This window comes from Python bivittatus, unplaced genomic scaffold (genome assembly GCF_059951505.1).
Source record: "Python bivittatus isolate LINGU-HERP-01145 unplaced genomic scaffold, Pbiv_v1 ctg000560_np1212, whole genome shotgun sequence".
Lineage (NCBI taxonomy): Eukaryota > Metazoa > Chordata > Lepidosauria > Squamata > Pythonidae > Python > Python bivittatus.
The window spans coordinates 8,710,995-9,220,870 of NW_028277083.1; the positions used below are offsets into that span (position 1 = coordinate 8,710,995).

Below are 509,876 nucleotides of genomic sequence, written 5' to 3' on the forward strand. Positions count from 1 at the left end.
TGATCAAAGATTCTTAAAGGAGCTAAGCCCATCGATCAAAAGTTTACCTGTAAAAACAAAGTAAACATTGCCAGGTAAGCTCCAAGGTGCACCCTCTGAAGGCCAATCTCTACATGCGAAGCTGAACCGAACACTCACTCGGGATCTGGAGTGCTGCTCTCAAAAACATGGATTGCACAATTGCGAAGTTTAATAGGAACACAGGTTTCACTGACCTCCATAGACAATTCCTGGTTGTAGTTCAGTTGGCTGTCTCTTTCATCAGATTGAATGAGAACTGGTTAGAAACAAATTAATGTTTTTTTTCTTCCTGGCACTAATCTGAGCTATGAGAGCTGTGGTTACCTTAACACTGTGGTTTTTCAGCTACTCAGATAGCTGAAAATCTGGCTTTGGTCCCAGGTCTGGGGTTGATGTTCATTACTTGTTTAATCACCCCTGTTTTGTTGATTTTATTGTTTATTAGATCATTAGTCTGGCTTTCTGTTTGATTTAATGTTTTTAGCTGTTTTTAGGTTTTTCTAGTTTTACAGTATACACCTCCTAGAGTCCACTGGAGTTGGGTGGCCAATAAATGCAAATAAATAAACAAAATATTGAACTCCTATCTGGATCTGGACAGGGTGTCCAGCCAGTTTTTAATCCTAAACTGTACTTAAAGTGAGCAAAATTTTCCATTGTTAGACATAATTGGGATTAAGGGCTAGTTCGTAGCAGAGGACGGGAAGAGAAGAGATAAACTATAATTTACCCAAGATACTATAGTTTTGTCTGTTATGTCCAAACTGACTCTTTGGCTGGGTCTTCATGTTACAGCAAGCCATGATTTGCTATGATGCATGAACGCATCAAGCCATCGCCAAGGTGTGAGTCACACTTAACATTAAGCCAAAGAAACAGCACTATAGCTTAAAGCTATTATCCATCCAGCTATTCACTTACTCACATAGATACTTCATCATGGTTTGCTGCAACTGCAGTTTGTTGAAGACCTAACGATCTGTTTCACACATAATGCTAAGCTATAATGGATGAATTCACATATCATGGTAAGCTAAAACAAGCAACAGTAAGTGTTAGCCTTCACACAGCATGTCAAGTATGTTCTATAATTTGATTTCTCAATCCAGGTCAGTATTCCCAAAAATCTACCATAGGCTTCTTGAAAGTGAAATTTATAGATTGTGTCGTCACTCAGGAAACTCAAAGGGTAGGCGAGAGAAAGAATATGTATTAGGTGGTAATTGTGGCATCCATTTTTTGCATGAACTTATTTAAATACCAAAGCAATAGAAGATTCCGGTGTTGTCACAAAGCATATCTAAATACAGTAATTTCATCAAATTATAAGTAATTTTCCCTTGAAAAGAAAGTCTTCTGCTGTTTGGGAAAAATAGAAAGGGAAAACAAGTACAGTTATTAGCACCCATTTTAGGAATATAATCCCACACAGACTCAGAACTCAAGTGTTGTCATTAAGAAGAAATGATTTAATCACAGATATGTCTGCTTCTAAAGTCACAATCCCGGATTCTGCAGCCTGCTTATTATTCTGTTTCCAAAATGTACATTTTGGAAATACATTTCGCATCTCAGTGGGGACTGATCAGGGAATTAAGGCTCTTTTCCACGTAGGTGTATTTCATAAATATATCACCGTAGCACTTACATCTCTTTCTTCAAAGGAGGGTGTTGGAAGGAGAAGAGGAAGGGCACCTGATTGGCACTTGGAAAAGAACCAGCCTCTGAACTAGAAAGAATTTATTACATGCATTTATGGAAACAAAGGAGAACATCCTCTGGTTATCTCTAAATGACTCCCATGCTTGCTTTCATACAGAGATGGCACATGGCTTTTAGTACAAGTGGGCACATTAGTAGCTTCCTGATCTCATTGGATATTATGGCTTCCATCATCAGTCCTAGCTGAGCAGATAAATATTTGCAGCAGCTTCCCCACCAAGACACTCTCCAGATCCGTGGAGTTCAATTCCCAGAATTCTCAGCATCGGGCCTGTTGGTTAGGGCATTCTACAGTTTGATATCCACTCATCTAGAGCCCCTCCAGGTCATGGAAGGCTGATCTGGGTTATCTATCCATTGAACCTGAGTATGTCTGCACCACATATTAAATGATGGCTTATGACAATTTGGTATTTGAATCCAGTCAGGGAGAGTAAGCGTGCAAGAGCAATATCCTATTCTCATCAGCTTTATTATTTTGATAACAATTTCTGATAGCACTGGTTCTGCCAGAGCTCCCATAATCAATGGAGCAAAGGGAAATTCAACAGAAAAACACAATTGCTTGCAGATAGTTGAACATTTACCACAAGACTTTTTTTTTCATGGACACATGCCTTGTAAAAAGAAAAAGCTAATATTTTATGATGGCCTTTTTCTTCACTACCCCAATGCCAACTGGTAAAAGGAAGATAAGAAATACTGAAATTAAATTCAATTTAGTTTTCTAAATAGAAACTAAACTAAAAGCTATTTAGTTTTGTATTCTAAATTCTGGGTTGTCTATTTGATTTTATGTTTTTAGCTATTTTTTTTTCTAGTTTTGGATACCACCCAGAGTCCACTGGAGTTGGGCGGCCAATAAAAATCAATCAATCAATCAATCAATCAATAAAATTAATAATAATGTAGGATTCCACCCTGCATAAACCACTTCCCAAAAGAAAGAAGAGAACTGAAAGCAAGAACAATCTGACCGAGCATCTGATGAAGACTGTTCTCATTCCTTTTGGGTGGCCATCCAAGCTATTTATGGCTATGTTAGATTACAAATCCCATCTTCCCGACAGTGTACTCGTTGACCTGTAAATGATGGATGTTGCCATTCAGTGCATCTAGAAGTAGCCAGAGTAGAAAGAGGTATTTATGGAGAAAGAGTGCCAGGGTGGTATAGTGGTGAAGATGCTGGAAAAGAAACTAGGAGATGGTGAGTTCTAGTCCTGCCTTAGATATGAAAGCCAGCTGGGTGACTTTGGGCCAGTCCCTCTCTCTCAGCCCAACCCACTTCCCAAAGTTACTGTTGTGAGGAAAACGGGAGGCAACAATTATGCCTGTGACTTGGATATTCAGTTGGACAGGGCCAAGATCTCCCATCTTTACTATAATAGAGAATCACCTCCTGCTCTTGGACTCTACCTAGTTAATTCTTTAAATCATAGCAATTTTTTCCTTCTGGCCTGAGTTGACGTGCTACCCATCAGGGCAACAATTAGAAGATACTTCAAGCTTTCAAATGAAAATCTTATGTGTATATGTTCAAATGCAGAGGTTGAATGTATGTCCCGTAGTCTATTCAAGTATCCACTGTATGCACCATGGCAATCATTACTCCAATTATCAGAAATTTTAATCTCCTTCCCAAAAACGAGATCACTGCTTTCCTTATCAGTGATTAGCTTTTAGATGTATCAAGGCGGTGGCAAAATTTCTCTCCATAGCTTTGGCTTATAAAAATCAACCGTTTTGATTGTTTTTGCCTTTCATGTAATTTTTATGCGTGAATTTTAATTGTATATGCTTTACTGTTTGTTGGTTGGGTCATAAATTAAATCATCGTCATCCATGAAAGTTAGTTTCCTTGGCAGCAATATAGGGGTGGTTTGCTATTTATTTTATTTATATAGCCACTCATCTCACATATGTGGCCCTAGACAGCTTACAATCAAATAAGAAATAAAATAAAACAATAAAACACAGAGCAGCTGGCCACCATCTAAATAATTATCACACAGCCAGGGCCCTGGGCTCAGGCACAAAACCAAGTTTTTTGACATCCCAGTCTAGTCTAGGTTTGGCCCTGGGCCACATTTGCCTGAGTGCAAATCCCACAAAACGTGGTTGGCATTTATCTTAGAGGATGGGATCGTCTTGTCACTGGCCTGTACTTTGAATAAGAAGATTATCCTGTCAACAGAACGAGCAGATAACAACCTTTATTAAAATAAGAGTTTCTTTTCATGCAGCATTAACGGAAGCTGTCGTTTGAAAATGGTTAATGTGTGTTTGAAACAGAAAATGGAAATCATTAAAAAGAGTCATGTTCCACTGAACAGAATTTTGCCAGTCACCTTAGACGTTTTTTCTGCTGCCCTATGTCACCCCAAACATCTTTTCCGGTGAAAATGATCTGTGTGAGGGAGCAACCTTTCTCCCCCAAACAGATCATGTTCTGAGCAACCCCAAATTTCTGCCTCTTCCATAATAATATCTGGGGGGCAATTCTGGCTATTTTTCTCTGGTAATTGTGCATTAAGGGGCCATGTATTATCATTCAGTCTTGACATTTGAAGTGACTAAGAAGAGGCCACTTCCACTTAATAATAAAGCAGTGAAATGGGGAGCCAAAATTTAAAACTGTGTCAAGTACACTTCTTGTGGAATACGCTTGTTTGCCCCAGCAAATGGCTCAACAGCTCAAGAAAATGAGAAGGAATTAAATTTGCCTTCCACTTTCCAATTGTTCTAGAAAACTCTCTGTATAGACAATCAAGAGCAACCATCTGAGAGCTTCCATTTTTTTAAATGCCATCACTCATCATTCTAATCACGCAAATACATTTTCTCTTAATAGTTCACATACACTAGAGATGGGTCACAAATGGTCTTTTTATTTTCCGACAAAATTGCGGTCAGAGAAATTGGGCAGACAAATTCTCCAAATTTCTCGGGGGGGGGGAGGAGATATTCTCCAGCTGTTTCTCCAGGACAGGACTTCCTTTTAGTACTGATATTTTATCATCCCAGCAAGAGATATCGGACACTACCCAAATTCTGGAAGTTGCTGGTAACTTTTCAGAAGAATGTGAAAGGTATTGGCAATCATGATCATTCCTGGGGTCTGAGAAGGTCGTTGACCTGATTAACATATATTTGCCCACGGTTCCATCATTAGGGGAATGTCACTTACAATCCTGCCCCAGCAATGCAATATTCAAGTTTAAAACTGTTCAGACACTGATCACAAATAAAACATGTTTCCCACTGACCTGTCTAAGGGGTACAGTTTGGGTCTACTTGTTGCAGGATTAGTAAAATAAAAAATAAAAAAGTCCACAATTAACTTTATTTCCAAAAGTATATTCTTCTCCCTTCTCTTTTCTTTTAGAAAAATAGAAAGGCTGGGATGTCGCCATGAAATTTTTAATGTAATGTTTTCCCCTCTGTTGCAGGGTGTTGGGGAATATGTTCAGCTCATTCTGAGGCTTTTAGAGAAGCCTAGCTGACAGGACATCTCCTCTGCCACAGGTATTTGTGTGTAGATGTGCATGTATTGGTGTGCATTTGTGAAACTGTAAAATGCATTTGATTATGTTGCCTGCTTTATGCTGGCATACATTCAGAGTTGAAAACCTCACATTGAAATAAATGTCCAGGTCATTCTGACCTGTTTTACTTACAATTTTTACCTTCAGATACACGTGACCCTGTTACTCTAAGCACAATTACATTTTGTTTTGTCATATGCAAATGCGTAGATGATTGATTGATCCATTCATTTAATGTTATGATTTGCACTTATTCATATACATGTAATTTGTTTTTACATTGCTGAGTTTTATATGTACTAGGTTTTGATTGCAATACAGTTTTAATATATCTACTATATGTAGTTGTATGTATGTGTATGTATGTGTGTATTTATGTCTGTATATATATATATGTATGTATATGTATACACACACACACACACACTTTCAATATTTCAAAAGCAGATCTCCAGGCTAATTGGAATATCTTACCTCCTTCTGACCTGGTTCAATTAATATGTCTGACTTTCTGCTTTGATTTAAAAGCTTCCAAACATTATCCCGCTACAGAAAAGAAAAACTTAGAGCATTACCCTTTTTAAAGAAAAGGAGAAACCAATTAAATCATTTTTAAGCAGAGCACATATTTAACCTTCTGTTGAAGATGCAGGAATTGCTCCACCTTGATCCCATTGGTCCTCTGCTACGTGTCCCAGTCCGTAATTGCATCCAGTCCTTCAGAGAATAAGAAGATGCTGTGCCCTGAGTGCATATTCAAGGTCAAATGAAGCACAACATTGCCCACACAATAAGCATGGCATGAATAGCTCCTTGAAATAATTAAAAAGCAAAGAACAGGTGTGGGGTTGATGTTCTGAGTTGACTTGCTGCCACAATGTAAGGGGCTTTGGATGTCTCTCCCCAAGTCCAAATCACCCCTCTTCCCCATGCCTGCCATTTCATTTGGGGGCAAAGACTCCACCCACAAAGCCAGGCCTCTCAGGTGGTGGTTCCCAGGATCCAAAGCGTTTTCATTTCAATTCCCTTCTCAGTGCAGAAATCCAAACTAAAGCATCCGTGGAAAGTAGACATATAGTCTGCCAACATCCAGCTAAAGAGAGCTCAGTGCTACTTCAAGTCAATGGGTTCCCCTGTCAACTTGCTCTTGTCATCCGAAAGCTTTTCCTAATCTTCATGAGAATCTGCTTTCTTGAAACCTAAGGCTGTTATTTCATTTTCTGTGATGGACGTCAGTGGCATTTTGAAATCCTTCACCCAAAGTGGAGGCAGAGAACTTGAGTAAATGATTGCTCCAAATTTCTCTCAAAGAAGAGAAGAGTTTTCCGACATGTTCTCAAAGATCTCCCTTTTAAGGGTGATAGTCGCCATTAGTCACGCCAGATCATCGCTCTGTCTGGAATTACAGAACCTTCCTGGCTGATAAAATAATATATTCATTTGCAATCAGAAAAAGAGGGGCGTGCTTGCTTTAGCAGAACATTCATTCGGGGACAGAACAATTCATGAGTAGAGAGGAAAAAGCAAAAAATGCCCCATGCAGGTGACATTTCCAACCAGTTCTGCAAATAAATCACATACGCCCTTCCTTCCCTGAAAGCCTTCCATGTTGGAGTTCTAATAAACTTCGACAGAGAAATCTGGAAAGAAACATTCTTGATTAATACACGAATCTCTGTGTCAGCTCCCACTTCAACTGCCCTTTCGGTCTGCCCTTTTGCAGTTGGAAAAAAATGATGGGCCATCTACTCTCAAACAAACTAACAACAAAAAAGGGATGTCTGACTGAAAATAAAATCTGCAGGCGGGGTCCGGAGGCGGAAGGGAAAAAGCCTAAAGTTTACAGCAACTATTCAATAATACCCAAGGTATCTATATTTCAAAAGTCAAAAAACAGCTGACCACAATCCAGCTAATGATACCATTCTGCTCGTACAGAATCCAAATTATCATTCTTCTCAGTTGCCTGGCCAGAAATACAGTTTTGGGATCAATTTTTAAAAAAAAAACCCTAAAACAACCCTCATGATCACAATAAAAAAGCTCCGTTTCCCTTCTTAAAACTTTGCCCAAAGAAGATTTATTGGCTCATCGTAAATTTATTTCTTGAAAGTATTTTAGTCTTTGAAAAACTCAGCCAAGTCTCGTGTAGAAATGAAAGGTCTGTTATTCAAGGAGTCCATGCACTTTCCTTCAGTTTTCCTCATAAGAACAGCCTTGGGAGGTAGTGTGGTCTGAGAGAGAGTGACTGACCCAAAGTCACCTGGGGAGCTTCCATGGCTAAAGGCAGACATGAAGAGAGGTCTTCCTGCTTCTGGTCCAGCACCTTCACCACTACAGCACACTAGTTTTTCAAGGTAATTAGTCTTTCTATTATATTTATATGGATGTATATATAATACCTTCTACAGGTTTTCCTTACAATGACTCTGGATTGTAGCTTGGGTTCAGAGACAGCAATTGGCCCAAAGATCACCTTGTGACCTTCCCTGGCTGAGGGTGGATTTGAACCAGGCTCTCCATGCTCCTAGTCCCATAACGTAATCACACTGGCTCTCAGGAAATTTGTCTGAGAATTCACCAATGCATATAAGAGTCCTGGGAATGAGTATTATTCCTAACATGTTTGTAAGCTCCAGGCCTTTGTAGCTGGAAAAGGGACCTGCAAATTAAGAAAATAACAAATTTATAAAAAAATTAAACAGGTGTGTGTGTGTTTGTGTGTGTGTGTGTATTTGCATGCTCCAGTTATTCTTCAGAAACTGCAGGTTGAATCCAGATTGTTAGTTGATTAGATTAGTTTCTTCTGAAATGAATAGAATGGGCTTCTTCTGAGCTACCCCCCTTGAGAACAAATTCACTTCATCTGATTCCATGCCAAGCTTCACTTCCCAGGCAGGAATGAATAACTTAGGCAACCAGAATCCAAGAACTTCAGCAGAGTAGGATTTATTGAAGAAAGTAAGAAGTCATACCCAAGGAATTTCCGAAAACACCATGAGTCAAGAACAACCCCTATAGAAAGAGACAAACAAAGCTTTAAAAAGTGGGTATTGTTTTTCCTTTCTTGCTAGTTAATGAACCCCTTGCCTCCATATTTTGGGTTGGTGGTCTGCCTCCATCTCTCCTTTGTCTTTGCAACCATCTAATTAGTTAGGCTGTTTCTCACGGTAGGTGGGAGAATGAGCCACCACACTTCAGCCTCTTGGACTTCCTTTCTTGCTATTTGATCTCCGCGAACAAGAAATGTGCAATGAAAATCAAGGCGTTGGTGCCCGGTAAAGTTGGTTGTATGACATTCGCGGGAGCAAACACGTCCAACTTCTGAGAGTGTTATCTGCCCAGAGCATCACCAAACAAGGTTGCCTTCAATGGTTTGTGGGAAACCCCCATCCGTTTGGGTAGGTCATGGAAACTGTTCGTGTTCAAGCTGTCTTGTGAAGTATGAATTCAATCTGATTGCTCCAATTTTAAGCATCTTCTACTCCTTCATGGTCTCCCAAAAACACTCCCTGCCATATGGGCACAAAAACTAGGAAATTAGCAACAGGGCTCCTCAACCAAACTAAAACTAAAGATTTAATTTTATATTTCCCAATTTTAAATAAAACATATATTCTCACAATAAATTATTATTATTGCTGTTTTGTTTCTCATGCCCAACATTAGCATGCAACTTTCCACACATGGTAAATAATATTTCTCAAAGCTGTGTCCTAAAATAAATGTTGCTTGATAATGAGCTGTACTTTGCACTGAAACAATAGAATTCAATAAAGGGAGGAGTGGGCAGAGCGTATGTATAATAGATTGCTACAGAATAAATAACGAGGAAGATTTTTTTTAAAAATGAAACACATTGTCAGGATATATAATATTCACAAAGACAAGACTAAGCCTTTGAATGCAGCAAACATTGTGTAATAATATGAACAAGCAGAAGGCAAAGTTTGCCACGCACCCAATGCTATGTAATAATATTAACGAAGATAGGATCAAGCTTTGTATGCACCAAATCCGATCTGATCTTAAATGCAAAAATAGTCACAACTGCAAGAGTTGAAGACAGTTAGGAAGGTAGATATTGATAGGAATTCCCTATCCCATCTTGTTTTCCAAGGCCCTTTGAATTTATATCAAAGAAGAATCTCTCTCTCTCTCTCTTTCTCGTGTTTGTGTATGAATGAAAATTGAAGAAAAATATATTGGAAAATTTATCAAAACAAGGGTGCCACTAGAAGCAAGCTGTTGTGCAATCTGAGCCAAAGAGAACTCTCAGCTTAAGGTGAAGGTGATAAGAAGAGCTATAATGTGTGATCAACATGGGGAGGAGCAAGTATACAACTTGGTTTTTTGAATTGTACAATAAGCTATACATCACTTACTCATAGGGTTCTAGGTGGCTCACAATGAAATCAACCCTATAAACAATCAGAAACCGTCATAATTAAAATAATCAGAACAGCAAAAGCTATCAAGTGGTACTAACCCTTAGCCTATATGATAGATAGATAGATAGATAGATAGATAGATAGATAGATAGATAGATAGATAGATAGATAGATAGATAGATAGATAATGGATGGATGGATGGATGGATGGATGGATGGATGGATGGATGGATGGACGGACGGACAGACAGACAGACAGACTCCATATGGATTCAAGGCAGCGTAGTACCCCTGGGTTGACTGCATCCAATCAAGTTGCACCTTCTTCCCCAACGAACTGTTGGAAAACCTGGGTCTTGGATGCTTTCCAAAAGAACCACAGCCATCATCTCCTTGGGGGCAGATTCTTCCATAGAGGGTATGACTTCACACAAGGAAAGGATTCTCAGTCACTCTGCTGGTCTGTGTGGAGTAGATGGGCTGGGCAGACTCTACCTGAGTCAGGTAACAAGGTAGCTAAGTTAAATGTTTTAGATAGCATCACTGAAGCACTGAAGCAATGAGCATGAAACTGAGCAAACTCAGGGAGGCAGTGAAGGACAGGAAGGCCTGGCACAATATGGTTCATGGGGTCACGAAGAGTCGGACACGACTTAACGACTAAACAAACAACAAAGTTAAATGTTACCAGGCAATTACATGTAGTTGTTTACACACCCGATTCTGCAAACGCAGCCATGCTCTGTTGGTATGCATGTATGCATTTATTGATTCACATTTATCAGACTGCCTGAATCAGAGAGGCTTTAGAAAAATATATTGGAACTTAAACACACAGAGTTTAAGTCTTAAAAGCAGAATGAAAAACAAAAACAGTTAAAACAATTACTAAAAATGCAAACGTAAGCATTATAAAATTGGAGAACAGGAATTGCTGAATAACAATTAATCCCCAAAGGCCCTCTGTATCTGGAAAGCCATGAGGGTGGGGGCCATATGCGCTTCAGGGGCCAAGGCTGGCAGATTCAGGAAAGAAGAATCACTTGGATTTCTGGAAAGGTAATGTAACAGAATCTTGAAAGCCTGCCAAAGTAATTCTCCAGATCAACTTATACCTAGCATAATTGAGGAAGAGTTGTTCTGACTTTCTTTCTCACGCTTCCCCCATCCTCTGGGCTACGCTATCTTTTTTACAACAGTCTTTTTCCCTTTTCCACTTTCCCAGGGTCTGTTACACATTCCACCATAGAAGACTGCCTGTTCCAGAGGAGGGGAGCTGCTATAGAGAACACCTGCTGAAGGTCCTCTTCATGTCATACCACCTGGTAGATGAGGATCCTCGATAGGTGCTTCCTAGTTATCCAGGTAGGATGGACAGAAACTACTGGGGAAAGGAAGTCCCTAAGCTGTACAGGGCTCTCAAGGTAATAACCAGCATCTTGAATTGTACTTGGATAGCTACTGGCAACCAACTTGCACAAGAGAGGTATCACATGGCAGAACCACAACCAACCACTGAGCACACGCACCACTATATTCAATGTGCAGTACCTTGTCAAGTAAGGATTTACAGTCATGCAATTCACATTCCTTTGTAAGCAACTGTTAATGACATTTTTAAACAAACCTCCCTGAGCTTTTTCCAACAATAGCACCAAAACATCTCCATATGTTCCTAAAGCCAACCCATTGCTTTAAGATGAAGCATCACTGAAAACCACTGTTGTCATAGAGATGGTGGAACACCCTTCAGCACTTGGTTGAAAAAACATATCAGCTTACTAAAAGTACCAGGCTTAAAGCAAAGGCATGAAAACTTTAAATACAGAGAATAAGAAATGGTACTTACCCCATAAAATTAATAGTTGTTGCAGAAAAGGGTTTCCGCAATTCATCGTTCCATTCCATATACAGTATATGTGTGTGTGTGTGTTTGGGGAAAGGCTTCCTTTCTTCCTCCCTTGTTGCTCCTTAAAAAGTAGGAATAAAGCAGAATGGGTCTTAATTCAAAATCAAAACTCTCTTGCATGGATCACATCAGTTCAATGCAGTGCAATCAATCTCTAACTAAAAGTGCAGGTATTTTCCCCTGCATCCATTTCTCTCACTTTGGGCTCAATCCAGATCGATTTGTATTCTGTTTTCCAGACACTGGAGCTCTCTATTCCATGGGCTTCCTCTCTTCCTTCTCTCGCAAAGCCTCAAGTTTTGCTCTTCATTTTCCAGGTCCACACCATCATTGTTCCTGCTGCACCGCTACAGATTAAAATAGCTGCAAGCCACGTGGCAACAAAGTTCTTAAGAAAACTTCAGCACTCCTGCTCAAAGCAGAGGGTCTTCAACATACTTCCCAACAGAGTAGAAGGGAATGATCAAGCTGCTCTGACTTCCAGATGTGGAATTTTAAAGGCATCTGCAGCCCAGAAAGAGTGCACTCACCTGTTTATGTGTGTGCTGTTTATTATTTTGCCCAGCTAAATAATAAATAAATCAGATCTTTGTGTCTGGGTATGCTTTGACATACGTAAGCACGCACATACAGTACATATGCAGATCGTAATATAAAAATCTGGGAGGGACATTAAATCATGCTAAAGGAAAAAGGTAGAAGAAAGAAGGAGGTCAGAAAAGAGAAGGAAAGAAAGTGGAAAATAATAATGTGAAAAGACAATCAGTGGCAAATCCATTTGAGTCAGCAATAGCCTGCATATAGAAATCTCTCCTCATAGAAGTTCGTAAGATGATACTACTCCTTCATTGGGAGGAACTAAGCAAATAAAAAAACAACCTAGTTTGCATGCAATCATGTTCTTCAGCTGCTTTTATTTGTACTGCAGGGAGAACAAAAATTCTCGAAGCACACACCCAGGTACAGGAATTCCACCCCCCCACCACCAAAAATCACAGATTTGAAAGGGGGCACCAAGCCTATTCAGTCTGATCCCTATTCCATGCATACATACAAATGAAAGCCTCCTTGATAGATGGTAGTTTATCCATCCTCTGCTTGAATACATAGAGCAAAGGAGAAGTTGCCCTTGTTGGTCGTTAGTTCCACCATCCAACTGCCTTTTCTATTAGGACATTTTTCCTAACATTTTGCCAGAATCAACCATTCCGGTAAAACGTTAGAAAACAAGCCTTGTGCTGTGGAATGATGCAGAAGATGTTTGGGTCTTCTTCTCTGAAATGTGGCTTCAGCTGCTAACTATTCTGTTGCTTTCCACCATCTTTTCTCAAGGGGAAACACACTCAATGCCCCTGTTCCTGAAGGACACTTCCAGTCTCCTGTCTGTCCTTATTCTCCTTCATGGCATCTGCTCCAGTTGGAACAGGACACAGTGCCCCAAATCATCCAGGAATCACACATTCTCTGCCCTGTCCTGTACCAATTAACACAATTTCATGGAAGTTTCCATTCCATCTATGCCATTAGTAAGGAGTCAAAGCAAGGGAACGCTTGAAGATACGGAGCAAGAGGATGTCTCTCTTCGCTGTCCCCTCTCAATGGCCACATAAATCATCATCAGACAACAATATCTCCTCCAGCCCATCATCTTCCCCTTAACCCTTTGCCCTAACGTCAACTTGCATTGGGCTGGAGTCAGTGCTTCAATTCATTCCTTTCGGCTTTTGTGGGAAACAGACGTCTCCCAATGGGCAGGTCCAAACCCTTCGTCTGCATTGCAGATGCTTTTGGCCATCCAGCTCGTTGGTGATTTGCGGCTGGTTGTCCACCATGCCAAGAGAGGATCACCCATCACAAGACGTGGCAGAAAGCCATGGCATTTAAGCAGGGGAGACGGCTCTGGAGTGACAGGTTGACAACTTCACCAGGCTGGCAGATAAGCAGCTGAAATGAACCACTTTTAACTATCACTCTGCTGCTGTTCCTTCCCAGCGGGTGGGACTGACACTGATCTGCATAGGCAGCTAATTACAGATCAGGTTGCATGCCCAAATTCAAGCTCACCTTGCCCATCCAGGTATTGTCCCATCATCCCCAGCCAGCAGTGCAAGCAGAGACTAATGGATTGTCATCTAACATATTTAGAAGGCCGTCTGTTTATCAAAGGGTGGGCAACCTGCAGCCTACACCAGACCCCCTCATCTGTTATTACACTTCCAACCATTTCTCCCCTCAGATTACAACCTCAAATCTAGCAGTATATTTTAGTGAGATATTTTGGTTGGGTTTCTTTTCTTCTTCTTGCAAATAGAAATAACATTCAGAAATAGACACATTAAGTCTCTGGCAAGGTTAACGACTTATTTTAGGGGTCAGAAACGTACTCCAAAAAATTAAGCAGGGGGCACAAACACAGCCCACAGCTGCTCCAGTAACATCAGTGCCACGTGCCTCAGAGGCTAGAAAATAAAGTGTAGCCCAAAAGAAAAAGGTTGCCTGGCCGCAATTTATCAAGTTCATCCAGCATGAAGTCAAGATAATTTGCGCCAGCTTAGCTATCAATTGCACAATCTGTCACTGGTGCAATAAATGTATACCAAGATTCTCCTCTTCTGCAGAAAGAAATGTGTATTATTTCACGTGTCTTCAAACTCAGCAAAGCTCAGTCCATTGCAGAGGGCCCTGGAAATTTGTTCCCATATTTGCCACTGGTTTGCTCATCTCTAGGGAACAATATGGCTGAATGAGTAAGTTGTATATACTCATTCCTCCCTCCATCAAGGCTGGGTTCACCCCCTTGTATTAAATCATAACAGGGTTGGTTTTATTAAGGTCTTAGACTACGATGGCTTTACAGCTTTATCAGATGATTGAACCCAGTCAATGGTAGCTTATTCAACCAAACATTATCAGCATAAAGCAAGGTTTAGAGTGATGTGTGAAAAGCCACAGCAATGAAGCCTGATTAAACAAGTTATATTGTAGATTCCTTCTCACGACGGCTCTCCACTCGTTCTCAAGTCAGCAGAGAGCAATACTGACATGAAAGTTGTTCTCCTCATTGTCAATCTCTATTCTCTGTTCTTCCATACTATCTAAACCTAGATATATTTCACTTTCATTCCAGTGCCTGTTCTGCCATTTTTCATCAGCACTGTGTATTTTCTGGTTTCAGCAAACTTCCATTTGGTAAATGGATGGACTGGATCAACATTTGTTTTAAAAAAAGTAAACATCAGAATTATAATTGTGTCAGTGGCATTACATTCCAGTTTAATTACAGCTAAGTCCAAGTTTGCAGACCTGTAAATTAACACTACAAAAGTTGTAGAACAAGCCTAACAACAACAGCATCTAATTAAGGTTTGCTAAGCTTCTCACCAAAGTCAAGCAAGACAAAAGCTTCAATTCTTGATCGGCACTGCGATCTGACCTCCATCATGTAATTATGTTTTAAAAAAAAAAAATCAGGAAAAGTATTTTCATTGAGAAGACCATGCCATATAAATGCCCTGATATACCATATGCAAAACCACTAAGAAAGAAGTCGGTTACTTAGGTATCAGACTTGGACATGGCTCAGAGATAGACAAATCCAAGCACAATGATCAGGATTGGCCCAAAATCCTTTACCTCTTGAAGCAACACACACAGTGGTGAGTCACCTTCCCATTCTATGCTTAAAACATACAGTCTGGATTAGTACTTGAACCTACACTGTTGATGAGACAATCTACTCAAAGCACTGGGAAGGCAGATCCGCAAATTCCACAAGACACACAGACAAGAGCACCCACAAGTGGAGCAAGCAGGGTCAAGCTGATGAAAACAGTGCCACAATGTTGCGTGCACCCAGCCATTAGGATCTGCAAACCATGGTCTTCGTATGATGCAGACCCAGTCAACCATGGTTCAATGAACCACAACAAATTGAGAACTAGATCAGGACTAGAACTCAGCTGACAAGATAGCTGTGGTGGGATAATGCTGAAAGAAGAAGAGAAGGAAACTTTAGGCTCTGGAATAAAGTCAGGACAAAGTCTAACAAAGAAATAAATTAGGAGATTAACAATAAAAACTAAGTTCTTCAGGAAGCTTTCTATAGAAACAGCAACCTTATAAAAATGATTTCAGTGGGGAGGGGGGTCCTCAGCTTTACAGATCCAGGGACTGAATTTGCATCTTTCTCTGATTAGGTGATAATTGTGTTTGAATACTAAATGTGCAGCTGCACAAGAAATAATTTAATACTTATGGTTTCTAATATAATTTTAAAAGAATTTCAAGGCTTAAATATAGATACACTCTCAAGGAAGGTGCACATTTGGACTGAGTCTAAATGCTGCACTGAACCATAAATCATCTGAAACCAGTCACTGGGATTTTTAAACCATTATTCATGGCTTATTGTGATACTGGAATGCAGAAATTATGGTTTAGTCAACATGCTGTGGTTAAAGAAACATAAAATTAATGCAATGTGTGAGCCAGACCTTGCCATCATGGCTGGGCATCCCACTGATTTACTTAATTAAAGTCTATTAAACAAGCCACAATTGGATGGATTCACACAGGACACTAGGCAACAAAACCATGGTTGATAGACCACAATGGCTTGGTTTATAAGCCTACATCAAATAAACTACACTAGGACTTTATGGATATATGGTCCCCACCAGTAAGTTATGCAATTATATGTATAATGGTATAAAAAAGTACAAAAACTAAGTGAAAGTTAAGGATGGAGAAATGTGTCCACTTCATTTTCTCCTTTTTTCCAGATAAGGAATCTATCTTTGATGTAAAAGCCTGGCTGAAATTTGTCTAGGCTTGCTTTATTTTTGCTAACTTTTTGATTAAGCACAAATCCTTCTCAACCTGTCATTATTAATGGTTTCTAACCCAGTCTAGTTTGCTGCACTCTGTCATTATTTCTTTCTGCTTATAGTTTTGTTTTCAAACAATTGTCACAAGCCCTCTTGGGACACCCAGTGAAGCTGAAAATAAGGATGAATATATCTCAATGAAGACTTAACTAATCTGATGACATAGCTAGTTCAGGCAGTTCAACAGAGATGAGAGTCAAGAGTGAGACGTAGATATGGGATTGCAGACACTCCAGTAATCAACAAGCAGAGATTTACTTCATTATTTTTACCCATTACACTTATTTCTCTAAGGCCTTCAAGGCTGCATACACGAGGTAACCCTTTGCTTCAGCCTCACAACAATCCAAAAAATTGCCACTGAGTGAGTTTTGTGAACAAGTGATCACGTTTTGTGATCCTGGCCCTCCTTAGTCCAGCCCAAGCTCTACATCAGTGTTGTTCAAACTTGGCAACTTTAAGATGTGTGGACGTGCTGGCTGGGGAATTCTGGGATTTGAAGTCCACACATCTTAACATTGCCTCGTTTGAAAAACACTGCTCTATATCCTACTAGTAAACTTTTTCTGCATGAAAATCAGCTAGTTAACCTTTTAGATAGTGGTACCTCCACTTACGAACGCCCCTACTTACGAAATTTTCGAGATACGATCAGCTCCAGCCCCAAAAATTTACCTCTACTTATGAATTCGCCTCGACTTACGAGCCATTTTCCGCCTGTTCCACGTGGTCCGCGGCCATTTTTCCGCCCATTCCACGTGGTCTGCGGACGCCGGAATGGATTAACGGTAATTACATTGAACCTTATGGGAAAATTTACTTCGACTTGCGACCAACTCGACTTGCGATCAGAGTCACAGAACGGATTAAGTTCGTAAGTAGAGGTACCACTGTACTTCCATAGTTAAAAAGGCCTGGTGTGCATTCAGCAAAGGTATGCATTAGAGACCCCCTTTTAAAAAAAAAAAGCATCCATTTTTGTGGTGTCAAAATAAAGGAACGAAGGCACCAAGACATATGCATAAGCTCATGAAAATGCCTGCAGCTGGAGCGTTATTTAAATAGCTTCCTTTTCTGTTCTTTATGGATTACAACCACTTAGGAGTCTGATTATAATTTCCTTCTAGGGGCTCATTTTGTAACTAAGGCCAATTTTATTTATTATCTCTCTGTCAGCATTGGGAGATTCAAAATTGGCTCTCATTATTATCTCCCTTCCATTGGAGAGAATGGGAAGGGAAGGGAAGGGAAGGGAAGGGAAGGGAAGGGAAGGGAAGGGAAGGGAAGGGAGAAGCCCAGGGGATCATTTTATGTATTACCAATTTGTGAATTTCATTTGAATTTGTGCAGAGTGGAAGGTACCCATTTTGATGGACATGGATGTCTGACAAGAATAGAAACTTATGAATACTATCACCAATAAAATATAAAGTCAAATCTCCTTCAAGTCAAAGGAGACTACATGTGATTTCATGGACACATCCATATGGTTTGCTACTGTCTTTTTCCAAGTTCTTTGTTCAGTTTCCCAATCTAACCTACAACTCTGGGATTCCCTGAAGGAATCCCATCTAAATACTAATCTGGCCCAGTCCTACTAACCTTTCAATCCCAGACAGAATCATCCAAGTGCTGCCACCGGCTGAGATAACAGCTCTCACCAGTATGAACACTTCCTACAATCATCTATCTATCAAAGCACTCAGGCTACAGTTGACTTATTCCCTTTGTTTTCTTAGCAACTTGGACATCAGTGGTTCCTTATCAGCCATTTTTCCATTCCTAAATCTCCTTGGGCCCCTCCAAAACCTGAATTGCCAAATCTCAGTGTGCCTGCGTACTAGCTGTCCTAGAAATGAAAGAGGTAATCAGACATAGTTGTAATGTCCTGTAATTCAGTGAATGGAGCTACTTCTACGGTAATTTCTTGGGTAATTACATGTGCAAATGATGCTTTTCTGTAATTGAAATTGAACAGCCTATGGTAATCCATAATTTATTATGCTGCTTTCCATCATACATTGGTGATTCTTGGGGAGGGCTCTTTGAGTGTCCTACATTTAGAACATGTAGAAGTTCATCTGCAGCCATTGAAGCATTTGAGACACTGAGAAGGAAACACAACTCAGTAGCCAAGGACACGTTTGACTTGCGAGAGTCATAGAAGCACAGAGTTTGAAAGTATCTTAAAGTCTTCTAGTCCAACCCCTGGTCAGTACAGGAGCCACTAGAACATTTCGGGCAGAAGACCATCCAGCCTTTGTTTGAAGAAATAAATAAAAAAAAGATCACCACTTCACGGGGGAGCTTGTTCCACTTGCTGACCGTTCGTTCAGTCATTCTCTGAATCAGATCACAAGCATTGCAATAAACAAGCCCACATTTTAACATTATCAGAAAGCAAGAAAAGATCCTCCCTGACCATGTTTCCATCATGTGTGTGATTCTATACTCTATCATATTTCTCCTTCCCTACCTTTGGGGAAGTCCCAATGCCATTTTTTTTCTTGACAGGAGAGCTATTCTAGGGAGCTAATTCCCCAACTCCATCTTAAAACCCCACATGCAGAAGATCTCATATGTAATCCTATTATAGAAACATAGAAAGAAATGGTTGAAAGATATCTTGGAGATCACAGAACTGTTGGAACGGACCCCAAGAATAATCTAGCCCAGCCCTCTACAATGTGCAGGAAAACCAATTATACTAACCACAAGAGGTGGCCGTCCAGATTATCTATCCTCTTTCTTTACCTAAGATTCGAGATATCTGTTGTTACAAGTCCAAGGAAACCTTATTGGAGTTAATGGGACAATTTCCTGAGCTGATATAAATCAGCTTCTGATGTACAGGGTGTTCTATCAGAATGGAAAGTTGGTTCGGTGGCTGGACATTGGGAGAATGTCACACTAGTTCATTTTAATAGAGCTACCGTCTCTCAGCTCAATCTATTTCACAGTGTCGTTTCCAAGATAATGGAGCTGGTGGGGGGGGGGAGAGGAAGAGAGAGCTACAGACACCAGCTTGAGCTCCTAGCACAAGGGTATGGTATTTTTCAAGGAGAGGGATATATTTAGCCTATGAATGCCATGCAATGCTGAACAGTAGAGGCCAACAATCTGACTTAACGAAAGGCTTTCAGCTTTCCAAAAACTCGACCAAGAGACTTGTCCATAGTGCTGAACACTCACCTCTACCATGGGTTTTTCACATTCTGGATTTTGGTTACTTGGCTATTCTTTTCACCATCCATCCTGGATGCTGGAATATTTATTTCTCTGATCATTTCCTCCTTTTACCAGGCTGTCAATAATGTCTATACAAGGCAAGGAAGTCCAGGGCAAGGATGGGCCACCCAAACATCTCTAGCACAACTCCTAACTTGCTGGGATGGCTGGGACAAACTCTTATTTTATGGGCCTACTTCAGAATTTGACAGGGGCTTCCAGCAAGGAACACCTCTGATTTTATGGGGAACTTCAGACGTTCTCCAAAGTGGAGGCCAGATTGGAACCCAAGATACTTTCAAATGCATTCCACAAATGTGTATCCCTCTCTTTGGAGGAGAAATGTTGAAAATAGCTCCACTTCCAGTATAAGCCAAGTCGTGTAGATCAGGCAGCTTGGGGTGGAAAAGTCATAAAGAGTGAAACTCCTCAAGCACCTGTAAAATCGATTAATTGAATTGATTTGTATACCCCCTTGGAGGTTAAACAGTCCTCTCAAGATCTTTGTTTTTCATCACCCCACCAGAGAAGCAGCTTCCATATGATAAATATCATCTCCAAAACAATTTTTCCATCCATTTACTAGCTGAGGTGTGATTCATCTTGTAACGAATGCGCACATTTGGAGAAGTGGGTTTTTTAATAGTTCCACTTCTCCACTGCCAACCCAAGAGCAACAGATGCTTGCAGAAATATCCTGTGTCCCAGGAAATGTCAAGAGCACTTGTCCCCACCAGATCCATATCCTTTTCAGAAGTGTTTGGTGTCCCTTAACAGGGAGACATTTTAACATAAACTCAGTTTCTACGCTGATCACATAAGCATGCTTCTCACCTAGAAATGCTGCAAAAACTTCAAAAAGTTATACAATATGTAGTGGGGTAACAGGTAAGATCTGATTCAGTTGCAGCTTCAACTTTTCATCTAGAGGCCTGCACTTTGAATAGCTTCTTAGAAACTTCCCTCCCCAACCCCAGGAAAAGCCTATATTGTGGAATTCTGCTGCGATCCACAATAATTGGAATTAAACACCATTCCTTAATGCAGTATTTTATATTATATATATTAATTATATTAATACATTCTGCCATGGACATTTGTGCTCTTCCTGCAGAACGTAACTAGGTTGTCCCTAAGCTATTCCTTCTTCAAATTCTGGCATAAATCCATCTGCTTTCTCTATATCAGTGTTTCTATTCTTGAAGTTGTTGGGAATAAAACAGACCTACATCAGCAAACCATGGTTTAAAACTCTTAGCTTAGTACAACGTGCAAAGCTTTTTAAGATAAAAAAGGAGTGCTTTCTTAGGGAATGACAAACGTTACGTTCCATATTCCTTACATATGTTTTAAAATATTATATTTATCAGTCTTATGAGTCGCCTCATTTTGTTAGACTGTGTATCAAAGTAAACGAACAGCAGTTTTCAACACTCATTACATGATCTCATTAAAGCGTGACTATTATTCCTCTCTGAATAATCCCAAAACAAATTGTGACTTTATGCTTTGGTTACTTTCAATTAAGATATTTACAAGAGAACGTGCTTGCCAGTTTAACAAAGCCACCAATGTAGCCAATCAACAAAGACAATTTATATAGATTTTACAATTTAACCCACTTTTGATTATCCTAATCTTTTTAAGAGAGAATGAAATGAGCCAGTGTAGTCACACACACACACACTTTTCCTTTCCTCTTCTCTCTCAACCCTTCCCCACCACTTAGCAATTCAGACAAGGAAGGAAAAAATAGCATGAACAAGTTTTAAAGGAACTATACATTCCTCATTCGGCAATGAAACACCATAGGTTACCGGTGTGTTATTTTAGGCAAGCAAAGCAATTCAAAAAAATATATTTTTCAATCCAGAAAGGCTGCCAGTCAAATAGAAGAAAGTGAGACAGAGAGAAAAAGATCTTTTTTTCTCTCTGCCTTGATTTTTCACTTCTCTGATCTATTTCTATTCTGTTCTTCAAATGGCACCCACCCCCCTAAAAAACGAGAACAAATTACGAACAGTAAAACCACCAAGACAATAAATACTTTTTAACAGGGAAAGCTGTCTGTATCACAACCTTTTCTGGGCCGAGGGCCATATTTCACTTCTGAGTGACATAACTAGACTTTGCTTTCAAAAATAGCGAGTGGGGTCAGGACAAAAATCTAATTTTGTTTCATTCCCATTTAAATGTCAATTAAAATTCAATAGAGTTGATATCATCACGCCTTAATCATGGACATAATCATTTTCCCTTCTCTCCCATTAAAATAATAATATGATAGCAACTTCTGAAGTCCCTGGAGGCATAACCTATAACTTTCTGGGGTTATTAGCAAGTCTGGCTTCAACTGTATAGCTATACATTCAGATGGACAATGCAACTGATGTGTGTACTCATAAATAAATCTGAGTTAGGTGCGTGTAATCTGCTTTCTATTCATTGAATTCCATAATGGAGAACTTCTGCATCTCATTACCTTCCTTTCATGTCAAAATGTGTGATTCACCCAATTCAGATTAATGACTTAGCCTATGAGAACAAATGCAATGAGAGCCAATTTAGTGTAATGTTGAAGGTGCTAGACTAGGAGTGGGGAGATCCAGGTTCAGTTCCTTCCTCAGTCACAAAAACCCACTGGGTGACATTGTGCCAATCTCTATCTCTAACCCTAGCTAGAGGGTACTATTGTGTAATGGGGTATGAACCTGCCCAATATCCTAATCAATTTGCAGATCTGATCAGTTGAATAGATATAATTAGATGCACCCAATCAGTCTGAAGAGATGAACTGATTTAATCTGAACCATCCAACTGGGCAATTGCAAATCATACCATCGATTTGATTCAATAAAAATTGTGCATGTACATACACACAGCCAAACTGATCCAAATTCTCTATCTATCCATCCATCCATCCATCCATCCATCCATCCATCCATCCATCCGTATTCTGCTGTACTCCAAAAACTTGAAATGGCCAATCTCAGATAATTTCAAAAAACTGACAATAACAATAAACATTTTAAAATAACATTACAGGTAGTCCTCAACTTACGACAATTGGGATTGGAACTGCCATCACTAAGTGATGCAGTGAGTCATGCCTGATTTTATGATCTTTTTTTGCCATGGTCATTAAGCAAATCACACATTCATTAAGCAAATCCAGCTTCCCCCCACTGATTTTGCTTGTCACAAGCCCCCTGGGAAGATTGCAAATGGCGATCATGTGACCCCAGAACACTGAACCATCATAAATACATACTGGTTGCCAAGCACCTGAATATTGATCATGTGACTGCAGGGACACTGTGACAATCATAACTGCAAAGACTGGTCATAAGTAACTTTTTTCAGCGCCATTGTAACATTGAATGGTTGTTAAACAAATGGTCGTAAGTCGAGGATTACCTCACATACTTAAGGGTTTAAAAGGAAATTCCATATGTTGTTCTTAATCTCTCTTAAAGAGCCAGGATCATAGACATTTAATAAAATTACCAGAATTTGGGGACTGTATGGATCTCCAGAGGTAACACATGACAGAGGGATGGGGACAGTGACACAAAAGGCCTGCTTTTGGGATCAATACGCCTTAATCTGCCAAGTGCAGGGAAATCCCAAATCTTCCCTCATGGGGGGGAAATTCTCTCTCTCTCTTTCTGGAGTTAGTGGTCCTGCAAGTTACCAGATCTACATCATAGGTGCAATTGTTACACAAGCATCCTTTACCTTTGGAGAGGAAACAGAGTCATCCTCTGGGTACCAAAAGCCTTTGAAACAGGGTTTGTTTTAGGGCACCAGAACAGAGCATTCAGTCTGAGGGATATAAATGAATGGGATATTGATCTTGAGATCAATGCAAGCAGAGTCAGGAGACTAAAAATACCAAAATAATTATAAAACATCAGCTTTGGCCGTGTGTGTGTGTGTGTGTGTGTCCCTTTAGCCATTCCCCAGTAAGGGACTTTATTGCAGTCAGGCTGCTCCTGGTATTCCGTGTGGTTCTTAATGAATTTTGGCAAGTTTTGACACTTCCCAAGTACATCCATGTGACTCAGACTTCTAAACTATTTGTCTTTTGGGGTAATGTTTCAGGAAGGGGGATTCTCTTTCAGAAATGGAAATATCCTGTGTTCTTCTTTTGCCAAGAGTGCTCTAGAGAGATGTAGCAAAGAGCCATGTATATTCTTGAAGCCTTTCTTGTGGAATTAATGCCAGCTTCGCTTCCCGTGGCACCTCTATGAATAAATGAACAGAGTTCATACAAACGTGCATGTACCACTCACCGGCAGTAATGGAATGCCTTGCTTGGGTGGGGAGAGGGACATTTATTATATAGTAGACTTTATAAGGAGGGCAACACCACCCATTGAAAACCTAGTCACTTAGAACAGGTTAAGCTCAAAACGAGATTATTTGTTCATTGTTGATCTTTATTTACTGGAAAATAAGGAGGTGGGGGGAATGGTGTTAGGAAAGTAATATATTTTTTATTATTGGAAATGTCTGAATGCTTTTTGAGGGAAGATCTCCATCAGGGAACTGAAAATGCAAATAAATGACATGTATTACAACATATGAAACAAGTTATAAATCAACCTGAAAGTATGCCTGAGACATATATTAATATAACCAGAATCAAAACCTATATATGTGCCTCCAAAGAAGGGGAAAACAATATGAAGAGACTGTAAAATATTTTTTAAAATCAATGTATTTCATATATATTTGGAATGTTTCAAACACTTCTGGACCCCACCTCCAGTTGTAGATGGTCATGTTGTTCTATGCCATAGAAATGGGCAAAGCACAGGTTTAGATCCAGTCATAACTTTTTGGTGACCTGCAGTAGACAAGCTAGGATATCTGGTCCCCAACTGTTTAAAAATTATAACAAAACTTTTTCCAGTAGGCTGAATTAGGTACTGTATATGCATAACAGAGAGCCAGATGTGTGACCCTATTTGTGAGGCTAGACTGGATCAGATGGGAATGCCACAGCTGTACCAGATCCCTGCTGCACAGCAGATTCCTTGCCCAAGCTACTTAACACCATAAGAAGATTGACAATGGAGTTCTTTAGACCAGTGTTTCTCAAGCTCAGCGACTTTAAGATGTGTGGACTTCAACTCCCAGATTTGGCTGGCTAGGGAATTCTGGGAGTTGAAGTCCACACATCTTAAAGTCGCTGAAGTACTTTACACTACTACAGACCTATGGACCTGAGGGATGTCAACTTACCTTCCCTAGGCAGAGTGTCTGAAGTGTTCTGGAGTTCTTGGTCATCATTGCATTTGATCTAGATCATCAAGGGCCTGACACACATTGCACTTGATCTAGATCATCAAGGGTACACACATTAGATCTGGCTTTTGTTTTGGGACTGTGACAACATGATCTGGTTTGGGAAAACCTTCACATCAGTCCCTTGTCATCATCAGATCACTTTTTGATTGGTATGGACATCTCTCAGGCTGCTCCTCATGGCAGGGAAGCTGGACATATTTATTTGGTCTGCCTTGGGTACCTGATGGACCCTTCTGGTTTTTCAAGGGAGCTGGGGAGAACCCCTGAGGAGCTGGTACACAGTTCAACTGAGGTCTTAGTCACCTCTTGAAATGAGAGGGTGACATTGGCCTTAGATCAGCTTGTACCTGTGTGGCAGGTCTTCTTCCTTCAGGGTAGTTCCAATTAGTGCTGTTGGGGACAGAAATCTAACCATTGGCTTGTTTTGTGAGGTGCCACGTGGCTCAACAGTCTCCCTTCTGCTATTGAATAGTTAGGGTTAGGCCACAGGAGGAAGTCATCTGGTGACATGGGGTTAGGTATCATCATTGCATCAATGGTACCCAGTTGAACAACTCAGTCCCTGGTCACCCAAAGTGATGCCACCAAGGTTCTGCCTCAGTATCTTGAGGCTGTGGAGGTTTGGATGTAGAATAATTGGCTCAGGCCCTGTCATATCAAGACCAAGTGGCTGTGAGTTTTAGGGCCACAGATCCTGAAGAACTTCCATTCTTAGCTCTGGAAAGAACTGCATTGCTCCAGTCAGAACTGGTGTGCACTCTGAGGGTCCTTCTGGAATTACAGCAGCAAGGGTGGCAAGGAGCAGGTGGCAGCCATGGTTAGGAGGGCCTTTGCACAAATCCATCTTGGGTGCCATTTGAGCCCATTTCTGAATCAGGAGGCTCTGCTCAAGGTTACTCATGCCTTAACGACCACTGACTTGGATTACTGCAACACATCTACATCAAGCTGCCTTTGAAGATCACCCAGAATCTACAACTGGTCCAGAATACAGCAGCATGAGTAGTTTTGGGGCACCCTAGTATGCTCCTGTAACACCACTCCTGGGTGAGCTACACTGCTTACCTGTAAGCATCCAGCTGCTATTCAAAGTGCTGACTATCCCTAATAATGCTCTTCATGACACAGGACTAGGCAAAGATGAAGCCAATCAAAACTCATGGTGGTTTCAATATTATACGACCCTTTGGAGCAATCAAGATCGAGTTTTTGGGTGGAAGGAACATTGTATTCAGATCAGTTCCTTCAAGTAAATTCCTGTGTTTAGTTTCCTTTGTCTTTCCCACCCTCCTCCCCAGAACTGTACTGATGGATCTCATGGTTCCTTCTTCTTGTTATTTTTAAAAAAGGAAGTCCTAAAAGCTTGAAATCTGCCCACTCATGCTCTGTAAACAACAATAGATTAGAGCCCTGGATTTATTTATTTATTTATTTATTAATCAAATTTGTATAGCCGCCCATCTCACAGACAAGCAACTCTGGGCGGTTTACAACAATCCAATTGTTGGAATTCCTTTTGTTGTCCAAATAGGAAGGCGAAACCACCAGAAATCCCACAGAAACAAAGGCTGTGGTTGTCTTGACTGGGTATGTTCCAGCCCCAATTTGGAGCGAAATCAAAAGCTACAATTCACATCCTGGACCTGGTGCTTGCTGTTGGGTACTTAGCACTCCAAATGAGGATGACTAATCTGTCTTACAATGCAATCTGGGGGGAAAATCAGAGCTGTATAATTTGCCTTAGTGTCATAACTCAGCTACATTTTACTGGCTACAGCTACTCTACAATTAGTGTTTATCATGGATATGTTGGACTCAGAATTAAGTTGGCTTTTCAAGAACCCCAGCCAAGGAGTTGCTTATTGCTCATAAGAGTTTTATAACCTACCTTAAAGTATCTGCACCATTAAGAAATAGGGGGTTGGCCACATATCTCGCTTGCATTATTTTTTAAGCCACAGGAGACCTTCCCCATGGATCAAGCTCGGGGATGTCTGCAGAACTCCTGGCATTCTCAGTCAAGATGGCAGCTTGTGCATTGGAAGTCCTGCCCTGCTTAAATGCAACCTACGTCAAAGAGGGACAGGGCTTCTATTGCATGGTCAGAGTTGCCATCTTGACTTTTTTGACACACACACATACTTGTGGGTGCCTCTGGTCAAGCTGATGCTTTGCTTCTGCTCTGACCTGATGGCAGAAACAGATACTTTTATTTTAAACAAAAGCTGGGGCACACATAAACTTATGTAACCATTGATGGTGAAATGAACCATCGTGGCTTGCTCCATAGATAACATGGAGCCATAAACCCGGGTTTCCAAGCCACGATAACTGAGTCTCTATGCCTCATGCTAAGCCAGAGGCAAACAGAGCATAATGAAAGAATCAGCCGTAAAAAGTACCTAGTATGAAACTACCAGCCAATAGTAAATCCAATCCAATAGACAATACTGGATCAATACTACTTGTTCCCTGCTTTCCTCCTTCTCACTGAAATTGCCCCCCAAAAGGGCTACTGAAGGCAAGATACCTGGCTGATGAGCTTCTTTAGATGTTATCCAGCTCCATTAACAAGATACCTTCCTTCTTGCATTGTCTGTCAGAGTTAGAAGTCGGGTGACAAGAGAAGGCTGATGAAAGCTGTGGGATTTCTGAAGCTTTCAATACCTGCCATGGCCTTCTACACAGGAGCCCACCGGATGTCTTGCAAACTGGCAGAAGTTCCAAAGAAAATGGTATTGTGCTTGTCCAGAATACAGAGCTGGGAAGGGGTGATGGAAATCTGCCCGCATGCAGAATGTGAAATCAATCGCTGTTCAAAATTATTTGCTCCAAGTTGGCCATGAGCTTCGACACAGCATTTAATAGAGCGCTATAGGATCCAACAAGGCATGATTACAGTCCAATGTCTAAGACTGACAGTACATCTGAAGCTCTCTCATTATTATAAAGGTGCTACAAAAGCCACACAATGGGGGGGAATGATGATAAATGTTTGCACTGACCCAGTTTTTGTCCTCAAATGTCACCACTCAACTCTCCCTGTCAAAGGGAGGTCCGTCTATGCTCAAACTCCAAAGGGAAGGGAACACGATGCAACTTTGTCCCATGGCAAATGTTTTCATAGGTTCAGCTGGTTGAGATGGTCCCAGCTGTAGGCAGAGAGGCACACAATTCCCTCGTAAATGCAGATTTATTAGGAAAACCCTTTCAAATGTATTTGCAGAAAGAATTTTACCATTATCACTTCCAGCCTTACAAGTTTACTTCACAATCCCTAGACCCTATTCCCTACCTTAGTTTATCTTTTCTATGTTTCCTATTATTTACCCGCATTTCTACAGACTGTAATTCTACATTCCATAGTTCTGCATTCCCATGCCTTTATTCTGCTTATTATTTTGCCTTAATTTCTCCTTCATTTAACCCCCTTTTTGTCTGTTTCTTTACATTTATGCAAGCCCTCCCTCCCTACACTGGCCCACAATCACTTGTGTGGTCTGGTGACAACTAGTTGCTGAGTGAGAGTAAATTCTCCTTGGCTGCTCTTTCAAGTTGAAGCTAGTGGTGCTGGCGACTATTCTGGTCTGCCTCTCACTGGGGCCATCAGCACCTAGACCTTCAAAATGTCACGATCCCGACTTTTTAGAAGGTGTTTGGCCCTGCCAGTTCCTGGGTTGGACATGAGAGGTCAACACCCTTTCAGATGCTCAGCACTTCAGACTGAGCATCTTGTGTTAGCCACTGCTAACAACTTCACCACAACAAAAATGAATCTATTCTGGGCTGGAAAAGTCCACAGTTCAACCCTGAGCTTGCAGTTCTCAGCTTAATGGCCTGCTACCCAAAAAAGCTGGGTGGCAAGGGAAAGAAAAAAGAGATTTAGAGGGCTGCCTCTTCACTGTTTACCTCTTGCTCATCACAGGCCATGGAGAAGGTGGCCCTCAACTGATTCGCTTTACTGACTCATTCACTTACAAGACTTCAGTAGGCAGCCATCTTTGCAACACAAGCTACAAAATGTTTGCTTCTTGCCCAGCATCAGCAGTACAGTGTATCATCTGTGTCTAAGCAAGTTCCCCGATAGATATACTAAATTAAAAGCTATTTTAGCCAAAGAAACATCTGCTTCCGAAGATAAGGGAAGTATGATTTTAGAATGCCGTAGTATCAGATCCACAGACAGACACTCTCATTTGCCGAATTTCAATACATTTGCACTGATATTTCTTGCTCTGTATTTCTTATCAATTGTGCCAAGCTGTTGACTGGAAACGTTCCATTCTTTGTAGCGCAAGAGGCATTTCCGATTGAGGCTCAGTTTTGCATCCTTTGGGGAAGGAAAAAGGGCAGCTTGCCAATCCGTTTCTGGAAGAAAAAAAAAACACCTCTAGGCAAAATCCATGCAAGATAGACTCTTCTCCTTAATCAAAAAGAATTTAAACAGAAATCTGGCTATCTTCAGTTGGATGTCTCCCATGGAAGTTTTAGCTCCAGCTGATAGCCCTTTGGGCCTATAGCAGAAGAATATGATCAGAAAGGCCCAAAGGCAGAATAGCCAGACTTGTTTTCCACTCCCTCCTCTCAACCAGAAGACCCAGCTTTGCCATAATCTTCAAACTCCATTGCCCAGCTCCTCTGACTCTCAAGAAGTTTCTCCTCATGGTCAATCAAAATCTATCTTCTCGTAACTTAAGGCCATGAGTCTATTAACCCTGCCTTCATGGGAAGCAAAGAACAAAAGCCAGCCAATAAATACATAAATAGCCAAGAACTAAACAAACAAACAGCTGAGAACACAAATCTCTATTTTCATTTCAGTTGGGCATTGAGACTTAAGGCATCGTTTGCTTTTTGTTAATAAAAAAAATCTAATGCTGGCTGTGAAATGAGTTATCCAACTAATATTATGAGATGAGAAATAAGTCCCTTAAGAGGCCAAACAATTTGTATTGTACATACCAGAACACTACCCTTGTTGTTGTAACTGGTTTTTGACCTGAATTCTCTGTAAAACTCATTTTAAGCCCACGGTTGCCAATCTGCTCACTTTCATTGTGTCTGCACAACCCACTCAACTTGGTTTTTGAATTAACCTATTTTCTGGCTTTGCACCATGCATGGATCAGAGACTAGCCAAGGGGGTTAAGGTCACTCAAGCTAAGAGACAACCACACACACACACACACACAACCCTAGCCAAGTTTTTACTTCTGTGTAAAGGAGGCCCCTAAGTCTTTAGCTGACCTCAATAAATGTATTGTGTGAAGACCGCCCTTGTGATTCAATGTGTGTGCTGACTTCAGCATCGCTTCTGAGTTAGTTACTGCAGCCTATGCTAAGCCTTCAACAATAATGCATTTTTCAGATCCTGCCCTGACTGTTCTTAAGAAGAGGTAGATATCCTGTATCTCCAGAGTTACTCAATCCCCCCCCCCCTTTTTAAAAATTATTTCTGCTGCTCAGCTATTTCAATATTGCAGTTCCAAAACTTGGCATTTCTCATTCTTTTAAGGCAAGAAACACACAACTGTAAGACCTGAAAAAATGTCTTGCAGCCCTAAAAGATCTGGAAAAGCCCAATTTGGCCTCTGTAAGTGGTACAGCTTTGCCCACTGATGACTTCACCCATTGCAGCCCTCCTGTTCCCCCTAAGTCAAGCACTGTCCTAGATCCCCAAAGGTTGCCCATCTCTGCCTAATGGAAGCCACTCTTTGTTAGACCACATGGAAAATCAAGAGAACACCTAAGCGTTCTCTTTCAGAGAGAATCGGGCTCCATTTGAAGATATCCCTTGCTTCAAAAGCTGGCAATCTTTGCAGATGCTGATCACCATCCTGCAACAATGCAGGATGTATTTATTTTATTTATAGGGTGCTCCTCTTCTCCCAATTGACCTCATTCAGAATGGCCAAAATCTCACAAGACACTGATGTTCTTCCTCAAAATATCATGTGAGGACACCCAATTCCCACAAGATGTTACCGATCATCTAAAATTTCAGCTTGGGGTGGAGATGGGTGGGGGTTTTTTCTTTGTGTTTTTTAGAAGCTTATTTTTAATTGACATTTGTTTGGGGTCCCATGAACACCGTCAGGAAATGCTTTGGGCACCTTAGCACTAACCCTGACTCTTTTTCTTCTTGAAGGACTATTCAACCCAAGTCTAGTTTCAGGAAGATTGGAAGAAAAGCCAACATAAGGATGTGCAAATGTCACCTAGTCACAGTCTTCCCCATTAGTGAAATGTGTTACACTTTTAATTCAAACATAGTCATTATTTCAAAATGTGACTCACATCAAATACTACACGTACATTTAATGCAGATCAGACTCTTCTTCTTCAATTGCTCGTTACTTCCTACTCCCAAGGCAATGCATATTCTGCCCTACTTTGCCCCACTACACCAAAGCTCTGAAACAGGGTGAGCAAAGAGAGCAGCTGACCCAAGGTCATCCAAGCTGCCCAAGCTCATTAGCTAAGGATGAACTTGAACCCCTCAATCACCCTAGTTCTTGGTCAACTAACCAGTTCAGTCCAGTTAGCAAGAAATTGTTGGTTTTTTCCTAAGATGAGGCATCTCTCTGCTCAGCCTTCAGTGGGATGTGGTGGGCAGCACACTTAGAAAGGCAAAGGTGCATTGTGGAACAGTTCACAATGCCAGGTGAAAGCACCAGGGACTACTTGCAAGACTCACAGGCTTTCCTTCTTGCAATCTAGACTGGAAGCAATCAAACCAAAGAACAGGACCTGAAGAGTTTTGATTTATTAGAGGTGGCAACACAAGAATTCTAGCAAGTACTCTACTTTCAGAGAAGACCACTTAGGCAATTTAAGGCAGGACAACCCTTGACTATTTCCTCATACTCCTAGGAGGCTAGAAGCTTGATTCTCCTGTGAAGGTGTGGCAGTCTATTTCTGTTCTCTGTTTTGATAACTGCCAACGAAGTGTGAGAAGAAATTTCCATGGGGATGGGGCATTACCCTTCCCACCCAAAGAGCCAAGGGGGAGGAAGGGCAATTATTCCCACACACTGCAGGAAGAAAATTAGACCCATCGGCCCTTCTTCCTACTGCTCAGCTTCCCCCACTCCTTCCCTGCCCTGAATTCAATAACACCCCTGCTTACCACAATCCATGCATCCAGACTAAAAATGCTGTATCTAAACTATCACCAGGAATACCATGCCCATGGTCCAAAAATGCTCTCACGTTGATTCAGCCTAGCAGAACATCTCCTCCTAGTCCTTTCCTGTTCACCTCTTGACATTGATGTCTTGTGTGCTAATCAGAAAGGGCTGGTGGTTCCATTCAACTTCAAGGGACTAAAACAAGGTAGCAAAGTTCTCAGCTCCTACACTCAATATCTTGAAGGGCCTGCTGATGAACAAGCTCACTCAATATCTTGAAGGGCCTGCTGATGAACAAGTTTGAGAAGGAGGCTGGCCCTGGCCTGATGTTGTAACAATGCACCTTCATCATCCTTGCCTTTTTACTAGTCCGTTGTGGGGGAAAAGATCCATGCAGATCCAGGTTTCATTTTTGAGAATGTAAAAAGAGCCCTGAGAATCAAGACAAGGGCCCACCTAAGTCCAGCATTCTGTGTCTACAATGGCCAACCAAGGGCATTTGGGAAGCACACAGACCAGAGGTGTCCACAAGATGTGGTTGGGATCTGCCTCTTTGTTACGTGCTGATCTTCAGTTCCACTGCCATGGCTGTCGTTGTTGACTTTTTTTCACCATATTCTGTGGACACTCCTGACACAAACACATCATGTCATAATGTGGGTGGAACCCACCCAAACGTTCTGGTTATTAGCGCCTTGACGGGCAAGTCAGGCATCATACTTAGCTTTGCATAGAGGCTGAAATCTGTCAGCGGGAGCTGCCTTTCCAATTCAAGTTCTCTGCAAGCATTTGAGTGCAACGGCTTTTGGCAGCAGAAGGATGTTGTTTTTCTTGGCAATTTGCTCTGCTTCATCTCAGGCCCTGGAAAACTCAGGGCGTTTGCTTCCTATAATCAAAGACTAGAGTCATGTTTGCTGTGGAAAGGGGAAAAAATGCCACCCAGTTGTGTGAGAATGCTCCAGAAAGACTTCAAGGTCCTACTTTGTTTATTTGGGTATAATATATATTCCTGCTTGCATTTGTTAAAACCTAGGTACTCTGGGGTAGGAGATAGGAGCTTCAGGAAAAAATACAGGATGAACTCATTAGCTTGAAATTATTGCAGCTATGCGCCAGAAAATCTTGCCTTAAGAGAACAGTATTATGCCATGACAGGCTGTGGCCCAACTTTTTGGACAGATGAGCAATGCTTTGTCTGATTGAGGCTAAAGACCTGCATGAGTGTGTACTTTCTGATTTATTGCAAAATGTCCTTTGTGCAGGGACCTCCAAGGGGAGCAAATGACAATACGTGTATGATGTCATCATGTCCAGGACACATCCTATGTTCTAGCACCAAACATCATAACACAATTACATAATGGCCTGCTGCTCTTTTGCCTAAAAATATTTTTTTTAAGTTTAATTTTTTTTTTTTACCTCTCTTTTGGCCTGCCGTGTCAACAGCGTTTGTCCATAATGCAATGATCATCTTTGTCCATCATGCAATAATAATTATTGGTCCATAATGCAATTATAATCTCTCTCCTTCTCCCCACCCCATCAGCTACAACTTTGGAGATAGTCAAGTTGGCAGAGCAAAGGAAGCAGATTTGAATTAAGCAAATGTGTTCTTTCTGTATCGTTTAAAAAGTGTTGCTCATTCTTTGAAAGATTCTGTAAACATTAGCTGCAGGGGCGTTAGTTCAATGCTTACTTTCCATTGCAAATTACGTTGAGCAGAATTCAGGATGACACATTCACTTTTAGCTGGGTGTCTATTGTTTATACATGTCAGATGCTTCATTTTTAAGTTTCAGGGCATTTTTACAGGAGCTGTTGCAAGGGAACAAGTAGGATGAACTTCTGAGATGCAAAAGATGTGCTTTGCCAACCCGACTCGCCATGGTTCACTATTGAAACTTAGATGAACTGTTCCAGTTCCTTTTGAGCATGCTCAGCTAGAAAAGTCCTGTGTGTGTGTCTGCATGCATATGGAAGTACAGACCTAGAAGCAACAAAATAAAGCAAAACTTTTCTTCCGCTGAGTTGCAGCGTCCCTCCTCTGCGCTTATGCAGAATTGCGCAATCTGCTTTGCTAAAAGTAATCCCAAAGCCGCTGCAATAAAGAGGATCAATAAAGCTCTCCTCCCTCTCCCAAATTACAAAAGTCAGATCCATAAAACTGAATAACCGCAAGAGAGACGTATTAAATGACAGCCGGCAGCATCAGCTCAGCCCAAAACCTAGGTGAACAAGCGGACCTTTATTTGATATTGAAAGCTAATTCTATTTGGTGCCAACTGTAATTGAAGACGGATATTTGATTCGATCGGTTTGGTTGTGTTTGTCGGCACTCATCGCTTTTTGCCCGTTTACGGCAAAGAAAACACACCTGAAATATCTTTTCCAGATGTGATCCCTCCTTCGATACCCATCGCGTCGTTCCGTTTCAAAATAAATGGCACGGTGGACCTCTTCTTTCAGAAGAAACAAACATGATGAGACGAGACCAAGGACAATAGATCTTTGTCATCCTATTGTGTCCCAGCAGGAAAATGCAACAATGCTATTTATTTAGCCAGGCACATCAGCCTAAACCAGCAGTCTCTGCTTACATCAATCTATCCTTTGGGGATGAAGGCAGGGGAGGAAGACAAAACATTTCTGGGTAAATATAGCCTTGAGAATTTTCTCATAATAAAGTCTTCAGCTTTCAGAGAACACATCCAGCCATGCCAAAAGGAGAGAAATGGTAGAACATATTCTAAGGCATCAGCATGATCGTTATTTCCTACTATTGATGGCATTTTATGTCAGAAAACAAAAACCCTTCTATGCAAACAGATGTACTATTGGAACATGTCACCAGTTGGGAGATCTCCCTCACTAACTGGCAGACAGGGAGGATCTATGAGAAGGCTATCCCCCTTGCAAGAAATAGGCCTGGGGTGGAGAACTGACAGAGTTTTCCCCAAATGTCTATTACTCCATTGTTGAATGAGGTTGTTGAAAGAGAAAGGAGAAGGTTTCAATTCTATAACTTCCTAGCAGGTTCAGCATAAACTTCTAGTACCCTTGAGGAGATTCCATTCCTAGCCTCTGGCTCAATTTCTACAATGTCTACTCAAGAGTAATATTGAGTTAAGAATGGCTCTCCACTCACAGCTGCATTAGTCCCAGCCTCTATCGTTGGTTAGAATCTCCTAGGAGGGTTTAGCTAAATTGTTGAACCTGAATAATTTCCTGATTGATCTGTTTACCTCATTGGCTAATCAATATTACCTACACATATGCCATGTGTTTTATGGACTGGTCATGGACCTCGATAAAGTTTTTGAATTTGAACTGTGTGTCCATGTGCTCTGCAAACACAGCCATATAGTATTACACCCTAAACTGTGGTTACAAACCACATTGGCTAGGTCTGCACAAGTCCCTAAGTCAAAACCCAACAGTATTGGGCCTTAGAATCAGTCTTGACTCTTAGTGACTACGTAGTCACATCCATACAGTTTTCTAGGCAGCATTTTTTCAGAAGTCCACCACTTTAAACATTAGACCAAACTGGCTCAGTTTCTGGATGATCTTCAAAGATCTTCCTTAGAAGGCATGACAACAAATCTAATTTCAATGCCTTAAAAGGCATTACAACAAATCTAATTTCAGTGTGGTTAAGGCAAAGTGGCATCCAGTGAGTAAATGCAGGAGAAGGGCCCAGCAACAAACACTGTTTCCTTAAAATAAATAAGCAAGAACAAAATGGAAACCTATTGTAAAGAGTCCTCCAGGACGTGGAGTTTACAGATCATAGAACCGTAGAGTTGTAAGGGACCACAAGGATCCAACCTTCTGCAAAACCAATTCAACCATTCATGAGAGAGGGCTGTCCAGCAATCCCCTTGAGGAGTTACTCATTTCCTCTTCCTTAAAATAACCACCAGAGGGTCAGATTATCCTATTTTGGAGACCTTATGCAAAAGACCTAGCTTTCTGGAGAAGGCTGCAATGCTGGGAAAGATGGAAGGAAAGAGAACGACCAGCAGTGGGGTGGATGGACTCAGTTACAGTGGTGATGTGTATTTGTTGAAAGACCTGAAGGACCAGGTTAGGGACAGATTGTCATGGAGAAAATCTATCTATGTGGTTGCTAAGAGTCAACAATGACTTGATGGCGCATAATCAATCAGTCAGTCAAAAGAGCCACCTAGTATTCAGCTTAAACCTGCATGCCAAGAACCTTCTGCGCACACTAGACTGGAGCACGTTTGCTCTCTGTTTTTGTACAATGATCTTATTCTTTAAAAAATGTTGCTCTGGTCCTCTTTTTTTAAAATATTTCCAACCACCAGCTTTGGTAACCGAAGGTAGTTTCTCTTTCTCTTCCCCCAGTTTGCAGATCGTACCTGCATAATGCAAGTTGTTTTCCTCCCTGCCTTCTTTCAGCCAATTACAAAGGCACAAATTACACACAGAGCAGGAAAGAGCATTTGGAGGGAGGAGAGGTTCTCACAGAGCAAAACAAAACCCATTTTTCAAAAAAAAAAATCAGCATCGCCATCAGGTGGCATCTGGAGCAAAAGAAGAAAAACAATTGTCTTGCAGAGCATTCAATAGCTTTTCTTGGCCTCAGAGGTTAGGGAATTAAAGACTCAAAGGAAAACCCTTTTGGTGTGCAATCAAGTAGAACTGAATAGTTAGGCTGATGGGCTCAGTCTTAATAGTGTTTAGGGCCATAATAGTTGAAGGGTTTTTTTTTTCCTCTTGCAAGCCTTATTGCCTAACTCATTATTTCCTTGTTACTGTATGATCACAAAAAAGAGTTAATTGGCTGAAAAGTCTGGGGCTAAAACAAGGCATCTCTCTTAGTCAGTGTCAGAGATAGAGACATTCCCTCCTGGTTCTCATTCCATTTTGTCAAAGAGAATTCCAGAAAAATTCACAGAGGTGGAGTGTGAAGTTCTTGCCTGAATGGGTGTGTATGGATAGTCACACTTCCCTGTTCTCTTTCCAACAACCCACAGCCCCCCTGGCTTCCCATGCTTGCATTAAATTCCAAGAAAAGACTTCATGAGGACATTCCATCACCACGCCATGGGGCTTTTTCAGTTGGGCAAATAAAGGCAAGCAGGGAGCTTTCCCAGAGTGGTGGAAAGAGGTCTGGTAGAAAACACTGTCATTGGTATCAGCTTCCATCCCCTCCGATGATAAGTCAACTCAAAAGCTCTGCTGAGAGAAACGCAAAAGAAATTCTCAAGCACTCTGAGAATAAGGTGGAAAAACAGCAGCTGCTTTTGCAAGGCAAGAAAGCTTCTGAGAAATTCCAAAGCACCTTATAACATGGCGTCATTGAAAAAGCAGCCTTTCATTAGATAGGATAGGGCTTCTCAAATTTTGCAATACGCCAACCTCCTAAAATGCTGAATGAACTTGCATGACACATACACCCCCCTCCATTGAATAAAATGAATTATTTCATTCGAGTTAAGGTTAGACTATTTCCTTTTATTAATTCAGATTTGATCTGTATATCAGAGAAGTTCTTAAACTTTTCAGTACTGCAACTGTTTCCTGGGAACTGTGCAAGCAAACAACGGGCTTATCCCAGAGCAAATGTTGTCAGTTTCTGCAAGCCTGATCAGTTCTTTTTTTTTTTAATGTGACCCTCGGTTGCTCATGTCCCCTCCCAGAGGTGGTCCCCATTCATAGTACGAGAATCTTTACCTTTGGAATGTACTATTACTACAGATTTTGTTACCAAATGTATGGGAAAGGCTTTGTGGGTTTTCTAAGTTACCAAAGTATCTTGACCAGCTTTGAATGTTGTGTTCACTGACTTGAGTGGGAGGTTCAGATTGACTAGACTGGCTTCTAAATTATGCCTCTTTCTACTGTGACCCCCAGCAGCATGATTCCTGGGGCCACAGTGTGGCTTAATCATGTAAATAGAGTTTCAGAACCTTGGATAGTACCAAAGAGAGAAAATACTAATGAAGTTCTGTATTCTGTTCTTCAGGCATGGGTGAACTGGGCTCCTAGGAGCTCCAGTCAACCTAGTTAATAATGAGTAACCTATGAGTAACATATAATGAGTAACATAACCTATAATAATGAGTAACATAACCTATGAGGATATGTTAGAGATATCACCCCATTGGGATTCTCCATGCCGTTCCCATCCCTATAAAAGATACAGACGGTCTCAAGTTGAGTTCAACTCTTGGTTACTTTGTGAACATAGAGTTTTGTTGGCAGCGAATGGAAGTGTCTGCCATTGCCCCTTCCCTATCTAGCTTATGTCCTTGGATTTCCTGATGGTGCCCATCCAAGGAGTAGACAGGCTAAATCTCATTTAGCTTCCAACCCCAAACAAAAATCAGATAGACCCATTGCAGTCACATCTCTGTGGTACAGGCTAAAGGTATACAATATGTGGGGGGCTGTGCTTTGCAGTCAAATAGGATGGAAAGACTCTCTGCTTGAATCCTAGAGAGGTGCTTCCCACACTCTAGATATTTTTTAAAAACTAGATATAATTATTATTTGCAAAATATTGTGAAGTATTTAATTTTGCATTTACTGGGTTTTGAGTTGGATAAACCAACTATGTTTGTCTAACTACCCCACCCAACTGTAATTATTCAACCCACTAGTATGAAATTCTTTTAAAGTTGAGGATTCAATTCCCATACAATTTTCCAAGAATTAATTGTTCATACACAAACACTGAGGTATCCACAACTCTCACTTTCATTTTCCAGGACAGGACTGCTTGGAAAAGGAATCTTAGCTCATTGGCAAAGAAATTGCTCTGCTTACCGAGGTTCTCTGGTTTGTTCCCCAAGATCTCCAGTCAAAAGGAGCTGGTGGAAGGAAACACTTCTACCCAAGATTTTGGAGAGCTATTCTGAGTGCTTGTCTTTTTAATATGTGCAATATTAAAGACATTATGCTGCCCCATACAGATTGCTGGAGACTACAAATGCTGGGTTTTTGTTTACACCTGATTGACCACTGGGGAAGAGCCTGCTGGATCTGGTGGGTCTAAACATGGCATAAAACAAGATTGACTTCAACAGGGCAATTGTTGACAGGGAAAAATATAACACACATATGGACCCAGAACATTCCATTTTAATTTATACAGGTTTCCAATCCACTTTAATTAAACCCAAGGTTGCTTCTGCAATCATCCTACTCATCCTTGCAAAGACCGAACAAGCCTGTTCTACAACTATCTGTGATAAATAATCTGTTGTCTCCCAAGACAATGTAGTAGAAACATGCATCATAAGGCTGAACGTTCCTGATCTGTGCAGCTAGACCAAGCATTTGTCCAGATAGTTGACAACTAATCTGTCTGCCTATAGTGGGATTAATGATATGAGAACATCTTTCACTAGGATTCATCTATCATTTGCCTTATGCTGTCTGATCAGAAGGCGCAATTTTCTATAGAATGTGAAAGCGTGGCAAGCTAATGTCCCAAATGCAATTAAATTGCTTATTTGGTTACCATCTGCCTTCTCAGAAGTCTTATGCAATAGATAATAAGAGCCGTGTCAAATTAGTGGATGACAAGATTCCCCCCACCCTCATTCTAATCTTTTTTTGCTCATTCTGCTCCTGAATTTCATACAAACTAGGATAACATGGAGTTCCTTCAAACGCAAGGAGAATGTTAACAATAACCATATGTACCCTGCAAAGGGAAATCTTCTTGCGATCAAGCATCACCTGGTTTTTGTAGGGTGTTTTACAATATATGGTAGTCAAACAAAATTCTCATCCATCTGCATCGCTTCAGCACAAGAGATAAATCCTTCTCAACATGGAGAACTCCATGTTGTCATTGTCTGCCATGTGACGATAGAAAAGGAGAATCTGGCCAATTAAAAGGAACAATTACTACTTTCGCACCATATGTGTTATTGAATAAACAGAAATTCAAATCTTGCACACAAAGGAGCAAAAGATAAACAGATTTGTCCAATTTACTTTCCCGCGTTCCAGTTGTTATTCTTGTTTCTACCTGTCCTGTTCCTACAGAAATATATCCACGTCTCTAGGTTCTTACCAATAACAGATTCGAACAAAATTCTACCATCCTTTGCTCAGATAATTTCTTCAATTTTCTCCTTAATTCATATTTCTTCATCCACAATCTGGCTTCTGACCTGGTCAGCAGTTTCCCAAAAATCAGAAAAAATGATTTCTTTTTAGCCAGTGGATATAGATCAAGGTGGCATGTTATGTCAGAGATGGCTAACTCCATCATTGCTGCCAGCATGATCACTGGTGAGGAATTTTGGAAGCTTCAATCCAGCAACCTCTGGAAGTTGTGAGCTTCCAATTGCATACTCAACTTCATACTTCATACTTGTATCCAAGTTCAAAGAAGAAGAGAAAAAGTTAATGACTGAGCTGTTGTGCCTCCATTCTTCACCTCCCTTCCTGATTCCCTAACTCTTGTCTTGCTTTGACACCAGTTTCATCATAGAAGGAAGGAAACAAAAATGAAAACCGATCCTGCTGTTCCTTGACAATAATTAAATCATATTGCCTACACAGGTCCTTGCAGTGTTCTGATGTTCCCTTTGAGTTGTCGCCTGTCTTTCTAGATCTCAAGGTTCGAAGCCGCTGCTGTGGCTCACCAACAGTGATAATGAGATGTGTCAAAAACAAGATGAGAGAGCAAGACATGTGGCTTGGTGCACTAACAGGCCAGCTAATTAATTGGAAAGGACTGCCTTTCCATCACCTGGCAAACCACTTAAAGCAGCAAAAGAGGCTTTCAGCCATCCAAGCAAGCCAGCAAGCTTCATCGTTTAAAGCTTGGTCATCAAGGGTTCAGAATGGAGTCTCCGTCTCCTCTCTTGAAATCCCATCCCATCCTGTAATATTTCTCCTGCTCCTCTGGACACCACCGGAGTTGGTGTCTCTCTTTAAAGATCAACCAGCTCAGCACTGCTAGATGCACTGGTCCTCAACTCTGCCTTTGTCCTCTTTGGATTTCTTCACATCTTTGATACGATCCAGCATTCTCATTTTCTTGGCCACTGAGATGCCTTCCATCTCTCCCTGTTTTTAATTGGCTTCCTGCTAGCCAAAACATTCATTGGCTGGATTTATACAATACAGGATGTGAAGCTAAAAATAAGATGTTAAGCTACAAATAAGATCAGGAAGTTCAATTTGTTAGGAGAACCCCTCCCATTAACTTCACATATTGCATGAGCTGGGCCATCATGTTAAGCCATGATATGGTTACTTTTTTGTTCAAATTCATACATATACACACATATGCATACGCACACACGCGCGCGCACACACACAGAGTTTGTTATCCAAAATTTAGAGTTGACAGTGATGGGGGGACTCAACCAAAGTTTCTCTCAATTTTCCTCCCTGATATCTTCTCATGCTGAGTTAGGAAGCTACTCATGGTTCTGTCTTGAACCCTTTGGTCCTCCACACAGTCACAGAAGGTCTTCTCAGCAGAAGTCAACAAAAATAACACATTTCTACATAGTAAAGTGGGAACTGATGGCCTTTGAATTTTCAGAGTAGGGAGATTAATTATTTTCCTTATCTGGAATTCTATACTGTACGTGACACCAACAACACCCCTCAGGCTAACCAGCTATTAAGTTCACAGCCTTCATCTTGGGACTGAGTGACTGTGAAACTGCAGATTTCATAGTGGAAATGCTCAGTCTGGTTCTTTTACCACCTTGCTTCTGAAGATGCCAGTCTCAGTTGCTAGCAAAACATTCCCAAACCCTGATCCCAAACCCTGAAACCCAACACTGTCCAAAAGAACAAGCTCTTATCACATCTCAAGCTGAGAACTTGCTAAAATAAAAAGGTGCCCTGTGAATCAAACAGAAGATAAATAGTAGCAGTATGTCAGGAGCAGACCAGGATCTATAATAGGCTTGGAAATAATCAAGACATTCTCCTATAGGTGGTAAACTAAGTCCAGTGAGAAATCAGTCATTGTGGCTGTTTCTCCCAGTTCCAATTTAAAGACAGTGTTGTGCATGCCACACAACCAGCATTGTGCTCCTTAACGTGCTTACTACCTCAGATGCTGTTGACGATGCTACAATAATATCATCTTCAATGGCCTTGCTGGGTCTTGTTTATGCAGTCCTCCAGGCCGCATTTATTCTAATGCGGAATTAATTTCTGGAAACCTATTTCTGCACAGCACACATACACACACACACAAAACCATGACAGACAGGGAAGAGCTAGAAAAACAAAGCCACCAACTGAAATAATATATTACGCTGTTCCAGAAGCCACGAAAGACTTATGATCGCAGCCCCAGCCTACATTGTGTACAAGAGTTGACAAATCAATAGGCCAATCTATTTATGCAAGCACATTTCCATACTGAACTCAGGTGAAGTGCGCACTGTTTCATTTAAAAACAGGACAGCTTGAGCATCTATCATCGTTATAAAGGAGCTGGTGACAATAATTGGCAGCATATTGTGAGTAAGATAAGATTCATCCATTGTTACAGCATCAGGATGAGCTGCAAAAAGTCACTGATAAACTTGTCAGGATTCTGCTGGGTTGATTACACATTCCAGGAAATAGAGACTATTCAAAAAGATCACGGAGGACAGGCGCCATTCAGTGGAATGAATTACATGCAGCGATATCTGCAACCATTCCTGAGTTTTGCTTACAAGCTCTTCCTTGTTAAGGAAAACTCAAATTACTTTGGATCCCTGAAAGCACAGTAATGAGTAATTTTGTTCTTCAAGTCATTCCGTTGGTGGACAATCCTTCAAGCAAAGCTCAAAGGATCTACCTACCTCTTTGCAAGGATCCTTGGGTGCTAAAACATCCAAATTCCACAAGAATAAGGAAAACTAAAACCTCATCATTTATTTCCTTGTCTGATCCAAATATTGGTGCTTATTGGTTGCTCCGATGGCACACAGAAGTAGGGATCAAGGTGACAAGAGACCATGTGGGGCATTTTTCCACAGGAGCAGAAAAAGTGGAGCAAAACGATTCTATAAAGTGAAACAACCTATAGAGTGAAACTGCCACTCTCCATTTAGCATTCAGATAAAACATTCAAATATGCTATATCCGCATTGTCTTTCCTTGGTATTTCCCATTTGTGAAAAAAACCCAACTAATCCGTCATTGCTTTGTCATACAATCTAAAAACAGACTGTTGCTTCCAACCCCACTATTGCTCCATCTTTATTGCTCTTAAAATACTTTAATCAATCCAATTACGAACTCATTAATGGCCAATATTGAACTGCAAATTCTTCTGATGCCTCGTTTCTTCACTGCGGTGTCTCTTAACTTTAATTGCTGAGGTCTCCTACCCTCCCCATTCATTCTCAAAGCCATTTGTAAACTCCCAGTTCTTAATGGCTAGGTTTAGTGCAAGCTAAGTAGAAACGTGTTCTTTTCATTTCTCAGAGAGAAACCTATTTCAAAAGATAATGTATAGAAAGCCAACGCTTTGTTCTTCCCCTCTGAGCAAATACCTCCAACCTATTCACATCGGCGCTTGGTAAGGACTACCAAAAGATTTCCTTAAACGATTTGGCAGAGGGAAGAGACTATTAATTTTACTGAGACTTCATTCTTCTCATTCTTTGCATCTTATTGATAAGTATTTTCAACTTATAAATTACTTACAAAATACTGGGCTGAGAGAGGGCTGAGTCCCTCTCTCAGCCCAGCCCACCTCAGAGGGGTTGTTGTTGTGGGGAAAACAGGAGGAGGAAAGAGTATTAGATACGTTTGCCACTTTGAGTTATTTATAAAAATAATAAAGGCGGGATAAACAAAATCTAAAAAAACTAGGGTGGGTCCCCTCTGAGACATTTGCCACACCCCCATTCCTTCTGCGGACTCAACTGACGCTTATCTGACCATTGTCTAGTCTGTGGCCCTTCCTCCTGTCTCCTGAGGTCATTCCCACGTACCGTTACATCTTGTGACTTAAACTCCTAAAGACAGATGCCAGACTCCGATCTCACTCCTCATATTCAAGAAACTATTAAAAACGTGTCTTTTTAAACATGCATTTGGGGCGAGGATGAGGGAGGTACCTGAAGCTGAGATTAATCGGGCTGCTTAGTCTTATGTTACAACTTTATAAGGCCCTTTATTATTGAATTTATGTGGATGGGGTTCATTATTATTATGGTTGTTAGATAAGCTTGATACATTTGTATTTATTATCATGTATTCTGTGTATTCCATGTTAGGCTGTAAGCCATATGAGCAAAGCACAGAAGCATTTGCAAAAATAATTACATGAATGAATGAATCTCCTTGCTATCTCTTATTCTCCCCCTTCCCCCTTATTTAAAACTTCTTTGCTACACCAGTGGAAACCCTGCCCTGAATGTTTCTACTATAGAGAAAAAGGTCAGATCCTCTTTAAAATCTACCCAGTTGTCCCCAGTTTTTTTTTTTAAAAAACATTCAACCAGATGAAGCCACTTGAAGGCCTTGTTAAAGAGCCCAACTAATAGGAAATTAGGTGCTCATGTTCAAAGTTGCCTGGAGTGACGAATGAAGAACATATTGCCACAATCAATGCTTCTAGTTGCCTGCCCAACAGATTCCATTAATCAAAGCCAAGAATGATACAATCGCCTGGACACAGACGATTTCCTGTCATATTGATCACCCACACACTAGTCAATCACCCAAGCCAAGCTTGCACAGTTGTATGTCTACCTCTGTGACCTTTTTCAGGGTCAACAGTTGACTGGATGGTGGTTCTCTTCCTTTCCCCCCCTCCCAGACCGCAAGACCACCAGCTCAGGCCTGTCCTCACTGCTCTTACCAACTCTGCAAAGATTATCTCACAAAGGCCAGGCTTAGAGGGAGGGAGGGAGGGAGGAAGGAAGGAAGGAAGGATCGTCTCTAGTGTGAGATGAGTCTAAAGTTCAGAACATACCAGCTTGCAGGAATGCCAAGTTGGCAACATGCTGTTTGCAGAGAAAGGAAAGATACATGCTGGCATAGTCCTTTTTCTAGAGAAAAGTCACTGCAGGCGCATGTTTATTACGTGGACAGCTTTCTTCCAAAGCTTGACCTGGGGTTTTTATTCAGAGTAAAATCAAGATTTGGACCATGCTGATTGATTTGCACCTCTTGTTAAATGGGCTGTGAGCAGAACTGATTGGTTAACCCTTGGGATTAACATGAAGAAACTTCCCACCCCCAGACTTGGGTGCGCACAAGGTCAAATATGTTTGCTGAAAGCCAATTTTCAGGGCTCACAACAAGCAACACCAAATATCAGAATAGACTGAATATTCATTATTTATGAGATTTCCACCCCATCTTTTCTTCAGGTGTTTGAGGTTGTATCCATAGGACACCCTTTGCCTATTTCCCCCTCCCCCAGCACCAATCCTGTGAGGTTGGCTGGGCCAGGTGAAAGTGACATGAAGAAATAATAGATCTGTCAAGCCTTAACTCCAAGGAGCTTCAAGGGCTGAGAAGTGACTGAAACAAGGACTTCCAGTCCATAACAAGAGTGCATGTCATAGAATACAAGGTCATAAACCTCATTCTGATTTAGTCCATTTATTTTAATGTAAGAAAAAATAAAGATTATTATTACAACTTCTTGTTTCAATATTCCTTTATTTTTGCTCTTTAAAAAAAAACAATTATAGGTGTGGAAGGAAGAAAGAGAAAGGGAAGAAAGGGTTAGTATTCTGCTCCTTGAAAAGTTTAACAAATGATGCCCCTAAAACATGTTATATTTTACATCTTTCAAAAATCCCAATGAAAACATGAATTAAAATTCAAATTATTTTGACAGGACGTTTCATTCACGTGTTAATGGTGACAAGGAAGGGTCCTTCGGGCAAGCCTGTCTGACAGTGAACCAATTGAGAACCTCAGAGCTAGATTAAGTTACCAGAATTCAGCCAAATTATCTTTTATTCTTTGGCTCCAGGATAAAGAAATGGAAAAAGGAAAAGAAATGAGCTTCAATAAGTTCTTGTTTTTACACATGTTTCATTTCAGTCTGAGGAAACTTTGACATTTGCAGCTTCTGGTTTTTCTCGCTTTGGGCTTCTGTTTGCTTACTTTTTTTAAATAACTGAGTCCTTAAACTTCCCCTGATAGGAAATTCAATTAACAATCTCTCCATTTCCTTCCCAGAATCAAACCAAGCAAATAAATAGTAGGCAGGTTTTAAACCAGATATCCCTACCATCAATTTTTCATCATCCCTCAAGTAGGATTTCAACAGTACTTCTTCTAACAGCCTGAGCCAACCTTATCAACTTTAAGATGTGTGGACTTCAACTCCCAGAATTCCCCAGTCAGTATGCTGACTGGGGAATTCTGGGAGTTGAAGTCCACACATCTTAAAGTTGATGAGGTTGAGAAACCCCGGCCTGAGCCATGCCCCATATAAAGGCCAACAATTTTTAAATGCAGCATTTAGAATTAAAATAGACCTGGATAATAATAAAAGCTTAAGCACTTTGTAGAGTTGGATTAAATGAAAGTTGTTGGGAAAACTGCGTTGTATTATCCTACATTTATGCTCCATCTCTTCTAAGGCGAATGATGAAACAAGCCATGTATCTTATTAACTTGAAACAGAACATAAGAGTTGCATTCCTATGACACACTTCATCTGGTTTCCTGATTTAAGCCATTTTCTGAAGTTGCACAATGCAATGAACCATAACTTAACCTTTGCTCATCATGCTAAGCCACAAGAAACCTACCCAAATTTAATCCTAAACAAGCTTAGCATGCTTGGCAAATATTTCAGGTTTCCAGCTGACTTGGTAAACCATGTGGTGTGAACAGATCCTATATTTGTGTTCTGAATATTGATTGGTTCCTTCAAATAGAGAAAGGTAGTAAGTCCAACATACAACTGTGTAGATGCTGCTGTTAGGCTATAGATAAACAATAAACCTCAGTATTGTCCATGTTGGTGAAGATGTTTAGCTACCTCTTGAGAGCTGCTCGTTCCCCTTAACTGATTTAAGAAAAAGGAGGTATGGCTTGGGTTAGGGTAAGGATAAAAGTCATCACTGGGAAGTGGAAGACGGCAAATATAACTCAAAGGAGAAAAATCTGGAAATTCATCTCCAGCTAGGAACAAAATCCAAGTTTTGGGACCTTATATGGCTTGCTTCTCATTTTTAAACAAGGCTCCAAGGTCCATTTCTGAGTCTGATTTGGGGAACTTGGGCATCATCTCAGTTTCATGAGCATCAGCTCCAAACTGGAGACTTGGGGAAGGAATTAATTTGTGACATGTTGGGGAAACTTCATTGCTTCCTTGAACAGGTAGGAGCAAACCACTAAGTCAACGGGGGGCAGTGGGCGGAATGTCTTTACCATCAACCTGGGCAGAGAGTGGTTATGGGGAAGAGGGGGGAAGCATACATTAGCCTTTTTTAACTCCTTGCCTAATTCATCACACTATAAATTTTCTCTCAGATAAAAAAGAGCCAATATGACTTTATGTAATAATAATAGTAATAATACAGTAGGTAAAGATGAAAAGGGTGGGGAGAACTGATTATAGTGTGGATTCAGCAAAAGATGAAGAAGAACAAGAACAAAAGAGCAATGACATGCTATTAGCGTGCAAACGAAAGATAGTATTTTGTTCAATAGGTTGCTTAATCCCAACTTAAGTGGCTTCTCTTTAAAATTAATGCCAGCACGCCCGCAGAAGAAGGGACACCTGAAACAAAATTATGACTCAGGGTGGGAAACTTTTTAAAGCTTGCATAAGTAGAAGGAACTTTCAGAGGTGGGGGAGAGGGCTAGGAGCTGGGTTTGGCAAGACTAGGCCTCTAACACGATAGGTGAGAACTTCTCAAGACGTTCCACATGGGCCAGCAAATAGAAACTCAAAAGCTTCTGCCAAAAAGAACAAATCCCCTCTCATTAAAAATCCATATCATATAATGGAGGCCTGGAATCTGTTTCAAGCAGCCTAGTTCAGATCCCCGGATTCCAGTGGGGGAGCAGCTGCAAAGTCATTTTTTATTTCCTATCATGTTTGTGAGATGTTGTCACGCCAGGTCCTTGCTGGAAATTAAATGGGCGAGAAGTCCCAAGAAATTCACATGGCTCTGGAGTGTAGATATCTGCTTTGCTACTCCAGAGCCATGTGAATAAGTAGTAGACTACCATTTCTTAAATATGTCTTACTGTCCCTTAAGTGGCACCAGTTCTGAGGCATGAGGCGTAATGTAAAATGACAGCTTACAGCTGTCCATGCTGTGGCAAGGTAAGCATGCAGCTATCTGTGAGCTACAGAGCCAGCATTGTGTAGTGGTGAAGATGTTGAACTAAGACAGAAAGACCCCAATTTGAGTCCACCCTGAGGTATAAAGCTTACCATAGTCACTGTCCCTCACCCCAGCCTACCTGGTGGGGTGATTTGTGTACCTGCCCTAAACTCATGGAGGGAGGGAGGGAGGGGGAGGAGAGAGATCTGGGCTTGTTTATTGGAGGTGTTCATCTTAATTAGTTGCATTCTAGCCAGAAGAAGAACAGCAGAAGTAGCGAACCACTGGCTAAACTTGCACAGGTTAGACTCAATTGTGGTGGGGTGATTTGTGGTTCAGGGTGTTGTGGGAAGACAAGCCATCTGTCTTTACATGTTCCATGAAACAGGGCATCATATTAAGCCATTCGTTTATTTCTTTGGAACGCTGCACATTATATGAGCCATTGGAAGACCTGAAAGACCAGGTTAAGGACATCATGGAGAAAATCCATGTGGTTACTAAAGGTCAACAACCACTTGATGGCATATAATCAATCAATCAATCCCTTAGCATAATGCTCAATGTAACAGAAGAATAAAAGAATGAAATTCCTGGCAAGATACCATAGTCACTGTGATTACCTTAAATTAAGTTTAGTTTTTGCCCTGTTTCTCTGCCTGCTGCTTTAAATCACAGGCAGTCCTTAGCTCCAAAAAGTTCTGTTTGCCATCTTACCAGATCTTTTCCTGGTACCCCATCAGAAGTTTAAAAATTCAGAGTTGCAGCGGCTTCCTCACACATAATTAGATAAAAAGGATTTTTTATGGATATGTCCATGAAGTCATCAGAGTCAAGCTCGGCTTGGAGATTTTAAAGAAGTAGGTTTTTAATATAATTGACTATTGGAGATAACATTACCATATTTTCTCTTCCTTTCCATCCTGCACATCTGCAGGATTTTTAATGTGACTCTTTTAATTAATGCACCCTCTACTATTTCTTAGACATTCTCACTAGCAGCTGCTGCTTGATTCAAACAATAGTCAAATGCTATTGGAAAGTGGATAAAATATAACTTAGCGTTGGCAGAGAATCTTGAAAAGGTCTGAGTGATGGTGGCTATTAAACAACTGAGCAACCCGCTAAAGACTGTTTTGCAAACATTAAATCATCAACGGAAAAACTGAGAATTCTACCTGCCACGCTAAACTGTGAATTCTCAATGGCTTTTAATGCAAATTCTGTAGCCTTTTTTATACCATGCAGGCTACAAAACAGGTAGGGGATGATGGTCTTCAGAAGCACAAAATCAATCTGACATTTTGGGGATATCTCACAGTTGCAAATTGGCTGGGGCACCATCAGCAAAGCAGGAGGTGTTTGATTCAGAAAGAGTTGTTGTTACAGTTTCTCTCTGTTTCGTAACTGTTATTATTTTTATGGTTTGTGCTATTATTTTCTTGTTTCCCAATCCAACACAGCAGGAAACTAAGTTGTACCTTATTTGGGAAGGGTCAAAAGCCAGCTGTGATTACAAAACAATACACAGAACAGGTATGGAAAATGGATTTTGCTTTCTCACTTTCTCATATTAGAATTTGGAAAGACCAGAACTGCTGAACAAATTGGAAGGGGGAAAAAAAGAAATGTAATTACACTTGTGAGCCAGAGTGGTAAAGTGGCTAATGCACCAGGCTAGAAACCAGGAGACCTGAGTTCTAGTCCTGACTTAGGCACAAAGCTGCTGGGTGAGCCTGGGCCAGTCATCCTCTCTCAGCCCTAGGATGCAGGCAATGGCAAACCACTTCCAAAATTTTGTCGAGAAAACTGCAGGGACTTGTCCAGGCAGTCGCCAGGAGTCAACACTGACTCGAGGGCACAACATAGATAGATAGATAGATAGATAGATAGATAGATAGATAGATAGATAGATAGATAGATAGATAGATAGATAGATAGATTTGTGCAATCCACTGCCGGAAGACTGGATTAGAATCTTCAAAATTCAATACCAGCTACTGAATTCTGGCAAATCCTGATCTAACAGTCAACACAACTGTATTTCCTCTCTTGGACAGTCCATTATCCTGAACATGTTTTTTTGAAATTGATTTTGGGGCTGGGGGAACAGATAAGCAAAGCAGAGTTAGTGTGATCAATTAGCCTTGTTCCTCTGCACTAGATTAATGTTATTAGGCAGGTAGGCAGGCAGGGAGAAAAAAGAAATGAAGGAAGGAAAGAAGGAAAGAAGGAAAGAAGGAAAGAAGGAAAGAAGGAAGGAGGGAGGGAGGGAGGAGGAGGGGACGGAGGGAGGCAGGCTTGAAAAAGGTAATGGTATTATTTCCAAGAAAATTGCATATATGCATGAAGCCACGAAGAATCAAGCTTGACTTAACAGAGGTTTCATGTTGCTTAAGCACATCCCCAAAAGTCAAATGAAAGGAGGCTTCCTTCTCACTGTAAACAGCCCTTTCAAAGAGGTCTCTTTCCTCTTTTTCTCAGAGTTGAAGTAGAGTGCAGAAGGGGTTAAGTTTTTCCTTCATACTCACTCCAGTTCTATAATTATTCAGGCTCCCCCTGAGATTTTTTTTTTTTTTAAGTGTGCATTAATAACATGGATGAAATAATGTATTTAGTCTGGCCCTAAAATCTTTCCACGCAGAGATCTTTATTAAATACATTTCGTTTGCACTGAACTAAAACAATTATCGCAGCACCAACACAATTATTATTATCCATAAATAGGAACATAAGAGAGAAGGAAGTATTACACACAAACCTAGCCATTTTTTAATTAATTTTTTTTTTTTAACTCAGATTTGAAGTGCCCACTCGATGCTAAAACAGTGAATTTGATGCATTTCTTGGGCTGTTCTTGAATTACATTTTATTATTTGGTTGGGCTTTCTTCTTTTTTATGTTTTTTAGAAATTGTTAATGTTTTTATCACTTTCTCATTCACCTGGAACATATCAGATAATTAAATTGAAAACAATTAATTACTGTTAGTCTATGGCTTATGGATTAAATTTTATTATTTGGCCGAGGTTTCTTCTTTTCTGCATTTCTAGAAAGTTTAAATATTTTTGTCACTTTTTCATACACCCAGAAAATTCAGATACTGGGAAACTTATTACTACTGATCTATGAAAATATTTCATTTCAGCAATCCTGCAGTGATCTATAAATTTACCAGTGAAAACCTAAGTCCTTCTTATATTATTTTTGTCTTTCTGCATGATCACATTTTTAAAGCTTAGAAACAGAGCAAAACAACAAGGAAAATTACATCACACTGAATGCCAGAGCTATAGGTATTTAAATAAAATATTCCACTATCACATTCAAGCATAAAAATAGAAACACACATACACACAGTCTTCTCCTTTAGCAGACACTGCACTGGAAAAATTTTCCCAACAAGTAATGGAGAATCCACTATTAGTTTGGATTCTCCACTAAGCAGGGGACAAATGCGGTATTTGAAAGGGTTAAGGCAACCATTTTTCGTTAAAAATCTTCTCAGTCCCTCCAGCACAAATACAAATCCATGATTTGGGCCCCACTGAGGCCCCCAGAACATATGTTGAAGGACCACTTGTGGACTCCAGGTCAAATTTTTCACATCCTCCCCTGGAATGGAATTTCCACTAATACTGGTCAATAATACTAGTCTCATTCATCAGAAATCAAGCTTGCATTGACCCTGCAAAGTAAAAAGCTTTGCACGCTACTTTTAATCTGTTACTGCCACCATTTTTTTGAATTCTAGAGTCATCTGGAATGCCTACGAAGGGTATTAACAAGGCCCATGCGCCTTGGATGGGCAAATCCCCCTTAGCATAGATGGTCCCTCATTTGCAACTGACTTCTAGAACTTAAACATCATGTCAAGGTTGTGTTGGCCAAAAGGTCATCAAGCTGGGTAGATTGCTCATCTTTCAGAGGCTGTGCTCCGGAGCAATCTATTCCCAGTTTCCTGTCAATGACAAATGAGTCTCTTCTGTTTCTTTCAGTTGCTTGGGGGGCGGGGGGAGGAAAGCTGCTTCACAGCATGCTTCTGAAAATCTCTCCATAATTGCAAGGGAAAGCTATCTTAATGAAACTTCCCTTGCTGTGATTTTGCATTTTCAAGTATGCTTATTATTACCACGGCAATCCCAAACTCTTGAAAACACAGTCTATTATCCATCTGTATTTGGGTTAACAGTTTGCATGTGACATGTAAATAAATGTAGGGGAAACTTGGGGTATGTCTTTATTTTTTCATACACACACACATATATATATTGCAGCTATCCCAACAATACAACTGATTGATTTCAACTGTTTCTACTACCCACTGCAGATCAATAAAAGCTGCGTGAACCCAACTAAAATCATTAAAGAAATAAACGGAGTTTAGGATGCTGTGCGAACCCAACCAAACTCTTCAAAACAGATGCTTGGTAAAATAAAGTTGTAGTGCAGGAGAGGAAGCCTAGCCCTGCTAAAAACTACCTACCCAAAGAAAGATAACTTCCTTAAAATGACTGGATGGTCATTTTCCTCCCTGCTCACCTGATGTTTTGTTTATCCCCATCACTTTTGAGGTATCCCAATGAGAAGGATGATTGTGCCAGACACAGAAGCAATTCAAAGCAGAGGAAATAAACTCCCAATCGTGGCAAATCCAAGAGTACTAAATATTTCAGAAGCATTCCTTTGGGAACTTCTTCCCTGGAATAAGGATGGTCCTCGTGATGCATCTGGCATTAATATTAAAGTATTAGTCCCTAAGGCCTTGTCATAACCTCAGTGGTTGTCCTCGCGGGAAGCTGCAATTGGTTAATCCACATCTGTAATTAGTTTAAACTTCTCACTTATGTCCTCTTAATAACACTTAGCACTTACATTGCACCTTCCACTGACACTTGGTACATATTAACTCATTAATCTTTATTCCATCGGAGAGAGAGAGGAGAAACAGAAACCAAAAGCGACATAGGGGCAAAAAATAAAATAAAATAACATTAGCATCGAGGTGAGGTCATGCAGGACATTCACCTAACGGTTGCTAAGGGAAACAGAACTCAAAGAAAAAGTATTTTATTGGAATCCTGTGGCCCCGTAGGCAGTCCAAGTTTTCTTCCCTCTTCCTTTTCTTCTTCCATAAATACATCTTTGGCTCCAATGTCCCTCAAATTACAGATTTTGTGCACTTTCTCCATCAGCGTTTAATTGAAAAGTTGTGGTTCCACAATGGATCTTCACAAGAGGTTGTATCTGGAAGAGTGTAGCTTCAATTTTGTCTTCCAAGTACCTATCTTTAAATCCAATTTATACAGTTCTCTGTCTTACTGAAATTACTATCCAATTTGCTTAGGATTTTTTTTTTTTTTTAAGGAAACAATGTTTGATACACACACCCTCTCTGGGTGGGAAAATTAAGTTACAAGAGACCAAGAAAGGCCACCTCATGGCAGTTTTCAACATCCTGGCCATTTGTCTCTACCTTCTTTTTAAAGAAAAGCAGCAATCTTTATTACGGGGAAATACCAAGCCTAATTACGTTCCGCATTTACACAAGAGACCCAGCAGCCATATCCGTTGCATAATCACAACTTACACATACATAAAAATTACTGCCTTCAACATACATGCATTTCTTTTTAATTATACATAGGAAAAAGGGAATCAGTCTAATTAAGGAGCTCTGGTAAGAGCAGAAAAACAAAAATATTTCCACCCAAATCAGAACAGGCCCAGAATTACTCTAAAGTGTTTTATACCTCTGAGGTCTCACAGTCTTAAGCAAACTTGAGATACATCTTACATTACAGGGACATCAGTGACCCAATTTCCTTATGAGTTTGGTATGGCTATCTAATCATGTCCAGTTCTACTCATGAACATAGGGACATAAGCAGTGCCCTGCTGGATTGGACCCCTGGCCCATCTAGTCCAGCAGTCCATTCTCACAGTGGCCAACCAACTGCGTAAGGAAGCCCACGAGTCTTCCAGCAGATGAACTTCACACCGCCTTCAAGGCTAATAGCCATTGATCCCCAGGACTTCCATGAGTTGGTCCAATCCTTTTTTGAAGGCAGCAAAGGGTGATAGCTCGGTAGTTACTGGGGAAGACTATCTTCTGACCTGGAGATCTTACCACCTGGCACCCTAAATTAATCTAAATATTACAGCCAGGTCCATGGCAACAAAGTAGACCTGGTTTGCTATCACCTTCTTCTGACTGATTTTGGAGTTAAATGGCTGCAATTCCGCATTTGCCCTCACCCTGTTTTGGATGACTCTTAGTTTCACCCTTTCCTTTTGAATCTTGCCATAGGGATGAACCTACCCGGGTTCCCATTTCTGCCAAACAAAACATGATGCAAGGAAGGGTAGGGGGAAAGGGCAGAGACATTTTTGTGACCTAGGATTAATTTTCACTAAATCCATAGCCCAAGCCTAAGACTTGACTCAGTGAGTATCCTAACAACATAACAAATGCTCATTCTACATGGGACTCTTTTATATATTTTTGCAAACCTGGGATTCCCTTCCCCATATTTTATTAGTATCTCTGTCTCTCATGCATACCTAAAGAGCAGCAAATTCCTACAAAGGGAAAAAGCAAAAATCAAACAGCAAGAAGTAATGTAATCATAGGCTTGCAGTATTATCACTTAGTTCCTTGATCGTTTTTAAATGCTGTAATTATAAACTCCCCACTCACTGAACAGAACTCACAGCATCAAATCAATATTATAGAATCAAGGTCTAATTTGAAATTTCTCATCCCAGAAGCTGAGAAAGGAAACTCTTTTTGTAGAAACATACCCATTGTCCTGCGATGAAATAAACTCCATTCATATGCTGTATGTTTCTGAACACACTGAAGAGATTTAACTATTTTGGTCATATTGGATGAAATGCGTCTGGTTAATAATACATCTAAATCAGTTCTACATTCACCTGTTCCATTTTTCCTTTCCGCCAGCACTGTAAAATAGCTTTAGAGTTAGCTAACTGCTGGTATCCTGCCATTTGTTGAATTAGAATTTCATTCCAGAATTAACCAATATTTGGACAAGTTCAAAAACCATGCAGAAGATCTGCTTTGAAAGAAGAAAACTGAAGGAATTCTCCTTACTATTTATAATGCAAATAAAATTAGCTAGTTTCCGATTTAAAAAACCCAAGAACGCTCTTCCTTCTTTAACCCTGCCCCCATTTTTATGTTTTATTCTATTTATCTAGGGTCTGACAATAATATATTCATTTTATGTAATTTATGTTTAGACAATTGATTCTCCAAGTTCATTGGTAGGGGATTTTTTCACATAGATGTCTGTACTTAATCAGAAGCAGGTTTACCATATGACAAGATTAGAAGTACTGAAATATTGGTAAAAAGCATCCTTCCACAAATATTGTGAATTCATCATAACACATTACACAATTCTTAATCATCAGCGTTTAGAGCGCTGAGAGATCATTTTGGTACATGTCAAACGAGCTTAATGACTAGGTTTGAATGACTGTAGCTGTGCATTTGTCACATAATAACATCACTAGGGATAATACAGGACATCAAAAATAAAATACCAGCATACATTTGATAGCTATAGTTTCATAGCTGATGGTAACTGTACTTGGAACAGTAGAGCTCATGGATGCAATGGAAAGAAATCCATTGACCTTCTCCCCATATTGTTTTTTTTGCTCAGCTACAATGAATTCATCTGAATTATACAATTTAATTAAGAGAGTTTTGCAGCAAATGTGTAAAACACAATATTACAAAATCAAAGTCCTATGTCTGTGTGCGAATGGCACTTTTTCAGGCTAGTTGAATTATTTCATCCTATCTTTGTCAACACACCTGTAAGTTTGGATACGTAAGTAATGACACTTGAAAGTGGGAATTAGAAGAAATTATTGGGGTTTTTTTAAATTAATTGGAGGAATCTTTGGAGATGATCAAATAGCTCTACTCATCAAGTCGGTGGATACATCTGTCATAGTGTGAGCAACCTAGAAAGCCCAGCTTTTTAAAAGCATGTGTGACCAAAAGCTGCCATTTTAATTTCCCTTAATGCTTTGCTACATCAACCCAGCTTCCTCCTAGAAGGTAGATTTCTTAGCCAACCATGACATTGCTGACTTTCCAAAACTTCCCAGCTCTACAAAATTTAAATAAATCAGGTTACAATGTAGTCTAAGAGTACTGTTGCAATACACTTCGTACGTGATGGCATACGCAACGGAAAATAAAGAAGGTAGCCATTGGCTGGATTCATATACTGGCCCAAGCTATGGGTTGTGAAATAAGAATATGTGAAGCCAGAAACTACAATTTGAAAACCACAAGGGCTGCATTCATATAACACATTAAGAAGAAACCGATCAAACCACAGTAGTAGCTTAAAATGCTTATGCTATCCTAAGCATTTTCCGTACTTCTGAGCTAGCTACCAATCGAAGAAAATAAAACCCAACTATATGATGCTTAAAAAAAAGCTGCCAATTGTATCAACCCAAAGACATCTGGGTTAGGACTGGTGACAGAGACTGAACTACAAGAACATGATCAAAAAAGATTGCAAGGAGGCACCTAAAATATATGTTGCTACCCTTGGCAACTTTGTCAGAGAAAATTGGTCCTTGGGAAGACAGCTTCTCAGATCTAATACAGTAAGCAGAAAGCATGTAAGGCCAACCATTTTAACAAGCAAAGCATCTCTCTGTCTTTCTTTTGCACTATGTATATACCTGGTATTGTATCAAATGCAGTATATCCAAGTAGAACAATCTATTTTTGACCTCAAGCCTTCCAGCTTCCACTCACTTTGATTATGTGATCCTCCACAATGGTGAACAAGCATACCCCCTTAGTGCTTTTGTCAACCATTCTTTGTTCTGGCCAATGACTTTCTTCATACATCATGATATACTCTAACATGGTTGGTTTGGGCTTAGTGTATTGTGCATAGTTTCTCCAGCAAAACATGGCTGAATAGGTTGAGTCAATGCAGCTACTGAATGCATGACCAAGTCACGTTGCTTCTCCCTTTACCGCAGAGAAGGGGGACACGCAAGTCTCCGGTTACCATTGTGCTACAACGCCCAGCAACCCTCACCATTGGCCATGCTGCTTAGGGTTGTTGGAAGTTGAAGTTTATCAACATCTGGAGGCCCAATGGTTCTCCATAACACTGCAGGGACATAGCTTTTCCTGGATTCCTGTTAAAAGTTCGAAAGAGGATCATGGCATGGATCAATCTTTTCTCTGGTCTCAAGGGCATCAGAACACAGCAGGCTTCCCATGGAGATGTGCAAGACTGCAATTCCCATGATCCCTCAGCCAATTCAATTCTCTTCTCCTCTGTCGTGCATCTCCATGCCTATGCTGAAGGCAGGAGGTCAGTTTTGCCTTACTTAAACTTTCTCCAAAGACTTCTTGAAATTAAAGCTAGATTTCCCTGTACCAGATCCCCGGACTCTTCTTGCAAACTGAGAGGTCCCTAGGCTCCTAAATTCCATGGAATAACATCTGAATTAAGTTTTGCAGTTCTACTTTGTATAGCATGGGAATAAATCTCAGACAAGACTGCTTGGTGACAGGTTCACATTTATTTTCCACTACCTTCATTTTTCCTTGGCTTCTTCTTTCACCAGCTACAAATACCGATTAAAAAAAAAAAGGATTTTCTTGCAAAAGCCAGTTTCTTGGCAATTCTGATGCGATGTGACCTGAATCTCCATCTCCTGGACCAATGAGTTCGTTTCCGAATTTTGCAGTACAGTTCTCAGATATATGTTTAGAATAAAATCAATTTTGAAATCTGTATGATGTGAAATTTTGGAATATAAATTAATGTGCCTTTTCTTCATTTTCTTAAAATGCACGTTAATAAAGACTCATGGTTTTATTTCTTTCCAGAAGAGCGGGCATGTTAATCTATAAATTTTGTTAGCCTTTAAAGTACCCCAAGACTCTTGAAAGAGACTGCATCTGATCATATAAACCAGAGTTATGCCAAGCTTAAGCTAAAGATATGCTTCAGAGGCAATTTGATCAAATCGTCCCTTTCAATCGAGTGTCCCAATTGAACCCCCCTGAATCCTTGCATGCATCAAAGTTTGAATCTTCAGACTGATCCTTGATTTCAAGAGGCTTTTGTGCATAGACACACTGTACTTTTAATCATATTTACTATGTGAATCAGCTCCAGTAAATCCGAATTGACCTTATTAGATTTAGCAAATCAACTCAATGATGCAAATTGAACTTTGGGTGAGTCACACACTCCCAGTGTGAAATGCCCATGATAGAAGAAATTCATTCCAGCACTGGAGCAAAATCCAGACCAATAAATAATTTTTTTTTAATTTAAAGTTTTAAATACATTTAAAACTTAATTTAAAACTTAATATAAGTACAGCCAACATTTGCCATTGATGTGATAATTTGATAAATCATTGGGAGTCAGGGGACATATACATTTAATAAATTACTACTACTACTACTACTATTATTAAATTGGCCAAGCAGTGATGTATTTCTTTTCTCCGGCAAAGCTATTCATTAGGATATTGACTTGAAAATTTCATTCATTCTATGTAAATAGATACAAGAGACTTAGACAGTTCAAAGGAACCAGGTCAGTCATGCATTGTTCATGACCTCCAATAACGTTTCCAAGGTGGTGTGGAAACCAGCAAAGGAAGTCTCATCTGGTCCAAAAACATACATGTGCACCAGAATCCCACTCCTTCTATCCAGAAATTTGATTGCTTTTTCTTATGGAAAGCACAGCTGGGAACAGAGCACAATAGCTTTTTAAGTACAATTCCCCCAAAAATGGAGTGACTCATCCAAATGTCTACAGTTTCCTGGTGTCAATAAATTCCCTTTTAAATTTGCTTTGGAACTTCTGGTGGAGCAGCCAAAACATCCTCAAATTCAAGCTTTTTCATGCAGAGGGATTTTGCAGAAGGGGCGGGCCCCGTGGCCCACCTGTTTGGCTGCCCCTGTCTGTGGTTCAAAGGTTTCCTATCCCTGACCTAAAGAAACCAACAGATAATCTTACTATGGGATCACTTGTCCATCCATCCCTTTCCAAGTATGAATATAACAGTCTTTTAATGCATACTTTCCAGGGCAGTGGTTAGTTTCAACCCAGTAAAAGCAAGAGAAAGAGAGAGAGAAAGAGAGACAGAGGGGTATATACAATTGTGGCACTGCTTTCTCTTCCAAGAGGTAAGTAGTGGTTTGACATTGAAGAAGATGCCTTTCATATTTGAAGGAAGTCTATCCAAAGAGTTCTTGGATTTTGGAGAAGGCTTCATCCATATGTGGAGGAACTCTAACTAGGGAGCACTAACATTTGAGATGAAGTGTCTTCAGGTAGTAACTCCAAGGTGGAGTTTCTACCTCGTCTTTACTTTTGCACCCCATTTACTGAACACCAAGGAATTACCCCTGCCGCCAGATACCAAATAGTGAATCTGGGTGTCCTTCAATAGCCAGGATTGCTTTGAAATGCATCCCCAACTTGTCATCACTTCAAACCTCATCTCCTAGCAAAAGAACCCTACAATGACATGAGTAATTCCTTTCCAAGGGCCTGGGATTGAAGATTCTTCAGTTGTTTCCTCAGCCGGACCCTAAACCTTGACTGTTGCACCAGACTAGAGTTGAGACAACATCCACCTCTTTGCATCTTTGCTTTAACATCTATTGCTTTCTTGGGCTGGGGCGACCTGCCCTTGGTTACAAATGGAAAGTCACAGCAAAACATCCAAGCAAATCAAAGATGGTAAAAAAATACCTATTTGGCTTGCAAAGAGCTCGGCAAGAAAATTGCTTCTGTTGACATGCCTGACAACAAGAGAAACCCAATCCTTTGAAAAGGGAGACTTAATTCACATGATATGACAACCACCACAAATCCTCTCCACCTTTAGAGACAGCTGCAGGAAATTAAGACTCACCACAGCCTTGAATCTGATAGTATGACAGGGTTACTTCCCCCACAAGAGCATCTTTTGATTGAAATCCTCAATATATTTTAAAGGGGCCTGGCCACGGCTTCAGACTATGCCACTGGCAACAGTTTCCCACAAAAGACTGGGAAGACAGCCTTAGATGGACTTGGACAGCTGTCCACAGACTCTGGTCCCTAGTCTGCTGTGTCATAACTGTATTGAAAGACCTGTTTTTCATCCATGCATTCAAGCTTTGGCTTTCCGCATATTTTGACCCAAAAAGCTGGACCATCAGGAATATCTGCAACTGAAAGGAATGCTACCTCTGTCTTAGATCACAAGGACTTCCAGGACAGGGCTTATTTTTGACAAACACTCTCAGGTACACCCTCAGTCAATGGGCTGGTTGTAAAGGTATTGGGAACAAACCTATTGGCTTTGATCAACTCCTGGTGGTTTGGTTAGCTATTCTTCCAGCAACTCAACAAGCAGTTAGCCTGTGTGCCCAGACATTCATGGAGAGGATACCACAACCCTGAGTGGGTAGGATCCCCATTCACATGGAAGAGCTCTGCAGTCATGCATTTGTCCACATTGAGATCACTTCAGCTGGTTCAGAAAGCTGCCGCTTCTTCACTAATTGTCCCCTCTTTGCACCAACCCAGAGAGTTGTCTCACACAACCAACCTGCCACTCTCTCCTCATCAGAGTCTGTGCCACTGAGTCCGGAGTTGCTAATTTATACCCAGTTGCCACTGCTGACTTTGAGTGGCATAATGAAAGGCAACATGGTGTGTCTGTTTTCATTTGTTGTATTTTTTGGGGTGTGTAATTATACCAGGATATAACTTTCCATCCATTTGAGAAAACCCACCCTTTTCTATTTTATTATTGCTTGTTGAAGCCTACTGCTGGTTGATTGAAGTGTGTGGGCTGCACTCTACTTACAATACCTAGAAATACATATATTGTGTTTTGGTTTTACCTTTGTTGGGTTGTTTAACTTGGCTGCCCAGCAAACCCTCGTTAGTTGCAGGGAAATCGATCGTTTGTTTCCTGTTCCAGAAATTAGACGGACTCCTAACAGTTTAGCTATCCACTTCCTAATTTTTATTTTAGGGTTTGCATGCGATTAGAATGGTTTTCATTCTCAAGTTTTATCCGCTGCTTCATTTTTCAAAAACATTAAAAATTTGCCTGTATCTTCCTGTAAAATGTACACACATATACAGTTCTTAAAGAGGACAATCTACTTGTTCAGGCTGCTCTTGAAATAAGAAATACAGGCAAATAGTGTAAAAGCAATTCAAAGAAGCAGGTCAGTCAGTCTGCAGAAGCAAGCAGGTTTATAGACTATATGATCGATCGTGGGGCAAGGCTTAGCTAGAGCTCCTTCTTGTCATTTTCATACTTGAAAAGAGATTTGAGGAGCAGGTAAGAAAAAAATCAAAGGCCTCTCCCAGGAGTGGGTCATTAACTCCAGTTAATATGATTATTTCTTCTATATTTAGAGCCAGTTTGTTGTAGTGATTAAGGTGCTGGCCCAGAAGCCAGGAGATGGTGAGTTCTAGTCCCGCCTTAGGCACGAAAGCCGGCTGGGTGACTTTGGGCCAGTCCCTCTCTCTCAGCCCAGCCCACCTCACAGGGTTGTGGTGGGGAAAAAGGAAGGAGGAAGGAGGATTAGGTACTCCTTGAGTTATTTACAAAAAATAATAAAGGTGGGATCAAAATCTAATAAATAAATAATAAATAAAATATTTAATCATTTCCCCCCTCTATTGGCTTAAAAAGGATAACGTGGTTGCCATTTTCAGAAAGCCAAAAATCAGGGAAGGTATATTTGATCCTGTGGCCTTAACTGCAAAGAAGGGCATCCAGGACAGTGTCCGAACAGTAACAAGAGATGGTGTTCCAAATGTTCAAAGCACTTCACCTGCGTTCCTTACTGGGAATTCTCCCAAAAAAGATTCAGGGATATAACAGCCATTGAAAGCAGGGAGAGAAGCGAAGGCTTAGGTGGGGCAGTCTCCCAAAGTCTATTAAAGAGGCAAGATTTGAACCAGGGGTTCCTGGATAGGAAACCTCGTAACCTTGAATTCTAAATGAAACGTAAAACTTGGCAGGAAATGGAACCTTTTATTTCTTTTACCTCTCCAGCCATAAAGCCAAGGATCAGTCGTTTCCTAGCACCTTTTCTGACTAATTTTATTAAAAGGCCTCCGCTTTTGTGAGCTGCAGTTCAGTTCATCAGAGGCGTAGAGTGGCTAGACTGATAGAGGATTTAAATTGAGGTGAGGCGGGGGGAAGTTGGTTAAAGATGCAGGTTACGCGTGACCCAGATTAACTGTTCTGTTAGCCCTTCAAGGTATTCCAGACAAGGAGTACAACCATAACTCCATCTTTATTGTAAGATTACATTAACAGAATCTTGCAAGACTGAAAGTATTTTTCTCCTGTCCTTTCCTTTTACTCTGGAAAACTAGGCAGGGTCCCTTCTGAAACGCTTCCCATGTCCCCTCTCCTTCTGTGGGCTGAGACATCTTTTACATGCTGGTTGCCCAGTCTGCAGCTCTTCCTCTTGTCCCCCAAGGTCATTCCCACAGGCCATTACAAATTTGTGATGTGTTAAAACCCCATCGGGTTTGTCGAGATCTTTTGAGACAGCCTGAAACCTTTTGACGTATTTGAGTTCAGCTACTTATTGCTCAATGGCACTGTTCAAGTCTCCTTTTTCCAAAATGGTCTCTCTGAGAGCTGAAATAGAGCATCCTGGAAAGTTGAAATGTTCTGATACTATTTTGTCCTTGTTTTGAGTCCCGATGCCCACTCAGTCCACTAATTCTTTCATGCAAAGTTAGTTCTCCGTAAATAATAAATAGGAAACCTTACATCCATCTAGCCATTCTATGCATCTGATGAAGTGAGCTATAGCTCACAAAGGTTGATGACTTTTAATAAAATGGGTTAGTTGGAAAAGGTGCTACCAGATCCTAATTTTTTGCCACCATGGCCTAACACAGCTCTTTTCCTATAAAGTCAAGGAGAAATTGCTCAGTAGGGAAAAAAACAAAAAAAGATAGAACTTCTATGAAGACAATTATACAGGGGCGGTTACTTAAAAAGAAAAAAAAAAGCCAACTCACAGGGATCCTTCCAGTATTTGACAGTGCGGCAAAATACTTACACAACACTCTTAAATATATCAACTTCCCTTTGTCAGCTGCGTAAGTGCAATGGTCATTTCCCCTCGCTCCGTTTCAAAGCAGGAAAAGCTGAACAGGCAACACAACAAAGCAAAAGGAAAAAGAGCCATAAAGTGGCTGTAATAACACACAAAAAAGTCCAAGTTGTCAACAATTATCAGCCCCTTCTCCACCAAAGGGGAAATCGAGCCATCAGAAGCAGCTACAGTTCTTCCTGCAAAGGTGTGTAGACATTTACACACACGAACATACATTCAGATTCATTCAGCCTTCCAGAACAGCATCGTGCTACTAAACCCTTTCTAGCAAGAGCACTTCCTTGTTAATATTTAACTGGATTTTAGCTCTAGTTTGTATTTCAGTATATTTTGGGTGTGCAACCGCTGACCTTTAGGGCTGCAGACAACTTTCAAAGACTTTTTCTATGAACTCCAGAGCTCTTGCTGTTGAAAACCCGTGGCACTCTTTTCTGCCATTTTGAGGCAATGACAACACACACTCAAAATAGGTTTAGCAACATTTTTAAAACTCCCCAAACCCAAATCTCTCTCTCCCAAAATCCAGAAGCAAACTTTAAAATCCTGGCCACATCTCCACAGCCTTCCTTACTGAATTTGCAGTCCCAGTCACTGGTCTTTGGTCTCCTAAAAGCATTAACTACAGTCCCTAACAAGCAAAAGATTGACCATCTCTATATTAAATGTTTTAAATCCTAGAGAATTTTTGTTTACTTGAAAATACCTATCCAAATACCTGTGCAATTGTTCCATAAAGACTATCGCTCAGTCCCCTATCTAGCCCTGTTTTGCATTCCTTCATTCTTCTTGTCGGATTTTTTTTTAAATGATTATTATTTTAAGATCTTTGGAGCAAGAGCTTCTCTTCTTCCTCTCCACAAAGCAGGTAGGTTCATATTCCCATAACAAAGATACTCATTTAGTAGACTTCAGCCAAATCAATGTCATAGGATTACTGAAGCATGTAAAACTTCCCTAAACCAAAGAGTTATTTATCCATCCCCTACTCAATCAAGTCTGAGTAGGGGAATCAATAGAGATATGCAAGGTTTTACTCCCCTCCCTCTCCCCAAAAGTGCCTGATTCTCCTTTGTAACATAGGAAATGAGGAATACTGAGTCTTTCTCAGTTGCAAGGACTCCCCAGAGAGACAATTGTGAAGCATTAACACTAAAGCAGGACATAATTGTGAACTTCTCATTTACAGCCCAGCCCTTAATCCCAGGTGAGGGTATATCTGTGAGGCCAAAACTGAATTTGAGCACCTGTTTTTCTTCGTCTCTCTTCTGCCTCTCTTCTGATTGCCTGGGATTTAACAAAAAAAAAAAAATGCTAGGAGAAAAAAACTTAACTACAAGTGTGTGCTGCAGTGAAGAGTTACTGTGAAAAATGGGAAAGAAAAAGTAATGAAAGCACGGGAGCCAGGAGACTGAAATGCAGAAATCTGACAGTGCCATCTCGTGGAAGTTCCATTGCTCTTGAAATGATCAAACAGGGCTGTGCACAGTTAGTAGGAGCAGAAGGTGATTTCATTGGCAACTGAAAGACTAAACCAATATATATATATTCTTTCTTGAAATCAATCAAGTGTTTCTTTCACAAACAGAAAGAAAGACCATTCAAACATTTTTTTCCCCCAATGGGCCTTGGGGCTGGGAATGTCGTGAGCTCTCTCCTGCAATCTGAAGTTCTATTCATGTAGAGCCCACACGCACACAAGGATTCTCCATCCAAAGATCCAGTATTGAGATGGAAAAGGATTTTGCCCCAAAATTACTGGAACCAAAAGCTTCTGAAACAATCAACCCCTAGTGAAGAGAAAAAAAAAAAAAAAAACTGGAATTCTCCATCTGGGATAGCATGTTGCAGAAGCAACATTTCAATCAATCTGGAAGTGATCTGCCTGGGTCCTCCATGGATCTCTCCAAGGTGCTGAACAGGACCACGGACAGCTCCATGAGGGACACAGGCAGACCACTTCCAGATTAACTCAAATGTTGCTTCAGCAACAGGCTGGCCTTAAGTTTGGAGCAGAAATATTGCTAAAATAAAATGTCCAGCTTCCCTATCTGGTGCCATTCTAGCTAAGGATGATGGGAACTGTATTTCCATAAACGTAGAGTGCCACCTGTTCTCCACTTATAACTTAATGCTAGAGGAGAGTAAGCATAAGCTGTCCTATAACAGACTATCTCCTATTTTAACAGAAAGTCCAAAGAACTCTGGGGGAAGGAAGAAAATATTCACATGATTTACCAACACATAAGGCTTCATTTCATGCATCAAACATCCTGCCTGACTGGGAAAAACAACCCATTTGTTTGGCATGCAAAGCTAATGAGAATATTCCTTGGGCGTGCAAAACTTGTCAGGACTTCGTTTGTTTCCCTCACCTCCCACTCCCCACCACCACATGCACAAAAGTAATTAAAAATAAATAAATTATGCTGCCAAAACTGAGCTGTATGGGTGGGTATCACAAATCAGCCTTTACATTAAATTTTTTTTCTTGAAAGTCAAATTAATCTTTTTGCTTCTTTAGGCACAAAACACAACTCTTCTGCATTTTATTCCTCAGCTCCTAGTTTTCCTCAGGGAAAAATAGAAAGCCTTCCTTTAGATGCCACCCCTAATTGGGGAATTGTTTTCTCCAGTAAGTTTTGAGACAATCTAATGCAATTAGAATTTTTAGCATGCTATCAAAGTTTCTTCTGTTCAGCACTCAACTGGATGAAAAAGAATACTGCCCTACAAGGCACCCCTTCCTTTATTTTTTCTAATTTTAAAATAGTATTTTCCAATGCCTACAGAAAATGCAGAGCAAGTCATTAGAAAGTAATCTGATATGAGGAATATCTCTCGGGTAGGTGGGCGAGAGAAAACCATCTCCCTTTTGGCATAAAACTAGTAAGCTCAAGTAAATCAAATTTGTGGAAATATGCTCCAGAGAGATTTGATTTTAGAAATGACAGGACAGAGTTTATCATTTCTATAGCAGGGACACAACAGTTAGTTCACCAACCTTATGCCACAATACATTCATAGAAACATATATAAACTTGCATGGTGCAGGAAACAATGAAGCCAAGCTTTTCACTGCAAAGAGATTGGTTTGCTCCAAAAACATGAGGTTATTTCAAGATATTCTCCTGGTTTATATTCCCCCTACAGGTTTCTTGTACTTCTGGAAATCTTGGAATTCTTCTTGCATGGGTGAAGAACCATTGTGTGTAACTAAGCAATCAGATTCCCAGACTAAATGCTGAATACAGAAGCAATATTAGCAACATAGATCTGCTTTGCTTACTGGGCTAAACCATGATTTATTGAATAGTTCACAAATGACTAGGTTCACATAACATGCTAGGTAAAGATGTAAATCTAACTACCTACAGTGATCACAAGCCATGGCATATTTTCTCTATAGACCAACTAAGATTAGCCAACTAGTAGTTCACAGTAAAGAACTAAAGTTGTCTCTAACCTTGCTGCCAACTAGTGGTTCTCTAGAATGTTACAACCCAAATACAACAGCCTTACTCATCAAGCACAAGAGAGCAATTCCAGCCTGACCTTCTCTATTATTGTCCAACCAATTTTATTTATTACAGTTCTTAGCCAGCAAATAAAACAGAAATTAAGAGGAAAAAAGAGAATCAAAATAGATAAACATAAATAAGCATATAAAGCAATCCAACATAAATCTATTTTGGGTTTTACTCAAAACTAAGCTGAATTAAGTTCAGTGGAATTCATTATCATGCCACCAAGTATACATTTGTAATTCAAAGTTCTGAGTTTTATTCAATAGAATAAATGTGCACATTTCTGGTCTGTCTCCATAATAAACTTTTGGCTTGATTTGAAAGTGCACAGAAATGCAAATAAAATAAAGACCTGAATAAATGTGCATGAAAAAAATAAGCCAATACCATTTTAAATAAATCGTTGGCATAATACAGAACAAAAATATGCAAATACTCTTTATGGCAATGTAGAATACAATTTTAAATACTGCAGATGCAGAGGGATGAAAACAAAAGAAACAAAAGAAAATATTTAGGTTTTGGACTGCCCATCACAGCTAGAATTTCTTCCTGGGACAATAACTAAAAAGAAACCAACATTTGCTTACCTATAGCAATTATTTAATATTTTCAAGCAATCTTTGGAACGGTTTACTTGCCAATTAAGAAAAGGTGGGTATTTTCATTATCATCAGTCAAGAGGCAGTAGCTCAGTTAAACAATGGAATCCTAATGATAAGATATATTGGGGAAGAATTTTTCCCCCTAGGGAGAGAGGAGCTGTACCTGTTCTTTGAATAATTTGTGTGTCACATTGCAGTCAGCGGTTTCCACAATAATTGCCTGACCCACCATGATGCCTTTAAGCAGGAGCTTTCTCATAACGCTATTCCCTTCCCATGTCTTCCTTCATTTTAACCCCCTCCTGACTTCACAACTTCCTCCTAAGCTCATTACTTCGATGATCTCAAGACCATCAAGTTGCCTCCTGGTCTTCTGGGAACTGCTTTGATTTTCCAGTTGGAAAAATCCATTTTTCTACTGCAGAACCCAAAAGCAATTCAGTGAATTCAAAATATTGACCTGAGTTCCACCATCTCAGTTCCTTTCCCTCTAATAACCAATTCAGGTAGTGTAATGGTATGTGGGAATGACCTTAGGAGATGGGGGAAGGGAACGATGGCGGGGTAGCCCACAGCTGCATAACAGTCGATAAAAGAAACTTAGACACACCTTAACTTATTAGGCTGTAAAAAGAGACGGTGGGAGATTTGTACTCTCAGACTTGCAAGATTCTGTTAATGCAGCCTTGCAATAAAGTAGAATTTGCTCATCTGGTCTTGTCTCCTGTCTGGTCTGCCTGGGAAGGCTGACAGGTAGTGAGTGACAATAGAAACGAGTCTAAAAGGGGTAGTCATGTTGGGTTCACTTGTTGCAGGACAGAAATGGACTGATGAGTAGATGGGTCAGAGGCAAAGGGGTAAAATGGCTTTAACAATGGGAAACAGACAGAATTACTTCATCTAGTGATCAGAGTGGCCATAGATAATTTCTAGGGTAGTAGATATACCGATCTTTTGCAGGAAAAACCACACCATTCCATCACATCTCAAGGACAAAGGAATCTATTAATTCATGTTACTGTCTTGGGAGAGGAGATAAAAAAAGAAACCCGTGAAGAGAAAGCGGAAGGCCGAAATTGCTTTAATGGCCAGATATTAATAGAGGTTAGGTGTGACCCAGACACTCTTTGCACTGAACAGTTAATTAACAATTAATTGTGCTCACTTTGGCAGCACATAAACTAACAATTAATTAACAGTTAACAGGGGTGACAAATAGCCTTGGTATATGTTTAATCCACAAGAAATAGTGTTGAACCTGCTAAGGCATTGCAGTTCCATCGTTTCAGTGATCTAATCGCGCTTTGTAATTTGTTTTCTCAAGTATTGCCACCTTGAAGTCAACGGAGCCTGAACAGGCTTAATGGGAAAGGGGGGTGAGGTGGGGGGAGAGAGAATTGCATATCTTCAGGTTCAGAGATAATATATTGATGGGGCAGCCCCCAATCTCCCACACAAAAGCCAAGTTGAATGCTCATTTTTTTAATAGAAAATTGGGAGAAGAGAAACGAAGCACTCACTCGTGGGGCAGGCTGACTAGCAAACTGAATCAGAGCCCACCTAGCAGACGAGAAAATGCTGTAACATTTCATTGCAGTTTGTACTAGTTCCCTCTAACGTTCAACTTAGATGTCCAAACGTCTAACTGGTTTGTAAACTACACAAACTGAAGGAAGTCATGTGTAAGTATCAGGCGTGTTCTCCAGGGACATTGAAATACAAACACTTGCAAGTCTAGAGAAATTTCATTTCTCAGCAATGAAACAGCCTCTTTGTGTATCTGCTGCTAGTGGTACTTAAACATATAGAAAGATAAACAAGAGTTGATTGAATCAAAAAAAACGCGCACTTTACAGAACTATTTTTAAAATGTTGACAAGCCAAACGTTCAAACACATGGAAAGACATGGTGGGGTATACAAAGCAAAAATCCTAGAGTTTTTCTTTTCCTCATCCAGTTCATATTTGTTTGTTTTAATCACTCCAAGGACATATTTTGAACAGTACAAATTTAATCCATAAAATTACTTACAAGGGCAGTTGCTGATCTTCCCTGGTAGAAGTTGCTTCAATGTGTTCCCATAAGGATTTCCCAGACAGTGCTGGCTTGACCATTGCCCAATTTGTCACAAGGATAATTGGTTACAGAAACCTCTTAATTACTTCTGCAGGTGCTTAATTGTCAGTATTGCAAACACAAGTGTGAAGTAGATGTTCTTCTCTCCCCCCCCCCCCCAAAATTAAGTCTACAAATCTGGTTTTCGAGACTTTTAAGTTTATGTGGTTACCAGATCACATAAGGTGCACGTTTAAAGTTGATACATCACTTTAATGATCACTTTATTTTGCTTCTTTTTTATATTGTGTTTTATGGGCTCCAAGACTTGTTTTTCTACATGAGCATGGGTGAGGATGTGAGTTTATTCCAACAAGGATACTTATTCCCTTTTTTCTATATAATATTACAATGTTGTTATTTCTAATTTACTTGATTTTTTTCCCTAGGCTTTCAATTGTAGGCTGTACAGTTGGGTCTTTGGAAACCTATGCCCATTGCAAATGTGATTTCTTTGATTTTAATAGAATCATAAAGTGGGAAGGTACCTCAGAAGTCATTTGGTCCAATCTCATGCTCAGTGCAGGATCTGTAAAGCAGGGTTCCTCAACCTCAGCAACTTGAAGATGGGTGGACTTCAACTCCCAGAATTCCCCAGCCAGCCATGCTGGCTGGGGAATTCTGGGAGTTGAAGTCCACCCATCTTCAAGTTGCTGAGGTTGAGGAACCCCGCTGTAAAGCATTTCAGACAAATGGCTATCCAGTCTATTTGACAACCACCAATGAGGCAACCTATTCTACTGGTTGACAGGTCTTATCACCTGGAAATTCCTCCCAGTACCTAATCTGAACCTACTTCCCCATAGTTTTATCTTAGCATGTTGTATGAACGAGCTGCTGTGGTTTGTGAACCATAGTTCATGGCTCAGTGGGTGAGACAAATGCAGCCAATTGTGATTTGCTGAAAAACTATCATTAGCAAATCGTGGTTTGGTGTGTCCCGTGAGCGCATAGCCTTAATATGGTTTGTTTGGCCTAGCCTTTGGGGTGAAGCCAGCCAACATGGGTTGTTAAATAAGCTATTCATCAACTCTGTTTGGGTTAATTTTTTTATCAATTGATAATTGCATGATGGCATATAATAGAAATCGCATAATAACGTGTCAATATTCAGCACTCTTTACCGAACATCAAAGGGTGGGTTGTTATATTACAGCTGTCACATCTGGGCTGCAAGAAACTAGAAAACCACTAGATGGGAGTGGGGAGTTCAGGTTCTCTGTATCTCCTTGCTGCCACCTAGCCAATGCTATGATATGGTAGCTCTAGTGTGGGGGCATCATTTCAATTCCTTCTTGTTTAAATTCCCATTGTGAAATCGATAATAAAATTCAATCCAACTTTTGGTTCATTGTCTATAATACCACTGGGTAAAACTTCACTCCATTTCTACAGAGGGTATCAATGTCCTCCAATTTGGTAGGGGAAGGAAGCCTTATGTCAGTTTGACATATTTCAACATATGATGATGATTACTATTATTTCAATCTAAAAGAAAATCTCCTCCTCCTCTCTGGGATTTTTTTTTTTTTAAGCAGCTTTTGTCATCTTCTGCAATCTGGGGGAATTAAAAGGTGGGGAGGGTGCAGAGCGTTTGAAAAGCTTTGCATCAAAAGTAGGCAAAACACAAAATTCTTGCATATTCACTGCAGCGCTCTGCCATCGCTAAAGAGCCTGTAAGGAGTTGTAATTTTCAAAGCACTTGACACAACATTAATTTATTAACCCTCCAGACAGGCTTCAACAAAGGATTTTAAGTATTTTGTTCTCTTTTGATAAACAGCCAAAGGAAGGGGGAGGGGGGGAAAAAAGAGGCTTGCCAAAAATCACAGAATGGCCAGTTACAAATATGTTCAATTATGATACCAGCAAAGAAAGAGGCTTTTTTTAAATCCATGGTGAAATGGGAAAAAGGGACGTTCCTCCCCATGCCTGTATTATATCCTCTTCAAAATTGAAGAGCTCCATTGGATTCAAAAAGCCTGTGTTTGCCCAACAGATGCCCCCATTTTAAACCGTGTGTACTCAATTAACCCAATTCTCTCAGGACACATGACACACCATCTTTTAAATTGTGGTGGCTGGGTCCCCCACCCCACAACATTAAAACCAAGCTAGTTTTGCAATTGGGTGAATGATGGTAGGAGTAATTCCCACTATTTTTTATTGTGTAAATGAGCGTGGCAATGCTCCTCAGGTCTAATAGGATGCAACAAGCAGAGTGATTAGAAAAGTCAATCACACTGCATAAAATTCCATATTCAGAGCTTTCAAATTAATACAAAAATGTTTTTTTAATTGTCACACTACCGAGTTTTCTTACCAAATTATTTTCTTATTGGAGAAAATTAAACCTTCTAACAGGGGAGAAGGTTGACAGAATGATAAAGAGGCTTAACAGAATGAGGTTGTTGAACTAACTAAATGGAAAAGGAGCATTATGTTTAACACTGATACCAAACTAAAAATACGGTGTTATTTTCACACCCCTTCTTCTGTTTTAGTTTAAATCTACAATCGCTATTTAACCCAAATGAAAGTCTTCAGAGGACTTTGTGGGGGACTGAGGAACTCAAGGCTCTCCAAGCGCTGGATTCCAGCACCCATCATCCCTGGACATAACGGCTGGAGCTAATGGAAACTGGAATCCAATACCTCAAGGCAGCAGATTTGAGAAGACTGTTCTACATCCTGGGAGGTTCAAGGATGAAGCTGATGGAACTCTTGTTGGATGGTAGTTCCCATGTCACCAGCTACCTAGGGCCAACGGGGGGCCAAAATCCAGAATATGGTGGGCCATTTATTGGATTAATTCAACATTCTTATGTACACTTAGGTCCTTTTCAGATTACCTGACGCTAAGCGCTGGCCCTTCAAAGCCCTGGGCCAGCCCACAGGAAGAGTTGAACAGCAGAAAAATTATGGATTAGCCTTGTAAACCTGAAGGTTTGATGGCTCTCCAAATCAATTTGGATGCAGACTCTCACCAACATCAATAGATAATAAGTGCCCTAATTCCTGGCCAGGCTGGTGCTGACCATGTCATGTGAGCCCAACCAACAGTAGGTTAAGCAAGCCATGGTTTGCATGCATTTGGGGTTTATTTTCTACTTATCTTTCCTGTTCATTTCTCTCTTTCAGTATAAATATAGCTGCCAGCTTGGGGGAGGGGGGAGAAGTGCTGTCTGTGAAGTTGAGACACATTGGTCACAAAATCTGAGCCACAAAAAATTAACCTTTAAGGAGTAGCCGGAGCGTTCATTGTTTGGCTGTCAAAGGCTAATCTGGTGTTCGTCTCTGCATGGACCAGCCTTCCTTAAAACGTAACCTTTCACATGTGCTGGTCTACACTTCCTGGCCACTGTGGGCGTTGTAGTTCACCACTTCTGAAAGGCAGCAGATGGGGAAGCCCGTCAGAAAATATGAATTTCTGCTTCAAAATCTTATGATAATGGTCAGACTCAAGAAGATGAGGAGAGTCATCATCCTGGCCCTTTGCGCTGGGGTCATTCTGCCCTCTGATCACGGCATTGACCTACATAAGACTACAGAAAGGAAAACAAAAGAATTATCTGCCCTGGTTTCTAAGAGAAAGATGAAAAAGCTCTTCAAAGCTTTTGCTTGATTCAATGTTTGTTTTCTCCCGGGGGAACCTTTCACCAACTGTTCTGCAATTCAATAATGGAAAGTTAATTGCATAATATTAAAAAAACCAAAAACACACAACATTATTGGTATTATTACAGAGATGAGGACTCAATCAATGCTAACCTCCCCCCTCTTTGTTTAGATCATGTTTCTCCCCTTCACAATAAAATTAAGTTACGCATTAAAAAGAAAACTGGAGATGGCCAATTATTACTTTTGGAAAAAAGAAGTTCCATTAACGTTTCCAGTTGGTACCACTGTAAGGGCTAGCAATTCTCCAACTGGTTTATACTCAAGTACTTTCTAAGCTGGTAATCTGATTGTTATACGCTGTGGGGTAAAGATTGGAGGCTCCGGGGCATATAGAGATACCAAGACACACATGAAACACACATGTAAAAAAACCCAATAATGCTGCAATACCATGTTGTACACGGGGATGCTTCCATTCAGGAGTAACACCATTTCTCCACTAACCCAGTTCATGATGTCCATCTCTTTCAGCCTCTGACATGGGTTCGTTGTACCCGTGATTTTAACAGGTCACTTTTCCCCCCCCAGATTTAGCATTCCTGCGCGTTTTGTGATTCTTCCAAGACTACTGAGACTTATATCTAAGTGGGGCAACTGAGGAAGCTCTGCCATTTCACCTACATAAGGAGTAACATGCACATTCCAACCGTGAGGAGGAACAGTATTCTTTCCTATTTTATCACAAAGGAATACAACAGTCCACCACAGCACCCAAATCTTAAGGGGATCCACAATGGCCACAAATGTATTCATTCAATGTTCAGAGAAGTTCAGAGAAAAAATAAGAGATGACGTAAAAATAAACTTAGGCCATACAGATGAACAGCGTGAGAAAATGCTGTTTCAAAAAATTTAAAAATTCAGGGAGTTTGGGCCGAAAGACATGTCTAAAAACAATGAACCTATATCTTCTCCACGCTCCCTACTAAAACTAAAAACTGGGATGTGAACTAAAAGTTTTCACTAAACTACAGGCAGTCCTTGTTAAGCAACCACAATTGAGACTGGCAACTCCGTCACTAAGCAAAGCGTCACTTAAGAAAAAAGCAAAGATTGTTCCCCCTGCCCCCCGCAGAGCGGAAAGTTTGGAGAGGAAGGGATTACGAGAGATTAAGCAGGCACCCAATGGGGAATATACCGAGCTGTTTGTATAGCATGCATTGCTTTTGATACTTTTGATACGAATCTGCCCCTGTGTGCCTGCTTATTCTCTTGTAACCCCTTCTTCTCCAATCTCTCTGCTCTACTGGGGGCGGGGAGAAAAACAACAGGTCAGGCAGAGAATAACGCATACTGGCTGTAATGGCAATTGCATGACTGAGGGACAGCACCACCATAACTTTGATCGCTGAATGAGGCAGGCGGTAAGCGGTGACCTCCTGTGCAGAAGTCATCAGGAGAGTCATATAAAAATTTAAGAAAAAGGACAGCAGGGTAGCTATAATGAGAGCAGCTTAAAATAGCACAATAAAAATCAGCAGACATAAAATACTTAGTGTACAGGATGTGAAGAATTCTTATGTTAAAATGCACTGTATTTAAGTTCACAAACCTTCCCCTCTAATGCTCCTGAGTATGCTAACAGTGATCCAGACTGATATTTCTCAATGAATTATGTATAATCAAACACAGAATTTCCTGGTATCAATGCTCTCAAATTGAGGCACGGAAGTTCAACTATCACCAGAAGATAGCAGGAAATCATTTCGCCAAGACCTTTGACAAGACATGAAAGAACAATGCCATTTATTAAAGAACAGACCGAGGCTATTTTTTTTTTTAATTGGCATACATAACAAAACAGCACATTTTAAGATCGTGACTGGATTTGGGAAAGGAAGATGGCACTGTACTAGAAGGACACAGACTGAGCTCTGCTCTAATCTATTGTTTAATTGGGAGTCTCTTTCATTTACATTGCCTCATTATTAAAACAAATGGATTTATGGCCTCTGCTCTCCTTGGACCTGATAAGAAAGCAACATGAAGAAACATGGAGATGGGAAATAAAAATAAATCTAAAAAACAAGACAGGACAGTTGGGGGACGTGAATGGAAGATTCTGACAGCAAAATTATGCTAAAATTGTACTTATTGTGGGTGGGGTTGTTTTTTTTTCTCCACCCCTCCACATCTCTAAGCCTCAGTGACAGGATCTACGGGATCATATGTCACAGCAACATCTCAGTGCAAGGCATAATAAGAAAGTTGGGGTGTGTGATCATACCAAGAGAATTTAAGAACCAGAGAGCTATACCAAGGTCCTAAAGTCTTTACACCGGGGTCCCTTCATTTTGCTTTTCGGAGGACTCTCTTATGACGTGAATCCTTTGCGCCAAATCAAGCATAGGCTCTTCTTCAGTCAGTTTACCTTCTTTCTGTCTCTGGGCAAGGATCATGGCCCGCAGCAGTGGTGGGTAGAGAACATATCGGATACTTTCCTCTTCCACAGGAGGGGTAAATTTCTTAAAGGCCTCCTCCTCGTGCTTCGGTACCAACCGCCAATCGTGGTACATTACTTTGTCTATTTCCTTCACTTCACTTTCGGTCTTGCCTAAGAAGAAATTGAGAAGAGGAAGAGAGGTCCAAATAAATGTTGGTGAGTCTTGCCAGCACTGGACACAGGGCAGGGTCAACATAAAGATTTAAAAGCATGCACTGAATGCAGGTTTTGAAGTTTTGTTATAATAAAGCTTCATATAATAATAATAATAATAATAATAATAAGTATGATATAGCAGCTGCTAGGCCACACAAAACTGTACATTAATAAATATATCACAAGCGTACAGTATCACTCTAACTCATGAGTGCTCTAAGTCCTTGCTAAAGCCTTCATCATGAAATCTTCACCCATAAAAGCAAATCTTCCCTTACCTCTAAATGTCAAATATCCCCAGGCCTTTCCATGTTCCATTTTCTGTAACAAAGCACATCACAACATTATAGTCCGTTCAAGATGAAGGGAGGAGGGAGTGTCTTATTTTGAGCGAAAGCTAAAAGTCAATGCATAGCTTTATCTACCACAGCTAACGTTGCGTTCCTCAGAGCTTGTTCAGGAAGGAGCAAGGATAGTCGGAGATGAGAGTGCTTTACAGCTAATGAAATCTTTAGCAAGTGTGATCAATAGTCAGAATTTTCCAAGGCTTCAATCCTAGGAACAGTGTGACTTTCAAATAAAAAAGCAGGAGGTGCTTGGGAGCATCTTTTGCGACTAATAACTTTTATGAACAGGCACAAGCCTGGAGATGATGGGAAGAACCAAGAAAACCTCTGCAAAATCAATGGAACCTGAGCGTGTTGAGCAGCTCAGAATCATGAGTGCGTGGGAAGATGGAAAATCAGGAAGGGGGATGAAAAAGGGCACAGCGCGCTGACCTCGAATGGACAGAGAATAGAGAAGTAAACCCAGAAGAGGGTTCAACAACATGGGAAACAATTGAGAGGGCACTGCTTTCCAATTTTTGAACACGTATTGATGAATAAAATTTGACTCTTGTTCAGCACCATCTATCTGACAATCAGGAGCCATTGCGGTGTGGTGGTGAAGATGTGGGACTGGCACTGAAGGCAGCCAGGTTCTAGTCCCCTCAGCTACAGAAGCTCCCTGGGGGACTTTGGATCAGCCACTCACTTTTGGCCCAACCGACTTCACAAGATGGTTGTGGGGGGTAACAGACAAGGGTACTGGGTCCATTACCTTGAACTTCTGTAGGAAAGACAGGATGCATATCTAATAAATCTGAGCTTATTTTGCATTTAAAACACTTCAAGGTCATACTCCACACTACTGATAAATTATTCCATTCTGCAGCAAAAAGGGGAGCTGGGAAGTCATTGTTGAACAAATTGTAGGAAGACAATTACAGGTGGCCCTCACTTAACGACCACTCATTCAGCGATGGTTCAAACTTACAACATTGCTGAATAAGTGATACTTACAACCGGTCCTTGTACTTACATCAGTAGCAATGTGCCTGTGGTCATGTAAGCACAATCTGGGCACTAGGCACCTGGCTCGCAATTACGACGTCATGTCCTGCAGTCACGTGATCTCTATTTGCGACCTTCTGTGCTGGCTTCCTACAAGGAAAGTCAATGGGGAAGCCAGCAGGAGGGCGACCATTTGATGTTCTCGCTTAACAACCTGCAGTGATTCGCTTAACGATGCCAACCGAAGTGCCGGAAATTCTGTTGCTAAGCAGCATGGTCACATGACATCACACTTTATGACCGTGTTGCTTAGTGATGGAAATTCTGGTCCCAATTACTGTTACTCAGTGAGGACTACCTGTGTAGTGGGAGGTTTGAATTTGCCCCTTTACCCAGCCAAAGAAAAACACTCACCTCAGCTGTATAATCCATCTTTACTTTAGTAATGACCCAATAACAAGGCTCATCGTATTCCCATATCCAGGATTTGCGTGTGACCATCCTCCCGATACCAAAGAGGCGCAACTGGGACAGCAGCATAAAGAGTCGGTTCTCATTCCTCACATCCTCCCAGGCCAGCACAGGGAGGCGCTTGCCTGTGAAGGAGCGGCTCATCGTCTCATAATCCACGGCGTAACGCTGGGAATCACGAGGTTGGTTTTTCAGAGCCCAATATTCACGGATTTTCTTGGCCCTGGCGGCAATTGGGCGGTACGCTTTATAACGAACCATCGCTGCCTATGGAATGATAACAGAGGATTGTTAGCAGTTCAAATACTAAGAAAAGATTTAGATTTAAATCTACAACCTGCCACAAAGTTGACCAGGGGACCGTCATCCAACCAAGCCTACCTTACAAAGAAGTTAGGAAGATGAAAGAGGACGCAGAAGACTATTGTGAATTCCCCTCAGGAAAGGTTAAAAAAAAACCACTCACCCACACGAAGCCTGTAGCTGATTTCATAAAGTAAACTTCACCTAATATATCAATGCTCCTGTTTTCTGGGTTTCTACAATGCTTTGAACTAAAACTAACCAAGTTTTGCAAATTGGGTTATAACAATCTGATGAAACTCAGTCACTCATTTTATTTTGGTCATTGACCAGCAAAACAAAACAAATGAGTCACAAACGATTAGAGTAAAACAAGCTATAAATCATGTAACCATACAAGTAAATTGGTAAGTTAAAGGTAAGAATTTGGGGTGTAAAAATTAATATAGTAAGGTCTGATACAATTTGTATAAGGCAAGTGAACAATTGTTTAGAAGAACAGAATAGTAAAATTACCAATCTAAAATATAGAGAACATGATGCAAACAAAGCCTCCTAAGAAAGATTGGAGACCTAAATACTGCAGCCTCTTTTCATTCCCTTCTCAGCAAATTTTCACCCTCTCTTCCTAAGGAATCTCCATTTCCTCTCCTCACCCCTCAAGCCCTAGGATGACAGATCAAGAATGATTATTGGTTTTTTAGTTGAAACATAGAGAATTCTAGTGAGTGCTACTTTATCCTCCTTGGATTATTCAGCCATAAGTAACACCTGCCAAAATTTACTCTTCTACAGAATTTTTTTTTTTTTTTTTTTAAACCCACAACCTGAGCCACCGTTCATATTTCTCATCTTAGGATCAAGTCTGATCTGCATCACAGAGAGAGCACTAGCCCATCTGTCTGAGTCAACCACACTTGGACTCATACAGACAGAGGGAGCCAAAATGATCAGGGGGTTGGAATAATTCCCTTTTAAAATCAGGTTACAGTATTTCGATCTTTCCAAAATGAAAATGGCATAGGCTAAATAAAGCTTTAATTTAATGAAGATATGCACAGCATGGAAATCACAAGATTGCATGACCACTCACATAACAGCTGGTCAATCAAGTTAATTTGCAGGAAGTCAAGGAAAAAACAAATACATATTCAGGCTTGTTGGGTCAGCCCAACATGTTAAACCCCGGTGAGCAAAACACAATGGCTGTGCTTGCCTGGCACACATCCCCTTAACAAGTGAACCATACAACAGCTCCATGGAAGATCTGGTCCAAGTTGCATGCCAGGCCAGCGGCTTGGCTTCTTGTAACATTGAGCCACAAGCTATCCAGCCTTCCTTCAGCCCAGTATGGTGCCTTCCTTCAACCAGCAAGAGGTGATTTGCCCACCTGGAAGCAAATGAGCCAAAGATCAAAGGGGAAAGGCATTCCCTCAGATCTGCTGCTTGGACCCAGTGATTCTTCATCCTCTCTCACCCAAGAAATTATTATAATTATTACAACCTGATCTTCCATTTTGGTGGTGCACTGTTTGGCTTTTTTTCTTCTTTGCTGATTTTGCATCCAAGGTATTGAGTTATAACTGCAGCTGTGCTATACATTAGTTGGTTTGTTTCTTGCAGTGAGATGGTGCTTATATTTGATATCACAGTATTGGCATCTTTTCAGACTTGTGCTAGCTGATTCTTTGTAACAAGCTTCAATGCAGACAACCTTATTCTGTTGTTTTTGCACGATTCCTGATGCTCAGTTATTCTTTGTTTCAATCCTTCTTGGTTTTTAGTTAGAGGGCTTTGTTCTTTCTGAGGAGAAGGCAGAGCAGAGGGTGCCTGGTTTGGGAATGAAAACGATTCAATAGCGATGCTGGCTTCCTCTACTGCCGACTCCCCCCGGTTGGCCCCAACAGTCTGAGCTACTTCTGGCAAGGCTTCGGTTTCTTTGCCCTGGGTAGACCTTTGCAGTTCTTCCAATTCTACTTCTATGAATACTTTATTTCGTATTATAAATCAACATTGATCCGTTAGCCTCTGCTCTGTTATTTCTGATTCTGGATGTTCTTCTTTCCAAAACTGGTGCATTCTTTTCAGGTATCCTCGTTGGACTTGATTTGTAATAGCAGATCATTATTTCTTTGTTTTCATTCTTTGTATATTTGCGGCGGGTAAACAACTTTTCTTCCAGTAGTCCTGCAGCTGCCGGCCCTGGTTGCTCAGCCAACAGTCCTGAAGCCCACTTGTCACCAGATGTCCAGGAACTAGAACACCTAGCACGGTCCTTGCTGACCCAGGTGACGACTGAACTGGTGTGGGTTTCTGTAAATTACATCTCGCCATCCTGTTTATGGGAGAGGCACTCTTCATCTGGCCCCTCTGATGAGACCTGTCCAGTATAGTTGAACCTCTGGCATAGCCCTCATCCTCCTCGGAGCACGCAAGCCCCACCACCACGTCAAGGTAGTGCCTCCCTGGGGAATTATTATTATTATTATCATCCTGCCTTTTTTTTTTCTTCAATATTTAGTCAACTCAAGGTGGCAGAGATACTTAATACTCCTGCCTCCTATTTCAGTTCACTTCCTTTTGGTGCATTCGAGTCATTGTTGACGCCTGGCGACTGCCTGGACAAGCCCCTGCAGTTTTATTAGTTTTAGGCAAGTCCCTATTTTATTAGCATTATTCTATTAACATATCCATGACCACCAAAGCATGTCTTCGTTTCCTTCGGGAAGCTTAACACTGGGGAAACCCTGACTGACCCTGGGTCGGTGTCCCTCTCCCTCTCTAGCCTACCTCGCGGGATTGTTGTTGGGGAGACCAAAGAAGCCCTCCACGGACGCCGCCCGGAGTTCGCAGCGCAGCGCAGCGCAGCGCAGCGCAGCGCAATAAATACCTCGCTCCCTTCCGCAGCCCTGGGCTTCCCGCTTCCTTCTCTTGCTCCTGATTCCCCGGCGACTCAACGGCACCGCCGCAAGCAAGGACGGTCCCCTCCCCAAATCCTCCGCCGAGCAACACTTCCGCCCCTCTTCAGGCTTTCCTTGAGCTCCGAACTTTCGCAGACGCTCGAGCAGGGACGGTGCAACCTTATATACTGCTCGGCAAGGAACACTTCCGCCCCGCTTTTCGCGGTCTCAAGTTCAACCGAGGCTGGTCCTACTCCATAAATCACCCGGCCGGCCACACGCAGCTCCTTCCGGGCTTAGGGAGACGCTCGCGCAAGGGCGGGCCGTCGCTATAAACGGTCCGGCAGGCAACACTTCCGCTCCTTTTCTAAACTGATACTGTATTTACTTTTTCGAAGGGTGATCCCGATTACTCCTGCGAGCTGCTTTGCTTCTCTTCGCTTTCTTCCTTCTGCTCTTGGGCTGCTGTCTTTCCTCTTCGGCCAAACGATCATTTCGGCGCGCTTTTATTCCCCACTCCAAGTAGTAAAGGGTTGCTAGAAGAGCCTTTCCTCAACAGGGATCAGGATGGATGGATACGTACATATATACCGTATTGGCTAACGAAATGCCTTCTCTTATTTCACCTCCAGGCCTAGGATTGCTGTGGCTGATATGCCTGAGGGAGATTCTGGACGTGCGGCTTCCTTGCTGCCTTTCATTCCCCCCCGAGAGATGCCCCGCAGCCTTCCCTACCGCTGCCCTGCTCCAGCGACCCAGATAAAACGCTTTATTCGCTCTTGCTGCGCCGCTAGGAAGGCCTGCGGACCGGGGGAAGCCTCGCTCAACTGGAGCGCGTAATAGAGGGACTTCAGGGCAGAGATTCTGTAAAGAGGTTGGCTGCTATGACAGGCTTCTTATCCACAGGATCGGTATTGTGAGAGAGGGCTCTTTATTCGAAGCGATTTGCGTTAATGAAAGGGGGCCAGGAGAGCTTGGCTTTCTGGTCAAGGTTTGGTGACTTGTAGCTGATGTTTAATTAGGTTACTTGAAGATTGTTTGTCTTGGCAATGACGGTGTCATTCTGGTTGTCCCTGTTTATGTTGACGAGAATGTAGATTCTTACCTCTAATGCAGGCGGAAGCTTTCTTGTAAGTTTCCTGAAAGGCAAAATGATGCCCAGCTTTTGATACTTTTACAAATGTAGCTGGAATTCTGTGAGTGCTCCTGTTTTTCTTAAGAAACATTTTCAGTTGGTAACATAGACTAGCAAGAGGGTAAACTTAAACCATGGAGGGAGAAAAGAAGACTGTTGCTCTTGATGGAAACTGCCAGTTTGTTAAAAGAGTGATCACCTGGGAAATCTCTGATTCTGAAGAAGACAGTGATGTTAAACCAGAACCCTCAACCGCTTTTGCAAATTATTCAGGTGTTGGAGCTCAGGGCTGTCCAGACAGACAAAACTTAGAGCCGTGCATGATGCTGCATGAAGCAAAGGCAGTACCTTTGCTTACTCCGTCGACCCAAACAGTATCTTGTAATTCAAGTCCAGAGAGAAAGAAGAAAAAGCAGTCCCTGGAAAAAACCAAGATGGGCCGGGCAAAAAGAGAAGAAAAAAAGGAGAGGGTGCACAAAAAAGAAGAAAAAGTGAAGATAAAAAAGCAGATTGCAGCTGAGAAAGAGAGACGAAAGGAAGTAGCAGCTGCCTTGAAATTCCTTCGACCTGAGCAGTGCATGAAACAAATGATTGTCTCTGTGGATTCAGGTAGCGTGTTTGCATTGCATGGTTATTCCCATGTTTGTTTGGTGCCTTTGAGTCAGTGTTGACTCCTGGCAACCACTTGGACAGGTCCCTGCAGCTTTTTTGGCAAGATTTCAGAAGAAAGCCCAGCTGGCTTCATACCTAAGGCAGGACTAGAACTTAGTGGTCTCTCGTTTCTAGCCTAATGCCTTTAACTGCTATACCAAAATGGCACTCTAGTAATAATAATAATGATAATTCCTTGCACTTTTCTTGGCAAGATTTTTGGAAGTGGTTTGCCATGCCTCTTCCTAGGGCAAAGAGAGAGCAACTGGGCCCAAGTCACCCAGCTGGCTTTGTGCCTAAGGTGGGACTAGAACTCACGGTCTCCTGGCTTCTAGTCTGATGCCTTAAACACGACACCAACCTGGCTCTGTGTTCCCATCTTTTACTCAGAGGGATTTCTGGAATGTTTCTTTTCCGCTCCCCCCCCCCACAATAGCCTTTAAGGTGGCTTTCAGATTCTACTTCAAGTGACATAAAATGACCAATAAACAGACTAAAACCAGTATTTTAAAGCAATAGCTAAAAATAAGCCAAAATTGGAAGACTCTGCAGGTGGAGTGGTTAGAATAGAGGAAAACAAAGTCACCTCCTTGTTGCATTTGATTAGAAGAGCAGCAACATCTCAAATTCTGGAAAAAGGGTTATTCCAAGCCCATGTTTCACATTAGGATAAGCTGTAGCTGTTGATTTCAGTTTCAGCAGAATAATTCATTATTTTGGAATTACAGTAGAGGGAAGAGGTTTGGCACAGTACTGCACGTTATAGTTGAGATGCCGCCAAAAGATCATTTATTATCCTTTCTCTTCAGGTCTTCTAGAGCACCTTGGTTCTGATATCTTGCTGGATGTTTTGGGCTCTTTGGACTGTAAATACTATATTGAACACCAGATAATTCCACATAGCATAACCTGGAAGAGAAAGATTTTGAGCAGCATGTCTGGTTCAGTAAGTATCTGAACTGAAAATCCACGGATAGCCAAAGAAACAAGACTGAGTGTGGGTTTGTGTGATGGTTCAATTGCTTTCTGCTCTTCTGCTTTTCATAGTCCTTGAAGGTTTTTATTCATTTAGGGTTGCCTGTGCATCACATCAAAGAGAGTTGGCCCCAACACTACTAAAATGCATTATTGTCAATGCTTTTTGAAGGGAAATTCAGCAGCATACTTGGATTAGAATGGATTTCTCCATTTGAAGTTGGGGACAGCCATGCATGAAGCGCTGCTCTGGATTACTGCTCTGATCCATTAACCTATTTTGCCATGGCTGCCAAATTCCTACACAGAGATTAATAGAAGAAACAGACACAAAGCAGTCAAGGAATATAATAGTAAATACAGCAATGGACTCCCAGACTCAGTCTCTGTTGGGCTTGGCTCACTTATACCATATTTGATCTCTAATAGGCATGTCAGCTATGAAACTCACCCCCATGCTTTTCCTTCTCTCAATTATTGTATAGTTCCCACTGATTTTAATAATCCTTTGGCCTGTGGCTGTTCAGCTAATAAATCTGTCTTGCCAAATGTCCTAGCAGAAAGGGTAATGTCTATGTAATCTATATATTTAAAACCTATCTTCCCTTACTAAAGGTTACTAATTTGCCGGGGGGAGGGCAATTAAATGTTTCATTAGAACATTGTTTTTTATAACTGAATCCTTGTTGTTGCTATAAATTGGTGATACTCTTTAGACTGTTGCACTAAAAACTGGGATGTGAACTGGTCTATGACCATGTATTTTTAAAAAATGATTTGAAATCCATGAGGGTAGACAAAAATGCAAGGCTGAAGCTGGTGAAAGGCTAAGTTAAGAGCACCTTGCTTCAGGATCTCTTCTCTGCTTCTGCAAACCACTGTCAGGAAGGGATGCTGGGTTTAATAAATGTTTAGTCTGAGCTAGCAAAGTTGCTCCTTCTTTTCTCTCTCCTGGCAAAAGGTTAACTTTATTTCTGCAGGATGGTTGTCAAGAAAAGACTGCAGTGGAAAGTGAGGTCCTGCTAGTGATGCAGCCTTCATATTTTCTCAGACAACTTTTCTCATCAATGCAGGTACTGTACAATAGCTTGATTTGCATTTGATGTTGTGAATATGAATACAAATGGTGCTCTCTGTAGCCCTTGTTAAGCAACTTCCATGTATTACATTGGCAAGCTGAAAAAGAAAAATCAGCCTTACATCTGCCCCAAGAGCTTAAGAACCTTTTCTGGGCCTGAAATAGGAAAAAATGAATTATGCTGACTCCAGTTGTTCTAGTCAAGCAGTTCATTTTGCAGTCCTTTGCACGTTTAACAGAGGAAGGTTAAGAACATTTATGGCCATCTTCATGTTCAGTATGTTTCATGTCTACACTGGATGTTCTGAGTATATGTTCAAAGCACGGGAGCACTAATGCAGTACGTGAAACACAAATAGAACTTCCAGTAAAATACTGCAATTTATCCTCTGCCCCTAGCAGGAATGCTGCCAGCCAGCCAGCCAGGCAGGCCCTTCTCCAAGATGGTTTTAAACTGTAAGTTGCTCAAGGAGTCTTTCATTCTCCTAAATCAGTTTTCTGTTATCCCTGCAGCTCAACATGCCATGGCTACCAAGTATGCCCAATTCTCATTTAGTTCAGGTTCTCACTCTTCTTAAAGTTATTATTTTTAAGGCATTTTTGCAAGTGTTGGCTTTCCTCCCAGTTGCTTGATGGTCCTCTTTTGCTCTATTTTTACTGGCCCCCGTTGCCTGAGTTTGCTCTTACAAAGACTGATTCTCAGCTTGTTGTGCCTTATGTAACAAGAAGGATGAGGGGAGAAGAAGATGGTATGTTTCAGAGTTTTATCTTATTTCCAGACACCTAGGGAGATGGAGCTTTAGTGTGGAAGAACTAATAATTAAGAGGAAATGCACTAGAAAGCTAGATTGACAGCAGGCAGAATCCAAGAGGACAGTACTGGAAGCATTAAGCAAAAAGGTGAGCAGGGAAGAAAGGTGAGCCAAGGTATACAATTAAAAAAAAAGGTATGATAGAAAAGAACAGATTTTATTTCTCACATAGGAAAAAACCTACACTGCATATACTCAGCCAGGAGAGTAAAAGGGTTCCTCCTCTCTGCACCAGCCAGGTTACTGCTCAAATTTGTAAGCAAGATATAATAGGTCCTGGCATTCTACAGCACCCAAGTGGTCATATATTGAAGTACACACTAAAAAAAAAAAAATATATCCAGGCTGATTTTAATCCAGGAAAGATCAGTACCCCAAGATTTGTTTTAAATAAGCATATTCAAAATCAGCCACCTGGAAATAGAATACAAGTGTATTCAACTGATTGAAAGGATCTTTGAAGAAAGTAAGATAGCCAAGTGGTGGTGCGCAAAGGAAGATGTTCGAAAGTGCAAATAACTATTACAATACTAATGCTAAGAAGGGGGGAACCATTTCTGAAAATAATCTATCACAGTAATCCACCCTCAAAAAGCACACCAGGGAAGGTTTGTGCCATTGATAACCATTGGCAAAATGACTACAAGGCAATTACCTGGAGGTTTAATGTTGTCCCCTCCACCTATCTAAATTAGATAGGTGCTAACACATTTGAGGTCTGAACTCCTTCACCTCTTCTTCCATGGAATCCAAAATTGTTTTTAAATTTGTATGTAAAATTGGTAGGTGAATTTTTTTTTGTTCCTGTAATCTTTGACTTTTTTTTTTTCCTAATTTTAGAACCCAAGTCCTGATGGCCAGCAGAGTGTACCAGATCTTACCCATCTGTTTCCCTTTCACAATTTGGAAGATCCTTCCACGGTATCTTACAGCATGGTTGTCATTGGACTAGACACCTACCAATGGTACACAAGATTGGGTTGTGCGAGTTGTGGGTCCCAAATTGCAGGTCCCAAGGGTATCTCTGATATGCAGAATGTAGGGCTCCATCTTTGACCCTTCCATTTTGTTTCATGACAGCCTTGAATTCCTTTTTTATGATAAAGCAGATTACCGACAGATAAAAAGACTGAAAATAGGTGGTATAAACATGCTATTCCCAGCTTCACAGGGAAAATTTGGTTCAGAAGGTGTAACGTGTAAACAGTCTCGCTTGAACTGGTTCATTTAACTGGCAGCTTGCAGCCTGGATGTAGTAAGTCTAATTCTACATTTAGGATCCTGGGATTTCAGCCATAGATTTCAGCCTTTCTGGTCAAAAGGTTGATCTCAGCCATAAGCTTTTGTTGTAAAAGGGTAAGCTGGTATTAAACACAGAACAAATGCAAATGTTTAAAGGAAGATTCTCAAGTTGATCATGTCTCCTGGTTTTCTGTTACCTTCTTCCAGATCTTAATTTAGCTCTCCAGTCTTGTTTACAGTCCTAGGACTTCCTGGCTGCATCCCTCCAAGTATTAACCAGATCTAACTCTGCTTAGCTTTTCATTTAAGATTTTTTTAGGAAAAAGCAATATATATAAGCGCTTCTAACAATGAAAGGCAATAAAACAAGTTCATTCTTTACTATTAACTGCCCCAAATGCCTCAGGGGCTTAAATTAACCTACACTTTCCCTGCACGCAACTTTTCAAATCACAGTAGCTTGAAAAAAATAATTTTGTGCTTTCAAGTCAGTCTTGACTACTGGTGATTGAACAAGTCCCTGCAGTTCTCTCGGCGAGATTTTTGGAAGTGGTTTGTTGCTGGCTTCTTCCCAGGGCAGAGAGAGAGAGAGAGAGAGAGAGACTGGGCCAAAATCAGCCAACCGACTTCATGCCAAGACCGGACTAGAACTAATCTCCTGGTTTCTAGCCTGGTAACTTTAACCACTATACCAGAATATTAATTATCCAATTATGGTTCTTCTCTGAACTGCCTAGGTATAACCAGCATCATCAACTTTCACAGGAAGCACCAATCTCTGGACAGGAGAAATGGCTGGAAGAGGCAACACTGAAGCTTGGTCCAGAACACTCCATGACACAGCATCAAATTGAGGAGGTAAATGTAGAAACTAGTTTATCAACCGCAGTAGAGGGCTCCATTCTCTCACGGGCATCCAGGTTATCAGTAGTGGAAGCAGGAGGGTGCTTTTGTGTTCTTGTCTTACTTGCAGACATCCCACGGGCATCTGGTTGGCCATAGTGGGAAAAAGAATAATTAGAGAGGCCGTTTTCATCTACTCCATCAGAGCTTTTCTTTAGGCAGCAAAAAGAAGTAACAAAATCAGTAAAAATCAAGATTAGTTCTTGGAAGATCGCTCCATCCTCAGTTCTAAGTGTTATATAGGTTCTCAGAAGTAGTAGCCCTTTGACTACTACATGCAGAATCCGGCTATTGTCTTCATGCCCCAGTTTAGAAGAGTCAAAAACAGCTGCTTCCCATTGTCTGCCACAGAATGCTTGATAGAAATCGGCTATTTTTTTCCCTTCCTTCTAATCCCTTGCCTGATGTAATGTCAAGGGTGATATGGCAAAAACACTAAAATAGGAATTACCAGTTGAGTCATCATTGCTGAAGCTAGCCCAAATGGACAGGAAAAGGGCCTAAATTAAAGGCAGTCTTTTATGCATCAGTATTTTGCACCCTGGAACCTCAGAAGTTATGCAGAAAGGCCAAATGCTCCTGTTTCTCTTGCTCTCATTTAGTCTCTCCACCTCTTTCTCCTGCAGGCTCTGGTGGTGTTGCAACTCCGGGGTAACATAAATGTACTATTCCTGGAAACGTGGCAGGATTTGGCCCAGCATGTTTCTGCAATGACCAGAGCCATAGCGCAGCGTCCCTATAAGTGAGTGTCAGTTGCCTTGGCAAAGCTTTGGCGCCCCGAACCTTCTCCTGCACTGAGAAATAGGAACCAAAAGGCCATCCCACAAGCTTTTCCTAATGAAATCTAACCTGTAAACAAGGCTTTTCCATGACAGTCTTTGTAGGGCCAAACAGAATACAAAGGGACTACTTCTTTAAGAAAATGTTTAGTGTTTTGCTGATACAGCTACATCTTGATTTACAGACACTCTATTTAGAACAAGTCAGAAAGTACACTCTTGCTTGCATGCCTGGCATTGCATGGTCCATTGAGAATACCTAGTTCACATTAGGGGTGTGTGAAACGTTCCACCATGGAACATTCTGAGCCCCAAATGGACCCAGACAAATCTTGGAATGGGCCATTCTGACCACCATGGAAGCAGTGTGACCAGGACAACTCTCAGAATAGGTTACTGTGAGGTTGGGCACCCCTAGTTCCTGCATCGCTTTAAGCCAAAATGGTAGCCTGTGTATAACCTGTACATAATGGTTCCTTCTACAGGAAGCATCAGGAAAAGCAGCCTTTCTCCTTCTGTGCCAAAGGCAAATGGGCTAGCGGCGTGCACATTAGCAAGGACGGGAAAGGGCTCCATGAGACCTGGTTGAAACAGATCCAGCAGTTCAACCGAGTCAGCCCAGTCATGGCAGCAGCCATTGCCCAAGCCTATCCTTCACCAAGTCTGCTGCTACAGGTTGGTTCATTCCACCAGTTTCTTTGTCTTGGCTGTAGAGAAGGAAAGAGAAATCAAGGGAGGTAGTTTTCAAGAATAGGGGCTAAACCAGGCATCAAATTCTGTTGTCTCAGAGAGTAGGATTAAGTGGGCGTAAGTAAAAGACACAGAGACTTCAGCGAAGGGGAAAAAAATATTACTGAGACGTTTACTCAGATGCTGCAGTGTAGTTACTACAGAGAAGGCTGGATAAGCTACTCCTAGTAGGCTCCATTCCATTCTCTCCAACAGTGTCAGATTCTGATTATTGCAAGCCTACTGGGTTCTCCTATGTGAGGAAGTATTTCCGAGTTAGCTTTTTTCCCTCTAAATATTTTTTGTTTCACGGCAATATACCCACGTCCTGCTTTTGCTGTTACCTTCTTGTTAGCCATGGGGGTTCTGTTTTGCTTACATAAGGATCCTCATTAAGAAAACAAATCTGTTTATGGATCAGATCTTTAATGATAAAAGCCATAACAAAACTAATTAGCTCCACTGGACTCTGCTTAAGGCAGAGTCCTTAAACAGAAGGTGGACAGTCTTGTTAGCAACACTCCAGTTCTGCTTTCCTTGTAGCAAACAACAGCTTGCTACCTCACCACTTTTGCTATCAAGATCTCTTTACTAGACAATAGGCTTTTAAAAAAAAGCTAGGGAGAAAGAGGGGGAAATTGGAATAATCTCACATAGGCTGAGACCAGATTACGAGATCTCCATGCTTATTTGGTATCCTTGCTTTTTTCAGGCCTACCGAGAATGCAATACAGATGCAGACAGACAACTTCTCCTAAGCGACATCCAGATCAAGACTGAGGACAATAAAATGGAGAGACGGATTGGCCCAGACCTGTCTCGTCGAGTCTACCTTTTCATGGTATCTACAAACCCAGAGGTTGTCCTAGATTTAGGTGCTTGATATCCTTGCTGTGCTGTTCTCTGACTGCCAGGCCTTAGCTCCTTGTTTGTTCTTTACTGTCAAAGCTTTAGGATTTATAGCAGAATTTGAGTTTGGCAAAATCAGCAAATGTCTTTGTGCAAAAATTCTATCAATGATCCCCGTGGTGTGTTTTTTTTTCATCCCCGTTCTTCTGTTGAAGGAAAACTCATTTTGCAGTATTGTTACATATCATTACGCTGCTTCTATTTGAATTTATGAAGCCGTCCTTGGCACAGTTGTTGGGTTCATATATTAAGCTAAACCAGAACCTGCCTTGGTGAGAATATGAGAGAATCTGGTTGTTTATAAAAATGTTAATGGATCTTTTAACTGTGGAAAAGCATTATGAAAAAGGAACACCTAGTCCTATATCTTACTGTAATCTTAGTCCCAGTTAAGTCATCAGTTCCACTGAGACTGCAGCTCAGTGTTCCCTTTCACTTAATCAGATGATACAAGGACTTCAGAAGGGAGTCTATTATACTGCCAAATCACACAGTGGTTAAATTCAGAAATTAATACTAATCCATCGTTTACTACAAAGCAATGCCGTCTTGTTCCCTTTTATACAACAATTTTCACAATGAACCACACTTTGCCATTTGCATTAAGCATAGGAGAAGCTGAAGGGAACTGTAATCGCCCTTGTGCTTATCCATACATTACAAATATCAAGAGCGCCTTTTCTGGCCGCCCATATGACCATAAGCAGTCATCAGGGAAAGGTCGTACCGATACTGGTTTCCGAATTGCAAAATGCCCTCCCAGTACATGTCACTGCAGCTAGTTTTTGTCACAAAATCAAAGAAAGAACTGGAATATTTAAACCTACCTCCCTGGGAAATAGGCTTGGGATGTGAATACCTCTAAATAAGTAAATTGTGGCTGGCTGTGAAAGAAGAAATACAGGACCTGAGAACAAGGAGAAAGAGGGAGCATCCGTGGCTGAAGTTCATTCACATAATTCCAACTACTAGCCTGGTACTATGTTTGAACCAAATAATCAAGAATTAGGGAACCTAATTAGAATTATTTTAGATGAGAGGACAGTAAGGTTGATAGACTAGCCTATCATCATTGATCAAAGTCTGTATATATTTTAATTAATTTGTGTATAGTTCAATACAGGAGAAGTAAGACATGCAAAGCAATTGGAAGAGTTGCAGGGCTCACATGATACCACTTACACTGAAACAGGTAATGTTCTCTTCTGAAAACCAACAGTGCCAAAGCACTAAAAAACAAATAGAACCATTTGGCTCTGGAAAAACTGCTGTTCCTCTGTCCCAAACCGTTGGAGCCAACTACGGCAATTCACACAGCACACGTGGTAGCTTCTTAGGTTTCCCTCTTATAAATTTGGCTGCAGGAAGAAAGAAAACTTGGCAAACCAGAGTTGATGACCAGCTGGCCACCGGTACAATGAAGCTGTGGAAATTGCCTGTCTCCTAAAGGCAGATGTTGTCCAGAGTTGAACAGGCTTTTGTGTTCAAACAGGGTACAATCACGAAGGTAAATGTCACTCTGTAACTCTGAGAGAACCCCTCGTCCTTCATGACGCTGTCTTTAAAGGGGAAAAAAGTTAAGTCCTCCACCTGCATCTCTTCCGATGACGTGCCTCAGCATCCGACCCACAAGAGCTGTCTGAATCACTTCCTGAGGAGGTAGAAGAGGAGGTCTGGAGCGAGCCACAGTTCATGCTCAATACCCAGCCCAATCTGTTGTGCAAAATCTGCTTGAGTCCTGGAGGGAGGGGAAGCACCTCTAGCGTGTCCACATAGTCAGGAAGCAGCTGACGGAGGCGGTAACAGCAGAGGTACTGCAGTGAGGTGGGGGTAGCACAGGAGCGGATTATTTTCATGCTACTTTTGGCTGCAGTCGAACACACCATAGGGTAGACCCTCTTGTTCTGGAGCTTGGTGGCAGCCACACCTGAGTCAAAGTATAAGCAAGGAGGCCCAGGTTAACACACAGACATGGAATGGGATAAAAGAGACCACACAGTGACATATCTGGGGGTAAAGTTGCACTTCCTTTATTCCTCAGCATTTCTACGATGGAATCTTCCACTTTAGGCCACAAGTGCCACTACAGCTGCATGGTTCTGCTGTCCTTTTCTCTGGACCCAATAATGAAAACTGACCAGGCGCAAGCCAGTTATATTCTTCCTAGGAAATTATACAGGTGTCGTGGACAAGTTCAGTACCTGAGCAGCTGACTTATAAATTAAGTCCACTATTTAGCAAACCAGTCCAGACATTGTTCCTATGTTTTACATTCATTTCACACAACTGTAAAATCCTATTTGCCATTTAAGAGACATTTATCTCCAGCAGATACACTTTCCTCCAACTAGTCTATTAAATTGGTTTATTATTCTCTTCTAATTTACTCTAATTTATTATTATTCTCTTCTAATTTACTCTACATTATGCCGTACCATATTAGTTTTCAACAGGTAAACACTTAGGTAGTCCTTTCAGCAGCAGGTAACTATACCTCAGACACCCTCCTCCCCCTATTCAAATAAACAGTCTATGATTTTGGAATGGAAGAAACCAATTGCCTTTTAGAGACGCTCCCATAAATTTATCCATAGATTTCCCACATTTTGTTAGCCTAAAAGCACATCTGGCCTCTTCCACCTTACCTATACATTTCCTGTTTTTGAAAAAGGTTAGAGTCCCATGCCATGTGTCCAGATGCACCCCAATAATGGAACCCTGTCCAAATCTTGTTGAAAAGTTACTCCGCTCTCCCTTGTGCTGGAGGAGCCCTACAGGGAAAGGAACACTCACAATTAGAATATCAAGGTTTCTAATTTCTGCAAAGGTAGAAAGAACCTCATAGAGTTCATTTAACTCTCTGTTTAACAGAGTTTGTAATACGAGATGCAAAACAACATCCTCATCAGATAGCTATCTAGTTTTTACCTAAACTCCTCTAGCAAAGTCCATGACCTTCTAAAACAATCCATTTCCTTTCAAACAGCTTTTATTAATGTTTCACTAAAATAGTTTCCCCAAAAATGTTTAGCCATGGATCTAAATCTATTTCCAGGAGCCCCAAAGAACAAAGCTACTATGACTTCTATATGACAGCTCTTCAGATCTTTAAAAACTAATACATCTCCTCTGAATCTTTTCTCCAGAGTAAACACACAGAGCTCTTTCAACTATTCATCATAAAACTTCCTCTCCTAACCTCTCATCTATGATTCAACTGCAAATGATATAGAAAGTGGCTGGGTTCATGCAACACGTTGCTGTAGATGTGTAAACCAGCCACTGCCATTTATAAGCCATACCTTAGGACTGGTTCACATAGTATGTTAAACTCTGATTGATTTAATCATAGTTTACTGAACCAAGCACAACTGACTGAGTTCAAGTAAATAAAACTAATACTGTACTGCAAAGTACAGCAGCTGATTTCATACAACATAAACCAAAAACCAAAACACTTTTATACCTGCCACCATCTACAGATTCTCATTCAGGCATGAGCTACAAAAATTCACATGTATAGTCAGGTCCAGAAATATTGGGACATCGACACAATTCTAACATCTTTGGCTCTATACACCACCACAATGGATTTGGAATGAAACAAGCACAATGTGCCTTAACTGCAGACTGTCAGCTTTAATTTGAGGGTATGTACATCCAACTCAGGTGAACGGTGTAGGAATTACAACAGTTTGCATATGTGCCTCCCACTTGTTAAGGGACCAAAAGTAATGCACGCATTTGGAATCTGTTGCTGTCAACTCTCAAGATGAGATCCAAAGAGCGGTCACTATCAGTGAAGCAAGCCATCATTAGGCTGAAGAAACAAAACAAACCCATCAGAGAGATAGCAAGAACATTAGGCATGGCCAAAACAACTGTTTGGAACATTCTCAAAAAGAAGGAACGCACCGGTGAGCTCAGCAACACCAAAAGACCCGGGAGACAACGGAAAACAACTGTGGTGGATGACCGAAGAATCCTTTCCCTGGTGAAGAAAACACCCTTCACAACAGTTGGCCAGATCAAGAACACGCTCCAGGAGGTAGATGTATGTGTGTCAAAGTCAACAATCAAAAGAAGACTTCACCAGAGTGAATACAGAGGGTTCACCACAAGATGTAAACCATTGGTGAGCCTCAAAAACAGGAAGGCCAGATTAGAGTTTGCCAAACGACATCTAAAAAAGCCTTCACAGTTCTGGAACAACATCCTATGGACAGATGAGACCAAGATCAACTTGTACCAGAGTGATGGGAAGAGAAGAGTATGGAGAAGGAAAGGAACTGCTCATGATCCTAAGCATACCACATCAGTGAAGCATGGTGGTGGTAGTGTCATGGCGTGGGCATGTATGGCTGCCAATGGAACTGGTTCTCTTGTATTTATTGATGATGTGACTGCTGACAAAAGCAGCAGGATGAATTCTGCAGTGTTTTCGGGCAATATTATCTGCTCACATTCAGCCAAATGCTGCAGAACTCATTGGACGGCGCTTCACAGTACAGATGGACAATGACCCAAAGCATACTGCAAAAGCAACCAAAGAGTTTTTGAAGGGACAGAAGTGGAATGTTATGCAATGGCCAAGTCAATCAGCTGACCTGAATCCCATTGAGCATGCATTTCACTTGCTGAAGACAAAACTGAAGGGAAAATGCCCCAAGAACAAGCAGGAACTGAAGACAGTTGCAGTAGAGGCCTGGCAGAGCATCACCAGGGATGAAACCCAGCGTCTGGTGATGTCTATGCGTTCCAGGCTTCAGGCTGTGATTGACTGCAACAGATTTGCAACCAAGTATTAAAAAGGGAAAGTTTGATGTATGATTATTATTCTGTCCCATTACTTTTGGTCCCTTAACAAGTGGGAGGCACATATGCAAACTGTTGTAATTCCTACACCGTTCACCTGAGGTGGATGTACATACCCTCAAATTACAGCTGACAGTCTGCAGTTAAAGCACATTGTGTTTGTTTCATTCCAAATCCATTGTGGTGGTGTATAGAGCCAAAGATGTTAGAATTGTGTCGATGTCCCAATATTTCTGGACCTGACTGTATGTTACAAATCTAGATATAAATAAATCTAAACTTTTCTCTTTCACATCAGGGAATTTGCTACCATTACCTGTATAGGAGAGACCCCAGCTGTCTTCATCTTTGCCCAACAGGCTACAGAACGTGTGACGGAACTTATCTAGGTTCACATCTGATGTTCCAATTCCTACCATCTAGGAGCATAGGGTGGGAGGAAGAAACACAACATACAAAAGTCACTATTAACCAGAGCCAAATACAGGTAGTCCTCACTTACTGGCCATTTGTTCAGTGACTGTTCAAAGTTACGACAGTGCTGAATAAGGAGCTTGTGACCATCACAGTGTCCCCATGGTCATGTGATCACAATTCAGGCACCTGACACCCATTTACAACAGTTGCAGTATCATCATTTGCAACCTTCACAGCCAGCTTCCAACAGGCAAAGTCAACAAGGAAGCTGGCAGGAAGTTGCAAGTCACGGTCACATGACATCACACTTAATGACCCACAGTGATTCACCTAATGACTGCAGATGGAACTAACAAACTGCCATTATAAGTCAGGCACAGTCATGTGATTTTTCAGTTTATGACTGCATTGCTTAGTGACAAAGTTGCTGATCCCAGTAGTGGTCAGTAAGCGAGGATTACTTGTATGTAATTTCTTGAACAAAATAAGTTCTATGTAGTTCAAAATAAGCAGAAGGCACTAGGTTGCCTACTTCTAGTTTAGGCAAATTTTTATTCACTCCCAGTTTTCCCAAATGAAATGAACTCTTCTCAGTTAAGAAAACAAATATATACAAGTAAATACAGCTCAATAATAATATACAGCCAAAGCAGTTGTATTATTTTTCTTTACAGCAGTATAACACTACTGTGGTTTAGGGGAAAAAAACTGACATGTGTGCTGTTGCAGTCATGCTGGTTGATGTGTTTAGCACCTCTCCATCTTGATTCAACAGTGACCCTTCTTCTATGAAGGGACACAACATTGTGTTCTAACATAATTATCCAATTTCCTGCCTTCCAATTCACTGACTGTATAAACCCACAATTTCAGCAAAAAAGAAAGAAAAAGAAACAGAGCACATGCCACTATCTGATTTTGGCTTACCGTGCTATATGAGCCCAAAACTTCCGGTCTATGGCTTAGTGCCTTGCGTGAAGCAGATTTATTTAACGCAGTACTATTATGTTCTTTTAAGACTTATCCATCATATGTTTCTTTAGCTGGAAATACCAGAGACTAAGCCTCAAAAGCTTCCATATACCAGGAAAAAAGAAAAAAAGGCCCCCATGGATCATTCAACTATATTCGTCTCACAGTAGCTGCCATATCCAGGCAGCAGAGACACTACATGGAAAAACTGAGGATTATAGATCGGACTGTTCACAAGGGCAGCAGCCTTGAATGTTACTGTATATACAACCCATGTGTATATAAGAATTTCCCCATGAAAAAGGCCAATTCTCACAAACAGCACTCCAGTGTGATCACCTCTTACCAGTAAAATCCAGCCACAGCTATTACTCATTTGCCCCTACGTTACAGAACCCCTGCCCTTCTCCTGTACTGGCAGCATTTCAATGCCATTTGGGGTTTATGCCAGCAAGCCAATGGCCTTGTTGATGCATGATCTTCCTCTGTGATATCTGACTGTATTTTTTAAAAAGAAAAGTTGGATACAAGCTGTTTGGAACTGGAGAAGCAAAGCAGACCTTTAAAAAACAAAAATTGAAGACAAAACAATACGACTAACCATAATAATATATTGAATGTATATGTCACTCAACTCCCAGCGACAGAAACCACTGAGATGTAATTAATGATCAATCTTATTGGGTTATTTTTTTAAACTGGTTACAGTACTTATCGTGTTCTGTCCAACGTACCATGTCAGTGCCATAGACAGGTGAGGTCATCTTGATTTCCCAGAAGTGCTGGCCCTCTGCTAGCTCCTTGTTACCCCGGATGGCAGCAGTACCACAACTGTAATCCATGTGGAAATTTACCTTACGGTTGTCACAGGTCAAAAGAGTATTTGCCGATTTGTTCAATTCATCCCATACCCAGTCAAAATCTATGGAGGGAAAGATGTGGAAGAAAAAGTGATGTGAATGGGGAACATCTCAAACCACCTCACTTCAAGTTATGCCTGTGAATTTGCTCTTAGTTGAAGAATAAAATTAGAAAATGTATTAGCCTAGATCAGTGTTTTTCAAACTTGGCCACTTTAAGATGTGCAAGCTTCAACTCCCAGAATTCCAGGAGTTGAAGTCCACAAATCTTAAAGTGGCCAAGTTTGAAGAACACTGATCTAGTGTTGATAAAAGTATTAACCTATCCCTGGATATATCACAGTACATATTTTGGTGGATAAGTTGAGATTCCTTTCTGAGAACTACTAAAGAAAGGATATTAAATACAAAATGTTCTTTTTGAAGAACTCCCCTTATGTAAAAGTCTTGCATAACTAGGAAGCACAGTCTTGTTCTTCAGTGTTAGATCTCTATGTCCATTCCAAACCAATTAAAATGCATAATTATTACAATTTCCCTTAAAAGGCTTTTATAAGGATGCTGCCCATGGAAGATTGGCTTCCTTCACCATTTTTATTTCATAAATAAAGGAATTTACAACCAGCCTTATAAAAGTATTTCTGTTTCAACCAACAGTCTATAATTATTTTTCACACCTTGACAATACTACAATATAATTAAGGCCAGTTCAGAACTCTTCTCCAGCCATGACTCTGCTCTGCCATTACATTCAGAAAACGAGCATGCAAAGTTGTTCTAACATAACCTTATCTAACAACTACTCTGTAAATAAAAATAGAACAGTCTCACCACTGCCAATAGGAAATCTTTGGAAGGTGGTGAAAATGAACAAGAATAATATCCTCCAGCCCAACAAATACCTCCTCCTCCGGGTCTTATATAAATAACATTTATACAAAAGCTACGCTTCATGAACAAAGTCTCAGGCTCAATCCTTGGCACTTTCAACTAAAAAGGATCAGAAAGCAAGTGATGAACCTTTCTCAGACTCTAGAGAGCTGCTCTCAGGCAGAGATAAGACTCAGGTCAGTAGACCTGGCATAGAGCAGCTTTTTATGTTCTACTTTGTTTACTTCTGAAACTCAACTTTATAAGAAAACTGAGTGCTTTTAGTCCCCTCCATTTTAGTTCCTAAGGTTTAGGCCAAAAAAAAAAAAAAAATAGTAGCATTTAGCAGATTAGTATTCTTCATCAGCAAACTGCCTAACTTGCTCTATCCCCCTCATTTCGCCTCATCTAATGTGTTTGTTATCAACTGCTGTATCATGGTTGATAATCAATTACAGACTGAACCAAAACTACAACATTCCATTGAATTCACTAGATAAACCAGATTTAACTCTAGGGCTTCAGAGGTGAGAGCTCCTATGGAGACATTCAACTTGCTACCTTCAACATGCAGCATCAGTGATCTTTCAAGACAAAATGCCACACTAGAATACACCATCTGCTTCAAGAGAAGGTAACTTTTGGACTTCAGCTCCCATCAACCTCAGCCAGAATAGCCAATGGCAAAGGGCTGTGGGTTCTGTAGCAAAAACTGGAGAAGATTTCTATTCCCCAAAAATGTTCTCTTGTGCATCTGTGTCACTTTCAGAATAGATATTTATACAACTATAGTTCAGCTGAGATTGAAATGATCAATGAGACAAGAGAAGGAAAATGGGAGCTCTCTCACATTCATCTTCCTCTCCACACTGGCAATCTTTCATCCGGTGAGCCATGTGGAAGCTGGAGCAGTATGGGGTTTCATTCTGGTTCTCACAGTTGCAGTAAGACTCTCCTGTCACAGGTATTGCTGTGGGTATGGAAGGCAACTGCGAAGGAAATTCTGGCTCTGAATCAGAGTCGCTGTGCTGCTGGAGGAAAGAAAATGGAACTGTTATCCCTTCCTCTCTTTCTCTCTAAAAAACATTTAGCAACCAAAGGTGTGCCTAGGGAAAGTTTAAGGTTCATTTGCTATGGACTTCACTATGCAAGGCCTACTTTTAAGTCTATATGCCTTTAATTTTTACACAAACTTTCTGAGGCTGACTAGGATCAAATTAAATCCTCCCAAACTCAAGGTAACTGGCTTTAATGAACTCCAGGATTAATCATTACAACAGAAGTTAATTACAACAGAAATATTTGACTCTATGCAGATTGAGTTACAGAATTGTTAAACACACAACCCTTGAAGATAAATGTTTGACAACCAAGCACATAAAACAATCACAACAAAATTGAAAAGATACTGTTTATACCTAGTGTTTTTAAATGGGGTTTAATAATGTTGATCTTTTCTAAACAAAAGAAAAAACTCATCAATATGGTGTACACTAAACTGGTGTGAAACTCAGAATGAGTTAGAAAAAAAATTAAGTAGAGAAAGATAGACCTCCGACATTTTATTACCCAGGACTAGAACATAAAATACTTTATTCAAGCTGTCCTTGTAGTAGTTATGTAAGGCAGAATTCTAATAAAAATTAACTTCATCAGTTCTCCTCCTGACAGCAAGAGCAATTTGCTTCCTTCCATGGCTTGTATAACTTTACAACCCAAAGTGGAATCTCTAGCTTCTTCCACTAAAAAAAAAAAGATTATTCAAAAGGAAAAAGCCAGGAACCCAAGTTGGGATAGTATTGTTAACATACCATGGAAGGAGTTTCCTGGTTTAATAAGCTGCTCCCATTGTTAGGGGGAAAAAAGTAACTGGGGGGGAAAGCACTGAAACCATCAATTTAGTATCTCAGCTGAGAAATAAGAACAGATTTACTTTATCTGCCATAAAACATTAAAATTTTAGGTTTGATTCAATCCCAACTTAGTTATCAACTAGGGCTATGCAGAGATCCATATTCAAGGGCAAAATGCGATTTAAACCGTGCTTAAAGAAGCTGCATCTTGTCCTGGGCTCACACAGCTGCAGTATGAATCCAAAAAACTGTGTGCTTGATTTAATGTATTCCTGACATGTACTATGTATGCATTCACATGCATTCTAAACACTGCATGTGGAATCTGAATCCAGATCATTGTATGAATTTACAATGTTAGGATTTACAAAAATGTGTCTCTGCAGATAAGACCATATGGCATGCCTGCTCAAAAATCTTGAGTTCTACTATCAAAATATCAAAAATTGTGAGTTATATTGAGTTATATCATCAGAATCTAACAGAAGTGTCTCAAGTATCCCAGTGGCGCTACATCTTAAACAGGCAGTTTTGCAGAAGACAATGGTGTCCTACCTGCCCATCAGTGTCAGATGACCAACCATGGGCTCCAGAGGCCACTGTTACCGTCTGTGAGTCTGCCTCTCGGCGAACTCCACTCAGGACATAGTGCCAAGCTCTACTATTGCGCATACGTCGTGCCATGGCCTCTTTGGAGAGGTAATCTAGAAGGCAAAGCAAGACGTTACTCACAATGTCCTCTTCAAATTAATCATCTCACTGCACAACAATGTAATTTTTTTCCCTTCAGACAAGCATTACATATTAAGGTCTGTGCTGTGCCTACAAGCTTTGATTCTAAAAAGAGAAAGAAAAAAACAGATATAGTAAGCTATATACATAGGAAAAACTAATTTTATGACACTAGACTTTGAGGAACATGCATTGCACTAAAAGAAAGCATCGGAAACACATGACAGTAATTCTTGGCCAAGAAGAATGAGATCAAAAACAACCAGAACAGAAAAAGAATCTAGAATACTTTGATAGTTGCCAAATTGGTTTGAAATAACCCACAATGTTTTAAAGCCAATTCTCAGATATTTTTCTTCCACCAAAATTATTCTTCAGTAGAAGAACATAGAAGACAAGTTGTCAGTTATACAGAGGAAGGCAGGAGAGAAGATACCTATTCTTAAGTAAGTTGGACTGAAGTACTTGCTAAGGACAGTGTGTCCATCACTGAGTTAAGCCACTGTCTGTTTTCCTCTTTTCTCTCCTTTGTTCTAGGCTTTTAATATTTTAAGACTTCACAGTATAGTCAATGGTATGACAAGACAAACTGAAATCAAGTTTAAGATATTAAGGTCACCTGACACCCTGGACCAGTAATTCTGAAGCACCTTATGGAGTTAATGTGAACGGAGTAAGCATGGTAATGACCATGTATACCTCCTGCATATGAATAAAGTCCAGCTTATTACATTACAATATTCTCCCTCCAGTTCATCTACTTTAGAGCTCAACCATTCCAACTCAAAAGTTTCAAAGCAATTCATGAACCCTTTTTCTATCCACAGTTCCTAGTAGCAGTGATATGGGTGAGCAGGTAACAGCTATGCTAGCCATTTCTTGATGGGTAAAAATGCTCCCATAACTTGCCAATTTTAACATGCTTCCTAGGACTCCTCACTTCCAGCCATTTCACAATGATTAGCAGAGCAAGTCCTAAATGTTACTCAAGCTAATAAATACTCAATACTTAATAGTCCCAGATCTGCCTAACACAAGCATCACATAACAAGCAGCAAGCCATAATACGATTAAAGTGACTCAAATGAGTGACCCAATAAATTCTTCTAGGCAGCAGGTCAACAACTGAGTTGTCCTGGGAGATGATTACTGCAAACATTACAGTGTATGTGAAGGCAGTAGTTGTTAAAAATTAGGATGGGATAAGGAGGTGCCTGAACGGAAAACAAGCTAAGCACAAACAGCAAATGATACTGAAGCAAATTCAATTACATTGTATGTCTAACGTTTGAATCAACTAGTCCCAGAACGGCTGCCTTTCACTGTAAGAAAAGTCCCATATTATCAAAACGGAAAAGCTTGAATATGCACACCCTTGGAGAAAGAAAAAGGTATAAGGATGCTCTCTCCACTTTTTAACTTCATTTGTAGTCTTTTTAACTTTGTGTTTTTAACTGTTTTTATGCTTTTTATGTGTGAGCTACCTAGAGTCAGTTGTATAGTGAGATGGGCAGCATAGAAGTTTGATTTATAAATCAATAAATAAGAATTATTTTGATAGTCCTATCATATTTTAGGCCATCCTGATTTATCATCTAGGTAGAATGTCAGAGGATAGGCAGCCACCAGCCTTAGTCAAGAGAGCAAAAGGTCTCTCGCCTAAGGTATACACAGGGTTCAGCATCACAGAACAAGAAATCCATTATGGATATGACCAGTTTTCCTCTTAGGCAGAGTATTTCAAAACAGAAAAAATGCCTTATTACCTACTATTTACTATTATTTATATCTCACCCTTCCTTTAGGAGCTCAATACCCCTCCTTCCTCCAATTTTTCCCCATAACAACACTGGGAGATAAGACGGGGTGAGAGTATCTTTCAGATCTGCTTTGTTTTGGAGCTGAACAAATGTACATTTCCACTGATAACCACATTTACATTTCTGGAACCACCATCCAAACAATGACTTCCACATGCAAACAAATGCAAAAAAAAAAAAAAGGTTATCAGCCATGCTTGAACATATTTGCTGCAGAAAACACATAATCATCTGCTGCAAACAGAACTCCTGTTTGCAAAAGAGGGGTTCCTATTTATTTCAGTCTTCACTTGAAAGGCAATATTCTTTCAACTTGCTTCAATCCCAGGAGTAGAGAACTACCTTGTAAATTTAAAACAAAATATAATACACAATAGCTTTAACACTGAAAATGTGAAAACAAGAATCAGGCATCAACTCATGCTACTTCATACTCCCTCCATCCACATTTTTCCAAAAAGCTTGGAAAGGAAAATTGAGATTCAGAATCTGAACAGCTTTTTCCCCCCTCGTTCCTATCCTTGCCACCCCCACCACACCAAGTCCATACTAAAGTCTCCATGAAAAGTCAGTTCCAAAGGAAGTTCAGGCTTCTGCACCCAACTTTTTATTAAAATCCGCATGCTCCGCTGAAGCAGGTTAATAAAGACCACCACATACTTGGGGCATTATTAAGTTAAAACCTTAAAGGTCTTTATGTTAATATTTCAATGCCCTTTTCCCAAGACTTGGGGGAGGGGGGCAGTTGCCTTCTTTTACATCACAAAGCTAATCTGAGAAGCCAAAAGATTGAAGAGCAACATAAAAATAACGAAATTGTTGTAACTATCCAAAAGAACGAGGAACGATAGCCAACAGAGAAAGAAGGTAGATGGAAAAGTATTAACGAGAATGAAAAGCGAGGCCAGTTCAACCACTCCAGGTCAGAAAGGATTAGGCGGCTTCAGGAAGGATGTCCCCCCGCCACAACAGACCTGGGTTTAAATGTTTTAAATTATGGGGAAAGGCGAGGACCCTTAGGAGAGCCTCCCGAGGAGGCAACGCGCGGCCTGCCCTCCCTTCCCCCGTCACTGGGTTCAAAGATGCCCCTCAGGTGAGGACCGAGCTCGTGGTGCTCGAGGACCGTAATTCACCCAACATCCTGTGCGAGAATTCCCAGGAAGCTTTGCGGGGGGCGCTAAGCAACATTAACTGCCCGCGGGCGGAATATCGGTAGGCCGCAGGCTCCGTTTACCTCAAAGGCGAGCGCTCGTTTGCCTCCACCGCCCCGTCTCCGAGAACAGCGGTTCCCGGCGTTCGCAATCCGGGCTTGGATTCCCCTGGATCCGCGCCCAAGCGAGCGCTCCCGCCTTTCCTTTCCACCGGCGCGTCACCCAGAATCCACGCTGCGCGGCCTCCCCCCGCCCCCCGCATCCACCTCCTACCTGCGTCATCCCGCGGCATTCGTCCCTCCCCTTCTCGCGCGAAGAAGGGGCGGAGCCGCCCTCTCGCTCTCCTCCCATTGGGCACGTCCCTCGCGAGACGCTCCACGTCCCGCTTCCGTGGGCGTCGTTCCTAAGTCTCGCTCCTCCCCCCGGCGCGAGCGGAAGGCGTGCGAGACGCCCGCTCCTTGGGCTCTCATTGGACGCTTTGGCTTCCCAGCTGCACGCGGGCTGCTGCCGAGCGGCTTCAGTGACGTCACCAGCCCCCCCCCTCGGCTTGCTGGAATCCCGCCCAAAGAAAAGGGGAAAGTGGCTTCGGGTCACGTAAATAAATAAAAGCTGCTCCGAGTTGACTGGCTGAGAAGGGAACCCCGCCCCACCCCTAGCATCTCCTTCCTCCAATCGCCTTTTGAGTCACTACTCCGCGAATGGAATCAGAAGGCGGGCGAAATGGCTCGCCCGCTTGCGTTCCTATTGGTCAAAAAAGGGGGTGGTCATTCAGGAGAGGCGCCTGATTAGTCAAGGGTCGTGTCACTCCCCCCGAGGGCAGCGTGAGGGAAGTCGAATTGAAGCGACATGGAGAAAGTGGAGGAAGGTGAGTACGTGAGGAAGACGCGGCGTTGGGGTTCCTATTTCTCCTCCGCCTCCCGTGTGTAACTTTTACCCCTGTGTGAGGGAAGCTCAATGGGTGGAGTTCTGCCCCACCAGGGAGAGACGTTTTCCCCAATGAATGCGGGCCTGTGATGGTCATGCTTCCCTCCTCCCCTGTCGTTCTTCAACCCGTCGCCCTCCGGAGGGGTTGGTGTGCAGCCCCCGCCATCCCTGTGTGGGGAAACCTTCCGGCGATCCCCTGTCTGACGTGCGCGACGCCAGGTCAGGCTAGGCCCGGCCCCTCGGATCCTAGAGGAGGGTGGAATGGGCTTCCCCCTCACCTGGGAAGGGTGGTTTCCCGATTCACACGACAAGCCGGACCCAGCACGGCTAACACGCGGGTCAGGTAGCAGTGGGGGAGCTTGGGTTCAGCGTGGCCTGCGGACCCAGCTATTTTTGGTATGGGCTGGGTGAACCAGGCGATCGCGTTGGGGTTAAGAGATTGTGGGGTGATGGTGTTTTTGTTTTTTTTTAACCTTTATGGATATATCATCTTTGCATTTTTCATGATTATGGTGTTTAATGTGGTTATAATTATGATTTTAATGCTTTTATTTATGTTAACCACTTAGAGCAGAGTGGAATACAGATTTCAAGTGAATAAATAAATATAGTATAGTGCAGTGTTTTTCAACCTTGGCAACTCTAAGATGTGTGTATGTCAACTCAGTGCTGGCTGGGGAATTCTGGGAATTGAAGTCTACACATCTTAAAGTTGCCAAGGTTGAAAAACACTAGTATGGTATAATCATTATTTTGGATGTAGTACATTACTTGAACACAGCCATTATGTTTCTTTAATGTGAGTGGAGGATGCATGGTACATGAACTCAAGTCAGCCCTATTGCCTTTATTTCAGATTTAATCCTTTTTGTTTGGTTGCTATGGCAAACTTACACAATCACTCTAATCAACCTGTTGCCTTTTCTTCCCATTAGCATTGTGCTCAGGCACAATATCATATTGTCTTTGTATGAGTGTCAAGATGAGATTAGAACCAACCACATGGCAATCCAATTGCACAGAGATGCCTGGTAGAAAATGAAATTGAAAGGAAATTGAAGTGGGAAGTTCAATTATGGCTGGAACCCATTTGTAACACCTACTAGCACTTGCTTAAATCAAACACATATTTTCCTGGGATGTGAATCTGGATCATTGCACTGACCTACTACTTACTCTATCAGTGGGATTAATTAATATATCTTGGTTATATCTACAGTAGGGGTATCAAAATAAAAGTCTTTTTTTTAAAAAAAAAAAGAACAGATCAAAATGTTCTGCAGTGCATTTCATCCTATGAAATACCCTTGGAAAATTCAGTACATTCTTACTCAGGAGAACCATCAACAAGAATTATTGAAGTGCCAGGATAGTTAACTTCTAAGATGCTGCAAACTGTAATACAGCTTCCCAATTTTCTGGAGGAGTACAGGAAGCCATTCATTGACAAGGTGATGTCACCAAAAGGGGAATTGTTGAGAGTGAGGCTTCTAGAAGGCAAACCATCACCAGTCCTACATTTAAAGCAAAAAACAGTCATAACCTATTTTTTAGCACAGTTGCTTTCAAGAGACAATAACTGACTAAACAATAACACTCAGTGACCCAGGTTTCTTTATCTCTAACCATGTGATTGCCTGATGTATTGAAACTGCTGGGCATTGCTGCTATAAGTCTAATGTCCAAGTGAGAAATTAAATCGGGTCTCACCATTCAAACTCCAGATACTGAAATCACTTAAATCCATTAATTATGCCCAGCAGCAACATAGCAAACGTGAGTATATTTAATTAAATTGAACCCCATGTGATTAATTTGGGGTGGGAACAGGGGAGAATAAGGAGAGAAACCAGATGGCATAAGCATTTAAAGCACAAATGTTGTGCATTTATTTCTACATTTTAGTTATAGCCTTAAGCTAATCAGCTGTTCCTGAAATAATTCCTTATCTAATTGAGATTTTCCTTACCGGACTAAGTGGAATGTAGAATTCATTAAGGCATAACGTAACAAAATTAAAATGCATGTTTTTATTTAGGCAAGCTATCTATAATTATTCATTAGTACATTTCATGTCTAACATTTTGCCTAAATGTATGCATTGTTTACATCATTAATTTACCATCAGTCTGGATGTGGTCGATCTGGACCCCCAGAATGTGCTAGTGACATTTGGCAACAAGTAGCCAAATTTCAGCAGTGGGATTATGGGGCATTTTTCTAGGTGGTGATGTTAAAATTAGGTCCTAATGGTTGGCTCCCACTCCCATCCCTAATACCACTAGGAAATGTAAAAAAAAAAAAAAAGTCTGAAAAAAATCATCCACTTCCCTTTGGTGATTTCACCACATCACTCCTTAGAAGTTACCCACTCCTAGAATAGCATATATGTCAACTAAGCCTTTGAAAAGAAACTGGGATTAAAATACGATAGGTAGGTGTCCTGTTCATATTATATTAATACAGTAGTCCTTTTACTATCAGAGATATCCTAACTGACCTTTGCTGTTGATTATTATCATATTTCGGTTCCCAGTTCTTGTTTCCCTACTGATAATGAATTCCTACACATGGAATTCTCTTTGGGTGACAATGCATGCATTTTAAAAGAGAGAATGGCAGAGAGGCACACAATATGAAAGCTGAATCTTTGGTCCCAGTGAATTTACTAGTAGAAAAAGAGAGGCAGTTACCCCAATATTACCTTCTGTGGATTTTCTGATGAGTTCCGCCAGCGTCATGGGAGGCTCCATCTCCAGTCAGATGTTCTGCTGTCACACTCAATATCTTGATCTCCCACCAGAGTTTCAGGAGTCCTGTTTGCTAGTTTTCATTTTCTTAATATATTTTGGGTGTTCAAAATTCTCTGTCAAGGAGATGGTTTCTTCTTCTAATGCAGCTGAATAACTTATTAAGATGTTCTTCAGCCTAGCTGTATTAAACTGCAGGAAATTCCTAGGTGACTCAACATCTACATACTTACTCACCTTTTCCTTCTCAGTCTGTGACCACATAATAGAGGTGTTTACATTTTGGATGTCTTTATTATTAGATGACTGAGAAGCCATGGAATTCTAATCAACATGTTGTCTTGGATCTTGACTTCCACCAGATATAGGAAGTGTCGCAAATACTGTATTAGTACCAGTTGCAGCTATTAAATGAGAGAATTGTGAATATGGATAGCAGAGAAGTTGGGCATTCTGATTATGAATTGCAAATTTATGAACCTTGACTTTAGACATGGCATTGAAGGCAGATGTAATTAAATGACCTTCATTCTCCCAATATGGGATGACTTCTCCACTGAAATGTTATTCAGAAATCCATTCCAGTGCAATCAGTAGCACATATTCCAAACCAGTAATGGTGGTCTGGATCAAAACTAAATTATCTGAACTTGATTCCTATTGAAATCAGTGGAGTAAGTTGTTTGTGACTTAAAGGCCACTGATTTCAGCATGAACAAAATCTAGTTAGTTGAATTTGGATCCGACCAAACAGCTGGGCTTAGACTTGTTTAACCAGGTCAGACCTTGAGGCAGTATTCAGCAGCTTCCTAAAAATGGTTAGCCTTGATTATTCTTGTATTACTTCATATATTCTGCAAACCCAATTTATATGGTGAGTTTATGATCCAGTGCATTAAATAAACTCAGAAAATGGGTTAATTCAATAACCAAGTTAAGCTTGTTAGGCCATCCGCTTGTGCTTAGAATTGTGATGTTTATCTTTTTGCTTTTTTTCTACTTAATCTTTTTTATTATTTAATATTTTCTCCTAAACTTGCTTAATAATATTAATAAATATATAGAAGCAGAAAATACAGGGTAGGTAAGCTCTAACCACTGACCATATTTCAAAAGCCAACTTTCAACTTTCTTCAGCAGCCCACTCTATGGAGAAAAAGTGAGTGTGATAGAAGATGGCCCACCTCTTTGGGCATCTCTTCATGGGTCACCCAGGAGTTATCCCTAGGCTAAAGAGACCTTTGACAAAATAAATGGTTGTTCATTTCTGAAATCTAAAATTAAAATACAGAGCAACTTATACACATGTGGCATTAGTCCTAAAGCTCTAAACCATGGTATATTAAATCCTTCCTCAATCTTGGGGCATCCACAGATGCTGGATTTCAACAGTCATTTTCCTTAAATGTGGTCCAACTTGGGTGGGGGTGATAGAAATTGTGTTGGATTATATTTGGAGGGTGCCATTTTACAAATAGTTGCTCTCTTCTCAGATCTTGTTATAAGGACATTATTTTCATTTGAACTTGGGATGATATAATCAAAACATACAAGAAAATGTAGTCCATACAAAGAGCTTCTGGGTGATAAATCAGAGAAATAAAGGGTTTCTGTTAGTTATGTAGTTTCTCTAATCTAAAAACTTGCATTGTTTGATTGTTTTCCCAGTCTGATGCACTATGATGGTAGCTCTCAGAATTTCCCAGCCAACAAGGTCACGCTAGTAGGAAATTCTAGGAATTGCACACCCAAATCTGGAGGTTGACATGTAGGGTAAGGTTGTACATCAACCTAATTGCTGGCTGACCTTCCAGTTGTTAGCCAATAATAAGGCTTGTGAAGTTCATATTCAGTATTATTCATTAGGCTATGCAGCAATCTAGACTTGAAGGGGGGGGAAAGGTGATTCAGAACATTTGCATACACTTAGGTCACACCAGTAAAGTACCTCCTTAGAGAAGCTGCATCCTCTCCTAGGCTTACAGAGAATGTCAGGAAAAGATGTGTTTGATTTCTTGCAGCATTCCCTCACGTATTTGACCAGCTTCCCCAGCCTGGTGGCCTGCTGATGTATGACAACTTCTGTTTTCCATGCAGGAATGATGGGAATTGTAGGCCATAGTGCAAGTTTTGATTCAGTTTCAGGAAGGTTGCTGTATTGTTGTATTTGCATCAGGTTAAACCATTGTCTTGTTTGGCTTTGGCTTAGTGCAGTGTATGATCCCAGCCAATTGTGGTTTAGTCAAACCACAGTTAACCACATGGGTTAGTGTGAGATAGAAATCCATTCTTGGGGCTTCCTGTCACTTCTACAGCCACCTATTTACAGTGGAGCTTTGTAATTCAGAGTCTTGCTTCTGTGGCAATTGAATAAAACATTTCTGGCTTCTTTGGGGAATATAAAAGTTGCCATATCTGTTTGAGGATGGTAAATATTGCCCTGCTGGACTTCTGAGAAAAGGGAAAGAGTTGCTTCCTGAATTATGCAAGTTTGTGTTTTAGACACCATCAGTATGCAGGGTGGCTCTGAGCCTCATCTCTTTTCACATATCCTAGAGACCTGAGCACTGCAATCACAAATAACACGCTAGAGCCCTTTCCACAGTGGTAACCTTATTAGCTTTTGATAACAAAAACAACCAAGAGTTTTGTGCTCTTGTAAGTATGAATAAATTTGTACTTCCGTGTGTTTCAAAAGTTCTTTCGGGCGCACCAGACTCTTGGTTGGTTCTGCTAGAGCACAGTCCTGCTCCTTTTTTAATTTGGCCTGTTTAAAGACTAGACCTTAAGCAAAGCTAGTTTTGCCCCAGACGCTAGCTTATCACCTTGAATCAGGACACGTTTTGGCCAACTGGAACAATTATAGGAATCTGCCAGAATGCAAATGAGCCATTCGCCATCTGAATGGGAAGGAAAGCTTGGGTTGTCCTGTTTGGTTCTGCAAACCCTGATCCCTCCTCATCGTATTTGCCCTTTTCCTTATCAGACATAGCTTCAGTATCTCTTCCTATTTTCTCTTGTTCCTGACAGAAAAAGGCAACTTGGCTGGGGTCCAGCACATAATCCTGGTGCTGTCAGGGAAAGGGGGTGTTGGAAAGAGCACCATCTCCACTGAGCTGGCTTTGGCTTTGCGGCATGCTGGGAAAAAGGTATGTGCCATTTCAAGACAGTACAGTACAACAGTTAGAGCACCCCATCACCACACACAAACGTGGGGCTTCCAGATTTAGCCATACTGCCTGAGAAATTCAGTCTTTGGAGTCCCCTATTTTGAATATTATTTCTTTATTACACTGATAATAATTCTACTGATAGTCAGCAATTTGCTTCCAATTTCCAGTGATTTGAGGGAAGCTTCTGGGGGACAGAAAAAGAGAACTGAGAGCTGCAGGTTGCCCACCCAGCCCTATGATGTGAGACTGCAGATTAGTGATTCCTGGCTGAAACCCTGGAGATCTAAAGGCAGCTTTGATAGTACTGCACTTATTGGACCAACAGTGTGACTTGATACCCAGCTGTTTCCCATGATCTCTGTGTCCTGCCATGCCTGCCACAGCTGGTACCTCTGAACAGCTGGAAAAGAAAGAAGCTGGTTGGAATGGGAAACAGGAAGTTTCCAACAACTGACTTAGGAAGATTTCTTTCCTGTTAGACTGAAGACGACTTAAGGGAGTGGGTGGTGTGAGTCATTTAGCTGTTGTAGAGTCATCTCCACCTAAGGCATGGTGGATATCTTGAGACATTAAAGCTGCACTTGGCTCCTGATTTTTTTTCTATTTTCATAGAGATCTTGTTGATTCAATTGGCCAAAATCAGTGGCATGATTTCCTGCTGTTCTGAAGTGGAAGACATACAAAATCTCGGTTATAGGTCCTAAAATAAGCCTGACATCATTTAGGAAAACAGAATAAACTCCCCAAACCCCCAATAAAGAAAAATCTTGGCCATGCCCACTGCAGTCCTTAGCTACTAAGAAAGTGTAGCCTCCAAAAGGTAGATTACCCACTTCCAATGCAAGTCAAAGCAGGGAGCAGAGGGAACAGTGGCCCTCCAGGTGTGGGGTTTCTCACTATTGGCTGTACTTGTTGGGATTGATGGCAGTTGATCTAACATTGGGAGGACTATAGGTTTGGCAGCTGTGGCATAGAGGAGGAAAAAGGTAAACATTGAGTCATGACATCTGTGAAATGCAAGAGGTATCATCCCTGATAAGATTATTTGCTCTACCTTTTGAGCTTTGCATAGACAGATTGTACCTTTTGACCCAACTGTTTCCCATCTCCTGGTCTAGCCATCTGAGAATAGCTTGATTATTTTTCTATTTATTTCCTAGGGAAAACTGTTGCCTATCTAGAGCACACCCTAACTGAGAAACTGAGCTCCATAATTTTTATTTTTATCTATTATTAACTTGGATCTTGCTTTTCCTCTGAGAGTTTAAAGTGGGGCACATGGGGAATTTTCCTTCATTTTGCCCTCACAGCAATAGCCCTATCAAGTAGGTTAGGCTGAGAGAGTGACTGGCCTAAAACCACCCTGTGAGTTCTTGAATCAGATTCTGTTTCGTCTAACACTGTAACTAGAATGGTACAATGCCTTGGTTGACACATTGCCCTAAGCCAGCCTTTCCCAACCAATATTTTCCAGTTCTGTAGATTTCAAGGGCCAGAATTCTCAAGGCATCCTGGCCGTTATTCAGAATTCTGAGAATTTTAGTCTATAGCTTAGTGCATCCTCTATAGATATGCAGTTGGGTTGATATTGGCTTAGGGTTGTGTTATGAACCCAGGTGACTGTGGCTTATTCAGCAAATCATATTAAGGAACTATAGCTTAGCATGATAGGTAAACCAACAGGCTATCTACATTGGTGACAGGTAGCTGTGGCCCCAGTTCTTATCATACAATGTAGTAGATAGCCAGCTGGATGATGAAATAATAGTATTTAATTTTAATATATCAGTTTGTAGTGTACCAGTCTGTAGAGAGGTCAGCCACATCTAGAAGAGTAGTTCCAATCTTTTCCTTTACACAGCCCACTACATCATAATTGTGAGCTTTTGTGTAGAGTGACATTAGCCGGAGTTGAAACTGTGTTCCCTGTGAATACTACAGTTTACATTATCTCAACTTCCATAGTATGTGTGGAATTCCAAAATATAAATGATGGCCAAAATCTTGCAAGTTTTCAAGTGAGAATGCCAACATTTTGAGAGATTCAGCAATCTTATTTGGTATCTGCACCAGGCACAACCTGCACTACCCTTGCAGACCACCACTGGTCTCTTAGGAGACCTTATTCCAGGCAAAGGCCTTGTGAGATCTTTCTTTCAGAAAATAGACTACTTGTTTTTCTAGGTTGGGATCCTCGATGTGGACCTCTGCGGCCCCAGCATCCCTCGCATGCTCAATGTGCAGGATCGAGATGTTCACCAGTGTGATAATGGCTGGGTGCCAGTCTTTGTTGACAAGGACAAAAGCATTGCTCTAATGTCAATAGGCTTCCTTCTGGAGAAGCCAGATGATGCTGTGGTATGGAGAGGACCAAAGAAAAATGGTACGGAATGCTTCAGCTGCCACCTTCTAAAGCAAGTATCACTTTGGTGATGAAATATGGAGTAAGCATAGTGAGGGAAACATAGACCATGCATGGAGGTCTTTAGGGGAAAGGGACCCAAGGAGCTCAATGAAATAACTCAAGCAGCTGCATGAACCTAGGCTTATTTACAGGAGAAGGGCATTAGGTGAACATAGGTTTTGAAGTGGGGTTTCAATAAGAGAAGACATCACGCAACTATCTGGTGAGGCAGTTCAAAGCTATGAAACAACAAGCCTCAAGAGATAACATCTTTTGGGGGAGCAGGAGATAGAGGTTTTCTTTCCCTTTGGTCTCTGTTAATCAGATTTGGCCTAATCTAGCTGAGCAGGGAAAGAATGAACCAGCTTTTGCACGTAACAGCCTTGAAGTTACTTCTTCACAAGGAGATATGGATGGCCCCGTCCCTGTTGGCCTTCAGGAAAGCCATGGACCAGCTTTTCCCCCAGACACTGGGGCTGGGGTGTTAGTGGAGCTTTGATGTGAGTGGGTGTGAGATTGGCAATGGGAGTTTTATAAGGGCCTTGATTTGGTTTTCCTTTTTTCAAAAAAATTATTTATTAATTCAGTTTGTACCGCTGCCCACCTCAAGTGACTGGGTGGCCATACAAATTGGGATAACGTATTATGTTTTAATCTCTTTTTGCTACCCAGACTTGAGAGGAGGCCATGTACATTTGTTTAAATAATTATTAAATAAAGCAGGGAAGTAAATGACTTTAGGGGTAAGCATCTAAATGTGCTGTGATTTTTAAAAAATAGGCTAGATTACAGAGCAAAGACCTACCTAAGACCTTTATTTGAATTTAGTCTCTGGGGAAGGACCAAGTGAGCCTCCCTTAAAAAGATCTCCAGACAATTATGGGATTTGCACATCTCACAGACCATGCTGGCTGGATTTATATAACCTGTCAAGCCAAATCCAGACAAACCATATTATAGCCATGTCCACATTTTACATAAACTTGGCCAATCTGGGAACCAGGCCAGAATCTCAGCATGGCTGCTGAGAATGTCCTATTCCCTATTGTCCCCCACCTTGAGCCTCTTAATATTGGTGGGATAGAAAGTCCATTTCTGAAACTCTCAAGTCTCCAGCATATTTGTATGTTTTAATGGTATTAATGGCAGCACTGTCTCTTATATTCTTACCAGCCATTATCATTTTTCATATTGTGTGTATCTTTATAGCTTTAATAAAACAATTCATCACTGACGTCACCTGGGGAGAACTTGACTTCTTGATTGTGGACACACCCCCTGGGACTTCTGATGAGCACATCTCCACAGTAGAATCCCTTCGGCCTTTTAAACCTCTTGGGGCAGTTGTGGTGACCACACCCCAGGTACGTGCAGCTCCTTTCAGCTCCAGACAATCACTTCCACCACTGGCTTTGGACATTCTGCTAGGCATGTTAACTTTTTTAGTGAAGGAAAACAAGTATCCTGCATTCAGAGGAAAGGGAACACTTTATCTGAACACCCAAAAGTTGACTGCCCAAATCTTGACATTCTTTTTGTTTTGTATTTGTCTCACTAAGAATAGGAAAGGAAACTTTCTGGGTTTGGGTTTCAGGGCAATCCCAAGTCACTGAAATCAGCAGGCACGCTGTTGGAGGGGTGATGCATCATGCTAAATTGTGAATGATGTAATTAGCCCCAGTTGGCTGGGTTCACTACATACTGATTCAAGCTCAAACGACCTAGACTTAAATGCAGTGTGGGAAGCCATCAGTTATCTAGGTGATCTTGGCAAACATGATACTGAATGCTACATCCCCTGTTCTTCAGTGCTACCCACCTGTCTACAAAATGCAGTACTTCTGGAATGACAGAATCTAAACTTCCTGCAATTCCAATGCTTTGTGTGAAGGTCTGGCCAAGCTTTTACTCTCTGAATAACTTCCCTTCAAAGGTGATCCTTTAGTAGGCATGTTCCAGTGTAGCTAGTGTGTGTGGCTGGCTAGTGATAGTTTCCCACCAAACTGGTTCATGCTTTGGACCTTTTTCCCTTAATTGAGTTTCTTTCTTTCCTGTAGGCAGTGGCAGTGGGAGATGTAAGGCGAGAGCTGACATTCTGCAAGAAAACAGGTCTGCGGGTTCTCGGGGTTGTGGAGAACATGAGCGGCTTTGTCTGTCCTCATTGCTCGGTGAGAGTTGGGTGCCAAGCCAAGTTTGGCCCACAGAGTTAACGCCAAAGTTAGTGGCAGTTGTAAGGATTTCTAAACCTGAGGGCAGAAGGCAAGATAGGGACTGCTTCCAATGGTGCTTGGTGTAGTTAATTGCTCTCCCACCCCTTTCTCAGCCATTAGCAGGATGATCACAAAAGCCAGACTAAATTATATGGGAGAGAAGCGTCTTTTAATCCAGGTAACTTCTCACGTAGAGATGTGAAGACCTGGAAGAATAATCAGGACAAAATGTGAAAATCTGAGCTTCTACCCAACAAGCCTGAGTTTTCTTGGCAAGGTTTCAGAAGGGGTTTGCCATTGCCTCCTTCCTACAGCTGAGAGTGAATGACTGGCCCAAGGTCACCCAGCTGGCTTTGTACCTAAGTTGGGACTAGAACTCAGTATCCTGGTTTCTAGCTTGATGCCTTAACCACTACACCAAACTCCCTTTCCAAGAGCAGCATAAGCTGAAAAGTTAAACCCTTGCTTTTAAAGACTTGCAGTTGTATTTTGATGGCCAGAAGTACATATATGATGGATAAGGATGTTGTTGGCTTGAACTTCCTTGTCCTAGAACAATGTAACCTCTCAGTAGCAGTTGAGGGGAGACACTGTGAAAACATCTGCTTGGTCTTTTTGTGGTGTACAGTACAGGGATGAATCCAGCTGGCCTTTGTAGCAGGCCTCTTCTTATATTTAGGGAAAGACCACCATAACTGTAGCAATATGTGCAAAATTACATTCTGTCGTCCAGCAGGTCTGACCTTTATTTACATCCATCCTCTTCTTTAAAGATAGAGCCTTTGTCATCACTTGCTTTTATAAAGACGTTTCTTATCATTCCAGGAATGCACAAATCTCTTTTCCAAAGGAGGTGGACAGGAACTGGCCAAACATGCAGGAGTCCCATTCCTGGGTGAGTATTTCTCAGTGAATATTAAAATGTCTCCTAGTACAGTATGAGTAACTAGCAGAAACAGCTGTGCAAATGCCACTCTCCAAGGATGTCTCAGTGGAGAACAGTCATTTTTGACACCATATTATCCAGCCACCAATTTGTTAACACCTTCCTTTCTTCCCTAACATGATGCTTAAATCAGGGGTTGTGAACCTGCCTCTCATCAGGCTTTGTTTAACAACTCCCAGCATCCTTTTATCGTGAGTCATGCTACTGGGGCTTCTGGAAGTTAGTTTAGCAATTTGCAGCAACCCAAGATAAGGGAACTCTAGATACAGGTACCATGATTGTGGCATTTCCTCTCTGTCCACTAACAACAATAATTAGAATTTGGCATCAACTAAAGACCAGCCTGTTCACCCAGGTTTGGGCTGGGGGTTATGTTCCACCATTCATTCTGCTTTTATTTCTGTTAACTTAAAATGTTGCATTGTTTTATTGTACCCCACTTTGGGATTACTTCTAATGAAAAGCTGGCTGGTAAACACCCAACTCGGCCCAAAGATCCAATTGTGTGATGTTTATTAATGGAAAATAGAAGACACCAAGTATGAATAATAATAAAATTTAAGTATCTGAATCTGTGCTGAGCAATTGACAAAATGGTTAAGCACTCATAATCAGAGGTTTTTTTAAGGCATTTAGAAGAGCCTTACAATATTCAAAACATAAGGGATATTATGTCACTACTGCATCAGGGTCGTTTTAATAGGTAATTAAAGGAAAAATGGCCAAGCAGACAAAGAGTGTTCAAGTATAAAGAAAAACAGTGCTGGAATCATCTTAAAACTCTCGCTTTCCAAACTCATGCCTGGCAGTTTCTCCTAGAATTACAGTTGGAAGAATACAGATTTCAAGGGGAAATTCATGTACTTTCTTGCTAGGTTCATACAGCAAGCTAATATAATAATATGGTCTGTTTAGTTTTAGCTTAGCAAGTTATGTTAATGTAATCATTGTGGTTTATTGCTTAGCATACTTTGCAAACTCAGCTAGTTGTGGCTTATTCCAGAAACCATGCTTAAGCCCTAGCTTAGCATACTACATAAACCAGGTCAATGAGAAAACAGGAGATGTAGATGAACAACTAGGGCATCAGAGATGGTAGAAAGACTTGCCTTTTAATTATCCTTTGGAGAATGGAAGGAAGGAAAACATGGTTCACTTCTCTTCATCCTGGTCTTTGGTATTCTCCTTTCAACAGGCTGTGTACCTCTGGATCCACAACTTACCCAAAGTTTGGAAGAAGGCAGAGACTTCCTCCAGGAATTTCCCAAGAGTTTAGCCTTCTCTGCATTAGCTGACATTGCCCAACATCTTTTGGCTGAGGCCTCCATCTGTAGCTCCTGAGGCAGCAACTGAGAGTGGAGTTCACAATGGCTGATGTCTCCTTGTCGCCCAAACAGAAGTGAATGAACCTGACCAGGAAATGGGAGAAATGCTATCTTTGGATAGCAACAGACTTCAGTTGAGCAAATCATGGTACCTCAAATGGGTGTTAGTGCATTCTTCCCCTTGGAAACGAGTGACACACTTTCTGCTTTGGAGTGGTCTGTCCTGCAATTAATTTTGTCAGTCCTGAATTGAGTATTTCAGTTTCACCCATCAAGAACAAGGTACTGCTTATTTTACACATGAGAAAATAGCATTACTCACATGCGTACGTCTGAGAGAGAGACTAACAAAATGTGGTGCTTACGTTCTGGATTTCATCCTGTCACTGTGCACTGAAGCCTTTTTAGGTCAGTGCATGTCGATCAGTGAAACTCAAAGTTGGCATTCTCTGTTGCTCTGCAGACTTGATCGTGGCTCAGGATTTTTTAGCAGCCGGGTTATCTATTAAATTGTTTTACTGCAATCAAGGCGTGTATATGTGCATTCTACTTTATTTTTCACATGTGAGCAACCTATATCAGTGCTGTCTAAGGCTATATACAGTGCTAAATGCAAATTGTATTACAGAGAGCCTCCCCTCAGGTAATGATTTAGAAAACTACACAGTCTGACTTGATTATATAGGGATTATCAAGAAATGCAGTTTGCGGATTCCTCTCAGGGTTACTGACCTTTCCTCTCTATTTTAAGCATCTCACTTCCACATTCTGTATATTTACATTGTGCTGTTGTTTGTCTCTCTTACAAAGCAGGGATATAAATGCCCAGGAAGGCATACTGCAGTACTCACCCGATGACATATAGCCTTTAATTTTCACAAAAGAGTCCTGAGAAACGCAGGACTAACACCTATGATAGCAAAAGGGAGAATCCCTAATATTTCCTTTTAATTTCCATCCAGATGAGAGAAACTGCTAGAAACTATGAAAGAGCTGAGTCAGAAGCTCCAAAAGGGCAAGAAAGAATAACCCACAAGTAGCGAGGACAGGATAAGAGAGACTCTAGAGAAAATGGAAATGCCGGTAAATTAAGGTTAGGATATTTCAGGGAAGACAAGAAAATTCTAGAAGAGAGACTTAGAGTTCAGAACTTAGTGAGTACATGATCCTCTACTTACTTTTCCCAACCAGATATCCGTCTAGACGTTTCAAAAAGGAATTTTTATCCCTAGTCTATATGGCTAGGCATGATTGGGGTTACTACAGTCAAGTACAGCCACATAACACACTGGGAAGATCGCTATTTCCTTATAAATCATGTATAATTTATCAACAGATCTTTATCTTACAGCTGCTTAAATTTACACTAAAGGCTCTAAAGAGAATGTTCTGGAAGACCAAATAGTTATTTTTCCTCTTCTGGCCCTACAAGACAATTAATGATGCATAAAGTTACGTAGTATAGAATTTCTGGGTTTGCACAATCGGTTGAACCATACATGGCCTATCATGCAACAAAACCAAAAATGGAATTGCAGAGTGAACTACTTTATGGCAGCGTTTGCATAATAAACTTAATCAGGTTAGGTAACAAGCATACAGTAATGGCTGCATTTGCTCAATATACTAAGCTTGGTTACGGCGTTTCATTTTTCTTTCCTGTCTAAGGGTGTTGTATGAACTCAGCGATGAACTAGTTTACTGTTCAGTTCCATTTTTGTTTCTACAGCATGACAACACTCAAAGATGGTGGCATGCCTAGTTGAGAATTGCCAGAAGCCCGATGCTGAATTTGAAGGGTTCTCAGCAAAATGGTGTTGCTGAGACACCTGTCTATATCAGCAGCCTCCATACATAACATTTTTCCCTTATCTTGCACACCAAGCAATCCTCCAAATGGGCCCTGATAGCTTTGGTCTAATTTTCCACAATGCTCCAAAGCAGGGGTTTTCAAACTTTTTCAGGTTACAGAACCTGTTAGTAAAATTCTCAGAACCCCTGATCAAGAGACAAAGCTGTAGTGATAGAAAACTGCCAATAAAATGAAAGTTGTGCTGCTTGTAATTTACTTAGGCAAATTTATATATCAAAATTACTTGAATTTCTTTTTTCCTTTCGCCCTCAGTTATGGAGCCTATCAAGTTGTTGCAGAACCCAGTTTGAAAAACCCTGTTTCCAAGTTGCCATTGTGAGAAAGCAGCATGGCAACATCCATACTCCCCTCTAGTTTTCCCCACCCCACCCCAGAGCCAGTAAAAAATCCAGAAAATGCTTTAAAAGGGGGAGGAATAAAAGGAAGTATTAACCAACTTACTGGAATATTTGAGACCTAAAGGCTTAAGTATATTTAAAGAAGTTGCAATTGATGCCACTCTGTGATACTGAACATTACTTGATATTTATTTTCCTACATGCTAAGATAATGTCTCCATCAAGTCAAACTTTATTTTGGGTGACTGGATGAAGAAGTCCATGCAGTTTTCTTGAAAGCAATAGGGAAATAGTTTGTCACCTTCTGAGTTGTTTTGTTTAACTTCCCAGTCTGATCTACAGCTCTACAAATGCCTGCTGGACTCCCAACCAAGTACTAAGGTCTGCCCTGATAGCTTTTTTGAGTTCAGCCAAGGACACTTAAGTCCTTGTTGCCACTTGTGGTGACTGAGGACTCCCTCAAGTTCTGCTTGACTCCTGTTGACTTCACAGACCTGCCCAGTCCATGCAGAAGGTTTGCCATTGCCTTTTGGGCTACTGCTTCAACTTCCCAGGTTCAGAAAAATAATATATGCTCTGAAATAACGACTTAAAAAAAATGTAAACCCATTCTCTCCCTGTTCAGGGTACAAGCAAGGGAATTACTTGAATTCTACAGGGACAAATGCATTTAGTCAAATCATAGAATTCAGAACATTGCATCTGTACTGGCTACATAGAAAGAAAGTTTCTTAGGAAGCGAGAAGATGACAAATACTTAACAATCAACAAAATGGTCTTCTTGAATATCCCGTAGATCAAGTCCTACCACTTCTGCTGGGCTAAGGCAAGTGATATTGTTGTAGGTATATTCAGGTGCTTCCCCTTCTGTAATGGATTGTGTGTACCGCAGAACCACACCGGGCTGCTCCAGAGCAAAGTCTCGAAGTCCCTTGAGAGAGCAATTACAGTCCCATTTGTTCCCTTCTAGCCATAGCTGAACTAATGTAGGTGAGGGGCTGAGCCAATCCACTGAGAAGGTTCTTAGAGAATTGTTCCTGACATTCAGATAAGACAGTTTTGAGAAAGATGCAAAGACGCTGCTGTCCAGCGTCTCCAAGAGGTTGTTGGAGAGATCAAGCCAGGAGAGACGCAACAATGGGGCAAAGGCTTCAGGAGAGATTTCTACCAGCTGATTGAAGGAAAGAAGGAGATACTCAAGATTCCTCAGGCCTGCAAACTGATTTGAGGACAGGCTACTCAGCTGATTGTGCTTGAGATCCAGATCAAGGAGGTCATGTAAATCATTCAGGCTGTGATCTTCAATTACGGAGATGGTATTGAATCGTAAAAAGAGCCTTCGCAGACTGGAGAGATCAGAAAACATTTGTGGCCTGATCCTTGTGAGACAGCAGTTTTCCAGATGAAGGCTGTGGAGCTGGCTAAGACCCCTGAAAGTGAAATCAGGAAGGGTCATAAGGCAATTCCCTGAAAGGTTCATCACTGCCACATTTGAAAGTCCAAGGAATGCCCCAGTCCTGATCTCCTGAATCTGGTTGTCATTTAGAGTAAGAACTTCCAACTGACCCAATTTGTCAAAGCTCTTTTCAAGTAAGCTACGAATCTTATTGTTTCCTAGCTGCAATTCTTCCAGGAATTGCAGGTCTTTAAAAGTCCTTGGGCTCAAACTAACGATGGAATTGCTGGAGAGACGCAAGACATGCAGGCTCGAAAGACCCAGGAACGTGTCTTCAAAAAGTGTAGCAAGACGGTTGTGGGAGAGATCCAACCATCTCAAAGATTTCATACCCACAAAGGCCCGTGGAGCAATGGCATTAATTTGGTTCTGATTCAGGTAAAGTTTCAGCAACTTTTGAAGCTTTGTGAAGATGTTACCTTTGATGCCTTTGAGGGAATTCCAACTCAGATCAAGTTCTCTCAACTCACTGAGGCTATAAAACAACTGGTGTTGGAGATAGTGCAGCTTGTTTCCAGCCAGGACCATCTCCCTTAAATTGGGTAGGTCATGAAACACTTTGTCTGGTAGGACCACCAAGGAGTTCCACCCTAGATTCAAATACCAGAGATTGGAAAGCCCAGCAAATACACCTTCTTCAATCTTGCTAAACTGGTTGTTGTTGAGACGCAAAGAAGCCAGATTCTGAAGGTGGAGGAAGATATTGGGTGTCAGTGACTTCAGCCGATTGCGTTCAAGGAGCAAAGAGTACAGCCCTTCCAAGCCATGGAAGGCATGTTGTTCAATACCTGACAACTGGCTGCCCTGAAGGTTAAGAAATTCCAGGCTGGAAAGGTTCCTGAAAGCAAGAGCTGGCAAAGTCGTGAAATTGTTCCCATCCAGCCACAGCATCCTTGTACTTCTGGGCACATCTTCAGGCAGGCTTGTAAGGTTCCGTACACTACAGTAGACACTCACATCGTCATTGCAGTCATCAAAGCTACAAGCGCATAGGGTGGGGCATTTCTGGCTTTCAGGATTTGTGCATTCCTTGGCAACTCTTGCTTCCGGATGCAGAGACATCGTCACCAGTGCCCAGACGAGTGTCAACGTTGACGTTGCTCCTGTTGGATGGATAATTTAAAAAAAAGAAAGCTATCAAACTGGGACAAACATGCAGCAGATGTAGAACAGTGTGAAGAATTATTTAGCGCATCTTAAGAACAGGGTTGATGTTGGAAGGCAAGTATCAGATAAGTACCATGAGGCCCACCTCTCAAAAGAAGCCCATGGCTCCCTTTGAGGAATCCCTAACCTTTGCCATCTCTGCCTCTGTGCTTGCCAATCTTCAAGTTCATGAGCAATACTTAGAAAAAGAGAAGAAAGAGCTGCCTCCTTGGTTTGTCCTCTCCTGCTGGTTAAGGATGTGAACTGGGGGCCCAAGGAGAAGGCAATGGCAATCAGGCAGCAGCACAGAGATCACAGCAGCTCAGCTTTCCCTTAAAAGAATGGTCACTAGTGCTCAATAATGTAGAAAATACTCTATCCTAGTGAAGCTAGCAGAATGGTATATTCAGTCCATTTTCCCTTAGGCTCTCAGAACAGAGAAATATGTAGATGTTCCATTATGTCATGGCCTCATGAACAGGGTTTTACATGGCTTTCATTCCCCCCTCTTGGAGAGGGAGGGGAATGTCTCTATATCCTGTGTTCAATTCCCAGTAGAGCATTTGAATCCCACGGAATTACATCTGGCTACCCATGTCTGATGAATCCCAAAGAGGATGAAATGAGTCACGTGATGCCTGATGCTCAGTGTAGCTCTCTCCAACAGGAGACTCTTTTTTTCTGCTGCTATTATTTACAGGGAAGCTGCCATTCAAAGCCAGCTGGGGGACCTGGGGCCAGTCACCCTCTCTCTGCCCGGGGAAGAAGGCGGCAAGGGCCAACCACTTCTGAAAATCTCACCAAGAAAACTGCCATGAATACATGATAATAATAGAGCTAACTGGGGTAGAGGTTAAGGCACCAGGCTGGAAACTAGAACTAGTAAGTTCTAGTCCCACCTGAGGCACAAAGCCAGCTGGGTGACCTTGGGCCAGTCCCTCTCTTTGCCCTGGGGGGAAGAAGGAGGCAAGGCCAAACCACTTCTGAAAAAAAAAATGCCAAAAAAACTGCAAGGACTTGTCAGGTGTCAAAACTGAGTTAAAGGCACACATACACAAACATTTTTCAGATAGTGCTTAACATAAGTTATATTTTTATGAGCCAATAAAGGAGCTGGTTCAGTTTTATGTATTTATTTGACTTAGATGTTGTCTGAATCCAAATCAGCTCTGGCCGGCTTACAGGATAAAAACGAAATAACAAACACACAATCAAAATTAAAAAAATAAACAAACATTAAACAATGTTTAATGCGCAACATGTGACATGCTAAGCCAATCCTGCCATCACATGTGGCTCCATCACTGCAAACTTAGGCTGGTAGCATCATCCAAAACTGAAATGACCACCATCTGGGGTCTACAGAAACTGAAATTTGAAACCAAGTCTTGTAGCTACAGATCCCAGGGACCATAAACCCAGAACAGAAGCTTCTATGAACATGAACACCACGGTAAGCCCAAGAGTCATTCACGTTCAAGATGTGTAAGTGCATGAAGGGTGGCAAAATGCACATTTGTCATGCTTATGGTGAAGTGGCAGTTGGCAGAAACATTCAAAAGGCTAGGAGTACTGGAATAGCATGAGAGAGAAGGAGAAAATTTGCAAAAATCATCTACCTGCCTTCCATTCAAAGAAGTCTCTGCTAGACCAAAGAGAGTTCCAGGGAAAGAAGTGATAGAGGAAATCTAATGCATTTAAAGTTTTTAAAGTAGTCATTTTTCAGACTTAACAAAATAAATATTATACATTTAACCCAGGTATCCTGCAACACATCCCCCAAAATTGGCCAACACTAGGAAATGTACATTTTGAGAAGAAATCATCCCAGAGGAAACTCTAGTTGTATGGATTTTTCCCTATATGCATAAGGCATAGAATTGCTATGGAACTCATAGCAATTTTCCAGAAATTATTACAAGAACAAGGATAGGCAACCAGGGGCCAAGGTCTGTACTGTAAGTGCCTCCATAGCACCTCCAACATGATATCACCAACCTTTGGTGGCCAAATAGCCAAATTTCAGCAGCTCAATTATTTTTTCATTACAATTAAGGTGGAAATGGCCTACATGGAGAGCATGGTAGTGGCTGAAGGTTTTATACAAAGATGGTTTTAACATCACTTTAGGCATGAGAACATCTGTACATTCAGAGAATACCTGTTACTAATATCTTAATGCCACACGTATCAATGTGGCATAAGGACATAGGAAGTATATGGTTGTTTGAGTTAAGTTGCTCACCTTCTCATGTTTCCTTTGGTCAAATCATCCATCAGGACACTGAGCAAAATTGAAAGGTTCTATTTGCCTCTTACAGTATCATATATTTACTCAATTTGTTTTCCTACTTGGCTCATGCATTTCTACACACTTCAAACAGTTTGCAATCTTTCAAACAACCCCAGGAAAAAGGGTATGTATTTTCAAGTTTATTTTCCCCAGGGTTTGCACTTTTCTATTACACTGATCTTTGTAACTGGTGATGCCATGGGTTAAACCTAGGACCCGCTGCTTTGCAAACCATGTCAATGAATCCCACTCCAAAAGAGCTGTATGAAGTTTGCACGGCAGCCAAAACGTGGAGAGCTTTATCTTAGAGACCCATATGCAGAAAGGGAAAACTGCAGAAGCAAACAGGCTAACGCTGCAAAATCTTCCACCCCATTTCCCACAGCAGCCCTTTCTTCTGTGGAGGTGGTGGGACTGGCCGTGCCGAAGTAAAACCAAAACACCGAATCACATTTTAGAAGTTTCTCCCTACCTTTCGTCATTCTTGGGTAAAAAGTCAATGGTCTGCAAGCGGCCCCAGGTAACGCCGTTCTCTGTTTCCACCCGTTACAAATATAGCAATTCAGCAGCTACCTCCCTGACGCTTGTCCAGCTATCTGAGAGAGACTGCTTTTAACCCATCATTTACTGGCATGGAGCATTGAATGCCTTCAAGAGATCAACGTGAGCAGTACTTACCTGCTGGGAGGGAACAATGGCTGAAGAAGACCATCTCTTTTGGGTTGGGTTTGCAGAGGACTTCCCAAGCCAACTGGTTGGCCACTGTAACAATATAAAAATGCTAGACCTTTGAATTAATCCAGCTTGATTATATTCTTGTCTGCTGGGACAGCTAAATAGAATTTCCAGGTTTATCTTTAGAATACTAGGTCAGAGGGGATGGGGAGTGGGGGGAGAACAAGTCTGGAAAGATCATTGCCTTTAGATCTTGCTTCTAGGCTTCTCAGAGGCATCCGACTGGGGCACTGTGTGGAGGCCAAATGTTAGATTGCCTGTTGGCTTGATGGAGCATGGTTCTTTATGACTGTGAGTCTTGGTAGTAAAGCCAACACAGAGGTATCAGCCTCCAATGATCAAATCTACAGCAAGGATAGAAGGAACTACCCTATATCAATTCTCCTTGGTGCGCAGGTATGAATAGAATGAAGATATGGGTCCTCCTTAAAGTTTCCTGAGGGGGGAGGGAAGAAGGGCCAGACCTCTGCCCTTTGTTTGCAAAGGTCCTAAGTTTAACTCCCACTTTTCCAGGTAGGTTTGCAAAAGACTGAAATCATAAGGAACTGCTGTTGGCCAACGTGGCAAATTTAAGAAGCTGGAGCAAATGTGAGCTGGTGGACAGTTGCTTGTACGTGCTGCTTAGTTATTCCCTATCCTGCTAGCTGGGGTGAGACAGGGGAGGGGAAGCCTGGGAGTGGATTGCAGTTCCCATCATCCCTTGCTATTGGCCATGCTGGTTAGGACTGGTTAGGGTGATCTGCGTCTGCTGGTTAAACAAATCACTACATACAAACCAGGAACACATCCCAGCTTAAAACTTTCAGGCGACAAACAAGCTGGGTTCCCAATTCTCACAGGACTAATACAGTCCTTAACTGAACTTTTTGTAGCTTGCAGAACACAAAGATTCCCACCTCCTTTTCCCCACTAATTAACTACTAATAAGGCACAGATTGCTGATTTCCAATTCTAGTGGTAGCAAGAAGTCAAACATCAACCCCCCGGCCATTAAGAGGAAAGGCAAATTCTACTGGTTTCCTTCTTCCGACAGTACATCCTTCATCCTGCTTCCTAAGGATACAGCAATCTTATTAGGATGAAGGTATTAAGGTGGATATTTCTCCTTTCCCATGCAGACACGTTAGGTATCCTGTTCAGCTGCAACTAACGATGTCTGACAAACAATTGCCCATCCATATGTAAAACAGACCATATAACAAGCTCCTGTAGTTTGTATGGCCATGGTAGGAAGAGCCAAGCAGAATGATCTATTTGCCTGAGGAAACCATAATTTAACCCAGAATTCTTCCCAATCCTGGCTTACCATGACATGCAAAATTGGCCATGCTCTAACTTGATACAAGGCAGCTTCTTTGAGAAGAAAAGATCTAACCACAAGAAACAATTCTTCCAGTCATTCGTATGAATCAGAAGGAAGAAATCTTTATGAACTTGAAGCTCCATGGAGCTTCCTTCTCTACTCTCTGACTTGGCTTCCCTTGAGTATACTTAGTATCAGAATAGTAAGAACAGGGTGTGTGTGTGTGAGTTCAAAACATATATGACTGCTTAAGGAACCCAGGCTTGCTGAAGAGGAGCAGGACCCTGCCACTTTAATGAAATACCACCAACTCCTATATTTGCTCTGACAAAGCTTTTCAAACACGGGCTCTTTAGAGAAGGTGGTATCCATGCATCCTCAAGAGCGTGGAGTCTTAGAACAAGAGTAAGAGAGAGAGAGAAAGAAAGAGAACGGACCAACTTCTTTGCTCTGTATGTCAGTTCCTTCCATCGTTTGTGCTTGCTGTCATTCCACATTTCTTCTCTATTTAATTTAGATTTCCCCTCCTCCTTCTCCTGTCTGTTTTAACGTACTATTCTTGGAAATTATAGATCAAAAGGGCAAAATGAGAGACACACACATACAATCTCACAGGCGCTAAGTACATATTGACACAGTGCTCAGAAACAAAGAGAGAGAGAGAGAGAGAAAGCTGAGTCAGCAGAGACCTTCGAGCAAGAAAGATAAAACCTGCAATTTCATTAGGCACTTCATTTCTATTACAAGACACAGTTATACAAGGTTCTGGATTATTTTTTAAAAAAAACAATGGGCAAGATAGTGCCTTTCATAATTAATTAATAGCCCCTCCATGGTCTCAGTGAAAGCCCACCCTGACTGCATTTTGATTCTGGCCATCACAAGATCTCTGTGTCTGGCAGGAGGAAAGGCACGCGTCCTACCGACAAAGGAAGCCAACTAGGGGATGAAGTTAGGGAATGGAGTGGCGAGGCGAGCTGTGTTACTTTCACCCTCTTTGCAAAAACTGCCAAGATGGTATGCTTTCTGGCCTGGGATGCAGCCCAGAGTCTACAAACCATTGACTTAAAATGATAATCCCCAAAGTTTCACAAAGTCCTGAAAAAGGGATATCCGTGAGATCACCTCCTCCGGCTAGAATCTGCCCACCCCATATGTTCTATAGCAGAGAACGCAGGCAGGCTAGGAGTTCCCACCCTCACGCTTATACACACCCACACCCACACACCTGGATATAAAACAGGTAAGCGAAGCCATCTTTTTCTGTTATGGCTCCTTTCTCCCAGAATAGCTTGGCTATTCCTGATGGCCTGATGGCCCTCGGGAAAGCAGTTCAAATGCTGCTGAGGATGGAACTGTTTACTGACTTACAGTGTTGTTTTTCCCAATAACCGACGTGTGAGTGCTTCATTAGGAAAGTTAGGTTATTTTGCTACTTACTGGTGCATTGATTTAGCTAGATTTGTATTTCTTTATCATTGGTCTTTGATTATGCCAGCTGGTCAGAGCAGTATGATTGAGGTAGCATATAAGTCTCAGTGATCAGACAGACAGACCAAACACAACGTGCATTTGTGCTTTTAATTTAAGCCTGTGTCATGGGCATCTGTAAGAAAGGGGCAAGGGAGAGCAAGTGACATCAAGCACCGTCCCACAAAGACGTGGATTACCGATCGAACGCATTTGCATCATGACACACATGACGCCATTGGGGCATCTACCGGGCCCCTATGGTTTGCAGGGTGGATGTTCCCAGCTGGTGGGTTTATTTGAGTTTCATTCTGTGGCTTTTCTGATTGGTTTCAGATTTTACTTCCTTGTATTTGAGGGCATTATTTTCGCACACCTTACACAGAGTGCTGACTTTGGGATGATATAAGCATGTAGTAAATAAAATGAGGAGTTAGACGATTCAAGAAAAGCTGAGAGGATATGGAAGAATTATAAAATCATGATCATTTGATTCTGTAGAAGAAGGTGGAATTCAAACCAGGAGATGATAATAAGTCCAGGAAAAGGACTTATTACAGTAGCCAGGTGCGTTAGATATTGGTTCCAATAACCCTTAGACAGCATGACCAACCTCCATGCTTATGAGAATTGAAATCCAAGATATCTAAAGATAGCCATATTAGGAAAGTTGGATTAAAGTTCCTTAATAGCCAACCATCAACCTCGACAGCCATTCCTGTTATTAGAAAAAAATTCAAGTTCAAGGTAGTCCTCGCTTAATGACCTTAACTGGGATCTGCAACTCCACCACTAAGCAAAGCAGTTGCTAGGTGGAAAATCACACAACCACAACTGTGTTTTCCGGCTGGAAAGAGACAAGACTACTCAGTTTCCCATCTTCAGCTTTTGTTTGCCTCCTAACCACTTCCCACCCTTTGTAACGCTCAAATGCCTTACTGTCTTGTACACATTGAAAGCAATGTGATCGCACTGGCAGCTGGGGCTGGGAGCTGTGGACATGCTATGCAAACAGCTTACTCTCTTGAAATCCCTTCCTCTCCAATCTCTCCACTCTGTGAGGTGGGGGAAGGATCAGGCAAAGGAGAGATTGCCTACAGAAATCACTTGCTTCTCCCCCCACCCCCGCTTTGCAGAGCGAGGAAGAGAGGAATTTTATAATTTCCTAAATGTCATAATTTATAAAATCACAAGAGAGGAAGCTGTTTGTTCTTCTATACATTGAAAGCAATGTGATCGCACCAACAACCCAGGGCTGGGAGCCACAGGCATGCTACACAAACAGCAAACAGTACACCCTTGAAAATTATTTTTTCAGTACTGTTGTAACTTTGAATGGTCGCTGAACAAGTGGTTGATAAGTGAGGACTACCTGTATAAGGTTTAGAATGGCTAGGAAACAATCTGGAAATATCTTTGGAAAGCCATGTGAGCAAAGGTGATTTGTGCATAAAGTCTTAATCCATCCATCTTAAAGGAAGCAAGCTACACCCCATCCCACCCTACCCTCCAGACATACACACACACACGTAAAACAATTGATTTTTTTTTTTAAATTAGAGACACAGGAGAAAGATAATTAACTTTCTGCCATGGAATCTATCTTCTAAGGATCTAGTGTGAGGCAGTCAGAATAGTTTTGTAAAAGCTCTATGTTATTTTTCTGGAGTTTGTAAATGAACCCAGGTGTTATATGAATGCTTGAGCCTCAACTGTCCCCTCCTCCCAAGGGATCCAAACATGGGTAAGAATCAATGCTGAAACTTTTCACCACTCAGAGAAGTAGGGAACAGGCCACCAAAATCAAGTCACTTGTGGAACCACAGCCTGGATTAACCCAATGATAGGTGGAACTGTCCTAAATAACGTTTCGTAGCAATACCCAAGCTGATTTCTAGTGTCATCTTCTAAAAATGCACCACCCCAGTTTTTCAGTTGCAGTCCCTTCCGATTCATTGGAATGTCCTGCTCTGGGGAATGCCTTTTTAAATATTAAACTCAGGTGTAGAGCAAATATAGTTTTGGTCCCTGGCACATCTAAGAAGGGCTCAGAAAGCATTCTGCCTTAAACCCTGGAGAACATCTGCCAGCCAGTGTCAATAATATAGATTGATGTACCAACCAGGTGAGTCAAAGTAATACAGCTTCCTAATTTGCTATCAGCCCACATTTCAAATGCACAAGCAACAATATAATTTAACACAGCAAACTCCATTCCTGACTGGAATGTCTTGAACCCCTTCTCTGTGATTAGAAGGAAGGCTACAGAAAATGACTAGGGGAAGGGGAAAACATCCTAAACTCGCTGATAAGCTGTTATTAATTTTCATTTTAATTGACCATTAGCATAAATTACCCGTTTCCACAGGATCTGTAAAACAAGAGAAACAAAATGGTGGCAAATAAGTAGCAATAGAATAAAATATTCTATATTATAAGGACTATAACATTGGCTAAAATAATTTTAATAGGATCATTGAAACTCTGCATTGCTTGTGAAGTTGGGGCATGAATGGGAAGGGACATTTCATGATCTGTGTGCTTCAGGTGGGCAATTTTACCACTACCTGGAATGTTGTTCTTAAACCAGTTTTCAAGGGCAGCACTGAACAATAAAAGCCATCTCCTTGAATGGCAATTTTCTCTAAAAGAGACACAGAGGTACCAAGTCTTGGCAAGCAGATTACAAAATCCACCTTCAGACTTCAAGTACAGGAGTTCAGGTCCTCCAAAATAATATTATGTCAAGTGCTCGATATTTTAAACAGCAGCCCACAGAAACTTGCCATGGCTGTCAGGTAAATTCATGATGTAGGATCAAACAAGGCTCATGAGGGGCACTACCCTCAAGCCTGATGCTAGGCAAATTACTTAGAAGTAAATAAGTAGGAAATGCCAGTTTGGTGTAGTGGTTAAGGCACTAAGTTAGAAAGCAGGAGATTGTGAGTTCTAGTCCCGCCTTAGGCACAAGTTCTGTTAGGTGACCTTGGGTCAGTCAGTCTCTCCCAGCCCTAGGAAGAGAGCAGTGACAAATCACTTCTGAAATCTTGCCAAAAAACTGCAGGGACTCATCCAAGCAGTTGGCGAGAGTCAAGAATTACTTGAAGGCGCATGCACATGCACACGCATGCACACGCACGCACACGCGTGCACACAAAGAGATAGGAGGAAATTGCAGCCAAGGGCAGGCAAAGGACAAGACCTGAGTGATCATCATCATGGAAATGCCACACCTTACATATTTGTGTCGGAGGTCAGAACACAACCATCTAATGGCAGCATTTGCATGATGACATCACTGCGCATAAGTCATCGTTTTGGTGTCGCTGTGGTTTACCAGGGCCACACAGAGCTCCCTCTAGCCTGAAGGGTGGGGGATCTGCAGTCCTCAAGTTGTTGCTGAAGTACCAGCAGCCCCAAAAGGAATGGCTAACCTCCCTCAGGCTATCTTTATTCTCTATTTTTATTGCATGTTGTAGGGTTTTCTTTAGGTTGTTTAGTTGTTTTTTATGATTGCTATTACCACAGATTTTTCTTTGATTTTATACTTTGTGTAAGCTGCCGAGAATCTCTGGATTGTGGTGGGTTAGAAATGTGGCCAATAAATAAATAAGGGCAGAAATTCTGGGAATTATTGTTCAGCAGCATTTTGTGAGTCATGGGTTTTCCTCCCCCTCCTGTTCCCTATCCTCTCCAATCATTCCAATAAATCCTTTGGTTTTCCAGGGTACTGAACCCAACAGTTTTCAACTCAACCGTTTTGGAATTGAAAGTTGCACTGTCCGTCAAACATCCATCTATTTATTCTAGAACTATCGCCCATCCAACTGGTACAATGCCAAGCATTTCCCTTTGCCCCAGCTGTTTTATTTGTCTACTGAGCAGCCAATCCTTAACCAGAGGCCTTCAGAATTCTTGATGTTGATGGGCCTTATTCTTTACTATTATCTATTTGCTATGTTTGTACATTATGCTTCTTTCCATAAGCATCCATGGGTTTACATGTGATCCCCACAGGGTCTCCTATCTCCAAGCGATGCTCAGTGCTAGTTCTGTGCGGCATCAGCAGTCGATTGAATTTTTTCCTGCTATAATTGCATAAAATTCTGCTTTTCCTCAAACTGCATTGGACGATCTCCCCCAACTTTACCTCTGCAACAGTAACTGTATAAATGTCTAAGTTGAGCTGAGAGACAGGGGCCAGCCACAAGTCATTAAATGACATTCTGTGGTAGAGAATTAACAAAAACCTGGATCTGCCCAGCTCCATTCCAACACTAACTTTACTTGTTGCCTTCATTTTTATCCTACTGAAAAGCTGGGTTCACACCACACATTTCATTAGATCAAAGGAGAGGTGACTATAGAAGGTGAACCACAACCACAAACCACAACAGTGGGGCAGGAGATGGTTAATTGTACGCCTAAACAACCATGAGATTGTTTGGTGTAAACATCCTTCTCCACTAAGCTGTGCCATGCAAACACCAAAACCCATCAAAGTAGGGGCAGTTTCACGATTGTGCCCGGTCAGTCATTGGAGGAAAGAAGGGGTGGACACAGAAGTCCGAAAACGCACGTCATTATTGAACTTACTGCCAAGGCCTGATATCACAAAACATACCTCCAAAACGTTACTTAACCACGCCTCCTGAGCTAATGGGAGGCAGCGACGTAACAATGCTTGCCATTACTCTCCTGAGAGACAAGGGCTCCCAAGAGACCAGGTGAGACTGAAGGAAGTAGATTTTGTACTTCTCAGAAGTGAGGTCCTTGGACCTGTTAGGGTGTGTTGCCAGAACCACTCACAAGGAGCTACAACTTGGTTAGTAGCTGACTGGGTTATGTGTTTTGTTCAAACAGCAGTTTAAAAAACCAAACAATGATTACAAAATAGTGACCATGTTCGTGTAACACATTAAGCAAGCAGCATTTCTATTTGGCTCCTCCTTGGTGCCACTCCCGTTGATGGGACTGGATGAATAGACTTGGAGAACCTCCTCCTGCTGTTTGCTGATCATGACACCTGAATAAGAGCACTGGCCTACTCCTTTCCTTAAATCCCAGAAACTATAGTTTGCTATTAGCTTCTAATTCCTGGTTTGTTTGGGAGAGGCTCTGATTTGGATGTGATGGTGATAAACCATGCAAGGAGTTTTTGTGGTTTGTTCTGTCACTCCCAGGGGCAAGAGGAGCCAACAGCCAAGCCGAGCCAAGCCACTGGCCAATGGACACCAACATACAATTTGATTACAATTAAGACAGCATTCTTAGCATCATGGTTGAATGCAACCTTCCAATGGGGTAAGTTTCTAGGGATATCATCTCCAAAAGAAAAGAAACCAAGTTAGCACTACCCCTGGGAAGTTTCTCATGGCATGGAGCTGTAGGGAATATGTCATAACATTTCACCTCAGGCTGCAGGCTGCTTCTGCTGGTGCCCACGGGATGGCCTTCCATTATAGTTTCTTCTAGGAATTTGTTTGTAAGAACAGGGTGTGTTGTCCAATCAGATTAGATAACTATTGTCCAATGTAAAATTGACATTGGCGAGAAAAGAAGCCAACCTTTTGTTGAAAACAGGCGTCCTTGTGGCTACCTGACTTTCTGGGCAGTGATGGTGTGGGGATGAAAAGTCAACTCTCCAAACAAACATGCATTCGGGTTAAAGGAAAGCATTCACTTTACATTTAGAGCAACCTCATATGAAGACTTGAACAATTCCAAATCCCAGGAGAGCTCTTGTCTAAAATCCTGAAGAGCTTCTGTCAGCCAAAGAAGTGGGCAGAAAATAAATCGACATTACTGGTAGAGCTGCGCGAATTGTACTAAATTGACAAGGATTTCTGACTTCCTTCTGCTAATAACAGCTATCTTAGCTATTGCTGAGATGCAGCCCAATCAGGGAATTTGGAAGAGGAAAAGAAAAAAGAAAAAGTGAAAACTAGCTATAGTTTTTACAGAAAAGTGACATGTAGGCACCTGTTAGTCCAGCCTGTTCACTGGATTCTGGATCATTTGTCCTCCGCAATGGCAACAGGTTTCTTGGATCTCTGTTAAGTGAGAAAAAAAGAGAAAAAAAATCAATATTGACTTCAATTTTCCTCTCCACTGCCTTTTTAAAAAGTCATGCATTTTTCATTCACTCATCTGGTTTATATCTTGCTGTAATGTATGCAAGGCACAGTAGGCTATATAAATTTTCTGAAGGGGAAAACTAGATTCGACTTTAAGGACATACATTTAATGAGTACATTTTTGAATGTGCAAATAGATACCATGTAATTGCAACTAAAGATTTGGATTGCAATGGGTCCTTCCTTTCTCTCCTTTTCTTTGAAACTGGCTTTTTTCTACCATTTTTTGGTGATGGCTGCAGCCCAGATCCCCTTGGCAGCTATCTTTCTGGAAGCCAACATCATCATCGTTATTATTAGATGCTTATCCTGCCTTTTTGGGGGGGATCAACTCAAGGCAGTAAACAAACTTAACACTCCCACTTCCTATTTTCCCACAACAACAACCCTGTGAGGTGGCATGGGCTAAGAGAGAGTGACTGGCCCAAAGTCACCCAGCTGGCTTCATGTCTAAGGCAGGACTCCTTAGACATGAAGCCAGCTGGGTCTCAAGACTTTCAGACTTGCAAGATTGATGTCAGCTTTCCCAGTCAGACCAGACAGGAAACACGACCAAATGAGCCATTCTACTTTATTGTAAGGCTACATTAACAGACTCTTGCAAGTCTGAAATCTCCCACTGTCTCCTTTACAGCCTGAGAAGCTAGGGAGAGCCCCTTATGCGCCTCTTTCTCCACCTATTATGCAGCTGTGGGGTATGCCCTCTCTTACCGACCGTTCCCTAGGCAGCATCTCTTCGCCCTGTCTGCCAAGGTCTTTCTCACATACCGTTACAACTACTGCAGGAAAGCAGCTGTCACATCTCTGCAACATACCAGTAATGAAGCACAACCCACTAACTTGCAGGGCAACCTATCCAGCTCTCAAGTTCCTCTGAATCTGCTTTCTTATCCTTGGATCAATTGGCCTCCAATGTGACTGGTGGATTGCCATGCTGACTTACCTGGCCCCCGATTTCTTCCTGGAGAGTCTGCTTCCACTTCAGAATAGGGAGGGGGGAGCTCTGGGGAGCCAGGGTAAGGGGGAGGCCACAGTGGTAATGTGTTGAGAGAACCTGTAAGGTGAAAAACCATCATATCTGAGAATTAGGTGATTGAACCAGAAAGTCCTAATAAAATGTCAAGGAAGAAAGAACAGACTCATTCTTTGGAAACTGAACCCTTGGGAATGGAATACTGTCTACTAAAAATGAAATATTATCTTCTAAAACACTAGAGTTTGAATTGGGTTTTGATCCTGGGTGATGTTCAGCCTATGCATGGAGTACAGCATGGATCAGTACTCAAGCCTCATAGGAAGCTATTCAATCATAGAGCAGAATATTGATTTATCTAGCTAGGCAGTGGCTACTTCAGCCTTTTGCAGCCTGGAGCCTTCCAGGGGTTGAGGATGGAAAAATTTTGCAAGCATTAATATCTGGAAGGCTAGTTTCTTTGAGATTTGCATATCACACACATGGCTATTACTCCCCCCAAGTAGCAGACTAGCGTGGATATTGACTCAGCCTATTAGGCATAGTGCCAGATGTCTTAGACTGCAGTTAACAAGCAACTGGAGATACCTGTATCCCACAGCATATCTCCCATATCTTTCTGAGCCTGCTGCCCTTAGGACTGGGGACAATTCTGTCCTCCGGCAAAGGGAACTACATGTGAAATGGAGGGTACTGCCATCTATTTTCTTCATCCCAGGAATTGAAATGTCACTGCCACCGCCGCTGCACGGACAGAAGAATCATGCGTTTAAAGAGAAGACTGACTGCATCCTGTTCTTTGCACTCAAGAGGAACTGCTTCTTATTCAGAATTAATTTTTTTTTAAAGAAAAGATGACATCAATACAGAGCTTTAAGAAGCCATAGCTGGGTGGTAGAACACATGCTTTGCACACAAGACAATCCCCAATTCAGTCCTTTCTAGATAAGGATGAAAAAACATCAGCCCAAAACCCTGGAGAACCCCGGCTAGCTAATTTCAACCAGACTGGACAAAATGGACCTATGATCTGACTGGGTAGAAAACAACATCCTGTGTTCCTTTAACAGTTATGAGAATGCTAAACCTTTCTGCTGTCAATGAAGAGGCTGGCTTTGTGAGCATTTCTGGTGAAAAAAAAAAAAAAAAGTGGCATTTGGTAACACACCACATACTACCGTACTTACGAGTTGTCTGTGGTGCAGCAGGGTGGGCGTAGGTATAGATGGAAGCTGTTGGGTATTCTTGGAGATTCGTAGTCTCTTTCAAAACTTCTATTGTGTTTGTTAACAAAGGAGGTGAGTGAAGCATATCATGGAAATTAAATGCATACACAATCATTTATTTCTTTAATAGAGATTTAAACCAGAGATTCTTCTATTCATCTATCAGTTCATCTATCCCATTTTTATCCGGTTCATCTTCCAAAGAAAAAACAGCAACACAGATATGGTGAGGAGCATGCTCTCTCTTCACCACGTCATCTGGTAAATGTTATGGCTTTATGAAGACCTGAACCATTTCCTGACTCCCAGTCTAATATGCTATCATAGTTGCATTAATCCTTCTGGCACTACTACACTCTGTTTTGGTGGCTTTGCACAACCTGCCACAACCTGGTACCTTCCAGATTTGTTGGACTGGATCCCCCATCATGGCCATCAGGTTGGGGAAAGATTTGTGGATCCAATTCACAAACCAAGATGTTTTCTGTGGAAATGTAAAAAGAAAAAAACACATTGCCCCCCCCCCCTTGACTACTTGTGGTTTTTGAATCAGGAGGCCTCTTCTTTCCTTGCCAGATGGAGCACAGCAGAAAGAATGAACCTTTGATAGCTAATAAGAGAACAACTTACTCACTGAGCAACTTACCTGCATCTACCAGATCTTTGATCATGTTTAGGCATTCAGAAGCTCCATACTGGAAAGTGAACTTGAAAGCAAGGACTCCCTGGGTAGAAGCTGAGAAGAAAAGTCTACACTGAGACCTTAAGTCAAGGCTGACGCATAACTACAGAAGATATAATCTATGCCTCTTCTTTTTCTGGTCTGCTCCCTCTCCTGCAAAGCTATTAAAGCTACAATTATACCTCTTCAGACATACTAATGGGTAATGATGAGAACTGAATTCCAAGTTATCAGGATCAACTTGGACAAGACTGACCTAGATGAACCCTTATTTTGTCTCAATGTAATTCAGCAGACCTGCCAACCTGAGAAGGGTGAGTTAAAAATATAATAAAAAAGAGATCAAACTCTACTTATGTTAGATTGGTAGAACTACCAATATACAAAATATATTATTTCTGTATGGATATTTTTAGTAGATAAAATAGACCTGCAGCAAGTGGGGTGCAGTGGCTTTCAGCCACTTAAATGTCTCTGTCCCATCACCCTCATTTTCCCGTTCTCCTGTTCTCCCTCCCCTACCCAACAAATAGCCAGCGTTCTATGCGAGCATGTTCTCTCATCACATTTTTTTTTTTAAACTATTTAGGTCCCCCTGCACAAATTGTTGTATTTCTGAAAAACTTTAGGATTACCCAAATTTGCTATTACTTTCGTCTTCTGATTCACTCATTTTGGTTATCAAGGGACTGGGACAAATAAAGGGAATTATCATCATAGTGAGTTAGGACACAGTTTGGGGGTATTGTCATCACAACATGAGGATCGCTTCCCTAAGCACTTCCACCCACTGGATGACTTATCCAAGAGAGAAGAGATGGCCAGTGAGAGAACTAGAAGCTAGAGTAGCTGAAAAGACAGATCATAAATTATGGAACCTACTCAGAGTTCCTTTGATATGTTGGGGTTTGGAGTCTGGCTCCTCCTCCAGAACGCAATCTCCCAACAGCTGCAGTGGAAAACGGATGATGGTCGATCCCTTATCCTTATGATGAAATATTATCTAGGAAAGCAATCAAGAAGCCCTTCAGGATAATTTCATGAGAGTTAGCCTGGGAAGCACGTGCCTACCATTTGGACCACAACCGTGTCCACTTTTATCTCCAAAGCTTACATTAAGTAAAATAACGGCCTTTTCAACAAAAGGTGGGCTGCTTTCAAGTTACTTTAATGGAAGAAAATGCTAACCTATGAGGAGATTTAGTCAAATGCTCTTTTCGCCCACCATAAATGAAAGATGTGCTATCAACTTTCTGGTCAAAGAGAAGCTGCTCTCTTCTTCTGCCATCTGGGCCAAGAGCTCTTACTTTGTATTGGGTGAGATACAGCATCCCCTTCTTGGCACCTTGGAGTTCTTCTGGAAAATCTGGCTGCCCCTCCAGAAATAACACCACTTCACTATAGTGAGCAAGGACCCTGGAAATACAACAGATGGGAAGATTAAAATGCACCTCGAGGGGGAAGGAGGGAGGCTTCATAGGACGGACAAGTAACACTAGGTCATTCTACTGGGCCGGTGCCATGAACAGCTGCCCCTTGGTTGCTTTTGCAATCACGTCTCACTTGTTCAAGTGATATCAGTTAGGACACAGATATAGAAACATGCAAAACATTTCTTCTTCCGTTAGTGTCATCTCCTCCAGGAGGTTGGCAGCCATCGATATTATTTGTTCTTTTGATGTTACTGTTTGAGATAAGAACACTGTATTTTTGCCAAACCACACACACAAGATTTTTCAGTCAGAATATGCATCCTCTTCCAGCGCTGTGTGCGCTTTGAAACTTTCCTTGTATAATTAACTAAAGATATTTCAATGTTAATTTTTGGATGATATTCACAATTTCCATTTCTTTGGAGGACAATCTCATTTTGCACATCTTCAGTGCATGGTACTTTAATCTTCTGTATATCCACATTTCAGAGGTTTCTACTTTCCTGACTACCATTTTGTTCATTGTCTGTCAGCCCTATAAGGTACACCAGATCAAGAAACCACAGGAAAACTAAAATTCTATTTTATTGAGATAGGCTACAGTAGCAGAATCTTGCAAGTTTGACTGTGTTTTTCCTCCTCTCCCTTTTCTGTCCCAGTAACAGCTTCTGAATATTTTCTTCAAGGCCATCTCCATGGCTCTCTACATCAGTGTTTCTTAACTTTGGCAACTTTAAAATGTGTGGACTTCACCTCCCAGAATTCCCCAGACAGCATGCTGAGGTCCACACATCTTAAAGTTACCTAGGTTGAGAAACCCTGCTCTGCACTGTCTATGCTTCTACTCCACACAAAAGAACTGGCAAGACAAAATAGCATACAACCCAGTTCCAATTTCAAGTCCCAACAGCAAACACATACCTTTATTTATTTTTTGAAAAGCTACTCTCACCTGTTCAATCCTGCTACTTTTTTCCATGCTATTCTCCCATGTTATTCAAAATATAGCTCAGGTATTTAATTTGTCCCATCCTCTGTGTTCTTCTTCTAGCATAATAATCAACTCCAGTATTTATTGTTATTGTTATTTTCTTCTTATTTATATTTAGGCCATAATACTTATTCAATTCATATAACTAACTGATGGGGCAAAATTTGTAAATCTTGTTCACTATTTCTTAGAACAGTATAATGTGCATAATGTAAATTGTTAATTATCACACCATTAATGTTTGTACCTTCTTGACGTTCTTCTCAAGATTTTTTGACAATGGTGTTAGAATATATATTAAAAAAGGTAATACACTCCTTTGTTGAGCTCCACAAAATATTTGATTTTCTTTCTACTTGAACAATTTCTATTTGTTTCCACCTTAATACTAAATGTCTCTCCTATCCCATCTTGTTGTTTTTATTATCTTGTCATACTCCATTCAAACACCTTTTTACAATCAATAAAACATGCATAAATATCCAGATTCACATCTCTACAATGTTCTATCAGGAATTTTGGTTGCTTTATCCACAGAGATGTTTATGATAGAAACAATCACTAGAACATAAAGAGCTTATAGGAAGACAACCATGTTAGCATATGGGAGCCCAAAATCAAAAGGGATCTGGTCACATCTTTTCAGACTAATAAATTTTATTAAAAGGCGTAAGCTTGAGATAGCTACAGCTCGCATCATCAGATGCATGGAGTAGCTAAACTGAGGTAGAATTAGTCACTCAAATGCATTAATAAGTTAAAACCCGTGGTGGACAATGACATCGCACTTCCTCAGGCACTGGGTGGCAGGCCTACATTTGCATACAGACAACCACCCAACTTGAAGCATTTTCTCACAAGCTGCAAGAAACAACAGGACAATGATTCTAACATAGGAACAAGTCCAAATATTGCTCTAGTTTATATCAGTAATGTTCTCATCAAACTTGTGGAGTCTGTTTCCTGATCTGGCCTACCTGATTGTGTTTTCCCTTCCCTTTTACACCTCAAGAGAATTAGGGTGGAGCCAACCTGAGCTTCTTTCTCGTGCTTTTTCTCTTTCTTGGGCTTAAAGCATATTTTTGTTTCTGTAACCATTTCCTATGTATTTCCTCCAAGGTCATCTCTGTGGCCCTCTACAGTTCCTCACTCATCTTCCCCAATGAGCACTCTAATTCCCGGGCACTTTAATTTCCATGGAAAAGCCTTAATGGATAATTTAGCTCATGTTAATGCTGGACACACCCAGCATTATTTTCAAACCAAAGTATCCTATTCTCTAATTTCTTTCAGGAAGACAGCAGGCAATGTATTCAAGAGGATGACGAACCCATCTTACAACACCAAATTATACCATCATCCATAAATCAACATACAGTACATGTCTACATCTGCTATAGCATTTTTTTTTTTTTTACCCTAGTGTCTTCTAGGTGTCATTAACCACAAGCCTTATCATTCTCACCCAGCTAGTTGGGGAAGATGTAGTCCAATACATATGAAAGATTCCCCATATTGGGGAGGCTGGAGGTCCACCATCCTAAAATCTGTTAAAACAGAATATGTTATTTCCCCGCATCAGCAAAAAAGTAACAAATGAATGCTACTCTCTTCAAAAATAGTCATCTTGGTTTCTAGCTTTTAGTCTTCAACCTTTTTCAATACAGTCTAATCCCACATTAAGTATTCAGAATGAAATCTTCGGCAATTCCAGATTTTCCCACATTTGAGTTAGATCAACATGTTTTTCCTACCACCAGTAACTACTGAATAGTCTCTATCCCTGTTATTCCTGATACATTTAATTTACCTTTCCTCAGAATTGTTGGCTGACCTAGAGAATTGGTAACGAGTCACCTCCATATTGAGAGAGAAGTCCCCTTTCTTTCTCCAGTACTCAAACTCTCCCTTCAGATGAGTTGCACTGGAAACAAAGAGAAATATCTGAATCATGTAAGTATCTCTGTGATGTCAGCAAGTGAGGTAACAGCACTGACTTTGAGTTGAAATTGGGGCTAAATACCCCTTCCTTTCTCCACCTTTCTTTTTCAGGAGCTGATTCCATGTGGCTAGATTTATACCATCTTCCCATTCCCTTTTTCTGACAATACAAAGTTTTTTTAGTTCTATTAGGACATTCATTTTTGAATTACACCATCTTTTTATTCCATCATTTGCTTACAAGAGCGGTGTGCGTGGTTCTTCCCTCCCATTTATCCTCACAACAACCTAACAGTGCATAGCAACTCTTCAACCTTTGAGTGACAACAGAATGAAGTAATGAGATCAGTACAGTGAGCTGGATCCAAATCTTGTCAGGTTTAGAACAGATTCATTGAAATCAGCAGGACTTAGTTCAGTAAAGGCTAATTGAATTCTGGTTAATTTCAACGCGCCCACTCAAAGTATAACTAAATCTGGATCCAGTGTTATATATATATGGAAGTTCAGAAACTTTGTTCTGCCCATTGATGATTATTTCAGTCACTCATCCCCACCCATCATTAACCCTGTTTTAGAGCAATTAAGTATGACTTTTTCTAGTACAATACTTGGTTTGGGCAGCTTAGGTACATCTACTGTTCCTTGGACCTGGATGTAGGGCCCATCCAAATTTCCATGGGATCCGAATTTTAAGAGACTGGCGTTGCTAAACAAACACAACAAATAACAAGCACATCTATTAACTCGTTTATTTGACACACAAATTGCAAAATTGCTTAGATAACATTTTCTCCTTAGCTACAATCTTGCCACTATGTACAAAATATATGATAAATGTACTACACATATAAAAATACAATATGCATTACATATATACAGTACGATGTGCAAAACATGGCAAAAGTCAACATATGGAATTGATTTCAGGGGTGCAAACAGCAAATACAAAGGCATCATGGTCTCTTTTACAAAGGCAATAAACCACCGGATGCTCTGCTTGCCAGTATAGATTTTCTTTTCTTTAAAGTCTAGCGGTTAATGAAGCAACCTGTACAGACTGGTATCGATCTTCTTATTTTCATAAAGTGAGATGCTAAGACATAATTGTGACTATGAAAAGAAGAAGAGAAACACTCGTCATGCTAAGCACGATTTCTACTGCAAGCAATACAGTGGAAGAAAATGACCTCCCTTGCCATGGAGGTCTGTGCTCATATCTTAGTTCAGTTTCACAATCAAAAAAGGAGTATTCCTATTATTAGACACGAAGACAAAAGCAACCTCAGAAATATCTACATCTTCAATATAAAATAAAAATTCCCATGGGTAACATTTGGAGGACAGTGCAGAAAACTTCTATTTTTCTGGTAGATAAAAATAATAGGGGTGTGTGCCTTGGCAAGAGAAGTGGAAATGCTTTGGTTCTTCTCGGGCAGTTTTGCTATTACCACTTCTTTAAGGCTCTGGATTTCTGAAACTGCATCGTCACGCAGAACTGAAAAATATAAAATGCTGGTTTCTTGGTTTGCATTACAAAAACAAAGAAGGCACAAAGAGCCTTCTATTGTGATGGCACTTGCCAGATTTTTAGGCTAGGATTGCGTATTAGTTCAGACACATTCTGATCTCGGCTGGAGGCAACACAGAGCAGACAGACTTTCTAACCTCAAATTAGATGTGCATATATTTGAAACGCCTCTTACGTTCTTCAACACACTATACAATGTGTTGCAGTTTATAAACATAATTTGTAGAAACACTTCTAAGAACTAATTTTTACAAGGTATTTTTCTTCCAATTTTTGTAATTATGCAGAAATCATACTTTACATGTCCTGGTAACATACACTATAACTCACTATACAAAGAAACACCTGGGAGGGGGCAGGGAGATAGAGAGCTGCCAATGATCTTGATTTCTTATCAACAGGACAAGCAGTCTAATTTCATTTATCAAAATGCAAAATTCAATACAACCATATATTAGCTTTTTCTAACTACGTAGTTTGTTTATCCAGAAATAGGTGCAACAGTCATTTCCATATTCCAGTTCTAACAGAACTTTACCATTTGATATTGATTGAATTCCAATACAACGTGTTAGGAATAGTTCCACTGACTTGATAAGCGAGGTATAATCCAGCCAAAGTGAAAGACTTTTGAATCCCATGGATTTCCTGGAGACTTAAAAGTACTTTGGCTTTATCATGGCTAGTGGGTCTATGTCATCCATGACATATAGATAATGCACATCAATTGCTACTTACTTTGCCCAGAAGTATTACAGAAATCCTTTGTGATCCTCTGCTTTTCAGAACTAAAAGCAGTTTGAAAACTTAGAGGAAGAACAGGTTTTGGAGAGTGAGTCATTAAATATAAATAGATTAGTTTGCTCTGGAGCTATAGCTATGACTACATAACTCATGTTTGTGTGTGCAACATATATGCATACGGTGCAATTAAAAGCAGGTTTACTCAGAAGTCAATCCCAATAAAATAACTCTACTTATTTTCTTAGTCAAAGGACCCAAGACTGTCAACACACTTTCTTTTCAACTTCTGCTGGTGAATTAAGTTCTCTGGGGCATTTTTAAAAAGAGAGGTTGATACGAAACTTTTTTATATTCTGTATTTACTCAGCTACAAAATGGCTTGAAATGCCTGCCCAAATAGATCTGTTAAGCAGAGTTTTTTGCATGTATAAAAAACTCCAACCTGAAAATCACGACCGTAACACAGGTGTTAACTTCCTCTCCATGCACAAAAAGAGTTGCACAGATTCATCTAGCATGTCCACAATTTCTCATTTCCGAAAGCAATGAAGAAATAGGGTCACTGAACTATCATGCGGCATCACATATTCATGATTAGGCAGTATGTTTAACAATAACGAAATGCTACCTTGAAATCTCTATATTGGAGGAGCTTGAAAAGATACATATTCTTACCGCAGGAATTGGTGCTAAAAGTATCTCATTTTGCTTATCTGTTTTCTTATTTTTTCTGCAATCGTCAAAGAAAATATAACCAGAAATGAATTTCAGAAAATAGGAAACGGTTACTTCTCTGTGAGCCTTTTCACAGCTTCATCTAGCACTACAAAGTGAGCATTGATTAACAGACACATCACCCTGACCAGCCTATTCTTCCCTGGGATACGTTACATATACATGCAGGCAGCAAAGCTGGCTATGCTTGTGTATTAAATTATGTTGTATTATGGAGGATGGTGTTGTAGCTTATCTCAAACTTACAACTCAGTGCCACCAATCTGACTTCTGAGCAACCGTGCTTGTCACTACATTGCAAGCGTAAAGATTCTGGACTCAAGAACAGCCGTCAAATACACTAAGGCTGATTCTCCTGCAACCATCTTTGCCACTTTCTTCCTTTACAGTCGTATAAAGCAGCAAACAGATGTATGCAACAGTAGTTTTCACCCTAGCCTACTCTCCAAAATATTCTCTTCCAGACGGTGTAACTGCAGGTGGGGTGATCCTGAAACTCCCATGAGTGGACCAATCTCATAAATGAAAAAAGACAGGCAAAACTAAGCATATGAAAACCATGCATCTGCTGTGAAACTGATATGTGCTCAGAGGCCATGCTTAGTTCTACTAAACAAATTCCAAGTGTTTCGTGTGCTGAGAAAGACTATGCTAGCAGTGCAATTTGTATTCAAAGATAAGGAGCCAAATGTTCATATGACCAAAAAATAAAAAATAAAAATTATCAAGTGTACAGAAATTACCCAAGCAATAATATATATGTCTATATATAGATATATATATATATATAAAGAAACTGTTCACAAATACCAGGTTCACATACACTTGGTAAAGATTGCACATCTCAAGATGTCTGATTAAAAGCAAACCGTTACCCGGATATGTTTCATAATAAAGTTCTGCTTCGAAATGCACAGAAAACAACACACACTGTTAACCTAAAAATAAATAAGATTCCATTATAAATGTTCATGATCCCTTAATGTTTTTCTAGAAGGAAGTTCCACACTGGTTATCACACTTCGCTGTCTGGGATTTTATTCCAGGATGGGTTTGCATTCTCGGTTCTACATGCTCCTGCATGGCTTGGATAGCACACTACGTGTGAAGGTATTTGTGTAGCACAGCAACACACAATGCTATTGATTTTAAGCTCTATGTACATGCTGTCTACCAACTGTTCAGTGGCAGACTAGGCAGTAAGAGGATGAAAAGCTTCCTAGAAACTGACGCCTGTGGCACGTTCTGCGCCAAGGAAGATAGCAGATGAACCTGCAAGTACAAACTATTGCTTACAAGCTATAAGAAAGTACTTCTCAGACGGTGTGGATCAGGCTCAATAGACAGATCCTGGTATGTCCCAGCTGGATTGCACAGTGAGAGAGACATGCCCGCGTTACCAGGGGCTTTTTAAAATCAGGCTGGCAACACGTTTTTATAAGCTCCATGGATCTTTAGATGTCACGCTTGCATTCTACTCTGGTGCATCCTGCCTATACAGTATTAACATTTTAAAATGACAGAAGGAGGAGGAGGAGGAGGAGGAGGAGGAAGAGGAAGAGGAAGAGGAAGAGGAAGAGGAAGAGGAAGAGGAAGAGGAAGAGGAAGAGGAAGAGGAAGAAGAAGAAGAAGAAGAAGAAGAAGAAGAAGAAGAAGAAGTTTGTTCAGTGTCAACAAATGGTCTGACAATCAGGAGGTCGGGGCAGGGGTGGGGGGGGGAGAAGCTTGGAAAGGTAGGATTCATTTACATGGCAGTGTAACAGGTGTGCAGGTAGATCCGATTTCAAAACTGCTGAGACGCACCACGAAACGTATCTAATGGTACAAGCCAACTCCCCAGCCTGGCGCGTTTCTGTAACTGCTACGTGGGCAGGGAGATTAGGAAATCAGGAATTTTCACATCTGAAAAGGACCAAACCAGGACAAGCTAATGAAACAGCCTTATATCAGCCTTCCCTGGTTTAGCACTTTCTCCAGGGCCCTTTTTCTTATTGTATAATTGCTCCGGGACAGGATCCAAAGAAAAGAGAGAGAGGTAAGTAGTTAAGCACATCTGGCCCAAAAGGCAAACTGTCTCTTAAAATGAAGGGTAGCTGGGGGTGAGGAGTCAGATTTGCTAGCCATTCATATTTAAGTAGAAAGATACAGTCAACAGATTTGCTCTTCTTTGGATTAAAAAAATCATATATGGTGCATCAATGGAAACATTCTAACTTACAGCAATATAGAGCTCAAATCTCACAGGTGTTCCTACTGAACCCAGGATAGATTCCAGAGCATTAAGTATCTTATTTCAAACTGATATCTGTGGGAGAAAAAGATACTTAGTGGAAGACACTTAGTACATCAAAAGATTACCGTCCCTCGAAGGATGGTGAAATGGAATGGTAAAGTTGAAAATACTTACTTTCTCTCAAAACCATTTTATATTGTCTGATTAAAAAACTCCCAGCTATAGGCTAAATCACAAGTAAAGTTTAATGTAGTTGTTTGAATAACCGTATCCAACTAAGTATGATGGTTCTAAACCAAAATGCAAAATGGCATAAGAACATTATTACAAACAAGGATCCCAAACCAAGGTTTAGGGGGATGTTGTTGATATTTTTGGTTTTGGCATGGAGCTACCTTGACATCAGCAGTATTTCCTAAAATAGCAAGATCTGTCTCAACTCTAAAGCCAACCTGAATTGGCATCTTCACAGTTATGGCTTTAAAAGAAAACAAACTGCAAATATGCACTGCAAATACACCACTGGCTCAAAACGTTATGTATTTGTTGTATACTGATCTGGGTTCCTCAACCTCAGCAACTTTAAGATGGGTGAACTTCAACTCCCAGAATTCCCCAGCCAGCATGGCTGGCTGGGGAATTCTGGGAGTTGAAGTCCACCCATCTTAAGGTTGCTGAGGTTGAGGAACCATGTATTAGATGATAAACCCTAAACAATGCAGACACTACTTGACTTGGCTGGATTAGTTCTTCTTGAATCTATGACAATACTATGGGATTCCTAAAAGCACAAGCAAAAAGGTCCCACATGCATACCAAATATTATTGTTTAATGAGTAACAATCCAAATTATGACAACGTTCTGTTTTCAATAGCCAAATCATTTTGTTCTGTGGAATGAAAAAAGAACTTCAGTTTGAAAAATCCTATTGAGCAATCAACTGAGGACAGTGTTTCCCCTTGGCAACCCCATTTGTGCATGGACTTTAACCCCCAGAATTCTATCAGTGGTAATGCTCACGGCGGAATTCTGGGACTGGAAGTCTACATGCCTGGAAATTGCCAAGGTTGGGAAACACTGTTGTAGAAGGTTGTTGATTCTTCTTTAAATTTCTTCATGATTAAAAAGACAACTGAGCTTCACAACAGAAGTTGAGATCTGGCATTGACATTTGTTTTAATCTCCATCTTCAAAAGAAAAACAAACCATGGTGCAGCACTGGAAAGGATGTGACTGGCCCTGATACATGGGTATTCAAAAGTAGTATATGTTGGAGGGACCTTCCTTGTCAATTTTTCAACTTAGCTCAATGCTTGGCCCGCAGCAAATCTTCGACTGAATTCCTGGCATATCCAGAGGATATCAAGCAACAAATGCTGTGAGATACTGGAGTTCTGCAGTCTACTGGGAAGCAGATGCTCCCCTCCCTGAGCACTTTTTAAACAGAACTAATACAAATTGCTATACGGGTGACAGAGCATGGCAATCATTGATATATTTACCATTTAAGCAAAAAGAGGGAAATTCAAAAGTTTTAGAAAGATCTGACTACGGAGGTAGAATGTACGCAGTGGACCATGGATGTCTGCAACTCTGCTGGCTTTTCTCAAAACTATGAAAGGAGTGTTGCTCTATCAGCTCCAGCCCTATGTGTGCAACTTCACAACTTATGTACAAAAGGGGACGCTGCTTTTGTCAGGCTGACAGAATTTTTGTACTATAGGTTTGTTATTCACAGCGGTCTTGTATTTTAAATCCCAGGCTTCGTTTAAAAGGGAATGCTGGTTTCAAAATAGGATATGGACATTTTTTTTCTATTAATTTTAAACTGTTAAGCTTAATTCGTAATCTATAGGGTGGATTCAAAGATCCATGAGCTGCAAAAAAACCTTAACCATGAGCAGTGCTCCATAAGCACAATACTGTACTAGATGCTAAAATAAAGAGTAAAGTTCCCAGGATTTTGTTTAATTTTTGTCATGAAACATTATAGCACAACATATAAACAGCCACTCCTCCTTCAATAATTTTAGTTAGCAATTTTTACTGTATTAACCAGGTATCCTCAGTTTAAAAGTTTAATAGTGATTTTTAATTTTTCCTTTAAAAATGGGATTTCAATAATTTCATAAATAACTGAAGATATACTGAAAAAATGTAATCTTCCTGACATTTTAGATCCCATGTTTACTTATTTCTATTTTACTATTTGTACTTTACTCATCTGTTCTTTTTATATGTCCCTTATCTTTCTTGGTTTAGGTTATTTTTTGAAAATGCTTAATAAAAATAACTTTATTATTTTCAGCCTCCTACAAACGGAATATGCCTTTTTTTACGCTGAAGGGCATCTCCTAATACAAATTAATGGGAACACCAGACTAAAAATAACATTGATTTTAAGTACTTTAAGATGACAACTGATATCACCCAAGCACCTGTGGGGGAGTGGGGGTTGTGAATTTTTTCCCCCAATATGTACCACTGTGCTTCCTGCACATCCTCTGCACAAATTAAATCAAAGTTTTACCATAAATTTAGTTGATTATTACATTAAATAACAATGCACATCTACATAAATCTGTCCTTGAGATAAGCCAATCACTGTCAAGGAAAAAAAATATTTCCTTTATTTTTCTTTTAGATGCTGCACACAGACATTTCCCTTTTCATACATGAAAGAAGACAACATTCCCCTAATGGCACACTTTCTATCTGCAGATTATATGATTATTTGTATCACAAACCAAAAACAAAACCAGATGCCAAAAATAACTGAAAGCACCTTTTTAATGTATCAAAAGCTTTTTCAAGTAATATGGCTGTTTTAAAGCTGAAATTCTATGCATTCTTACTTGAGAATAAGCTGCTCTGAACATAATGGGGCTTACTTTTGAATAAAGATGCATAGGATTTAACAGCTCAACAAATAAATGCGGCAGCCCTAAAATGAAATATCTGCTCATCTTTTAAAAGAATAGACTAGTGGGAGAAAGGAGCTTTTTAAGTCATGAAGAAATCCAAACACTGTCAAGTGTCATCATTTTATAAAATCCCATTGGTTTTAGCTCAAAGTTTTCACAATGCAACTGAAAGCTTTGCTGTGGGTGTCCATAGACACAGTAAGGTGCAACAGTATTGTTTTTAGCCAGATAGTTTACTCTCAACATGCCCAACTCACCTGAATTGTTGCTCGTGACACATATTTCATAAGCTTACAAAATCATAATCCTTTCTCCTTGGAACATTCTTAATCTTTTTTTTTTTTTTTAATCTTGTGCTCTGTGATTTTAAAAAAAATCCCTAAGGTAATTATAGAGATGAGCTTGAAAACAAAGGATAGTGAAACAATGGACCTTATTATAAATGGAGCTTTTAAAAACATGGTCAAGTAGGCTTTGCCATTTCAGTTAATCCCATTGCAACTGTAGATCCTGTGGATCAAGAAAATCTGTTGAAAACATGCTTGGAGCTGTTGAGCTGAGAGGCGTTAATCCTGATGAAGCATTTGGCATGGTGAGGTCTAACCACTCCATATTGTCTAAATTTGGATCTGGAAGGTCAAGAGATAAACATGAACTGGGAGTGAACTGTGAATCAGAAGTCTCCATAGGTGACTGGGAGTGATCTAGTATACCAGAATGATTAAGGAGGTCATTCTGTAGATCCTCAATTACAGAGAAAGATTCCTTGTCCTCGTTACCGCTTGTCAGTTGAGACATTCCGTTACCTGATGGTAGAGTTCCTTCCAAGAGAGCTTCTAAATGATTCTCCAGAGCTAAAGAGAAATTGCTTGTTAGTTCTAAGGAAAGAGGAGGAGCCATTTGGACTTGTGGTGGTGGACGTGACACCACCGTGTTGACTGGCATTGTGGTGATATTGGCGGTAACTGGCCTCATTTTGGAAATCAGAGAAGGTTCTTCCTTCATAGGCATAGAAATCTCTGCATAAAAGGCAATGGCAGATAAATCAGTAAGATATTTCACTGAATCCATAAAGTAAAAAGGAAAGAACTCACTTCATTGGATTGCTTTAACAAAACACATAATTTTTTGACACACTGAACTTACATTACTCTTCAGTCTCTGAGTCAATCTTGACTCTTGTAGTTTGATATAAATCACTTATCAAGGCAACATCAGACCAACAGTATCAGTATAAAAAGGATTTTTGTATGGACTATACTCCTAAATAAATGACATGATTTTTCTTGACAGAAAGCCTGCCACAAAATAATAATAAACAGATAACCGTTTCAGTGAATCAGTTATTTGAATTTTTTCTGAAAGATTTCTTTTTTTCAGCTTAAGTCCACAGGCCACTGTAATGACTGAATGGGCACAAGATCTCTACTCAGCACAGTAGGTCCCAAAATGATTGATTGAATCAGTGCAACATACTATAACTACCCCTCCATTTGCTGGTTAATGAACTATCAATAACTGTCTGATATATGAGAAAGAGATTGGGACCCTGCCAAACTGAGATGGTTTCAAAATTATTACTTATACCATCAAAGATGAACACACGGGTAATAAGCTGATTTTCTGCGTCAAATAACCAACGACACAAATAATTTGGTACAGATACAATCCTAAACTAGAATTCTTGAGAGCTGGCTAAAGAAATTAGAAGGCTTTGTCCCTTGGTTACCATTACATCTGACTCAGGGTCCCCATTTTGCTGCTTTCCTGACAAGGCTGAATCAAAAGTCAAGTTTTATTCTTGGCTTCAGATTCTGATCTGTCAGAAAAATAACCGTTTGGGTACCTGATCCAGATGTTACATTAAAACATGTCTGGAGGTTTCACACTCTGTTTAATCACTTCTGCTGGCAGGAGCCACCAAATGGGAACAATCAAACAATATGAATCACCATGTTTGTTCTTTCTGACTAAGCCAAAATACTGCAGAACTCTGAAATGGTCCATCTACAGATGTGCAAAACTAGTTGATCCAGCAACAGAATATTCTGGAAAATGTCTAGCCCTAAGCATGCCTGTTTCATTCAAAACACTATGGCTTGGCTAGATCACTGGGAACCACTTCCAGTTCAAATGATTTACTTCCAGAAACTGCCAAAACGCCCCTGGAACAGTATGATTTGGAAGGAGGTTTGGCCTGGTCCAGAGAGAAACAATGTTCTGTTCCTGGACTGGATAATTTTGCAATAACAATTGCAAAATTGTTCAATAACAATTGCAAGTTGTTTCACCATTTTAAAAAAACAACAGATGATTCTATATCTTATTTCCTTGGAATATTCATAACATGGTCCTCTAGATTAAAGACATTCAAAAATCAAATCCTCTCTCAGGCATGTGTTCTATTTCAGTGCATCTCACCTCCGCTCTTAATGAGGATATCAAAAAGGTCATCCATCTGCTGGCTGTGGGCACTGGAAATCTGTTAACAAAAGACACTTCTTGTTAATTTTACCATACAATTTTCCAAAGCATGAAGATGATTCTTATTCTACAGTAGTTTGGGATAGAGAATACACTATAGAACTGTAGTGTATTCTATATTTGTACTTTAAACTGTAGATATATTGGAAATCCCACTAGCTCCTAAAGAGCTATCAATCTGATGTATGTCTATTTTAATATATTAGACAACCAGAGACATTTTGCAGATTTGAAATTAACTGCTAAGAATTAATCCTGCTAAAACTGAAGCCCAACACATGCTTAATTAGAAATAGGCCCCACTGAATTCAGTTGGAGTAAGCATGGAAGAAATGTGTTTACATAACAGTAAACCAGCATTTCTAAGAAAACCAGTCTTCTATCATACAGAGAGGTGTGCTATATAACAGGTAGCTCAGCTAACAGAAATCAAAATACAAGAACATAGTGAGAAACATCTGCTCAAAGCATATTCATTACTGCCTTCACTATACAGAAAAAGAACAAGAATTTTCCCTGCCAGCCAGAGTTACTCAGATAGCTTGCTTTTCTGCCATGAATGTTCACATGCACTGACCCTTTGCCCCAAATTTTCATGCTGTTCTGACCTGTGGAACTACTAGAGGAAAGATCATACCACTGTCAAAGTCCTCATCCATGCCTGTCCCCAATAACATCTATTGACTACAAGACCCTACCCTGCCACCAGTAAATTCATACTGGCATGCTTAACATTAGTCAACCCAAAACCCAAGGAGAAAAGCAGCCCAATCTGGAAGCACTGCTATTCTTCTAATGGAAGAAAGTAATTCAGAGTAGCTTTAGAGTAATTGTATTGTGTATGACAGGACCTCTTTTTTGAATTGGCTTTTTATTTGATCCCACTCCTTTAATTCCAGGGGGGTTGTGTAGCTACACAGCCAGTTCCTTGTAATTTTTAGTCTTCTAGCCAACAAGCAGAAACATCAAAAGGGAGCAAGGAGAACAAAAAGAAAAGAAAAACAACCTAGGTACAAAGCTTTAAAGTCCTTTCATAAAGAAATTCAGTTAAATTCTCTTTTAATTGGCAAACTCAATTTGGTAATTTCAACTAAAAAGCTTTGTGTGTAACGCCCTTCCAACTGATGATCTTGAGCAGAACTTGGCAGATTCTTTACCAGCGTCAAAAGGAGGAGAATCTTGGAGTGGTTTGACCAGCAAAGTCAGACAGAGTAGAATTTCTCTTGCACTGAGTCTAGCAGCAGGATTTGCCATGATCTGCCAGGCAGAATTTCTTCCTGAAGCAACGTAAGAGCTGCCTTCCTTCCTCCTCTATTAGCTGACCTATAAAGAAGAAATCTCCTCATTCCCTTTGATCCTTCACAGCCTTGCTAAGAGCTGTTGCCAAACTGGCTGGCTGAGATTGTTAAAACTCATTATTCCAACTGGCTGAAGAACACCAGCTATACTCATGAGTAAGCAAGTATTTGATCTTGTCACAGATGCCTTATCTTTAGACTCCCTTGCTTTTCTTCTTTTTGGTCTCCCTTACAAAGAAAAATCTATTTGGCTTTTTCTGATGAAGCACTAGTTGAGCCAAACCCATGGTCTGGCATGGCTATCTTTGCCTGCCCTCTGAGGGAATGTTGACGAAGTGGACACTCAGGAAATCAATTCACTTTAAGATTTCAGAAAATTCTAATTCCACATCTTCACATCTGTTTTTTAGGATTGAGCAGTGAACTAGATCTGAAGGGGGAAAGGTAAGTCAGAGCACATGGAAGGGCTCACACAACATCTCTTATCAATTCTTTAATGAAGCTGAGTGCATAAATAATATGTATTCAAATAAACAAACATGCTGGTAACTGCTTTTCTGCTTACTTCTCGGTGAGAAGACTGCAGGCTGCGAGTCTGTTTGATGGCTTCTTCATAGCGTGGAGGGTCTTTCGTTTTGGTTCCTGAATTGTTGAACAATGACTGTTGCAAAATGTATTGCTGGGACTGAGGTGGGGAAGGTGGCTGCAGGAAACAATGGATTCAGTTAGCAAATAAATGTGGCAGTCAAAAAGATTTTAAATAATGTTTTTAAAGAGACCCATGTCTCCCTTTTTATTTTATTTATTTACTTACAATGATATATAACATATTTATCCTGCTTTGTCATTAAAAGCAATTTCAAATCAAGGTAATAATGCCCTGTGATATTTTTATTAAAAGGGTGAGGAAAAAACACTTAACACTCTACATTCCTTTCTATGGTGAGTAGTAATGGTAGTCACAAGCAGATATATGGAATCTCCAACACAAGGGGTTTGTTCTGACTACCAAAATTGCATTCCATCCCACCCTTTCCCACAATCAGGACTGATCAAAAAAGCTTCTCCTGAATGCTATGAAGAGGTTGGGGGGGGGGCTTAACTGGGTAGGTTAACTCCTCCTTCCCTGAGCACTGCAATTGCCTCAAATTACCTGCTACCCTACCCACTTTTGTGCTTTCGAGTCAGTCTTGACTCCTGGCAACTACAGGAACAAGTCTCTGCAGTTTTCTTGCAACATTTCTCAGAAGCAGTTTGCCATTGCTTCCTTCTGCCTAGGGCTGAGAGAGGGCATGACTGGTCCAAAGTCACCCAGTTAGCTTCTGTACCTAAGGTAGGACTAGAACTGGGGTTTCCCTGTTCCTAGTCCAGCACCTTAATCTCTACGCCAAACTGGTTCTTACCTACCCTATATTAGGCGTGAAGAATGGAGCCCACAGCAGCTTTTTCCAACTACTACTGTAATGGTGATAGGGGATGTATGCACATGTCTAAAAAGGTGTTTAAGTGTTTGAACTACCTGTATGTGTGAGAGCTTTCAGATCTGTGACAGATGCCCACCTCAAGCACGTGGTCCCTAAAACGTGAGCTATAATAAGATCCACTCCATGGGCTTCAGAGGTTATCCAGCCTGGTATGGGTTTTAAGATTTTTTAAAACCTCATTCTATCCCAACATTTCCTTGAGATTAAAAGTCCTTATGCCAAGGTAAGATTTTTTTTTTTTTTTGGTCCCCCAAAGTGCAAAGATGTGTGCTGCGGTCATTATAGATGGGATGTCTCAAGCCCTGAAGCAGCACTCTTTGGGCAGGATAGGCCTCTACAAGGGAGAATAAGGCGTACCTTCTGAAGAGCATTCGGTCCATTTTGCACTAAGGGCGCTTGGTTCCCTGAGTGAGGTGTAGTATTTGATGCCTGATTAAACAAAGGTTGCTGCAGGTTTGTAGCAGTCTGATTCTGATAGGAAAACACTGTATTAGGTGAGGTAGGAGGAAATACCTGTAAAAACAAAATGCAGTATTTAAAAACTTCTGTATAAAGAACCTTTTAAACTAAAATAGGCAGGGTTCATAACGAAACAATAAAAACAACCCCTAATATTTATAACACAATAATAAAAGGTAACTTGAGCCCAGTCAGAACAGCAAGGAATCCAAGTTCTTTCCTTAAGAAGACTGTTTTTAGTTAGCTCTCATATTGTTTCCAAACAACACGGCCCTCCCTGGGTGTGAGATGTTAAGATGTCAAAGGGCCAAAACTTACAGATGAAAATAACTGCTATCTTTGTCCATACACATGTACGTCCACCCAAAACAGGATCACGCACGCAAATGCACACACATTTATCTTCAGAGCGGATAACTAAATGACCTGTGGCTCAACATAGCAGGAAGCATAAAGACCAGAACCCAGTTATGCAATGCTTTAAAACTCTGAATCAGTCTGAAAGTAATGTAGAAACATCAACAAGGCTGGCAATACAGTTCCAATGTTTCAAGAGGTCTAACCTACTTCATATAATAGGTTGTCGTATACTGCACCAGTCATGGCTTATAAATCATACTCACGGGCAGCCACACGTGGTCCCATTACAATAGTATAGCCAGGAATTTTCAAGAGTGTGGATGATGTATTCTCCCCAGGTTAGGGCTACATCCATTCATTCAACTTTTAGGCAATTGTTCTCTCTCTTTATCTTTTTCATGGAGCTATCAGGAGGTGTGGGTACTGCTAACAAGATGGGTGGACTGATGGTCATGGCAGCAAAACTCCTCCCACTATTCTCATGGGAGGCATAGTAAGAGGAACAGGATTTCACGCAGGAGTGGGTTGTCACATGCTCAGAAGAGACACGGAGGGGTGAACCATGCTATATTTTCAGAATGTCAACAGAGCACTAAGCAGAGGGGATAGCTACAATAGAAGCTACTTGTAGGTATCTGCATTTCTTACTGAATAGAAGTTGTTCAGTGGAATGTTACCACTCCTCTCCAAAGAAATGCACAGTCAGACAACTCTGATCAAAATAAAAGAGTTGCACTGGTTGTAAAAATGTTGGGAAATTTTAGAGCAGCCTTCTTCAACCTGGTGCCCTTAAGATATTTTGCATTAGAACTCCAGTTTTTCAGCCAGCATAGCCAATGGTCGGCACAGAAATTGGAAACTATAGTCCTAAACATCTAGACAAAACCAGACTGATGAAGTTGCTGTGTAATTTAAGTTAATATAGCTATGCTTAAAAGAAATAAAATCAAGTTAAACTTTGTTTATAATTTAAATTTATAAGGTGCCCCAACTCACAGTGGCTGCATACAAATTAAAAACAAAACCTGAATACATTACTGAAGAAAATAATAATAATTAAAAAAAACCATACCAGCAGTATACAAACCATAATCCCATTCATATGGACATACATTCCAGCCTAACCCAGAGTCTGGGGAAAACACCAGATCTTCAAGACTTGTTTAAAGGACAGCAGGGCCAGGACTATTCAAACTTCTGGGGGATATTATGCCAGACAGCAGGTACCACAATAGAGAATGTAACTATTTCTAACATTTTTTTTTTTTTAACATTCTCAATATAGTATGCCTCATTTACCACTGCAAAACGATTCAAGCATTTACTTTCAAACGGGGAACAGAAATTCTGGCTAAAGTTGAACATCAGAACAGGGCAATGCATGATTAAATCCTGCATGTTATTCCACTCTAGATCCTGTTTTATAGAAGAATGACTGTACAAGCCCGTGTAAGTAGAAGATTAAAGCACTTTAGCTGCAGGGTATTCTTGGTACATAAACATTCACCAACCTTTCTGTTCTGTGAGGTTTGGCCAACTGCATGCTGCGGAGAAGCATTTTGTTTGGGGGCTGACATGTGCATCTGTGGGACTTTGGGGGCCAAACTGGAAGAAGCAGATACCTGTCCCATGGCTGGAATGCCAGCTTGTGTTTGAACCTAGAGGAGGAAATGTATGGCTTCATTTTATTGGATGCAGAAGGTAACTGCGTTAACATCAAGGCAAGCTAGAGGCATAATTTTCCATTTTGCAGGCATCAGACTGTTTTAAATGAATACATGCAGGACCTGCACCAAATTTAAGCCTCTCTGAAATTTTTGCACACTGAAAGGAATAAATGGTTTAAGAGTTATGCATCAGCCACAAGATAACCGTCTGGTGAACTGGGCAAGTGGAGATGCCCCAATGACCTTTTGCAGCTGAAGTCAAAAGGAAATTTTAATATATGAAAAGTCTGTATGTGTGCCTGTACGCATATATATCGCCTTATGATGACAAGACACTTCTTTTAGGGATAACAGAAACAAAAGCATAGTCAAAATCAGGCACTTGTTTAATACGTTAATTGGATAAGAACTTCTGTTAGCTCAAAGCAAGCATTTGGGTTTTTGCTCATTAACTTTGCCCCAGAAAATGGAGGAGAGAGTTTAGGTAACCCCAATCCCATGTAGATTATTTCCTATTACTATTCCAGCTCCAATTCTACAGCGCTTCATTGGAAAAGGTCAAAGAATTGAGCTTCTGTCAGTTTCCAACTCATTACAAGAATCTGTAATTTCTTTGAAAATGAAGGAACACAAAGCACCCTACATTGCATCAATTTATGCACATGTAACTGTTCCTCTTTAGATGATACTGGATGTGGTTTGAAGGACAATCATGCCTGGAGTTGCCTAACTAATACTATAATTCCATGAGTCAGCACGTTACACCAGCAATTCGCAATCATGCGTGCTTCTGTCAAGGAGATATTAAACCATGACGTCAGTTTGCCTTCACAACTAGAATCCCAAATCCCTCAATCTCCTTTTCACAAAATATTAACATTAAGCTTCCAAGTCCTTCCATGTATTTGGGGGAAAAAAGTTAGCATATTTCAAGTTTCATTCACTAATTGATCCTCGACTAGTAGTCACTGGCTGATTCAGGTAGCTAAAAACGTACCTGGATATTGCTCGCAGGTAGTTGCACTGAAGCGGCTGAATTTGGACCCTGGAGAGAGAGCGGCAGTAGCAACTGTGCGGTTCCCTGGGCAGCCAGCAGAGCCTGAGGATGGGCAACCACAGCAGTCTGCGGCTGTCTCTGTGAACTCACATAGAACTGAGATATGACGTTTTGTGGCTCAACTTTGGCTAAAGGTATTTCTTGCTTGATAACCACAGCCTTTTTGGCAACTGGATTTTGGACATCTGCTGGCCTGGGCTGCCCTAAAGAATGACTGGCGTCAGGTACCAACCGCCTTGCCTCAGAGCTATCTGCTACAGAGTCTTCTTTTTTGACAGATATGGGGTTATGCTGCTGATTTAAAGTCATTGATGGTTTAGCAGAAGCTTGGGACTGCTGCTGATGACTCCGCTTTTCAACCTCCAGCTGCATTTTCAGCACTTCCACTAATTTCTGCTCTTGTTCCAGTTTTCTTTTCAGCTCTTCAATCTGCTTCTCTTTCTCTTGAAGCTTACGGTCCTTTTCGGTGGCATCGAGGTCCATGCTTGACGTGCTTCCGTCTTCAGTTGGGGCTGCTCGAAGAGGCGAAGTGCTTGGGAACTGTGACGGAGACATCATGGTCATGATTTCTGTCAAAGTATCTGCCATGTTAGTATCATCAGTTCCGAGACTGGACTGTTCAGAAGGAGATGGGGAAATGGGCAAAGGGGATCCCACACATTCCAGGGGTCCTATTTTGCTGCCAGTTCCAACAGGTGTTGTTTCTGAAGAGGTACTGGGGACAGAATTCACTGCTTGCTTATTTAATGGTGCAGGAGGAAATGACGTAGCTATTTCCCCAGGTTTACTAGTTCCGTTACTGGAAGCAGTTCCTGCCACTGTATTACTTGTGCCAACAGAATTATTGTTAAGATCCTGATAGGGTTTCAAACGCTCAATAAGATCCATTTTAGTTCCAGACACAGGCAATCCTCTTAGCTTCAATTCCATTTTCAGTTCAGCTACCTGAAATTTGGGGGGTGGGGAGGAGGGAGGAGGAGAGAGTTATTTTTAATGGAAATGAAGCCACTAAATTGAAGCAATTCCAATGAAGAAGTTATTACCATCAGAAGCAACACCACCAGCAATGTATTGAGTTATTTAAATCCTGCTCATCATTCAGGAGCTCAAGCAGTGTATTGGTACTTCCTCCTCCCACTTTTCTACCCAACAACCCTGTGAGTTAGGTTGGCCAGAGGGACTGGCCCAAAGTCACCCAGGGAGCTTCTCTGACTGGATATTGGCTTGAACCTGGTTTTTCCCACTCTTTGTCCAATATTTTAACCATTATACTGTATTTGCTCTCAGGGAGGAAATTAAAGTAAAAAAGCAAAAGACAAGGTGAACAGGTGCATATTACAGAGACATTTATAAGTAAAACAGAGAAACTGAGTCAAAAATCAAGGCATTCCAATGATGTGGTTTCCAAAGAAAAAGGGAATGCATGCAGAAAAGAGAGAACACCGAGAGACGTCTTAGGTTTCAACAGTGGGCCAGTATCTGCAAAATGAGCATACTGAGGAAGAGCACAGTGAGATAAAAGATGCATAGAGTGTGTGATCAGGCAGATATCTGAGAAATAGGATATCAAGAAAGAAGGCACTGCAGAGTAAAACAGAAAAGTATAATGTACCCTGAATAATGGGCATGACACATTAAAATGAATAGAAGCAATTTAACCATGTGGATCCTGCCTGAACAAGACATTCAAATTCATGGCTTTGTTTGAGACTTCCATGCATCTACATCTATATATCTCTGTCTCTGCCTCTATATACATCTACATCTATGCTGATGGACAAGCTGTATGGTAAGATGCTTACAGAGCTCTAACTTCTGGACAGGATGTTTAATTTCCATTGTGTTTTGGAAGAATGATGCCTTTTTAGAACAGCTTCAACTCTGCATATATTGGGAAGCCAAGAAGAAAAATAGTAACTCTTGGTTTAATTATTCAAAAGCCCTACTGAAGTTTCTGAAACAAAGAAACCACCTCAGCCCAAATAATATAACTATTTAGAAATATAATCTCTGAATCTGGAGAAGAGGTAGCATTAATTTGTGTAGTTGTCAAAGGACTTCTGTAGACAATGTAATATCCCTACAGACAGTCCCTGCAGTTTGGTTATTCACAAGGTTAACTGAATGTATTCAGAGTTGTAGGAGTTTACCTAAATTTTAAAGATGGAGTTGAAATCAAAAAGGTGACAATCTTTTTCATGCTTTACGCTTTTGTAAAAGCTTATTATAGTCCATTAGCTTCACTTCCTCCTGTCATACTTTATTCGAGCAGGGTACCAGATCCCCCTAAAATGAACAATGGATTTGTGTAACCCCACACGAATAGGACTAATGATTTCACTGGGGTTATGGTCAGGCAAGAAATAAGCATACCATTTACTTTTAATAATTAAATTTAATCTATTTATTGCAGTGATTGTCACACTTTGTGGTACTGCAACCACCCACAAGGCTTATGCAGGCAAAGCAAGATGCAAAGCCAGGAGTGAATTTTGACAATGCTCTCATTCAGCCTAGGCAAGCCTGATCAGGTTAAAAAAAAATATAACACCCCCCCCCAACTGCTCATGACCCCCAGGCGGGCCCTGATGCACAATTTAAGAATCCCTGCACCAGAAGTTTCTTCCACACTAAAAGGGCTATAGAAAATATTTCTGTTTATAGCAGAATAAGCTGTTAATACCAAAAAGAGTGTGCCTAATTGCATCTTAACGACCAACCCTCTATTCTTTTTAAAACATTAACTGCTAACAGCTGCAATTTCATTTCTCGGCTGCATGAAGCAGAACTATTAATAGGCAAGTACTTGAAGGCAGAATGCTAAAATTATCCTCCTGCCTGCCTTCCAAAACATTCGGGTTAACATCCTTTGTGTTCTGCTATCCAACCCCATTTATCCCCTTAATAATCCATTAAGGATAGGATAAGCTGAAAGACCACAACCAGCTCTCTGCAGTCTGTATCTATGAAACAATCTACTCTACCATCTAACTCTGGCTTATTTATAGAATCCATCCCAATCTGCTTTCTCTGCATTAACCATAATTTTATTAACTTCTTTTATGTCTGCCCTTGTCCTGTTGTTATGGTTGTTTTTAAAGTAATATTCCCCTCCCCCCCAAATCAGGTAGTTGCTGCAGTCTCTAGAGTATTTAGGTGCTCTTTCCAGCATCTTTTTCAACTCAGGACCAAAATGTCTGGGGTTAGCCTTATAAGGTAGACCAGACTGAAAAACAGACACCATGTAGACCTAAAGCTACTTTTATTAGAATGGCTATAATAACAGAATCTTGCAAATTGGAATGTGCTTCTCTCACTCCTTTAACTGCATGTGAATTGTAGCGGATCTTCCCTCTGACCTTCAAGGCCATCCTCTATATCAGTGTTTCTCAAACTCAGCAACTTTAAGATCTGTGGACTTCCCCTCCCAGAATTCTGCTGTATACCCTCTACAGAAGGGAAGCAAATTAGTATAACTCATTTAATCCAATGATTACATATTCATTACATATTCATTGACTTATCATTGCAGCAACATTCTTCTTGGGCAAACCCTGCTGTGTTAGCACAAGATAGCAAGATTGTGCTTGCATGTCATACAAAAAATAAAGAACAAACACAGCCCCACCCACATGTGATGTGGCCCTGCCTGCTTTGCAGGCCTCGGTATCTGAAAATCTGGAACATTTTCCGCTGAGATTTGGCAAGTAGAAATGTAGGAACCACTCTAGATCTGACTTGAAATGAAAGAGCTACTGAAAGTACCCCATTTTCTGTGTGGGAGCTGGAAAGTTGGGTGAAGCACCTGTCAATGAGCAGCGAAAAGAATGATTTGGAATGTGGGTGAGTTAGAAATCATTCTGGGGTCATAAGAAACACCATTTCCAGGTCCCTTGGAAAACATTTGGCATTGCACTCATTTTTTTTTTTACCTTCAAATCATCCAAGCTAGGAGGCAGAGGTCCTGGCTTTCTATTTGAAATACTAGTGTTCTGCCTTGGTGTGCTGACAGCTACTGTAGATGTGCTGTTGCTCAAAGTATTCAGTGGTATATTCCCAGTGTTACCCTGTTTGTCATTTACTGGCCTTCAAAGGGAAAAAAGAAAAAAAGAAATCAACGCTCAAAACCAACATTTATCTTTTCCATTCATTTCTTTCAATATGCACTGCCAAGTGTTTTCTCTTTAACCATTAAGCATTTTATCTATTTTAAATGGGTTGGAGTAGAGAAATGTAATTTTAAATCTTCAAAATAATCTTGTTTAGCTTTGAAAAATATTTTATTCTGTTAATGTTACTTCCCAGACTAAACTGCAATGTGGAGACAGTCAGACCACATTCATCACACAAAGAGATATACAAGGAATGGCCTTGCCTTTCCTGGAAAATGAAAACTTTCCTGGAAAATGATGTACTTTCCATCAATAATGGAGCAGCCTACTTCTGATACTGATCAAGCTGTTCAGGAGGTTTTTTACCATCCTCCAGAGCAAGTTTTGAATATGTACAATAGCTGCTTATCATGAGCAGCAGTTGTGTAGAGTATAGCTAGATATGTCATTTGCATGAATGCAATTAATAAAAAAGTTTGTCTACAATTAGCCTTGGGGGAGTATGACTACTTCCTGGTCATGGGGAGGAGAATGTAACCCCTTTCTCTCCCTGCCAGTGTCTTACTCAGCACCCCTCCATTAGCACAAAGGAGATTTTCCCTGAAATGCAAACAGCAGATTGGCCTCTGAAATGCAAATTTAGCCAAAATGCAAATAGCCCTGAGGAAAACACCAGTGATACCAATGGAAGAAGAGGATTTCTTCTGCCACCTCTGTTGACAGAGGGGGGAAAAGAAACTCCTCTTCGCACTCCCCAAGGATGCTATTAACATTAACAAAATGCAAATTGTTTGGCTCACCAATTCAATTGTTTAACTGTGGAGTCCTTGGAGTTCTGTGAGTTTGATTGTTTCTAGATCTGATTTGAAATGAAAAAGCTACTGAAAATACCCCATTTTCTGTGTGGGAGCTGGAGAGCTGGGTGAAGCACTGCTAGCTAGATGTTACCTAGCCAGGTAACAAAACGTTTCCAAGAAAACAACCAAGTTCAGAGAACCCCAAGGACTCCACAGTTCAACCCTGAGCTACACATATTCTCTTCTATTGGTATCAATTATTTAACTTTGGCTCTCATTCTGTTCCAAATTATGTACATTATTCATTCTGGACTTGTTACCCATTTTGAGTACTAGCAGAGGAGCTGTTCTTAATCTTGTATACACAGACAAAACTTTGATTCATAATATTGCCATATATTCATCCTAATCTTGCCATCTACAACTGATCTGTGAAAGCCATCGAACAATACTTTTCCATTAACTTGAACTGCTCCACGTTCAGAAGGGGATGTGCACTTCAGGCAAAAGCTCTTGTAGAACTGATATTATTTGTTTTCTACCTTGCATATCTTAATTGTATATTTGGCCTATGTTTTATCTCTCCCTTTAAGGAGGCAAAAGGAGTTTGCACCATACATTCACAACCATATGAACTGCATCCCCTGCCTTTTGACCTTCTTCTACTTCCAGATCCTCAGAGCTAAGACAGGTTGGTTTTCCTGAGTGCTCTAAATTTCAAATGAAACTTTCTGCCATACAGAAAGCTGTTTTCCCACACAATTCACTGCAAAAGACTAAGAAGGGCCCTGAAGGCTTTTCTCGATTAAAAACTCTCTTCCTTCTCTTTCAGGGAAAGGGGGAAAACCAACAAACCAAGAACTGTCCAAGATTCACATACTTGAGTGGTGCAGGAAGAATTGTCTGGTAATTGTAATGTTGCTGCTGTTGGCTCAGGATTTGCAGTTGCAAAAATAGTTGTTGTTGCTGCAGCAAACGAGCATAGTTGGAGTCCATTGGTGGCTCATTTTTCTCTCCTTTCTGATCAGGTGGAATATACTGGTGGTACTTCAGCTTCTTCACTCTGGGCTTTGGTTCTTTGCATTTCTTGCTCCGAGGTCTGTCATTGGGGTTCTTGGGATGAGGTTGCTATTTGCACAAAGAAAATACAAAGCTGTGGTTTGATCCAGAGGTGAAGCTAAATCCAAGACTGCTGTTCTGTGCTACAGCAGTGCTTTTATTTATTCATTCATTAGATGGAAATTTCTTTTCTCCAGGAGCTTAAGATGGCGTGACCTTGTCCTCCAATTTTATCCCCACAACTACAACCATATGAGAAATAGTCCAAAGTCATCGAGTTTCATGGTTGCACATGGATTTGACCAATACACAAACAGTTACAACACACTGGTTCTTGATCAGGAAAAAAATACATATTTATAGATTCCACCTATGGTATATCTATAGACTATAAACTACCACAAAGAGGACTCCTCAGTTATAGATACAGCAAGTGTTATTCCATGTAACCCTCACAATAGTAAGAATTCTGGATTGAATTTAGTATCTGTAGATAACCCAGAAGACAATTATCTTTGGAGCTGCTTTAACATATTCTTTTTGCGTCAGCAGCTGCTCTTAACTATTTACTGTTTTACCCAACTATCCCCCCACCCCAATGCAGACCAAACATAACCTTAGCAATAGAAAAATATTGTTCTGCATCATGTCTTGCTATTTACTGAGACAGAAATATTGGTACATTAATAATGTATGATGCCAGAATTGTAGCTCTGCCTCATCAGTCAGAGAACTATTATCCTAAAATTTAGGTCGGTGTTTTTCAAACACTGATTTAGGTGTTATTTGGTAGAGTCTTTACAAGCTAACGACTGTAGCAAAAGTCGGCGTAACTTAAAAGGTGATATCACCATTATGTCTACTCGATTCAGGGAGTTATCTTATAAAAACAATGTTACAGAAACTGGAAGAGGCATGCCCTTTCCTTCACTCATCTGAAAACCACTAATCCAGCCGGTGACATTCTGAAAAATACAATCATTATATTTACAATATCAGTACCAAGGTAAAATATATTTATTTTAGGAAAATGATTAATAGATACTGCCGAGCTGGATTGCGATACAGATTTCATGCTTGCTTGGCCATGCATGCATGCCTTTTTTCAAAAGTTTTAAAAAGCTCTTGCCCGACTAATTATTGATCTCATTATTCCTGGTAAAATGTTCATTTTTTGCTGAGGAAAGCAGTATAGCTCAACCACCACCCACTATTTTTGTTCTGTCCTACCTTTATTAGTGTTGGCCCACTGCAGTGTTTTGTGGCAGTCACAGAATTTGTGGTAAGAGGGGCAGCAGTTGTTGTGCGTGCAACATGCTGATCTGTGACAGGTGGCTTCAAAGAGTCAGTTCCTGGTGTTGCTATGGAGGGATACTGAGAAGAAAAGAAAACGAGAAACAACTATTTAAACATTTTCCAAAATAGGTGTCAGCTTTTCAAAGAGATTCTATAATACCTATATTCCCCTAAAAGATCAGAGTAGTGAAATTCTCCTGAATCTCTCAAGCCAACAATGTTGGCTGGGGAATTCTGGAAGTTGGTCCATACATCTTAAAGTTGCGGAGGTTGAGAAATACTGACATACATAGTGGATTTCACTGGATTCAAATGACAACTTACTTGGACTTCATACTCCTGAGTGGAGAAAAGGACTTTCTGCTGCTTCTCCACTTCCTAAGGTACAGAACTAATTAGAGGGAATGAAACCCTGAGCCTTTTTTTTACCGCAGCTTTATTCACGAGAGACAAGTATCTTACAACTGCTTGATTTACATTTAGAATACAGCAACATTTAAAAGCCTGGCACTATACCTGTGTGGTGGAGGAAGCTGGGGTGACCGGCGAGGGTATTTCTCTTGTTTTGGGCTCTCCGGGGGAAGCTGTTGAACCTTGGGATTCCTGACTGCCAGGCTGATCTGGAGATAAAGCATCACTGCTGTCTTCATCAAATGAGAAATCATCCAAAGCTTGAGGATAGTTCTCCTGACCAACCGCTAAGAAAAGAGGGATCGTTCTTTTAGCTAAGTCATTATCGAGAGAGGAGACATTTGCCAATACAGCGAACGGACCAAATGGAGGTAGGGGGTTATGTTCTGAATCACTTTTATTCTAATTCATGGAATCTAATATATGGATAGATTCCAATTTTTATTTATTTTTTCTTTTTGTAACTCTCTTTAGAAAAGGGTCATGGCTTTATCAATCACGTATTGGAGTAAAACCAGATTATTCTTTTACGGGAAAAGCCATCCAGATTTACAAAGTTAGACTGATGGTATGCGTTTGCTCACTGTTTGACTTCCGTTGATGTAATGGAAAGGCTGAACAATATTATTCCATAGGCTCAAGTTTAATACTTCGTTATGTATGAAGAAATTTTGTTACATATATATTTTTTTTTATCTGTTTTCTTCTATTTTCATTTGTTTCTAATCATAACAGACCGCTATTAGAGTGACAAACCAAGAATGCTCTCTTGAGGAAGTGTCACAATAACAAAGACACATTCATGATGGATATTGCAACATTTTTAACTTCTGATTTTCATTATCTATTGTTTCTGGCAACAATAGGCCCAGCAGTACTACTTGCCTATAATTGCTTCTTTAACACTGGAGTCTACAGGAAGAATATTTTTTTCCACAAGTTCCATAGGGCCAGGTCTCTGAGCAATCTTCTCATTCAGATCGTCTGCCAATCGTGCCCTCTTTAATTTCATCTGAGTGGCCTGGAGAGACGGTTCTGCAAACGTTTCTGGGGAAAAAGAACTACAATGGTTAAAGCACTTTGAAACTCTACATAAATACTACATACAATGTTTTAGTGTCTGTACCTAAAGTTGTAATGGAAGTAAGAAGGTGGATACTGTAGAACTAGAAAATGAAAATAGAACAGAACCATCTGGAGCTTCCCTATTACAGAAGGTAGAACAAATCTGAAGTGAGACACTTTCAACATAAAAATAACAGCCCCAATGAACTAAACTTTAGTCCTAGTTAGTTAACCTTATAACATTTTGTCATCACAGATCATGGTAAGGAATCATTTTAAATCTGGGTTTTGAATCAGCCACATATTGCTTGGTTCTCACAATAAGGTTAGCCATAAACTTGAGTTTATAAACTGTAATAGATTCACACAACACATTAAATCAAAACCAAACCAACCATATTATGCTTGAACATAACCACTGCCATTTAGTTAGTGTAGAAAGCCACACCCTTTTAATACCTGTTGTTCGGGGTGGATATATACAGCACTGAATGAAAAATGAAAGCATTTTTCTGGGTGGAGGGGAGGTTTGTGCTGTTGTGGATCTATACAATTTTATTTTTACTTATTACTCAGGGCATGAAGTATTATAATAACAATTCTTGCAATGGCTCCCCTTGCTGATCTAGTCCTGAATTTAAAATATTGTAGCTATACTAATGTCACAATTTTTAAATAGCTGTGTGTGTGTGTGTGTGTGTGTGCGTGTTTGTATATTTTTTTAAATAAACTATGTTCCTTAAGTTATTTTGTTAAATTAATAAAATCAATGTAGTTTTCTTTATTCTATTTTTATCCCACCTTTCCTTCCTTTTATCCCTATTATTTTCCCCATAATAATTATACCTATGGTATAATTGCCTGAGAGAAATAGCCTGGCCCATTTAAATTTGAATGAGAGCTGTTTTAATCCCAAGTCAACACTTACTAAATAATATATAAATGTCACCCTCTGCCATACTTCTTAAAATGTAAAATGGGAATGAGAAATATGAATAAATTTCGTATTTCTTCTAATTCACATTTTACATTTTAGTGGAATACAGTTTACCAGCCAAACATTCAGTAAATGTTTCTTCATACTAAATTGTTATAGCCCTGATCTTTTGATGTTGGAGATGTATGTCAGTGTTATGGCAAAGTAGGGTCTTTTGAGTATTTTTATGCTTGAATCAAATGATCGAATGATAATTTTTCCAGTATTAGTGAAAAAAAATCTTCACATACATATTCAGGTAAACATATGGTAATGATGCAGCATTACATTTTTTGCCTGGAGTGTTAAAATTATCTATTCAGAAATTCAGAAATGTAATCAGGAAATAGGAAATCAAAGAAGGGGGTTTCTCACCTTCAAGAATATGCATTCTGACTAATTCTGATCGATCGGGTCTACTGCGTATTTTATGCTTCAGAAAATTTTCAGTCTGGAAAATATACACGTAAAGATATACACATTGCACTTACTGTTAATAAGCACAAAATAGTCCAGTTTTGCTGAAACTGATGGAAACTGCAAAGTACTGTCAGACAGAAATTTTACTATCTGCCAATGCTTTACAAGATGCTGTCTGATATAACAAAACTAAGTTTCATACTTATTTTTAAATCATTTAGAAAATACTATAGAACATCAAGTTTTCAGTAATTCATTCAGCAAGGTGCAAAATACATTTCAAATGTTATATTCCAAGTTTCATTGCATTAAAAAAAACTTATTCTTATAGATGGCATATTTCTATTCTTCAAAGGCATAGAAGAATTCTAACTTTATACAGAAATAGAATGCTAATTAGTCTAGAGTCTGAGGTTCTTAGCAAATGAACAACAGGTACAAGTAAATGAAGGGTATTATTAAATAGGCTTTGATTTTAAAATAATTTGTTACTTTTCCCTATAATGTAGTTTGTTGATTTTTCCAAGTGTTTATACTGATCACTTTAAGTTGCATTAAGTAATGAATGTATCACAGGAAATGGATGTTGTTTTTCCTTAAACCCCAAACCTGTATCATTTGTTGATGAAAGCCTACAATATATTACAGTCTCACGTACCAACCACAATCTAAAAACGTTATGAACATTAAAAAGTGTCCCTATACCTATGGGTGTTTTTAAAATTGTTATGAATAATAAACCCCCAAGCTATTTCCCTACTTCTCTTAGTTTCTAAGCAAGTGTAATAAAACAGAGACTGCTGTTCAAGAAAAAAGTGAAAGTAATTGTGTGGCATTTTTGGGTCCTCAACAGTAAGTTTTAAAAATTCAGGTGATCATTTAAATTTATAGTTTACCTTCTCAGGTTTAGAACTATGAGAGAAGATGTATAATCTTGATGGCCTGGTTTTAATTGTTACCACTTTAACAAACAATCTCAATTCGTTCTCTTTAGACTAAAGCAATACAAAAATTTGTATATGTGTTTGGTTTTATTCTATTTTTACTGTATTTTATACTGTTTTATTGTATTTTAATATTTACTGCTGTTTTATTGTGAACCACCCAGAGTCACTTTTTGTGAGATGGACGGTATCTAAATTTGATTGATAGATTGATTGATAGATTGATAGATTGATAGATAGATAGATACTATAACTGCCCCCGCCCAAAAAAGTTCTATTGAGAGTTAGTAGTTAAATATATCATGAACAATTATCAGCTTCCAAATGTAATACTTCAATGGCCAGGTATGAAGCATACCTTGCTAGGGACTGTACAGTATACTGTAAATCTAATTCCAGTGATTAGTTTGGGGGTGATTAAGTGATTCTGAATGTGGTTGTAGGTCTGTGTGGTTAATCAAGCTGTTGTTTATATTCAAATGGTTTAAATTAGTCCCCCCTCAATTTCATTATAGAAAGACCTAAAGTTTAGTTCCCAAAGTCTATTACAATTTCTCCTTGTTTCCCAAGTCCTTCACAGATCACTTTTCCAAAGACAATCATATGCAAAGAATAAAAGAACATGTCTGAACGTGATTCCTCACCCTGGCTCTTTCCAAACTCTTTATCTGCTCATGAAATGCAGCTGGGCTCTTCAAAGCTAAAACAAGGAAATGAAAAAGTATCATGAAACAAGGAGAACATAATGGCATGCATAACTATCTTACATTCATGCAAGTTTGTTTGCTAGCTTAGTAGGATGCTAACTTACTGACCTGTCGTAATGATGGGCTCATAGTAGCTGTAATGAAAGCAACCTATCGGCTATGTACTGGATTCCAAACACTTTTTCATAAATATGGAGTAATACCTAAAAGTCCATGAGCAGAAAATGGGCTATTCACACTACTTTTAACCCAGCATATGTAGACCAATTATCTAGCTGCCACATTAGTCAAAAATCTGCATTGCATCAGGTGTCTGCTGTCAAATGAACAGGAATAATTAACACTGGCATACTTTTTCCATTCTCCTTTCATATTCTGTGCTCTGCTTACTAAGTATTTTTTTTAAACTAGTATTGTATTTACTTTAGTGATTTAAGTTGGAAACCAAAAAGAAAAAAATGAAACAGCAACACAGTTATACCATATAAACAAATAGAAAAAAAAAATTAAAGACAGGATCCTAAGGCCACTGTGGGTAACCTCCACCCCACCCGGCAAAATGGCAATCAGGCCCAGTGATAATGAAGCAAGGCTCTGCAGTGTTCCTAGAGTTCTCAAGTGAGAAGTTTGCCAGTTAAAAGTACGTTGGATCAAATCAAAGGACTGTCTAGATCAGCATTACATTCCCACAATGACCAAGAAGATGCCTAGGGAAGCCCAACAGTTAGGATGAAAGTACCACAGTATTGTCCCACTCAAGTTATCCTGCCACTGATACTGAGAAGCATACTGCTGGTGGTCTTGAAGATAATATTCAGTGATCAAAGCAAGTGATAGATTGTCATTTGTCTAAACTTCCTTTAAAGGTAATCACATCAATGGTCATAATTACATCTTATGTAGCCAAATATAATGTCAAGAAGCACTTCCTTTGCCTGTCCTGATCTCCCATCATTCAGCTTCATTAAGGGACCCTGAATTCTAAGTATTATGCATGGAAGAAAAATGTTACCCAATCTACTTTCTCAGCACTATGCATAATTTTATTAACTTCTCTCATGTCTGCCCTCACTTGTCTTAAAAAAAAATAAACTAACAATCCCAACAATAAAATTTTCCTCATTAGGTAGTTGCTGCAGTCCCTAGAGTATTTAGGTGCTCTTTTTGGCATCTTTTTCAACTCAGGACCCAAAATGAGACGGGAAGCAAATTAATGCAACTCGTTTAATACCATGATATGGCATTACATATTCATTGATCTGTTATTATTACAGGAATATTTTTCTCAGGCAAATCTCTACTACACCAGCACAAGATAACAAGATGGTGTTTGCATGTTACATGAAAAACAAAGAAGAAGCACAGTTCTGCCTGCTTTGCAATTCTCAGTACCTGAAAAATGTTAAGTGTGGCTCTTGACTAATAAGAGATAGCCAATCCCTGCACTAAACCATAATAATAACTGAGTGGCAAATATATCTGCATACACCTGCAGAATATGCTTGGAAGAAGGTGAAGCCACTGGAAACTAAGTTCACCAACTTTAGTCTACAAGAACACAGGACTCTCCACTCAGGAGGACACCAGAAAACAAATCCATGGTTTGCTTTTAATCTGTCAATGGCTTTGTCCTCTTGATTCATACAGACACAAAATAAGAGTCTCATTTCTACATACCACATTAAACTATTATAAATCCTTTTTCCATTATTTAATTTCCAGTTACTCATAATAATTGCAATGAATTCCAGGTTTAATACAGTAATATATTTTCCCCCAATTTCCTCTAATTTTCAGATGTTAGTAGAAGTGATATTTAGAGAGAATATGTAGTTGTCAGCCTCCCTTTAAATTTTGAGAGGTCCTAAATATTATTGTCTACTCTTTCATCTTTAATAAGACATCTAAGCACTCAATGTTACAGAAGCTGCAGAAAATAAAATTAGTCTTACGTGGCATGATTCCCTGGTCCACCAGCTGTTCTCTTGTTCGCCTTTGCTGTAGCTTCAGTTGAAGAACTAGCAACAGAAAAAAAAGGGATTTATTACTTGAACACAGAGGAACTCTAACTCACAGATATAATGGGTGCATTCCTTTGAGAGCTAAATACTAGCTGGGATAAATCCTTAACATTAAATGTTTAATCAGAACTAGGGTACATTTATACAGCTCAGATGGTGAGATTATATATCTTTAATAATAATTATATATGTGTGTGTTAGCACTATATATTAACATTATATATTAAAATATAAACACACACACATCATCATCAGATATTTAATCTAGTAATTATGATAGAGAATCTCTAAGACACAATGACTTTTATGGCAGTAATATACAACCTTTCCAGTCCAGCTTCATATAAACAATCACTTTCAACAATAGATAGCTCTTAGGTTGGCATTACTTACTCCAGTATTTTTCCTACAATTACCTAGCTCAGCGCCACAAGCATTACAACTGATGGACTGAGAAGACATTGTTCTAATCAACAGGTATTTACACAAACACATCACTAAAACCCAACATAATTTCTGTGGATGCTCTTCCCTTGGTGGTATTAATGTTTGGGAACACATTATAGGGCACAGACAATCTCAGTCATCAATGTTCTCTGCAAAAGCACTTAGCAGTTCAGCCTGAAAACTGGACAAGAATACTAGCTGACATGTCCCCAGTTCAAAACATGGAACCTTTGGGAAGCCACTATTCTCTACCACACCTGTGGGGTCAATCAGGGACAAGGGTTTTGTCCAATCCATTAGGCAAAGTCACTTGGCATGTTGCTGTAAAGAAACCATAAGTATAGTTTTGTGATACACTATTGTGTTAAGCTGATATCTAAGACCTCTTGTAAGGTTTCTGATGATCCATTTTTTCTGTTAATCTATCTCATCTCCAAAATGTATTAGTGCTCAACCTATTTATTCAGTTATTATCTTGCTGGTGTTACACATAAAAACCAATACAGCTGTTTCACATAAAATTTCAAGCACATGACAAAGGCCCATAAATCTTTCTCCAGGTTTAAAAAACTTTCTCTGCTTTGAAAGTTTCAAGAAGGCTGCCATATTTTTAACAGACCAGTTAAACTGGCAAGTTCTATTAATTTGTTATTCAAACATTAATAAGAGTTAAATCCTAAACATTATTACCCAGAATAGCATCCTTGTGAACTCAATGGAACTTGCTGAAATGTATGTATAAGTACTTAGGACTTATATGAAGCACTGAGTTCAACCCTCTTCTCTTGCAACATGCTATTTTTAATAAGATAATTCTGAATTACTGCAAGCCTGGACCTTCATACAGAAACCAGTTCTTGATAGAAAGATGGGGAAAGAGGAGTAAGGAAAACTGCAGTTTATAGCATCCACAACTTATAAAATTTCCAGAAGATCAACAAAATGGATAGCTTTAGAACAACAGTCTAACTATTTTCTGTACAATCTAGTTTTTACCTGTTTCCAATTATATCTTAATGCTTATCCCAGAATCAGATAGCAGGGGGAAAAAAACACCTTTGTAAGCAAGTCTCTCTTAGTAAAGGCTTTAAAATACTTTAAATTGGGAATCTACATACAATAAAGTATACTTTATTCTCTTCCTTTTTTAAAAAAAAATGTACATTTAAGTCAAAGTAATTTTAAGATATAAGAACATAAATAGTAATAAATTATCAAAATAAGCATTCCTGCTAACTTAGATAAAAGACAGTCCTCACACAATGGTATTGTCTTCTTCCAGAAAGAAAAATATTAGTCATTTTTTGAAAGGCTAATAATCTAAATATTCAATATGTCTTTTATTTTTTAAAAAAATATTACAGTTGCTTTCAATATGATTTTAACATATCCAGAAGTCATTAGCTTACAAGAGAGCAAAATAAAGTCTTAATGCTGTTAGAAAGGACAAAAGAATTGTTGAAAAAAAAGTTGAAGATACTACATAATACATTATCTCTAGGCATGAAACTAACAGCTACAAATAAGTTTCCCATCACTTCCTCCAAAATCAACAGTTATTTCTTCCACAAAAAAATGAGATTAATTCCCTAATGAGAGGTCAAAATATTAAAAAGTAATCGGAAAGAAAACTTCTTCTGACAAAAAGAAAAAAAAATGGAAAAGCTAAACTTGCTAACCTTTATCCAAAAGAAAGAAATATATGATATCTATCTACATATCTGTCTACAAATGTATATTTTTTAACTCTAAATCAGCTAGTATTTCTCTATCAGCGACAAATTCAGAGATTGAGTACATTTCTGGAGCATTTCTTCCAAAGCTATGCCACCCTACCCTCGCCCTCCTGCCAACCCCAGCAATGCCTTCACCCTTATTGAGAATGCTGTACGCTGCAGTGCAAGTGGTCCTATCTGCAGTTGCCCTTTACCTAAATTAATGCAAAACATTCCAAATCAGTTTCAGTTTTCAGTGGTATGAATAGTAAGACGCCAGAAGAAAAGTGTTTCTTCAAGGAAATACTTCATCATTATAGCTACAATTAGGATAAAACGTCTAAACAGAATTCAGTCTTTCAATATACAGGAAAGACGAATAATTTCCTTATTTTTTTCAAAGACTTGGTATGCTGTGCTTTTTTTTTTTTTTTTAACTTTTTTCTGGAACAGAAAAGAACTTGAGTTGAACTTTTAAACTTAGGTTTAACTTTTTAATTTCTGCCCATCCATGCACAGGACAACTAACAAAGCCTACCAACAAAAACAAATGATTAGGAAACTCTAACTAATCTTTTAAACACTTTTAACATCAACTATTTAAGTTACAGTGTTGTCAAACAGTTCAATTGCGTTACAGTGCCAAACATCTGCGTCTAACACAATGTTGTGAAATCTACCCGTTTAAGGTAATGCAAAAGCCACAGGTTGTTAGTGTTCTTTTTATAATATAACATAGACTCAGGAAAGTATACAAATGTTGGATATTTTGACTCTGTTGGAAAAACTAGCATTGTAAAAACAGCTGCTGCCAAAAGTACAGATGACATTAGATGAGCAGAAATCCTATTTGTTATATGGATCATCAAAACATTTACCAGTGCCAAAAACGCAATGCTAGCCAAGCCATGTGCAAACTCCAGTGAAAGAACCAGGCCCCAAACAATATCATGATGTCTTTTCACCACACAGGGTTGTTTTCGCCAAGGAAAGGAAATACAAATGCTTTATCAAATCATCACAATTATTGTCTTGCAGTAAATTTAATAAGAGTTTCAGTCTTTGTAATTCTTTCCAATTGGTCAGGGAGCTTTGACATTTATAGTCTCATATTCTTAAAATGTAAACTCCATAACCAAACAAGATTTGTTGTACAGTTGTATTAAAATATAGTGAAGTTATCAGAAAGGATGGTACAGTTAATTTTTAATGTGTTCCCTTTTCTTTATGGCTTTAAGCTTTTGTTTGTGTTAGCCACTTTTGGTAGTTCAATTCTGAACTAGAAATCTGGGAAATAATCAGAAAATCAGAAAATAAACATTTAGTATTAGATTTACGTCATTTCCACTAATATGCCCTGCTTTCCCTGAGGCCCAATAAATCTAGTTTGGCATTTAAATTTCCATGAAAATGTATTCATGTCTCCTATTTTCCTTTGACAGTACCAACGATGAAAATACAGATAAAAATAGTATCACAATTAAAACATCACACCTCATCCAATAAAAGCTGGAAAACATTGTTAGACAAGAAATAACAGCATCCATCAGAATAAATAATTGAACTAATACAAGGTACTTCTATGAACCTTAGGCTGCAATCCTTTGAAACTTTTTCAAGAGTAATGCTCTTATTCTTAAAAGTAATAGAGATGTAAAGGGTTCTGCTATAAAAGTTGGTTTTGGGATCAGTCAAAAGGAGCCTGACAACCCACACCTATACGTATCCATTCAGGAGATCTATCAAATGTTAAGAAACTTTCACCTGTTTCTTTTTACTTTAAAAAGCCTCCAGGAGTTCAGTGAGATTAATTAACAATTGCTTGCCCCAAAATAAATGTAAATGTACAAATATATCAATAAAAACACTCATTTCTACATTATACAACACAGTCTAGAAAAGCAACAATTCAGATTAAATAGAACAGGTGAAGACAAAATATATTAAAGTATATTGTCAATCAATAACAAATAGCATGTTCATTCCTGAGCTTTACTAATCTCTGCAGTTGTAACACAGAATGAGAAACGTCTGCTAATTCAAAAATTCAGGGCTGCAGTAAGGACTTTGCAGCCCATACTTTGTTCTCCTAAATCTACAAATTATCCCCGAAATTTACAATCTGTTTCATTCAACAGGGTATAGTCAAGCTGTGCTTGACTACACTTACTCCCATCTCCAGAAAGCAAGGGTTTTGTAGCCTAACACATCTGAAGAACACAGATGGAGAAAGTTGATCTAGAGATTCTTTCACACTAGAAAAAAGATGCCAAAAACTTGGGATGCTTTTAGTAAAAGCTTAGATGCTAAGAGTTGGTAACTTCACCTCAGATAATGAGGTTATATGGAGCAAGGCAGTGGTCCATACAGAGATCAACAGCAACAACAGTAAGTCTCATCATAGTTATTTGTTATAATTGTATATTTTGATATTTCAGTAATATTTAATTCAAACTTCAGCAAGTTTTGAACCATTTTCTGTTCATCATCTGAAGTACTATAAAATGTATCAGCTAAAATTTGTCCAGCTACAGTTTGGGATAGGTGAATGTTATAAACACTGTGATTTTTAACTGTCATAGGTACAAATCTCAAAAGTAGAATGAAAAAATAAAGGAAAACACAAAATATAAAACACTCATTTCCCTCTTTCTTAAATGAACCCAGGTTGTTTCATTTGTTAGACATATGAGCTTTTCTCCATAAGTATCTCAGACAATTATTGTTAAATATAATTTAACTGTCCATTTGTACAGACTACAAATGGTCTTAAGTTGCACACCTCACCAAAACACTGCTACTGTTATGCAATATTATAATGTTATTATACAATGAAACAGTAAAATTCACAAGTAAATCTCAGGAACCTTTACCATCAAGCTTGTCTTCCAGCATAATTCAATGTGTCCCACCTCATCTATGGTACAGAAGATCTATATCATTAATTAATTAATTCATTTTGCTGTAAGGCACATATGCTACCCTTTAGTCCACAATAATCCAATAACAACATAAATCAATTAAAATAATTTCAAGCAAAGCAGAATAAAAAAAAGCAATCAAAGACTTCAAACTTTATAAACATGAATAAAAGAAATTAATCTGCCACTTCAAAAAACCAACCAACCAACCAACAAATTATACCAGGTAAATTTCTGGGGAAGATCATTCCAGAGATTGAGTGACACAAGTTTAAATATTTCTGTAATGGCCAACAGGACTAGAACTCATAAAGTAATTTTCTGAACGAAGAACCTGCTTGTGGATTAAGAGTTTCACGTTTAGCCCCACATGAGTACATCTGGCTACTACATTTATATAATTTGTAATTTTAGAAATTACAGAATTGCCTATATTACATTACACCTTTTGCTATTTGGTTCTCATTGTATTACAACATCCAAAGAAGAGTTATGCTAATTATCCAACTGTTTGAGTGAGCATTTCTGCTAATAATTTCCATGACATTTAACACATTCATTAAAGAATTTAGAATCACTGAAACCTATTAGATGAATAAAATTTATTATCATATACAGTCCATTTCAATTAGTTGCAACTGCAATTAAGTTGAACTGAAAATAAAACAAAAAAGACTCAAAAGGAGTGGTGCCCCTGTGTGCTGTGAGCAGTTTTCTTATGACCACTCAGGTGTCTCTTTTGACCAGATCAGGAAGTAAAATTCCGATTACCAACTGAGGCATTCAGGCTAGAAGAGGGAACTTGTGCCAGATTGTTGATCCCTCTTCTCCTAGTAATGGCACACCTGACATCTCCTGACATTCCTTTCTTGGCCCATGTCTACTGGGAACTTTTTACCCCTCTCTCCATCTCAAGGCCCCAAATGGCATCCCCAGATATTAGGTTATCAACACCAACCTCCTAATTTTACTCCTCACTCTCCAGTCTTACCACCAGTCAACCCTAGTGGGCCAGCAATCTGACACAAGCCACTCAGCTGGCACACAAATCTTCCAAGTACACTGCACTATAGATCTTCTTATCACCTCCCTTCTACTCCCAAAACTACATCTAATGTCCCTCCTATTCTTCAGGTCCCCTCTTCACTAAGTGCTCAGATGTATGAAAGGTGGAACCTCTCACTCTGCAGGGTCACACATCATCTCATCTCCTATCTTACACAACTGAATTTTGTCTAAGGCTGATGTTCAAATCTGATCTGAGACAAAAGCGGTACCCTGGTATCTATACCAAAAACTGTGCACATATTACCCCAGTTTATTTGGTCAAGAGTAATTACCGAGGATTACTCAATACTCTTCAGCATCCTCTCATGCAGTAAAAAAGCACCTTATTCTGCCATATGGTATAACAACAGATTTATATTGAAATATAATTTTTAAATGTTTTCCAAACAATTACTGTACCTTTATGATAATTGCAAGATGTCATCTTACTTCAGCTACATTGCACAAAAAAGCCTCAATATTTTGACTATTGCTGAAAGAAATACAGCATTCAAAAGAGAACATCCAATCAACTTGACCAATTTTTAGAAGATACTGGGCATGGATATTCTAATTCATAAAATGAATTACAATGATGGCTTTCGATTAGAATCCACTTCAGCTAGATGGAAAGGGGTGCATCTGCCACATATTATTCAATGGTTTGATAAACAAGGGTCTTTTAATTAGGGATAAGAGTCTCATGTTAATTAAAATGTTGTGTAATCTGCTCCTTGTAGATGACTTTTTTTTTTAAAATGGTTCCCATTTATAATATACAAAAACTTGGCTAAAATGAAGAATAAAGCACTCTGAAACTGGAATCTTTGCTATCATGGATTTTCTGATACTACTAATAAAAATATACAATGAACTATATTGTATGTTTATTTTAAAATGAACGAAACAATATTGCAGTGGAATATCTGTAATTCATAAACAAAACAGATTTAATATTTGGAACCCAGATCATACTCTACTTTTCAGTTATCAGTGGCTTCCCTTTTTAATATTAGAATAAGATGTGTTGTGGCAATATTAAAAAAAAATTGCAGCAGCAAATCAAAGAGGATTATTGTCATATTTTAAAATGTCATTCATTTAGCTAGAGGAAAAGCTGCTGCTACAGATTCAGTATAAAAATTGGTGGACATATACATAAATTACCGAAACATTTAAAGACTTTTGCAGTTCTGTAAGATACTCTACCAATTTATCATCTCTATATATTAACCCAGATGCCAGATAGTAAACCTACTTCCTGTTTTTTTTTAATTTCGTCAACCAATCTTCCTCAGTCTGTTCTTTTCTACCAAATCCAAAAATGAAGGCTGACAAAAGATGGCCATCTTGCAATTTAAATGAATTAACATTCTATTCCAGTTGTGTATCTGAAATTACGGAAAATTAAAGAAATAGAATTCTGATCTTCCATTCTAACAAGTTACTATTTATTTATTTTTATTTACCTCAAATAGTAAGAGTAATGTATAATTCCTGTCAGCCCTTTGAATTAGTCAAAGTCAGGCAACAGGAGTTATCAGAAGTCTTGGAAAGGTGCAGTATTGTCACAGAATCTTGAAAGAGCTCCTCTCTACTTCAAATTATACCTAACCCAGTAAAGGAAGAATTGTCTTGAGTTTCTTTCTGACACTTTCTACTTTCACAGCACACGCCTCTTTTTATAACAGCTCTATATTTCCCTGACATTCCGTCAGAGTTTCACAATTTATTCTCTATCCAATATAATTCGGTGTTTTTTTTAAAAAAAACTATTGGTCTAAGAGAAGAATTAATTCATTCTCCATTCAAGTGCCACAAAGCTAAGAGACTGGAAGCTAAGGATGGTATCTTATCACATAGGTTTGTCGCACAGTATGTTGTAACTAGTGTTAGCACAAATGTTTTGCTTTGTGTTCAAAACAAAACACTGAGCACTAATGGTTCCATCAACTTATTCTGGATTGGTTGCAATTCAATAGAATGAATGAAGTTTGACCTGATTTGGTGCTTCGTGATTTGTCCAAACAAAGCTTGAAACAGATTCAAGTGTTTCAATGGGAGGGGAAACAGTGGGAACTGAGAACAAGCCTTTTGGGCTGCTGTCCATCCAGATGACCACAAAACAGCAGCAAAGAAGTACAGAAAACTCTCTTTGCTGACCTCTATCTACTGTCCTGCACTCAATTTTTTTAGCGCCATTATAAGATATGTAAATAGAATCATTTCCCAAATTTCATTTCTAGCCACAGAATTTGAAAAAAAATGCATCATACGTACTGCAAATAATGGTAAGAGTGAATAAATCCTTTATTAAATGTTTGCTATTCTACGCTGGTACATAAAAGAAAAGGGAGAAGAAATACTGTAAAAGTACAGAGGAATCAGCAGTGGGTAACTTGTTCCCAAAACTGAGGGCCACAGTGGAATTGTATTACAAAGTGCTAGAAAGAACCTGCCAAACATTTACAAAACTGAAGCAAATGACAAGCCACAGAAGGCTGATAGGTTGGATTGACAGCGCTACAGAACTGTTACATAAAAATGAAATGAAATTACATTAATACAATCCTGAAATGGGCTATTAGAAATATTCAGCTCCGAATGGACTGAAAATATGAAATGTGACAATAGTTTAAACTCTTTTTTTCTTAGCTATTTTGGCTCCAGAATCTTGTTGCTCTTAATTCTTGTTTAATTCTTACAACAAGAATTAAAACACACGCACATACATTCTGATTATTATAAGAATCAAAGCAAATGCATGGAAGTGCATGAAAGCAGGAGATTAGTTTTCCTTGCATTGAAGTATAACTAACACAATCCTTTAAAAACAGTGTGAGATAGCCAACAACAGATTAAAACAACTATCTAACTATGAAAAGCAATGACTACGTTCACACACGGCACAATTATTGATCTTCAGCACGTTGCATTAACGATTCACTGTGGTTTATTACCATGCTCTCTTCTGTGAGCCAAGCCAGTTATGGTTTATTCAATAAAACAAACATAAACAAACCTGAGTTAACCTAATGTGCGAATGAAGTGATGACATCATGACCTGGCTGTCCACATAATAAAAAAGAATGTAGAGAAATGGCATCCAGAGAAGGAAATGGTCTCTTAGTATAAGAACACATGCATTAATCTTGGCATAAAACCTAAAACATAAAAGGATTTATTTGCCAAAGCCAACACACTGAATTTTGCCCCAAAGACAGAAAGCTATTACAGATACTCAGCTAATCTTCCAAGAAGACACTGACACTTAGCCTGAAGCAAGGATTGTCATAGTCAACTGGCATTCATGGCTCCAGCGTAGAAATACACTCATTGTTGCTCTGGTGTGTCTGGTGTTAACATACCACATCTCAGCATAAATTTCTAATCTTGATTTGGTCAATCACGAAACTCAGTAAATGACTTTTGGTCACTCAGCACATCTGAGTTTAACCTATTTCATAAGAATGGTTGCATGAAAAATGTATCACTCTGAACTCCTTGGACAAAGAATGGGATGCGACAGTGATTTCAAGAACAGAGCTTGGAATGTAGATAGGAATAAATGTCAGCTGTGGTCTAATCAAATTGACATGATATTAGGCATCCCTGACCATCTCCACAATCTGATCTATAATAAGTAGCCACAGAAAAGGAGAAAATTTTGATATGAACCAAATCATTTCTCTGTCCACTGGTTTTTCTAGCAGGCAAATTTTAGGAATACCAGTGGATACTCCCTTGCAATCATGAGGAAGAGCTGCTGCTTTTCAGTCAGACAAGTCTTAAAACCAGTAAAAACTACTTCCAACTCCCCACAATACAGTATATTTTTTCTCTTAATATTATTAATTATTATGTCTTTCTACGGTAAGACAGAACTATTGTCCTACCCTAAATTATGAATATTCCAGACATCCTGTTTTTGTACTGCTTTCCGCTCAGGCAAGAAAAATGTTGATCTTTAAGGAAGATGACAATGAAAAATATAAGACAACATTCAGTATTGGAATGGATGCAATTGTAACATTTTAACATTAAATTTATGTATTACTGTCCAGTATAGACCACAATAGAGCTTCCATTTCCTCAGTTTCTTACCAAACTTATTCTCTACATTTATATGCTTTTAGTTGAGAAGGAAAAACATTATCTGGTTTGAAGGAAGTGCCAATTCTATATCAAAGGAAACAAACAATGTTCTCTGGCTCACCACCAAATACTTTACAGCCCTTTCCAAAAAAGAAAACTAGACTGAGATATGTAAAGGAAGCTGTATATCACTGCTGGGGGAAGTATGAGGGGGGGAAAGGTATAACAGGACTTTGCATTATAAATGGAAGACTGAGGTACCACACATCCAACACTGAAGAACAACACTTGAAGGATAAAATAATACTGCAACTGTCTAAAATGCAGTTTATCTTGTATCATATAATGCACGCACATGTTAATTCAGGGAATGAAAATACATTTTCCTACTGCCAGAGATATTGCACATCAGCTCTCATTAGTGCAGATGGCATCACTGAATGTTTATAAATCTCCCTACTTCACTGTAGTCCTTGATCATGTTTATTATAATCATTTAACATGAGAAAGCTCTGAGCTTCACAAAATTTAACTACAAAATATATGGACAGAAAACTAAGCTGTATCACAGCAGGAGGAGCTAAAGGAAATCAACTGTAATGATACAACAAAAATATTTTTAATTCAATTTGCTCTGGATGACCTCAGCTGGTAAAACCCCACAGAAAACTAAAGTGAGTATTTATCACAAATACGTCATTAAGAGATTAATCACTCTTCAAGAATCTAAACTGGAGAACAGCAATGTATCCACTCCCTTCTAATATTTAGAACAACTGCTTTGCACAAATTAATCCCTTACCCATTTATCTATATGCATCCCCTCAACATAAAACAGCATTTCATGCTGAACACATTTTTCTTCCTCAACCCCAAAACTGACCTTCCTTAAGACTCTTTGGGATGTCTGGGTCAAGGCATTCCTTTTCTTTTAAGGATTTGATAGCTTCAAAAGGTAAAATGTCTGGGAAACTCTGTTGCTGCTTCTTGGAGCTATCGATCATGATGGGATTCCTTTAGAAAGGCAACATCCAGTGCAGGAAAGAAACCGATCTACAAGCCAGCAGTCCGCAGCTCCTTTCAGTCACTTTGGCAATAATTGAGCAATTATGTCTTTAAAGCATCTGAAAGCAGCCATTACCCTTTACTTCTCAGCTTGACCTGAAAGTATATTCAAATGACGAGAAGCGCTTTAACTCGCTCCGAGAGGGAGGAAGAGAGCTTTCCAAAGCCCACCCACCTTTCCCAGGCAACTGCTCCACACCCCTCCCCTTTTCAGCCACCCTGGTTTTCTCCAGTGCTTTGCATTCAATATGCAGTTTGATGGTCAGAATCATCTGACAAACACTGAGTCAAGCAGTTAAAAATAAATCCCAGAAAAATAAATCGCAGCCACTGCGGAAGGAGCAACGTTTGGCGATACCTAAGATGACAAACTCATACTGTGGTCTCCAGGGCCAAAGATTTTAGAAACAAAGGAAACTCTGGGTTGCCTGATGCTCGTTTTGCATTATTTCTTCAATTTCTAATATTGGAATCAAAAAGGGATTGTGCATAAGCTAAAACAGCAACTATACTTAAACACACAGATGTGAACTTTGATCAGTCAACTCTACAGCACTAACATGTTGGGTGTCCATCTATCTACTGGTCACCTCTTCCTGGTCTGTTTTGCTGGCCTAGACAAAAGAAGTATTGTTGGGAAGAAAAATGCCTGAGCAATCTGGAATAATCTCAAAGAGAAATCAAGAAGCTGAAATACACACACACACACACACACACACACACACACACACCAGTTTAAAGCAACCTGGGAAGGAAGTCTTCACCATCTTTGCACAAAACCAATCCTTTTTCTACAAACAGCCCAGAATAACAGATCACCATCCCACTGCTGCTGAATCAAAACACCTAACGGTCAACAGGAAATAAACACAGGCGCATGGAGAGCACTTGGTAATGCAGAAGTCCACAAGGACAGCAAACAGAGATTTGCTCCTGCACAACTCCCATTCATTTCAATGTCTCTTGTACAGGAAAAAATGTTCAGGGGGTTATACAGAGGCAAACAAAACAAAACAGCTGTTACAGTATGGATACAAACTCAAGTGACGTAACTTAGAATAGAAAGATGTATCTTGAAAGAAAAGAAGGCACAGAGATAACCCCAAGAAGTTTGCTCGTTGCGCATGGACTCACCAATTTCTTTCTTTCAACAGACATTCTATAACCCTATAAATCTAAGCTTTAGCCAAGCAAAACATAAGGCCGTGGGGGGGGGGGGCAGGACACAGCCCATCTAGGAAAGAAAATATGGAAGGAGCAAAAACTAAGGGAAATAAAGGTGGCATTGGACCAGTGGATAGGACAAGACCAACAATGGCACAGGAGGCAAGGAAATCTTAAAAGAGGAAGGCTGCACAACTGCAAGCCATGCGAGCATTAGATAAGGGGGGGGAAGCAGAATCAGAGAAATCAGAGGGAGACGCTGTGTTATGTTGGTGAAGGTATGGGAGGCCTCAGTTTTAGCTCATCCACAGAAGCTCCCTGGGTCACTTTAGGCAGGTCACTCTCTCTCAGCGCCCAACCTACCTCGCACGGCTGTTGTGGGGAAAAATAGGAAGAGGGGGCATTACATATACCATCTTGAGCTCCTTAATGAAAGTTGAGATATAAATTAAGAAATTAATAAAGTTGAGGGAGGCACCTGCTTATCTATATACAGTAGCTGAAACCCATCTTTATGACCATAAATGAATAGGTAATTCCAACATTTGAAGGACATCAGCATAAAAGTAAAATGTGTTGCGATTCTCTTCTAGGATGAGCTTCATGGTGCCTTTATTCTCTTTTTATTCCATATAACATTTCTTAAATAGCAAAATTCTAATACTTTCTTCATGCTGCAACACTTGCCCTCATTAAATCACTCCAGAGAATCATCTCCACCCCCTCTTCAGGCTTTTTAATCTGCTATTTTCAATGTAAGCACCCTTTTAATCTTTTCAGTTAGTAACCAAAAGCAGCTTCCAAAATAAGCTATCCAATTACAGAAATCATTTTCCTTAATGGACCCTGGAATTTATTATTATTGTGGCACAACCAAAACCATTTTTTGAGAGAAAAGGAAATTATTTTTGCTCTACTGCCAGCTGATTTTTATTGTCATTTTGGGAGCAATACGGTATGCTATCCATATTACTAGATTCATAGTTCCTTCTCCATACAAGTTAATCAATCCAGTTATAACTAATATAAATAATGTAAATTATGGACTTTGAAGAAGCAGGAGAGGAAAGTATTGATGCTTTTCAACTTTGCTGTTGCAGAAAACTCCTGAGAATACTATGGACAACCACAGTATATCATGAAAACAATATTATTGTCAGCTCTTCAAGGTAACTGTCTGTAATCCAGTGCTAAGAGGCAGACAATAGTTTGAAGTAGTAACAGACTTGTCTTCCTAAACTCAGAAATTCAATGGTGAATGTAGCCATGAAATAAAGAGATGTATGCTGAGAATCAGAATGCTATCGTAGTTAAAAGTATTGGACTAGGTTTAGGGAGACCTCGGCCATAGAAGCTCACCAACTAGTTTCGGGTTAGTCAGTCCATCTCAGCCCAAACCTATCACACATGGTTGTTGTTGTGGAGAAAAACTGGAGGAGGGACTGCTATGCACACTGGCTTAATTTCCTGAAGGAAAGGAGGGATGTAAATCAAACAAATAAATACTTGGGAGAAATACTGTGACAGATATAGATAAAATATTAAAGTACAGTGACATCACACTGACAACAAATACACTTATTGCATTGATATCTTGTTTTTTATATGGTGAGCCACCCAGAGTCAGTCTGGAGTTAGGCCACACCAAAATTGAAATAAACCAACAAGGGCATGGTTTTCCCAGTTGCAACATATGGCTGTAAAAGCTGGACCATCAGCTGGAGAAAACAGTTGAGGAACATTTTGATTTGAAAAGAAAAACAAAACAAAATCATTCAGTACAGTATTATATGACATAAAACCAGACTGCTCACTGGAAACAAAAATTATGAAGCTAAGCTTAAATACTTTGGGCACATAATGTGAAAGCAAGAGTCACTGGGGAAGAATCTAATGCTTGGGAAAATTGGTGGCAACTGAAAAACTGGCCAACATAAAACAAAGTAGCTACTGAGAATACAGGCATAGGCTCACAACAACTCAAAGTTTAACAGATAGACAATACTGAACAAATGATGTCCACCAGACCACAAACAATTGGAAGTAACTGGATAATGAAACATATATTATAAATATTTGCAGATTGTTAAAAAATGCAAAAATGGGCAAGTTTTATAATACAAAATATCCCCCAAACCCTCAGAATTAAGGTCAGTATTTTCTGCCAGAACACTTCCAACTAGACATTGGATTTACAGGTTTTTCCTCTGCCATATACATGTTTAGCATTACATCTACACAAGCTCAGGGATTTTCCTAATGAGCATTAATTTGGGTTTCGAATACGGCATTTACAAAACATGAATTTGCTTTAATCATGATTAGAATCATGGCAGATATAATCATGTTGTTGTTCAGTCGTTAAGTCGTGTCTGACTCTTCGTGACCCCATGAACCATATCACGCCAGGCCTTCCTGTCCTTAGATATAATCATACATCACTGTTAAAAATGCAATAGTACCTCTACGTAGAAAGCATGCCATTATTTTGAATCCATTCCCCCTTTTAGTAATATGACCAACATATGTTGACCAAGTACATGGTCTGAGATAATCTCATCTTTCTACCCTAATGGGATGAATCAGTACAAAAAATATGTTTTGTACATGATGATTTTTACTCATCAAAAACACTATTGGCACATAAATCAACTTCGTTTTCCCATTACTTCAGTAATAAGCATAAGAAGAATCAGCTCTTACTGTTGAGAAGTTAGAAGTAGACCTAAATAAAGTCTTGCTGGCAACTGCAATAAAAAACAGATACATACCCCAGGGACCTATATCAAATTTGGCAGGATCCATGTATCCTGACACAATTACTCCAGATGATTGTTTTTACAAGTACATTTTTTAAAGAAAGCATTTTTTGGCCTACATATTTAATAGCAAAAAATATGTATGTAGCATTTATTTTAAACAACATATCTGCTATAGCTTATCTTCAACAGATAAAAATAACAATTTGGTAATGTAACAAAGACTTAGGTTCTTAACATGCTTTGATAGGGAAACGTTTTTTAACAAAACTCTAGATTTCAATGTCCCATCCATCAAAGAGAGAACATAAAAATTATTAAAATGAACTCTACTGATGCAAGACTTTATATTTTGAGTCATATAAAAACTTCATTAATTTTTCAGTACACAAAAAGCAATTACATATATGTTGTGGTTTTTCGCAATTTAATTCATCTAACATAAATCAATGTTGTACAGAATCATATAATTAATTGTATTTTTACATTTAAGCCCATTCATAAACAGTTAATTATGAGCAATGAATTCTTTTAAAGGCCAGCCTTAACCATTATTTTACCTGGAAAACAAAAGTAATTATTCTGCATACAGTTTTTCTCCAATAAATTGTAACATACTTTTAGATACTAGAACAAACTGAAATCTTCTAGCATTATCTTAAATCTTCTTTACATCTATCTATTCTGGTTTCAAGCTTTTATTAAGATAAAATATGTATTATCTGAATGCATTAGAAAGCCTTGAGACTGATAGAAGGGACATTGGAAAAGGATCTGCAGTTTTACACATACCTTTTAATGTAGATATTCCTCTCCAGAAAGCTGTTTTACACACTTAGAAATAATTATTTTCTTCTGACAAAGGTCACCACCTATAAATTAGCTCACGCTATTTTTATCCCAATGGAGTTACCATCAAGCTTCGCCAGAACAATTTAAAGTGAAACAGGAAACACAAGACAAATGTTTTCCAAAGTGAATATAAATAGCAAGATCAAACTGAAGATCCCTTCATGATGCCATTCCAAAACTGAATCAACAGTGACAATCCTTTAATCACTTGTTCATTTTTATTATCTTTTCCAAGGCTTTTTAGAATGCGCATCAATAAATACCAGATAGATTTATAGACATATATTTTATTAAATTCATACAATCATCCATAAATTAACACAACCTGGCTACAATTGAGTGGCTGCTGTAGAGCAACTAAAAATTGAATTGGGATGTCTTGTGCTTGGCCCATTTATGTTATGAGAAGAAGCTTGTTTAAGCTGACCTACTGCACTATCGCTTACTGGCACGACAAACAACTCTTTCCTGTAAAAATTGTAAAACAGTAACATAGAAGCAGAAGAGACTTTCAGACATGTTTGGGCTTCTACAAACAGGATATAGCTCACTTGCAATATATTAATTCAACTGAAGCATTAGTCTAGCACTTTATACTGCAAATGCGTCATTTTATAGATTGATGCTCTGAAGTCATTTGGAACTCAGTTATTAGTTGTTTGTATACTGCCTATTCCATAGACTAAAGGCAGATGAGACAATAATTTCTCATAAAGAAATCAGCCATAAAATGACATCACAATTGATGAGCAATGATAAGTAAGGCTCCTCCAACAGAATCAATTCCAGAATCAAACTCCCCAAAACTCTCCCTAAGCCCACAACAGTTGCATCATCACTGGCCAAATCTTCATCTAAATAAAGTGGTTGGTTGGTTGATTTATTTAGCAATAAGAAGTACAGAGCATCAACAGTCAAAAGTATTTTTCAGAGGAGATGCAAACTACCAGAAAGTAAAGTCCATTACATTCAACAGCCAAAAGCTCAGATCAGCTTTTATGGAACGGCTAGAACTCTCTAAACCAGGGCTGGGCCACATTTTCTGGCTGATGGGCAGATACGGAATTTTGAGAGCATGTTCTGGGTGTTGATGAGAAGAATGTGGAATTGTATCTTGTTACAAAATACCAATTAATCAATTCCTCTCCACTATCCCTCCTAACTCTCCTGGAAGTTCTTTAGCACTACAGCTTTTTCTCATTTGATTTGCAGAGGGGAGCGTGGACACATTTCTGAAACAGAGATGCATAAAACTCACCAACTGGAAACCAGAACTTTCTGGAGAACACCATTCTCTCTCCAGACCATGCTGAAACTTACCCCAAACTATGTTGTTCTGGGGACAGTTATGCAGTTTCTGGAAATAAATCCTCAGAACTGGAAGTGGTTCTCTAATGGTCCATTTCCCATTCCAGTCCAAATTTGCCATGGTCCATATATGGGAAACGTAATGTTCTGGAATTTCTAAAACACTGCATTTCTGAATCAGTGTGATATTTCCAGATCCCTGTTCTACAGTATTGGGTTGCAGCGATGCATCCATTTTTAATCTTCCAAGAATGCCTAAGGGACCTATATGGATCCAAAGCCTTTCTTGTAAATAAAAATGATGCCAACTTCCTATTTCTACAAATAAAATTACAATTAAATTGGGATGGGAGGCTGGCAGCTATCAAAAGATGTGCACATAAGCACACTAATGACTATGCATACTTCACTGCAAGTCTAGCCAGTATTATGATCGGATCCACCCTCTTCAGCCTTCTCAATATATGGGTTAGTTTCTTCTAGAACACTGTTAGTCATTAAATATATACATATGGAAGGCTTTTCAACTCAACCTCTTGCTTCCAACCCACAAACCCATCTGTATACATTGATTACTTGCAAATACAATTCTTCAATAAAAAATTCCTATAATCATTGGGAAATCTGCAATAGATGTTAGGCACTCAAGGGTTATACAGTATGACTAAATCTCAGCAGTTATAAACAAATCAAACAATTGAAAAAGCACTATAAATAAAGGAAATCTGAAGTAAAATTGGTCAAACAAAATGATTACAACAGAATTTGCAGAAGAATAGTTCAAAGTCTCCATGGAAACAAGATTATTCTCCTCATATAATAGTCTTCTCTATATACCCAGCGCAATGGAGACAAACACAGGCAGGTTATAACCAAAAGAACACATAGTTCAGTACTTTGCTACAGTACATAATCTAAATTATCCCTCACACCTAATGTCCTCTTGAAAAAATATTTACAGGAGATAATTAAAAATATTAACTGTAATATATGTATTTCCATGTTAGGAATCTCAAATGTAAAAATTAACTAAACTTGCAGACATGGCGAAGCCGACCAGTTTGGTCAGAGAAAAAATGATAAAGACTTTTTTGTAAGACTGGAAGCCTTATATGGACTTTTTATTGAAAGAAGAAAAAAACGAACTGATGATCTGATGATGAAAAAGGGATGAAGAGGTTGGGGAAAAGTTTAAGATGATATTTGCTCAATAGAAAGAAGGGCAGAATAATTGTATGTATTTTTCCTTTTTGAATTTTTTTTCTCCATTTCTTTTTCTATCTTTGTTTTTGTTTGTTTTATATATTTTATTAAATTGAAAAATTCTAATAAAAAAGGAATGTCACATGTAACAATGTGTTTCAACCACCTCTGGCTACAATTCAAGTTAAGATTTTCCAGATTAAGAACCTGCTTCCAGTTGAGCCTAGCTGAAAACCTTTATTGTGGACTACATTCAAGATGAAGTTGCCAACTGTGGCAAAAACCAGTTGAAAAGATATAAGTTGATCATTTCTAGGCAAAATGTTTTTGAACAAAACTTGTCCATTGTGTGTACATATGTCTACCACAGTTGAAACTGAGACTGTCCTAACTCCATATATACCAATTATTCTACAGCCAGTTATTCTATTTTTCATGTGCTTGATTCTCTGTTGTGCTAAATTTCTGCACTGGATTATTTTTTTAAATCCAGAACAAGAGAAAAACCCATTTATCTATGCATCTTTTCCTAACATACAGTTCTACATGCATCTTTCTCTAACTTGAATATTTGAGCCAAGAACTGTACTTCAAATCTACAAAGAACTGAATCTGAAAACAGATTAAACTGAAGTTAAATTAAGTTAGTTCACTTTCAAATGTGGGCCAAGTGACTTTCTGCATCCCTTATCACTACTCCCCAAAGCAGAATTCATAGTTCTTGCAATATAATCACTAAATGGCTAGTTTGCAAGCTATATATAAAACAAGCAGGCAACAAAACAAGATTTAACCCTATATTACTAATTTGGGGGACAACTCAATATGCAAAGTTTAGCAGGACATTCAAAAATTACAATATGCAGAAGCTGCAGTAAAATAGCATGTAGATGAAAAGTTGCTAGCTTCCAAACAAGTTCATTCAATTATACTTGAATATGGTTGCTCTTCTACTAATAAATCATCCACTAAAATTACTCTCTGTATCTTTATCCCCAAAGGCTGACTAGTGCATTAATAATCAATAATACAGTAAATGGGGGAAAGAATTTAAATATTGCTACTGGAGGTCTCACATATTCAAGGAACTTGGAACACAGCATGAGTATCATCATATTCTTTAGCATATTGATAAGTAAATTTCATTAACTTAAATGAATATTTAGAATCTACACTGACTAAAGAATAGCCACTCGCTTGTTTGTTGCCATATTTGTACTGAACTTTAGATACTGACAGAGGATGCAGTACAATAAAATTTTATTTTATTTATTACATCGGTTTATATATATATTTATCTAGGGAACTTCCTTCACTGTGAGTTAATGAAGAGCTATTTACATTAAGTATTTCAGTGTGTAGGTATGTTTTTTATACATGCAGAAGACAAATTTTAAGAAATAAGGCCTTCTTTTAAAAAGATCCCAGACCTGACAATTTTCACCACATCATTTCAAAGCAAGAACATTTTATCAAGTAACATTAACAGCACAGTTTGACAGAACACTTAGCATTCAAGCAAATGAAGTTATTCCTGCCTTAATGGAAATGCTGGCATAATTGCAATAGCAGAAGCTCTTTCTGTGACTGCTTGCTTAGTGCAAAAAGACATTGCCATTCCAAAATTAACCTTTTTTTCAAAACATGAAGTATCTTTTCAAAAACATTTTAAAGAAGAAAATTTAGAATGAGTTCTCATTGGGTGTCCCAAAATAAAGACAAGTTTTGCTTTTTACCATGAAAAGGAAAGAGGAATTACTTGGGAGAGAAAGCAACCTGGAGATTTTACTTATGGGTAATGACATACTTTCAAAGCATGTAGACTCTGAGAAGTACAGGAACTATGAAAAACAGAAATAATGGAACCCAAAGCATTTAAAATAAATACAGCCACACCAGAATCCAATTAATTATTCAGAAAATACCAGAATGGTGTGATTTAGAAAATAATGATCAATTCTGGGTTTTCCCAGAATGTAAAAGATACAAGGAAACAGCAATATTGTCTCTTGAGTCACAGAAAAATTATCATATGAACAAAGGGATCACAGAGGAGCCACTCAAATTTACAGCCAAGTTTACAAGCCCTGAAACCATCCGCAAATTAAAATTAACTTTATTTAACTCTTTAACAGTTAGGCAAAGAGGTCTATTAGAAATAGCAGATACCATAATAAATTTAAGTACTAACTTAAGGAGATTTTTCTAACAACATAGTTCTTCAGTGCAAAGGCTCTAAGCATCATTAATTCTCACGAGTGTAGATTTCTTGGCAACTCTGATCCATTTTTGCAACTGAAAGTGAGATACAAGCAAGGACCAATGCAGTACAGTGGTTAAGGGGGTGGGGCAGAGGAGAGCGATGTAGATTCAAGTTCTCCCTCAATGAAAGCACACTGAGTAACTCCGGGCCAGTCCCTCACAACCCATCTTACCTCACAGGGTAACTTTCATGGAGAAAAATAGGAGGAGGACATGCGAGGAATGCTGCCTTGAGCTCCCAAGAGAAAGGGGTGATATAAATATGCAATTAAATAAATAACGGCAGCTTTATGGAATGAGTTAAGAAAGCATCTGAATTTCAGAGAAGACTGATAATGTATACCCTGCTGAATTTTCAGGTTCACAAAGGAACAATGCTCCAAAATGGGGGCTAAAAACAAAGCAAACAAACAAAAAATAGAAACTAAACAATTTTGAAGCATAAATGTATTTATTTAAATATTAAAAGACAACTGCCTTAATGTTTACCAGTATTTGTACTTTCTCTTATAGCACTGACTAGGATCACATATTATTTCTCTAGAGTACTTCTGTTAGAGGACTTCTATTTATTTTTTTATAGTACTTTTATACTGCCTAGCTCAATTACAAACACTTGATTTTTATATAAAATTCTAAAAAAATATAGAAGCAGTGGGAGAGCACAGAACAAAAACAGAAAGGAAAACATTCCCCAGGATTTCTGCTCTACCATGAAGAACAGCATGTTGTTTAAGCAGCCACTCATCTCCTCTCCCCCTTCGAATATAGTTCTCTTACAACTACATCCTGGGGTTTCTTTGCTTAGAAAGAAGGAAAGTAAGGGGAAATATGATAGAATTATACAAAATCATGTACAACATATAACATATGGATAGAGTGGATTTCTCTGTCTCTCTTCTTCAGAATTTTCCCTTGAAACCAACTATAGGGAGATTTAGGACTTTATTAATATAAAGTTAAGTACAGAATTTCATGCCGCCAGATGTGATTAAGGATTCTCATTTGATAGAAGTAGATAGGGCTATCAGTGGCAAGTACAATAATGCCTCCAGAATCAAAAATCTGTCTTAATGACTAGTTGTGTGGAACCAACAGTGGAGAAAGGGCAATAATGTCCATCCTTCCTAGATTTGTGTAGTTGGCCATTGTGGGATACCAAGTTTTGGAACAAGCTTTTAGCCTGACCTAGTACGACTCTTCTTATATTCTTATATTGCTTGCTCTGTGGTGGCAGCAAATACTTTAAAATATGTTTCTAAAATGCACTGTAGCCAAATTTGATCACTGCTGTGTCACATTCTACTACACACAATGCCATCAGTCCTAGATGCTGTTAGTACTGGATTCATCTTGACTTGCCATTCTCTCACATCTGTTCAAGATGCTATGGCAATGTCATCAGATCATACAGCTCAACTTCGCAGAATGCAGAAATGAAGCTTACATCATGTAAACAAGATCTTTGGCCTGTTAATAATAAAATTTACTGAGAGACACAGAATTTAAAGAGAGATTACACTATTGCATCAAAGAAACCTATTATCTCATCTTGAGATGGTGAAACTGGTTGAGCAACTATGACATTTGCTGGAAAACTACTAACTCAGTTCTCCCAGATAAGATTACTCAGGATTGCTCAAACTGACTTCCAAACTTTTGAGCAGTGCTTTAAATGTACCGATAGAAGAAACTTTCAAATGAAATTAAAGCTAAAGATGATACAGAAGACATGTGATTTATATACCTCTTGTTTGTGAATTAATTACCTCCACCTCTCAGAACAAGAACCTTAATGACAACAGCACTGAGAGGAAACCAGCGAAACCAGCAAAGCTGACTCTAGATGGAATCCATAAACTGATATTTGAAGCTGTTTTCCAGATACTGCTGAAACTGATAAGCTTGTCAATTTCTCCCCCTCCCCCTTTTTTTTTTTTAACAAGTGCAACTTTCTATCAACCAAACAATATTACTCCACAGGTTTTACAAGGCTAACATGAAAGAGCATTCTTACACCACCTGAGAAAGAGAAAGAGGAACATTTTAAAGATATTTCTCTGATAAGTCTTATGAATGTACCCTAAAAAGACTCTTGGTTCAGCTGATCACTAGAAATCAAAAGTATTCAGCTTTTAAAAGTTGACCTGTTTTATTAACTAACTGTAACAGCACAATGGCTTCAAAATGTATTGTACAGTACTCAGTGCTATATCAATATCCCACTTTTCTTCCAAATATGTTCCCACAACAACTATCCTGTGAGATAAGTTGGAGAGAAGAACATTGGGCTCACAGTCACCCGGTGAACTTCTACAGCCAAGAGCTTACATCTGGGTTCCCCAAGCCTAGTCCAAAATTTAGCAAGATATGCAAACATATAAATTTAACTACTAAAGGTTGCAATAATGTGTTAAAAATGGGGTCTTAACCATATTCATGACTTCCCTGCAAACATGGTGCAGAGTGGTAACACACATAATAGAAAGGGTGGCCCTTCTCTTTAACACCACTTTCTACAAATAGTTTACCTTTAAAAGGCCAGACTTGCCAAGAAATAATACAGCTTTGCATTTAGGCAACTGCCATTAGAAACTCTCAAGAAATGCAGTATAGGAAATAATGTATCATCATTCTTATCTCAACCATTCCTGTCTGTCTAGAACTGTGGGAGCATGGCTAACCTCAATTCCAAGTATCAATTAAACGAGAACTGAAATCAGAAACATATGGGGACAGTTTTATGGCCTCATTGAATATGAAGTAAATGACTAAGCTTGCCATTAATAGTACTTGGATCATATCTTACGGGGTACACCGTACCTCTTCTCATAACTTTTTCTTCTTTTTGTGAAACTGACTGAAATCCAAAAACAGATTTTAGAAGAGAAGGTATAAAATAGTCCAACATTGTCTTTTTTGTAAACAATTTTCTCAGCATGTCTAATCTAAGCCCATTAACTCAGTACCAGGAAACTGACTATACGATTACATCCCCAATCTCTGTGTCTTTAAATAGCAATAACCCATACCAAGGGATACCATTTTTCCATTTAATTTTACATTCTAAGGGGGGAAAAAAACCCTACAAAATCGGAGCAGCCTTCACAAAAGCACTTTGTTTCTATCCTTTAAAAAAAATTATACATAATTTTGATTTTCAAAATAAAAAAATATTGACCAAGGGAATAAAGAATTGGTCAAATCCATACTAACACCCCATCTAAACGCATGATGCGCAATCAAAAGGATGATGTTCCTTGTGACTTACTAATGAAATACAGCATTAAAATATTCCTTTTAAGGGCAAAATTAAAATATACTTACTATATGTAAAGTGTCTGATTGCATTTAATGTTTGGCTTGTTGTTGCTTTCAACAGTGGGCAGAAGTAGCCCAAATCAGACCTGTATTGTGGGCAGGAGAAGGAAAAGTAACCAACCTACCTACCTACCTCTCTCTCTCTCTCTCTCTCTCTCTCTCTCTCTCTCTCTCACACACACACACACACACACACACACACACACACAGCTCTTGTTTAAAATCCTCCCTGTGGGCTATCTGCCCTAAGGAGGATGATATTCCAATGACCCCATGGTATGAGAACAAACATCTAAAAAATCCACCGCCACTCTCACATTGATGTCTCATTTAAATGGGCTTTCCCCATAAGTGTTTTACAAACGACACATCTTACATATGCTTACTGAACATAATGTGAAGCTTTCCCCTTCCCCAAATCATAAATACCCAGGAATCTTCATGACAATTTTATTCACAGCACTATTTTATTTTATTTGTGCATTTTATTTACTGCCTCAATTGAATATATTATTTTACATATGGTGCAATGCATTCCACATGAAGGAAAAAAAATCCAAATCATTCCAAATCAAGTTCTTTCCTGTTCCTGTTTTCCTTTAGGTCATTTTTAGGATATTAGCATCATGGCCGTGCTAAGTCATTTTAACGAAACGTTTGAAACCTCATTCACCCAAGGAGAATCACTACTTTCAAGACTTTTTTTTTTTAAATTTCAGGAAAACAAACATCCTGAATTCAGTGGTTCCCTTTGGGGAAATGTTCCTTTTTTTTTGTAACTTTCAGTAAATGCTAAATTAATTTCCAAATAAACAATGTCTTTATCCACAAAAAATGTCTGGAAACTTACATTAAGATTAAATATCAATATCTGTATAAAAGTTTTCTTACATTTTTTGCTGTTAAAATTTAGACATTAACTGCATTTCTAGTTGTTCTGTTAAAGAAAGTGGACAGAGTCCCTAATAAATCTCACTAAAAGTGACAGAGATTTAGTTTAAATGTTTACCAAATGGAATGACTCTACAGGAATTCCTTCAAGAAGCCTGTGAAAATGTCAGAAGAAAGTTGACTTTAGAGGTCAGTCCTCTAGAGACCACTGAGGTTTGGCCTGTGGGTCTTTTCACATGCTTTAATATTTGAAATCTGTTCCTTGCAGACACTGACAGATGCCCAGGGAATGCTAGAATGGTGGGAACTGGCAGTGCTGAGAACAATGACAGACTAAATGGGAAATAGTACATACAAAATCTGCCTTCATATTTCTTACAAGCTAAGAGACGTCATTGCTTAGATAAAAGACGCTAGTTGTCAAAATGATTTCACACATCACAATTTCTCCCCTTCAATTTCTACAATATTGGATCCCGAGAAAAAGTGCAGCACTGAAAAAGAACTGACTATTCTATTCTATTCTATTCTATTCTATTCTATTCTATTCTATTCTATTCTATTCTATTCTATTCTATTCTATTCCATTCCATTCCATTCCATTCCATTCCATTCCATTCCATTCCATTCCATTCTCCATTAATTAAAAATTAAAATAGTTCTAAAAACCACAATTTACTGGTCCTCAATGAAATAAAATTTGCATGCAGTGATCCAAAGTTTCACTGTTATTTACCTCATTCAGGTAATAACATAATTTATGTCATTTGCAATAACTACTGCACAAATGACATAATTCCCTACAATAACTTTTTCTTTCTTACAGTGGACATTCCTATATAATAAATATCTCTCACCACCAATTACACAAAGTTTCCCTGCATTATAACAGAGTATTTTTTAAGATACTTCAAATAAATTTCCTGGCAATCCTCTATATTTTCCAAATATTAGCCAATGTAAAACTCCAAATGAAGTGATTAGAGTGGTATGTAAAATTCTAAAACAAAGTTTAGAACAGTATTTTATTTTCATGGAAATGAGACTGAAATTACAAGTCCCTTCAAATTATTTATGTAACAACCCCTGGGAAGAAAAAAAGATTATTTTGTTGTGTAGAGCTGAATGCATTTATTACAATTTATTTTCCCTGTTTTTGTGTTGCTTCTTGCAGTTTTTTTTCTGATATTTACAGTGATTTTAATTACACTGTGATTTTGTATTTATATAATGGAAGAGCACTGATCATAAAATGTAGCTTAAAAATAGTAATAATATGACAGATTTAGATTTAAGAGACAGGCTTGCATATCAGGACATCAATTTAGTTGAGACAGTATGTTTTTCTCATTCAAAGACTGTGAGGAGGAACTGTGTCTCAGTGAACTTGGGATTATGAAGGTTAAAAACAGTTATTTTTAAAAATGAAAGCTGGAGAGTAAAGAATTTGAAGAATATCTGTAAGCAAAGTACAAAGTAACTTTCAGAATCAAAATCTCAGATCAGTATTAAAAGCTTTTTGATGAAAGACTCTGGAGGAAGACTGATCTTGCCAACAGTTGATTTGAACTCTACATAAAACAACAACTAGCTTAGAGGCCAGAAAAAGTCATACTTCCTTTTAGACCACTTCTAATTTGTGTGGAATTCCCTATGGGCTTTGGATACATTAACATACTGCACTTCCTAAGCTCATGCTGAGAAAATAAATGAACTTTAAACATGTGTTTTCATGACAGAAACAAGTCAATGCCTCATGACACATTGAATTCCAGTAGACGAGATATACAACACTGTTTTTAAACTCTACATTTCAAACTAAAGCAGCAATGGAAAAATACATTATCTGTATTTTTGGATATTTAGAAATGTATCGAACTCCATTAAAGAAGTCCAAAAGATATAGTTGACCAATTAGTTTCTGCAATTATATATTCTGTATTCAAATATGGACAAAAAATTGGTGGGCTCCACACAATATATGTCTGCTACATCTGATACTACAGGATTGTTAAGACATAAAGAGATTCTTGTCAGAACAGATTTCCAGTCAAATAGGAAGACTAAAATGAAAGAAGTAAATATTGAATATACAAAGCTACTTTTTAAAACCTAGAATCTATTACTGTTTGACCTGTATTTTTTAATCAAATAAAAGTTTTGTATACAAGCATCTCCACCAACATTCAGAAGGAATGGTTTGGGGGTCTTTTGTTTTTTCCCCAAAAAACTGTTGATTCTTAATATGAACTGCAAAATCAAGTCACAACAAGCAAAGGATGAATTATCTTTTTCAGGCTGCAAAAAGGATTATAACAAAACCTACTCAAAAACTAGGATAAAAGCTTTTTGGAAAAAATCCAGAGAGTTCAGAATATGTTGCCAATTATATGCTATGAATTCTAAGCATCCATTTTCAAGATCTGAATGGACTTGTTAGAACTTTTTTGCACAAAGCCAACTTCCCTATGCTGAAGAGGACAAGGCCAGAGAATATCAGAAATACTGCAGGTATAGCAAATCGATTCCCTCTTAGCTAGACTTCCAAATAAAGCTACACAAGATGACTGTTTTAATAGTATATTCTCAAGTAAGTACTGACTCCTGTAATTCTAAAAACATATTGTAGAACCGCATTAAGTTTGGTGTTATTAGAGCAGATGAAGATAACCACCTGACCCAGCACGTAATTGTGGTCCCACAATCTGTAAAAGAAGCACTATATCAATGCACTACTATCTGATTTTTATGAAAGGATGAGCCACAGTGACATAGACAACTGTCTCATCATATAAATTTAAACATACATACATACATACATACATACATACATACATACATAAATATTCTCGTGCTGGGCAGGACTGCTACAGAAGCAGGGATTTATGATTCCTCTTTAACACGTCATTTCCAATTCCCTGCAAATATCTCCACAGCTACCTCCATGATATAAAATAAAGGTAATTAAAGAAGCAGAATTAAATTCACTATTAGGAATATGCAAAGCTAGAAAATCTGATGTCATAAGTAGAGATCTCCAAGAATCTTGATATTCCAGAATAAAACAGCTGTTAAGAAGATGTAGGAAATCATTTGACAAGCATGCAATAACAGCAGTAGAAGACCACATGCAAGTGTGTGTTTTCCCAAACAAATGCAAAGAATGAAGACCACACCAAATGGAAACATGTTCAGTTTTCAGACAAGACATGCCCTGATTAAAACCTGGTTTCTTGCCAAAAGAAACAGTAAAGGAAGAGATGAAAACTAACATCAAGTTCTATAAACGCTCAATGAAGCTAACAGTCCAAAACTAGATATTAAAATATATAGAGCAATTATTAGATGAGCATTCATTAGATGAACTTAGTATATTATATAAGCACTGGAAGATCACTGCATCTGGAAATCCAAGTACCTTTGTGAGAAAATAATGTGACCCATTTTGCGACATTACAGAACACTCAGTCACTTATCTTGTAAATAGGCATAAAATGAAAGAGTAGCTTACTTAGACCAAGAAATTAAACTTGGTATCAGCCATATTGTGTACTTACCATTCTTCCTTTCATTGAGAGGAGGTAAATACCGGTTCGGTTGCAAAGAGAGTTCTTGAAATTCATGGGCAACTGCTTCACTATGAGGACTAGGTGCAAGGCGTGATAATAATCCTGAATCATCTTCTGGGTCCACTGCCCCCTTATGTTCCATTGTGTTCAAGCAACTAGAGACATTGACAACAGAAAATGACTTATTGAAAGCAGATTGACAAAGCTGTTCAAAAAGGATTATAAATATTCAACTATTTCACCCAAGTCCAGCAGAAATTCTTCAGTGAAACAGTCAGCACTCTCTGTGACTTGCACCATGTATTCTCCTAATCTTATATGCAGATAGTAACTCTGGTTATAAATTCTGTTTCTCTAGCTCCAACAACTTTAGCCACTTAAAAGATTTTTTTGCTTTAAAAATGGCTCTGTTCAGTATGACTAAAATCACATCCTGTAGACTTTAGCCCATGTCGTCCTACCTTCTTGTACAGATGGACAAACTCTACCCTCAAACTCAATTTTTGAGGCTATCAAAGTCCCCTGATGGGTTTTAATTTCTTGGGGTTTATAAAATCTTAATGGGTACAATCAATTTCTGTGATGAACTTATTATCTTTTAATAAAATATGACTTATCTCTTAAAATCAGTTAACTACGATTATTCTTTCACATAGGATTACTGATTATCAGTTAAGCATACCTTCCAATAAGTGAATGGTTTGTTTTCTTGCACTAAACCATGGTCTGCTGAATAAGACATAGTTGGCTGGATTTACACATATTAATGCACTATCAATCATGATATACAAACCAAATCTGAATATACATATTAACCCAATCTAAAACCAAATAAATTATGTGTTGTGTGAATCCTGTTAGCAGGTTACTTCACGTTAGTTCAATGTGCAACATATACAGGCATCGTCTTTCATTTTATATTAGAAAATAATCAACAATACACAAATAGCCAAATAGTGCAGCTGAAAATAAATTGTATTATATTTAGCAATCATCTCTTGATGAATGATACCATATGTATCTACAGGACATCAGTACTATAATTTTTCTTTAGCAGCTTTGTCAGCATACTTCCTCCTCAATCCAGTCAAAGGACCTCCTATAAACATAATACTGATAGTTCAGTTTTGACAGAACATCCAGTTCTTGGCTTTTGCTAAATTTTGACTAATTAAAAACAAACTATGTTGGTATATACAAATAATGCTGAGGTTAGGAATCTGTTGAAAGAATGTGGCTTAGCAAAAAGGGGCCAAATTGTATTGGAATACAAATCCCAGAATCCCTCTGTTACACAGAATTCAAAATGTGCAAAAAAATGAGAGACAAAAATGCTGGTGGGTCATATGTGACATCCACATTTCCTTCATTTGAGGATAAATCATTCAAGTATAGCTTTGATTCTACAGGAAAAATCTTGCCGTACCCAGAAAGCTACAATATACAATAACACAAAATTCTTGTTTCCAAAGTGCCTTGTGTGATGCTAATTGACCTGGTAACTCCAGGTAGATAAATTCATTAAACATTTACTTAAAATAACTAGCTACTTATTTAAAGTAGCTACTGGAACAAACTATGTTGTAAGGAACAACATTGGGCTCTAGGAGATTGGTCAGCCCTTCCTAAGTAACCCATTACCATTATAAATTGATAACACTACATTAAAAACTGATGCCTGAATATCATGTTTTCATTCTCCTTCCCCATTTCCTTTTCCATCTTTGCTATGATTTTTTTTTTTTTTTTAGATTATAGGAAGGCTATCTGGCACTCCTTTTTGGCTAAACCCAAGTATTTAGACATTTAGAAACAAAACAATAAACTAGATTAAGCACTGCTCAAATCTAGATGTTGTGCAGAACAAGGTGGAATTCTTGGTTATGAGAGAAGACCATTAATCTACTGTACTGTTTTAATTACTTCAAGTTTAAACCATGCAGACACCGATTCAGAAACAAAATAAATGTTATATGCAAACATGCAGCCATAATCCTTTTTAAACTTGAGAAATGCCTGGGACAAAGTGACTGAAGAAAAATAAGGAAAGAGAGACTTTACTTACAGGGTATTTTCCTATTCTAAGGAGCTTTCAGAGTGTTTATTTGAACTCGTAAGTGGAATATGATGCAAAGCAATGGCAGATGGAGAAGACACTAAGTGCTTCCCAGTCTGTCCTGCATTATTTCTTTATTCACAATCTAAAGAAAAGGCATCAGACTATAGTTACTAGACTTGGCACATTTAATTTCATTTTCAGGGAAAGAGTTTGCTGGGTGGCAATCCCGTTTGTAAGCTAATATGTGAGTTACAGAATCCCCAAACAAACCACTTTTTTAAAGATATCATAGTCTGGTACATTGACAAGGTTGTCACCAACAGCCTATTTAACTATGGACCTGACATCAAATACATTTCTCCAGGGACACAAGAGATGCTAATGTTAACTAATCAGCTAGAAATAACATAAATTAATTACATAGATTATTACAACAGAAGAGGGATGAAGACAAGGAATAAATATTTTATTTGACAATATTCAAGCTTCATGGATAAACCCCAGTTACAGCAAAAAGACTGGGATAGAAATTCTGATTGCTTTAGAGTTTCAGAACCACAATTTTTTAAAAAAAACAGGGTTATCCAAATATTTCACAGTGGTCACATTCAATAAAATGGAAAGCTGAAAAGCCAAAATAACCCAATTTGAAGTTAGCTTACAACTCTTAGCTTGTTTAGACACACTGATCCAAAATTCTCAGTTCACAAGCAACTGGAAAGTAGGTTTAAGTGCTGAATCCTGGACTGTTTGCTCTTGAGCAAGGCAACAGCAAAATGGAAGGAGAGCGCAAACACTGTACATAATACTGACAGATATCCTAACTAATCAGACCTGTGGTGGAAGTTTAGCATGACGGGTGAACCAGTTCACAGTAACTCTGGTATTATTACTGCTAAACCTACCATGTGCCAGAGAGGATATCTTATTACTATCTTCACACAACTCCTGGTTTTGAAACCTAACTCTCTTTCGAAACTGCTATTCAGCTGTTAAAGTTATTCATATAACCAACATGTTCACTGCAAAAAACCCAAAAAACCTTTATGTCCCCAGTGCAATATTTTAGCTATATGCTCTTTTTCATAAAGACAGGACCTTTTAAATTCTTACATAATTTCTCAAAGCATGTACTAAGATAAAGTAAAATGGTACTCATGGTAGATTGTGGGCGTACTGTTTGCTAAGCTTTTCTCTTTTTATATCTATGATTCACTCCTCTTCTGAAGTGTTTTTCATTTTCCAGCCTTCCTTACCCTCTACTCTTCTGTGAAGAGTTCTTTTTATTCCTTCTATTCACTGATTACCAATCACTTTCAAATATACTACCATGGCCTTGATGTGCTCCTCTGAGCACTCTGACATCAGACCATTCTGCTTTACCTTATGAATGCCTTATCCAATATGCTTCCAGCATTTTCTTCGCTGGACTTACTGCAAGCCATTTTGTTGGATTCTGTGGGTGAAATGGAGGGTTTGAGGAGGATGGCAGATTTCAGAACCCAGAATATTCCTGCATTTCAAAACTGTACATTTTTGTAGCTTATAAATAGCCAAAAGTTCCTCTTAAACATAGGCACTGGATTTACATATAGAGAAAAGAAACATTAAAACACGATTTTGGAATTTAACCAAATGTACAATAATATGCAGTTGTTCACTGCTTAATAATTAGCTTTTTATATTCCTCTCGTCAGCCCCATTTTATGTCATTATACATTCTCCTAAGCACCCACACTCATTCAAACAGATAACTCATTAGTAGAGCCATTTCAGAGCAGAATCCCTATTAAAATTCGAAGATAAATGTAAATTGCTATCTTGGTAGCTTCACCATCTTATCCATCATAAAGATGTTCTTTTTAATTGCACAAACTCATATGAGTCTACATTCTATTAAAACTATTGGGGTTCAAGAAATCTATCTGATATCAAATCAACAGTGCTACACGTTTGCCACCATTTGAAATTGAATTGAATAAAGTGAATAAGCTAGAACCATTTCAAAAAGGCAAATTAGCCTCTTGCTTTGAAATTCCAAACTTCCTCTGACTGAAGTGCTTAATTGTATGATATAACTCATGTTTTAACTGCTATCTTTACTATATTTCTTATGTAAAGAGGCCCACTTATTGAAATACGCAAATGAAGGCATTGAAATATGGTACCTAGCAACAGTTGCTTCCAATTCTCATTACTATGGTTACATGCAATATAAAAAGAATCATTATTAGAGAAAAGTAAATTGTATGAATAAGAAAAAGATTAAGCAAACGAACTGTTTAGAAACTAGCATTACATTAGATATACACAGAACAGGACAACTGTTACAAAGAGAATGTGAAAATTTAGCTGGTCAAGGAGGGGAGCAATTATTAAGCTGCACATCCTAAAATATCTCCAATGCAGAACTGGACACTCTTGCAAATTCCAAACAAACCAAAATTCAACAGCAAGTTTTCAGTCCTCATGCACAGAATTAGAAAAATATTCAGGCACCGAGTTAACTTTTTTAGGAGCCACCAACAAAAAGATTTTAAGGTGCCAACCCAGGAAAAAAATGAATTACGGTATTTTCCTAACTCAAGGAACAGATATGTGGCTATCAGGTAGCTGGGGTTTTCAATCCCACTTTTAAAAAAGTACAAGACTTTCCATATCTAAAATTTAATGCAGCACATATTCCACGAGGTTTACTCTTCCAAGTATCTAATTTCCTCTTTGATAAATTCTAATTCTACAAACTAAGCAAAGCATGCTAGGTAAAAGGATGTCCTAAAAATTGTTTGCACACAATTAAGTTAAATAAACTCTACTCCACAAAACTTCTCATTAAACTGCTACATGTAGCCTTTTTGAGTATACATAATAAACAGCTCCCCTGGAAATAGATAGAAGGGGAAAAAAATACTAAACATCATTATCTCTCAGAGACATTTTGCAGCATTCCAAACCTGTTTAACCAGAGAAAAATATTACACAACCCACCTTTTTCTTAAGGTAGGTACTGTAGAAATAACGGACAATGGCTCAGGTCAAACGCTAATGACAAGCCATTAGCAGCAAACACAAGACCTTAAGAGGAGCTCTTTTGGATCAGGTGAAGATCTCTCTAGTCCAGCATTCTGTACCACACAGTAACAACCAGATGTTCCTAGAAGGTCACAAGCAGGTCATAGCTTTCTTTATAATTGTTCCTTAGCAACTATTATCTAGGATTTGCTTCTTTTGTTTCTGAAAGTAGCATTCAGACCTCAAAACTAGCAGCCATCATTAAACCTCTCCATGTAAATGTATGGCCATCACCATACATTAATAGCAATCATCAGGCTGAAGGGTCCCCTGCCCATTCATTCCAGTTCAAAGCATGTAGACACTTATCTGTCTGGTCTCCAAGCCAATCTTTTATTTTATTCAAAATGTATTTCAACCCATGGCTAACAAGGACTCAAGATATCACACCATTGTTTACTACACCTCAACTGCACTAACGAAGAAGACTGTAAAAATAACCAAGTGTTTTGCTTTGCTAAGGAAGTAACAGTCTGAGTGATTAACATGAACTACACCAAGTGGTGTTTAATTAACAAGGGGGTGTAACCTCTTCCATTACATTGGGATAAACTTAAATTTCAAAAATCCGTGTTCTCTTACAATATTTTCCCGTTTACATTTAGAATTGTCTATACTGCTGCCGAGCCGCCTGGATTCTCCTACTGCTGGACATTTGCTGTTTAAGTTTATTTATGATTTCACTGTTATGCTTAGCTAGCCAGATATTTCCATTTAAGAGCAACTTGCAGGTGTTGCTCTATTGATTCATATCCAGCAAGCTCTTAAACCAAACAAAGTGAGGAAAACATTAGAATCAAACTATGGAGGAAGGAAGTTCAGGTTTGTTTCCTATGTGTACAACAAGCACATTTCCAGCTGCTTTTTGAGCAAGTCTATTCTACAGTGGAAATTTTATCAACAATATTTATTCTAAAAGAATGAACCCACCTTATTTCAACCTCAAAGACATAAGCACATTTTGTGCATGGTGATATACAGGAAAGCAAATATTTATCTAGATTAGAAGTAATTTCCCAGTAACCAAACTCCCCCATAGTCTTTACAATTCTGAGCTAGCTCAAGCTTCAGAGGATATCCCTGGTCTCAATTCCCCGTAGCTGCTACAGCAACCCTTCATTTGAATTCTAAAATTCCACCTCCAACTGAGATACTACAGTTCTATAGCTTGCCCAGCGCAAGCTTTGTGGAATTCACTGGGAAAATCAACCGTGGCTCCTCTGATTCAATCAAGCGCTTCCAGTATCAACAGTAGTAGTTTTCCTCCCCACAATGGCATTCAATGAGAAAAGGAGACTCTGCTCTCTGCCCCACCCTTATGACACAAACAGTGTGTATTTTGGGTTCAAGGCATGAACAGAACAAACACCTACAATGAAAGTTGGAAGGAAGCAAAGGAGTTCTTGGGTAAAAGAGAAGATTTGTAGGACGATGCCCTGTTCTCTATCACCATTTCTTGAGAGCATCTGTGCAAAGCATTCATCCACATCGGTTTGCAGTTACTGAGGAAGAAGTACTTTTCTTTTAATTAATGAAGTGCTGCCTCTATAGGATTATTTACTCTTGCACCCCCGTGTCCTCAAAATGGCTCTTTAGCATATCAATACATTACTTACCTATTATATTAACAGAGGGCATGATTAACCACAGAACACGCTTCCCACACATTTTCATCATTGTGATTTATACCACTGTAATTACTTTCAGTTTGCAACAGATGCATGCCCTAAGAATCTGCTTCCTTGGAAACTGATCGCATTACTTATTGCAATATTAGAAACTACTATTCAAAATTAACAATTAAAGTTAACATTTAATCTTGAATATTTATTTTGAATTTCTCACCTTCTATTCCTTATACAACTTCATTTTTTCTCAATTCTTAGTTAGAACACACACCTACACTACAAGCAGCATTCACAGACTTTATAACACCAGCTCTTACACCATCTTCCTCTTCTGCTGTCATCAAAAACAAAAGCCTGAATCTTTCTTTATCAAGTATATTTATATGATTGCCATTCTCACTGGACTATGGTACTCGATTAACTACATTCATCTGTTCACTAGCTGCAACGTGAAACAGATTTTTGAATCCCAAGAACCAAAGCTGTTAATTATAGAAGCCATTTTAGTTGATCAGAAGTGATATAACGGCTGCACAGAGCAACTAAGCTCACACTTAACTATAATTTCAACAATTATTACTACCAAATTCTAAAGAGGCATAAAGAAACATTTGTATATGTTTCAATTAAGATCCTTTCCTAGGTCTAATACTGATTTGACAAAATTTCTTGCACATGAACTCCACTAATAACTAGTGGCATGATCCACAGACTAGTTACACCATGGCTACCTATCATGAGTGAGAATGACAGGAGTAATCCCTACTTATTCAGGAAGCTCACTTGGTGATTTTAGATTAACCATTGTCTTACAAGGCAGTTGAGGTCATTAAATATGGGAGAGGAGGAGCAGAGGAACCCTTGATTTTATTAAAAGTATGTACTACATAAAACAAAATCTGTGACTTTCTGCAAAGACATAAGCAGTATGACTCCTTTCAGAACTGATTCTGTGATAACAAAGCCACATAACAACAAATGAAAAAGTTGCATCTCAAGCAATTTAAAAAGGGGAGGAAACAAACCATGCCATGCCCTCACGGCACTATCTTAAAGCTGCTTCTATGTTGAAACTAGCCAATGTATGTTGCACGTGATTTTTTTTTCATATGGTGTTTTATTCTAGGCATGCCGATGTGCTCTGTGAAAAGGAGTAGTGGTGGTGGTGATTATTATTCTTGTCTCTTCATAATTTAATTTCTCTCTCAATATTGAAATATTACTAAGAACATTAAAAACCAGAACAACAAAACACAATGAATATGTAACACAGAAAAACAAATAAAATGTAAAAGTTACTACTATCATACTGTAGTCACTACAAATCTAAGAATACTGGCAAGAAGGAATGGCACCAAACTGTCAGACATGCCTCTCTAGGGTGGACATTCCATAAGCTGAGGACCCACAACTAAGAAGAACCTCTTCATTGAAGCTACTTGTCTTACTTCACTTGGCAGAGGCACCTGAGTTCCCCAAAGATGACCAAAGTGCTTAAAATAACATTGCTAATGGCTTGCATTAGATAAATAGTGGTGATACATCACTTGCTTCTCTTGAATTAGGGAACTCTAAAAATTTTGCAGGGGAGGGGATGTTTAGATCCCTTGCACCTAAATAATTACCACATACTCTCTGATAATCCTAGGCATTATCAAGCAGATGGTGGCCACACAGCACTATGGACTTCTGGAAGATGCAGATTAAGGTGATCCAGTTCAAACTGGCCTCAAACTTGTTTTCAGACTGAAAGTATCCTGCTTGGCTTAAATTATTACTTACTGCCAGGAGATATACAAGGAAGTATAATGCTTCTGATTCTCCAGAACATCTCAGCTACTTTCCGTGCTATTGACTGTGATACCATGTCCTATGGTAGAGCTGGAAGTAGGAAGCACTTTATTTTAATGATTCTGCTCCTATTTCTCAGGCAGATGTCAACAGTTACTGCTGGAAGCTTGCTGCTCAATCCTATGAGATTTATGTTATCCCTTATGCTTTATCACACCTACATACCATTTCAGAGACAATTAGTCTAACAATCTGAAAACTTAGCTCTGTTTCTGGTTTTCAATAAAATAGAGGAAATACTGAAATCAGCACCAAGTAGATAAGGGTGAATAAGTTGAAGCTCAATCCTCTCAAGATGACTGAGAGAATTCATAACTTGAGTTTCCCCTGAATGAGCCTGAACTTCAAGTGCGAAGAACGGGATTGGTGGGGTTCTTCTGCATCTGGGCAGGTCTTGGACCTTTAGATGGCTGCTTCAATCAGAAATATTTTCCTGTTTAATGACACATGCTTCTAGAAAACCATGACAAATATCCTACAAGCCTAATAATACTTGTGCTTCATAACCAATAAGAATTATTATAACATGTTCTAATTGGGGCCACATCTGGAGATTCTTCAAAACCTTCTGTTAATTCAACATGGGACAGGTCATGAATTACAAGAAGCAAATCACTAATAGCCTGTAAAATTTGCATTAAGAGAACATGTTTTGGCTTCCAATTTGTTCCAAGCACAAGCCAACTTTCCTTAAAACTTAAATCCCATTTATATTAGAAGAATGTGAGTCTTACAATAAGGAGGGTTCTTTTTTGCAGGAAAATGTCCTTGTGAAAAATGTAGCTCAGGATAACTAGCTTTTTTAATCTGACTGGTAAAAATAAAACTTTTGTTAAATATGATGTTAATTTACAGGTCACATTTCTGCAGAATATTCTAAACTCCGTATCTGATTTTATATTTTAAACTAATGTGTTACATTTTAATATGGTGTTAATTGCCTTCAGGTTTTGCAGAATCCATACAAATAAGGCAGTCATTTTAAAAAGTTAAGTAAAATTCCCGATACTTATAATGGTCTATTAGAAATGTAATTTCAAAACAGACGCCCCTTTTATTAGGCTCTGCAAATAATCTGTTGATCCCAGTAAAACTATATACTACTGTTGCTAAATAAAATATTTTATGTTTGTGATAAAATAAAATCTTAGGTTTTTTTCCCAAGCGTGGGGGACTTGGAGATTTTTAAACAAGAATTACATAACGATGAAGCTATTTCTGGCTCTCCCTTGAGTCTCTGAATGTAACAGCTCTTGTGCCGATTAAGAGGATGGAGAGAAGAGGCTCTTGCCCAAGTGCCAGAGGCTTGATCCAACACTACAAGCAAACGTTTTATTTAGCGATAGAAGAATTACAAGAGCCAAGTACAAATCCACTTACATGAGCTACTGTCTGTCCATAATATCCCCTGCTCCCTATGTGGATGCTTGTTGCAGGAATAAGGTACACAGTTATTAAATCAGAAAGGCAAATATGCTTTTATCACCCCTATTTTCTCTCTAATTTTTATAAATCTTCAGCTAGTCCTTAATACATTCTCTCTTATGTACTGTGTCCATTACTACATGTTGTAAGCTTGTATAAGACCTGGATAGTTAAAAATCTAGTGAGAGGTGTTTTCCACTTATAAAAATGTACATTTTGATTATATTTTCACACAAATGATATTTATTCATGATAAAGCAACATAAATTATTTTAAAGCTTTTAAATTATTGGATGTAATCAAATTCAATAATTAAATTATTGAAACCTTTTATTCCTCTGGTCAAACTTATGTAAACACAGCTGAAAGAGAGGTGATTAAATAACCAACAAAAATGTTAAGAACATTCTCCACACAAATATTAAGCCTCTCATGGGCATCACGCTATCAGTTTCTATCTCTAATTCACTGTAAAAAGATGGGATGAAGATTTTATCCTTAAAGCCAAAAAGAAAATCTCTAATTACCAATCCTTGTCTCTGAAAAATCCAGTTAAATCTCAGAGCTAACACTGCTATAATTTCTAAATTGTTATACATGGAATTAGATTTCATTCACTACCCAAAGTTTAATCTGGGGCTAGAACTGTCATCTTGACTGTTGACTACCACTATTATCACATGGATCAATATGCCCTTCTCACAGAAGCTCTCAGAGCAAAATGTCCTATGAACAAAATAAGAGAGGGGAGAATCATCAACCATATATTTCATTCCCCTGAACAGATCATTTCCATTATAGATGGCTGTTAAGGGAACATTCATGGTTTATCTTGTTCCTCCGCCCCCAAGTCCCTTTTTTCTTTTGGATTCCAAACCTGGTAAAAAGGAATGATGATGATAATGATGTAACTTAATGACAGAAAAAAATTAGACTAAAGTTTCAATAAAAAATACACAGAAAACAATACAAGATGTCATTTGACATAACTGCATCAGAATATTATATTTTAATGCCAAAATAATAAAATCTGTATGTGCCCATCTCTCCTCCCTCTCTCACACATAATAAAAAGAAACCAATGTGTGAAATAGAACTCCCACATGAATTTATCTTTCCTCTGCTTATTGTGTTACCAACTTGATCTTTCAAACATTTATTCTGAAGAACAGTATTTATTCTCAGCATTAACTTTATCATCCTTATAAACAGATTCTGTATAAACTATAAGAGGTGTTTCAAACACTTCATCTACAATATAATACCCACATAAAAATGGTTCCCTTCATGATGGCAGAAACTCTTCTAATACAGCTCCACATAAATGCAGAAGGAAACAAAGCACCTTTCTATATAAAACAGTATGTTTTGGTCGATGCTATTCCACAACGTGAGCTAGGTGCAAGCCTAAGATCAATGATACCAAATCACTAAATCTTTTCCTCTACTGTATTTATCTCATGATATACTGCACCATTCTAATGAATGCATGAATTATGTACTGCTTCCACAGATTTTCAAAAAAAAATGGTCCCGTAAAATAAGGCAAATAGAGTTTTATTTCCTAAGCATGATAAGTAAACAGGCTTTAGAAATGTAGAGCAAGATGCACTAAAATTGCTGTTCTTAACCTTTATGGGTATGTTTTAAATTCCAAAGAGGTTAGAAGTATATGGAACTTTTGTACTAGGCCAATATAACGTAATGGTATGTGGGAAACACCTTGGGGGAGAGGGCAAAGAGATGCTGCCTAGGGAACAGTCAGATAAGAGATAGCATGGCCCACAGCTGCATAATGGGCAGAGAAAGAGGCTCATAAGGGACCCTCCCTAGCTTCTCAGGCTGTAAAGGAGATTTGTACTTTCAGACTTGCAAGATTCTGTTAATGTAGCCATACAATAAAGTAGAATTGGCTCATTTGGTCATGTTTCCTGTCTGGTCTACCTGGTAAGGCTGACATATAATGACTTTCACACTATCTCACAAACTGTCTTTGAAAATCCCCTCAGCTTCAAACTGGAAGAACTATTGCTTCATCAAAGGTGAGACCTTTGGGTTCATGGAACAAGTTCAATAATTCTTTAGATCCTGATTACTGTAGATTTTTAAAAAATACTTTAATTATATGCTGCATAGGATTATATGACCCTGACCTCATTCCAAAAGTAACAAATCAAAATAATACCACAATAAAAATTAACACAAGCCTATATAGTAAATAAGGAGTTTTTGAAAACTGACTTACAGGCCTTTCCATTCCATGGAACAATGCACTAGAGTGGTTGAAATTTAGAAGACTTCTTTTCTCCGGATCCAATGATCTTCTACATGGTTGAAATGCAAAGGAAGGAATACTCCAATCCTTCTCCCCCCAAAAATGATAACTTATGCCAGTTTGGCCATTTATTCAAACAGATCTTATCAATGTGAACTGAAGAAATCTAACAAGAAAATGAGGATTCTTAGCCATGCAGTTCATTTTACATTTCACTTAAGAATATATAAATAAATAGTGGAAACGGCAGTGCTACCAAGTACGATTCATCCCATGAAGGAATATTATGAATACCTTGAGAAGTGATGAATCAGACAGGTCCACAAATTGAATCTCTCAATTCAGTAATATATCTCAAAAAATATACAGTCCACTAAGGCATGCCAAAACATAAAATCACTTACCTCAGTAATAACCACTTAAAACAGTGTTCCTTACAGTCTGTTTCAACACACTGTCTGTCAATCTGAAAGGTGAAAGATCACAAAAGACAAAATCTAAAATAAACTTTTAACATTTTTTTTCTAAAAAATAACCCTTGCTTCTAGTGCAGGAAGCTATTTTGTATGGCTGAGCTACATTCGGTTTTCCTTTTTAAACTAATACACAGAAAAAACTATTTTAAAAAGATTAGTGAGACCACGTTCAGCTATAACACTAAGGCATGGCATCTAATGATTTAGCTGAATGATGAATGTTAACTAAAATAGATATTTCATAAACTATATGGGATAATTTTATCAGTATTTACACTTTGTCCCTACTACATTATTTTTATTTGGGGCTCAATAATAATAATACCTAGCAGACTTAATAAACCTTTTAAAACAAGACTTTTCAGAAAAATACCTAGGAATGTTTTGAATGTTACAAAAACATTTCCATTGCAGCTATTTTAGCTTCAGTTAAAATGAAAGTAAAATCGTTACTGGAAATATTAGACAATTTCATATAGCGTTAATGGCTTTTGTAGCAAAATGTACAACATGAAAAAACAGAGTAGGAACATGTACATTTTGTTCATGAAGCGCAGGGGAGTAGAGCTCTCTGCAGGACTGTCTTATGTCAAACTTCTCTTTCAATATACAAAAATGCACTACATGTAAACCTAACCTTCAAAGCACTTCAATATATAGGGCTTGAGAATGAATATGGGGTCATCTGAGGATATCACTGGTTAGCTTCTTACGGTGGCGGAACATCCATTATTTAGGGTTTTTTTTTTAAATCCAAGTCCAAATATACAGGCTGCAAAGAGCACTACATATTTTAGGTCCTTATATATTTTTCAATTCTATATAATATAATATAATATAATATAATATAATATAATATAATATAATATAATATAATATAATATAAACAAATAAATAAGATCAGAAGAATACTTTAGTTGTTATCATTCTTGTTCACATGTGTATACAACCATATACTGCTTATATAATTATCTGATTAGTGCAGTGCTTCTCAACCTTGGCAACTTTAAGATATGTGGACTTCAACTCCCAGAATTCCCCAGCCAGCCATGGGAATTCTGGGAGTTGGTCCACATATCTTAAAGTTGCTAAGGTTGAGAAACACTGGATTAGTGCACATATATTTCCCAGCTTTTCAGTGGCTGTACCACAACAGAAAGAATCCTACTCTTCCTATGGTGAAACCTTGCCTTCTCTAACAACTTTTTTAGTCCAACAGGCTCAAACAGGACAAATGTTTCACTTGTGAAAAACCCCACCTGAAGTATAAGTATATAGCCTACTGGACTCCCCCACAATTCAGGACTTAGACATCCTTTATTTCTCCCTGTGCACAGAAGTTCACAGATATCAGGGAGGAATAAAGTCATGTTCAGAATGTTGTTAAACTGAACAGCACACAGAAAAATCTCTGAATTCCTAGTCGAAATCAGTAAGGGACTGAAGTCTCCTCCAGAATTAGATTATATGATATCCAGATCTAAGCTGTACGTTGAATGAGCTCTGACATTATGTTTTGAATGGAAGTCATATAAGAAGCCTCATTCTCTGTTTTAGCCAACACATGAAACTGAACAAATCCCAAATAAATCCTGATTACAAATTGATCAGTTTAAAACAATCCTATGGAGTGTTACATCATTAGGCAGCAGTGCTGTGCTAAAACATGTAATTTAAGTTTACGTTATTTAACTTAATATTTTAGTAAGGTATTTGTTCTGAATGGGAAAGGAATCCAAACAGAACAGCTATAGCAACCTTGATATAATCAGTAGAGAACATATTCCCACAACTGGCAATAACAGTATATCATGACTGACCAACTTGTATTACTAAAAACAGCACATGCCCTTCTGATATAACGAAATTACTCATGCACAAATAGGCTCAGCATGGAGCAATCTTTTATATTTTTATTCAATACCACAAAACTACAGTTGAATTACAGGTTTGTTTGAAGAAAAATCCACTTGGATTGGACTTATTCTCTACTACTCCAGAGGGCAGGATGAGAAGCAAAGGGTTAAAATTACAAGAAAGGAGGTTCAGGCTAGCTATCACACAGAACTCCCTGACTATATCAGCTATCAAGGCGTTGGAACAGGCTACCACATGAAAGGTATGTTCTTCTTCAGTGGAAGTCTTCAAACAGGCCAGCTCTGATGCAGCGTTTCTTAAACATTTTTCTCTCAGGACCCTTCCCACTTTTAAAAATTATGGAGGACTTTTTGTTTGTATAGATTATATTTATCAATATTCACCATATTAAAAATTAAAACCAATGCATTCACTGCCATTACCACTTCTCACAATGGTTTAATGGGATTTTAATATTGCATCATTTTTCAACATAGGCTGGCAAATAATTTTGATTTCACAGACCTCTGAGAGGGTCTTGGGGGACTCCCAGGGGTCCTAGGACCACACTTTAAGAAACATTGCTCTAATGGATCCTGTACTGAGCCGGGGGTTAAACTAGATGTCCTGGTGGGGCATATTCAAACTCTATGATTCTATGATCCTCTGAATCTTGAAAACATCTCAAAATTTTAAATGTATACATCTTGAGAAAATGCCTTTTAAAAAGAAAAACCTGATAAAGAATATATTCCAGTCAGAAGAATATTAATTGCAAATAAAATTAAACAGCTGTATTCCACAAAGAGACTCCCTGGTCATTCAATATCACCATACATGACAAAACAGGCCAATGCTAATAATACTCTTAACCACATGTACGTGTGAAACATGAAGGTATAACGCTCTGTGGGCTGTAATAAGATCCCAGCTATGTACAGCGTCCAAACAGAACATTTCAGAAGAATCCTCAGTAATGGAGATGGGGTTGGGGGAAAAAGGAGCCAAAGAACTGCATTAGGGGACTGCTGTATCCAAGGTCCTACCAGTATAGGAGAACAGGTGGGGGATCAGTTTTTATGCCCCTTTCTCTGCTATATTTCTGTTTTTAGAATTCCCTTCCGCCCACCCCCAGGAAAAGAATTGAACAAGTTAGAACAGAATTTCAGGCTACTACAACTAAGAAACTCAGCCTTGGGTTTTCAGAGCAGCAAGAGGGTTTTGCATTTAGAAGATTCAAAGTCACCACTGATAAAGTCCAAGAATGCCACATAGATCCTGACCGCAAACAGAAATACTCCTACATTCACCGAGTTTTCTGCAAACTTACTAGACTTTCAGCAGTGGTTAAATTGCTTTTAGTCCACATAAAAAACTGCAGGAGGGCATTTACTTGATAGGATACCACATGAAAAGATTTTGCATTCAAGTATTTTGCACTCTTTTGCCGTGTAGAAATGTTCAGTCATTTATGCACCCAACTGCAATTTAAAGTGGTACAGCTCAGACATGAGCTTACCACCTGATCCATTACTTTTACAAGGAGATCCCCACCATCACATTTTAAAGGGACTAGTAACAATAATGGATTCCGAGAACAGCACAAGGCAAACCACCCTCCTACATGAAGATGATACTCCTGTATCAACAAAAAAGGATTCAGTCAAGCAGCAAACTACAGTATTGAACAAGAACAGAACTGGATGTTCAGTATTCAAACAAAGCAAATATACCATATATCTTTAAAATCTGTTTGAGAAACCTTCAGTGAGACTTGAATAACAATATACAAGATAAAAGAAGTCACCGGGTTGCAGAGTAACCTGATGATTTCAGGCCAGTCACTCTTCCAAGGTATTAGGAGTAAATGGACATACTCTACTATACTGTACTTGGTATGGTATTTTTGTTCGGTAGTGCTTATAATCTAACCACAGTACAAGACCTATTTTTCCTCCACAATGATAACCCTCTGCTCAGGTTGAAAGAGAGTGATTGGCTCAAACACAGTTACTGTTATTACTTAATCATCACCATCATCATCCCAGAAGAAGACAACTTCTGCCAAGAAAGCTACACAGAAGTGTCCATTGTAGCTACCAAGACTTCAAGTCAAGTGAGGTTTTACCTTTCCATAATAGCTCTTCATTGCCTTCCTACTGACAAGAACATTATGTGTCATGTTAGCACCCCACTTTGGCTACCAAGAAGATATAAAAAAGCTTTTAATAGTTAGCATACCAAAATCCCAAGACACTGGTCTTTTTATTACTGTTCGCTTCATGAGAATTGGCATCCTTTTTAAAATCTGTCATATATTGCATAATAAAGTCCTTGCGAATATGGCTATACGCTATTTATCTCACTAATTTCTTCCAATCTTGTCTGAAATGAAGCCACGACTATGTTGCAAGCTCATCTCAAAATGTCCCCCCTTTGTTGTTCCATATAAAAAAGCTGATTTTGTGCAAAAACACTTTAGTGAACAGGTGTAACCTCACAAATCTGGAATGATTTCAGAAACAAAGTGTCCTCAGTAGAAAAACAGAAGCAGAAACCATAAAAACTTGTAGCATGAAAGGGAGTGTGTATGAATATTCTGTTACAACTCAAAACTACAGTACTGTAATAGTAAACCACAGATTTGGAAAGGTACTATCAATACATTTCCAGCATAGAAAATTAGCAGTGCCAAGGAAACTGTTAGGAAAATAACTAGGTTTTCCAGTAAATTTATGGCAAAGATCCCTAAGATCAGGTTCTTGTACTAAAAGCCTTAAATGGCCTATGTAATTCAAAATTCCAAAGATCTAGGAAACTATGGAGCAGCAATATTAAATAACTAACTGGCAACTATATGGATAGACAAGACTTACAGAAAGAGAACCAACATAACTGCCACTAAGGTTAATCCTGCTCACCAAGAAATGGATGGAAATTAGCAATCTGACAGACATTAGTTGAACTTCCAAAGCGTTAGGGTATTTGACACATAAAATCTCCATTCATAAAATGAGGTGAGCTAAGAGAAGTTCTCTTATGGATCAGTAGCTTAGTAAAAGTTCCGAAAGCAGAGAATAGGAATGAACATTTCTTGCAACTGATAAATATAAATAAAGGGGGATCCCTAAGAACCGGAATCACACAGCGGGCATGTTTTCGATTTGAAAAAGGCAGGGAAGAAGTGCCATGATAAGAGGCATTAAGTTCCGCATAGCACCCATAATCTATTTATTTATTTATTTATTAAATTTATCACCGCCCATCTCCCCCTAATGGGGAGATAAGAAAAAAAATCTTCCGTTTTGCAATATTACAATCTTTTAAAAATTACAAATAGAAGTTATCAAATAAAATATTATAGAAAACAAGAGTTTTAAATATTCAAACCATGAGGGCAACAATAACTACATTTCTTAACAAAAGAAGCCAACCTTAATACTTTTAAAGGTCTGGAATAACTCAATCACACAAAGCTGTAAATTATAGTTACCAAACACAATCTGAACTGCTTAAACTGTTAACATCAGAGATAGTAGCAATAAAGTTACAAATTTTATTTAGCAATCTGTAGATAGTGCAAATACGATCAAATGCATAATAAAAAATGTACCTTTACTACAGATTATATTTTTACAATACAAGCAGATTCATATCTACTCAGAAATAAACTCAAATAGCTTCAGCACGACTTATTTTCTGGTAGTCTTCATAAAAGCCTTCCTCAGAGGCCTTAATTTAAAGGCTGTGTAATAAGTCATGATTTAACCATGTTTGATTGAATAAGTCACAGTTGGCCAGTTTACACAATCTATATCTCTTTGATTACAGGTAGTCCTCGACTTATGGCTGTTGGGACCAGAATTTCTGCTGCTAAGCAATATGGTCATAAAGTGCGACTGCATCGCTTAGCGATGGCAATCCCTGCATTAACCAAATCCCACAGTTGTTAGGCGAGGCAACTTCCTGCCGGTTTCCACAACCAAAGTCAGTGGGGAAAGCAGCAGGAAGTTACAAATCCAGGCTGGCAGGCAAGTAATTGGCTGCTCCTGGGTGGGGGAGGGAGCAAGGGAGTTTGTGAGAGGTATAGCGCAGTTCAGGGAGGGAGCACAAGAGTGTGGCAGGTCAGGGAGGGTGCACGGGGATGCATGAGTGGCCAGCGTGGTGCAAGCAGAAGGGCTGGGGGAGGGTGAACAGATGAGGGAGACTCACCCCAGCAACTTGTGACCTTCTCTGCTGGCTTCCCCACTGACTTTCTGGGGAAGCCAGAAGGGAAGGCTGCAAATGGCAATCACGTGATTGCAGGGTGCTGCAACCAGTTGTAAGTGCAAACCAGTTGCCAAATGCCCAGATCACAATCATGTGACTACAGGGGTGCTGGGACAGCCAGAACTCTGAGGACCGGTCATAACCACCATTCGTTCAGCGCCATTATAACTTTGAATGGTTGCTGAACGAACAGTGGTAGGTCAAGGATTACCTGTACAGTTTAACTTTCATAACCACTGTACCAGTTACCACGAAGCCCAATTAAAGGTTTTGTTGCGTACAGCCCTAAACCACTTGGACTGAATACCTGACAGAACATCCTAACTCTAATAAATCTAATAGAAGAGAATACATGTAGCTCAGGGTTGAACTGTGGAGTCATTCGTGTTCTCTGAGCTTGGCTGTTTTCTTACAGACATTTCAATACCCATCTAGGCTAGAAGGGAATGGGGTTTACTCTGTTTATATACAGTAGCTTGCCCTGTCAGTGTTTGATGGGGGTGTTGTTTTTTCATTGGCAATTCCTAGATTAGGCTGTTGTTCACTGCTTGATTGTTTGTCTGAGTTGGTAGTTCCTTGTTTAGGGTATTGTTTACTGCTCGATTGTTTGTCTGGTGTTAATTTTGGTGTTAATCCCTGCTTATCTGGGTGTTGATTGCTGGCAAGGTGTCCTGGTCTTTTTGTTTCCCTTTCATTGTCTCTTTTGAATAGTGTGTAAATGTTATTTATCTCTATGTGCCTGTTGATGGCTGACTCTAGATCTAATTATAAATAATAATAATAATAATAATAATTATTATTATTATTATTATTTAAAAAATCTAATAGATCTAGAGGATTGCTAATCTCACAAGAGAAAGCCCTGCTGCATGGAGTGAGTTTAGTAGAGGATCAGTTTGTCATTTCTTGTCCGATGGGCCTTCTGTGTGGTGGCCCCTACATTCTGCTATCTGCTGAAAACCCTTTTCTTTACACAGGCCTTCTTTGCACGAATGAATGCATAACTGCTAGGCCCAAGCATTTACCACTAACTGCAACGACACAAAAATGACAAAACGTGTGCCATGATGTCATGACACTAACCGTGCCCTTTCACCCTTGTGTCCCAATCTAATGGCATATCGGAATGACCTTGGGAGACAGGAGGAAGAACCGCAGGCTAGACAACAATCTGAGTTTTCAAAAGTCGCTCGTGACCTGGTTGTGCCAGAGGGGTACTTTCAGACTTGCAAGATTCTGTCAACATAACCTTACAATAAAGATAGAGCTAGTACTCCTGGGTGTGCTTCTTGCCTGGACTACCTCGCAAGGCTGACCCCCAAAGTCTGATGCAAGAATGTTAAGTGACAGGTTCGCATCCTGATATCACCACACGCAGCTCACCATTGGCCTGGCCCCGCTGGCATCCCCTCGGATGCCAAAGGAACCTTCCTAGCTTGGTTTCCTAAGTACTTCTTCTACACGGCTTCAGTTGACTGGTTTTACTATGACATTTTTGTTTTTAGTGGTAAAGCCCTCCGAGCTACGGCTACATGGGAAGCAGCAGAGAAACTGGGGCTAACGTTTCTGAGCCGCACATCCCCGAAGGACAGGCAAAGAGGCCCATGCCCCATAAAGATGTTCGGGGCGGAGCGGCCCAGAAATGCCAGCAATTAATCAATCAATCCATCAAGAGCCCACCGACCCCGCCCCTCTCCTCTTCCCCCTCCCCTCCCCCTCTCCCCAAACCTATCGAAACACTGCCCGAGAGACCGCAGATGGGGAGCAACGTGCAGCCTCTCCCTCCCTGAAGCCGGGGGCGGAGCCTCGAGTTCCCAGCCTCAAGCTCCGCCCCCGTTCTGAAGCGAGGAAAAAAAAAAGGGACAAAACCCCGCAGTCGTTCGCCTGAGCTGTCCGGGGGGACGGGCTGCACGGAGGAAAGTTCTTGTCCCTTCCCTTCGAGTCTCGCCTCAACCCTTTTGAGTCGCCGACGAAGCGGAGCGCGCCCTACCCTCTACGCTCTCCACACGTCCCCCTCTTCCCGTCCGCGGGGCAAAGCCCCGCCGACCGCAAGCCCGCCCCTCACTCACCCTCTCCGGCCGCCACTGCCGCCGCCGCGGACATGTCCTCTCGCGAGCTTTGGCGGCGGGATTTTAGCACTGGCGCGTGCGGGAGGAGGGGGGAATACTAGCACGTCGCGGGGAGACGAGGCGCACACCCGGCGGTTTAGAGCCGGAGGCGGGGCGAAGGTGTGGAGGAGGAGGGGCCTTGTGCGCCTCGCCCTCTGATTGGCGCGCGTTGAGGCGTCGGGGCGCGAGGCTTCCCTCCCGTCTCAAGCGGCTCCGCCTCCTCCTCCATCCGGGCATTTTCCCCTCAGACGCCTTTCGAGCGGGGTTCCTAGGGGCGTCTCTGGGACTGGGGATAGGGCGTCTGCCCCCCCCGCTCCGCAGCCTTCCCTTTCTAGTTAAAAACCAAAGTAAACGAGATCGTCCTTCGTGAGGGGCCGGTTTTGTTTCCCCGTCTTGTAAAAAAAAAATAAAAAATGCAATACTGTACACATTTGGACTTCATTAGTATTGATATCAATATCCCAGCTTGTGGCCCCTGAAAGGCAGATTGATCAAGCTGCGGGTGTCCTTTTATTATTGCCCATTAATTAGATGCGCACTGTTGGTTTATGCCAAGCTCTAAACCAGTGTTTTTCAAACTTGGCCACTTTAAGAGGTGTGGACTTCCAACTCCCAGAATTCCCCAGCCACCCATGCTGGCTGGGGAATTCTGGGAGTTGGAAGTCCACACCTCTTAAAGTGGCCAAGTTTGAAAAACACTGCTCTAAACCATCCTTTACAAGCCTCTTAGCCCTACCTATGGCATGAAATCTAAAATGTATTAGCATGCTGCCTAGCTTCTCAAGTTCAGATAGGTCTTAGAAGCAATTCACGGAATATCTACTGGTACACATCAAGCAACAGGAGAAGAATCAGTCAAAGTTACAACTTGCAAATCTGGAGAAAGACACAATGGCCAACAATTGGAAGGGGTCGGTCTACACACCAATACCAAAGACAGAAGACTTAACAGAGGGTGCAAACTATCATTCATTATCTTTAATTTCACAAGCCAGCAAACTAATGCATAAGATCATCCAACACAGATCAGAACCTTACATGGAAAAAGAGATGCCAGAAGTTCAAGCTGGCTTTAGAGAAGGCTGAGGAATACGAGACATTACTGCTGATGGACGCTGGATAACTGAGAAACCCAAAGAATATGAAAAAGAAGTAAATATGTGCTTCATTGATTATAGAAAGGCCTTCAACTGTGTCAACTTCATCAAGCTGTGGAATGTGGTTAGGAAAATGGGAATCCCAGAACATCTCATGTATTCATGTGAAACCTATCCAAGAGCAGGAAGCCACAGTCTAGACGCGACATGGCTCCAGGTCAACAAAGGAACAAGACAATGCCATATACTCTCTTTATTTGTTCAGTCTATTGATTGGAAGATGAGTGTGAACGCTGGAGGAAAAAACATCAATAACTCCGCTATGCTGATGACTCCACTCTAAGAGCTGAAAATGGAAATGACCTCCAAGCTCTAAGAGTGAAAGTCAAGCAGCACAGTGAAAAAATAGGACTAAGATGAAATGTAAAGACCAAACTAATGACAACAGATACAGCCTTTACAAGCCTTTTAGCCCTACCTATGGCATGAAATCTAAATAAATGTATTAGCGTGCTGCCTAGCTTCTCAAGTTCAGATAGGTCAGTTGACAATGAAGAACGGAAGTGAAGAACGGATTCAGTTGACAATGAAGAATGGAAGTGATGGATATCTTCTGCCTTTTAGGATCAACTGTCATAATAAAGGAACCAGCAATCAAGAAATACACTTCACACTTGGAAAAAGATATTCACATGTTGTGATACGTCTATACTTGACATATCTAATACACATAGAATTGTGCAAGCAGTGGTTTTCCCTGATATTTTATTGATGTGAAAGCTGAACTTTGAAGCAGGATAGAAAGAATATTAACACTTTTGAACTTTAGTGTTGGAAAGCCCACTTGAGAATATAATGGATATCCAAGAAAATAAACAAATGGATCATAGAACAAATGAATCCTGAGCCTCATTGAGGCACAGATATTCAGGTTCAAATTATCATATTTTGGACACATTATGAGAAGACCCAGCTCCCTGGGTGGAAGGAAAGACAAGGAGAAGACATCCAGCAACAAGGTGGTTGGACTCAATTGCAGCAATGTTAGGCTCACCATTGCAACACCTGAAGGACCATATTGGGGGCAGATGATCCTGGAATTCTGTCAAGGTGGTTGCTAAGAATTAACACTGCCCTAATGGCATATAATCAATCAAGCCCTATTGAACTTTGTTTAGTTTTGGCTTAGCATTTGAAGCAACTGCACTGCAGCCATTGTTATTTGTAAACCATGATTGTCACTTAGCACGTTTATTTTTTTATGTTTATTTATTATTACATTTATATGATGCCCATCTCCCCCAAAGGGTGACTCTTTGTGTAATGTGAACCCAGTTGATTGTGCCTCATTCAACTAACCATGATTAATAAATTGATTAATAAACCTAAGTTGACATCTAGAGTTGGTGATCTTTATGGTTGACTGAAGATTTGATTACTAGTACTCCCATGCTGCTCCACTCCAAAACAGCTGAAATCCAGATCTTAATGTAAATCCAGTATACCAACAGACCACATTCTGAGTTCTAAAGGAGTGAGGAAGTTAGTTTGCTACAGCATCTAACCATTTATAACATTCTGTAGGTTAAGTATTTCAGTCAAGAAGCCTGTGCTGTATTTCTGTTACTTAACGGCCCCCAATCTTGAGCCGTTTATCTTATAAAATACATCAGGGAAAAGTTTCAGGAAGGGTGTTCCATAAGCCCTGTAGTTCTGTGTTTTATAAATGATGTTTTGTGGCAGGTCTCCACTTGTGAATCTCTGCATGTACTTTATGGAAAATTCAGTTAGATTTATCATGAATAATCTCGATGATCTATGTGCAGAGATTTGAAAGAATGCCCAGAGGAACAAGGCTAAACAAGTTAACCTTTCTGTAAACAAAGTCTTACAATTGATTCTTCTTTAAGTCCCTAACAATTATGCATTTCCAAAAATAATCATAAGCAAACAGATTTTATTGCACAATCACCCTGGCTTCCCAAAAAGGTTCCAGTTTCTAAAAACAAAATCAAGATGAAAGGCATATTGTTAGATCTTAGTAAAGAAATCATAAATTTGGAACAGGAAAATGCTGCATGAATGATTTGCTGTACAATATCTAATTAGGTTTGCAGCAATAATTTTACTAATTAAATTTGTTATTTTCCTACCGCATTTTTTTAGATGGGCTGGGATCCCGAGGTTTGGGTAACATTTTAACATCCAGATTAATGCCAAAGGCAACAGACAGGTATGGAAATTACAAATGAAGAATTAATTCTCAGTACCATATTACCAGTTTCCCATTTCCCCCAGTGGTACTTTTTAAGGCAAGCAACTTAAATTTGGCTTTCTTTGAAAGAAGAGTGTTTTGTAATTTTTTTGGCTAATTTACAAATATGTCAGCAGAGAATAGAAGAATCGTTTACTTTTATGAACAGAAAGCCCAACGGACCACGTTAGATCCCCCGAGCATTGTCCTCAATTGTACTTACTGCTGCAACTCCTCTCTTTCTCTTCTTCCTTCTGTCTCAGAGACTGCAGTTTCCTCGCCTAAAGACAGAGCTGAACAGTCACTGAAAAATAAAACGTAAAATAGGAATTGAAGGAAAGAGCATGTGCCAGGCTGAGGGGGAAAAAAGTTTAATCTGTAAAAGTCCAAAGGATTAAAGAGTTTGAAGAGGAATCAGTGCCAACACCGTACTATTGTATAAAATGTAAGTATTATGAGGTGAGTAGAAGAAAGCACGTCTGACCTAGGAAGAAAATAAGTAAGTGTTTGACATCAGCTGCCTACTTCAAGTGGCTTTCTCCAGTGACAGCTTCTTAAGCAATTTTGCCTCCCAGCTTTACTCTGCAAGTTCTAGCTGCCTACCCGATAACATCATCCTTTAGGAGCAGGGCGTAAAAAGAATGTTGCCCTAGGTAGTAAGATTACTCTTTGAGTGGTTGTAACCAGAGATTACATCCAAAGGTCTATCTCTTTTGGAGTAAAACAAGGGCAAATGTGACCCCAGATGTTAGAAAGAATGACACTTGGACCATTTATAAAAAGTGAGATTTGAGCAGCAATTTGAGGAAGAAGCTGGCGGTTTACAACTGACCTACTAATGCCAAGTTTTGAAAGCTTTTTTGGAGGTTGGGGGGTGGCCAAATCTCAGTCGATCAAAACAGGTTAGTTTAACTAACTGCCCCGATCTGGTAGTTGATGATTTACTTATTAAATGTGTATGGTGGTTAGAGTTAGAGGTTCTAAGCACCATAGGAACTGTTACAATAAAACCATAACAGAATGGCAACCAGTCATTATTGAATGATCAGGTAACGGACAAATCCTCTTCTTAAAACTTGCCAGATAACACACCACAACCTGGGCATAGCAATAAAACTAATTCTGTGTTCTCTGGATATTGGCAGTATTATAACTGCCTTCTGGAGGAGGAAGAGGAAGGAGAAGGAGAAGGAGAAGAAGAGGAGGAGGAGGAGGAAGAAGAGGAAGAGGAGGAGGAGGAGGAGGAGGCCTCTTAACTGCAGTGTAAGAGTATTCTGGAGGGTATGGCCATTAAAAAGCTCTTTTCTAGCCCCCCCCTTAACATGAAATCATTCTCTCTAATGTCCTTAGGAGGGATCAGGGAGATCCACCGTGGTCTATTGTCAGCCACAGAAGCTGTCAAAGTGACATTAAACTTTGTCAGCCCAAATAACCCTGTATGTTGTTGCAGAGAAAAATGTGAGGAGGAAGCACTACGTATGCTACCCTGAGCTCCTGAATGAAAGGTGGGATATAAATCAAGCCAATAACTAGAATGTATGATAAGGCAGGAAGATCTGGAAGCAATTTATTTATACAGTTCTAGGAAAGTGGAAATATGTCATTGAGTAATGAAGGGAAAACAGTGTTAGAATGTATTCCAATTTCCTTTCTCCTCCAGCCAAACAGAATCTTTTTGTGAGAGATGGTGGGGAGGCTGGGAGAGTAATGGAAGGAAAATTAAACATAAGCCATCAAGAGATAAGAGGGGAACCCATTATCTCATAAAAGGTAAGTCAGTCTGGGTGGCAAGAAACCTGGGGAGAAACTATTCAAAATGTTCTGAGAAACTCTGCCTTAATGAATTCATTAATAAATGAGGATTCTCTATTTACCCCTATTACTAGCATTAAAGACACCTTACTCATCTATGTATTTCTTGTTTCCTTGATCTTGCCCAACTGGGTGGATGTTATAATTCTGGCTTTACCAGTTTGCCCTTTGGTTAATGGTGCTACTTCTGAGCTCCAGGTTGGTAGAAAATAAAATGAATTAGAGATTGGTGCAAAATCCTTTATCGGTTTCTTGATTTTAGTTGAGCAAGCATTGCGTGCATAAGAGAGACCAGGGTTGTTAAATAGTGTCTTTCAGCTTTACCTCCTCACATTCTTCAATATCAGAGAGGAGGGTTGTTCTGGTCTGCAAAAATCCTATTTTTCAGATTCATTTATCAGGGTCCTCAATACAAAGGTCCCTGAGATGCTGTTTCCTTCTGTTGAGTTCCAAGAAATGTTTCTTGTGGGATGTCAGTATCCATGAATCAGTATCCTGAATTTTGGAAGTGGAAAGAATAAATTGACAATGATAGCATTGTGAACTTTGTCAACAAGGGTAACATTGTGTGATACTAGCAGAAACTATTTAAAAGGCTTAAAAATCAATACAGCTAAAAAAATCATGTAATAGCAGCTAACTGGTATCTAGGCTTTCAGAAGAGATATAAAAGATTCAGTGAAAAAAAAAGTTTTCTTCTCAGCCCAAGAAAGGCTATACAAGAAGGCTTTAGTAAAAGGAATAATCAGTTCCCAGCAATAAAACAAAATTCAGAATAAACATCATAAGGCAAAACTAAGCCTAGTATATCTCATGGACATACAGATCCTGAACTTTGTAAATGTATTCTAAAAATGCTGATTTTTTTTCCTCGTGCTTTTAGTATGAGTATTTTCATATGAATAGTTCATCCAGTATAGCTCATTATGGAGAGGCAATTAGATATTTATTCTCATGATGATCAGCCAGGATGTATATGACAAGCATCTAATGTATGTATTAGATTATTATGTATTAACTTATGTATTAGATGACATGGGTTCATATTGTTCTGAAAAGATGAGTTGTGTTTTCTGCAAGTCACCTATAGCAAAGACATTTTCCCCATTCTAACACTTCTAGTCTTTTAATTGGGAACTGTCATAGGGATTGAATTTCCGCCCCTTTAACCCTAACGTTAACCTTTTTCACATAAAGAATTATTGACAGAAGATTTTAATTCACTTATTGAGTCAATAAGCCAAACAAGAGAATGGAGATAACGGCACAGCAACCATCGATATTTAGAGGCTCATCCCCTCAGCCATTTTGCCCATGCTTCCCTCCCATCCTGGAGCCAGAAGGCAACTGTCTCAGCAGAGTTTATGCTCCCCGTGCATCCAGAATGGGGTCAGACCATAATGCTGTCTATGCAGCTCTTCCAAGTGACACCGTGAGGGGCGTGAATGGTAGTTATCCTGGGCTGAAAAGCACGTCACCAATAGTTGCAGAGTTGTGCTAGAGTGCTTTATGCTGAAGCCATATCTGCACCAGGTTATGATGGAGTGAGCTTTTTACAAAAACACTCCTTGAGGAGAGGACCTGAGGAACCAGGTTTCTCTATGAACAGGGGCCACTGGAAAGGGCTTTCTCTGCATGCAGGCTTAGAAGCACAAGAACAGAGTCCTCTGAACGACGTGCATTAAGCTGGGGACAGGGTAATCAATTTTCACTCTCTAAAATGATGAAGCAACCGATTTTTAAAAACATCTTTTATCATCTCGGGCTACAGAAATGTAAACGGTCTTTCTATTCAGATTTATACGCAGTCTTGGTTAGCACGTCATCCATCTCAGGGATGGTGTTATATAAATTGGCAATGGTCCAGCAGCCTAACTCTTAGCTGGATAACTCTTGGCACTATAGTGCATGGACAGGTTCAGTGCTAGCATATGCGCCGTCAGAGTTTCAGAGTCCTTGGGAGATCTCATATTTGACACTTCACCCTCACCAATAGTTGCAGAGCACAATAGGGTAAATCGCCATGAAGGCAAGAAGACATTTCATTCCAGAGTACTAATTTGGGAGGTGGGGATTTGAGTTAAATCTGAACTAGCCCAGTTTTATCCCCATGCTATGAAAGGCTTCAACACTCAACTTCTTTTTAAAGCAAAGGCAAGTGGGTGAGGCTGGTTGCATTTCCCTTTTTGTGGTGGGCCAACCCAGGCAAACTAAGCTGAACCGTGCTGGAGTTCCTAGGATTGACATTAATGGTCTGCATGCGTCACTCACTTAAGAGAAACCAGTGACGGTATTTTAGGCCACATCATCCACAGGAGTTCTCCAGAAATGTCACCGAGAGGATTCCCTTAGCCTGACAAAGACATTATACAAAAGCCAGAATCCTTTCTGTGTGGGTAATGTGAGACAGTACCTGTATCTGCGAGGATGACGCCTGGAAACTTTAGCTAAGCAACTCTGCTTTATATATAGAAACAGTTTGTTTTATTTGCAGACCTTACTCAGAATAAATAATGAGGTAATTTTTAAGAGGATCTCAGAGTCATCTGTTATTGATAATCACACAATGGAGCACATTTTCTCCATTTCAGAAAGAAACGTCATTAACACCAAACTAATTGACTCTTTGCCAAAAGAAGGGCTTAAAATAACACAGATATGAACCATACATTTTTCTCTCTATGGTTCCTCCTGCCCATTTGTGCAGCCCCGCTGGTTTCCACAGGGTGTACCCACAAATAGGAGCAGCCATGGTGGGTCTGCAACTAAATGTTACATGAAGGTTTCTAATTCATTTCATCCCCATCCATTTAGTAATCTGTGGATGCTAAACATGCTTAATGCTATTTGACTCTTCCAGTTTCCACTACCTCAAACATCTTACAATTTTTAAACCCCATATGCTTTTATAATTCTGCAGATTTTCAGGTTTCCACACTGATGAACTTTTCCTGTCTATGAATAGTATGTTTTGGCTTTGTAAGACTTAATACTTACAAATAGGTTTATGGTCAGGATAGGATACAAATGTTGCATACAGATCTAAAAGCCTTAGTGATGTCATACTTTGAATTCAAACTGAGAATGCCCAAGTCCCCTTTGAAAGATGGGTTTTAATCAGACTAATATCTAAGTTGGCGTAGTTGTCCGTTAAACAAGCATTATGTCACATCGAACCTCACTGCTAACCCTCAGATGAGCCAAAATCCATTTCCAAGGGAAACAAAGGTAGGTTGTGGGTTTTCTGTCTCTGTGACAAAATGCTTCTCTTTGGGTATACCACCCCTGGTTTTGACAGAGGTGGGGAGGGTTGTGGAATTTAGGGAGCTATTTGGGGGGGGAAAGCCTGTGCTCTAGGGCCAAACAGTAGATGCAACTTAATGCCTGGATTTGTATTCTATGCTACCTCAGCTAAATTTGAATTGGGTAGTTTGTACTAGCTATTGTACTAGAATGTTGTACAAACTACACCTTCATATTCAGCTGCCACATGGCTCATTGAGGTGAGTATTGCATGCATTTATGTTTTTGCTACAAGTTTAATATGCATTAATCTAATCAGTATGTGCTATTAAATAGTAAATGTGAAAGTGTAATTGTAAAATTTAATAATATCTGTACATTATGTACAGTTCTGGGCATGGTACATCAAAAAGGATATAGAGCTGCAGAAGTGCAGCCAAAATTAGATGTTACTGCAGATCCCCTATTAGAAAAGTCAACAATGGCTGTATGTTGTTAGCTTAGGAACGGATGATAAGGGATGATAAGGGAGGACAGGATAACAATACATAAAACTCATTGTGGCATGCAAAATGCCCCATTATGCACAATAGTAGAACTCAGGCGCATGAATCATATTGGTACTGCTAATAAAATACAGACTAGAGACAGACGTGTTTTAACTGAAAACGCACATAACATATGAGCAAAACCCATGAATCTAAACATGTATACCCCTCTTTATATAATAGGGAAATACCACTTTTAAGATGGAGCTTCCCACCTGCATACTTTTTTTTCTAGATGACTGCCCCCCAATGAAGGGACCTTTTCAGATAATCACAGTCTATATCGGGGTCCCCAAACTCTTCAGCTCATCAACCCCCTCGAAGTTTCAGACTGTTCATCAACCCCCAAACATTTATTATATGAAAATAATTTAATAAATACTACTTTAACTAATAGTACTACAAATAGTAATAACAACATCATCATCGACCCCTTGGATAGTCCCGCTGACCTTTGGGGGTCAATACTGACCACTTTGGGGAACCCTGATCTATATAGTTTAGCAACTTGCACTGCAGAATTAGGATTATTCTTATACATAAAGGGCAGCTGGTTTTCAACAAATTTGGTGTGTTGAGTTTCCCTTAACTGCAACTCTACACTTGTTTACGTCAGGTAAATTAGTTTAAATTGGAGCAATATTTTTGGAATTTACATTCCCTTAATGAACTCAGTGGGGTTTACTTCACAGAATCCATACAGAGAAGCAATTAGGAAAAGTTTTGCACGAGGGCACAAGCATGACATCTCCCTGCAACTCTTTAAGCAACGCCATCTTTTCCAGGGATTGCACAGCAGCAACAAAGCATTTTTGGGAGTTGAATTTGAAGCACTGTACAACCCTAATGTACTTATTGCATTATTAGCTTCTTAGCAGAACGCTGGCTGCTCTTTGTGACTTGCAATAAGTAACTGAAAGGTATTCTCATCTGGATTCGCTCCCAGTTACATTTTTCAAAGGCTTCTTTCTAAGCCTCTCAAGAGCTATAATTTTTATAGGAAGATGGAGCAGAAAGTAACTTCTTTCAGATAGTGAACATTTTTTAATGAAAATACACACACACACAAAACACCAGTTTTAATCGCAGAAACTCTAATGTTTGTAGGACACCCCAACTCATTACATCATATAAAAATGCAAATTCTATTAGTAATGACGTATCCTACCCACATAGACTAATGCTTGAATCCCAGATTTACCTTCTTTGTGATTTCTACAAAAACCAAACATATTCCATAGAAATGTTAAATATTCTGAAGCAAAAATCTTCCATCTGCCTTATAATGCAGAATAAAAAACATGTACTGATTGGGCTCACGGGCAATTTCTAGGCTTTCTGCATATTGCGCTGCCCCTTAAGAACAAAGAGGCATCGCCACTCTTCTTTATCTGCACATTTTTTCCCAGGGCTTTAATAGAAAAGTACTTCCTATTCAGTTTCCAAAACACTAAATGACTGGCGTGATATTTCCCCATCCATCCACAGGGAGGCTTGGTCTTTAGAAAAATTAAGGAAAGCGTTTCGCCTGCTTTAGAGAAGACCATTTCCACCTGAAGTGCAATAAAAAGACAATTCTCTCTCAGACTAAGAGTTCTCCATTGGAAGGGCTGCACAGCTCAAACCTGGTTTAAAGATAAATAACTTAAAAAGGGTGAGCAGAGGCTCTCTGATGGTACCCCCTACCAGCAAGCACTCTGGGCAATTACCTGAACATGCATGAAAATCTTCCCCTTAATGATGACATATACTGTATTTCTGTTTCAATTTGAGCAACTATTTCTAATCATACATCTAGGCCTGTACATTAACCTCCGTCAATGTCACGCAAATGACTGAACTCGTTTTTAGCAATGCATTAAGGGGATCATCCTAAAATCAGGGACTCCATTTGAATCTACTCCCCCAAGCAATAGTTACTTATCTGCTGCCTATTTCTCTTCTCTCCCTGTCCTCTCAGAAACTCATCTGCGTTTTAGCATCTCAAGCGGGTTCATCATAATGGAATGCAACTAAAGCATGAATGAGAATTCTTACATTTGACTAGCAGAAATGATAGGAAGCTGAAGATAGATGTCTATGCTAAGATACTGTAAAGGTCACTGACTGTTCTCCCTGGGGGTAAAGACTGGGAATTAAGTGTGCAACGCTATCATTCTATATATGTTAATTAAGTCAATTTGCATACATTTGCACTCAAATAAAAATAGTTTCAATGCAAAGACAGAGATTATTAAGTTTATAAATAATTCCTGCAACATGCTCTCCAGACCCCATCTTAAAATACACTTACTCTCTCCTGCATGACAGCTTATGGAATGCCTCTTCTAAGATGGGAAATTTCCCTTTCCAGCTTCTATAAGCATGAATATGAAAAGGAATAGTATTAAAAAAAACACACCTGATCAATAAGGCTGTACTTTATGGATTAAAACTGAATCAATTTGTGTAATTAATTGAGCACTCTTGCTACACATTTGGGACCTGCAACAGCTGCCAGCAGCCATCATAAAGAGATTATAGGAAATGCAAATGAGCATCAATGCATAAAAAGACTTGAATATCTGCAATGTTTTTTTTTCCCTGAAGTGTTAATTAAACAGAAGTGAAACCTACTTCTATTAGAGCTGTTTTAACCAATGAAGGGCACACTAAAATTATCCACTGATTTTAGAACACTTCCTTTAAAGCTTGTAAAGTAACCAGAAAAAATGTCCAATGTGGGGCATCTGGGGGAGAGGGGTGGTAAAATTTGCAAAATGGCAGACACCATACCTGCCATCTTGCAGACTTTGACACACACACACACACACACACCCCTCAGACATCCCTGTCCAATGCTTCCAGGAGCTAGGCACCCTTCAGAATCCATCATCACATTCTGCAAAAGATTATGGCAAAAGGAGAAATTACAGTACCTTATATTAAAAATAAAGTGGGTGGAGACAGCTTAGCACATCAAAGAAAAACACGATGAAGGAACTTTTTGATATAAGGGAACATCTGAACAGTCCAATACCTTCGTCTGCCCTCTAAAGTGGCACAGCTTAAAGAGACGGTAGGCACAGGTCACTCCTAAGATACAGTCACAGTTAATCAAGGCACTCTCTGAAGCCCTGTGTGATACATCATCACCTCTTTGTTTTCCCTTGAGAAACAGCTTCTGTCAAAGGTAGTTGAATGAACTCATAGAGCTGCTTAGCATTGGCAGCGTTGCCCAGAAGTTCTGCCAACTTGTCCTGAGAAAGGGTGGTAAGTTCTGCAATGCTCTTAACATGATTCATTATGGCCTGGCAGTTTTTGGAATTTATTCCAGGCATTTTTAGCAGGAAGTCTTGAGGACCTGGGTTGTACTTGTCCTGTTCAGGGAGGCTTTCAGAATCGGCTGTGACCGCCAAAGCGGTTGCTGCGTCAGGCTGAGGCCTGTTCTGTTTCAGTTCTTCGAACAATTCAGCGGTGGCATACGGAGAGGGGCACCACAGGAGCCGGAGTCGTGGGAAATGGAGGGTAAGGAGTGTGAGTTTGGAGATAACATCGTTGCTGGAGATCTCTTGGTACAGAGACCCCCGGGGAGTGAGAGAAAAGGATTTATTGGGATCAAATTCAATGAGGAGGACGGGCCGCTTATAATAGCGAGACATAGAAACGCACTGAGTGTACAACCTCCCATTATTTAGAGAGCCAATGAGATCACTGATGCTCTTCCGTTCCACGCAGATATCAGGTGTGAGAATGTAGTCCCCCACTTCTAACGTCACGGGCTCAATGTCAATGCCCCGACGATGAATCAAGGATGGAAGCTCGCTGCGAAATTCACGCATGTCCACCACAATACTGTGCTGCACGGCCTTCTGGTGTTGGCCACCTAAGAAAAGCAGCGAGAAACAGAGGTAATTTAACACGGAAGCCAAATTAAGAACGGCGAGCTTAGCACGAGGCTGAGTATTGACAGGTTATCTGGTTGCAGGACGGGAGGTGATCGTGCCCCTCGCTGCACCCAAGACAACTCAAGTATCTCCACTTCAAGGATGGAAAGCCAAACCAAGGGGAAAAACTCACTTCTTCCATCTCTGGAGACTGGCTGCTAACCAGAAAAGACACGTTCTCAGCCAGTTCTTGTTATTGGCCTTTAATATAAAGAATTTCTAAGCATTGTTGCGGGGGGGGGGGTGCAATGCCATATGACAAAGCTGTCCCTTCTCCTTCCATCCTAGGAGAATGACTCATATATGGAGAAATGCTTGGCAATATGTAGCAGTGAAGGTGACCTCTTGGATTTTTTTCTTGTTAATTTTATTTTGCCATCCGGCAGTAACAGAAACGGTGCCTCTAGAGAGCATTTTTCTGTGGCAGGGGACTTGCCACTTCTTCGGTACAATACGTGGCACACAATGAACCGTGGGACAAAACAGTAACAGCCGGGCTACCAAGGGATAAGGTATGCTTTGGCTATCTAGGGCAGCAAAAAAAGAAAAGTGATAGAAAGAAGGCAGGGTAACCCCATCTTTTCAAATAGTAGAAAACTCTGCCTCCAAATCAGAAAACAAGTCTGCTGCTTTCCTCAGTGTTGACTGGTGCTTTGGAAGTGAGGCCCTTTTGGATTCATCACTATATGAATGAAGAATCTGGACACCTTCTTAGAATGGTAACAAATGCCCGTATATATCACCCACACCAGTTTACAGCAGTCATGTCCATTTAGGGTGCCAGCCAGCACTACCCAGGACGAACGATCAAGTGGAGTCATCATTTCACTGATCCGGGCACAAACCAAAGCTATCACAAGCGACGTGGGACGTTCACACGACCTTTTCATCAGTCGGTGTGAATCCAGCCCCCAAAAAGGATAGCGACTGAGACGGGATTTTTAAAAGGGCTGCAGAGATTCCAAAACAGACCTGCTTTGCGAGTATCAATAGAAACTGTGGCTGGAGTGGAATCTCTTGCTAAATCCAAGTTGGTTTCATCTCGCCCTTCTCTTTCTTCGGGGATTACCATGCTGGCCTTCTCTCTGAAATGAAGAAAAAGAAAGGATGCATCGGTATTAACTTTTAAGCACTAAAACTGTCCAGCTTGAATGTGGGGAAAAAAATCTATCCCAGAGCCATCGACAACTCCTCCCATGGCCACAAGGCATGGCCACTGGATACCTTGGCTGGAGATGGTAGACGGTGCTATCTATCATATTGTATCTGGAGACCAGACTGGGGAAGGTTGGGCTTGTAATTCACCAATTTCCTCCTAGCTAGCTGGGAAATACAGAAAGACTAACACAAATGTTTTTAATTTACTATTTAACTTACTAACAAGCCCATGGTTCTGTGAGACGGGACTCGGGGCAATTAGATACAGTGTTCCCAAGCAGCCTACCATCCAAGGAGAAACATTATTAAAGAATAAGCCTATCGAGAACACACACAAAAAAATTGAGACTCTATTATATTACTTCAGATTCTAAGGCAGAAAAACTTCTCAGCGTCTAGCTGCTGAGACAACAGAGGGAGGTGGGCGGGTTGCTGAGCCACCGGGTCAAACAGGATGGAGGGTTAGGTGAGGGCTAGCTTGATCCAGCAGTTCTCTTCTTACACGACAACGCACTGCAGCGGACAGAGCACTGGGTGAACCCAGGAGACACTCAGGCCCAAATCCCCACTTAGTTTTGGATTTCCTTCATTGATTTCCCGTTCTCCCCACCCCCTAAAAAAATCCACCTGCACACAGAGAGAGACACAATACGCTATTTCATCGCCAAGAAGAAAATACCAATGCCTCCCAAGGCTGTTGCTGACAAAGGGGTGGGAAAGAATTCAAGAAGACTCCCTCTGCGTGCTTTCTCTCACTTGTTATATAATTCTATGCCCATCCTCCACAGTATTCATCTTTTTACATAAGTTTGCTACCTTGGAAACATGGCAAGGGAAGAGGATGACAGGAGCTGCATAGCAACAGGAAGATACAGAGCCAGCTCCGACAGTCTTTCAAATGGGTAGAAATCTTTGGGGAAGAGCAGAAGTTCTTGCAGGTAATTGCATTTATAGGAATTGGCATTATAACTTGGCCAATTTCAGAGGGGGGTGGTGAAAAAATTACTCACCGTCTGTCAGCCCTTTGAGGTAGACTAGTCTAGGAAACTAAAGTTATGAATGCTAATACTACTTTTATTGGAACAGTATTTTGCAAGTCTGAATGTGCCTCCCCCCTCCCTGCTTTTATGCAAAAGAGAACTAGGGAGGATCAAGCCTGAGACGCTTTCTCAAAGTACGTTTCTGCCTCGGACTCAAATTTCTTTTATCTGACTGTTGTCCTGGCTGTGGCTCTTCCTCCTGCTCTTCAGGGTTATTCCTACAGCCCATTACGCCATCACTCAGCATCCTTGGACAGCTCCCAAGGTATTATCATTATCCTTATTATTTGATTGATATTCTGCCTTCATTTGTACATTCAAACATCACAATGAACCAGATTTTACCACTGAGACTGTCTTTAAATGGTTTCCTCCTGACCAGTGCTACAAGTAGTATTGACTCTTTGGGGCAAGTGGTCTCTGGTTGTACTCCGGAGTGATACTGTCACAAGTAACAGTCATTTGGCACTGCTCAAAGTGCCCCACAGACATCTACTGCTGCCACAATATAAAAGGGTTATATAAAATATAAAATGGTAGCACACAGGAGGCATTGTACCGAATGAGTTTTTCAAAGGCTTCCTTTTCTTTCCTTAGCATCGTAAGGTAGCGCTGTTCTTCAGTTGATCCTCCATAAACAAGGAAATAAACTCTGCAAGGCAAGACAGAAAACACTTTCAAATTCAAAAGACACTGGCTGGGTTACATACTGCAATAAATCATGGCTTGCCAAATGAGCCACAATGGCGAGACACATTCATAATGATAAACCATTTATCATGTCTTACATATCACAACACCAGAGTCCGCACAGTGTACTAAGTGAAAATCAGGTTAAAATGAATCCGGCTAACCTGTATCCCAGAAGTTTCATTCTAGCCATTTTTTTTTATTATTGACCTATATAATATGACCATAGGTCTTTCAAAGTTGTCACAGCAGACGGCAGAACCCAGCTAACCTTGTCAGATCTCAGAAAAGCTAAGCAGGCGAGCCCTGGTTAATAACTGACTGGGAGACCACCAAAAAACTCAGGTCTGTAAACTAAACTGAGAAGTTGAGAAGACGTTCCAGAAGAAGATAACTACAAACCATCTCTGTAATGTTGTCAAGAACATAAAATGTATCCATATAGTCACTAAGAAAGCATGAGTTATGGGAGACTTCATTTTTCGTTTCATAATTAGAGCCCTCTTAACAGCTACCTAATTAGATTGTTAGACCAAGCAAAGGAAGTGCTTCAACAGACATGACAGAGGAAGCCTCTCTTCACAAGGAAGAGAATCTCAAACAAAGGAATCACCTCAGAGGATGACAACGACAACTAAGAACAAGAGCCACAGAAGATATTCTCCACTGATTGAACTCAGGAAGTGTTTTCATGCTTTTGCCTTCAAAGAAGGATCAACAAACTGAGCTGAATAAGATAGGAAAAGTTGGGGCTAGAAGAACAGAGAGGATGCAACTCTGCTTGCAAGGTGGCCAAGAGGAGGGCTGTAATATTTGCACTTTCTGTTGCAAAGAAGAGAAAATTGTTTGAGTCAGCCAGATAGGCTGGTTATTGAAGTATGCTATTTCCAGGAATTTGATGGAACAAGTGCCAAGCTCAGTGACAAATAAAGCTTCCTGTTCCTTTACGTGGGGACAAATTATGCTACCCAAACTAGCTCTAACTGCATCACCTTGGACTTCAATGCACTGTGAAGAACGCTGAAGAATCCAGGGGCTCAGGTGGTGGCCTCATTCATTACCTTGCCCATGGAAGAGAACTGCTAGTGCATGACTCACTATGGAAGTGGTATTAGTAGGAGATATCTGGGTTTGGGGATCTTGGTCTGCAGCACTTGGATGACATATGGCTGGCATGAAACGGCTTGTCCCAAGCAAAAATTTAGAAGGAGTTTGGGCAGGGCATGTCAAATCTGGTCCAATGGGCTTTAAACAGAACCCCATGAGAAATCTGGAAGCTAAGAACTTCACATAAGGACCCGTATTCTGCAGAAGTCTGTGAGTACTGGCTTCATGTATCAGTAAGTATGTTAAGGTTGGGCCTGCCTGTTGCCTTTAATCTTCTTTCTGAGTCTTGGTTTTGGGGAAGGATGCTTAATCACTTATTTAAAGCCCAAAATAATTTCTCCTCTTGTTCTGAAATACTTTGGAAGTGTCATTTTCATCCTCTGTCATCGGTCAAGACAAATTGCAGCAAGCACAGAGAAGGACAACAAGGATGTTCAGCATCTTAGGAATTAGATCTTGCAAGGATGGACTGAGGGAACAAATGTGCTTATCCTTGATGACTAGGAGAGATATGAAACCATCTTCCAAATACCCAGGGGAATGTCATAGAGAAGAGTTCAGGACATGGAATAAGGGTCAAACTATAGGAAGATAGATTCTGATTGAACAGTAGAAAAAGTTTCCCAAAGATAAAAGAAGATAAACATAGCCTCAATAGTACCTTCCAAATTCTATGCAGGCATCTCATGACCTCCTTGTCTTGGGCTAGCTCTGGGAACTCTAAGCCTCAGAACAAGAAGCAGGTTTACTGCCTTAATAAGAATTAAGCCTGTGATTCATTCTGTAGGAAGGAGAAGCTATGATCAAATTTCACAATCTACATATCCTTCCTCATTAAGAGACCCTGAATAAATAATGCAAAATGACTACAGGCACGTATTCATTTCTCCAGGCCACAAATCCAGTTGAGTCCTTTTCTTTTTAAAGGGAACATGGTATTATTTTTATTTTTGGTCCGAACTAGCCTAGAATGCAAACATAATCAAAACAATCTCTTTCAGCAATTACTCCCTTTCAAACCAAGTTACCTCAAAGGCTTTCCTGGCCTGCTAGCTTTGTAAATTTCCAACTGACGAACAAAAGTCAGCTCTGCATCATACAACACAACGTATCTTGGTTCCACCTCATGCAGGACGGATGTGAGGGCATAAGGGTCCCCACACCCATTTAAAGGATGGATAACAGTTAGTGGTTCCTTTAGGATACCATAATAGGCATCTGAGGATGACAGCTTTAATTGGAGATCTTCTGATCTTTCACCATTGCTCTCCTGGCTACTGCTGAAGCCCTCAGAATCTTCTTGTTCTCCCTTGATATTTTCCTGCTCTTCTTTGTTTAACATTTGTGTTAGAGTTAACTCTGCCTTTTTCTTTCTCTTGTTTGGTTTGGAGGATTCTGTTTTTGCTTTTTTGGCTGGTGGTTCTCTGGCATTCTTGTCATGGCGCTTAGCTTCTCTCCTGTTCTTCAGGCAGCTTCCACTAGCTTCCTTATCCAACCCAAAGGTTTTGTTGTAGAGCTTTGTTAAATAAGCTTTGGGCCCGATCGTGATATATTCCTTGAGCTGAGCACAAGTACGGTCATCGCTGGCACAAATAAGCACTCGCCCTGCAGCCAAAAGAGAGTTTCCATGCTTACAAGATATCAAGTCAATCTTCCATCTCACAGTTCTAACAGGAAAAGTAAGTATGGACTTCACAAAATAGCGCAGCTGTCCTCGCCCCCTAACAAAAGTGCTACTGTTCAGGGATTCAGACAGCCTGGAACAAAAGTTTTGTATCTGAGGTTCAACTGAAGAGGTTTCAGGAGGGGATGAAGGGAGGCCGGCCTGCCTGCCTGCCTGCCTTCCTTTTCCTTCCTTCCTTCCTTCCTTCCTTCCTTCCTTCCTTCCTTCCTTCCTTCCTTCCTTCCTTCCTCCCTCCCTCCCTCCCTCCCTCCCTCCCTCCCTCCCTCCCCCATCTTCCTGAAAAATTTCCCCCTCGTACGTTACACAGTTCCAAAACTGAGTGTTTTATTGCCTACATGATTTCAACAATGTTAATGGTGCAGACTGCCTCAGGAGATGGTGGGTTTCTTTAATGGTTGTTAACCTGAGGTTGGACCTTAGGGATGCTGGAAGAGTAGACTTCCTGCACTGGCAGAAGCCTAAATCAGATGACTTTTGAGCTCCCTTCCATAGGACTCCCAGATGATTTTATAATGTAAAATTTTCTCCTAATACCAAAACAGCTTTATGTCGAGACTCTAATTGCTTGATGCAACCGAGTACTTTAAGAAGGAGTGTGGGATCTATTTCAAATTTTAAAAGAGGCCTCTCCCCCCAAAGTGTGTATAAACAGGGCAGAGTTTCAAATGATATTTCTGGCTGCCTCATCATGTCCATCCTTGTCTGGAGATGCGTCCTCACCTGGCCCACCCAGGGCTTCACTGTTGGCATTCTCCCCTTCAATCTCCTTCAGCACTTCTCCGAGGGCATCCCACTTTGGATTGCTTTCCAGGACCAATTCCCTCTTCTGTTCTGAAAGGGAACACAAATTAGGTTTATCCATTTTCAGCATAAGCTTAACATCAAACCTTTCCTTTTTTCCCCTCTTTGCTGAACATGAATTTATACAGGAGCATTAGAACAACATTGGAATTACATTGGAAATTCTGTCATAACAGTGTGCAGTATGTACTCAGATGCCTCAAAAAAAAAAAATCATACATGTTATGCTACATAAGTGAAAAAGGGGTTGCTATACCTTTTGCTTCTTTTACATCTGTTTTTTCAGAGGCTTTTTTTTTCTTACTCGCATTATTGTCTGGAAGGCGATAAACTCTGCTCCGAGCATTCAGAAACATTGATGTACTAGAATCAAGAAAAAGCCAGCCTAGGAGATAGATAGATAGATAGATAGATAGATAGATAGATAGATAGATAGATAGATAGATAGATAGATAGATAATGTAAGGGTGTGCGTATTTATAAAATAAATCCAAATATTCAACTTAACTGCTTTTCTTTGCTTCCACCCATTAGTTTTTGACTCAGCGTTTAAAATTAATAAAAGCCACATTTTTTTAAAAAAATATAAACCTATGCAATCATGTTCAAAGGAAAAAACTTGCTTTGTTCCTTAGCAAAGCATGTGTTTGCAGGCATTATTTTCAAAGAGGAATGTGCTGCTACATGAGAAAGAAGAGGAATGCCTCTTCTGATTCTGCCATCTGCTGCTTTTATAAGAGTTTCTATCATCACTGTTTAATCTCTTGTCGATTTAGGAAAGTACAAAACGTTGAGTCACAGATGGTCCAGCCCCAAAATGGGCCATACAGACTTCAAAATGGGCCGTTCTAAATTTCCTGGAAGTGATCTTTTTTTGAAAAAGGTACTGTTCCAAGGTCAAAACACTTGGAACAAACCTATTTCAGGGGGCAAAGAATTGCAAAATGTTTTGCATAAATCTGGGTATACCTAGTTAGCCTCCTAACTGGCTTTTTTAACTTACTGTGTTGCAGCTTTAATGCAATTATTCACTATTTAGGATAAAACAGTGCAGATCCAGGGAACCTGCTCAGGTTGACTTCACATACTTGCTTGAAAAAGCCATAGTGGCCTGGATTACTCATAATGCTATGACATAACGCCATGGCTTGTTCTCCGATGGCTGCATTCACATCTCATACTAAACCAAAATGAGACAAGTCACTACGGCTTAGCTTAATGTGTAGAACCAGTCATAGGTTCACCATAATCTAATTCAGTGTTTCTCAAACTTGGCAACTTTAAGATGTGTGGACTTCAACTCCCAGAATTCCCCAACCTCCTTCAAGGTCTGCAGGAGGACAAAGATTCTACAAAGCCAACTGACTGGTGCAGAAAGTATGTTTATTAATGAATAAAGTGGGTTTATTACAGGTAGGTAATGAACTGGGAAAATTCACTTTGAGTCCTATCATATGCAGGACTCTCACAAAATTGATATGACAATGGAATGAGGGATTCCAAAAGAAGATAAAAGGATAAGCCATTTTTTTTACCCCAACATACTTGCTTGAGCCAGACATACATGCCACTCTCCCCCCACAATTCCAGAAAAAGGTTTACCACTTAATTTTGCTTTTTGCATGAAGCAGACTCAACAGATGGCATCAGAAATGCTAATAATTTACATGTGTGACAAATGTCCTCAAATAGCACAGCTTCCAGATCCTTACATTTCCCTTCTCCCAGCAGCCAAGACCTTCTTATATAATGACTAAGCTACGAAGAAACACAAACCAGGCTTCTGATGGGAGCACTGCACATTTTCAAGCAACAGCCGTTAAGTGGGAGGCTGAAATAATCTGTGTCCTCCAGCCTTCTGGCTGGATAGGAACACTCAGGAACATTTGTGCACGTGTCATCTTTGCTCTAATTAAAACTTTACTTTTTATAATCCAGTTGATTAATCTATTCCTACCTGAATTCTGACCAAAAGCTTTTTCCGACACTCTTAGAGACTCCAAAAGATGAAGGAAAGTGACGCAATCATACTGAGTCAAGTACTGTAGCAACGTACGGAGGATCTTCAAATCTTGGACCAGAGATTTGGTCTTGGTTCCAAGCTGATGCCAAAGAGGATCTAAATAGTGACGAATTGTCTGTAAGTGCAACATTGGGAATACTTGTTAGTGCATGATGCAGTGACCTATGCTTGACCCAACCAGCTGATCTCTTAACAGATTTAGAACCTGAAAACCTTTAACAGGGGGGCGGGGGGACCTTAATATCAGGGTTTGCTTCTTCCTCTGAGCACCATTCTCTATAGTACAGATATATTTCCTTAATGCTTTGGATCTAAACCCTTGCTTGGCGTTATACATTTTCTCTGGTCCATTTGGGCTGTCAACCACTTCCTTCCTAGTCTCAACACTCTCTGGAGTCTGATAGCATGACAGTCCCCATGTTCCCCAGAAGACTGCTAGCTCAGGCTAAATTATCTCTTCTCTCTCTATACCCCCTCCCGCTTAGGGTTCACCCCTTTCTTTGCTCTCCACTACTCCAAATCCTTGCCCAAACAACCAAACATTTACAGTTCCAAACAGTCTGCAAACTATGCATATTGTCACAAGGCATTATAGAGTAGTTTCCTATGTTTACTGAGGTCAAAACAGATGTAGTGGCAAGAGAACTGTGATTAGATTTTTTAAATTGTACAAAATGTGTTTATGAAGATTCTCAGTCATCCAGGTAGAATTGTCTGGAGGTTGAGTCATGGCAATTGGACCTCTTGTCTTTTTGGTTAGAGACATTTCGCTACTTGTCCAAGCAGCTTCTTCAGTCTAAAAAAGTTGGTCAGGGGGACCCCATAAAAGTCTTCCAGGGTGGCTGGGTTTCTTACTAGCATGATAGGCTTGTTGAAGGGACAATAGGAGATGTGATTAGTGGAGTCTTTGAGATGTAGATGTCTTACTCCTAGATGTAGATGTCTTACTCCCCTTAACCAACTTTTTTAGACTGAAGAAGTTGCTTGGACAAGTAGCGAAACACATTTAACCAAAAAGAAAAGAGGTCCAGTTGCCATGACTCAACCTCCAGATGATTGTACAAAAGGGTCATCTCCCCAACTGGACTGAGATCATAGGATCTCTGATTCAAAGGAGGGTGATTATCTTTTTCTTCCACACAAATTCCTTGAACATACATACACAGAAACATTTCCATTAAGTCCTTCTCTTCTGGGGACCACTCATTATGCAAAGCACCAATAAGAAATTAAAGGCATGAGATAAGAAAAGGAAACATAGCGAAGCCATTGACATCAACACCATTCACTCATTCTTTCCATATTTTTCCAGCTACCACATCCATTCACCACTCATGCACTCAAGAAGTTCAGAGAGTTATTATTTATCCTGCAAGACAAAATACTGAAAGAACAGGAGCTCTGGGAGAAGGGACAAACAGGGAAAATAGCGCCTTCATCCAAATAAGAGGGAAAATAGCTGCATTTAATTTTTTTTTAAATGTGGAAGATCTAATCCTCTCCTTTCTCTTTTTTAGAAATGTTTTTAAATTGATGTTTTATGTATTTATATATACTTATGTTTTTAATGTTCTTCTGTGTGAGTCTCCCAGAGTTCCCCCATTGCGGGGGAGATGGATGGGGGAGAAATTTGATAAATAAAATAAAATAAATAAATAAATAAATAATCATAGATTTCTTGCCATCCTTCAAAGTTGTCCATTCACAGCCACACTTGATTCCACCAGAATTTTTTTGTTCAACTTTTAGGGACACTAGATTAAAGCTGTTTAGCACAAAATATACTTTAAAAAAAAAAAAGAACAATCCCAATGATGTTATGATCCTGGCACACAACCACCAAATAAAAGAACATTTATTGTTAACAAGCTTATGATAAGCAAGCCAGAGACTTGGAGAGCTAATAAAACATTCTTTTATGTAAAAACACAGTTCAAGTATTAACAGATGTCAGACCCTCTATTAAACACACACACACACACACACACACACAAAACAGACTTCTCTCCCTAAACCAAATACAGCTGGTAGTAAAGGAAAAAAGTCCAACTGGAGAGTTTTGACTAGGTGCTCCTGAAGCTCATGACATTTCACCAAAAAAACCCAGCACTTGTTTCCTTCCAAAAGAAACAGATACACACTCTGGGGAGCCTATTGCCAAATTAACAAAGACAAGGGAACCTGCCATTAATGAATGTAAGATGCAGTACTTCTTAGGTTGGCCTATAATCAACAGAAGTATTTCACTACTCTTTCCTCCTTATAACTTAGCCGAGCATTTCATCTGAGCTGGGTTCTGCCCTAGGACGCCTTTCAAATGCCACAGCTAAGCTCAGGAAGCTGAAGGCTGTCTCATCTTCATTTTAACTCCACAGATCATTATTTCCTCATTACTGAATGACTACCACCACCACCACCCCCAGTAAACATCCCCAGGCTCAAGAACAATGAAGTCCAACTTAGATCCTGCAGGTGCAGCTTTAGTAAGCAGCATATCACTTGTTAGTTACAACTGAGTTACTGCCACCCCAATGAAGCACCTGAGATCCAGGCCCATTTTACTTAATGGCCTGAGAAATGTATGAATGAACTGGATGTGTGACCAACCACAGATGCTGTCTTCCCATGTACATTCAATGAGATCTACATTTATTCTATACATTTCCCATAATTCCCCTCAGGAACACAAGCTAGTATACATGATTCTCCTCCATAACAATCCTATGCAGAAGGTTAGGCTGTGAAAGAAAGAAGGTTTGGCCAGTTCAAACAAAGTATCACTGAATGGAGATGTGAATCTAACTTTAGCACATCTATGTTTAAAAGTAGTATACTTTGAACTATCAGATACGGGGGACATAGAAGAAATAAAGGTTACTACTCTCATACATACGCATACCAATATAAAAATAATCAATACAACTTCACATTGCAAGCTGATGAGAAAGAAGCATTAGACTCTTCACTCACAAGAGGAGAAGTACCTTTTCAAAAGCCATCCCAATGGCATTTTCTAACGACAGATCCTCCACTTCCAGAGCAGGGTTGCACTGCTTCAGTTCTTTCAGACATGCATTCAGGATGTCCAATATGGAACTCTGGATGGCGCGCATGGCTGAAGTCATGGTGATGTGTATTTCCACCACTTCAGGTTTGTGTTGCTCTAAAAAGGAGTGTACCACAGCATGAAACCTGGGGAAGAGAAAGACAGAAAGATCTCACCAAGGGCCTGCATGAATCGACACCAGTCCTGGTCCCTAGCTATGGACAATTCATCCGAGCACTAAGGTTGGAAGGATTCTTTCGATCCTTACCGCCACCTTACCTTGGCCAGAGATACAGCTTCCTTACAAAGAGGTTTCGCATGACTCTTTCCACGTGACAAAAGCCAGTGTTAAAAGCAACCGCATTATCTGTGAAGGCTTTGATGAAACCTTGCTTGTTCTTCTGGCGATAGAGCCGCAAGATAAAAGCTTCTTGGCAAGACTCAATGATTCTGTGGGCTTTGTACACCAGAATTCCTGGCAGAATAACAAGAATAAATTGGAAGCAGGGGTGGAAGTGGGGAGCTCAGAACAAAATACAGCACAGGACATGAAGTTTCAAGACAGGTCAAGAGTTTTAAAGGTTTTACCGATTAAACAGCATGAGACATTTTAACTATCCTTTGGCAACTTCTCCAGAGAGGGAAGAATGGATGCCCTTTAATTCCTTCTTCAGAATGGTATCAGTGAAAACCCTACCTTGGTTTAAGATCTGCTATAACAAGACGTGGAGGTACTCCCTGATCTTAGAAGAATTATTCCAATGAAATACCAAAGTTTTATGGGATACATCTACTCAGAAATATGATCCATGGAATACAGCAGGGTTCATTCTCAAATAAGAGCTCACAGGATTAAGCAGCACACATTAAGAGCCCTCCTTGCTCAAACCACTATGGGCAGCCAGAATCTCCAGGGAGCCACAAAGCAGCACATAAAATCAATGGTTTGTGGCTGCATTTCCTCTTTAAGCCATTGGGCATCTCCCCCAATGGAAAGACAGATCTAAAATCAAGGCATCATACGGATTTTCAGGAGTGAACATAGCCGCTACATCCTAATGCTAGGTGTCAACCACAAGAGGCTGTTACTATTCCGTATCGCTTCCACTCCAACCTTTCCTCCAAACTGGTCAACGGTCTTATATCCAGCTCTCCATCTCCAGTTTTAGCTGTTGGCTTTACGGCAGTGTTTCCCAACCTTAGCAACTTTAAGATAGGTGGACTTCAACTCCCAGAATTCCACAGCCAGCATGGGGAAGTTTACAGTGCTGGCTGGGGAATTCTGGGAGTTGAAATCCACACATCTTAAAGTTACCGAGGTTGGGAAACGCTGGCTTAGAGAGAGACAGAAAGTGACTAGCTCAAGATTACCCTTCAAACCTCATGACCTAATTCCACTAACATCTCTACTAAGCCAGACTGGTTTTTAGTGCAGAAAATAATGCCCTGAGCATGGCTTGATGACTAATCTGTAGCTTACACTGCATGTTTAATAGAGCTTCTCTCATGCTGACCTCTAGTGGGAAAGACCCTATAAAACAAAGAACATTATTTTAAATCTGCCTACATGTGAACAGAGAAGAACAATAGCCATGCATTTTTCAGTCTAGACTCAAAACTATGCATGGCATGCCGGGAGGAGGGAATGACAACCGGTTATAAACTTCTTACCAGTGATAAGATCTGCAGGAATCCTGTCTGTCAGAAAATCCACCACCAGAATTCGGCTAGTGGCAAAAATAACTCCCCCTTGGGTGTAAGCTTCATAGCGGCTGCTGCTGACAATTTCATTTGTAACACGCCGAGGAAGATAAGCCACGTTATCAGTCTTTAACTGGTCAATAAAATACTCCTGACAAAGGAAAAATGATTCAGAGTAAATGCAATGCAGAAAAAAGGATGATTTACTAATGCATTGTTCAGTAACATGCCAATAACATTAGCATTGTGGGCTGGTCTTATCAAGGGGCCAGCTAGCCATTGGTCTTCTCCAGGATATTTCTCTCTTTCCCAAACTCCACTTTGAGGATTTGTACCCATTAGGCTCATTCCTTGCAGCAATTATTTTAAGGTTGTTTTCTACTTCTACAAACCTTAGGCTCCCCAAACTCACTGCCAACTATTGAGGATAAATGGAGAATTTTGGCTATATGAGAACTGGTTTTCAGCAAATGAGTTTGCTACTGGTATATACAGTTGACTATTAATAATTAATTATTAATTAAGGAAAGAAGCAAATCTGTATATCTCCTTTCCTGGGCATAGTTCTAAGCACACAGAAGAAGCAATCCCATTGAAGAAGTGCACTTTACTTCTGAGTAAGCATTCTTAGATCATGTTATCAATCTGAATTGCTTCTTTATAGCATCCTTAGGTTGCAGGGCTATACAATATTTGCCTAGGAATGAAGCCCACTGAATTAAATGGGTGCCATTTCTGATTAGGTATGCATAGGATTATATTATTAGTAGGCATCTGAATATTATTAGTTGACAGGAGACATATAAGTGTTAAATGTTACTAAATATTTCATAACCTTGACGATGCCTTAAGATCTGGCACAGCTTTAACATTTTTTCTGCAAGTTTATTTCTTCTTTTAATTGCCTCTGAGTTTAAACTGTATGGGTTGTTTCAAATATAAAATTAAAGGCAAATAATTCTCATATAATGAAACGTTACCTAAAATGATTGAAGGTTAGCCCACGATGACAATGCAGCCTTTCTGTGGTAAAGATGTGTTTCTGTAAGGTATATTTTATTTTAAATTTTGTGAGAGCTACAGCTTTGGCTGGGAACCAACAGGGCAGAACAGTTGAGCTGAAGAATTTTTACACATACCCTTTGTTTTGATTCTGAGGTTTCAAAACCTGCCTTTTTTTTTTTTTTTAAACAAAAAGGAAGTTCAGGCCAGCAGTGCTGTGTTAAGTGGAGTGAAACAGCTCCACTAAGAGTCAATAAAGGAGTCTCAATTTTGTGCCACTATTCAGCTAAAAACAGGTTTGGAGAGACGACTGAATCCAAGTGAGGGAAGTAACTGGTAAGAGGGCCAAGAAGAGATCAGGAGAAGTCTAAGACTAAGAAGCTGTAAGCTAGAGCAAGTCCTAAGGAAAGGAACCTAGAGTCACAACTGCCATGAAGTCACCAGGAAGCCATGTGGGTTAGAGACAGGTGACAAACCACCAGTGAATTAGTTACACATGTCCTAAGGAGAGGACCCAAAAGAGTAGCAGCCAAGAGAAGCTGCTCTGATCCCTAACATCTCCTCATGAAGAAGGAGGAGGAGAAACCTGCACAAGTCTTCACTTTGGCCTTGTTCATACAACACTCTTGATCAGGTCAGCTGTGTTCATTCAACATGCTAAACTTGGTAGTTTTAAATGAGAGAGTGGCGGTTAATGTTTTTAGGCCAGATGAGCATGTTAGGCAAGCCTAGCCCATTTTGTCCATGTATCCTGCAAATCCAGAAATCAGATCCAGTGAGTAACCACATTTCTGTAAACTCCGTCTCTAAGCGAGTGTGAGCTGAAGTAAAAGACAGAAGGACAGAAGTTGATAGAGATGTCAAAAGGAGGAGCGCATTTTCAACAGCCCCCCCCGTTAGAATATTAATATAAGCAAATGCACATTTAACATCTGCCTTAACTTCTTCTACGTTTTGTTACTGTCCAAATGTTGGCTGTTTATTTCCTGACAAATAAGAAGGAAGATTTGGATTTTAAGCGAGTGTGCATTTATTCCCAGGGTCTCTTCTCCCCTTTCCTACCTCAGCATCTTCCCTCAGAGCTCCCCACTCTACGTCCCACCATATCTCCTTTTTGTAAATGCATTTCAGTGCAAGCCTTATTGTGGGACGGAGGTTGCCCAGGCCTGCTCTGAGCTCCTTGGAGGAAAGACTGGCTAAACCAGAAGGGGAAATAAACTTTGGAATGATTGTTAGTGCCAGCTGGTCTCACAAGGAGCCAGGAGGCAGGACAGGGTCAGCCCCCCCTCACACAAAAGGAGGAGTTACTGTCTGGGGTCGTGGTGAAGGCTCCAGGCTAGAAACTGGGAGACCTGAGTTCTAGTCCTGCCTTAGGCTCGGAGACCGGCTGGGTGACTTTGGGCCACTCCCTCTCTCTTAGCCCTGGGAAGAAGAAGGCAGAGCAAACCACTTCCGAAATCTTGCCAAGAAAACTGTAGCGACTTATTATTACTTCTTCTTCTTCTCCTTATCATCATCATCAAGTGCCATTTTGGTGTAGAGAACAAGGCGCCAGGCTAAAAACCAGAAGACCCTGAGTTCTTAGGTACGAAGCCGGCTGGAGGACTTGGAGCCAGTCATTCCCCTCAGCCCTAGGAAGGAGGCAAGGGCAAGCCACTTCCAAAATCTTGCCAGAGAGCCACCTGGGGCAGAGGTCAAGGCCCCAGGCTAGACACTGGGCGACCCCGAGCTCTAGTCCCGCCTGAGGCGCGAAGCCGGCTGGGCGACTGGGCCAGCCCCTCTCTCCGCCCAGCCCACCTCACAGGGTTGTTGTTGTGGGGGGAAAAGAGGCGGGAGCACTGGGCACACGCAAAACATACAGGCGGGACAGGAAGCTAGCCTCACTCCACACGTAACAGGCTCGGCCTCCCCGCCACAACTGGGCTGCCCGCCCGCCTGCGCTTCCACAAGGCCAGGCGCTCAGGGCCGGGCTCCCACGACCTGCCAGGCTCGGCGAGGCGCCGCGGGCCGGGTCGTCCGGAGCGCGGTGTTAACCCGGGTTGAGCGTCTCGTGGGAATGCGGCCGGGGTCGGGGTGAGGGCCGCCCGTACCTCCTCCGCAGGGCTGGTGTTCAGCACCAGAACCAGCCGGCTGGGCTCGCAGTAGAGGCGAAGGAAGCGCAGGAGCAGGCGGTCGACGCCCAGCCCGCGCGCGCAGATGACCAGTCCGTCCTGGTGGAAGAGATCCAGGAAGATCTGCGTCTCGTGCTCCAGAGGCGGCCCGGCCGCCATGGCCAGCGGCTGTCACCGGCCGCCTTCTCCGCGCACGCTCCGGAGGAACCACGGAGCTGGCAAGGTAGAGCGACGCAGAAGTCGGAGACTTCCTCTGCGTGGGAGAGGCCGGAACTTCCTCTCAGGCCGGAAGTTCGTCGGCCTACCGACGCGGGGCGGGAGCGGGAGGAGAATGCGCCCGTGAAGGAGGCGCGCCTGTGGAGCGGCTCTCGGCAGTCAGAGACCCAGACCGCGCCGCTGCCATCTAGCGGCGGGCGGGTTGGCGCAGCACGGCTCTCCCAGAAGGGATGGCCGCGCGTCGTTGTAGAGGGCTTTGCGAGGAACAGAAGGAGGTCGTTTTAAAAGTATCCCCGCGGGAAGCCAGAAGGGATGGCCGCGACCTGGGCCAACATTAAGGGAGCAGAACAGAAGGGGGGTGGGGGTGCACAGCCGCGGCCCTCCCGCCGCCAGGGCCAGATGGTGCAAACTTTCCCCCAGCGGCGAGAGCGCGAAGGAAAAAAAAGGGGGGGGGAGGAAAAGCCCGTTTAAAGCATCGCTTGCAGCGTCCCGTTCAGAGCCGCAGCCCGTGCAAAACGCCGACCCGGCACGGACCCTCCGTGCAAACCGCCGCCGCCCTTGGACTGCGGCAGCCGCGCGCCCCAAAGGCCCGGGCAGAGCTCCGCCCCCGCCCAAGGCGGGTGCACGCGCGCAGGCACGCGCACGCCGGCCGGCCGGTCTCGCCTGGCGGGCCCCCGCCGCCCCCGCCATGATCTTCGTGCTGGCTTTCTTCGCGAGCATCTTTCAAACAGGTGAGCGGGGAGGACGCCGCGGCGGTGGCGGGGGAGAGGCTGGGCAGAGCTGGAGCCAGGTGGATACCTGCGTAACGAATAGAGGCGAATATGGGTAGCTCAGGGTTGAACTGTGGAGTCCTTGGGGTCCTCTGAGCTTGGCTCTTCTCTTGCAGACGTTTCGTTACCCGGCTAGGGAACATCTTCAGTGACTGATCCCATCCCTTCTGGCTTGAAGATGTTCCCTAGCCGGGTAATGAAACGTCTGCAAGAAAAGGACCAAGCTCAGAGGACCCCAAGGACTCCATATCTACGTAACTAACCATGGTCTTCTCCTCGTTTCCATGCTGCTTGCCACTGCCCCTCCGGGAGCTGCGTGTCCAGGGTTCCTCCTCTCCCACGCGCAGAAGACCCCAGCCCTCATCCTGAGATGGGCCAGAGGACTAAGGCGATCTGAAGCCTCCTCTCCTCCAATGTCATCAAAACCTCTCCGGGTTAATCTGGAATTAAGCGAGCGGGGGAGGGGGGCGAGGCAGGCGTCCTCTGTCCAAGGAGAGAGTTCACCTTTTCTCCGCTGCTAACCTGACCGGGCTGGGCAGGAAGGTGGCTGGAGGGTGACGATGCTGCAGTTCGCGGGGCCCTTGTGCCTACTGGCCTTGTGCTAATTCTGAAAAGCACCCTTAAACACCCATGCTCTGAACAAGCAGCTCCCCGTCCTTTTTCCACAGACCGATCCTGGCTTGAAGGGAAGATGCTGTCAACACACCAACTATTAACCCCCTCATAACCTGAACTTTTGTCATGAGACAGCCATCCCAAGAAAGTTTATTTGGAGTTAAAGTCCATTGAGATCTGTAGGATTTAAGACACGCGAAATGTGTTTCTGACGCAGAAACCGTACTATGGTTTATTCTGTAGGAATGTGGGAGAAAGCTTGGGTGGCTCCTGAAACACTCTTTCTGCTCTTGTACCGTCTTCGCCTCCGGCTGGGTCCCTGAGTCATTCACCCTGCCCCTTTTCCTAGAGTGTTATCAACACAAGTGAACATTTAATGGGAATGACTTGGCATCTGTGACATTACCAAGCCGACGATAGGCGCTAGATGTTTCTCCATCCTTGAAGTCTTCATGCCTTGCCAGCGCATGATCCCTGTTTCTTGTTTCCAGCTTTTGCGGGGGTGAATGAACGCACTTTCCTTGCCATCAAGCCAGATGGGGTCCAGCGGCATCTGGTTGGCGAGGTCATCCGGCGTTTTGAGAAGAAGGGCTTCAAACTGGTGGCGATGAAACTCATGCAGGTGAGAACAGCCAGCTGGTCCCCCAATCCCAACCTGCAGGAGTGATCTTAGTACCCAGTGCTTTTAAAAATGTTTATGAATGAAATGTTGATTGCATCTGAAGTATCTTCTGCCCAGGCCTCGGAAGAGTTGCTGAAAGAACATTACATCTCCCTCCGCGAGCGTCCTTTCTTCAGCCGCTTGGTGAAATTCATGAGTTCGGGACCCATCGTGGCCATGGTGAGTGATAGATATATGAGGGGCTAAAAGACGAGTGGTTAAGTTTCCTGAGGTCAGATGCTCTTTGCTGAGAGACAACAGCTGACCAAGGGCTTGGCTAGTTTTTTAGACCCAACCTGAGATGTTTTGTCAAGCCAAGCAGCGTTGGCCAAGTGGGACTCCCGAGTTGCAAGAACTTTCCCTCCTCTCTTTATGGATACCCAAAATGTTCTGTCCTGGAACATTTTGATCTGCCTTCTGAGTTTTCTGGGTCAGCCTCAAAACAGCTTGAACTAGAAACAGTATTAGCATTTTTCATGAATATTTGGGGCACATTTTGTTGCAGGCTTTGTTGTGTTTTTCTTGAGCACTCTTTCTTGGCCTCAGTGGCTTTGAGGAGATGCCATAGCCCCGTGGCTGGGGAATTCTGGGAGCTGAAGTCCACGCATCTTAAAGCTGTCAAGGATGAGAAACAGTTCCATAGTCCTACCTGCCAGTACGTGTGTGCCTTCTTCAAATTTTTTTTAATTAAAAAAAAGCAGGAACATTTACCAAAATTACACTATTCCTGCAAGTTTTGAGTAGCAGAAAGAGAGATGCATCAAAGCCGCTGCTGTGGACCATTCTTCTCTCACTTTCTGTAGGTCTGGCAAGGGCAGGAGGTAGTGAAGACTGCCCGCATGATGATTGGCGAAACCAACCCAGCCGATTCCAAACCTGGAACTATCCGAGGAGATTTCTGCATTGAAGTTGACAAGTGAGCTGAAGTCATTAGTTTCCTTGTACTTACAGGCCTCTTCTGGAAGGCAAATTCCAGCATTCACCCAGGGCATGAAATATCTATCATATAGTAACAGCACCCAGTGCAGTTTAAGTTTTGCATTGACCTACTGTAGCCATCACATCATGCCTGTGTGAACTGAGCCTAGCAGGAAATTGGTATCCCTGTGTTTGTCTTGCTGTCTTCTTCCTTTAAACATAGCTTACACCAAAGCATTTTTGCTGTACAGCTATTTTACACAAAGCCCAGTTAATGATGCTTGAAGGTTTCAGCCTGGAGTCCTTTCCTCACAGATAGCAAGCACTGAAGTTGGGTCTTTCTGCCAGCAGACGAAATAATCTATCCCCAAACTTGTCATCAAATGTCATTGCCTGCTTGCAGGAAGGGGGGGGGGGGACTCAGCCCCCACCACACAGCATACGTAATATATCTTTCTTTAAATAGGTTCAACTTTTCCCTTTACAATACTGTTTCTTTCTCTGTAGGAACGTGGTTCACGGCAGTGATTCAGTAGAAAGTGCTGAGAGAGAAATTGCACTCTGGTTCCGTTCCGATGAGCTGATCTGTTGGAAAGACAGCACGGAGCACTGGATTTACGAATAATAATAATAATAAAAAATCTCAGTTATTGCTCTTGTGGTCTGGACTTCCCCAACCTGGAATCTTCTGAACGTATTGGACATTGACTGGCATCAAATACAGTGCTGGTTGAGAAAGTCTGTTATAGCTATTGAGTCTAATATTAGAATAATATCTGTGGGCTACAAAAGCACAACTACACAGAAGTCTTCCAATCAAATATTCTTCTTCAAATGTTCTTCTTGGCTCCATTAAGTGTTCCGCCAGTGTCTCTTGTTGGCTGTTACAAAGATTGCTTTGCTTGGACTGTGTGGGCAGAGAAGGGCAATGTTGCTTTAATCTCCCCCCAGAACTTCAAGATAAGCTTGAGGTTTACTGCCAAGCAATGAAAATTAGCATCCTGCCAATTAGCTAATCCTGCCAATTAGCAGGATGCAGGGGGAATAAAACCTCATGATCAATGTTTCTGGTTTGTCTGTTTTTTGAAATTTCATATGCTAAGGCAAGTCTCATTCCCTTTGGGGCCACGAAAGAGTGATGGTTGAAAAGGCCGAATTTCTGGCACTGCACTTTGATTTTTTCCACCTGTCTAAAATTAGTTTTTAATAGTTCAGAGCAAGCAGGTGCTTTTAATGCTAGGCTCAGCCCCTGGGAATGCATATATATATGGAACAGGGAACAAATTAATCCCTGCTTAAGGGAGACCTGAGAGAGATACAGGCTTCCATGCTATTATCAACTCGTGCTGGAACTGGACACATCACTGTAATTTGCAAATACTTTCCAAGGACATTTGTTTGTACGTCTGTACAAGCCCATTGTTTTTAAACATTGGCTTGCATTTTGTTTTGTAAAATAAATGTTGGAAAGACAGCCATTTTCACTCCTCCTGCTTTCAGAGAAATTGTATAATCAGGGACTGTGGACTGTTTAGCCTAGAGAAGACAAGGCGAGAACAGGACTGTCATCTTGGGGGACTGCTACAGAGGATAGATAAATCTGTTTGTTGTCACTCCAGAAAGACTTGCCCTAGCCAGTAGCCTCCCATCCCAAGAAGCAGGATCTTGATGAAACATTAGGAAGACCTCAGTGAGCTGTTTGACAGTAGAACGGATGACCTCAGGACACGTGAGCTTCTTTTAGAAACAGTTTTTTTGTCTTTAAAAAAAAACATTCATAGAGATGTTACCCATTAGCAGAGGGCTTTACAAGATTTCTTTGAAAGTCCCTCCCAGCTCTTTCACGCTTTGAGTCATTGGGTGAGGAGAACAAGGGACACCATGCCTGCCCACCCAATCAAGGAAGACGTTTTATGGGGAGGAAACCCCCCATTGCAAAATAAGGACTCAGCCAGCGCTACAGTCACCAAATATCGAGAACTGAAGGCAATGGAACAGTGTACCCAGCCAGTTTAGAACTCTGAACAGACACACTTGACAGGTACCTTTTTTCACTGGTAAGTATTCCAATAAAAGACTGAGGCCTCTCTCCTTGGCAGTTGCATTTTGGAGCTTCCACCCTTCTCGGGGACTCAGCAATGCTCTCAGACCCGTGACGGTAATACATTTTTATTACATACAGAACAGATATGATTTCAGTTTGTTTGGTAGCACGTAAGGGAGAAAGCACAGGAGAGGTTGGTTTTCATACAGCCGTCTCTTTACATCTTCAGACGAAACAGCAGAGTTTACAGCTTCAAGACACATTTTTTAAAAAATCCCTTTATAACGTACAAGTTAACTTTACATACATCACAGTGGAATTGCAGCAGGAAGGGTCTGTCTGTGAGGTCAATCAGCTTTTCATCGTGCTGGCTGATAACCCCTAAAAGGAGCACGTTCTTTGGGTGCTGTTTCCTTCACTGTCTCCTCCTCTCCACGCCATCACACAGCTGTGCTTCTTTTCAACATAACTTCAAACTGCAAAAGGTTTGGGAGCAGATGCAGCAGACAAGCAAGGTTATGATTAGTAAGTGCCAGAAAATGAGAGAGGCTGGAGGCTTCATAAAACTTAACAATGAACAGATAAACTTGGTTTCAAATTTATTTAAGACCAGGATATGCTCTCGTGCCTTTGCTAGTAGATTACTGTAGCGTACCCATCCCAAGCTGATGGACCTGCAGATCGAATATAACTCCCATTATTCCTGCAGGGCCACACATCATCACTCCAAAGTCTGTGACGTTCTCTAGGTGCTGTGCTACTGCAGCCTTTTGAAGCATGTAAGGAAGCTATGCCCATGTTTATGTTCTCCCCTTGGGAAAATGCAATGCTATATAGGTTTACCCAGAAGCAAATCCCATCAACCTGAAAACAGCATACTTTCCAGAGAAGTGAATAGGATTGCAGCTTCTGTCTACTTTCATTCTGATCACTGGGCCATTTTTTGTTTGCTTTGAGGGTGGTCGTGTTACATCAGCCTTCCTCAATTTGCTGCCCTCCAGGTTAGGACTACAACTTTCTGAATTCCTTTTTGGCCAGGTGGATTTAGAGCTTTGGGAGATGCAATCCTGATATGTCCAGGTAGGTGGTAGCACCCCACGAACCATGGCTGATCTCCAAAGGCCAAGCAGGGTCAGACTTGCATGGGAGATCACCAGAAAATCCCAGGACTGTAGGCTAGACTGGGCAGTAGCAAGAAGGGAAACAAGAAGACAACACAAATATGTTGATGAAGACCCTAGAAGCTGACCTTAACTCAATGGGGAACTGCCTTTACAGATCCAGCTGGAGGGCACCCAGTTGAAAAAGGCTAGAAGGGGGCATTAAGCATTCTTAACATCTGGGTTGGCCCTGCTGTTAAGATGGGGATATGATCAAGTTCATCAGCCTTTGAAGCACCTCCAAATGCTGTTATCTTTATGGAGGATAAAGTTCATCTCCAGTAGCAGCCTTTTTGCACATCTGGCTCAAATTACACTGTCCCCATCTGCCTCAGATTTCTCTTGCTACTCCTACAAGCCACAGACAAAGAATGAGGGCCTTCTGATTCTCCAGCTGTCCTTCGTTTCCTCTCTTCCCTGCTTCATTCTCCCCAGACCAATGCCTATCTCTCTGCAGATTCCATTTCTGTAGGCTCCGGTCCATCTGCCTTCCATGTGCACTTCGATTCTCTGTTAAATGGCCAGTAAGCAAGACCTGGCTTCTGCCTTGACTTTTCTGTTTCCCAGATAGCCTGAAAAATACATTTTGTGACCCATTCCACAACCCCCAGCCAAGCATCACCAGACAAATCGAAGGCGGTTTCGCCCTTCAAAATATCCGTACAACTCTGGAATACTGTGATGCTCCAGGGGCAAAGAAGTTCATGTTTTCCTTGCTTGCTGTATGCAAAATGCTCAGTATACGCATGTGCCTTCCCATCCTTTAGAAAGCCATTTGCTAATTCAGGCAGATGCAGCAAGAGACGATTCTACCTTCAGATTAGCTTCCTGCTTGCCTGGTAAACACTTCTCAGTTTCATTGCAGTGAATCCTGCTGTGCCTTCAAAGAGCTCAGACGGGTGCACCTGGATGCAGTGGGCTCACTAGTGCCCAGACTAAAATGAATTTAGTGATGGGAACTCATCATGTGCCCAGAGCCCATAGTCTGGACACAGGGCCCACTGCTGACCTGCTGTCATAATCCCCAACGTACCTGCAAACCTTCCTGGTACAGACTTTAGATACTTTAGCCAAGTTCAGATTCCTCCCAAATGCTGTGTCATGACTGGACCTCACAGAATAATTGTGAAGGAGAAAGGACAGGGATGTTGCTTGCTCTCAGAAACATCTTATTCATACTGGCTTGGAGACCAATCCATGCCTGTCAACACAGTCTCCATGGTGGCAAAGGGAGGAAGCCAGTAAGCAGCTCACAGGTACTTTTCTCCATGCAGGTAGGAAGGGGGAGAGGGAGGGGGCTGTCTTGGAAACTTTGTCCAGTCCTTCTGAGCCAAGGGCGGTCTTCCTTTGCGTCTTGATTCCTGATGCATTAGACTCATCCTAGGATTCCCTCCTGCTGGAAAGCCAACGGGTAACCTGGCCAGTTTAGAAAGTCCACCAGCTCAAGACAATCACTGCAAACCTGGAGAGGAAGGGAACCACTGCATGGCGCAGGAACGGTTGCAGTTATCTGGGGTCGGACTGGCCGGCGGTAGGAATTATGCAAAAGTTCTGTATGTACATATTGGCATTCAGGGAGTGGGTTTCGGTGGAAGGGAGAAAATTATACTGGCAGGAAAAGGAAGAGACGCTCATTCAGGGATATAGGACACTTGCCAGACAATGATGTGGCTTCGTTCAGCCTTAGAGACGATAGGCTTCACCTGGGCAGCATCACCTGCATTTTCTTCGGTCTCATCGTCTTCTCCATCTCCTGTAGAGGGAAGAGGAACCAAAACACAGAGCATCAAAGAGTCCCGTCCCAGCAGGATCCACCAAACAGATCACTAAGTACAACCCGGGGGTGGGGGTGGGGGGGTGTAGTGGGTTTTGTATTTGGGGTCTTATTTAGGTAAGCCGCCCAGAGTCACCGTGAGTGAGCTGGGCGGCCATATAAATTGCTTTAATCAGTCAATCCATAAAAATAAATAAATAAATAAAACCCAGTTGAGACCTTGGATTGACACAAGAGAGCTTTTTGCTGTCAAGGAATTCAAGTTTTGCATAGTATGACAACATCTTGCAAAAGAGAAGGGGGTTCTTTTTCTCTCCATACTGTAAAAAGCAGCAGAGGCAAAGAGGGAATTCCTCCTCCTGCCAGTGGGAAACTTCCAGAGTCATTAGCCATCTTAAGGCACAAGGTGATACAATGTCTGCCACGCAGCTTCCCATTACCTGGTTCTGACTGTCATTTTATGATGACAGATGAAATTAGCTGACTGAACTCTGGCTTGGGTCAGGTCAAATGCCATCTAGCCTAGTTCTGTCTACTAACCAACATTAGCCATCCCAAAACTCAAGTAGAGATAGTCTTTCCCATCATCTGAAAGCTGAGGGTTCACGTGAAAGTGTTGGGGTCATGTGCTTTATAGGCAGAAAGGTGAGTCAGAAATCATAACAATGAATAAATAACTTTTAAAGCAGGTGCTGTCATAATAGCACCCAAGTTGGCATTTAAGGACATAGTTTTCTATAGAGACACTCCTGAATGATAAAAAAGGATCACTGAATACTTGCAGAATATGTACGAATGTAACAGATCTGCCCACCAGCAGAGGAACTCTTCCTGCATTATTGTCTAGATTTACACTTTGCAGTAAGTCATTTGCTTTTGATGCAGCATGGATAAATCAGCCTATTGTGGCTTCTTCAAGAAACCATGATTTTAAAACATGTAATGTTTTATATGTGAATAGAGCCTTATGCAGGTCACCATCCATATTTTGGGGGGAGGGGTTAGCCATAACTGCAAAAAGTATTTTTTTATTTAGTCTCTCACTCCCTTAAAAACTCAGAGGGGGGAATGTCTTTCCAAAATACTTCATAATCCTGATTATTAAAACATGACGCAACAAAATATAAAAAGGAGAACTGTAAACACTGAAATGTTAGGATACAAAAAGAGCTGGACAAAAAAATATTCGAGACCCCTGAACTGTAATAAAGAGGCTGCTTCAACTCCTGTGTGGTTTGCTACATAAGATGGGTCACAACAAAGAAAAAACAACAAAATATTAATAGTCGGTTCTGCCCTTATGTGCAACCCATGTAGCCCTCTGTGTGATTTCTTCTTTCACCCTCCCATATTCATTTGCTCATTGTCCACTGCTACTGCAAAAGACAAGGGTGTATTGTGAAACTCACCAATCCGGAAGTCAATGTACCCTTCGCCGCCGCTCAGCACTAAGACGTTTTTCAGCTTCTGCCCTTCCTCCTCGACCGTATCTGTGCTGGGGTTCTCTGAAGGACTGTCCAGGACACTCCCATTCAAAGTGGCAAGAACATTCCCTAGAGAGGCATAGAGCTGATTAGCAGCAGCTACACTCCAGCCTTCTGAGGACAGCATAAGGCCCTGGAACAGCAGCTTGAAGGAAACAGAAACTGAAGTATTTCTAAACCACAGTTCAATTTAGTAGTTATGTGACAGCCTGTGAATATTTGAAAAATGCAACCATACAAGGCTTAATTGTAATTACTTGTTCCTCCCTGCCAGTTCCTACTTATTATCCTGGAATGCTTCTGTAGAAAGAGTTTCATGGAGATCTCTACAGCGCCATCAAATCACATGCCTGTCTCTTCCCCACAGTTCTCTGATGTGCAATACCAAGACAAACACCATATTATGAAAATTATGACTCTGGTCAAAAAGGCCACTTGGTGTCACAGATACAGTGATTCAAACATGGGGCTAAATACAGGTATTTTCAACTGCTTTGTCCCTTTTTTGCAGGACACTTGGATGGAGCTCACAGGTTACCAGATTCTATATACTAGTCTAGGAACCTTTCAGACTGAACATACAGCAAGGTCTTTCCAGGAAGCTACTAATATTTTGGACATGTATAAACCAAACAGAAACTGCTTGGGGAAAGTCTGTGCCGCAGTTAAACATGCAGAGACCTAGAGATGCTCTACTGACCAGGTACGGAGACAAAGAATTTGACTGCATCGCGGTGGCCATGGAAGCAGAGCTGGGCCTGAGCCATAGAACAATATGGGATGAAGCTGCTGGCAGATTTGTCATTGCTGTCATCTCCACCGTACACATGAATGACTCCACCAGGGCGGTTCCCCTCTCCAGATGTTGGTGATGTCTTGTTGGCTGACACCAAAGAAAGAGAAACAGAAATCAACAAGCAAGATGGAAAAAAACGAATGATATCTGATTTATTAATAACTTCCTTTCATAGGGGATCTGGGAAGTGTAGCTTTGGAAATTCTCTTTCCAGGAAGCTACAGAGAGTAACGCCATGAGAAAGGCAAAGGCTGAAACCTCGAAAGAAAGAGACACGGCTCATTTAGAAGGAGCTCCGTCACATTCAGTACAATTGTATTCTTTCCTCTCTTTAGGTTGAGCTCTGGGAGAAAACCCTATTGATTCAAGGACAAACAGTATGTCACATCGTTGATGAACTTTTAAAAAGCCATGCCTGAACTTCCTATTTGTATATTTTGAAGAAAAATCCAGAATACAGAATGCACTACTTTCCAGCTGAAAAGCACACCGTTAGCAGCTGCCATTTACAGCAATAAACAGTTTTAGGGACAAAAGGCAGCCAGAAAGCAAGTGAAGTTTAACAGTAAAGAAGTTACTGTTCAGGAACCTAACCCAGGTTGACAGCACATTCCAGACAGTGCTACTGCAGCTGGGTTTATTTCAGACTAACTGTGACCAGTCTTACCTGTTTTATCAATCTATTTCAATTTATATGGCCACTCCTGTCACCAAAGCACAATTTTTTTTCATGCACCAATAACATCATGTGTATTTGGTTCTCATCTGAATGAGAAAAGGACGGAAGTAGACCGTGCTGATCAGCTGATTCCTGTGAAATCATCCATTCCCACAATTTCTGTTTGGGAGGAGTCAGACTGTGGATTCAGCTTCCTAGGTATAACTGCTGCTCAAAGACAGCCAAAGAGAACTCGCAAAATGTATATGCTGCCCATCTGGGGGAGATGGGCGGCATATACATTCAATCAATCAATCAATCAATCAATCAATCAATCGTTATTGACAATCTCTTAGTCTCACACTTTCAGGCAGGGTGGATTATAATCATCCCCAAGCATTAGTCTGATTCACCCAACTATTTCTGCTGTTCCATTTCCCTGCAATTTTTGAGAGAAAGGAGAGGGCGATGAATAAATGGCCCGAAGAAGACAAATGAGCAGATGAATCAAGGGCTGGAAAAATGAGTGGAAAGCTTTAACATCTGAACTTAGAAATCCATTGTGGGTTTAGGACTTACCCCTGAGCCCAAGAAGTTGACCTCGGTGAAGGACTACAGCTAGGCAGAGGAGAAAGAAGGCAAAGGGGAAAGTGAGAGGAGAGAAAAACCACAGATTGGGGAAAAGAAGAAAAAAGTGGTTACTGGGAGAAACAGCTAAAAGAGAATCTTGGCAAAAACATTTATCATTTTAATGTAAAACACTTATCTTTTCACAAAGACAAGAAAAAGTGTTTGAGAAAGTTCTCCCCTTGCTTTATATTAGTGTACTCAATCTCATCAACTTTAAGATGTGTGGACTTCAACTCCCAGAATTCCCCAGCCAGCAAGGCTGGCTCGGAAATTCTGGAAGTTGAAGTCCACACATCTTAAAGCTGTCAAGGTTGAGAAATGCTGCTTTATACAATAGAAGAAATAACTGAAAATGTGCACATGTCAGCCACTTACTCTCAGTCAAAGGAATAGAAATGACGACTCCATTGCCCGTGCCAACCCACAGGCGATTGCCAGCGATGAGTAAAGCTGTGATCCGCACAAAGGAGAAACCCAGTTTTCCAGTCCCTGAATAAAAGAGCAACATGGCATTGGTTGGTGTTGGGCAACTAATCCCAAAAGTTCAAGAAAGATCTGCCACAAACTGTTGCAAATTAGCCAGTTGTTCTACCAAGCCCTTTCTCCATGAGGTTCCATTCCATTCCCACTCTTCCAGTTTTTTCCTTCCAAGAACCAAGTAGTGTTTTGCAATCACCAAACACACGCAGTAATCTTTGAGCTATATATTGGTTTTGCAAATCACGAGGGTTCCTTATCCCCGCTGATTTTTCTCTCCTGGACTATAAAAGGGAGGCTTCAAAAAGCACAAACCCCATAAGCTGACCATCTCAGGAGAAATATGGACAGCCTCAACAACATCCCTGGTTCTTTACTAATACAACAAGATGACAACAAGTATCTGTACTGATGAGTTCATAGGCCATAATTTCATGAAGGGTGAAAGAAGAAAACACAAATGATTCAGTTCCACATCTGTAGGCTTATTTTCAGTATAAGACAAGGGCCTGGAAAGTGTCCTGTGCCAAGTCAGAAGCTTGGGGCTACCCTGGTCAGTATTTTCTACACTGGAGGTGAGTAAAATTGCAACCCTAGAGATATGTGCTGCCTATTTACGTTATTTACAGCCACCCCTCTTGTAAAATCCAACTCGGGGCAGCTGTAAAAGTCTTCTGCCTGTGTGTGATCAATTTAGAAAGAAAAATGGAGGGAGAAAGACAGAACAGAAAGATAAACAGAGAAGAGTTGGATGCAGAAGGAAAAGAATCAGAACAGGTGAGAAAAAGGGTGACTCCATTTATCTTCTTCACTGCCAAGATGTCCCTAGTTGGCATACCCCTGTAGCACTCAATAAAGAAGAAAAGATCTTCGGTTCTACACTGACCAGGGCTTCTAGCATGGCGTTCCTGAGTCCTTCCCAGAGATGCTAGAACTGAAGTGGGAACCATCTAAGCTTTACCCTTGTCTTTCCCTGCAGGACCATGGCAGGGGAGGCTCCATGGAAAAAGCAGGGATTTCAAGGACCATAGAAGGACAATGTTGGGGTAGGCAGCGCTGAGCACACAGAACAGCAAGGAAAAAGGGAAAAAAACTAAAAGGGTTCCAAAGGATGAATGGTTCCAATGCCATTTCACTTTACCTAACATTTTGCTGACATAGGGCTCAATATCCACATCCTGAAGATGTTGGTGAGTGTGAGCGTGATAGAGCCGTAGGGTGGAGTCCAGGCGGATGGAAACCCAGACCCCATCTCCAATCCAAGCCAACTGCCGGATCTGGCTCTCCCGGCGAGGATGGGCATCAAATGACTTCTGGAAAACCATAAAGGAAGGAGTCTTTGATTTTATTACAGTTACAAACCTAACTATTTTAGGTTTCCCGCAAGGTTTCCTGTATGTCTGCTTAACAGATCAGAACCTCAAATATAAGCAACATTACTCCAGAATTACAGCTTTTCCAATAATATCTTGGCATCCCTGCTTAAAAGGAACTTGCATTAAGTTATCTTCTAATCCATAAGGAGACAATTTTTTCCAAGAAGGAGCTGTCATTGGCTTCTGACTGGGACAACAAAGATGGCACACCCCAAAGTAGACAGAGTAAAGATACGAATTCAGTCAGGCCAGGACAAAATCTCATTTTGATTTAATTTAAATTTAATTAAAAGTAACATAATTCACATCAGGAAGATTTTTTCCCATCTGTTTGATAATTTTTCTTTTGTGGCCCATGAAAAATTACAATTTGATGACAACCCCGGGAAGAGTTCTGGGGAGGGGGCAACACCAAAGATTTAGGGGATGCAGCTGAACCTTGGCACACAGGTTGGGCATCCCTGTTTTGAAGTGGATATGATCCATGAAAGCCTATGTGAAAATAAAAGTCTTCTTTTCTACAGTGACACAACTTCTGGGTGCTTTCTGGCTGATTCATGTGCCGTTTAAACCTCTTAGTTGTCAAAGTAAATTTAGCTTTTAGCATCTCAATATAAAGCAAAGAGCAGGAAGGGATATCCTACAGACAGCTATATGACTTAGATCAGATACCCCCTCCTGGTACCTCGATCTGCATTGTCTTTGGCTGGATGACGTGAATTTTGTTCTTATAGCCACACCACACTCTGTCGTATACCACAGCCATGCAGCGAATGGAATGATGGGTGTGGCCAAGATCCATAAGATGATAGTTGCTCAGATCCCACTGACCATCTAGAAAAAAATGGAAAGAGGAAGGGAGAGGAAAAAAGAGAAAAGAAGAGCTATTTTGATTCTAGAATCTTCTAGTATCTTGTCAAGAATTATAAAACCATTGAATTAAAAGGGTCCATTCAGGTGACTGGATCCAACCTCCACTTAAGGAATTTATATTAAAGCATCCCTAAGAAATGCTTGTCCAGCCCCTGGTCCAGCAAAGAAAGTAATTTGTTCCACTGTTGAACCACTTGGATGGTTTGGAATTTTTTATACAATTGAATTGGAATTTGTTTTCTTTTCTATTCCATGCCCTGAACTCTGGAAGCGTAATCCAATCTAGGCCAAAGTTAATATCAGAAGTTCTAAATATGAGTATATCCCAAATTTCTATGGAACACACCAAATTCTTTCCTGTCTGCTAGACTCTGCCAGTTGCAGTGTAAGTGGCCATGCGATAAGATAGCTTTTCCAACTGCACCCCAGAAGCCAGAAGACCTAGTTAATTATTTTCCCCAGCTTTTCAGTGAGTGGGTATCATTTACAGCAACTGACCCTTACCTTCTCCCCGATGGAATATGGCAAGAGTCCCATCTGCCAGAGCCACAAGAACACGCCCTTTCACATGCCTAAGCGGAGAGGGGAAGGGGAACATAATTTTTAAAGTTACATGGAGGTTCCATGCAACATCTTTGAGAAGGAACAGAACGATGTACATCTGAGAATGATCCAGTATTACAATCACAGAAACAGGTGGTGGATTTAGCACCTTGAAAATCTTAGTTTCAATGAAAAATAATAGTAACCACAAACAGCCAGACTTTCTGGCTGTTGTAGCTCAGAACTTTGATTTTCTCTATAGATACAAAGCTGCCTTCTATCAGGTCTGAACTGGTCCACCACCATTTACCATCTCTGGTTCTTCAGAGTCACAAGCAGTCATAATCTTTTCATATTCTGGTTCTTTTAATTTTTTTATTTTAACAAGAAATGTCATTCTTAATTCTGTACATATTTATCCATAGCAACCCAAAATTCGTCTTGTTTACTTACACCAGGCTTAGTACTGAATCCTTCAACTTGATGGAATGTAGGCACTTTTTCCAGTTTGACACTGCTGAGTGCACATACAACCTGGCAGGAAGGAATATTATACAGGTTTAGGCTGGCAGTATGGTGGCAGCAACTGGCTAATCTTGTTTGGGTTCAGAAGCTAAGCAGGGTCAGGTCTGGTTGGTACTCGGATGGGAAATCGTCATCAAATACCTCTACTATAGGCTAGATCTGAGGTCAAAACAAATTCTTAGAAGAAGGCAGTGACAAGTTGCCAAGAAAACGACAAAGACCAGTCCGTGAAATCATCACAAATTGAGTCTGTGTGAAGGAGCTTTTACCTTTACTATACTTTTTTACCTAGCTATAGACCAGTGTTTTTCAAACTTGGCAACTTTAAAATATGTGGACCTCAACAGCATGCTGGCTGAGGAATTCTGGGAGTTGAAGTCCACACATCTTAAAGTGGCCAAGGTTGAGAAACACTGCTCTACACGGACAGAGCGAAGCCTTGATAGCCCTCAAGGAATACCAAGAACTTCCTGAAAAAAGGAGGCAAGGATTCTGTGCTTCCAAAATGGGAACTCGTGACACCATTTGTGTGAGGTTGTTCAGCCAGAACCACCTATGAGATCTGATGGAGTTAGTACTAGATGTGGTGTGTGAACAATGCTTGAGACTCATACCAGCCATTCTGTGCTCCAAGCCACATGGTGGGGGCAGCACTGGTGGTAGCACCAACTGCGTTGCCATTCGCCTCTTGGTCCTGCCCTGCTGTGCTTGACTCTGTTTTTGGATGTCCATTCTCACTGTTGACAGAAAAACACCCTTTTTAAGTGTCAGAGGGTACGGAAAAAGTGCTTTATATCTGGCCAGGCTTCATCTCCTTTAGCCTGGCACTCTCTATTCTGCAACGAACTGTGTCTTTTCCATTTATTCTAATTTCCTGTTGAGTTCCTGGGAATTTCCAGGACAAGAACAAGCAACGTCTCCTTTACCTGTTCTGCCTTGCAGGTGCTTGAGCCGGAGTTGGATCTGTAAATACATGTTCTGTAAGGGGGCCTGTCCGGACCTGGGCTGGCTCCATTTCACTCACGCCGTTCTCTGGCACTTCTGTAGCTTCTGTGGCCTCCTCAGTGGACTGGGACTGATCTATCCTGGCACTGCTTGCTGCTGCCACTTCATCTAAGGGCAGAAAAGGTGACATTAAAGATGAAGCAAAAGATGACTCCAAAAAAGCAGTTACCTTCAACAGATATAACTGTCTGGTTACCAACAGAGAAAACAGCCCCCCCCAAAAAACACATCATAATTCTAAAAGGCAAAATCACCCAGAGTTACTGGGAGTCTGGCAGCATATAAATTTAATAAATTATTATTGTTGTTATTATTATTATTATTATTATTATTAAAATAATTTGGTAACTTGAAGGAAAATGGAAGAAAAATTTAATTGTCACTTATTGAGGTTTTGACAAGGACAAGTAGAGTCATAACTAACTGAATTCCAGTTGCCAATTAAAAAGAAAAAAAACCACAAACCTCTATCAGAATATTGATAATCCCAAAGCATAATATTGATCATCCAAAAGCACAATCTGTTAGGATATTTATCCTGAAGATTTCAATGGCATTTTTCTCTGCACTAAGATTATACTGATTAGATCCAAATTTAGTTGTGGTTAGCTTAAACCAGTGTTTCTCAACCTTGGCAACTTTAAGATGGGTGGACTTCAACTCCCAGAATTCCCCAGCCAGCATGCTGGTTGGGGAATTCTGGGAGTTGAAGTCCACCCTTCTTAAAGTTGTCAAAGTTGAGAAACATTGGCCTAAACCCACTAGAACTTAAATCAGTCCCTTGATCTAAATGTAAATGTGTATATAGTTTTCTCTTTTTTCTTTTTCCTATTTATAGGCAGGACATATTCATAATTATATCCATACAATAGTTCTGGGCAGCAAGATTTATTATGTCCTGAACCATCTGGTCTTTCTATTTAGATCCTGTACAGTTCAATCTGAGGCCATTTTAGTAAAAGAACCATAAACAGGGTTAATTAAGAAAAAGCCAGCTGGGGAAAAAACTGTCCTTAAAACATTTGGAAACATACTTTGTCCTTTATCCAGCACGGGGGTGTCTCCACGGGAGGAGCAATTGCTACTGGGAACATTGCACCGCGTCGCGCAGCCGACTAAAGTAATGCCTGCTAAGACTCCATCTGTTCCCGAAGACTCTTCAGGATTCGAGTCCCCCTCCAGAAAGATTTCTCCAGGAGGATAGTCAGTATCACAGGCAGCTGCAAAGATGGGAAATAGAAGGCTGCAAGATCGGTGTGTCACATCCATGTAAAGCAACCTCATTGGTATCTTAGGCTAGATTGTGTTAGGCCCCCAAACGGTCCATGTTCATGCTCAACTGGATGTCTGGTATGTTTTAAAGCAAAAGGAAAACATTGCTTCTACTCTTATTTCTAGGTATACAGCGTGGGAAACATTCAACTATCATATTTTTTTCTGCAGTTAATATTTTCTTCTTTTAGAAACTCCCCAAAAGAGAACAAGGAGATGGTTGGGGAGGTTCAGAAACTGCTAGATGTTTGCCGACCAACCCAGGATAAATTTAGACATGCTAGAGTATATAAAGCACATGTGTGCTTTTAAGTTGCCGCGCTTTATCGTATGCTTAAATAATAGAATAAAAATAATTTCTAAGTTGTTTGAAGATAACCCTTAAATGACAGTAAGTCTTTTTATTTCCCTCTTCCCCCTCCCTCTCTTCACATATTAAATCCCATTATTCTTGGGTTCAAGGAAAAATTAATAAGGCGTGTTTCTTCAGATCCGTTTATTAGGTGCAAATTTTAAAAAATATGCTAAACCGGCCTGCCATTAACCTGAGGCAGTTGAACAAATTTCTACTTTAGCATCCAAAAGGATTTCTGCACCTTGGATTGTTTTTTAATCAGGATTCTATTAAAAATAAAGGTGAGTGGGACTTTGGAGACCTTGTAGGCATACCCATGTAGTTTTCTCAGCAGCAATTTTCCCACTGGTTACATTTAATTGGATAAAATGCTACACATTTAAGTGGAAGTCTACAAATGCGCTAGATCATAATATCCATTAATAATGAATATATTAAGCAATTGGCTTAACTTTTTACTACTGAATGTGTAAAATACATTAGGAAGTTTTCCTTCAAGTCATGTTCAACTCCTGGTAACTTCATATGCATGTCCACAGGGTTTTCTTGGCAGTAATATGGCTCCCCATTGCCTTACTCCAGAATAGTTAGGAGGCGGGATTCTCTGGTGATTTACTAACTAGGATAATATTTCAAAGTCATTCAAGGTCAGCTAGGTTCTGCTACTCGGCTAGGCTAGAAAGTGTAAATGAACATACATATATACGCACTCACATTCCATTTTATGCCAGAGACAGGCAATCTGGCATCTTCAGATGTTTTTTACAATGACCTCAGTAATTCCTGAAGAATGCTACATGAGCTGATGATATTCAACCTCATTTCTTGGGTTTCTCATTTCTTGGGTGCAGATAACAAGCTAGACAAAACTAAAATAGTGCTGGGTGCTCTTGGATTTGGCATGATGTACTGTTGTGTGAACAAGACCATCATGTTAAACCACAATATATTTCTTTGGAAAGACCATGTCAAGTGAAACACCCATTGTGAATTGTTTGCCCAATTTCAGGGTTTAGTATGCACTGCGAACTTGGCCCTGCGTTATCATAACTTTTCCAGGCTAAGTATCCATTCAAATTGTGCAAGATTGGGATTTATATTTGGAAACGAGGAAGAGTGAAAATTACTTCACATTCAGATTTTAAAGAATCACCTCATTCCACTATGTCTAGCCAAACCAAATTCAGGCTTGGATAAGAAGCTGTTGTTTAAAGTTTCCAGAGGTAGTTTCCCATTAATTATAACTTAACAATGCAATGAGTTTCTCTTGAGAAGCTTCTGACCATCATAAGGACTAGTAATTTTTTTTCCAAAAGAAAGCTAACAGAAACATGACACAAAGTCCCAGCCTCCATATTCAATTTCAAACTTGTACATACAGGTCTGGATTGTGCTTTATGGGAGTGGAGGACTGGCTTATATGAATGTTGTAAAATCTCTTCGATTCCAGACTGCTACATGATTCTAAATCTATTTCTTACCAATTACCAGCTTTGAAAGCAACCCCTGAACATCTATGGGCTGAGGCAGCATTATCCACAAGAGTGAATGGCAACTCCAAGATCTGTCTTCACTTGCCTGGAATGCTGGAGATGCAAAGCACGTGGGCATTGCAAACTGTGAAATGATCCACTACAGTTCCTGGTTGATTGGCATCGATGATAACAACTTTGCTTGTTGATAAGGTGCTGGTGAGGATCCACACTCTACTGGATGTGGCATCCATCTCATGCAGTTCTTTGGCCTGTGAGAAAGCCAAAAGGCAATGGGCACATGGGCGGGTGGAGGGGGAAGAGTGAGAGATTGCAGACTGCATCAGAACCACCCTCCCAAGCTGAAGTACTTGTTGGACCAACATGTTGTGGCATGTTTTTGGACAGACTTCTATCCAAGGCCAACTAACAGCCCCTCAACTCTATCATGTAAGTCAGGACTAGGGAACCCATGAACCTCCAAATGTTGCTGAAATGAACCCCAGTACCAGTTAAGTTCTCAGTTGGCTCCAGGCTGTTGCCAGAGCAACATCTCAAGTGGGTTACTATCCCTGAGCTGACTGTGGTTCTGTTCTCTATGAACCCTGACTTTAGCTGAACCTCACCCAGTCTAGAGTGGGACAGCTCCTGTAGTACAGCTAAGGAGTATTAGCTTGCTAAAAATATTCTAGCGAATGTCAGTTCAAGGACGTACAGTAGCTCCTCACTCATCTGTGCATTGTCCCTGTAATCTGCAAATTTGGAATTCCAGTCAGACCGTTAAAGTCCTGAACAAGAAGTAATCATTTCAGTCAATGGAGTTCAACTTCCATTAGTTTTAACGAAATAAATTTCTATGAATGCTGAAGCTTCAATATTCATGATGCTTAGAATTAAGTGAATAGCACTGCTATGCACTGAAATGCAATGTGACTCTACCTTTAAGGAAGACAATGGCAATGGTGTTTTATACTGATTATCCAGCCCAGAAAAAAACAGAATGCCTATGCATTTAAGCAGGGACAGGTAGATTCCCAACCTTTTTCTTTTCTGGAGAGGTGTGATTACTCTTTGTGTTCTCTCCTTCAATCTCCCGATCGCATGTTAACGGATCACATCCTGGATCAGCCTTTTGACCATTTCCAGCATCTGGTTCCACCCCAGGCTTCCAGCCAGTCAGATTAACCCCAGCTGCACACCACAACTGAAAATGCAAAGGAGGAAACAGGGGAGACCAAATGCAGCTTTCTCTCTGCATTGGTTGGGCCAATGTGTGGCTGTCCATAGGTTGTGGTTCATAGCAACGGTAGGACAACCACATGGGGTAGTGGCACAATGAAATGCCTGAAGAGAGGCGGAGTCTCATACATGTGGGATGCAGCAATCAGGGATCTGCAGGGTAGAAATCTTCCCACTGTAAGAAGGGGGAAAAATTTGCCCATCCTTGGCATTACCTTCATGGTAGGGTCCTTCTCCACTAGGGGGCGACAGTAGACAGGCACGGGGACATTTTTCATCCGATTGTCTTCTTGGGCACCGTTGGGACTCAACTGTTGGGGACAAAGAGACAGCACACTTCATTCATCGGCACAACTTTGTGTGTGTTTCTAAGGCAAGAAAGTTGCCATACGTTTTGGGAAACATTGATTCTTGTAATTTTCAGATGACAAGCTCAGCTGTATGAGTTGCACCCCCACCTGACCTATAGGGGTAAATTGGAGAAGGTTGACCAAAGAGGTGAAGTTGCTATTTTAAATATGCTTCCTAGCAAGTAAGTTCCACTGAATACGGTAGGACTACTTCCTGAGCTAACATTGGTAGGAATGCACTGTAAATGAACCAAGCATATGATTAAAAGCAGGAATAAAACATTAGATTTTTTATCAAAGTTCAAAAGGGCATTCTTTGGCAGAAAAGCACACTCTTCAGTTTTGCCATGTTTTAACACAAAACTTTGCGTTTAGAGCCCTAAATGCACGCACACACGCACACACCCTTATAAAATCAGCCTGAATCAATCCACTGCAAGAGGAAGACCTTCTCACTGAATTTTATGGACTGTATATACAGACTGCTAATGAAGAGTCATTACAATTATTTGTAATGTATTGATTGTAAAGGATTGTGAACTCAACAAAGGAATCAGTGTGGAAAGGGAACCATGAAGATTTGCAGTCCTTGCAGATTTCCTGCACAGAATGGCTTTGCTGACACAACTCCCTGATTGTCTCCTTCCTCTTTCTTAGCAAAGGAACGCTACCTGTTTGTATTTAGCTGGCAGGCTCCACCCACACGCCTGTAAGCGGCCATCATCATTCCGGACGTGCTCCCGGACTTGACGGTATTGCTCTCGCTTCTGCTCACGACGTGCAGATGATGTGCAATCGCTGAGGAAAGAAGGATTAGGAGGAAGATAGACCAAGAGGACGAGGAAGGGTTCCACAGCAGTAGGAAGAGTTAGGAAGAATACAGTAAATACAGAGTCACAAGGGAGGAAACAAAGGCAGCAACTCAAGTAAGGAAACAGAGATACATCTCAAGAAAAAAAATTGACAGTGTGTCAAAACAGGGGTGGCCTGGAATCTTAAGTAATATAAAACCCCTTTGGTAGACTGTCATCAACTCCTTTGAAATAGGAAGTGAGAACACGGGAAGCCACTTTCTATCAAGAGGACTCAGAATTTACACAGTATGAAAGAAATTCCTTTAAGTTTTAGAGCAGGGAGGAGAACCAGCAGGTGGACACCAAATCCCATCACTTTCAACTTGCATGGACAAGAAGCTAGGTTGATGGGTAAGGTCCTGGTTCCTTAATCCTGCTCTAGAATTTCTCCCACTACAAACTGATCACCAGTGGTCACATACCAAACTATTCAAATGTAATAAGCAATCTTTTAGCATGGTTTAAATTTCTCCCAAGAATCTGGCATCTACACCTTTCGTATAAGTTTATTTATGACCACAGACATTTTCCTCTCTTCTCTGCAAACATATTCTTCTGTGCAAGTAATCTGAATAAATATTAGTAAGAGAAAAAAAAACTTGTTTTCACGTTGGTTTCTACACTGTTTTTAAATGTTCTGCCCTTAAATCTAATAGGATGAAGGGTGATATTTATTTATTTAATAGCATACAATAACAAAAATGAAAATTTCTAATTGTTGGCTTCTAGCCAATTGTGGAATATGCACAGCTCTGCTGACATCCCATCAGCACGCATTCTAAAAATCAGGAGGAGTCTGGTAGCACCTTTTCCGACTAACGAACGTTGTCAAAAGGCCTAAGCTTTCATGAGCTACATGAAAGCTTACGTTTTTTAATAAGATTTGTTAGTTGGAAAAGGTGCTGCCAGACTCCTCCTGACTTTTGGCTACCATAGATTAACTCAGCTCTTCCACAAAGCATACACTTCTAAGAAATCCTTCCAGTTGCCGACAAAGAAAATTATTATTATTATTATTGTTGTTGTTGTTGTTGTTGTTGTTATTAAATTTCTCACCCGCCCATCTCCCCCCGATGTGGAACTCTGGGAGGCTCACAACAAACATTAAAAACGTAAATATATATAAATACATAAAACATCAATTAAAAGCATTACTTAAAAAGGGGAAAGAGAGTCCAAGAAGATGAAAAATCTGAGGCTGAAGACAGCAGGCCTCTATGGGGCTAGCCATCCCCATGCTTGAGGTATTCCCTCCCCACCCCAGGCCAAGTGGCAGAAGCAGGTCTTCAAAGCCCTCCGGAAGGCCAGGAGTGAGGGGGCCAGTTGCACCTCTGGGGGCAGAATGTTCCAAAGAGCAGGGGCTACCGCAGAGAAGGCCCGCCTTCTGGACCCCGCTAATCGGAGTTCTTTTACTGAGGTGGTCCAAAGCATGCCCTCTCTATCCATTATAATCATAGTCAAACATACTCATCTGGGAAAAACTCAAGGGTTCGGCTCCCAGCAGAGATCTGACACATGGTGTGGCTGCGGCGCTGGCTTAACCCGGCTGCTGTGGGAGATTTGTAGTGAATATTCACTGATGGATAGCTCCTTTTTGCAGGTGGAGGGCTGGAGGAGGAACTGAACAATCGGCTGAAGCTGGAGAGGGAGGGGGTAGAGACAGAACAAAGCCCAGGTGTTTTGAATTCCGCATCTGACATTCTTCCTGTTCAAAACAGGCAGGGCGCACCATAGTTCTTCTGCTTTGGGAAGGGAGTGAGAGCATGACTTAGAAGCAGAGAACATGGGGGGAAGTTACTGAACCCGCTCTCCCAATGTGCCACTGATCCACTTTTCAAAACAGCTGATGGGGCAGTGAGTTTCTGATAGAAAGTGCAGATCCTCCTAATGTGCCCCCTGCATAAAAACTTCTAAGAGTGTGCTTTTTCCGTTGAGAGATCAGTTCAGTGTAATCATCACAATTAGAAGATGATGGGTCCGGCACCAATTCTGGCAAATGGAGTGAAGGACTAAAACAAATACTTGAACCAGGACCATCAAACTTCCAAGGCCCCTGAACTCAAGACAGCCTCCTCCACAGCCTGCTTAGGCAGTTGCAGATGCTGGCTCACAAGTTATCTTACATCAGCACTTGTGTTTTAAACGTGAACTGGGAAGAAACTAACCACAAAAACTGACTCGTGCCAACCTCTACTTCATGAACTGTGCATTCGCACAATAGGCAGAAAAGCTATCCCATGTTATCAAAAATAAGATGACTGGCATTTGACATCATTCCTGATCAGCATTGACTATACTCCCATATAAAGGTTGTCTGAACCCTCCTTAGGTGGGCAGAACCTCGGGGGCTCTCCCCAGCCCTGTTCAGATAAACTTGGCTCAAGCAGATTGTGTGGTCTCTGCTCATCAATTGGGTCACAGGGAATTTTCCCCTTTGGCAGCCTGATTGAATATCCCTGACCCACACACATTTTCCCTTCCCCTTTCTCTTGTAGCCTTTTTATCTGCTATTAAGAGTTTCTATGTGGTCTGCACTAACTGCCCCATGACTATATAGCAAGTAAGTAAATTAAACACACAAAAACTGCTAAAATAAACAGCTTTCATTTACTTATCTAGGAAAAGGGTAATTAGAGATGCTGTTGTGGCCACCGCAAAGGTGCTTCTGGCTGGGTCGCTGCAAGTGGAGGCAGGCTAACAGAGAAGGCGACTGTGGCATTCGGATTTGTTGGGCTACTGGAGTCCAACAATTGTCCAAAGGTGCCATTTGCAGAGGGAGGCTGCCCTTAGAGATAATAGATGCACACTATCTCACATACCCTGGATTGGTGCTACGAGATTATCCTAGCCACCCTAATATCTTTGTTGACTTCTCACAAGTAAACACCGGTACTTACAATTGCCAAATGGTAGATTTTTTCTTCTCCTGAACAGAAGGATGCTCCCGGGAGGCTCTGCAGACAAAGAGAACAGAGAATTCTGAAGCAGGACATGGCAAAGAGACGGTTTGTCTACGCCTCCATCACTGGGCAGGGCCACAAGCCCAGCTGCTTTTCTGATCACAATGATCCTTCCCACTGCTATTTATCCCTTTAAAAATATTGCCTAAAAGAAGTAGGTGGGCTCACTGGATGTGGAAGTGTGAAACATCTCCTCTCCAAGAAGAGGATCAGAAGGCATGGTGACATCTCAGGGGGGAAATAGCTCAGTTTGGCATAATCATCTGCTAAACTACATCACTTATATGTTGTCTCTCAATTTGCTGCTAAAGATTGCACTATGGCTACCAGCTGACTGATCACAGTCACCAGCTTAGGACAGCTTGACCAACTAATGAAGGATAGATCCCCAATTAAATGCTATCAGTCATGAATGGTTGTATGGAACTCCCAAGTCTAAAAGTAGTCTACTTCAAATGCCAGAGCTGAAAAAAGGCAGGGAGAAAAGGAAGTCCTGTTCTGGAGACATCTAGTAATTTAGCTAGGCATTTTATTTGTGAAGCTGTGAACAGTTTTTAGGGTCATCAGGCATTGCTCACGTACTTGCTTTCTTTTCTTCTTATTTAATGAATGTTATAGTAAAATCTCCAGAACTAAATTCTTACTAGGTGTTTTTTATATGGCCACTGAAGTTATTAGAACCATTTTTCTCAACCTTGGCAACTTTAAAATGTGTGGACTTCAGCTGCTGGTATTCCACTCACAGCAGCTGAAGTCCACACATCTTAAAGTTGCCAAGGTTGAGAAACACTGTATTACACATTTGGTCCCATGCAAAATGGCTCCCTGCTAGGTCCTGTCCAAGGTTCTGAAACAGGATGCCTAGCCTACATCGTGGGGACCACATCTGAACCTCAACCTAGATTCAGAATATCTTTGCATGTAATCAGTTCAGACTTCCAGCAATAAGGAGACATTCCTGACAAATATGCTGTTTGAGGGGGAAGAAGAAAAGTGAAGATCAGAAGAAAAAGAAAAATGGGTTGGGAAGGGAAGGGGAGAAATATGTTGGTTTTGGCTGTTATGGCACCCACAGCTTGCTTCAAATACAAATCAATGAAATCTGTACAATGCCAACGGGAATGTGGCTCTTAACAGCAAAAAAAAAAAAAAAAAAAAGGCCCCAGCTCTAATGCTGCAACAACAGAGGCTCATCCTCACCTGATCATCTCCGTCCACCTGACAGCCTCCTGCAGTTCCATCAACCGTTCTTTGTACTGGTTGCGCTCCATCAGGACTCGAGCCATTTCCACACGGGTGAAGCGCCGTCTCTGAGCTATAGGAATGTTGTCCTGCAGAGGGGAGGAGGATGGCTTCAACCCATGGGAAACGGAAGGGGATGGAGATTAGTACAACACCAAACAAGTAGGTTAAAAACATTAGCTCCGTTTGGGTCTTCTGTTAATCTCATCCTCCCACCAACTGATTATTATTTATAGACTTGGAAAATCTAGCTCATCATAAACTCATGGGAGGGTAGCATTCTATCTGGAGAAGCAGCGCTGGCCAAAAGGTTTAACTGTAAGGATGGGCAGAAATATTCCATTTTAGAGAGTAAATGTTCCAGGGGACTTTGGTAGATTCTGTTTCCTCCTCTAGATCATGCCAATCAGGTTGTTCCAGAGTGCTCCAGCAGTTTTCTGGAAGTAAATCTTCTCAAACAAATCCTGCTAGACCAAGAATGGCCAGCTCAGCAAAATCCTAAGGAGAAAAAGTATGTTCTCGAAATCCCTGGAATGGAATGGAACATTTTGCACCAACCTACTTAACAGATTTTTGGCAAGCTAATATTAACACCCAGGTTTAATTTCCTGTCTTTAGATGTTAATAAGAGTTAGTAGGTTCAAATTAAACCTACCCACTGAACAGCTTTAACACAGAGAAGGGATACTTTGGGAAAAACATGATAAAATGCTATAGGGAAAACTAAAGAAATAAGGATCTTAATTGCTATACAACTGTTGCATAGCTGCAGCCTGAATTCCATCTTATTCCCTCCTGTAACATATACTCATTCTTATCCATGTATTACATTCAATTTTCAAATTATCCAGAAACAATTTCACAAATATTTTGGTTCCAGAACTGGGATAGGAGTAGAATGACTGCTTTATAAATACTTATCATTTAGCACTTATTATGTCTGGCTTTTCTGTAAAATGCTAATAATTGGAGAGAGTTTTGCATCAGAAAAAGAAAAATGCTAGGTGTGCAAAAAGTAACCATGTTAGAAAGAAGACTGAAGAAATGTGCAGTTAATACACAAAACTAAAATCAGCCTGCTCTTCACAGGACATTCAAGTGTGGCTGATCCAGGAAACAGCTGTTGATCAATTCCATCATGGAAGAACAGCTAGTCCTACTCTTCATATGCATGATTCCCTGGGGGAGATCCCACCAACCCCTGAGCAGCATGGAGGACAGGGTTGGAATGCAGCCCCTTCCATACGTCCAATTAGCAAGGGTTAAAAGGTAATGGGTGGCAGATCAGGTGGCTGGGGGAAGTATAGGTAGATAGCTGGAAAGCTAGCTATGAATGGAGTGTGTGTGAGAGAGAGACAAAAATACCTTGTTAACAGGCTAGAAAGCTAAGGCTACTTCAGCAAGGGAGGGGTCAAAAGTGGGAGAAGAGATGTCACTCATCAGTAGTAGCAATCACACTGTAACTTTCTGTTGATGGTTGGTCTTGAATTTCTTCAAAACAGATGCCAGAGGACCAAACACTCTGCTTCCTGGTTCTGCCTTCACTGGCTGGGATTCACACATAATGTGGGTTATATTTGGATCAGCATAATGTGTGAACACAGGGTTTATGACTTACTTGATACATTTGCAATCCTTAGAGTTCGGCTTAGTGCAATGTGTCAAGAAAGTACTTGAATGGATTAATAGGAAACTATTAATTAATTTCCTGATCTCATGTCAGGAAAGTTGCCCAAGCAAAAAAAGAAGTAAAAAAAAAATTGCTCTCCTGGCCAGAATGGCTGCTGCAGAGGATTCTGGGAGTTGAAGAATACACATTTGGAAGTTGCTAAGGCTGGGAAACATTGTGCTAAGTCAAAAACAAGCAAATCACATTAGGGGTTGCGTGTGAACTGGATGGCTACATTATTTCACTTTGGATTTCAAAGGCCCACAAGATGACGCATGCAGTCTACAACTATTTCATACATATTTTTTTTAAAAAGCATGAATCTTGTGCATGAGACAATATGAGATCAGAAGAAGAAAGGAGGAGGAGAAAGGATTAACTCTTAAGGAATCCTTAAATTCATCCTCCTCCTATAACTACTATTCAGTCGTTTTAACATGAGACTTCCTGATGTTTTCAATACACTCAGCCTGTAAAGTGAATGTCACTCAAGAATGACTTGTTGACAAGTTACCCATTCCCATTTTCATGAGAATACACCCCCACCACAGTGACCATGGACATGATGATGCTCAAATTGAAATGCACAGTGATGTTGTAATCATTTCAGTGTCATTATTCAAGGAAGTGGGAAAGAAAGACCCTCCCCCCTCATACCCCCTCTTTCCCTAGGCATTTTAATAGTGTAATATACCAATTCTGTACAGAGATAGCTGCTTACATCCTCCACCTCTTCTTTGGGCTCTCGGCGGGCAACTATCACCTCCGATTTCACTCTAGGGGAGAGGAAGAATGAAAATTATGAAACAAGTCCAGAGGTTACACAGAAGCAGGGCAGAAACAAACTTGAATTTTCAGAAAGCAGATAGGTTGGGCTTTTTTTTTTCCCTTCCCCCAAATCTGAGAATAGCTAGCAGATATCTTTGCATCATCCCAAGAATAGCTGGAAGACAGCTGGAGATGTAAATCAGCTCGGGGCAATAAGAAGCAATAACCAAGAATTTTAAGAACCATCCCAAAAAAGTATGTGAACTTTCGGTCCCAATTCAGCGGACTCCTATTTCTTCATCTCATTCACGCAATGGTATGAAGGGAGAATCAGATCTGGAAAATGGGGCACAGATAAAAGTTATACAATAGGGTTTTATGAATCTTTCAAAAGAAGGGCTTTGAAATGGATGGAGGAACTCACAAAGTCTGCATAGCTCTTTTACACAACCTTTTTCCTCCACAACATTAGAGGTTCTCCTTGGCTGTTTTTAAAGGTTGGTGTTTATGTGTAGGTTTATATGGTTAGGTTAGGAGTGCTGACTATCTCACTGCCTAATGCCCCATCTACCTCACTTCTAGAGAAATTGTTCCAACTGAGAAATGAATCCAAAGGGAGTTGGCTACTCACCTTTTAAGTTCTTCCTCAAGTTCCTTGATACGGGCTTCCATCTTAGTTTTTGCCTGCTTTGCTGCTTCCAGCTCTCCTTTCAATACCTCCTGTTCTCCAGTAAGCTGGTCCACTTTTGCAATTAAATCATTCTTCACAATATTCAAAGCATTTCTGGAGCACAGCAAGTCATCAAAAGAAACAGAAACATATTCTGCCTCAGAATAGGGCTAACATCATAGGGAAAACTTTTGGGGAAGTATCAATCAATAGGATATCATTGGCAGTCACAGGGAGAACACAGGGTTTTTCAACTAAATTTTGTATTTTAATTATTTGGACTACCTTCATGCCAAACTATCAGTGCAACAACAGCAAACAGACACCATTCTTTCCCAACCAAGTCCCTAAATATTAATGTACTGCAACTACAATCCTCCCCAGCATGGCTAATGGTCTGGGCCCAAGAACAGGAAAGAATTCCTCTGCCTTTGCCAACAGTTTGGTAGGTTGGTGTCAAAACAGCTGCAAAAGCTCTTTGGGTGGAGGTCTTGACAGAATGGAGAAATGTGCACATCAGGGGAAGGAAAACAAGATGGGTGAGCATCTTGGCCCCCCAAATACAGCAGCCTTCTCCAAGTAGTGGGGAGGTTGATTTTTTTTTAAGTCTAGTTGGGGAAAGTGAGTTCCTCTCTAATACCATCCCATCCTGGTTCCTGAGAAAGGAGAATTAACCACAACAGCTGATTCTGATAGGAAGGGTCCAGCTTTCAGCCTGTTTATGCACCACTGTAATGGTATGTGGGAATGACCTTGGGAGATGGGGGAAGAGCCAAAGCCAGAGGAATTGTTGGATAAGAGGCACCTTAGCCCACAGTAGGAATGTGGGCAAGGCAAACATCTCAAAAGTGACTCTCCCTAGTTTCTTGGGCTGTAAAGGTGACTGTAAAGGCAGTCTTAAACACTCTCCCCTAAGCTTCTGCAAAAGCTGTACAAGACTTGCAACCTATCAATACTATACAGCCATCTATAACAGACTTGTGGAGGCTGAACTACATTTCCCATCTTCCCTGGCAAAAAGCACAGCCAGTGCACACTATTCCACCTTCAGGGGCCAGGACTGGTCGGCAGAAACTGGAGTGGGCAGGCCACTCCAACACTGGTTCTGCTTGAAAAGCCCCCACATTAGTGGCCTTTAAACCTTCTTTGAAATGCTCAACAACGCACAAATATTTGTCTTGTTTTAAACAACTTTGGTTTGTTTTAACAGCTTTTAAAAAGAAAAAGAACAACAAGAGAAAAAGCTGTAGTAGAGGGATTAAATGCAATTCATCCCAGCTTTTGTAGAAATAGAAACCTTTTATGTTTCAGACATCCAGGACAACATAAACTGGACAAAACAGCAACATGCAGAATCTCATCAACTATTAACTGGACTCATGCTACATTCATAAGGAAGCAGGAGAAGGACAGGAGTCTTACTTGGTCTCTAGCAGCTGTGTATTCTCCATCAAGAGATTCCCCACTTCTTTGCCCATTCCTGGGGGGAGGCGGAAAAGAAAAATAATAAAAGCCACACAAATTTTGATACAGACTGGGGGGAAAAATAGAAGCTGGTGCTTTGCTAACCAATTTTTCTTTTTGAAGAGACATAACCTCATTGTTCAAGAGCTTCTAATTATGTGTTTAGCTACAAAGAACAGAAGGAATGGAATCAGAAGATGTATCCCATTCATCCCAAAACAGAGACTTCCTTCAGAAGTTAAGATGGAAGATTACTTTGGGGGCTCTAAAAGTTGGATCACAAATTTGCTGCCCATGCTCTAAATGGCTGTAATTTTTTAAAGAAAAAAGTCTAGTCAAGGACTAGTTCATACTACACGTTTGCTTTCACTCTGGATTAAGAGGATGAGCCACAGAAGAACCATGATTCTGTAAAGTCAGAATAGGGCAGAAGTCAATACACTGTAGTCAGCAACCTTAGGTTCATTTCCTTATTTAGTCCAGAAGCAAACTGATGGACTTATTCACCATCTAAATATCTAGTAGAATTGTTGCAAAAACAAAAGAGGAGAAAATGACTACACATGCTACTCTTGAAGGAACGCTGATACAAACAAGGAATAATTATAATGAATATCTCCTTTGGAGCTTAACAGCAGATGGCAGCCCCTTTGCTGTTTATAGGGTGGGAAGCCAAGCATGCTCAGCCTGGTCGTTATTTGGACAGAAAATCACTAAGGAATCAAGGGCTGTCAGCTAGGCTGGGAAGTCCAAAAAGCATGCCAGAAGAAGACAATGACAAATCACCTCCAGACTGTTGGCAAGAACACTACTGTATGTGGATGTATCCTTGAAGTCATCAAGAGCTTGAATCAAGGGAGCCTTAATTTGCCTTCTGCACAGGTAGCAGCACCTTGCCAACTGTGGCTGAATTAAAAAAAATAAATAAGTAGGACTGGACCTGGTTTGCACTTGGATGGGACATACATGGAAGGAAATTCTGGGAGACAGGTTAGACTGAGAAAACGAGAAAAGATCCCAATGGTATATCATGTCCATACTTTTCCCAAGAAAAGTACATGGACATGGACATAAAGTCCCCCAGACCTATGCTCAACTTGAAGGAGACTTCATCTTTCAACTTTAGCATGTAATTATTAAATTGATCCTCCTATTACTGGGCCTTCAGGTTCTTACAAACTATCCTCCACCTGGATCTTTTTTAACCTAAGACTTTGTTTACCCAAAGCATGCACTCAGTCAGAGGACAACTCCCCAATTTATCATGGCCATTGAAAGATCTGTATTCTCAATATACTGAATCTCTTTTTCTAGAAAGCTAGAGGCACATACAGTACTGAGAGAAGGAGTTCAACAGGTACATTCCAAGCATGGCAGTTTTTAGTTTTTGAGAATCATTGAGCGTTTTTCACAAACAGCAACCTTTCTCTTCCAAATGATTGAACGAACTCAGATGCTGCCTCTAATTTGGATGGACTCCAAACCAAGGAAGAGTCAATGTGGTGGCCCTGGAACCACCTAAGTTTTATCTAAGATAAGTTATACAAAGAACAAGCTCCTCTGGACGGCACTATACTTGCAGCCAATTAAATTGCATTGAAGTTCATTCTTTATAGGACAGATTTTGCTTCAAAGCACTGAGAATTCAATACAGAAGAAATAGAGTTTTCTTCAATCACAGAATGGAAGTGCTACTTTGAATCATGTTGTTCCATTTCCAGATATTAAAAGAAGAGGCCCTTGTGATCAATGGCTAGCAAATTTCTGCTAGCAAATCTCTGCCAGTATCCAAATTCTCTTCTACTTCACACTGTGTAGAAAAAAAAAACCTTTTTTTTTTTGTGGGGTCTGTTTAGGTTGCTTTCATGGGACAAACGCACACTCAGGACAAATGAAAAGTTAACAAGAGAATCATGGCAGCATACGTAAGAAGTGAGAACACATCACAACACACTGGGGTAGTGCACAGACCTTCTTCCCACAATTGGATGGAGATGGGTTGAAGATGGTAGAGGAATGTCCACTTCCCAGGGAGAATGGAAAAGCAGCAGCAATTGTGTTTAGAGGACATGAAGAGATTACTCCCTTTTGATGTTTCAGGCAGCATTTGATTTGCATGCCATTTCTTAGAGCACACCAAGAACTAAGTATTTTGGGACAGTCTAAAACGTAAGCCTTAGCAAAACATAACCCATATATTATGTGGTCTGCCACTGTATGAAGATCCAATCAGTGGCCTGCACCATGTAAAACAAAAGGATATTCCAGAGATATAAATTAGGTATTGCTATTCCACAAAGGGAAAAAAAATCCCAAGACTACAGGGATATACAGTATATTTAAAACAGAGGCAATAACCAGGGATGTGTGTCAATTTGATCCAGGCAGAGAATCACGAAAATCTCACTTCGTCAGAAAGCTTCTACTTTTTAAGGTGACAAAGACAGTCTTGAATATAAATGAAGAAAAATGCCAGGCTGGTGGTTCAGCTGGATTTCTAGATGTTAAAAGGAAGAACACCAAGATCATTCATAACTCTTTGGTTAATTCCAAGACTACAAGTAGTGGAATCAGCTGCCCAAAATATACTTAAATATGGCACATTTCCTTTAGTTGCTTGATCTATGCCATTTTATACATTTTCCCTTCATAAGGGATTTTGAACAACTGTGCCAGAGAATCTTTATTTCTTGGGGGCACATATATCGTGTAGAACAGTTTGGGGCAAATTTCAGACTTATGAGATCTACTTATACCAGGTCTACTGCACGGGAACCGTGGTTCAGGAGCAGAACCAACTCCCTAATACTCTCATGGAACAAATCCTGGGATGATCATTCTCCCAAAAGTGTAAATCTATATCAAAGGCTTCAATATTTATGCACACTTACCCAGGAGTAAGCCCTGCTGAATACAATGTGGTTGATTTCTGAGTAAATGTTCGTAGGATTGCACTTTCAACTGCATGGGTGCAGGATTTGGATGGCCCTTGATCAAAATGCCTACAGTGGAGTGCCTATGCTGGTCTATGATCATAATAAAGATTTGATTTGATAGTGGGGTGCCTTCTTCAAATCTTCCCTACAACCGCTCCTTGTCTTGCCTTTTCCTTCTGAGTCCAATCTGGCTAGTGGGAGAGTTCAAGAATGATGTACCTGCTCCTCACTCTTGCACTCTTTGAACACTCAGAGAGAAAAGGTGAACAATGGGGCCTCTTGCAAGAATGGGGGCCTTGGTCAATGCCAATCAATACTGACAGTTAATGCCGATCTTGAATGTAAGTTTCTCTAGATACAGCCTTCTAGCAGCCCAATTTAGAATAGAAAGAGAAGTTTTTAATTGACAGTATTGCTAAACAAATAGGAGTCTGAAATCTCAGCTGCCACACCAAGAATTATCTGGTCATCTCTCAGTAGATCCCTCAGAATTAATTGCCTTTACTTTAATATTCCATTTTTAAAAAGTCCAAAAAAAAAAAAGTGCAGTGAAGATGACCTGATGCAGTTTCAAAATGCAGGTGGCAAGAAACTATGATGGAGCATCTCCACTTACAGAAAGATAGCTATTCAGGGAGAAACCAGCTAATTTTCAAAACTAAAGTTTAGAGATTGAGTCAAGAAAAGCTGCCAAAAGCATCAGCATACACGTCAAGCTAAGTGAATCAAAAGGAAGTGGGCTGCTTAGATAAATCTTCCCGTCAAGTTGCCCCAGGGGTACAGTTTCCAAAAGAAAGAAACAGGGAAAGACACATTTCATGGCCACATCTTGGAAGCTGCTTGAAACATCAAAGCGGATAACCACCTACATCCCAAGAAAGAGGAGAGGAGAATACCTCCTAGATGATGGCAACTGAAGAAGATCTGCTTCTCAAAAAAGCAACTTCATTACCATCACAGGGATCAATACAAAAACAAATGAAGTCCCAAGGAATCCCAGAAAGAAGACAAAAAAGATGAAGAGATGCTGAGTGAAAGGAAAGGGAAAAGGGAAACACCCATATGTTTTAAAACTGGCTTTCGCCTTACCAAAGAAATCATCCCGTACTATGAAAGTCATTGCATATGAGAGAAGAGGAAGGGAAGGAGCAAAGGATCCAGCAGGGGAAGAGATACAGAAGAGAAAAAAAAGGGGAGGGGGAGGGCAGGGAGAGAGAGAAAAAGCAGCCATTAAATACAACTCAGCAAATGGTGACACCGTCTTAGCACATATGTGTATGGAAAATCATTTGCATGACAGCAGGGCAATTCCCCACCTGTCTGATCCAGCTTAGCAGGAGAAGGACCTGGTTCTTGAAAGAAGCCAATCAAGCGGCAACTCCCGAGGCTATCATTGTTCTCCCCATCTGAGCAACAACCTCCTTCCAGCTCACAGAGGTGGTAATAGAAAATACAGCACAGATAAGTTCCAGAAGAATGTAACTTCTGGAGCTAAAGCATGAAGGAGCTCCCTCCCTTCTGATTTCAAAAGAACATCTGCCTGAAAACTTTCTCCTCCTTTCGTAAATAAAGTGTTGTCTAATGAATAGTAAAGAAAGAAACACAAATCAAAATCATATATCCTAATTTTTGTGGGTTAGATCCAAATGCTCTTTCCCTTTGAGAGAGAGATGTTTTTGGAACAGCTCCTTGCATTCAAGGAACAAGGAACTTGGGGATCTGTTTCATGATACTCCTAGCCCATCTCTCAGAACTAGAATACTGCAGATGAAGAATGCTGTTAAAAAGTTGTATTGCTCTACGGGCCTGTTTTCAATGTTATATACATTGACATAACAGCAAGAATCTTTACTCCTATTTAACAAGGAGATTTCTATGCCTACCCTTAGCAAGATGCATAAATAACAAAAGGGGGCAGGGGACCCAGCACATCAAAATGTGCCTTTTCACTAGGCTGCAATCAAATTAAAGATCTTAACCATTTATCCAGTCATTCCCAAAGACAATGAAATGGGATTAAAGGACATAAAATATCCTGGATTCAGTCCTGAGGTTGCAGGCACTCTTCTGTAGTATTAAAAAACAGAACACCCAAACACTAAGGAAGCTCTGATCTTCTCTTTGATGATGATGATGATTGTGTGAGGAAAGTCCTAGCATTTTTACTCTCTTTGGAGAAGCAGAGGAATGTAGAACTGGAAGAAGCAAAGAGAGCAAACCAGGGTTGGTAAACATTTTTTCTATTAAAGGTTGCATTCTCTTGGGAATAATCTGTCAGGGACCATGTTTCCAGGAGCTAGAAGAACAGTAGGTGATGACACTGCTTCTTTCACTCTCTGCTATCCCCCTTTCTTCTTTTTCTCTCTCTACCACTTCCATCTCATCTACCCCTGTTTCTTTGAATTCACTTTCTTTTCTATCATTTCCTAATCTTCTTCTCCTTCTGTGTTTTGGCCCATGCGGACCATAGAACTGCTCTTCACTGAAGCTAAATAACCCAAGAGCTGCAGACAGTCCACCCTGACAACTACCTTCCTATTTCAGAGACCCATGAAAAACATTAAAGCCACTTGGCTTCCTCTGGGCTGTTTCCGCTGCTACCTCTAGAACAAGAAATAAATAGAACAAGAACTTGACGTCCCCACTAGATTACTCTAAAACAAGCTTCCTGCTCCCCCCAGCAGCTAAACACAGTACTTGACTTGATTTTCTTGGATTTTGTGGGCCTCTGATTCTTAAAAATCTAAAACACTGGTGTGCCAAGTCTTGTCACAAGTATCTACTGTTGCCCTTAATATGTGCTAGATAAAGATGGCTTAATCATTTAAGTAAAGTGCAGGGAATATTAATGGCATGGGGACAAGTTGGTCATCCTTAAAACAAGCTTTCCTCTTTAATACTGCAACTTTTATCAAAAGTTCCTGGAGTTAGATTGAGCAACTCCCAGATCTGTGTCCTTTTGCCATATAAGCTTAACTAGTGAGACGAAACACTAAAGTACTTACTGGCTTCCTCTGTTCCATCCATCTAGATCAGTGTTTCTCAACCTTGGCAACCTTAAGATGTGTAAACTTCAACTCTCAGAATTCTGGGAGTTGAAGTCCACACATCTTAAAGTTGTCAAGGTTGAGAAGCCCTGGCCTAAAGTCACCAGGAGTTAAACTCGACTCAAGGGAAATTTTAAGTCATACCAGATGGTACCACCTAGCTGGCCTTGGCAGATTTTCAAAAGTTAACTAAGGTTGAACCTGATTAGTGTTTAGTTGAGAGAGTACAAGGAAATCCCAGGGTTGTAGACAAGACTGGGAACTTGAAAAAATATCTGAGAAAGCAGTGACAAACCACTTCTGTACTGTTACCAACAAAACAATGCTGCATCTGTGTGGTCACCAAGAGTTAAGCTCCATTCAACGAAACTATCTTTTAAAGCCAACAGCCTCAAAATAACTGTTGCAAAGACAGGGGAAACATAATTGTTCAAGTGAATTAGTTCTTGATTATATGAGATCAAAGAAAAGCAATCCCATACATTTTCCCCTAAAAGTCCCAGGATTATTATTATGAGTTTGAAAAGGAGAATATCACAAACGAACTGTAGTCTTCAGTAGTCTTTTTTCCTTTCCATTTGTATTAGAAGTAGATCCAGATCCATCCAGTTAGCACTAATTAAGCCAGTGATTTCATTCTTGCATCCCCTAAATATTGCAGGACTATAATTCTCATTATCCTTGACCACAGGCTACCCTGGCGGGGGATGATGCAACCTATAGCCCAACTATCTCACAGGGCTACAATTTAGAAACTGGCAATTTAAGCATCATTCTCCCAAATGAGGACTTTTTAAAGTCACCTGAGGAGGTGGCCGTTGCATTTCAATCTTTGAGTCATGACATGCCTTAACTAATAAACAAAAATAAACTCTTCATCCCACAAGTTATATAACAGGATATTCCACCTCCCACCTTAAGTCCCAAAGTAGATGGGACTCCAGCAGACAGAGTGGAGGGAGGCTGCAGAAAGGAAATGTGAGCAAAAAGCAGAAAGTGATCTCTTGGGTTCAGACACGTAACTGTCCAAACCAATAAAAGGAGAGAAATGTAGAACCAAGTCAACAAAGTGAACCATGACAGGACAGCAGCAGGATATATTACATGTATATGCCCTCATCATTTGCTTTAAAATTCTAGAAAGAGGAAAAGGAGGAAATAAACCAGGAATCTAAATAGAGGAGAAATACACACCTGAAAATTCCCCTATGGGCCATGTCCAGCGAAGCACAGAGAGACAGGAGGAGGAAAAGGAAATGGGGGTAGGAATGGGGTGGGGGAGGGGAAAAAAGTCAATCAATGTTTGAAATCAACAACAACCAAAAAAAAAAAAATCCCGGATTTTTAAACAACTCCCTCCCCCTCAAAAAACCCAAGACAATGATTTTGCCATTTCCATGTCAAAAGGCATGAAATCATAAAGACAAGATCCATCATGACTGTAAACAGCATGAATTTACATGCGGGAGAGCATGAGGGGCATGAGAAAGGAAGGGTCAATGCTTCTGATGAAAATGGAGTTGAAGAGCTTACAAGCCCCTCATTTAACCTTGTTTTCTCACTGTGGCATTTGGTTTCGTGTAATGTTTTTCATTAAGCCAGAATGAGCAAGAACATTTCTTTTGCCTTCTTTGCATTTTTCTGCTTCAGCACAGCAAGGGGTAAAATAAAAACATTACCTTTGGAAACCACAATTTCACTAAAATGCCTAGGACTTTCCCATCAGCTCTGCCAAAACCTCAAGCATCTACCTTAGAAGTCTAAGAAGGAAACTGTCTTCTTGAATTGTTCATCTTCTTGAAACGTTTGGGTTCACATATCACATTGTGCTCTAATGTGTTTTGTTTCTTTCTAGCTTTGTAGGGTGTGTGGACGTGGGAAGGGGGAATGGAATAAGTCACGGTTTGTTTGAGGGCTAGCGGTTTAAAACCAGCGTTTGTTATTGGCTTACTAACTGCAACTGTGGCTTAGCATGACATGCAAATGGAGAATAAGGTTTGTTGGTGGTTTTCTGGCTTACTCCTGGTTTGCTTTTGGGCCTCAACCATACTTCTAACTATCCTATAAGATGCCAGATGAGCACAACAATAAAAGCCAGGAGGGAACCAACCAGGAATTGAGCAAACAAGCTGAGTGAGATGCCATGAAGACCTGGCTCTTCCCCCAAGCACTGGGCTAGGATGGAGGGTTGAGCTGGGAGGCTGTTTGGTCTGGTGCCTGAGAAGGGTACTTTCGTTTAAACCCTAACTGGCTGAGACTAATCCATAAAACATTGCTCACAAACCATAATGGCTGGGTACATCCAACATACTACAGCAAAACGAAACAGGCCACACTGTAGCAACATGCAAAGCTGAGAGGCCCATGAAGCTCAGAAGGCTACATACAATACTAGAAGGCCATATCTGCCTTGCAAGATTCAGCTTGAGCGGACCTACACTGACAATACGTTATTAAGCTGTGAACTGAACCTCCATGGCATTAAAACAAACAGTACATCAGCAATATCATTTGCACATCCCTCGGATTTCTTTGATACACAGACATTCCCTCTTAATTGAGAGGAAGAATGCTTTGTACTCCAAAATCAGTCAGCAACCTAGATGTAACATGAAGTTGTTCCCCCATCCCATGCGACATCTTCCCATCATCCGCGACACTTTAATAAACATATTAATCTAAGATAAAATTAAGGGCCATACACACTGATTTGCTTGAAAGTCTTTGGTTTTTACCTCATGGATTGCCTATCCTCTCTTTAGTTTACTTTATTTTATTAAATGCTTAGAGGCGTATGTCAGATAAACAAACAAAAATCTTGGTTATGAATCAGACCCTCTAGCAGCCGTAACTGGATAGGCTGCTGTTTCTCGCAAGTGGAGAATATGATTCTGATTAGAGAATTCAGCTTTTTAAGAAGATGATGTCATTTTTTGTAATTCCTATGGTTAGGAAAAATAACTGCCTGAAAGGTAAGACAATTGCACAGGCAAGATTCTTAGTAGCCTAAGAATAGGAAGGCATCATTATACCACGTAACTCCTTCCCAGTCTCTAAACCAGTGTTTCTCAACCTTAACCCTGGCTGAAACCAGGGTTTCTCAACCCTAACCCTGGCTGGGGAATTCTGGGAATTGAAGTCCACCCATCTGAAAGCTGCCAAGGTTGAGAAACACTGCTCTAGACTAACGGAATAAATTAAACAAATTAATTAGAAAATGCAGAACAAAATGTATGCATACATGTTTTAATATGCTTCATTTATACAAACTGCAGAATTCTGTAGAATCCATAAACCTGCTTAGTAAATAATTGCCTTTTTATTTTATACCTATATGTTAGATAAGTCCTAGAATCATAACTTGGATTCAAATACCACTGATTGGTTTTACCTCTTCCTTTTCTCTAGAGATTTCAGTTATCCAGTTAAATATCTACTGACTCTTTCAAAGTTGTGACATCTAAGTTTCAAAGGATTGTTATGAGGATAAACAAGGTAAGAATTTTAAAAGTGATGCCTTTGAAATCATCTTTACCTAGTAGATCTGCTCCTTCATCCACGTCTCCAATGGCCTCTGAGCCCACTTCAGTAAGTTCAGTATACAGTGAATCAGTATTGATGCCAAAGGCTTTATTCACTATCCCTTGTGTTGGGCTATTGTGTAAGGAAAAAAATTAGAAATACATTGTGGCAAGCAATATTTTCATTTGCCTCGATTAGTCATGGAAGGCACCTTTCCACCCAAAATATTATTTTTTTCACCCCAACAAAAACAGCAAAAGCAGTGCACTACACATTGAGGAGACCAGAAATTTGTGACCCACTGTTTAGCAGGACAACTATTCTACAAGTAGTTCATTTAAATTACAATTAGTGGAAATAGTCCAGCTTCATAAACTATGGTGTCCATTTTAATGATCCACCACCATTTGAACCCTTTAAATGGTTAAGTCTGCCCCCAAAGCATTCCAACCTGTTTCCTGTGCGTTCCAGTCTAGGATCCTGGCACATGTCCAACTCTGGAGTAGAGTCAATATCTTGAAAATCCGACCCCTCGTCACTGCTTCCCATTCCTGTAACAAAGGCATCAGGAACCATATGTGCTCTGGAGCCAACAAAGCTTTTGGACTAAACATGTGCCATTGCTCTTCTGCTTCTCTTGAAAAACACTGAGTAACACAATCTGTGTTTCACAGCATCAGAAATATCACAGAGCAGCCATCCAGAAGGCACGCTGTCTTGTTTTCTCTCTCACATGTAAAGTACACTTTACTAACCTTCTCTTTTGGCACATTAAGAGACCATCAGACAGAGGTCATAGGCACTACACAAATTCCATCCTTGTGCAGAATCAGCAAAAGAGCCAGTGCAGAATAACTTACCTATTGCCTGTTATACCATACAACATATTACACTGAAACATCTGCGATAAAACAACCTTCAAAGGGGGTCCAGAAAACACCAATATAAACAAGGGCTATGAATGGTGGGAGGTGGAAGGAGAAAAATAGTACTCTCTTGCAGTCTCAAATGCCAAAATTACTAAAAATATTTTTGGCAAGTCTCTAAATAATTCTTAAGTTAGCAGTTTTATATCCTAAAACAGGGTTCCTCAACCTTGGCAGCTTTCAGATAGGTGGACTTCAACTCTCAGAATCCTTGCTGGCTGGGCAATTCTGGGAGTTGAAGTCCACCTATCTGAAAGCTACTAAGGTTGAGAAACACTTTTCTAAAATATACTAGAAATATAATTCTTTGGCTTCTTCCTGGTTGCCACCTAATGAAAATCCATAGAATGTGACCCAACCAGGAAGGACTCAAGAGATCATTAGCCTATTGGCTGAACTACACTGAAGAAACCATTCTCTCAAGTATTTTGGTCCCAAGCTGTTGAGGGTCCTCCAGATTAATCCCAGGATCACAAAACTAGCCAGGTAGATGATTAGAACCTAACAATTTCAGAAAACAAGTTAAGCAGGCATCTTGATAAACCAACTATACCTATGCTCACGTTCCTTGTCTCCTGGACCACCTGTACTTCCATATTTCGGCTATTCCGTTTCTCCCGCGCCCGTTTGTTGTTTTTTGTAGTAACGTAGTCATTCATTGTCTGCAGGCTCTCATTCAGGGGGGTCACAGCAGCAGAAGGCACCGATGAGGTGGGGGTGTTAGATTTCGTTCCTGTGGTGCTCGGAGTAGCAGCTGCAGAGGACTGTCCAGATTCAGACATTTCATCAGGTGGGCACTGGCGTGCAATGTTGTTTGGAGAGAGGGGAGAGAAAAAAAGGGAAAAAAGGAAAGGCATCCACGGTGATCAAATTTTTCCCTGGCTCTATTGCTGCCTTCGGAGCATTACAAAGTATGAGCATAGCACGCCAAGCAGCAGTAATGGCAACCACAAAATGAACAACAGGGGCCAGTATGGTACAATGCTTCATGGCTGAGGAACATTTTTGCTGTCAAGACTGTAATGCCTTGCAATGAATCTGTTGGGGCCTGCATGTAGGCATTGCCAAAGCCAGCAGTGGAGTGCCCAAAATGTGCTCTTTCTTTCTGCAAATTCCCTTGTGCCAGATTACGCTGGCTACAACTCTACTCACTTGCAATGGGCTTCCAAAATTAAGTCAGTGACCACATGCAGCACCCAGAAGTGGCTGCAATTTAACCTCCTTACAACTTCTTGTGAGAATTAAATTAAATTAAATTAAATTAAATTAAATTAAATTAGACCTCTAAATATGCTATAAAATCCCATACCCTATCCCATACATGTTACAGTGCATAATTAATTACGGTCTCTTTTTAGTCAACTCCAAAAGGAGTGCAATACATTAAATCAGAGATAAACAACTCAGTGTCCTTCACTTATTCTGATCAATTCCCACTAACCCTTGCCATTAGCTATAGTGGCTAGATTAGAAGTTCAAAAAATCTGGTGGGCAGCAGGTTGCCTACCTTTTGACTACACTCCATAATAGCATTAAAGAACTCTAGCATTTCAGCAGCTGAGGCAGATATGAATTTTGAGTCCAACAATATCACCAAGGCAATGGACTCCCCACCACTGCTCTAAAGCAATCTTACAAATACAAGGCCTAGGGTGATATCCAGCCTACTTAAGAAAAAGATTTATCTCCACCATCACCACTTCCAGTCCGAATCTGAGAAAAAGAATAATTGCTGTGGAGAGCAGTACAACCTGTTAGTAGCTGATCCACTGCCATTTGTTCTCAGAGAGCTGTTCTGTTAAAACCAGCTATTAACTAGCTATTTTTCCTTTATTTAAATTGTCAACTTACCTATTTGTCTGATTTTTAATGAAAGTGCCTAGCAAGATAAATCAAAAGAACCAAATAGGTTTAGGTCTTTGAAGGGACATAAAACAAGACCATAGCATGGGGACTTTAGCCGTAATAGATTCAACAGACTGTTACTGTATATCCATTGCTGGAAACAAATTTCTTCCTGGAGGTCCTCTTGAAAAGACCAGCAAAGGACAGCTGTCCTAATTACCCACCAGAGTTGCCCTCCAGGACTATGAAAGGATCACTGAATTGTAAGGCTAAAGTCAACTAAATTTCACACATGCTGCACCAACAGCACCCAATCAACTGTGCACCCATCCTTAGGACTCCAGAAAATGGGATGACACCTTTGGAAAACTTGTGGGCCAATCTAGGCAGGAATTGACAGTTGATATGACTGCCTGGAGCAGAGAGTTTAAGGCTAACTTGGTCCTTTCCCTGTTGAGTACAAGCAAATGGAGAAGCCACCACTACCTTTGTTCCAATATGACAATGAAAAGAGACTGTAAAAACAGAGCTCCTTTCTTCATACCCTGTATAAAATTTTGGAGAAAAGAAGACAGCAAAACTGATTCTTCTCCCCTCACGTTCAAGCATTTCCAATTTAGTGTTGTTCCAGCAGCATCCAATTCATAGGAAAGATGCCTGGCTGAGGGAAGATGTCTAAGGGAAGCAAAATAGCCTGAGCTAAATATTTTGCTAATTTTATAGGGTCACATTCATATCAATTATGCATTAGATACACACAACCTCATGGTTATCTCATAGTTCTTTTCAGGAAGTGAAATGAGGTTTCCAACTTAGCCTCCCACTATAGTACTAATATTGAAGACACTTGAACTAGGATGGCCATTCTTCAACTGTCTGTCTCTGATGGAAACGAGGGTGGGACAATTGAGGCTGGCCTTCTAATACAGTCTTCTCCAACCTACCCTCCAAACATGACAGCCAGTGTGGTATAGTAGTGAGGTATTGGACTAGGAATGGGGAGACCCAGGTCCAAGTTCACCATCCACCATGAAAACTCAATGGATTATTTTGAGCCAGTCACACTCTCTCTCAGCCCAATCTATTTCCAAGAATTATTATAGGGATAAAACATAAGCTGCCTTGAGTTCTTGGAAGAAAGGTGAGCAAATAAATAGATCTGGGATTGCCAGGTGTATGAGGGTGGCAAAGAAAGCCCTGCTGGCTAAGAATTCTTGAAAGTGCAATCTTAAAACATCTGATAGATGCCAGGTTAGATTATGTTGCTTGGCACTGAGGATGAAGCTATCTCTGGTGGACACCTTATTTTGTTGCGCCATATTTGACATCAATATCAAGCCCCAGGAGATCTTAGTTGTTGTCCAATCAATTAAAAAGAACAATTACTCCCTTGAAAGCAGCAATAGCCTTACTAACCTTTCCCAACCATCCTGGCTCTAACATAAAAGGGCAAAGTAGAATGACAATGAAGACCATGAAAAGATGACTGCTTAACCCTTTGCAGCCATTTACTTCTTTCAGGCAGGTAGGCCCTGCTTTGAAGTCACCTACATGCTATGTTGGTGAGATTCAAAACAGTCCATTTGTGACTAAACATCACAGGGTAATTTAACTTAACAATAGTGCTTTTCCTGTGCAGAAAGTATTAACTTTCATCAGTGTTCTAGGCTCACTTTGGTGACTGGTTATTGGCATAAAGGTTTGCTTGACTATCAGCATATGATGAAGAAATAAATTTTGATTGTAGTCTGTTGGTGAGAAAGGGACAAAGCCATACAGTATTAACAAGCATTCTGTCCTATGCTGTTTCCAGGACCAAGGCTAACATACTGAATTCTTATTAAAAAGGAAGAAGAAGAGTAATATGGATAGTTTAAATTATAAAAATCTCATCCTTGAAATATCTGAAGTGTGGCCCATGGATGATGAGGCACAATCATTGTGGGTTCCAGAAGGGCATCATCAGGCTGAAGCCACAAGAAAGGGGAATCTGATTCAACAGTAGATAGACTGTCCCTGAAGGGAGGGTTCCTTTCTTTCATTAGAATTTCTACATCATCGTGTTGCTGCACTAGATTTGTTAGAGTTTGAATTTGGTCCTTGGGGCCATTCCAACTTCCAACTTGGGGCCATTCCAATATCCATTTTGGCCCCATCTTTGTCATCAGCCCTCAGTGAGCTCTGCCCTTACCTCTGAGCATGTTCCAAAATATTAAGGATAGCAAATGGACATGAAAAGACTGGCTGCATCTGGTCATAAAATATTCTTAGCACAAAGGTAAGTCTGTGGTCCTTCTAAAATTGCCAAAAGTGAGGAATGCTGGGAGGTATGGAAGGGCCATAAGTTGCCTGTCCCTGAAAAGGTAGAAGAAGTTAAGCAAGCAAAAGGGCAGTGAGGAAAAATGGTTTAGGCTGCAAAGGGTTACAGACACAAAGGGTCCTTCTCCCCTGATGAAAACATAATTTGACGAGTAGGCAGGGAAGCTCTCATTTCCATGATAGTTATAAAAAAACCTTGTAGACGGAGTTGGACTGCAGCTGACTGAGGTCACTCAGGTGCCAGTGGTCCACTGCAGGGGCAATCTTGGCCCCCACCTGCCCACGTACCATATCATCTGTGAGGGGGATGTTCAGAGAATTAGGACGCCTCTTCATGCTAGAATGAGAGAGCAAGAGAAAAGAAAGGGGAAAGAGTCAGTGAACCATGGCAGTCTTGAATGTGTGAAAAGCAACAAAACAAACAGCTGCCACAGTAAATAGCATTCAAGTGTTTAGGGGCAATTGTATATAAACCTGCTCCTTATGTGAATTTGGGGCTGAAATGAATAATCTGTGTTATTCAAGCTGCGTAACCACAAGGGCTCTAAGAAGTTGGCACATCAAAGAACCTTCCATAAGCCTGTGTTGTTATGATACAATTCCTTAGAGGCATCAGTCAAATTATTAAACTGTCTCAAAATGGCAGCCATTTTCCATTTAAAGAACAACATCCAAGTTAGTTGGGGAAGTTATGCAGGGGCTGAAATATCTGAAGCCAGCGCTTGGGGAATAAATACGCTTCATGATGATCTTCCCCATCCCCATCCGCATCCTTTGCCACTAAGGTAAGAATGTTCCTTATTCCAGGTTGGTCTACTAGTTCTTCTTAGCCAACTAAAGTCAAGTTTCCAAACTGAGTGCAATTTCTGGTGACGTAATGGATGTGGCCATGCAGTTTTTTGGCAACAGCACACAAGTGGTTGGCCACTGTATTTTTCCATGGACTTTTTTTTTTTATCTCCAATCTAGTCAACAGCCCCAAAATTCTCATGTGGTCTCCTATCCAAATACTAACCAGGCCCAATCCTGTTTAGCTTTTCTTGATCAGCCAGGTTTGGCTAAGCATTTTAATCTGCTGTTAGAAATCAAATAAAGGTAGTCCCCAATAAATGAACAAGTTCCGTTCCCAAGGTCTGTCCTTAAGTTGAACTTGTATGTAAGCCAGAACAGTATTATTGTATAATACTGCATAAGTAGTATTGTGTAATAAACTCAAACCATTGTGTATTTAACTCAAATTTTGCTACAATAGGCTCTGTTCTTTACTATGGATCATCTGTAACCTAGGCATACTTAACTTGGGGACTCCCTGTAATTCTGATTTCTACCACATTCTAATAGACAAAAAAAACCTAGTAAAGTAGACGTAGTAAAGTTTACAGCACTAGAATTCCATTACAGTCTCTCATCAAAGTACTAACCAAGCTCAATCCTGTTTAGCTTCCAAACACAAGGTCCTCCATGTGTGTTGAGGGCTGCCTTCCATTAAGGCCTGTATGATGGACAAAACTAAAGCAAACCGTGGGTGGAATCTGAACCAAAACTGGGTGAGAATATCTTTACTCCGTCAACCATTTTTTCTCTAACACTTTCTTCTCAGCAGGAAGCTGCAAGAAGGGGGACAGACTGACCTTACCAGTGATTGGTCTCTTGCAAAATGGGCTTCAAAGCTTGCACATGACCTTAATACCAAAAGTTGCTTTTTTTGCTCTAAATGGCATAGTGGTTTTGCCAGCATTTTAAACAAGAGCCTTTTCCAGTTTGTCTTGGAAATGCCAGGAACTAAAATGAGTACTGCTGCCTATAAAGTACATTCTCTGCCACTGAATCATAGATCTTGTCTAGTAAAATCAAAAGAATTTATGAAAAATAGCCCAAAACTGTATTAATCAAATCATGAAAAGAAGCACAGAAGATTATATTCTTTCTCACAGTATTTGTTCAACCTCAAGTACAGGTTGGCTGTAGCACTGTGGCTAAAAGCATTGGATAACAATTTGAGAAGCTATCAAGAGTCCAGAGCCCTGCTTAGCCTTGAAATGATCTTGGGTTCAATTACTCAGATAATACCCTATCTAACCTAGTTGAGTTGCTCTGAAAATAAAAAGGAGAAAATAATGCACATGACTCAGGCTCCTTGAAAAAGAAATAAGATAAAAACACAAGGAAAAGAACAAGGAAATGCTCTAAGACACCTAATGTGTAGCTTGACCCATCTGTTAGGACAAACTGACATATGGGAATGAAAGCCAGATAGCACAAATCTATTCCAGTGTTACTGTCCTCTTTTTTCCCTGTTTCTCCCAATGTGGATGTGTTTCATCTTCCAGTTGCCATCATTTCCAAGGTTAAGAGGAGGAGGGTAAAAATATAAACTCTCCCCCAGTTCCTGGCTTAGCAAAATACAATTGCTGTGTTCAGATAACATGTAATTCCACAATAAATCATATTATGACTCAATATGATAATGTGGTTCATACAACATACCTAGATTTCCCAAACTATGCTGAATCACAAAATACGAAACATCATTTTAGTCTAATCTCTTCTGCTAACCAAGCCAAAAAAATTGGGAGAAGGTTTCTCCTAAGGTTCCCCCCCACCAAGGAGCTGTAATGAAGGAACATTTTCCAAATATGCTCCTTTCCAGCCCTATCCCATCAGTGTTTTTAGTTTTCTGAGGGAGGAAGAGATTTGGATATGATAAGGAACTTGTTTCACCCAGGTTTTTATAAACATCTTCCCCTCTTATCCTAAAGATAAGATTGGAGATTGTTCAAATAAGAGTCAAATCTCTTCTTATGTGACTCAGCTCCATTTGATTGATTCCAAATGGGGACTGAACCCAGCTGAGAGGCAACTCAGAACTTCAAGAATAAAACTGAAGCTTCTGGGAAAGGCAGTGAGGTCAAGGCTGATGAGACTCACTCAAATTCCTCTGCGGGTAAGAAGTCAGATTAAGGGGATCAAAAGGAACAAATGTAATCTCCTCATGGGTGGTTAACAAAATCTCTAAACTGCTATCTTTTCCAACATTTTCATCACTCAAGAACAGGGACTTCCACCCTAACAGGAGGCTAAGAGGACCCCTTGCAACTATCTTAAAAAAAAACAGATTAGCTTTCCCCTATCTTTTATGGTAGCCCCAGTCAAGCTTTAAGTCTCTGGGCATCAAAACAACAGAACCCCATCCCACCCCAAATAATTTTGAAAAACTGAAAAAAAAAAACCCTGTAAATATTGTAAGATCACCAAATACTGCAAGAGTTCAGTGCTTTTGCATGAGATCTTGCCAATCTAAACAGGAACCATTTTAAATGCTGCCTATTGCTACTACTTCAAACATTGGGGTCTGGATGATGGAGGTTAGAGGAAGGGAAGTCCAGAGCAGACACTGGGGCAAGTGGGCCTCCCAACATTCTAAACACAATGTATGGAGGTGATAGGTGTGGCTACCAGGCCTGATTCACATTCTGGACTTGTGTTCAATATGACCCAGGAATGTTTTTCTCCAATCTTTAAAAAACAGACGGTCCCACCTCCATTTAGCAGCAGCACGGAACAGCAAAATATGATTGGTCATCAAAAGTTCCATGATGATTATGATGATGATAACAAGAGAACTCAACCCCTTCCCCAGCTTAGATAGATGCCCCCAAATTACCTTTTTCTCCATGATGGGTGGTGACTGAAGTGACAAACAGAACAGCCAACACAAGAGAGGTAATAGCACAAGAAGCAAGACAAGAGAATAACCATTAGAGTGCAAAAGTCATGCAAGCACACATTGACATGCTCAGACAACATGCTCATTTGAACAGAGATTAAAACACTGTCCCACAGCCTTGCAAGCACGCAGTGAAGCAAGGATGATACAATAGTATATACAGTTACACTGAGTTGCTGGTCTCCTGTCTCAAGAAAGATGATGTTTATTTATTGTACATTGGCATAAAACATTTTACCAAGATTGGAAATAGTTGTTTAAACATGGATTCCACTGATTCCACAGTTTTATCATTCAAACAATGGTCTCTCCATAAGTGGCAGAAGATGGCAACTGTATAACATTTGCAAAATACAGTACAATAAGCCATAATGTTGTAGAATTTTTGTTTGTCATGAATGAATCAACATGCAAATGAAGTAATATGTGCTGCATATTGGACAATCGCTCCCACTTGGATCCTCCCAGAAGCTTCTACCAAGGTTTACTACATGTGAAATGGGATCCCTGACTTGTTTCTCTGATATGAACCAGGGATCAGAAACCAAGAACACACCGTAGCTTTCAACTCTAGCTTCTTCTTAGGAGTGGGACAAATAAGGAATTTTTCTGGGCTTGTTAACACTGACACAGATGATATGTTACATATGGAAGACCTATGGCCAGATCTCATAATATATTTATTTTACATAAAGGACAGAAAGAGAGAAGACTTGAATAGAAGACTCACAATGGACCAAGGAATGCTTAACTCTTTCCATAATCTCAACCACATCCCTGCAGATTCTGTTTGCCCAGCGTCAGGGAAATATAAAAATGAAGAGGGGATATATAGATATGTATTTCTCTCTGTCTGATTCCTTTTTCTTTTCTTAACCCAATAGAGCTAAAAGTCTTGGATCTGGAAATCACAGAGAGAAAGGATTAAACAATCCTGTTCAAATCCAAATCAGGTACTTTTATGTGAAAATAAATACTACTGAAGTTCTAATCATGGGTTTCCAATGTAATATCTCATCTGGCTTACTGACAATTTTCTCTATGCCTCCTAAAACTGCACCAGGAAACACATGGATGGATGCATATGCCAATAAGAACTGCAGCTTTCCATCTGATGGTGACAACTGAGAAAAAAGAGCAGCAGGTAAGTTCATAGGTTGGCTTTTGATTGCCTTCGTCTAAAACTTGAGAAATTATTTATTTATTTGGGAGGGAGGGTATACATTCCTTCAGTGAATTCCCAAGACAGGTTACAAATTATCAAAATTTCAGAGAAAAACTCAAAAATTTAAAAATAACAGGATTCAAAAGAACAGCAGAAAATAGGGGTGGATGACTTTCTCAAGTGTCATTTCATACTATTTCACGTTTTAGTGATCAACATTTCTATGTATATTTGTCCCTGTGGTAACTATCGACATCTTCTTGGAGTTAGGGTAGGTTTCTCCTAAACCAGTCATACCACCAACTCAGTGCTTGGGTCACTCCTTGTCTCTATCTAACACATCCTATACTTAGCTTCTCCCATACACAATAAAATAAACAGTTTCGAAATCTCAAAAGTTGCGTCCCTCTCATCCACAAGATCTCTGGATGAATTCAAATACCCAATTTCTGGTCAGACGACAAAAATATATGTTCTTACCTCTCACCATACCCCAATAATATTTTCATAAGGGATCATCAAGACCTGTGCTCACCCAGCAGAGAATCTGACTGTCTGAATCAGTTGTTGCCATATCTTTTTTGACCTATCTGATCTAGTACAAAAACCAGGGCAAGTTCCATGAATTCACAGAAATAAACTTCAATGGAAGAAAGTCACAATAAATGCATATCTGCGCACTCTCATTATCACAAGGAAAACATAACACCATCAATAATCTCAGGAGTTACAAAACATGTTCTGTGCTCATACACACACTCATGTTCTAAAGGGCACAATATGTCTCCACTTTACTAAAACCCTGAGCTCAAACAGCGCAAACCACATGCAGAGGAGAGATAAGCAACGGGCACTGTGCAATAAAGTTGTAATGTCTGAGCCAAATACAAAGGAACATGCATTGACTGGGATGAAGGAAAAAGACTCCTGACATTGGTTGGTGGGTCACAGGAGATTTACACAGGACACTGATTCCCACACCAAATTAGGATTTAATTAAACAACGTTCTTTTCTCTTCCCTGGAAGCAAATCATCTACTTTCCCTTTCTAAAGATAGACAACTTGTCCAACACAGAAGAAGAAATGAGTACTGCTGTTGTCTCCATGATCTCAATCTGTGTTCTATTCCCACTTCTGTAACGTATAACCTCATTGCATGGTGGGCCTGTCCTTGCCTAAGGCATAAGAGCATTTTCACCTGAAAGCAAGAGACTGCCCATAATAAACCTTACTGTGCTCCATTCCCCACCACAGCCTGTAACATGTATTCATTAGGGCTGAAGCAGAAAAGCTTCAGACCTCACACAGGCATATCACCTTTCTGTTGCTCAGCAAAGCAGCCTAGGCCTTTCTAAATTTCCCTGCAAACCTAAAACAGCTGCTTTAAGAGTTGCCTTAACTTCAAGGGAGTTATTTAATCCACTCGCGCTCACCAAGCACTTCTTCCAAATTATTTTCAAAGTGTACATAGCTTAAGTATATAGCTCTTAAGTTAGAATAGGAAGACACAGATATAATTTCCAGCATTTTGGCCTTTGGACTCTCACTTTAAAATTTCTGCTTCTAATCCCAGAGAAGCCAGACTTCTTAAGAAGGAAATAGGAAAAAAAAAAAAGTTAAAGGAAGTTGCGTTCAAACTTTTCAAATCATTTTTAACTTTGCTGTGATATGAGACTCATTCTTGTAGACTATCTGGGTTTTTCTTGAGCTCCTGATAATGTTTTTCTCTCCCACCCTTTCTCCTAAGTTATCTTCTCTTCCCTTCCCCACATTTTATTACTCATTTTCTCTTCTGTAAAGAACAAAACAAAACCAGATTACTGGTGGAACTGTTTGTGTCACCAGCTTTTAGTTGGGGGCAACCCAATTTTAGATCCCAACCCCATCCATTGAAGACCACCCTTCTAAGAAAACAGTCATCATGTAGATTGGCAGGTGCGCCTTGCTTGGACAAAACTGAGAGACATCAATCAGCCTAGGAATCAATACTATGGGAAACTCAGGCTTGAGATTCAAAACTGTAGCCAAATGATAGGAAAAAGGGGTGATTTAGAGAAGGCTAGGAGAAAGTGATGTCTTGTCTGTGGGCTCTCCCCACTATAATTCTGTATTTGTTTCATCACATTTAGATAGAGGAGAGTTGAAGAATGGAGCAGCATTCTCATTCGCTACCCTTCTGTTTGAAATCATGCTTCCCACTGCTGCTTCACAACATCTGGATAAAGTACTGGAACCCTTGGAGACAGAGTGCCACTAAAGACCTAAATCAGCTTATAAGGGCTATGCCAACTGGGGACAGTGAGGCATATTGTGTAACACAGCCAGAGGAATTTCAAGCATTTTTCCTTCACTCTCACCATGCAATTCCCATAACCATCATTCAGCCTGATCCCAAACGGGTAAGGCTCAAAGATGCAGCCTGGCTCACATGTCACCACAAGATGCTTGTTTCGGTTATTTGAAGAGAAAGGTCTATGAAAGATCAGATCAGTCTTTTCTCCTTGAAACTCTAATTCCTCAGGGGCAGAGCCAAGATGCACCCTACCTTCTCCCAGGCAGACCGCTCTCATTTTGGCTATTTCCGGCAACCTGCTGCATCTTGGATCTTTCAATGTGTTCCACATAGGTTTGGATCATCTGCAGAAGAAGGGGAGGAAAAATAAATACAGTGCTTATCCCAGATTCCCACTTGCACTTTAGAATTGTACCCTACTCCAACATTTTATCTGGAAAATGGTTTCTTTCAATGCAAATGGTTTTCTTTCAAAACAAAGTTTAGCTGGCAATGTCCTGGCTTTTCTGTACAGCAGAGACAGGATCTATAACCTTCCAGCTATGGCTGTACTCCAACTCCCATCACACTAGTACAGAAGATCAGAGATGACAGGAACGTAGCCCAACAAATCTGAAAGGAGTTAGGGATATTACTGTCATTTACCTTTAGACCTGTATATTCATTAACTAATCAACTGTTATCCACTCCTAGTAAAGAGGAGATACCTCTGTGTGGCGCTGGTGAAGAGCATTATATTCTTTCTTCATTTCAGATTCACGCTCCTCCAACCGGGAAACTGTTCATTATTTTAAAAAAGAAAAAAAAAGTGGGGTGGGGAGAAATGGATCAGTCTGAGAAAGAAGATACTAACAAGTCATAAACGGAATGAGAATACATCTTCAAGCTTGTTCTAGTTCATTCCCAGTTGATTACAAAATTACAAATGAACAAAAGAGGAGGTTTTGCCGCCAGTTTCCTTGTAGCTGAGTTGATACAGCACATATTTTTCAGGGAGATGTCGTGGATTCCGTCTCTGGACATTTAAGCCAGGCTAGAAACAGCCACACCTTGAGCCAAGTCAGATCACAGGCACATCTAATGCAGTGGTGTCTTTACACAGATTTAGAATGGGTTCTCTATGCCATTAATATTTGGAGAGCCAGGAATTGAAGCAGGAACCTTCTATGTTCCAATAAATGCTTCAAATCTGAAGCATGGTCCTTCCCATACACATTTGAAACTCTAGGAAGCTACTGTCAATCAGAATAGACAGTATGTAGTACACAGACAATGGTTTTGCACCTGATTCAAAAGCCATCTTCGTAACATTCTAATCTATTGCATGCCAATGGAACACAATATGAGATTGTAAGAAGGGTGATCCTGGTGCTTAAGCCAGCTAGTGGTTTGACTATTTGGCAGTTCATCATACATACAGGGAAACCCAACCAAATTCAACAAAATGTGTGTATGACCTGCAGTAGTATAGCCAAACCCTGGCCAGGGTTTTACTCACTTTGGTCTGCATAGTTCTTGGCCTTTAGCTCCAGTTGCCGTGTTTGAAATTCAAGGTGTTCGACCTGAACCTGCAGCTCTTTCTTTTCCTGTTCCAGTGCATCTTCAAATTCAATAAATTTCTATACAAGACATAAATAACAGAAACTGGTTGTGTGAGCAGAGAAATGGTGACTCTTCACAACCAGCTGTGACAAATCAAAGACTGTCCCTTCTTGCAAGTTGTACAATTTTCCTATGAAAATATATCATTTTAAGCATATAACAATCACTGAAAGAAAATTGTGTCACCTGAACTAATTAGTATTTTGAGGCCTTGTTCTTTAGAAAACTAGGAAGACTTTTTTTGGCTTTGCTTAATAAAAACTTTGTCTATATAACATTTCTTGCTTTGTCTGCAATCCTGGACATAGACATAAAGGCAAACGCAAAGACTGTAAAAGATATCTACATTCTTTATATCATGCATAACTTTGGCCAGTTCCCCATTATTGATCTGAAGCACTCTCTACCACTCCTTGCATTGGTACAAAAGTCTCCATTATAAAACTGGCTGTCTGCATCACCAATTCCTATCCCACCTCGGTTGTACCTGTTGTGACCCCTGCTGAACCATGCTATCCAGATTTGTTGTTGTCTGGTTCCTCCCTGGCTCTGCTGTTTCCCTTTCAGCATGTCACTACCTAGTGGAAAACCATTCACCAACCAGGACACAGCAGTGTGAACAGGCAGAGTGCAACTGTTTTTCTTCATTATTTTCACAAGTGACTGAAACTGAGGAATACTGGGAAGCTGGCAAATAATCAACATTAGCTCCCTTTGACATCCCTCATTGTTTTCAGAAAGTTCCAATGAGGAAAGGAGAGGGCAAGGTATCTAATCTGCTGCATACCTATGGCCTCTATTCTTTGTCAATAAAATACTGAATTCTACCCTGCTGTCCTTTCTGTGGCTGGAAACTTAGAGAGAAGTGAATTTTCAAAATAGGAAAGCAGGACTAGTATGAAAAAATAAATGGGAAATAGACTGTTATTTCAGGGAGCAAAAAAAGAGAGAAAAAGCTTTGGTGGAGACCAGTCCACCACCTAGACTCCCAGCATATCCCAAACACATCTCTAGATCACTTGATCGTGCCTCCAAGATAATGGATCGCAAACATAGTTTTTACATACCCTGAAGCTGTGTTGGGACAGTGTTGTATTAAAGAGAAAAACTACTTTTATTCCAGTACACAAAGTGACAATAGAAGACTATTTAAATCATGGGTTAAGGATAGAATAAAGCTAACACCATTTGATCAAGGGGAGAAGACGGGGGTTATCAGTGAATGATGGTGCTGGTCTAAATGATAAATAGGGACTTTTTATCTTATGTACTACTAAGAAACCCATCCATATGAAAGGAATACAACCCAACCCAACTAGAAGGAGAAAGTAGTGCAGGCTTGGGTGAATTCTACCATTCACATGCATACACAAAAGAAAATACAGAGCGAACCATAAATATCCTAATGGAGATTAAATAGACACAAAATGTTTGATATCTGATGTTGCAAGAGTAGAAAAACAGGGGAGAAATAAAATGGAGCAGGCTGGAAAAGGCATGGATAACTGGTTGGTATCCTCAATAGGATCACTCCAAATTGCAATATTTTGTTGCATGTAAACTTGTTAGCCAGTAAAGAGTTGCAGACCAGGATGTATGGAGAAGCTCCTATGCCCTGCTTCATAAAGGATCATTCCATACTGCCGTACTATGTAAACTTTGAATTGGCATGTTAGATGCATATTAGCCTGTGAAGTTAAAGAGTTGTGATCAAGATCTAATGAGACACCTTTATGCATCACTTCATAAAGTCAACATCCAAAGACTGTTCATGGGCTTTTCCAAAATGCCCTCATTTGGGAGGCATTAAAATAGACAAGGAAAAAACAATAACAAAGAGAATATGGGCTACATATCACCATATACAGGAAATGTCTTTTATAATATTCCAGAATATTATGCTACAGAGATGGTCAATAGCACAGCAAAAAGAGAGGGCGGAGCTGGCGTCGCGGCGATACGGCGGGCGATCCTGGGCTCCCAGGATGGCAGCCGATATCTCCTCCCCCGGACGGTCCCGATGGACCTAAGCCGTCCCGTAGAGATGGCGATCGCAAAGGGCACGTCCCGCGGATCTCAGGGACGCCGCAAGTCCCAGATTGATCCGGGGAGAAGCTCTTGAAGCCGGCGGAGGAGAGCCAGCCAAAATGGCTGCGAAAGCCGGGGCAGCTCCAAAGGAAGAAGGAAGAGAAGGGTGTCAGCTGGGTGAGATGGACTTTTACTATTTAACTATTCTTAGAGAACACCTTAAGTAACTTAAAGAGATTTTTAAAAGTGAAGAAAAGTGGATTAAGCGGCGAGATCGAGCCTTATAAAAAAAGGGGGGAAATTTTTTTTTTCTTTTCAACTTTCCCTTTTTAGTGGATTTGGCAAGATGTTTTTCTCTTAAAAAAAATATATTTTTAACTGGATTGGCTTTTTCTTTTTAATACTCAATAACTTTTTATTTTAAGCCTTTTTTTTGACTAAGATTTCTTTATTGTTGTAAGAAATTTATACTTTTTGATTTTGAAATGGGGAAAGTGGAGTTAAGAGAAAGTAAATGAAAGAAAGTTGCGCTGCCATCTAGAGGCTCGACATAGTGCTTTTTTTCTTCTATTGTGACGCATGCTCAAGGACCCTGTGCTTTCTAAAAAGATAGTGGGATGTGCATGTTTATACAGGTGCCATCCGTAACTATAAACAAGAAAGTGGAGTTGAAAGCGATTTTGAAAATATCAAGATGGAAAGTTTGAGCTAGTCCCAAGAGCCCTGATTAGTGGCAGTAGCTCTTCTTTCTGCTAGAAGCTCTGCTTTGCTCTCCACTCCCCCCTCAGTTGGATTTTTTTTTAAAGAGACTTAGTCTTTTCCCTCCTCTTCTTTTTTTTTTTTCTTCTCTTGCTTTTTTTTTTCTTTCTTATTTTTGGCAAGAACAAAGATAAAGAATCCTTTGACTCAATGAAGGTTTATCAAGATAATAAACTATACGAGAAACACAATGCAGAAAAAGATCTCTAAACTATTGAGGATGACTATAAAAAACTGGAAGAAGAGCTGCAGAAATTCCCGCAAAAAAAAAAAGAAAAAAAGATACTAAAGCTAAAATGGACTTAATTAAACATAAAACGGGATCAATGGAAAAGGAAGAAATAGTACAAGAAATCAGAAATATTAAACAGAATTATTGTGGTTAATTAACTGATAAATGAAGAGGGACAGACTTGTTCTTGGCACTGAGGGTGAGAAAAAGATTATACAAGATTATAATGGAAAATCGTACTAAAAGAATGCACAAAGAAGAAGTAAAACAATATTGAAAGAAACTATTTCAGATGTTTAAAGAAAAACGAGGGGAATACAACAATGATGGAACTGACAGAAGCTTCAAAAGCAGAATGTTTGAAAGGACATTTATCATTGCTTTCTCTTATCTAATAATGTAGAAAAAGGAATAAACAGCTAGATATTTTGGGATGTTGAATGAAAAGGGTGAACTCAAAATTATGCAAGCGCTGGAATAAAGTATAAATCTGAGATATATAGTTAAAAATTGTATTTGATTCTAAATATTTTAAGAGATTAGACATTTACATATGGTTGAATATAGTAACATATAGATTTTAAACTAGAGATATTTTTGTTGAAACATGTAGTGAAGAATCTGGTTAGAACTGTAACCCGGTTAGAACTGTAACTGATATTGTAACTGATACTGGTTAGAACTGTAACTTTTAAGAATTGGAAAAATTAAAAATTACTTATGCAGGAGGAAGTTATGGAAAATTATGAAATGTGCAGAGATGAGTTAAACTGAGATTTGAAATTAGAGTAAGAAGATAAGTAACTTGTTTTTATTAATGATTGGATGAGAAAATATAGTAATGTAATGGATTAGGAAACTTTATAATAGAAATTTGATATTAATTATTATATATATACACATATAATCGATAGATGAAAATGTATTACTAATCCTATTGAAAGTTAAAATTTCTTGTAATAAATGATTTTATAGATTAGCTATGAATGATTAATAATTGTTAATTGATAAGTATACAAGTATATTTTGAATAGATGATATGAGAATTTAAGATTATGAAAGGGGCACCAACGAGTTGGTAACTGGTTGACACACGCTATAAAATGGAAGATGCTTTTTTTTTATGCCTTTTTGTGGTTTTGTTTGTCCATGTATGTTTTGTGTTTGTTGTAAAAATAAAAAAAATATATTAAAAAAAAAAATAGCACAGCAAAAAACAAAACAAAACAATGAATTCATGAACAGTCTGCGGTGCTAATGTAGCCTTAATATCCAAAGATGGACCGATCCTGAGATCTTGACTATCTAAGTAATTCTAATTTTATGCTACTTAAGAAGTGGAAATGGACTGATGTGTACAAATGTGATTTTATCACTCAAAACCAAACCAAACCAAACCACCAATAGAAGCGAATATAACCAAAATGTTTTATTACAGAGACTCAGCACCCTGGAGAATTATCTCTCTTCTGCCAAGTCATATGTTGCAAATGCCTAGCTGGGGAGGGACGACAGCTCAGTGGAAACACTATACACTTTGCAGACAGAATGTTCCAAGATGTATTTGGTTTAAAAAAAGAATCTAGTAGCAGATGATGGGAAAATCTTTTGGCTGGGCCCCAGAGAGCCACTATTCCTGTTTAAACAGTATGCTGCAAAATAGGCAAATGGGCTAGACTCATATAAGTTTGATCTCTCTTAAACAACTGTCAGTGACAATCAGTTTCACAAGTTAACAAGTTATGAATAAGCTTTTTTTCTTGGGGGGGGGAATCATTTCTAAGTGGAATATCTTGCATCTCCAGCTAGAGGGACCAGCTAACAGGTAAGCCCTTTTTGCACTGGACATCTCTGAGGATGCTGCTACTCAAAACAGTAATTAACATTATTCATGATAGACATATTGATCGTATGGAATACTATGACTGGGTTCCCAAATATCCCGGTTTGCTTAATCATGGTTTATTGAACTGTGTTCAAACAAGCCAAGCCAAAATCAAACAAATTATATTACAGCTCAAAATCTATTCTATTCTGACTGTGGAGATAATATAACACAACCTAAACAACTTCCAGGTTGAAGTGTGTGGACTTCAACTCCCAGAATTCCCCAAGAAGCATATTTGGAACTTGCTTAGGTTGGGAGACTCTGCTATAGAGCCATTGAGATGAATGTGGATATATGTATAGTATGAACTAATTAACAGATTCTCCTTTCCTGTCAATAATTTCTGGAGTTTAATGTTTGTAACAAGTATACGTGTGTTTGTGTAGAGGGCAAAGGAAATGGTTTTGAAGGATAGGAAGAACTGCTATCAAGGCAATGGCCAGATAAAAGGTGCTTGACCCTGGGCCAAGCAAGTAACTTGAGAAAACATCTCAGACAAGATCCTTCCTAGTTCACACAAAGAAAAAAGAAGGGGGAAAACCCATGCAGACTTGCAAGATTCTGCTGCTATAACTATTACAATAAAAGTAGTACTGAACTACATGGCTTCTTAGTCTGGTCCACCTTGTAGGGATGAGAGGACAGTTCGTGTTCATATACGTATAAATACAGACATGTAGGTTTGGGGGTGGGAACCTAGAAAAACTCAGTTAAGAAAGCAGGAACATTTAGAAAGAGGACAATTTTATAAATGTATTTTTCTTTGTTTTTCTAAGGATTTTAGGAAGATAAGCCCTCACATTTCTATTTGCAGATATATTTATCCTACTATTCTCACAACCTTCGATCAGAAAATTGCAAAAATTAACATAAAAGCCTGTTTGGCAAACAGTAGGTTCACATCACACTATGCCACATTTCATGTTAACCGTGGTTTATTGAACAAGTCTTAATGGTTGCATGGGCACATGACACTAAGCCATAACTGATGGGTTTACAAACCACAATGATCAGGTTCACAAGTATATCCTTAGTCAAAACCAAAATATCCAGGTTATCTGTGTAAAACATAATGGGTGTACCTAGCTAACATAGAATGTAGCTCATTCTTTTTTTGTACTTCTGTACCACTCATAATTTTGTAACGTCTAACCATTTCTTTCCTAATCTTAGGCTCCAGAGACCTGACCCAGTCAAAACGCAGCAAATTTCTCCTATTGGTTTTATCTAGAGAAGCAGGTAGTAATCCTAACATAGTTATTTGAAATCAGCACCACTTCAATAGCATAAGCTTACACACACACATGCCCGTACAGAAGCTAAGTCCCACTGGATTCATCTTTGCCTGGATCACGATTCTAATATTTTGTGATCTTGCCCCAAAAGAAAGCCAGATGACAGTCATAAAAAGAGTACCAAAAGATGTCGAGAATGAGAAATTGGATTTGTTTCTAATTTAGGCAACATTAAAGGAACTGTATTCATACGCTTGCAATTAAGGGGCTGTCAGAGTGTGTTAGCAACAAAAGTGCTTTTACAGAAATATGGGATGCAATGATTTGGAGACTCCCATTTCTGTTTCAATGCACAGCTGCCAATCTCAGTTCTAGCCACCCTGCTTGTAGAAATACAGTGGGAGACCAGGTCTCCCTGCTGATTTAATAGAAAGATACATCCATGAAAGATGAATCTAGAAACATGAAAAAGATCCATTCTGACAGCACCATTTTCAGTGCATAAAGCTCCTGTCTCCCATCTCAACTAGGCATCACCCAACAACATGCCCATGTTGTGGAATATCTTCCCCCCAAAGTGAGACTGGCTTCATCACTTCCGTCCTTCTGCAGCTCCCTCAAAACCTGGATGTGTCAGGGGACTGGTGAATTATTAAGGTGGCTACACTATTATTAACATCTCTTCATCTAATATTTCTCCTCTTTTAGCTTGTTTTTACAATTTTTAAAGTTTTTAGATAATAATAATAATAATTATTATTATTTGGTATTTATTGTTTTAGCCTTGCTGTATGCCACCCAGAGTCACTGTTTGTGAGATGGGCAGCTATATGAATTTGACAAATAAATAAATAAAATAACTACAACATCACCAATAAAGCAACATTTTAAAATAATGAAATCAAACCCACACTCCAGTCTATAAAACTGCAGAACAAAATTGGAATGCATTAGAAGATGACCATAGTGTAGGAAAGCAATTTGTAGATTCTCAGAAACCTATTCGCCCACAATGACCAGACATGTTTATTGCTTAACCATGGTTTGTAGAAAAAAAATAATCTGATGAAGTTTACATGAGATATTAAGAAACCATAGCTTACAACTTACAGTGTCTGAACTCACTCAGCAAACTAAGCAGAGCACACGAAACAACTCAGGTCAGTGGGTGAACTGATTTCAGTCTTGTAATTCTATTTTTCTTTTTCCTCAACAAAGAGATCCAACTCCTGGTGCAAAATAGGGGCTTTCTGGGAAGGTTGGATTCACACAGCAGTTCAAATTTAATTCAGAGGAGTCAAGAAATCCTTGCAGATCAAGTGCAAACCCCCAAGTGATTTACTAAGTTATTCAGATCTACTTTCTGGCCACCTGCCACCACCAAAGAAAGCCATTTTTGTGTTTGGCCCTTCCTATGTTTATAAACATCTCTTTTTGTTCCATGCAATGATGGAAAGAATATTGCATCTGTTGCTAGCACTTTTACCAGCCCCAACATTCTTTCACTAAGCTAAGAAATGCATGGATGGTACATCCAAAAGCTAAATGGAAGAAAGGACAGTCTTTAGGAAGGAACCTGAACTTCTGAAAATTAAGATCTGGAAAGGAGGGAAAAAAAGAGTCTATTTTCAAAAATCGGAACAGATAAAATATATTTGCCAAAAAGACTAGTCGGATGACTTTCTGAAACCCTCCGAAGACACATGATCAAGTTTTGACACAGGAATTAATATAGGGGCAAGCCAATCTATTTGGCTGGCTGTCAAGAGTGATGGAATAGGCATTTGGATGAATGCCGCTGTAATAAACCAGCAGTTCCCACATCTAGCAATCTCTAGATCTGTTGGATGACCGTTCATATTATCTTGAGCAGAACAGCTCATCGAGGTTGACGATGGGAACGGGGAGCTAAAACTCCTGAAAGATGATTGACTAAGGCAGGTTGGAGCTAGAAAAAAAGGATGGTTGACCCGGAATTGTTAGCTTGATGGGGGTAGGGAAAAAGTAATGGGGAAAACAAATTCTTCCCACCATGCCATTTATTCATTGGAAGCCAACTTCCTCTCACTTCCCCTCTTTTCCCCATAATCCAGTGGATTTCAAGGAGGATTTCCAAGTCACCATCTCCTCTTTGCCCTTCAAGAAAGTGAATTCACAACCAGTTCAAGCTCAGAGATGCCTCCAAATAGAGGTGAGCCCCTCCAATGCTTTTCTACACCTGCTTTCATTTTTATTCTAATCCTCCATAAGAGAAACAGCTGTCAGAGCACTCTTTCAGTTACAATCCAGCCTGGAAACAGCTGAATGGCTGGAGCTCAGCCTCTTGCAAGCTCTGGGAGCATCTCCCCCTCGCCCCCAATGAATGGGTCCAAAGACTATGAAAGCTCACAGCATAATAAATCAGTGATGTTTTTCCTGCCAGAGTGAGTGGCTACTCCCCTTCTGATCTGACGATAAGGATGACCACGGATGGATGCTCGGCTGCAACCCCTGCGGCTCTGCTTGGGAGCCAGAGGGCCGGAGAGGCCTTCTCGACTTCCCCGACTGAGTCCCGCGGCCAAGTTTGGGCCTCCGGCTCGACCCCGGGGGTCTCCCCGGCTCCCTCACCTCCTCGGCCTGCTTGCGCAGCGCCTTCTCCCGCTCGTACTGGGTGAGAAGCTGCTCGTTGTCTTCCCGCAGCAGCTCCAGCTCCACCTCGTGCTCCTGGTTGTCGGTCAGCACCGAGTCTAGGTTCTCCAGCACCGTCACCACCAGCGGCATCAGCTCCTTGACCACCTCCTCGTCGTAGCAGCGGATCAGGCGCTCGAACTCGCGGTAGATGCTGTTGGCCAGGCCCGAGACGCGTTCCGACATCACCGAGCCCGAGCAGTAGTCGTCCCCCGGGTAGCCGCCGACGCCGCCATCGTCCAGCTGGATCTCCAACATCTTGGCGCCGCCGATGCGCTCCCCTCCGCCGCCGCACCTGCTCGGCCGGCCGGCTTGCAGAAGATGGACGGCGGCGGCGGCGGCGGCGGCAGCGATGCTCCTCCGGCCTCGGTCTCCTCCTCTCCAGCGCTCGGCTCTGCTCACCCCCGCTCGCCCCTGCCCTGCGCCACTGGCCACTCCCGTCGCCTCTCCCTCGCGCTCGCTGCCTTGCGCGCACAGGCGCACCAGCGAGGCGGCGGGCGGGCGGGCAGGCTGCTTCTCTTCCCGGGGGGGAAGCTGCGAAGGGGGCCTCTCGGGAGCATCCTTCTTCCCTGCACGGGGATGGGGCTCTCATTCATGGCCAAGCTCGCCGGAACGTCGGGGCTTGTGAATAATGGTAACGACAGTAACAACAACAATAATAGCTCTCCTGCACTTCTGCCCTTCAGGAGAAGAAGAAGAAACCAGCCTGCTCTCAGGAGCTCAAGGCTGCTTCTGCGGGGATCCTCCTTCATTTAGTTCTTCCAACATCCCTGTGAGGTCGGTGAGGCTGAGGGAAAGTAACTGGGCCAACCTCACTCAGTTTCCAGGGCTCAGGGTGACCTTGGGGCTGAAGTTTTCTGGTCCTGCTCCAGTCCCTGACTGCTCACCCCTTGTCTGTCAAAAGCAGGCAAAGCTCTTTTGGGGGAGGTGGCAGTTGGTCCCGGACTCACATGCACGTTCAAGCAACTTACTGAACCAGAGTAATGAAAGTTCTGGCAGCTGCATGTTCATTACGTGCTTAGCTTGGCTAGTTGGAATCCTGGTTTGTTTGTTTGCTTAGTTTATTGTGTGATTCCACACATTGCACAGATCTTTTAAAAAATGGGTAAATTCATTTAGTGAATATGCGCTTGACAAGTCCCCCTCTCCCCCAGCAAAGGTATAGTTTAGTACTGGAAATGGATAATTTTTCACTCAAGGAAATAACATAAATTGACTAAAATCTTATTTTAATATTGTATTAAGATTTCCCCACACACTCCTTTTTATTGGGCCATAGATATCAATAGATAAATGGAGGGAGAAATTTGCATTAACATAGGGTACAATGATAAAAAAGGGGAATGCCTCAAATTAATATTTTGCCCTCGTCTTTCAGAGCCTTGAAGAACCACCTGGATGTGTGGGATGAATACAGTAGATATTTGCTGCTAGGATTGGAAAGGGATGTTCAGCTCAGTATTACAAAGCTGTTTTTGCAATATGACAAATAAGATATAAATATGAGGAATACCTGCTGTGTTTGGATTTTTTTAAAATATATGTAATGGAGTGTCATGATGCCACAGACTCCATTTGTACAAATAAGACATAAATTTTAAAACTGCCATCTATAACATCATCTACATGAGACAGAGGATCAAGATTTCTTAAAGCACCATAAGATGCCATTCATTACATCTGACTAGTGCCCTGCAATCCATCTCTTAAAACTATGAGTTAAAGTGGCACATGAGCTATGCACATATTATAGTTGGCAAGGTTTAAAGAAAACGATATGGGAGATGAGCTGAATTGCAAGCCTGTGTAGCACACTTATTTAAGAGTAAGCCACTGAAATCTGTTTACTTAGATTTAACAATGGTTATACTACTAAAATAAAATCACTTGATTAACTAAAAAGGGCTTTGAGTAGCAGGCCGACAGATTGTATTACTTAAAATAATCTTTTAATACATATTCTTATAAGTGTTACAGATGATGAAATCATGCAGGAATGGATCTGAAAGGAATTTGGATGTAGAGGCAGGTATTCTCTTATATATTGCTGAATTCTAATTAATAAAAGACCCTAGCTGGTAATGAGATAATGTTGAGGATTATAGGAATATGTTGAGCCCCATTCTACATCTAGTCTACTTCTCCATTCAGTGCTGAATCCACAATGCAAGACGTAAGTATAGCACCTTAAATACAGGGTCATCCAGTTTCTGCTTAAGTGCCTCATGCCTGTGGGGTTCATCTTAATGCTGCTTCCTTGCTATATCACCCATTGTTTCTAGGCCATGTCATCTCATCACTCACACTTTGTGTGAATGAAAATGGAATGAAAGATCTCTTTTAAGAAGATGCAGGCATTAATGACCTGAATAAACTCTTTTTTAGTTAGAGCAATTTTTCTCAAATATCAATATATGTAATGAGTTCTTTATTGCATTTTTAATAATAGTATATAATTTTTTAACATTTTGAAATGTCAAAATATATAATATTTCCCAAAAGACAAACAGAACAAAGTTTGTTCAGATTGTTTAAATGTCTGACTTCCATCCAAGCTTGTTTCCAGTTATGAAATTAGGGAGTACAAATAAATCTGTATGGAATACAGATAAATTTCTTTGATTCCCCAGTTCCATAAAGCCCACGAAACAGACTCTGCTTTACGCCACAATGTAAGATCATCATACTACATATGCAACTTATTTAAAGCCTCTACCTGAGTTACACCAGGAGGAAGTCCATTCATCCATTGCCATCTTCCAACTATTATTTCCCATTCAATTATGTCAGATGGATGTGACATGCTTTCTATCTGATAATGTAACACAGCTTCCCCATCATAAAAGTATTATTGGGCTAAATGGAATACATTTTTACTTCATGGGAACATTAAGAAACATCAGTCTGAAAGGACAGACTGAAACCCATCTGCATGTCCTGGGAGTAGGAATAGCATTAAGATCATATTTTACTATTCAATTGATTGTTCAAGGTTTATTTTTTTTCAATTAAAATATAACATCATGTTTCTGGTAATATGGAGAAAAAACCCTGTGGATAATGTCCATACATAATCTTTAATAAAGAAGTATTCCATATAATAGATGTGTATTCTGATCAGCTCAGTAAAATATCTCTTTAACAATCTGTGAGTAAAAGTAAATTGAAGCTAAATAAATACTGGTTATCAGCAACAATAATCTCACTATTAGCTCTTCTGCAGCTTCTTTTTCTAAATTAAGTCCTATTCTGTTATGTGAAATAAATGAAAATTAATCTTCTTGTTACTATCCATTTATTTTTATTTGTCAGTGAGGTCTTAGATTAAATGCCTCATTTTTGTCCTAGCAGTTTACTACTATGTTCTTGAAGACCACCTATGTTTACATAACAATAATGGTTTGATGGCTGTAACTATGCTTTTAGCCTGTTCCCAGCAATTTAAATGGGCCTTGCACAAGATACATTCCTAAACCTGGTAGCACCTTTTCTAACTAAAGTTTTATTAAAAGGCATAAGCTCTCATGAGCTGCAGCCCACTTTAGTAGATGTCACTGATACCTCACAAAAGCTTTTGCCTTTTAATAAAATTTGTTAGTCGGAAAAGGTGCTACCAGACTTCTGATTTTTGCCAGCATATAGACTAACATGTCTCTCTCCTACAAAGATACATTCCTGGTGGATTATGCTTCCTTTTATTTTAATGGGAGAGAAATCTTCCCTTAACCAGTTGTCCCTGGTGCATCAGATTCAATCTAACTCTTTGGAGTAACTTCATTAGCAAACATCAAAATATATTAAATTGTTCTCTTAGACAGCCAGATTGTCCTTGACAGAATATAACAAAGCTGCTACTTCTATCCTTATTTATTAAATTTGTACATGGCTCAAGTCCCAGAGACTCTGGGCGGTTGTAGCTTCTCCCTACAATAGAGTCACCCTCTGGAAGAGATGGGCAGCATATAAATTTAATAAATAAATAGCCATTTTACTGAGAACAGTCCTCTCTGCAGGTTTGTTCAGCCCTTAATTTCTCCATTAATATGTAAGACTGAGTTTAAGCAGGTTACCTGGTCATGAACTGACTGACATTATGGTATGGTGAATTGTATTTTTATTTGATAGCAATTTTAAAGCAACTGCTGTCTCTTTAATGCCATTCTATTTTTGCTTTCTTTTTGGATGATTTAGGTGATCTTTTGGGGAGATGTGTATCATTCAGGTTTTTATCAATAGGAAACCCATGCACATGACTGAAGAGCAAACCGTGAAAGATTCAGTTGAGAGATTCTTAGTACCTTCTCGGGAGAGAACTGGAGTTGAAATTGACTGCATATCTAGGGCCATGTAATATAATCCATCTCCCCCACACACATGCCACTTCCCAAATGACTAATCAATGAGGCATTAGGAGGATCTGAGTCTGGTTGTAAAGCATCAGTGTTCGGAGGAGACAGAAGGCGAGGAACAGGGAGCCACAAACACTCAAGGGAAATCTTTTTTTGTTGCTTATAAAAGAGCTATAAAAGATTGTTCAAGGCTGTGGATGAATTTGTCAGGATCTCTGTGGAATGGAGTTCTGAATAGCTGATATCAAAATGTTTGTTGGCTTCCTTTATTAGACTGATTTTAAATAGTTGCTCTTCCCACATGCAGAAAATAGGTGAGGTGAAAGGAAATAAAAATGTGCGGAAATGAAGAAAGCAAATTGAAAAAAAACAAAATAGTATGTCTCTAGGCAGGGTGAGGTTTGGGAAAACTGCAGCTGGATACTCCTATCAAGACAAGAAATTATCAGCAATAAATATTTTGCTAATGTGTTGGATACACTTATGTTTTTTAAAAAAGAAGCTACTTTCACATCTAGGAATGACCATGGCTGTATATCCTACTTGTGCTGGAAGTTGAAAACTTCATCTGTCTTATCTTAATACTATCACATTTTGCAGACTTGCTTTCATCATGTTTTACTTTGCTTACCATCAGATGTAGATGAGCTTAAAAATAGTTTTGCCTGTGTGTTCTTTTAAAGCTGACCCTAACCAAAGGCGTTGCTGTGCTGCAATTATCCCATACCTTATGCTATCCAGATGCATTAGGACTGTAACTCCCAGAATCTTCAGCCAACAGACCCAATTATCCAATCCAGACTGCTTGATCAGTTACTGTTTTCCTTGGCTCCGGCTTTTTTTCTGACCTGGCTTCGTTTTATGTTATCTTCAGCTAAGTCTTGTCATAGGATCAACCTGATGAAATGCCCTCTATAATATAGCAAATCTTTCCTCTGCTCATGGCTCTGTAAAACCCTTTTCTTGGCCTTTCTGTTATAGAATGGTACACAACATGGTCCTCTGGAAACCCCTTGGGGATTCTTCAATAACCTTAAATATGCAATTTATAACTATTACAGGACATATTTCTGTGCCAATATTGTATTGCTCTAATTGCCAATATATTGACTGCAACTCTGATGCAACGAAGCTCTTCAGAAATTGTGTTTTCTGTTTGCTTATTTATTCCTTTTTGTCTTTCAGTGAGTTTTGGCCTCTTCTGATTTCCACCAAAATAAATAAACCTGCTGACTGAGTAGAGAAAATACTCCATCCACTGCTAAAAATACTTGGGCAGCCTGAATATATTAGTGGACCATCTAAAGTCAATTTTGTATCTCATCCAAAGTGAATGTTATAGCAGAGCATTATATTACTTAAAGATTATCCCAGAGTAGCATAAATAAGGTTAGTAACAGTCTGTCCCTGCCTGGATGCTTATAGTGTGAAAAGCATAAATGGTAATGGCAAAAAGATGGGAGAAAGAAAAAAGCAAGGTCTGGTGAGTTATTACTGTTAAATGTCTTATAATAGCTAACATGAGTAGAAACTGTTCTGAGAAAAGAGATGTCAGAAGGAGCTGAACTTTCAGCTGTACCAACAGATTGGGCAGCCTCCAATTTCTCTCTGTCCTGCAACCACTTAGAATAAATGCTGCTAGTCTGTTGAAAGAAAGGAAGAGTCCGATGGAATAAATCTCACTGCAGAGTTGATGGATGGATGCTTCCAGTCTCTTCCTCTGTTGTGCACTCTGGTGGACCTATGTAACAGCACACTGAGTGGTGATTTTTTCTCAGAACTAAACAGTTCCAGGTTCATATCTAGTCTTTAAAATTGTTGTCTGATCCAGCCATAAAATGCACCCATCTCTATCAAATGCTTTTGAATTTTCAGCTCTGCATATAATGTATAAGACTAGAATATTCTTTCCTATTTGTGAAACATCTCTAAGACAGGACATAAGCAACCATCATCCATAGCATTTTTTTTTTTTGGGCATGGACTTTATTCTCTGAGTCTGGTCCACTTGTTTACAAGTCACTTAGCTAATTTTATAAAGTAAAGCCAACAAGCAAGAAGAATGATTCAAAGGCCTTGATGACAGTTTGATGTGTTGCTCTTTGTGGGGAAAGGATGATTAAAAGTAGTCAAGCAACGGGAAAGGGAAAGTTTATGTTTTCTCTTATGCCACCGACTCCCAAGAGGTATTGTCAGAGGAAGAGCTGAGTCATTACTATTCTCACATCTTTCCATGCACATAATAGTCTGCACCACAGACTATCTCATGGCCTGAATAATTGGCATGGCCTGATAAGCGTTAGTGAAATACATATCTCAGATCCTGTTGTATCCCAGAAGCCAGAAATATATCCCAAACCCCTATACTTTAATGCCTATGACAGGGTCTCTATCACAATTTGGTTGACTCCAGGAACGACAGTGGCAGTGACCTGGAATGTAAGTGAGCATAAAACCGTATAAATTATTGTGCCTATATTCACACAACACCCCAAATCTTGGTTTCTAGCATCCCTTCTATAGAAAGACTTTGAGCTGACATGTAAGAAGGACTACCACTTGCTGGATTTGCTGTAAGAACTTTCAGCAGATAGCTGCTTCTTGCAAGCTTCTTCTGATGTGTCTTTATTCTCTGCTTACCATCTAAGTACTTAGCTGGACAGCTCCACTGTTGTTTCATTTGTTCTTCCCCTGTTGGACAGCTCCCCTGCCTCATTAGAGCTGGGAATCACAGTCTCACAGCTCTGCCTTGATGGGAGGGAAATATTTGCTAGCGTGACTACCCTTTCCCATTGATTTATGAAGAATGAATGCTGTTCAGAACTTGTACTTCCCTTTTGATGTGCAGTTGAGGTTTTAAAGAGCAACAATACAGAAACAGAAAAAGAAGAGATGTGATATAATCTAGTTCTCCCTGGCTATGAGCTGTGATGCATGAAATGAAATGATTCCTCAGCTGGCGGGGGGCTGCAGGATTTAATTGGGTTTGAGACTGACTGGGGAAAAGTTGCATTTGCAGCTGTTCCTCCTCTTCCCTTAGGCCTTGCTTAGGCCATTTGGGTCTAGAAATGGGAATGTGAGTCATCACAATGAAACAGCAAATAACTGAAGCAGTAACTACCTCTAAAAGAAAGCCATATTGAAGCAGGGAGAATTCCCACTGATTAAAAAAGAGGAAGTCACAATAAGAATGTTTTGGGAAAAGCAATTTAGCTAACATATTTGTGTTCTTACATGTCCCATGTATGTGATTTTATACACATATAAACACACATTTTTAATTTAAAAAGCTTGATTACTTTGTACTATATCTTATATTTTACATCCTAGAACCTTTGTTAGAATATTGCATAGTGAGGTTGTAACTTAATGCACCTCTGCTTTCTTTAATATTCCAAAATATAGAGAGGAAACAAGTGAAAAGAAAGCTGTTTTTCACAGAAGCTCTTTAGTGCAAGCCCCAGCCAGTTATTTTACTCAAGCACTTCTTCCTGCACTGTGTCCTTGAAGCTTTCCAAGTGCTAGAAAAATTGATTAAAAGAAACATCTGAGGTTGTAGAATTATCCTGCATCAATAGCGCAGTATTCTGCCTGACACAGTGCATGTATCTTTGTGGAGGTAATTTTTCTATAACGGAAATCTTTGCTACAGAGAATAATTCAACCCTATTCTTTCTATACAGAAGTATCAGAGAAGATAATGGGCAGTGGAGATCAAACAATCTCTGAGGAATTATGTGGATTTTAGAGAGAGATAGAAAGCACAGGAAAAATGAAATGGGAAGAGCATTGGAGAAGGCACAGAAGAAATTGTGTGCTGCCTTTTAAACAAACAAACAAAGCATGAATTTCCTTGCATTTGAAGGAATTGGAAAGGCACCAGATTGAGAAAAGCAGTTATATACTTAAGCAGCGACACTGAACTCGGTAAGTTGTATTTCTTAATAGGACTATGCTGTCAAGCAATAACTGGTTAGAATAGGTCTTCTATGCATTTCCTTACTTTCTTATGAGTTAAAAACAATCTCGAAATTAAAATGAACAAGTTCTAGATACCAAGATATCATGCCTTCCAATGTTTTAGAGATGAAAATAAAGTCTGGCTCAAAAGACCCTCATCCTGTATCAAGGCCCCATGGCCTCCATTTTTTTCTGCTTTCTCCATCTGCTGGATGCTATATTCATTTGTTCTGCAACAGCATTGCCATCTGCAAAGGCAAGATGTTGATTGCTTTTTGAGAATGAGCGTACTCTAAATGTACTTTGTTATCTAACACTCTTTTTCATGTCCCATCTCTCGGATAGGTGAGGTTATAAAAATGACTTTATGGACAGTAATGTCCCATTTAGGATGGCTTTTTCTCAGTAAAGGAATCATATCATTCAAGTTGTTGGTGAAATATAGTTCTAGGAAGACTTTAATGGCTATTGTCACTGTTTTATTTTTATTCTCTGATTTTATTGTGATTTTTTTTCCCTGTCTGCCTTTATCAGATTTATATACTTGGATTTGTATATAATATTTAATTAATTTATTAATTTCTAGCCCACTCCTGTCCAGATGATTCTGGCAGTCTAACACAATTAAAAAAAAATTAAATTCTGTACAAAACAGGATCAATAAAACTAACTGTCCTTCAATCATGTCCCCCCACAACTCATGGGGTCCATCCATCCATCTAACACAAGGCCTGCAGAAAAAGCCATTTTTAAAAGAATGCTTAAAGACCGGCAGTATAGGAGCCCTGCAGGTCTCCAGGGGGATATTATTCCAAAGGGCCAGTGCAGCAAACAACACTTAAAGGGCACACTGTATGAAAATGCAATCCATGTTTATACTATATAAACAGATGCTGGGGTGGGGTTGGGGGAACCAGAAAGCATCTTGTGGTATTGGATGGTATTTTAAAGATGGTGGGAATGCATCCAAACAGTAAATGAATATAAAGCATAATTCCTCCCTACTCAGAGATACGTATAAAAACCAGCATGAATCACACTAAAAGTATTTAGACAAGGCACTACTCAAAAACAAAATCAACAACAGTGTGTTTGGGTATGTGAATTACATATGGAAGTATATATTGCTTCAGAAATAGACCTCGGGCTGCAATTTTCAGCATATTTACGTGGAAGCAAACTTAACGGAACAGTTTAGTGAATTATGTGCTATCAAGTCAGCTTCAGCTCTTAGCAACCATACAGATAGATTTTCTCTGGGAAAATCTGTCCCAAACTTGGTCTTACCAGTCTTCCAAGGGTGCACCCATCACCGATGTAACTGTGTCCATTTACCTTGCTGCTTGCTCGTCCTCTTCTTCCCTTTCCTTCCATCTTCCCCAGCATTATATACTTCTCCAGAGAGCTAGGTCTTCAGATAAGGTGTCCAAAATTCAATACCTTGAGTAAGGACTCTGGGTTGATTTGTCTGATGATCCATTTGTTTGTTTTCTTGGCTGTCCGTGATATTTTCAGGATTCTTCTCCAACTTCAGAATTCAAAAGCATCAATACGCCTTCTGTCCTACTTCACTGAACAGGACAGGTAAAGGTTTAGATTCCCCCAAGTCAAGTCCAGGGGACTTCATGGACACTTCCATACTGCTTTCTCTGCCACAATATGGAAGTGATTTGCCATTGCCTTCTTCCAGGTTGTTATCGTTGTTTGTTTTATTTCCCAATCTAGGCTACAAAACTGGGCTGTCATCCCCTTGAAGCACTAACCAGGACTAACCTAAATGAACTTTTCAGCAGCTTCTAAGGTCAACTAGATACCATCACCAGCATTCCTTGATAAGCTCTGTTTATTGTGATTGGAAGACTTTCCTTTCTTCTTTTTCTTTCTCTGGATTTTCTTCCACCTCTAGTCTTCATATTTATTTTCTGATTTTCATTTTCTTTCTCATTTCATTTTTCTTCTCCACATGGGTAATATAATGGAAATACACCATACTTTACAAATGCATTTCACTGACTTTGATAAAGGCCTTTAGACTGAAGGGAAAACTGTGTGTGGACATGATGAAAAATATAATCAGAATTTTTTTTTTCAAATTAGTATTAAGGAAAGGGCAGTGAAAATGTAATAGGACAAGTTGTTTAGAAAATATTGTATTGGTTGGGCTTTCTTGAAAATAGGCATACTGTATATTTAGAATTTATTGTATTGGCTCGATGTATCCTTGAAAAACAGACTGAAGTTATTTAAAATTTATGAGTTGAGTATTTCTCAAAAGTAAAACCGTTTAGAACCCAATGGTACTGTTTCTGTCCCAAAACACACTGCCTGGTATTTTTTTCTATTGGTGCAATACACTGGAAGAAAAAAGAAAACGTCCTTAAAAAGCCTTGTCTTTAGAAAAGACTTAGAAGCACTCTGTTTAAAATTAATTGGATTGTTAGAACGTGTACAGAAAATGCATATAGGTCAAATTTTAAATTAAGCCAATGATTTTATGATCTGGCCTGGGGCTGTAATAATGAATGTTCAAATACAGTGTTTGTTTCTGAAATGTTTTCAGTGAGGAAAGGAAGCTGGAAAGGCCGGGCACAGCCCTGAAGTGAAAGCCAGGCGCCCACCGCCAGCGAACAGACAACCGCCGGCCTCGACTCACGAGAGACAAATGCACCTCCTCAGAAAAGGCGGGAACGAGCCACTCACGGGGGGCGGAGCTTCACGCTGACAGGCGGGGAGGAGCAGAGAATCCGTCAGCATCCAAAGGCCGTCAACTGCAGGGGCGGAGCTGGTGACTCTTCACGTCTCTCGAAGGAGGCGTGGTTTGGAGGCAAAGCTCTGGTCCAGTACGTGGACGGAGAGGGGGAGAAGGGCGGGGCCACGTCACGAGACAGGAGGGCGGGGTCTCCTGGCGGCGAGAGCAGGAGGCGGGGAGGAATGTCCCTCCGGGACGACGCGCGACGGGAGGGGCGCGAGCGAGCAACAAAGAGCGTGGCTGAGGGAGGGGCGGAGACTCGGTCCCGGGAGTGGTGGGCGGGGCCAGCCCGGAGAATCCCGTGCCTGCTTTGCGCTGGGCGTCAGGAGCGGAGGGGGGCAGCCGGGCACCGGAGCCATGGCGGAGGCCGCGGCCGAGAAAGGTGAGCGCGAGCGGGGGCCGGGCCGGTCACGTGCCTGGCGCCCCGTGTCCTTGGCACGAGCCCCTCCAATCCGCGCTCCTTCCCCCCCCCGCTCGGATGCAGAGAAAGGGAACCGGCTGTAGGGGGAGCCCTCTTTGAGTGCAGGATGCTCCCGGGCGCTCTTTGCATGTGCTCAGAGGGGCCCTTTCGCAGGGGCGCCTTCTTGCATTGAGGACCGAGGCCGATGCTCAGACCTGTTCCACTTCCTCGGGGTGCGCGGGCAGGGGCTGGAGGTCAGGCTGCTCCGGCCCTGGGCATCGCTGGCAGGAGACGAACGATGGTCAACTCCCTGGGCAGGTTCCCAAAGGGGGTTACCGGGCAACTACTCGCGCTGGCTGACCACAGTATTAACTCTGGCCTCGGAAAGGATGATGGTCTCAGGCTCTGGAGGGGAACCTCTGGAAGGGAGCAGTAGCGTTGCTTCCGGGTTGGGGGCTTCCCCTTGACGTGGGATTGGCCATCATGCGAGCAGGATGTTGGATTAGGTGATCATTTGGCTTGACTGAGCATGGCTCTTTTTTTTTTTTTTTTAAATCCCATGGTTAATTGAGAGGGCTGGGCTGGGGTGGCTGTCTTTCGGCCTTTGCATCTGGGCAGCTCCCATTTGTTAAGACCTCAGGTTGGGTGTCAGCTGGGATGCAAGATTTGATTAATTTATTTGAATATTTTTGAATGGCAAGAATGAAGAATGGTATACGTGAAAGTATCCAAGGGGGAAAAAAAAAGAACATATATTTGCAGTAAATGTCTTCTACTAGGAGTATTCAAAAATATAAAGCACCTTCTTGTGGTCTTCACATGAAAAGGCGGGCCTCGCTGTACTACATTCCGATCATTGGGAAGTAAAGCAAATCAGAACCACAATTCCGCGTGTGTAAACTAGTAGTGCAGTGCCCGGGCATTATATCAGTTTTTCATATGCATAGGGCAAGTGGAGATCAAAGTCAAGCTTTTCCCAAAAGTCATGGGACAATTTACCATGTTTTTTTTTTCTTTGCTCTAATTGCATATAGCTATTTTCTACCACTATAACAAATTATTTCCCTCTGCAGCTTATTACAGGTTCCTTGTGCTTTTCTTCAACTGTCTCTTGACCTTTGGCTCCTACTTCTGCTTTGATATTCCCAGTGTCTTGCAAGAACAGTTTCAAGGGGTAAGTGTTTTCCCCCTTTTCTTTCCAGTCCTGTTAGAGGTCAACTTGATTTCAGTCCTGAAGCAAATAGATTAGAAGTGCAAAGTTGCAAAGCCTTTTTGAACTCAAGTCTTTCCAAAGCTGCAGGGATTAACACAGAGCAAACATCAGCTGTTTCCATACCTGAGTTACCAAAGATATATATAGGAATTTAGGAAACCATGTGAATGCCAAGCCACATTTTTGATAGGTGATGTAGCAACTTCGTTTGTTTTCCATATATAAGTGCCAACCCCTACTTTAGATTTTTTAGATTCTGCTACATACTGGCTTCACACGTTGTACTAAGCTACAGTTTTTAAGCCATGCTTTGTTGACTAAGCCACAATCGGCTGGGCTCTCAAATTACACCAAGCCATAAATCCTGATCAGAAGAGCACAGTAGCTGAATGGTGCATTCCTCCAATACACCTGAGCTAATAAAATCACACAACATCTTATGCCATGCATGTACCCATCCAACATCTTAGTCAGTAGATTAAAGTCTCTAGTTGTCTGGAACAAATACGCAGCTGGGCATGACTAAATCAGGATGTAATTCAACTTGGCTCCATTGTAATGTCTAATACTGATATTTTGTTTTCGTTCTGATTTGTCATCCAGAATCTAACCTGCCCCAATGGGACTCAACACAATGGCACAGAACATAATGCAACAGCTGATTGCGTGGAAGGCCTGGGAATGACTCCTGAAGAATACAATCTTTTGTATGCCATCTATGCCTGGACGTGAGTCCCTAAAACACACACACACACACACACACACACACACGCATATATGGGAAGAGGAAATGCTACTGATTTCTACCTCCTGCTCATTGCTGTTATTTACTTCTTTGTTGTTCTCTGTAGTAACGCACTGGTGGTGATTGTGGCTGGCTTCCTGATTGACAAACTGGGAAACCGCTGTAAGTTTGGAGGGACTAAACCATGATTGTTTTTCTGTGCCACTTGGATGCCCTCTCTCTGAGATCATCGCGGGTGTGGGGGGGGGGGGAAGGCTGTTCTGTACATTCCTTTGTCTTCTGAAATCCAGCTGGCTAAAGAAGACCTTTTCTGCTTGGTTAACACGTTGTGGAGAGTTGCCTTTCCTGGGAGTTTAGGAGGATTTGTTGGCATTCATCTCTGCCTGCAAAGTTTGGCAAGCAGCTTTTAAATGCTTTGTGAAATAGAATGGTTCATTTTAACCATGTCTGCCTCGATGCATTGGCTTGGAATGTTCTAAATCAGTGTTTCTCAACCTTGGCCGCTTGAAGATGGGTGGACTTCAACTCCCTGGCTGGGGAATTCTGGGAGTTGAAGTCCACCCATCTTCAAGCAGCCAAGGTTGAGAAACACTGTTCTAAATGTATAAAGGAACTCAATGGTTAGGGATGCGTTTGAAAGTAAAGCTTTGTTTGGGATATTTAAATTCCACCTCTTTTCATCCTGAGATTAAAAGAAGCCGATTCTGAGTTGCCAAATGATGTTCAGTCTGTTCTTTCGACAACGCTCGTACAGAGGTGGTGTCGAAAGTTGGCAAGCCATGTGTGACCTCAGACCATAGCCTTACTTTGGTTATTTCTATAGACGTCTGCGAAAGACACGGTTTAAAACTTGTTGGCAGACGTTAATATGATTCTTCTTATTTCAGCCTTGGATTTGATAGGCTACCTTTCACGAGGGTAAAAAGATGTAAGACTGTCAGGGCAGCTGAGAGTCTATTGTTACCCTTTCAAAATTTTCCAGGCGTTTTAAAAACCAGGTCTTCAGATCATGTTTCTTGGGAAGCATATTCTGTGTGTTTATTGATTTTGCGCTGCAGAATTTTGAATAGTCTCTTCGGGTTACTTCCTACAACTTGGAACAGAAAATGTTTGATCTCTTTTATGCAGAGACAGGGACAAAATGTTATGTTTGACAGTTGCAACTGGAAACAGTAGCAGCATAGCTTATTTAGAGACAGTATTTATGTGGTCAGAAGTGATTAAAGAGTTATAAACTTGGATCTTGTCCCCTCTTCGATTCTAATTTGCACGGCTATTATAAAAGCCGCGTGTTTTGGCTTTACCAATTTTCTCCCATGTCTTTTTCTTTCCCCTTCTCTCCATAGTTGGCGTTTTCGTCTTCTCTTTCCTCACTGTCTTGGGATCATCTATTTTTGCACTGGGCTCCCACTTAAAAGGCACTCCGTACCTCTTGCCACTGATGCTAACAGGCAGATTGCTTTTTGGTTCTGGAAATGGATCGCTCACAAGTAAGGACTGAGTAGAGTTTTCTCCACAGATGGGAGAACACACTGTGCCAACATGGATAAATCTGCACTTTGAGGACAAGGTTCTGTGAGCTCAGGCAAAGCTTTGAATTTCTTAACTTCTTTCTATTCTTTTTTTTTTTTTTTGACAAGAAGGACATAATCACAGCTGCTTTCCCTGATTCTGTGCTTATTACATACAACAGAAATCTTGGTTTGAGTCAAGGTGCATTTGCATCTCTTACTAAGCCCCCTCCTTTTTTTTCCAGCTTATCAAACCAACAAACCAGATAAACAAATGATGACTTGGGGCAACTTTGGGGAATCCATCTTTATCTAGTTAATTGCTGAAAGACTTAACTTACTTAAAAGAATTTATCTTAAGGCATACTTCCTGATTGAGACTGTGCAAACACAAATTAGTTCTCCTGTAAGATGTATTGGAAAGGGATTGAAGAGAACTTGCAAGCTAGGAGGATTAGATGGGCTCACAGTGGCTGTTCCCCACTTTAGTCTTATATGGGAATGGAGGCCTGTGAATGTCTGGTTTTACCTCCAAATCCATGCCTTTTTCCAGTGGAAAAGCAGAGTGGGTTTATTTTATTTCTATTTATAAATCAAATGTACAGCTTTCTTCTTCAAGTACAAACAATTAAAATAGCAGTATTTAAACCGCACCCTGCCACATGCAGAAATAATGTAGCGGAGAATGCAGTATAAAAGCAGTGTCAATTGAGGTCTCAAAATGGTTGCTGTCTTGTTCGATTCTGGGAAAATAAATTAAGAAATAAAGATTAGCGGGAATTGAATTAATAATGATAAGGGTGCAAAAAAAACCCTTCTCCTCATCACTATTCTCATGCATTGGCAGCACTCAGAAAAGAGACTCTTACAAAATCTTCAGTCTAATGCTAAGTGAACTCCTTGGAAAATACAGAAACACAAATAACATAATAATAAAAAGTAGGAATACATAGTGCATTAAATGCAGGGGGGAAAGCAAAAGCAGTGGAAGTGACTCATCTGCTCTAGATGTACAAAACAAGTTCAGATTACGGCTGAAAGATAGTCCCGCTGGCATCAGGCAAAAGTGCCTGAGAGGGTATTTTATACAAATGGTAGCTTGTTTGTGGAACATTAACCCTAGAGAGATGCCATCACTGTGCTCCTGCAGGTTGCTCACTAAGACCTTCCATTCAAAGCAAGGTGGGGAATCTGGTTTAATTCTGTTGGTTTTAATGCTGTGTCTTGGGGGAATTATTGATTCAAAATGGAACGGATAAGCATTTTCATAGATGTTACAACATTTATTTGTCTATTTATTTATTTAAATTTATTGGTCACCCAATTCCAGCGGACTCCATAGATTGGATCCAGTGAACTCTGGGTGGCCAGTCCAGTAGACTCTGTTGAGATTGACTAGCATGGTTTCTGCTGTGTGTTCTTTCTTTATACTTTTTAACTCTTTCATTTTATTTTGCTTCAAGTGTTCTGCTTACTTCCTTGAATGGAGATACACGTTATATAAAATTCACAAAATATGCCCTCCTCTGCATTGTCCTGTCCCTAGATCTTCTATTTGTATTACTGTCCACTTAATAATGCTGATTTCTTTTCTGCTTTTTGAGTTGTGCAGAATCGCATCACTGCCTTTTGGTTCAAGGGGAAAGAGCTGGCTCTAGCATTTGGATTAACTCTCTCTTTCTCCCGTCTTGGGAGTGTCCTCAACTTCTTTTTCACCCAGCAGTTTGAAAGCCATTTTGGAATCCAGTGGACCCTTTGGGGAGGTGAGTTTCTCTTTGAGCATTATCTCTTGATTATTTTATCTCTACAACAGCATTTCACCCAAGGTGATACTCTCTGAAGGTGGTGTGCTATAACTCCCACAATCCCCAACCACATCTAGAAGATAACTAGATTGGGAGAAGCTGCCTAGAATGCCCCATCAGAGCTTGGAGCTTTTCCAGAAGGTAAATCAACCAATAACATAATCCCGCTCTTTCTCAAGAGAAGAGCTATAATGGAGTGATACATCAGTGCTTTGAATACAATGCTTACCTGACTTAAGAATGTCATGCCAACAGTAGGGTTCACCATTGACGGAGGTTCCACTGATTGGTTCTTTTCTGTCCACAGGGGCTTTGTTATGTGTGCTGGGCTTTATTTCAGCAATCACTGTCAGCGTGCTGGACAAAGTGGGTACGAAGCAGCTTGGCTTGGATGGAGTTATCCAACAAGAGTCCAAGAAAGTGGTAGGTGGGATGGATGTTGCATCAGGCAACTTCTACTTTGTTATTATTAGCTTTGTTTCCTGGGTGTGAGTTATTCATGACACTGGCAGTCAGGAGAGACTTCAGACACTTAAGCCAAGTCTCTGTGCTTAGCCGCCCAGTTTCCCTAACTCTGCAAAGAGGAGAGGATGGGGGTTGTCTGAATGGCCTTGGGTACTGAATACTTATTTGCTTAGCAGGTACATTCTGACCTGGTTCATATATTCTACCAATACCACTGTTTATTTATGGTTTGTTGAATAAAGACAGTTGGCTGGTCTTATACAATACTCTGAACCAAAACTAAAGGAACCATGTTATGACTCAGAATTAAGGTGTGAACCTGGTTTCCCAGTTGCTTGCTTTGCTAGTTGATTTGCTAGAGCAGTTCAGGGCCTCTGATTTTTTTTTTTTTTTGAATGGGGGATGGTTTCATTAAGGACTTGTCTGAGTCTTGTCATGGTGGTAGGGTGTCAGCTTGTTCATGGTGCCTTTGCAAGGCCACCATTTCTTCTGCAGTTTTGGGTGGAGGTTGGAGTCTTTCCCTGACACCCTCTAGATGTGTTAGAATTATGGCTGTTTGGATGTCTTAGCCCCTTTGGCTTTCCTTCCATTGAACAGCGGGTAAGCCAAAATGTGTTCCCTACTTCTCCTAGATGCTTGTGTGGAGGTGATGACAAGCAGAGAGAGTTTGTGACCCTCACCGAAACATCTGGCACTTTCTCAAAACAGTACAGTCAAAAAAAAAATGTTTTGTGGTCTGTGAATATACATTTAAGTACTGAAAACACCTTCCCATACCACAAGGGTCTTTCAGCTCTCAGCGTATGTGGCAAGTAGCTTTGAGAAGGAAAAATGACTGGGGTGGATTGGGCTTTGATCTGGCACATTGAAGTTCAGGTGCTACATTACTGCATCTTAGTCTCTGGAGGCTGTAAATGCTGCCAGTGAAAATGAACAACTTTGAGCAAGAAGGCATGATGGATAATTAGGAAAGACTGAATTTGCTTCTCCCGTTTCTCTGTTGTATGATCATATGGAACAGCGTGGAATCCATAATGCATCATTATTTTTTCTTCCCTAACCAGGACCAGGGTGGAAGGAAGCCTTGGTGAAAATATAGATCTAAGGCCATCTTCTCCAGTTGAATTGGGTTGCAGTGCTCAGCCAATCCAACCAGTATATCAGAAATGCCAGGCCTTGAAATTCAAGAACGTCTGTTGTGTCTTTAGAGGAAGCTGTCTTTAGAGATTCTAATCCTCAGAGCTACGGTTGTAGGTGTTTAATGTGTGCTTTATTTTTAACTTCTAGAGAGTTCAAGATATTCGATACTTACCTCTTCGCTACTGGCTTTTGGTCCTTACTATTATGTTCTTCTACAATGGAGTCTTTCCTTTTGTGGCTGATGCAAGGTAAACTGTTCCACTTTGAGAAATGGGATAGAGGGTTGGACACTGGCAAGAATGGAGTGAATCCTGTGGCACAGTATTTTCCAGGAAGAGCCATTAAGTTCCTTAAAAAGGGTGGGTTCTCCAGAAGTAGAGATCTCTTGTGCAGTCTCTTGTAGATGTTGCTGTGCCAGTTCCCACAGAATAGGAATCCAGGGTTAGACATGATGGCCCAAATGCCCCCTTTCTATACAGTGTTTCTAGGAATCAAGATAGCAACTAAGTTTGAAAACAGGGCTAACCAATGGTCAAGCTATTATTTCCTCCAAATTGCAATAAAAAGCAGCCCATTGGAAGGTGGCTGTGATCACTTGGTTTTCCAAGATATTCTCGGCCAACGAATCAGTTCAGTGCATGCTTTAATGCCACTGGATTCCAATCTGGTAATGTGAAATTATAAGTAAAGGTCAGTCAAAGGAACCAATGATATGTCTTGGAGAGGAGTTTCTGAAGGACATGGCTTCTGGGGAGCCCTGCCCTACAAAGCTTCTACCAACCAGCCTCCTGTGCTATCCTTGGACCCAAAAATGCTGGGTGTAGCTTTTTTGTACAATGTTGTACCTTCTACAGAGAAAGGAGCTGATTCTCTTAGGGACTTGGATGCTTTCCTAACTCTTGTTTCAAATGTTGTGTGACCTTGGCAAGTCTCCCGCATCATTCTTTTACATCAGCAAAATATAAATATTGATTGGGGGATAAATTAGAAGTGAGACTAGATGTTAACCAAGGACAACACAGAGTATCTGAGTCTTTGCAGGCTTTTCAATCATGCCATTTGGGCTCGTGCAGATATAAGCTGGACATCTTTGCACCCTGAGTTTTGGAGAGAAGCTTCACCAGCCCACTGTCCCAGAGACTTGCTTTAAGATGCCAGCTGCTTTGGGAAGTGGCATGTTCTCTGTCCCTAGATGTATTCAGAAGCCAGGAACCACCTGGTGGGGATTCTCTATCTTGGATACTTAAGACTGAGCAGGGAATGGTCTGAGGGGCCTAGTATGGTCCATTTCAGTTCTGTATGAAAAATACATCAGTTGTGACTGAAAAATAATGATTGAATAATCAATAATTAATCATCAAGCTAATGTTGCCTTTGGATGAATAGATAAGTTTGGAAGCAAGGACTGGGATTTGGTGGGGAAATACGTCTGGGCTCACAGTGAAAAAGCCATATTGGGTGTGTCCCTCCACCAAACCTTAGCTAGTATGAGCATGGAGGCTCTCACCTTGCTTGGAAAATTGACTCCTAGACATTGGCTTTGCTTGCCAAGGTAGCATCTTAGAACAAGGCAAACAATGTCACCAAAGGTTGATAAAAGACCCTAAATGTTCTATCTGGAAGAGTTGACTTGTTTGTACAAGAATGATTTTTTTTTCCTGTCTCCATATTAGCGCTAAAATAATCTGATTTGGAGTCCTAATGGGTTTCTTTCTCCTGTCATCCCCCCCCCCATTTCTTTTTTCTAGTAAGTTTATCCAAGATAAGTATCCTGGCTACAGTCAACAGGCAGCTGCTTATATAGCTGGAGCGGTTTACGACAGCTCTCTTGTCCTCTCTGCGGCTGTGGGCATATTGATTGTAAGTTTTTAGGGATGATTTTAAGACTTGAGGGCAGAAACTGGGCAATTCCTTGATGAGGCATCTGCCTGGGTTTGCGTTTATAGGGTGAGGGAAAGCACCCCACAAAACTGTGCAAAAGGAAACGAAGCCTGAAAAGAACATACAACACAACAGGGCCTGCACGTTTCTCTGGGGTGAGGGCTGCACTGAGTTTTTGCCTGTATGCTAGAGGCCATGTTCCAAAAGGAGTGTATGACAAGAACAAAAACTATTTTTTAAAAATCTCCTTCAAGTCAAGCTTGGCTTCTGATGATTTCATGAGCATGTTAGCTTTTTACTGCTTTGCTCAGCCTAAAGTTCTGGGGTTTTCTGAGGCCTCCCCTGTTCAAGTACTAATGAGTACTGGATCCTGCTTGGGGGTTTGTTTGTTTTTTTGGGAACACCTTTAGTTAAAATTGAGTACAGTTAATTATCACTCTTCAGTAATAGATACATTCAAAAATTTACGATGTGAGAATTGGGGAGCTGTCTAGGCTTCAGGTTGTACACTTTTGCCTTAGAGTGTATTCTATATAATTAGTCCATAAGGACTATAATATTTTATTTCTTACAGGGATTTATTCCCATTTTCTGCTGGAATCCTGTTATGTGTTGGTAAATAAGGTTCATGCATTTAAAGCCACGTACTTCAAATAACCCAATTCCAAAGCATTCACAACAGAAGCAAATACTTGTACCACCTGCACCTGGTTGACGTATTCATCCCCATGGTTCCTCCTCCTCAGTTTATCCTCATTACAACCCTACAGGGTGGGTTAGACTGAGAGAGACTGACTAGCACAGTCACTTAGCTTCGTGGCTGAGCAGAGATTTGAACCTGGGCCTTTCAGTTTCTAGAATGTTCTCATCTCTATATTGTATACATATATGAGTCCTAGTGTCACGGCCCAACATGTCTAGGACATTGTGTTGCTTCCCTTAAAATTTGAAAGCATCAGAGGATATTACAGAAACAATGTCGGTTTCTGTATGTCCCGATATAACTAACCTCAAGATCATCAAGTCATCACTGAAATAAATATTTGGGGGATGGTATCACTTCTTTATTTATTCCTAGTTCGTTTGCCTTCTGTTTCCCCTTTTAGATGTTAAGTTTCTTGGGGTAGCAGTCTGTGGTTTTGTAAAATGCGAACTTCACTTCTTAAAGCTAGATCTGTGTGTAGTCCCAATACCTGGGGGTCTTGGTATTTCCCCATCAGGGTTTTTTTTGCTTTGTTTTGTTCCTTCAAGTCAGTGTTGACTCCTGGCGACTGCCTGGACAAGTCCCTGCAGTTTTCTTGGCAAAATTTCAGAAGTGGTTTGCTACTGCCTCCTTCCTAGGGCTGAGAGAGGGGGACTGGCCCAAGGTCACCCAGCTGGCTTTGTGCCTAAGGCAGGACCAACCCATCGTCTCCTGATTTCTAGCTTGATGCCTTGATCTCTACACCACACTGGCTCTCATTTCCCTCTAATAGGCCATCTCTTTTTTTGCTCTCCCGCAGGACTATGTTGGGCTGAGAGGCGTGTTTGCCGTTGGCTGTGCAGTGCTAACATTGCCTGTATTTGCTCTCTTGGCCTTCACATTCGTTCCCCCACTTGTCTCCACAGTCTGGCTAGGAATCACCTACTCCTTTGCAGCCGTAAGTCTTCAGAACTGTAATGTATTGATTCTCTTTTGATTTCTACTCAATTGTAAGCCATCAAAAAGTTTCTATTATTGACCTAACGATGGCTCATCAAAACATGTTCCTGGGTTCTTCTTTAGAAAGAGAAAGGCTTCCCTTTAGAAGGAGGTGCGGAGAGAGAATCAGAGCAGAAAAAGAATCTTGTCCCCAGTTTAAGTGGAATTTTGATTTGCTGAGTCTCACATTCCACTGCTGGCTTCAACGGGTTTAGAATCAGAGTTGGAAGGGGTCACATAGGACATTGTGGCTAATTCCTGCTCAGTGCAGGAATTCGAATTGAAGTGTCTGATAGGTTAAACAGTCCTGAGAAATGAGTTGGCTCCTGCTACTGGAGAGAACTAGTCCATCTAAGCTGGCTGGGGAATTCTGGGAGTTGAAGTCCACACATCTGAAAGCGGCCAAGGTTGTGAAACACTGGTCTAAGCAGTCTAATCTGGCATCCCATTGTGAGCATCAGTAAACAGAGGCTTAGAGGAAGGTTGGAATCCCATGATCACTTAGAAGTTGTTGCTTTCATATTGATTCTGGACTCTAAGACTTTATCTGATTGCTTCTTCTGAGATGATAAGTTTGAAGTTGCTGTGAAATTTGATTCTTCCTTTCCTACAAAAGTGGCTTCTCTCACACTATTTCCCTGGTCTGTCTTTTCAACTGCTTTTTGTACAGGCGAGCATGTGGCCTTCAATTCCACTTGTGGTTCCCCAAGCAACTTTGGGGACAGCTATGGGGCTCGCGACATCCGTGCAAATGATTGGCATTGGCCTCTCTAATGTGATTGTGGGACGGATCTTGGGAACCAAGTCCAGGTAAGAATAGCTGTCTTTCTGCTTCAGTGGAAGCAAAATAGTTATGCCTTCAGATGGAAAAGTGTCACAATAATTCCAAACTGCTTCCACAAATTGTTTGATACTTGGTTATGGAACTAATGTAGTAAGATGTAAATGCTTGGACTTTTGCTTCTCTTGCTACCTATGCAGGCAGATGATGTTCTTTTTTTAAACCTTTGCCAGTGAACTAAAGATCCCCTTATGGCGCTGGCAACAGATGATGATCTTCATGCTGGCAAACACCATCGCTTGCATTGGGACATCTGTCTGCCTTAACCTAGTAGATAAGAAGCAGGTAAGAATCAATCTTGGCCAATTAACAGAGGGATCCGTTGCACTGGACTATGTCCAGAAAGATTCAGCCTTCACAAAACTTTCCCACTTCTATGAATTCCCAGGGTGGCACACTGAACCGCTCAACCAAACGCTCACCAACCGAGGCGGTGGGCCAACAGCCTGTTGACACAGCTCCCCTCCTCAACGAGGTGGAAGAAGAACCATCTATCAACTAAGAAGAGGCCTTCAGGACATGGAATATAACACAGAAGTGCCAGTGGATCTCATTCTTCAACAGTGTATCCCCTTTTTCTCCTTTCTTCCAGGGTTTAATAAGGGAATTTATTAAAGAACAGGGCATAAATCCAGCCTATAGGAATAGCTCCTTTTTAAGCAGCTGTTAGGTGCTACATAACTGGCTTTATCTTAGAAACAGAGAATCTTAACACTATAGTTAATTCTACAGCTGCCATGAGCGCCAAGATTTTTAATGCCAACTTTTGAGATATTTAGCCATTAAGATTTATTTTTCAGAGCAGGAAATTTTCTGCTGAAGAGGTTGAAGTAATTTTTCTGTGAATCTTATTGGAAGAAAGGCAAGAATGCAAATTCAGTAGCTACTCTGTGCAAGCAGTTTTATGTACAAATCTTGCACTCATTATTTTAAAATCCTCTTGCAATGTTAAAGGCTGAATAACGGATTTTATGTTCAGGGTCCTTGTGGCATCTACCACACCAGTATTATCAATATCCATGTCAATTTACAGAGAAAATCCTTTATAATCTTCCTTTTCCAAAGCCATGAGGTATGTAATAGTCATAACTAAGTTTAAGTCAAAGTTTGCCTTCCTGACATGTCTGTTTGAATTCTCTTAGCTTTTTTTTGAAATATATTCTAACAGTGTTGAAATTCTTAATATATTCAGAAACTGAGGCATTATAGTACAGAACCAGATTTTTCAGTCAGTTTCCACTTAATCCTGACCTCTCCTTCTGCAGAAGGGTCGTGTAGCTCCATCTTCACCATTTTGGGACACACAGACTAACGCGAACGATTATTGATCTGATTGTGAATCGAATATTCTGTACTTCTTCCGCATAATATAATTACTAGTAATTGTGACTATATAGGTTGGTAATTTCTTAAGAGGGCTGTTTAACTCTGCTCCAGAAGTATAAACGTTTCTAAACTTAATACACTTTAAGATAATCTAGCAAGGCTACTGTTAGCTATATTCACATTACTCAGTCTGAACAGAGCTAGCCAGACAGCCCAGTGGCATTTAATGCTTTGAGCCAGCAGTAATATGATTGAGTTATGAGTTTGCTTTTGGCTCTGCTGTCCCTCAAGTGGTTAGCTGGCCTTAAATTTAAGATGTTGCACTACAATTATAAAATAACACCAGCCCATGCTGGTAACTGTTCCAGCATTATGTAGCCAATTACTGATGGGATCACCATTTGATAGGAAAACTCTGCTTCTGATTTGGGGAAGGGAGGAGGTACCACCAAACACTTCAGAATTTGGAAGAAATTAGGATGTAGACTACATTGAAGGTAGGCCTCCCTGAACATAGATGGGCTTATCTCTGTAAAAATGCACATCAGCATTTCCAATCCTCTCCTTTCTATCACCTTATTATCAAATTACAAGCCCACTTGGTTTTAAGCCACAATGCCAACCTTGGCTTGTTGTTTTCCTACCTCAGCTTGTAGAACAACAACAACAAAAAAACCCAGTGACCTATAACTCTGCTAAAGGCAGGCCACTTGGGATCCTAAGATTTAGAATGCCGCTACAGGGTGTGTAGCCATTCACAAGAGGCCTCTTTGCAAAATTAAAGTCAGTGATTGTTCCAAGCATTCCCTCTAGCCCCCCAGGATGTTCTGTGTGCTCCAAGGCTACTTTTGCCATTACTTCTAAACAAAGCATTGGGTTGCAGCCATCTACCATTCCTCAGAATGCTTGTGTAGCCCAGCTTGAATGAAAATAAGACTGCCAGCTTAATTTTTTCTTTAATTGAAGTAACTATCAAATGATATAAAGAGCAATGGACACATGTTGATTTGTCTAATAGCAACATTGTTCACATTTAGATCCTGGACAGGAAAAAGAAAGAGATACTGGTAATGTTACAAAGGGATTATATTAAAAAAAAAAGTGGATACATCAGACAACCTTGACTAATGTGAGAACCAATGGTACAGCAATGGATTCAATCAAGTTAATACTATTTCCCTGATCATTGTTACAAAGAAAGTCTTAAAGGCATTTCAGTAGAACAAAAACATTGTGTATTTATGGCAGGAAGAACTGGGGAAATCCTTTTCATTCCCCTGTATAGATTGTCAATTTAACAAAAAGAACTATTTGCATCATAACCTGTTCAAAGCTTTGGGAGTCAGTGGATTACCTATGGAAACTGAGCAGTCAATTGAGTGTCAAGGTTGCACAGCTAATGGTCATGCCACTCCACAATGGCTATTAGCACAAATAAAAGGAATTTTATAAACCTTGCTGCTTTTTTTTTTCACCCCCAACAATAGCTTCTCTGACTCAGAATTCATGCAGTGCACTGTTAGTTTGGTTACAAGTAAGTTCTCAGGATTACCAGCAACTTCACAAGAAATGACTGGTTTTTATGAAATGTATCTTGGGCTTAGACTACCTTAGTTTCTACATGTAAGACTCATGAGGTTATAAAGGGATAAAAGTCAGGACTTGAAGAATCCATCAGCTTTACTGTAATGGACTAACAAAATACAGCTGTTTATTAAGCAGCACATGATTCAACACATTTGAGTTGTCATCATTAACTCCTGGTGTAGTTTTTTTTTTTTTTTTGCTTAAAAAGAAAAATACCCTTTCTAGATACACAGCGTAATCCCCAGCAACCTCTTGAGAGAAATGGTAGGCACAAAGTTAAATCAATAATAACTTAAGGCTTAGCTGGAAAGACTGCTCTCTAAAAGAGAGGCACTGGTGAAAACACCCCTTTGAAATTCTGCAACCCCAAGTAATCCATGTGTAGCAATGACCAATGCAAATAGCATCCAAAGCTGGCATTGGTCAGTTGTTCCCATATTGCTCCTTTTAGCACACCATTACAAAGCTGAATAGTGTCTGCACTCCACTGTTTTTTTTCCATCTCCCTAGTACTGAGGGAATGCTATTTATTATAACCAAGTGTATGAAAGAAGTTGGCAATAAATATTAACCGAAGTTGTATTTTAAGCATGGTGTGACCATTTACTTCAGAGTTTACAAGAATGCTAAACTACTTCAGCTTCTGGTATAGAGCTCCTCAGAAATACTTTGCAGCCAACTTGTGATATTGCTGAGGGATCAAGCTATTCTACAAAGGCCACTGGTTCTCTGGGGTGCCTAATGAACTTCAACAGAAGATGGGAGTTGAAAAGGCAAGCCTCTATGGTCTGATCATTTGACACTGAGAAATCCAGAATCCTACCACATAGTCTAGAAGGAATTCATCCAGAACAATATAAAGACCCTTCCCTTTTGTCTCTTCCCCACCTCACACTGCAGTTATGGGAAACAGTGCAAGATGACAGCCACCAGAGTATGTTGCAAACATCTTTGATGAGGAGAGACTAGCAGGGGTCTTGAGTCAGCTCCCAACAGTCTACAGTCAAGTCAGCTAGTGCATACCTCCAGCTTGTGCCTGGAGATGTTAGCTAACCATATGTAGCAGAACTGTAACACTACATTTTCCCTTGATTCTATACAGTATAACCATCATAGCCAAGTTTCTAATTCTGCCAAAGGCAATTTCTCAATAGGAACAAGTACGGAAGCAGCCATTCTGCTCCTTCAGTCCTCCCTTCCTTGGCAGTCGTCTCACAAATTTGTATCCATCTTTTGCTTCTGTCCTCTCCAGCAAAAGATTGCATGTAATACACACCTCAGGCAAACTTTCAGGATAAACCACTGGCTGCCATTTTGCCCATGTTCCTTTGGGATTTGTTACCCTGAGCTGCATCTGCATAGCAAAAAAGCAGACATGATGTCAGTAGGACACTGGTGGAAAATATGCCAGCCAAACAGGTTAGTATGTTTCTGTGGTCAAATAAGGAAGGAGAAACAAGGGAGATAGTATTTGGGTTTTTTTTCTAATTTTGCTTTCCCATGGTACTGTTTTTATAGGGATTGAACAACAAATGTTGGAATGTATTTTGAGAATGATCTTTTCCATAGCCTCTTGTAAAGTAACATCCATTCTAGGGTGACTTGCTTGTGAATGTCCTTTGGATTACAGAACAAGGCTATCTGAGCGTACAGTACTGATCTGGGTTGCTTTATGATTGGTCAACTCATATTTGTTCCAATGTGAAACAGATAACTGAAAAATTATAAAAATATGCAGTTTTATCATAATACTTAAAAATATGTTCACAGGGAAGAGACTACGCTACTGTAGGAAATATTAGGGCAGGACAGCTCTGACTTGGAAGGTAAGTTCATTACTTGTGAATCAAACTGAACAAATGACATTCCAGTTATGCAGACATCATACTCTCAACTGAAAGTGCTCTTGATTGTTTCCTGTTAAGGTTTAAAAATGGAGTAAGTGTGTGTATGTGTGAAAACTAGGCTTTACCCTTTCTCAATGGTATTAAGCTGTTGGAAATGTGCCTCAAGGAGTAGGTCATCCTAAGAATTAGGTTATGAATTCACAGGAAGGCGATAATCACAGTTTAAGGGTTATAACAATGTAAGGGCATTTAAATACTATCTTGCAAGTTAAAAGGCACAGAGATGTTAATGTTCAGTTGGCACACCTGGAAGTTCTCCCTGGCTTCCAGTAACTACAGATTAAGTGACCTCTTACATAAACTGTTTTTTTTTTTTTAAAGAAAGCTTTTACACTTCTGTCCTTTCAAGGAATTCTCTCCATCTACACTCCTGAGCATTCAGGCTTCTGTTCCAGAAACTTGAGTGTTACACAGAGGGTAGAAGTCAAAACGTCTACAGCAATGTTGTATAGATGAGGTCCCTTTTAGCAGTCCCTCTAATTGTTTATATATGAGGCACTTTCAGTACCTTGGTTCTCAAGCTCTCTACTGTTAGGAAATCTTGTCAGTCACTAATTCCCTGGCCATTTGGGGGAGTGACGTTCAGGATCTGTCGGCCACATGAATCGGCACTATGCAATGTTTGAAGCAGGTGTATGGGGGAAGGAGCTGCTGAGGAGATGAAATAGATGAACATATGAGATGGAGTGAGGAACTGTTCCTGGAAAACACAGGAGGGCGAATACGTGAGTTATGAGACTACCATGGTTAAGTAATTTTTTGTTTTTTGTTACTCTGGATCCACCTCTTTTGTTACTGCCTGCCCTACTAGAACTAGTGGGCCCCACAATCTGACTTTTTTTCTGTTGGCAGAGGGAGTGGAAGCGGTGAGCCAAAGAACTTGAAAAATGAATCAGGCAGCAACTAAGCTCCACCCTAGTAGTTAAAGGTAACAGTGCTGTCTCTGCATGGAAAGACCGAGCGGTGTTTCCAGAGGGGAGACAGAAATAGCTAAAGGCAACCAAAGAGCAAAAATGGTAACCGATTAAGAGTCAGCAGAAAATTAGACTAGAACCTTTTCTGCAGCAGAAGCAGTTCACAGCCTAATGGAAGTTAAAATCTTCAGGCACAATAGCTTGTGCACCGAGGTTAGTGATGAAGGACAGGGTTAGTCACTAGCTTCTGAACAGCCTCCTTGGAGAGGATTCAGGATCTAATTTTAAACTTAAGTGATTTGGTTTAGCTCTGTCAACAGACTGTTTTGTGCCCCCACACAACCCGCTTGTTTCATTACTCTGCTTGTCTACTCAACCAGCCAAAAGAGGAGTGGCACAAAATGAAAGCTTTTAAAGCTCTTTCAGAAAGAGATTCATGCATGATTCATTTCAACTGTAATTTCTCTCAAAACCGACTTGCTCGGCAAGGTTCTCCTTCACTTTTTGCAAGATGACAACCAAGGGACAACTCTCGTTTTCAGTGCAGGCTGCAGCAGCATCCTTTCCTTTCAGACCCAGAGAAAATCCCCTCGAGGCTGTATTACCTAACTGGCACATCAAAAATTAGCATCACGCCTGGATTGGAATGTGTTCTGCAATCCGTCACAGGAAGGCTTCCTTAATTATGTTCAGAATGCAGAGGGAATGCAGGAGCTCAGGACTCATCTTGTCTTAGAAACAAACAGCAGAAAAGCTTATACTGATTGCTGCCCTGTATTGAATAAGCCAAACCACTAAGTACCTCCTCCTCCAAGCACCAGAAAACTAGCCTTTTGGTTCTGATAATGAAAACTTGGGGCGTTGGGGATGGGTGGGTAAGAGAGAGTGGCCTTCCCTAATAGAATGCAATGCTGGATTTGCCTCCAGGGGGGTTGAGGACTTTGTTGTGGGAGCGCGGCCGTGGCCCCAGCCTGGGCTCGTGATCATCTATCTTGGGGCCAGGTTCTTTGGTGCTCTCCTTGGGCAGTTCCTTCTTCTCACTCAGGTCTTCTCCCTGTGATCTTTGGTCTTCTGTAACTGTGCAAGATGATATGTTGCAGGTTAGAATATTATTGCCATTCATTTGGTCTTATCACAGCTATGGTGGCAACGCTTGGGTTTTACATGCGATGTTCCCAAGCATGGTGCAGCATATGATTCAGTCTCTACTCCCAATTAGTCTTCCACCACTGCCATCCTAAGCAGATGTTAGCTAGCCCAGCTTATGCAATGCTTCCCCACATGATCTCCTGGAAGGATGAGGGGGGACGGACGGAGGACTGTCTTAAACTCTAACATTTGTAGCATGGCATATCAAACATGGTACATTGTTAGGATTATATGGGAAAATCTATCAGAGGGACAATGGAGATTTCACTGGGTATCTCTCACACTACTAAAGCTATAATGTAGTTTTCAAGAGCCAATACGATATAAAGGATAAAATTATGGATCTGACTAGAGTGCATCTACACTCCGGAAGCCTTGCTCCAATTACCTTTTATTTCCTTTGATGAATCCCCTCTATCATTCAAGATAAAGGTGTGATCCTGGATGAGGGGGAAAAAAGGTTCTAAATGTTAACCAACACTTTTAAAAGGCCATTTTTTAATTTATTTGTTTCGAGCTTGAAAAGAAAACAAGTCTGGCAATCTAGCTTTACAAGACAGTGCTTCTAGGATACACAAACTCCACTTCCTGTATCAGACAGAAAAATCTTTAGAGATTTTGTTTTGTATTAACACCAACATTTCCCTTACAGACAGCTCAATTTTAATGCTACTGTTTATATTGCCTGGCCAGTCAGGACAGTATTAATTTCATAAGAAGTTTCTATTACTCAGGTGGATATTCAATAGCTTCCTTTATACAAACACAACTGCTTTGGCTACACCAGTGTTTCTCAACCTTAGCAATTTTAAGATTTGTGGACTTCAACTCCCAGAATTGCGTAGCCAGCTGGCTACGGAATTCTGGGAGTTGAAGTCCACAAATCTTAAAGTTGCTAAGGTTGAGAAACACTGCCCTACACGGGTTAGTGTAATTTGGGCTTCCCTTTTGGTGGCTTTTTTTTTTTTTTTTAAATTAAAGGGAGTGAAAGCTGTAAGAGAGTTACCTTGGGCTTATTTGGATGTGCTTTGACTGTGCTGACAGGTGACGGAGACCCAAAGATATTGCTTGCTTTTCCTCCAGGTGGATTTGTAAGTTGCCGAGATGGATTAGGTTTATGATCCTCAAAAATGCCACTGTCCTTCCCACCTGCAAGACAACAATAGCTGGGGAAGTTTACAAGAACTGCTCTTCCTCTCAGATTCTCCAGGAGAGGAGGAAATGAGCTATGAATTCTCTAGCTAGGATACTGAGGCCCTTCTGGGTCTAGAAAAGCTAGTAAAGCATTGGATAAGTGTTTGCTTTTTTAAAATCCTGTGGGTTTTTTTCAGATTTTTTATCTCGCCTTTATTATTTTTATAAATAACTCAAGGCGGTGAACATACCTAATACTCCTTCCTCCTCCTATTTTCTCTACAATGACAACCCTGTGAGGTGAGTTGGGCTCTATTTCTTAATACTCCTTTATTACAATCTTTGACCAGCATTACAAATAAGGAAGGAAGGAAGGAAGGTAGGTAGGTTATAGAAAACCCATTACTAAATAAATTATCATGTAAAAATAAAACAACACATCTAAGCCAGAGATTTGCACATCTGCATGGCTTGGTAAGTGTATTTTGTAACCTGAAATGTAAGTGAAGTGTTCACATCTCTTAAAAGATAATGTAAGTCAGATTTATCTGTACGATCCTTAAATTCTGAAATAATTGGGAAGAGCAAAGCACGTCTTGGGATACCATAAAAGGACCCCATAGGAAAACATGAGTTTCTACCTCTATAGAACCACAAGCACAAAGTCACTGAGGATAAGGAATCTCTACTTCCAAATAATTTTTGAAGGGTGTACCACCCAGTCCTTGTGAATGGCTCAACTTAAAAAGCAGCAAATAAAAGAAAAAGTATAGGCAAGGGGCTGCCATATTAAACAGACCTAATACTGAAGTATACTAGTATTAGTATTTACTCCAAGTAAATTAATCCCATTTCATTCACAAATGAAATTTTCGTACTTGCAACCAGGGGTGTCCACAGCATGTAAAAAACATCAGGTTTTTGATCACATAGTTGTGGCCACTATCCTGACTTTACTCCCTCCTTGTGGACACCCCTGCTAGCAACAGTATTCTTCAACTCCAAAGTATTAACACGCAGGCACCTAAAAATCTTACATCTTATCCAGGTGCCCAAGAACGTGATCATAGTACTTCATAAAACTTGTTTAAAAATTACATTCACAAGTAACCTTGCAAAACACTTCACTTATGCACATAACAAAACTGTTCTTTTTATGAGTATTTAGCTCTGAAATTGTCAGCAAACTAAATTATGTCGGCTAGTGAACAATTGGTGTTCTAGTTGAAAGCAGGATAACACATTCACTGTAAATGAAATCTCGTTGATTAGTACAAGGTAATTTGTATAAAATATCTAAGTTTGAATGGAGGCACAATATTATTTAGTCAACTGTATTCTAGAGTGAGGACCATCATAAATGATAGTTATCTTGTTTTGCAGATGAAACTACGAAACCTGTCACTCCCATCCACAGTATTTTCAAGAAGAGTATGGCTCTCACCTGGGGGATTTGTTCTCTTTGGGAAATTCAGAGGTTCTTCAGCTGCTCCAAATATGTTAGAGGCCATTCTGTGTGACTTGGAAGAGGAGGACACTTCTGGACTTCCAAAGAGATTGCTGGAGGTCCCACCTGGTGGCTGCAGCACCCTGTTTTGCAGAATATGGACAGCAATCAACCATGATCACTGAAGATAGTCAATACACAGAAACAGGCAGTGGGGGTAAGGTTCCGATATCATGCTAAGACTCAATACTGTTTATTCGGCTTCAGTTTAGCATAACTGTGGGAACTGTGTGATCATTTAATTTGAAAACCTTGGTTTGTGGCACAGAACAATGTGCAAACCTGGTCAGCCTCTGACCAATCGAGGTCCTTCTCATTGTCTGGCAGCCTTCATGGAATAATTTATCTAAAATATTTTTTGGGATGGGGCAGCAACAAGAGCTTCCCAGGAGGGTATAATACGTAACTATTGTCAAAATTAACATTTGTTTAAATCCATGTGAAGAATTCTGATTAAAGTATCAATCTCTGCTGGCAAAGAATGTTCATAATACAGACCTTTGCTATGAGAACTGTATGTATACTTCCCTCCTCTCTCCCCCCAAAAAGTGTGTGTGTGGGGGTTGTTGGAAAGAAGGATCAGCAATTGGCTTGATTCTTCTTGCTGGAGATCTTCCCCTTCTCTCAGTTGCTGGGTGAGGCCACAACCACACCCAATCCCAAACTGAACAAAGCTGAAAGCTTAACTCAATTGATCCCTTGGGAACTTGTTCACACCCTCTGATGAATGTATGAAAACTACTTGAATACCGATTCAGAGATACACACTAAGTTATATGCCTTTTTTTTTTTTTAGATTACAGATTTGCATTATTGCCTACTACAATACAGTACTGCTCTTTATTTTTCTCTCAAGGATTAAACTATTTTAGTACTGCATTTTATATATTGATCTGTTAAAGGCTATTAGTCTAATCAGCTCTCCCCAACTGATGGACTCCAAATGTGCTGGAACTTCACTCCACAGAATTCTCCATCATCATTTAACATGGCCCAGAGACATTAAAAAAAAAAAAAAAAGCAAGTTTGGAGTTGGCAGTTACAAAGAGTTGGGGCTCATTATCAGCAACAAATGCAAATAGCACATGAAGGACTATATCACAGAAGATTAACAAATATATATCCTTTGTTTTGGGCATAGTTGCATACACTGTTAGACTGTTGCAGTCAATGGGAGGTCAATTTTCAAAGTAAAGTCCAACTTGCCTGCAAAGCTACCGACTGCATCATTAAAGAATATAGCCCTAATGATACAGACCACTGTACATTATACACCCTGAAGGATTATAGTTCTTGACTATATGGTGTAAAGAGCAAGGACCACCTATGATGACTAATGCCTATTAAAAAACATGCACTTCAAGAATATGTACTGGAAGTCTCAGTGACAGAGTAGTCAGTTGACAGATTATGATCTAAAAAAGAAGGAAGAGAGATAAGATGTTTCCCTGGTAATGCTATTTGCCAAGGGGGTGGCAAGAATGTACTATTATAATCCATTCCAGATACTATTATAATCCATGCCAGATGTTTCCCATGCTTATTTCAAAAAGCAAATTTCCTGTACAAAGTGCTTGGATAAGAAAAAAAAATTAATATAACTCCACTACAGAATTGCAGCTATTTTCTTTCAATGTGCCACAGTGGAAAAGAGCCTGCAGTATATATTATATATTCATCAAATGGAAGTTATAGAAGTAGCCCAATAATTCAGACATGGTTTGGCATTACTTCACACAATTTACATATAAACCATTTTTCACAGGCAGCTAATCTATCTTGGATTCAACTTCAAAAATGCATTTATGTAATTCCTATTTCCAGAGCTCATCCCATGCTCTACCCTGATGCCTGGGGAAAGAACCAGAGTTTCAGGACCTCATGGGAGGCCGGGAGGGTCAGGGCAATGTGAACCGTGAGGTGGACATTGTTCCAGAGAGCAGGTGCAGTAACAGAGAAGGCACCCCTCTGGGGTCCCACTAGGTGATATTGTTTCATGGAAGAAACCCAAAGCACACCCCCCCTGCTGGATTTCATGGGAGAAGCAGAAAAACTGGAGACAGATGGTCCTGCAAATAACCATTTGCAGATGGTCCTGCAAATGTACCATGAAGGGTTTTATAGGTAATAAACAACACCTTGAATTGCGCCTGGAAGCCCAAGTATTGGTGCTACATAGGTGCACCAATAACTACTCGAGTTGCTGCATTCTGGACCAACTGCCACTTCCAGGTTTTGTTTCCAATCTGAAACATTTTGCATACTTCTTGAGGCTAACAGAACCAATCACCTTTTTTAACAACTGTCACTCTTTCCTTCTCTGCAGGTTCATAGGACACAGCCATAATTCTAGAGGAATAATCTGTATAATCTTTAACACTGAAGTAAACAGTGGGGTGAGTTATTCATTAAAGAAAATTCTTAATCATCAAACTGCCAGGCTTCTTTTGTGAGAAGTAACTTTCAGCCATGTTACTGAGACCATAACATTGAATGCTGAATCTTGCGTGTTCATTTATTAAGCAACTTGAATTTTGAATATTAATTGTAAAGCAGCTTTATTTGGAAATTCTAATCATTAGATTCATTATAAGTTCACTAATGAAATAAAATATATAGAAAAGATATGTGTGTTTCATATAATGCCCCTACATCCCACTGAAGTTTAGAAGACTACTCTTTAGGTCAAGATGCTGCCTGGCTAAAAAATGCCAGAGATCAGTTACAGTAGTCTGGCATAATTTCAACATATGATTATCTTGTGAAACTGGCATAAGTCTTGCTGACTTATGATTTATTGATTCACTGCAAGCATGACAGTGATATTGATGAAGCTTTTGCATGAACATTGTGGAAGGACATAAATTCCCAAATAAAATTTCACAGTGCTTGAGTAACGGATGAGTTCTACAAGTCCTCTCAGCAAAAGTCTGTGGAAAACCATTTGGGACAACCTATCCCAAATTGCTTAACAGAGAGTGTGGTATCAAGAGTCCTGAAAGAGTCTGCAGTGAACTCCCTGTTGAAAAAATTAAATTTGGATTGGGATCCAAATCAAGATCCTTAAAAACCTTCATGTGCCAACCAAATATTCACTAAACTGAACCTTCCTTCGCTATCTTGGTGGGTAGGGAAGTTTATTCTCTAGGATTCTTAGTGGTTTTTGATATCAGAAGTTATGATATATTTCTGGATGATCTCATGATGATGGATACTGTTTTTACACTAAATCCATTTAATCTTTAGAGGATCGGTTTCAGAAAGTGGAACTGAAAGACATTTTGATCATGAACGAAATCCATTCAAACTCATTATCCACATAATTTAGATTGTACAGACCAATTTGAGGCCATCTAAATATTTTGGAGTAGAACTCCCATCATCCCAAGCTGGAAAATGGCACACTGGGCAGTTTGGTACATACTATGAACCATTTTTTTACAACCACTGTAGTATGCTGATTGTTTCAGATTATAGCTGGAGAAAATATGCTCCAAATCCAGATTCAGTCATAAACTCATATAGGAAGTGATCATCTCCATATTTACACACAACCACTTGTATCTAGAAAATGAAGGTCACCCAGTCAAGCGCATTACCAAGGTCTTGAAAGGGCCAGTGATAAATCTATTCATGAAGGTGTACTTGACTGCTATCAGGTGATATACCCACCTCTTCTTTTGGGAGAAGTTTGTTGACAGACCATGGGGCTCCAATCACAGACCGGCAGAGAGGAAGAGGGTTATCTAGATCCAGTTCAGTCAGGATTCTACCCAGGAATGGGATAGAAATTCCCCTAGTTGCCCCAGTGGATGACCTGCACCAGGATATGGATTGCGTCCCTCTTGGTCCTTTTAGACCTGTCAGCAACCTTTGATACCACTGATCATGGTATCCTTCTGGACCAGTTGTTGAGCTGGGAGATCAACTAGGCAGTTACCTGTGTGTCTCTCCCTTCAATATTTACCATCTACATTAAGTCAGAGTGTGGGGAGGGACTCATCAGGATGTGGCACCATTAATATACCAATTATATCCCATGTTACATTGCCACCCCTGTTCAGGCTGGGGGTGGGAGGTGAGGGAAGGGACAGTGCCTGGAGGCTGCAGGGAAACAGCAAGATGGGACAGGATCCCTGCAAGATGGAAGTGCTGTTTATCCAGAGACCACTGTGCAGTCTGCCTGCTCCTTTGTCAAATTTGGATAGGGGGACATTTGCCCTGTAGGAGGAATTCCACAATTTGGGGTCTTAGACTTAAGGCAACAGCTAGATAGGCAGATGGAGACTGTAACTAAAGGGGCTTCTGCCCAGGTTTGGATGGTACACTAGTTGTGGCCTTTCCTGGAACATTACGCCCTGGCAACATGCCCTCATCACTCTGAAGGCTACTTGGAAATGACAGTATAGAATGCAATAGTCTACTAACTGGTGAGTGAGAACTGTCAATTTCACCTAACACCAATGCTGCTCTGACAGCCAAAGGCTTCTGAATACAGTTCAATGCCCTAGTTTTCATTTATAAAGCCCTGTATAACTTGGCATTGAAGTATCTGCAGGACCACAGTGCCAAGCCATACAGTGCCAGCCCTGAGGGGGGTGTTGTGGTCCTCCCTCCCCCCAGTGAGATCAGAAGAGGGAAAGCTGGAGTGCATTGTTTTCATGCTGTTCCCCTCTGTTATGGCACAGCGAGCTGCTCCAGAGATCCAAATGGGCCCTTCTTACATTCTGGAAGGCAGTTAATGTGGAACTTTAAGAATCTTTATACCAAAGTTGATATAATGCTCTGACATTAGGGGAGGGTTATGTTGTGGGGCTTACTGTTGCTCTTATGTACTTTATTTGTTGTAAACCACCATTAGTTGTTTGGAGCTAGTGGTCTATAAATATGATAGAATGAATAAATAAAATATATACCGTTTAAGTTATGAGAGGTCTAGTAAGAAAAGACTGAATTCCAACTTTTATCCTGAGTTCCTGCTTCATAAAAAAAAAGCCCACTTCACACTGCCTGAAGGAGCAATTCGTTGGCAGTTTTAGAAAGAAGATTTTATGCCTCAGGCAAGAAGCAAAACTGCAGAGATGTAGAACTACAGCAAGATCTTGCCTCCCACAACCAACACCCACTTTGTAACAAAGCAAGTCAACGCAGTTGAGCCTTCTTGAAAATTCATACCAGGCAGCATGGCTGGATGCCCTTTAATATGCAGCACCTGATTTCCTTTGACAGCAAAAAATTTATGCTAGAGCATTGCAACTTAAACACTAGTAATCAGATTGAGGGTTCAAAAGAACAGCAATCAAACTCATCTTGGTAATTTGAAATATTACTCAGATTCATCTTCATAATCCCTCAAAGCAATTGCAGAAGCTGCTCAACATGTGCCTATTAAAAAGTTGTTTCTGGCACATGCAAAGTATTGTTCTAACTACACACAGCCATATTCAATGGAAATTTCTGCATGTCTATTTTGGAAATTCCTAACATCCAATCCCAGTAATACATATTAGCAGCCTGTATCTGCAAAATGGATGACTTCATACCTTCCAGACATGATAAACTACAATCCCATCATTCCCAGCCAGTATGAAACATTGTCCCATGATCTAATGCTGCAAGGAGACATCTCTTTCTATTCCCCCCCCCCCCAAATTGTCTACCAGCAGCCAAGCCCCAGTAAGTTTTAAGGACTTCTGGCCTGCCACATTTTTAAAAACATGAAGCAAGTGAAATTTTTAAAAAAGCTGCTTTCTGCCTCAGATCCACATTTTCTGAGCTCGTCTCTGTCATGGTCAAAAATGACAGACAATAAAGAGTAACATTTCGACAAGTTTAAAAAGGTAACATTCCAAAATAGGAAAATTTAATCCTAACAAAGGAATTAGTGGTATTTTGAAGATGTACTGGAGAGTAAGGAAATGAGAGAGTTATCTTAGTAGATAGACAGAGGTCTAACCCCTTGAACATTCCCAAGTACAGTAATACTTTCTCTGGAAAAAAAAACCCCAACAACATTGTGACTGGCCCATAGAGCCTGACTTTTGGCACTTACTTTAAAAAATTATATTTTTCTCTTCAGCCCGAGTTACAGAATAAAAACGAGGCATGGTATTTAGCAAGATGTATATCCTGAAATGGTGGGCTACACTTAGCATCCATAAGCGTCAAAGGAAAGTCACTACATATTATTGCCAATGTTTTACAACACCCATATAAGTGTTATCAATGCCTAGACTCTGTGGATTTAGCGGCTTATAAATATAAATAAATATTCTTTATTCGTTCAATTGATATAGCCGCCCATCTCCCATGTGTGACTCTGGGTGGCTCACAAAGTTAAAAACAAAGCGCATATAAATAAATAAAACCCACAACAACAAAAACCATTAAGGACAAATTAAAATGTGCGAGAGTACCAACCCACAGCTTATGAGCTTATTTTCTAACATCTTACTAACCCCCCTCACTTCTCATCCCAAATCGGAGGCTTCTCAACTTTTAGCCATCACACCACCCTTTAGTGTAACCTTAACGGACAAACCCCCCTTAAAAATCCAAACCCTAAAATAAACACAAATGAACAACAAAAACAATACAACGAAAGGCTGAGAAAGGCGGATGGACTGTAAGCATGTAAGGAGATCTCCCACCTCCCCAAAGAAGATACACCCCTGGGGTGAAAGCCTGAAAACAAAGCCCGGCATTAACGCTGGGACGTAACGACCAGCATCGCAGCCGCAGCCCGGACAAGCTGATTTTGCAGCGGGCGTTTTTGCAACTTGGAAGGGCAGCCGGGGCCGGGGCTGCTTCTGGCCGGAACGTCCTTCACGGCGCGTTTCCCCATCTTGGCTCCCGCGGCAAGCCCGGGCGAGGCGGACGTAATACGTGCCGGCCGGCCCCCGCGTTGCTGGGGCAGGCGACTTCTTTTTTGGGGGGAGACGACCCCCTGCCTCGGTCCCCTCCAGCACCGCGGCGCAGGGCAGTTCCTCGCCCCGCCCGGGGCTGCAGCCGGCTGGCTTCCCCGCCCAGCGAGCCCGGGGCCGCGGCCAAGTCGCCTCTCCGCGGGCATCGAGGGGGCGCGGCCGGAGTCGGCCCGCCGCGACAACCCCAGCGACGCGCGGGGCTGGCTCCCCCGCCGCGGTAGCGCGAGAGCCCGGCCGGGCATTCCCACGCGACACGCGCCCCGGGGAATCTGGTTCGTGGGTGGCCGGGGGGAAAGGGGGTCTTCCAGGCCTGGGGTTCCACGAGTCGCGTGAGCGCGGCCCGAGGGTTTCGTTGGAGCTCCCCTCCCTCCCAGGCGGCTCCCAGGTGTCCCCCTCCCGCCAGGCTGGGCGCTCCCACAGAGGCGTCGGGGCGTGGCGACACGGCCCGGCCAGCCTCAAGGCTGGGGATGCTGGGATTTGGAGTCCCTCCCCACACTAGGGCGGCCCAGCGCTCCTGAGGGGGAAACCCAGCCCCGCGGCCGCCTCACCTGGAACTGGGCCTCACCGCGTCGGGGTCGGGCCCCTGGAACATGGTGGTGGTGGCGGCGGGCGGCGCGATGGGCCGAGGCTGCTCCGCTGCCCAGCCGCGACTCGCCTCTCTCCCGCGTCCCCTCCGGCCGGACGCTCGGCCCGCCCTTCGAAGCCGATTGGCCGAGGCTCCGCCGCTCCACCCAGCCTCGACCAACCGCGGCGGGACAACCCGCCCCTCGGAGCGCGAGGCGGGGACGTGTTTTTGAGGGACAGAGGTGGCGGGAGCCGAAAGGGGCGGGGCGCCTTCTCTGGAAGGGGGCGGTGGCCGCTCCAAAGAACTCGGGCGCTCATTGGATGAGGGGGAACAAGGAGGAAATGACTCGGGAAGGGTTTTTTTGTTAAATTTAAAGGGCCGCGGCGTCTTTTCCCTGCCCACGTGTCTCTGGGGCGCCTGCCCGCCCTGCGCACGCTTTAACCTGGTTCCTGAAGGAAGCCTCCTTTCTGGGCTCGCGCGCTATAGAAACGAACCAAACGGGCTGAGTTCGCACAACATGATGAACTGCACCAGACCTGACCGAGGTGAACCCTCACCGAGCCCCAATATATGAATGAATTAAATCATCAGATCTTAACCTGGTTAAAGGGGTCGTGTGAACGCAGCCTGTCGGTTGGAAAGGGAAGGCGCAAGCAAGAGATAGGCAATCGTTGAACTATTATTTGGAAAACCATTGAGCTTACTTGGCAGAGTTTGATTAGTTGGTTAATCTTTGACAAATTCACACTCGTTCTGTGCTGGTTTGATTGGTCCGGGTGAAACATGGCCAGTTACTGCAGGGTGTTTTGTGATCATCCAGTGTGATTGTAGGTCAGGGTATTGGTGCTAACCCGAACATTTGGCTTCATTCAATAGGGTTCGGTTATACTCGGAGGATTGTGTGAACACAATGGGTGGTGTGTTAAATCATCAGCTCAAGATATCAGCTTCAAGTCCACCCACAATGAAGTTAATTACAGTAATGACCTAGTGTCATTATCTCAGCCAGGGGCATCAGCTGGGTGGGGGTGTCAAAAAAGTCATAATAGGAGCTGTGACCACGAGATTAAAGTTACCCCTCTTTTTTACATGCAACACACACATCAAAAGGAGAAAGGCTTTAATCACATATTCATAGCCACCACCTTGACTTTTTCGCCCTGGCGCTGGGCAGGGGGTTGGACTAGGAGACCTTCAAGATCCCTTTCAACCCAATGATTCTATGATACCTCACCACCCTGAGACACCTCTAATCTCAGCCTAATCTGTTTTACAGGGTTTGTGGTGGGAAAATGGAAATGTGAGGTGCCTTGAGTTCTTGGAGTAAAGCTGACAGGAAACTACTGAACCGTAAACACTATTTATCTACTTAAAATTATACACCCTGCTTTCCTTTATACAATAAACCCAAAGAATGCTATCCAAAAATGGAGTGGAGGAGCATGACCTTAAATCAACGTTGGCCACATAGGACAGGATTGCCAATACAATTAATCCATGTATTTCAGAGAAACTTTCTGAGCGTTTGACAGAATTACAGCATTTTTCCAAGGAAATGGGATTTTATTTATTCTGTGTTCTGGAGATGTGAAGCATTTTGGAACCCTCTTATTCTCATCCTCCTATTGACGTTATTTACAAACACCAGGGCTATCCAGTTAGAAAATGGAGAAACTGAATTAAAAGTGTGTCTTCCAAACTAACAGCAAAACAAAACCAAAAAACCTGAACTGGTCCTCAAAGAAGTTGGAAAGCTGAAACCAATGTATATTGTAATTTTTACTATATGGCATTCTCAAACTGTATGGAAATCAGATAACTGATTTTTAATTTTCTTTTGTTCTTAATAATCAGCTACTGCAAGAAAAATATATTGTATTCTTTCCAATCATTGGGTTAATTAGTACTTAATGACTGCAACATTCTTTGGTTTTATTTTTTTGTCATTATAATTTGTTGTGAGTTGCCTCCACGAGAAGTTAATCATAACTCAGTAGTTTTAAATTGATGGGTTAACAAGCCACACTGATTTCAGTGAGACTAAACTGGATTGATTTCTTCAGAGTTCACCCTTTTGCCTTCCTGTATCTAATGGGGGCACTTTTCTCACATCTGGAAAACAGACCTATTGTTTCACATCAAGGAAGAACCTGTGAGATGTGGATCTATAATTTAAAGCACTGCTGATTAGGTTGACTGGGATAGTTGGCAGTTCTCATTGGACAACATCTTGGAGGGCTATAGGTTCCAGCCTTTTGCAAATTGGCACTTTCTAGATGTGTGAACATTTGCTCCCAGAATTCTCAGCAGTGGCTATACTGGCTAGGGAATTCTGGGAGTTAAAAGTCCATAAATGGCCAGATTTGGGAAGGATGGTCTGCAACATTCAAAGCTGAATAGTGTTGCTTTCTATTCAGAAGTTGACGGCAGAAATCCAGGGTCCTTTTTAGCTGTGGGTAGCAGCAGCACTGGCTGACCACATTTTTAAGTCAATAAAGTACTTACTCATTAGAACTAAAAGTAAAATGATTGTATAGTAATGCCTCAAGTGTTAAAAGTTCCAGGATGTTTCTATACTTAATTTCACCAAATGTAATGGTACACTGTATTTTTCCATGGAGCGTCAAAGAGATTACCAACAATCTCTAATGCCTCTGAACTCCAACTATGTAGGAAACTTGGAGGAATGAGTATCAAATATCTATCTCATACACAAAAATTAGACCAAGGATTAGTAAGTGTTTATGGACAATCATAAAAACAACTTTACAAGTTGAATTGGAAATTGAAAACAGAGGAAGTTAACTTTTGTATATTATATTAAATAACCCAAACACCTTTCCTTTTTCCAAAAATTGATAAAGAATAAATAATATAATTTACAATATGGTACAAAAAATAATCAGTTAAGGACAGGCATTCTTGCTTTATACATACACTATATATGCATATTATCTGAAAAACAAATTCACATTTCAAAACAAGACAGAAAACTTTAGATGATATGGCTTAACTATTATTAAAAGAAACAGCAACATAGTTTGCTGCCAAATCCACAAGCTCTAAAGCCAGTTATCACATTTTGGCAACTAATGATAACTCATTGCTGTAGTGCTTGCAAACATTTTCATCATTTAGCATTTACAGATCACGAGAAAAGTTTTTAAAAGGGCTTGGTAACTCAAAAAAAGTGCCGTATTCTCCTTACAAATTCATCTGACTTCTCTGTGTAGGCATACATGTATGAGTGTATGTGTGTGTATTTAAAAAAACCCAAACCCCAAATGCAATGCTTAAAAACCCACAACTGGTCAAGTCAAAGACAAGCCATCTTGGTGGGTATCATTGAAATCAAGTTGTCTAAGCTGGCTAGGAAAGCATGAAGTTAACAATCAGAGAGGTTACATAATGCCAGTTTAGAACAACCCTGTGTAAAGAAAAAAAGTGTGTGTATAATTAGGACACAGTTCACAGGGAATTTTATTTCAGTGAACGTTGTGTAGATGAAGCTCCTAATGAACTGTATCCCAGCTGATAAAAACTAAAAGTCAACGATTGAATTGATTGGCCAGTTTAAATGCAACGCACAAGCGAGACCGTCAACTCCTGTCCAATATAGGCACTCCAAAATTGGCAGATACAACGCCTAACCCACATTCTTAAAACTTTACATCAGGTTAGGAGCCAATGATTCTGATTCCTAGTGCCCTATCTTGTAGGCCTATGAGAAAAGCTTATATCCACTGCATACATTCTCATTATCAATCCATCATGCGATAGCAAAAGGAACACGGAGGCCAAAAGCTTTTCAGGAACCAAGTACACAGATGAAAACCAGGCAATCACAAGAGCTTTCTTTCAACGCCTCAAGCAAAAATAAAGGTAAGACCATTCGACTGAGAAGCAGCCATGCCTGCAAATTTCCTAGAAGGCGCACGGATGTTCTTGACAACAAATTCAACATTCTTATTGATCCAACAGGATTATTCTTATCAGCTCAAAACTGTCTCCTGCACTTATCGAGTCAGTGTCTCTCTTGACGGCAGTCATGCTGCATCTCAAATGTATAAATGCTGATGTTGTTCAAGGCCAGCAGGTTCCCGAGTACTGAAGATTTGTGCTCTGTAAATAAGCGTTGCAGCAAAATCAGTGGAGTCGAGATCACTGGAGATTTCCTTTCCTTTAGTTCCAAAAGCAGAGTTGTCACTGCTCTTTCCTTAGATGTAGAAGACATGACATAAAGGGCCACAAAAGGATTTTCGTCTTTGTGGACACTTTTGCTTAAACGCAAACAAACAGGAAAGGAGACAATCAGGGTTTGGAAGCAAGTTCAGACTCGTGCAGAGAATTTCAGACGTACTAAAGCTGATGCTGCTTTAAAACTGCTATGTATTAGGACGGGCTGCTTTGAATGTTTGCTTACTTCCTGGATGCTTCAGGCAACGAAACGATATTAAAAATCTGCTGACCTGACGTCTAGCTATAATAGCTCTTATGACATCCTATGTTTTCATGGATGGAGAAAGCTGCTGGCAGAAGGGAAACTGATCGCCATGCAAAGGACAGGTACGCGAGTAGGACTTTTTGATTCTACTGCAAGGTAGGTGAATAATCCAGACACACTGAGAACAAGGGGCTCCATAAACTTACTGAGTTTAAAAAAAAAAATTCCGTGTGAATTAGGCCGATAATTAAGAGGAAAGAACTCCTAAGGAAAGATCCACATACAGGCCTTTAACCACAGAGCACGCTGCATGATGATCGCTGGAAGATCCAGCGTGCGTTGCCTTATTTGAACAAAACGTGCTGAATAAAAAGTTTTCCATGGGACACAGAACTGCAAAGAGCTGAAGGGTATTGATAAGGCAGGAGGTTGTATCTGACAGACTCAGAGACTCTGCTTGGGGGCAATAAGAGGGCTCCAGTGGTGTGGTATCTAGGCTATGATGCTGCTGAAACCCCTCCTAAATCACAGATGCTGTCTGGAGGCGTCTGGCATCTTGATACGCTCACATCCAGTATTCCATCTTGATGATAAAAGAAACTACAGGGCTGCCAGAACTGTCTGGACCACTATTATGTCCCCCGATCTCTCAATTGTGAAGGACGTTTTGGCCAAAATAAGAGAGTACGTTCTGCTAACAATTATGACAGAATACTTGAATGGGCTATTATTTTTGAAGGAGCAGTGATATCAGAGGATTATGTTATAACAATTAGCCCAAGAGGTATACATGATCTCAGCGTTTTTTCATTCAGCTTATCCAGAATCTGGAGAGCATCTTAGTTTAATGAATGGCGGGCAGACTCAGCCACAAATATGATTTGCACTGCAGCTAAGAGAGGCCCTCCAGTTCTGCAACAAGGCAGAGGGCAGAAGCCTGGAGAGGCACTAAGAGAGGGCTGAGGGCAAGTCCCAGGAACAGAGGTCCTTCTCCTGATCAGCACCATTTTTGGTCCCTTTGCCACAGGTTTGGGCAAAAGCCACCTCGCCCGTGGACAAGTTCCGAAGTCACACTGCCAGTCGAACATGGAAGATGACACTTCCACAGCACAGGCTTGCAAAGAATAGTGTTGCTCATGGGTAAATAGCATTTCATGAAGAACGATGTTTTGAAATGCTCGCTTGCAGGAGATGAACAACCAAGTGGACCGTTACGGATGGAATAAGCAGTACAGGAGAAGGATTAGATGGTTCTTGACGGTTGCAAAAATAAAGTAAGTGCTGGTTGCCTGCAATCCAGGCTGTGAAGGCTAAGAGGCAAACGTATACAGGCTTCAGGAAGAGCATTTTATAACTGTAGATGAAGATGAGAGACCCCAGTGTTCAGCTGCTATTCATGATGGGAACCTCCAGGAAGTGGACAATTTTACCCCCGTTTCTTTCATCTGCAGGACATGATCAAAGCGTTGCACCTCAACTGTAACAGGAAACTTGTGTAAGAGGATTTGTTCTCCAGAAGGCTGAAATCCAATAATCAAAGGGGGCTCTTAAAAAGGAAAGATAAGGTGCCTTCAAGTCAAGTGTGACTCCTGATGTTTAACGTGGCACAAACATGATTTTTCGGCAACAATATTGAAGTGAATTATTGTTATCTTCTTTGGGGATTGTTTTGACATCCCAGTCTAGTCTATGGGCCCGATTTTGCCAAGAGGTCTCTCATCCAAATACCACCAAGAAGTCTCTGAGCTGCAGAACAGACTGGGAAGTCAGAAACACATCCTCAAAGACCACTTCTGTACTGTTGCCAAGGAAACTACAAGGACATACCCATGACCATCACCAGTGATCATGTTCAACTCTAAGGAACTTGACTTTAAAAGGACAGTGGAAAATATCTAAAAGACTCTAGAACAGTGTTTCTCAACTTCAACAACTTTAAGAGGTGTGGACTTCAACTCCCAGAATTCCCCAGCCAGCATGCTGGCTGGGGAATTCTGGGAGTTGAAGTCCACATCTCTTAAAGTTGCTGAGTTTGAGAAACCCTCTTCTAGAAGAATGAACAGGTTTACCTGGTATTGTAAGTCAGAGCCCCTTTAATAAGGTTTCTAGCCCTTACAGGAAAAATGGAAGCCCTTTGGTGACAGCTGGCTTTTCTTTTAAGGATGGGGAAGAAGGTATGCAGGTTCAGTCAAAAAGGAGCAGACCGGGGTAAGTACTATGTCCTTCCAAGGTTCCCTCTGACCCTATCCTAGTTCTTATAGATGGAGTAGAAGCAGGGTTTTCTCCCCTCCCATGCCATGCTGGAATGTTAATGAGTGCAAGAAACCATGAAAGAATTCTGGTAAAAGCGTTGTGGAATTTAGCCACTGGGCGACAAGAAAGCGCAAGGAGTACCAGTTCAACTGACTTGCCCACAAGACAACCATGACAGATCAAGAGAGGCACATCTTAAAGAAAGTTCTAAAAAGGAACACAAACAAAACATACCACTATTTACCCCCCCTTTCAGCTTATTTGTGGATATCCCAACAGCGGTTTTGGTTTCTATCTAAAATGTAGCTTGTAGGACTTCTTGCTCAGACCATAAACCCAGAGCTGTCTTGTAAACTTGGCCTGTCACCAGCTTAGACGTGTCACTTCCTATAATACTGCTCCACGTTGTATTGTTCCCAGCATATTGCACTTTCCAGGAACCTTAGGAGGTTGAAGACAAAAATCTCTCTCCTTCTCAAGCATGCTCCAGCCAGGACAACGAAAAAAACCAATCAGCTGCATAGCTATGACATCATTCCTCCACCTTATGGCCAATTCAATGGTGCCCACCAGCCAGCTGGTGGGATGCGTTCACTGAGAGAGGTCGCCAATGGGGGGGCCGCCACTCCCTCCGTCAAAGAGAATCTCTCGGCGGGTTGGCTCAGGGATCGAGAGCTCCTGGGCAAGGTCGTTGAAACGAGATATGTAATCTATGCTGTTCTCGTTCATCATGCAGGCCAACTGGGAATCTACCACCTACAAAGAAAGATGGGAGGAAGAAAAGACGGATGATTGGCTTCTCTGCCAAGACCAGCTTTCTAGCGTTGCTTTGACAGAAGCTGAATTGAGGATATGGTCAAATGCACACTAGTTATAATGAGTCTGCACCGTGCAACTTTACTAGCCAATAGCTATACTTAACATTTAGGGGGGAAGAAGAAGAAGAGTTGCTGGGGGTAGGGTAGGGATGCAAACGATCACATGTATGGGCTGGGCCAGGAAATAATGTTTTATATTTCAAATTTAGTCATCGCCCATCTCACGAGGAAGTAATAACAACATCTCACGAGGAAAAATAAAACAACAGCCTCCAACCATTATTTTGTACAACTCCAGGTGGTGTACATAATGCTCTTGCCTCCTATTTTCCCCACAACAATCCTGTGAGGTGGGTTGGGCTGAGAGTAACTGGCCCAAAGTTACCCAGCCAACTTCCATGGGTAAGGAAAGACTAGCTCACGGTTTCCCAGTTTCTAGTGCAGCATCTTAACCACTGCACCAAACTAGCTCTTAATCACATTTGTGCCAGCTAGACACCCTTCCCCTCCTGATTTTAAGATTATTTGATTTAAAAAATAAATGAATAGGAAGCAATGATGCTGTAAAAGTCCAGACAGACTTCGGAAATTTTTTTAGTGAATAACATGACTGCGGCTTTATTTTATCATGTCTTTTTTCCCCCAGGAAACAAAGAGACAAGAATACACTTGAACACTGTTTCTACAGTAGAAAAACTGCCTCTCTGTAGCACTTAAACTGCTAGAGAAGTGTAACATCCCATTATGCATACTAAATATCAAGGTCCGGTTTCTGCACCAGAAATTGTGGGTTATTATCGTCCAGAGACTAAAAGACAGATGCAGCTTGTCTGGGAAGAAAACCACTTTTATCCTAATCTTACCCTAATTTTCCAGAGCAGTGTTTCTCAACACTGGCTGGGGAATTCTGGGAATTGAAGTCCACACATCTTCAGGTGGCCAAGGTTGAGAAACACTGCTCCAGAGAATTCTAGAGTTAAAAAGACCATTGAGTTTAGCCCCCTCCAAGATGGCTGTCCAGTGGTAGCTGATTCCACCGTCAAACTGATTGTGCTATTAGGAAGCTCTTCACCACTTCGGTCAGAAGCCGCCTTCCTGTCACTTAAATCAATGAGATCTTCTCCAATACTCTGAGAGGACAGAGAACAAGTTTTGGACTTCTTCCACAGAACACCCCCTCAGGTATGTGATAAATACTATCAGAGCCCCCCTCCTCACTTCTCAAGGCCACATGTGCCCAGTTTCTTCACTCTTCTGCCAAAGATTTAATTCCCAGACCTTCTGATCCCTCCATTATTATTAGATTTTTATCCCTCCCTCCCAATCAATCAATCATAACTCAAGGCAGTGAATATACCTAATACTCCTGCCTCCTATTTTTCCCCACAACCACCACCCTGTTGGGTGGGTTGGGCTGAAAGAGAGGGACTGGCCCAAAGTCACCTATCTGGCTTTCCTGCTGAAGGCCGGCCTAGAACCCAGTCTCCTGGGTTCTAGGCTCGCACTTTCACCACTACCCCAAACCGTCTCTCTCTCCCTGCCATCACCCCAGCCAAAAGCTCTGTAACAGATGACCCGGATTAAGCAGGCTGTACCTCAGCGACATCTGCCATGGACCGAGAGACAAAAGAATCCCGTGAATTCCCATCCAGCAGACCAGGTCCCAACAAGGAGGTGCTGCTTGGGTTGCCCACTGAGGTGGGCAACATTTTCCGGCCCTTCTCCGGAGAAAGGAAACTTGCTGCAAAACAGATGAATGGAGATGTCAGACAGCAATCTCTGTCTTTTGCGTCAAAGGCAGAAAGTCCAATGATGTCCTCAGAAAAAGCCCGCTTTCAGGCAAGAGGCAGCAGTCAGCCTGTGCCCAATTAAACCAAGTTCTTTTCCCAACTGGGATCAAAGCATTAGTAAAGAATTTGATATCCCAGTGATCTTATTTTTTGTGTGTTAAGGAAAAGAAACCAACAAGATGGGGGTGGGGGTAGAATAAATTGCGCTGATTAAATGGGCCGCTGCTTTGCTCAGATTTTAAAACACCATGGTTGGGTCTCCTAGTTGCTCAACGTAGTCTCCGAGTCGGGTTTTGACAATCAAGAGGCTATGAAGCCAAAGATAGAGACCAGCTGGGTCATATCAACCACCCTGGATTGTAAATCCCTCTGCGGCCGCACTCACAAAATAAGCTGCTGAGCGAAGAGTCAGTGGAGTCGTTGGGATACCACTGCGGATCATGGCTGGGTGAGGCGATCCAGCTCTGCTGGGGGCTGCAGGAGGGGGATGGAAGACTTTTGGAGCTATCACTGCCATTCAGCTTGGCTGGGGACAGAGAAACGTTCTCACCTGTCAATGGAAAAGAAACAAAGGGGTGAACAAGAAGCAGCCAAGACATGCATTTTCACCTGGCAGTGGCCCCTGGCTAATGAAGGAACGATCGCCTTCCCAATTTGATCCAGCAGCCAACACAGAATCAGAGACTCAAATTCCCCCTTCTTGGAGCAATGAAAGTGGCCCCATATTTGTCTGCCGGAGAAGATGAACTCACAGTCCAGACAAGCTCCATTTATTCTGTAGTTTCTCCTCACCACGGAACTGTGGAGTCAGTAGTTAATGTTGCTGTTCACGCTCTCTAGTCTTCCCTGTTCTTGTTTCAGATCTGAAGCAGTGGGGAAGATTATGCTGTCTCTCCCAAGCAATGCATGCAGAAAATAATTCGCTGGGAAGCACACTCATTTGAGAATCCTTTGCGTGTGGGATCTTTAATGTTTAATTTGATCTAGTATGCTTGATCTACTAAAACAGAGGCTTCTTTAAAGACACCCCTGTGTATTTCAAGGAAGTATAATATTGTGGAAAACAGTGCCACATACCCTCTTGAATTATACTCACAAAATCTCATCTGTCCTCCGCTGTGATTTAGGCAAGGCTCATAAAAAGTGTTTACAGGATCTACTCTGACACAATATCTGCAGGGGTCATTTACATCCAAACAGTTAACAAAAGGGATTTCTCTGAAATGGTGCCTTGTATTTTGATAACCCTGCCTTAAGACACCAGCTCATACTCTTATTCTTCTGCGCTCAGTCAACGCTAAGGCATTTCTCTTTAAGTAAGTGTTTGTCAGTTTCTTGAAAGTTTTGCCTTAGTGTTTACTTCTCTCCCTCTGCTTTCAGTTTGTTCAATAATTGACAGTTATCATTCATGTTTGCACATGTATTTCATCAGCTGATTTGCTTCTCTATGTGTGGGTTGTGTACATGTGCACGTGTGGGTGTGTGTGAGAGAGAGGAAATTATTCTACTGCGATATTACTGAAATGTGTAAAATATGCAACCACCCTTTAAGTCAGGGTGGAGAACTGAAGCCAAGGTCTTAGTTCACAACATTTGGAAGGTCACAAGTTCCCCACTCTTGCTTTCAAAGAACACTCATCCATTCTAATTGCTGAAAGAGCACTGTCAAGGTCAAAAAAAGCCATTGCTGAACCATACCAATGGTACTTTTTTCAACAGCTAATCTTTGATAGCTCATTCATTCATACATTCATTCATTGTATGCCTCCTCTCTTTATCTCTTACCATATTGGCCAGAGCTAATTGCTATTTCAATGATGGAATCACTGATTTGAGTAGCAGGTTCTCCCTGAGACAAAACATCCTCGGGGGGTCCAGGAAGAGAGATGTCAAGGAGAGCAGAGACATTGGGAGGAGACAGACGGGTACTGGAAGTCTCAGAGGAGGCAAGTGGAGGTGAAGACAGACCATTCTGGAGAGATGTTTTAGGCAGCTCTGGCAGAGAAAGGACTGGTGTTCCCTGTGGTAGCAAGCAAACAGTAATAGTAACAACAGTAACAACAACAAAAGCAACAATTTTCTAAAGCTTTTATGGAAAGCTGCAGAAGACCCAGAACTTTATCAGGTTGTCAGCAATCCTACATGCATTCTTGGATACAAAAAGCTTCCTTACGCTAGATATGACCAGTCTTTCCATCTATAGTTCAGTAACTTCTCCCTGAAGATTGCCAGTGATAGAAACTTTTGCTTACAATCCCCCATCCGTTCCTCCTTTCTGCTCCTGAGAAACCCATCATTTCCCCTTTTACAGATGGCAACACAACCAAGTGGATGGGGCAGCTACACCAAATGGTGGGATCTGGAGAAGAGTAATCCATCTACCCTGTCAAAGAGCAAGGTGAAAATCAGATCTCCCCCAAGATTTAAGCTCACTGCTCTGTTGGGCAGGATTTATATGAGTGTCTTGTCTGATGTATGTTATTCAATTAAACATTTATTTCAGTAGAGTGTCTTCTGTTGAAGAAGTAAACAGGCCAGTATCTAACATGGATGCCTTTCAGATTTATGGACTTCATTGCCCTGAATTCTCAGCAATAGCTCTGCTGGATGGGAAGTTCTCGGAGTTGGTCCACATATTGGGAAGTTGCACCCAGCGGGGAAGCTTGGTCTAGATTACAGGATGCCAGGCAATTCACAACGAGATGGCATTCTTGCATCTTGTTTGCAGTTCAAATTGTACATCTTGCAATCTTTGAGTCTCACATTTTGCTTGAGTATTTTTTCTTCCTTCTCTGTAACTATGAGTGTATCAGTGTTTACAGTGGCCAGCATATGTCATGTGTTTATAGATTGTGGAAAAAAGAGTTCAGGTATCTAATAACAGGCTCTAAAAGTTCACACAAGATTCAGATGAACGCCTCACCAATATTCTTTGTTTACGGGTGAAAGAGTTTCCAAAATGACTATTCGAAAAAGACTATGTCTAAAAATAGGCTGTAAGAGGCTCAAATACTGGTTGTACATACAGCCTCCTTCTTCAGCACCACAGTGATGGTGTGAATCCCCCATCGGTTCTGAAGGGTAAGTAATTACGACTTAATGTTATACTTTACCTGGAAGCCATCAGGAATGGCCTCTTGCTCAGGCTGGGATGGTAGACCAAGGAAAGGAACCCGACATTCATGGCTTGAACCCTGGAAATTGGAAGCAAGAATGACTGACTGAGCCATGCGGCTGGAAGAGAGACACTGAAATTATGGAATGGAAATGTTTTATCATGCTTGCCCTGCTACTGCCAAGATGAAGAAACATGGCAGTCAGTCTGCCAAGGAACCCACCTTCAGAATTTAAACTGACAAAAGATACCTTACAACAGAATTTGTATTTTAAATTCTTCTTGTGAGTTCCTTCACAGCAGAACCTTAGAACATACTAATAAACGAGTCAGTGTGGTACTTTAGTTAAGGTGCTAGACTAGCATCAAGGAGACCCATATTCTAACCACTCCTCAGCCACAGAAGCTCCGCAAGGTTTTGGGCCCATCACTCTATCAGTCCAACCTACTCACAGGATTGTTGCTGTGGGGGAAAACAGGAGGACGGAGCACGATATATGCCCTATTGGGTTTCCGAAGAAAAGAAGGGAAATAAATCTAACCAATAAATAGTAAAATAAAATAAAAAGGGAAGATACAGAATGGAGGTTCAGAGAAACCAGAACTAACATCTCTGGCTAGCTGGCCTGGGAGCCTTTCTCCTTTATTACAGAGGGCAGGAATGACTGTCCTGCCAGGTAGAGTAACAGGATCATTAATGCCAAAGATGATAGAGGAGCTGTTCATCTGGATTGGGGTGGGCAACTTTTTGAGGTTGGGGGGCCATTTCTGGAAAGCTGGGACTGTGGGGTAGGGTAAGGATGCGAAGCAGGGAAGGTCAAGATTTTTAAGGGGTCTTGGTGGTCTGGAGGAGTCTAATTGGTGCAAATTGTGCCCAAAGCAAAATTCTATCAGAATGAACTGGATAATGTTGCTGCCAGTGGTTCTAGAAGAAGGAAGACATTCTAGCAAGACTGAAAACTGACCGCCACTGTAGCTACGGAGCCTCCATTCTGACGTGCCACTGTGGAATCTTGACCTCCAACCACGGTGGTTACTGCCTCTGGTGAGAGCGGAGAAACGCTTGGCAAGCCTTCGGTTCCCAGAAGTGGCAAAGGACTGCCAGGGATAATACCGGCAGATTTAGCTGCCAGATCAATAGCACCTTTGGACAGAAAGCAGAGCAATGTGAGAAAGGTCATTTTCCTCAAGGCAGAACACTAAACTTGAGGTTCTTGCAATGTTATTTCAACCCCTGCAGGAAAACACTTCATTTTAATAGTGCCTTCTTATATTTACATAATTCACCAATTCAGTACAGGTAGTTCTTGCTTAGCGACCACAATTGGGACCAGCAACTCAGTCGTTAAGCAAAGGGGTCACTAAGTGAAACTGGACTGTGCTTATGTTCTTACTTCAGCTTTTCTTTGCTTTACAGACCTGCAAAGGTTGTAAATGCAAGGACTGGTTGCAAAGTTACTTTTTCATCACCGCTGTAATTGCAAACAGTTGCTAAATGAGGCAGTCACTAAATAAGGACTACCTGTACCTCAAAAGCTAAAATTTTCCACTGCTTCATTCTCTCAACCATATTTAAAACCTTAATCTATACTGTCAACAATTTCACCTGAATTATTATCTTAGGTAGGTTCTTTTTCAAAAGGATTCAGGGCCCTGGGTGAACTTATATACATAATGATCACTTCAAAAACTAATCATGGGGGAAAACAAAACCAGTTACTTCAGAACTAGTAACATTCCTCTAAACATCCTACGCCTGAACTTTCTTCTTTAGACAAGAAGACGTACTGGACAGACGATTGGTGGCTTGGGCTGGAAGAATCTTGGGAACAATGGGACGCGACACAGCAGCTTTAGTCAGCGAAGACTGGATTGGCCGAAAAGATCCTCTTCCTAAAGAAGGAACAATCAAGAACATCAGGAATGGTTAAAAGCACACTGCATTTGGAAAAAGTCACTCAGGAGTCATATCCCACTTGGCACCCAGTTCTGATTCTTTCTTCCAGGAAGAAAACTGAAGACCAAAGCCTTCTTCACTTGGATCAGCTAAATCAGTGGGCATACAAAATCTCAGCACTGATGTTAAAACCAAGTTCCGAGAATTAACAGCAAATGGGAGCTGGTGGGGGGCGGGATGAAGCTAAGGAGACTCCATCTACTAAAAGCAGGCACGGGGGATCACACTTCCTCTTTCTGCCCAGGGGAGTATCATGGACATGACCGATATGATGACACTAGAATGGATGAACCCCAAATTTGAGGACCCTTTTTTCTTTTTTTTACATTTTGAGGCTCTGGGGGATGGGTTAAGACACAAAATCAGTACTTTAAGTTTTGTAGAACCTTAAGATACCCCTTTTGCCTGTAAAAACCACTCCAAACAAGAAAAAAAAAAAAGGCTTGATTTGGGGGAAGGATTTGAGGGTCACAAGGCCCCTCAAATAAGAAAAAGTCTGCCTATCCTGCAGGGGATGGTGCATGTGACACTCCGAATTAAAGGACTGTCTTGTCTCTGAAGCCAGTGGAAAGTGTAAATCCACAGCTGGGCAACCTTTACCACTGAGAAAGAAAAACTGTATTTTTTTTTTAAATTTTAAAAGATAAACTAGAAATAGTGAAAATGCAAAGCAATGCTCTGATGACTACTGAGTTGCAATAGTTATGTTTAGGGTATGTCCTAAAAATCAATGGGATTTCAGTTAGTCATGACTAACCCAAGCCACACTGATTTCATTCAAACTGCAGTAAGCATGACTTAGCCCAGAACTATCTTCAAGAGAGCAAACGGGGTGTAGCGTACTATATTCAGAAAAATACTGAACAAAGATAGAAAACAGTGGTGGATTCATTACCCATTAACTGACTCCACAAACAAATTATGGAAGCCAGCCTGATTCAAGTTTCAGCATCTACTGCATGGAGAGGTTCCCTTATTCAATGATTTCAGTAACGCCTTTTTGCATGAAGAGGCTCTCAGGAGAATGAACGGTCAACACAAGGATATGGCAAACATCTGCTGACTAAGTGCTGAAATCCTCTTCTCCTGGGTCTCACCGGGGGTATCATGGCAGTTTAGTAGCATCCCAGGACCCCCAGATTTCCTTGAGGCACACTCCCCTATAAGGGTGCTTAGTTAGGATTCTACCCAAAGGGTCACGCTTCACTTCTCCAGAGGAAGGAAAAATGGCACATCAAGTGAGCAAGCAAAATAAAGACTTGCTGTCACGTGGCTGTTGGGATGGCAGCTGCTGAGAGTTGTACGTGCTCCGTGACAAGTGCACGGATTAGAACTCTAATCCAGCCAAAGAACAGAAGTTAAAGGCTTCTCCAGCTCAGTCTAAATACCTTGCTCAGGTTAAATACATGACTGAGGCTCACCTGTTATGGAGGAGTTAGGTAAGATGGAAAAGGAACAAACATGCTGGGAAGGATTTTCCGATGGCCTAGGAAGCAGCGTTCTCTGGAAGAAGAAATCAAGGTAACGTTTCAAGAAAATTAAAGATCCCGAGCAGTATTTGGGTTGTATCTCCCTGGTCCACGCTCAACAAATTAATCATCATATAGACAATCTCTAAACATGTTCTCCATAACAACACATTGATGAACGCCTGGGACTCTTGCTAATATTTTATCACATTCAGCTAAATTAAGGGTTGGGGAAGTTTGATTTGATATTGAGAGCTATATTCTGTTGGGGTTTATCTATTGAGGGCCATGTGCTGGCAACAGGCAGGAACTAAAACCTGTGCAAAGTCACCCTTTCTCTTATTCCCTCTCCCCCCAGGAAGGACAAATTATCTGGCCAAAAACTGTCCATCTCTTTAACGGATGGTGGTAAGAACCAAATATCACTTTTACGATACAATGTAAGAATCAAGTTTCTGCATCTTAAAAGAATTCTAAAATGTGTATTCAAGTCTGATCCATTCCACATTACAAAGAGATGCATCTTTGCCTGGTTTTTCATAGCCCAGCTGAAATGCCTATGGAATCTGTTTCTCACTCATGCTGACAGGCCTTGTTAACTGTCTCTGCTTGCTCAAGAGAAAGCAGAGAACAACCTAGCAGGAGGAACCAATTAACTCTGTCCAAATGGATGGGGAGAAAAGCAAGTAACAATAACCCAAAAATCAGCCAAATGAATCCATTTGTCAATCAAGCGAAGAATGTATTTTAATTAGCTGTTCTCTTACCTGTACAACTAGTGGCTTCCGCAGATGTCTGCTGCGTAGTTTTCTTGGCTTTGGCAAGAAGAAATCAGATTGCATCTGAAGAGAAATAGTACTTTCTGATACACCATTCTGATAATCTAAGAAGACCATTAATGCTTTGCCTGTTGCCTGAAAGGAACTTCCAGCAGCTCTGGGCCAGCTAAGGTGCCCCATATTGATGTAGTGTCTCCTGTGGCAGAGACCCCATGGCTCTACTTATCTGGAACGAGGGAACACGAAAGGTGTCCAGCTAATCTGGTAACAGGAAGAACAGGGTAACTATTCTGCTGCAAAAAAAAAAACAGAACCAGAAATTGGGAACGGATGGCAGGCTCTTCCCACCTAAAAGCAGGAAGTTGATCCATGGTTGTATGGTTCTGCCTGGAAAGTGAGAATATTATTTGATGACAGAGAAAACAGGAAAGTAACAGTAGAGAAAAAAGCAGGCAATTTGATTCCCTACTGGCTGGAGCTCTGCAGTCTTTCCCAACACTGTGTAACCTGAGATTTCTCTTCTCATTACCAACAAAACAGCTTTGAACCAGAACATATAAGGCATGTAAAATGCCATAAAATCCTATGGTGTGACCAAGATTGAGATTTGGAACCGATACTTGCTTAACTTTGCCAGCTACAGGAATGCTGGATTAGTTTTCTATTAGCGTCGCATTTGCCCATTTTAAAGCCGCAGAGACTCACACTGATGGTGTCCAAACGCTGGCGGAAGCTCAGGTCTGCTTCTTTGCTTTGCAAGAAAAGCTTCCCGTGCCTGCTGTTCGGTGGGAGGGTTGTGGGAATGGCAAAGAGGCCACCGTCTGCATCAGGATTGCTGGAACTTGAAGAACTAGCCACCAAGAGGGGTTTAGAAGGATTTCTCAAACCTGACAGGAAACGATAATGACACAAGTGTTGATTTACACAGAATGGCAGTCAGGGATGACTTCCATTAGGAAGAGCCTTGGAAGTAAAAAGACCCCTTCCACAAATCTGTATGGATCTGCAGGAAGCCGTGAGCCACATCCCAAAGAAACAGGGAAATTAATCATGAGTATTTCTGGAAAAATGTCACTATTGATCAAGTTGTCAAATTCAAGGGGACAGAGCCAATTTTCTCAAACTCAGCCTTTGAACTTGAAAATGGCTCTCGGACAATATTGTCCCATTTAGCAATTAATTCACGAGACCCAAAATCTGGAGACGTCCTAGCTGCAGAATTGGGAGTGGGGCATAGGTGTGGGCACTGTAGGGGGTGGGCAGCTTCTCTGTATGACTCTTACCTGAGGAGCTGGAAGTGGCGCTGGGGGAAAAGGTCTTCTTATGGAGGGCAGGCTGATTGCGAGCACAGCCTGGACTCCTGGTGCTAACGGCAATCACCTTTCCAGGGGGGGTCAGAGCGTGCTCCTCTTGAATGGGCTTGATAGGGGATGTTGCAACGGAATTCATTTCGGGGATCTAAAAAGGAAGCAGTTTACTCTCCATTGCAGTATGCTTCAAATCAGCATCGTCATCCAATGTTAAATAGCAGATATTCCAAAGAATGTTCAGAACTACCATGGTGGGGTAGCACAGTGGTTAATTCACTGGTTGTCTAGCCCAGGGGTCCAGAAATATTTGCTTTAAGTCAAGTGCTATATCATTTTCAAAAGCTTTTAAAGACTACCATGGAAGCCAGTGATCCTCCTAAGAATTTGGTGTGCCCACCCAAAATTGATCATTATATTTATAGTTATACATTTGTGTGTGTGTGTGTGTGTTTTATTTATATTTCAAATTTGTCACCGCCCATCTCGCTACAGAGCGACTCTGGGCAGTTTACAGTAAAAACAGAATAAATATTATAAAAATTAATTAAAATACACTATAACAAGAAGATTCCCATATAATACTTCCAAAAGGCTGATGTTAATTAAAAGTTAATAAATTCAGGGAGCATCTTCAAGGTGCCAGCTGCCCCCAGGGTTGGTTGTATCTCTTATATTATATATAATAATCAATTTGATTACACACACACACACATGGTGTGCCCACCCAAAATTGATCTCTATCTCTCTATCATAATTTTGGGTTGGATATATATTTTGGATGGATGGAACCTTACAGCCCATAGAGGACAGAGGGAATGGGACAGGAGGGACAGGAGGAAGAGCCGCTGCCAAGGCAACGGTCAGATAAAAGGAACCTGAGTCCAGGGCAGAAATGTGGCATGTGTAAATGCCTCAGACAAGACCCTCCCTAGGTTGAAGAATAATCATCACATTGTGGTAAAATTTAGTTTTTCTCCTTGCCCAATCACTACTCTTCCAAGTGCTGCTACTGACACTTCAGGACTAAGTCTCTTAAAAAAAAACAAAAAACTGGGGAGTCCTATCTAGGTGGTATCCCAACCCTGGATGTGATGGAAACCAAAAGCATGATGAACATGACTGAAAGGAAGAAGGTTGGATTTTCTCTGCTGGCCATGTAAAAAATGAGAGGGGTTAACTTATATGACTTGGTCTTATGTTTTATTGGTATCATTTTGGAACAATATTTTATTTTTTATATATGTACAGTATGGATGTATGTTCTGGAAGGCACTGAAAACCTGGTTATCTTCCCAGGCCTCGGAGTAGGATGGTGGTGAACCCCTTGGTTTGGTCTTCTCTTTTTTCTGGATGCACATCTCTTTGTTTTCTTACTTTATTGTCCTAGCTTATTATAATATAAAGCACACTGAATCATTAGGAGTCAGGCAGTTTTTCAATCTGTGTAAATAAATAAAATAGAGAGAGATTCATGGGAAATCTCTTAAAGTTAATATTAAGATATTAATGCTATGTTGAATTATGTGCCAAAAATGTGGAACTTGACCATTTTTGAGGAACTTTGATTATATCAGTGTGGGAAATTGCTAAGAGAATTATTTTGAGAAATTAGAAAAGTACTATTATTCTGGACATTAAGGACTGTTATGCCTTGTCGTTAATTATGTTCTTCTGTTTTGTATTTTTGTTTATAGTTTGTTCTTGCTTTTTTGTACAGGTAGTCCACATTTAATGACCACAGCTGGGACTGGCAACTCGATTGTTAAACGAAGTGGTTGCTAAGTGAAATTGTAACCGTGCTTATGATCTTACTTCAGCTTTCCTTGCCTTTACAGACCTGAGAAAGTTGTAAATACGAGGACTGGTTACAAGGTTACTTTTTCATCACTGCCGTAACTTGAATGGTTGCCAAATGAGGCAGTCACTAAATAAGGACTACCTGAAGTTTGTCAGGAGGGTTGTATTTTTGTATATTTTTATTTAACTTGTACAGGTAGACCTTGTTTACCAACTACCTCATTTAGTGACCATTCAAAAAAAATGACACATTTATGGCTGTTGCAGCATCCTGCAGTCACGATAGCCATTTCTGAGCTTCACAACCAGCTTCCAACAAGCAGAACTAATGGAGAATGCGGAAGTGAAATCGCAAGTTGCGGTCAAGTGATGTCTCGCTTAACAACCACGGTGATTTGCTTAATGATGGAAGCGGAAGTGATGTCGTAAGTCCAGCATGGTCATATGATTTCTCACTTAGCTACCACAGCGCTTAGCAACAGAGTTGCAGGTCTCAGTTGTGGTCAGTGTGAGGACTACCTGTAACTAAAAAAGAGTGAAAATTCTCCCCATTTTGTCTTCTCCCTTTTCTCTTTCTTTTTTTGGGGGGTAGGATGGCAATGAACAGTAGATGGAAGGTTAACCACCACGACCACCTGCTCCATTGACAATTAGTCTTAAAAAGAAGATCCAAGCTGGATCAAATAAACCTGTTTCCTAAAGTAATTACTTCGGGAGAAAGAGGCAAGCAGAGAAGGGAAGCTGCAGGCCAGTTGCAAAAGACCTAAAGGCCACATCTGGAGAACTGGAAAGCCAGAGGACCTTCAGCCAAACATGTACACAAGATCTGTTATGATCAGTTGGAGATTACTGTGCATGAGTCCAAGAGATACTTACTGGTTTGGGGTTAACTTCAGTAGAGATGAGTTTTAAGAGGCAATTGAGGAGTTTCTGTTTATGAAAAGTGGCTGATGGAGGAGCAGATTTAGGTTCAGAGACCTGCTCCCCAGCATCCTGGGTTTCCTGCCCCAAGACAGTCAGCCAATCATACTCTAGCTGCAATTTGTTCGGCTTGCCCATCATGAGGTAGACTTCAGCCAAGGTAAGGCTTTCAGAGGTCCGCAGGCTCCATCCCTCTTCTCGGACTTGCTGAGCAAGGCGGCTGGGGTCATCCTTGAGAGACTTCGTGACCATCTGTCCCTGAGGTGGAGGCGGCGGCGGCGGCGGCAGTGAGGCGTTGAGCTTCTCTGGAGAGTCCTCCATTACTGCATCAGAGAGCTCCTTAACACACAGTTCTGCTTGATGTCCATAGCAGTGGAAGGCCTGAGTTTCAGATGTGGATGGACCACAACTGGGCAATTCCACCCTGCCACTCACCAGCTGTGTGGGACTGAGGTTGCCAGCCTCTGTGCTGCCAGGAAAAAGCCCACTGGGAGGGGAGCTTTCTGGCAAGGCAACATCTTTCTTGTCTGGCTTGTCTGCACAAAGACACTTCTCAGGGACAATCAGATCCTGGCAGGACTTCATGTAACGAGGGAACGGATCAAGCAGAGAGAGTTCCTCCAAATCCGGGGGGAGGCTGCCACAATTGCACTTTGTGCTGCTTGAGTCTACCTCAGTGGACAAGGCAATGACGGGAGCTGCCTCAATGCTCTCAGTCATGGGAACAGACTTCTCAAGGCTCCCACTTGGGTCCTGAAGCCCAGCAGGTGGTTTGCTGAGATTGTTGATGACACTGAGATCCAAAGATGCTCCTTCTGCAAGCCCAGCTTCTGGGGAGCAATCTTCAGTGCTCACAATGGGATCAAGGGTCAACTGAGGATTTCTACTCACTTCTGCAGTACTCTCAGGCTTGGTTCCACCTTTATTTTCTGCCCCCCGTGAGTATTTCACCTGCCCTCTGGCTGTTCCCTGACCACTCTGTATGCCCAAGATTTGGGCAGGGGGCAGCAAGTGGACATCCTTTGTACTCTGCTTGCACCGGCCAGATTCCTGCCAATGCACTGTGCAGAAAGCTTTGGAGTGTACTACTCGGGCAACCCCAGGCAGGGGTGTAAGCGTACAATTCTCTCCTGGGAAGAGGTGAAGCATCGTTTTCTCTTCTGAATAGCTGCTGCTTGCTTCAGCATCTCTGGAATCTTGCAGCTGCCTTTCAGCTAGTGTTTTCCTCTATGGGCAGGATGTTCAGGAAGACAGATGTGTTAAAAGGGGAAGCTATATCTGTAAATATTTTCCCATAAAGCCCAAACAAGCCAATGGCATCTTGTTGGATATTCTATGACTTCTAAATGAAGAGGAGGGCTACTGAATACTAATAAGCTCAAGAAAGCAAATGCAGAAAACCAGAAAAGAAACCCTAGTTCTAAATGGAAGAAAAGGCTTAATGAACATTAATAACATCAAGAATGCCAATGCTGGGAACAAGGAAAGTAACCAACTTCTGCATTAGGGAAAGGATACAACACGCACTTCATGGAGAGCCCATTTCTGTTTCAGGAACTCAATGAGGCTGGATACCTTCCGATGCAGCTCCACAATCATTCTGACAGGTCGTACAAGAAAGAGCAGAAAGGAAGAATCAGCAAATGACAGATACCATTAGCGTGGGACCGAAGTCACCAGATAAGCTAAGCAAAGCACGCATCAGCCGTCCCCCTTCCTACCTCCAACCCAACCTAGGATTGCATTACTCCAATTTTTACTTCACCAGCGAAAGAAGACACAGTAGCACTGGAATTCAGGATATGAGATCACTTAAACACCTATCTTTTGGCAGGAAAGAAAAAATCCTACACATCTTTTCCTCTTTTAACATTCTAAATTCTCTGCTCAAACTGAGTCACCCAGTTATTTGGCTTGACGTTGTGAATCCAATTTCAAAGATCCAGATTCACACCAATTCACCTGCCCACAGCCAGCCTTTAAGGTACCTGAGACGTGGGTTCTGGGCCAGACTCTGCACACGGGCCCATGCATGGTTATTCCGTGGCTGCAGTTCCACAGGGACCTTCAGTGGAAGACGCACAGGCTTCTGATCTTCCTCATCACTTATACCTATAAGACAAAGCAGAGGAGATGCTTGAAATCCATCCAGCCCTCCTCTACAGCCCAGGTACAGTTAAGCAAAATGCTCTGAGCAATCACACTTCAAGAGAACAATGTATCAGGGAACTGAACCTCTTTCTGATGTAGTGGAAGCAGACTGAATAGTGTCTTTCTGATCCTGCAGCATCGACATAAGGAGATCAATAAAAGTAACTGAAGTCTTAAGGCACTCCTATAGGATATATATCAATCATCAAGAACAGATATTGTGGGCTAAGAAAACAGTAATCCCTCTAGACTTCAGGTAGAGGTCAAATAGAAGGGTCAAGGTAACACAGCAGGGAACCCAAATTGCTATACTAATTGCAAGTTCATGCTCAGCCTGGGGTGAGGTTGAGGGAATGAAATTATGGGGCTGGAGGCTACAGCATAAGAGAAACATGCCCATATATGGTAACTTGAAAAGAGAGCTGGTAGAAGATAGGAATGAGATGAAACTATCATCCCTAACAAGCCCCACTGGAGGTAAGCAGGGGGCATTACCCACGGGACTGCTATATGATTTGAAGATTCAGGAGGAGGGGAGAAGCAAAGCAACATTTGTTCTACAATTACAAAACTAGACCATGGGCCCAGAATAGCTTGATAGGTACAAAATAATAATAGAAATAAAAAGAAGGTCATCCTAAAACCCTCCAGACAGCTTCCCAAGACTTATGAACAAATACATGCCCAGCTCACATTTCAAACATCTCTTTGGTACATGCTACTTCCCGTGTCATGCACTCAAGCCACCATCTCAGCATCTGCCTTTAACAGTGAGCGTTAGACTGCTGGTGACACGTGGATTTTTCCTCCCCACAAGCTGTAGTCAAACGGCTTTCCTGCCCAGAATTTCTGACGTACCATCTGGATCACAGAGCTTCTTCAGAGCCCTACACATGGGTGCCTTGATACGAAGGTTCCTGCCTTTGTAGCGAACCGTTGTAGCTCTAAGAAGAATATTAAAAAGGGGTGAGATGCTTGATGATGCCACCAGGGAAGTACAAAACCTGTGTGACTGGCAGAAATCCAGTTGTTCCTGCCTGTCCAATCCGGCCCGGCAGAATGGGCATGCTCTGGGTCCCATCAGCCATGGAATGTCAGCTGTCGGGGACCAGGAGACGTGCCTTTTCCGCTGCAGTGCCTGCCCTCTGGAACATCCTCCCTGCTGAGATTAGGATGGCCCCGACCCTTCTGGCTTTTCGGAAGGCCTTGAAGACCTGGCTTTATGCCCGGGCCCCTGAGTATGTGAAGGGCCCCATTTCATGGTTGTACTGACACCAATGGTTTTTAAAGATCTCTTGGCTGTATTTATATTTAATTTTCTGTATTGTTTTTTGAGTGTTTGTTTTTATTATTGTTAGCCGCCCAGAGTCACTGGTCTGAGATGGGCTGCTATATAAATTAATTAATTAATTAAATAAATAAATAAATAAATAAAAGCCACTCCCTTTCAGTGGCATTTGTCTATCTAGGGTCCAAAGCAAGGGCAAGACCATTTTCTCATTGCAACTCCCAAGCAAGCATCCAGTCATTCTTGACAGTAACGTTCTTATAATTATGATTTAGATTAATTACAGTATAGCTACCCCACTCCAAAGGACTTTGGGCAGTTTACAACATCCAAAATACACTGGAATACTTCCATCAGGCACTTGACAGAGTACGAGAAAACAAACATCTGTTCTTAGAGCTTGCAATGTGAAAGAATGAGGTACCTCAGAAGACAGTAATTACATTTTCAAAAAATTACTCACCCAGCTTGGATAAGCTCATTGAGTTTAGCTGCATTTTTGTCATCCATACCTTTAAAGAACGTGAAAAAAATGAAATCACGGGCAGAGTATCAGAAACAAAACATGACAGGACAAAATAATTAGCAGCTTTAGGACCATCTTTATCACTACACAATTGTCATTCCTATGGGGATATCCTTTTAATTAAACATCAACAGAGCAAGATTCTTCAAGTTATTCTAGAAAAAGCTTTTTAGCCATCCAACCAATACATTTAATTGCATGCAAAGCACCCCGAACCCGGAGCTCCTCAAATCACAAATCTATGATATCGGATTTTTTAAAAAGTATAAAATGCATCTCTCTCTGAACTCCTTGTATAAAGGTGTATATTGCAAAAAGAGCTATGATGATGAATGGAAAAGAGGGAGGAAAAGGAGGAATGTGCACAACTGAGAAAGCAAAAACCTGAAAGAGGAGGATGAAAATAGGATAAAAAGAATGTCAGTGTCTGCACTGAGGGTGGAAAAGTACCTGCCTGATTATATTAAAATTACAACCCCACTTGTAAATTAAAACCTGCACATTTCTATCACGGCAATTGGGATTCTCTGACATAAACAAAGAAGAGCTCCTGAATATCTTGTGACAGTGACAGTGAAAACTATTAAGCAGAGTTTGCCTTTAAGCAAAACAGTTTGCCTCCCGGAGTTGTGGGTGCTTCATCACTGGAGGTATCCAAGGAAAGGTTGGACAACCATTTGCCCAAGATGGTATGTGGACTCCTGCCTTGGGCAGAGGGCTGGACTAGAAGACCTTCAAGGTCCCTTCCAACCCTATGATTCTATGATCTTACTCTGAAACCCAGTTACCAGGGCAGCCGTTTTCACAAGCCTTGATGCTGCCCAGAAAGATGGGCATTCCAAATGGTGCATTTGCAGAAACTAACATTCACTTCATCATATTGAAAGAATCCAGACAAGTTCCACTCCTGGATCTTTACAATTACCTCTGGTTAATGATATCAGAGTCTAGAATAAGTTGCTGGGCAGGCACGCCTCCAAATTCTCTACAAGAAGGGTTATAGTCCACAGGCAGGAAAAGCATCCCCCACCTGTTCAGAGTTCTGTGTTTGCAGGGAGAGGAGAGTATGATTCTGAAGGACTAGCTAACTTCCCCTCAACCATGAAGCTAGTTACCATCTGTCAGCCTAACCTACTTCACAAAATTGTTGAGAGTAGAAGTGAATGTGAGAAAAGCTAATGTGACAGCCTAAACTTCTTGGAATAAAGGAAATAAAAGATATAGCATGGAGATACAAGCATCTACCAGGACTGGTCCAAGACGTGTTGCAAAATCAAACATGGTCACAGACCATTTCTTGAAACAACGTGGCAGTGTTCATTTTACATAAGACAAAGTTCCTCAAAGAAATCATTATCCAATAAGAAATTTAAAGGTACTACAACAAGGCTTCCCTAATTGGCCTAAGCTAGAAACATTCATTACTTCAAATGATTAAATAGGACCAGGTCAAATCAGCTAATTTTGACCAGAGTGTGCAATAAAACCAAATCTAATATAAATCATATGGTCAATTTAGACAAGATACAGTTTGATACTGAGAGGATTTAAAAAAAAAAAAAGGCTACTCAGAATGCATTTTATTTTTCATTCCTAATCTGTAGTCAGAGATTACCCCCGTTTTCAATTCTGCAGAAGTCATAGTGTGTAGTTCTTATCCTTCTGCTAGGCAGAGACAAGCAGATTTCTCACTGTATGTGAAATTACACCCACAAATAACAGATGCTTCCTTGCGTGTTTTCTGCTTCATTGTACTGCACTCTGCATGAAGGAGCAAACTACAGATTATGCTTGGAGATCTCTCCCACACAAAGCCAGAGAAATACATACAGCAGAGCTATGTGCGAAATAAAGGGGAAACTAGAAACATCTGGCAAGACTGTTTGGAAGCTGTTTTCCATGGTAGCAAAGAGAAAAGTCTCATACTTTCTAATTTCATGGCATCAAAAAAACTGTAATACTCACAGCCCCCAATCTTCTTTCTGAGCTCCCCATAACAAATTAAGCCATAAAGCTCAAGGGAGGATTTTTTCAGCCCTTGAGAAAACACTGCAAAAGAAAGAAAACCACAGGTGTTCAAGGAAAAGAATATACCACTCACATACATATGCAACTTGCACATGACTTGATTAAGCGAAGAGACTCAGCAGCCTCTTACTTAAGTATCTATGAGACAATGAGACAGATACTGACTTTATTTCAACATTATCTGATGCATTAGGAGGTCTCCCTGCAATTAATATATTATAGTCCAAAAAGGGGATACATTTTATAGTGGGTTTTAGGATGACACTGGCACCTGAGCCCACATTTACCTATTGCAATATTCTGATTATCCAAGGTATAAAAAACCCTATGCTGCTGTGTAACTCTTCTATCCGGTTTTATTTGAGAAATCACCAGAATAAATGGAAACCTGTGTTTCCAAACGCTGATTCTCTCACCCAAAACTCATTCGCTCCCTCCAGTTCCACACTGATTGCAATTTATTTATCTAGTAGGTTTATCTCCCACTTTTCCTTCTGGAGCAAACAGAATACATAGTGCGCCCTCCTATTTTTCCAACCAACACCCTGTGAGGTAGCCATGGTAGACACAATAGGTGACACAAATCACTCAGGGAGCTTCTGTAGCAGAAGGTGGGCTAGGACCTTGGCCTCCCCACTCCTAAACTGAGAGAGGCTACGGGCCAGCACATCTGGTGGATGCCAAGCTGGGGGAATATAATGAGGTTTTACAAGAAACTCCATTTTAATTATCTTGCCCCTAAAGGGTTTAGACTTTTTGGTATGCGTTTCATTGCCATCTTTCTGACATTCTATTTATTGTAAAGCCTTTGGGCTTGTCGAAGAGGAAGGTGTAACATTGTTTTGTTTCATACAACATGTTCCTTAACCAGCCTTCACCCAAAGTTTAAAACATACATTAGCTAGGGACTGCATGTTTTGGGGCAGATTTATTCACCTCTTCCTCCCCAAACCCCAAAGCAGAGTCAAGTTAACGAAGTACGTGCTAAAGAGTATCCTTTGCTGCTCCTCCAATGATTTTGCAGATTTGCCCAACTGTCCCTGAAAGCATCACGTGGAGCAACCACCTGCCATATTGCCTGTGTTAATCTGATGTAATGAACCAATGCAAGAACTACTGTCACAAAGGTGTGCCTTCTTATAAACACATATTCTATCTTTCTTTTGACAGGCGTCCCAAGACTATATAACTGGGATTACAGATGACCTCTACTTCAATCGCTGATGTGATGGAGGCCTGCTTAGTCTGAACAACAAGAACATGCTCTGGGCAAATCCTAAATGCCCCCTTTCTACAAGCAGTTCATCCAAAGATAATCTACACTAGCCTAGTTGCATTGCTCAGAGAACTCAACCTTTCTGGGTGTGCTCACCATTATCAAAGTCAATGTATTTGGAAATCTTGTGCCAAGTGCGGTAATAGAAGTGCCGGACCTGCTCCTTGTTCTTCACCATGCTTGCAGGCTTGCTTTTCTTCTTGTACTTCAGGGCAATATTGTTTTGAATCGCTTCAAAGTCTTTGCCATGCTGAAAAAGGCAAATGTTACAAAATGAGAAAAAGAGGGGCAGCCGGAATAAGAGGATGAAGCACTTCTTCTAGAGCCGGGTCAGCCTCTCGTAGGTTTTTAGGAACAGGTGTTTCCACATCATATAACCAGACAGCTAGATATCTAAGTTAACAAGTGATTTTCCACAGAGTAGTCAAAACGACATACAGATTTCTAGAATCTGACCTTTATTCCAGAATGACTATAGAAAATAGGTATTCTGTATGAAGGCCAGCATTCAGAACCCTACAAAATGCACAGGTACAAATCCACTCTCCTTAAAATAGGCAGGATTAGACAGACAAAATTCTGGCGAATTTCTTCATAATACAATTTCTGGGAACCCAGACAATGCAACAAAAACATGGGTGAAACATTGCCAGGGAATTACAATTCATCCAACAGATAATACTCTCAAAAAGCCGGGACAGCATGATGTATTTCAGATTGCTCAAATGAAGCGAACAGGACACAGAGTTTGCCTACTTCTCACAACAACCAAATATTTGACACATGTCTAAGTTTGCCTTAAATCTGGCTTATACATTTTTGGAACATGGTGCGGCACTTCCCATCCTTTTAGAAAATGTACCTCATAGAGGCCCTCAAAGAATGTATTCTTATCCTCCGTGCTCCAGGATTCCCACTGACGCCTAACTTTCTTGCCTTCTTCCTTTTCTCCAGTTGATGAGCTCAGGTTCCTTGCAGCTGATTTTGAATTGCCAGCTGGAGTGCTGGAAGGAATTCCTGAGGAGTTGCTAGATGAGGTCCCACCATTATCTGCACCTTTAGAGAAAGGGGGGGAAAAAAAAGGTCAGCCCAACCAACCCTGCAACCACTGTTTATATTAGATGACTTTTCACGAATTTTAAGGTGGCTGGAAAGCAGGATATCAGTCTTTTAAAAGAACTTTAGCCTAAAAATTTATTTATTTATCAGATTAATATCCCATCACAATCATAAAAGACTCCTGGCAGCTCACAACAGTAAGGAAGCACAGTAACTCACACAAAATCTCTTTTATGCCTTAAATGAATCACAACACAATATATGGTGTCAGGTCTGTAAACCCCTCTGGAAAAGCTGTTTTCAACTTCTTCCAGGAGGCCAATAAAGTTGGGGACAAACGAATTTCAATAAATTGTAAAATTGTACAGTGTAGATTTAAACATGGTGCAAAATGGTTATTCCATGTTTTTCAGCCTAGAAATAAAGCGCCCTGTTTTCCAAGCTCAGGACAAGACCATGCATGTGTGTGTGTGCTTTGTTCCACCTTGTCTCACGTGTTCTGTCGAAAGGAATTCACAAGCCTTTGCACTCTCATTTTTCATCTCAAAAATAAGAGGGATGATGATGATCACTGACAGCTGCCACTCAACCTACCAAAACATTTGCCAAACACTGGATTTGTACAGTAGAAAGCAAACCACAGAATACTACCTGATCTACGCATGTTTTGACCCATGTACAGAATGAAATAGGTCTCCTCTGTCCCACATATGGACAGAAGCACATTGTTTTGGGCAGAAGTGATTCAGGGGGATGGAAGCAAGAAAAACCAAGACTGAACAGTGTGGGTGAACGTTAATGACAGCAGTGACTTGGGAAGGCAAGTGGAAGGGAAGATGCTTGGAAGATTGGGGGTGGTTAGGCTGCTGGGATGTGCCACATCCTTATGACTGACACCACAGCCAAGCAGTTGTAGAGACCAGGACATCTGTAGTACATCTCCAAAAACTATTATGACAAAATTCAGGACAACCGACACACAGTTCACGAGAAGGGAAAACTAAGGTAAGCACAGGATGAAATGAAGATTAAAATCATTCTTAGGAGATGCCACACTTTTACCAACAAATCCATCTGAAAGAAGAAAACTTATTCAACCTATGCTTTGGCTACTATTATACATACTTCTTTATACCATTTCTGTTCAAACTGGACACCAGATTTTCCAATGCAGTAATTCACTGCCCCTGAGAAATGTTTCACTCTTCAGAAATGGAGGCCTGTTTCCTTTCTTTCTTTAAAAAAGTGCAGTTAAATCCACAGACTGGCTGCAGGCCTCACAACCCTGCTGTTCAGGAAAAATGGCAGGACTAAGAAGGTGAGGAGCCTAAGAGTAAAGCTCTTCAGTGTATTCTCTGACACAGTGATGTTCTAAGCCAAGGGGCAGGAGTTGTGTGCTTCCTTGAGTCGAGGGAATCCTGCTGGAAGCAAGCTGAGAAGCTGAGAACCCCAAGCGACACATGACATGACTAAGATGGAAGCTAAATATCTCCAGGAGGAGATTATACTCCATATTCATCCAAAATCATGTTAATTCTCATCTACTGAGGGTGTGAAATATGAAAAAAGAACAAAAAATAAAATTCAACGTCCAACTGGAGTTTGTTAACACTGCAGAAAACCCATTCATACTCCTGATCTAGGAATGTTTAAGAGAAATGTAGTTCAATGGTGCAATTAAACTCATTGGCTATCCCAGAATAGCTTCTCAAAATAGGACTCTACTACTGAATAAAATGTCTCTGAAATACTACAGGGCTTGTGGAACTAATCACATCATCCTACGGGTCTTGGTTATTCCTTCCACAGTGGAACTGTATAAACTGGCTATACTTGACACTTCCAGTAACACAGTTAAACACTGGAAAAAGTTAAATAATGTTTGTTGCCTTCCATCTCTGCAGCAATTCAGTAACAGAATACAAGCAACTGGTCTGACTGAAGTAAAGGAGACAACAGACAAAAAAACCGGAATGACTGATGTAAACCAATATATTCCAATGATATCTAGATCCCAAGGAATACATAAAGGTAGAGAAGAACTGTAACTGTTTAGAAATCTATGCAACTTTAGAGGTTTAGTTACAACTTTGGGTAAATAACTGTGCTATTAAACCAGGATGAAGTGTCGCCTGGGTTGGCCTGAAAGCATAATCAGCAATGTTCCAAGATACCACACCCGCAAAGATGAAATGATGGTGGACTGGCAACTGCTACTATCATTTTGATAGGGTGTGCCAATGCTACTTTACATAGCACAGGGTGGAGAAAGGAACTACATGGGGTGCCCAAAGACTGGAATCAACTTACTCCGGAAGGAACAACAAAAGATTTTGGCCGCCGTGGAGGCTGCAAGGTTAAGCCATGGTAATTAAAGAGTATCAGTGGCTTGTAATTAATTACGTAGAAGATCAAGACTCATCTGCTGCACTTATGGAAATGGCATTATCAGTCAGGCTTTGCCCAACAACACCAATCCAGCTGCTACTGAACAAGTCTACAGGAATGGGGTGTTGTAACTTGTTTGCTGCAAATTAACCAGCTTTTTTTTTTTTTAGTAGACTAATAGCAGTCCACTGACAGGCACATACATGCAATTTTTTAAAAACCCATCTTGGTGTGCTGAGCATCCTCAAGTATTCTGAAAAGTACTCTTAAGCTCTAATTTAAATAAGTTGTACTGTCACCATTTAAATCAATAAAACAGCTGAGAGACAGGCCACTAGGAAATAAAGTTAACTGAAATGGATTCTGACAAACCAGACTTGTTGCGCTAAAGGAATATCAAGGCCATTTTACAATTTTACATAGAAATTAACCACTACCCAAATGTGTGACTTCTCCATTTTGGGACCTCACAACCTGGATGAGTATGTCCACATGCAGGCTGAATATCACTCTGCTGTCCAGTACGGTTGCACCTATCTTGCCTCTTCCAGATCCACTGTTCCTGAAGCAAAAGTTTAAAGGAGCAGATTTGACTGATTCATGTTTGGGAATTAATCCTGCTTAACAAGGAAAATCAGGGGAGGGGAGGGAGAAAAGTTTAATTTTAGCAGCTAAACAGAAAGGCAGGAACTCAAAACCTCTGCATACTGACTGCAACTTCTGTAGAAAACAGAGAGCTAAAAGCTAGAAATAGTAAAGCAGCAAAAGCCAACCCACTTTTATTTTATGACTTTCACACAGGAAGGGCATTCGGCTGGTAGAAGCATTAGCTTCGGGACTCTCATTCCAAAATGGGAGGCAGACCAGCTAGAGTCGGAAGGAGGAGAGGAGTTTGGACTTTAGAGTTCTGTTCACAAAGGAGGCTGGGATTTGTGTATGGCTGAACACACGAGTGGCAAGAGGGATGCATTTCTCATCTGCCTCAGTTACAAGCACGGAGAACTCAGCCTCAAGCACAGAGCACTCGGCCTGGACACTCTACAACCTGTTCAGGATCAGGCATCAGTTTGGATGGAATCCTGGACGGGAGAACAACCCATCCACTTTATGAAAGAAATGGAGTAATTCAGCTCAGTGGAGAGAAGGTCTGAATACACGAGACTAGAAAACTTAGCAAGAACACCTTAAGCCTGAGCATACTTTCTAGGGAAGGTTGCCCTGTATAAGAAGGTTTGTCTGCGGTGAAATTTAAGACCTGTGTAGAAAACCCGCGCTATATTCTGGAGGATAAAGATCCAATCGCAGTCAAAGCAGACGAATGGCTGCCACAACGCAGCCACAGGTGTCTTTAAATACATGCTAACATTTTTTTTTCCTAGGCTATCCCTAAGCTTCTAATAAGACCCTCTCTATGGCTCAAGCCACACGGTTCAACTTTTTCAGAGCAGCATATTGTGTTAGACACCCTCCACTGAACCCAAGCGAGAAATGGATGCATGTGATTACCTAGCTGAGTTCTAACGGGGTTCTAATAATTTCCACCTTCTAGTTAAAAGGAAGGCACTGTCAAGATCCAGGACCGTTTTAGTCTATAGATGTTAGCTAATGTTGATGACTATCGTAGACCCGCCATCATAAAATGAATATATACATCATTCTGTAGGTTTCTAAATCTTTTTCAGTTTTTAGGGGCTTATGAGCCTACAACAAAGCAGCTGAAAACAACTTCTGGGTAGGCATGCTCCGCGCAGCAATGTTTACCAGTGCTTAAGTCGCTTACTAGTGACAGCCTAATGCAGCGTTTCTCAACCTTAGCAATTCTAAGATGTGTGGACTTCAACTCCCAGAATTCCACAGCCGCATGCCAGTGTGATACTGGCAGGGAGACTCATCAAAGAATTAGGTCAAACCAGGTGACAACCCATTTACAACTATTATTACAGCTTTGGGGAGTCCACCACCAATGGATTGCAACAGCCTCTCTATGGAGATATACAAAGAAACTCTGAAGTCATTCAGAGTGTAGATGTGCTCACTAAGACATGACTTGTTCTCCATTAACCAACTGGTGCCCATCATGTTGATGTTATTGATGATTGCAAAAAATAAGCAAATTAGATATACTTCTCTGCCTTATGGTATGTATTACATTTGGCTTCTAGTGCTGAAAAATTTGCAGCCTCTGTACTGATGAGAAATTTTGAGATGCAGCGAAACTGCATTATATAAATTGTCTATTTAAACTATGAAACAGAATTGAATAAATTGATAGGTGAGATTTAGAATTCATGGCCCCAGGAAAACTAAGTTCCATTCTCTTTAAAGGCCAATCCAGCAATACTCCTAAATCATGACAAAGTAATTTAGCTAGTCTGATTTCTGATTGTGCCCCAAACGTTTTTGACAATTTGAGTTATTTACTTTCTAGGCTCTTTTGCAAAAATGCCTTTTGTAACATATAAAATTCACAGGCTCCATGATGTACAATGTACAATTTCGCCAGATTATCCTGTATTTATTCAGCACTAAGAAATTATAAACTGTGGGTAGTCTGTCACACAGAAATTTTGACAAGTTTGCTGTAAACAAATGCGGCATAATCTCAGTTGTGTCCATGAAGGCCTGATTTAAGTGAATAATGGAAATATTATTATAAAGTAAAGAGTATTTATTTGTTCAATTTTATTGCCATCTGCTTGCCAGGCACTATAAGCTAGTATGAATGTAAGAATAAACAATGGCCAACCCATGTCAAAAGCAAAATATTCTAGGCACAAGAACAGCCTTTTCAAAAAAGAGAAATAGTTTGTATCTAGGGGATTAGATGCTTTTGCAACCAAAGAAAGGGAACATCCAGATAAGCACAGCATCCAACCCAACTACAGCAATTATGAATTCTCCCCAAATACTCAAATTTTGGAAAAGACCATTCACAGATGGTTTGGTTTGATATTTAACATTAACAGCTGCCTAATAGTTTGCATTCAGAATACACACAGCACATTCATTTGAAGCAATTAATTAATATTTTCAAAGAGTTAAATGGTAATATTCTTACATCAGGAGTTCTCCTCCTAGGTATGGTAAGTATTGAATATTAAACCAAGCCATTTCTCTTTTAATTTAGATATATTTAATCAAATAGCAAAGCATTTTTTTTGCTCTAACTATAAAGTATTTGTAAGATTACCCTAGCACAACGTTTAGAAGTTGTCCACCAAGTTAGCAACTCTACCATCACCAAGTTCAAAGCAGCAGGATAGGAATAACCAGCAACAATTTAAAATTAAATACTAGATTTAACAAGCATGTTGTTAATTTCTCTCTTGACACCTCTCCTGAACATCCCCAGAAGACATTGCCATGGTTTTTAAAAGGAGCAGTCCCTAAAGAACAAAAACTTCCTCTAATAGCTTAACACAAGACAGACTCCAATCCCACCAAAACAAGCAAGGATTCCACACCAAACCTTTCTGTAACATACATAATATTCATGCACCAATGCATCTTGCAGCACTAGTCCATATCCCCCAAAGCTTATGTCATAATCAATGTATCTCTTCTCTTTAAAGATCTTTTGGTGTTTTTACTGCAACAGATTAACACAGCTTCAATTAGAAAAAGAACCTGTTCAAGACCATGAGTGTTGACAACTAACAAAGGGCCAACATCTGGAAGGAATAAGCTTGACAAAGGCAATTTTCTTTTCCTACTACACCTTAATATGCTGCAAATTCATATTTTTTTAATTAAGCTACTTTCTTTTAAAGGTTTGTCAGCAATCATTTTAAAAAATGGTGAAAATGTCAACAAGATGGTTGTAATAGTTAAAGTGTCAGCAAGCACTGAAATTTAAAATTTAAAAGCATCTGACCTTGTAAATCTATTTATTACTTTAAGAAACTTTAATCTAATAAAAGAAACTGATGTGTAAAAAGAGGTGTATGTACATAGCTTCCAAACTGTATGCATAATAAAATATACCTTCTTATATGCTACACACCTGCACAAATATTGGGTTATTTCATTTAATTTAAGGCCAGGGTTCACACATTGCATAAACAACAGTTTACTGAATAAACAACGATAGGTTCACACAACACACTAAACCCAAATCAAGCAAACCACAATGTGGCTTAGCATGATGTGTGAACCCAGACAACAGGAATTAACTTCTGAATAAGCATAAGTAAGATTGGACAGACAGTGCTCAATCCAGACTCAAGTACCTATTTTATGCCACAGAGGCCACTCATGTGGCTCATAATGCCTGTGATCACACAACACACTGAGCCCTGAACTAGCCCACCTTTTCCCAAAAGTGCCCTCCAAATATGTAGACTTCCTCTCGTGAATTAAATTTTAGCTGCGAGTGGTGCATGGATCCAGTCAGTGTGGTTGATTTCTGCTTCAATAGGATGTGAAAACCCCAGACTCTGGGTTGAGTAAGCCATGGTTCAGTTAACTATGGGTTAGAGTGCTACACTAGCATAATCAGCTAGAAATGGAGCAATGCCAAGGTAATGATGATGATAATCATGCCACATAAAACCTCCCTAAATTGGGAGTTTATAGGCCTATGAAAAGGAATAACAAGTGTAGTATTATTTTAGCAACTCTACCATCACCATACAATTTAAACAACTGAAAACTATTACGGTAAAGTCCTTGAAACAGTCTTTTTAAGGTACAGGAATGTCCTTAAAAATATATACCATAAACCTTAGAAACTTATGCTTTCTGGAACTCTAGTTTATAAATATCAGACCTTGGTTCAAATACCACAGAAATGATGGAGACAAGAAATTACTGTTTCTGCAATTTATCCTGCATGTATCACGCTGAATTGCCAAGGAGCACTTCCATTGCTGCTTGGCCTCCATGACCCTTCTCCTTAACCTCAAGGAGGTGCAGCAGGTAGTAGCATGATCTCAAACGTATTTGGGAGAATAATCCCCCTCTTTTACAACTCCCCTCAAAAAATAAGCAGAGGGAGCATATCTTTTACAATCAAAAAGTGCTTAAACAAAGGTTATTCCAGTTAACCAACATGCAATAAAAATGAGTAGCACTGGAATTTTAGAGGAGCAGGATGCAGGGAAACAATTTTTTCTTTATCTCACCAGAATGACCCACAGTTATAGATCAGTGCAACACTACTGTCATTAGCTCCACTGGAAAGATTTCTGATCCAACATTCACCTATGTACAAGTTACTGAATTAATGGAAAGGAATGGCTTATTTATTTATTGCATTTATTTCCCACCATTCTTCTGGCAGTTCAAAGCGGTATACATGGGATCTGAGCTCTCACTTCATTTTACTCCCACAGCAAACCTGTGAGGAAGATTGACAGGGTGTGACTGTCTGAAAGTCACCTGCTGATCTCTGAAGGGTCAAATGGGGACAGTTATTGAGTCTCCTAAATCAGGGTTCCTCAACCTCAGCAACTTGCTGGCTGGGGAATTCTGGGAGTTGAAGTCCACCCATCTTAAAGTTGCTGAGGTTGAGGAACCCTGTCCTAAATTATAGTTCAACTTCATTGCCACTATACTACATTGTTATGAACACCTGAAATGAGAGTGAAAAGCCATACCTCCATTTATCTTCTATTTTCCCATACCTCCTCTAATGTATGAGATATGTTTCATTGTTAAACACTGGCCATTGACTCCCTCTGTTTGTCTACAACTTAAATCCATAATGATTAAAGTAATATACTTCATTAACAGACTCACACATCAAAAGACAAATGGAAACACTGGCACTTCCCTTGCTATTTTTGCAAGTGTTGAAGCAGGTTGTTCTGTTGAAAAGGTAGATTTTTCTCTTCCACTACAATTATGTCAAGAACGAAAAACAAGCTCCAACTTCATACATTCCTAGCCATGCTGTTAAGCCCATTGAAAGAAAGTGAGGGTGTATTAGCACATAGCTATGCTTTGGTAGAATTTCCATTCATTCCAGTATGAGTTCTGCAGGAGCTTATTCAATTGTATAGCACAGACTTTGCTTGCAGAAGACTCAAGATTCAGCCCCCAGTTAGAAAGATCAGGTAGCAGATGAAAGCTTTCCATCTAACGCTCTAGAAAGAACATCTGCCAATCAGAGTACACAACAGTAGTCTATACCAGTGTTTCCCACTTGGGCAACTTCCCGATCGTAGACTTCCATTCCCACAATTCTTTATAAAGGCCAAGCTGGCTGGGGAATTCTGGGAATTGAAGTCCACGTGTCTGGAAGTTGCCATGTTGTCAAAAGACAACAGCTTCCTCTGCATCTAACTATTAATAAGGACTAGATCAATGTAGGATAGTGCTGAATATGACAAATGCTTCTTTTGAATTTGATACCTAAATATGTTAATTTCAGGTTGTCAGAATATACATCTAAGTGAAATATCGCACTCCAGAAAGACAGATCCACGTAGGGAAGTAGCATTTCATATAAGCAGCCAATTTGTGATGCCTATTTTGCTTTCACTAAATACACACATTTACACCAAGAGGTTATTAGCTGTTCTGGGTGCAGCAGTATGATAAAAGATTTCAGGGAATATTGTAAGTGAATGTGGGCACAATTGTTTATAGTAATGCAAAGGGTGAAAAAAGTAGACTAATAAAGTGGTATTTCTTTGCTGAAACAATGCTGAAGATACATAGGGCTTTGACAGGTTTAGCATATCATGTTAAAATATGATATATTTAACTGTCCTTCACTGAATAATTGACAACTGACTGGATTAACACAATGTTAGGACAAAACTCAAAAAGCCACAGCATTGTATATAAAATCAGCCAGTTAGGTGTTATTCAAAAAGCCATGTTTAATGTCACATCTGATGTGGCATCAACAATTTCTGCCATATTGCCAAGAAATATCACATAAAGGATTCTGTAATTTTGATTTATAAAAAACGTTCTAAAGTCGTGGAAGGTTGTCTTAAACAGACTCTCTAATGACACCTCTCAAATTATTTATTTCTCCCATCCAATATACCAGTTCATATTTTTAACAAAATGACCCAATGATGACCATTTTAGAGAAGCCTTAAGTATTTCCATTTCCATAAATGCAACTGGTTAATAAAATCAAAGGTGGAATAATTAAATCCACAGAAATGTCTTATAATTGCACTGAATGAAATATACTGATATCAGTGATTACCTAAAACACTAACCAACTCACTTGGTTCTAGTTCAGAATTGCATTCAATCCATCGCTCAAAGACCATGGCAGAATGGATCAAGAGAATCACATTATGTGCACATCAGATCCATCCAAACTGTTTCCACTACTCAAAAAGCATCAGAAATAATATTCTGAAAATGGGCAAGAAAATATTGCGACTCATTTGTTGAGTAAGAACCAGGCTGTGGCCAGGAACACCAGATGCTAGGTATCCATGGTGGAACTCAATCATCATGCAACAATCCAAAGGAGCAGACTGAGGGTGTTAAAGTAGGCTGTTTCTAGGAATATCAAGGCCGATTATCCTAGGGATAAAAAAATTAGATTCTTGACCCCTTCAGACCTGAGAGTGGGCAAACTTAAACCTTGGGTATTGGAGGAAGATAAAAACAGAAACACAGAGTTAAAAAAAAAAAATCCAAGCAGCAGGGATACAACAAGGAAGGATCCCACTGAAAATGACTTCCCAAATCGAATCCAAGACTTCTGGGTGGATCTGATGCCACCAAACCAATTCGGAAAAAATCAGCCCACCTGCACCCCCTCTTTACAAGCGCAGGGTCCGCTCCCTGGAGCCTGCTCGCCCGGAATCTCTTTCTGGGTCGGCTGGCCGTCGCAATTTGGGGGTCCGGGTGTGCGACCCAGGCCGTACCTTTTCCTTTCCCGGTGGGGGCAGCGCCGCCACCGCCGCCCGCTCCGCCAGCAGCCGCGCAGGATGCCTGGGGATCCTTCCTGAGCCTCTTGCTTTGCGGCCGGACGCTGGACCTGAGGAAGTGATGCTGGTCGTGGCCGGGGGCCGGGCCACCAGAGGCCGGGGGCGAAGCCGGGCCACCCGAGGAGGGCCCCCCATTCGCCTCGCCCCGCAGGGCCGCCTCCTCGCCTTTCTTTGTGCCGCCGGGGGCCCCCTCTGCGCTGCCGCCTCCTGCTTCGGGGCACCCCTCTTCCTCGCCGGCTCGCTTGCCCAGCTTCCTCACGCCTTCCTCGGCGCTGGCGCTGCTGCTGTGGTCGCCCAGCTTGACTGTCATCCTGGCAGGAGGAAGAAGAGGAGGAGGAAGAGGGTGAGGCTAGTGGGCCCGAAACAGCGCCCCGGGCCGGGCGGCCCCCCGCCCCGGGGGGGGCGCCCCCCCGCGCCGAGGGGGCTCGAGGGCCAGCCCGGGCGCCCCCACCCCCGCGGCCCCCGGGCTCTTTCTTCCCCCCCGCGGGGAGAAGTTTAGCTGCAGAAATTCCGCTCAACATGGCCGCCGTTGTTTGCGACTCAATCCCCTCTCGCCGCCTCGTCCCGACCCAGCCGTTCGGCCCGCGGGCGGCGCGGGGCCCGGGGGGCCCGCCGCCCCGCCCGAGGGGCGCCCGCGGAGCCCCCGCGGCGCCCGAGCCCGGGAAGCGGCCCAACTGGGAAAGTGCTGGGCGGGCAGGAGGGGAGAAAGAGCCACCCGCGGCGGAGGGCCCGGCCCAGAGCGCGCGGCGGGCCCCCCCGCGCCCCCCCGCCCCGTCCTACCCATGGCGCGGGTCTGCCGGGCCGGGGGGGCTCTTCTTTCTCCTCACCATGGAGCCGAGGCGAGCCGAGCTCCCGGAGGGGGTGCATTCATATTCCTAGATGCAGCAGCCCAGCAGCAGTTTCTCCTCCTCGCTCGCTCGCTCGCTCGCTCGCTCTCGGTGCGAGGAGGGTGTGCGCCTGTGTGTGCCTCTGGGTGTGTGTGCGTGTGGGAGCGCGTCTCCCTCTTGCTCTCCAGGACCGGGACTGCGAAGACTTCCAACTCCCCCCCGCTTTAAAGAGGAAGCCCCTTCCCGACACGCGCCCTTTCCGACAACGCGCGGCTCGTTCCGCAAGGGAGGCGCCGGCCGGGGGTCGAAGGCAGGGACAAAAGTAAGGGGGGGCGCTTTGGGGGTGGGTCTGGGGGCGCAAAACGGCGCACGCCCACCGGGGAGGGCGACCCGCGGCGGGCCCCCGCGCCAGAACTGCGGCTGCCCCCCTTTTACTGAACTTCCTCTTAAGGCTGGAAGGATGCTTTATTTCTTGGGGGGTAAAAAAGGGGGGGACAGCCAAGTTAGGGCGGGTTGGAGGAGTTCAGAACTTTATTATTATTATTATTTTGTAGGGGAGGTGGATATAACACACCTCCCCCCTTCAGTTTGGGGAATGAATGGCCCTCGTGGCATCTTTCCAAATCAGGGGCCGCGGGCTTGCCAGGTAGAACTTTTTAAGCAAAGGGGCCCTCCAGACTTGATAGTGACACCTTTTTTCCCCTGACAATCACATCACTGGGCTGATTTTCTTTTTTTTAACCTTATCTTCTAGGCTGGAAGCCTGCAAAATGCTATTAACCCCTTCAAGCCCCCCCTTTTAAAAATACATGTAGAGGAAAACATTGGAAAAGATGCAAAGCAAAAAAACATCTTTCCACACCTATCCCAGCTCATAGAAATGTCAGAAGAGACAGCTGTTTGGAAATAAAGTCTGAAGAAATAAGCATTCTTCAGGGTATATTGAGAATTAAGTGGCCCTTATTTAGGGCCAAACACCCAGACGACCACTTTTTCAGACTAGAAATCACAATTCAGCTCCCATCAGCAAAAATCACTAGCCTAATAATAATAATGGTACCAACAACAATAGTAGAAAGGTGTTTCAGGCAAAAGATTCAGCACCCTTCAAAGAATATAATCTTTTAAGAAGATAGTGCATATACATTTATTTCATAAGCTCCACTGTGAGAAGAACCTGAATACAGAGTATTCTTATTTTATACCCATTTTCAGAACATGATACCAAGATGGAAGCTCCGTGCCTTCACTGGAACTTAATGCCAGGAAGCATTAGAAGCCAAAGCCCTTAAGAGCACATTCTGGGTCTGCTTTTTATTCATTTGGGGACACGCTCGCTCAGCCTGTGATGGGTTCAAAGACGGCCAAATGAAAACGACACGGCGTTACGACCCACGGTCTGCAGAATGGGCTGCCCGAAACAGGTCCAAGAGCCATAACCAGACGTGATCTCAAATAATCCCATGCGTTATCAGGCTATTAAAAGATCCGCGATCCACACTTGGGGGACGGTTAAGTAAAGGCACTTCCCAAATGGGGAAGTGGCACTGTCAGCAGGCTGGAGCTGCTGGCCCGTTTTACCATGCCCCGCTGCATCACAATAATGATGATGATGATGATGATGATGATGATAATAACAACAGGGTTTTACCCGACCATTCCCCCTTCACACGGCTGCCAGAGTTCCACCCCTTCCCGCATCCTCCCCAACCATCCTTCCCAGCGCCCCGCTCCCGGAGACATCGCCTCGGTCAATATTTACTCCCCCACCGCTCTATTCCCTCCCCTCCGATGACACCTTCCCGGGCTCGCCCTCCTCGTCCGAACGCCCCTCCTCCGCTTCCGCGGCGCCAGCTGGCCCGCCGTTCCGCCGCGCCTCCCCGCTCTCTCCGAGGGAGCGCAGCCGGGGCTCCCGGGGCCCCCCTCGCGGGACTCCAGGGCTGCAAAGGCGAGCTGCCGCAGGAGCCCGTGCCGCTGGCCGACGGGCGCTGCACGCCCTCGGTGGGGCTGCAGCCCGACGTCGCTTTGCAGACCGGGCTGGGCGGGCGGGCGGGCGGGGACGCACCCTCCCCAGCACCCAGGCCGCCCGGGCCCCGCTCCTACCTGATGCATGGGAATCCCCCGGCAGCGGCGGGGCAGCAGATCCCGGCGGCGCGCAGGCCGTTCCGCGCCCCGGCGGCTTCTCGGCCCCGCAGCTCCTCCGCAGGCGGGCGCCTTCCGACGCGGCCCCCTCCTCGGCCCGCGAGCTCGCCGCCTCCTTCCGCTTCCTCGCCGCTGCCACGCGCCGTGAAGAGGTCGAGGATCCCGGCGCGCGAGCCCAGGAGGCCCAGCGGAGAGCTCGGCAAGCCACGCCTCCGAGGGGGAGGGGGAAGAAAGAAAGAAAGACGGCAAGGGAAAAAAAAAAGGAACCCCAAACAAATTTTTTCATTGGTCGGCGGCGGAGGGGGGAGGCGGAGCGCGAGGCCGCGGAGGCAAAGGTGACCAATCGGAGCGCCGCGCGCGGCAGATGACACGGGACGCCCAGGGCGCGAGGAGAGGCAGGAGGAGGGAAGGGAGGGGAGAGCGAAGAAGGTTGGAGGGCAGGAGAGCGGGGCCGGAAGTGGCTGAGACGGACGCGACTGGCTCCGAGGAAGGCATGGGCGGGGATTCAGAAAGGGGAGGGGACCAGGGCACTTTCTGAAGCGGTAATTGGCTGGTTCCTGTTGGATGGGCAGGGCAGGGGACCATTGCCGAAAGAGGTGGAGCAATTTAAAAGGCTGCAGCCCTATTTTTCCCGCGAATACGCCTTGTTGATCTGCGGTGCGCATCGTTTCGCGATTAAAACAAACTCATAGGATAGGGACTTTATTCCATGAAAGCTATTGTTTTTCCTTTTACTTTGTGTAAATGTGTTTTTTATAAATTTTAACTATGTATTTATTTATTGTTTTAAACTGTTGCAAGCCGCTCAGAGTCCCCCATTGGGGGGAGATGGGCGGGGATAAGTTTGATAAATAAATAAATAGATAAATAAATAGATAAATAAATAAATAAATATAACGACGCCTTCAATGAGGCGACAGGCTTTTTGTTGTCCTTGGAAGAGGAAAAATCGCATATAAGTCAGGGTCGTGCAGTGGTTAAAAAGTGGGATCAGGAGGGGGGAAAGTGGGCTCCGGGTTCAAATAGCACCCAGCCGTGAAAATGCACGGGGCGCCCTCTTTCTCCGGCCGCTCTACCTCCCAAGGTAGTTGGGAAGATGAAATTGGGAGTGACTTTCACGGAGACCGTCTTGAGAAATGGAAAAGTAATGCAAAGCCAGGAATGCAAATGGCAGACAACGGACCTGACCTTCTGACGTGCTCACGCACGTTAGATTAAGTTTATGTGGTCATTCATGTGACTTTTCAGCCTACGAAATAGGACGCCATCCGAAGACGGATTCGCTTACAGGGCTAATTGATGCCTTGTACTGAATCCAAGGATATACCAAAGAAGGGAGGGGAGAGGAGCGTTAAAAACAGCATTAATTAGCTGCCATGGATAAAATCGAACCGCATTTAAAGAGACTTTTTTTCAACCCTTCCTACAGATGCCAGAGGTGGATAAAGGGGGCTTTAATCGTTTATTTGTAAGTAAAGTACTGGCGCTGCCGTCGCACTCTCTCGCTTCTCCACGGAAAAGGCGGGGAGGGACATTTTTGCACAGAAAGGCAGAATCTTCTTTCACGAACCCGTCGGCTTGTTTGAGAAGAAACCAACAGCAACACGTGGGGTGTGTTCCAGCGCCTCTTTGGGCAGAAAGTCCAAAATGGGAGGGGAAAAAAACGATTCGCACTTGCAGACCGAAGAGCGCCTTCCCCACCGCTTTTGAAGAGGCGACGCGCGAAAGCGTTCGGGCATTTCCGTCCAGCGTCCCCTTCGGGAAACCGCGGCTCGCTTCGCTCCCCCTTCGGGTATTTCCGTGGCAGGGCGCTCGCCGTTGCCAAGGGCAACACGAAGCCGCCCCTGGAGTCTGCGGAGCGGCCCACCAGGCCTCGGTCCTGTTCGGGCCGCGCAGGGGGCAGGTAAGGCGGCGAAGTCGGGCTTGGGGGGACTCGCCTCGCTGCTTTCGGGGCATCTTTCGAGCGGGAGCGAAAAGGAGAACCTTTGGCCCAGCTAGCACTCCGGTGGAGATTCCGGGGGCTCTCTATGCTTGCCTGGCCCTCTCCTGAAGGAAAGCGTGGGTTTTCTGGAGGCGTGGATGGGAGGCCACCAGGTGATCCCTGGGCTGGCAAGTCGGGAAAATTTCCCAGACGAAGGCAAAGGCGACCCCGACGGCCGTGTTATTGCCATGCAACCTGCGTGGACGTGTCTGTGGAGTCGCTAGGAGTCGAGTTGGGCTGAACTGTCATACAGGAGGTCCCCAGCGAGGGGTCAGCAGGCGGAAGCACCTAGCTAATCTTAGCTAATCCCCCCCCCCACCTAATCCACATCATCCCTGCTGGCCCTTCATAAGGCTTTAAAGACACGGTTGTGTCACTGGGCTGAGGGATCCAGACGTGTGGCAGAGCCTGTGCAATGTTTGCGTTGATTTGATTCCTGGTGGCTTGGTTTGTTTTTTTTTAACCTCCGCTGCCGGTTATGTTTATTATTGTGACGTGTGGTTTATGTTATTTTTAAATGCTGTTAGCTGGCCACCATCATTAATTTGAAATAATTAAATGCTAAGTGGGTTCAGATTGACTTAGTATTTGGACAGGACACTACAAGAAAATTTCAGGGCTATAGGCTAGACTGGGGAATTGACACAAAAGAGACTTTAGGTTTTTTTTTTAAAAGATATAATAGGCAGTGTCTGCTTCTCCTCCTCCTCCTCGCATTCCAAATGCAAATATCTGCAATATTTAATTTATTTGATTTGATACGGCCACCCACTCCAAAAGATTTTGGGCAGCTATGAATGGGAACAGCAGTCTTACAATGGACCATGATTTCTATGATCTGCCTGCTTGGAGTCTTCATTCCTCCCACATTCCAGTTGGAGCAAGAATGCTCTTAACCTGTGTGTAGATGGTAGAAAGCAAGAAATTGCCCTCCTGTGCATTTGCCCTTCTGCTTCTGGAGGGAGAGCAGGGAAAGAAAAGGTATAACATTAAATTAAGAGTTAAATAATGATTGGGGTGGAATTAATTCCTTCCACTTGCAAAGAACATTTATTTTTGATGTATTCAGTTTATGTTTGAACATGTAAATCGCCTTTCAGTCTCATATTTGGGTCTCAGTCTTCAGCTGGTTATACTATAAATACTTTTTTTGTCTCATAGGTATCTGACCATGGCTGTGTACATTGATCATCGAATAGAAGCTCTTGAGTCCCGTGGACCCCACTCCCACATAGCTTGGCACCATCTCCAGCCACTTTTGGCTGTTGCATCCATTAATGCAAACTCTGGTGGTAGTGTGGACATTTTTCTAGAACAGGCAAGTGTTCTAAAACGAATTTTTGTCTTGGGCTAGTCAAGTCCTAGGCCTTGTTTCACATCTGCTTAATTAATATAAATGTGTTGAAGGCCCTTGAGATCAATTATTGTTCTATTATTGCTACTGAAGTTTGCATGTGAAACATTAAAAAAAAAAGCACAAACTCCGTGTTCACAGACCTACAACCCCCCCGCCCCCAAAAAAGGCATAGGAACAGGAAAGTGAACAAATCCAGGCACCAAATCTTCATAAGCTAGATAAAAGACTAGGATTTCAAGTGACCAAGCATGGCCACTTGAGTGAAAAAGGACAAAAATGATTGCGGGTCTTAGCAATTACTCAATAAAGTTTGCTTTGAGATACCAGCCAGATGTATTAAGATTACATTAGATGTAATGCTAGTCATCTGTCTTTTCTTCATATTCTGTGGCATAGCCAAAGAAAGAAAGAGTATCTGGCTTTATTATTTTTATCTATCTATCTATCTATCTATCTATCTATCTATCTATCTATCTATCACATTTGTCACTGCCCATCTCACTGGAAGCGACTCTGGGCGTCATGGCTGCCTAACTCTAAGTTTGTAGGCATTTATGCAGCATCTTTCCACTGCCTCTTTTAAAAATCTAGCATAGGACAGAACTACTCTTGATCCCATGCTTCATTTTAAAAATGTCATCCCCCTTGTCCATTTTCCATTGAACTTTAAGCACAAGACAATGGGAATGAAGTCTCTTCCTTTTTCATTGAGGGCAGAGGGGAAAATTTGCAAAAGCTGTCACCTAGCTTTACTGATGCCGCCTGCAAAAAAGAAAAAAAAAGGGAAAGGGAAAACATTCTCTTTCCACCAATAACATAGTTCTTCTTGATTCATGTTAGGTTTTTGTAAAAGACATTAATGAGGGACAGCTGACATATTCTGCTGTAGCTCCAGGTTAGAGTAAAATTGCCTTTCCTTTCTGTTCTTAGGGAAGGAAGAAACACATTTATTTCTCTGCAAGTTGGTCTTATGGAGATAGGGCTGGGAACAGCTTCCTTCAAACCTTGAGTGAGATGGGCAGTGACTAAATTTGAAGTATAAATAAATAAAACCTGGAGGAGGAACACTGATTTGTTCTGTTATACATTTGTTTGTTCTCCTGGCAGTGCCTGTATTCCTAAAAGTATTCTCCAGCTTCACAGTTCACCAGAACAGAAAAAAAGAAATGTCCCCTGCATTGTACATAAACTTAGATGTATTTGGGTGTGTGTGTGTGTGGAGATTTATTGAAGGTTTAGCCAAAAAAATATATATATATAAAATGATGCTGTTCTCTCCTTGCTTTTTTCCCCCCAGGGAGAATATGTGTCTGATGCACACTTGGAAAGAAACTTTCGGGCCACGTGTCTCAGTTGGCATCCTTCCAAACTGATCGTGGCAGTGGGTTGTGAGATGGGAGATGTGGTGGTGGTAAATAAACAAGACAAGGAACATCATGCTGTGCCCTCCAACCATAATGCTGATATTTCAGTCCTAAATTGGAGTACTAATGGTACACGTCTTGTTTCTGGAGATAAAGTAAGTAGCAAAATCAAAATAGTTTGTGAATAGCACTTCAATGCATATTCTATACATCAGGGTTCCTCAACCTTGGCAACTTTAAGACGGGTGGACTTCAACTCCCGGAATTCTGAAGGCTGGCTGGGGAATTCTGGGAGTTGAAGTCCACCTCTCTTAAAGTTGCCAAGGTTGAGGAACCCTGCTATACATTGTCTGTTTAATACAGACCGTGGGAATTTCCCTTGTAGATGTGAATTTTTCATTTACTTGTAAAGGGGAGAAAAAGGCAAGTGTATTTTTCCAAAGCTTTTTATTCTGTTTTGCCAACATTCAAAAGACAAAACAAAATGGTTGCCAGCTGAAAGTTAAACCATGTGACTTGGGTGATCCATTACTGGGATCATCTATGTTTTAAAAATTCAGAAACATCCATTGTCTGGTGCTGTTCTGCTTTTTAAACTCTTTTTTCCTGCACTTCACAAACTACTGTTTGCTCTTCATTTCTGTATGTATTTGAAATTTTCAGATAGGTGGGGAGTGTGGTAATTTTAACAGTGAACATTGCTCAGGCAAAACTAAATTGTGGTGTTGCTTTTACCCTACAACTCTAATGTTTTCTGAAAATGAAGCTTTGCTCTGCTTTCTTCTCTGCAGTTGCACTCTTGTTCAGTTACTTGACAATAAGCTCAACTGGGATTTGATTCCAGGTGACCCTGGGCATCATGGCACTACATTAAGAATTGGCTTATACATATGGTAGGATCTGGTCTTTCAGGAGATGTAGCTTAAGCTCCAGGCTTTCTTAGATATTGGAGGAAAAATGCCACTTCCAAGTCATATTGTATTTATCAGCCAGATACCTTTCTGCTGGTGAGCTGGAAAGAACTTGAATGATTTCACCATCTATATTCCAAAGGACTGAATTGACCCTAGGTAAGGATAGGAAATAGGAAAACGCTCTTCAGATGAACAGAGCAATTTTGCTTGACTGCTTCTAAAAGATGAAGATGCTTAGATGAAACGTAATTATGAAGCGTGAGATTTTTATTGTAGCTGAGCAGTTTGATGTTTTAGTAGCTTATTCATGATTTACAGCATAGTAGCTACTGTTTGCAGTCTGACCATGAACCTGCCAGACAGGAAGATCATGATGTGCATGTTGATGCCAAGGACAGCAGTGCATTGAGCCAGGATTTGACACCACTGCAAATGTAACCCTTTCCGTGCTCCTTCTAGAACACTGAACACTTATATTTCCTTCAGGGCAAATTATGGCATACATGAGATTCCCTTGGCATATTGGACAAGAGAAAATCATAAGCTGTTTTCTTTTAAAAAGACCATGAGAATATTTGGTTAGCATGCTTAGGTCTGGCCAATTATTGAGAACTTGCTTCTTCATATAAAGTTACCAATAAAGATATAAGCTCATCTCAAGACAAACGAGGACTGCACATTGCAGAACAAATGGTCACTAAGAAAATATTAATAGACTAATCTCTCTTTTGTAGCTTGGTGTTCTTGTATTGTGGCGGATGGATCAGCGGGGTAGAGTTCAAGGTCCCCCTTTGTTAAAACATGAGTATGGGAAACATCTTAATTTCGGCATTTTCCGCCCACCTCCTCCTGGGGAGTAAGTATGATACTTTGACCAGAATGTCTCTCCTTTGATACTAAGTTCCACTGGAGTAAAAGCTTGAAACTTCTTTGGTGTTTAGGCAGTAATATCTGTGATGAATCAAATGCCACTTTCTTCCCTCTGTTTCATGTTTTCTTTTAATCGTTCCTTAGCATTATCTATTTTGATAGCGTCATCCTCAGGTTGAAAACTTTCATTTTTTTAACCTTTTATTTTTTCATCCTTTTCCTCCCTGCCTTCCTAAACCTGTCTAAAAATGCATGGTGTTACTTTCAGCACAGTGTGAGTTTTAAATCAGATGGATGCCTGCTGTTCCTTTCGTGCTACGCCTTAAGTGCCCATCCCAAAAAAACTTTAATACTGGACAACATGTGTGCAATCATTTGGAAGCTGCTCTGGGCTGGGGTGAGAAATCTTTTGCGGTTAAGAAGAAGAGGTGGTTCTTTCTTATAATAGGAAGCTTTCATCTTGAGATCCAAAGGTGCCAAAACTCAAATGTCTTGTTCTTGCCTGCAGAGATTTGGTCCAGCTCGCCAAAGCTGCGGTGAGTGGTGATGAAAAAGCCCTGGATATGTTTAACTGGAGAAAATCTGGAATGGGGATGCCTCTCAAAATGGGACCCCAGGAAGGCCTGTCCTTCTTCGTTAGCGTGATAGATGGTAAGAACAAAGCAGCTTTGGTAGTTCTGTTTGAAAGAAGAAGATGACAGTATGGTTCTGCTTTTGAGGCTCAGAAGCACACAACTTTAAAAAATGAGAATGTATTGGGTGAGATGAGTCTTAACTCCCTGTGAAATTCTTATGGTGGCTAATTTGGAAGCTCACAGCTCCACCTGTTGGTAAACAATAGATGCATGGATTTAAATTTGGCAAGTCCTGGTAGCTTTTGAGATCTAAACCAGGCATTAGGAGAGCTCTTTCCTCTTGAGTCTTGGGACAAGTGGGGAGGGAGGGAGGGAGGGAGGGAGAGAGAGAGAGAGAGAGAGAGAGAGCTCTTTGAATCCGCTACATATAACTCTGTCATTTGTTCAGACTATTAATACTGAGAGTGAATAATGCCACTTTCTGTAGTGTCTTGCGGGCCTCTGTGGATTCCTTTTTGCCTATGCATTCTTGGCTCCCTTTTATTTTTCAGTCGCTCAGTCAGTTTTTGTCCTTTCATATTAACACAGTTCTTACTGTGCACGTTTGCGGGAAAGGCTCTGGCTACAAGGCAATTAAGAATCCAAAACAGACTTGTCTGTAGGTATTACAGAAGATCTTGAAAGAGTGGGTGGTCTTGCATAAGTGAACTCAGCACTTTGTAGTCCTGGCTGCCTGAGTGAAATGAAAATGGCTAAGGACCTTTCTCAAGATGGGTCATGAAAATTGTCTCCTAGCCACTTGGAATTTTGAAACTAAACATGACAAATCCTGACATCTTTATCAATACTAGCTTTCCTGTCATTGGCAGGAGCTCTAGGTTTACGGGACTCTTGAGTTAAAGCTCAACAAACAGGTTTTGTTGGTCTCTGCATCGTTTTTTTAGGCAGATTGGAATGTGCCTGTGTGTCCTACCAGCAACTGTTTGGTCTCCAAATTATCTGACTCAAATGAAATTCTAATCTGATTTCAGCCTCAGCTGAGCATGGAAAAGAAAAAGATTAACTTTCTTGAACTATGATTTATTCGTCTAGTTGTTTAACAGTGCAGCTTATAGGATAGAGTTATGGAAATTTCTCTTTATTTAAAAACGTTGCTATATTAACAGAATGAAAAAAGCATTGATGTATAGATGCTAGTATTTTCTCTTTACTCTGTGGTATCCTAATGAATAATCTGTTTTTCCATTGTAGTTTTCTCAACCACCGAACTAGTGGATGGCAGCAGTTTAATACTTTTTTTTTTTTTTTTTTTACTGTGATAGTTTGACTGTTTTTAGTATATTTTTACAAGAACCCTTGTGGAATATGCAGTGTTTGTCTGTGTCAGCCCTTCAAGGTAGGCCAGGTCAAGAAACAAATTCCACAGGGATTCTAGGAATACTACTTCATTGTTGTAGGGTATTGTAACCAAAACCTGGAAGCCTGTAAAGTACTTTACAGTGTGAGGGCATCCATATTGGTTTTGTGATCCATTACAACTTCCTGTTAATATGTTAGTGCTTCCAAAACGTTTCTTTCCAACATCCTGAAAAATGCACGTGTTGATTTCCCTCAATTTGAGATTATTCTTTTACTGTCAAATTCTGAATGTGGGATGGTGTGAGATTAATTAGATGGCCGAGTGAATTACACAATTGTTTCCATGGCAGGAACTGTGCATTATGTGAGTGAAAGAGGAAAGACAAGCCAAGCATTGACTACAGAGAGTTCTGTCCAAAAAATGTTGTTCATGGAAAAAGATGTCTTAGTAGTAATAACAGAGACTCTCCTCTTATCCCTTCACAAAATTTCTCCGGAGGGAGAAGCAGAAGAACTTCTGAAGGTAAAGAAACAAGCTTTGTGATACGTTACTTATGAATAAGTTAATTCTTGTGGTTCTAGCAAGTCTACAAGATGTGCCAAGGAGCCTTGAGGTCTACTTATTATACACGCCTGAAATTGAATAATCAAGATAATTTATGAGCTAATACACTGAACCGCCTTTTGAAACTTATTTGCTCCAAAATACAAGTCACTTTCATTCCAGTGCACATACTTTGCTTTGACCATGATCTTTGAAAGAGGATTAAACTCCATAGCTTTGCGTGCTGAATGTTCCAGGTTCCAATCCTCAGTAAAAAGGTAACAGGACTGAAGAAAACATAGGCCTGAGGTTTCTGTTGATGGACAAACATAGGATATGGCAGCTTTGTGTATTTTTTAATATTACCCAACAAGGATCACAGCCTGGATGAGAGCCACAGGCATGACCTGGCTTGCTCTATTTTGTTTCTATTTTTGTACATCCCTCTTGACAGCTTCATCCTGAGGCAAAAGGGGATTCTCCTACTTAACCTGGAAGCCTTTTGTGTCCTTCTGAGCCCCTCGGAAGTTTACGAGCCAGGCTATAATCAGTCTTAGATCTTTGGCTGTAATAAATCCCTTTGTCTTGGTGGTGCCACCAGGCTCTTGGTCTGTTCTCGTAAAAGCAATGAACGTTAAGCAAAACCACATTTGCGCCTGAAAGGATATTAACTATTTGGGAAATAGGAGCATGATTTGCAAGAGTAAATGCTACTCCTTCTACCTTCAACCCAGTGCTATCTCTTGGCTTTCAGTGCAGTCATCTCATTGGTTGACTTTTGTTGCCAGGTGAAGTTGAGTGGAAAGATGGGTCATCCTACTGATATCATTTTGATTGATCATAGCCTCCTTATCACTGCCACGAGCGAACCCGTTCTTAGGTAAGAAAATGGTTTGGCCTTTTGAGATGCTGCCTGGTTCACCTATAGCATTAAATTATATGTGATGCAGCATTAGATTGAAGAGCAAAGAGGTGCCTGTAACAAGCCCTGGGACCTTACGTGCCGCTGCTTTCTTAAACAACCTGGTAAAATGCAGCTAAATTGGCTTGTTCATCAAATCAAATCCAACCTTTATGACGGTCAAAGACCAGCATAAGGCTTGTTTAATAGTTAACCAGAATTTCTTTTAAACCATGGCTTCTGCCTGACATATAATAAATAAAAAGTCAGAAATCTGTTAATAAAACTGAATTGAATGCATTAATTGAATTCAATTTATACATCCTTGTGGTGATATAGAAGTGAGGTAGGGGAGGTATAAGGCTATGACTTCACATAGGATGCCCACAGTGCATAGCTGTATTATTTTTCAGATAAATATTATTACAACTTTGGTGGAAAAACAGGAAAAGAAACCAGTACCCAGATCTTACCTGCTTGGTGTCTGTAGCTTGATCATAAACCATTTGCTCCTTTCCAGAGAGCTAGCATGTAAATAGCTGCTATAGAAAAGTGTAACCTGGGAATTGATTGCTTAAATCTCCCCCGTGATCCAAACTTGCTGGATCTGGCTTTGGGAAAATTACTGTCCTATTGACTTCAAAGCCACAGATCTGTTGGGAGGACTGTTGAGAGAATAGACAGAACTTTATACAAGAAATGCCTGTTTAAATTAAAGGACTGTAATCGCTCCCATCCTGCATCACCTGTCAAGCAGTAGGCCAGCCTAGAGCTTCTGGATGGATACTGTTTAGCCATTAATATGACTATTTCTAGAGTAGCCTTAAGTGAGTTGAAGAGATTCTCATGGTTTCAGAGATTGGTACAAGAAAAGGAGATGGTAAATTGCTAAGGCAAGGGAGAAAAACAAATGTGGGCAGGATCAGACTTTGCAATAATGTCTGTTGACTTTCATGTTGAGCCATACCTCTTATCAACTGTCTTATACTGTCTCTGTAGGTTCTGGGACTTGGAGCGTGGTGAGAATTATGTCCTTTCTCTGGATGAACAGCTAGGGTTTGAAATCGGAGAATGTGTCCACTGTGTGTCCTATTGCAATGCCAAAGGTACAGAAGATCAGATTGCTTTGACCTTTAGCATCTTGATTACCCATCTTTTAAAATCCCACTGGTTTCACTATTCCACAGAGAGGAGTCCACTAACATTTATAAGGGGACAAATTAAAGACAAAATATACACAGCACAGACAGCATTTATACGTAGAGAGATATGCTGCTGAAGAATAATGTTTAAAGAAACAAATAAGCTAGTACCATATGAATTAGAAGAATGCATATTTCTTAATGCGTAGATTATATCTCTCCCTTTTACTCTGGGCTTAGATGACAAGGTTGAAATGAGATACCGCTTACTTTAAATTGATCCTTTGCCTTACATTGGTGTAAGTAGAATAATTATTCTTGTAAGCAACATTTATAAGGAACAATGGTTTCATTGTCGCCTAAAATTTGCTTCTCCCCTGTGCTTCACCTCCTTCTTTTATTCATACCAAAGTTTGATGGAATGCTGGATTTGGGCAGAAAGAGTGAGAACACTGCTGATGACAGTCTTGACCTGATCTAATATGGTACATTTGGCAGGTCTTCTAGCCGCTGGCACCAATAAAGGGCGAATAGCTATGTGGAGAAAAGTGCCACTCTCCAGCCAAACCACTGGGTCGCTGGAAGGCAAGGACAGATGGAAACTTCAGACACCTACAGAGCTTGAAGGGGATATCATTCAAATCGAGGTAAAGTCACGGATAGAGTTTTTCCTTCTCTTTGGCTTACTTGGATGCAACCCCAAGTGCCAAAGAAGGTGCATTCCCACATCAGGGATTCTCAGAGGAAGCATTTTGGCACATGTTTGCACGCTAGAGATAAGAAGGCCTTGGGAGAGATTGTGAGTAGACATGTATAAAATTGGTCTAGTGAGCAAGCAGGCTAATGTAGGCTACAGTATTGTGGAGACTGAACTTGCTTCTCTTACCTGTTTTTCCACAAGCCTCAGATCTTTGCTTATCTTCTGTCTCTGAATCTAGAAGTAGGCTCATCCTAGAAGGCTGCTTAATCATTTTCCATTCTTGCATTACATCTGACTTGTGGGCCCTTCATTGGCTTCCAAGTACAATAGTTTCTGGGTGCAATTTAAAGTGCTTGTTAACCCATAAAGTCCTTGACCTCTTGGCGTCTCCCCACTAGAGTCAGCCTGACCACTTCGGTCATGCTGGGAGAAGCAGCTGGTTGCCCCCCTTTTTGGAGGGACTGGATGGAGGAAGCCCAGATGCACTGGGGGTTTTTTTTTGTGATGGGGCCCACCTTCTGGAATGGCCTCCTGTCGGAGGTCATTTCTACCCAACATGATCCACCTTTCAGAAAAAAATGAAAATGGAACTTTTCCAGAGGGCTTTTGGGATATGATGACAGTGTTACATTCTTCTTTTAAATGTATTTTCTTAATTTTGGGTATTATGTTGTTATTGTGAGCTACCAAGAATCTGTTGTGATTGTGGGGGGATATTAATCTGATTCAATAAAGAAATAAAATAAGTTCTTGTAAATCATGTAGACGACGTAAAAGAAATTAGAGACTCATTGAAAATGTGAAGGAATAGATCATGCCTTGTTGGAAACTCTGTTTATTAGGATGTAGTGTTAATCTTTGGCAGATGAAAGGTAGAATCACGTTTGCTATTTAAATTCAGCATACACTTAAACTAGCAGACATAACAACTGTTGTTCTTTCCTTGCTCTCTTGATCAATTCTGGTGGGCAAATCATAAGAAATGATGTAGGCTGTGCAATCTTCTTACATAAATACCCATAATAGGATGTATATGATTCTGGCAGCTTGGGTGTGCTGTTTCTGGACAGATTTTTGGCCCTGCCAGCTGTAGCTTCTAGATGTCCTGCAGGTTTTTGTTTCAACCTGTTTGGTACCTTGATTTCACATTTCTGATGCCTCCTGGACTTTTTGTAAAAGCAAACATCTGTAGATTTTCCAGTCCTTTCCATCTGTCTTTGTAAGTTATTTAACAAACCCTTGACAGATTTTGCATCTGACAAGAATTGATGACCTAACCAATTAAGTTTTTCATCAAAACCAGTTAGATTAATTGGCCAGAAAAAGAGCCACCCATTCACACTACACCATTAAAAAAATATAATTGCTTAATTCCCCAAACTTTATCCTCCCTTTGAGGGGCAGTACATTTAGCAAGCCCGTTCAAGATCAAAGTCAGTAACTCAAGCAGAGACATGAGAACTGATACAGTGGGAACTCTAAGTCATGGATGTTTGTCTTCTTTTTGTGTGTTTTTTTAAGACTCCATGCCTCTGTACAAAATGCATTTTCTCACTAAAGCTGGTTGGTTAATCCTAATGTATTTTTTTCATAATATTTTTAGTGGAGTTCCAAGAAGAATCTGTTGGCTGTAAACATAACCAACTCTGTAGCAATCCTTAGAGAACAAGCCATGTCTTCACACTTCCACAAACAAATGGCAGTGGTACAAGTTTCCCCAAACTTGTTCAACATCACCTGCTTCAGCAGCAGAATGATGGATAACCTCCGTATTGATATGCATGTGAATGGAGTGTGTGCTACCAAGGTATTTTCATCAGATAGATGTACTGTACCTACTATCTTGGTTTTGGGGTGGGGATGAGGTATAGAAAACATTTTCAGGTGGATCCAGTCTTAAGACGCTACTTGTGAGTTTCACTGTGTAATCTGATGAACTAAATTCTTGTTGATTTCAGTGAGTTCACTCTTCATGTGCCTCAATGTGGATCCCAAAAGATGTCTATGCTGTCTCTCCTATCTCTGCTAAAGGACACTCAGGGAAGCTTAATAGAATTTGACAATGTTATCAACCCTCATAAAAGAAAGTAGTAAACAAAATTGGTGTTGTTTGTATAATAATGAAAGTAACAGCACCCAGAAAAGCAATTAGCCCGTGTGCCAAGCCAGGTAAAGCAAAAACAAAAACTATAATAATTGAAAGTAATAGACTTAATTTTCTGAAACCTGAATAAACAGCGTATATCTTGCTAATACCCAAGAGATGAAGATGAAGTTCAGACAAAGTTCTACAATTTTAGTTGGGGTACAGCCAGAATTGAAGCATCCACTCCAGGAGCTGTTGTATCCATGATAAATTGGCAAATTCACATGGAAGCAAACACTTCAGAAAGCAAAGCTGCATACCATATAGAAACCATAATGTATTGGTTGACCCTAAAGAAGTGGTATATAATTTTAAAGTCTGGATTAGTTTCGAACACGGATTTTTAGCTACTTTTTTGATCCCACATTTTAGGAAGCTGTAGCGTTCTGGAATGGAAAGCAAGTTTCTATCTTTGAACTCTCAGCTGCCACTTTACGGAATTCAGGTAAGATGGATAGGTTTGAACGGAGTATCTTATGCATATTAAAAAAGAATATAGAATGTCAGTAATTTGTTTTTTTACAGAGAGACAAGAGAAGAGAAAAATAGGACTGTTTCTGTACTAAAAGAAAAGGATGGCTTATATTTTGGGAATTCCTAATATTTTAGTTTCCTATAGACAGCATTCAGGGATCATATAACTTATAGCCTGTTGGGTGAAGCTCTTAGTTGTACATATCAAATAGATTAGGGCTGTTGTAAGAATGTTTCTTTGAATGGTTCCAGGTTCTTTCCTCTGTGAATCCCCTGTGCTGGCTATGCATGAAGAGAACCTTTACACAGTTGAGCCAAATCGAGTTCAAGTTCGTACCTGGCAAGTAAGCAAGCTGGCATTAAATGACAGTGGTTACAGCCACCTGCTTGAGGAAACAGTTTTGGATTTATGACACTGTACTTGTGGTTTGAAGAAGACTTTTCTGTCCATATTGTCGGGCCAATTAATAATACTGTCTAAAACATTCTGGGTCTTTCCTGTCACTGTGGGTATAAAACAGTGTTTCTCAACCTTGGCAACTTGAAGAGGTGTGGCCTTCAACTCCTAGAATTCCCCAGCCAGCACATCTTCAAGCTGCCAAGGTTGAGAAACTGTAGTATAGAATAATATAATCAGATGGTAGCAGCAGAATTTGTATAGATAGTCCCATTAATGTGAAGCCCCAACAGATTTCAGGGGGGAAAAAAATCAAGGTCACCTCACTCCCTCACATACAGACTGATCCACTTCACTCCCCCAGTTGGGAAAAAGAAATCTTGTGTTGATCATTGAATTAATTTGTCACATTTCAGTTTCAGATTGACAGAACCTGTAATAGCAGGAAATTTTCCTTATTACTTTTTTAAAAAAACCTCTTTATGCTTGGTTGTGGCAGGCCAATTAAATTGCAGAATATATTATAGCAGTTTTTTTCCTAGTTCCTGGTGATCATCAGGTACAATTGCAAAGACTGTGGTCTTTGTCAGAATAGGATGACCAAAGCAAAAGACTAGTTTGAACCCTGCAGCTTTTCTTCTCTCCCAGGGTACCGTTAAGCAGTTGCTGTCATTCTCTGAATCTGAAGGCAATCCCTGCTTTCTGGATGTCTGTGGGAATTACTTGACGGTGGGGACGGACTTGTCTCACTTTAAAATCTTTGATCTTTCCCGCAGGTATGGAGTTTAGTTATGAACTTTTCCATTTTTTTTTTTTTTAAATTTGAGGTTGTTATTGAAACATGTTAGTAAAGATTTTAACACAAAGCAGCCCCCAGTCCTTATGCTTCCTGTATGGCTCTGTCTCCGCCCACCCCATTATCCAAACATAATAAATAAAATGTAAGAGAAGGAAAAGTGAAGGAAAGGAAGAAAGAAGGGAAAAAATAGACATGGAGCAGGAGAGTGAACTGAACTGCAAGGCATAGTCAGACATTAAAAGGTAGAATGAGAAATCGAGATTTTTTTTTTCCAGAATTCTGTTGAAGGTATTGCTGGCATGACAATAAATGGATGCTTTGTCTGTAAGATCCTATTTTGATTACCCTCGTTGGTGGGATTCTGTTTTTATTTTTATAAAAGGAGCCTTAGGGATGAATTAGTACTTGTTAATTCAGATTCCTCTATGTTCATCCATACACTTGCTCTTAAACGCTCATTACTGTAAATTCAATCCTTGAAAAATTAGATGCAGTAAGAATGAAGCATTTGCTTCTGTTTACCACAATATGCTTCCTCACTTGAAGCAGAAAATTATGACTTGGTGGGTCATTTTTCCAAATTCATAGGATCAAATTGTCTCTGCCATGCCTAGAGGAGACCCAGTTAAATCAATAGAAATTGATTTTTTACTACCTTGCTCCTATTGGTGTATGCGGGTCTGCTCTGTGTATGGCTAAATATGGATCCAACTCATTGTTAGAAAGATGAATACTACTACTACTAATACTAATACCAAAAGTATGAATGCTGAATGAGTTCTAACTCATGAGTCATTATAATCGCTAAAAGAACAAAGACATAAGACAAAAGGAATGAGGTTCCATAAAGATATGAGGTTGTACGTAAAGTAATGAAAGAGATGAAAAAGCTCTCTCTTAGTTTTGAAACTAACATTCCTCATTCACTTCTGCTTTCTTTTGAAAAATGAAGGCTATGTAATGAACAAAACCCACCTTTTGTGAGAAGCTGAGCAGGGCTGAGATGTAATAGCTCCGATTTCCAAGAGGTCTTAGACGTGGATGTTTTCACAGATAATTCAGTTTGCAATGGACTGTGGTACAAATATACTCCCTTATTTTGAGGCACAATTCATTCATCATTGCGGATGCTGTTGTATCGCTGCAACCCCTATGAAGTAATCGAAACTTCAGAGGCTTGTCAAACTCCAACCCAGAAACTTGAAAATTGTGTTACAAGCTGTATAATGGGTTTTGCAACTTCACTTTTATAAGTTTGTTACAGAAGTTGAAAAGGATACCTTTGTTAGCAAAGAGCCAGCACCACATGGGTAGGAAAGAGATTGCAGTCCCATCTGGCGTGATGTCGCGTGGATTACGCCTTTATGCCTTCCTGCCTCACTGAAGGCTCTTAATACCCATGTACTTAATCATCTTGCATTATCAGTTTTGTAGGAAAACAAAACAAATGAGAGTTCATGTGACAATTGCACACTGTCCCTGAGACCTCATGTAGCCTCATTGGGGACTGTGAACCCTCATTTAAGTAGCTGACACATGTCTTGCTTGTTTATTCACAGTAAAATAGGCAGAAGGATACTTGTTATTCATGTGGATATATCCTCGTACTCCTCTTATACCAGAGTGGTTTAAGCAAGAAACGAATGTGTAAAGTGACCTGAACTGAACCCAGAATGACTCATCTGGTTTACTTGAGTCAACTGGTTTAGAAAGAATAGCATTTAAAGATAGAGATCTTGGGCAAATTTAAGCTAGTAGGGCAATTTTATTTGAGGGACCGCCTCTTCCTGATTACATCTGCCCATCCCATCAGATCCGGCAGAAGAGGTATGTTGCGGGTCCCGTCTGCTAAGGAGCTGGCGGGACCCAGGAGGTGGTCCTTTTTTGCCGTGGCATCCACCTTATGGAACATCATCCCCCTTCCCCCCAAGATGAGGCTGGCTCCATCCTTGTTAACTTCCTGTAAGTCCCTCAAAACGTGGGTATGGGGGTCCCAAGGGAATGGTGAGTTGCTGAGGTGGCTCCATTGTTGTTAATATCTGATGCTCTCTCCTTGTCTTTTAATCATAATATTAATATTTTTGTAATTGTCAACTGTTTTCTTATATTACTGTTTTATAGTTTTGTTTTGTGTTTTATCGTACGCCACCCGGAGTCATGTTTCGTGAGCTGAGTGGCCGTATAAATACGATGAACGAACGAACGAATGAATGAAAATTTTAAAAATGCATCAGATTTTTGACACGTACCTTGTCCAGAGTTTGAGCCCTTTCTGATCAGGCCATTTTACGACCCTCATCTTCCCACAGAGAGGCGAAGGTACATTGCAGTAGCAAGGCCCTGGCCGATCTGATTCCAGGCGCTCTTGGGATTGCATCTGTGAAGTGCAATGCAAGTGGCAACAAAGTTAGCATTCTTCTCAGCAAGGTGAGTCTGAACAACCCCTCCTTTAACATCAAGGCCCAAAGGGAACATCAAGCCACGGGGCCAAGGTTATGTTTAAGTGAGGCGTTGGTATTACATGGCCAGGTCCTGGGCTTGCACACTCTGTTTTTTTCATTCCATCTGTGTTGGAGGAGCTGGCAGGGCAGATATAGCCCAGTGTATTGTTAAAGTAGGTTTGATTTTCCTCATTAAAAAAAATCTAACCAGATTTTTAAATATTTTGGAGAACATAATTAAAAACATTTGGGGGGCCTCTTTTTTTAAGAAGTTCACGAGTCGCTGTAATCCAAGAAACTACTGGCCCCACTTTGATAACATTGTGGAAAGAATCTGGGACCTTACGAATTCTCTCTTTCTCTTTAGCACTTTCCAGTTTTCTCTGCTATCCTTATTGCATGAGATAATTATATCTTTTTTTAATTGTTTTAGGCTGATGGCAGTCTTGACCCTAGGATTTGTTTCTACGACATTGAAACGGACGTGGTCACCCTGTTTGATTTTGAATCAGGTCGCCAAAAAGAGGCTAAGGAGGTGCTCTCCTTTGGACAGGAGGCTGAAGGGTGAGTTTTTTTCCTTTTTGAGTCAGGTATTGTGGAATATAGATGAATTGTTTTTTGTTTTTTTTTTAGTAATGGCTTGTTCTTTTCAAATCTTTACTCTCAAGCACCTGTATATTTCTGATTGATTGGGGCTGGATTTGAACATCACACCAGGCCAAGGAGGTGTTTGTTTGCAGCTTCATACAATGCATACATTCAGCATATTTGTTTATACTGCAGAATGTAACATGGTGCCAGTTTCTACACCTGCAGGTTCCTGGTTGTTATTACTGTTCAGTATGTGAATACTGTTATTAAATGGGAGGCTGAATTGCCACAAAGTGAAGAACTGGCTTCTAGTGCCAACTTTTTTCTTCCCAGAACATTGCTGTGTCCCAGATTGACTCCAGAGCCACTCTTAGGAAAAGATAATGGTGTATGGCTGCATTCTGGCCCTGTGTTTTGAAGTATGTTTAGTGGGACTGCTCAGTGTTTCAGATTCAGTCCTGAAAGGTGCATCATAACATATGCAGATGTCAGTAACTCATTAAAGGAGCCATTGCAGGGCTGTCCAGATATTTAACTTAGTACTCAGGGACTTGCTTATAGCAAAAGAAATAACCTGGCTAAATAAGTAACTTTATTGCAGACAAGACAGAAATCATGCACGCATACATTTGGCACCTGCATAAATCTCTTTCTCTCCCTGCCTCTTCGAGGGCTTATATCCTAGGCCTTTTCTGTCCACCTTTTCAAGTCAATGATACATTCATCACTCTGTCCCCAGCCTTGAGATTAGGGGCCATTTGCTCATTGTTTACATAAAGGTTCTGTCTGGCCCAAGAACCACTGATTTCTATCTCATCAGCTTCAGGTCATTACACCTCATATGGTTGGTTAATATCATTATTGGCCTCATCTTTAATGGCACTAAGGTGTCCAGAGACATTTTTGTTGGCTTGGGCAAAAAGCAAGAGAGCTTTCTTCTGCTTTCCTTGTAGAGAGTGTATCAAAACTGCCAGTTGAATTTTCTTTCCAGTGATGGGATTGTGTTCTCTACCTGTGGCCCTGGGTGATTTAGAAAGTCCAAATCTAACAGTTTTGATCTTCAACAGAAAGGACCAGCCGAGGAAGGATAGTTGGGAGGTTACCACCAGAATCATCCAGCCTTTACCATCTAATAATACACTTGTCCCATTCTAAAAGTAGGAACTGCCCTAGGAAGACCTATATTTTCACACAGACAGTAGCTTATATTAAAAGTAGCTTTTGTCTCTCAGTTGGTAGATATGCAGCTGCAATGAAGCATGGTTGTGTGAATCAGTCTGTTGCTCATTATTGTAGATGGCTTTCACTTTACCCCATATTTGCATTAATTTTAGAGAAATTCACACACAAATTAAACTTACTCTGTAACCATTCTTACTTTTCTCTTCCCTGCTTATTGATTTAGTGAGTGGCTGTGACTTTAAAATGGCTTTGCAGACTATTCTGGGCACCAATTAAAAAAAATACGTAATTTCTAAATGCAAAAAAAGATCCAGCAGGGGTCACTGTGAAATAGAAAGGTTTATCATAATGCATTCAAAGAAAGCATTGACATCTTGGAATAGTTTTTATAGAATGTATGCATAGTAGAATACTTTCCAGCTGTGTTGTGTGTGCCAAACACAAACCCACTGGAATCTTTATGTGACATTTGTTTTTGTTTTTTTTTGTCATTAATCTAAAAAGGTGTCTCCTTTTATTGGCCTGTTCTTTTGGGGGAAGGGTTCTCTCTTTTTCTCTTCCAATGGAAGATAAATTGTTGGAATGGTTCTCTTGTTTAATTTTATGTTATTGTCTTTCTAACATTGGCTCAACTGACCCATTTTGATCTTAGCAAGTGACCCTTAGATTGCACACAGTGGGGCAAGGCAGCAGGACACAAGCTGGTAGTTGCAGCACCATGGAAAGCTCCAAGTGAGCAACTTACAGTACTCTCTCTGGTTGAAAATGGACAGAACCCTTTTATGCCTCCAGGACTAGATGTCTTCTCTCAGACTCCTCCCCTTCATTAAAGGGGCAGGCCTCATTTTGAAGCCTAGTCCAGGGCATGTTGATTGATTACAGGTCATGTTATAATGGTATTTGGATCAGAGATCAATTTGGGGATCCTTGTCTCAGGAATCTATGATCCAGTGGACTCTTGATTCAAGTTAAGTCATGATTCAGTCTCTCAATTTATGATCTGCCTCTGATCTGACAACCCTATGGTGCTTCTATGCCTAAATGAAAGAGTTCAGGCTACTTCTTGGAATAAGATTCTTGATTTGTGCCATGCTAGTCCATTTTGAATCTCTTTAATCTGAAAGAGGCTTGATAGTCCATGATTTATTTGCCTAGGAATATATTTCATTTATCTGAGTGGTCACTTCTGAATAGACATGAATAGTTGTGCTTTTAATTAAGATGGAAACTTGATGTATTTATTTATTCAATTCATATGGTCATCTACTCTGTGTACATGAGCACAGGTTCATGAACAGCATGAGCAGTCTAGAGAAAGGTTTTTTAATCTTAGAATTTCAAATCTCATCTCTGAGTGTTTTGATCCTTGACTGAAATTGGGTGTGAACCACAGATCTGTGATCAGACTTATTTTTTGCTTTTTAAACTACCAGTGAGTACATGTAGCTGGATTTTTATCTCTCCCTCCAACTTAAATCATTCTTTCAGATAAGGAAAACAAAATAGAGGAAAGTATCTCTATTTTGAATAAAGAAATGTGGTTGGATTCATATATGAGTTAATGTTTCTCTTATTTCAGAGCCACAGAGATTGGTAGGCTTAGATATAAGAATAATTTTTTGGTCGGAGGTAAGTTGTGGTAGAAACAAGATGCTATTTATTAGGCAGAAACAAGGAAGAGGAAGGTCTTGCCAATACTTCTTGCCAATTGTGTTTTCTTCCACATTTGGTGAAGATTTCAATTTACTGCAATTGATTTTTGCTACTAGTTGCTGTTAGCAACAGAGTTGAAATGTGATAAGGTGGTCTCCCTTGATGTACCATTGCTGGAGTTCAATTCAACTTTAGCTAGTTGAAGAGGCAAATCAAGTTTAGTTGCAAATCTAGGAGGGATACTGCTCTTTTGCTGATTTTGTTATCCTCTATTTTAGGTGGTACTTATATGTTTTGCTTATTGATTAGATTTATACATCTTGATTGTGTTGTCTGCATAGGAAAAATATCTCTGTATATCCAGAACTGTGTGATCGCATCCCTACTAGTCACTTCTGGGATCAAAATGAACCAAGGCTGTTCATATGTGAAACAGTTCTTGACCCTAATCAGCAGTCATTGGACAAGAAGCAAGAGTCATTGGAAAATTTGGTATGTTTTTCTTTTATCTTCCTTTGAGGTTTTGACTGTTAGGCTAGTATATTGACACTGTACTCAGCTGTTCAGTGAGAGCCTTCAATTGGTTGTAGTAGGATCCTAATGATATTCAAGATCATTCTGGTCATTCTCTGTAAAAAAAAAGCTGAAGGCCACAAAATCTTGTAACAGCAATCAGTTAAAATTAGCTTTTTGGGAGCTTAACATGAGGTAGAATTTAGTTAGGAACTTTTTTAGTCAGCATTCGTATCTCACATATTACATATTAGCCTGAATTCCTCCTATTATTCAGGAATGCATTTTCAGGGTCTGCAAGAGTGGTAGTTCCTATGTGCTTGGATGGAATGTATTCCCTCATCTTTAGGTGAAGGTAGCTGCCTGTAAATCCTTCCTCGAGATGAAAGCTAAAAACGTTCTGGCTTTATTTTTGAATCAAGGACTTTAGGTTCCATGTTTTAAGAGAACAAGACAGTTAACATTAGATGTTCCTAAAGTAAAACAGCAATATTTGTAGAATAGTATAACTCATATAAAGTACCCATCTGGTGTGTAGAGAGTCCTAAGTTCAGGCTTGGACTATCTTAGACAGAACTGGGAAAGATTCCAGCTTTGAAACATAGTCTGACCAAATAAGGAATATGGAGCTTGAAGGAATATTACCTGATTTAGCAAAAGGCAAATTTTTATGTTCCCACAGACTATTTTAGATTTTGATTATTTTAGCTGGTAACACCTCTCCAGTGAAGTCCATAATTGGTACCCAATTTGATCTCCGTGGGAAGCAATGTGTTATTATGATGTAGTTTCTGAATCTGTTTGCAAGGAGGCATCTGGTAGTGTACTGGACATATTATCTAGAATATATTGTATGCTTCTATTCTTGTCCCACCCCTTGAAATAAAATGAAATCTGGTTTTGGAACATCTAGTAGATTTAGTTACATTCCTCAATGCATAAGCATAGTAGTTTTTATATATATATAAAAACTATATATATATATATATATACACATTGTTGTTATATATATATATACATTGTTGTATATATTTTATATATATAAAATAAAAAAAATTGGAGGGAAATTATTTCTTATGGGATTTTCCTGGATTTTTTAAAATAGATATGAGGGTATATGGTAATATAAAATTATATTGCCCCAAATAATGGAGAAAAATTGCTGAAGCATCTAGATGATCATTAATTTTTCCAAGGTGTTCTCTGTTGAATTAGAATCCATATGATTCCTGAATGACAAAGCTGCATGTTTCTGTGTTGTTGGAACATAGGCCATTGCACATTATGGGGCATAGAAGGAGAGGAAGCCTGTAGCTCAGCCATCTGTAGCAGGTGTGCATTCTGTTTCTTAACTGAACACTCTGCCAAGTGAAAATGGAAAATAAAAATAAACCTATGAAAAGATATTGCACCACGAAGCCCAAATCATGCTCCATTTCCCCTTCCAGATGAATGTGTTGATAGTATCTTTCTTCAGCACCGAAGAGCATGGGCTTCTGCTCCAAGACAGTTTTCCATTGCCATCAACTTACCAGTCTCTTCTGGGCATGGAGGTACCACACTATTACTTTGCCAAAAAGGTGAGTTGTCAGAGTTTTCTTTCTCCCATGTAGGAAATTTTGTCATTGTTGTTGTTGTAGGAAGAAAAGCTGAAGCTGAGTTATCATCATCCTCCCTTCAGGTGCTTTAGGCACACAATGAAAACAGCAAGAAAAAAAGTTACCATTGCTGTTTGCAGGTATATTAATACTAAAGAGCAACATGAGTGGGATGGGAAGGAAAACAAATCAATTCAGGCCCAAATGCTCCATAAGTTATATTATAAATGTGCACAATTTAAAGATAAAGGCAAGTGACACATTTTCTAAAAGGATGATGCTGTAAAAATTCATTTCCCAGGCCATAATTTAGGGATGAGCAGCCCTTTCTTCTGCTGGGGTTGCATTCTTTCAGGGATAATTTGTTGGGGACCCTGTGGCAGCTTGGGCTAATGCAAGCAGGAGTGGGGCTATAGCCAGAAGTAGGTGGGGTCCTTGTTTCTGTCTCTATTATCTGGTTTCCTCTATTTCTCACACTCTTCCTTTTTATTCCAAGCACCAGATTACCGAAAAAGGACAGATCACTCTTACCAGTGATCTAAACTGGCTTTCTTGCAATGAGATCTTAAAATTAGGCTGGGTGCCTCATGAAAATTAGGCTAAGGCCTGAAGGTGGCTTACCCTGTTTTTAACATTATCATGGCTGGGGCTTTCCAGGTGCTGCTTTTTGGGAGTTTCATGGTGACTCTCAAGGAGAATCCCCACCTCCCTATAAAGTGTGCTTCCAAAACTTAAGCTGAGTTGCAAAAGATTTTTGCTCATCTTCGTAGCTGAATTATCTGCAGGTTCTACTTTATTCCAGGGACAAAGGAACTGTTGAAAGTTCTGGTTGGAATTAAAATGCAAATCTTCCTGTCCTAAGAATTGATAGAGAGAAAGAGATGCAAAGCAGAGGGCTTTCTGTCCAGCAACAGTAGAGGCAGTCAGATTCAACTATCTTGTTGACTGCATTTATCCACTAATCCAGGATTATTCAGTGGACTGATATTTTGAAAGCAGTAAAAATTCTCAGCAAGACCACTTATCTTTGTTCCAATCTAGCACTTCAGCAATACATTAGGAAATCTTTAAAAAGCTTCATAAGAAAATAATGGCAGTATGGCCATCGAATGGATCCCCTGTCACGATTATTCTTGAATGGTGTGCATAACATCATTCATTGACATGCAGTTGATGTTCATCTGCCTTATAGATGAGAAAGAATATCTGAGTTGGTATTTTGGATTAGCTTCCCAAGAATAAAGTTAACCAGGTTTCCGAATGGATATATGTGAAGGCATGTTCCTTGTGTATAAATGAATGAAAAGGAAGTTTAAACCACAAAAGAATGATTGATATAGTTCTGGCTTGATACTGTTGTAAAACCAGGGGTTGGCTTGTGAATTTCCCTCTATGTTTTGTCGCTGTTACTTGTTTTTTAATATACATTTTCCAAAGTATATTTTTTGCTGTTTCTATCATTTTGTTTCTTTTTTGAATTTCTGCTAACCAGTAGTTGTTGTTTTGGAGAGGATCTGTTTATTATAAACTTTATGTAAGTCATTTTTAATGTGACTTTCTCTTTATTCATTCATTTTATTTGTTTGGAGTCTGCTATATATTATTTATTTACCAGCTCAAAAAAACTAACAATTCTAAGCTCCTTAGAACCAAATCCTCATGAAGAGATGTACAAAGAATAGTGGCGAAAGCCAGGTTTTTTCACTTTGCTGCCCATGGCTATCCATTGCTATTTTCTAAAAAATAAAACTTGTGTAATAGTCTGGGCAAAATATTCTCCTAAATCTTTATTTCATTTTTGAGGAGACTCTAGTGGCAATGCAGGATTTTGGAGAAATGCCTTCCAATTTAGCAAATCTTGAAAATGAAGAGAAGGGCTGATTCCAGTTCTCATGTGGGTAGCCTGTGAAAATGCTTCTGTGTTGCTGTTGTGTATTAGGTCCTTTTCCTAAGAATGACACTGACTGTCTTCTCCTTAGTGTCCATCACTGTCAAGAATTTGAGATGTTCACATGGAAGGTATCAGAGCAATACATCATAGCTAGTAACAAATATCAGCAAGAGACAGTTTGGTGTAGTGGTTAAGGCAGCAGGCTAGAAACTGGGAGACCAGGAGGTCTAGTCTTGCCTTAGGCATGAAGCCAGCTGGGTGACCTTGGGCCAGTCTCTTTCTCTCAGCCCTGGGAAGGAGGCAATGGCAAACCACTTCTGAAATCTTATCAAGAAAACTACAGGGATATGTCCAGGCAGTCACCAGGAGTCAGCACTGACTCAAAGACACACATGTACACAAAAATCAGCATTATGTTACATGAGAATGGAATGATGCTGTTGATATTTAATTTGATTCCTCTAGTCTTAATGGTGAATATAATTAGGTTAAGCATAGCCTCACATGTTATCTTATCACACTGTTCTTCTGAGTACCATTAGCTCATCCTTGTCACATAATGAAAGACTAGTATAGATGACTTAATAGTTTATTCAATTCACTGGAGCCTGTTCTTCCCTCCAAGTATCTTGCTGTCTCAGGCCATTATTCCAGGCAAAGCCCACCCAGCCCCACCCTTCTACTTACGCAGTTAGAACTGCATGTGTCTTAAAGTCATAATGCATTTATTCAAAATGTTCAATAGTTAGACATTAAGATAACAAGTTGCTATTTTATTGAAAGGAAGATGACTCCTGCCCTGAAACGTTAGATAGGAAAAAGTTGGTTTAGGTTACTATATGCTCAGTGAACTAAAGATAATTCTCCCATTTGAAAAGTAAATTATTTGGAAGGAAAAACTTAGTCTTCCTTTCTGGTAACTACAGTATTTTGTGGGGGATGGAGTTATATTGTGAAAATGGTTTGAATATTAAGTTGGTGCTCCTTTTGAAATATCAGTGCTGAGTGATAAATATTATTTATTCATACAGGACAGGTTGTTGCTGTCATGTATAACCAACTTCTTTCTCTCTCTCTCTCTCTCTCTCTCTCTCACACACACACACACACACCCCACAAACAGCCCCACACCCCCACACACAAACATAAATATTTTGCTTTCCATGTGAATTAGTATTTTCTTTTCAGCCAGAAGCTGAGAGAAAAGATGAGGTGGAACCTGGCATAGTCCCACAGTATCAGATGGTAGCTAGAAGACCAATGAGAGATTTCATTGGGCTGGAAGAATGTGACAAGATGACGTGCGAAGCTATGCTCAACTTCAGTTTCTATCTAACCATTGGAGATATGGATGAGGCCTTCAAATCTATCAAACTCATCAAAAGGTATGATGGTTGTGGGCTTTATCTTTTTTTATTTATCTTTTTCTCTAGTTTGGTGCACTGATTACTGGAGAAAAGCAGTGATTTGACTGTAGACGTGGTGGTGTTATTGGCGTTGCTATGAATGCCGCACTTACAGTGGTACCTCTACTTACGAACTTAATCCGTTCCATGACTCTGATCGCAAGTCGAGTTGGTCGCAAGTCGAAGTAAATTTTCCCATAAGGTTCAATGTAATTACCGTTAATCCGTTCCGGTGTCCGCGGACCACGCGGCAGGGGTGGAAAAACAGCCGCGGACCACGCGGCAGGGCGGAAAAATGGCCGCGGACCACGTGTCGGGTGGAAAAATGGCCGCGGACCACGTGGAATGGGCGGAAAATGGCCGCGGAGCACGTGGAATGGGCGGAAAAATGGCCGCGGACCACATGGAACGGGCGGAAAATGGCTGCGGACCACGCGGCAGGGCAGAAAAACGGTCGTGGACCACGTGGCACGGGTGGAAAAATGGCCACGGACCACGTGGAACGGGCGGGAAAATGGCCGTGGACCACATGGAACGGGCGGGAAATGGCTGCAGACCACGCGGCAGGGCAGAAAAACTGCTGCTGACCACGCGGCAGGGCGGAAAAATGGCCACGGACCACTTGTCAGGGGCGGAAAAATGGCCGCGGACCACGTGGAACAGGCAGAAAATGGCCGCGGACCACGTGTCAGGGGCGGAAAAATGGCCGCGGACCACGTGGAACGGGCAGAAAATGGCCACGGACCACATGGAACGGGCGGAAAATGGCCGCGGATCCGGTTCGTAAGTCGAGGCGAGTTCGTAAATAGAGGTAAATTTTTGGGGCCGGAGCTGGTCGTATCTCGAAAAATTCTTAAGTAGGGGCGTTCGTAAGTAGAGGTACCACTGTATTTGCCTTTTATTTCATTGTTTCTGTGCCCTTTTGTATTTTGCTTATTCTGAAGCCTTAATTTTTATCACATAGTGTTAGCTCCATTACGTAGAGTAGACCAGAAAAATCAACACCACAGGAAGAAGACTAGAACTATATTGAGGTGGGCTGTAATAATAGAATCTGGCCAGCTTAATTGTGCTTTCCCTCCCCTCCTTTTTATACTCCAGGGAATCAGGGAAGTGTTTGCCTGAGCCACTTCTGAATATTATTTTTCTTCCCAGGTCTTAAAGAATGTTTGTTTCCTCTTTGCCTAGGTAATGGTTCTTGTGTATTTCTCTTTACACATAGCAAAGATACCCCAGGAGTGTGAGTAGACATGTGCAGGATATTTGACTAATGAAAGCTAATTGTTTGGATATTTGTTATACAAGCAGGTAGATTGTCCCATAATATTCAGCAAAAGGTAACAGCATTTTTAAAACTACAATATTGGTCAGGGTGAACAAAGCTTTTTATATCTTGAAATTCGTGTCTTTGTGTACCAATTTTCATTTGCACTGAAAGAGTCGTGGAACTAGTTTCTAAAGATAGCCGATAACTCCCCCCGTGAGATTCATGGGGTAGGGGCTAGACAGGCCTTTTTTGTGGCAGCCCCCACTTCATGGAACTCTCTCCCCCGGAGGCATGAGCAATCCCTCTCTTGTGAATATTCTGTAAGCATGCCAGGTGCATTGTTTTAGCAAACCGTTGGCCCACAGCGGTCCAGAGCAATGTTCATCATTCATATTTAAGGCTTGGGTTTTATGATTATGTATGTTTCTTTTGTGTATTGCTAGAATCATGTGCACCTAGAATCATGTCATAGGGCCGGGCTATTTGTGGGACTGCCTGCTTCCCACTGCCTCTGCTCACCCTCTCAGATCTAGAGGGGGGGTATGATTTGGGTCCCTTCTATTAAAAATGTCCTCTTGTTGGACCCAGGAGCTGTGCCTTCTCTGTTACAGGGCCTGCCCTGTGAAACCACATCCCTCTGGAGATTTAGATGGTCCTGATCCTGTTAGCCTTTTGCAAGGCACTAAAGACATGGCTATTCCCCTAAGGGTTTGGGCCAGAAGCTCAATGCAAACTCTGGTAACAGATGTTCTTTTTATTGTAAGTTTGGAATCTGTCGTTTGCAACCCTGGGCATTTATTATTTGGATTGTTCTAATTTTTTATTCTAACTTTGTACGCTGCCCAGAGTAACTGCTGTCAGATGGGCAGTTATATAAATCATTGAAATAGATAAAATAAATAAAATTCTCTGGGATTAGGGCAGATTATAAGCATTGTAAAAAAATTAAATTCCCACACCCGCCTTCCAGCATTTTGAGTATGTTGTTTTCTATTGCAGCTCCCAATATCCATCCTCTTTTAAAACTAGGGGAAGATTAAAAATAGTTTGGTATATACTATTGCAGTCTGCCACTAAAAGAAAAAAAAATCATATTAAAGTGCTGTTGCCTTTAGGCCTGTATAAACAATATAAATATGAAGCCTCCTTAACTATTGCCTTTTTTTCTTTAAAGGCAAATCTACCTTTTCAACTTTATTTCTATTTCTAAAACAAACATAGTGATTTCAGCTATTACAGTGGAATTGGGGACAGAACCATTTGTCTTTAATTTCACATTATAATGATGGTTATTGCAATATTAGCAGAAATAATACAACTTAAATATTCCAGTATTTAAAATCTTTTTGTAAATGGCAGTTAATTAGAGCACTTTTAATTTTCAGCAGCTATAGAATCTTCCTAGAAAACAAGCCCAATAAGCTGAAAGGAAGCCCACTTTTTGATTAAAGGATCCGTCTGTTTGGTCCTAGCAAGATAGCTTTCTAAGTCTCAAAAAGACTAGAGGCTTGCTTCGAAGTGGGATGTAAACTCAAGAGCATAACTACACTATGATTTGAATTTTCTCATCCTAATTTGCATGTTTGATAGTACAGAACTTACTAAGAGGTAGAATATACTGTAGCTAAAGGAATTTACATCAACATTAAGGTGCCCAAAAGATAATACTGTAGCCGCTTTGCCTATAATTTCAACCTTAATTGTCCACATCCATTGCCTGGGTGTTGTCTACATAGTCCTAAAGATACTCAGTACTTTGTAAATGTTGCAACATATTCATATATTGCTTTTTGTCTAATAGCAGGTTTTTGTGCTTTAAACAGTTGGGTAACCTAAGGGGGGAAAATGTACCCATGATTGTTTTGAAGAAATCAATTGTTGCATCTGGAATGGAAATAATTCCTCAAGAACTGCAGGTGTCGTATAAGTTTAAGTTTCCACATTTGTTTTGCCATTATCTGGGCACAGGTACTGAATGATATACCTATTTATGTCTTTTATTTGGCATCTGTTATGAAACTCAAGAGCTACTTAATTATTTCCTTTCTGAAGAAAAATTGGATGGAAAGTGAAAAGCTAAAGCACAGTTTTGAAGCAGTTATATTACAAAAGTCTCTAAGAAAGAGACATTAAATATTTAGGTTAACAGCCTCATTACTCAATCCTTTTCCTCCATAATTATCTCTATAGTATCATTCTTCACTGGTTAAATATTTTGCTAAATGTTTTATCAAAACCAGTATAATTTTGTTTATTGTATATCTATTCATCTGACAGTAATTTCTGATGGATTTTTTCCACTCCATTGGGTAAATAAGGAATCGTTTTTTTTCTCCAACAAATTTAGTAAGCTGGTCTTGCCACCTAATCCAAGCATCTTCTGGTGCTCCAATGGTTTGATTTTATATTTCAGTATTTATCTTAGCATCTTAAGCACTCAGGAAAAAAAGCTACCATTTACCACCAAATCTGAAAAAGCCTAGCAGTCAATTTTTGATTTAAATAATTGCTAAGGGTGATGGAAAGAAAAGCCAAATCTTCCTGCTGTGGGTAATGCACATATCATGAAGGATGGTAGCTTTAGAATGAACCTCTTTATCAAGAGTTAAGTGGCATGGAAATGTTTCTGAAAAATTGGCTTTAAAGACAATAAGCTTGAAATCTTAAATATTTCATTCCCTATTAAAAAACATTTCTGCCAAGCCTTCTAAACAGTACAATTATGCTAGTTGTCTTTGATTTTGGAGCATTTGCTTCAATGTAAGAAATAATTGTTCTGGCCAGATTAGATGCCTCTAAAATTTTGCATAATCATTTCTTTTTGAATTAAATATTAAAAAAAAACATTCCCAATTGCATAAAATGGGTGAAAAGAGTGACTCAGAACAGCTGTCATTTCTTCTTTCAGATTGCTCTTATTGCTGGTTCCAAAGAAGGAACATTTCTATAACTGAGCTCTTGAATCTGTTGGTTACTTTCTCACATAAACAGTTTGACCTTGAAATAATGGGTCGTCTTTTCCCATTACCAGATGCTCACAAAACCCATCTAGTGTAGGTCTCCCACACTCCTTTTTGGCTGAAAGTCCATCAAAAGTCCATGGTTGAGCTGTTAATATCTTATGCTGTACACTGGAATGAAGAAAGCATTGTATAATGTAGCTAGATAGATAGATAGACAGACAGATAGATACAGACAGACATCACCCATCTAAGTAATGAAGATGGACTTCTCTCACTGAACAGTGAATTTTGTGGTTTTAAATTACATAGTGTATGTATAGAAAGCAGTCAGTTTTCTAAATCTTCCTGTGTGGTGAATCTCCCTCTTTTCATCTACGTATTCTCAGCATGGTGACTCTACGTAGTCATTCTCCAGCCCTCGTCGGAAGCGAGCGGTCAGAGTGCGGCTGATCACGATGACTCTAGGTGCCATGCAGTCTTCCCGTCGATGAAGGATGTTCCATATAAGAATGGCAGCAGCCAATGTGGCCAAGAGACAAGCCCCAATGTTTAGATAGCAAGACCAGGACAGGCTGGTGTAGGGTCCGATACGATAGAAAGTCACCAGGCCAATGACCAGAACAAAACCTGAAAGAAATTGGAATTTCACATTAATAATGTTCCTGTGATAACTAAATCAAGGATGGGCAAATCTTTTGAGTGAAGGACAACAGTGGTGATTGTTGTATGAGAGACAGGACTGAAACATACAGGTGCAACCTCATTTACATTCTTTCCTTCAAGAGATATCTGAGAGAGTTAACACAATAATTTGCTTCTTTCCTCTCAAGATACAGATCAAGATGATTATTCAATATTATTCCATTCTTAATGATGTTACCTCTAGGCATTGTTCAATGGGGAGACCTCAACTGCATCTTCTCTGCCCTCCCCCTGTGGCACAGAATAGTTGAACAAACAATGGAATACAGTTGGATGCAAAGGAAAAAGTTGTGTTTATTTCCTTCAGAAATTCTTGGGAAAAAAACCCTGGTGGCTGTCTGTGCTCACCTTCTGCATCACGCTTACTCAAGCTGCATAGGTTGGGAGAAGGAACATATTTCCCATGGCTACTATTGTGCTTTCATGACTTAGTAAATCAGATGCACTCATTCTACAAATTGGCACGAATAGAGTATGCCCTTCATCTGGAGAGCTATTTGTAGAGTTAGGTTTAGCAAAAATCTATGGATGTAACTCCATTTGACATGTGGACAGATTTCTCTGAGGTAGGCTGTCTGAGTTTGTATGTGTGCATGTTTGTATTTAGTTTTTTATAAGATTTCTTAGCCACTCCAGGAATGTGCCTTGCGTGTGGCACATGATTTGAACTTGCCAGTATAATAGATTGTTTCTCATCAAAGGATTTGATTGATCAAAGTTAGGTTACTGAGTCACAAAGAAAGTTTCTCACACCAATAGCCTCCCACCAGGACTTGCATCCATGCATTTTTAGTTCAAGAGGCCAAAAATTAAGTCTCAGATGCTTTCAAGGAAGAATTGCAGAAACATGGATATTTTTGAATGGGAAAATACATTCATATATTTTCCCTGGGAAATTCCTTTATCTAGAGATAGATTTCCTCCTGTGAAATGGCAGGAAAGAGTCTGATTTTAAAGTGCAGCAGTGTTTTGCTTTTCTTAATAGTGCATTCTCCCACTGGTCTTGAAGATCTTTATGAACATAAAGTATTATCCCACCACAGCTTCCTTCTTCATGTGTATCCTAAATATCCGGTTATTCATGTTTCAGTGTTGAGGAAACTGAGGTGAGGAGATTTGTCTAGCCATGCAGGAAATCTATCAAGGGGTCAGAAGTAGAACCCAAAACAGCTGACCCAGAGTGTTGTGTGAAGAATCACATATCTGTCCTACTTTCCTTTCAGGCAGGTCAACAGCTTCTGATGTCTTTCTTGACAAGCCTCTTGCAATGTGTCCATCCCTCTTCCTCTCCCACTCCCTCTCCTCCACCCTTGCAGGTCTAGTTATTAACTTTTTGATGGAAGTAATTTATAGGTCTAATTAGCCTGACAAGAACAATATACAAAGAAGCAAATATGCCTTGCATAATAGGAAAAAAATCAGCTTCCCCTTCTCTCATAAACACTTCCTTAACCACCACCACAACAGAAGGGAATTCACATAGACAAAAGGGCCCATTTGCAAAAGGAGACTAGAATAAACAAAGGGCAGTAAACAGACATAAAGATCTGCAGATACCATTTCCGTTAGGATTGTGGGCAAGGACAGGTCAATCCTGAATAGGACTGACTGTCTCCACTTTTCTGTGTCCCTCTTTGTGCATCTATGGCATCGCTTGCAAATGTTCTGTGATATAACCCATTCTTGGGTGCAAGGCAGAATAAATAAATCAAGCCAGAGGTAATTTGGGTATAATTATTACTCCTGCATATAAGGATATGCTGTCTGGGCTGCAATAATCCATAGACACATGACTGATTTCATAGCTTGTTTAAATCTCATCTGAAGTGCAGTTGCTTTTGATTGTATCGATGGATATTTCTGGAAGGGAAACTGTTCTAATCAAAACTAAGAATGCTTGTTGTGAATTTTTATAAGCCCAAACCATACATGCCAAATTAGATCCAGCCAAAATGTACACTGGCTTTTTGGACTGTTTTTTTGCAACGCAGCTCTTTAAAGTATGAGGTTAAATGTACTTTAAGCTGTCTTAATTTTGTGGTTGTGTGGCTTCAACAAAATGTTGCACAGAGAATGTCTCTGGGGTATCCAATAGTCATGTCTCCAGTGACCCCCAGCCCAGCAGCTGTTCAGCATTCAGTGTCTACTGACCCTGCTTTCTCCTTACTTTATCATTTAAGCACATGTATAGGCACGTAGGTGTTTGCTGCAAACTCTGGCATTTCTGAGTTGCTGCTATTCTGAATTTGCAAGGGGTGGTTCCACTTGAGCCACAGTCAGAAGCTGTGATTCTCTCTCTTTTTCCTCTGTTCACATCTCTCCTCGCTGCCAATTGTGTGGGCCCCTAAATGCAGTCCTACCTAAGTGGAGACACTTCAAGCTGTCCATCTTTTGCTGAAGGATCCATTATTCATCCCACAAAGCTCCTAAGGCTTCCTTGTGCCACTCAAAATAAAACCACTTATGTTAGCAAGGCTGTTTCCCTTCACAGGACCTTTTGCTTGAACTCCAGCTCTGAACATTAGTGAATGAATAATGTGGAAGGCAATTTTCAGGGTGGGAGGTGCTCTCAGTATTAGTTACTTTGCCAGAATTTTTAAAAGCAAAGTAAGTAATGTTTATGGGGCTGGGAGAAGAGCACTCAGGAGGCAGTGAACACAATTTACACAAGTGCTCTTGTTATTAATTAATTTATTTCATAGAACTACTCTAAATTTCAGTTACTTCTACTTTAATGAAGGCAAAAATTCCATCTCTTGTTCTACAACCTTAAATTTATACAGACAAATCCATGCATGTAGGCTTTCTTGATTTAATTTTAATTGTAGAATTTTGAGTTTTGAACCTCAGAATTCAGAATTTTTCAAATATAACACTTAATATGGCCAGTTATCCTTAAATGTTATTCCTACTTCATGGAAGTTCTATCAGTTGCTTTTTATGCTTTTTTTGGTATATTTTTTCTCATCCTCTATTTAATGCCCCATTACAATAAAGTAACTGAATCATATCCTTTAAACTTTATTTCCTGTGGTTTTAAATGTTGTAGGGTTATATTTTAACTTGTTTCTATTATTTCTTCCAAATAAATTATTATTATTATTTAAATTTATATGCTGCCCAACTCTCAGTGACTCTGAGAGTAATAGATATAAGAAGTTGCAGCATTTAATTGGCTTGATTAATTACCTGGAAGTAAATCTGGTTAATTAGGCAGCAGATTTTTGAAAAAAATACCATTTCTACTTTAAGAGGCATCCTTTTGTGCATAACAAACAGCATGCCTTTTATGATATTCTTGGATCCCCCAAACACTGAGAAATTCCATGGATAGTTTATGATTACTCCACATATAAAATGAAATTAATTGATTAAAGATCAATTAACAACAATCTTATAATGTTTACTTCTAAGCATCACATTTTTTAATGGGTCTTCCTCATAAATGGAATAGGATTACAGCTTAATATCTTTTAATCAAGCAGCAACCCTGTTACTTACCAACTGTTAAATATGTAGTTAAACTGTAGCCATTACAGTGATCTCAGTTGCTTCTGTCTATTTGTAAACAGCTAGTCAGAGGAAGTCAAAGTAGGTGTTGAGTAGCTAATTTTACTTCTAGAATTAAGGGGATTCTAGATTTGACATTATATCTAAGGGAAATGTGAATGACTTTTTGCTTGCCTACCATTTAAAATACGGATGAGGAAACTAAGTTTTCTCTTAATGATGCTGAATGACAACTCCACCAGCCAGCATGGCCCATAGTGAGAGATGTAGTTCAGAAATATCAGGAAGGGCATATGTTTCCCATGTACACTATAAGCCACAACCAGTGATCAGAGCCACCAGTGGTACTTTGTTACTGGTCACTAATGTCCTGCTCAACAGTATTTGAGTCTTCCATTTTCTGTGTTCAGTTTTCTTCCTTTTTAGTCAAAAGCCAAGGTACAATTCAAGAATCAAAATAAGTTAGAGTGATCTATTGCAAACAAAACACTACAAATTACAGAGATAATTTCCATATGATAAAGGAACAGCCAATTAAATGAAGGCTGTTCAGTTTAAATATTTTCACAGAATAAAAAAAGACAATTTAGGTAGATGGATTAGTTTTATATATTATTTTTCATGTAAATGTTCACAAAGCTGCAAATGATAAATGCCAGTATTAAAGAGCACCCATGCTATATATAATGCAATATGAAATACCTTGTCTATTCTGTATGTGCATCATCTAAAAATAAAGCATTTATGTATATGATATCTCAGTCACCACATATGTGCAATGTAATTCAATAATACATATTGATTAAATAAACTACTTTTAATCAGGAGGTAATCCAAAATGATGCACATGCAGACTAGGAAAAACCGCACTTACTTACTAAAAGGTTGAGGAAAAACATACAAATTCTGAAACATATCAGCAGTCAGCAAATAGGATATTAAAAGTTGATATTTGGTTGGGTCTTTGAAGGCTACTCAGAGACTACAGTTGGTTCAAAATGCTAATTATTAATGGCCAACATAGCAGTGTAAGGACCATACTATTATGGGAGCTGCATTGGTTGACAGTAGGATTCCATGTACAATTCAAAGTGTTGGTTATTATCTAGACAACCTTCTATGGTTCAGGTCCTTGTTACCTGTAGGACCATCTTTTCTGAGTAGTCTTTCCATTCTGTGTGTTCTACACAGGAAGGGATGCTGCTGATTCCCAATCCCCCACTGGCTGGTCCTAGGCTCAGCACTGTGAAAACATACAGTATTTTCTGTAGTTCGCCCAAATGTATGGAATTTGACCCTACCTGTGGTATTTCATGAAAGACATGAATACCATCTTCCTCCACTGCACCTTCAGAGCATAGACTTGACAAGATGGTGACTGATTCTTGAGCTTGGTGACTATGTTTTAGTTAAGGTACATATCATGATTTGATATTTTATGATATTTTATTCTAGTGTTTTTGTTGTGAGTCATGAATGGGGCGGTGTATGAGTACTATTGAATGAATGAATGAATAATAAAATTGATGGCTATAGAAGTAATTCTCCATTCACACTAAAATCTGGGTAAAATTTTGTCTTATTAAACTCAATAGAGTATAATTCTTTATTTTTATAGATAACTTTGGATTGACCCTCAGAAGGGAGTGCCAGGCAATTAGCACTATGTCTTTAAGTTTAATTCACAACTTTAGAATGCTAAACTATAGAAATGGACAAAAATAAGATAATTTTGATCTTTACAAAGTCTCTACAGGTGTAAAATAACCTATTTAAATGTAGATGTGTGTGTGCATAGGAGCTCTTCTAGGAAAAATGTTGGTTTAGAAAGTTTATTAATTTTAGTGTGACAGCTGAGTAGCTAATAATTTTATATCCAGCCTCATCTTCCCTGAGCTTGGTCAAAGCCAAGAGTTTAACACACCTCCTCTAAGGAATCCCAAACTAGGTGAAATGGTTACTAGAGATGGCATTCCTTAGAGCGTTATCATTCTTGTGTACCAAGTGTACAGAGAATAATTAAAAATGCAAGTTTTCTCCTGCAAAATGCATTTGAACAAGATGAAATATTTTCTTCGTCACTGATCACATGTATTTTCAAGGAAGAACTCATCATTTATATTTGACGCTATGTAAAGTATGTTTATGGTTTCCAAAAAAAAATAGCCATGCACAACAACCGTGATGAAAATATTTCAATTATCAGTGATTTTTTTTTTTTTTAGTGCAAAACTTGAGAAAAATACAGAATTGCTTTTAAATATCCTAACGTCTAAAATGGCTAAACAACATTTTTGCAAAATATACATGGTCTCCAAAACCTGCATTCTTTTTTCAGTAAAAATGATGGATTATTTTTTAGTCTCCTATAGAGGTACTGTTTATCTGGACTTGTTTTCTCATCCCTGACAAAACAAGCCAGCATTGGGAGTGGGTTGCTTTTCCGTTGAGGAAGGAAACAGATAATGGAGTTTAGGAAGAAATTTGGAAAGGACGGCGTCAGTGATTGGACAGGCAAAGTAGAAAGAAAAATGTGACTTTGTGAATTTGCACTTGAGATCAGAAGAATAAGCGTCCTGTTTGAATGGTCATGGCAGAAAGCCAGATTTAGTTCTAAAGTGCAAATGGTAATCTTTGTAGTGCTGTTTCTACAGAATCGTATTTTTTTCAAGTAATAAAACGATCGTGTCAGAACATAAATAACCCTATGTTGCCAACAGGATTAGAGCCTGCTTTGCTCTGATCCCGTCTGTCATGATTCCTCTTCATCTTACTGTAAAAACATTAGTTCCACTCAGCGTAAGCACATCTTAATGCAATTTTATTATTGACCAGAAAGCTGAAGATTAGTTTGAACCACACCAGCAGATCCTGCAATATGCAGAAAAGGTGGTTGTTGAGAATTGTGTAGGCCACATTAAGAACTATTATGTACAAATGGGTTCCCATCTGATGGGTGTCCACAGTTTAAATATTTAACGTCAACTCTGTCATCAATAGAAATAGGCCCTACAGTTTGAGCTCCAATGGCAAACGGAAATAGGAAGTCAAAATTTAAGACCCAAATTGTGTCAAAAGCAATATTAAAACAACATATTTACTCTGAAGTAAGTCCCACTGAGTTCCATGTTTTCTCCCAGGAAAATACATATGGAATTAGGCATACATTAGGAATTAGGTGCATATGTTGAAGTGTATAAGCTAATGTGGCAGGCAGCTCTAAAATTAGCCTTTTAATATGACACCTATCGCCTCAGTGTAAGATTATTCAGTCTGAATCATTTGCTAGATACTTTGTACTTTTGTTCTGTAAACATGTGCCTTCTTTATGATGCATCAATAATTGATAACCGTGCAAGATCTTAAAAGAATATTAATCTTTTCTGAAGGAAGAACCAAGGCAAACTGAATATAAAATAAAACTCAGAAATTCCTTCAACTCTAGAATGGATTAAGTAGGATAGACCATATACCCGTATCACGTTTGCCAGTTCAGTTGTCATCACTGTCTCTTTTTACAGATCTTCATACTTAGGGATGCCGTTTTTCCTTTGGAAAGGGCCTGATCCTTTTGATTTGTGGGAGATCCCAACAAGTAACATAAAGTGGTTCTCTACACAGCACATCATTAAAGTATAGAATCTGTTACTCCAGCTTGCAATAAGTAAAACTTGGAGAGCTTTAAAAGAAGCAAATTTCTGGATGATAAAATCATCAGTTGCTATTAGGCATTATGGTTATTTTTTGCCTTTGGTATCTAAGATAATGTATCCCATGTTACAACTTCCTGTGGGGTATAAATATAATGGGATTCTCAGAGTTTAGCCACTGTGAAACAAGATGCTGGGTTAGTTCCCTTGAACTAACTAACTAAGGGCTTGAATCATAGTTATGATTTATCCTCTTATTCATCTTTTTGTTGGCAGCTATTGGCATGACAGAATCCTGTTTATTCTCTGCACTCCATGTGATTATTAATGCCTAATTTGGCTCTCGGTTTCCTTTTTTTTTTATCAAATAGTTGGGACTTGATTCTTGTACGTTGTTCAACTCCCACGTGATCTGTAGTTACAGAAAGTCCTTATATATAAAGTATTATAACTATTTGGAATGTGTCTTTAGAACTCTAAAGGAAATCTGGGAAATTGGTTGAGGCATGGTTTATTTATTGCTTGCTTGCTTGGGGTTATTTGCAATTCTATTTCTGAAGATTCTGAATGGCTTACAGTTAAAAACATAGAATTGAACCATGGTAAATCAGTAGCATAACCATAGCAGCAGGAAGGCCCTTATGTATCATCTTTCTGGCAGCAGAATTTTGAGGCATCCCCAAATGCTTTTCTCAAAAGCCACTTTTTCATGGCTCTTTGAAAAGATAATAGGAGGAGATGGTCCAATAGCAAGGAATACACTGTTCTAGAAATACAACAACCATCACTAAGAAAGCTAGAGTCCAGAATCCTTGTAGATGGCATTCCCTCAGATTTGGGACCCTCATCAAGTTCTGGGTTCCAGCTCCACAACAGTAGAGTTCAGGGGTGACTTCTGGCTAGTGACTGCCTCTCTTTCCAACCCACCTTACAGAGCAACTGTTATGAAGATCAACGAAGAAGGGACATACCTCTCCCCTCCATTTGTGAAGGAAACAGTGTGATATAAATGTAAAAATACGGGGGGGGAGGGGGAGTATTGAAATCTGTTTTTCCTATTTTGTTGTACTTTTATAAGGATATATCCTGTTTTATTGCTGATATTGTATATAATTGATTTACCTGTATTGCACCTACACTGTAGTGCACGTAGGTTTTAGCAAACACTAAATAAAAAGGACTCATACTTTGGATATTAAAGTTCTTGTTAAAAAAAATATCTTCTATTTAGGATAGAACTTGAACTTTTGGCCAAAGAAATAGAAAGTCTTGACTCAGTGTGTTGCATATTCTTTTTCCTCCATTCATTTGCCTTGAATTCGGTTTATTGTGTTCTTAAAACTGCTACTGAGCTTTTTTGTATGCATACGTGAAGAAAAGCAGTTAAATCATTTTTAAGTACCACACGATCTCTGATGGGGTGAGGCTTGTATGCTTCATTTACTTCTCTTTAAGTTTCCTTCAAAGGCAAATTTTTACAACGAGGGACTGGCAAAGTTTCTCCGTGATGTGCAGCAGGTGAGACAATTGGAGTCGCAAACTCTTAGTTACTCCTTTAAAGTGGTTGAACAATTTTTTCTTCCCTGAGCTCAACCAGGAAGAGGAAAAGCTTGTTTGGACTGTGAGATTGCTTCCAAGGGCCTTTCACTTATTAGCAGATGCCATAGCTGAAAGGAAGAAGCAGCTATGCAGATTCTAATCAGCGTATCTCTCTGAGGAGAACTCTCCAGAAGAAAATCTGTGATTATTTATTTATTTATTTATTTATTTATTTATTTATTAAATGTATGTGCTGCCCGTCTCCCGCAGAGGGTGACTCTGGGTGGCTCACAATTAAAATCAAGCATTAAAAACAGTCAAAATAAATATCCATATTACATTACCTAAAAAATAATACTATATAAAAACCATATAAATTTTTAGCTCAAAGCTCTCTGGGCACAAAACTGCTTCCAGTTTCACCACCATCCTTTTCCAAAGCAAACAGCCCTTTCCTGCAAGGTGTGAGGCTGTCCAGTTCTGGAACCATGTGAAGCCCAGTGGAGTTGCCAGAGCAATAGCACTTCCTTTCCTCTTCCCTTCCTCTCAGCTTCCTAAAGTTGTATTTTGATAGTTTTTTTTTCAAAAAGGATGCACCTCTCTCAAGGACAGACGCAGGTGGCTGAAGTAAAAATGAGGCAGGGCTGGGAGCCATCCTGTCAGAGTGATGGTGAGGGCTGACCCGCGAGGGTTGGTTTGCCAAGGTCAGAATTCTGTTTGGGGTATTTGAGGTACGATGACTAAAACACTCTGTTTTCTTGGTAATGTTTCTTCCCTTTTGACATGCCACCAGTTAAAGTCTGCAGACTGTAAAGTTAGAATGAAAATAAGGCTCTGGGCCAGATTAATATGTGTCCTTAATACCATTGGCGCTTCCCTGATCTGGGAGGCTAGCTGTTATGACAACATCACTATTTTTATTGTTGTTAATTTTGGAATTCTTTTTTAAAAAGAGTAAAGTTTTCAGAATCGTGTGCACTTGAAATACTTAGGTAGATAAGAGAATATATGTTTGTATCTGCATCTGGGGGTTTGGAAATGTGGCTCTAACCGAAATGAAATTGGCCACAAATAAGTACATAGTTTTGGTTTCTGCCAGGGTTTTGCGGGTGACTTCTCTCATTCAGTGGTTCAGATTCATAGGAGTTTGTGGTGTTTTGATTCATTTCCCAAAGGTTGCTTCAGAGGGCGCAGGGGTACAAACAGAGCACCTCTTTGCAATCTTTAAAGAAGCCCCATCGCTTTCTGGAATCACGCAGCAGCCGTGATTCTGGAAAACAAGGCTGCTTTACCATGTTGTAGACAGGGGTTGTACTCACACCCTCATGCTCTGAAGTCCTGCTGCCCTACCAATTAGGTCACAATCTATTGCTTAGTGAAAACCTGGCCTTTGCTTTCCATCCATGTAAGACGCGATATTATTTAATGCTTCAAGTGGTTCAGGCCAGCTCATGTTTCTGTTCGTACAACCTTCAAGATGTCCTTTAACTTATAAAATGTATTGTAAGAAAGACTCCAGTTCTACCTTTGGCTGCATGCAGTTGCAGGTTTAGGCTGTTTCAAAATTGAGGCTGTTGTGGAATTTGCTATAAACCTAACATGGAAGGTGGGGATTTATATTTATTTGTATATTATATTAAAAGGCTGGCCGATTCCAAAGCAGCTCTGGGCAGCTTATATTTTAAAAGAATAAGAAGCAATAATAGAAGAAATCATGGATGTCCAGACAAAACAAATTCCATATGCTGCAAAAAATATGCCCAGTAAGGACTCTACAGCCACCCTACTCCAAGGCCTGGGAGAACAGCCAGATTTTTAAAGACTTCCGGAATACTATCAGGGTGGGAGCCACATGAAGCTATGCTAAACAACAGTATGGTTTAATTTGGTTTAGGCTTAGCATGTGATATGAGCCGGGCCATTCTGGCTTGTTCAATAAACCAAGATTCAGGCAAGCCATGGCTCAGTGGAATGTGTGAATAACTCACTGGTGTTATAGTAAAGTGTGTTGATTTGGGGATGGCAGCAAAAACTTTCAAATTCCTTACACCTATGTTAGAGGAAAAGCACAAATCCAAGGTTTTGTTAATAGAAGTCTGCTACCGTTATGCCAAACTAGTGTTTAATCATGTGATAACCAAATTGGGTTTTCATATTTTAAGGATGGTGAGTCGGACAGCACCTTGGTATAACATTTAGAATAAGCTGAAGAATATGCCACAAGAAGACTCCTGAATCTTTATCAGAAGTTTATCAGATGGCTAATACTCTTAAAAATAGACAGTTCCTTGACGAAGTCAACAATAATGGTAAGAAACTAATCTAGGCAAAATATTATGGCCTTTATAAATCCTACCAGACAATCTGCCCTATTTATCATAGGTTGTATCTGGCCCCTGGAGGCTTTAACTCTGAAATGACTGTCTTTCAGAAGCATGGCACAATGTGAGGCTATATGACACCAAAGGGAAAATCTTACGACCCAGATATGGTCAGGGGATTTTCTGTCCCTTCACTCAGATAAAGAGCAAGCTAATATGTGAATATTTTCATTCTGGATATTAAAACAAAAAGCTTATTAAAAAATCCACAAGCTCTGACTAACATGCGGAATATATTACTTTATCTTCTTTGTTCTGTCAAACAAACATTCCAGCATCAGCCCCATCAGAATAGAGAGAAAGGCTGCCAAAAGAGCTGAATTTGAAGGTGTATATACTGGAGACTTTAGCTTCTCTTTGCTTGGATCCGGCATCTTTTACACCAGCACAGTCAGCCAAACTGATTATCTGGAAACATTTATTTTCTGTGTTGGTTCACGTTCAACTCATAAGACTTTTAATGTATACAGGACATTGCCAAAACGCTTTGAACAAACTCCTTTGAAACGTAGTGATACTTTGAGCAATACTTTTCTTTCCAGTCTGCTGTTGTTTGTTATAAGTAATAAAAATAAGTAAATTAGGGTTGGTGGGAAGACTTACGAATAGTGGAGGTTGGTGCCTCCAGTGGCAATTTATGCCAGGCCCCTGTCTCCTTTGTCTTCCCTTCTCATCTTTCCTATCCGCTCCCCTCTGCTTTTCACACCTCAAGCTCGATCCTAGTGCTCACGATGGCCAGTCTTCATAGCACTGCATGAAAAATTCTAACTTCAGTTTCCCCCTCTCCCCTTTCCACTCCCAGTGCTGAGGATTTCAAGGTTCAGCTTGCATAACAGGTAACAGCAGGCATTTCCTTCTCCTGTGTCGGGAAATCCTGGCGCCCTTCTGTCTCTCTCTGACTGTGTTTAAAACAGACTGCAGCATAGGAAAAAAAAAATCCCTAATCTAAAATTAGCAGCCTTGATAGAAGAAAGGCACACGGCCGCCCTCTTGTACTGTTTGTCAATGAAACAACAAATCTAAACAGGGCCAGAATGCATTTCCTCCCTAGGAAAAACAGAGGAGCATAGCTTGGACAGCAGGCGGGCAGAGCAGTGGGAAGAGAACTTCAGGCTGCTTTTGATGAGAAGGAGTGGGGAAATGGATGAAGTGTTTCCAGTAATAATGTATTAACGGTGGTAGGTGGCTTGCGAAGCATGGAGAGGCATCTTGTGAACATAGCTTAGATCTCAGGATCCTCTGGTGAGGTTGAGGTCGAGTTTGGATCTGCCTGGTTCAGGGGGTTGAGGGGGTCTTGCTGTTCCATGATACCATCAGCCGTTTGGCTTGTGGTGTCACTTGGCCCTTACCTATCTCTTCCACCTCCACTGCATAAAATAGATTGTTCCCCTTAATTTACTGATCGATTGGGCATGGCCTTGGGACTACCATTTTGATTGCAGTATATTGATAGAATCTGTATCATCTACTGTAGCCATTCCCCAATGGCAGTTCACAGTGCTGGCTCTGACTTTTGAAAGCCTTGAGCAATTCGAGATTGGTATAGCTTTAAGGATTGGGGTTTTTTCCCTGCAAAGTCACTTACATACTTTGATCTTCATTATTACCAGTTGGCAGCACTTCTAAACACGTTTGCTCTTCTAACTAGTGCAAGCACTGATGTTTTTTTGTAAAATTGCTAGTATAAGACCTTCATTTCAAAAATGGAAGAGTTGGTCACACCTAAGTTCTCACATTGTCATATCCTATTAAGGTGACTGTGGTTTGATAAATAAACCATAATTGGGTGATTCCCACGTTGTAAGGCATAATTTTATGTTATAGCAAAACAAAAATAAATACAGGCTGCACAAAAAAAAACCAACAACTTTAACTTTCCAACTATACCTGGTTCTTTTTATACATACATGCCATCTGGATTGGCTCATTTATATATTTTCCTTGAGATTATCAGCAATATATCTACTAGAGCTGTTTGCGATTCTCGTTTTGTGAAGAAAATTAAAAAGGCCAGTGAGTGGTAATTGTACTTGGAGATGAGTCTGAATAGTATGCTAAACCAGGAATTGGAGGTATCTGTGGTGGTTTACAGAACAAAAATTAAAATTTCCATAATATAACAGTGTAACAGTAAACATGCATTGTAAGGATATAACTATAAAATATCCACTGAAGGTGCTATGGCACCAAAATACCCATAATAACTAAAACCAATAGCATCCACAAATATCTTCTCATATAATAATTAATAATTATCATTATCCAATAAAATCCTCACAGAACAAACTCATAATTTCATACAAGATGACACTCTGCCATCAAAAGCCTTCTGGAAAAGCTCAGTCTTTACGGCTTTCCGGAAAGCCGTCCCTATGGAGGCTAACCTAATAATCATAGTTCGTTAATCATGTTGTGCAAACACAACCTAAATAATGTCAGGTAGAGGGAGGAAACCAAATCCAAAGTCTTAATCATATAGTTAAAAGTTTTGTACCTAACAAACATGGGAAAGAATTGGGGCCCAATGACTAAATCCATATTAAAATGTCAGCTGACATACATCTACTTCATAGTAATTGGAATAATCTCTTTTCCCTAGCTATCATCCTCACATCTAGCTTTCTGAAGAGGAGTGGGAATGTATGCATGGGTGCGTGTATTATGTAATGCTGGCCTCATGTTTCTTGCATTCATCCTTGGACAGCAACTGGTTTCCATTTAGGTTAGTTACAGACATATTGGAAGCAGCAGGTTAGTAATGGGAATGGTCAGAGAAGAAAAAGAGCTCATCAACAGCTTTTTGAGGCAGGCAAAGTGTCTCTAGCAAGGCATATAGAACTTAAGGAAATAGCTTGGGTTACTTCCCAAGAAAATAGCTTGGATTTCTTCCCAAGCTAGAGTCAACATCCATCCACAACATTTTTGCTCTTTGAGGAAGAACAGCAAATGGTGCCTCTCTCTTTAAAGTCTGGGAACAGCATACTATGTCAACAATGGTCAAGTTACTTGAGGCAGAAAAACCTATAATCCCAAAACAGCACCCACATAAACACATGGAGTGAGAGCAAGCATAATTGGCACTCACAGCAACCTAGAAATAGATGTATTTTCCTTGAAAAAAATAATAGGATTTGAAGGGACCTAGATTTGGAGGTCTTCTAGTCCAAGAAAAATCCTTGGCCACCAATTCTTTAGGGTAATTCCACCATCCCACTAAAGTTCCCCCCTTCCTCTACATTTCTTTTTGGGTGGAGAAGGAATGGGCCTGTTCCTTCAGTGTCAACAGTGGATGTAGTTATGGAAGGGATTCATACCAATTTGTGCCATGCTTCCATCTAATTTGAAAGTTTTGAAAGGGACTCCTTGGTTTCTCCCAGATGAGGCAATTTTCAGCTTTTGCAACAGAATGTACTCACTGGCAAGCTGGAACACAGCAGCAATAGCTTCTTCCCACCATTGGGTATCCTGGGAAATAATGGGCAGTTCTACCAATCCCAACATGAAGAGGAGCTGACCGGCTGTCAAGGCGACTGTGGCAATCATGTTACAGGCACGCATCATATCAAATTGCACTGCAGGAAAACAATTGTGAGAGGAATCTGTTAGTGTGAATGGGACTTCTTCATTTTTTAACTCAAAATGAACAGTTACACCAAAGAGTGCTTTGAAAATTAGGACATGGACATATGTGGGATGAAAAGTGCCTATTTTATAACAATCAGAGGTCTTTTCTGGTGTTTTGGGAAGGTACAGCGTAGAGATCAACTTCCTTGGTCCATAGGTGTATTAATTTGAGGGGGCATTTCAAGCAGTGAATACTGTGAATTGGCTTTGCCCCTTGAAGGATGTGGTTTCAATGGCTGGTCACTTTTGATAAGAGTGTGAAAAAAAAATGCTCGAAGCTCTGGAAGGGTCCTATTAATTTACGCTGACAACTGGGTCAGTAACCAATGGCCTGACTCAGTGAAAATCATTTGCCTAGGTTCTTGCATTCTCTATAGTTTGTTTAAGTCATATCTTAAGAAGTACAGAAGAAAATCTTTATTGTAATTAAGAAGTCTTTAGGCCAATGGTATTGTTGCTTTTCATTTCTTTTTTGTCATTTGCTGATCTCCTAACAGATCTTTGTACATTTCGTACCTGAATTTGCATTATTATGCCAGAGTTGTAGGCTTGGAAATGGGTTCTTTTGGGTGGTATATAGCTTTTTACAATTTGGGAAGGTGAAGGTAGGTTAGAATTTTTGGAAGGCCACTGTGACCATCATACAAGATACTCTGTGGATAAGATGGTTTGCATCTGACCTCAGTTACCAAAAAAAAAAAGGGGGGGTATCACAAACTGCAGCACAGGAGAACCCAGCCATTGTGGAGCAGTAAAATGCATGGACCTCTTGTCATCATCAGCACTATAGACTAAAATAAAACAATTGATGCAATATTACAATAAATCTTAACATTATAATATAAAATAAGGAGCCTCTAAACTAAAAGGTCCATAAGCATATCATAATTTTAATCACTATATGCCAAAAATGGTGGGTATTTATTTATTTATTTACTAACTTTACAGACCCATGAGAAAGAAGTGTTTTAGTGCTTTTTAAAAAACTTTTAAGAGCTCTGACAGCATAATCCTGATGGGTTGTTGATTCTAGAGCCAGAGAAGGAAAGTTGTGATGTTAATTGTGATGTGACTGTTCTAGGACATGGTAGAACCAATTGGCACTGACCTGATCATTGGGTCAAATTCACAGGGACACGAGCTACCCACAGGTCCTTCAAATAACCGGCTGTGCCCATATGCAGGCCACAGTGTGCCAACACCATCAGTTTGTACTGGTATCCTCAGATTCCCAACAAATGTAATGACTGACCATAAAAAGAGTGGGGGCAAAATAAGGAGGGTCCAGAATAGTACAAACAGCAGCATTTGGGATATGAATCCAGTCTTAGGTAACCTGCCCAACAGGCTACTGAAGAATTCCAAACATGCCGTAACCAACATGTTTTTCTCTCTCCCTGTATGTTGTAGAGTGGTATAGGAATTAATGTGCTGGATTACAATGGATAGATCAGGGATCCCATATTCACTTAACCTTGAAGCTCATTGGTTGACCTCCGTCTTTAAAGATTAATGTAAAGATAAAAATGGAGGGGTGAAGACAGCCATGGCAAGAGCTATACATCTACGTTATCTTGATCTCCTTCCGGGAAGGTCAGGATTAAAATGTGAAAGCTGGGATATAAATGAAGTGAGATATAAATCGACTCTCCATCCTCCTCCAGCATTTTGTATTTCCATTGTGTAATATAAATATAAATGACTCTGTCTGTGATGGATATTTAACAGAAGCCACTTCATACCAGACAGCGTTGAGGATTTTTATATTTTTCCCCTTATGTTTCTCCAGAATTGGTTGATTTCCTGTTTTGATCATTGCCGTTCCTCTCCCACTGCATCAATGCAAGCTATGATCCTGCTGCTGTTGCTCTGAAATAAGACATTCCTTCTCCTAGAAGTAATTGAAGGAAAATAATTTCTAGTACTAAAGTTGGACTTTTTTTATGGAATGCTTCCTAGACAGCAACTAGAACTATCGTTCAGAAGTATTCCTCAGTTTGTTATTGTCAGCTTCCTGCAGAGGATTTTCTCATGCCTTCTCAATCCATTTGATTCCTCATATCTTGTACCAGCTTTCTCCAACCTGGAGCCCTCTAGATATGTTGGATTAAAAAGCAATTTTCATAAATGCTGACTGTTACGGGAGTTGTATTTAGAGGGCACCAGATTGGAGAAGGTACTTTTCATGAGGGACACAGTGTTGGCTGCTAAAAAGGGGTAGCTCAGACCCAGAGTAAATGCTATAAATTAAAACATTCCCAAGTTTGTTTGCTTGTTAACTGTGCTTATAACTTGCCAGATCTGAAGGATGTTTACAAGGCAATAGTCAAAAACCTAAATATAATTCTAAAACCAATATTCTAAACCTAATAAAAACAAACGAACAGTGGCCCCAATCCTGTCTAACTAAGATAACTAATTTCCTAAAGCTGTCTGAAAAAAAATCTGTTTTGGTCGATTTGCAAAGTTCTTTCCTTCACCATCTCTTGTTAACAAAGGTTCTGATGCACATGCTAGAAAGTACCTCTGTCAGAGATCTTGCATATACTGGGATAGATAGATAAATATTCTGAAAAGGGCAAGTTTCCATTGTTGATAATCAGTGTGTCAGAAATATTGTGTGAGACTGCCGATCTTGTATCATCATATGGTCACCAAAGTCACTGCCACAAACTCAACAGACATGTATGGGAAAATATGAGGCTCAGTTTCAACTATACTTCACCACTGGAGGCGTGATTAAATTATGAGCCAAACTTAATTTGCCTTGATGTTGGGATGCTACTATATGTATACCTCAAGTTATGACAAATCAGACATACTTAACTGGACAAACTTCTCTTGCTTTACAGGAGCCAGAACTTTGATCTCACCAACTTACTATGTTTGAAATAGGCCAATTTTCTTCAGTATTGTTATAGCTAGGATATATGTCTGTCAACATCTGGAAAGTTTTCCTCCTCATCTATATCTCTGCTACATAATCTTCTAAAATCCAAACGCAGCTGTATTGCCCATTTATGGTTTCCTTTTGGCTTTGCCATAACTTTTGTAATATTCATGAAACGCAGACATAACATTCTTGTTACCAAACTACATACTACTGTGGGTGGTATTTCCAGTAATCATCAGCTTCTCAGTACTGTTTAATGTTGATACAGTGACAAAGTATTTCTGGAGGGTATGTTCTTGGCTCTTTTAAACAATGTATTTTTTCTTGTAAAATCTTAATTTTTGATGGGTTTCCCTGTATGAAATAATGAGTTACTGAAGGGAAGTCAAAAGAATCCTACCTCATCTTTGTTTCATATGTTGGGAAAAGTCTTCTTTTAAGATCCATGTTAATTGTTCCAGCTCCTTTTAAGAATACCAAATGTATGTAGGTATGTATGCAGCCTGTCAGGCAGCTGACAAAACAGCTAATGAATACATATTTTTACTCTGCCTCCCACATACTCATCTCTGATAGTCAAACTGTCCTGTCTTGACGTATCTTACATATCTGTGGTTTCCTCCTGTCCTCTAAGCCTGTCGTTGTTTCTGATCAAACTTATTTTGTATGTGGTTCTTTATACTTTCGAGTTAGTTCCTCATTTGGGTGTGTATCTGCACAAAGCTGGTTCTGTAGCATTTTGGGGCTCCCTGCAAAAGTGTGCCCTTTGCCCTCTCTGCCAAAATGGCCAATAATTCCAAAACAGCAGCTACTGGGGTTACATTCTCCCTATATAGACCACTTTATCTCTTTCTGCTTCATCTCCTATCTTGGTTAAGTAGCTTTTTTCATTAAGCTTCCCTAGTTTGGTGCTTTCCACAAGTGTTGGCTTGCATCTCTCTTGCCACTGACCATAGTTGTTGGGAAATTATGAGAACAGTAGTTCAATACCAGGGCACCCAGTTGATAGCTGTCATGCTCTTGAGAATTCAGGTTTATGATCCCTGCCTAATTTTACTGAGGAATGCTGCAAAGTTTGGGCTTGTAATGCTTTGGGAACAGGATAGTGGTCTGTTTTTGTCCACATGTGCATTAGTCATTAGAGATCTTTCCAAGTGGATGTCTGATTTTTTGAATGCTGGTCTGAGCTTTCTCCATATTAGTTTCCAGCAGTGTAATTTCCTCCTTCCTCTGCCCACTCCCAAAGGTGAAAGTCTTTAATTTTTTTCGTGTACCATTGCCCCTTCAATAACTCCCTCCCCTTGTTTTATATGTTTTATTATATAAAGTTAGGGTCTGTTCTCAAATTATTCTATTCTAACTTATTTGGTTACTGAATAGGTTTATATAAATTTATGCCGTAGACCACTTTGAGTATCTTTGAGCCATGTAGCAGGAAAATAAATATTTTGAATAAGTTGTCACTGATTGTGAGTTCATACATCATGCTGAATTATAATGTGATTTGCTTGGTTTTTGTCTAGCATGATGTGTGAGCTTAGCACTGTGACATGCGTGAACTCTGATTTTAGAAACATTGCACCGCGTTATATGTGAGCCTAATTCTGTGGCAAATAGACGAGTTGAAAGAAAGACTCAAATAGTCGTTGACCAGACCTTCTGCAATCAGTATAAGAAAGATGCATGGAGATGGGCAAAGATAAATCTAATAAATAAATAAATAAATAAATAAATACTAGATAATTCTTGTAATGAAAAAGATCATGTGATGTCCAGAGCAGATTAGGAAGTGGTTTCAGGGCACACATTTCTATGTTGATACATGTAACTAATAACAGCAAACCCAAAAGCAGTATGGGACTATTTTTTCATTTTCAGCAGTTGCCTTTGAATCTATCACTTTTGAGTGAAAATGACTACAGTTTAGGATCCATCACAGTAGTTTTCACTACTTCACTTAAAGAAAAAAAAGTGTAGATCCCAGTGGTGAGGGATGTTGGGGGTTGTACTTCACTATGTTGCCTTATTTCAACTATCTGAGAAGAATCAAAGAACACTGAGATACTGAATGCGTTCCCTATTGCCATGAGCAGATACCCAGCTATTTTTGACCGACTGTTACAGTTACTAGAACTTTAATAGAGAACTGTGCTTAGCAGAGGTGAAGGCTACTATAATGTAAGACTGGAAGTCACGCCTGTTGCTCTCTAGAAAACAAAAATCTAAATAGAACTCAGAGGGTTACCTTGAGGAATTTTTACTTAACCCTGTCAGCCTCATAAACGTATCAGGACTTCAAGCATCCTTCAGACTCCAGCTATTCTCAGCAAGCATAGTTCATTTTCAGCAAGGTACAATATCATCCAGGAGCCAGGGCAGACCAGTGAGGAATATTTTACTTTCTAAAAGGCACAGTTGTACTTTTGGGAGTCATGCCCATGCCTTGAGAAGCATGAAAATGCAATCTCAGAAGGATAATACTTGTGTTTATTTTGAAAAGGAGACACTTGTAAGGCAAGCTTCCAGGCATTGTTCCAGAGTTTGGACATCTCCTCTCTGAAATCCACACGTGCGTTTCTGTTTCATCATTTTTATCCCTAAGGTTTCTCAAGGCATGGACTTTGGAGGCTAATTTAAGAACAGTAAATTGGACGTTACCTGAATAGTGGCATAATGAATGAGGGAGTCATCTCACATAGCAATTAACTGTTTTGAAACAAAACATCTGGTACTTCTTCAAATACAACATATCAGCCTTCCTAGGTTAGCATTGAGCATAAAGTGTGATGCTGGACTTCTCTCATTGAAGGCAGTAATTAGGGTTTGACAATGGTGGGTACAGGACTAAGATGAGACTGATGCTGCAGGATGCAAATAGGTGTCACAGTGGTCACTGGTAGCACTGTGCCTGCAGGCATTTATGTGGGTGTCCACTGGGCATCTTATGACTGGCCATGCCTCCCATGGCAGCTGTTTGGCAAAAAGTCAGGTCTTCTCTGTGACACCCGTTTGTACAAGTGCATACCCAGTGTATTTTCCAAATTCCCAAAGTGCCCACTGGCATCCCAAAGTTGCTGTTCCTTGCTATAGGGAATCCTATAGATTATGTGGTTCCCCAGTGAGGCTTGTTGATAGGATGCCAGATAAAGAGCCTTCTCTGTTCTTCATGTCACAGAAGATAATGAGCAAATCTTCAATTTAGGTCTTTCTATTATACGAGAAGAACTGTGGGCGTGGGATTTCTCTGTGCCTGTGTAGGAGGAGCCAATGTGGTGGCCACCTTCATTCCTGTCTGAGGTTTTCTGTATTCCCCCTGTTGCCAGTGCATGTTATTGGATGATCTTCATAGCACTGAGAAATATAGGTGTGGTATAATCCAAATTTTGGAAGGAGAGAACACTGGAGACTTATGGGATAGGTGGAGGCAAAGCAATCAATCTACTACCCCATTATTAAGTCACCAAACAGAAGTCTCCAAGATGTTTCCAGCTTTCAGCTAGATCAGTTTTTTTCTCCACCATTCTAATAACACACAACACTGCTTCTTAGAACTGAGAAGCCACCAGCAACCCCAGTCTCTAAGAATGGATAACTCATTCAATGCTCAGCAGTTGCAACTATCTCCCAAACATTACCTTACATTAAGGAAGCCATAGGCAAGGAATCTCTTTTTACCTAACAAGTGAATAGTTGGCTAGAACAATAAACATTGGGCCTTGGATTAAAATTATTTGCTACAGAAAACCTGTAATTTAATCGCTCTCCAAATCATGTGTGATAATAAAGACACACAACTTGGTTTCCTCATGTTTTTCAGTTTCTGAACCTGGAAAACAATGAAGCATCCCAAAGGTGGGAAAAATATAATTCCAATTCAGTCTTCATTCTTGTACAGCAAACATGCTCTTATTTACTGATGTTCAGACAACTCAGGTTTATTCATATTTACCTTGTTGCAGTGAGTTGAATGGAGCTTGCTCCCAAGGAAATGTGCATAAGATTGACACCCTTGTTCATTTATGTTAGTAGGGATCAAACATTTATCAACTTACATCTGGCTTGACCCAAGTTCCCAAACCGGCTCAGATTTTAATTTCCTCTTTCATTACCCAAAGTAGACCAAGCCAGGTTCAGCTAATTCAATCATGATACTTATGAATCCAGGCTTTATTTGGTTATTTTAAATGACATCTCCAGGGATACTGGTCCTGTGTAATTGCAGGATAGTGAGATCAGAGAGTATACAGACTAATTGAATAACCGTGATCTCATTTAAAAATCTAATAATAATGTGTTTAAACATACATCTATACCTTCTCCCTCTTTTTGTAACGATGTATTCCACCACTGATTTTTCAAGTGTCAAGTATGTGCAAAAGATGACTTTTGAGGAAAATGACTGAATGTATCCATACACTATTTTCAGATGCCATGTGTTATTTAAGTGACATTTATTAACAGAAGCCAATGGGATTGCTTAATCTCTCTGCTTCAAATGCACTTAATACAGTTTATATGGAGGTATAGAGGTTCTTATGTGAGAATAGTTGCAGCTGATTTCTAGTGTGAAATAGCTGTGGGCTCCTGAATCAGTCAGCCCTTTTCCCTGAACTGTTTTCCTGACCTAAATTGAGCTTGGTTTTTCCCACAAGGGGAAATGGTATATGTATGCTATGCTTGAACGTGAGCCAGGAGTGTATAAACATGGAGACACACAAGAGTTATCAGACTGCAGTGTGATATCAATTGAATAAATAAAGCTAAATTACTGTAGCAAATCCTCTATCTCCAGAGGCTTGTACAGATGATTCTCACTTTCAAATTTGAATATTGGGAAGAACAATCAATATGTTGTTAAGAGAACGGAGAGCCAGTGTGGTGTAGTGGTTAAGGCTTTGGACCAGGAATGGCAAGACCTAGTTTTAGTCCTACCTCAGCCATAGAAACTCACTCTTTTTCAGCCCTCCAGAGTGGTGGTTGTGGGGAAGAATAGGAGGAGGGAGTGCTAAGTTCATTGCTTTGCACTCCTGAGTAAAAGGCTGGAAATACATTTAATAAACAGTGAATGAGACATCTTTCCTTTACATTCTCCTTTTGAACAGACCAACTTCCCCACATCTTTTTAGTGCTAATGACACAAGTAAGTCATATTTTAAATGCCTCACGTAGGTCATGATGTGACGAGCAATATCTGAAATTAGGTTGGTTACCTTGCCTGGAGTCATGCATGGTCCTCAGTTCTGGTTTGCTTAATCATGGCTTACTAAATAAAACACAACCGACTGGGTTCACACTCTAGTTAAACCAGAAACTAGAATTTAAAAACCAAAATGGGTGACTGCACACAACCCTCTGAGCTAAAGATGAACAAGCCATGTCATGGCTTAGATTAAGCCACGTGAAGCAGGTCTCATAAATTGCTCAAGATAAGCCACTCAAATTCGAGCTCTTCAAAAGCTAGGCCCTTGCAAGAGTACCACTTTTAGTCTTGGGAAATCTCTTTCCTCCTTTGTGGTCCAAGAAGACATGGACCTCAAAGAGTGACCTATCATTGCAGAACTCTGTTTTGGATATCGCCTCATTTTTTTGGCCTGGCTGTTTTCCAAGAGAAAACCTCTGAGATGGGGCTAATACATCCCAGCATTATCTGGTCTGCTGCCTCTGTAAACATTTCCCTCTTTCTCATTCCCACACAGAGCTGTGCCTTTGGCCTCGCTCCCCCCATTTCATCTGGGAAATGTACTTCTGTAAATCATATAATTCAGCTCGACAGGTGTTTATATTTAGCACTCCCGGCAGATCACGTAGCCACTCTTCATTCTGGGCCACTCCCCTCTTCTCGAACGCTTGACCCAAAGAGCGATAATAAGGCAGGGCTGCGTTGCTCCCCATCCGTCTTTAGGAAACGAGCTTTCCATCGCCCGCCTCTTTCCTGTGGCTTTGAAAACTCTGAGAGACTTTCAAGCCCTTGGCTCCCGCACACCTCTTTTCATTCCCTGGCTGCCTTGGAAATTGTCCCCAGAACTACTGTAGCTTTGGGCCATGCGATGCCTTGAATAGGATTCCTTTGTACCCACAGCTGTTGGTCTGAGTACACCACTCATTGTAACAGTGTCTAGGCAACCAGTCTTTGGACAGTAACTGCTTATTCATAACCACTAGGAGAGCTCTGGAGAAAATAATTCCTCATCTCATTTAGTATCTCCAGAAAAGAGTGCTTCCTAAATGGGGGGCAGACTAACTGACATCCCCTTCCCCATTCTGTTTGCATAGGAATCTTGTAATGTAGATTAAACAGAGAGATGGAGTCATGCGGTGACTCTCCTTGGGATTTAAATTTTCATTTCTCCAGTCCAATTATGGCACTCAAGGTCCTCCAACACACCGAGTGCCCTTGGGGGCTCCAGCAGGTTCACATTTTTTTTGCAATGTGAGCACTGTTTCACACTTTTCCATTGCAGGACAGACTTTTAAGTAGGAACTCATAATCTGTCCATCTTGAATTTGATGGTAATGTCTAGTCCATATATAATAAAGCATACCACTATTGAAAGCTCCCTGATGTTTAAAAAATGTTCTATGTTATCTTCACCTCACACTGCTCCTGCTTTTTGATGTATAGGGTTTGTAAGTGGCCTGGATAGCATCTGCATTAGATCCTTAATGCAACAGACTGCTCTGGTTTTGAGAAGCAGCAAACCTGGTTTAGCTGCTGTAGTAACAGCTCATGACTGATAATGGCACAAAAAATGAAATGTTTGTGCCATTACATTACCTTACAGAAGCAGTCAAAATAAGGAAAAGATGAAGTATTGGAAATTCTTTCTCTTAGAAAAATGAACAAGACGTGATAGAGGTTTATGAAATAATTGGCCAAAATTGAAGAAAAAGAGGGAGGCATTCTCTCCCCACTACATACACTAAATGCTAATGCTGTGGAGATTTCCATTTCCAATGGCTTGGCTGCAGATTCAAGATGGACCAAAGAAAGCTCCATGCACATCATGTATGAAATGCACTATCTCAAAATGTAATGGTGTCCTCTGGCTTAGAAGGCTTTAGAAGGAGAACAGCCAATTTTTATGAAGATTCTAGGAGCAATAAGCCACCAAATACTGGTTCTTGCAGAGCAGTAACTGGGAAAAAGGTGTCATTTTCCCCTGATTTCTGTGAGGCCAGATTGGATTTAATCCATCATTCCTCATCCACAGAATGATGGATTCAATTGACTCTTAGACTGATCCAGCAGGATCCATTTTCCTTTTTCTTTCCATGATCAACCACAGAATATGAACCAACTATTCTTCCTCTTAAGCATCTTCACACACTGTTTAATTGCTGTGATAGGGAACAGCTTTCCCTGGTTATTTCTCTGGGTTGTAGCTAATCCCTCTGTTTGTAAATAGCATTCAGTAAAGGCACACATGCTTCTCAAACAATAGTGGCAATTCTTGACTAGAATTCTTGAGTTAAGAGTATGGCTATGTGCCAGTCGTTCTAATGGGGCCTAAATCAGGATAAAAGAGTTTTTGCAGCCGTGAGAGCTGCATCAAAAACTAAAAAAATACTGATGATCTGCTCTCTCTCTCCATCTGTTCACTGTAATTGGTTGATGTCAGTAAACCTAATGAGGGCAGACAGATTGAAGCTGCTCACTCAAAGGCAGATGTGATAGAATGTGTACTGGATGAGTTAGTACTTCACCCAAAGATTCAGGTTTGCAGTTTGGATATACTGTATTCCTGGGTTCAGTATGGTACCCGGGCAGGAAAAAACTGTCGAGGGCTGCAGTTCGGCTTCCTGACCTGCTGGAGGCCATCCTATGGTGTTTGTGATGTCACTGGAAGGACCAGGGACAAAACTTTTGACCCACTGAGTTTGTCCCCAGTTGGCATCCTGCTCCCTTCCCCATCTTTTTTGCTAGGCGCTGGGAAGGAAGAAAATCCCTACCCAGCTATAACCACTGAATACTGGCGTTGAGATATCAGGGTGCTACAGGAAATGCATCTGGTCTGTAGTCCACGAGTTGCTTACCCCTGCTTGTACTGCGATGTCCAGATTGCAGCTATAGCCAGAAACCTTTTTGCATAACTTAGATTAGTGCACTGTTTTTCCCTATCCCTAAACATATCACATCTGGCCACGTTAATCCAGGTCTTAGGGTACACATTAGATTACTAAATTAGGTTGCACCATACTTGTAGCACCCGTGCACGTGCCCATATACTTTCCTCCTACACAAGATATTCCAAGAGCACTGTGGCCCAGTTTTGATACTGTTTGCTTCTGGACAGCTAGGGCTTTAGACCAGTGTTGTCCAAACTTGGCCACTTTAAGATGAGTGGACTTCAACTCCCAGAATTCCCCAGCCAGCCATGCTGGCTGGGGAATTCTGGGAGTTGAAGTCCACTCATCTTAAAGTGGCCAAGTTTGGACAACACTGGCTTTAGACTAAAAGCTGATGTGTAGCCACTCATTTGAACATTTCATAATGTTTTGTGGTAAGAAGTAATGGGAAACCATTGAAAAACTGTAAGAGAGAGAGAATCTGATCTAAAATCTCGGTTAAAAAAATCCACAAATAAAACAAGACTATTTCATAAATGCTGGTTTGAGGTCGGTGGATTGCTGTACCAATGGCATTTTCTTGTTCATTCCCACTGGCCCCTGAAAAACAATCAGATCCTGGTTTGGAAAATAAGCAGGCAGCCAATAATAAGCAAAGTGCTTGTGAGAACTGCTTTGCCAGAGGTCAAGATGCTGGGGCCAGTTTTCTTTAGAGAAGAGAAGGTGAAGGGAAGGAAAAATAATTCTGTGAAGATGGGGATGGGAATTTGTGGCTCTCTAGGTATTGCTCACCTTACAGGTTTTAGGAGCCCCAGTTAATAGCTCATAATGAAAAATGCTGGAAGTTGCATTTCAAGATACTGTATTTAGATTCCTTCAGCTTCATCGTGCCTACTCTGAAGCAAGTCTCTTGATGTTTTGCAGCCAGTGGGTTTCCACAACATTTGCATTTCATCTGAGCTACCTTCATTCTTTCAGGCCGGATAGGTGAAGAGGCTGTTCTGTAAGATCAAGATCAGCAACACTAAAATGGAATGTGAATGAAATTGCAGGGCTGCAGTTTTTAAAGATTCCTTGCAGTTAATTTTTGGCACATTCTTTTGCATCTTAATAAGAATCTTGGTCTTTGCTAAATGTTAGTAGCTCATGACTTAATGTGTTTAGGAAATGAGTAATTAAAAGCGAAGATGGGTCTGAGGACCAGATTTCCAGTGATTGGGGGTGGGGGTGGGAGTTGCCATCCTCCACCCCCAATCAAGGGAATGCATGAAGATTTGTAGTGCTTCTTCTGATCACAGAATCTTGCTTTTCCTGGGACAGTATGTGAACTATATTGATAGACAAGTTGCATACAACTGCAAATGTATACACAATTCTGTGGATATGCTTTTCTTGTATTTGCTGAATTTGCCTGCTCTGAATATCTAGGCAGAATGTCTAGGCACAGGGGCAGCCTCATTTTTTCACTGGTCCTTTGGGAGATGCAAGTAATTCACCAAAAATATCAAGCAATATTATATAACTCATTTTCTTTACATTTTTATACTAATTTTATATTCTGGAATGAATTCTGGCCCGGATCGGTGCCAGTATGAGATTGTATTCAGATTCGGGAGCTCTGTTGCCAAGAACAGAATCTGAACTGTATAAAAAAACAAAGTAGCAGAGATCTCCATCTCTGAAAGAGATTTGGCCATTATATTCTGGGAGAAAGTCTGGAGGGATCCACTTCCTAGATTTGGAAAGGGCTATTTAGGAAGCAGCTGGAGTGGAGTGGAAAGAGCATCTGCTTGGGGTGCAAGAATTCCCAGGATGAATCCCTTTTTTGGAAGTTCTGAGGTAGCAGATGACAAGAATGTCCTACAATCTTGAGAAGCATGGCCAGGGAGGAGCAGACATTAGTGGATGAAGTGGGCCAAAGAGTCTGACCTGCTGGAAAGAAACTTCCTATATTCCTGTTTGAATTGACTTCCCTGGAAATTTTCTCACCCTTTCCCACACCTTGCCAAGTATTGCCACCTAGTGAACTGGAAATAGCACAACCGAAGGTCAAACTTCCCATGTCACTGACTTGAGTGTAGTTTTTCCCTAGTTTTCCTCTTTTTTTAAAAAAAAAAGGGATTAAGGTACAATTGAGAAGGCTGTAGCCTGCAGCAGATTTACAAAAGGAAGGGGGTGGGGAGAGAAGAGTTTCTTAACCCTTCTTTGTCATTTTTCCTGCAAAAATTATACTTTTTATCATCTCCCACCAGGAAGCTTTTGTAATGAGAGGTCTTTAGTCATGTTTGCCAACAGTTTGGGCTGGGGTGTGAGCTTGGAAGATTTCACCAGAGCTTCTACCTTGTCTCTATGCTATCCCTTGTCAGTCCCTATTTGGATCGTGAGCCTAAAGTGAAAGAGCTAACATCATAGAAATTAAGGCTTGGAGAACCTCTAGTCGAATCCTCTGCCCAGTGCAGGAATCAGCTACTACAGCAGAATCTGCTGTTAAAGACATTGCTGATAGCTTTAAGTCAAAATAGGTGCTGGACTTGCTTGCAAGTCTGTTCGTTTTGTCTAGCCTTGAATATGGCTTCTACTCTGCCTCCTGGGTCTTCTGTGCCTTTCCCCATCTGTTGTAGCCCAGCTGTGTTATTTTTCTGGACCGAATCTCTTTTTGTTTCCCCCCTAATATCTTTCTTGCTTAACTGGAGCTTATTCTCAAGAGATAGCAAATCTTCTAGCACTCAGCCCTTTTCAGGTTGAGCCACAACGTGGCAAATATTTCACAGTTAGTCTTCTGATGTTTCAGGTGCTGCTACCTTAGCAACATTTTCTACATAACAGCTTTTAGCACAAGGTCAATAGTGACTATGAGAAACAAGACTTACGTTTGACAGTATTTCGTGATTCCTGGAAACCAGCCGGCTCTGAACCCCAGCCCAAGGATTCACATTCATGCTCCACCCCTTGCCCATGCTTGGCACCTGTGCCTGCACCTCCTTTTCCCTTCTCTGCCAGCCAGCACATCTTCCACAGCCCCACGCTGCGCTTACGCCCATCCTCCAAGGTTTGGTACACCCAGTTGGGAGTAAAGGCAGCCGCGTTGTTGAGAATAAGTGACACCAGAGCTACCAACACGGCTGTGGCTACCAGTTTCTGGACAGTCATATCTGAAGGTCATCCAGTGCTGGTAGCCACTCTCTGTAGAAGATCCAAGCGTCCCAATCAGCTGCAGTACATTGAATTAGGACTGTAAATGGAAGGCAGGTGCAGGACAGTGTTAGGAATGGCTAGAGAACATCGCCATTCATTCTCAAAGTCAGCTGCTTGGAAGTTTCTGGTCACACAAACAACAAGGCAGAGAGGAGAAATCCATATAAAAAATGCAGGAACAGGACTTCCAGACTGCTTGTCTTCCCCTGTGGTGCTTTATCCACCTTCCTCCACTTTGAACAGAACCAAGCTGGTGAAGAGCTGAAAGATGAGGAGGTGCATTCTTTCTGGAACAAAATGTGCAAAGTATTGATGTAGGCGATGTTGTGCTCTTGGACAGCTGAGGCCAAAATGCCTCTAAAAGCTGTCCGTCCCTTCAGCCTTCTGGAGTGCAGCCGTGAGAAGACGCTGGGACCTGCATAAGAGGCAGCAAGAACTCAGAAATTGTTTTGCTGTCACCCAGATTCAGAACATTCCACAAGTGCCGTCGACTTGAATTCTCTGCGCCAAAGCAAATTCCAAACAGAAAAATGCGTGCATCCCCAAGGAGTCCTGGAAGGCTGGTGTAATTCCAAGGGAGTCTGCTCCACTGCTCCTGCTCTTCCACAAATGACAGAGCCCGCAAACTGCAGATGCAGGAAAGCAGAATCCTTGCTGCAAGGAAGTTTTTCCCTCCTATCTCTCAATGAAAAGGAAACGGTTGTTTGTGTGGCTGGTTTTGGTGAACCTCAGGGCGTAGCCGATTGCAACCGACAGAGCCACTGCCACGGCAGTCAGATGTGAACAGGATGTGTTTCCTGAAAGGAAAAGTCAAAGACAGACTTCTAACGTCCCGTCTCTTTCTCTCTCCACCCCCTCCCAATCCTCCCACCTCATTCCAGTATCATCCTCCTTCCCTCCTCCTCTGCTTCCCAGAAAGAAATAAGAGTTAATTTGGTAATACTGCATTAGGAAGATTTGTTATAATAATACTGTATGAAAAAAAACCCTCGAGGATATTGTGGCAGAAAATAGGTCCTCCTCTATTATCAACCCCTTACTTTTTGGAGTCAAGGGTTGGGTCTCAACCCATCAAATCTAACGTGGAAAACTGGGGGGTTCAGAGGCAAGAAATGTGTGGTTCTCTTCCCAAGCACACTCTTAGTCTAGTGCTAAGAACAGCATCGAGAATATCTTTTTTTTTCTTTTTTCTTTTGCTTACCACAGCAAAAATAATCAGAATTACTTGTGCAGGAATTTGTCTGTTGGATGAGATCGATGGAGGTGGCTCCAAGAGGATCATCCTTCCAGGAAAAATTTAACATTATGTCAGTTCATAAGGCTATTCTACTTATTCTGCTTGTCTGGCAGAAATTGGCCATGTAGAGGGACCCCCCCCCCCAATTCTACAACTCATCATTTGTGAATATTTTTGTTTTGATTTGTTTTTAATTGTGCCCTGTTTGTCAACATCAGCTCTTGAAAAGCAGCTGAACACCAAAATTCAGCCTATTATCCAAAGCATATTAACAAAACTACAAGAAATGTAGTAAAAACGGAGCAAGGTTACAAGGAATAAAAACAGAAAGTTAAAAATAAAAAATAAAAATCAATAGATGCTTTCCAGTGCAGCCAATAAAAAAAAATGAGCATTGCATGTGTGTACATACACAAACAAAATCCATATATAACCAGTATATAAGCAGTTTTCTCATTTTTGTCATGAAGTCACATAAACAGTACTTGCTTATATAATTTTAAAGAGTAAAAATTAAGAAGTAATATCCTTATGCAGTCTGAATTCTGAATTTTGGTTATTTAAACTTTTTTTTAAAAAATTACATATCTTTAATCGTACATAGATTTTATACTGGTTGTATATCACAGTGCATTTAAACTCAGTATTTTAAGGGTCGATGTTTGTAAATTTTCTTAGGAAACAATACGTGCTTACCCCACTCTTTTGCTTTATTAAAAGGAGCACATAGGCAGTAAAACTGAATTGACAGAGGTGAAGATTTACATCACAGAAAAGAGCTCATCTCACCAGGAAATATTCTGCAATTAGAGATCTTTAATTAAATATTCAGCCATACACTGTTCCTATCGTCTTTCAGAAATCCATGGTATCTTGTCTAGTATAAAACATATTTGCAGTATTATTTTAGTCTGCCCCTGTCTCCGCTTTGCACAAAACTAAGATCTGGCTTTTTGCTATGGATGATCTAAGGATGTCATTGCCAAGACCAGATCTCATATAACTAAACGGATGATCAGGTCAAGCAGTAGTCCTGCTAGGGTTCCCTGGGCATAATTTCCAGCTGCTATTCATGCAAAGACCTGAAAAGTAAGGTTTTGTGACTATATGCGTGTGTGTGTGAATAAAAATTAATTAATTACTGGTAAAGTAATGTATTATATTACTTTATAACATAAAGTAAAAAGAAAAGAGGAAGAGGAAGAAGAACAAAGAAAAAGTCAAAAGTGCACAAAGAAAAAGTAGAAATAGAAAGAAGTTGCTTCTGATTTCATTTACAGCAAGTATAATTACAAATAGAAAATTACCGCTTACTCTATGGTTACAAAGACAAACTCTCTTTTTTCTATCACCTGTTTTTTTCTAATCTTCAAAACCGCAAGTCACGTGTTCATTTTTTTTTTCTGTGTCATGTAAAAAGTCTATAATAAGGGGCTTCCAGTCAGCAGTGAACGTATAAAAGGTGTTTTGGGGCACCACCTGGATTTGTATCTAGTCCAAATTCTCAATATGACACATCTAACATCAGGATTTTTAAAATCTCCACTAGCCTTAGCTTTGTCCTACTACAAATATCCATGCCACCCAAATAGATCTTGTGGTTCTGATACTCTTCTGCTTTTGTCAGTTTCTGGGAACAGAGGGTAAGTGGGGAGCCAGCCGGGAACCCTGCTTTGCCCTCTTCCTGGGCCTCCAGGAATTTTTTTAGAACTCAGAAAACCTTGAGGTCTACTGAAGAGGTCTTCAGTATGTCTCCCATCCTGCTAGTCATCCGACAGGATAAGTCTTTTCCTTCTCTTGTTCCTGCCTTCCCCTTGAGGGAAACAGGTGGGTTTGGGACAAAGTTGTTTGTCCTGTTTCACTTTACTGAAAACTTTAGTTCTTTCTGCATATGTTAAGCAATTTTTTTTTTAAGTGGTGAAACGAGCCCTGAAAATCAGTTATCATCCAGGTCACAGAGTCCTCCCATTGCAGAAGATCAGTGTTTATCAGTACTCAAGCCAACACCCCAGATTGCCAGATGATGATGATTTCAGTTTTAATAATAAGAGCCTCAAGATGGCCCACATCAGGGTCTCCTCCCTTTGTCCTCACAACAGCACCCCTCTGAAGCAGGGTGGGCTGAAAGATATGGACCGGCCCAAAGTAACCTGGTGAGCCCCATGGTCAAGTTGGGACCTGAACTTGGGCTTAGGTCTGTGTAAGCTTCAATGTCATCCAGTCCTTTAGAAGTAAATAGGTGAAATGCACACCAAAAAGACTAGTGACAAAACCTATTGAAATCTAGAATTGTCCTAATTGCATCCATACTTTTTATTAGTCTTCCACAACCCACTGTCTTCCAGAGGTGTTAGGAGTGCAGTTCCCAGAGTTCCTGGCCAGCATAGTGGATATGGTGGGATTATGCCTTCCAGAAGTCTGCTGGCCAGGAATTCTGGGAGGTGGAACCCCAACAGTTTAGTGGGTGCCAGACTGAGGAAGTTCTCCTTATGCACTGGGTGCTTTTGTATTCCATTTTACAGACTGATTTTGCAGTTCAAGGTGCAGAATTAATACCGCAAGAGGGTCAGCGTGTTCTTCTTTAAATTCAGAACAAAAGAGGGTGATCTGTGCCCTTCCTCCACTGCATCTGGTATTCATTAGAACAGCAAGCTCTAGTTGATGAAGGACAGATGTGAGGTAGAGTTCCAAAGATAAACTCAGGAAATTCTCTGAGTTTGATATAGGGGGAGGGGTTGGAAGGCTTATTGCTTTACATTTTTTTTCTCCCAAAGCGCTGAATGTAATATCTGAGTGAAAACAATCAGCCTTTGATGGGCTTGGGCAATGAAAAGAGCAGTCTTTAGGAGAGAGATCCCATTTAAGAACAAAAAAAGTTTGGAGGTTGGATTCAGACTTGGTCGTGCTTAGAACAGACTCACTGAAGCCAAGGGAACAAGCTAGCCTGGCTAATTTTGATCCATGGAGTTCAGCGAGTGTAATATTAAGTCTCCAACCCAGTGCCTTGGTTTGCACATCAATCTAAGCTATGGTTCCTAAAGAGGTCTTCTCTCCAGCAGAAGAGCCATTTCACACATCAGTATTCCTGAATGTCTTCATAGGGTGACTTAGACCATGTCCCTTCTTCTTGCATTCTGCAGCGAAGCTGTCTGGGAGAACATGGCCCGCATGTGTGTGAAGACCCAAAGGCTGGATGTTGCCAAGGTCTGCTTGGGGAACATGGGTCATGCACGAGGAGCCAAGGCATTACGGGAGGCTGAGCAAGAACCAGAGCAAGAAGCCAGGGTGGCCATGTTAGCCATCCAGTTAGGCATGCTGGTAGGCATCCTCCCTGATGAAAAAAGCTATTTTGAGACATTTGCCAATATAACTTAAGCTTTTTAAAGATATTTCCCTTGGCAGTGCTCACCCTCGAATTGAATGTACTTTTTGTGCTCAGCTGCTTTTATCTTAGTCTGATTATTCCCACCCACCTTAATGAGCCAATATCCAAAGGCTTTCCTGCTGTGTCAAATGTCCAAGGCCTGTTCAAGGGTGACAGCATTTCCTGAGCCCCAATTTCTTTCTGCTGGGAAATTGCTTCAGAGATAGCAGAGCCTTCATTTCTTGGCTGGTTTGGAGCAGTTTCCTAGAGCATCAGGAAGAACAGGAGGTTTCCGCGTGGACGCCCCCTTGTTCTCGAAGTGACCTGCAGGTCTGATGGTTTAGCGCTTTTCTTACTTTTATTTAAACATCCTGTTTCAGTCATAATTATTCTATTTTGGGCATGTGGGCTCAGTTGGTTCCTCAGATTCCTATTGTAATTAACCCTTGCTATAATGTCAGAATGCACAGCTTGAAAGAGGGCATTATGACTTTTCATTACGGTGGGATCTCAGAGAATTCTTTCATTACATATGAAAGAATAATTCTGTGGTGGTGGTGGTGATGATGATGATGATGATGATGGCATTAAAAGCAGCATCCCTCACACGCAGCTCTTTGATCTCCATTCCAGGAAGATGCTGAGCAGTTATACAAGCAGTGTAAACGGTACGACCTTTTGAACAAGTTCTACCAGGCCTCAGACCAGTGGCAAAAAGCCATTGAGATAGCCGAAAGCCAGGACCGAGTCCACCTGCGCACAACGTACTACAACTATGCCAAGCACTTGGAAGCCATAGCTGAGCGCAACCTTGCCATCACCTAGTAAGTGTTTGCTGGAGTCTGAGGGCAGGCAGTCACAGGATGCCAAAGTTAGTCCACATCTGACTCAGAGCCTGCATTCTATAGTTTTCAGAGTCTAGTCACAGCTAACTTTTCCAGTTAATTTATTGTTTGTGGTCCTCTGTTGACCCAGTGGGAAATGTGTCTATTCAAGGGTTTATATGCTGCCTTACCTCTAAGGCAGTGTTTCTCAACCCTGGCAGATGAAGTCCACACATCTTCAAGTTGCCAAGGTTGAGAAACGCTGCTCTAAGGACTCAGGACTCATGTTACTATACATAAGATGGATACTGTTGTCATTTTCCCAGTTCTGCCTCCCTGAACATTCTTCTCTTTATGCGTGTACTGTATGGGGCCATACATCTGTGGTGCAGTTGCCTGAAACTGCATCATCATAACTGGGCATATTGTGGTTTTGGGGTAACACTTAGTTGGTAACGTTATCGTGAAGACCATCACAACCTGATCTTGCCTGCTCATTGGCATGGTTGAGAAGGGACGAGAGAATCTTTCCAGCCCTTTAAGAAATTATATAAAAAAGCATTTTGTCGATTGGCTCTTAGTGTGAGGAATTCCAGGGTTTCATAGGGTCAAGGCCAAAAAGGCCTTTTGGAAAAGAGATGCTCTTGTATTGGTGATAAATCCTTCTCTTCTTCATAGCCACTGGTTTCAGAAAAAAGATTTTCCTTACAATCACAACAGGGGAGAAAAGTGACAAATTTACAACCCAGTATAATTCCTGTAATTATCAGTCCATTCACTGTCATTATTCTCTTAATACTTAAATTTAATAAATAAATAAATAAATAAATCACATATAACCTGACTTTCCTCCATGAGGAGTTTAACATGGATTGGATGATCTCTCCACTATCCTCCTGACTATCCTATGAAGTAGATTTGAGCTGAGGACTGGGGACTGGCCCAGGTTGCACTCAGTGAGCTTCAAACTGCATGAGAATTTGAACCTGGGTATTCCAAGTCATCGTCAGAAACATTTAACATTCCATCTAAACCTATATGACATAAGCAATTTCTTTGCCTGCTTTCTGCTATTATATCTTGTAACTGTTCTTTGTTTACTGAGAAGGTCACTAAAGTGTTGGTATGTATGATTAATGCTTTGTTCGTGTGTGATCTCACAAATACAAGTTGTAGAACGCTGAATTGTAAATACTTTTCATTTGAGGCTCCTGAACGCTAAATGAAACAGCTGGTTTTCCCATCGCTGGCTTTCTGACCTCCTTTCTTCCTGCACAGCTATGAGAAGTCTGACACTCATAAGTTTGAAGTGCCTCGAATGCTTTCAGAAGATTTGCAAGCCTTGGAGTCTTATGTCAACAGGATGAAAGATAAGTGAGTGTCCACATTCCCTCTCCATCACCAACAGTTTGCCAATGCAGTTTGATTAGGCGATTCTGCTCTCATTTGCCAGCACGTTGATCTAGAGCTGCTGGGTTGCTGTGCCATTTCCTTCCCAATAAAAGATTGGCTCCCACTGCCTATTAATAGCTCAACACTTTGTCAGGCTTCATCAAATTGATTGATTGAGATCCACCCCCCACCCCTTGTTTTTCCTCCTCCAGAGGTTTGTGGAAATGGTGGGCTCAGTATCTAGAAGGTCAGGCAGACTTAGAAGCGGCTTTCAAGTATTATGAGCTGGCTCAGGATTATTTTTCCATGGTCCGTATTCATTGTTTCCTGGGTAACATCCAGAAGGTAAGTTCGCTTCCTCCACCTGTTCCTGCAGAGGTGCCAATGTGTGCTTCGAGGTGGACAAAATATCAGGATTTGTCTCTCATTTTTGTTCAGGCTGCTGAAATAGCAAATGCAACAGGCAACTGGGCAGCTTCTTATCACGTTGCCCGTCAGTATGAGAGCCGCGAGGACATCAAGCAGGCCGTGCACTTCTACACCAGGGCTCAAGCATTTAATAACGCTATTCGTTTGTGCAAGGTACAGACAACTTTCCATTATTCCTGAGCTGCTGGGGTTAATATTGTAGAGTTTCTGAGTTGTGCTGGGAGAACTGACTTGCAATCTACATCAAAATGTAAGAGGTTTCCACCCACAGGATGAGGCTGAAGACCCTTCTGAGCCCATAGCCCAGTGTAGCAGATGCCCTGAGATGATGCCACAGGGACCAAGCACGATAGCTGGGGTGTCCGCAGGATCTTGTTCTTTCTATCAAAGTTACAAAAGCAGTACCACAGAGTTACACCCCAAGTTCTGCCCATTTGGGGTTTTAGCACAATGTTGGGATATATGTCAAAAAGGGACAGGACGTGGATTACAGTGCTGCAATGCTGTTTTCATCAGTCTGACTTCCAATTGCAAGTAGTTCTTATTTAGTGACTGCCTTGTTTAGCAACTGTTTGCAGTTATGATGGTGATGAAAAAGTAACTTTGTGAACAATCCTTGCATTTATGACCTTTGCAGGTCTGTAAAACAAAGAAAAGCTGAAGTAAGATCATAAGCACATTTGTGGTTTCACTTAGCGACCACTTTGCTTAATGGCTGAGTTGCCAGTCCCAATTGTCACTAAACGAGGACTACCTGTATCCACTCATCCCCCACTGCCTCTGGGTGAAAGCTTACTCCTTTTGGAGTTTTGTTAATATTCTCTTTTTTTTTTCATTCCCCACAAATATTTTGGTATCATCAACCAATCTGACTCCTCACCCGTAATCCTAGATCATTTTACGAATGTTAAAAAGGACTGGTTCCATAAGATAATCAGAGGGCCTCTATACATCTCTCTCTTGTTTAGAGTGTTCATTTATAACAGGAAAATCTGGCCCATCAATTAAAAAAGATAAGCAGACATTTGAAAGAGCAAATGCAAATCTCTGCTAGCCTTAACCATGAAAGACCCAAAAGTGAGGTTTGATTTTTTTTAACAAAACAGGAAAACCAGCTGGATGACCAGTTAATGAATCTGGCACTTCTTAGTTCCCCAGAAGACATGATAGAAGCTGCACGCTACTATGAAGGAAAAGGAGAACAAATGGACCGAGCTGTGATGCTATACCACAAGGTATCCATTCACCCCGCTGTGAATCAGAGTTTGAAACAGGGACAAGTCACTATGAAGGAAGCCTTCCCCAGGGAGACAAGAGGCTGCATGAAAACTCCAAATCTCCTTTCTTCCTTTACAGGCTGGACACTTGTCCAAGGCTCTGGAGCTTGCTTTTGCCACCCAGCAGTTTGCAGCCTTGCAGCTCATTGCTGAAGATCTGGATGAGAAATCTGACCCAGCCCTCCTGGCTCGGTGCTCTGACTTCTTCATTGAGCACACCCAGTACGAGAAGGCAGTTGAGCTCTTGCTAGCTGCCAAAAAGGTAACGTTGCATTTCAGGAAATGAATGCATGAATGTCCTGTGGATTAAAAACCTGTTTTGTGGTTTAGCTTTCTAAATGGTTCAAGTATGATAAGGATGGCGTGGCATTCTTTCTGCACATGAGAATATAAATGTCTTCACATCATAGATGGCGAAAAAAAAATTTTCCAAATAAATTAGCAAAGAATTTTGTCATGATCAGTAACAAGAGCAGAACTATTATTCCACCGGTTGAAATCTGTCTGGAACTGGAAGAGATAAGGTGGAAGAGTCTTTCGCTCAGGTTCTTATAGACCCAAAGGATGCACAAAATGTGATAAGGGACATTACCTATGGTTCAAAGATTTGATCAATGCTCCAGATGTTGCTAGAAATCACCACTTTTCAGACACTCCATTTGGCATACACCAAGCTCACCCATGGAGTTGGTGAGCATACTCTTAATAAGGTGTCCTCCTGTCAGAACTATGTCTTCCCAGGCTGTGTTACTTGATTTCTTCCTCCTACCAGGAGATGTTTAGCTGAATTTAATCTAGTCTCTGTTCTATCTGTGCCATAGTACCAGGATGCCCTGCAGCTTTGCCTGATACAGAACTTGACCATCACTGAAGAGATGGCTGAGAAGATGACCATTTCAAAGGACTCCAAGGAACTTTCAGAGGATTCCCGGCGGGAGCTCCTGGAGCAGATTGCTGACTGCTGTATGCGGCAGGGCAATTATCACATGGCCACCAAGAAGTATACCCAAGCAGGAAACAAGCTGAAGGTAAGCGTGGGAAAAGGAGAGTCTCAGGTACTTTGAGAGGTCCTTTGATGAAACACATCCAAGCAGATTAATGCTGACCTTCAGAAAAAACAGTGTCTACTTGTTCCTAAGGACAACCAGATTCTTCTGAGAAAAACTCTGGTTCCTACCTAAGAATGTTGACTTTGAGTCATGCTGGGATGACTGTTTCTTGAGTCTTCTAGGCTTTCACAAGTTTAGTTGCATAACAGTACACAGAGCCATCTTTGCAGATTGCCCAGAATATTCTAGTTCAGAAGGCTGAACTTGTCACGTTGCATGGTATTGATACAGGGAACGTATCTATCCCAATGATTGGACCTAATTCAGCTGGTATCTCAGGTCATGCTCTAAAGAGGTCCATGCTTGGTGTCTTTGTTGGCTAGATTTAGACATTAAACTCAAGCCATAATATGGTTTGTTTGGTTTTGACTTTGAATGATGTCAGAACCATTGTGCTTTGGAACCATAGCTTATGACTATGTGTCCTTTTTAACAAACCTTATTTTAAACCAACTGCTTAAAATAAGGGTCAGAGAGGTTTTTGGCTGAAAGATAGAATGCCTTACAAATGCAGTTGAAAAACTAGTACTTCTTTAGGTCTTTGCATCCTATCTGCTTGCTTGCATTTGCCGGTGAAGAAGTAGCCTCAAATCTATCCCTTTGCTGCGTAGGCAATGAGAGCACTGCTGAAATCTGGTGACACTGAGAAAATTGTGTTCTTTGCTGGAGTCTCAAGACAAAGGGAGATTTATATCATGGCTGCCAATTATCTGCAATCCCTGGACTGGCGCAAAGATCCAGAGATTATGAAGAACATCATCAGCTTCTATACCAAAGGGAGGGCTCTGGACCTTTTGGCTGGCTTTTATGATGCTTGTGCTCAGGTCAGTGGGATTCCTCCCTCAGATACTCCATTTTAGTTGCACAATAGAAAGAGCAGATCCCATTCGTCTTTCCTTCCTTGCAGGTGGAAGTGGATGAATACCAGAACTATGAGAAGGCCCTGGGAGCCCTGACTGAGGCATATAAGTGTCTGTCCAAGGCAAAGACACGGAGCCCAGTTGAGCAAGAGAACAAGCTTGCACTCTTGCAGAGCAAGATGGCATTGGTGAAAAGATTTATTCAGGCCCGGAGGTGAGAGGGAGCCATGAGGAGTTCTTTACGGTATAGGCCTGTTTTGTTATGTGGTTATATAAGCAAGTGGTTGGAGAAGGTTACCCTGAAAGTGGTGGTGAATAGTAAGCAGCTTGGTAACAAATCTCCATCTCCATAATAACCCAATCAACATTCCCCCTTTGGGAGTAAGGAAGTCACAGCCAGTCATGAAGCCTTGCTCTGTACAGACATGCATAGAAAGCAGCAGCAAAATCTCTTGGAGCATCTTAACAACTAGCACATTTCTTCCAATACAAGCTTTCAGGAATTAGGGTTTGTTTTATCAGCTGCATCTGATGAAAACGTAGTCCATAATATATCTGTTAATCTCTGCAGTGTCACAGGAGTTTGGGTTGGGTTTTGCTGCAAGTTTACAATGCCGCAAAAGAGAGAAGGGTACTTGCTTTGCTCCTCTTGGGAGCGTATCCACTTTTGATACACCACCAGAGGCAGAGAGAAGTGTAGTAAATATTAACTTCAGAACAGTTTCCCTTTATTTTGCAGCAAAGCCACTTGATAAGAAAAATGCTTTGAGTACCCAAGTGTTTTCTAATTGCACGTTGATTTCACTGAGAGGAAAAAAATCAGCAAAGGAACAGCTGTCCCAATTATTGTGTCTGGTATGTTTTTTGCCCTCCTAGACTTTACTCTGAGGATCCCAAAGAGGCCATAAGGCAGTGTGAGCTGCTCCTGGGGGAGCCTGATCTTGACAGCACCATCCGCCTGGGGGATGTTCTGGGGTTCCTGGTGGAGCATCACTTGCAGATGCAAGAATTCCAGATGGTGAGTGCCTTTGGCTCCTCCCAGGCCCACAAATCACAGAAATAATTCTCATTCAGCAGCACCCATAGCGCCGTTGGTCTCTGTGGGACTGTACCACTGCAGATACTGGCATATTGATGCATGGGGCTCCATAATTGAATGCTTCTCTCTGTTAAAACCCCAAACCTTACTCATAGAAAGCAAACATATGCAGGAAGGATTGGGAAGAACCATGTTCAAGCCCCATTTGACAGTGGAGTTCAGGGGCTGATGTCTGACCCGTTACGGTCTCTGCTCTCAGCTCATCTTAAAGGGATACTGCTGTAAAGGTAAAGGGAGAGGAAACATCCCCCAGGTGTGAGGGAAACTGATGTAAGGGTAAATTTACAAAGTGGGGGGGGGGACCATTAAGAACTATCGTTGTTGTTTTTGTTGTGCTGGTATTAGGATATGTATTATTTTACTGTTGGCGTTGGTTTATGCAGTATATTTTACTGATTCACCTGAAATGTTGAGTGCATACAGAATAAAAATGAGTGTCGCTGCTGTTACTCCTAGTTTTCTCTATGTAAAGGTAGGGAGATTTCATACACTGTACAAGAGATCCCGGATGCATTCCGCAGATTTTTTTTCTTGGTGAGTTTCCTATCTGTTCTAAGTAACCGTCTGTAGTTGGTGGCAGTGCCAAGGAAGATTTATAAATACGGTGATCAGGGACTTGGTGTGCCCCCATTCTACAGCACTCTGGTACCTCTTCTCCCCACCTGGATGGACTGGGATGGAGGAAGTCAGAGGAAACAATTATGCAGGGCCATCTGGAGAAGAGATGATTCACACGCTTCCAGCAGGAAACATCCAAATGGCCCACTTTCAAACAGGGAAGCCAGAATTACAGGCAGAAAGGAACTGCTGCTCTTGAACCCCCAGGTGCTCTCTAGCGTTCGAGCAAAGAAGAGATGGCATTAAATATTCAGCCGGAAAGCAAATTCAGTGTACAACTATGTGCCTTATCTGTTATCTGTTGGAAGAGTCTGTAGCAAGGCCACTACAGTGAGTGCCACCTCTCTCCCATTCCCTGGATCATGCGTTAGGGTTGTGTAAATGTTTTTTTTGTTGTTTTGTAGGCCTTCATTACAAAGGCCTATACATTGTAAAGACATTGCTTTAGGAGTCGTGCAAATTGTAATGATAAACAAACATGGAGTATGTTTAACTGGGAAAAAACCCTCCCATATGTGGGTTGGAAAACTGGGTTATGGATTAGCATGTTGTGTGAAGCCAGGCAATTGCTGATTGTTATACAAACCATGGCTTAGCTTGATGCGTCCTTCGGGCAAGGACAGCTCCATTGTTGACCAGGAAAATCAGCTCAGTTCTCAGCTTGGTTCCCACATAAATAAATAAACCGTGTATTAGTCAGAGAGCAAAGTAAGTTGGCCGAGGCACCACCACCCACTGTAGGTCTCTGTGCTGTGCTCAGATGGTAGAACAGCCTGTGAATGTGACACCTTGTTCCCATTAGGCCTACCGGTATCTGGAAGAGATGCGGAAGAAAATCCCCTGTGTGAATCTCAGCTACTACGTGAACCAGCAGACGGTTGAGGCAGTTCACAGAGGACTGGGTATCCCTCTCAGCCGAAGTGCTGCTCCAGAGAGAGTTCGCCACAACAGCGTGGAGGAGAAGGAGATAGAGGAAGTGGCTGATGAAACGGAGGCACCCTGAATAGCTCCACAGGGGCTCTGGGCACAGCACTCTTTTTCCTGCACTGTTAGGGGAAAGCCAGTGGACTCGGCCTTGCTTCGTTAGGGACAAGTAAGCTGGGGGCAGTCAGGAGTTGAAATCTAGGATTTGCTTGGCGTTTCCTAAAGGGTCCAAAGACACAGGTTTTACATTTCTCCTAAAATATTCAGAGATGGCGTCAGCGAGATCTTAGGATTTGTATTAAATATTTTAGACACACAACTGTCTTGCATCATTTTGTATGGCATAAAATATGAAGGACAAGAGGTTGGGAATGGCAGAATAGTAATCATGACAGCAGGCGCAAGCGTAATTACAGGCAGTCTAAACAAAGTTCTCCTGTTAAGCTGGTTGAATTTGTCAACAGGATTCACTTTCTTCTGCCACTGAACCACTTGTACAGAATGGACCCCTTACAAAAATATAGCCTGTTACAGCTTAGCACAGCCTTTAAACCTTTCTCCGTCATTTGGCTTGGGAAATACATGCACCGCTCCCCTTCTTCAACTTCTAGGATGGGCATCATCAATTCCTACTCTTAAAAGGACACCTGGAAGCAGATCACTGTAACCCATTCATAATGAACAGGATTCAGGCGCAATGAGCAAATGTGGTTGTTTCCCCTGAAAAATACCCAGCAGTTACAAAACTTTGCTTCTGACTTTTGGTAAGTTGGCTAGGCCCATAAATAACTAGGACAGAATACATGTGCATCAGCAACAGCGCCTGCGGGTTGTAGGTTCCATACTAAGTCCAGATGTCTCTGGCCTCCAGCTTAGTGCCCTTTGTCCTTTCCTCCTACAGGGCCTGGGTCATTTGCAGCCACCAGCTGTTTGGAGAGCATCTTTATGATCCAACTGTCCTACACTGTAGAGGAGCTGTTTCAAGCTTTTTTTTTCAAGTTTTCCATCAGTAGTAGATTCTGCAGGGCTAAATTTCTGCAGTCACCATCTGGGTCCTTCTCTGTAACATCTACAGAAAATAGGAAGAGACACAGAAGAGAGAAAAAAATGACTTGAGGAAATTCCTGTAAAGCATTAGTTGAACTGTCAAGTAGAGGAACAATAAAAGGAAGTTAAGCTGGATATGAGAGGGTTTTATTCATTTTAGACCGAACTTTATTTAGCAGCCTTTTTTTACAGTATGTTCTTACACTATAACCAAACCTTCTTGGCAATAAGATCAAAAAATTTCTATTTCCCCCCTATTCTCCCTAACCACATGACTGAGTAAATATTGGAGATGTTCCGTTTTTCACAGCATGGTTTTAAACAGAAATATAAAAACTTATCGTTGGCTCCCACATAAACAGGTTGTTTTTTTTTCAAAGTATTAGTTGGTATACTGATTTTGACATCCCTCCACAAAACTTCCATTAGAGGCCATCTGAGATGTGAATGGTAAATTTCTACCTTTCATCACCAAGAGATGCCTTTCTTAATGAATAGTAAGTTTGCAATAAGAATCTAAAAATGGCTTTTCACAACCTCAGCACAGCTTCTCCAGTTATGAAAACAGATATGCACGCCTTTGTATGATGGGGCATAAATAGTTCTTGGAAATATACCCAGAAAACCCAAAACCAAAAACCTGTGTGTGATACAGCACTGAATTTAATTCTTTGCCTCCCCCTAGAGAACTAAATATGGGGAACTGGGCTCCTGCTTGCTTTTCCCCACAACTGTAACTAAGACAGTTTTCTGCAATTTTGAGGGAGGAAGCACGTGGAAAATTCTACAGGATAATCCCTAAATTTTTAAACAGAAAAGAAACCTTTTCAGGTTAAACCCCAGTTAAAACCCCTGAAGCTCCAGTTCAGCCCATGTACATGAGATGGTCCCACTGGCTTTGCCTCATTGCTAACAAAGAGGTTGTTGGTCCTGCTCTGAGAAGCTAAATCTTGGGTTACAGGCCATATTTAAGGCAGCTGAGGTTTGGCCAAAAATGTGTGCGTTGAATGCTATGCAGTCAACACAAGAGAAATCAATGAGCTGAAACACCGCCTCCCCCTTCTCCACCCCCAGGATGCAGAGGCCACCACGAAATGCATCTTAATCTGCTCGAGTTCTGCTCAGAGACAGCTGTCAGTAGAAGATGGGGGGCGGGTGTCTGTGTGTGCAGCCTGGCATCTCTGTTCCTGATCCGCCTGCAAAGTGGGAATCAGGATATGAGACCAGCAAAGGGGAGTCCAAAAAAGTGTGAGGATATCCTGTGCGCACAAGTTGAGTGCTGAGAGTCCAGCACCAGGTCAGCCTGGGTACATGACTCACTCCCACAGCCCCACTCTATTGCTCAAGTGGCAAGAGACTTTTAGAACTGGGGCTAGGCACACATTAAAGCCCATCATCCACATGTGCCCCTAATAGCTAAACAAGCTAAACAAATTAATGTATTTTTTTCAATGCTATGGACCAATACCCAGCTTGGAGAACTGAAAGGCAAATTTGCTGTGCTATACAACACGCTACATTTTCTGCCTCCTCTATCCATTCCTCTTGCAGCCTGGAAGCTTCTGTTAGAAACTGACTTTATTTTCACAGATTTCAGCTAGCATATACTTGCAGCACTATTCTAACATGCTGACGAGCACAAACGTCCATCTTCTCATCTTGGCTGTATTTATGAATCTTACACCACCCACAGGACAAAACGTTTCAGTGCCGATCACCCAGTGCCCCGTTTTGCCCTGAGTCTTGAATCGCCACGATGCAACTCTTACTCTTTCAGCTCAGACGCAGTTAAGATATTGCTGAATTGGCAAGATGGGCCCGGAGGAGGAGGAAAGCCGGTTTCTCCGTCGTGTCATGGGAAAGGAGGAATTTTGGTGGCCTCCGTGAGCTCTTTTCCCTTTTAAGGGCACAGGACACTGGGTCCCAATGCAGGGATCAAAGGACTGGCTCTGTCAATGTTACTTCCTCTCCAGCTCTCGTGGGAAGCAGTCTTGCTTCCTGCAGATTCCTGGCATCTCACCCCTCAGGAGTGAGAGGTGGCCCAATCCCCAATGCTCTGTGACCTTCTGGGAACACGGAAAATCCCATCATCCACTCCCTCACAATGTGGGGGGTTTTCTCCTCTGCTCCGGAGCACCAGGAGAAATAGCCTCGTTGGATGTGCTACTGAGAAAGCACGCTCCTCCACAGCATCAAATTGTATTCAGCAAATCCACCACATGACGAAGCTTGCATTTATTGCAAAGGTGCCCAAATTTGGGGCATAATGGCTCCTTTGGGAGCGTAGCCATTGCAAAGTCTGATTGCTTGTGCCAATATGCCTCAGCTGTGCACTGTAGGAGCAGCCCAGATATTTTGCATCTCAATGAGATCAGAGCTGTTGCAGGAGGGCTTTCTCCACTGTGTATTCTGGCCCTGGAACTCACGATCCAGCCAAGCCTGCTGAATCTCCTCTCTACTGACCTTCTGGCAGATGGCAGAGTTTCTAATTCTGGCAAAATGTTCCTCTCCCAGACGGATCTCCTTCCTATCTCAAGGTTTTATGGCAGCATTGCTAACTTTTTTGGCATCTCCAGCTCACTTTTCAACTGCCGTTACTTTCAGCATTGTTTAAGAAAATGGTTAGCTTTTTGAAGATGACGTGGGGTACTTTTAAAAAATGCATTTAAACTTAAGTTTCTCACCCTTGATTGCTGCTGCATACGCACACGCAGCTGCCCTGGTTGGGCTCAGCGGTGCCGCTTATCACATTGACTTCTCCCAAGTAGTTGTGTCAGATTGGCACTGAAAATTAGGTGTGCCTATCTAAAGCTTCACCAAAGATACCAAAACTTCATAACCCTATCCTTTCCAATGGCCTGCCTTCCCAGGTTCTTCTCACCTGCCAGCCAGGCTTGAGTCTCTAGAAGTTCCTCTGTCATGTCCTCTAGAAGGTGCTCAGCAGGTACGCTGAGGAGTATGGAGGAGACTGAAGACAGAAGACCATGCCGCACGTATCTGCAAAGGAAAGAAATGCCCTGGTGAACGCCTGCAGGAAGGAACCTTTTCCTATACAACTGACAGGCCACAGACATGAATCCGTTTTGCAGTTCTGCTAACTTTATTTTGCTGCTGAGAACACCAGACCAGGGCCTTGATGTCTACTTTGCATTCTATAGAACCCAGCTTTGGACCTGTGTCAAACTCCCCATTTTTAGCTGTTTTATGGAGCAGGAAACATCACAACACCCACAAGCTATAGTAAAGCTGCTTTCCTAAGTGATGCACCATTACATACGAATTGCAAACAAAAAGAGCAGATTCCAAAAAACTAGCGTTGCTCATGAAAAATGGCCTATGTTCTCTTGATTTTTGTAAAAACTAGGGGAGGGCAGTATGAGTTACAATACTCCCATGGCTTGAGGCTTTCCACTCTTAATGGCCATTCCTTTTCTGTGCTAGAAAGAAAGGAGCACTCAGTGTCTTGATATCATCGGAGATTCAAGAACAGAAAAAGAGAAAATTAGGTCGGGGTGTGACCACAGCAAAATTCTGTCCTGCTGGACTACGGCTTTTTTATGCACTTTTCCAGTTCATCCAGGTGTTCACAAAAACTCACGTGTCAGTGTGGAAACGCAGGGCCCAAACGAACTCTAGCAACGCCTTTCCCATTGCAGTTGCTACCTGTCGAAAATAGAAAAACGCATAAGAAGATCCAACCGAGCAGGAAAGAGGATCTCCAGGAGACACAGGTAACAGAAGCCAAGATGGTCTGAGAAAACCAAAGAACAATATGGATAACATGAATGAAAGGGATTAGATGCCATTTAATAATGCTGCAACTGAGATGGGCCATGTCTGCTCCACCTAATGCCTTGGTTTTGGGCATTAGGCATGCCCACAAATGGAAAAAAAAGGGCTGGCTCATTAAAGAAGGGACTTCCTACACAGAGATGGAGAGTTCTGAAAGCTGAAAGCCAATATACTGAAACTGGATTATGACAGAGAAAAACTGAACCGGTCACAATTTAAATAACGAAGACCAGTAAGCTGGAAATTTTCATCTTATTGGAGAGTGGTAGGATGAAATATCTTTAACTTTTACGTATTTTCCCAAGAATAGATCTACTGATTTACCTACTCGTTTGGATATTCGTAAGTAGCCCCGTCTCCCCATAAATGCACCTGATAATGATCAAGGAACCTGGCATTTTTTTCTTTTAAGCAAAGAAGTTGCACTTTTTTTTCCTTCCAACTCAAAATAAAGGATCTCGAGTCTTGGAAGACTGTTGGGCATCTCAGAGCCAGGAAGGAGGGAGAGAACAGAGACCAAGCGCTGCCCTGAGTGCAAATAATCCACTTTCCTAATCTCTAGAACTGCTCTTTCTGCACTGCTCGATTGATTCAGAACAAAAGTAGGCAGCTTTGAGAGCTGGTGGGTAGCTTGGGCTGGATTTGAGATGGGGAGGGAGAAGGTTGGGAGTCACAGCAGGCAACTGGATGCCACATAACATGGGCAGGAGAGGGAATTTTGGAGCCTCCACTGTCAGGCAGTTGGAGCAGACCCGACCCTTTGGCACTGTTCCCTGCTTCAGATGGAGGAGAAACTAGAGTGTCCATTGTCAACAATCGCAATCTGGAAGGTCTTTGGAGAGCTGCAAATTGCCCACCCCTGTTTTAATGGAAAGCAAATCCGGAGCTACTCTCAGGACTGCAGGAAATCTTGTGGGACCATGAGCTTGTCCCTTCCTAATGCCTGGCACAAAGTGGCCAGGGACTAGGTGCATGCCAGCGCTGTGTCCACCTTCCAAGGGTTCCCATGCGCCCAATGGCAGAGGAAGCACAGACCACCAAGAGTTTTCAAAGCCCTCTCCACTGTCCTCACCACAGCGTTGACAGCAAAGTACATGAGAATTGCCAAGGTGTGTGCCAGCCGGCCCAAGACCAGGTGATCGTCCCCCAAAAGGTCAAAGGTAGTTAAAGGCCTGGAAGGCAAAGAGAAAGCGAATGTTCTGATTGGGTTAGCAAGCCATGGACTGGGCAACTGTTCCACTTCCTCTGCTGTATGACGTGGGGCGTGCTACCAGTCTCCATAATACTGAACTAGACAGGCGTTTTGGAATAAGGAACCTTTGCATATTATCTCTGTAAAATAAATATTAAAAATGAATCAATTGTATATATATGAACTCAATCTTAAGCAACCCATGAGCAAACTCCATGCATCCTACGATAAAGTACCTCTCCCCACTTAATTGTCTAATCGGGAAAGATCTAACCTCTAAACAAATGCTATTAAATAGGCTGAACTGGGGTAGAATCATCTTCCAATGCACACTTCCAAGTCCCTTGGAGTGATCCTGCCCTACTGGAAGGGCATTGTAGCGGGGTGACCAGGCAGGGAGGATGAAAAGCATTCCTACCAAGAACAATACTGCCGCTTAAGGTGACTAGCGATCTCATAAACTTGAGCCTGTTGTGCTTTGAAAAATTCAGCTGCGACAGAGAATGAAAACTTAAGCAGAGGTTCTGGTGCACACCAAGGGCTGGGTAACTGGGGCAGGCTGCCTACCTTTCAGCCAAAAGTTCTGTGCAAAAAGAGGACGTCAGCTCCTTGGGAACCCCCTAAAATCCCTATAGCAGCCTTCCCCAATTTTGGGCCCTCCAGATGAGGTGGATTTCACCTCCCAGAATCCAAGGAGCTGGAAGCTGAAGTCCTAACAAATTTGGAGGACACCATAGTGAGGAAGTCTGTTCCAAAAGGACCTGAAGATTTAGGTGGTCTCACCTGTCAAAGTTCCGAAGAAGTGGGAAGAAGAAATAGCCAGCCACTGGAGCAAACTGGTTAGGGGTACACAATGGTTCTGCTTGAGACTGGCCCTGTTCCAGACAAAGAATAACGGATGGGTGTGAGGCAGCAGGAGACACTTCACCAATCTGACATGTGGAGTTCCTCCCTCCCCAAACAGACCCATCGAAGAGTTTTTTTGCTCACAAGAGATTGTCTTGTATTCAGTCAATGCCTTCTAAGCATGGAAAACAGAAAAGAGGTTGAAAAAAACTTATTTATTTTTTTAATCAATCTGTAAAGCCACCCACCTCAAAAAGTTAATCTGGGTAGCAAACAGTAACAAATAGAAGAAAAACAATTATATCCTGAGTACAAAAATTAAAGTACACAGCAGTCGAGAAAAACAGCAGTGAACACCACTAGTAAAGCCAGGAGATGGGCCCTTTTGCACACTTGGGGCCCCAGGCCTGGGCTCAGAGCCAGGTCTTTAGGGCCCCACGAAAGTTCAGCAGGGTCGGGGCCACCCTAATCTCCAAAGGGAGAATGTTCAACAGGGCAGGGGTTACGGCAGAAAAGCAGGATGTTTTGCCACGGACGATGATTTTTATATATGACCACTGCTCCAAGACAACTATATGTGCAAAAATGGAAAGATTCCGAAATACCCACAAGGGAGGAATGGTTGGTGAAGATGACAGAACTGGCTGAGATGGTAGAATTAACTTGTTTGCTTAGAGAAAGACCAATTATTACATTTATTAATGACTGGAAACCCCTTATGGACTTTTTGCTAAAAAAGACAAAAATGAACTGGTGGTTTATGGATCTGATGATTAGAAAGGGTATTATGGGAAGAAAGTGCTGTTTTTGTGGCCTTCAGAGCCCTGTTGAAGAAAGGCCAAATGGTTCACCTGGGGCAGGGGGGTTGTGGGGTGATTCAGCGGTGCTGAGGTTAGAGGAACTTTTTCAACGGGGTGGATTTTCCTGGCCCACCTTTGCAAACCTCCGGGTCTTGCTTCTGATCCTCTCATCCACCACTTTCTGCCAGTCTGGAGAAGAAGAGTTGCAGGGGAGGACTTGGATCCTGGGCCGCCTGGGACTCTGTTTGGAGTGAGGTGAAGCTGGCCGGGACAGCTCCTGGGCAGACACAGCCAGCACCTGGATGGAGAGATCGCAGGTCGTGAGATGGAAAGCTTGTTTCTTTCAGCAAAATGCACGTAAAGTAAGAATGATCTCCCCGTTGTCTGCACAGAATAGTGAGGAGACAGAAGCAGAAGAGTGAGCATTGTTAGATCCAGGCTTACATTCATTCACACGGGTAACCGAATTTCATTCCTAGGCATTACTACTTGGTGTTTAATAATAACCCTATTAGCACCCAGCAATGTAATTTTTTTTTAGATTTTTTTTAATCCCACCTTTATTATTTTTTATAAATAACTCAAGGAGATGAACAATACTCCTTCCTCCTCCTATTTTCTCCACAACAACAACCCTGTGAGGTGAGTTGGGCTGAGAGAGAGGGGCTGGCCCAAAGTCACCCAGCCGGCTTTCATGCCTCAGGTAGGACTAGAACTCACCGTCTCCTGCTTTCTAGCCTGGAGCTTTAACCACTAAACCAAACTGGCTTTTTAATTCACTAACTATATTTATTAACTATGGTCTACTGCTTTCTCCCGGCATTAGTATAAGGGAGCAAAGCTGCCTATTCCATTATTTATCTGAGTAAAAGCTCTACTAACCCAGGAGATGTTGCTCCGAAGAAAACCAGCATAGGATTGCACTGTTCAAGATTTCAGTTCTGGCTTAGCATATTGCATGTTTATAACAACCTTTTCAAATGATAGCCCTTCAAATGCTTTTCAGAACTTCACACACATCTGGTGTGTTACCCCAGAATCGTACAGTTGAAAGGAACCACAAGGATCGTCTAGCCCAACCTTCCACGATATGCAAACCACGTCTGGCAGGCAGCTGTCAGCCTCTTCTTCGAAATCTCCAGAGGTGGAGAACCCACCAGTGCCATAGGTAGACCGTTCCATTGTTGTCAGATCTTTCCATTAGAAGCTTTTTTCCCCCCTTATATTTAAATGAAATCAAAGTAGCTGCAACTTATACAGTTTCGGCAAGCAGGAATCACGTACATCCAGGATGTCCATACGCTGACGCAGACTGTAATTCAGGGAGTAGAATTCAGAGGTTAGATACTGAGCCACCTGGAAAACAAGAGACAAGTGTTTCTTCAGAGGCTTTTCATGGCTTCTTAGTCCTCCAACTTTCCCTCTGTTTTCACAAGTGACCAGGCAGGTACAGAAGACGGAGCAAGGGATTCCAGCAGCAACCATGTAGGTGCTTTGGGTTTTAACTCTTGGGATTCCTTACTCCTTCTAGAAGGACATGTGAGCCCTGCCCATCTACCACAGGATTTCTACTTCTTTGGAGTGTAGGAAGGGGGACCCTGTAAGCCTCCAGATGTTGAACTGAGCCTCCTTTTGCCAGGTGGGCTAGCTGAGAGTCTTTCACACACGCACGAGGAGAGCCAAGAATTCTCCACCCTTTTTCCCAGCCCCTTAGCTAACTCCATTGATGTCCCTTTTCTACAAGGTTGCCAATCCTCCCCTCACCCCCAGAGTCAGTACAAGGACTTACTCGGATGGGGTCTGTGACAGTAACAGCCACCAAGGCACCTTGCCGAAGCCCCACGAACCCTTCAATGTAGCTCTTCTCTTCCAGGTGGAGCAAGACTTTTGCCAATTCCACACTCAACTGTACAAAAGGAACACACACAGAGGAGACCCTGAATTTACTATTGAATGCTAGGTGGAGGAGTGAGGAAGAAGACTTCACACAGCTTTCCTGAATCTAGAGGTAGCCGCAATCTAAGGCTGAGGAAGCAGCAACTGCAGCTTGAATGTTGTTACCTTACTTACATTCCGCAAGGCAAACTCAGAGGCCTGTTTGAAAGTAATTATTTTCGTTATCAGAGTATGCACAAACTCCAAAAGAGCAGATCAGGCCTGTTTGTTCTGGGTTAAACCAAAGAAATCAAAAACATCAGATATAAACCATGATTTATCCTCCCAGGCAGATATACAGACTCCAGCTCATTCATGAATGCCCTCCCACACTTCAAGGAAAGGAGATCTCACTTTCCCTTTTTTCCCCTTAACCACCCTTGGCTCAATCTTCAAACCCACCTTTAAATCTAGTTTAACCGGCTTGTTTCAAATGACCTGTAGTTAAGACTAGTTTGCTGGGTTGAACAAAACAATAAGCTATGGTTAATGAAGTACTAGGAAAAAAAAATTCTGATTCCCTTTTGGGTACCCTGAGACTCACTCCACACTTTGCTTCTCCACCCCCATAAGTCATGGTTTATTAGGCAGTCTGAACCGAGTCAAGGATCCAGGTCTGGAAAAGAGTTTCATTCATTTCGTTAAACCTTAACTTGTGCTACATAGATACTACTGTATTTCTTGTCATTAACTACTGCTATAAAAGCATTATTACCCCACAGGAAATCCCTAATCCCTAACAACCACAGCTGGCTAGTTCCAAATGCGAACTGCGATGCAAAGAGGCACAGGCTCCATTTACCTCTTGAGCGGTGGCTGTGTCTCTTCGGATCAAGGCTTCCAGGACGCCCACCGCGGCTTCATATTTGTCTGCATCTTCAGGCCCCGTCAGAACTGAGGGAAAGAGAAGAGGACCATGTGAAAACATGGAGGAGCTGCAAGCTGAATTGGCTCTGTCAAATTCCAGACTTAGGATAAGAATGATTGCTTGTTTATTTATCGGAAGAAACTTCCTACTGTCCTTAAGCCAAGAACAAAGGATTAGTGTAATGCAGAGTTTGCCCTCTGGCTTGCAATCTAAACAGCACTGAAAAAGGATTAGGACAGAGAAGGAAAAAAGCAAACTTGGGTGTTTTGTAATTGCAAAATGCTTAGGATGACTAACTACACTGCCAAGAGCCTGTGGAATGAGGCAGTTAATCAATTGTATAAATAAATAAAGACACATATCCATACAATTCAAGGAAGGGAGCTGCCACTCCCTGGCCTAGCTTCCTCAATATGAGCGTTTTCCAATTCCCAGAATTCTGATCAACTCTGGATGGGGAATTCTGGGAACTGAAGCCCATAATCTGGAAGGCACTTTATCCACCTATTAATATGCTTAAGTGCAAGATCTGAGTTTGCAAATACTTTATTTGGGTGATGACAAACCCAGCAAGCTGGAAGCCAGTCAGTTTTCCCAAACCTGACCCTTCTGATGGACTGAGATAACAATTCTCATCATCCTCAGCCAGGAAGTCATTGAAACCGTCTGGCAAATATCAGGTCAAGGAAAGGTGATGGGGGACATGTGAAAGTAAACTTATGGGAAAGGCTGAAGGCCCTCTTTTTGTTACTTTAATGAGAACCACAGAAGCTTTTTGGAGAAGGGATTACAAGCTTGTTGGCTTCAGAAAAATGACAATTCAGTGGTTAAATAAACACATTCTAACTTCTGTTGCTTTTGATTAGCCGCATGGATATTCTAACCTTTGGGGCTTGCTTATGATTTTAGATAGTACTGCAATGATAGGAATTTTTGTGGATGTTATGTAACCATTGGTTTCAATGGTTATTATGTTCTGTTGTGGCTGGGTTTGTATAGTACGTACACGAATAAAATTAAAGGAGAAAGCTAAGAATTTAGGTAGTTCTGGGCTAGATGTGCCCAGTTAGAAATGACTGTGAAAGTCAAACAGATCAGAATCAGTTACACCACCCTGAGTTTCTTGAACAATAGGTATCTTATAGGCAGAACCAGGAATCAGCCACCCCACGAAGAGAATCCTGGGATCTCGAATTCTTTCTTCTTCTCTTACTTGCAATACAATCCCTGATGTAGGTGGGAGCTCTGATTTTCTTCAGCTCTTTATCCTGTGACATGTCATATGGAACGAGGTCGTCATCACTACAAAAGAAACCCGGGAAAGAACATTCATCCCCACGTCTCAATTCACACCCGGGCAGCAGCCATTTTGTAATGGAACCCTGTCGTTTCTTAGCAATGTCATTTTTAACCTACCTATCGAGCTCAGAGTCAACTCCCTGTTCCGGTTCTTCAGAAGTATCCAAGTCTGGCGTCACACTGGAATGCAGAGCAGCAATGCTGGGTCTGCTGTCCCTGTTAAGCAAAAAGGGACTGCAATGTTTAAACGCTATTAAGTCTCCTGTTCTCCTAAGCACAAGGAGAATTATTTATCCATCTCTGCTATATCTCCAAGCTGGCCAAGGACCAGTTTTCTCAATGGTGTAAAAATCTGCTAAAAACATCCCATATAAAGCAATGATTTAAAACCACTCCTGCTAAAACATCACTATAAAAACAGCTGTTGTTGTTGTTATTCAATCCATAGAGGGGTAGTTTTGCTGTAATAGTTTTAAATCACCTGCTTCATAAGGGAAGTTTTTAGCAGATGATGACGACGATGACGACAACTGCAATAATAAGTACCTTCAAGATAAACTGGCCACAAAATACTATTCAGTCATTCAAAAATATTCTCCTAAAATGCCAGGAAAGTAAGATCTCCACCTGGCACTAGAAAGACCATTATGTCTATGCCAGGCTACTGGTCTGATACGGCAATTCACAAATGGGGCTCTATCACTGAAAAAGCCCTGAAATTAGGGGAAGCAATACAACACACACACAGACATAGACGCACACACACTTATGGCATCTGCCTTTCTTATTATCTCTGCACAGCACTTTCCTACGCAGTGTGGTTGACTAATTTAGGTTATTTCTGGGTTTGGAAGCTAGGCAGGGTTGGACTTGGTTACTACGTACAGTAGATGGGAGACAAAATCTAGACTGGGGAGTTCAAAAATGATCTCAGAAGAAGGTGACAGCATGCCACTGCCATATCTTCACCAAGAAAGCTATAGGGTTTCATAAGGTTCATGAAGTCATCAGGCCTTGAGCTGACCATAGGGAGCCTTCACTTCAGCCATGCCAAGACTACCAGCACAAGAAAAGGCAACACTTTGCTGAGAAAACATCATTTGAATCCCAAAAGAATGAAGCTAAATCTTACCCAGTGTTTGGGGGCTCAGCATCTGAAGTCTCTTCCAGTCTTTGAGTTAGCAAGGATTTCAGTTCTTTAATCTCATCATCTTCTTCATACTAAAACATTCAACATTTTAACAGAGATTAGTATACAAGTTAGCTTCTGGATAAGGGCCAGTGCTAGTCCTAATTCAGAAATTGGGGGTTCATTTGTTGTTTCATTGCAGAAAAGGGCTGCTGAGCATACAGCTCAAAGGTTTTATTTAACTTTAACCTCAGGCCTGTTCAGTGTTAGATACATTGTGATTGCATGTCAACCCAGATCAACCACAATGGAGAATTACACCTTGCTGCTCCCAAGCCTGCTTCAGCTCACAAATTCCTTTTTGCTTTCTTTGCCTTGCAAGGCTGTAAGGGGATGATAGAAAACGTTGACTTCCCACTGCCACCCAAATCCAGACAGCTGTGTTTGAGATATAATGGAAAAGCACAAGGTCCAGCTTTGCAGGCTCTAGCAAATCCAGCAGAGGGATTGTCAAAAACAAGGGTGGGTTTTCAAACTGGTGGGAAATGTACAAAAATTGTAGTGTTCCAACCCTAAAACAGAAGTAGGACAGATGAAATCCTTCTATAATTTGTTGTCCAGTTCTAATTTGTAATCTGATAGAAGAGGGAAACTGTTAAAGACATTGCTGGAGAGGAGCCATATTAATTATACTTAATTCTCAATATTTTGTCCATTCCTTTTTGGAGAGCAGACTTGAACATGTCCCTCAAAGGCCAATCACAGATCTAGGACAGAGAAAAGTCTGTCCCCCCAAAAGCTTTATATAGTTAAAAGAAAGAGGGACCCCCCCCAAAAAACCCCTCCCCTATGGGATGGAGGTTGGGGACTGAGAACGCTGCCCCATTTTGCAGCCCACTGCCATTCTGCCACTGCAGGCCTTAGTCATCAGCATGGGAACTGCAGCCTTCAGCCATCAAAAGATTGGCCATTCTTTCCAGTTTTGGAAGAAGCCACAGAAGTCTGATCCTGGCTTAAGCTAATAAATTAGTTTCCTGGGTTCAGATACAACAGGGAACTGTCATTTGTTTAAAAGCAGAAGCCAAATTTTCTACTTCAACTGTTTTGTTCAGGAGACAGCACACAGCGTGAGGTTCACAGCTGATTTGTGGCTTGGCAGGGCATCTCAGCAACTTCAGTGGAAGAATCAGGAAGCAGAAGAAAAAGTACCTTCCATCCACACATTTAAGATTAAGGATTTCTTTCGTGTGTTTCTTCTGCAACCAAGCCTACAGCAAAATCACTCTAACTGCTTGCCTGAAACTCCAAGGCAGGCCCTTCTGGCGTTATCCTGGTGCTGACACATTCTGCTACTACCATCCCCATCCGACGGATCCGGGGCAAATTACTGTCCAGGTGGCATTTCATCCCTTCCATCAGGCTGGTAAGTAGCTCTAGAAACACAAGGCAGAAGCAATGGAGCAAGTTCTTCCTGAAATGCTGGGCCCTCCCTTGATCAGGCCAGGTCAACGTGTCCACTAGAGAAAACATCTTAGAATGGGTTGCAGCACCTCCTACAAGGTGCTTGCTCTTTTGATCTTCTTTCCCCATCTCTCTCTCTGATGCCTCCTACTAGCATTTTGGCTAAAGAAGTTGGGAGGGAAGAAGAAAGGGGTTGAGAGGGAGGCAGGCAGGCAGGGCTGGCTGATGGCTATAATAAGGAAGCAGCCCTTGAAGAACCTTAGACCAGAGAAAGGAGCTCATTCTGCACAATCCTCTCCCCAAAACCATCCTCTTCTCCCTCCTTTACCTTGCCGGTTGGTTGAGATTTCTTCTTCTTTCAGGTGAGAGAGGCAGAGGAGGATGGCCTTGCTAATGTACAGCTGCTGCTCGGCTGGGGAGTGTTTCACGGCACTGCTGCTACTCCAGGTCTCCAGCAGCTCTCTCAGAATCTGTACCAGAAATACAGAGTCAGGCCTGAGTGGACTTTCTGCCCCGTCCCGTCCCATCCCTTTGGGCCTGAAGGAAGAGAACCAGGGAAGTGTCCTGGTGATGGTGTTGGACTGGCACTGGGGAAGCCCAGATTCAAGTCCACCCTGATCAACTTTGGATCGTTCATGCTCTGTTAGCCCAACCTACTATACAGGGTAGTTCTTACAGGGCATTTATTTTTTATTTATTCATTTATTTAGTCAGTCAGTCCCCTGTCCATCTCCCCCCATTTAATAATTAAATAATTTAATTTAAGCGCGCAGTGCCATAAGAACATAAAACATACCCAAAATATGCAGAAGGAGCGATCTATCAATTTATAGAAAGCCCCAGGCTAGAAAGCAGGAGACTGTGAGTTCTAGTCCCGCCTGAGGCATGAAAGCCGGCTGGGTGACTTTGGGCCAGTCCCTCTCTCTCAGCCCAACTCACCTCACAGGGTTGTTGCAGGGAAAATAGGAGGAGGAAGGAGTATTAGGTATGTTTGCCACCTTGAGTTATTTATAAAAATAATAAAGGTAGGATAAAAAATCTAAAAAAAAAAAGCAGATCACCTTGAAAAATCAGCATGGTGACAGTGCTGACGGTGCTGGATTAAGAGCGAAATCCAGGTTCAAGTCCAACATCAGCCACAGAAGCTCCCAGGGTGACTTTGGGTCACTCCCTCCCTCTCAGCCCAACCTCCTTAAGAGGGTTGTTGTTACAGAAAGAATTAGCAGGAGGAATGCTATGTATGCCATCCTGATCTCCTGAATGAAAGGTGAAAGGTGGGATATATATCTAATATAGAAATAAATCACCACCTTTAAAAAAAAAAAAAAAACCTCTTTACCCTTTTAATTAACTTCTGGCAAGATCAGGCACCTTCTGTCTCTGAATTGACTCCTAAATGGAGTTGCCCTCTGGGGGAGATGGGCAGCATACAAATTTAATTAATAAATTAATAAAATAAAATAAATCCGTTCTGATGCAGGTTTCATGCCACGCAGCACCTCTGCCTCCATCTACCTCTCTCCCACACAGAGAAGCATACAGCTGCAGACATGGAAACGACCACAGGGATTGCTCGGTTCAACCCTCCGCAATGTGTAGACCATCCAAGTAACCCATCCATAAACACACTGCTTACTTTGGTCAGTAAGGAACGCCGTGTGATGTCCAGAGCAAGGTATCCAAGGAGAGTCTGCAGCAGCTCGGTCTGGAATAAAACCAGAGACATTACGCATTGTCAAACACTGGAAACTGCTTGAACTAAGGACTGCTAGCAACGTTGAGGAGAATGGAAGTAACAATTGTCATGGAATCTTCTAACAGGAGAACTAAATCTGGTGACCGAGCACTCGCTTTATAATGAGACTGTGAATTTGACTACCATGTTTTAATTCTTGCTTGAAAAAGAGTAAGATCTCAGTCTTTTCAAAAACGGGTAACCCCATCCCATCTCAGCGTCCTCCTTAATTCTCTCACCACAACATCCACGAGACACTCACCGGAAAGCTGTACTGAAGTAGCAACAATTTTTGTGTGATCACAAACTGGGCCTTCTTGTTTTTGACCACCAAATTCCCCAGCAATCGCGACAACACAGCAGGCCTAGCAAGGCAGACAAACACAGCGATCAAATTCAGCTGTGTGACCCTGGGTTGTTTTCAGTCACTATTTTATTCTGTGTCTCACTCCGCAAGAAAGATTTTAAAAAGCGTGCAGCGCCATAAGAACATAAAACATACTCAGAGCTACAGGAAAACGATCCACATAATCTGTCTCACATAAAACAAACATGTTACTCTACCATCCAAGAGAAGAGGAAAAATTGTGAAAGACAAGGGGCTCTCTTGAAAATCTAGGATATGCTTCGGAAGGCCCACTGTGTCAGCAATGAATGGAAGTCCAAGATCTCTGACTAGCTGTGCTGCATTATAAAAATGACTAGAGGTTGTGTTCAATTTGTGTTTTTTTTAAATGCACCACTGAATGCGAACTTGGATCCACGTAGAGCACCCTGTTACTGACTGGATTTGCAAATGGCACTCAATCATGGTTTGCTAAATAACCACAACTGGCCAGAATTGCACCTGCTGAGCCACAAATCATGGCTTACAAAATAAAGCAGCAGGATCCCTATGATACATTAAGTAGGGATGTCTGGTGCTTTGCAACCAAAGCAGAAAATGTGATTCGCAGTATACGTGGGTGCGCCCACTGCTTCTGTTGGCGGCTCCTCACAGAAGAGGCATCTTTTCCTGGGCTCACCCTGTACTTGCACAATGCTAGAAAAATACACGTGGCACTGATGGTGTATCTATGCCTGTTCCAAAGCACCTTTTCTGCAGTGCACATTCCCAATGCGAAGCTATAAGCTCTTCCTTAGCATAGTGCGTGAGCCCAGGCACAGAGAGACCAGAAACAAGGAAGACAGAAGAGCAGGGGAACTCTTCTGTTGTGCTTTCTTGCCAGTAGCATTCAAAACCAAGCCACTAGATCTTGGAGCTGGTGTATCGTCCCTATGACTAATTTTAACTTACAGCCGAAGGATCTCTTGATGGCTGCTAGATCCAGGTGCTGCAGCGACAAGAAAAGGAGAGAGGTTCATGGGTCATGGCACCACCTTCTCCCAGTAACTTGGCCTCTTACCCTGAGGTTGCCTGGACCAAGCCACAGACCACTGCTTCCATCCAGCGATCTGGCACACTCTCAAATAGTCGCCAACAGATTCTCTGCCAGATGCAATCAGACTGAGTACGACTGGCTAGGTGAGGCACCAACACGTTCAAGAGTTCTTCTGCGTTGGGAAAGAGCAAAATCGTGTGCTTTGAGATCGGAAAAAGCGAGAAAAGGAATACTGACAGAGCTAATGAAACTTGCTGCCCTCGTTCCTTTTCAGAAGGTGGGTTTAAAAGGTCAAGTCAAAAGAAAACCCAGTATGCTTCAACAACATTTTTGTTTGCACCACAAACTACAGGGAACTGATGCACCCTCTCTTTTCTTAAACAACCTTCTGCTACAGATTTATGTTACTGATTACATATCTATCCGTTTCTGTATAAAATCAAGCCATTTGAAGAGAAACGAGGAAAAGGAAAGGAAAAAGCACATCGACTTAAGCTTTTCTATTCATTCAGCATCTAGCTCCTTTCGTAGCCAGACTTCCCAACGAACTGTCATTCACAAGTTGTGCCAAGTGAAGCAAAGCAGACTGATTGATGAAAGTGTTACAGCAGCAACACCCCAGTTTGGAATATCCTTCCCATAATATATATAAAAAGGTACTGTATATATATTATACATTTTGGTGGCACTCGCATGGTATCAATAACAAACTAGCAACTATACTGATAGTATAAATAAAATACTGCTGTTCCAAAACTCAGGTTTTACCTGTGGGTCAGGTTCACACAAGCATGCTAGTCTGAAATGTGGCTGGCCAGTCTGTGGCTTAGTTTAATCCCTCAATCCCGAACCCATAACATTTTGGAAAGAAAGCTTGTGGATTAGTCATAATCAGACTTGGTCCCAGAGCTGGATAAAGCTTCTTACCTGAAATCATGGAAAGCCAGAGAGCAAAGGCAGATAGATTTTTAGTCTAATTCAACATAAACTGTCCTATAAGATTTGTGGTTATCTCACTGCGCCATATTTGTCAACGTACAGTACATACAAGTTTTTGGAATGAATTCTTCCCGTTTCATTCCATTTGAACAGCAGAAAGACAGCAATATCACATGTACTCACTTTGTCTTCCCTGCACGCAGACCTTTCCTAACACCTGAGATACAAAGGAGATGGAACAATCCAAGCCACCTGGAAGTACATAAACGCCCAACAGTGAAGGAATTAGTCAGATCTGCTTCCACCCAGAAGCGCTCTTCTTAATGAGCGCTCAGTCTGCTGTTACTTTCTCCAAGCTAGCCAAAACACACTGGCTAGCTGGGAATTCTGAAAATATGAGTCCAGACATTGGTTAAACTTCTGAAGGTAAAACCAGAATCATCTTCTAGGTAATCATAGACTGAACTGCCATTATTCCCAACCCCGCTGGCAGGGGGGCGTGGGAGTTTATGGGAGATCAACTCACAAGCTTTGGCATAACTTCTATTTTCAACAGCAGCATATAGAACTTATAAGACATACAAACAAATATTTAGATGAATTCTCTTAGAAGAAAAAAAACTCTTTTTAAAAAATCGTTTTCTCCTGTAATTGTATTTCTTGGTTCCCTTCCCTCCTGTCCAGTAATCCACAGGAGTTTTCACCTATCCCTCTCTTACATCTCTTAACTCATCCGTCAGTGCAATCTCTTACCTCGTAGCGAACCAGAAATCCTCTCCATCACCTGGACAATTTCCGTGCCAAGCAACGGAAAATAATTTTGAGGGAAGAAGACTGGTCGGTTGTCTCCCTGGAGTTTGTTCGCTAAGTGATCAGGTAAACATACAACTTTGCTGAGGATCGCTTCCTGCAGAACTAGAGAACCGGTTTCTGTGTGTTGCTTGCAGGTTTCCCATATTAGAGCAGAGAGTCCGGACTTCTGCAAGAATTGCTCCAGGGTGTCAACTGTTTTATTCAGACGAAAACTTGGCCTGCAGGGAGAAGCATTTTCTGATTCTATTTTAATGTGCAAAAAAGAGTCAACAGGACAGCACTTCATCTTCTAACTATGTTAAGGCCATACAATATGCAGCAGAGACTTCCTGTGAATCTCAACATTTTTAAAGGGGAAAAAACAGAATTCTAGGGTTCCTGCTTTTGTGTGTGTGTGTGGGGGGGGGTAGGCATTACTACTGTGATATCCTCCTCGGCTGCTGTGTATTTCAGTTTTTGTATTTGTGGTTGGAATTGTTTTTAATTTATTTTAATATTGTTCGCTGCCCAGAGCCACTTGCTGAGATGGGTGGCCATACAAATTGAATGAATAAATAACCTTAAGAATCCACAAATCTTCAACAAGTTGTCCTTCCCACAATGATTCCTATTCTTGCTATCTGCAACTCAGATTCTAGTCTTCCTTTTTTTTTTTAAGTCTTATGATAATATTCCTTGCTATGGAATTTTTACTGGTATGAAACCCATAATACTGCAAGTGGAATTATGCTACAACTGGATCTTTTGCCTTGCATCCTGCGGTCCTAAGGAACAAATGCCCCCTTGCGAGCTGCTCCAGCTCCACCAGGAAATACACGTTAAGACGTTTCTACAAAGCTGTCTTTTTCCGCTCAGTGACAAACATGATGATTATGATTAACACTCAAGTCTTCTGACTTGCTTTTTTTTTTAAATCTTCTTCTCAATGGATTCAGAAAACAGAGAACAGAAATGGAAGAACTGGTTCTGACAGGCCTGAGGGATACCTGATGTCTAAAAATGTGAGGGGACTCTTTCCTGCATAGGAAAGTATTTGGTTCTTATTTGCATACTTGTTGAAGGGAAAGGAAAAACCCATTTGAGGATTCAATCTAGGAAAACAATAGTTCCTGTGTAGAACTAATTTAAACAGGGGACTCTCTGGATCCTATTATAGCAAAAGTCATTCACTAATGGAGAGTTGGGGTATAAATATCCATCTCACTTTCTGTTCAACATATGTTGAACTTTGTATGTTGCATATGTGAATATGAATTTGAATATGTTGCATATGTGAATATGAATTTTTCCCAGGACATGTTCTGTAAACCCAACTGATGTGCTTTGTAAATACAGGTAGTCCTCGTTTAGAGACTGTCTCATTTAGTGACTGTTCGCAGTTACGACAGTGATGAAAAAGTAACTTTATGAGTGATCCTTGCCAAAAAAGGGCACAAAGCAACGGAAACTCCGCCTCCTGCGCTCTCCAGCTGGGCTCTGCCCTAGGAAGGAGGCACTGGCAAACCACTTCCGAAACACCTTGCCTTGAAAACTGCAAAGGACTTGTCCAAAGCAGTCACTGCAGAGTCGGTAACGACTGAGCGCAGATAAAAAAAAAAAAAAAGCAAAGGAAAGCTGAAGTAAGATCATAAGCACAGTGGAAGTTTCACTTAGCAATTGCTTCGCTTAACGACCAAGTTGCCAATCCCAATTGTGGTCACTAAATAAGGACTACCTGTAATTGTTTATGACTGAACAGCTAGCGTGAACCAGGTAAATGTAGTTTACCCAAAAAAACCATGGCTTAACATTTCATGTGGACATGGCCATCAACTGAATGTTTAGCTAACAAGCACAATATTTTTATTATCTAGTGTTTATGGAATTTGTTTTGTTCCATAACAACTTATCGACAACTTTTATTTGTCTAGCCCTCTAGGCAAAGAAGGCAGCTTTTGAAACAATTATATACTTATAGAGAAGTAGACTGCAGTAGAGATCTTACTTACTCTGTAGAAATTATAGTGTCTAATAGAACCATAAAAGATTGATCTGCTGGTCCATCAATGAAAAAGCTAGCCCACAGTTCTTTGGCTTCCTCTGATGGAAATTGCTCTGGCCAATCAGGACTCAAGTTGCTGAGCAGACACTGAACAAAGGTAGTAAAATAATTGCGAGTAAATGCTTCCTTCTCTTTCATGGAGGGTGGATTTTCAGATTGATCCAGGTACCTCCTGATTGTCCACAAAGTCTTCTGGATTAGGGTACTATCTCTGGAAGAATATAAGGTGCCAACTGCTTCTTTAACTGTATAACGAACATCATGCAACTTAGGATCCATTTCTTTGGGTTGCTTCAAGAAAAAAATGAGAAGTTTGATAAACAGTTCAGAAGATGGTGGGAACATAATTACTCTTTACTGTTTTCTAAGAAAAACAGAAACTTGTTCTGTACTATTAGAACAAGGAAAGAGCTGCAAAATACATCATTTAGTCACCTACCTGTGGCTGGTCTTTTGGGAAGACTTTCTAAAAAGATTCCCAGAAATTGCACGCTGAATTTGGAGAAACAAGCAATATTCTGAAGGGTCAGTGGAAGGAGAAGAGGTGGCATATGCCCTTAAATTAGAAATGGGAAGTGTGCATTGCCAGCTAGTGCTCCAAACAGTGGCGCTGGCCGGCCAAACACAGGGAAGAGAGAAAAGCATGTAGTTAATCCAACTATGGGCAGTCCCCAGATTACATTAGGTTCCACTCTAGGATTTTTGTGCATGTCAGATTAGAAGCTAAGCCATCCGCATGCCCAAACATGTCAGTCTCCATTTTGCTCTTGCACCAAATGGTGGTAGCCGTTCTCATGTCTCTTGCTGTAAAATCAGATTTACATAAGTAAACGTTTATGTCAGTGTTTCTCAGCCTCAGCAACTTTAAGCTGGGTGGACTTCAACTCCCAGAATTCCCCAGCCAGCCATGCTGGCTGGGGAATTCTGGGAGTTGAACTCCACCCAGCTTAAAGTTGCTGAGGTTGAGAAACACTGGTTTATGTCATGTGGGGACTGTCCATATTTTTGTATATAATACAGCAATGAACAGAAAGGTCAGAGAACATGACTAGGAAGTCCATGTTTAACTCCCAACTCAATGGTAAAATTCCCATCGGATAACACTGGACCTGTCACTCTGATACCCTTACTCTCATCCTAACCTAACCTACTACCTCACAGGTATGTTGTGAGGATAAAAACATGGGAGAAATCACAGGTGCAAACTTGGGGGCTCTTGTTCCTTTCTTGCCTGCCAGTGAGTTTCACACCCGAATCACTTCCATCCCCTTTTTTGGCTGTTTCACACACACACACACACCCAAAATGGGTGAAGTTTAGCATTATCAGTCAAGGGTTGACAGATACCCCTGTGAATATATGAACCCCTGCCATGACCATAACAAGGATAGCGCACCCATTGATTGTATCCATGGCAAACGAGACCCCTTTGGACATGAGAGTTGGACAACATACACGTTTAATAAAAGTATTATTGTTGTTGTTGTCGTTGGTCGCACAGTCAACCAATTGTTTAGATCGCATTTGGCATTTTTATCCACCTATCAAGTCCCTCCCACGGACCTGGATAGGCAGATATTGTTTGATGGGGTTAAAGGTGGTATTATTGTTATTGTTATTATTATTACTACTACTAGTACTAGTACTACTACTACTATTACACTAGTGGCAGACAGAAATGGGACAAGAACCAACTAGGGCTTTCTGAAGGAAATGGCGGGATATATATAAAGGGAACAACTTTAAGGAAAGCATTATAAGTTTTAAGGCATGCAAGTTTAATTTTTATTATTATTATGTTTCTCCCCCTTCCCCATTTGGATTGGCTAGTTTGTGGCTCCACCTGACACAGCTCTAGCGTTTTGTGCGAACCAGCTGGTTTACAGGTTTAGGCACTGCACGTCACGTGTGAACCCCACAACGGCGTTCTACTAATTCAAGTTTAGCGCGTCTGAACACGGCCACGAGGTAGCCCTAGCAGTTACGGATATAATATGCCAGAATACGTTCATTTATGTTCAAAGGGGTTTATTTCCCACGGAAATATATTTAGGTTATCACTCACTTAGCCCTCCTTAACGACGCTGACCTGAACCCGCAAACGCGCCTCCGGAAGAAAACGGGTGGCGCTCTAGGATTTTATCTCTCTACTTGCTTCCTGGAGACTTAGGGCCAACCAACGGCACCGTTCCCTTCTGACAGGAAGTTGAGTTGAGCGCCACTCTAGCTTCCTTTCCAAACTCTATCACCGCTCTCGTGTCTGACAAGTTAGCTCTGTCCACGACGGGTCGAAACTGGCGCGCGAGGCCTTCCTTCCCTCCGCCCACCCCGTCTTAAAGAGACAGTAACAGAGGATTGCGCCTTAATGGCATTCTCCTACCTAACCAAGTGTTCAAAATGAGCTTGTACTCAGGACATGTTTGCAAAAAGGAGCAGAAAACATTCAAGTCCCACCCTTCAGGGAGACAGATATAGCTTGTCAGCTTCCAATTCCCTTTAGCCAATTCCTGATTCTAATTCATCTGGAGCACCAGCACATATGTGAATATCTTCTTTGCTGTTTACTTTCACAATGACCTTTAAGGTCATTTATCAGATTACTATAAATGAACACTAAATAGAGTCCATACATTGCCCTCAGCTATATGGCTAACTACATGCACACGACTGCCTGAATTTGCACAGCATGGGGGCTGAACCACCCAGTCCCTCACCACTTTGGCCCAATAAAGGGCACAATGTGCCATGTAACTCTAAGTTTTTAAAAACATGGGTTGATTTTGCATGATATACTGAATTGTAAACAGGCTTAACTACCTTTTAACCTAGCAAGTCATGCAAGCCCAGAAAATTTGGGGCATTAAACCAAACCCAGGTAAATATCCCATGCAAATACAGCCTTTCATATTCGGCTGTGTTAAGAATTATATACACCTGTTAGATCAGCAATTGGCGAAATAAACTGTAATTTTAAATAAAGTTAAATGTTACTTTTACTTGACATAGCCTGTTTGCATGTTGATGAAAAAGAGGAATGCTTCTAAGATTATAGTCTCTGTCCTCTATAGCTTAAGTTAAAAGAGTATTTTAGGTAAAATGTTTTTTAATGCAAGAACAATTTAAAAGAGATTCTAAAGGTGCTGCGTGAGGTGCTAGTGAAGAGAGGGTTTGAAACTCATGTTAACTTTTAATGTTTGTATCACTTTACTACCTTTTTCAGTAATCTGGATCTGGTCTAGCCATAAAGTAGGAGTGTGTGTGTGTGTATCTGTTAACCATGTAACAGAATGAAGTTGATTTCTAGGACATCCTCAGAACAGCAGATTTGGGGAGGTCTCATAAAAAAAAGGAAACACAAATTTAGAGATCTGGATATGTACCTTTTTTGAGAAGCCGATCAGTTAATATCACTATGTGTGTGATTATCTCTGAACATCTTGAAGTCAGGACCTCCTTTGAAATTACCGCAACAGTAATTCTGTTCAATACATGGATTTACTCAACACTGCATCTATAGCTACCATCCAAGCCTTAGATTTGGAATTAACTCCCCTTCACATATGTATTAACAAAGACCGCAAGATCCAAGCATGTAGAAACTGCCTGTGGAGTAAATACATTAAGTATTTTCCCTTCCCCCAATATGGTGTCATCTACACGTGCTGAGACTACAATTCATCTTAGCTGTGAGTTGTAGTCCTAACTGACCCAGAAGACACCAGGTTGGGGAAGCCTAACCTAGACATTCTGAACAGCCTTTCTGATCCTGGCTAGTGGTACCGAGCACTCATTGCAAGGTTATTTGCTAAAATATCAGACCAAGATGACCACCACAATTCTCAACGAGGAATAATTCATTCACACCGTAAACCTTATTGGTTTATTTAATCTTGTCATTCTACGCAAGTACAAACACAACATGACTACAAGATGCTACCAAGTTATACAAAAATCAAACTTTATAGTAATGACTGTACAACAGTCTGAGAATTCTCTGGCCTTTTAGAAACTGAACCTTGGTTATTCCAGTCACAAAATCCCCGCCCCCCCCCACCCCCCACCCGAGAGGTCAGGAAAATAAAAATGTTTCAGCTCATGTGTTTTGCACATCTTCTAAAAAGCAAAAGATTTACCGCATTCTTGGAAGGAACTGGGCAAATGAATAATCTGTTTTGGGCAAAAGAAGGTCTTACCATTAGTGTCCCCTTCACCCGAGTTATTGGGTTGGGTTCAGTGAACAACAGATAATAATATGGGATCTTTTCTGTACCGCTAACAAGAATTTAATGGGTATTTTCAGTGTGTCACAGACTCTCAATATCCAACACTGCAATAGCCAAAATATAATTTTGGGGTGGCGGGAGGATCAGAAACAAAGTGGGGGTATGAAAATTTACCAGGCTAGGTGAAAGGGGACGAAGACATTTTGACATTGAAATATATGTCCAAACCATTTTGGCATGTCTGAGAAGCAACATATTTTCCTGGATTTGTAAAGATTTTTAACATATTTTTCTTGGACTGGTAAATAGATTCTTAGCTATTTTTTATAATTTCTCAACTGTCCCTTTGCTCTATTCTCATTCCTTTCTTTTTTTAAAAAAAAGATACCATTTTAATGGGTACACTTTTAACTTAAAGAACAAAGCTGCTGAGTCCTGTGTTTTATCGAGAAGAGTTGGAACTGGATCTACTGCGGTGACGCCTCCGGCCTGGAGATCTGGATCTGGATCGCCTGCGAACTGGGGATCTGCGGCGGGGAGACCTGGATCTGAAAGGGAACAGTTAGATGGAAAAGCTTCAGCTGAAGATAAGCTACATGTAGATAGTGCTGTTTAATCAGCACAATTCAAAGTTGTTTTCACAGGGTATTCATTTATTGTCTGTCTTTCTCTGAAGAGGAAACTCAAGCTTCTTGCGTGCACTTGGAAGGACCTTGGAAGAGAAATCTGACCGCTGCCCCTCTGTAATAAAACCTACAAGAAGGATCTCCCTAGATGACTGCAGGTCCACTCAATAATGGCCCCCAAGGAAGGGTTTCAAGGATCCTACTGACAATTGAAAACTTTAACAAACTTGTTGTGACAAGTGATATATGCTTACGCCACAAAAATACTGCTTCAGTTAAGATGTATCAGCACAAGAGAAACAGATGCCTATCTGATTAATCACAATGGACCTCCTGGATCTTACTGTAAATGTATTCAGAGCTGACCTTGGGGAAGGAACGTAAGAGACATTAAGGAGGGACTTGGAGAAGAGATTAGAGTCCAGAGGCTGAAGGCTGAAGGCAGCATGAGAAAGAAACTCAAAATAAACCCACCTTGATTTTGTTTCGTATAAGATGAGACAGAAAGAAACTGACTGGTTTTCAAGATGGCATTACACCCTAGGACCATAAAGTGGCATTCCTGAAATCCTTGCAGTGTCTGCTTCTTGACCTAGAAGCATCAAAGGGCCGACACCTGCATCACTTCTTAAGGCAGCCTACCTTCTCCTCATGCGTGGTGGCGAACGGCGCCACATGGGGGGCGGTAGCAACATCCTTCTGGGAGGAGAGAAACGCCTGGGAAGAGGTCTTGGCCGAGGAGCTAAAACAGCTGTGGCAGTAATCTCCTGCCCGTCAATCTGCCCTGTTTGGTATCACAGAAGAAGAAAATCAAAGTCAAGCTTCTCAAGAAAGCACATTTTCTAATTTCATCTACCTACACGGCAGCCGGCAACTGTTCTTTGGTCAGACACAGAGGGGGAGAAAAAGCCAGCAGTGGGCCTTGGGAATGGATGGATTCTTGGTTAAAATGAAGTCCATAGGAAGGACACATCAATGAGATGAAAGTTTCTCGACCACTAATGACGTATCCTTGTAAAGTTTAGACCAGAGATAGCTAGGATTTTTGGAACCACACAGAATTTAATCTATGACAATTATTACCAACATATAAGCCTCTGCACATCATAGGCTGTAACAGTTATACTCCAGCAGATCCACTACTTGGAGACTGTAATGTTAGATTCTTCAATCAATCACCCCAATTTTGGTCAATCATTAATATCAGAAAGATCTACCCTCTTTTACTTTGAGTGAGAATCCAGTCTGGATGGGTTACAGAGACTCCATCCTCAAATCCTTGGGCTAATTACTTGCTTAAAGGGGAGGGACCCAGCAATGGCAAACGCTTGGGTGGATGTATTTATCCATGATGCAATTTTTATAGCCGCCCACTCGATATGCAACAGCAACAAATAACAATCAACAGAATAAAATACTTTGAAACATACTGTGCTGGAGACGATTCAAACCACCAGAAAATCAAAATAGGCTCACAAGACCTCCCAACCCAGTGCCTGGGGGAAGAGCCAGGTCTTCAGAGCCTTTCAGAAAGCAGGCAGTCTGGGAGCCATCCAGATCTTAGAGGGAATGCTATTCCATAGGGCAGGCCCAGTGACAGGGAAGGCACATATCCTGGGTTCCCCCAGAAGATGCTACTTGAATGACAAGACCAGGAGTTTGCCAACCCTGTTACGTCTTATCAGACAGGCAGAGGTAATTGGAGACAGGTGGCCCTGCAAACAGCCAGACCCTGTGCCATGAAGGGCTTTGTAGGTGACAGCCAGCTCTAGACCCGCAACCAGTACAACTTTGCTAGTGATGTTACACTGGCATACAGAGATGTGCCCACAATGACTCACATTGCTGGATTCTGGACCAACTATAACTTCCAGATGGTCTTCAAGGGCAGGCCTGTGTGGAGTGTGTTGCAGTAATCCAGATGAGACGTGACCAAGACATGAGTGACTATGAGCAGGACCCCTCAATCAGAAGTGGACTGAGGCTTGTGGAAAGGTTGTTTAAGCCATGGGTGCCACTGCTCTTCAAGCAGGAGCCATGAATCTAGGAGACCCCCGCCCAAATATTCCACCAAGATTGTTTGGTGCACAATCTGGAGCTCTACCAATTTCTGACACCTACCTCCATCCATGTGTTTCAGTGCCTTTTCAGCATCATCTGGATTCTCAAACTCAACATATGCATAACCTCTGGAAAGGTGTGGGTTCAGTCTATCCGCTGGCATATCAATCATTTTGATCTTTCCATAAGTAGAAAATATTTCCATTATGTGATCCTTAAAGAAAAAAAAAGAATTCCCCAGAATCACTACATACTCCTAATTTAGTCTTCCTAAAAGAATACTGAATAAGAGACAGCTACACCTTTAACTGAGATGTAAGAATTATCAGCCAAATCTATAGAGGGGATTTCTGCTTCAGGTTTGCTTTCTAGTTTAGCTAAAATATATTCCAGAATATTTTTACAGGAAAAATAGTATAGAAATACTAGGAGTGAAAGAAGCACGAGTTTACAAGACACTGTGCTTAATTAGGCCCCAATTAGGTTCACTATTGGATCTATACCTGAAAGCATCAGAGAACAAATATGGAGGGGAGGTAGGGAGAACTCTCCCTTAAACTATGGAGAACCACTGTCAGAACAGGTAACACTGGATTAGGCTGATCAGATACAAACCCTGAGTTATTCCTCCTGTTACCATACCAATGTTTTCATAAGTCCAGCAAAAGTTCCTTTACAAACAATTTGTAAATCCCCAACATTCAAAGGTATTATGACTTTAATTTTGCTCCTTCAGGGTCTTGTTTTCCTCCTTCTTCTGGAACACAACTAAGTGACTGGTTAGTTACCTTTGTTACATTTCTGGTAAGCCTTCCAACGTGAACTTTGGTGGGTTTGGGTGAGGGGCTCCTCCTCTTCCGTTCTTTTTCATCTCTCTTGGGCGGTTTAGATCTGGAGAAAACAGAGAAATGTTTTTCTAATGAGCAAGCTTGTAGCAAAAGTCAGCTGCTGGCTGTTGTTTAAAGGGCATGCTATGAAACAATGGCATTTCTGAATTGCCTACGTTTCAATGAACTTGGTGGACCTTCAGACATTATAGGAAGAGAGTTGAGTTAAATCTATGGTGGGGAAAAAGTCAGTAGTTTGGCAGCCTTTTCTGATTAACAAATACTAAAAGGCACCAGCTGCAGCGCCCTTTGTCAGCCACGCAGAGCAGCCAGATGTAGGATTTAAAATGGGGTGAGATGGGAGGAAGGGGGGTAGATAGGTTAATTACGCAGCTGCCGGTTCATGTGAGATTGATTACAAGTGCCTTATCAATTAACAATTGTAATGTGATAAAGAACCATTGTATTTACGTCTGCATAAACGAAGCTATCATCCCCTTCTTTTCTTCCTCACCTCGCCCCAATTTACACCCTACATCAGTCTAGGCACTTTACGCATCTGATGAAATGTGCCGCATCTCATGAAAGCTTTTGCCTTTTAATAATAAGCATGTATAATTATCAGGTAAACATAATCAATGGATATTTTCAATAATTAAGCAAGCAAAGATTTAAGGCAGGGTTCCCCAAAGGGGTCAATATCGACCCCCAAGGGTCAACAGGACTATCCAAGGTCAATGTTGTTATTGCTATTATTATTTGTAGTACTATTAGTTAAGGTAGTATGGGGGTTGATGAACAATCTGAAACTTCATGAAGGGGTCGATAAGCGGAAGAGTTTGGGGACCAATGATTTAAAGCAGTGTCCTTATCTGTTCCTAACTCCCAAGATTTTAAGGCACATTGTTCAAGCCCAAGTGTATAACATTCCCCCGGGCAACCCCCACTCACTTGGAACGGGACCGTCTCCGATTGTCGTGCCTACGGCGGGAAGGGCTTGGAGAGCCTGAGGAACTGCTGGAGCTGGAGCTACGAGAAGTGCTGGAGCTCCCAGAACGGCTTGAGGCAGAGGAGGAACTGGACCCACTGCTGGAGCCAGTGCTGGAGCTTGACCCGGAACTGGATGTGGAACTCGACCGAGACCTGATGGAGAAGCAGCAGGATGTATCACCAAAACTGAGCAGAAGCAACTCCCTCGATCTGTGCAAGTAGAACACTTGCAAGTAGCCCTCGTAAACCCCCACACTTTCACATTCCTCCATCAAGAAAGAGGAACTGAAGTAATTTTTTAAAAATTATTTCTGTCAACACCTTACAGCCAGAGCGGGCAGCCTAAGACCAGAGGACTGGAAGGGCTACCCCCAAGCCCCTTCTTGGCCACTATCCTCATGACACAGTGTTTGGAAATACCTAACGGTTATGGGATAAGCTTTAAAATAAACTCTGAAACTCTCCCTCCTCCCCACAAAAACTCCTCAGGAAGTGAGTTTCTAGCTCCTGAGAACCAAAGATGGGCTTCATCTAAAGATCGCAGCGCTGCATTTACACTTTTTCAGGAATCCTAGGATTCTGTTCACCTGGTGCTACTGCTGCCACTGGAGGCGCTGTGCCTTTTGCGGGTTTTGTCACGCCCACGGTCCTTTTCACTTGATTCCTTTGTGGCTGGTTTGTCCTTGGACCGATCCTTGGATTTTTCTTCAGTCCGGTCTTTGCGCTTGGTCGGAGAGGGAGCCCTTTAACAAAAAGTCCAGAATTTTATTTTCTAACTTCAGTTGCCAAACACAAGCAAGAAGATGAGAATGTCGGAGAATTCCCAACATTCACACTACGGAAGAAAGGCAGAGCCATGAGGTATGTATGGAAATTATGAAAGGAGCAAAGAGAAGCATTTCTAATTCCTCATGCTCCCCAGGATAGCCCTAATAGGCTGCAAAGGACTCTCCCCTCCTTCCCCCCAACCCCCAGGAGGAGGTAGGCCTTGAAAATTCAGACAGTGGTTACCTAGTGCTGGACTTTTTATTATTTTCTTTGATGGCTAGCAAACTCTTCTTTTTCATTCCTGACAGTTCCATTTTCCCCTTCCGAGTCCCAAAGCAGCACTGTGGGGGCCTCACTTATCTGAAAGCTTACTTCTAACTCCTTGAATCTGAGAAACGGATCCCTAAGCGAGTGCAAGAAGCTCCAAAGAGCAGCCTAGTGACAAGATAAAAGGATTGAGAAACAATTAACGTACAGGCAGAAGAAAACAAAACCCTACTTGATAAGAAAGGCAGGCAACACTGAGGCAATATTCATGCAAAGCACTGTAGTCACTAAAGCACTGGGTGGCCATAACAGCCAATTACCTGGCTGAAAATTGCACCGGCTGAACAATCTATATCAGTGTTTCTCAATCTCAGCAACTTTAACCTTGTGTGGACTTCAACTCCCAGAATTCCCCAGCCAGCCATGACGTCAATACAGTTTAGAGTTGCTGAGATTGAGAAGCACTGATCTACATTGTATGTTCTACAAGCTATTTGGATATCTTCTAAGGACCTCTAATACCAAGGAAACAAAGCATATAGGTTTTTCTGTGTAGAGGTTTCTCAGAATTGTATCTTGAAATATGAAATTAAATATGAACAACATTAAATATGAATTAAAACTCTGGGGAGAGGGGCTCCTAGACTCATGGCTCCTGCTTTGAATTTGAGGTTAGTATAATCCAGCAAATGTGATCTATGGTTTAGAGCTTAACTTTATATGTGAGCCAGGCCATTATGGGTCGTTCAACAAACCCCAGTAAAACAAACAACTGTGCACTATGTATGAATTTAGCCACTGTGAATGCAATTACTTTTCTACAGCTTATTTAGAAGCCTTTAATCTGATCCTTCAGTATACAGTGCATAACAGCATGCTAAGATATACTCCCTTTCCCCAAAGAACAGCATGGTGTACAGGTGATAATTACGTTTGCATATATTTCTTAAGTATGTGCAAACATATCTCCAGCAAACCTGACTGGAGTCACTCTTTGGGAAACAGAGAGAACTACTGAAAGACCAATATTTGTAATCTTTGTACTTCTGTTTTTATATATTGGGGCCGCAACAGGTACTGTGAGATCATTTGACTATTTTGATACTGAAATATGTTAGTGTGGAACGCTACAAGCTCTCATCTCATCTCATCTGGAGAGTGTAAGTCGGGGGAGTTTGGTGTGGCACCCTGTTGGCATTTCAACAAACCTGCATTTCAATATTTTCAAGAGATGGAACAAGGTTACCTTACCGCACAATAAAGAAATATCAAGATACCAACATTTCCTTTATCTCACTGCTACCCTCCCTATCCTAGCTTTATTTTAACCCACGTACCAAGCTCCATCGCTAAATGTGTTGTCCTTAGCTCCTTAACCATGAAAGAGATACAGGTTACAAAACTTGAACCACCTCTGTGTGATTTTATTCTGAGTGAGCATCAGAGTTCCAGGCTACTTATCAGACACTCCTTCTGCAAAGTTGGAGGGCCATTTGGAATTGATTCTAGAGCCACCCATGTAAGACTGAGTTTTATTACACTGATATATTATTTTATATCTTTGTATTATTAGTGCTGCGTTGAACCACCCAGAGTCCAGCTGGACTGAAGGGGTGCACAACTCCACTAAAAAAATAAAATAATGGAGGGGGGCACAGAATCGCCTCTCCCCGCTTCAAAAAACTGGATAAATCAGATTTCTTTTTGCTGCTGCAACAGCAGCAGCAGCAGCAAACCATTCTGCTACAAACGTAAAGCATTAGAGGGCAACATTTGTAAGTGGTGCAAAGATTACTTTCAAGACTGACAATGGGCCATTGGGGAACCCAATCCCTGCCCCCGCCAAAGAGAGGGGAGCAGCTCCTTCAGCCCCCCGGGATCTTGTACTGAGCAAGAGGAGACCAGAAAGGGGCGGAGCCAGCTTGGTTTACGTCACCCACCCGCACACCGCCCCATCCTCGAGATTCGGAGGAGCCTCCCCTCCCCCCTTTCCGTCCAGGCCATCGGCGCTCCCGAGGCAGGCTCACGCTCATCCACAAGGACGACCCTGCTGAGAAGCCCCTCGGGGGCCCGGGGAACCGCTTCTCGACGCCCTCACGGCTGTCCCCAAACCAGATGGCGACGGATTACCACCTCTCCGCTACTTACATCCTCAGAGCTCGCCCGTTGCTCCTCCGTCGCGCTCGCGCTGACGTAGTTTGCCGCCTTCCGCAGAGCTGGGCGCACGCGGATGGCGTCAGACGCGAAAGGGGAAGGGCGTTGAAACCCAGGGCGCCTCTGTCTCCGTGGTTACGACCCCTCCCTTTTTTTTTAAAGGGCCAGGCCGGCGCATTTTGCAGTTACGGTCACGCGTTTAGAAGAACGCTTCTGAACCAGCGAAGAAAGCAAGATCTGCAGTGGTTGGTGCGTGCAAAACAACGGGAATAATCAACTTGCAAAAACAACAACAACCCCCATACACTCTTTTTTTACAACCGAATGTCTCCCGATGCGTTGGACCACAACTCTCATCCACTTCCATGGCTTGGAGTGATGGGAGTTGTAGTACACTTCATCTTTTCGGGGAGGGGGAGGGATCAAGTTGGGAAACTCAAGGGCTTAGCATCTCAGCAGGTTCCAGATGTTGCAGAAGACCATGCTAGCATCTTAACAAGGTTCCAGATGTTGCAGACCACGCTAGCATCTCAACAGGTTCCAGATGTTGCAGAAGACCACGCTAGCAACCTGGGTAGAAGAGTTGCAGTTGCAATCTGGGAAAACGGCTCGCTCCGCGCCCTCGGGCTTTGATTGGACTGGAGAGCGTTATTGTATCTTGTTTCTGAAGGTGAATATTGGATATTATATCAGGAGGTTATGAAATGCACAGGTTGATCTTGCATCAAGTTTCTCTCCAGCTGCCTCGATGGGACATAGGGTTGCACTAGCACCGTGTGCGAAGCTGAGCTAGTTTTAACCATGATTCGGGCGCGGGGGCGGGGGGAGGTTTGGTTCCTTCAGGCAAGTGTTGACTTCTGGTGACAAGTCCCTGTGGTTTTCTTGGCTAGATTTTTGGAAGTGGTTGGCCCTTGTCTTCTTCCCATGGCTGAGAGGGACTGGCCCAAGGTCACCCAGCTGGCTTCATGCCTAAGGCTGGACTAGAACTCACAGTCTTTTGGTTTTCAGCCTGGTGCCTTAACCTCTACACCAGTGTTTCTGAACCTTGGCGACTTGAAGATGCGTGGACTTCAACTCACAGAATTCCCCAGCTGGCTGGGGAATTCTGGGAGTTGAAGTCCACGCATCTTCAAGTCGCCAAGGTTCAGAAACTCCGCTCTGCACCAACCTGGCCCTCGGTAATAACAATAAAGTCCCTACAGTTTTCTTGGCAAGTTTTCAGAAGTGGTTGGCCCTTGCCTCCTCCTCCCCAGGGCTGAGAGAGAGGAACTGGCCCAAGGTCACCCAGCTGGCTTTGTGCCGAAGGCAGGACTAGAACTCAGAGTCTCCTGGTCTCTAGCCTGGTGCCTGAACCACTACCCCAAACTGGCTCCCATTCACATGATCATTACAGCATTATTCCTTTGGTTACTTTGATTTAGGCTATGCCACAAACGTAGGAAATGGTTATCTGAGTTAAACATGTTACGTGAACGCAGGCCCTGGGGCACATTCATGCCCCTTCCTCTTTTAAAGTACCCCAGACCTTGTTCCCGGCAGCCTCTGTGGAGTTTGGTTTTCCTTCAAGGAGTCAAAATAAAAAGACAAAAAAGGGGGGGGACAGCTGTTGCAGCCACGCCAGCAGCATCTGGATTCGTGCAACGCTGGAGAAGCTGGTGTTCTCTGCTGCAATTAGCAGAGCCGGGAAGGGATTAAACTGCAGCATGAAACCGTGGGTCAGGCTCCGGAGGTGCGTGTGAACACGGTGCACCAGCATGCATTTTCTAGAGTAAAGTCTCCATTTTCAAGTTCAGGGCGGGGACCTTTCGAAATAAGCAGAGCCAATATTGCACGGTTAGCCAGCGAGCAGAGAAGGATCCCTTTGGGGTTTTGTAACAGGTCTTATTATATTGCAGTTGGGTCCGGGCAAAACGGTAGCCCCCATTTAGTAGCTTTTACATAGGAAAATCTCTCACGAGGACCACCTCTGCCCATATGGGTGGGAGCCCCTTGAGACCATCCCTCATTTTCTTCTATACTGTAAAACAGACAATAACATCCCACGGTGCGATATCTCTCCTCTCATAGTTAGTTTCCAGGGCATGCAGTTTTATTTTCAATACCTGCTGTCAGATCCAGAGTGATTTCATTTTGTTAACGGCTTCTAAATTTTCTTCCGTTCCTTACAGAACCCAAACAGAGAACCCTGATGTTATCTGCTAATTGAGGTTACTGGTTTTAGTGTTTTTCTCTTCTTCTTTTTCTTTCCCAGACAGCAGTGTTTGTCAACTTCAGCAACTTTAAGAGGTGTGGACTTCAACTCCCAGAATACCCCAGCCAACATGTGTGGAGTTCAACTCCCAAAATTCCCCGGCCAGTAGGCTGGCTGGGGAATTCTGGGAGTTTGAAGTCCACACCTCTTAAAGTTGCTGAGGTTGACAAACACTGCCAAAGAGCAATCTGATGACGGTAAACAAATTTAGCAAATCACGGAAGTAAACACTTCGGTCTCCAACAGCTGAAGATAGACTGAAATACTGGACAGTTGCTACCACCAGCAGTCTACAGCCATGCTTGCTCCGAATTCTGGGAGTTCAAGGCCTCTGGAAGGCGGATTTATAAACAGATTTCTTCTTCTTGGTAAGAAGACACCCATTTTTGTTCCATTTGCGCGTTTCTGCTTTCACGCTGGTGACTGATACTGTAAATAGCTTGAATACAGTGACACGCTTCCTTGCAGAACTGCCTATCCTGGAGTAGTGTCACTGTAACACGCTTTGTCTTTTAATTTTTGATTACTGTATACAATCAAGGGAAAACCCCTAAAGATGCAAGGAAACCAGTGCTAAAAAATGCAACACACTCTTTTCTCAAAACAAAACCGTTTGTCTTGAGACAGGATACTGTGATGGACAGAAACAAGGAGGTATCCGCAAAGCAGTCCTTCCCCCCATGTATTTGTTGAAGAACTCTGCCAGTGGCTAGTACTTACAGGAACTAACTAGATCCTCCAGTTTGAGTTAATCGGTTCCTGAATAATAACTGCTGAGCGTAAAGGACACAAATAGGATGTTACTTTTCGAGCTGTAGGCACCTCAGCAGTTCTTGCTTGCTCTCTGTTGCCAGGCTAAATGGAGGCCTTGTGTCAGGTTCAGGGGGTGTTAACCTTTCTCACGCTTTCTCAAACCAGCATCCTCTAAATGCATAGTTTGAGAAAGGAGGAGGAAGTCCAGCACCATCAGACAGATTAAAGATTCAGTTATTTTAGCCAATTTCAATAAAAGTAGCTTTGGTCTTCCTGAGGAGTTGTAAATGATGATCATGTGACTGTGGGACATTGCAATGTCATAACTGCGAGCCAGCTGCCAAGCACCTGAATCGTGATCACATGATCGTGGGGACATAACTACAAGGACCTGTTGTAAGTCCTCCCTCATTCAGTGCCGTCATAACTTCGAACCGTCACTGAATGAGTGGATATTAAGGGAGGACTACCTGTATTGGTATGACAAGGAGCCTCAAATGTGGCAGCCACATTGTGTAAATCCAGACTGTGGTTTGGTTATAGTTTAGCATGTCATGCAAATCTTGCAATTTGCCCATAATTAAGGGTCGTTTTAGTAGATGGCATCTCTGGTTAGGCAGATCCCATCACTCCAACTAAGCTGCATTTGGTTTGACACGGTCCCTTGATAATACCACTTTGGGACCCTGTGGAAAACTAAATGAGGGGCAATGAGTTTAGGACCGCCCTCTTTAATTTTCCCCAGGATCTCAGAATGCATCGGAGTCGTTGCAGGATGACCGTACCCACTTTGTGTGTGGTGGGAATACAATCTACCTTTCCATGCAGAACTTCCATACTTTCCGGCAAGTGGAAAGTAACTCAAAATGATACAGGGTGGTGCTTTAAGTGCTTATTTTCAGCATTAGAACTGGAGCTTGACACACATCCCTTACCCCTAGTTGTATTCCTGCCCACAAAGGTCTTTGTCTTCCAAGGATCTCTGCAAGGTATGTTGCACATAAAAATCAGGCATAACTTCAGCTGCAACATCACGGCTGCATCTTGACCGTTTTGAACATTCCTTGCAGATATCTGTTGCTACAGTTGCTTAGTTTGGGGAGGGGGGTGAGAATGTGACCCATCTTATGTTTTTTCCATTTTTTAAATCATACCGGTTTCTTGGCTTTTCCGGTTCTGGTATTACGGGAGTTGTGGAATAAATGTTTATTAATTCTTTTTATCCTCTGATCCTAACCAGATGGGGGAATATCTCCTCTTTGCCATCCTGGTTATGCTGAGCAACTGAGACCTTTGGCACTAGGGGCTTTTCCACTAGAAGCACAGATGTGTAGCTGACTCTCTTAAGGGAGAGACAAATGCTAACACTGTAATGAGAAAAATCACTGCAAGTAAAACGAAACAGCCTCCCACCCCCAATTATTTATTGCTATAAACTTTACCAACACTTGGGCTTGACTGTGATTCTAAAGAGAGATCCTTGTGACTAGATTCCTGTTTATCAAACTGTTCTCCATTTTTGGCCAGGGAAGTCACATTGATTTTGAGACGTTCCTTGTCATTCGGGTTATAAGACAGAGCTCAGCAAAGCCAACCAGCTCTTGCTGCAACATCTGCCCTCACTTCGTGCTTCTTGGATCCAACTCCATCCTTTTCTTGAAGCAACTCCCAAAGTCAATCCTCTTCCAATCAGCTTGATCCAAAGAAGCATTCCTGCTTCCCTTCTTGAGAGAAGCGGGGGAGGCAGGCTGAACCCCACATTCTTGTACTTTACGTACAGGTAGACAGCCAGCAGAGCGATGCAAACATCCAGCACCTTTTTGAGTTTGTTGCAACTCAACCAGCTTTGTGCAGCTCTACAGCCCATTTCTTGGCCTTGTTCTCCAAGCAACCCATGGCAATCTTTGGTGGTGCCAAAGATGGTGGCTTGTTCCTTCTGCTTAAAGGCCATTGCCTACCTCTTAAAAGAGCAAGTAGCTCTTTGAAAGTAGCTGAACCAGATGTTTTCATAGTAACTTGCTCACAGAAATGCCAATACAGATGGGATTTCAGCAGCACACCAAACCAAGCAAAACGGCCAAGAAATGTAGAGCAGTGGCATTTCCAAGTTCCAAAGAACCAGCAGACCAACAGCCACCGTAGTCCAGCGCTGCAAGAACTGGCCACCAAGAGCCACTGCACAGGCTACATCTATTCTGAAACCCACCAAAATTCAGCTATTGAGCTGGCTACTGATACAGATGTGGAACAAGCCTCCACAGATTTTAGGTGTATGTTTTCTGCTTCTGACGAAAGAAGGAAGAATTGGAACTGTGGTTTAAAGACATCTTTAGAGAAGGATTTATCATAAGAACCTTAGCTGGACAACATGGATGGACATTATGTACATCTAGAAAAAGGAGGAGGGACCCACATTGGAATACCTCCTGTGATGTTTTGCTCCTGGCACAGGTTCTCCATCTCTGAGGATTAACAGCCATGCAGGTTGGGGATAAGGAACCTGATGGTCCCTGTATACTTCAGTGTCCCCTGTCCCCTTATACTTCAGTGAATTAGGGAGGGGTCCGTTTGAGCTGCTTCTGAATGTTATCTGGATGTTCTGGACTTTAAAAATATTTTACCCCTTGTTTCCTTGGTAACAGAACTTGCATAGCGCCGTCAAGGTCATTTTCCTTACTTTCTACAGGATAAAAAAGTATATGGATGGAAAGTTTATTTAGTAATTGCTGCGATGCCAGGGGATCAGCAGAGGGCGGTAGCTGATTAAAAGTTTGCATGTTCTACAGGCCCAGTTAGAAGTACTGTATTCATCGGTCTTGCCTTAAATCAAGGGTGCCCAAAAAGTAAATGTTACACCTCCCCCTTTGGGGTAAGTGGTCCAGGAGATAAGCTAAATTTGGTTTCATGCTGATGTAATTAACATTAAATTTTCCTCCTTTGTTGCATTAAAAATTAGTTTGGAGGCAACTACTAGAACTCTGAGGGGTTGTGTCCTCACCCTGAAGGCTAAGACTGTATTGTGGTGGCTAATATGAGGAAATGCAGGAAGAAATGGGAACTGCCTTCTGTGAAACCATGATGGTTCCTCTTATGTCTTTGTATACCTCTTTGGTTTATCTATATAAAGTTGTTTATAATCATGATAATTAGCAGAATCTCCACTAGAAGACACTATCTATGAACTTTCCTTGCATACCTTTTTGATATATACTATATCCATATACAATGAACACTGTATGTTCATTTGACAGCATACTGACATATATGGCCTTGGGAATGTGCCATCTTGGCTCCTTATCCCTTTCTTCTGCAATTGCAGCAAAAGAGGCAGGTTGCAAACTTGCTAGAATAACAATACAACCCTGATGCAGCCTGGAATCAAAGATGCTATATTATCTTTCCAAGCGTGCCTTACTCGCTTCTCGTGCTCCAAGAATATTCCGGCCTTATCTGCTGTTCTGTGTCGACTGTAGGCAATTGCTTTGTTGCCTTGTATAGTGTGCAAGGTCTATACTTCTTTGATCAATCCCCTCAAGAAGTTTTCTGTATTCCTCAGATGCTTGCTCCAGGCCTGCCCCAGATGCAAGAGACTAGTGACTTACTGTAGCCTCCTTGCTTTGCTAAAGAAAATGATGTTTAGAACCTCTCTTGTTTGGAAGCTCTAAGTTTGGCATTTCTT

At 40.9% G+C, this 509,876-nt stretch overlaps 16 protein-coding genes across 35 annotated transcripts; 5 read left to right on the top strand and 11 right to left on the bottom strand.

Annotated features, from left to right (window-relative positions):
* Positions 1–75,270: 75,270 nt before the first annotated feature.
* MRPS34 (mitochondrial ribosomal protein S34) lies at positions 75,271–81,312 on the bottom strand. The gene is made up of 4 exons (XM_007426316.4): positions 81,139–81,312; positions 77,889–78,212; positions 76,419–76,461; positions 75,271–76,095 (listed from the first exon to the last, which is right to left on the bottom strand). The coding sequence occupies exons 2-4, from the start codon at positions 78,204–78,206 to the stop codon at positions 75,815–75,817; spliced, it is 642 nt and encodes a 213-aa protein (XP_007426378.1). The 5' UTR covers positions 78,207–78,212; positions 81,139–81,312; the 3' UTR covers positions 75,271–75,814.
* A 184-nt stretch (positions 81,313–81,496) lies between these two features.
* On the top strand, positions 81,497–91,443 carry EME2 (essential meiotic structure-specific endonuclease subunit 2). The gene is made up of 8 exons (XM_007426315.3): positions 81,497–82,892; positions 83,744–83,880; positions 84,890–84,982; positions 86,640–86,764; positions 87,779–87,899; positions 88,571–88,686; positions 89,209–89,398; positions 90,165–91,443. Exons 1-8 carry the CDS (start codon positions 82,418–82,420, stop codon positions 90,333–90,335), a joined length of 1,428 nt encoding a protein of 475 aa, XP_007426377.2. The 5' UTR covers positions 81,497–82,417; the 3' UTR covers positions 90,336–91,443.
* Positions 91,444–91,446: 3 nt separating this feature from the next.
* SPSB3 (splA/ryanodine receptor domain and SOCS box containing 3) lies at positions 91,447–104,268 on the bottom strand. 3 transcript variants are annotated; one of them, XM_088148145.1, is made up of 7 exons: positions 104,125–104,268; positions 100,704–100,852; positions 99,146–99,323; positions 97,300–97,487; positions 95,493–95,595; positions 93,007–93,132; positions 91,447–92,288 (listed from the first exon to the last, which is right to left on the bottom strand). In XM_088148145.1, exons 1-7 carry the CDS (start codon positions 104,141–104,143, stop codon positions 91,939–91,941), a joined length of 1,113 nt encoding a protein of 370 aa, XP_088004271.1. In that variant the 5' UTR covers positions 104,144–104,268; the 3' UTR covers positions 91,447–91,938. The 3 variants fall into 3 exon arrangements, with proteins under 3 accessions (XP_088004271.1, XP_088004270.1, XP_007426373.1); XM_088148144.1 differs by having other exon boundaries at positions 91,449–92,288; positions 99,146–99,326; positions 104,125–104,267; XM_007426311.4 differs by lacking the exon at positions 104,125–104,268 and adding an exon at positions 103,935–104,109 and having other exon boundaries at positions 91,450–92,288; positions 99,146–99,326.
* A 271-nt stretch (positions 104,269–104,539) lies between these two features.
* Positions 104,540–118,111, top strand: NUBP2 (NUBP iron-sulfur cluster assembly factor 2, cytosolic). Of its 2 annotated transcripts, none has more exons than XM_025165480.2 (7): positions 104,540–104,716; positions 110,556–110,674; positions 112,883–113,081; positions 114,312–114,466; positions 115,160–115,211; positions 116,138–116,207; positions 117,454–118,111. In XM_025165480.2, the coding sequence occupies exons 1-7, from the start codon at positions 104,698–104,700 to the stop codon at positions 117,551–117,553; spliced, it is 714 nt and encodes a 237-aa protein (XP_025021248.1). In that variant the 5' UTR covers positions 104,540–104,697; the 3' UTR covers positions 117,554–118,111. The 2 variants fall into 2 exon arrangements, with proteins under 2 accessions (XP_025021248.1, XP_007426374.1); XM_007426312.4 differs by having other exon boundaries at positions 104,554–104,716; positions 115,160–115,270.
* On the bottom strand, positions 118,108–142,204 carry IGFALS (insulin like growth factor binding protein acid labile subunit). Of its 7 annotated transcripts, none has more exons than XR_015797439.1 (9): positions 141,450–142,204; positions 138,523–138,631; positions 138,098–138,218; positions 137,180–137,269; positions 136,495–136,581; positions 135,278–135,388; positions 134,180–134,250; positions 125,368–125,451; positions 122,302–122,353 (listed from the first exon to the last, which is right to left on the bottom strand). XR_015797439.1 is itself a non-coding variant. In XM_088148143.1 (9 exons), exons 2-8 carry the CDS (start codon positions 141,176–141,178, stop codon positions 134,183–134,185), a joined length of 660 nt encoding a protein of 219 aa, XP_088004269.1. In that variant the 5' UTR covers positions 141,179–141,186; positions 141,450–142,204; the 3' UTR covers positions 122,321–125,451; positions 134,180–134,182. The 7 variants fall into 7 exon arrangements, 6 of the variants coding, with proteins under 6 accessions (XP_088004265.1, XP_088004266.1, XP_007426381.2 ...); XM_088148143.1 differs by adding an exon at positions 141,105–141,186 and having other exon boundaries at positions 122,321–125,451; XM_088148142.1 differs by having other exon boundaries at positions 122,321–125,470.
* A 114-nt stretch (positions 142,205–142,318) lies between these two features.
* On the bottom strand, positions 142,319–222,099 carry MRTFB (myocardin related transcription factor B). 3 transcript variants are annotated; one of them, XM_015887759.3, is made up of 17 exons: positions 221,966–222,099; positions 213,699–213,760; positions 200,973–201,139; positions 172,297–172,362; positions 170,282–170,337; positions 168,649–168,724; positions 167,118–167,279; positions 166,338–166,519; positions 165,756–165,899; positions 164,347–164,594; positions 162,490–162,643; positions 158,498–159,502; positions 157,345–157,491; positions 155,372–155,527; positions 154,096–154,233; positions 152,170–152,230; positions 142,319–150,767 (listed from the first exon to the last, which is right to left on the bottom strand). In XM_015887759.3, the coding sequence occupies exons 3-17, from the start codon at positions 201,124–201,126 to the stop codon at positions 150,235–150,237; spliced, it is 3,282 nt and encodes a 1,093-aa protein (XP_015743245.2). In that variant the 5' UTR covers positions 201,127–201,139; positions 213,699–213,760; positions 221,966–222,099; the 3' UTR covers positions 142,319–150,234. The 3 variants fall into 3 exon arrangements, with proteins under 3 accessions (XP_015743245.2, XP_025021244.2, XP_025021245.2); XM_025165476.2 differs by lacking the exon at positions 213,699–213,760 and having other exon boundaries at positions 221,966–222,082; XM_025165477.2 differs by lacking the exons at positions 200,973–201,139; positions 213,699–213,760; positions 221,966–222,099 and adding an exon at positions 183,474–183,800.
* Positions 222,100–225,076: 2,977 nt separating this feature from the next.
* ERCC4 (ERCC excision repair 4, endonuclease catalytic subunit) lies at positions 225,077–251,701 on the bottom strand. 5 transcript variants are annotated; one of them, XR_015797443.1, is made up of 13 exons: positions 251,227–251,701; positions 248,105–248,285; positions 246,713–246,908; positions 246,372–246,579; positions 243,322–243,502; positions 241,621–241,749; positions 241,284–241,394; positions 239,908–240,484; positions 237,642–237,734; positions 235,857–235,969; positions 233,877–234,823; positions 233,252–233,314; positions 225,077–225,659 (listed from the first exon to the last, which is right to left on the bottom strand). XR_015797443.1 is itself a non-coding variant. In XM_007426307.4 (11 exons), exons 1-11 carry the CDS (start codon positions 251,404–251,406, stop codon positions 234,090–234,092), a joined length of 2,703 nt encoding a protein of 900 aa, XP_007426369.1. In that variant the 5' UTR covers positions 251,407–251,701; the 3' UTR covers positions 229,618–234,089. The 5 variants fall into 5 exon arrangements, 1 of the variants encoding a protein (XP_007426369.1); XR_015797441.1 differs by having other exon boundaries at positions 233,252–234,823; XR_015797444.1 differs by lacking the exon at positions 233,252–233,314 and having other exon boundaries at positions 225,078–225,659.
* Positions 251,702–252,012: 311 nt separating this feature from the next.
* On the top strand, positions 252,013–255,900 carry NME3 (NME/NM23 nucleoside diphosphate kinase 3). Its single transcript, XM_088148146.1, has 5 exons — positions 252,013–252,194; positions 253,340–253,470; positions 253,588–253,689; positions 254,313–254,425; positions 254,935–255,900. The coding sequence occupies exons 1-5, from the start codon at positions 252,152–252,154 to the stop codon at positions 255,050–255,052; spliced, it is 507 nt and encodes a 168-aa protein (XP_088004272.1). The 5' UTR covers positions 252,013–252,151; the 3' UTR covers positions 255,053–255,900.
* Positions 255,901–256,589: 689 nt separating this feature from the next.
* MAPK8IP3 (mitogen-activated protein kinase 8 interacting protein 3) lies at positions 256,590–314,666 on the bottom strand. The gene is made up of 31 exons (XM_088148147.1): positions 314,220–314,666; positions 305,367–305,487; positions 304,576–304,646; positions 304,121–304,212; positions 296,878–297,019; positions 293,072–293,315; positions 292,044–292,143; positions 291,606–291,724; positions 289,265–289,276; positions 282,046–282,103; positions 280,585–280,737; positions 279,907–279,961; positions 277,475–277,605; positions 276,212–276,268; positions 274,782–274,952; positions 273,132–273,258; positions 272,326–272,421; positions 271,911–272,075; positions 270,978–271,143; positions 268,807–268,992; positions 267,694–267,880; positions 267,382–267,504; positions 266,696–266,776; positions 266,204–266,271; positions 265,512–265,660; positions 264,592–264,763; positions 263,349–263,462; positions 262,923–262,961; positions 261,590–261,772; positions 260,815–260,958; positions 256,590–259,384 (listed from the first exon to the last, which is right to left on the bottom strand). The coding sequence occupies exons 1-31, from the start codon at positions 314,535–314,537 to the stop codon at positions 259,263–259,265; spliced, it is 3,966 nt and encodes a 1,321-aa protein (XP_088004273.1). The 5' UTR covers positions 314,538–314,666; the 3' UTR covers positions 256,590–259,262.
* Positions 314,667–325,499: 10,833 nt separating this feature from the next.
* LOC103054797 (lysosomal dipeptide transporter MFSD1-like) lies at positions 325,500–340,145 on the top strand. 2 transcript variants are annotated; one of them, XM_007423834.3, is made up of 13 exons: positions 325,503–325,719; positions 326,811–326,911; positions 327,554–327,678; positions 327,802–327,857; positions 329,042–329,185; positions 330,811–330,969; positions 331,319–331,434; positions 332,764–332,864; positions 334,365–334,476; positions 336,000–336,137; positions 336,849–336,988; positions 337,193–337,304; positions 337,408–340,145. In XM_007423834.3, exons 1-13 carry the CDS (start codon positions 325,695–325,697, stop codon positions 337,519–337,521), a joined length of 1,443 nt encoding a protein of 480 aa, XP_007423896.1. In that variant the 5' UTR covers positions 325,503–325,694; the 3' UTR covers positions 337,522–340,145. The 2 variants fall into 2 exon arrangements, with proteins under 2 accessions (XP_088004274.1, XP_007423896.1); XM_088148148.1 differs by lacking the exon at positions 337,408–340,145 and having other exon boundaries at positions 325,500–325,719; positions 337,160–337,296.
* On the bottom strand, positions 337,151–354,173 carry JPT2 (Jupiter microtubule associated homolog 2). 2 transcript variants are annotated; one of them, XR_015797445.1, is made up of 6 exons: positions 354,015–354,173; positions 346,481–346,626; positions 344,909–345,051; positions 344,291–344,342; positions 341,209–343,830; positions 337,151–337,286 (listed from the first exon to the last, which is right to left on the bottom strand). XR_015797445.1 is itself a non-coding variant. In XM_088148149.1 (5 exons), the coding sequence occupies exons 1-5, from the start codon at positions 354,056–354,058 to the stop codon at positions 343,649–343,651; spliced, it is 567 nt and encodes a 188-aa protein (XP_088004275.1). In that variant the 5' UTR covers positions 354,059–354,173; the 3' UTR covers positions 340,293–343,648. The 2 variants fall into 2 exon arrangements, 1 of the variants encoding a protein (XP_088004275.1); XM_088148149.1 differs by lacking the exon at positions 337,151–337,286 and having other exon boundaries at positions 340,293–343,830.
* A 2,556-nt stretch (positions 354,174–356,729) lies between these two features.
* CRAMP1 (cramped chromatin regulator 1) lies at positions 356,730–396,498 on the bottom strand. Of its 3 annotated transcripts, none has more exons than XM_088148152.1 (21): positions 396,238–396,498; positions 393,245–393,618; positions 382,816–383,009; positions 382,050–382,203; positions 380,615–380,698; positions 378,587–378,635; positions 377,694–377,779; positions 376,673–376,796; positions 376,203–376,284; positions 374,640–375,911; positions 371,940–372,114; positions 371,362–371,543; positions 370,645–370,719; positions 369,830–369,911; positions 368,240–368,344; positions 367,417–367,595; positions 366,450–366,530; positions 365,122–365,356; positions 363,722–363,886; positions 363,142–363,287; positions 356,730–361,484 (listed from the first exon to the last, which is right to left on the bottom strand). In XM_088148152.1, exons 2-21 carry the CDS (start codon positions 393,615–393,617, stop codon positions 361,320–361,322), a joined length of 4,008 nt encoding a protein of 1,335 aa, XP_088004278.1. In that variant the 5' UTR covers position 393,618; positions 396,238–396,498; the 3' UTR covers positions 356,730–361,319. The 3 variants fall into 3 exon arrangements, with proteins under 3 accessions (XP_088004278.1, XP_088004277.1, XP_088004276.1); XM_088148151.1 differs by lacking the exon at positions 396,238–396,498 and adding an exon at positions 394,135–395,839; XM_088148150.1 differs by lacking the exon at positions 396,238–396,498 and adding an exon at positions 394,088–395,839.
* Positions 396,499–397,747: 1,249 nt separating this feature from the next.
* Positions 397,748–470,079, top strand: IFT140 (intraflagellar transport 140). Its single transcript, XM_088148153.1, has 30 exons — positions 397,748–398,179; positions 399,419–399,579; positions 400,916–401,133; positions 402,627–402,748; positions 403,271–403,413; positions 405,047–405,219; positions 406,029–406,120; positions 407,141–407,247; positions 407,782–407,930; positions 409,587–409,790; positions 410,502–410,574; positions 410,856–410,947; positions 411,649–411,776; positions 414,109–414,226; positions 414,674–414,804; positions 418,008–418,158; positions 419,628–419,759; positions 422,857–423,053; positions 461,243–461,420; positions 462,100–462,290; positions 463,569–463,664; positions 463,895–464,027; positions 464,121–464,264; positions 465,218–465,346; positions 465,468–465,650; positions 466,210–466,416; positions 467,109–467,321; positions 467,405–467,571; positions 468,234–468,375; positions 469,877–470,079. Exons 2-30 carry the CDS (start codon positions 399,429–399,431, stop codon positions 470,075–470,077), a joined length of 4,365 nt encoding a protein of 1,454 aa, XP_088004279.1. The 5' UTR covers positions 397,748–398,179; positions 399,419–399,428; the 3' UTR covers positions 470,078–470,079.
* TMEM204 (transmembrane protein 204) lies at positions 425,360–457,663 on the bottom strand. Its single transcript, XM_007423839.4, has 3 exons — positions 456,541–457,663; positions 442,503–442,658; positions 425,360–427,931 (listed from the first exon to the last, which is right to left on the bottom strand). The coding sequence occupies exons 1-3, from the start codon at positions 456,818–456,820 to the stop codon at positions 427,687–427,689; spliced, it is 681 nt and encodes a 226-aa protein (XP_007423901.1). The 5' UTR covers positions 456,821–457,663; the 3' UTR covers positions 425,360–427,686.
* Positions 470,080–470,256: 177 nt separating the features above from the next.
* TELO2 (telomere maintenance 2) lies at positions 470,257–493,742 on the bottom strand. The gene is made up of 21 exons (XM_007423837.4): positions 493,343–493,742; positions 491,225–491,568; positions 489,177–489,454; positions 488,607–488,675; positions 487,509–487,656; positions 486,365–486,467; positions 486,004–486,072; positions 484,696–484,837; positions 484,203–484,339; positions 482,910–482,998; positions 481,895–481,993; positions 481,692–481,780; positions 480,413–480,504; positions 479,465–479,581; positions 478,960–479,031; positions 477,809–477,973; positions 476,813–476,904; positions 475,910–476,009; positions 474,644–474,708; positions 473,927–474,042; positions 470,257–471,067 (listed from the first exon to the last, which is right to left on the bottom strand). Exons 2-21 carry the CDS (start codon positions 491,554–491,556, stop codon positions 470,979–470,981), a joined length of 2,463 nt encoding a protein of 820 aa, XP_007423899.2. The 5' UTR covers positions 491,557–491,568; positions 493,343–493,742; the 3' UTR covers positions 470,257–470,978.
* Positions 493,743–495,145: 1,403 nt separating this feature from the next.
* Positions 495,146–503,342, bottom strand: RNPS1 (RNA binding protein with serine rich domain 1). Its single transcript, XM_007423842.3, has 8 exons — positions 503,188–503,342; positions 501,016–501,207; positions 500,592–500,747; positions 499,966–500,157; positions 498,976–499,078; positions 498,248–498,401; positions 496,769–496,910; positions 495,146–496,048 (listed from the first exon to the last, which is right to left on the bottom strand). The coding sequence occupies exons 2-8, from the start codon at positions 501,084–501,086 to the stop codon at positions 495,943–495,945; spliced, it is 924 nt and encodes a 307-aa protein (XP_007423904.1). The 5' UTR covers positions 501,087–501,207; positions 503,188–503,342; the 3' UTR covers positions 495,146–495,942.
* Between the last annotated feature and the right edge of the window lie 6,534 nt (positions 503,343–509,876).

Bases quoted from the DNA above. Each gene is read 5' to 3' on its own strand.
- MRPS34 (XM_007426316.4), bottom strand. From the start codon at position 78,206: ATGGTTCGTTATAAAGCGTACCGCCCAATTGCCGCCAGGGCCAAGAAA. The intron at 76,462-77,888 runs GTGAGTGTTTTT...GCTTTGTTACAG, and splicing joins AGATGGATTATACAGCTGAG to AAAATGGAACATGGAAAGGC. The intron at 76,096-76,418 runs GTAAGGGAAGAT...ATTTCTTCTTAG, and splicing joins GGGATATTTGACATTTAGAG to GCAAGACCGAAAGTGAAGTG.
- EME2 (XM_007426315.3), top strand. From the start codon at position 82,418: ATGGAGGGAGAAAAGAAGACTGTTGCTCTTGATGGAAACTGCCAGTTT. The intron at 83,881-84,889 runs GTAAGTATCTGA...TTATTTCTGCAG, and splicing joins TGAGCAGCATGTCTGGTTCA to GATGGTTGTCAAGAAAAGAC. The intron at 87,900-88,570 runs GTAAATGTAGAA...TTTCTCCTGCAG, and splicing joins CACAGCATCAAATTGAGGAG to GCTCTGGTGGTGTTGCAACT.
- SPSB3 (XM_088148144.1), bottom strand. The intron at 93,133-95,492 runs GTAATGGTAGCA...CTTTCCCTGTAG, and splicing joins CTGGGGTCTCTCCTATACAG to GGCTCCTCCAGCACAAGGGA. The intron at 92,289-93,006 runs GTAAGGTGGAAG...ACTTTGACTCAG, and splicing joins CAAAAACAGGAAATGTATAG to GTGTGGCTGCCACCAAGCTC.
- NUBP2 (XM_007426312.4), top strand. The intron at 114,467-115,159 runs GTACGTGCAGCT...TCTTTCCTGTAG, and splicing joins TTGTGGTGACCACACCCCAG to GCAGTGGCAGTGGGAGATGT. The intron at 115,271-116,137 runs GTGAGAGTTGGG...TTATCATTCCAG, and splicing joins TTGTCTGTCCTCATTGCTCG to GAATGCACAAATCTCTTTTC.
- IGFALS (XM_088148139.1), bottom strand. From the start codon at position 125,401: ATGGTCTTCTTCAGCCATTGTTCCCTCCCAGCAG. The intron at 122,354-125,367 runs GTAAGTACTGCT...TCCATCCAACAG, and splicing joins CCATTGTTCCCTCCCAGCAG to GAGCAACGTCAACGTTGACA.
- MRTFB (XM_015887759.3), bottom strand. From the start codon at position 201,126: ATGGAACATAAGGGGGCAGTGGACCCAGAAGATGATTCAGGATTATTA. The intron at 170,338-172,296 runs GTAAGACTAATT...TCCTTGTTTTAG, and splicing joins GGACCAGGGAATCATGCCAC to CTTTGAAGAGCCCAGCTGCA. The intron at 162,644-164,346 runs GTATGTGAATCT...TTCCCTTTGAAG, and splicing joins ATTCTTCCTGCACCACTCAA to GCCAGTAAATGACAAACAGG.
- ERCC4 (XM_007426307.4), bottom strand. From the start codon at position 251,406: ATGGCGGCCGGGCCGCCTCTGGAGCACGAGACGCAGATCTTCCTGGAT. The intron at 246,909-248,104 runs GTAAGAAGTTTA...TTATTCTGCCAG, and splicing joins TCCTGCAGATCTTATCACTG to GAATTCTGGTGTACAAAGCC. The intron at 240,485-241,283 runs GTGAGGACGCAT...TTTTGGCTGCAG, and splicing joins TGAAGCCCTGGGTGGGCCAG to GGCGAGTGCTTATTTGTGCC.
- NME3 (XM_088148146.1), top strand. From the start codon at position 252,152: ATGATCTTCGTGCTGGCTTTCTTCGCGAGCATCTTTCAAACAG. The intron at 253,690-254,312 runs GTGAGTGATAGA...CACTTTCTGTAG, and splicing joins CGGGACCCATCGTGGCCATG to GTCTGGCAAGGGCAGGAGGT. The intron at 254,426-254,934 runs GTGAGCTGAAGT...CTTTCTCTGTAG, and splicing joins TTCTGCATTGAAGTTGACAA to GAACGTGGTTCACGGCAGTG.
- MAPK8IP3 (XM_088148147.1), bottom strand. From the start codon at position 314,537: ATGTTGGAGATCCAGCTGGACGATGGCGGCGTCGGCGGCTACCCGGGG. The intron at 274,953-276,211 runs GTAAGTACCGGT...CTCCCTCTCCAG, and splicing joins AAATCTACCATTTGGCAATT to CTTCAGCCGATTGTTCAGTT. The intron at 265,661-266,203 runs GTAAGGGTCAGT...ATTTTTTTCTAG, and splicing joins CATATTCCATCGGGGAGAAG to ATGGTCAGTGGGATCTGAGC.
- LOC103054797 (XM_007423834.3), top strand. From the start codon at position 325,695: ATGGCGGAGGCCGCGGCCGAGAAAG. The intron at 332,865-334,364 runs GTAAACTGTTCC...TCTTTTTTCTAG, and splicing joins CCTTTTGTGGCTGATGCAAG to TAAGTTTATCCAAGATAAGT. The intron at 336,138-336,848 runs GTAAGTCTTCAG...CTTTTTGTACAG, and splicing joins TCACCTACTCCTTTGCAGCC to GCGAGCATGTGGCCTTCAAT.
- JPT2 (XM_088148149.1), bottom strand. From the start codon at position 354,058: ATGTTCCAGGGGCCCGACCCCGACGCGGTGAGGCCCAGTTCCAG. The intron at 345,052-346,480 runs GTGAGAGCCATA...GTTGTCTTGCAG, and splicing joins AAAGAGAACAAATCCCCCAG to GTGGGAAGGACAGTGGCATT. The intron at 343,831-344,290 runs GTAATTGGAGCA...CATCTTGCACAG, and splicing joins TTCATCAAAGGAAATAAAAG to TTACAGAAGACCAAAGATCA.
- CRAMP1 (XM_088148150.1), bottom strand. From the start codon at position 394,137: ATGGTGAGGAGAAAGAAGAGCCCCCCCGGCCCGGCAGACCCGCGCCAT. The intron at 376,285-376,672 runs GTACCTTAAAGG...ACGACCTGTCAG, and splicing joins GCCCAGAACCCACGTCTCAG to AATGATTGTGGAGCTGCATC. The intron at 371,544-371,939 runs GTAAGAGTCATA...GTTTCCTGTCAG, and splicing joins CGCCACTTCCAGCTCCTCAG to GTTTGAGAAATCCTTCTAAA.
- IFT140 (XM_088148153.1), top strand. From the start codon at position 399,429: ATGGCTGTGTACATTGATCATCGAATAGAAGCTCTTGAGTCCCGTGGA. The intron at 406,121-407,140 runs GTAAGAAAATGG...CTGTCTCTGTAG, and splicing joins ACGAGCGAACCCGTTCTTAG to GTTCTGGGACTTGGAGCGTG. The intron at 465,347-465,467 runs GTATCCATTCAC...CTTCCTTTACAG, and splicing joins CTGTGATGCTATACCACAAG to GCTGGACACTTGTCCAAGGC.
- TMEM204 (XM_007423839.4), bottom strand. From the start codon at position 456,820: ATGACTGTCCAGAAACTGGTAGCCACAGCCGTGTTGGTAGCTCTGGTG. The intron at 442,659-456,540 runs GTAAGTCTTGTT...GTTTTCCTGCAG, and splicing joins ATCACGAAATACTGTCAAAC to TGCAATTTGATATGATGCGT. The intron at 427,932-442,502 runs GTGAGTACATTC...AATTTCTTTCAG, and splicing joins TGCTGTGTTCCAGCTTGCCA to GTTTTGTTCTGGTCATTGGC.
- TELO2 (XM_007423837.4), bottom strand. From the start codon at position 491,556: ATGGATCCTAAGTTGCATGATGTTCGTTATACAGTTAAAGAAGCAGTT. The intron at 487,657-488,606 runs GTGAGTACATGT...TTCCCAACGCAG, and splicing joins CTGCGTGCAGGGAAGACAAA to AAGAACTCTTGAACGTGTTG. The intron at 486,073-486,364 runs GTGAGTGTCTCG...GTTTTATTCCAG, and splicing joins TACTTCAGTACAGCTTTCCG to ACCGAGCTGCTGCAGACTCT.
- RNPS1 (XM_007423842.3), bottom strand. From the start codon at position 501,086: ATGGAACTGTCAGGAATGAAAAAGAAGAGTTTGCTAGCCATCAAAGAA. The intron at 499,079-499,965 runs GTGAGTGGGGGT...TGTTTTCTCCAG, and splicing joins CGGAGACGGTCCCGTTCCAA to ATCTAAACCGCCCAAGAGAG. The intron at 498,402-498,975 runs GTAACTAACCAG...TTTTTCTTTAAG, and splicing joins TTACCAGAAATGTAACAAAG to GATCACATAATGGAAATATT.